Source organism: Saimiri boliviensis, chromosome 7 (assembly GCF_048565385.1).
Source record: "Saimiri boliviensis isolate mSaiBol1 chromosome 7, mSaiBol1.pri, whole genome shotgun sequence".
Classification (NCBI taxonomy): domain Eukaryota; kingdom Metazoa; phylum Chordata; class Mammalia; order Primates; family Cebidae; genus Saimiri; species Saimiri boliviensis.
This window is the reverse complement of record NC_133455.1, coordinates 29223216-29640351: the sequence shown is the minus strand read 5'-3', so window position 1 is coordinate 29640351 and position 417136 is coordinate 29223216. Positions and strand designations below refer to the sequence as shown.

General features: G+C 42.9%; 3 protein-coding genes, 2 non-coding genes and 2 pseudogenes across 5 annotated transcripts in view; 2 read left to right on the top strand and 5 right to left on the bottom strand.

Annotated features, from left to right (window-relative positions):
- The first annotated feature begins 92639 nt into the window (after window positions 1-92639).
- Window positions 92640-269503, top strand: STAB2 (stabilin 2). The gene is made up of 69 exons (XM_003929622.4): window positions 92640-92963; window positions 96703-96836; window positions 100320-100435; window positions 118560-118645; window positions 119844-119913; window positions 129302-129397; window positions 136331-136456; window positions 137240-137436; window positions 139361-139494; window positions 147994-148127; window positions 150583-150665; window positions 152944-153093; window positions 154629-154772; window positions 155346-155402; window positions 155554-155679; window positions 160032-160085; window positions 160394-160474; window positions 163197-163349; window positions 166270-166332; window positions 168732-168818; window positions 169924-170010; window positions 171268-171379; window positions 174801-174981; window positions 176780-176873; window positions 177972-178130; window positions 182527-182622; window positions 184305-184400; window positions 187600-187647; window positions 189079-189215; window positions 189668-189782; window positions 192045-192122; window positions 195625-195723; window positions 195812-195919; window positions 198989-199120; window positions 201995-202123; window positions 203479-203535; window positions 204885-204980; window positions 206055-206250; window positions 207693-207788; window positions 211034-211079; window positions 211926-211999; window positions 213242-213367; window positions 215405-215478; window positions 217195-217266; window positions 224638-224757; window positions 225711-225758; window positions 226832-226915; window positions 228457-228603; window positions 230892-231032; window positions 232556-232615; window positions 234002-234178; window positions 236582-236671; window positions 238725-238871; window positions 240454-240510; window positions 241999-242125; window positions 244074-244223; window positions 247095-247199; window positions 248530-248637; window positions 250827-251020; window positions 252174-252315; window positions 254801-254934; window positions 256868-257033; window positions 257178-257284; window positions 259718-259837; window positions 260667-260807; window positions 262779-262889; window positions 263763-263891; window positions 265094-265210; window positions 268135-269503. Exons 1-69 carry the CDS (start codon window positions 92886-92888, stop codon window positions 268183-268185), a joined length of 7650 nt encoding a protein of 2549 aa, XP_003929671.3. The 5' UTR covers window positions 92640-92885; the 3' UTR covers window positions 268186-269503.
- On the top strand, window positions 98010-98141 carry LOC120365178 (U8 small nucleolar RNA). The gene has a single exon (XR_005580186.2). It is a non-coding gene; the product is annotated as a U8 small nucleolar RNA (small nucleolar RNA).
- On the bottom strand, window positions 220680-220784 carry LOC120365215 (small nucleolar RNA U13). The gene has a single exon (XR_005580222.1). It is a non-coding gene; the product is annotated as a small nucleolar RNA U13 (small nucleolar RNA).
- LOC120365223 (small nucleolar RNA U13) lies at window positions 222477-222595 on the bottom strand (annotated as a pseudogene).
- Window positions 269504-274751: 5248 nt separating the features above from the next.
- Window positions 274752-341987, bottom strand: NT5DC3 (5'-nucleotidase domain containing 3). The gene is made up of 14 exons (XM_039472308.2): window positions 341696-341987; window positions 315072-315256; window positions 307901-307975; window positions 307372-307427; window positions 299929-300019; window positions 298271-298408; window positions 296224-296284; window positions 295706-295808; window positions 295467-295568; window positions 291441-291522; window positions 289676-289762; window positions 287569-287709; window positions 282550-282614; window positions 274752-280338 (listed from the first exon to the last, which is right to left on the bottom strand). Exons 1-14 carry the CDS (start codon window positions 341892-341894, stop codon window positions 280086-280088), a joined length of 1638 nt encoding a protein of 545 aa, XP_039328242.1. The 5' UTR covers window positions 341895-341987; the 3' UTR covers window positions 274752-280085.
- A 2465-nt stretch (window positions 341988-344452) lies between these two features.
- On the bottom strand, window positions 344453-370456 carry LOC101053964 (putative tetratricopeptide repeat protein 41; annotated as a pseudogene).
- A 23988-nt stretch (window positions 370457-394444) lies between these two features.
- The window catches only part of LOC141579929 (putative tetratricopeptide repeat protein 41), a 24435-nt gene continuing 1743 nt past the window's right edge, over window positions 394445-417136 (bottom strand). The window contains 3 exon segments of the mRNA XM_074402319.1: window positions 394445-394718; window positions 416247-416680; window positions 416682-417136. The exon segment at window positions 416682-417136 is cut by the window's right edge and continues 1743 nt beyond it. Of these exon segments, the coding sequence (XP_074258420.1) occupies window positions 394678-394718; window positions 416247-416680; window positions 416682-417061 (855 nt within the window). The 5' untranslated portion in view covers window positions 417062-417136 and the 3' untranslated portion in view covers window positions 394445-394677.

Here is a 417136-nt window from a genome sequence, read left to right as displayed (position 1 = left end):
TTTGTGATATGGACCCTATGTTCATCTTTTCCAGCTAAAATCTCGTGATCAAATAGAATTTCTCTCGTCCTTTTATAATTTCTAAATATGAACACCATGAATCAGGCTAATTTTATGATTAAAATGCATTTTTTTAAATTTTCTATGATCAAACAGAAAATACATTTCCACTAATGTATCATTTCTTTTCTCATTCATATGCAAGAGAGAAAAGTTAACTATCAAAATATCCATGGCTTTAACATAATAGACGAAGGGGAAAATGTTTGTATGTATAAACTTGCTCCAAAGATAAAATTCTACCCACCCCTTTACTTTAATTATGACTTCCGTAAATTAAAGTTGAGAGTTCTGAGATGTGCCCTTTTATCTACAAGGTACTCCTAAATACATAGAGTCATGGCATCATTCCAATTTAGAGAAGGGATGAGCTTGAGTCCAACGCTCCTGTCTATAGATAAGGGAGCGAGCCCCAAAATAGTGACTGGCCCAAAACTGTACTGCTAGTGGCTAGGGATGCCCAGTGCTCTCTTACCCTCAATAACATCACAGAGGTGCAGCTTTGCACGCCAACAGCACCTGAAAATGCCCTTGTCTACTCAGTTACCACTCCTACAGCCACTTGCTTCACTACAGAAACAAGAACTCTTCATCAATTTCAGCAAATAATCCTTGCGTACCTACCATGTGTCAGGCAAAATAGAAAAAGATCCCCATCCCTGTAGAGCTCACTCTTTAGTGATGCACACAAATTTAAAAAGAAAGAAAAGTCCAGGCGCAGTGACTCACACCTGTAATCCCAGCACTTTGGGAGGCCGAGGCAGTGGATCACAAGGTCAGGAGATCAAGATAATCCTGGCTAACACGGTGAAGCCCTGTCTCTACTAAAAAATATATAAAAAATTAGCTGGTCTTGGTGGCACGTGTCTGTAATCCCAGCTACTCAGGAGGTTGAGGCAAGAGAATCACTTGAACCTGGGAGGCAGAGGTTGCAGTGAGCACAGATTGCATCACTGCACTCCAGCCTGGGCAACAGAGGCTCTGTCTCATAAAAAAAGAAAAACATAAAAAAACAAAATTCACTTATTGAACATCTAATCAGCTACTATGAGAGGGAAAAATATATTCACAAATAAGATATGGATATCAACCTTAAAAGGAGAATCAGAGCAATATAATCAAATAGAAAATAATGCCAATGTGACAAAGTATCATGAAATACAAAGGAGGCATCAGGTAATTTTGCCTGGGCAATGTCATAGAAAAGATGTCACAAGTTTGGCTATATAATAGTAGTCCCTGGCACCGAAACAGGGTATGGCACATAGCAGATGCTCAATAAATAGTTGTTGAATAAATGCACAAATGAATGAACAAATGAATAATGTATTTCCAGGTAGGCAAAAGGAGGAAGATATTCCAGGCAAAGATATCATAGTATATGAAAATGTGGTACATATATACAGTGGGATATTACTCAGACAAAAAATAAGAAGAAGAAAATCTCCCCACTTGTGACAACGTGAATGAGCCTAAAGGACATAAGTTTAAATAAACCAGTCACAGAAGGACAAATACTGCATAATCTCACTTATATATGGAACATAAAGAAGTCTAACTCACCCAAATGCCCATCAATGATAGACTGAATAAAGAAAATATGGCATATATACACCATGGAATACTGTGCAGCCATAAAAAGAAATGAGATCATGGCCTTTGCAGGTACATGAATGGAGCTGGAAGTCATTATCCTCAGCAAACTAACACTAGAACAGAAAACCAAACACTGCATGTTCTCACAAGTGGAAGTTGAGCAATCAGAACACATGGACACAGAAGGAAACGACATGCACTGGGGCCTGTTGTGTGGTGGGGTAGGGGAAGCAAGAGCATAAGGAAAAATAGCTAATGCATGTGGGGCTTAATACCTAGGTGACGGGTTGATGGATGCAGCAAACCACCATGGCACACGTTTACCTATGTAACCAACCTGCACATCCTGCACATGTACCCTAGAATTTAAAATAAAAATAAAACTTTTTTTAAAAAGTCTAACTCACATGAGCAGAGTAGAATGGTGTTTGCTCGAGGATGGGGAGCGAGGAAGATGGGGAGGGAGGGAAATGGGGAAATGTTAGTCAAAAAGTGTAAACCTTCAGTTATAAAATGAGCAAGTTCTGTTGATCTAATATACATCATGGTGACTAAAATTAACAGTGCTGTATTACATACTTGAAATATGCTAAGACAGTTCTCACCACCACACACCAAAAATGCTAATTATACGAGGTGATGGATATCCACACTAGCTTGATCGTGGTCATCATTTTACAATGTAGACATATATCAAATCATTACATCATACACCTTAAATTTATACAGTTTTTATTTGTCAATTATACCACACCAAATCTGGGGAACATTTTTTTGAGGAAAGATATCACAGTACGAACAAAGGTTTAGGGACATCTGTATTTAAGGAGTGATGAGTGAGCCATTAACTGTGAGCAAAACAAAATAATGGAGAAGATTTGGAAAATGGCATGCTGGCTTGGAGGCACGTTGAGAAGGGATTTGACTACCACGGCAAGAGTGTGAATTTTGTCCTGAGAACCAATAGCTTTTCAGCAGCAGCACACTTGTTTTAAGCAGCATCTTGCAAGAAACTCAAATAGGTTAAAATTGATCCATATAGGGCTGTCCTAATAGAAGCAGGGGTAGGCCCCCTGCCCATAATCTCACCATCCAGGGATGGCTGGGCACTCTATAATACCCACTGAAACACTGTTTGAACATCAGTACAACTGGCAATGAGTCATCTTTGAACATTGTAAGACATAAGAATGTGAGTTTGGAAGGAAAGGGGAAGTCAGGAAGAGCAGTTAGAATGCTATTGAAATTGTCCAAGCACAAAATAATGAGAACTTAAATTAGATCAGTAACATTCACAGTGAAATGGAAAATAAAGAGATTTTGAAAATAGAATCCTTAATATACATGGTCTTCCTGCTTCAGAGAACATAATTTTACCTCTGGTACATCTAAGTTTGGATATTTTTTAAAATGACAATATATTACAAACTTCAGCATTTTAACTGTTACTGTGGCTAACACATTCTCACACTTGCAAAAGTTTAGAAAAAACACAAATTCCTTTGCAGCAAACTGCTTAAATGATGGCTCACGTGTCAGAGTATAGATCTTGGGATCCTAAGAGAAGCCAATGGAAGATATAGAAAGATAGCAAAAAGAGTAGCATGTTTGAAAGATACCTCATAGTCCTTCCATTTACTAACCAGGCATACAAATTATTGAGCAATGATCAAAGCCATCATGACCCTTTCTCCACACTCTTTCAAATGTAAGCATTGGAGTGTTTCCCTTAAAAGTTACATAAAATTATTCACTGCCCACTTACAATTAGATACAATTGCCCATTAAAAGCTCCCCACTCCCTGCCCCTGGTAGAAGGCTTATGACTTAAGGAATGCAGGACACTCCTGGATTGGGTAAAACAAAGATATACAAACAAATAAGCTAAGAGGCAGCAAAAGAGAATTGGGAAGCCAGAGAAATTCACATGATGAAGATACCTGGCATTTAGCCCGAAGTGAAAACTATAAATATTAATTAGATGAGAATCAGTGTCACTTTACAGCAAGAATGTTCTTTAATTAAAAGGGTGGGTATTGTGTTGTGCATGTTAGCACAATTGCCACCAAAAATATTGGATGCCAGGGGCTCCCGAGTACTGGAAAGGGACTAGATTCCTAAGGATGCCACTTAGCAGAAAATTTGCTAAATATCAACTGTTTATGTCGAATTCAAATGATACTGCAAAGTAAAGGAAGAAGAAATATCAGGGTTTCAAAATTGTGTTCCTGTCTTTAAAAGACAGGAAAAGAAATCTTCCTTGGACATCTATTACTTGGTAGGCACTTTCCAGACATTATGTCTACCTCAATTTTGCAGAAAAGGTGTCATCATAATCACATTTCAAAGACGAAGCTGTTCCAAAGTTGGCTTTGTCATCCAAGGTGTGGCTGTGGTTGAGCATGTCTGAAGTAGAGCAGACATGACATGTCCCTGAAGTTGATAAAGTCACAAGATTGTGAGACTGCAATGCTTCCTGGATCATCCCTGTGGGCCAATGGGCCTTGGAGTGGATGAAAGGGCAGGGAGGGAGATACCAATGCTTTCATTTAGGTAAATCAGCAGTAAATCTACTCAGTAGTCAGACAAAGGAGGTTTGGGCAACATAGTGGGAGTGTCAAAAAAACGTAGGATGATTGAAGATCAGAGTAGCAATGGTTGGAAGAGGCAAAAGGAGACCAAAGCATGCTGTTCCCTTCCTTTCTTTCCTCTGTTCTTAGACATAGGCATGAGAGAGGATGAACAACCCCCACTACTGAAGGGGGAAAAATGATAAATACTCCCACCATGGCGGACTTCAAGCTCTCAATGTGATGTTAGTGAGCACAGAGTTGGGAAAAGATGTGCACAGTCAGCTCTGACGATAAAGTGCCAGCTAGCTCCAACACACTACTGCCCTTTCCCATGTCATATTTTCCTGTCTCTTCTTCCCACCTGTTCTTGCTCAAAGATAAAGCTGTTAAGTTGTGCAGACTGTGTACATTGTGCAACGCTAGTGTTGCCATTTTGATCACAGCCATCATTGTTATATATAATTTAATATGATAATTTTCCTCTAGAAAAGCATGTAGAGCCAAGGAGGCCTTTTCCTAATTTGCACAAAAGCACCATTTGAGTTGGTTTTCATGCTGCTCGAAGACCACATGCTAGAAGTCACAAGCCAGACTCAGCCCGCAGACATCTTCTCTTTAACTCACGTTGAGTTTTTAAAAAGACTTTTTTTTTTTAACTAACTTGCCAACATTTAAAAATCGGCAGACCAAAATCCAAATTACTAAATTATCCTGGAAAAATCAAAGCAAGCTGCACTACGTTGAAAGCAGTACATAAAGAAAGTACCTATGCCTAGATCAAGATACCAGGATCCTTCAGCCCATTCTGGCTAATGTTTTGTACTCACCTTTTTTATCATGATATCCTGGAAGCCACGTCATCTGGACTCCTTCTTTCTCTGTGACTCCTCCCTTATCTTCTGTCAGTTTCTAGAATAACCTTTGCACCTCAGGGCTTTGCACTCGCCCATCTGCTTCCTGAAACAGTGCACCCTCCACCCAATTCACTGGTCCAACTCCCACTCATCCTTCCATTTTGGTTTAGCCATCCTCTCCACCATCAGCTGTCAACAAGACTCCCAAATACTTCCAACTCATGCCATGCTCCATGGAGCAGCCAGAGTGATCTTTTGAAAACATAAATCAGATCATAGCACAGCACAATTGTAATAAAAGGCAAGCTCATTCCACTGGCCTTTAAAGAATGATGTGGTTTGGACACTCTCCGCATCCCTCAATCACACTGTTCACCTGTTTCCTTTACAAACACACCTCACATGTGCCAGCCTTTGCTCTCGCCACTCCCTTTGCAGGAACACTCTTTCCCAGTCTTCTTAGAAGCTACAGAATGGCAACATTCAGATCTCAGCACAAACAACTGCACATCCTCAGAGAAGCCTTTTCTACCCACCCATGTAAAATAGCAGCCCTCCCCACTACCAGCCTCACTTCAGTGACTCTCCATCGCATCCCTTGATTACATTTCCTAGATATTCTCCCACCAAGTCAGACTTCCTGGTGGTGGGGCCTGCCAATCTTTCCTTTTATTAAGCTACCCCAAGGGATCCTGATATGCAACCAATTTAGGAACCCCGAGTCTGTGGTATAACGGGCAAAGAAAGAATAATAGGCATGTTGAGCTGGGCTGTGGTTCACGGCGAGTGTTTTGTTCCTCATGAGTTTTGAAAGTCCAATATTACAGTGATACAGGATGCTACAAACCCACTGTAATTTTGCAGCAATAAATTACTGTCATTTCCTTGCTTGTCAATGCCACTTAAAACCTCAATCCACAAAACTGTGGAGAATCTGTTAGAAACAGAGCCAGAATTCCTCCAACTTCTTTGTAGAATAGTTATGATCATACTAGCGAGAGGACCAAGTAAATAATGGAAAGTTAGAGGACTTGACAAATTAATAGGTTGAAGGAATACAGACACATTTTTTTAAGCCAGGAATCTGTGGGTGCTTACATACAAATCTTTGAGAAAACACTCACTGTCACCAAGAATTTTAAGATTAAGATATTGGTGAACTGGAAGGTGCCAGATCAGGAGGGTGCAGGGGCCAGGGCCATGGCTGGAAGCAGCTCTGTTCTGCTGCCCCAGCTCCTCCAGGTCACAGTCCTCACTCTACCCCCTCTCGTGCTGCTCACATGGCCCTGAGAGGCATCCCTGTAGGGCTACTGAGCCTGCAGGCTTGGCTTGCGCGTTCTACAAATGTGGGTCTCAAGACCGAGAAAGGTGGAAGGACTCAGAGCTGACCAGCCGCGTATAAGGACTCTGGTTGTGCTATGCATCTGCAGCCCCTGACCAACCGTCTGTCCGCCCCATGTGGACTCTGTCCAAGAATCCAAGGGCTGCCTGAGCAGGATGACACGGTCATGCCCACGGTCAGAGGCACTGAGGCATCTCACATACCAAGTGTAACTGGCGGGACTCGCTGGTGCTGCAGGAACAGACGAGGGCAGATGAAATCCTCATCAAGGACACCTTCCACACCTACTGCCAGCAGTGACTCATGCCCGGCATCCTGCTGGCCAATTGCATTGAAGTTTTTCATAGGGAGGAGCGTATTGCAGTTGTAGGATCTGGGTGTACTGGGCCCCACCATCAAAGGATACGGCTGTGCTGGGGTCTCATCTGTGGCCTATGCGCTTCTCTGAAAGCTGGAGCGGGTGGACAGCAGCTACAGGTTGGCAACGAGTGTCTAGCTCTCCCTTGTCGTATACCTTATCTACACCTACCCCAGCGAAGAGCAGTGGCAAAAGTATTAGGTTGGTGCAAAAGTAGCGCTTTTTGCCATTAATTTTAATGAAAAAAACTGCAATTATTTCTGCACCAACCTATACCTGCCCCCTGCTGGCCAAGGGGGTGCTTCTGTGCTACTTCAGGCTCACAGAGCCCAACTACAGCAGTAACCCCAGTCATATGGCGACCAGAACCTGCCATAACACCTGAAATAAGAGCTATACCCTCCATGGGACCACCCTGATCTAACGGGACCTGAATCACCACGAGGATCCAATGAGACCTGGGTCACCACCTCGCCTGTGTCCAACCTGTTTGTAGTGTGTGCTTGAAGATGGCCACCTTTGGGGCTTCCTGTTAGAGAAGGAGATGTGGGGTCTCTTGGCCTCCAAGATCAAGGGCAAGTTCTCCCTGCAGGCATGATCACCGTGGACAGCATGGAAGGGAGGATGTGATGCCCCGTGCAGGCAGCCTGGAGGGTCCCTTTGGTTCCCTGAACAACGCCAGGTCTGGTATCATGTGGAGCGTGCTTGGAGCTGCTAAGTCCTGTCTGCTCGCAGCCAGGCATACACCCTGCACAGGCTCCAGTTTGGCGTTTTGTTGATCAGACACCAGCTGCTTCAGAAGTTGGCGGACATGCTCACTGAGGTCACACTGGGCCTTCATGCCTGCGTGCAGCATGGCCACTTGAAGAATCAGTGCAAGGCGGCCCCAGGATGGGTCTCTCTGGCAAAGCGGAGTAACTGGAAAGGCCTGGATATTGCCTGCCAGGCCTGAGACATGTTGGGGGCATTGGAGTTTCTGATGACTATCACATGGTCCAGCACATCAGGAACCCGGAGGCCATGAAATCCTGTGCACATGACATGTGCACCCTGCTCCTGGGAAGAGCTGTCACGGGAATCCAGGCATTCATGGCTGGCAAGTGAGCCCATGCAGCCAGGGGCCCAAAACTCTCAAGTCCCTTCCCAGAGACAGGCCTGGCTGGATTCTGAGCTTAGAAAGGAAGCCAGCGGATGGAGTGGGAAGTGAGAGACACTGATTTTAAAATATCAAAATTTCCCTGCTGAAGTTGTTTAGATGTGTTCCTTAAAAAGAAGATGGAATTCTCTGTAGTCTTTCCCAATCCACTTTTAATCATGGAATAGAACAGACTACATTTACCTTGGAATAGAAACTTTTCTTGAGAGAAGGAGTGTGACATTGAATCAACTTCCTCGAGACCACCTTGGTCTCTGCCTAAACCCCCCTTACACCAAGAGTTCACAGTGCACCCTCCGACCCTCCCATCTGTGGGGAGTGCCTTATGCTGGACGTTGAAGCAGAGTAAGATAAGAAAATAAAGAGGCTACATGTCTGACCCCACAATGTTGGGCTGCATTTACTGGTAACCACCTGAGAAGTAGTTTTAGCCACAGAAGAAACGAACACATCTGGTGCTCTGAGTCACTGGGACGTGGTAGGGACTGCATTTACTGGTAACCACCTGAGAAGTAGTTTCAGCCACAGGAGAAACGAACACATCTGAGTGCTGTGAGTCATTGGGACATGGTGGTCTAGTCCATGTTTGAGTCTTAGACTCTGCTGTAATAAATAAACCCAGGTTAACACTGCCCAGACCCCTGGGGGGTATGTACCAGGGATGCAGAGCTCAGGGCTGTGGACAGAGAGGAGTTTCTGAACAGCAGAGGTACAGGGGATTTTGTTCTTTCTGTCACCACACAGCTGATCACGCAATGATGGGAAATGACAGTGGTCTGGCTTCTCTGCTTGGACATACCATATTATAGGGGGTCACAAATGAGATGGCAAGAGCACCATGGGCTTTGCAGGGACTGTGGCCTTTTGGGGTCGGGGCTGGCTGCCTGGTTTCTCTTCACATTTACTCTCAGCTGGGCCATCCCTGAGTTTGCTCAGACAGATGAGTTTGCTTAGGCGGGATAACTCAGGCTGGATGCGCAGGTCTTTGTACACGGCCTCCATGCTGTGGCCAACTTGTTTGAGCTCTGTTTCCAAATGACTGATCTTTCCACTTTCTGAGTGAACCCCTGGAGCTTTTCCTGGATATGATCTTGTTGTGGTCATTATAAAGCTGATGGATCCTCTCCTCTAACTGCTCTGTAAGATCTGAAACCTTTTAAAGAATAAGACACATTCTTGGAAAATCGAACAAGAGGCATCACAAGCCTTTTATTCTAAGTGGATCTCAAATTTCTACAATCTATCTTATAAAATGCTAAAACAAACACCACCCCTCCTCTGCCAAAAAAAGAAAGGAAAACAAACCCAGTGCAGTGTGCAGTGACTGGGGAGGTTAAACTTTTTTAAGAAGTAAAAATACACAAAGCCATTTGCCACACAGTGATGTTTCAGTCAATATCAGATTGTATATGCAAAGATGATCCCGTAATGTCATAATATATAATTTTACTGTACCTTTTCTTTGTTTAGATATGTTTAGTTACACAAATACCATTGTGTTACAATTGCCTATAGTATTCAGTATAGTAACATGCTATGCAGCTTTGTAGCCTAGGAGCAATAGGCTGTACCATCTAGGTTTGTGTAAGTACACTCTATGATGTTCAGACAATGATAAAATTGCCTAACTTCGCATTTCTCAGAAATATTCCCATTGTAAAGTAATGCATGATTTTGTACAGTATAAATTCAACTAGGTTAGAAAGAAAGTGCATAAAACAGAAGCTAGAGAGGCATACAACAAACTGGTTTCTGGATGATGTGTCAAATACATGTTTTTACATCTTTTTTATTGCATTATACATTTCTCTATGTTCTCAATTTTCTATGATACACCAGGGTAGGTACCAATAGGGATTGGTCTGGGGGGCATAAAAGTAGAAAATAGGTTAGGCACAGTGGGTTATGCCTGTAATCTTAGTGCTTTGGGAAACCAAGGCAGGAGATGGCTGAGGCTATGAGTTCAAGGCCAGCCCGAGCAACATAATAATACCTCATCTCTATACAAAAATTGTTTTTTAATTTGTTGGGTATGGGGGCACATACCTGTAGTTCCAAGCTACTTTGGAGGCTGAAGTGGGGGAATCTCTTGAGTCCAGGGGTTTGAAGCTGCAGTGAGCTATAATTGTACTACTGTACCCAGCCTGGGGTATACAGTAAGACCCTGTCTCCAAAAAACGGGTAGGGTGGGGGCAGGTAATAAAGTCAACCTGTCATCAACACACATGGAATCAGCAAGCTGTTCTACTCACGAGATTCATTATATTTGAAGAGGCATCAGACACAACCATTAATTTAAGACCTGAACATAACATCAGTCATTGCAAGACATAAGCTCCTGGCATGTTGAAGAACCCCAGCTCTCCCATCATCATTAGTTCTTACAAGATTACAACCTTTCTACAGATGAGGAAACTGACATTTAGAAAGATCAAATAATTTGCACAAGGTCACACAGCTGGCAAGTGACTGAGCCAGGACTTGAAACCAAGTGTTTCTGTCTCCTTTGCTTAGGTTATTGGCCATTCTATATTATGTGGCTCAAAAGAACTTGTAGGGTAGGACACGGATATTTATAAGTAACTAATTTCCAGCAAATAAATAAATAAATGAATAAATAAATAAATGGTGCTAGGATAGATTATGTCAGTTTCCTCATCCGTGAAAAGGTTGTAATCTTGTAAGAACTAATGATGATAGCTATTTATAAATGCTTATAATCCAGGTAGGTACTAAGTATTTGAAGTGTTTTACATGTAAAAATTTTGCTACCTCTCACAAGAACTGTTTGAGGTAGCTACTATTATTTTCTCTGTTTTACACAAGAGGCAAACTGAGACCTTGCTCAAGGTGTGCAGCTAATAGGTGATGGAGGTGGTGTTCAAACCTAGCCCATCTGATGCCAAAATGAAATAACGCTTGTAAAGTGTTCAGTATAGCAGCTTTGTGAGTAGAGTCATCGTTTCACACCAGGGTTTCCTCATACTCCTACTCATCTGTCCCATTCAGCAGGTATTGAACCTAAATCACCTTGTGCTTCAAAGACGCAATATTTGTTATTGACGCATTAGGAAATAATACAAGTATAAGAATGTCGAATGTCTCGCTCCTTCTGAATTCATCACTACCCAATTGAGAGCCTCAAGAAGAATCATTTCCTGGAAGTTCTCCAAATCTGCCATTTTTAAAGGAAAAAAATAAAAATAAATCTCAGCCCCTGAGCCAAGCATGAGCACCTACAGACAGCCTTGGAAATGCAATTTAAACAACAACCCAAAAAAGCGTCCTTAGGTAAAATACAGATGATACTGCCAAAGAAAAGAAAATCATAAATGAAGCAAACTTTTAAGCTTAAATTAATTTAACATCAATTCTAAGGAGAGCAGGTACTAAGTACTGCACATGGCTGTGCTGACCCTAGACCAACTCTCATTTTATTCTGAATTCCCGTTTTGGGCAATACAAAACAGCTAGCTTTCAGAGGTCATTTCTATATGGCTATTTGTATATATTCTGGCCAAGAAACATAGAAATTGTTATTATATCCATGGGAAGAAAAGAGAAAATCTGCTTAACATCACTAATGATCAGAGAAATGCAAATCAAAACCACAGTGCAATGCCACCTTACTCCTGCAAGAATGGCCATAATCAAAAAAATTAAAAAATTAAAAAATTAAAAATAAAAAAATTAAAAAAGGAACAGATGTTGGCAGGGATGACGTGAAAAGGGAAACACTTCTACACTGCTGGTGGGAATGTAAACTAGTACAACCACTATGGAAAACAGTGTAGAGATCCTTAAAGAACTAAAAGTAGAACTACCATTTGATCCAGCAATCCTACTGCTGTGTATCTACCCAGAGGAAAATAAGTCACTATATGAAAAATATATTTGTATATGCATGATTATAGGACCATAATTTGCAATTGGAAAAATGTGGAACCAGCCCAAATGCCTATCAATCAATGAGTGGATAAAGAAATTGTGAGATACACACACACACACACACACACACACACACACACACCATGTACTACTACTCAATCTTAAAAAGGAACAAATTAATGGCATTCACAGCAGCCTAGATGGAACTGGAGACTATTACTCTAAGTGAAGTAACTCATGAATAGAAAACAAAAAAACAAATGTTCTCACTCGTAATTGGGAGCTCAGCTATGATAGGATACAAATGCATAAGAATAATACAATAGACTTTGGGGACTTGGAAGAAAGTATGCAAGGGGGTGAGGGATAAAAGACTACAAATTGGGTTCAGCGTATACTGCTTGGGTGATGGGTGAACCAAAAATCTCACAAATCACCACTAAAGAACTTACTCATGTAACCAAATGCCACCTGTTCCCCCAAAAACTTATAGAAATAAAAAAATCAAAAAATCAAAATAAAGAAGGTGAAAAGAAGTTTCTAATTCCTGTTTCAGACTTAGACCCTTAGATATTCTGAAACTAAGGAGTTCTGCCAGGGAGATATAAGTTTCTTTAAATCTCCCTAAAACAATCATTTCATTTGTACTCAGTGATAAGATTACAGAATCACACTATCATATTGTGCTCTTTTCCTTTGTGGTGTGGGTCAGAGAGAGACCAGATCATAGATATTTGAGAACATGAAACTTCAATGGGAAATTGATGATCTTTAGCCCCTTCTTTAATGGCTGCAATTTGGTTTTTCACCCATCCTTAATCCTAGCTGCACATGCTGCCAGCTCTTTTTCATTCTGACCATGCACATCAGGTCCCGGTCTATCATCTACTCAGAGACTGAACTTTGTCAAGTGTTCCCAAATTAGTCAGTGGGAGACACGGTGTGGCCACATTGGGAAGTTGTGGGAGGCTCCTATTCCAGCCTCTTGTCATGAAGCCAGTGGACAGGGTTGACCATTCTAACTCTCAAGAGGCATGCAGGTGAAGCTCTGGCTTCTTAAAACCTCCAAGAAAAAATGGAAGAGAAGATGGGACACTTTGGAGAAGAGAAGAGAATTTCATTTACCCAGGATGCTGGTCTCTCCAAACTCACCAAGTTGTGTGCATTAAATACACACTAAAAGCATTTTGTGTGTAATTATACATCAGCAAAGTGATTTTTTTCAAGTGCTAGTCATGATTTTATATTAGATTCCAGGGGTATTTGGAAAGTCCAAGTAAAAGAGAACCGAAACAAATCATATACTTTTTATATATTTGATAAAATTACGTTTATATTTAATATAACATATATAGTATACATTTATATAATTTATAATTACAGCATAAAATACATGTGATATATAATACATGCATATGTATAACGTGTCTACTCACATGAAATTGGGGTATAAAAAACGTTCTTGCACTATAAAAACACCTTTAATCTTCTCTTGGGGGCATAAGGTATGCAAAGTGGCCTAATCCTTTGCTCAACTCCCCTTCTCTCCTCTCCCTCCCAACCTCTAACTCTATACTCTCCTGAAGCATAAAGAAATGCATCCAATTACTCAAAGGAGCCTCTGGCTTGTTAGTGCATTTTGAAAAAGTAAAGTAGAAGCAGGCCCAGGTAGAGACACACTCCCTGGCCTCCAAGTTGACTAATAATGGCACATCTCTGATAAGATAGTAATTTGATGCCTCTTCAAACTGCTATTCTTTAAATATTTAAAAATTTCACACATTTAAATTTACATAAAATTCCTAAATATATAAATGTAATTTTGACTTTTTTTTTTAAGTGTTAGGCATGGTAAGAAAAGGACACAAGCAGGACAGCCCTATCTTCACTCCTATGTATTGGAAGTTACACTCTTGACTCAAATGTGCTTTAATTGACTCTAAAACAGAAGCTCTGCGGTAATCTGATCTACTCTCCTTAGATGGCAGCTGGGGAAATAAGAAAGCTAATATTTGAGATTGTTCCATGGGAGTCTCGGTCCCTTCCTAAATAGAATAGGCATATTTTTATTCCTATCACTGTCCTACTCTCCTGAGAAGTTCTGGTAAATTAAATTCTCACCATCTCATTACATTTCCAGTGATATTTTGGTTTCTCTTAAGGAAATATAGAAAATGGTCTATGTGTCCAGAAAGACAACTATCACATGTTCTCACTCATATGTGGGAGCTGAAAACATTGATCTCATGGAGGCGGAAAGTAGCATGATAGTTACCAGAGGCTGGGAAGGCTGTGGGGGTTTGGGGGGTGAAAATAAATAGAGATTGGTTAATAGGTACAAACATCCTGTTAGAAGGAATAAGTTATTGTGTTGGACAGCAGAGGAGGATGACTACAATTAGTAACAATGTATTGTGTATTTCAAAATAGCTAGAAGAAAGCATTGAAATATTTCTGACACATAGAAATAACTATTCGATGTGACAGAAACCCTAAATACCCTGATAAATCATTATACATTCTATGCATGTAATAATATACCACATGTACCTCAAAAATGTACAAAAATTTTATAAAAATGTTTTTAAACAAAAAGAATATGACTCATATTGCATGCCCTTCAGTGAGACTTTGAGAATTCCTAAGGATTGCTGTTGTTGGGGTTAGGGGAGAAATTGATCCTTAAGAAGATAGTAGGCTGGATGTGGTGGCTTATACCCATAATCTCAATTCTTCGGGAGGCCAAGGCAGGTGGATCACTTGAGGTCAGGAATTCAGGCCAGCCTGGCCAACACGGTGAGACCCTGTCTCAACTAAAAACACAAGAATTAGCTGGGCATGGTGGCAGGTGCCTGAAATCACAGCTACCCTGGAGGCTGAGGCAGGAGAACTGCTGGAATCTGGGAGGTGGAAGCTGCAGTGAGCCAAGATCACACCACTGCACTCCAGCCTGGGCGACGGAGTGAGACTCTGTCTCAATAAAAAAGAGAAGATAGTAGATACCCCTCCTCTGCCTGCCCAGCATTCCACTGCTCCTCCTTCAGGTAAAAAAGCTTGCTGATATTCCCTTGGAGAAATGCTACTCCTCCAGTGTCAGTTCCTGTGGCTCCAATGAAGCAGGTGTTCCAGAGCTGGCACTGTAACTGGTTCAAAGAAGGACCTGTGACCCCAGCCAGGCCAAAGAGAGTCAGAAAGTTTGCAGGAACCCTAGGGAAAAAGAACTCTCTGTAGGATATTTTGGTAGAAGGAAAACCATAGCTCTATTTGGTCATTTTTGCCATAATACAGAAAGAGAATGGAGCCACAACAGAGCTAAGAAAAAAGAAAAATCTTCTTAAGAACATGATTTCACAGTTGGTCCAGCCATGTCTAAAGCCAGATATGTCCCCAGATTTTAGTTCTGCAAACAAATACTATCCGCTTTGCTTAAGCCTATCTGAGTGGAATTTTCTGTCTCTTACAAATGAAAAATTCCTGATTAATAAAACCAAACTTTATGATCAGCCTTCCCCTCAACCCAAAAAAAAGAAAAAGCTTTCACTCTAATACTAGAAAATGGGGTCTTTCTCTGAGGATAGGTTATAGTCTATCTCTGGATCTGGAGGACTCCAATTGGAGAAGAAAATTAAGACTGAGAATCAAACCCCACTTGAACTAGATTTACTTAACAGAAAAAGTATTCAATCCTTCAACTAGTGTTTGTTGAGCAACAAATACATGCTGGGCAAATAAATGTGCCAGCATCAGGACACAGCCATTAACAAGAGCTGGTATCTGCCTTCTGACGCATGCATTTCAGTGGAGGAAAAGTAAAATAAACAAGTATGTGCTATGCTTTTTGGTAACAAGCATTTTGAAGAAAAAAGGATAAAGAGAATAGAGAGTAAAGGACAGTGTAATAATTCATTCTCATGCTGCAAATGAAGACTGGGTAATTTATAAAGGAGAGATTTAACTGACTCAGTTCAGCATGGCTGGGAAGCCTCAGGATACTTACAATCATGGTGGAAATGGAAGCAAACACATCCTTCTTCACGTGGCAGCAGGAAGGAGAAGAATGAGAACCCAGTGAAAGAGGAAGCCCCTTATAAAACCATCAGATCTCATGAGAACTCACTCACTATCAAGAGACCAGGATGGGTAAAACTGCCCTTATGATTCAATTATCTCCACCTGGTCCCTCCTACAACATGCAGGGATTATGGGAACTACAATTCAAGATGAGATTTGGGTGGGGACACAGCCAAACTACATCAGTTGGGGTGATGGTGGAGACTGCCCTGAAAAGGCAGCATTTGAGCAGGAACTGGAAGAAACTGCAAAATGGATGCAGCTCTCTGAGGGACCCATGTTCCTGGAAGAAGGAAAAGCTAATGCAAAAGCTCCAGGGTACGAGTGTGCAGGGTAGGACCTAGGAACAGCAAGAATAATGTGTCTGGGGCCCCATGGGGAAGGCATATGGGAGACAAAGTCAGATCCTGCAAGGCCTTGTAGACATCGTAAGGACTTCAGCTTTTACTCTGAGTAAAGTGGCACCATGGAGGCTTTTGAACAGAGGAAAGATATGATCTGACTTTTTAAAAGAACACTATAGCTGTTACACAAAAAAACAGTTTATTAGGTATTATGTGGGGGCAAAAACCAAAGCTGAGAGATGTTGCCCCCAGATAATTTCATATAAGAGAAATAGTATAAAAGCCTCTAAATCCAAATTGGTTATTAGAAGTCTGCCATACAAATTAAAATGAACAACTGAATTCCCAAATATGCCTATAGAGGAGTTCAAGACCATAGCATGCAAACAATTATTAGTTTAGTCCCTCATAGTGGTTCTCCATTCTCCATCAGAGACTATTTTGCCCCCTACCCTTACCCTGAGATAACTGGCAATGTCCAGGGAGCTTTGTGATTGTCACAACTGGTATGAGGTGGGAAGTGGGGAGAGTGCAACTGGCACCTAATGGGTGGAGGCCAGGGACACTGCTAAACATCCTGTAATGCACAAGACAGCCCACATGACAAAGAATTATCCAGCTCCAAATATCAATAATGTTGAGGTTGAAAACCCCCATATTAATGTAAAGTTTCATTGTCCTCAGATTTTGTTAGTTATTCTTAAACTTGCAATAAATGTAAAATCAGAGAAGCACAAACTGAGTTGAATTATCTTCCTTTTCAGCTAATCATTTAAAAGGCAAAAATTATAGTTGCTGTTTTGCATTTAAGAACAATGTCTTGAGGAAAAAAAAATCACGTAGTGTCCTGTGCTCTCAAATCAAAGCAGGAGATCCTTAGGAAGAAAGTCACATAAGAATGTTTCTGTGTTTGCAACAGGAAGACTTCAAAATTTTTTTAATATAAAAATGTCATTTCAGGAAAACAAAAGCACCCGGCACAGATTTTGCTTCAGGGAGAAAAATTCCTTTGAAAACCCAACTAGTTGTATAATTAAGTGATAATGAATGCAGAGCTGTACTTTGTATTCCATTCCAGCACATTGGAGTTGAATCTAGGCTTGAAAAGCTAAATCCCTCAGTGCTCTGGCCTCTCATCAGTGAAGTGCAAATCAAGGCCTTTAACTGCTATAGAAGGGGTGATTCCAAAAAAATGAACTACAAATATTATGTTTTCAAACTGCCTACTTTCAAATGTATGCTGAGTTGTCTGTGCAAAATTGCATTAAATAAAAAGAAACTTTTCACTGGAACAAGAAAGCAAGCTATCAGATGTAATATTTTACATGATGGTTTATGCATAATAGAATAATAATCTATTTTTAAAAAGAAAGAAGGGTTATTAATGTCCATTTTATAATGGATTTTTAATCACTGGTGATTTCTCTAATCACTTAGAGAAAGATTAAATAATGTCTTTTATTTGTACTCTAGCTAATGTCATGTGTAAGAAAGACGTATGAGAGTATATGCCTGTGCCGGACTGAGTTTTTTGCTTGGTTATAGAGATACAGTGTAGTAAAGATAGTACTTGGAAGTTTGGTTTAACAAAAATTGGATACACTTCTTTAAAATTACTGCAACAAAATCATAATAGGGGACCTGCAAACATGAGAAATTAATAACTTGATGTGCTATTTAATATTTATCATCATAATTAAAGGATATAATATAATCAGCCTGTGGCTAGCCAATCATTCAAAGAAGCCACTATTACTTGGTACTTTTATCTTGAGTTAAAATGAACAAACAGAAACGACAACTTTGACTGTGTTTCTATAAAAATTAGTATTTTTCCCAAAAAGAGATAAAAACAAAAATTCCATATACAAAGAACTTAGGAGGAAAACCTGATGAAAAGCAAATAGACCATGCAACACCTATTCAAGTTTAAATAGCATTTTATAAACATTATACTAGTCTGTTCTCACACTGCTATAAAGAAATACCTGTGACTGGATAATTTATAAAGAAAATAATTTGTTTAATTGACTCACAGTTTCACATGGCCAGGGAGGCCTCTGGAAACTTATGATCATGGGGGAAGGGGAAGCAGGCAAATCTTACATGGTGGCAGAAGAGAGAAAAGCAGGGGAAACCACCACTTATAAAACCATCAGATTTCATGACAGCTCACTCACTATCATGAGAACAGCATGGGGGAAACAGCCCTCATGATCCAATCACTTTCCACCAGATCCCTCCCTTAACATATGGGGATTACAATTTGAGATGAGATTTGGGTGCGGGCACAGAACCAAACCATATCAAACATTCTTAAATATCTGAAGAAAAACAGGGCTTAAATTAACTCCAGATGGATTAAAGACTTAAACATAAGACCTAACACCATAAAAACCCTAGAAGAAAACCTAGGCAAAACCATTCAGGATATAGGCATAGGCAAGGCCTTCATGACAAAAACACCAAAAGCATTGACAGCAAAAGCCAAAACAGACAAGTGGGACCTAATCAAACTCCACAGCTTCTGCACAGCAAAAGAAACAATCATTAGAGTGAACCAGCAACCAACAGAAAGGGAAAAAGTTTTTGCAATCTACCCATCTCACAAAGGGCTAATATCCAGAATCTACAAAGAACTAAAACAGATTTACAAGAAAAAACAAACAAGCCCATCCAAAAGCAGGCAAAGGATATGAACGGGCACTTTTCAAAAGAAGACATATATGAGGCCAATGAACATATGAAAAAACGCTCATCATCACTGGTCATTAGAGAAATGCAAATCAAAACTACACTGTGATACCATCTCGTGCCAGTTAGAATGGCATCATTAAAAAATCTGGAGATAACAGTTACTAGAGACGATGTGGAGAAATAGGAACACCTTTACGCTGTTGGTGGGAGTGTAAATTAGTTCAACCATTGTGGAAGACAGTGTGGTGATTCCTCAAGGACCTAGAAATAGGAATTCCATTTGAGTCAGCAATCCTATTGCTGGGTGTATATCCAAAGGATTATAAATTGTTCTATTATAAGGACACATGCACACAAATGTTCATTGCAGCACTGTTTACAATAGCAAAGACTTGGAATCAACCCAAATGCCCATCGATGATAGACTGGACAGGGAAAATGTGACACATATACACCATGGAATACTATGCAGCCATAAAAACTGATGAGTTCATGTCCTTTGTAGGGACATGGATGAACCTAGAAACCATCATTCTCAGCAAACTGACACAAGAACAGAAAATCAAAAACCACATGTTCTCGCTCTTGGGTGGGTGTTGAACAATGAGAACACATGGACACAGGGAGGGGAGCATCACACGCTGGGGGTCTGTCGGGGGGAACTAGGGGAGGGACAATGGAGGGTGGGGAATTGGGGAGGGATAATATGGGGAGAAATGCCAGATATAGGTGATGGGGAGGAAGGCAGCAAACCACATTGCCATATATGTACCCATGCAACAATCTGGCATGTTCTTCACATGTACCCCAAAACCTAAAATACAATAAAATATACATTAAAAAAAGAAGAACACGGCTTTATAATAGGAAGGTAAATAAATAACAAAAGCAGTAAGACAACATACTTATTGGTATCACACAAACAGGTATCTACCTGACATAGGAGAGAGCACAGGTTCTTGCATTGTTTTGAACATGGGAACAGACTATAGTGCAACAAAATCCTGGAAGGAAACCACCTGCCTCAAAGCTATTAAGGGACTACTGAGAAAGACCAAGACTTGAGTCAAACAAGGCTTCTCAAACTAGGCTGTACACTACAACTATTCTCTGCACTGTGATAACATGTTAACATAAGGAAGAACTTTGGGAAAAAATCAGGTTGGTGACATGGTAAGACAGACCAATGGGATGGAGCAGCTGGATAGAATAAAACACAAGGGGAGATGTATTGTTTTGTTGTTTTTTTTTTTTTTTTTTTTTGTAAACACATATACATTCAACCTGTCTACTTGAGAACTTACTGCGGAAGGCAGACGAATTGCGTTTTCTGCTGACTCTAGTCAGATGAGTAAAGGAATTAACTGGAATTACATGTCCACATTGTCCGTTCCATCTGTGAGTCAACATCCCCGCAGAAACCACACCATGGACTAAGAAGCATGCAGTCTGCAGCCTGGATAACTTACCAATGAGATTTGAGTAGATAAGTAGTAAAGGCTATAGAACTGAGCAGGCTGGGAAGGAGGCTTTCGGGATGCCTTTGCTGATGCCAAACATGAAATGTTATCAGTCTACCTGAAGTTCAAAGAGTCCCAGGAGCCATCTGATGGATTAGCCACAAATTAAATTAGACCTTTTTAGGTGAGTAGTTGGAGAGTTGGATGAACTAACACTTCTTTTCTGATACTTTTTGAGTAAACTACACTACAGTGGTACAAGAGAGGGTGGCCTTTGGGAAATGTATTGCATGGAGATATATTTTAAATTATTATTGGTTAATGAGAATGTCTTTTTTCTCAAACTGGATTGTATGTTTCTTACGTTTCTCTGTTACCAACTTCCCATCTCCAGCATTTAGCTTTTATTGATGGCTTTTAGCAAGGCCCTGCCCGGGGAAAAAAATAAAGAGTCACAGGGGACATTTTTAAGATTTGAAAGAAAAGTCACAGAAAATAAAAATTTTTAATAGTTTTTTCTGAAGGCATATGTAACTTATTGGCATGTTTATGGATTATAACTCCATTTTGATGGTTGTTTTTAACATCATGAATCAGAATATGAAAAAAATGAGCAATATTCAAAAAGCAGTAGAAATATCTTAATGCCACTGAAGGCCCAGCAGAAATTAAAACTCTTTTATCAGAGTATAAGAGTTAGTTAGAGAAATTGTGAATCATGAGAAGATTCATAGAAGTTACTTTGAACTTCAGTTGGCTCACAGGCCTGCCACAGTCTACTGATGTATAGCCAGAGTCCTTGGTTGCAAATAACAGAATATATTTTTTCTGGTTTAAGCAGAATAGGAATGTATGAGAGGGCCATCAAGCCAGAACCTGAAACCAACTAGCCAGGAAACCAAGTCATCCCATTGGATTCTCTAGTGAAATGTCACTACCACCACCATTCAGCATCAATCCTCCTTGGGACTAGACACTAGAAACTCTTCTGCCAATGCCCCAGATGAAGTGGACACCATTTCCCCCACTAGGCCCAGAAGGCTGACTCTCCCTTAGGTAAGGCCAACTCCCACATGTGATGACATTTTTATCCTCTGAATCAAGTCTAATATGGGTGGTCACAATCAGTAGAACTAAGCCACATACCTGCATCCTAGGTGCAAGGGAGTCCAGAGATGTGAAGTTTTTGCCCTCAACTTTGAAAAGGACTTATAAAGTCAGAAACTTTCACAATGTATGGAGAAATGTTCAAAGATGGCATGCAGCCACAAATTACTAAAAAATTCCAATCTACCTTTTTTCATCCATACTTCATCTACCCCAATCCTCCCTTCCAGGCATCCTGATCTCTTTGCTACTCCTTTTATATCCTACTTCCCATCTTAGCAATATGAGGCTTATTTAAATAATGTTCTCAAGATCACACAACTACTAAGAAATAAAAATCTGGATTTGAGCCTAAATCCCTTCTGAAATCCAGGCTCTGTACCTTAGTTGATATGGTTAGGCTTTGCGTCCCCAGCCAAATCTCACCTTGAATTGTAATTCCCATTATCCCCACATGTCAACAGATAAATCAGGTGGAGGCGATTGAATCATGGGGTTGTTTTCCCTTATGCTGTTCTCATGCTAGTGAGTTCACATGAGATCTGATGGTTTTAGAAGGGGCTCCTCCCCTTTCACTTGGCACTTCTCCTTCCTGCTGCCTTGTGAAGAAGGTGCCTTGCTTTCTCTTCACCTTCTGCCATGATTGTAAGTTTCCTGAGGCCTTGCCAGCCATGCAGAACTGTGCGTCAATTAAACCTTTTACCTTTATAAATTACCCAATCTCAAGCAGTTCTTTATAGCAGCATGAAAATGCACAAATACATTAGTCATGTGTTGAAAGTTGATTTAAAGTCTACACTTCATACTATATCCCAAAGCACCAGGTTCACTGTAGTAGATACTTAGCACCATGTACTAAGCAGGCAGTAATTTAATTCATCTCAATAGATATGTTTTTACAGCCTGGAATAGAACCTTAGGTTTAGCTACATAGAAATTATATAATATTGGACAAATTATTTACCCCTCTATGTCTGTTTCCTCATCCACAGAATAGAATGGTGTGCTTCTCATCTAGTTAATGTGATGACATTTTTAGAAATGGGGGCATAAACCTGGCCTACAATAGCATATAATAAATATCAGGTCCATATGTTAAAAAACCTAAGAACATGGTCTTGTGCTTTAATGGAGTAAGAGGCTGCCTATCCATGTAATTTTCATGGTCCTAGGAAGGCCCTCACCCTTCCACATACCCCTCCAATTCACTTCCAGACACAAATTCCTTTCAAGCACACACATCTGCCCACAGATGACTGGAGTCAGGAAATGCCAGAATCCAGCCATGAGGAATGAGGCTGAAAAGGTTATGGATCTGAATAACCCACATTGAGATGGCAGTGGTAGCTGTGAGGTTGCATCCTGAGAGCAATTTTACAGAAAGAGGAGGGAGGAAGACAAAGGACACTGGACTCTGGTGGTGGCAGCAGATGGGAACCACAGGGGGATGTCTGGATGCAAATAGGGAAGAGGCAACTGCTGGAGTGGCCCAGGCATTCCTCAAAGTGACAAAGAAGTCCCACTTGACCAACACGGCGGGTGAGCAGTGACTATGAATGATCCACAAGACTCAGAATAGGTGGTCACAAAAGAGGGAAAGCCATGATGTCTGGTGTGCCTGTATCCCCTTATAAGGGAACAAACTACCCACGACTCTGGGGCCCATGTAGTCCCAGGTGAGGAGATTAGGAGAGAGGGGTGACGGGACAATTTCACTCCACTGTGACTCTAGGGGCAGAGTATTGAGATCATCACCACTGGCCTGTGAAACCTCCTATGTGTTCCCTCTGTTTACATAAAGGTAAACTTATACACTCCTCCCAGAATACATATTTTTATTATTAATTTTTAAAAAGTCAAGTGCAGTGGCTCATGCCTGTAATCCCAGAACTTTGAGAGGCTCAAGAGGGAGGATGGATTGAGGTTAGAAGTGTGAGACTAGCCTGGGCAACATAATAAGACTTCTGCTCCTAATGACAACAACAAAATCTTTTTAAAACTGCGGCAGGGGTATAACTTAAGCCCAGAAATTCACAGCTACAGTGAGCTACAATCACGTCACTGCACTCCAGCTTAGGCGACAGTCAGACTCTGTCTCAAAAAAATAATAAAAAATAAAATAAAACAAACAAAAACCTAACTGAAATAACGGCCTGAGCCAGAAGCTATTACGGAAAAAACAGGAATTGTGAAGACTTCATGGGCATGCCCAATCCAGACACACTCATCTGTCTCTTTCTCTCTCCTGCGAAAATCCTTCCTCCCTGTTACTGCATGATAGACTCCTATTCATACTTCAAGACTCAAACTAATTATTCCCTTCATTGTGAAGCCTTCCCTCAAAACTCCAGTCACTCCCTACCAAGTTGTGAGAGGCTTTTATGCTGACATCTACTCCAGTGCTTGTCTCCCTACTTGACAGTAAGCACCTTTATTTTGCCATGCCATCATGCTCTATGTGCTAATTGTAGGCTACAGTATGCACTGTGCCGCATTAAACTGTTCATCTTCAGCAGCTAACACAACGTACGGCACTATGGAAATAATTAATTCAGGTACCATTAGGCTGAGATGGCTCCAGCACCCTGAGTTCCAACTGAAACTGAGCATAGAGTAGAATAGCCATAGCCTAGGAAAACAACAAACTCAGCCAATCATTGCATCACTATTCACAATAGCAAAGACATGGAATCAATCCAAATGACCATCAATGATAGACTGGACTAAGAAAATGTGGCACATATACACTATGGAATACTGTGCAGCCATAAAAAGGAGCTAGATCATGTCTTTTGCATGGACATGGATGGAGCTTAAAGCCATTATCCTCAGCAAACTACCACAGGAACAGAGAACAAAACACCGCATGTTCTCACTTACAAGTGGGAGCTGAACCATGAGAACACATGGACACAGGGAGGGGACCAACACACACCTGGGCCTGTCTGGGAGAGTGGTGGGAGGGAGAGCATCAGAATCAATCACTATTGCATGTGGGGCTTAATACCTAGGTGATGGGCTGATAGGTGCAGCAAACCACCATGGCACATGTTTACCTGTGTAACAAACTTGCATGTCCTGCATATGTATCCTGGAACTTAAAATTAAATTTAATTAATTTTTAAAAAAGAGAAACCACCCACTAACCTCTAACTAGGGACTTTTCACTTTAGTCAATGAAATATTGTCTTTGTCTTGCTTCTACTAACACCTTATAAACGTTTTTTTCCCTCTCTTTCCCTCAGTGGAGCCCCCACCAGTTGCAGTTTGGTGCTGCCTGATTTATGAATTGCTGTGTGCTCATATAAACTCTAAAATTTAAATGTGCCTGTCTATTAATGGCACAGAGTTGTGCTCAAAAGACATTAATGGGTAACCAGACCTGATCCTTAATTCTGTCTCCCCTCAGTTGTGCTTTGTCTCCTGGCTGGCACCTTTTGTGCACCTCATGTTTCCTTGGCTGGTGATACAGTTTGGCTGTGTCCCCACCCAAATCTCACCTTGAATTGTATAATCCCCAAATGTCAAGGGCAGGGCCAGGTGGAGATAATGAATCATGAGGGCTGTTTCCCTCATACTTTTCTCATGGTACTGAATAAGTCTCACGAGATCTGATGGTTAGATAAGGGGTTTCCCCTTTCACTTGGCTCTCACTCTTTCTTGCCTGCCACCATGTAAGGCATCGATTGCTCTTCCTTTATGCTCCACCGTGACTGTGAGGCCTCCCCAGCCATGTGGAACTGTGAGTCCATTAAACCTCTTTCCCTTACAAATTACCTAGTCTTGGGTATGTCTTTATTAGCACCATGCAAATGGACTAATACAGCTGGGCTTTTTGTCCCAGCCCTCTCTGTAACACCAGCTGTGCCCAGGAGCCATTTGACGACCTTGCGCCTCAACGGCACCCACATCTCTCATGGCTTTCCAGCACAGCCCCAGCCAGTCATCCTGACACATGTGCACACCCAGAAGGAAAAGGGAGATAACATTCCATAGGGCACTCCTCAACCATTGGGATATGGGAGCTGATTTTTAGAATGTCCCCCTCTTTCATGTCTCAGGAGACTGTTTTGAGGTATATTCCACACAGCTCTTCAGCGAGTTCCCAACAGGATTGTGTTCCTATTGCCCTCAACAGTAACCAACTAATAATAACACACCCTTGGATGGGCTTTTACTCCCTGCGCCTTTGAATTACTTCCCAAAATATATCACCTGCAAACAAGTCCTCATCTCAGGCTCTTCTAAGATGCAAGTCCACAACAGTTTTGATGGCAGAGGAAACTACACAGGGGAACCAAACTTCCATAGTCAGAGGCTGCTCTGCCAGACTCAACAGGTCAGCCTGGAAGCAATCCCCATTGTTACAGGATTATGGAAGGAGACAGTGTCCAGCATGCATTCTGGCCAGATAAGCACAAACCTAGAAGTCCCAAGGAGGAAAAATAATCCCAAGATTGAATGATGTCAGTCTGAAAGGCCATCTCTGTGCAGCAAGGCCATCTGCTACTAACTTAGCTTAGTATCAATAGCTAAGATAAATGAGCCCCCTCTTTTAAAGATACTCACCTATAGTTAGAATTTAATCCTTTTGGACTAGTAGATCCCAGTCACTTGGCAGTCTATGGAGCTATTGCAGGGGTTCATAATAATTTATATCAGCAATGTACCTTGTCTGGAGAGGGAATAAATGTCTGATCATTTCTTTGAACAGCCTATGTGTATACATACTGTTGCAATTCATCAAATATAATCTCATTCTAAAATGTTACTGATTTTTTAAGTTTTTTTGCCATTATATATCTCCTCTACCAATTAACAGTATCCTGGTTTAAAGGACATCTGAAAATTACATTAACATTAGAAAGGGATCCTCATATTCAAAAAGTTTTATAACACCTGTTTAAGGGATATTATAATAAAACAATGGTGTAGTTGCTTAATGATAGCTTCTAAACATCAAGTGTCTACATACATATGTGTATATTTAGTGTCTATATCATTTCTTCTGGCATCAAAACCATTGTGGACTTGCATCTTAGTAGAGCCTGAGATGAGGACTTGTTTGCAGGCAATAGACACTATATACATTGAGTGTGTGTGTATATATATATATATATATATATACACTCACTCACACACACACACACACTCACACATATAGTGTGTGTGTCCATATATACGTGTGTATATATACATATAGTTACACACACACACACACACACACACACACATATATATATATAGAGAGAGAGAGACCCTTAATGTTTAGAAGCTATCATTAAGCAATTACAGCATTGTTTTATTTTAATATCACTTAAAACGGGTGTTATAGAACTTTTGGAATATGAGGATCACTTTCTAATATACATATATATCTTAAACCTTTCAACAACCCTGTAAAAGAGGTATTATTAGTTCCATTTTAAAAGTAAAAAAAAAGATTCAGAATGTGTAGGGGACTTGCCCAAGACCATAGAGATAAGTGTTGGAGCTAAGATCAGGATGGAAGCCTGTGAGCCCTTCCTGTCACCATCATTCCCTCACTGAATAGGCATGTTGGGGACGTGTAGGGACATGCCAAATGCTGTACACTTTGGGCAAAGCATAGTCATTATCCAACCCTTGCTCCTGGAAAAATTTTTCTTCTGCCAGTTTAATTCAATTATTCTTCTTGCTCAGCTTAAGTGGGTTTAAGGTGTAACACAATCTGACCTTTAGCTTCTTTTCACAGCCCCTAAGACGCATTCTGCCTATCCTTTTGCAAAGATTTCTTGCTCTTTTATCACCTGTTTGTTCTCTGGCCTCTAGCTCACCTACAAAGAAAGATTAAAAGGAAGACAATCTGAGTTATTTGAGTCTTTCCAGCTGCCCCAATTTCTTCTTTCTGCCAGGGAAGAGAGCTTGGTCCTATAAGGAGAAATCAAAGCGTTGGCAAGAACAGATTCCCATGGTTTCCAGCCACAGCACAGTGAGGTGGCAAAAAAAAGGGCCTGGTCAAGTTTTCTGTGTGTGTCCTTTGTGTTCCAAGACCAGGGAGATCTGCTTCCCAAGCCTCCATGTGCCTTCTCCATTAGCACCAAACACAGCTAAACCCTGGCAAGTCCTTCCTGTAAAATACCACCAGGGAACAAACACAGCAACCTTGTCATTTATTAGAATGATGATCAGCCCAGTGACACAGTCAGGCTGGACCATGTCAACTTCAAGTTATTCGAAATGTGTAATTCATTAAGTAAATCGATCTGTCACAATGCCGTGGGTCATTTCCTGGCAAGGCATCCCGTGATGAATAGCTGCTAAGGGGCAGAACACAGGTAGTGTTCCGAAGTCCATCAACAGATAGGACTGCACATAAGTGCCCAGACAGTTACAGGACACCTCCAGGAAGCATTTTCAGGAATGCCTGTGTTGTCATAGTGACAAAAGAAGTTCAGCATCACAGGACCTCCATTGGTTTTGATCAGAGTTGCCTTCTTTTGACTCCAAGCAATGCTAAGTCACAAAACACACCTGGCCCAGCTAAATTGGAAGTTGTTCTTTTTAGGGCTTTTTGGGGCGGGGGGCAGGTCTGGGGAGATTTTTTTTTGTTTTTTTGTTTGTTTTGTTTTGTTTGAAACAGGATCTTGCTATGTCACCCAGGCTACAGTGCAGTGGCACAATCTCGGCTCACTACAGCCTGGACTTCCTGGGCTCATGTGATCCCCCTGCCCCAGCCTTCCAAGTAGCTAGGACTACAGGAATGCACCATCAAACCCAGCTAATTTCCTTTTTTCTATATAGAGATAGGGGCAGGGAGGTCTCACTATGTTGCCCAGGCTGGTCTTGAACTCCTGGACTCAAGTGACCCTCCTGCCTCTGCCTCCCAAAGTACTAGGATTACAGATATGAGCAACCATGCTGGCTGGATAAAGTTCTTGAGTCTTAAAGAAGCTGAGTGTCAAATACCCTGTGACCCCACAATTTAGCTCCTTTAGGAATCCATCTCAATGCATGCAAAAATTTGACTACAGGTTGTTCCATAGAGTTTTATTTGCAGATAATGTCATGTTAATGATGGTTATGAAGGATCAAGTTTGGCACTGGTCTATGCAGTTCATGTATATTAACTCAAGTTATCTTCATAGCAACCCCCTGAGGTAAAATATTACTATTAACAGCATTATTATAATTAATTATATTAACCCATTAGCAAAATACTATAATTATCAATATTATTATAATTAAAATATTATTATTACAATTTTACAGATGAGAAAACTGAAACCTACAGCAGTCGAATAATTGTTAATATGATGTATCCAGTCAAAATAATCTGCCGGGCCAGGCATGGTGGCTCATGCCTATAATCCCAGGACTTTGGGAGGCCAAGGCAGGCAGATCATGAGGCCAGGAGTTTGAGACCAGCCTGGCAAACATGGTGAAACCCTGCCGCTACTAAAAATACAAAAATTAGCCGGGCATGGTGGCAGACACCTGTAATCCCAGCGACTCAGGAGACTGAGGCAGGAGAATCTCTTCAAACTGGAAGGCGGACATTGCAGTGAGCCTAGATTACTTCAGAGCACTCCAGACTGGGCAAAAGAGCGTAACTCCATCTCAAAAACAAAACAAAAAAAAACAAAAAATCTCTGCTCTCTGAAGCATCTCCGCTAGTTACAAGAAACCAATCACCCAAGTGGGTTTTATCTTTCTACTATGCAGAGCTTTTAATTTTATTCCTTTGAATCCTCAAGAAAGAATGATGGCAAATCCATAATAATATTTTTGTAACAAAATTACCACATTAACTTTGAGAAGAAATAATATAATCTTCAGGCAAATAAAGCATTATTTGCTTTTTCTAAGCATATTTAAGCCAGTCTGGTTGTCAGAAACCAGAACTCAATTCTTAAACTCAATATGCGCTATAGAAAGCCATGTGATTTGGAGACGTTTCTGTCATTGCATGAGTTCTCTGGTTTTAGTTGTTGGAGTGAGAAGAACAAAATGTAAACTAATTTAACTCAAGGCTTTGGGGTTAAGTTTGAGCATATGTGTCATTATTTCATTGCATCTCCAAGAGAACACTAGGAGGTGTATATAATTAGTCCCATTTGCAGATGTAGGAAAGAAAGGCTTAGAGAGGTTAAGTAGTTTTCCCAATACTATGGACTGAATTGTGTCTCCCCAAAATTCATATGTTGAAGCCATAACCCCCAACATGACTATGTTTGGAGCAAGGAAATCATTAAGCACCAGAAAGCTCCATCCTGACATGCTCTCTCTCCATTGTGCACAGAAAAAGACCATGTGAGGACACAGGACAACGGAAGCCATTAACAAGGCAGGAAAAGAGCTCTCAGCAAGAACTGAATCAGCTGGCATTTCAGTCTGGGACTGCTAGCCTCCACAGCTTTGAGAAAATAAATTTCTATTGTTTAAGCTGCCCATTTACAGTATTTTGTTATGGCAGCCTGAGCAGACTAATACACTCAAGATCACACAGCTACCAAACAGTAGAACCAAACTGAAACTCATGATTTCTTCATTGCATCAGGCTGTCTGTATTTGGCGTTAGTGGTTCCCATTCAACAGCAGCCACTTTTCTTCTTTCGTACTTAGAGAACCCCAATTGACTTCTGGCAGCCTACAGGCTGGTCCTCTTCTTCTTGTCAGTGATTGGTTAAATTCAGTATACATTGTAATTTGGGCAATGAGATGGGAAGCAAGTCTGCTGAAAGACTTTTGAGAAAGATTTTCTTATCAAAAACATTTCAGGGAGAAATGGTTTCTTTTCTGCCACTGGACAGGAACACATCTGCACTTGAGAGGTGAAACTGTGGCAGCTACCTTGTAAGCATGAGGGGTTACTCTGAGGGAAAAATACTAAAGACTACAGAATGACAAGATGGAAGAAACCTGGGTCCTTGTCAACATGATAGGTGTTCTACAGAAACCAGCTTGGAGTTTCCCTCATTCTGACACATTGTTGATGAGCTAATAAATCTTCCTATTGTTCATGCTATCATGAGTAGGGTTTTCTCTTCCTTTCTGTTTCTTTGTTCCTTCCTTCCTGACTGATAAAATCAGGATTTCAAGACTACAAACACATAGCTATGCAGATATGTCTGAAGGGACCATCAACTCCCAGTTAGGCTTGCAGCCTCTCCTGCACATCTCTCAGGGAACCAGAGCCTGAAAACCACCCATGGCTAGGATTTCAGCCCTCCTCAAGAGAGACCACATGCCTTCACAATGTTAGAATTTGTTTATGCTGATGTGAAATCCAGTGTTTGTTACCAACTGGTCCTACTTCTACCCTCTAAGCAAATATCATCTCTGTTCTTTTCCTTTTAAATTTATATAATGAAGGTGTGTCTGGACTGAGCTCTGGGTTTAGACAACGGAATAAGTAAAACAAGGTCCTTGCCCCATTAATTACTCACAATTTTCACAATAGCCATTCAGAGTTTGAAGGTAGCTATCTCACTTTCTATCCCCAAATTGTCAGCTCCCAAAAAATACAGACTTTATGTCTATTTCTTTTGCAATACTGGCTTATTATAGGCACACGACAGATTTCATGGGATGAATGAATCAATGAATGAATGGCAGAAGAAATGGAACATTTAACAAATGCCAAACACAGGGAAATATATATTTATATATATATTCTTCTCATGCAAGAAGCCAGGAAGAGAAGACATAGATATAAGAAAAAAAATGGAGAAAGAAAGAGACAAAGTTCAATTAGATCCAACCAGTGTCACATAGCTTATAAGTAGTATTTGAGCTGTGAATTGACATGAAAGAGATATAATCAAGGGAAAATGAAATTCATTTGCCTAATGCTATAGTTTGGATGTTTTGTCCCCTCCAAATCTCGTGTTGAAATTTGATCCCAAATGGATGTGGGGCCTAATGGGTGGAGTTTGGGTCATGGAGGCAGACCCCTCAGGAATAGATTAGTGCCCACTCGGTTAGGTGCGTGGTGAGAGAGTTCTCCCTCTATTAGTTCTCCAGAGAGCTGGTTGTTAAAAGAAGCCAGGCAGCAACCCCTCCTGTCTCTTTCTTCCTCGCTTGCCGTGTGCTCTGTCTGCATGCCAGCTCCCCTTCGCCCGCCATGAATGGAAGCCACCTGAGGCCCTCACCAGATGCCCAATCTAGAACTTTTCCAGACATCAAAATCACAAGTCAAATAAATTTAAATTTTTTTCCTTATAAATTACCCAGTTTCCAGTATTCCTTTATAGCAACACCAAATGAAGACGCTTACTTTGTGCCAAATTCTACACTGGATGCTTTCACAGACATTCTTGTATTTAATCCTCTAACAACTGTTTGGGACAATATTGTCCATGTTTTAGACAATGAGAAAGCCACGTTCAGCGAAGTTCAGAAATCACAGGCAGTGAGTGGTAGGCAGAGATTCAAACTTTTTGGTTTCCGAACCCATGTTGTTTCTACTGTTCAGTGTTTCTGAAGTAGTATAAGAATGCGTACTGTAAAAAAAATCAAATAAAACACCATTGCAATCTATACCATGGTTGTATGAAAACCAATAAATGCCCATCCTCCAGATACCTGAGCATGACTTAAAACTAGAGGTGAATCCTAGCCACATGTTGGCATCTGGTGTCAAATCATCCCCGTGAACAGCAGCACAAGATCTCAACCTTTGTTTTCACTTAATTTACTCCTCCCTTTACCACTATTAATAGCCACAAATAGTAAATTCTAACGGAGCCCATAGGATTGCTTTTAAATAAGCAAGGATATAACTCAGAGGTGGATTTCCTCAGCATGTAATGCCTGAGATGTTAGACTCCGTCTATTCCTGTAAATGCTATAGCAGCTCTGCATTAGAGCTTCTCACAGTGAACTGCTTTTGCAGTTAATGAACTATTTCAGTTGTGCATTGGCTCCTCCTCCCTTCTCAGGATACCCGTTGCCACGTAAACACACCATTCTGAACAATACCTTATAAGCAGATGGTGTTGAATTAGCACAATAATCCACAGGTCTGGGCTGGCAGCAGGAGATAGTCAGGGATGGTGGGATTTGAGAATTTGAGCTCTACAGACTGTTCGGGTATCTCTGGAAAGTGAGTTCTGCTCTTCAGAACCCTGGCAGCTGTGATAAATGCATTTCCACTGATCATTTTCACCTGTAATTTGCAACATCTGATTCCTTTTATGAGGTTTGTCTATTTCAACAGTGAGACGAAATCAACCCCTTACTTGGGCATTGAATTTTCATCATTTTTAAACTTCTGTTCCTCTCACCCCCAAAGAGATTTCCAAAATTTCCCTTTCAGCTGCCCTTCTTCCCCCATACTTCATTAGATAGCATTCCCTCATGACACTTTCAAAATTCTCCCCAGATACCCAAAGAATGGAGCTTAGGAGTGTATTTCTTAATTGCCATGTCTTCATTTTGCTTCAGTCAATACGCTTAAGGAAAAAATTATTAAAATGTGTATTACTGACTTGACTTTAGGCTTTGAAAGTACAAAGAAGTCTTCTCTTTACACAGCTAGTGGAGATCGCCGAAAATAATAAGGCCCAGGATGGGAAAATTTCCATTTCATCCTTTTTTACAGATTCCTCTGAAAAGAGAAGGTAAGCTGTGCCAGAAAATAATAAAAGTTATCAACAAGTATCTGCAGAGTGTTCCTGGAGGCAGTTCTCCTCTGGAATCTGAACTGTCAGCTGCACATGGAGCCTGGCTGACTTATGAAGAGCATGATGTGAGATCGTTTGGTATTCTGCAAAGGCGGTGGCATGTGTTGGGGGCCAAGGCGTGCTGGAGACTTCGGGGTCTGCCAGGCTTTCACTCTCTCCAGATCACCCCTGCCTCCCAGCAGGAGCTGACCCAGGCTTAGAAAAGGTTAACTAGCACAAACAGCCATCATTTGTGACGAGTGGGAAAGCCCCATGTGTTGCCCCAGCTTCTCATTATGAGGCATGAAGGGTGGGTTTTCTCTGTTGTTCAGACGGTTGGCACAGGGTAAATACCCAGCATGCTTCTGCTTTAGGAACTAGAAGGGCCTGTCTCCCGGCAAGTGTTCAGGGGGAAGAAACTCACGCCATCGGAAACCCTCCTATTGGTGAAATGGGGGAGGTGAGGGGTGAAGGAGATAGGGAAAGAAGTTGGGTGTAGAATCACTCTTCAGTGTGTGCTGAATAAATTCATTCACCTAGACCTAATCGGTTCAAATGCTCTATTTTCAGACCCCATCTGCTTATCTCAAGGAAAGTTTGGGGAACAGCTCCATCCTATTGTGAGCCCATCATTTTGCAAATCTATTCCCGCCAGAGCTCTCATTATAACAGATGTCAGCAGAGGAATCTGAGCTGTCAGGGAACTGCTGACCATGAAAAGGAGGGGCAGAGGCAACAAGCAATGCAAACAAAACAGTCGCCCCCACGACACACGTAAACAGGAATGTTTGTCACAATATTTTCCCACATTGCCCAACAATTCCAGGGGACATATTTCGAAAAGAAAAGTGGGGAAAATCACTGTAAGACTAATGAGGCAGAATCCATCAAGTTCATCTCCTCCAAGTTGAAGTTTCTGCAATCTAGTCGTAAAATCGTCTTTCTCTGCAATGAAAATTGATATAGATTTATTCCCCACAAGAGAGTTTGTTGACAACATTAAAAATAATGTGCCGGCTGACTTTTAGGCTGGGCAGCAGTGCAGACTTTGAGCTTCCATTTTAAAATCTTTTTTTTTTTCTTTTGATAAACGCTGCCACATCCTGAGTTGTGATCAAAAAAGGTCCTAAAATTGTGCATGTGGCAGAAAGGAGAGCACAATTTCTGGCTAGCCCGACCCTCTCGTCAGAATGCTAGGATAATCCATGAGGCCTGCCTAGAGCAGTAGCACAGAGTCAAGGACTGTTTCCCATGAGTACAGTTTGTCTAATCTGGGTTTTCTGTTATCAAAAGAAAGCAGAGAGTTGGATCTCGGAGCCAGAGATATTGGGATCACTGGATTTCCTCCCAGCTCATGATTTCAGAGGTTTGAGTAGCAAGTCCTTTTCACTGCATTTTGGGTAAGAGAATATTAACCTGAGAACTATTAAAAATTAGGATTCATCAAAATATATTAATTCCTAGAATCAGAGAGACCTCTCTAAATTCCCACCTACAGTATCAAAGCCCATCAGTGATTTTTGTTTCAAGACCAAGGCCCTGGCAATATTTCCAGACTGGCGCTTCAGTCGGTAACAGTTTCTTTGTTGAAGACAAATCCCTTCTAAAAGGACAGACTGGTTCTTTAAAAGTTTTGCTTTAACCTAAACTTTAAAAGCTGCATTATGAAGCATTGTGAGATTACAGTTTACATGTAACTTAGATTATGATCTTTGTTGGCTTTTTTCTGTTTTTAAGACCAAATGATTAAGACAGACTCTGTTGCAATAGCCTATCTGTAAAGCCCTAACATGTCGCATAAACACACCATTAAATAAAAATTCTTTGCTATCATGTCCTGCTCTATGCCTCAAAGAAACTTACCTAACTTTTATGCAAGGCAGCCAGGCAAATGTTAATATCTCCATTTTACAGTTGAGGAAACTGAGGCACTCAAAGACAAAAGTTTAAAGCTATGGCCTCCAACTCTAATTCCTGGTGCTTCTTCCTACACCCTGTGCATAAAAAGCTCCATAATTTTTCACACCCATCTGCATGATGAATACCATGCAGCTGTAAAAAACCAGGTGAGAAAATAATGTGTATTAAAGATGGAAAAATGTTTATAACATACAAAGTAGAAGCGATCAAGATACCAAAACTGTGTATGGTATGATCTCAGTGTATTTTATAAATGGATTCATTTACATGCCTCAATTAGAAATACGTACAAAATATTGATTATGATTGTCCCTGCATGGTGAGCACTTTACTTTCTCTTTTATACCTACTTTGTGTTTAAAACATTTTATACAAGAAAATTGTAAAATAATATTTTGCCATCTGGAAAAAGACATGCATTTGATTGGCAGTATATATCACAAATAATGTTCTAAACTAAAGAAAATTTAATAAGAAAAATAGCTCAATTTTACTTTGTCTGATTCTCAACTTCTGACACAATTGTGTAGAATATTTTTGACTCTCAGACCTATGACCCCCGTGACAAAATCAAACACTGTTCTATGCCATTTGCATGATATGCTTATTAAATTATCATTAGTATGTGTGACCTACTATGATGAAACATAGAAAAATGAGGACGACCGCCATAACCATTACAGAAGTGTCAGGCTTGCCAGCCTTCTCTAACAACAGGAGCAGACACAGAGGCAAGTCTTCAAAGAGGCCACATCAAAACGCCCCTGCCCCACAGGCAAGGTGAAGCACGGATCACGCAGACAACAGGGAATTGTGTTTCTGTTGGCATGACTGGAACCAATGCCAATCACACAAAAGTTCACCCTATGGTTCAGTACTTGACAGAATGTGACTCCTTTCAGATTCACTCCACCAACAGAGTGAGTTCCTAACCATTCTCTGGCTGTATCCCGTAATACTCACAATGTAAACTAATATTTAGTGAAGAGCATTAACTTTTTGCAACAATGGTTGTTATGTCCTCTAACTCAATAATTGCTATACTTACTGAATACTACGGGAATTTGTCATCGCTGAAAACAACAAATTAGTTTCGAGGAACTTGAATTTTCTTAAATTGTCCCTTTCCAGTCAGGAATTCATTCTGGCGGTATAAAGTTGAATATTGCTAGTACCCCAGAAGACCTTCCAGCTAATCTGATTCTCTCTAGTTCAGTGTCTTCAACAGCTTCTGTGGTCTTTCTGGGTGCTCTCGTCCATTGTGCTTTTGGTCCTCATGGGTCTCAGCTCAGATACACTCTCTCTCTGGTCCCAATTTTCCACAAAAATGTCCTCTAAATGATCCCCAGTTCTCTGTAAACAGTAAAACCGCCATTCCAGGCACAGCCTGGGGAACCAAAGCACACACTGTACTCAAGGGAGTTAATGTTCTGAAGCTACTTTTGAAAGCAACATTTTTTGAAATAATGTTTACAGCACATACTTTATGTTGAAGTATATGAAATTGACATTTCTGTAGGTCGAAAATGGTCAAATGTCTGCAGTTTGATTTTGGTGATTCACACAATACTCATCAAGCTAAAAATTTTCAAATCACAGAACCAGATAACAATCCACCAAAAATGCATACCATACATTTATATGCTTTTTTTCTTCTTCTTGATAAATAATAACCTTTCAACGCTAGCACTTTCATAGGCAGAGAAATGCTTTGTGTGGAGTCACTGCCTAGGTTTAAACACTAGCCCAGAACTTACCAATAGTGCAGTCTTGGACAAGTCTTAATTTCTCTAACCCTCAGTTTCCTCATCTGTAAAATGGGGATAATATAGTACCTGCTTCATGGGGTCATTGTATAATTTAAATGAAGTATAGTAAGAGCTTAGCCCCATGCTAAGGCATTTAGTGAGTGCTCAACAAATTAAATCCTTTAATTCAATCAACAAAAATAGGTAAGGACCTATATCTCTGAAAATACTTATCCTCATCAAACTTACATTCTTGTGGGCATTTTTGATTTGTCAAAATTCTTGGATGGCTATTTAAAATTGTTTCATAAACCAAAAATATCTTCTAATCACTGCCTAGAGGTAGTTAAATTCAAATGAATATCACAGAAATTATTCTGAGGCTCACATGCTTACACGCTCTGAAAGAGAATAAAGGGAAGAAAATGTTGGGATATATCCTAATTACTGTCATTTTCCTATTCCTATAGTTATGCTGCTAACTACCTGCCAAGCAAGATCCCAGGAATCCATGACCCATAAAAGGAATCCCAATACCACTTCCTGGGTACGACTCTAGCCTTGGATATGAAGAGCTGGGCATGGATCTTCAGTCCCAACCTCGTGTCACAAGTAGAATGAATGAGTTCATTCATTCATTCCACAAATATTTACTTCACCTTTACTATGTCCTCATCACTGTCCTAAAGATACAGCAATGAAAGAAGACTGTCTTCTTCCCTTAAGAAACTTACAGTATGATTAGAGAAAATGTGAAATGAATAAGCAATTACAGTAACTGATAATAAGTGAGGTGAGACAGTTCTCTACTGATCTCTCACATTTCTGCATGTCTTGCGAGCAGAAGCACTAACTGCCCTTTTGCTCAGCCTATCTTTTCAGAAATGTTTGTATAGCCAACAGCCTAGGAAGACAGAAATAGAATTTCCCTCCAGAAGAAAGGTCAAGTTTGTTTACTGTTTAGTATGATAAGAGTAATGTCTTTCCCTGGGTAAGTGTTTGCTTGCAACCCATTATGAAAGATTCAGACTCTCAAAGCTCAGGGTTCCTTTCTTGTAATACAACCACACCATGTGCAAGTGTCACCTGGCCCTTATTGTCTCAACCTATGGAGATTGATTCAGGAAATCAGGGCAAGAAAGTAGTGATAGTTGGGCAACTGTTATGTCCATGAATAGTAAACCTTCCTTTGTCTCTGACCCAAGAACCTTGTGTCCTCTGCCAGAATTTGGGAGACTATGGCAGGCCAACATTTTGGAGTAAGCTTTCCATAAGTAGGGATCGAGATGCTAAATCCTGACAGCTTGGTACATTTCACATAACAAAGGGGAAGGAAAGTTGCCTCAGATGGAAAGAATAGTTTTATAACAAGACTGGGTGTGGTAAGCCCATTCAGGGAACTGTGAGACATTCAAGACTGAAGTACAAAATATAAGCAGGGAGAAAGCACAAGAATGAGGCTACAGAAGTCAGTAGATCATGGGAGCCTCATGTGCCAGGCTAAGGAGGTTGTATGTTATTCTAAGGGCAAGAGAGACTCTTCAAAGGCTTTTAAGTAGAGAGGTAATATATCAGATTTATTCTTCAGAAAAATCAAAATAGCTATCTCTTGGAGAATGGATTGGAGAGACGCAAATCTGGAGGATGAGATAGCATATGAAGCCATAGAAATAATCTAGGCATGACACATTGAGGACATGAACTCCGCAAAGGGCAGGGGGAATGGAGAGAAGCAGATCTGTGAGGTAGGAAGACATTTTTTGTTTTTAGGTGGGTTCTCACTCTGCTACCCAGGCTGGAGTGTCATGGCACCATCTCAGCTCACTGCAACCTAGACTGCCTGTGCTCAAGGGACCCTCTCAGCTTAGGCTCCAGAGTAGCCAGGACCATAGGCATATGCCACCACCTCCAGCAAATTATCTTATATTATTTGTAGAGATGATGTCTCACTATTTTGCCCAGGCTGGTCTTGAACTCCTGGCCTCAAGCAGTCCTCCCACTTTGACCTCCCAAAGTGCTAGAATTACTTAGAATCAGCAAACTGACACAAGAGCAGAAAATCAAACACTGCATGTTCTCACTCACAGGCGGGTGTTGAACAATGAAAACACATGGACGCAGGGAGGGGAGCACTACACACTGGGGTCTACCGGGGGGAGACAGGGGAGGGACAGCAGGGGGTGGGGAGTTGGGGAGAGATAGCATGGGGATAAATGCCAGATATAGGTGATGGGGAGGAAGGCAGCAAATCACACTGCCACATGTGTACCTATGCAACAATCTTGCATGTTCTTCACATGTACCCCAAAACCTAAAATGCAATAAAGTAAATTAAAAAAAAAAACAAGAATTACTTATTATCAGCCACCATGCCTGGCTGTTAATAAGTAATTCTAAGAATGAATCAATTGATAGTTGGTACGTTGGTTGGACTGGAGATGGTTGGTTGAATTGGGAGTGGTTGTGGGGGCTGGTAACATGTCACGGATGAGAGTCAATGATGAACCTCAGCTTTCTAACTTAAGCAACAAAGTAGATGATGGGACCATTCTGTGAGAGAGAAACACAAGAATAAGGGTGGTTGGGGGTTAGATTTGCAATTCTTGAATTTGAGATGTCTTTGGCTCTCTAAGTGGTAATGCCATGTAAAGGGAAAGGTATGGGTATTGATCTCGGGAAAGAGAACTGGGCTGAGATTTAGGCTTAGGAATCTTTAATATGTAGATGACAATTGAAGCAAGGACCATAAATGAGAGCAGTCAGGGAAAATACACCAAATGAAAAGATAATAGCATAGAGGATGGCACTTTGCAGAGAACCCCTTAAAGATGAACTCAATAAGGATAAGAAGTTGACAAGAAGGTTGAGACCATCCCTTGCCCCGCCTTTCCATGTCCAACAGCTGGGGTGAAAGAGAAGGGTGCCACAAGCTCTTGGCAAGAAACCCACCCCAACACCCACAGCCTGATGACCACCACTGCATTTGAGACGAAGGGACAACCTCATTATGCCTTTCTCCTTCTCTCTTTGCTCATCTCACTCTCCACGAGAAGCCCAGGGTGCCCAGGTGACTCCCCATCTTTTAAACTTCCATCCCAATAAATGCCACCTCATCAATGAGGTCTTCCCTACCATCCCTAAATTCTAGTTTCTCCCATATGTTCCTATCCCCCTTTTTATTTTGCTTTATTGTATAGTGTTTATTACAGTTGAACATGCTATATTTTCTACCTTTTTAATTTGGAGATTGTCTGTCTCTTTCTGCTAGGATGAAAACCCCATGAGAGCAGAGGGATTTTTTTTTCAATTTTATTCACTACTCTTTCCCCAGGGCTGTATAGTATCTGGCCCATAGCTCATTCTCAATTACTATTTTTTGAATGAATGAATGAATGAATGAATGAATCTAAAGGGTATGGTATTTTGTTTTGTTAGAAATAAAACTTGGTGTTTTTGATTTATGTTCTCTTTAGCAAAGACAGCTTCCAGCTCTAGCACAGAAGAAGAATAGAATTTTCCAGGAAATCTCTAAAGATTTCTAGGAAATCTCCTTCAGAAGGGTTGATGAGTGGTTCCATTGTCCGGGTAATTATTGCAAAGCAGATAGTTTCAATTCTTAAGGTTTATGAAAAAAAAAAGCACCTATTAAATCAAGGAATCCCTAGTAATCATATTCCTTGGAAGAAAGAAAAAATTGTGGTTTGACTTCCATAGAACTAAAATATATCAGAACCAACCTGGTCCAATATTTCTAGAGCTGGCTGACACCAAGTTAATGGTGACTTGCAAGAGTTTTACCAACACAAAACTGCAGCCATAATCAAACACAACCATAATCTTTTGGTAACTCCTAAGTCTCTCCTATACAGAAGTGCAGAGAAGTGGCTGTAGAGAGGACTGAAAGGGAAGAGCTATCACCTTGGAAGCCAAAGCTGTGGAATCCTCAATCTCTTTTAGCCCTTCCTTCTGAAGGACTGACATCATCCTCCTTGGAAGAACTAACACACATTCTTTAGAATCTCAGTCTGTAACAAACAAGTCACAGGGCTGCTAGAAACAACATCAGTAAGGCCGGGCACGGTGGCTCAAGCCTGTAATCCCAGCACTTTGGGAGGCCGAGGCGGGTGGATCACGAGGTCGAGAGATCGAGACCATCCTGGTCAACATGGTGAAACCACGTCTCTACTAAAAGTGCAAAAAATTAGCTGGGCATGGTGGCACGTGCCTGTAATCCCAGCTACTCAGGAGGCTGAGGCAGGAGAATTGCCTGAGCCCAGGAGGCGGAGGTTGCGGTGAGCCGAGATCGCGCCATTGCACTCCAGCCTGGGTAACAAGAGCGAAACTCCGTCTCAAAAAAAAAAAAAAAAAAAAAAAAGAAACAACATCAGTAATGGATTAAGCAGACACCAGGTCTCCCCCAACTTAGGCTTTGTAAGCCTTCAGAATAGTTGGATAATACAAAGATGGCAGCTTCAAGAAAAACATAATGAATTTCCTGTTGATTAAGCATGAGGCCGTCTTGTTTGAAAAAGGAAGATTTGTGGCTGTATTTCTATTATGAATTTGTTAAAAAAAATTATACCAGTGTATCAGTTTTTACAGCCAGTAAAGGAATAAACAACTTTATGAAGAAGAGAGGAGTCACCAATATCAAATGTTGAGAGAAAAAAGGTTAATTCAAAGTCTTAGAAGTATTTAGTAGATTAAACCACAAGAGATCACTTATAACCTTGATCCACATTCACAGGGAGATTGTGGTGACAGAAGCCAGATGAAAATGAATTGAAGAAAAATTGGGAGGTGAGCAAGTGAAGGTGGAATGTGCATTCTTTCCAAAAAGAATTCTAGTAAAGCAGAAGAGAGACACCTAAGGCATTAGCTGGAAGGAAAAATAGGATTCAGAAAGGTTTGCTGAAGAGGTAAAAGGCTTGAGCATGTTAAAATACAGATGGAAAGAATGCAGTAGAGACGAAGAGTGTGTCAGATACTGTTTATGGTTTATTTTATTGATAAGCAGCATTTATCTCCAATCCTTGCACGTTTTTGTCTATCTCAGAGGATGGAGGCCTGGAAACTACATCTCTCAGAGTCTCTTAGAAGGTATCCATTTAGAGTTCACCAATGAGAGGCACTGTCACAAAATTGAAAAGGCAGAAGACAAGTAGAAGTCATTATTGCCTCAGTGGGAACGAAGAATAGCAAAGGACAGGCATAAAGTTTGTCAGATCTCCAGGCATCTTTCTGTAAATCCACTTGGGTGATTCAACTACTGAGATCATTGGTGGCAGTTTCTTATGATTTGTGGATATACTGTTTTTCTGAAAGCTAGTAATGGCTTTTCTGACCTTTGCAGGGCATTTTATGGAATGAGGACATTGAGATAATGAAAGGGGATGAGATTCAGAGTTTGAGTGAAGGGCTGGGCCCTAATGTCGGGGAGGAATACTTCTTTATCTCAGAAAAGTGAAGACGGCAAGCACAAGCACAAATAGAGCAAAATGAAACCGAAGCACAGGACCTCCAGAAGTTCTGTTCTCTCCGTGGTAAGAATAGCAATTGCTAACATTTATGGATCCCATCATATGCATCAAATAGTGGCCTAATGACTTCAAATGTATTAGTTTATGTAATGTTTACCATGATGTAATAAACATAATTATTATCACCTCCATATTACAAGGGAGGGGGCAAAGTACAGAGAAATTAAGTGCAGAATGAGAATTTGAGTTTAGGCAGTCCATCTCTAGACATATGTCTGTATACGTGTGTATGTGTGTAAAATTAATTGCACAGGCTTGGATTAATATTATGGTTCATTCTTATTTATTATTTTAATAAGGAGAAAAACACCTATCAACCCATCATCCAATACATGAACTTGAATATTGACCAGCTACATCTACCTGTGTGCTTCCCCCGTTCTGTTCCCATGCCTCTCCCCATCTGAAATAATCGTTATACTGAATCTCGTCTTCATCATACCTTTATTTTGTAAAATATAGTCATGTCATGTATGTACATTCCTAAAATTGTATGCTTAATTTTAATTTTTCTTAACTTTAGTAAACAGGTGACTTGCTAAATGTAATCTTCTGAGACTTAATTTTTTTACTTCATACTTTATTGAACATGAGGCCAGGTTTCTTATTTGCACTTTTCAATGCTTCCATATCCTTACTGATACTTTTGTCTACTTGGTCTGTCAATTACTAAGAAAGGACTGTTAAAATATCCCTACTATGATGTAGATTTGTCATTTTCTCTTTGTAGTTAGTTTTGATTTTGTACATTTTGAGAATATATTGCTAGACAAACACACCTTTAGAACGTTTATATTTTTCCCACACATTGAGCCTTTTCTTGTTATACAGTAATTTCCATGATTTCTCATAGTGTTTTTTGCCTTAAAATCTAAAAGTATTAATATTGCAACAGTAGCTTTCTTATGGCCTGCTATATCATTTCCTATCCATTAATTTTCAATATTTCTGTATCTTGATGCTTCAAATTTCTCTCTTTTAAATAGCATGACTATTTTTTAAAAACCCAGTCTGACAGTCTTCATACTTTAACCAGAACATTACCGCTTAATTTTCTGCAATGACAGGTATATTTGGGTTTTCTTCCATCAATTTATTTGGTACTCTGTATTTGTCCCACATTTTGTATTTAGTTTTTTCTTTTTTCTTGCGTTCCTCTGAACTGAATAAATTTTTTTCTTTTTTCTTTCTTTTTCTTTTTCTTTTTCTTTTTTTTTGAGACAGAGTCCTGCTCTGTCACCCAAGCTGGAGTGCAGTGACATGATCTTGGCTCACTGCAACCTCTGCCTCCTGGGTTCAAGCAATTCTCCTGTCTCAGCCTCCTGAGTATCTGAGATTATAGGTGCACGCCACTACGCCCAGCTAATTTTTTGCATTTTAGTTAAGATGAGATGTCACCATGTTGCCTAGGCTGCTCTCAAACTCCTCAGCTCAGGCAGTCCCCTCACCTCGGCCTTCCAAAGCGTTAGGATTACAGGTATAAGCCACCGTGACCGGCCAAATTTTTTTCTTCAGTCTCCTTTCTCTTCTACTGATTTAGAAGTTAGAATCACTACTTCTATTACTTTAAAGATTTCCGTATAAATTGCAGAATTCCCATTGAAGTTGTTATCATCTTGAATTCATCACATATAGTTATGCTACCTATAATGACATTTTGGTCAACGGTAGGGTGCATATACAAAAGTGGTCCCATAAGATTTTAAAGGAGCTGAAAATTTCCTATCATCTAGTGGTGTCATAGCCATCCTAATGACATAGTGCCACTCACTATTCTCTTTTCACTATGTCTAATCCACTATTAAATCCATCTATTGATTTTTTCCCCTCTTTATCTGGTACCAACTTTCAAGGCATGCAATTTTTCTTCCTGTTCCCTGCTAGGAGGGGTGGGCAGCTTTATTTTTAGTTTACTTCAGCACATTCAGCCTGTGCAGGACTTTGGGTTCCCAGCTCTCTCAGGTCTCTCCTTACACTTCCCACTTTAAATGGAATCCAGTTTTTTCTCCTTTCTCCAGTCCCTAAAAGGCCATGAAAATAAAAGCTCAGCTAGGGTTTCAGCAAGTAGCCTCAAAATGAAAGTGTCTTCAGCAATTTGGTTACCTCTTTGGATTTTTTTCCTTCCTACCAGCTCATTCATACCTCTTAGGATTTTTTAAATTCTGAATTTGAGGATTTCACTGGCAGGTAAGTCAGGATGTCTTATCTACCATTCTTTTAGAAATAGAAAACAGGTTTGTTTTAAATTGGGAATAAGAACAGATACCAACTCTAGCACACATTCTAGGTTTTTCATGAGCAATCTGAGGCAGATATTGGATATGCATGATGCACAAAAGCAAGTTGCAAATAAATGCATATAATATAACCCCATTTAAATAGATTCATGTATGTAGAAGAGCATAAACAAAGTTGTAAAGAGTTGCATATGAACTATTTATTTGGTTACTTCAGAATATCTAAGAAAGGCGAGATAGATGGTGGGAGAAAAAGGGAAAAAACTAAGAGGGAAAATATACAACTTAATAAAATGTATGATAAAATTCTTCCAAATTTGTAAAAGTTAATATGTCTATGGCAAAGTCTAAAATGTAACAGAACAAAAATGCAGTGATAGTTTAGGTGTTACCCTGCTCAGCAGTAAAGAAATTGGCCCAATGATCCCCCATGGAGGGGGGAAGTCCCTTAAATTGCTACTCAGGTAGCTCTGAATGACAATGCAGTCATAGCACTCTTTTCTGTTTCCCAGGCTCAGTACTGAACCACTTCCTCTGCATCATTCTATACTCCACATTTAGACCCCCTCATAGTACCCACCTTGGGCTGTTCATGACCTTGGAATTACTTCTTCTGTGTATGACTTGGTCTTACATCGTCTTGATCCCAAAGCTCAATTTAATGAACTTCACTATGGCTCAGACTCACCATCTGGACAGGACGCCTCTAGTTGATGAATAGAGACAACTAATATTTGTTGAGCACTTTGTATATTTCAGGCATTAAGTGGGTGATTGCTTACATTATTTTGCCTTCACAGCAACTCTGAGAGAAGTTCAAACACAGAGAAAGCATCCTAGGGAGATCTGATTAGTGAGGGAGGTCAGGGGAGTCACCGTGAGGAGGTGGTGATGATGCCAAGCACTGAAGAATAGGTAGGAGTTAAACTGGTGACCACATAGCCAAGGAATTGAATCTCCGACACTTGGCAGGTAATGATTCAACACTAACTTCCTTAAGTGGCAAAGTAAATTATATAGATGTTTTTGAAAATGGGTTACTGATTTGTCCTTATGGAAGAACCAATATTGTCTTACTGAGCTTGAGTCTCTGAACAAATGGTCCTGTCAAGTGTCTTCTCTGAAAAGATCCAGGGCACATCTTCCCTAAGGGGATGATAGGATCAATTCTGTCTTTTAATTATCACTCCTTTCGTGGTTGCTTTTGTGTTTTATGTAATTTTGTTGCTTAGATGACAGGTTGGGCAAAATAAACACTTAGGAGAAAGAATATTTCCTGAGACTCTTAAAAGATATAGGAAAATAGGAGAAAATAGAACTTCAGCCACATGATGATGAGACGTTACCAGAAAGGTCAGGTGTTTTGATGGAAGTCGTTGTAGACAAAAATGAAAGATGCTGAAGCTTGAAGATACTAAAACTTAATACTTTATCATCTAGATTTTCCCACTGAACACAGGGTTTAGGACATGCTGTTCCAAAATATGGCACCTTGGTGTATAAAATATTTTTAAGCTGAAGGAATTTGAGAGAGAGCAGGTGAAGGAAAGATTTTCTGACCTTTCCCTAACGCAAGCTATAAAACCCTCACATGAGAAGTACCCTCCTTATACCCAGAAAAAAAGGAGCACCGTTGTCTTCAAAGAAACAGGGACACAGAGACAATGATAGGCCTTGCTAAATTTCCTCCCATCTATTACCCTTAGCTTATACCTTTATCCAATTACATTCTTCTATGACTCTCCATTCTTTGTCAAACCTGGCATAAAAACTCTCAGACTTAACCACTTCTTTGGGTCTTCATTTCCTTATGAAGACTCCAGTGTCATATAAAACTTAAATAAATGTATGTATGCTTTTCTTTTGTTAATCTGTCTTTTGTTACAGTGTTCCAAGCCAAAAACTCAGTAGAGTCAAAGAAAACAATATGTTTCCTTGCCATGTCTAACGAGGTAGTCGGTGACTACATAACGGCTATTTACATTTAAACTAAATAAAGATTAAATTTCTCAGTATCACTAGCCGTATTTCAAGGGCTCAATAGACATTAGTGGCTAGCAGCTAATGCATTGAACAGCTCAGATATAGAATATTTCCACTATTGTACAAAGTTCTATTGGGCCGAGCTGAGAACTATAACTCAGAAAAGCCCTCAGTAGGGTCCTACTATACCTATATAAATACAATCTTCAATGCAGGTCATGATTGCCTAAATTTAAATGGCTTACATGGAAATTCCATCCAACTCAGTGAAAATTTTATTAAACTACCTTTTGCGTACCAGGTATTGAACCAACCATTGAGGGAATAGAAAAACAAATTAGACATGGTTACTGCCTTCAAGAAGTTTATAATCTAGACAGGGGAAAAGATACATGATCTGCTTCAGGGGCTGAAAGAATGCAGGAGGCTTTTCCTTAAGCACAAAGTTCTTCCAAGGAAAGAATTGTAAAAAAAAAAATACCACATTCCAAACTTACCCATTTCACTGTGCAACCAAAGGTTTCCAGAATTCTGGAGACAGTGAAATAAGGTGACAACACAGGTCTCTAATACAGTATCCAAGACTGGGATTTTTTTAAAGCTCTCTCCCCTTTGCCACCTTGAGTGTAGAATGGAGCGTGCTGATGTGGTGCCACATGGTGCAACATGACTCAGTGTTGTGTGAAACTAAGGCAATACACTTGCTGTGGTCTATTTCTTCATTTGTAAAATGAGCAAGTCAGACAGCAAGATAATCCACTGCACTGCAAGAAAAATCTTGTTCAAATGGCTTATGTGTATCTTTACTTAAAAATATGATGAAAAACATAAGGTTTTACTAATCTGAACTGATATGGGGCCCTGGCCTGGGGCCTGCATCAGGGGTCTGTGGTCACACCAGGTAAGTGAGGAATCCTGAGTGAGGAGCAAGAGCTCCCCAGTGTGGAGCTGCCATAGCCCTTTGCTTTGAATGTGCTGTGACATACTACAGTTATAGGTCCAGTTAGTTGATATATACATTATGTTAATTAGATAATCAGTTCTTCCAAAATTTACAAATATTTAAAAAATAATTCTGCCAAAGAAAATGCAGACTGGAGATAATGCAGATAAGGCAGCTACAGGTTAAACTACAGGAAATTTCAATATTTGCTCAGTTTTTATATTTAAAAGATAGCAATTGAATATATTTCCAACTAATGCTTGTAAACAAGGAACTGCCACTCCTCCAAGTACTAATCAGCCACGATTAAGCTAAAAATAATGACCATCCAATGAGACTTAACACAAATAGAGCTCAAAAAGGTAAAATTATGAAAAAGACCATTTGAAATAAGGATATGCATCCACTCTCTTTAACTATGAACTATGAACAGAATAAGTGCATATTCTGCCTTAAGATAGTAGCTATTCATAGAATGAAGACATCACATGTGTGAATTGCTTACTTCATCTTTACATCAACTTTTAATATTTAGATTTGGGGTATAGTTTATAATGAACATAATGTATGAGCATAACAGTCCTGATTAAGGTATACAATCAAAGATAAGTGGAAGACTCATCCCCAACAGCATAGCCTCAGTGTAATTTGGATGGGGATGGCTTATGTTCTACTGCCACCTCGTGGTGTGCATTCCGTGAACATGCTTCTTGGAACAGTAGGGAGAACTAGCTTGGACTTCTGAGGATCCAAAAGCCCAAAGAACAAAATCCGAGTTCTCATGAAAAAGTCACTTCTTTGACACAACACCTGGAAAATGTCATGGCCCCAGCTAGTCTCACTTCAGGTAACCTCACCTTTATAGATCTCTCAATTCATCCATAAACTTGATTTTCCAACTCTTGCTCAACTTCAAAAATACCTCCAATTCTGAAATATCTATGATATTAGGTGTCACTGTTTAGACTTTATGAGCTTCCAAACCCTTTATGTGTTTTCTTTTTTTCCTTTTTTTTTAGATGGAGTTTCGCTCTTGTTACCCAGGCTGGAGTGCAATGGCACGATCTCGGCTCACCGCAACCTCTGCCTCCTGGGTTCAGGCAATTCTCCTACCTCAGCCTCCTGAGTAGCTGGGATTACAGGCACGCACCACCATGCCCAGCTAATTTTTTGTATTTTCAGTAGAGACGGGGTTTCACCATGTTGACCAGGATGGTCTCGATCTCTCGACCTCGTGATCCACCCGCCTCGGCCTCCCAAAGTGCTGGGATTACAGGCGTGAGCCACCGCGCCCGGCCCATGTGTTTTCATTTTTTATTCTATGAAGACCTATAAAGTCTCACAGAGTTAGACCTTCCTTCTCTATTTCTATCATACTGTGTGTACATCTTTTACAGTACCTATTAGGTTGGGTTGTTTTGGTTCATTTCTTTTTTCTCAACTTTTTATTTTGAAGCAATTGTAGATTCATAGGGAGTTTTATTTTAAAATGTACAGGAAGCTCCCATGCATGTCTCAGACTTCCACAATGGTAGCATCTCACATAACTACAGCATATGATAAAAACCAGGAAACTGACATGAATGTTACCCCACAGAGGACGTTCAGATCTCACCAACTTTGCATGTACTTGTTTGTGTATGTGTGTGCAGATCGTTTTCACATCTCTCTTATTCCAGATTCCCTGGTTTCTAGTACAGTGCCTGACAGATAGATGACTTTCCTTATACGTTGGTGAAAAAAGGCAGAAAGGAGGAAAGGAAGAGAGGGTGAAAGAAAGGAGGGAAGAAGAAACATGTCAGTTAAAACCTATCAAACAATTGATAAATTAAGAGTGGTGTTTTTGAAAAGGTAGTGCTTACATGGGTTTTCTGAACATGGTAGATCAATGTTTAAAACTCAGCTTTTCACTCAGAATGGCAGTCATTTTTTAAAATTACCACCCAATAGATCATTTGACATACCAATCTTCCAGACATCTATACAAATGACTCATACAAATTACAGACTCGTGGCGTTGTCAGCCACTGTTCCGATGGCTGCTGAAGCGCTAACGAGCACTTTGCCTTTTCCTTTGTTTTAACGCTGTTTCTCACGTGCTGCTGACAGTCTGTTTTACTTCAGGCTGCAACCACACTCTTTGAGCCTCAGTTTTTCCATCTCAAAAATGGTAAAGGTCCCTGTCAGAAATGATATTCTAGTGATTCCATGGCTCTATGATATCAAAGTTTTCTTTTTGAAACTACTTTTTTTGTTGCATATAAATATAATAAATATTTGCTAGTAACAAAGATAACAAAAAGTATTAAAAAAGAAGTTTCAAATCACCTATGATCTTATCCATTAATGACACAACATTAATATTTTGAAGTATTTCCTTTTATTTCAGTTACACCTACATCTGTTCATCTATGTTTGTATAAACATATAAATACACAAAAAGAATATATTTGCTTAATTCAGAATAAAACTATATTCAAAGTCATGGGGCCCTAATTTTTGAGTGGTAACTTCTGCTAAAACAATCTCAAAGCTCATGAAATACTCTTTAAATATTTGTAGAGTATTTCATCATCCTAATATACTGCTAATATATTTCACCATTTCCATATTTTTCACATTTATCCTTCTCTTCTTTGCTATTAGGAATAAACCTGATATAAACATGTTTGTATAATTAACAATTGGGTCTAATTTTCTTCACTTCATTGAGACTCTTGATACAAGCCTCTAGTGATGAGTTGCATTCCAAAAAGGTACTTACAATTTACATTTATGCCAAATGCAAGCACATACATTTATTACATCTTTGCTAAAGTCATAACTGTCTTTAAAACTTTGCCCAAAATTTTATAGTTAAAAAGCTATCTCACTTTTATTTCTCTTCTTTGATAGCTAATAAAGTTAGCCTTTTGTATGTTTTTCAGAAAACATCATATGTGTCAAATAACATGGCATTTTAATTGTAAATTGTATGTTTCTTGCCCCATATTTCTATTAGGATGTTGTTGCTTTCTTATTAATGTTTTAATAATTTACATATTATGACTATTAGCCCTTGTTATATCTGTTGGAAGCAATGTTTTTTTCAACTTTTGCCCTTCCCTGATTATATTCACAATGACAATGATCTATAGATTTCTTTCACTTTTTTTATTCTTAGAAATCCACTCTCTAGAATCACTTACATATTTATGTACAATTTGTTCTGTCACCTATAATGCTATTTTCAAATTTAAAATAGAATACCTAAGAACTTGTTTTTATTACTGTATGATGTTTATTCACTTTTTCCTAAATAACTTCTCTTCAAAGTATTTCAAAATCAATCCCTTGCTTGTTTCTCCACGCTTTTTCTTTCTTGATCATAAGTGAAGAATCTACTTCAGGAATTGTTGATTCTGATTTCAATACCATATATCTTAGTTATCATGGCTCTACAATATGTTTTAGTGTCTAGACAGGCAAATGTCTATTACTCTTCTTTTTCAACATACATTTTCTATAGATATGTATAACTGTTTATTCTTTTAGACATAGTTAAAATAATAAGAATATGTCTGGGAGAGTTGGCTAATGTCTGTGATCCTAATGGTTTGGAAGGCTGAGGCAGGAGAACTGCTTGAGGCTAGGAGTTTGAGGCCGCAGTGAGCCATAATCATGCCACTGCACTCCAAACTGGGTGATAGAGTGAGACCCTGTCTCTCAAAAAATAATAATAAAGGATGAGCTTGGTGACTCATGCCTGTGATTCCAGCACTTTGGTGGGTGAGGTTAAGGCGGGTGAATCACTTGAGGTCAAGAGTTCAAGACCAGCCTGGCCAACACGGCAAAACCCCATCTCTACTAAAAATACAAAAATTAGCTGGGGGTTTTGGTGTATACCTGTGGTCCTGGCTACTTGGGAGGCTGAGGCACAAGAATCGCTTGATCCCAGGAGGTGAAGGCTGCAGTGAGCCAAGATCTCGCTACTACACTCCAGTCTGGGTGACAGAGCAAGACTCTGTCTCAAAATAATAATAATAATAATGATAATAATAATAATAATAAGATGACAAGAAGAAGAGAAAAAGAAAATAAGTGGAAGGAGAAGGAGGAAGAGGAAGAGAATCATCTTAGTCTAGTTAGGATGATGATTCCTTCAAGTAAGATTTGTAGACTTTTTTATCAAGGCATCATGAAATTGAGCCCTGACTCATATATTTGCAAGAAACACTCCTGTGATATTCTGACTTTTTTTAACTTAAACTGTTTATTGTGATCTCTTATGGAATGAACCTTGACCTTAAGTTTTCCTTGTTTGCATTTTGTTATGAGAAATTGCATTTACTCACTCTGTGTTTGTTATAAGAACTTATACTTGTTAGGTGATATGCTTTGGGAAATTAGGTTTGCTCATTTAAACTGTAGTGTGAACCCTAGTGATATGTATGAAGACTGACTTACTAACTGTAACCTCTCCAGCTTTGCTCTGTAACCTCACTCTGATACAGTGGCTATATTTTTCCCCTGTTAGTCAGAGAGCACTGAAACTCTTTGAGATTTTCCTTGAAGCCTGTCTGAGAATACTTGGTAATGCTATCAGATCTATTTATTACACACACACACACACACACACACACACACACACAGAAATTTTCATCAATACTGGCTTTAGGAAGCCACAGTTCATAGGAACAAAAAACAAATAATTCTCATGGAATATGATTGGTGTCACAAGAGAAGTGAGTACCTGCTACGAGAGAATGGTTAAAAGATGTCTTTATGGAGACCAACTGGAATTTGGGACACTTTTATCCTAGAAACAATGCTTGAGGTAGAAATACTGGGCATTTGGTACAAATAGTGGGTTTACTTACAGCCTCACAAATGTCGCTGGTGAGCACATTGGCACAATCCAGAGTTTCTCAACCTTGGCACTATTGATATTGATATTTGAGGCTTTTAATAGTTTGTGTTCACACTGCTATAAACACATACCCAAGACTGGGTCATTTATAAAGAAAAGAGGTTTAATGGATTCACAGTTCCACATGGGTTGGGAGCCCTCAGGAAATTTACAATCATGGTGGAAGGGGAAGAGGCATGTTTTATGTGGTAACAGGGAGAGCAAGCAAGAGCAGGGAAAACTGCCTTATAAAACCATCGGATCTTGTGAGAACTCACTCACTGTCATGAGAGCAGTATGGGAGAACCTGCCCCCATGATCCAATCACCTCCCACCATGTCTCTCCCTCAGAACCTGGGGATTACAATTCAAGATGAGATTTGGGTGGGGATGCAAAGTCTGACGATACGACAATCTGAGTAATTCTTTGTTTCAGGGGCTGGCCTGTGCATTGCAGGGTGTTAAGCAGCATCTGTGGCTTCCATCCACTAAACGCAGATAGCATTCCTCTTCTCAGTTATGAAAACCATAAGGTTCTCCAGACATTGCCAAATATCCCCTGAGGAGAAAAATCACCCCTGGTTGAGAGCCACTGCTCAAATCCTACCTTTGCTCTTTCTCACAGCAAAAATGAAGGTGAAGAGAATTACTAATGTAAGAAGGCATGGGACTGTCAGGCTGACTTAGTTACCCATCTTCCCCTGGAGATGGTCCTAATAGTAACGCAGCCCTTAAACAAGGAAACAGGTTCTCTGAACCACACAGTCTACAAGGAAGCATTGCAACCTCCAGAAAAGATTGTTCCCATCCTCCTCCTAAAAAGTTCAAAGAGACCATCGAATCCCAGTCTCCTTCACTAGCAGCATTGTCAAGCATATTTTATTCATAAAAATGTTTATGAATAAAATTTGTATATCCACAGGAAAAAAACAATTTCATTAGTGTTATTGATAAGACCACAGTATTTTAGCCTCCAAAGTTTATTGGAAATTGTTTGTCAGTTTCCTAAACTCCCCTGATGCCTGGCAAATGTCTGGCATCCCGAGTCTCCACCCCACCCCCACCTGCTCACTGTGTTCAGAAGCAGAGCTCAGGAATCTGTTTTTAGTAAGTTCCCAGATGGTTCCTACAATCAGTGAAGTTTGGACAATGCTGATCTTTGATTTACCAGAGGAGACAGAGAAGCTCTAGGGAAGTCACTTTCCCAAGATCCCCCAGGTGGACTCGGGTCCAGGTGTTCCAACGCCTCATCCACTGCTCTTTCATCTGCACCAGCCTGAGGGAGGAGGAAACCAGCAAATCCCTCAGGAGGAAGGCTCAGAAACAGACTAGCCCAAGTGGGGTGGCAGAGGGTCGAGAAGTGGGTTAAAGCAAGTCAACTATTTTTATATAGGTCATGAATCAGCAAACCTTCCTGTAAAGGACCAGAGAGGAAAGTTTTGACTTTGCAGGCCATGTGATCGCTCTTAAAGACTCAGTTCTGTGGATAGAGCTCCAAAGCGGCCATAGACAATCCATAAACAAATGGGCACGGTGGGTTCCAAAGCTGTTAACAATATCAGGGCACTATGTTTTTCCTGCCCCAGATATAAATGGCATTTGGCCAAGACAAACATAAGAGTATTCTGGAAAGGAAAAGGGAAAAACTGAAAACCAGCTGCTGGGGAGAAAGGGGATCATGTCCGGCTTGTAGCCCAAGAGTTCAGAATAAAATGTTTGTGCTACTCAGCTAAAAGCATCTAAGCAAAGCTTTAACGTGCTAAAGACCAATAATTATGCAAACCAATAAACTGCTCTCCCAGTTTGAGTTCTGCGGAAGCCAACCCTGAGACCAGGGTTTAAGGGAAAACAGTCCACTCAGGAGTGCATTAGTCTATTTTCACACTGCTGTAAAGAACAACCTGAGACTGGGTAATTTATAAAGAAAAGAGGTTTAATCAGCTTATATTTCTGTGGGCTGTACAGGCTTCTGCTTCTGAGGAGGCCCCAGAAAACTTACAATTAATGGCAAAAGGTAAAGGGAAAGCAGGCACATTTTCACATGGCCAGAGAGAGAGAGAGAGAGAGAGACAGAGACAGAGAGAGAGAGAGAGGATGGGGAGGTGCTACACACTTTAAAACAATCAGATCTAGTGAGAATTCCATCACAAGACAGCACTAGGGGGATGCTGCTAAACCATTAGAAACCACCCCAATGATCTAATCACCTCCCAGCAGGCCCTGTCTCCAACACTGGGAATTACAATTTGACATGAGATTTGGGTGGGGACACAGAGCCAAACCTTATCAGGGAGGTAATGTGAAATATCCTTAGGGGATCTTAGAGTGAGGCTGGGAGAGGAAGGTAAGCAGAGTGTTTTTCCAAGCCTCCTGCCATGATAGGCTTCACCCTGCATGGAACCTCTAGAAAACAGCAGGATAGAGCTTCTCAAATTCGAGTGGGCATCAGAATCACCTGGGCAGCTTGTTGAAATACAGGTTCCTGGGTCCTACCCTCAGAGATTCTGGTTCAGTAGGTGTATTAGTCCGTTTTCACATTGCTAATAAAGACAGATCCAAGACTTGGTGGAGAGGGAAGAGGTTTAATGGACTTACAGTTTTGTGTGGCTGAGGAGGCCTCACAATCATGGTGGAAGGCAAGGAGGCGCAAGTCATGTCTTACATGGGATGGCAGCTGGCAAAAAGAGAGCTTGTGCTGCAAACTCCTCCTTATAAAAGCATCAGATCTCATGAGACTTATTCACTATCACAAGAATAGCACGGGAAAGTTTTGTCTCCATGATTCAATTACCTCCCACCAGGTCCCTCCTGCAACATGTGGAAATTCAAAATGAGATTTGGGTGAGAACCCAGTCAAATCATATCAGTGGGTCTATATAAAATCCCAGAAATTGACATTTTCAGCAAGTCCCCAGGGCCTGCCAATGCCGCTGGTCTGAGGACCACACTTTGAGTAGCTCTGATACAAAGCAGACTAGCAGGCAGCACAGGCATTTCCTGGGATGTGGTTAGAAAATCAAAGCTCAGATCCCACCCCAGACCTACTGAATCAGAATTTTGAACAAAACCCCCAGTGTTTGTATACACATGGAGGTTTAAGAGGCCCTGGTATAGAACATGCATTGCAGAATTATACCTCCAGAGAGTGAAGGTGGTCATATGCCAACTCTCACCAGTCGTTGGTTGAGATCTACTAGGGGGTGTGGTAAATCCCCTCTCCTGCCCCCGACCTCACCCCCACCTGCCACCCACCCCACTCCGTTTCCACACTTCTCACCCATCCTGTGTGCAGCAGAGCAGCCCTTAGCAGCTTAGGAGAAATAGATAGAACAGTTGGAAGCCTACGCTGATGAGGAAAGGCCCAGGGATGTGGACGGAGTACCAGCAGGATCTGCTACCATCAATAAAAGACATACTCTAACAGAGTGCCCTGTATTGCCCTCAGATACATCATGTAATAGTGGGAAGAACACAAGCTTTGAAGTCTCCCAGCCCCAAGTTCAAAGCCTGACTGTCACACATTAAAATTTCTGTGTCAAATTTACATGACCTCTCTGAGTTTTGCTTTTCATCTGAAAATAGAGATATTCATACTGTCCTTGATTTCTTACTGTCTGGATCAGTATAAGCACTCAAATATGATACCTATTATTATGGTTTTCTTATTTCTGCCAAGCCATGAACTTCTCATGGTGTATCACCCAACACTGAAATCTCATAGACTGAAAATCTGGGCTGAGTCATAAGGAATATCAAGGCAAGAACTCAGGAAACCATGTCAGCAAAATAATTCTACAGGAAGTTGGCTTTGAGTGTTACTTTCTCAGAGGCTGCTTCTTCCGTATGGAAAGTGCCGACCTCTTTTTTGGAGCAATCATTCTGAGGAAGGACAGAGAGGGAGCAGTCTAGTAGAATTAACCTGGTTTTCCTAGAAGAAAATCTAGGCAAAACCATTCAGGACATAGGTGTAGGCAAGAACTTCATGAACAAAACACCAAAAGCATTGGCAACAAAAGCCAAAATAGACAAATGGGACCTAATCAAACTCCACAGCTTCTGCACAGCAAAAGAAACAGTCATTAGAGTGAATCGGCAACCAACAGAATGGGAAAAATTTTTGCAGTCTACCCATCTGACATGGGGCTGATATCCAGAATCTACAAAGAACTAAAACAGATTTACAAGAAAAAAACAAAACAAACATATTCAAAAGTGGGCAAAGGATATGAACAGACACTTTACAAAAGAAGACATACATGAGGCCAATAAACACATGAAAAAATGCTCATCATCACTGGTCATTAGAGAAATGCAAATCAAAACTACATTGAGATACCATCTCACGCCAGTTAGAATGGCGATCATTAAAAAATCTGGAGACAACAGACGCTGGAGAGGATGTGGAGAAATAGGAACACTTTTACACTGTGGTGGGAGTGTAAATTAGTTCAACCACTGTGGAAGACAGTGTGGCGATTCCTCAATGACCTAAAAATAGAAATCCCATTTGACCTAGCAATCCCATTACTGGGTATATATCCAAAGGATTATAAATCATTCTACTATAAGGACACATGCACACAAATGTTCATTGCAGCACTGTTTACAATAGCAAAGACCTGGAACCAACCCAAATGCCCATCAATGATAGACTGGATAGGGAAAATGTGGTACATATACACCATGGAATATTACGCAGCCATCAAAAATGATGAGTTCATGTCCTTTGTAGGGACATGGATGAACCTGGAAACCATCATTCTCAGCAAACTGACACAAGAGCAGAAAATCAAACACCGCATGTTCTCACTCATAGGCGGGTGTTGAACAATGAGAACACATGCACATGGGGAGGGGAGCACTACACACTGGGGTCCGTTGGGGGAAATAGGGGATGGATGGGAGGTGAGGAGGTGGGGAGAGATAGCATGGGGAGAAATGACAGATAGAGGTGATGGGGAGGAAAGCAGCAAATCACACTGCCATGTGTGCACCTATGCAACAATCTTGCATGTTCTTCACATGTACCCCAAAACCTAAAATGCAATAAAAAAAAAAAGAATTAACCTGGTTTTAGAGAGATTATGCAAACCAATCTTTAAAAACATTCACTGGTGAACTCCCACTCACAGTCACTACAAAGAGAAAAAAATACCTAGGAATACAACTTACGAGGGATGTGAAGAACCTCTTCAAGGAGAACTGCAAATCACAGCTCAAGGAAATAAAAGAGGACACAAACAAATGGAAAAACATTCCATGTTCATGGTTAGGAAGAATCAATATCTTGAAAATGGCCACACTGCCCAAAGTAATTTATAGATTCAATGCTATCCCCATTAAGCTATCATTGACTTTCTTCAAAGAATTGGAAAAAAAACTACTTTACACCTCATTTGGAACCAAAAAAGAGCCCACATAGCCAAGAGAATCATAAGCAAAAAGAACAAAGCTGGAGGCATCATGCTACCTGACTTCAAACTATACTACAAGGCTACAGTAATCAAAACAGCATGGTACTGGTACCAAAACACAGATATAGACCAATGGAACAAAACAGAGGCCTCAGAAATAATGCCACACATCGACAACCATCTAATCTTTGACAAACCTGACAAAAACAAGCAATGGGGAAAGGATTCCCTATTTAATAAATTGTGTTGTGAAAACTGGCTAGCCATATGCAGAAAGTCAAACTCAATCCCTTCCTTACACCTTATGCAAAAATTAACTCAAGATGGATTAAAGACTTAAACCTAAGACCTAAAATCATAAAAATCCTAGAAGAAAACCTCGGCAATACTGTTCAGGATATAGGCATGGGCAAAGACTTCAGACTAAAATATCAAAAACAATGGCAACAAAAGCCAAAATAGACCAATGGGATCTAATTAAACTAAAGAGCTTCTGCACAGCAAAAGAAACTATCATCAGAGTGAACAGGTGACCTACAGAATGGGAGAAAATTCTTGCCATCTATCCATCCAACAAAGGGCTACTATCCGGAATCTACGAATAACTTAAACAAACTTACAAGAAAAAAAAAAAAACATCAAAAAGTAGCTGAAGAATATGAACAGACACTTCTCAAAAGGAGACATTTATGCAGCCAACAAATATGATAAAAAGCTCATCATCACTGGTCATTAGAAAATGTAAATCAAAACCACAATGAGGTACCATCTCATGCCAGTTAGAATGGCAATCATTAAAAAGTCAGGAAACAACAGATGCCGGAGAGGATGTGGAGAAATAGGAACACTTTTTCACTATTGGTGGGAGTGTAAATTAGTTCAACCATTTTGAACACAAGATAGTGTGACGATTACTCAAGGATCTAGAACTAGAAATATCATTTGACCCAGCAATCCGATTACTGGGTATATGCCCAAAGGATTATAAATCATTCTATTATAACATGTATATGTATGTTTATTGTGATACTGCTCACAATAGCAAAAACTTGGAACCAACCCAAATGCCCATCAATGATAGACTGGATAAAGAAAACGTGATACAAATACACCATGGAATACTATGCAGCCATAAAAAGGGATGAGTTCATGTCCTTGTCAGGGACATGGATGAATCTGGAAACCATCATTCTCAGCAAACTAACACAAGAACAGTAAACCAAACACCACATATTCTCACTCATAAGTGGAAGTTGAACAATGAGAACACACAGAGAAAGTGAAGGGAACATCATACACTGGGGCCTGTCAGGGGGCCAAGGGCAAGGGGAGGGATGGCATTAGGAGAAATACCTAATGTGCATGATTGAGTGATGGATGCAGCAAACCACCATGACATGTGTATACCTATGTAACAAACCTGCACACTCTGCACATGTACCCTGACTTAAAATATAATAACAACAAAAACAATGTTCACTGGTGAAACTCCATCTCTACTAAAATCAAAAAAAAAAATTAGCTGGGTGTGGCAGTGTGCACCTATAGTCCCAGCTACCTGGGAGACTGAGGCAGGAAAATTTCTTGAACCCCAGGAGACAGAGGTTGCAGTGAGCCAAGATCATGCCACTGCACTCCAGTCCAGGCAACAGAGTAAGACTCCGTCTCTTCGTCTAAATAAAAAGAAGTTCATTAGCCATTAGCTACATTTAGATGAGTACTCTTGGCCCACATGAATGTCAGAGCTTTCAAACTAACAATCTGTACAGGTTCTGTGTGGGTTGAATGGCATCCCCCAAAAAGACGTCTCCCTGTTCTAATCCCCAGAGCCAGTGAGTTCGACCCTATTTGGACAAAACATCTTTGCAGTTGTAATACTTTAAAGATCTTGAGATAAGAACATCCTTGATTGACCAAATGGGTTCTCAATCCAATGATAATTGTCCTTACAAGAGACACACAGAGAAGAGGCAGAGGGAGAAGAGAAGGTCATGTAAAGATGGATGCAGAGATTGGAGTTATGCAGCGAAGAAAAATCCTGGAAGAGGCAAGGAAGGATCCTCCCGAAAGCCTTTGGAGGGAGTGTGGCCCTGCCAAGACCTTGATTTCTAAATAGCCTCCAGAACTGTGAAAGAATGAAGTTGCTTTCTTTTAAGCCACTAGATTTGTGGTAATCTAGTCCAACAGTCCTAGGAAGCTAGTACAGTGTCCAAGAGGAAATGAAACAGTTTTCAATTCCGAGCAACCATTTGAATTCACCCAGAACCAAGCAAGGAGAAAAATAAAATAATAGGAAGAAAGTTTGAGCCAAAAGTTTAAAAACCACAGAAAATATGTCCAAAAACTTTTTTGACTCACAATCTCAAAAATTATTTTATGAGTGTTCACATGTGCAATTATCTAATCCTTTGAGAGAAAGCCATACTACTTTGTGCTTACAGAGCATTTGATTAACTGCTGATGTTATTTCCACTGAAGAGCAGATATTGCTGTCCAGGTCACACCATACGGGACTTACCACTCTCAGTTGCCCACATCAGCATGTATTTGTCTGGAGGTCTCCTCTGGTCACGAGAGCCTACTCTCCCTGGGCCACATGACAAGGTGATGTGCTGAGGGTCAAAAGCCCCCAGGAGTATCCCTCAAGCACTGCTGAACTGGAGTTGAGGTATATGTGCCATAGTGCCCCAGCCCTGGGTTGAGATTCCCAGACAACTGTGTTCCCCAGCAGGACCCAGCCCTGGATACCCAGAACGCTAAACTGCTTAATGATGGACACTTTCCATCCCATCTCCCTTTCCCCCTTTCCCTCCCCTGGTTTCCTGGGACCGCCTCCCAAGCCAAGAATTTCCCCAAGCTGCTCCTTGAAGAACCCAAACTAAGATTGCTAAAGCACTAAGCTGAGAGTGATTCAGAAACAAAAAGCCTAACATAAGCTTTTGTCTTCTTTAAGAATTCATTCCGACCTGTCTGCCAATTTCACTTTAATATTAGAAAATGATTGAAAATGTTAAATCGGACTTGCTTGAATTCAACATCTGACACATTGACACCAAGGATACACACGCTGAACTATGGAAATTCTCTGTTTTTTGCTATCCCTCCATCAAGCGGTGAGTTCTAACTCCAAAATATGTTTTAGATCAGTCCTCTACCCTCCATTCCCACTGCCGCCCCCAGTCCATCCCATGGCATCTCTTGCTGACTGCTCATCACTTGCTAGACTGTCACCAAATCCTCCTGCATGGCCCATCCCTGCTTCCACTCCTGACCCTTCCAATGAATTATTTGCATAGTAACTGAAGAAAATGTTTAAAAATATAAATCAATCGACATCATTCCCTTCATTAAAACCTAGCTTCTCACTGCACGTAGAATGAAATCCCAACTCTTTCTCATGAACTACAAAACTTGTCCCACTTCTGTTTTAACTCACTGTATTTCTCACAGTACTCCAGGAATCTTAATGTCCTCTCTGTTTCCAGAATGGATCCAGCCTGTCCAGGCCTTTGTGCTTGCTCTTCCCTCTTCCAGAACATTCTGGGCTGGCTCTGTGTGTGTCTACTTCCTCCTCATCTCTCAGATCTTCTTTGCAAAAAGGCTTCCCCAATGATTTAATTTAATATCATCTTCTCTTGTACCCCACATGTCATTCTCTAGCACTGCATTCTGTTTATTTCCTTCAAAGTTCTAATTGTTTCTGCTTTTTATTTACTCATTCAAAATATATATATACACTCAGTTCCTATTATCCCTATTTTGGGTCAGGCCTAGACCCCTGACAGGTGCGGGAGGTACACAGTGATCAAAACAGACCCTACCCACATTAGGGAGAGAATTTAGTGAGAGAGACTGATGTTAAATAATAACACGTGCCGTTTTAAAGCTGACATTGTGAGAAGTGTTACGTACAGAGCTCTATGAGAAGTCAAATTAGAAAATTTTGGCCTAGCTAGGGATGGCGTCCTCAAGGAAATAAACAATAGCTGGTGGCCTGTGCAGGCAAAGGTTAACTCCGCAGACTGGGTTGTTCAAACCCTGCACATTCCCAGGAAAGGCCTGTCTTCAGGAATGACCCTGAGAGATGAGCTCTAAGGCTTTGGAATGTCCTGCCTGAGAAGAGTGTGTCTCTATGCCCAAAGCCTTGGGCAACACGGTACCAGTTTGATCACATAGTTTATGCTAACAGTGTGATTTACGGCAAATGCCTGCTCTTGCTCTGGGAGGTTCAAGTCTGAATAGCCAACATCAATCATGCAGGTACCAGATGCCAATGCAACTGGCCCCCAGTTGAAAATCCTGGATACTCACTCAGGGGAGATTCCTGGTTGGTAGCACTTTACTCAGGCAGTCACACACTGTCGCTGGAAGAATGAAGTGTGTCCATGTGACTCCACTGAGGGAGGACACCTGGAACCTTGGGCCTGTTTTTTCCTGGACTTTTCCCAAGTGCCTTTTTCCCTTTCTGGTTTGAATCTGCATCCTTTCACTGCAATGAACTTCCACCGGCAGCATGACAGCTTTTCTGAGTCCTGTGAGTTCTAGCAAATCATTAAGCCTAAGGGTAGTCTTGGGGACCCCGACACAGCACCAAAGAAAGCGTTTAAGACTGAGCAAACAGCAGACTCAAAAGCCCTATGACACCCCTGAGCACCTCGACATAAGAAGTGTAAGAAAAGCTGGTTAGGTGGGAATGGAAGAGTAAGCAGGTAGGTGACACCAGGTGTCTATATTCTCTCTCCACCAAGTGAACGGACACCTGTGATTACTGTTCACTGTTGGCATCACCACCGCATACCATGATGCTTGGCATATCATTGATGCCCAAGAGTATCTGTTAAATAAATGAATTATAAATAAGCAAATGAATGAGTGGAATGAATGATCTTCAGCTTTCTGTTACATCCTTACAGCAAGTGTAATGACAATTATTCCCATGATCATGCCTAGTTACTCGTATCATACCACTGCCTCAAGACAGTTAAAGCACTAGGGGAGAAAAAAATGCCTCAAAACATTTCAAATCAATTGAAGGTTTTAGGTAATTTCCTTAATGTATTGCAGTAATATATAGAAAATATAGACCTTGTCTGCAGGCTAGACTGTAAATTTATGTAAATAATAAAAGTCCTTTATAACGTCTCAAACCCTCTGAGTTAAGTATACTGGTCATTAATGTCCCCATTTTATAGATGAGAAACTCTAAGGTTGACTGTGTTGTCCAAAGTCACAAGCAAATTAGTGACAGAGAAAAGAATACAATTCGAATTTCTAAATGTTGATGGAACAGAACCTTTTACCTTCAGGAAAAAGCAGCTTGGAGGAGAGGAGGGGAAAGGAGGCATGAAGCCAGAGACACTGGACGCAGGAGCAGGCTCTGATGCTCACTCGCCACATGGGGCACACATGGTGCACACAGGGACCCTGGCAACCCTCAGTGTCTTCATCTATTAAATAAGGCTAGGAAAATTTATCCAAAAGCGCCGGTTCTTAGTCTGGGGACAATGCACTTGTAAGGATCCCTAGATTTACTTCAGAACTCCTTGAAACCATAAGCAAAATTCACGTACAAGCGTCTGTCTACATTTTACTGGTACCAGGATACATCGCCTTCATTAAATTCTCAAAGTGGCCTACTGAGCCCAAAGTAGTGAAGAAACAGCCACTGTCTCTTTCAGTGGTCAGTCACCAACAGGACAAGTAATGGTTGAGTCCAGGCCCTGGAGTGTGACTTTCCAGGTTGGAATCTGGCTCAGCTATTTGCCAGTCAGACACAGAGTTAATGACTCCTCTTTATGGGGGTGAAAGAGTGCATGCCTTGTAGTCACTTGGAGGATTCAACAAGATCTTGTCTGCAAAGTACACAGCATATGGTACCATCCCAATAAATATTAGCTGTTGTTATTGTTCCCACACATTTCATCCACAATAACGTATCTTGGGGTCACTGGGAGTCATCCTTCTCCCTCACCCACACCATTCAATCCACATCAAATCTGGCTGACTTGCAACCTGAAATACTTCTTGATTTATTCACCTCATTTTCATCAAGACTTTTATTTCACGGGTCCAGGCCCTAGTCCATCCTATCTTGCAGCAGATCTCCCTGCTTGATCACTCTGGAATCCTCTCTCCCTCCCCCAGCGTGAATTATTAAGCACTACGATGCTATCGTGACTTGGGACCCCAAAGCAGGGTCTTCACACTGTGCTCCAAGGAGCCTCTTCAGTGGCTGTGGAGAGGGGGCAGGGCTCCTGCCATTCTCACTTGAACCAGAGCAAGCCCCAGCTTTATGGATTTTGTACATTGGGCTTCCTTCCAGTTTGAAAAAAGGGCTTGCCTTAGTTTAGTTTGGTTTGCCATAGCAATTTATCATAGACTGGGTCGCTTAAATAACAAACATTTATTTCTCATGGTTCTGGAGGCTGGAAGTCCAAGATCAGGGTGCCAGCATGATCAGGTTGTGGTAAGGGCAGTCTTTCGGTTGCAGACATCCAACTTCTCATTGCAACCTCACACAGCAGGAGAACAGGCTGACTCTCCGGAGCCTTTTCTTATAAGGGTGCCATCCCATTAATAAGGACTTCACCCTCATGACCTAATCACCTCCCAAAGGCCCCACCCCTTAGCACCATCCCATCGAGGGTTAGGATTTCAACCCATGAATTTGGGGAGGACATGAACATTCAGTTCATTACAGGGCTGCACTGCTTAAAGCAAACAACAAGCAAAAAGACAAAGAACCACACCCGTACCCTTTGCAAAAATGGAAGATGAGATCCTAGGCACCACTGCCACCTGGCTCCAGGTGTGTCTTTGTCTTGTCTCACTATCCTGCTGCCCTCCTCTGCCGCTGTTACTAAGATAGATGATCTGGGGCTTTTCCAATGTTTTGATCTCAAGACCCCTTTCCCTTTTAGAAAAGTATCAGGCCTCCTGTTTTAGTTTCCATTACTGCTGAAAGAAATGACCACAAACCTATGCCTTACACAAATTTATTACCTTACAGACTTGCAATCAGAAGTCCAAGGCAGGTCAGTACAGCTGCATTCCTTATGGAGGCTTGAAAGCAAGTAATGATTATGTGTTCTGCTGCAGGAGGAAATCTGAGTCAGAGCTGGCAAAATCAATTTATTATTCTAAGAGCTCCTTTTTATAGAGCTATAAATACATCAATATAATTTCCACCATTTCATACGCTCCAGGGGTCTCACACCTTTCAAACTCAAATGCTGATGCTGGCATGTCTGCTCCATGTTGAAGCTGCTGTATTTTCTTCCCTTTCTCATTCTAGTGGTTGGTATAACCAAAATCTTACCCCTCAGAACTTGTGCTAACGTTGTGTGAGTCTCTGGCAGTTGACATCTGCGAATAATCTGATGAACTGATCACTTCCTGCATGCCTGTCATTGTGTCACGCATCCCCTGCTCTGTTTCCTTCAGTCTTCACAGCAGCACTTTGCCAAATGAATTATCATTATCCTCATTGTACCAGTGAAAGGGGACCATGCAGAGAAGTCGTGCAACTTTCCAGTCCACACAGGAAGAGCACAGGTTTTGCTGACTCTAGAGAACAAAAATCCTTACCTCAGCATGGGTTACTGCCTGCCTGCAGTGACATGACACTACTGTCCCATACTCAGCACCAACATTATTTTACCATTTCAGAAACTTCTTGCCAAGAAGATGAAAATCCAAATACTGCATTGTTTGTTTCAGGGACTTTCTGAAAATCCATTTATCCAAACAACAGATGGCTCGGCAAGCCCACCTCAGGGGGAGAGGCCCTTCCTCAGAATTCTCAATGAGGCTCATGAAATAACTGCTTACTTTTCAGGCTTCCTTCCAAACCTCACCTTTCTATGTGCATCATCAATCCCATACCATTATATCTCAGAGCGTGTCTGTATCATTTCGGCCCCTATATTGAAAGACTCACATTTACCAGACCCCTAAAACATTATAACCAGTGGCTTTGACACAACACCTTCCCTTCTATGAAGTTACTTAAAATCTTTCAATGCAGTGAGATCCCTTACTTCAGTGGACAAATAATTTGGATTTGCTTGATGAACAAGCTAACTGGAGAGTTTATTTTAAGAATCAGCAATCAGTCCCTGGCTTCCAGTGTACCAAGTTTGTGCTCCTGATGTGTAACGCTACACGCTTCAGGTTCCTTGAACAAGTAAGTCTTCACAGGTACTTGTGTCCAGCAAAGCAGTGAATCACATATAAGTGCATTTCCAGGACTCCTTCCTCAAGGTCAGTCTGGTTCTGGTCTAGCCCAGGAATATGTATCCTGGACTAATGGATAAAGGGATGTCCTCTTGTTCCCTTGTCAGTTACCATGATATGCTACAGCCAATTGATCATTTGTCTACCCTAGACAAGATCTAGAATTGTTTTGGTGGTCCCAGTTGCACGAAAAAAACAAGCCTAGCATTTAAGGGATGGAACAGAGATGAAATTCCCTGATTTCATGTATCAGTAAATTTTCACTGCATAGCAAATATATCCCCAAATCTCCTTGTGATACAGAAACAGGCATTTCTTGCTCAGATGTTTGAGTTTAGCTAGGGTTTGGCCTAGGTGTTCTGCTCTCTCATCTTAGCTCACTCATGCAGCTGGAAGTCCGCTGACTGTGAGGTAATCTGGACTGGCTCCAGCCGAGGCTACTGGGGTGACTCAGGTCTGCTCCACGGGGCTATCATCCTCCAAGAGGTCATGATCCACATGAAAAGCGGAGGGAAGACATCCAGCACCTGCTGGAGAGCACATGGAAAGAAGCTGGGGCACAGAAAAGGAAAGCAGCAGGAGTCAGGCAGAGATTGACCCCCAAGGAACTTGGAATACCATGGAAAAGGTAGGTAGGGTTGCTTGTCCGCTCCCCTCACCCCTGTTACAAACTGCTGACAGGCAAATTGTCAGGGAGGCCCTTTGCTCTTGTAACCAAAGGCAATGCTGTCCATGGCAATTTTAGATCTTCCTGGGGATAGAGCACCAAGTGATCAGCTTGGGCAGGTGTGCTCACACTCCCCTCAGACCCACACTGAGACAGCAGGTGCCATACTGATTATGCACCAGGGTGGGCTACCGCCCTGCTCAGGGAGCCTCAGCTTTTGTGTCACCACATCACCACAACTCCCACAAATATACCCCAGAATACACTCTGATCTTGGCAACCACAGAGGACCAGCAGGTCCATAAGGAGCTGTGGGATCCCTGGAGATCAAGCCATTGGCACAAGTTACCCCAGGGGACGGGGCAACACAACCTGCCAAAATGCCCCTTGGAACAAAAATACCCAACAGGTACAGTGTTCATCTCTGAAGGGAAGGACACCAGCACCTGGCAACGGAAATGGAGAAGAGGTTATCTCCTGCTCCCCCCAATCACTGTTGGGAACACAGCAGAGTCTTTCCCCACTAGGGGTTGGTACAAGCACACTTGGAGACAGCCTGCTTAATGTCTTCTCATGGTGACTGCACCCCCGCTGAAAATGAACTTATTGCTGCCCAGGCTTGCACGAAGAAAGAGGTTTGTCTCCCACTCCCTATACAGAGCATCATACCAGCAACAGAGGACACACAAGCCACATAGTTGTCTGCTCTGGATTAGGAGAAGAGGCTTTGCCTTGAGGCTATTTCAATGGTAGCTGCTAGAAGGGCATTTTTCCGACCTCTGTTGTACTGCATTTAGGAGCCAAAGGACAGTGATATGGTTTGTGTATTCGTTCCCAACTCAAATCTCATGTTGAACTGTAATCCCCAGTATTGGAGATGGAACCTGTTGGGAGGTGGCTGGATCATAGGGGTGGATTTCTCATGAATGGTTTAGCACCATGTCCTTGGTTCCATCCTCATGATAGTGAGTGAGTTCTTGCGAGATCTGGCCGTTTATAGGTGTGTGGCACCTCTCTTTCTCACACTCTTGCTCCTTCCCTGGCCATGTGATGTGCATATTTCTCTTTGCCTTCCACCATGATTAGAAGCTTTCTGAGGCCTCTCTAGAAGCAGATGCCTCTTTGCTTCCTGTACAGCCTGCAGAACAGTGAACCAACTAAACCTCATTTCTTATAAACTACCCAGTCTCAGATATTTCTTTATAGCAATGCAAGAACAGACTAACAAAAAAATGTCTATGTATACTAAAGGTCACAAGCTCTGCAACAAGGGCATAATAGTAAAGTGGATCACATTCCTGTCTTCCCAGAGCGAGGAGCCAGTACACCCCTGAGACCTCAGTGAATCTCAACAGAAACTTCCCCCACCATCCCCCAGGGTGGGTGCCTCCACTCGTCCTTGGGCTACCCAAGGGCAAGCAAGCTCTTACTCTTAAGCACCACCTACTTAACTGGAGATTGAACCTCACCCCCAAATTATAAACCCGGTGTCAAAAGGACATAATGCTAGTGCATAAAATAAGCTTCCTTAGACATTCCTAGTCCCAGAGTAGACAGTGCGTTGGTTCATTTGTCCAGTGCATTCCTGTAACAAGCAGCATTTGAGAAAGCTACTGCTCTAAAGCTATCCATAACCAAGGAACATATACAGAGTGTTGGGTCCCAAAAACACCCAGAAATAAATCCAAACGATCATACACAACATACACCACAGTCATACCCTCGAGAGAAAAAAGAATTAAAAATTTAAAAGTCCCATCTAAATGACAACAAACTTAAAAAATAAGCAGTGACAGTTCCTTCAGATGAGAAAGAATCAGGTTAAGAACTTCAGCAGTATTAAAAAAAAAAAAAAAAAAAAAAAAAAAAAAAAAAAAAAAAGTGTGTTCACACCTCCAAAGGATCACACTAACTCTTTAGCAATGGATCCTAACTGAAATGACAATTCTGAAATGGTAAATAATTTGAAATATGGATGGTAAAAAGCTCAGTGAGATCCAAGAGAAAGTTGAAAACCAACACTAATAAGGCAGGTAAACAATTCAGGATATAAAAAACAAGATTGATATATATTTTTTAAATTCACACAGAGCTTCTGGAAATGAAAAACTCACTAATGGAATTTCAAAATATAGTTTAAAGCCTTAACAATAGACTAGACCAAGAAGAAGAAAGAATTTCAGAGCCTGAAGCACGGCCCTTCAAATTAAGCTAGTCAGACAAAAATAAAGATAAAATAATTTTTTAATGAACAAAGAGAGAATTTTACAGCATTAAATGCCTACATCAGAAAGAGAGAAAGATCTCAAATTAACTACCTACCATTGCACCTCAAGGAACTAGAGAAACAAGAACAAACCAAACCCAAAGCTAGCAGAAGAAAAGAAATAACAAATGCCAGAGCAGAACTAAATAAAATTAAGATTTAAAAAAGTCATACAAAGGATCAACAAAATGAAAAGTTGGTTCTTTGAAAGGACTAACAGAATTGATAGACCACTGGCTAGATTAACCACACAAAAAAGAGATTGGGGGGGGATTCAAAAAAACACAATCAGAAATGATAAAGGTGACATTATAACTGATACCACAGAAATGCAAAATACCTCTATGTACACAAACTAGAAAACCTAGTAGAAAAAATAGATAATTACTGGAAACATCAACCTCCCAAGATTGAACCAGGAAAATGGAAATCCTGAACAGACCAATAATGAGTAGTGAAATTGGATCAGTAATTTTAAAATCTACCAAAAAAAAAAAAATGAGGACCAGACAAATTCATAACTGGATTTTATCAGACATACTAAGCACTGGTACCAATCCTACTGAAACTATTCCAAAAAATAAAAAGTCAAAGAAGAGGAATTTCTCCCAAACTCATTCTATGAAATCCATATCATCCTGATACCAACATCTGGCAAGGATGCAACTAAAAAGAAAAACTACAGGCAAATATCCCTGATAAACATAGATGCAAAGATTCTTAACAAAATGCTAGCAAACTGAATCCAACAGCACATCAAAAAGTCATCTATCACAACCAAGTAGATTTTATTCCAGGGATGCAAGGATGATTCAACATACACAAATCAATAAATGTGACTTACCACATAAACAGAATTAAAAACAAAATCCATACAATCATCTCAATAAATGAAGAAAAAGCATTTGACAAAATTCAACGCCCATTCATGATGTTGAATGCTTCAAAAAACTAGGCATTAAAGGGATATATCTCAAAATAATAAGAGCCATATATGACAAACCCACAGCAAACATCATACTGAATGGGTAAAAGCTGGAAGCATTCCCTCTAAGAACAGGAACAATAAATGGATGTCCACTCTCACCACTCCTCTTCAACATACTACTGGAAGTCTCAGCCAGAATAGTCAGGCAAGAGAAAGAAATAAAATGCATCCAAATTGGAAAAGAGGAAGTAAGATTATCTCTGTTCACTGATAACATTATCTTATACCTAGAAAAAACAAAAGTGTCCTCCGAAAAACTCCCAGATTTAATAAACAAGTTCAGTGAAGTTTCAATGTATAAAATGAACATACAAAAATCAGTCGCATTTCTATATACCAACAACATTCAAGTAGAGAACCAAAGCAAGAACTCAATCCTATTTATGATGGCCACACACAAAAAATACCTAGGAATACATTTAAACAAAGAAGCAAAAGACTTCTACAAGAAGAACAACAAAACACTGATGAAAGAAATTGTAGATGACACAAACAAATGCAAAAAACATCATGCTTATGTATTGGAAGAGTTGATATCATTAAAATAACCATACTGCCTAGAGTAATATACCAAATCAATGCAAGTCCTATCAAATTACCAATATCATTTTTCACAAAATTAGAAAAAACAGTACTATGATTCATATGAACCAAAAAACATCCCAAATAGTCAATGCAATTCTAAGCAAAAGAACAAAACTAGCATCATATTACCTGACTTTAAACAAACTACAGTACAATGCTATAGTAACCAAAATAGCATGGTACTGGTACTAAAATAGACCAATGGAACAGAATAGAGAATGTAGAAATAAAGCCACACACCTACAACCAACTAATTTTCAACAAAGTCAGCAAAAATAAACAATGTGGAAAGGACACCACCCTATTCAATAAACAATGCTGGGAAAACAGGCTAGCCATTTGCAAAAGAATGAAACTAGACTTTTTTCTCTCACCACATACAAAAATTAACTCAAGATGGATTAAAGACTTGAATGTATACCTGAAACTATAAAAACCCTAAAAGAAAACCTAGGAATAACTCTTCTGGACATTGGCCAGAATTTAAAATGTAAGTGCAGCTGCCTTACGGAGAAATGCTGCCTATAGGATGCGGAACCTGGCCTTTATCAGGCTGAGCTGGGGTGGCTCTGGGCAGAGAGCACACGCTGCTGCTCCAGCCCTAAATGCAGCCCTCCGGCCAAATAATTTGTGACTAAGACCTCAAAAGCAAACACAACAAAATAAAAATAAACAAATGGGGCCTAAACGAGCTTCAGCACAACTGAAGAAATGATCAGCCAAATAAACAGACAATCTACAGGATGGGAGACAATATTTGCAAACTATATATCCAACAAAGGACTAATATTCTGAATCTATAAGGAACTCAAACAAATCAACAAGAGAGAAATAACCCCATTAAACAGGAGGCAAAGGACATGAACAGGCACTTCTCTAAAAAAGATATGCAAGTGGCCAGCAAGCATGAAAAAAATGTTCAACATCGCTAATCACAAGAAATGCTAATTAAATTCACAATGAGTTATCATCTCACACCAATCAGAATAACTATTACTAAAAAGCCAAAAAATAACAGACGTTAGGATGCAGAGAAAAGGGAATGCTTATACTCTATTGGTGGGAATGTAAATTAGTACAACCCTTTGGAAAACATCTAGAGATTTCTCAAAGAACTAAAAATAAAACTATGATTTGACCAAGAATTCTCACTACTGTGTATCTACCTAAAGGAAAAGAAGTTGTTATTAACAAAAAAAAATCTACACTTCTATGTGTATCACAAAACTATTCACAATAGCAGTCATGGAATCAATCTAAGTGTTCATCAATGAATGAAGAAAATGTGGTATATATACCAGAGAATACTACGCAACCATGAAAAACAATGAAATCATGTCCTTTGCAGCAACAGAGATAGAGATGGAGGCTATTATCCTAAGTGAAATAACTAAGAAACAGAAAATCACATACCACGTGTTCTCACTTTTATAAGTGGAAGCTAAATATTGGGTATACATAAACATAAAGATGAAAATAATAGAAACTGGGGACCCGAAAAGGGAGGAGGGAAGAAGGAAGCAGAGGACTGAAAAATTACCTATTGAGTACAATGTTGACTGTTTGGGTGATGGATTCACCAGAAGCTTAAATTTCACTGTTACACAACCTATCCATGTAACAAACCTGCACATGTATCCCTTGAATATAAAATAAAATGTAATAATATTTTTAAAGTAGCTCAAGCATAAAATTCAGAACCAAGAGGAAAATTTAAGTCATCTTTATCAACCTCATTATTTAACAGATAGAGGTGCTGGGACCCAAGTAACTGAAAAGACCAATTCAAGGTTATATAGTTTTGGGCGACAGAATTGAGTCTAAAACTCAGGTTTTCTAAAACCTAGTCATTATAAAGTCCACGATTTCACTGATAATTTTTGCTATAGAATGTAGAAGAACGTCATTTGGAGCCTACTTATGTCTGTAGCACTTTAAATTGAGATGAGAGAGGAAGTCCCCTCTCATTCCATGTAGCACTAAATACATGCTCCACCAGAAAGGCAATGCATTCACAAAACGATTTGCTTATTCAAGGCCAGGGCTTTCCTCAAAACATGCGTATGACCCAGTACAACCCTCATTTGCAAAATCCAGGAGGATTCATACTCAACATCTATGTTAAGAAGGGCGCACTTAAAGCCTCCCAAGGCAGCCTGCCCCGCTTCTGTTCAAATAGAGCTTCCTTTTGTTGACAGCAATTGCGCCAGCTGAGCGACTCTTTTGAGCCACACAACAAAAAGACACGAAAAGAGGCAGCTTTCAAGATATAATCTATGGGTAAGACCACCCCTTCCCAGGCAACTGAGGAGGCTGTCAGCTGTCGGCCGGCCACAGGACTGCACTCAGGGGTGGAGCAGCAGCAGCAGCGTGTGCCCTCTGCCCAGAGCCACCCCACCTCAGCCTGATAAAGGCCAGGCTGTGCGTCCTACAGGCGGCATTCCTCAGCAAGGCAGCTGCACTTAGTTTTAACGCGTCCCATTGTACTGTTGATTTAATGAGGCCTCTCAGGCACTGTGTTTGTAAATGACAGTCATCATAATGGCAAAGCCCCAGAGACACAAACATCTTGTGTTCTGCCCTCTGAGAAGCTTGAACCATTAAAGAAAATATTTTTTAATTTAAAAATAAAATATAATCATAGTAACACCCACATTACCCTCTGGTGCATTTTATTAATTCTCCTCTATTCCAAACAAGTCATTATGGCAAATAAGAGTATAAACTTTGGAGACAAAAACAAGTCCTGATTTCACACTTGCTACTTGGAACAAGTTATTAAGCTACTTTGAGCTTCTGTTTTCTAAATCATAAAAAGGATATTCAAATCATATCTTCCTCAAAGAGTTACTGGAAGGCAGTGTACAATAATAAAAGGACGACACTCAACATGGTGCCTGGTAAGTACATGTGATATTGAAAAACAATAGCCCAAAACAATTTTACGTATCAATATTACCTAAACTTCCTCTTTGATTTTCCCTACCAAGTCAGAGAAAATATGTTGCTATTTGGAAAGTGTGATTAGAGTAGTGACTGGCACGTGATACACGACATATAATTGTCAGCTATTATTATTGTTGCTGTTATTGTTTTTACTGAACAAGAAACAAATGACAGAGCCTTTGGAATTAGTACTCAATTGATTTGATCCATGGATTAACTAATGGAATTCTCTCTTCTGAAATTTTAAGAGCAAAACGAAGATGAAACCTTACAAGGGGTGGAGAAGGAGTATGGTTAGCATTAAGCTAGACCACGGCATTATTAACATAGGGGTTTATTTCTTGCTCACAAATGGATCCTAATTGAATGACCCTGTTCCATAGACAAACTGGCACCCAGAGGACACATCCTGCCCACTCCCTATTTTTGTAAATAAAGTTTTATTGAAGCACAACCTTAATCACCCATTCACTTATAGTTTATAGCATTTTTGCATTACAGTTACAGAGTTGAGTCATTGCAAAAAAAGACTTATGACATACAATGCCTGAAATATTTACTTTCTTGCTGTTTACGGAGAAAGCTTCTTGAGCCCCAGGCTAAGAAGGAAGAAACTGGCCTAAAACAGCATCTGGCTCACAGTAGTTCATCAGTAAGTATTTGTTTAAAAAAATTGAACAAATTGAATAAATGACTAGGCAGGAAACAGCTGATTTATCATTGGTCCTGACCTATCAAGGTCTTCATGAAGTCATGACCACTTCATATTGATGTGTCAGCTCTATTATTGTCCTAGGGAATTGTTTGAGCCATTGTTGGGAATGAATAGGGCATAAATATCACTTGTAAATCAGACACAATGGTACTGAGTTCCTGATAGTCCACTGGAAGTGTTGCATGCTCTGCCTGATTCAAGCAGGAGAGGGAGAGAGGAACCTAGTAATTGCAGAAAATACATTGAAGAGTAGAGAGCAAAGGAGACAGAGCGTAGTCAAAGACTTTAAAATAGTACGTTTGTCTCTAGTTGTAGCAAAGGAAACAGATACATCTGATCCCAAGCCTGCTTAACTCTACAGAGTATAATAAAAAAAAAAAGTGGACCTCTATATTCAGAGAGGTCAATTAATGAACATAATCATTTTAAGAACAAAAACAAGACAAAAGCTGGAGTTCAAATTTGGTTAGGGTTTGGGTTGGACTATATTAATAAAATAAAATTTCTGCTAAAACTTCTGCCAAAGTTCCTAGTCCAAATGTGAATGCCTGGTCATCCGCCTTTGAAAGTGGGCTCTGAGGGGGCCCAGACTTATTTTTGATCTCTGTATCCACCCACAGAGCTTACTTAGCACATTGACCAGTACACAGGCGGCCTTGAGCAAGACCAGATGAATGAGCAACTGGAATAAGTCCTCAAAGACCTCAAAGAAGTGGTAGACCAGCTGTCCCAGATGACTACTGGGCAGTAAAGTCAACACTTGATGATGTCTTTGCTTAAGTCTTGAGTTAGATTCCTGGCTTCATGACTTGCCCTAATAATTTGCCGTTGGCTTGCTAGCAACTCTCTCACTATCTTGTATTAGTAACTTAAATTTTGTCAAAGAATCTGTCCCTTTGTCATTCTCAGCGGTGTGGTTTGGCTAATGACTCCTTTCTAGTCCCAGCGATGGATCCCAGTTGGTTTTCATATATCCCGTCCCTCTAGTCACATTGGTAATCTATTTTATATGAAAAACACCAAAATCTTCATGGCTTTATTATCATAGGGGTTTATTTCTTGCTCATATGAATGGATCCTAATTGAATGGCCCTGTTCCATGCAGTGATTCTGAGACCCAGGCTTTCTATTAGGTTGATCCACGCATCTTAAACATGTGGTTGTGGTTCCAAGGTTGCCCAGGGGTGTCATCTCCACTCCAGCCAGAAAGGAAAGAAAACATCAGGATCATGTCATTTCTCCCCACATTTATTAGCCAGAATTCTGTCACATGGCCAAATCTAACTGGAAGGGAGGTTGGGAAATGCCGTCTCGCTTCTGCAGAAGGAAGAATAACTTGATTTGGTAAACAGCGAGTTAGTCTGCACCATAGATGGGCATTAAACTTAATCAGAGCCAATGACGCATAGGTTTGCTGGGGATTCTAGGGAAAAGAATCACTGCATGAAGACACATTTACTAGGAATTATTTTCCCCAGAATTGCAAACTCTCTTTTCCCATTGATTTGGTAAAAGGACAAAGTGTGCCTGGAATCCTGAGGGCTGTTGAGGAGCCCGAGTATGGAGCCAGCCTGGAAGAAGCAGAGCTAAGACACGATACTGAAGACATCATTCGAAGCCTGAGTCAAGCCATGCCTGAATCTATGTCTGAATTTTTAATTTGTGTGAATCAATACATTTCCTTTTGGTTTATACCAGTGACTTGGGTATTCTCTATCTTGCTGCTAAAATTGTCCAAGCTATACCATTACTGTCAGTCATCAGTGAACTCTACCCTCTTTTCCCAATTCTGTTGACGGCAAACAGGCAATAAAAGGAAACATGAAGATTTCAGAATCTGCAGCCAAAGAACCTAGATCTGAACCCCAGACTCCAGCTCTTGTCCTTAGGCATGTCATATCTTTGTGCCTCCATTTATCCAGAGATAAATGAGGAATAATAATAGTACCTACCTCATAGGATTGTTGAAGATTGATGAAGCAATTTATGTTCATGCTGAGACTATGCATGACACTTAATACAACTATAGAAAGACTTACAGTTTTACTATGGTGATGAACCAGAGCCACCTTGCTTCCTTTGCCATCACTTCCGCTGAAGAAGGCATCTCGCTTTTCAGCTCCCCTCATCCCTCTCCTCCTTCTCTTGCCTCCCTACCCCTCTTTTTCTCCACCCTCGCTCTTCCTCCTGTCTTATTGGCATGGGCTTGTGGGGGCAAAATGATCATTTCACTGCCCAAAACAAATTGGCTGGCTCACCCTGCATGAAATGATCTTTCTGGACCCTAGAGATGCCACGTATTAGCAACCAGAGAGGCACACAAGCACAGATAATCAAAGACCCAAAGTCACATTTCCCATGTGCGACTGGAAAACTCTCTCTTGGAAGATGACAGGAGCGGAACCAAGCGTAACGTCCAGAATGCCCCTTTGAAAATGTAACTGCACGAACCACTCCACAAACCAGAGGCAATTGTTTATGGGCTTAAATCACCTCTCTAGGCCCCACGAACCTTATTTGACAAGAAATTCAGTACCTCTTTCTAGGTAAGTCCACCACACCCCACCTTTGGAGAGTTCACAAACCCCAGGGGATTGTACGGTCTGAAAGCGGGTTCAATACAGCTCCCCAACTCAGGCTGGGGGGCGGGGAGAAACGGAGAGGAGTGCTGTCATTGCCCCTTGCCACCACACGGGGTCACTGCTAAGGACAGATGCAGCCCCGGTGCCCGCAGGTCCCCGCCCCAGCCCCGCGGTTCCCTGGTTCTCCGAGGCAAACCGGCTCTTGTGCCACGTGTAACTCAGGGCGCCTGCTTTTCCAATGGGTTCTTCCAGCTCACACGCAGCGCTGCCTTCCAGCACCTCCGCCAACCCCAGGCTCACCAAACCAGGATCCATGCTTGCCTCTAACTCCCCGAGAACAGAATCACCCTCCACATTTTCCCTGACAACATCACCGTTTTACAAAGCGATCGCGTTCTGGCCCCCTTCCCTCCTGAGGGGGACCTTCCTCAGCAGCCCCCAGGTGAAGCGCCCTTCGAAAGGGCACTGCCCTCTGTGGTTCCAGGAGGCCCCTCTCCCGCCCCGGAGAAGGGAAAACGACGCATGTCAAATCAGGCAGGGGTCCCACCGCACGGGAGGCAGCCTCCTGCCGACTCCTCCTGGGCAGAAAGGGAGGTGGGGGCACAGGGAAGGGGGCATCTGCAGCTCGCCTTGTGCTCCCGCCTCTCACCCCAAGAGATCCCTGTGTCTGCTGATAGAATCCCTTGGCTTAATTTTACTAAAAGACACTTAATCTTTTTTTAACTTCTGTTTTCTGCCAAATCTGCTTCCCAAAGCATGAAGTGCTTTTTCCTATTCTATTTGTTCAATAACCTCTAGGCATACAAAATTTAAGTAATCATTAAAATATGCAACGTATTATAGTAAATGCTTGAAATCGGTGTTTTTTTGTTGTTTGTTTGTTTGTTTGCTTGCTTGTTGCTTGCTTGCTTGCTTGGTGGGTGTTTTGTTTTTGTTTTTATTTTTGTTTTTGTTTTTATCTTGGTTCACTGCAACCTCCACCTCCCGGATTCAAGCAATTCTCCTGCCTCAGCCTCCCAAGTAGCTGGGCTTCAGACACGTACCACCACACCCAGATAATTTTTGTATGTTTAGTAGAGATGAGATTTCACCATTTTGGCCAGGCTGGTCTCAAACTCCTGACCTCAGGGGATCCACCCACTTCGGCCTCCCAAAGTGCTGAGATTACAGGCATGAGCCACTATGCCTGGCCCTTTAAGTAGGTGTATTCTTTAAGAGTAGGATTATTTTAATCAGATTTTTGCTTTTTCAACTACCAAAGAGGGTTTTTTTCCCTGTTTTTCCTTTCCACAGTTTCTACTGTTCTGTCTTCCTCCCTCATTTTCTCACTCTTTTTACCCTCTTGATTCTTCCATTTTTTTGCTACTGTGATTACTAGCCATATTAAACTGAAATGTTTTACTCAATGTATTCATTGAATAATATGTAATATTCTCTACTTTTTAAGAAATCACTTTAGTGGAACAGCTTTGTTCTACACTAAATATGCAAAAAATACCAAAGTAATAAAATGTATGAGCTAAAACTATAAAACTTAGAAAAGACATAGGAAAAAAAGTCTTGTGATATTAGATTTGACGACGATTTCTTGAATACAATGCCAAAACCAGAAGCAACAAAAGTGAAAATAAATTGTACTTCATCAAAATTAAATATTTTCGTGCATCAAGGAACACTGTAACAGAGTGAAAAAGCAACTCACAAAATGGGAGAAAATATTTGTAAACCATATGCCTGATGAGGGATTAATTCACAGAATATATAAAGAATTCCCACAACAAAAAACAAACATTAAAAGATGGGCAAAGGATTGTATTTGACATTTTGTTAAAGAAGATAGACAATAAGCACATAAAAAATGTTCAGTATCATTGATTATTAGGGAAATGCAAATCAAAACCACAGTGGAATACCACTTCACATCCATTAGGATAGTTACTTTCAAAATAAGTAACCATCCAAATGGTTGTCAAGAATGTAGAGAAACTGGAACGTTGGTCACTGTTGGTGAGAATGTAAAATTGTGCAGCCACTCTGGAAAACAGCACAGTGGTTCCTCAAAAATAGAAACATAGCATTACCATGTGATGCAGCAATTCCATTTCTGGGAATTATATCCAAAATAATTGAAAACAGGAATGCAATGAGATATCTGTACACCAGTGTTCCTAGCATTATTCACAAAACTAAAAGGTAGAAATGACACGTGTCCATCAAGAAATGAACGGGTAAACAAAGTGTAGGGCATCCATGCAATGAAATATTATTCAGTCTTAAAAAGGAAGGAAATTCTGACACATACCACAACATAAATCAACGTTAAAGACATTCTACTGAGTGAAATAAAAGAACACAAAATAAAAAATATCATATGATTCCACTTATATGTAGTACTTTGAATAGTCAAATTCATAGACACAGAAAGTCGAATGGTGGTTACCAGCATCTGGAGGAAGGGGGAAGGACTTACTGTTATTATAATGAGTACAGAATTTCAGTTTGGAAAGGTGAAAAAATCTGGAGATGGATGGTGGTGATGACTGCACAACAGTGTGAATGTTTTTAATGCCACTCAACTGTACACTTACAAATAGTTAAAATGATAAAAATTTGTGTTGTATATATTTTATTACAATAGAAATAGAAAACAAAATGAATTGCCTTCTGACTTACATATCCTTAAATTATAATTTTCATAGGTTAATCATCCTCGAAGAGAGAAAGAAACAAAAAGAAAAATGAAAAAGGAAAGAAATTTTCTCCACAAAGACTTCAAAAAGCTACAATCTTAAGAAGTCAAAACTACAATGAGCTGGAGTTGAACTCCAAGGACCTTAATAGTTACGTGACCTGTCCAAGGTTACACAGCTCACTAATGGGAGAGCCGAAACTAAAACTCAGGAGAATGTGTGATTTATTTGTGATTTTTTCACACCTCAGAGTAGAAAGTTGGGAAAGATCTCTTCCAAATGATTTTTAGGTCTTGTCTGCCAGTCTATGACAGCTCCACAAATCCTCTGACTCCAACAAAGGTATTTGCTCCAACAAAAATCCCTGGACAGGAAGTCCTGAAAAACTAAATGCCAACCAAACCACCAAAGGTTCCAACCCTCGAGGCCCGACCCTAGCACTGGTACTCTCCAGTAGGGATCATGGGGAATGAAAATGTTACAGTGAAAAGATGGGTAAAGTTGGGGTAGAAATCACTGGTTTGTGGGATCACAATGTTTGTGATATACTCAAAATTACTTACAATAGCCACTATGGCATCTAATTATGTATGTATGTATGTGTGTATAAGTTTTTATCTTTATCATAGAGGCCTGGTTAAAATTCTCTCTCTTTCATCTGGAATACACACACTAGAAACAGTTAACATTTGAAAACTTCCAGACAGAAGCCCACAGGCCAGGAGTAACCACAACTTCAGGTCAACACCAGGTGGTGAATTAATTAGTGTTATGTAGGTAGGGATGCTTTTTTAATATCAAAATTAACAGTAACTATCATCTACTTTTCCTTCTGTACTGGACCATTTCCATGAGCATATAAAAATGCTGTTATTTTTCTTTAAAACAATCTTCCTTTGACTCCTTTCTAACCCCCACCCTCCCCAATTATTGCCTTATTCTTTGCTCCTACTTTGCTGCAGAACTCAATGCAAAAGAGGTCTACTCTGTCTCCAATTTATCTTCTCTAATTCTTCCTTAAATCTACTCCATTCAGGAGAGGTAGTCTTTCCTTGCCTCTCCACTGAAATTTCCCTTGTCAGGTTCATAAAAAGCCTCTAGAGGCAGAGCCTCAGCCCTCATCTTCCTCCACCTCTCATCAGTTGACACAGGTTGAGCACAGCATTATTCCTGTCTCCTGACCTAGTTTTCCTGCTTTCTCACGTCAGTGTCCCTGGAACTCAGTCCACTCTCTACCTACTCTCATTTCTTTGGTCCCAAGGCTTTACATATGACCTAAAGTTCTGATGTTTCTCAAATGTGTATATCCAGCCCAGGCCTCTCTCTAGAATTCCAGACCCATTTATTCAACTCAACTCTTGCTTGCCTTCTCTTTTTGAATATCTAACACTCAGGTCAGACTAATTCTATCCGAGCCTGAATTCCTAAATCTCTGTGCAGAACCCTGCTTCACTCACACCTTCCTGTCTCAGTGGATGGCAACTTCATTCTTTGAGATACTCAGGAAGCCAAAAACCTTGGAGTCATTCCTGACTCCTCTCTTTCTTATACACCCAACATCCAAACTATCAACACATTTTTTTGGCCCTCTTTGTGAAATATATCAAGAATCTGACCCCTTCTCGCCATCTCTCCTGCTCCCACCATCATCTTGCACCTGGTTCATTGCAGTAACCTGTTGAGAAGCTCTTCCACTTTCTCCTCCATGGTCTATTCTCAATACAGCAGTTGGAATGATAGTTTCCTAATCAAAGCCAGATCATGATTTCCCTGTACTCAAAACCATATAATGTTTCCCGGAATCCTCACCAAGGCCCCTTACCCTCCATTTCCCATTACCACTTCCACCTAAGCGCTTTCCTCTTTCTGTTCCCTCTACCCAGAATGTTCTCCTCCAAGATATCCACATAGCAAACTTTCTCACCTCCTTTGATTCTCCCTGGCATTTCACCCTCCCGTGAAGACTGCCCTGACCGCCCTGTCTAATACGCATTCTCTAGCTCTCCAAAACTCCCTTACCCAGCCCTTCTGTCTCTGCCTTGAAATCCTTAATACTTTTTTTTCCAAGGGGCCCTGCCTTTTCGTTTTGCACTAGGCCCAAGTTACATAGCCAGGCTGTTTAGAGATCTCTACTGACCTCAGTTTTCTGATTTGTAAAACAAATATAATAACAGTGTTGTTGTTAAGTGGAGCCTAAAGCTGCCTCCTTACGTATTTTTAATTTGGCCTAAAGAGTGAACTATAACCTGACTAGATGTGTAATCTACTCTTGTGCCAATCACCAAGTTTTAACTAATCAAAGGCAGCCAGCTGTTTAAACCATGTTTATATAAGGCAAATGCCCAGCTGTAACCACTCCGGCTGTTTCTGTGTCTGAGTTCCATTTTCTGTACATCACTTTCCTTTTTCTACCCATCATTTTGTTGATGCAGCATCATGAAGCTATCTGAATCTACTTTGGTTTGGGAGACTGCCCAATTCATGAATCAATTAAACAGTTAAATTTAATTTCACTAAGGTTTGTTTTGGTTTGGTTTGGTTTGGTTTTTGGTTTTTGGGTTTTTTTAGCAGTAGGTTCCCCATAGGAGATCTGAGAAGACTAAATAATACAATAGGCGGAAGGTGAAGAGCACATAACAAATACTTGTAAATTCACCCAACAACAACGTGTTGATTGCCTGCTGCAGAGCAGGCACCATTCCGGGCACTAGAGAAATGCTGGGGAAAGTTGCTCTCATGGACCTTACACTTCCATGGGGGATATCAACAGTAAGAAGATACCATTACGTTCTATCACATGGAATATGTACTATGAGGAGAAGTAAAATGGAGGGGTGCAACGCAGCAGCTGAATGACCACATCAGCTTGAGTAATCAGGGGTCACCTGTTCATGAGGTGACACTTAAATGAGAACTGGTGGCAAGGAAGGAAGACTCAACCGAGCATCAGAAGGAAGAGCACTCCAGGCACAGGCAAGAGCTAGCGAAGATACCCAACATGAGAATTAACTCCACATATTAGAGACACAGAATAAAGGCAGGGTGGGTTTAGCAGAGTAGCTTCTAAACTGTTTCAGGATGAAGCCCGAGGGAAGATCAGATTAGATAAGACACAAACCCACAGACAAGGGGTTGGTGCTTGATTCCAAACCGTAGAAGAGTTTTAAGCTGGGAACCCTTGGTCTTACATATATCTTCAAAGATAATTCTGATGACTGTTTGTAAAACAAATTTTAGGAGGCAAAGTAGAAGCAGGCATGTTAAATAGGATGTTACCACAATAACGTAAGCAACACATGATGGCTTAAACCAAGGAGGGAGTGGTGGAGATGTAGAGAAGTGGTTGGATTCGTGATCGGATTCTACCTATTAAAGGTAAAATCAGTAGGAATTTCTGATATCGGTGGTGAGAAAAAGAGATCACTCCTGGGCAATTGGATGGATAAATGTTCATTCTAACCATGTAAATATCAAATCATTAATCTCTGGCCGCCATGAAATAACATCCTAACCAGAAAAGCGTCCTGGGTTTGGTGAGCTCCCAGTACATGTTGATTGACTGAACAACTGAATGAATGAGGGAGGAAGTTGCTGAAAGGGAAGTCAAGTGGGGAGCTGAGGAGAAACTTTGCCTACTTTACAATTTTGCTTACAGCGGGACCTGCTGACTGGTCTCCACAAAAAGGAAAAACAAAAATCACCAGAAAAGAAAGTTTGCTGTGTGGAAAGATTTCAACTAACAAAGGAAAAGGAAAGGGCCATGAGGGCAGGGAGACACGTGTTTGGACACATCCCCTGCTTGGAAGGCTGACTCCTGAAAAGAAGAGGATCTGATGAGTGTGCAGGAAACCCTATTGCCCTGTCAGTTCCTACTAACAACTGGGTGCATTTATTTATCCTCTCAAAGCATGAAACAGAGGAACCAGAAACGGTGCCAGGGCCAGGCAAAGGCATGGACATATATTCATTGGCTCATCTGGCCCTCTCTGCAGGATGGAAAGCATTAAAGAGAGGCAGCACCTTGGCCCCATAGACATCCTACCTAGAGACAGAAACATTTCAGCTGAAACTGACAGTCTCTTGAGCCCTGGTGTCTGATTCTCACAATAATAACCCTCCTAAAAAAACTCAGTCCCTGAGAAATGGCAGTGGACTGAAAGAGTGCCTCTCCATGAAGATGAAAACTTTAGAGTATTTTCTAAAAATGTTCTAAAACTTTAGAATATTTTTCTGATCATGAACAGTGCTAAACAGGTATCTGTTACGGTAAACCATATGAAGTTGCCAAAATTAGTCCACATTTTATCTAAGAGAGTAACTATTTCATGTGGTTCCAACTGATACGTGTCTCTACAGGCTGATGAAATGCTTTGGGCAAAATATCACCATAACAATAAATCTTATCTTGATTTCTGTCTCTAGAATGTTTCTATGTGTTCTTTGAGAAAGTAATTCCGGGTAGGAGAGGTTGAAGCAATTTCTGATATCCTGGGGGATAAAATAACAACTATATTCCTCAACAATGTACTCAGAATTCAAACCAACCATCAAATGCTCAAAGCTTACAGAAATTCGGAGGGGGAGAAATCCCCTTAGTGTGGGAAGGATGAAAGAGTATTTTACAATCCTGCAAACGTGAAAGGGCAGAGTGAAGTTCCTGTTGTCCAACTCATTTGTTTTATCATATAAGCTAAGGGGCTTGTTCAAGGTCAGAGTCAATAGTTTAAGGCAGAACTGGAGCCAGATCCATCATATGTATTAGACTAACTCTTTTCTGAACCAATACACACTATGTATGGAAAGGTAAGAGGGACTTTATGGGTAAAAATAATTTCATTTCTAAGATGTAAAATAATGCTGAACACAAGTTAAAAGAATTTGAGTTCCCAGATGTCAAAATAATAACCCAATAGAATAAGACATAAAAAAAACTTCACAAAGAAACAAGGAGATTTTAGAATGGTGCATTTAGAAGAAGATGCTATGGAGGGCTGAATGGCAGAAGCAGAAAAAACTGATTTTATAAGTGGCTTGGTGAATTGAAAGAAAAAAGCAGCATATGTTTTGATAAATGCTTTTTTGAGGTTGGTGGTATTTTACCAGAATTATATAATCTGCTTATTTATACAGCTGGGACATTTTCACTTCCATGAGTTATTCTTTGAATCATTTGTAGTGAGTGCCCACTGTATCTCCAGCAGTCTTCCAGGTATCTGGATATATCAGTTAATTTAACAGACAAAAATCCCTGCCCTTAATGAGCATATATTCTAATTGGGGATACAGACAACAAACAATAAACATAAAACACAAATGAATTATATGGTCACTTAGAGAGTGAAATGTGCCAAAGGGAAAAAAAAAGATCAGGATACTGGGAAGCTGGAGCCATGAGCAGGGAGGGGTGCATGTTGGGGCTTTCACCAGCATAGTCTAGACAGGTGTCTTTGAGAGGGTGGGTTTGAATAAGGGCTGGAAGATAATGAAGGCTGTTTAGGGGAACAGCGTTCCAGATGTTGGCAAGTCACTAAGGCAGACACGTGGCTGGCAGGTGTGAGCGTCAGCGTCTGCTCTGTAGACCCGGTGTCATCCCAGTTTCTGGAGCATGGCCAAGTCTTTTACATAGAACAAGAAGTCTTGAATGATCCAATGTGGCCATGTTATGCTATGCCAGACATGACAAATCCATATAATAAACTTTGAGAATTTATTTGTGGTCCAAGTAACCCTGTGGTTGTGTGAATCTCAGCTGTGGCCTTTATATTCACTCTTCAAAGCTTCTGTGGCCATGGCCATGTCTCAGTGTGACAACAAAAAGCACCCAGCTCAGGTAAGTGTTTTAATGACCAAACACAATGAACCACAGATAATCCATTCCTTAGCTTAGGTATCAAGTATCAGAATGGTGCTGCCATAGCAGACAGAGCATATGACTAGAGTAAGATTACTTGTCATCTATTACTAGTTCGACCACATACTCACTTACGGATGCAGAATAAACTGCTCAATTTCTCTATGCCTCAATTTTTACATTGGTCAAATTAAGATGATATCCCTTTCTCAGTCTATTTCACAAAGGTATAATAATATTTAGGTTCAGTGATACAATAAGTATGAAAGTATGCTGGAAGCTATAATGTGCAAGGCTTAGCTATCTCTATGCTTGCAAAATACAACATAATGAATGGCATTCTATAAATGTTTTTGAGTAAATAAGCAGACAAGTAAAACTTACAGTGTGATGACAACCAAGAAGAAAGTCATCCCATTAGACATGACCTATGTCTATGCAATCAAAGTAAAGATGGTATTTAGCATAGCTGCCTTTATAAATCAAGCCAAATAACATATTTTTCAGATTTTCACTGGAAACTTTTAAACGGATTATTTCAAAACATGAGAGAAAACCATAGAGTACTTTCAGTTTAGCTTGTTAAGTCCTTTGATCTAGAAAAATATCTATATTCCTACCCAAACCAGGAAGGAGAAAGGACAAAGAAAAAATAATTGCAGTATTGCTCAGATGATCAATATAAAAAAGACATCAAAGAAGGAAGAGAATTCCTTTTTAAAATTTTCAATATTTGAAATATAAATAGCCATTGGATTGGTTGAATGTTACAATAAGATGTAAAAGAGAGATAAAAAGTGTTTGACCTCTTTTCAGGTGCCAAGAATTCTGCCCAGTGAGTAGACAAAAGGAATGCTCAGCTGAATCTAACACCAAACTATTTGTAGAATAAAACTGGATTTCGTTAAAAGTGCCTACTAAGCGAGAAATCCACAGGCTACGGCAGAACATCTCTCTCTCTCCCATTGTGAGACATTTTTTTAACTACTTGAAATCATAAACTGAGAGTTTGGAAGGTTGTTTTGTTAGTTCTGCTTGCTCCACCTTGGCCAGAATCAATTTTATCGAGGGGCACATTAGTCATGGAGGGGTCCACGGAGGCATTTCCAAATCGTTCTCACTAATTTCTCCTACTGAAAGTTTTTAGGGACTTACTTCTCAAAGCACCGCTTTCTGCTGGAAAAAAAAAAAAAAAAAAAAAAAAAAAAACCTAGGAGTTGTTGGATCTGTTGAAACCGTGTGAAGCAACTTTTTCAATTATCTAGATAGATATTCAAGAAAGATCATCGGTCTCACAGAAAGCATAGGTCTCTGTGGCCACTGGCAGGCTAACCTCTACTTCTAGCAATTGAAAAATGAAATAGCCTACCTGCTAAAGTCTAATGTGGTATTTCCTTTAGAGACACTGATAGACCACAGAATCTGGAGGTTGCCAATGTGAATTTTCAAAAAGAGAAAGCGTTCCTTAGTCTCAAAAGTTTGGAAAATACTGCCTTGAGCAAAGTTGTACCTAGTTGCTGTTCTGAGATCTTTTTCTTCTTCTGTTTGGCAAAAGCTGCCAAAAGAATTTTTTTTAAAAAATTTTTAACCAGAAAATTGACCTCAGATTCCCAATTTCTAGTCTTTTTTCTAAGGCAAGTAAAAGATAAGATGTAAACAGTGAAGTTTGTTCTACTTCATAAAAATAAACTCTAACCTGTTGGCCATTGCACAGGGTTCAGGAAGAGCTTGTTCAAGGTTCATGAAAGACCAAAGCAAGTCAAGTGGATGCCTCGGCATCAGCCTCTGGATCCACATTGCCTGGATTCAAGTGCATACCTACCACTTTGTAGCTTTGTGACCTTGAATGATGACTCATGGTCTTTCTGTCTCAGTCTTCTCACCTGAAAAATAGGAATAATAGTAATTAGTAATTACATAACTAATTACTTATGCAATTAGTTATTCATCTTTTCTCTGCCTCAGTCTTCTCATCTGCAAAATATAAATAATAGGCATACTTGTGCATTAGGCTTATGGTGAATATGTAATGTCTTAAAATTTAAATTTATTAAATCAACATGAAGATTCAATGAAATTTATGTAAAAGATTAAACAAGTTATGAGTCAAAGATCAGAAGAGTGCTGGGCACATGATGAAAGCTATGTGTTAGTCTGCCATGATGTGATGGTGATGATGATGATGATGAAGGTAATGACTCCCCTTTCTTGAATCCTTCTCAAAGCACACATGAACCATGTTATGACCCAAAGTGATCAAGGACTAAAAACTCAGTGACAAGCACGACATAGAGAAAGGATCAGGGAAACACTAACAACTAACAGAATCCCACAGCCAAGAGGATATTCCACATTGTTACCCAGGAATTTTCCAACCTTTCCCCATTTTTTCCTTTTCCAATATGGGCAAAGTTTCTTCAGGTTCCAATCAGAAAATTTCTCCTCTCACCCAAGAGGAAACTATATCCTCTCACATTGTTGCCACTGAGGACAGATCACAGGGGCAAAGGAGGTGAGTGCTGAGCAAGGAAAGGGCAAAAAACAGCAGTGAGAGAGCAAACAGCAGTCCTGGGGAGAGGAGAGCTGCACCCAGTCTTACGTGACTGTCTGCGGCACAAGGAGGAGACTGGAGGGAGCACACTGCCCATGGAATATTGTTGATTAAAAACCCACTTGAAATGAGACAGAAATTAAACAATCTGCAAAAAGAATATGGACCATAGTAAAGAAAGTGGCATTTCACCCAACATGGGACATATGAATCAGCAAAACTGAGACAACCCAGGACAGGGGAAATCCGACCTACTTCAGAGCTACGGTGGGCTTGGGGTAAAGCTCTGTGTAGCTACTGTCTGTTACATTTGCATATATTACTATATAGTAATAGTTAAGGGTGACTGAATACTCGCTGTGTGGTAGGTACCATTCTAAGCACTTTACTTGTTAATTGCAGGCACATTTTAGGGAGCAGGAATAAGGATTTGAAATAACTTGAAGAATCCTTGTTAATAGCAATCAAAAGAGCCTAACAGAAACAAAATTAATTAACACACCTATTCAAACAACGTCTAAAGAATGCCATGTGCATTATAGGCATTTTTTTTTTTTTGAGAAAGAAAAAAAGAACAGTAAGAAAAAGAATAAAGAAGAGGAAGAAAGAGAAAGAGGAAGAGGGAGAGAGAACGGGGGTATTGCTTTACTGCCTGGGCTAGAATGCAATCTAAATATGGGTATGCCTATAATTGTCCTTAATAATAGAGACATGAAAGAAAATGAGGGAAGAGAATAACAAACAAGGAGCCAATCAGCATTTTGTTTAAACTTCTAAGTTGATATGATGTAGTACTGATAAGAGTGTATATTTTGTGTATTTAAAGTGGAGAGTTCTATAAATATTAATTACGTTTACTTGTTCCAGATCAGAGTTCAAGTCCTGGATATCGTTGTTAATTTTGTCTCATTGATCTGTCTAATATTAATGTTGAAGTCTCCCACTATTATTGTGTGGGAGTCTAATCTCTTTATTACTCTTATATGTCTTGGTATTCCTGTATTGGGTGCGTATATATTTAGGATCTTTAGCTCTTCTTGTTGCATTGATCCTTTTATCATTATATAATGTCCTTCTTTGCTTCTTTTGATCTTTATTGCTTTAACGACTATTTTATCAGAGGCAAAAATTATAACTTCTGCTTTTTATTTATTTATTTTAGCTTTCTGTTTGGTTGGTAAATCTTTCTCCATCCCTTGTTTTGAGTCTTTGTGTATCCTTGAATGTGAGATGGGTCTGGATGCAGCATACTGATGAGTTTTAGTTTTTTAATCAAATTGGCTGTCTGTCTTTGGATTGGAGGATTTAGTCAATTTAAATTTAGAATTAATAATGATATATGTGAGTTTAATATCAGATGATTTTGCCCATTAGTTGATGTAAATTCTTCATTATATTGATGGTGATGATGAAATCTCTGAGTGCTTGCTTGTTCACAAAAAACTTTATTTTTCCTTCACTTATGAAGCTTAGTTTGGCTGGATGTGAAATTCTGGGTTGAAAGTTCTTTTCTTTAAGGATGTTGAATATTGGTCCCCGATCTCTTCTGGCTTGTAGGGTTTCTGCTGAGAGATCTGCTGTAAGTCTGATAGGCTTCCCTTTGTGGGTAACCTGACCTTTCTCTCTGGCTGCCCTTAGTATTTTCTCCTTCATTTCAACCCTGGTGAATCTGACGATTATGTGCCTTGGAGTTGCTCTTCTTGAGGAATATCTTTGTGGTGTTCTCTGTATTACCTGGAGTTGAATATTATCCTGCCTTACTAGGTTGGTAATATTTTTCTGAATAATATCCTGAAGCATATTTTCCAGCTTGGATTCATTCTCTTCATCACATTCAGGTACACCTATCAAGCGTAGATTAGGTCTTTTCACATAGACCCATATTTCTTGGAGACTTTGCTCGTTCCTTTTTATCCTTTTTTCTCTAATCTTGTCTTCTTATTTCATTGAGTTGGTCTTCGATCTCTGATATCCTTTCTTCTGCTTGATCAATTCGGCTGTTAAAATTTGTGCATACTTCATGAAGTTCTCGTGTTGTGTTTTTCAGCTCCATCAATTCACTTATTTTCCTCTCTAAATTGTGTATTCTTGTTAACATTTCGTCAAACCTTTTTTCAAAGTTCTTAGTTTCTTTGGATTGGGTTAGAACAAGTTCTTTTAATTCACAGAAGTTTCTTATTATCCACATTTTGAAGCGTGCTTCTGTAATTGGAACACACTCGTTCTCCATCAAGCCTTGTTTCATTGCTGATGAGGAACTGTGATTCCCCCGCTGAGGGAGAGGCATTCTGATCTTGGGTATTCTCAGCCTTTTTTTGGCTGTTTTCTTCTCTTCGTTATAAATTTATCCATCTGTGGTCTTTATAATTACCGTCTTTGTAATTGGGTTTCTGAGTGGACGTCCAACTTATTGATTCTCAGTGCCGAAATCTGAGCAACCCACTGCGCCGACTAAATCAGCGGCGTTAAGATGGATGCTGCTTTTCTGACTCTGCACCAAGAACCTACGCTCTGAGGCGCCGGCAAAACCGCCTCACCGGTCACAAGAGTCGTGCTGGCGACCCGTGGGGCTCCTCCGCTGGGAATCTCCTGGTGCGTGAGCAACAAGAATTCATGTGAAGGTGTGGCATCCTCTCGTTCTTTGCGCTTTCACTGGGAGCTACAGTCCCGAGCTGCTAGTGATCAGCCATCTTGGATCTCTCTCCTACAGGCATTTTTTAATGTAACTATTTCATAAACTCTATGCATAGGTCTCTCTGGCCACTGGCAGGCTAACCTCCACTTCTAGCAATTGAAAAATGAAATAATTTACCTGCTAAAGCCTAACGTGGTATTTCCCTCAGAGACACGGATAAAACACAGAATCTGGAGGTTGCTAATATGAATTGGCAAAAAGAGAAAGCATTCCTTAGTCTTAACAGTTTGGGAAATGCTGCTTTGAGCAAAATTGAACTGTTTTTTGTTTCATTTGGTTATATTGTTTTAAAAGACTTCTCAGAACTTTCAATGGAATAACAAGCATGACCAATCCATAAGAAAAGGGTATCAGAGACAGGGTTTCCCAAAGTATCTGGTGAGAGAACTCTTCTCCACTACCCCTACAGCATTTCCCCTAAATTGTATTTAGTAAAACACTGTTTAGGTAATGCTAGTATGGGCTCATTTTATTATTTCACCTTGAATTTAGCCTGTTCCAAGCCCCAGATTTTTATCTACATCCTTCAGAAAGAAAAGAATCAGAAAGAAGCATGCAATTTATGTCCTGGGTGTTTTTTTTAGGGTATCACAGCTGCTGTAACGGATAAACATCAAAATCTTACTGGTTTCACACAGTCGTAATCCATTTCTCCCCAAGCAATGATCCAATGCAAGTGAAATCACCCAGGAAGCTTTGGAAAATTCTCCTGTGCCCCACTCCCAGGCATTCTGATTGGGTTATTCTCAAGTAGAGCTAAACGTGGGGCATTCTTTTTAAGCTTCTCACCCAGGTTTCTGGGATGGGCTCTGAGGGGCCTACGTTGGAAAAGTTTCCTAGATTATTGGTCATTATAAATTGCTGTTTCAAAAGTTGAAAGCAGTTGGGAAGAGAGAGAGAGAAAAAATTTGTAGAGGAAAAAAAGGATCAGTTAACCAAAATTAGTATCTGTAAGTGCATGAACCTCCCATTTAATTTAGTGTCATGAGACATGCCCAGTGTGTTGATAAGCCCAGACTTTAGCCTTCCTGGTGCTGGGTCTGACACTTTTCCATCATGGTTTCCAGTAGGACTGGGAGCATCATCTGTTATTTATTTATTCATTAAATATTGATTGTTTCAGCAGCAGAGGGCAGTGGATGACAGTACTGGCTCTCGAACCACACAATTTGAATACTAGATTTACCACCCATTGGCTGTGTGGACTTGGATAAATTCCTTAACCTCTCTGCCTCAGTTTCCTCCTCTGTAAAATGAGAATAATCCTGTTTCACAAAGTACCATGAGAATTAAACAATGAAATCCATAGAGGGGTATAGAATAGTGACTAGCCTGCAGTAAGTTTTCAAAATGTGATGGCTATTATTATTATTAACCATTTTTATTATTTTCAAGTGCAGGTCTCTGCTCTAGGCATTAAGGGGTACAGAGAAGATGAAGGCTATATTATTCTGTCCTCAAGGCAACCACAGTTGGGCATGGGAGACAGACAGTTGTGACTAGGCTTTCATGGAATTATGTGCAAAATTCTGGGAGCATCTTCATGGTCCTGTGGAGGGGTTGGATAGGAAGGCTTCCTGGAAGGGGTGGCTTTAGATCTGGAACCTAAAGGGTAAAATTAAACCTATTGGCTCAGTCACTTGTTACTGAAGTGGCATGGAAAAGAAGAATGAGTCAAACCACCTGTCAGTATCTGCAAGGAGACTTTTTTTTTTTTTTTTTTTTTTTTGCAGTAGCGTTTACCCAGGGTGAAGCCGCCACCTCTTGCAAGGTTTCTGCAACATTCATTCCACACCTGGGACTGTGCCCACTTATGGGAACTCCCCCAACCCTGTTCAACAGCAAGTTGAACCTTTGCATTGGGATTGAAACGCCTGCAGTGTTCCATGGTGTGATTGTGGAAACGGTGGCAGGGCCACAGGGCAGCAGTAGGCAGGACTAGAGGTGGGGACAGAGGAGAGGAGAGGCAGGACTGTTCTGGGAGCTTCACAGGCACAAATCCCGGCCCAAGCCTCTGCCTCAGCCCCTGCAGGATATCCTGTCAGTCGGCCAGGATATATAGACCATTTATTGTGGCCAGTTTCACCAAGACTCCTGGATTGCCATTTTTCCTTTCTAGAAGCGGGTCTCACCTAACTCCTGGCTTGATCAAGCAAAAAGAAAAGGAAAGAATTTAAAAGTAAACACTGAAATGAGAAAGAATTCACTGGGAGTTTATAAAACTAAGTTAAAATAACTAAGTCAGCCTGACAGGTGCTTGGCACAGAAAAGGAGCAAATATTTCCTCATCATGCTACAATATTTAGTAATTTTTTGTCTTGGATTGGTTGTCCAAAATTTCTGCTTCTCAGCTGAAACAGCAGGGCAGGTAAGAAGAGACTTTCATATTCTTTTCACTTGTCAATTGCTACGATGTGTTCAAAAGCTTGTTGTTTTCCTCTATTGTCATGGGTAAAGGGTACAATCTGGACTTTATAAAATACAGAGAACACTTGTAGAGACTAAGGTCCTAATTGTGAGGCACCATCCTTCTGAAGGTGTGCTAACCCACTTGCTGCTCTTCCTGCGCTAAACCGCCGTTGTTGGGATCTCTAATTTTAGAGCTACTGTTCTTTTTTCCAGTGCAGACATTGGCATCCTGTTTTTTATTTGTTCTAATAGTCTCATTATTGTGAATATCTACCATCCCATCTTTCTGACTGTAGAAAATAACTATGGCTGTGGAGAGATGGTCTGGGGAATTCCAGAATGGATATCTCACTAAGGAACACAAGGATCAGAAATATTTTACAAAATCATCAGGCCTTCATTCTTTCATCTCTTCTGCCTTCCATAAAGTTGCAGTAAAAGTCCCCAGGGAGGTCTTACCAGTAGCCTCCATGAAGTACATCAGCACTCCGAATCCTCAAGCAAGCGTACCAAGGTGTTGTCTCAGAGTGAGGCCAGCTGTCGATGAGACAGCATTGATTTCTGATCCATCAAGAATGAATCTTAAACGTGATTCTGCACCTGTGCCAGGCAAATTTTTATCAACACCAATTTTTTTTTTTTTTTTTTTTGAGACGGAGTTTTGCTCTTATTTCCCAGGCTGGAGTGCAATGGCGTGATCTCGGCTCACCGCAACCTCCGCCTCCTGGGTTCAGGCAATTCTCCTGCCTCAGCCTCCTGAGTAGCTGGCATTTCAGGCACGTGCCACCATGCCCAGCTAATTTTTTGTATTTTCAGTAGAAACGGGGTTTCACCATGTTGACCAGGATGGTCTTGATCTCTTGACCTCGTGATCCACCCACCTCGGCCTCCCAAAGTGCTGGGATTACAGGCTTGAGCCACCGCGCCCGGCCTATCAACACCAATTTTTATTCCAGTTGGCTACATGCTCTGATAATGTTTTCATGAAAATATCAGAAGATGGCCTAATGGCTCAGTGCTCCAGCTTTGAAATTAGGTAGGGGTGAGTTTGAACTGTAGGTCTCATTTTTCTGTTTAACAAATAGGTCTAAGAAGTGGTCATGATCCTCCACAGCTGTTTGACCATGAGCCAGTTATTTAACTCTTCAAGCTTCAGTCTCGCTCCTGACAGTGCTCCACAAATGATAGTAATTACCATCACCATCATCATCTTCTTAATCACCATCATCATCACCAAGTGTTTGCATTTGTGCAGAAATCAGACCTTAACTGATTTAAACAAGCTGAGTTTACTTTTCAGAGAAGACAAGTTTGTGAATACTGTATGAGAAATAGAATGAGTCTTTTCGTTTGAAAAGGGCAACTTGAAGGTCAAGAGGTTTCTTAAGGATGGGTTTTTAAATCCAGCCCACTAAGAAAGAAAAGACAAAGTAATGTAACCCCACATATTTATCCAAATGTGAAACCCTCATGTAGAGAAAAGCCTGCTTAAAAAAAGATGTAGCGGTGTAATGACAATTAAAGGAGGTTAATTCAAACTATAGCTAAGTGTAGCTTTTATTATTACTCAATAAAGAAACTTCTAGTGCTATTTTGGTTCATGATGATCACCAAATGAAAGCTCCTGGTAAAAATAGAGATTTCAGCTTTCTATACTCCACTCAGGTGCAGGAAAGAGAAAGGGCGAATCAAGGAATCACAAGACCAGAAACTCACAGGGTGATCTTGGGCAAATCACTGCAACACCCCTCACCTCAGTTTTCTTCCAGCTAAAATAAGGATGATGATACCTGCCCTTCTTATCTTCAGAGCAGTGAAGATCAAATAAGATGACGCCTTTGAAAGGATGCATAACCAATGATTGTTCTGAAGATGTAAAGGTTCTTTTTCTTTTCTTTTTTTTTTTTTAAAAGGCAGAGTTTCACTCTTGTTGCCCAGGCTGGAGTACAATGGCGCGATCTTGGCTCACCACAACCTCCATCTCACGGCTTCAAGCGATTCTCTTGCTTCAGCCTCCTGAGTAGCTGGGATTACAGGCATGTGCCACCACGCCCAGATAATTTTGTATTTTTAGCAGAGACGGGGTTTCTCTACGTTGGTAAGGCTGGTCTTGAACTCCCGATCTCAGGTGATCCCTCAGCCTCGGCCTCCCAAAGTGCTGGGATTACAGGTGTGAGCCACTGCGCATGGCGTAAACTTTCTTTTTATGCAGACGTTATATATTTCAATGAACTTGGAAGTAGTGGTAACATTTCCACCATGCCTCACCTAGTGCCAGGCCCGTGGATGAGCTGATGATAATATGAATGCATGAGACACGATCCTCCCCAAGAAGGGGTTTTTTTTAATGGAGAGCAAAGACCAACAAAATGTGCTCCACTGGGCCAGCAAGAGGAAGAGCAGAAGTTGAAAAAAGAAAAATGAATGTGGTTTTGTGAAAGAGGTGGTGTTAAAACACCTTTCACTTGAAGGATTTGGTTTAGGGAGCCCCGTGAACGTGAGAGAACATACCAGTCAGGAGAGAAAACAGGCACAAAGGTGGGTGAAGAGTTACAGGAGTCAGCATTCACCACCTGTGATACTTCAGGCGTTCACCAGGAAATCCGCACCTGTTTAAATGACCTTCATCATTTAAAGGTCTCAGTAACCTCGAGAGTGGTTTTTAATATCTCCCCTACATAGGTGATGGCAAAGGGTAAGGAATTCATTCAAGATTGTACACTTAGCAAGACACAGAACTTGACTCCAAACTTAGGTCTTTTGGTCCCCAAGTTTAGTCGCTCTTTGTTGCACAAAACTGCTCCATCTTAAGCTTAATGGGGAAATTAAGAAAAGTTGAGGAAGGCCGGGCGCGGTGGCTCAAGCCTATAATCCCAGCACTTTGGGAGGCCGAGGCGGGTGGATCACGCGGTCAAGAGATAGAGACCATCCTGGTCAACATGGTGAAACCCCATCTCTACTAAAAATACCAAATATTAGCTGGGCATGGTGGCACGTGCCTGTAATCCCAGCTACTCAGGCGGCTGAGGCAGGAGAATTGCCTGAACCCAGGAGGCGGAGGTTGCAGTGAGCCGAGATCGCGCCATTGCACTCCAGCCTGGGAAATAAGAGCGAAACTCCGTCTCAAAAAAAAAAAAGAAAAGAAAAGTTGAGGAAAGCAAGGTGTCTTTCGGGGAGGATCAGCCTCAGCATTATCAGCAACAGGGGATCCTAAAGACATGCCAAACTGAGTCTGGATCATTCAGTTTAGCAGTTACATCGCCACCACCTTATGTTGCTAAACATTCTGCTTTCCCTAATTCATTCATTCAATCAACAAGTACTCACTGAGCACTGCTATGCGTCAGACACTATTTTAGAGCTTGGGGTACAATAGTGGGCAAAACAGAGAAAGATCCCTGCTCTCCTGGAGCCTACTTTTCAGTTGGATTGTCATCTAAAGATTGCAAATATCTTTGAAACAGTAACTATCTTCCAAGGCACTGGCACTTCTTTCACCTACAGCCATGGCAGACATTGCTTATCGATCCCAATACTCTTTCCAGATAAGATTTAAAGGAGCGAACCAGTCGTTACCAATCAACCTTATCACCATCTCTGACATTGCACTGAGATGATTGGAGACGTTACTGGCCTTGCTAGATGTTTTACAAGATTCTGAAAATAGGAATTAATGTTCGTTTCTCATATTTCCACAGACAAGAAGATGTGATCAGAAGTCTCTTCTTACAATTAGGACTCAGTGCCGAGCCTGCTTTCTCAACCTTGAAGTTAATTGCCCGGATGGTTACACCAAGATTACCAATGGCACTGTAGGAGTCCGAGATTGCAGGTACTCATGAGAAAATAAATGTGCTGAAACTGTGAATCCAGCTTGAAACCACTTATCTCAAAAACTGCAAAGAGAAAACTATGGCTTTTCTCTTGCTTTAGGACAATAAGCCCAAATGTAGGGAACTCACAATTTATGCACTTAAGTCTAAAATACATATTGTTGGCGGGGCGCTGTAGCTCCTACCTGTAATCCCAGCACTCTGGGAGGCTAAGGCAGGAGCATCACTTGAGATCAGGGGTTTGAGACCAGTCTGTCCAACATGGTGAAACCCCATCTCTACTAAAAGTACAAAAATTAGCTAGGCGTGGTGGCATCTGCCTGTAATCTCAGCTACTTGAGAGGTTGAGGCACAAGAATCACTTAAACCCAGGAGGAGGAAGTTTCAGTGAGCTGAGATGGAGCCACTACACTCCAGCCTGGGGAACAAAGTGAAACTATGTCTCAAAAAAATTTAAAAACATAAAATGTATATTGTTATTCCTTCACATTTTAATACAAAATTGACTTATCTTGTATTGCACATAAACATTCTCTTTTCATCTTCCCTGTATTTTGACAATCTGGGTTTTATTTAATTTGGAAAGAATTCTAGTCTTAAATGTGATAAAAGCCTTGAGCCTGATAGTCATCTTTTTAACTAGTTATGGACCTTGATACTAATTAGAATTCAAATAAGGAAGGGAAATTAATTACAGTATGGTTGTATTTTATGTGAACTTTGCATTTTTGAAGACCTCTTGGGATTCCAAACTCTAAATTCAAGGCTAATACTGCCAAAGAATGACAAGTGGTTATGCTCGCCAGCTAATGGGTGCAGCCATGGGGTTCAACTGTAAATGCAATTTTGTTTTTACTCAGCCTATTTATTTAGAAATTAGATAGTATTTAGAAAGTTCCCCCCCCTTTTGTAATAAGAACGCTTAACATAAGATCTCCTCTCTTTGCAACATTTAAGCATGTATTACATTGTACTGAATGAGTTTGCTTTTAATTCTGGGTTGAAGGATTATTTTTTATTTTGCTTGAAATGACACCTTAACACTATAGCACACTATTTTAAATTCACATTTGCTTGATGTGACCACACTATATTCTAAAATCAAAATCATCATTTTAAATTAAAGAAAGTTTCCCAGTATTAACTAACCTAGAATTAGCAAGCACTGGGTATTATCAGGTGGGGCAATCTTTACCTGTTCCTCCTTTTGGAGGGTAGATTCAAATATGATGATTGGAGTTGGTATTGCACGTGACTAATGTCTCTGCATAATCAGGACTTGCTCTTATCTGATTCTTTCTGAAAGAAAGAAAAAATAATTAGCAAGCATATGCAGCAGTTAACTCTCAATTACCAAAGCAGGCACACATTGACAACCCATTTCAATTTCTATCAGAATTTTATTCAAGATAATCAGAGTTGAAGTTTAAAATTAAATGGCTACTTTACTGAAAACATTTTGGCACTGGCTACTGTTTTGTTCATTGCCAAAGTGGCCACTTGGTTATATCCCAACACACAAGCACACACACACACATACACATGCACATGGATAAAATTTTTGCATTCAGAAACTTTGATCTGGCATTATCTACGCTGGAACAAACTCAAGATTGGTTCTTTTATGTTATTTGGGTTTTTTTTAAACAACTTTATTGAGATATTACTGACATACAAAAAAACTGGACATTCTTGATGTACCCAACCTGATGAATTTGAAGATAAGTGTAATTCATGAAACCCACACCACAGTCAGTGTCATAAACACATCGTCATTTTCAAAAGTTTTCTCCCCCCTATTTTTTGTAATAAGAACGCTTTACATAAGATCTCCTCTCTTTGCAACTTTTAAGCAGCTATTACATTGTTGTTTACTATATGCACTAAATCTATAGAATGGTTTCATCTTTTGTAATCAAAGTTTTATACCATTTGAACAATACCTTCCCATTTTCTCATCCTTTCAACCCTTAACAACCACCATTCCATTCTATCTATATTCCTTCTCTCAGTGGGATCATATGGTATTTGTTCTTCTGTGTCTAGCTTATTTCACTTAGCATGATATCCTCTAGGTTCATCTATGATGTGCAAGTTACCAGATTTTCTTCTTGTTCAAGGCGGAATAATATTTCAGTGTATGTATATATCACATTTTCTGTATCCATTCATCCATTGATTGATGTTCATCTTGCTTCCACGTCTTGGCTTTTGCTACTTCCACGTCTTGGCTGCAGTGAACATGAGAGTGAAGAAATCTCTTTAAGATCCTAATTTCAATTTTTTTGGATATATAACCAGAAGTAGAATCATGAATCAGGTAGTTTTATTTTTAATGTTTAAAGAACCTCCATATTTTTTTCTGTAGCAGTTATACCAATTTACAGTCTCACCAGCTGTGTACAAGTGTTCCCTTTTGTCCACACGCTTGTCAACACTTCTTGCATGTTTTTGTTTGCTTTTTACAATAACCATTCTAATAGCTGTGAGGATGTATCTCATTGTGGTTTTAATTTGCCTTTCCTTGGTGTTGAGTGAAGTTGAGCACCTTTTTATATACCTATTGGCCACTTGTATTCTTTCAAAATTAGTTCCTGAAGGGATATTTGGTTCTGCCCTTGAACTCTCCGGTCCACCTTTGCAAAGAGGTGTCCCTGCCAGTAATCTCAATCGTTCAAAAAAAGTCAACTCCTTCCCCAATTTGACTGTCCATAAAGTATATGACTGTGCTGTTCATCAGCTACATTTCAAAGACTGGTTTGGGAGGACAACTTTGAACTCACCATCACATTATTCTTAACAGCAGCCCAGCTGAAAGAAATAGAAAGAAACAATTATGAAGGATTGTCTCTAGATACTAAAGTCTAATCCTAAAATAAGCCATGCCTGCAGAGATCCCTTTACATAGACAATGGTGTTTAACCTCCATAGAATTGTTATTCCAGAACTATGTCTCAGCCAGCACTAAAACTCTTCTAAGAAAGTCATCATATTATCTCCTACTAGGATATTGTGACAAATGTTCCTTGCTGCGTTACACTGTCTCTGCCACAGGCATTTCTCCATCCATAGTATCTGTATCAATATGCTGAGCCTGAGCAATGGATTTGCTTTAAATCCACACATCCTGTGCATTGTGTAACTCATGCTCTCTCCCTTCCTGCATTGACTGCTGGAACACTCAGTGATAAGTTTTAGGCACATCACTAGCATGTGCCTAGGCCTTAATATTTATTTCATCTACTAACTTTACTTCTCCTATCATTTCTCCACCATGTTCACGGTTCTCTGATTTTTTTCACCCATTTCTCACAATTAAAAATAATCATAATTAAGTTTTAGAAAGCCAAATATGTTCCATCTAGATTTTTTTAACCACAGGTAAGTATTAAGACCTACATTGAAAGCTAAGGCAGTTCTACCAGCTAGAGTAGCTGCATTGCTCTAATCGTGAGTTACTGTCCTCTCTTTACCCTCCAAAGGTACACCTTTGAGATCAGAACATACTCTCTGCTTCTCCCCGGATGCCGCCATATTTGTAGGAAGGAATATCTCCAACCTCGGTGTTGTCCCGGCCACTGGGGCCCAGACTGTACAGGTAAGTGGTAAAATGTGTGAACTTTGAGATATGCTTCTGGGTGTATCATTTCACAGAAAATTGAGATGAAGGAAGCCAAATAAAAAGGAGAATGTTAACATCCTTTTGTAGAAATTCCCATGTCTGTCTCTGTGTAGAAAAACTTTCTTGCCCTGTCAGCTTTCATAAATCAATTCTGCGTTACGGCTGATAGAGATCTCTCTTTAAGAGAGTTCCTTTGTAAGTCAGAAAAAGGGACAATGGAAAGGATATCCATTTTTATTTTAAAAGGTATTTGCCAAAGAAAGGAAGTAAAAAGCTGGGATATTATGACCCCCAAATACAATTTCCTTAAAGAAGAAATTTTGTTACAATATCTCAAAGACTGTACTTATTATTTGACAACCAAAATAATCATTAAATATTCTAAAAATTTGGCTTAGGATGGAATATCAAACTTTAAAATGGTGGACTTAAGACACATCAAGGTAAAGGAACTGTGTAAAGTTAACTATGTAGACTTGCAAATACACATGTACATAAAAACTAATTCTGACCAGATTTTACTGTAAGCAAAACTACAAACAAAGTCTGAATCAATGGTATAGTTAGACTTTTGCAATCAAACATAGCGTTTGATAGCTGAAACTGAACTGTTATCCTTAGTATAGATACTAACACTCAAATAGTGACTGACTCCTTGCTACCTGTGGAAATTATGTAATGTCCTATTTTTGGTAGGAACAAATCAGGTATTTTAATTTATGAATTTGAAATTCATTCCCTATCTTCCTAGATGTAATGAAAACATCTCCTTAGGGTCCACATAAAAGGAGGGATTAGTTCTCTTTTGCTTTGCTTTTTTTTCTGATAGAAGTAACACGAGCAAATTACATACAGCTTGTAAAGTTTAGAAAGACATAAAGAAAGAAAATATATCAACCTGTATTTTGTCACATATAGGAAACCTTAAATATTTTGGCATATTTCAGTGCTGGGGTTTTTTTTTCCATATAACTTGTAAATAGTTGAACCCATACTGTATGTATAATGTCTTTTGGGTTTTTTGCTTGTTTGTATTTTTAACTAACGATTAAATTAATAAGCGCTCCTATTTACTCAACGTTGCTGACATTAGGTACCAGAAAGGTACTCAGCCTATATTATCTGATGTAATTTTTAAAACAAATCTTTGAGTTAGAAATCTTTATCCTCATTTTGCCTATGAGGAATCAGATTTTAAAATTATCTTTTGCCAATTTCCTTTGGACTGATAAGTGATAATGCAAGTTCAAGTTTAACGCTGCCTGGCACCAAAGCCTGCCTCTTTCTGCTCTGTCCTGCTGCCTAGAGCAAACCTGTTGAAAATGGAGAGCCTCGAAACGTGTTTGTAATGTCTTTTTTGATTGGCAGGTCCTTTCAGCCTTCCCAGGAAATGCCTAGATTAGATTCCTTGCCCTGGAAAGGTCAAAGTTTGGGGTTCAAGAGATCCTGCCCCTTCTCTCTATTAACTGCTCTATGCTCAGTTTTACCCCAACATGTTGATAGAGCATATTTCTTTTTTTTTTTTAATTGCATTTTAGGTTTTGGGGTACATGTGAAGAACATGCAAGATTGTTGCATAGGTACACACATGGCAGTGTGGTTTGCTGCCTTCCGTTCCCTTGCCTGTATCTGTCATTTCTCCCCATGCTATCTCTTCCCACCTCCCCACCCCCCCGTCCCTCCCCCATTTCCCCCCAATGGACCCCAGTGTGTAGTGCTCCCCTCCCTGTGTCCATGTGTTCTTATTGTTCAACACCCACCTATGAGTGAGAACATGTGGTGTTTGATTTTCTGCTCCTGTGTCAGTTTGCCGAGAATGATGGTTTCCAGGTTCATCCATGTCTCTACAAAGGACGTGAACTCATCGTTTTTGACGGCTGCGTAATATTCCATGGTGTATATGTACCACATTTTCCCTATCCAGTCTGTCATCGATGGGCATTTGGGTTGGTTCCAGGTCTTTGCTATTGTAAACAGTGCTGCAATGAACATTCATGTGCATGTGTCCTTATAGTAGAATGATTTATAATCCTTTAGATATATACCCAGTAATGGGATTGCTGGGTCAAATGAGATTTCTATTTTTAGGTCATTGAGGAATCGCCACACTGTCTTCCACAATGGTTGAATTAATTTACATTCCCACCAACGTGTAAAAGTGTTCCTATTTCTCCACATCCTCTCCAGCATCTGTTGTTTCCAGATTTTTTAATGATCATCATTCTAACTGGTGTGAGATGGTATCTCAATGTAGTTTTGATTTGCATTTCTCTGATGACCAGTGATGATGAGCATTTTTTCATATGTTTGTTGGCCTCCTGTATGTCTTCTTTTGTAAAGTATCTGTTCATATCCTTCGCCCATTTTTGAATGGGCTTGTTTGTTTTTTTCTTGTAGATCTGTTTTAGTTCTTTGTAAATTCTGGATATCAACCCCTTGTCAGATGGGTAAACTGCAAAAATTTTTTCCCATTCTGTTGGTTGCCGATTCACTCTACTGACTGTTTCTTTTGCCGTGCAGAAGCTGTGGAGTTTGATTAGGTCCCATTTCTCTATTTTGGCTTTTGTTGCCATTGCTTTTGGCGTTTTGGTCATGAAGTCCTTGCCTACGCCTATGTCCTGAATGGTTTTGCCTAGGTTTTCTTCTAGGGTTTTTATGGTGTTAGGTCTGATGTTTAAGTCTTTAATCCATCTGGAGTTAATTTTGGTGTAAGGTGTCAGGAAGGGGTCCTGTTTCTGCTTTCTGCACATGGCTAGCCAGTTTTCCCAACACCATTTATTAAACAGGGAATCCTTTCCCCGTTGCTTGTTTTTGTTAGGTTTGTCGAAGATCAGATGGTTGTGGGTATGTTGTATTTCCTCTGAGGCCTCTGTTCTGTTCCATTGGTCTATATCTCTGTTTTGGTACCAGTACCATGCTGTTTTGATAGAGCATATTTCTAAGTTTAGCAAATGAAAATCAGATATTCAAATGCAGTGTCTTTTAAAGCAATTAACTCAGACTTCCAGATTTTAAGAACATTTTTTGTGCCAAATGTGGTTATGATCATGCCTAGTTTTTATAGACATTTTGATATAATAGAAAGAACTTTTAGATGTGCTTTCCTCTTTCTAACCCATAAAAACAAATCTGATGCTATGTTATTAATCAGACACTTTGAAGACAAGGAACAGCTTTGTCCAAGATGCAGTACAAAAGTCAGCATGTCCACCATAATGAATGACAGAAAACAGCCAGGAAGGCAAAAGAATAGTGGGCCAGCGTTCTTTTAGTTTCACTACCTACTGGTTGGGGCAAGTGACATTCTGCCTACTCCTCGTTCTCCTCATCTGTCAAATGGAGGCTAAAAGTCCTACTTTACAAAACTGTAGTTAAGGTTTTAAAATCTTAAGCGAAAAGACTTGGTAAAATCTATGACAAAAAGAAGGAACATTATAAATGTTTAATGAATATGTGAATGACTCACAGTAAAAATAGGCCTCTGATAATAAAATGTAAATAAAATGACACTCCTTCTCTAAACCCTTTTTTAGCAGTGGGTAACTCTTAAGGCATGAGTAGGCAAAGAGGATTCAAGGTCTTTTAGGAGGTTTATCCCATCACAATGTGCTATGTGCAGGCAAATGTGGCCATGTTCAGACATCTATGATCAAAAGAGTCCAAAAGGGTAGCTGGGCACGGTGGCATGCACCTGTAATCCCAGTTACTTGGGAGGCTGAGGCTGGAGAATTGCTTGAACCTAGGAGGCAGAGGTTGCAGTGAGCCAAGATCATGCCACTGCACTCCAGCCTGGGTGACAGAGAGAGACTGCATCTCAAAAAAAAAAAAAAAAAGGAGGGGAGTGGGGTTCAAAAGGGTTCTTTGAATGTTCAAACATTTCCTTCAGACAGGTCTCAGAGCCAGGGAAGCAAAACATGGAAACGGAGGCCTGGACATGATTTCTACTGTCCTTTCATTGGGGCAAAATCATACTCGCCTTTATCTGCATCTTCCAAACACACTAGATGTCTCAAAAAGCTTCCTTCCTTTGGCTAGGGAAAAAGATAAATCCTCTACTTGGCAGCATATTTTACCTCTCACATTTTGTGGTATGAAAAGCAAGACCTTGACTATCACTTTACATTTCCGTAAGGATAAGCCCATTTCAGAGCTGCTGACATGGTCTGTCCTTCTTTCGGAGGAAGCACATCCCCAAGCTCCACAATGGCCTTGTTTCCAAAGCAAATGGAACATCCACTTCCTTTTCAATGCTTTGTCAAATACATTCATACTCAACACTTCTGGGTTATTTCAAAATTTACTTTAATATATCTTACTCAAGTTGGAAAATCACCCTATGGTCAATGCTGAAAACTTGGAGAATGTAAAGAAGCATAAAAAAAAAATCACCATCGACTTCTAAAATTAAGAACAAAATGAATTCTCACTTGGGGAAAAAGATAATATTATCCTGACATAAGGAAGGTGTTTCTACCTGGATGTAACCTGCTTCTGCCTAATTAAACTTTACACTACTTTATCAAAGTGCACATGGAGATCTTTCCTCATTAGCACAAAAACATATTTTTACCTTGAAACTTAATCATGTCTGAACAGCTGGATATTTGGGATTATTCTATTTGGGATAAAATCAATTTTTAATTTGAATGTCCTAGTTTTTTTTTAATTCTGCCATGAACGTTAATGGATTTGTGTAACAAAGTTATGGAAAACAAATGTGTGCAAAGGGGTTATACCCAAACTCAGTCGTGGACAAAACAACTTGATTATTTCAAAAAGAAATAGTCTTGATTTTTCTTCTTAGGTCAATGTCATTGAATTATCCAAATTCATTTTTTTGTTCATTTCCAGACCTCTTTTGCTTTCTCACTGCGTATTCCTTGCCATTCACTGCTCAGATTACATATAATAGACCACAGGGATTTGAAACCATCCTTTTAGGCATGTCCTTTTTTGCTTTGAGTGACAAATAATGCTGAGTTCACTTAAAGAACATATTTCACTTCAGTTTCCCAGGCAGGGAAATCCAACAACAGCTATAAATGGAATTCTGGGACATATTTTCTGCCTAGCACTTGCACCAAGCTTTTAAACAAAGATAGTGACGTGGAATAGGCACCTCTAAAGTTTCTTAGGAGATAAAGTTACAGAGAAGTTCCTGGCCTCTTGTGGGGCAGGAAATGTATTATCTTCCTTTAAAGAAACAGACCAGCTGATGATTTGCTGACGGCTTATAATGGGAAAGCCTCCTGCATTAGGAAAGTCAGGATGCAAGAGACCACCAGAGTAGTGGTGACCCAAGGGAAGTGTGATAATGACCTAGAATAGTCTTATCAGCTGCTTGAGGCTCACCGTGCATCAGAAACGTGCCCTTTTAGCAAATTCTATAATATCTCTTTCAAGCATCAGTGCCAAGAACATCAATTTTACTGTAGTTTTCTCTAATGGGAGCCTGAGATGATAGAAAATGATTTGAAAAGCAAAAAATAAATCTATACTTTTATCTTAACAATTTTATTTAAAACCAAATGGGCTGTTTCCATAAATTGTTAAAACAGTCTACTTAGTTCAGAAAATGAGGATTCCTCACACCCCCATATTCCTGCTGCCTTTTCCCCCAAGTTCCTTCCAGAGTTGTCCAGCTCATAAGTTCACGTCCTTTGTAGGGACATGGATTAAACTGGAAACCATCATTCTCAGCAAACTGACACAAGAGCAGAAAATCAAACACCACATGTTCTCACTCATAGGCGGGTGTTGAACAATGAGAACACGTGGACACAGGGAGGGGAACAACACACACTGAGGTCCATTGGGGGGAAATGGGGGAGGGGCGGGGGGGTGGGGAGGTGGAAAGAGATAGCATGGGGAGAAATGACAGATACAGGTGAGGGGAAGGAAGGCAGCAAACCACACTGCCATGTATGTACCTATGCATCAATCTTGCATGTTCTTCACATGTACCCCAAAACCTAAAATGCAATTTAAAAAATCAAGAATTTATTATATGCTGCATATAATTGGATATATGGTAGGCTCTACCCCCAATCACATGTATGATAGGTCCCCATCCAAGGAGCTCACAGACTAATGAGGGGAATTGACACAAGAGCGGAGAGGTACAATTGTACCCGCGAACCCAGGTGAGGGCACTGGGACTTTGGGGAGTTTTGCAGTTTGCTCAAAGAGCACCAGCTACTAAGTGTGGAGCCACACCAGGAAACAAGAACTGTCTCTCTGTGGACCCCAGCTCTAACTCATTACCCTCTCCTGCTTCCCAAAATACCTCGCTGTGTTGCAGGCTCAACTCCTGGGAAGGTAGCCTGCCCCTAACTAGCCCACCCCTGGAATTCTTGCTTCCACCATTAGCTGGGTACCTGCTCTGCCTGGGGTTGATGCCATGACACCTGAACTCCTTTCTGAGAGGCAGCGTGGTTTTACAGTAAGATGGCAGACTCCAAAGTCAGATTGCCTGACTCCCATTCCCAGCTTTATTCTCTTTCAGTTCTGAGACTTCCTCCCTCTACAGGGTGGCCAGATTTAGCAAATAATAACACAGGGCACCCAGTTCTATTTGAACTTCAGGCAAACAATGAATCTGCAATATTTGGGACATACTTATGCTAAAACAATATTCATTGCCTATCTGAAATTTAAATCTAACTGGGTATCTTTTTTTTTTTTTAATTTTTCTTTTTGAGATGGAATCTCCGTCTGTGGCTCAGGCTGGAGTAGGCACAATCTCGACTCACTGCAACCTCTGCCTCCCAAGTTCAAGCACTATTCCTGCCTCAGCTTCCTGAGTAGCTGGGATTACAGGCACACACCACCATGCCTAGCTCATTTTTGTATTTTTAGTAGAGACGGGGTTTCACCATGTTGCTCAGGCTGGTCTGGAACTCCTGACCTTGTGATCTTCCCCACTCAGCCTCCCAAAGTGCTGGAATTACAGGTGTGAGCCACCGCGCCCAGCAGGTATCCTGTATTTTACCTGGTAGCCCTATTCTTTGGTATTAGCTTCCTCATCTATAAAATAGAAATGATGACGATAACACACCTACCTTCCAAAGATTGCACTGAGGATTAGTTGAGCTAGTATGTCAAAAGTACTTAGGATGCGCCTGATGGATGGTAAGCCTCTAGATTATGTTGGTTAGCATTTCTGTCTTTTGTGTTTCCCAGATCGCCAGTGGGCCTCTTTATTTCAGGGATTGTTTAGTTGATTTTATATTCTAAAGTGCTGACCTGTCATACTCTGCCTTCAGGCTTAAGGACTCAAATTCTTGGGTTAGGCCTGATCGCAATGTGCAATGCCAGTTCCAACTCTTAACAGCCATGTAATCATGGGTAAATTACCTCACTTAGCTTCAGTATTCTGACCTATAATCTGAATGATAATGGATGATGCTACCTTCCTCATTTAGTTGTGAGAATGAGAACATACGTGAAAAGTGGTTGGCAATAGCAAATGCTCAATAAATTCTCTAATTAAGCTGATAACTAACTCCCTACATAGTACCAGCACTTCGGTAAGGACATTCTGTATATCTGATTTCTTTGTGTAGCTTATGGTCCCACATATATATATATATATATATATATATATATATATATATATATATATATATATCTCATGATTGTCTGCCTTGCTATGGATGGACCCAATGGGTCATGCTGAGGTCTCAGGCCACATCAAAGTCCTGTCCTGGAGGAATGTAAGGAAGGTGGTCTCTTCCTCAGCTACAGTTTACTACAACAGAATACTGTAGACCAGGCGTCCCCAAACTATGGCCTGCGGGCTGCATGCGGCCCCCTGAGGCCATTTATCCGGCCCCCCACCGCACTTCAGGAAGGGGCACCTCTTTCATTGGTGGTCAGTGAGAGGAGCACAGTATGTGGTGGCCCTCCAACAGTCTGAGGGACAGTGAACTGGCCCCCCGTGTAAAAGGTTTGGGGATGCCTGCTGTAGACTGACTGGCTGAAGCAACAGATGTTTGTTGAGTGAGAGAGAGAGAAAGAGAGAGAGAGAGAGAGAGAGAGCACTCTAGTGCTCCAGTTTTCCTTCTTTTTATGAGGACAGTGATCCCATCACAGAGACTCCACCCTGATGGTTTCATCTGAACCTAAATACCTCCCAAAGTCCCCACCTGCAAATACTATCTCATTGAAGATAGGGGCTTCAACATATGAATTTAGGGAGACACAAGCATTCAGGCCATAACAATGAGTATTCACCTTGGCCTTTTATCCATTGGGTCACAAACCACCAAGCAAAAGGTCTGGGCCAGGGTGAAGCACCTCCTGTAGAGAAAACCTCACATCCCTTGCAGAATATTTGATGTTGTGGCTCAAAAAAGTCCCCAGGGGATAGCAATTTCCAGCCAGCATCTGCCTTCACCCTTTGCACAACCACAGGCAGACCCCTGATGAACTGTGGATGGATGGTAGAGCACTTATTTCAAAGAGGAGGATGCACTGGGGCACTTCTTCAGAAATAAGCACTTAAGTCCAGCCCACCAGCCTCTTCCTGACCACAGCAAGAGACAGGCATACTTCTTCCTGTCCTGGCTAAATTTTATTTCACTTTCTTGTGAAAACACAAGGAGAAATTATTGCCAGCTTTGGAGATAACAGTAGGCATTCAACAAATGTGGAATGAATCAATTAAGTGAATGTAAAAGCTATGCAAAATATGATAAGTAGTCCATACAGAGAAGCACAATTACAAGCCATAACTGAGTAGAAATCCTTATCACTGATCCTAGTGGCTGTGACCTTGCTACCAAACCTTGCTAAGCTTCCGTTTCCTCTTAGGTAAAATGGTGATAATAACAACTTCATAGGGCTGTTGTGAGGACTAAATACTGAGATAGTGCATGTAATGTGCTTGGCATGCTACTGGGGTCTAGATTGCTAAAATAACAGCAACAACAATAAAGCAAGGGCAGCACAAAAAGGAAAAAAAAAAGGAGTTGAGAAACCTTTAAAGGGACCGGGCCTCCCGCCGATAATCCCATTACTTTGGGAGGCTGAGGAAGATGGATCTCTTGAGGTCAGGAGTTTGCGATCAGCTTGGCCAATGTGGTGAAATTCCATATCTACTAAAAATACAAAAATTAGCAGGGCATGGTGGTGGGTGCCTGTAATCCAAGCTACTCAGGAGGCTGAGGCACGAGAATTGCTTAAACCCCAGAGACTGAAGTTGCAATGAGCCAATATCACATCACTGCACTCCAGTCTGGGTGACAGAGCAAGACTCCATCTCAAAAAAAAAAAAAAAGGAAACTTTTAAAGACCAAGGTCTGGCTTCCAGAAGGTGTTCAGAAATGCTTTCCTAGATAGTTATTTGAACCTGAATAAATGCTTCCTGAACATTTATTTTCTTGCAACTACATTAAAACATTCTAATTAAAAGATTTCTAGATTGAAGATAGGAAATTATATGACTTACCATGTGTTTAAAAATAGACTTTTATGAATCTAGTGTCTGAATTTGTTTTCCTTTCCAGTAAGAATAATCTCTACAAAAGGATACTTCGAAGGTCTAAATAGAAGTGGAATTTAATCATTTGTTTGGACACACCTGTCTTTGAGGCACATGATCAGTGCTAATGGATTTTTTAAATTTATTATCATAATTTACATATAGTAAAACTCAATCTTTTAAGTATACAGATACTCAAGCTTTGACAAACCTGAAGAGTTGTGTGGCAACCACCACGATTAAGATAGGGAACAGTTTCATATCCCCCCCAAATTCTCTGTTGTCAAGCTCTCCCTCAACTTCCAATCGATGACAAATACTAACCTGTTTTCTGTGCCTAGAACAGGGGTCCCCAAACTTTTTACACAGGGGGCCAGTTCACTGTCCCTCAGACCGTTGGAGGGCTGGACTATGCAAGGTGTGACACCCTTCACAGCCAGCGCTGCTGTCTCCACTATCCCAGACAGTGGTATACAGTGTCACAGGCCCAGCACCGCCTCCAGTGCTGTCTACAGGGATGGCGATGATCAGCCTGTGACGCTGTGTATACAGTGTCCTGAACATCTGCAGCAGCAGTGGGCCTCTTCTGTGGGAAGCCCACTGATGCGTGTGTCCCCTATTATAAGACACCTCCTAAAAATAAGACAGCCCCCGTCTTTTGGGGGTATAATTAATATAAGACAGGGTCTTATAATAGGGGAAACACAGTGTGTAGTAATGTGGGGGGAGACTTTGGGGCAAAGGGAGGTTACAGGGGCCATTATGTTGTTGTACATTTGGGGGGGTATGGGGGCCACTGTACTGTGTAGTAATGGTTATAGTGCTTTGCCTTTCTTCCTATTTCTGCTGTTATTTCCCACTGCTTCCGGTGATGTGGGGCCCCGCAGCCGCAGACCGGATGGGCGTCATATGACGTGCTTCCGGAGCCGTGTGGCATGCGTCCCACGTCACCGGAAGTAGTACTGTACGTGAGTGATGCTATGCTTTGTGGTGCCACCACATCCTGTGCTCCTCTCACTGACCACCAATGAAAGAGGTGCCCCTTCCTGAAGTGCGGCAGGGGCCGGATAAATGGCCTCAGGGGGCCGCCTGCGGCCCACGGGCTGTAGTTTGAGGACCCCTGGCCTAGAATTTTGCCTTTATGTCATCTAATTGGAATCATACAGTATGTACCCAGAACGTACCTTTTTAAGTGTTGTTTCTTCCACCTGGCGTAATGAATCTGAGATTCATCCATGCCATTACCTGTATCATAGTTTCATTCCTTTACAAGCCTTTACAGTACTCCATTCTGTGGCTGGACCCAGTTTGTTTAGCTATTCACTAACTGAAAGACATCCGGGTTTGTTTCCAGTTTGGGGCAATTAAGAATAAAGCCACTATGGACATTCACATACAGGTTTTGAAGTAAACATAAGTTTTCATTTCACTTCAGTAAATACCTGGGAGTGGGTGTCCTGAATTGTGTAATAAAAATATGCTCAACTTTATAAGAAACTGCCAAACTATTTTCCTAAGTATCTACATTATTTTTTGTTTCTATCAACTTTGTATGAGGATTCCAGTTGTTTGGCATCCTTGCTAGCAATTGCTATAATCAGATTTTTTTTAAGCCGTTCTAATGGATGTGTAGTGGACTTTCATTGTAACCCATTTTAATTTGCATTTTTTCATGTGCTTATTTGCTATTCATATATTTTTCAAGTTGTTTGTTTTCTTATATATTGAGTTTTGAGAGTTCTTTGAATATTTAAGATATGAGATGTATGCTTTGTAAATACGTCTTCCCAATCTGTGTCTTGTCTTTTCAGTCTTCTTAACATTGCCTTTTGAAGAGAAAACATTCTTGCTTTTGATGAGGTTCAAATGTATTATGCTTTTATAGATACCACTTCTTGTATCATATCTAGAAATCTTTGATCAACCTTACATCACAAAGATTTTTTTCTGTATTTTCTTCTCAAAGCTTTTATAGTTTTAAGCTTCACATTTAGGTCTATCATTTATTCCAGGTTAATTCTTGTATATTGTTTGAAGTATGGATCAAGATTCTTTTCTTTGCACGTAGATAGTTTCAAAACTCCAGCAACATTTCCTGAAAAGATGATCCTCTCCTCATCAAATTGCCTTTGGTCCATCATAGAAAATTAATTGATCATCTATGTATGGGTCTATTTCTGGACTCTCTATTTTGTTCCACTGATCTATGTGTCTATCCTTTTGGGAATACCCCACTATCTTCATTGCTATCTTGTTACAGTAAGCCTTAAAATCAAGTAGTGGAAGTCCTCCAACTCTATCTTTTTCACAATTATTTTGCTTATCCCAGTATCTTTGCTTTTCCATTCAAGTTTAAGACCACTTAGTCCATTTCTAACAACAACAACAACAAAAATCCCCCTTAATTGGAATTCCATTAAATCTATAGATGCATTTAGGGAGAACTGACATTTAAAAACATTGATTCCTCTAATTTGTAATGACAGTGTAGCTCTCCATTTACTTAGGACTTCTTTTATTTTGTTTATCACTGTTCTATAAATTTCAGCTTACAATTTTTGCAGAATTCTTATCAGATTCACACCTAAGTTCTTCATGGCTTTTGGTACTACTTCTAACAGCTTTTTGAAATTTCAATCTCTAATTGTTCATTGCTAGTCAATGGAACTTTGTTCCATGTCCACTTTGAGAGGTACCCTGTGTTAGAACATTGTTGCCATTGACAAAGGGCCTGAAGGCATAGAGTGGAGCTCTTTGAGAGTTTCAAGTAGAAATAATATGAATTTTAGTGCCTGGTAGATAAGTTTACAGAATTTTCTTTTATTGCAACATACCTGATGGTACAATTTAGAAGCTAAGTTTCCTGTTGATCTCTAACCACCAGAGGCTACGCATTTTTACTAAAATAGCCTAATTGCTGATTAGTCAAAGCGGCTTTAAGTCAGTGCACAAAATCTCCCTATGGTCATGCACTCCCGAAAACACAGCACTAGCCTTCCACCAGCTGCCCAGTGTTAAAGGTTCCTCTGAAGCAAGCCTTGTTCCAGTTAAGTGTTTGGGGACTTTCTTCTTGCTGAGTTCATCCACATCAGAATCTTTCTGAAGCACCAGAAACACTGTCTACTGTCCAGCCGATGCACCACACAACCATCCCCCACAAAGGCCCATCAGCTCATAGGCCTTGCTTCCCAGCAGCCTGGTAGGCGTAAAAATCATCACCTCCTCTCGGTTTAGGACAATCTACAGAAATTTATCCAGCACATCCAGTGGTTCTCAAATATTAACGTGTAGTAGAATTATCTGCCGTGTCTGTTAAAATGTGGTTTCCTGAGCCTTACACAAGGGAATCCCTATTTGGTAGGTGTTAAGTGTCAGATTTCGCATAAAATTGTAGCAGGTTCTTATTGCCCAAGGGGATAAAATTGGACTGAAATTCAGCTCATTCTCAGTTTGCCAAACCATACACTAGTATGGGCCTGGCTTACCAAAAGGAAGAGATACCTTCAATTTATTTTAGTTTCATCCGCTTTCCAAGCCTAGTGTCTATGGGGATATATCCACAAGAGCAGTGAGGGTAGGGGAGAGTTTTTCTAATTTGCACAAAGGCTCTCTATGCCTTAGCATATTAGTCTAGGGCTTCCAAAAGGGAGATGCCATACAGGGCTAGAGATACAGGAGATAACTTAGAGGAAACATGTGTGATGAAAAATATGAAGGAAGCCAAGAGAAGCAGAGGGAGACAGCAGAGTAGGTCTGACCCCTGTGAACAAGAGAGGAAGTCAAGGAAGATTGGATGGAAATACCTTAGACTATGTGTAGGTATAAGAAAATTTAGTAGAGCTGATAGGGAGTCCTCTAGCCAAAGTCACCCAGTAGAGGAGGCCTGTGTCTTACAGGAGTGGGCCTGCCCTGGCATCTCTACCATGCTCAGTCATGGGCTGGAAGGAGTTATGAAAAGTGTAGTCTCATGAAAAAATAGTAGATTTCAAGGTAATTATGCCTCTGAATTTGGAAATCTAAGAGATGCTTGTTCATGGCTTGCATACCGTAGTAGTGTCACACTGCTATGAAGAAATACCCAAGACTGGGTAATTTATAAAGGAAAAATGTTCACTTGGCTCACAGTTCTGCATTGCTGGGGAGGCCACAGGAAACTTACAATCATGGTAAAAGGCAAAGGAGAAGCAGGCCTTTGTAAAGGTTCCCCACTTCCAAGGGATTCCAAACACCTGGTCCAGTGAATCACCCTTAGAGGGACACCTGCCTAAATTTTTTAAAAGAAAGATTTATTAACTATCCCTAAGGAAAAAGAAGGTCCAGACTCCTAAACACAGGGTCACACTCTTAGGAGCTAGGATTGGGGAAGCTCCCCAATTCCTCGGTGATCAGCCTGTAGCCTTCAGCATGGTTATATTCTCAACAAAGAACTCTGCCCCATATTCTGCCACATGTGTTGCAACAGGAATGAGCTGAGTAGAACAGGCACCCAGAGGATGGAAGTCAAATGTGCCTCAGGGACAGGGTCAAGAAAAGGGTCTTTGAAGGTGGGAAAAGCATAGATAAGGTATGGAAAGAAAGGTATGTCTAGGGGAATGGGGAGTAGTCTGCTTGGCTGCCTGGAAAGAATGTAAGATGGGGAGATAAGTTGGCTCCATGCGTGGAGAAAACAGATTCGGTGGAATGAGTTTGGGAGACTGGAATTTACACATTATTGCCTGACAATGTAAAAGTACCTGGGAGGACATTTCTGCAAGGTGGCACTGATTGCTGAGTCTCAGGCTGCAGGAGGCCCTGTGTTGTTCTAAGCAAGCCAGGTCAGAACAAAAAAGGCAAGCTTGGTGTCACCCAGAGAGCACCTTGTACACCCATTCCTGGGGAGAGGCACAGGGACCAAGGGAGGGAAGTAGTTGGGGAGCTGTCATTACCTTCCTAGCTCTGCCCAGGCTGGCCCTGGCTCCCAAAACACCATCTCAGCTCAAGAAAGGTCTCCTATAAAAAGCAAACAGGAGAACTATTTGATGGTGAACGATTTATGAAGGTGCTCTCTTAGCACGCTTTGCTCAACAATGTGAATGAACCCAAATGGCTCAGTTGGTTTGCACATTGGCTCCCAAGTGTTTACCTGGTCCCTGTTCAGTTCAGCTCTCTCCCTTCCCCTACATCCTCACCTCCTGCTGCTCATCCTTAGACAAAGGCCAAAGTCTTTAACAAGACCCTTTCTTAATAATCTAGCTTTTGCCATCTGTTGAGAGCAGATCTAAATAACTGGGTCATTCAGAATTAGATTATTTTTCACAAATTTTGGTATGTAACATCAAGTATGTGAAGTGATGAGATCTCTAGGTCTCTTCCCCTGACAACCCTTATCCCCGTCCATGAATCAGTATTATCTGAGTTTCTGTTTAATCCATGACTCTCTCCTTACTAGACTGGTAGGACCATGGAAACAGGAACCAAGTCTGTATGCTCACTTGTAAATACCCAGGATCTTAGATGGTCTTATTCAAACAAGTGCCAGTAATTTGTTTCCTGAGTCTTTTAACTGTTACAGTACCAATCTGGAAAAAAAAAAAACCTAAAATGGATCTACTCTGAATAATAGCAACTATCATTCATTGAGCATCTAATATTCCCAATCCCTACAACAACCTGCCTAGAAGATAGTATTGTCCCCACATGTATACCTGAACTGAATCTCAGAGCCAGGCATGGACTTTGCCAAAAGCAAAGGGTTATAAGCAAAGAGTTTAGCTGGGATTTGAACCCAGAACATTCTGACTGCAATGTCCCAACTCCTTGCATGACATCATCACATTTCATGCCACTTCTAGCCTAGTTGGTGAGAGCAACCCAAACCAATGTCTTGCTTTTCAAAGACTTATAATTAGCTACCTATCAGTATTTCTTCCCCTTCCCTTGCCCCACAAACATGTATGTTCCCTCAGCTGTTGTCCTGGGTCACATACCTGCCTGATCATGGTGGATGGTAGTGATAAACAGTACAGTAGATTCTGGAGCACCTCTCCAGGTTTTGAGCCTGGATCTGCCACTGCTGTGGAAATACCACAAACTCAAAATGGGCAATTTAGACTGTGTAGTTTACTAATATTCTGTATACAGGAAGGAAACAGAAGGAGCCAGAGAGAAAACCATCTATGGATGGATATGACTCCCACTTCCATAGTACCTGCACATTATGAATGTTGTTCTTAAGAACTAGCCTAGTAACTTAAGGGAGACCTCAGGGTCTCTTTCAGAGAGCTGCCACTCTTAGTGCTTGGAAGTCTCTTTCTTCAAGAACTGCTTCTATAGTCTGAATGTTTGTCTCCCTCCAAAATTCATATGTTCATACCTAATCCCCAGTGTGATAGCATTAAAAGGTAAGGTCTTTGGGAGGTAATTAGGTCATAAGACAGGGCCCTTATGGATGGGATTAGTGCCCTTATAAAAGAGACCCCAGAGAGCTCCCTTGCCTTCCACCATGTGAAGACACAGTGAGAAGCCACCATCTATGAACCAGGAAACAGGCCCTCACCAGACACAGAACCTGCCAGCACCTTGATAGTGGACTTCCCAGCCTCTGGGATGGTGAAAAATAAACTTCTGTTGTTTATAAGCCACCCAGTCTAAGCCATTTTGTTATAGAAGCCTGAATCGATGAAGACCACTGCTTTTTTATTTTCCATGGATGCTGATTTCACATGCCACAGGGAAGACGTGTGGCAGAATAAGCTGTGGCACAGAAGAGCTTATGGAAAAGGTCTTATGTGATGGGGATGGGAGGGAAGGAAGGACAGGAAGGTGTAGGGGAAGGATAAGTGTATCTGTCATTACTTCTTTCCAGCTGGGTGACTTTGGGCAAGTCACTTAACCACTCTGTGCCTGTTTCCTCATGTAGAAAGTAGGGCTAAAAATAAGATTTAACTTCAGGGGATTGCTATGTGTTGTAAACAAATGCATCCTTTATTATTATTGATATGGCTTGGCTCTGTGTCCCCACCCAAATCTCTCATTGAATTTTAACAATTCTCACATGTTTCGGGAGGGACCCGATGGGAGGTAATTGAATTGTGGAGGTGGGTCTTTCCCATGCTGTTCTCATGATAGTGAATAAGTCCCACGAGATCTGATAGTTTTACAAAGGGGAGTTCCCCTGCACATGCCTTCTTGCCTGCTGCCGTGTAAGACATCGCTTTGCTCTTCCTTCACATTCTGCTATAATCGTGAGGCCTCCCCAGTGATGTGGAGCTGTGAGTCCATTAAATCTTCTTCCTTTATAAATTACCCAGTCTCAGGCATGTCTTTATTAGCAGCACGAGAATGAACTAATACAATTATCTAGAACTTTCTATCTTGTGGAAGGGATTTACCTTGCTAACTTAAATGTGGAATAATATTTTATCTTGCCTCATTCGCACAGATACATTTCATGGTCGTCTGCATGGTTTCTACAGGTCCAGATTTCTTATTCAAACAGTCAGATCTCATCCAAATTGGCATTAAACCCATTTCAACTCAGCCCTTAGAGTGTAGAATAGCAGGTGTAAAAAGAAACAGATTTTATTTTCATCCTCATCACAATAGTACCTCACACTTCTGTCACTTACCATCATTTTTAATTCTCTATTTGATTCTGGGCTTTGGAATATCTGGCTTTCTAGCTAATTGTCCTCCTGCCCCAACATGAAATATAAAGCTTGGCACATATTAGGGTATTCCCTGAATGTTCTGTGAATGTGAAATCCTCTAATAAATGTCCATAAAACTCCAATTCTTGTCTAGAATATCACACAAGTACAAAATTTTATGCATGTTAGGAATCAGCTTCTGAATAAAATCTAAATTCCTTTGCTTACCCCACTAGGTACTTCATTAATTGGCCCCAACTGTCCTATTTTACCTCATCAACACCCTGACTCTCACACCCCAACTCCCACATCCCAGCCCCACCAAACTCTATCATTCCCAGAACAGGTCATGCCCTTTTACAATTCTAAGACTGTGTAGTTGCTATTGCCTCTTCCTGAAAACATCCTTTCAAGCATAACCAACTCCTACTGCACCTTCAAAAGCCCCATTTAGACAACTCAGTCTCAGGGATGTCTCTCCACTCCCGAAGGCAGCATCAATAGCGTCCTCCTCTGGACTCCCTCAATACCCTGTCTAGCACACCGGTGAAGAGGCCTGGCTGCAGTCATGCTACGGGCAGATTACAACTTATAAACTTCTATTTGCAACTTGTAAACTGTGAGACCTTGGGTGAGTATAAGCGACCTCTCTGAAATTGTCTTTCATCTGCTAACCAGCACCAATAGCAACCACCTCTGAGAGTTGCCATTGGAATGATCTAATTAGATCATTGTAAAGTGAATAGCAAATGCTCAAGGAATGGTAGACAGTGTGATACTTTCTAATACAGCACATGACCACATTGCAGTTCACCTGTGCATACTCCTGCCTCTTCTGTAAAACCCTAGATGACACCAACAGGTCCTGCAATTCCTTATCACTGGCAACTAGCACACTAACTGGCTCACAGTAGGTTCTTGAGTGCATCCTTGCAGAATGCTTCTGTTCAGTCATAAATGAATACATCTGAGCTGTTTGATTCCCTAGAGTGCCCAGGCGGAGCGGGGTTCCCCTGCAATGGCAGGGGCAGTTGTGCTGAAGGCATGGAAGGAAATGGAACCTGTTCCTGCCAAGTAAGTTCAAAAATGTGTTCTTCCTCTCCTGGATTCTGCTCCCCATCTTTTTACCTGTTTATCCTCCTGAAACACATGTGTGTGCGTGACACACACACATATGTGTACATACACACACACACACACACACACACACAGAGCAAAGTTCTTAAGAGGTAGAGCTATTCATTTATTTAAACTGCGATTTGCAACAAAATGACCATTTAGAGCCTGGGGACCTTTAGGATAGTAAATTAACTGCTCAGTCATAAGCATATCCACTTGTAAAAATGGGTTTGAAACAATATCTATGTAATCACATTTGTTGAAAAAGTAAAATGAAGCCCTACATGTGAAAATACTTTATGACACTATACAGGACTATAGAAATTGCTGTCATTGTTAATATTAATAATCACTGTTAGCAGACAACCCTTAGGTGCTATCCTCTGCATCCTCTGTGAACTGCTGGTTTTACCAGTTCAAGATTTTCTTTTAGCAGTTGAAGATTTTCTTCCTTATCTCATGAAAGTGACTTTTTGCAAGTTGCAAGCCCAATGGGGTTTTAAATACAAAAAAAAAAAAAAAGAACCCTTTGGAAAAGGATTGAGCTCAACTATCTTCAGAAATGCAAAACTGAGGCGAGGCAGGTGGCTCATGCCGATAATCCCAGCACTTTGGAAGGCTAAAGCGGGCAGTTCACTTGAGGTCAGGAGTTCGAGACGAGGCTAGCCAACATGGTAAAACCCTGTCTCTACTAAAAATACAAAAATTAGCTGGGTGTGGTGGTGCGTGCCTATAATCCCAGCTACTTGGGAGGCTAGGGCAGGAGAACCCAGGAGGCAGAGGTTGCAGTGAGCTGAGATCATGGCAGTGCACTTCAGCCTGGTCGATAGAGACTCAGTCTCAAAAAAAAAAAAGCAAAACTGAAAGGATTTTCCTTTCACCCTTGGGCGAAGTCAGGATGTGGCTGCTAGCACTTGCTATTATCTGATTACGTCTTTGGACTGACAAAGCAGCTTTCTCCTACAGCGCTTTAGATCCTTAGTGAAAAATGACACAGGGATTCACGTGTGCATGATAACAGAGAAACAGAAAGACGGGCAGGCACAGAGGGAAGACATATTTGAGAAACAAATGCCGAGTTGGAAATTCAAGGCTCTCCTGGGTCCCATGGATCACCTGGGGTCTAATGTCAGCCACCTGGGGTGTTTTGCAGGAAGGCTTTGGTGGAACAGCCTGTGAAACCTGTGCTGATGACAACTTATTTGGACACAGCTGTTCAGCAGGTATGTCTGATCTTTGTTTAATCACCGCATTTGTAAGGGTTGACAGTCCCTGGGAGAGATTGCTCCTTGATGAAGAGTTACATGTGACAAAAGAAAAACTTCAGCCAAATTAAATTTAAAAGAGTTTAATTGAGCAATAAACGATTCGTGAATCAGGCAGTTCCCAGAATCACAGCAGATTCACAGAGACTCCAGTGAAGCCATGTGGTGGAAGAAGATTTATAGACAAAAAAAGGGAAATGACATACAGAAATCAGAAGCGAGGTACAGAACGGCTGGGTTGGTTACAGTTTGGCATTTGCCTTATTTGAACACAGTGTGAACATTCAGCAGTATATGAATGATTGAAGTATGGCTGCTGGGATTGGCCAAGACTCAGCTGTTGTAACAGGTGCATACTACTAAGTTAGGTTTTCAATCTTGTCTACTTGTTAAGCTAGGTTGCAGTTCGTCCTCAAGGACTCAAATATGCAAGTACAGAGTCCTTATCAAGCCGTGTTTAGTTCACTTTAACGTGTGTAACCAAGTCTACACAGGGAAAACAAAAAGTTAAAAGCAAAGCTGTTAAATGCAGTCACTGGAAACAGAGATGGTGTTTCCTGCGGTTCTCAGCCCTAGCATGTGCAGTCAGCTATTCCCCAGAAATACTTCCAGGCATCCTCATGATTCCTTCTCCCAGGCTCTAGGATTCCACCACTGCCTGTTCCTTGCCTGCCCAGCTTTTCTCTGGTATCTTTCTGGATCCTGGTCCCAGTATAGATCTTCAGGCTTCCAATTCTACCGTGAGCCCCACCGAATTCTAATGGTTCCCTTCCTTTTGAGAGTTCACAAATAATTCCCTAAAGGGGTCAGAAATTGTTGCTCCACATTAAAGAAACAAACTTGAGACTGGCTTGTTCACCCTCTTATTTTTGGCTGCCCCTAGAAGTAGACTCTGAGATAGGGATTTGCATAACAAGTAGTTAGTTTGTTTGAATGGTGATCCCAGGAACCACTGGGATGTGAGGAAGTAATATAGGTAATATAGGGGAAATAAACAGGATCTTATTAAGCCAGGTGCCACTGTGGACCACTGGAGCCTGATGCCCTGGGGAGCTCAGGGGGTCCATGCAAAACACACAGCTCAGTCATCTCACCCAAGGGGAGAGGGAGCCACAGCGTGGTATGCAGAATAATGGCTCCCTGAAGATGTCCATATCCATAACCTAGCACCTGGGAATACTGTACCTTACATGGCAAAGATAAATTAAGGTAGCAAATAGAATTAAGGTTGCTAATCAGCTGACATTAAGATAAGAGATTACCCTGGGTTATCTGGGAGGGCCCAGTGTTCATCACAAAAATCCTTAAGGACGGAGAAGGGAGGCAGAAGAGGAGTGTCAGAGTTACGTGATGTGAGAAAAACTCGACCAGCCAATTTCTGGCTTTGAAGAAGGAAGAGCCATGAGCCAAGGAATATGGGTGGCCTCTCGAGGCTGAAAAAGGCAAGGAAACATGTTCTCCCTAGTCTGCAAAAAGGAGCACAAGGCTGCCAACACCTTGATTTTAGCACAGTGATTTTGGATTTCTCACCTTCAGAAATGTAAGACAATTTCTGACCTTCAGAAATGTAAGACAAAATTGTTGTTTTAAGACACTGCGTTTGTGGCAATGTGTTACAGCAGTGACTGGGAATTAATACACATAGTCAAGTGGGTAGAGTTTGTCACTCCCTGCCACTTAGAGTGGGAAGGGAGCACCCAGGCAGAGCGCCCATCCTAAGGGTCACACAAAACCCTCAGGCTAAGAGCTGTGGATACTGGAAGTTAGCTGGAAGGCTCACAATCGCAGTCAGTAAGGTCTGAAGAACGTGAGTGTGGTAGAAACGGTGGCTGCTAGATCCACATCTCCCAAAAGGGGATATACTGGCTAGCTTTTTGCCAACACCACTTGGGCTCTGACTTTCATGGAAATATTAAACTCAGTAGACACTGCTTCACTTCAAATACTTTTTGCAAGTAAACCTATGCACACACAACACATCCCACCCCCCACAAGTCTGCACACTCTGTAATAAATCTGATCTGCAATTGCAGAGGCATTGCCTTGTTCTAATCCATAAGGTCTTCTTAGGCAGGTGCTGCGGTATCTTTATCTCTAGTACCTTCTGCCTGCTACCTGCCTGGTAGACACTCACTACACTGTTGTTGGATGAATAAATGAGTGAACGAGTATATGAATAGACAAATCAATGAGTGAATTATCTAATTTGCTCTAGTGATGTTCTCCTGATCCAGAAGCATGGTTTTAGAACCCAGGCTTTAGACTTAGACAAGGTTTCAGGTCTAGGACTGCCAATCATGGAAATATAGATAAGTTTATGAAGTATGCTATCTGTGTCTTCATCTGTAAAGATAGAAATAATATTGAGCCACTGCAATCCAGCCTGGTGACAGAGCAAGACTCCGTCTCAAAAAAAAAAAAGAAAAAAGAAAAAGAAAAAAGAAAAAAGGAATAATATTGCCTGCTTTAGAGAGGATTTCATGGGATAACAAGTGCATAATAAATGTTACTATTATTATTACCTATAATTCCCTAGCGTCTCCTAATCATAAGTGTCTCTTCACCCACCGTTCCATAAGAGATTATTTCATAAGGCTGTTAGCAAAAGCAAATTTATAACAGATACTGGGGTTGGGCTCAGAGGCTCACACCTGTGATCCTAGCACTTTGGGAGGCTAAGGCTGGATCCGTTGAGGTCAGGAGTTTGAGACCCACCTGGCCAACATGGTGAAACCTCATATCTACTAAAAATACAAAAATTTGCCGTGTGCGGTGGCACATACCTGTAATCCCAACTCCCTGGGAGGCTGAGGCACGAGAATTACTTGAACCTGGGAGGTGGAGGTTGCAGTGAGCCGAGATCATGCCACTGCATTCCAGCCTGGGCAACAGAGCAAGACTCCCATTTCAAAAAAAAAAAAAAAAAACAGATGTTGGTATCCCATGTGTTTTTAAAGTTAAACATTGCATTAAAGGACAGCAACTAAAATGTAATTAGTCAACTGCATAGAAACAGCAGGTCTCCTCCCAAGTTTACCCTTCCCTGCCATTTAAGAATTTAAATCACATATGTTAAACAAATATTGAAATGGGAAGGAGTAAAGAAAGCATCTAGCATTACTTAGTTCCCGATAAAGCCGAGTAATTGCCTGGAGACGGCAAATTAGGAAGAAAATGACCCATGTTATTTCCAAGATGCTGGTGTTGGTTACTGGTGAGCACAGATGCACAGGGAAATTCCCAACATTTTCAAATAAAGGAAATAGCCTCCCTTCACACTTAGTGTCATGAAAAAAGGGTAAGTAAAGGGAGAAAGATGGTTTCAACACCTAAATTTTTAAAAAGGAAAACTGGAAACTTTAACTGCCACCCAAGAGAAAAACCTCCAAGCTCTGGATTCCAATAGAACTTTCTGTGATGATGGAAATATTGTCAATTTGCACTGTCCCACACAGTAGCCGCTAGCCACACGTGCCCACTGAGCACCTGAAGTGGGGCTACAGCAACTGAGGAGCTAAATTTAAATTTCAGTTACTCTCACTTAATTCAAATTTAAATAGCCACATGTGGCTTGTGGCTACCAAATTACATATCGTATTTCTAGGACATTACAATTGAGAGAACAGGCTTTAAACTCAGCCTGGCAGCAGTTTGAAACAGACCCTAATTGCTCTGTGACCCAGGGCAAGCTATTTAAATCCCCTAAGCCTTTCTCATCTGTAAAACAGGAATCATAACATCGATTTCATGGGATTGACAACACAGCAAAGCTCTTCAGTAGTATGTCACAGCATTCAATCAATGGAAGTAAGTACTGAGGACAAAATAATTCAACAGCAAGCAAGTCACTGATGAATGAATGGATGAACAAATGACTCAGTGATGCCTGGTCATTTCCCACCGACAAGGACTATGGAGACTGCAAACCTTTTCAGCCAGGTGTCCACTGGGTGCCAGTGTTGTATCATCCAATGAGCTGTTGGTCCCGGGAGGTGGCCATTCTGCCTGTAAGTAGGACAGCTCTATTAGGTGCAGTTTATTTTTAACACTGGCTATAATCTACTGCGGGAGCACTCTCCTACCAGATTGCTTGTTGGTTTGGAGATGATTTCAAGCTGCACCAGCCAAAGGTTTCATCTCTGCTGCCAGTGCCCCAGCCTGCTCAGTGCCTCCTTCCCAGTTAGGCAGATTGCAAAGCCCACTTTCTCTAACATGATCCCCAAATCAATCCCACAACCATGTACCATTAAGAAGACTCGCTAGCATTTGCTCAGCACCTGCTACCTGTCAGACCATGTGCAGAGGGGTGTCTTTGGATCCTCACTGCAATGTTCCATAGGAGGTGAGGATTCTCCTTTTATGGATGAAGAAGCAGAGAGGTTGCTCAAGGCCATGCAGCTATTATGAGGGCAGAGGAAGGATTCGATCCCACATGTGTGACTCCAGAACCTGGGCCCCCAAGCACTGCCCCAGTCTGCCTCTGGTGAGTGTCCATCATGCATTACACCCAGACAGGTGACGCAGATCCTAAGAGTGATGAGACTAGATCCCCAGCCCCTAGAAGCTGGAAATGTGGGTGACAACTGTGATGATGCAGTGTGCACAGCCCAGACAAGATCCTATCAGAGTACAGGAAAGGGAGCCCCTTACTCTGCTATGGGACATGTCACGGAGTCTGTGCATACCATCCCTCCGACCAGTATGGCCATGGCTTTGACCACTTTAAAGTCACACCACCCAAGTTTTATGCATCTCTAGAGATTTGCTGAGGCTGGTTAACAAGTACTAAGCAAGGGCTCTTTCAGTGATCAGCTGGGAGGCCCTCTACCACTCACTTCTCCTTTCCAAGGACGTGTCCCTGGCAGCAGCTGGCAGCCTGCAATGCAGTGTCAGAGGCTTCCAAAAGCTGCCAGTGACAGGCAGTTCATCCAGTATAGAGGCTGTAGTGGAAGATAGCATGCAGCAAGAGGCTCATGCCAGGGCCTTAGGCCAATACCACACAGCCGGGAGGGCAATCTTAGTGACGAGGACAACACTTGCAATTTGCATCTGAGTTGGGAGCAGGAGGCGTCTGTGGCTCTCACCTTCCTCCACTAACTGCATGACAGCACGTAGGAAAGGAATCGTCATTGTATCTCTCAGAGCCTGGCTTCCCGCTGCACTGTGAGCTCCTGGAATTTAGATGTTATCAATTACGCATATGTTGTATACCTAGTGCCTAATACAGTGCCTGCTACTAGGGAGGAGCTGGGTAAATATTTCTGAATTGAATTGAATGTTCTCCGCTGAGCTCATAGTACACTCGCTCCTCACCCCACTTACCTCCATCACCAACTTGACTTCTCTCCAGAACTTGTTCATTCCAAAAATCCATAGCCGTAGGTATATATCAAAGCGCCTTGCTGAAATGGAAACCGTGTCAACTGAGTCTTGAAGGGAGGATGGCACTGCAAACTCAATTTTGTTCTTCAGTTCTCTGGGGTACTCCTTGAGCTAGTTATCTCTGATTTTCTTACGTGTGATCCACAGATAGTAGTGAGACCTACCTCAGAAAATGTGGTAAACATTAGCTAAGGCAGGCAAAGCACTTGGCAAAATGCCTGATGGATAGTAAGTGCTCGATAAGGAGAAGGGCAGGGCCTCGGGTGCAAAATTTAAGGAAGCATCAAAACCTCAGGAATCCAGACCAATAACTGCGCTGATTTCCTAGGGCCGCCGCAACAAAGTACTACACACTGGGTGGCTTCAAACAACTGCAGCTCAGTGTCCCAGTGCTGGAAGCGAGAAGTCAAATATCAAGGTGTTGGCCGGGCCTTGCTCCTTTTGAAGCTTCTAGAAAAAGATCCTTCCTTGCTTCTTTCAGCCTGTGGTAGCCTCAGCTGCTTTTGGCTGTGACAGTATCACTCCAATCACTGCCTCCCTCTTCACATGGCCTCTTCCCCTCATGTCTGTGGCTTCTCCCCTTCTTATAAGGACACCAGTCATATTGGATTATGGGCTCACCTTACTCCAGTGCGACCTCATCTTAACTCATCACATCTGCAACGTCCTATTTCCAAATAAGGTCATTCTGCAGTACTGGGGATGAGGACTGCTCCATATTCTTCTGGGAGACAAAACTCAGCTAATGACAATAATACTTTAAAATTTATTGGCCAGGCACAGTGCCTCACACCTGTAAGCCCAGAACTTTGGGAGGCAAGGCAGGCGGATCATGAGGTCAGGAGTTCAAGACCAGACTGGCCCACATGGTGAAACCCTGTCTCTACTAAAAAATACAAAAATTAGCTGGGCATGGTGGCTCATGCCTGAAATCCCAGCTACTTGGGAGGCTGGGGTAGGAAAATTGCTTGAACTGGGACCAGGGAGGTGGAGGTTGCAGTGAGCCAAGATTGCACCACTGCACTCCAGCCTGAGCTACAGAGCGAGACTCCATCTCAAAAAAAAATTATTGAGTGAAACATCAAAATGCTAAATAAAGGCGGGATTCAGCTCTGCACTTGCACGACCCTGCCTCACTCTCAGCCAGCCTAACCCTGGCTCTGCCGGGCACTGTCTTTATCTAAAATTTAGTTGCATCATTGTTGGCATTGTTACAGGGCACCGTAAAAGACATTGTGGGGAATTACAGAGGTGGGGAGGTCATTCCACGCAGTTCCGATCTAATAGGGGAGAAATATATACAGATTGAGAAAGAAAACAGCAGCCCTGACAGTTGTCCACTGGCCGCTGGCCTAGTTGCTACCAGAGAGGCTGTGCTGTTCCCCTGCTGCGGGTAAAGAATTTCACAGAACATCGCCATCAGACAAAAGACTCACTGTATCCATGGAGGAAAAGACAAAAACTGGGCCAGGGAATAATAATGTCTGAACAGAGACTCCACAACAATGGACAACCACGAGAAGAACCCAGCAGCTGCCTCTCCTGGCTGACACGAGAGCCCACTACTTCTCCCGGAATGGCTCACGCTTGTAATTGTAGGGTGCAACAGTGAACACAGAGTGAAGAAAATGCTGCTGGAGCCAGAGAAGCACAGATTGGGGACCAGAGATGGTGACACAGAAGTGGGGGCTTTGGCTGGTCTTGAAGGATGAGAATTCCAGTTGGCACAGAAAAAGGAGGGCAGCAGAGGAAAAGCCTGGAGGTGTGCACGCGCAAGATGCATTCCTACCGCTTTCACCTGGCATAGACTGCCCTGGGCCAACCCCACTTCATCTTTTCCTGGCCAACTCCCATTGGTCGGTCATGTCATAGCATTTATCCCAGCGCATTGTGATTGACTGTTTTCCTCTGCCATTAGATTATGCTCTCTCTGATGGCAGAGGCTTTGTCCTGTTTATTTTTGAGCATTAATCTCTAGCATGGTACTCTCAACATGGCACTTATTCCATAAGTGTTTTGAAGGAAGGAAGATGAATAGTGAATGAGTCATCCCATGTGCTAAGAATCTAAGATGTATGAAATAAAGTGGTGAAAGATGAAAATGAAAAATTATCAAGGTTAGAGTCAGATTGGAAAGGCCGTTGGTTGCCAAATTGAGAAATCTAAATTTTATTTGGTTGACAATTGAGAATCATTGAGGTATTTTTTGGGAAGGCCACACTGATGCCATTGCTAATCAAATGAAATGAATGAAATGGGGAGGCAGAAACTAGAAATAGCAAGACCAGGTATCATGCTACGGCAGTAGTCCAGGTGAAACATGATAAACGTTTTTATGAACAAGAATGGCACTAGTGGAGATGAAGATCAAGGTGTGTAATAGACGCAGAGAAAACAAAGGACCTGATGACTCATTAAATATTTGGAATACTTTAAACTTTATTGATCCTTGCTTTGCTGGTATTTCTGATTAAGTTTTAAGCAGGTGCATCTTCTTAATTATGTTTCATTTGAGCTAATATGAAGTTGGCTTATATGCACTGAAGATACGTGTAGAAGAATGAGCCCCCAGAATGTCCTAATCCCTGGAACCTATGAATATGTTAGGTTATATGGCAAAGGGACATTAAGGTTGCAGGTGAAATTAAGGTTGCTAATCAGCTGATTTAAGATAGGGAGAGTATCCTGGATTACCCAGGTGAGTCCAGGGTAATCACAAGTACTGTTATAAGTGGATGAAAAAGGCAGAAGAAAGAATAATAGAAATGGTAGCATGAGAAGGACTTGGCCTGCCATTGTTAGCTCTGAAGATGGAGAAAGGGTTTCATGAGCCCAGAAGTAAAGACGGGTTCTAGAAGCTAGAAAAGGCAAGATTCTCTACTAAAGTCTCCAGAGGAATAGCAGCCCAACAGAAATATTGATTCTAGCTTGACAAGTACATTCTGGACTTCTGACCTCCAGAATTATAAGATGAATTTGTATTGTTTTAAGCCACTAAACTTGTGGAACTTGTTATGGCAGCGATTGTAAACTAATACAACATACTCCACAGAGGGCTGGCTGTAGGGTGCTAATAGCCGAGCCTGATAGTAAATCTTGCTACAAATCAACCGCAACTAAAGAGTTGATTATTCATTTCAAATGCCCTTCATCTGTCTTCTCTGAAATGGTCTGTCACTGAGCTAAAACATCAAGCTAGAAAATATGACATGGTTATTCTAGCCCCTTTTGAATATTTTCCTTTTTTATAGATATCTGCTACCAACAGTGATTGGGTTAGTAGTGGCTTTTTTAAAAAAAAAAAAAAACATAATAGGTGTATATAAGACACTAAGTTAATTCTCTTTTGAGGTATCCAAAGATGAAGTAAATAGTTTGAGAGCAGGGAAAAGAACTCCAATGCACGTGATATACCGCATGCTTTATATACATTATCTTACTTGACTCTATAGAAATCCCAGGAAGTAGGCAACATTATCCATATGTTAAATTTAAAAACTTCATTTGGTTGGCAATTAAGAGTCACTGAGATGTTTCTAGGAATGTCACCCTGATGCCATTGCTAATCCAATGAAATGGAGAGGCAAGAAACTAGCAATAGCGAGACCAGGTATCATGCTACTGCAATAGTCCAGGCAAAACATGATACAGGCCTGAACAAGAATGACACCAGTGGAGATAAAGAGCAGAAGACCAAGGTGGGAGATAGACACAGAGAAAACAAAGGACCTGATGGCTTATTAGATGTTTGGAATACTTGAAACTTTATTGATCCTTGCTTTGCTGGTGCTAATAAAAGACAGAGATGCCAAGTTCAAATAAGGGTCTCTAGGACTTCAAATCCTTGGTCCTCTCTGCCTTACTATGCAGAGTCTCAGCAAAGATGATCTGAATATACTAGCTTTCCAGAATGTTTAGCAGCAGTCTATATCAGGTAATAAAATCCCCCACTTTTTGTCTCCAGTGTGCAACTGTGTTCATGGGGTGTGCAACAGTGGACTAGATGGTGACGGAACCTGTGAGTGCTACTCTGCATACACTGGCCCCACCTGTGACAAGCGTAAGTACTACTAGTTTCCTTTAATGCCAAACCAGATGAAACAGGCACAAATGTACGCATTTCAATTTTGTGTCTGTTACTGGTTCTCTACAGGGGCAACTCTAGGGAGGATGGAGCATAACAAAGGAAGGACAAATCTGGAAGGGGTGGCCTTCCCCAAGGCTGGATTTAAACCTTGGTGGAGAGGGTATGGTGGGTGGCCATCAGATATTTTCTGGAAAGAAGCCAGAAATTAAAAAGAGAATGTAGAAGAGAAAAGGAAAGAAGAGGATGGGAAGGGAGGAGGAGGAAGAGAGAGAACAGAAGCAGTGTGGTGTCAAGGCTATAGCTGTGTTTTAGGAAGGCTGAGCTAGAGGCCGTGCAAAGGATAGAGTAGAGCAGGCATCACCAAACTACGTACGGCCCATGGGCCACATGCGGCCCCCTGAGGCCATTTATCCAGCCCCCCGTTATACTTCAGGAAGGGGCACCTCTTGCATTGGTGGTCAGTGAGAGGAGCACAGTATGTGGCAACCCTCCAACGGTCTGAGGGACAGTGAACTGGCCCCCTGTGTAAAAAGTTTGGGGATGCCTGGAATAGAGAGAGGGACACTGGGGCTGGGAAGCCAACACAAGCCACTGCAGCCAGTTAGTCACCTAGTAAAGGAGACACAGCATCTTCTCCATCATGAGCCTCAAAGGCAGAACACATTAACAGCCCTAAGGAAGAGGAAAGGGTGCTTCACCAAGGCTTAGTGACTCACTGAAGATCACACAACTAGTAAATAGGGGAGCTGGGACTCAAGTCATTTGAATTCTTGGGAAATTCTGAAAGCAATCTATTATACTGGGTCAAATTGAGAGGTAGAAGCCTAGGGGGATTAAACAAGGGAAGTTTATGACACAAGAGCAGAAAATCAATCACCGCATGTTCTCACTCATAGGCGGGTGTTGAGCAATGAGAGCACATGGATACAGGGAGGGGAGCACTACACACTGGGGTCTGTTGGGGGGAAATAGGGGAGGGACAGCGAGGGGGTGGGGAGAGAGAGATAGCATGGGGAGAAATGCCGGATATAGGGGAAGGGAAGGAAGGCAGCAAATCACACTGCCACATGTGTACCTATGCAACAATCTTGCATGTTCTTCACATGTACCCCAAAACCAAAAATGCAATAAAAAAATGAAAAAGAAAAAAAAAAGGGGGAAGTTTAATGGGAATAATTAGTAAACTATGATAGGAAAGAAGCTGGAAAATGCAAAGAGAACTCTAGGGAGGATGAAGCATAACAAAGGAAGGACACATTTGGAAGAGGGTGGCCATCCCCAAGGCAGGATTTAAATCACGTTGGCGGGGATGTGGTGTGCGGCCGACAAGTTTGCTGTTTTATCCAGGCCAGCACTGGACCATAGTCACCCAGCAGGCACGGGGCAACCCTCCATGGCCTTGGGGAGCTGAGGCTGCTGGGTGAGGCCCAGGAAATCAGGACCTGGAATACACAATGTCTATGTGGGGAGGGCTATCGGAAAGTGGTCACTAGGTCCAGGCAAAGGATTCAAGGTCAGTCACCGAGGGACTCTGGGTGCACACTGGGGCAGGGTATCCCTGAACAGACCCCCGCCCTCCCACCGTGTCCCTCCAGCACCCTCTATGGCAAAGCTTAGCATTGCTTTGTGGAGAAACTCACATGGTGGCAGAGCAGGCTCTGAAGGGTGAATTGGGAGCTGTGATGTTAAGAAATCAGCCATTCTGCCTGTGACATTAGCCTCTTTTAACTTATCCTCAGGACTTTAGTATCCAGTAAAATGAAGGGATTGGTTGAGATTGAAAGTCAGCAAATGCAAACTCATTTTATTGGGAGCTGTTGAGTTACCCTGAGTGGTGGTAGTAACAGGATGAATAAACTTAGCCTCTGCCTTCTTCCTATAGCAGGGACAGCCGTGCAAGCCTCCAGCCCAAATGCAAAGGCAAGTGGGTGGGATGAGCCCTCTGTGGTCCTCTGTCAGCCTCCTTCCTTGGCAACTCCTGCCATTGTCCAGTGGACTCCTGGACAGAGGCCTTCTCAGTAAGGCAGGAGACCCAGTCCAGAAGCCAGCCTAATGGAAAACCCTGATAGATCTTTTTCATTTTTTCCAAATGAAAAAACAGTAATAATTTAGTCAAGCCAAAAGATAAACAAAAATATTTAAAATTCACATAGCAGATACATTTTTATAATAAAAAAATTGGATTCATATAAAGTCCATAAATTCAATTCTTACAATGGGCCCAGGAACAGCTAAATTTCAGAACAAGAAATGAAAACAGGCTGGGCACAGTGGCTCGCACCTGTAATCCCAGCAATTTTGGAGGCTGAGGCGGGCAGATCACCTGAGGTCAGGAGTTCAAGACCAGCCTGGCCAACATGATGAAATCCTGTCTCTACAAAAATACAAAAATTAGCTGGCATGATGGCTGGTACCTGTAATCCCAGCTAGTCAGGAGGCTGAGGCAGGAGAATCGCTTGAACCCAGGAGATGGAGGTTGCGGTGAGCCAAGATCACACCACTGCATTCCAGCCTGAGTAACAGGGCGAGACTCCACCTCAAAAAAAAAAAAGAAAAAGAAAAAGAAATGAAAACCAGCAATAAACATGAAAAAGGTGCTAAGTCCACTGATCGTCACATACATACATATTAAAATGCAGTCACATTTGGAGTCCTGGAGGTTTATTTTATTTTATTTTTGCCCACTATGTTACAAAGATTGAAAAGATAGATAATATCCATCTGTGGATATGAAAAAAAAATGACAGTGAGAATGTGGATTCCTACAGCCTATGTGGGAAATTTAATTACTAAAGCTTATAGCATGCTTCTGTGGCCCCAATTCTAAGAATTTACCCTGGGAGAAGAGCAAAGGTAAGCATATCTAATCAAAGAAATTCGTGGAGATACTCTTTGTGGGAAGATAACAAGCTGGAAGCACTTGAATTCCCACCAGTAGGAAATTGGTTGAATAAGTTGTGGTACATCCTATATTAGATAAGATAATGCTATTTGCTGTTTAAGAAATAAACCTAAAACTTCAATGACTTAACATGTGGTTTTAAAATTGTGCCCCAAGATGCCCCAAGGTACTACATCAAATTCCCTGGCTACTATTAGATATTTTAAATTTTTGAGGGAAACACAGAGATACATCTGTCAGACACCATCGAAACTGCTAGCTTGAGTTAGTTCACAATTTCAACATGTCTCCCTACCTTGCTTTCAGTGACATCATATCTTTGCAAAGGTACCTTTTCAGTGATTGCTATGATAAAAGGCAAGTACCATGTAAAAATCAATATGACTAAAATGAGGGCGTCAGTCTCCAATCCGTATCAAACTCTAAAGTATGAAAAGTTGTGCAGTGTCTAACACACGTCTCATACGTAGGTCAATGTAGTCACTTCAGAATACACATTTTTCGGTTAAGCATGTCACTTTTTCAAATGGCTGCTAAGTGAGTCTAACAACTAACTAAATTGACCTTTTTGGTATTTCTTTTGATGTCGGGGTACCATGAAAAAATTATTGAAACACTAAAGGCACTGTGACCTGAGATATTTGGGAACCTCTGGCTTAACCCTAAAGAAGTGTAGTTCTCATTCATGTAGCAGTGCAATGTAGGTGTTTCTGGCTGGTGCCAACTTCCCCTTACATGGTGATTAGGGATCCAGATCTTTCCATCTTGTGACTCTGTCATTCTCTAGTACCTCAGAGTGCTCTGCTTCTAGTCATCACAGATGGGAAACAGAATATGGAGAAACACCTGTTTATGAAAGTTCAGGGAAAATATATAAAGCCTCTATTCAATATTCCATCAGTGTGAACTAGTCATGTGACCTTTCCTGGACGTAAAGTCGGGTGGAAAATGTAATCCTGAAGCAGCAGCCAGTTTCTGCTAAAGCGTCTGGTTTATGGGAGGGGTGGGGGAATAGTTTCTGTGAATTTTTTGACTCAAGTAGCCACTGGTGGGAGACAGTTCTCCATGCATCTCTCACATGTGTGCACATCTTAAGAGCAACACGCTGACTGCTCTTTGTTCCAGATCATCTGTTCAAGGATGTTTATATACGGAACAGACTTGGAAAACATATTATTTCCCTCAGGAGCAAAGGGCAGGCATGCTCACTACCAGTGCCTCTCAGCTCCAAAGTCAACCTTTTTGCCAGCTCTGTGATAATAGAGCTGTGCTTTATAAATGATTCTCCTTTGCTAGCTAGCAAAACATAAAGCCTTATCAATGAAGAGTGCCAGAAGGACTGCAGAGGAGAAGGGGGTTTCTCTCCCTGTTTCTAGTTTGACTCACTCACCAGGCTCCTGAAGAACAGCTTTTCTCTGTTTCTTAGCCCTACACTGTCGTGGACCGTCCGGACGGGTAGGCACGTCTGCCTGGGGGTCTCTCGACCTGCAAGAGGGTCCCAATACCTGGAAGAGGGAGTGCGCCTGAGAAAATAATAAAGACAGAGAGAAAGCGAGGCGTCTGGAGGGCTGATAGGCTGTGCCTAAACAGCAAATTTTATTTTTCAAAGGCCAGGAATAAATACACTTTCTTGGCTCTGGTTTACGTCATAGTAAGAGGAATGTAAATGTATGCCTCACATGGCCTATACAATAGAGAAGTCAAATACACAATGGTTGCAAGAGGAAATACAAATGTATACCTTACATGGCCTATACAATTGAAAAGTCAGATACACAATCAGTGGTTGTAAAAGGTAACAATTTCCTGTGATCACAAAGCTTGTTTACATCTAGACATTATTCCTCCTGGCTGCAGGTATCTCTGGTTTGATCTTGTTTTAGAACTGAGATGTGAAAAAGTTTTCTGGTTTTGCTTATCAGAATATCTTTTAACTGGATTCTCCTTTGTCTACTCCTAACTCAACTCAATTTCCCCATTCAGGAATCTCTGAGTCAGAAATCAAAGCCATCCCTTATGGTGGCATTTTGCTTTGCAAATATTGACAGTTAAACCATTATCTAGGGTACAAGGCAGTCTGGTAAGTAAGGTTTAAAGATTATTCTTAAAGTCATAAAAAGGTTAAAAGCAGGAACTGGTTGCCGGTAGGGGGTCACTCGGTCTAGCAGCAACGCATAGTTTTAGGCCCAAATGATATTGTGGTTGATATTAGAAACTGATCATTCATCTTTCAGTTCCTATATTTCCGGATAGCTCGACTGCCTCCAGTAGGAAACTGTGTTTGGGATCAAACTCACCGTATAGTGAGACTCACGCCTTTTAGGGGTCTCACACGGGAGTGTTCCCCACACTACACAGTTTCTCCAGTGCTGGGTTCTTGCAGAGCTCAGCTCCCTTCAGCATTTGGCCACTGCCCTCTGTCCAGTGCTTGACTCAAGAAGTAGCAGCACAGCCAGGAGCCCCACACAGCACAGGCCCCTGTCCCAGCCCAGGAGAAAGCCATTCTGTACTCCTCTCCTCAGCCCCATGCACACCAAGTCCACTGAAGAGCTGGCCATCTGGGGAGCTGGACACACACCCCTGCATCTCACACAGCTGGTCTGTAGCTGCCCAGGCCTGAGCCACACACACAGGTGCACAGCATGGCAGAGAGGTGGCTTCTTAGCTCCTGCTGCTAGTAGTACCCACTGCCAGCAGATCCCTTTGGCACCTAGTGAGTTCCGAGGTTTGTGGCCTCCCCATGCATGGCCTTCCCAGCCACCCCAGAGAGCAGATTTCCAGCAAATATCAAGGCATCTCTGCAACTCTGCTATCTTGTGACTAATGCCATGCTTTTTCCAGTGACATTCAGATCTCAACCTGGAGGGATAAGGTTCTACCTTGGGTACTCATCTCAGCCCTAGTATAGTGGTTGCTCTTTACAGATCTGTTATTTATTTATTCTTTAGAACTTTTTTATTTTAAATTCTCACTAGCTAATTTTTCATGATTTTAATTGTTCATAATTTTTTATATTACAAACTTCCCTGTTCAGATAATTAGGTGGTTTCTGTATCCTTCCTAAATAATATATTGACCATTATAAAAAAAATTTAGGTACTGGCCCAGGTACAGGGACTCATGCCTGTAATCCCTACACTTTGGGAGGCCAAGGTGGGTAGATCACCTGAGGTCAGGAGTTCAAGACTAGCCTGGAGCCTGGCCAACATAGTGAAATCACGTCTCTACTAAAAAATACATTTAAAAAATAGCCAGGCTTGGTGGTGCATGCCTGTAATCCCAGCTACTTGGGAGGCTGAGACAGGAGAATTGCTTGAACCCAGAAGGCGGAGGTTGCAATGAGCCAAGATCTCACCATTGTACTCCAGCCTGGGCAACAAGAGTGAGAAAAAAAAAACATTAAGTACCCTAAGATCGGGGCTCACCTCCTATAATGAAACCCACTGCATGTACACATTTCAGTCTAGTCCTCTTTGAATTGCCCTATGGGAATTGGGGCTTGGAAAAACCGGTGCTAAAATGCTGATACCCTGGCTGCTGCCCTGCTGAGTATTAAGTTGTCCTTCGACTCCAACCCAGGGGTTTTCTATCTTCTACCAGCATCTATGAAACTGTATCAGCCCAACTTGTTCACTTTGCAAGTTGGAGTTTGCTGATATGTCAGACTCTTCATAGTTTCTGGCAGTCATCTACATCACATCAATCTTTTGAAATACTATGCGGTGATTAGAGATCAATATATTGTTAAATTTAAAATTACATTGCTAAATCATACAAATAAATGTTATAAGTTAATCTATTTTATTGACTGATGTTGTTGGTAACTTTGGGAGTAGGGTTGGAGACTAAGAAGAAGACAATTCTAACTTTATGTGTTCTGTATTTTTTTTAATTTATTACAATGAGTTTGTATTGCTTTTTAATAAAAAGGGAATACAGCATTTGGGGGTTTTTAAGAACTGTTATTCTACTAATGCAAGTACTTCAACAATTTGCCTATGCAGCCATCCCTGAATGCGCAGCCTTGCTCTGCCCAGAAAATTCCAGATGTTCGCCTTCCAGTGAAGATGAAACCAAACTTGAATGCAAATGCCTTCCCAATTACCAAGGCGATGGCAAATCCTGCGAGCGTGAGTAGAATTTAGATTCCACTAGTTTATTCACTGAGATGTTTGGGTTATTTAAGAGGAAAAAAAGCCTCACAACCTCCTTAACACAATGACCATTTCTATTTCTCTCTGTGTAGTTGAGGGAAATGTATATAAAAATTGCCAAGCAAAATGCTCAATTAATGACAACTTCTTCTCTTATGAAAGCACTTATATAGATTTTTACATGTTTTTACATCACCTTATTCAATGTTAGAACAAAACTTAATGCTTCTTATTTTATCTTTCTAATTTTATTCACTTTATAAAAAGCAATATTATATATCAGTTAAAAACATGGACTCGCAAGCCAGATTGCCTGGGTTCAGTCCCAGATCTGCCTTCTACCAACTACATGACCTTTAACCTGCCTGTGTCTCAGTTTTTTGATCTATGAAATGGACATAATAATGGTACCTACCTTCATGAATTACCGAAAAGATTAAATGAATTAATAGCAAATTCTTAGAGCAGGGCTTAGTACATATTATAAATTATAAATTCTGTAAGTGTTAGTGTTTTCTTTCATGCTATTTTGTATCTAACTACACACAAAATGGCCTACTAGTATATCAGTACAATATCTGTACAATTTCTGATGGCCATACATAAATCTGTCAGGGAGAGTAAGAAGAAATGTTTCTCTGAAAACCGTGAGTTGCCTTTGCTGCTTTGATGAGCTGTGATCCACTGTTTCTCACAGTTCGGTTCTCCTTCTCCATCCCTGTACACCAATTGCCTCTCATTTTGCTCTTGCCCCTCAAGCCATCAATCCATGTTTACAAAAAATCTGCCACCCTCATGCTCATTGCACGTACTTGGGACCAAATCGGCACAGTTGTACATGCCAAGAAGGCTACCGTGGGGATGGCCAAGTGTGTTTGCCGGTGGACCCCTGCCAAAGGAACTTTGGAAACTGCCCTACAAACTCCACATTGTGCAAATATGATGGGCCCGGACAGGTGAGCAAATGATGCAGGGAACTGATGCATTTAGAAGTTTGACAACCCACTATGTGTCATAGGTGTCATTTGTATTCTGTGCTGTCCCAATTCTCCTGCTCAGTGTTCCACTTGGTCTTCCCCTCCAGACAGTCCTCTATGTGCTCAGGGCCTGAAATCAGTGCCTGTTCACTCAGTCTACCCTTTAAACTCACACTTTCCCAGCTCCCCCATCCAAACTCAATTGTCTTACATTCTCTCCTGTCACATCCCTATATGGTGTTTGGCAAAATATGTACTGAATTCAAAATTAGAATAGCAAATTAACTGTGAACCAAGTCTTGGTTGAATGTATGATTGACTTTGACCAGCAGTCCTCCATTCTGTAATAGCTTTCTCATTTAAAAGACGCTCTTAGAACCGAAAATACACTATCCCAAAGGGATGAAACAGATAAAACATCAGGCAGTACTGATAGATTATAGGGAGCAGTGAGAATATTCTGGGCAGAGACAGTGTCTGAATCACATCATGACGTTGACTGATAAAAATCTGGTCAGGAGACCCTCACTGAGGAATCCAGTGGAAAGAGCTCTGGCCCTAACAGCACATTCATCCATCGAGTATTTAGCGGATGGCTTCTGTGTCCATAACTGCACATCAAGCCTTCAGTGAAGGAAATGTGTCCCTACAGAAGGATAATGTTGCACAGGTAGGAGGAAGGGCTCAGTGCCCAACCCAAACACAGCCCTGCAGTCTCATCACCTGGATCCTAGTTGATAGGAATGTTTCTAGAATTCCCTGCAGATAATCCACCCAACCTTGCCTCCAAAGAGAATAGATATGTTATGCAACATTTTTCTGCTATTAATTTCTGGGGCAGGATTCCAGAAAAATTCAAAGGGCTAAATTCCCATCTGTAAAATGAAGGTCTTTATGGGAAAATTGATGTTGTGCCATGAATGTTGAGACCTTGTATGTGACATTAAAAATATGCTTTGTCTCTGAAAATGGGTTCCGAGACAGATTTTCAAGTCTTAGAAATTTTCATTGTTCATACATTCTGCATGCATTATTCCAAAGTGTGTGCATTATTCCAAAGCTGGGTTTCTCTACATCAGCATTTTTAACATTTTGAGCTGCATAATTCTTTGTCGTGGAAGGGGGCTTTCTTGTGCATTGTGAGATGCTTAACAGCATTCTTGACCTCTAGTAGCACCACCTCTTCCCATTGTGGCAATCAAAAATGTTTCCAGACTGGGCATGGCAGCTCATTCCTGTAATCCAAACATTCTGGGAGGCTGTGGCAGGTGGATTGCTTAAGTCCAGGAGTTCAAGACCAGCCTGGGCAACATAGCAAAACTCCATCTCTACTAAAAATACAAAAAAAATTATCCAGGCATGGTGGTGCATACCTGTAATCCCAGCTACTCAGGAGACTGAGGTGGGAGAATCACCTGAGCCTGGGAGGTCAAGGCTGCAATGAGCCAAGATTGCACCACTGCACTCTAGCCTGGGCAACCAGAATGAGACCCTGTCTCAAAAAAAATATGTGTTTCCAGATATTGTCTAGTGTGTCCTAAGTTGAGACTCCTGTTTGAAAACCATTATTCTAGAGCAGTAATACGACCCACTTGGACATCAATTTCTGTTCACCTATTGATAATCTAAAACCAAAAATTATGGAGCTAGGGAGGTCAAGGGTTAGGAAACAAGAAAATTGAAGCTAAACTTTATAAGCAAGGAGTATAAGCTTTCCAGCAGGTGAGATGTGTAAACATGATTTCTTCTTTTAGATACTTTGACAATTTTTTAGTTTAAGTCCATGCTTCAGGCATACTCTGAGAGAGTTTTTATGGAAGAGGAAAAATGTGAATTAAAGAAGAATGTCAGCTGAAGTAACTAAGTAGGATCCTGTTTGTTTTTCTCTCCCTGTCTGCTGAAGTCTCACTGCGAGTGTAAAGAACATTACCACAATTTCGTACCTGGAGTGGGGTGCAGTATGACCAATATCTGTGAATCAAATAACCTGTGTCATAAGAACGCAAATTGTACCACCATCGCACCAGGCCAAACCAAGTAAGTCTTTTCACTTCCTCCATCAACCTTTCCAAGTGGTGAAAATAGGGTCCAGTCAATGCCGTAAGTTTCTTGAAGGGGAGGAAATGTGTTTTATTATGCCTTGTATCCACCTCCACCCTACATAGTTGGAGCAAGGATCGTAGCTGGTACTCAATAAATCTTTAATTAAACACTCAACAATTATTTTCTTTATAATGACCAGTAGAATACTCTGGAATATTGATGTGGCCTGATAACTTGATATGAAGTGGTCAGAATGTGGGAGGAAGCCACTGTCACTGGGGAAACAAATGGTTGTTGAGATTACAGGGGCATGACCTCTAACGTACATGCCTGTTTCCTCACTCATGAAATATCGCTGGTTAGTGGTACAAAACAAGACCACGGAAAGTGAATAAGCACTAGTGGTGTTTCCTGGACTCTAGGTTTCAAAAGAACGGATTTGCTGTGCATAAAAACATTTGTGTGTGAACGTTTCTGAGGCAAAGGCAGCTCATATGATAGGAAGAAGATGGTATTTGAACTAAAGACATAGGTTTAAATCTCAGCACTGGTGCCTACCAGATGCATCACCTGGGAAAGTGGCACCATCTCTCTGATCTTGGTTGCTCCATGTATAAAATGAGCACAGTAATTTTTACTCCATAAAGTTGTTGTGATGATTACATGAGAGAATGTTTCTGGAAGCTACACCGGTGTGATGTGTTTCCATTAGTGACTGAACCAAAGCTAGAAACCAAGTGTTTGACTCATAGACTGAGGTTTCTATCTCTGTTCCATTTTCCATTCTCACTATCATCAGCATCTGCGAAAGACTCATAGTGCCATTGTGAGCTCAAATCCACAATCAGCATCGAACCATAGCATGATCAAGCAGTTTCTGTGATTTCAGAGCCCCCTTCCTCTCTTTGGAAGCTCATGCTGTATTCAGTTGGGTGGTCAGTGTGTAGTTTTGCCCCAACAGACTGTGGAATCATCGTCTTCTATATGGGCAAGTAAATAGGTCTGTACTTATTGTACACAGAGTGGAAAGACCTGGGCTATCAGAACACTTAGGTTCAAATCCCAAGTCTGCCGTTTACCTTAACCTCTCTGAACTGATGTTTCTTCAACCATAAAAGGTAGAGAACTGTACCTCCCACCAGGGCTGTGCTGAAGGTTAAACAAGATTACATTCATCAATCTCTGAGCAGAACCTGGCACCTAGAAATCCCTCAATACATGTGAATGCACACACAAACACACCACAGCCATGCATATAGGCACGTAGGCACCCAACACATATATGTATCTAGGCACACCCTCCCCTCAAACATATTCTGGCAATACTGAGAACAAAACAAGCTGGTATAGGCATTGTTTTGTTTTGTTTTCTTGAGACAGAGTCTTGTTCTGTCACCCAGGCTGGAGTGCAGTGGCACAATCTCAGCTAACTGCAACGTCTGCCTCCTAGGTTCAAGCCGTTCTCCTGCCTTAGCCTCACCAGTACCTATTATTACAGGTATGCACCACCATGCCCATCTAGTTTTTGTATTTTTAGTAGAGATGTGGTTTTAGCTTGTTGGCCAGGCTGGTCTCGAATTCTGACTTCGTGATCTGCCCACCTCTGTCTCCCAAAGTGCTGGGATTACAGGCATGAGCCACTGCACCTGGCCTGTATGCACTTTTTACCATACTCTGAGGAAGTCTGAATAGAATACCTTTTTTTTTTTTTTTTTTTTTTTTTGAGACGGAGTTTCGCTCTTGTTACCCAGGCTGGAGTGCAATGGTGCGATCTCGGCTCACCGCAACCTCCGCCTCCTGGGCTCAGGCAATTCTCCTGCCTCAGCCTCCTAAGTAGCTGGGATTACAGGCACGAGCCACCACGCCCAGCTAGTTTTTTGTATTTTTAGTAGAGACGGGGTTTCACCATGTTGACCGGGATGGTCTCGATCTCTTGACCTCGTGATCCACCCGCCTCGGCCTCCCAAAGTGCTGGGATTACAGGCTTGAGCCACCACGCCCGGCTGAGTAGAATGCCTTAAGCAATTTCTTTCCTTTGTGTATGAGAAGATAAAATACAAAAATTAAACTGAAATACCAGAATAACATAAGCCGCATCCAAATTTGTGTTTAGAATGTCAGATAAACTAACATTGTGATGTTAGGAGTACATGCATCACCCACAAACCTTCCCACACCTCAAATTGACTATCTTCATCTGAAAAAGGGTCTAAGTAAAAAGGCTAGCTAAGTTATACTGATAAAATATGAAGCCATCAGTCCTCAGGTAATTTAGTTCATCTGGAATAAAAATTTATTTCATTTATGCCTTCTCGATATGGCAAGTAGCTTATACAGAATCTTCAAAATTATACTGCATTAATCACAGAAGACCACCTGATCAAGAAGAGTGAGTTCAAACATGGACTCTACAATTCCCCCTGGGGTGACCTTGGACAAGACTAAACTTTTCTAAACCACAGTTCTCTCACCTGTCAAGTAGGTCTAGAGACCAGGAATCTGCCTGTGGAGCGCTAACAAGCTCATGTATCTAACCTGTTTTTAAACTCTAAGCTCCATTTTGATGATTACTGAGAACAAATAACTTTATGCTTTGCCTTTTCATTTTTACTTATTAATAGATGTAGGAAGTAAGGGACAATAGAAGAGAAGAGAATCTCTCTCTTATTTAACTAAACTCATCTAAAACAGTAGCCAGGACACTACTGAGAGGGCCTGTTGGAAAAAGCACAGTTTACATTCCAGCTGCACAAAAGTACAAACAACAGTGAAATGTAGGGACTTTTAGAATGTTAGTGGCATTAATGATATTCAGTGTTTATATAAGATCTGTACAGGTTGGGATATCCTCAGTGTAAACAGTCTTCCCAAGAATCCTATCCAGGGCAACATGGTGCAGTGGCAAGAGATGTTCTTAGATGGATATAGGTTTAAATCCCAGCTCAGCCACTGCCAGCTGTGTTTCCAGCAGTTTGACCCTTAGACCTGGGCAACAGGAGCCCCTCCTCTGGGCACTACATGTTAGAGGCTCCCATTCCGGCCCTCTGCTGGCTACACCAAGGCAAGGAATCTGAAGGTCCAAAGGCACACGCTCCCCTAGAGTCTGGGCCCCCTCACTAGACCACACTCAGGGTATTCAGAAACCTGTAATTTCCTGCCCAAACAGCTCCAGGTCAGCTTCCAGGGCCTGGGACCATATCCAGGGTGTGAAGGGTATGGCCAAAAAAGGCTGTCCCTAGCAGATGCAGATGAGCCACCATTATCTCCACCACACTCGTGAATCTACCCTTGCCTCAGAGTCTGCTGACCTACTATTTTTCTTCATCTGTTTGGGTTGCTATAATAAAGTGCCATACACTGAGTGGCTTATAAACAACAGGAATTTATTTCTCTCAGTTCTGGAGGCTGGGACGTCCAAAATCAAGGCATCAGCCATTTCAGGGTCTGGTGAGGCCTGGTTCATAGGTGGTGACTTTTTACTGTGTCCTCCCAAGGTGGATGGGGGAGGGAGCTCTCTGGAATGTCTTTTATAAGGGCACTCATTCCATTGGTGAGGCCTTTACTTTCTTGATTTAATTATTATACCTCCTAAAGGCTGTACTTCCTAATACCATCACCCTGTGGGTTAGGATTTCAACATATGAATTTTAAGGTGGATACAAACATTCAGCCCATTTCACTGTTCTTCAAACACTCCATGGTGCTCCCCACTCCTGGCCCTTGCACGTGCTCTTCCTTCCACTTAGGATGCCATCCCTACCCTCCACCCACCTCCTCCGAGTCAGACTAACACCCTGCTCCTTCAATGTCCAGCCTAAGTATCTCCACCTCTAGGATGCCTCCCCCATCCTCCCAGTCCTCCCTGATGCCCCTCCCTCTGGACTCCCAGAGCACCCTGGAATGCATCTATGAGAGAACTATGCCTAGGATGTAGCACAGTGGCAGTGAGCACAGGCACTGCCAGTTACAGGCTGTGTGATCTTGAGTGAGATACTTAACTTCTCTGTGCTTCAGTTTCCTTATCCAAAATGGGGCTAATAACAGTACCTACCTCATAGGGTTGCTGTATTAGAAAATATACCACACTGAAACCCTCATAAGAATATGTAGCATAAGAGCTATTAATAAATGCTGGCTATTATCGTTACTTATCTCAATCCCCAACTAGAATATAAGGTCCATATCTTATTCATCTTTGCTGCAACAACTCCTGTCAGTTTGACCCTTAGACCTGGGCAACAGAAGGGATACAATTAACACAGTGAAATGATGAGTACAAAAAATACTGTCAGATGGAATGAATAAGACCTAGTGTTTGATAACACAACAGGGTGACTACAGTCAACAACAATTTATTGCACATTTTTAAATAACTGAAAGAGTATAATTGGATTGTGTGTAGCATAAAGGATAAATGCTTGAAGTGATAGCTATCCCATTTACCCTGATGTGATTATTATGCATTGCGTGTCTGTATCAAAATAGCTTATGTATCCCATAAGTATATCCACCTATTATGTACCCACAAAAGTTAAAAAGAAAAATAAGAAAAATAAGAAATTTAAAAAAAAAAAACAGTAAAATAAATGAGACTTTGGAGGAACATATGAAATAATGCAGGAATGAAATGAACTGGTGAAGAAATGAAGGAGGCAACTGTATTAAGACTTAAAAGGAGACCCTATATACAAACTAAATCTCATCCAGCATTAAATGTGATTAATTGCAACCCATAACTATAAAATGCAAATGGCTTCTGGGTGTTTTTAAAGCCTTAAAACACCAAGAGACATTTACTCCTAATAAAAAGAAAACAATTTCCTAAAGAGGTGATGTTGTGACTGTTCCATGGCTCAACTGAGAACACTTAAGTCAGAAACTGGTCTCATAAAATCTTGGACTTTGGACTGAGATTTAAAATAACAATTAAAAATAGTGATGTCTCATGCATTCCATTCAGCACGAAGGCCATTAAAATATGATTCTCCTGCAATCCTCAGGAAAGAAAGGCCAAGTCACTTAACATAGAACAGACCATTGGCCACCTAACAACTTAAGAAACTTTTAGAGAGAAACATACTCAGTGGTTGGTAAAGGTTACATGTCTTGCTATTAACAGTTGTCTTCAAATGAAGGAATTTAACTTATAGCAGGATTAATTTTTAACAATGACTGTTGTATTATATCACTTCCCAGAGTTACTAGTCTCCTCTTTTCCATCCTTAAATTAGCATATCACAGGGCTTGCAGAGGAGGTTGGCATTGAAGTAGGAAACTGTTATTTGATTGTATTGAATTGTTTCATGGTTAGATCAGCTTTAGTGGTTCCTTATGAAGAGGCTTCTCAACCTCAGCTCTGTTGATATTTTTGGCCGGACAATTCTTTGCTGTGAAGGGCCGGCCTGTGTAAGTAGCTCCCCATCTCAGTTGTGGCAACCAAAGGTGTCTCAAGACATTGCCAAATGGTTTCTGGAGGGGCAGAATTGCCCCTGGTTGAGAGCCATTCCTCCATACAAACCCTGAAGTCTTCATCAGTAAATGATTCCCCATGTGTTTGTCCAGCTAGAAAACTCATATACAGCTGGGTGTGGTGGCTCATGCCTGTAATCCCAGCAATGTGGGAGGCCCAAGTAGGTAGATCACCTGAGCTCAGGAGTTTGAGACTAGCCTGGCCAACATGGTGAAACCTCATCTCTTACTAAAAATACAAAAAATTAGCCAAAGGTTGTGGCACATGCCTGTAACCACAGCTACTCAGAAGGCTGAGGGAGGAGAATCGCTTGAACCTGGGAGGCAGAGGTTGCAGCAGCGAGCTGAGATCGTGCCATTGCACTCCAGCCTGGGCAACAAGAGCGAAAACTCTGTATCAAAAAAAAAAAAAAAAAAAAAAAAGGAAAACTCACATGCGTCCTTCTAGAATTAAATATTACTTTCTCCTAGAAGCTGTCCCCTGTTTCTCCAGGTAAAATCAGTCATTTTCTCCTCTATGTCCCGTAGCATCCTATTCAATCTTCTAACATGATGTTTACAATGGAACTTCAGTTATCTGTCTACGGTCTGTCCTCCTATGTCCCAGCACCTCTAGGTCACTGTTGTCATTATAGTCACCTTCTTTATGTCAGCCTTGCCCTTGCCGTTATCATCTGCCAAGCATTGAGCTTTGTCTATATGTCTGCCACAGGGCTGTCTTTCCTTATCTCTCAACCACCCTAAAGGTATTATTAAACCCACTTTATGAAGAGGAAACTGGGACTCAAGGAGGTGAAGTGGGCTTCCCATTATAATTATTTTGTGTTCTGGTCCATCCTCCGCATGTAAGACTCAAAAAGGACAAAGTGTCTCTTATTATCTATCATCTTTGTAGCTCTCTTACTTAGAAGGTTCCTAGAATTAAGAACATACTTAAATAATCAGTAAATAATCACTTAAACAATCAGGCACTGTCCTAAGTGCTAGGATATAATGAAGAATTATAGTTGGGATCCATCTTCTAGAAGAGTGTACCATCTAGCAGACGAGACAGTGTCTCCAGAGGTAATTCTGGTGGATAGGGTTGTGATGGAGGTATGGATGGGATGTGCTGGAAGTGCTCAACACAGCTGGGGAGAGGTCACACTGGAGTGATAAGATGAGGGTGAGAGAGCATTCCTGGCAGGACAAATAGCCTGAGAAAGGCATAACAGCCTTAAAAATGAAGCAGTTTGGTGCTGCTGGAATTTTCAGTGGACAGCAAAAAGAAGACCCAGCAGGATTCTCTTGTGCACACTTTCTCATGTGGACACAAGGAGTCAGTGAGGGTTGTAAGCACAAAAGTGCAAGAATTTGTAAGCACACTCAGGAGATTGTATGAAGGACAGATGTCAGCGCAGAATATAAGGGCAGAAAGACCGGGTAGAGGCTGTGCAGCAATCCAGGCAGAGGGCAGTGGGACTCTGAAGGGCTGCAGCAAACTTGTTGGACACATAATCTATTTGCCATGGAAATATATTTAGAGACACAGGAGGATTAACGAATGCACAGTCTTTCTTTAGAATGCTCTCCTCAACGTGAGTCACAGCTGTGGTATGGTGTGAGCACTGCAAAACTGTGATATAGTCACAGCACGTCTTTGATTCCCTGCATCTCTCCTCCCTGGAATGTTCTTCCCTTACCTCGCTTTGGTTCCTGGCTCATCTCCAAGATCCTGGTGAAAGTCATCTTCCTCATCACCTTGTCAATTTCAGCCACTGTCAACTCCTCTGTGCCGCATAGTTGTGGTCTGCCAGAGCTCACAGACTCACAAGAGCTGACTGTTAAATTTTCAGGAATTTCACAAGAGAGTTAGCATCATCTTATCAGTTTGAAATTGGCCAAGATGGGCATATGAACCTTGGAAACTAGCAAATGCCGCAAAGTAGGGCTTCCCCTGCCCCAGAGAGTTCGTTGTTAGACATTTATCAGCATACCACTCCTAGTATATTTTTAATTCTACTTCTCTCCTCCGAAACTATTGTACAAAATCTCTGTGACTTTCATTGTTTATACATTTATTTCATAGTTTCTATATTTATTTTCATTGTTTACATACTTCATTGTTTGCTATTTAATTCAATTACTACTTATTTCACAACTATTAATTAAGCACCTATTATGGGCCAACGCTGTGCTGGATTCTGGAGTTCACAAATACACACATAGCTCTTTTCTCAAATTTTATAAGGAAGCAGATATTAATCAAACAACCACCCAGATGAGGGTGAAATTACACTATGATCGCTGCTACGGAGAAGAGCTACGTGGTCCCATGAGAGTATATATAATGGAGACACAGTGAGGGAGTGGAGAAAGAGACAGGCAATCAAGGAAGCCTTCCTAAAGAAAGTGGCAATTGAGCAGAGATCTCAGCTAGGAAGGAGCAGGGGGTGGGCAAAGCATTCTAAGCAGATCAATAATGCTGAATCTTTACTGTCCTTCAAACTGAATTCAGTTCCTTATTCTGATTCAGTCATTCTGCAGTGGAGTCCTAGAGTCCACATTTACACACAGTAAGCCCTCCAAGTGATTCTGATGTACATGGTTTCTTGATGCATGGTTAGTTGGGATCCATCTTCTAAGAGAGTGTACCGTCTAGCAGAAGAGACAGTGTCTCCAGAGGTTATTCTGGTGGATAGGGTTGTGACGGAGGTATTGATGGGATGTGCTGCAAATGCTCAACACAGCTAGGGAAAGGTTGCACCAGAGTGTAGTCACACTTTGAGAAATACTGAGACAAAAAGCATACAAAAATATTTAGTGTTGACAGATACATTTAATTTATTAGGCGTCCATTTCTTGAGGGGCTACTAGATGTCAGGTACCACACTATGCTCTCTGGTGTTTGTGCCTCACCTCTTTTATCCCTATTCTACCTTGGGCATCCTTTGCTCCATCTGTTCAATGAGGGCATTGGACTGTATGATCAAAATAACTCAGTGACTTTAAGACCCTGAGAATGTCTTTTCCTCCTCTCTGTAGATGCACTTGCCAGAAAGGCTACGTGGGTGATGGCTTCACATGTTACGGAAACATTATGGAGCGACTCAGAGAATTAAATACTGAACCCAGAGGAAAATGGCAAGGAAAGCTGACCTCTTTCATCTCAATCCTAGGTACACAGCTATAGATACAGATTTCCACATAAAAGGCAGTCCTCTTTCAGGAAAGGGCATCTTCAAGGCACAATCAATCAGAAAGATACAGGCAAGCCTTGTCTATTAGAATTCCATTTGACCCAGCAATCCCATTACTAGATATATATCCAAAGGATTATAAATCGTTCTACTATAAGGACGTGCACACGAATGTTCATTGCAGCACTGTTTACAATAGCAAAGACCTGGAACCAACCCAAATGCCCATCAATGATAGACTGGACAGGGAAAATGTGGCACATATACACCATGGAATATTATGCAGCCATCAAAAACGATGAGTTCGTGTCCTTTGTAGGGACATGGATGAACCTGAAAACCATCATTCTCAGCAAACTGACACAATAGCAGAAAATCAAACATTGCATGTTCTCACTCATAGGCGAGCGTTGAACAATGAGAACACATGGAAACAGGGAGGGGAGCATCACACATTGGGGTCTATTGGGGGGAAATAGAGGAGGGACAGCAGAGGGTGGGGAGTTGGGGAGAGATAGCATGGGGAGAAATGCCAGATACAGGTGATGGGGAGGAAGGTGATGCCAGATATAGGTGATGGGGAGGAAGCAAATCACACTGCCATGTGTGTACCTATGCAACAATCTTGCATGTTCTTCACATGTACCCCAAAATCTAAAATGCAATAAAATTTTTAAAATTTTAAAATAAAAAGAACCAGCCTTTCTAGGGAGGGGCCATGCAGGTGAGAGGGAAAGGGCAGGCAGCTTGTTTCCAAGCAGACAAGCAAAGAGATAGTACCATGAGGTCTAGCAATGCAAGAATTGATAGGCAGAGAGCTGAGGACAGGGTCTAGGGGTCACATAGACCAACAGAGCTGCAGTAACAGTAAGACCAGGACAGTACTGATGTCAGGATACAAACTGTCCCCCTCACCCTTGACCTTTTAGATCCTTCAGGTATGAACAAAGCTTGGCAGGTAACACTGGGAATAGAGAGGCGGACTGAGACTCCAGGGCAGCATCCATGTTCCTCAGTGGAGGGGCCGTTTGAATTTTGGAATAGTCTTGGTTGTACACAACCATCTCAGCACCCTTGGTCCCCTAGTCACTAATTGCCTACAGTGACACATTCACCTCCAGCCCCTCAGGCTAGGTGAGAGCCTAAAACACCCTCATATATTTGCAAATGCCTTCTACAAGCCATTACTCCACACTCTTGAGAATGAAATATTATAACTGATCACAGCATTGAATACAACTTCCAATGAAACACAAATCTGGCCATTCCGCAAAACGTAAAATACAGACATGGCCAATCAACAGAAACCTTAAAATATCAGCTTTTATATTGGAATGTACCAGTTGCCAAAAATGATTTCCTGGCAAGAACATAGATAAATGTCACCAATGGATCAATGCTGTGTTCTCTGCATAAATCTTAAGGTTAAATATCCCATTTAATGTCTCCTGCATAAACATCCCATTTTTTCCAAGGCATCCCATAGGGAGCCAACTATTACTGGCATCCCTTGGGCTCAGAGGCAATCTGCCAGGTTCCTCACAGCCTTAGTCTAAGAACTCTTAGAATTCCAAATGCGAGCAGACAGGGGTGAGGTAGTGTTTTTTGCAGACCAGGCCCTCCAACATTTCCCTAGACCAGGAGTCCCCAAACTTTTTGCACCGGGGGCCAGTTCACTGTCCCTCAGACCGTTGGAGGGCCGCCACATACTGTGCTCCTCTCACTGACCACCAATGAAAGAGGTGCCCCTTCCTGAAGTGCGGTGGGGGGGGCCGGATGCAGCCTGTGGGCCATGGTTTGGGGACACCTGCCCTAGACAGAGTCCCGTTGACTTTTCACCGTCACCGTGGCAAGTTCTTATACACTGCCTCCAGTGTGAGAACACAGAGCCTGTCCTGTCATCCCAACTTCCCCAGGTGATGAAAACAGAACTACCATATACTTTGCTGGGCCCACCGGAAAATGAAAATGCAGGATTCTTTGTTCAAAAATTATTAAGCATTTCAACATGGCAACAGCAGAGCATTAAACCAACCATCGGGGCTCTTCCGAGCTGGCCCTGGATAAAAATAAGGGCTGCATCATTGCTCACTGAGACGGTGACAAGTCAGAAAGTCAAGTGCAGGATCAGGGACGCTGGGATTGTGTTTGGATACTGTCATGCCTGAACTGCTCATCCTGGATATCTTTGCAGCTGAGGCTGTCTATAGAAAAACTTCCATGGCATGATGTGGAATGTATTGAGGCCACGGCTTTAGGGCGCCTTACATGCTTGGAGAGATTCCCAGTTGACACAGGGCCTGCACATATCCATTAGAATAGAGAAGGGCATAAATGGTCCAGTCATGACCCAAGACCCATGGCCTGATTTTACTCCTCATGTGCCACTGACTCATTTGGTGTTTTCTCTCTTTGTGTTACTTTGACTCCTAAGAAAAAGCTTATGCCTGGCCACTGAGCAACCTGGGACCCTTCACGGTGCTGTTACCCACAGACAGTGGCCTGAAAAAATTCAGTGTGAGTATTTAAAATGACCCTACACCAAGGGGCTAATATGAAAAGCCTTGTAGACAGTACCTTCTTTTATTTAAAGTGGGAAACTCCCATAAAATTATCCTACTGATGATAAGGATGATGATTTTTTTGATAAACTTCTTTTAGTGATATATAACATCCTTACGGAAAGGATACAAATTGTAAGTATACAACTCAATGAATTTTCCCAATGTGAACGTACTTGTGTGAACAGCAGATTCATTACCAGCACCCTAGAAGGCTGCCTGGTCCCCCTTTCCAATCATTACCATCTATAGGTAACAACTGAATGTTCTTAACATACAGCCAGGTGATAAAGAAGATTTGCATAATGCAAAACTGCCCACTTCCCACAGGAAGAATTAAACCAATGTATTAGCTAGATATGTGAGTTTTTAAAATCATTATAAATGGTACAAGTGATAGGAAAAATACAAAGAAAATTTTAGTCTTTAATGCGAACAGCTGTTGTTTGAGATAATGTCATCCATTGGGAATGAAACTTGTAGTGCCTGCTGAAGGCATCCTGTTGAGATGGAATCACTAAAATGTCAATATTTGGTTTAATGTAAATAATGCATATATGGATTTGTATACAATTTTATTATCTTCACTGGCCTCCACTTTAATCATTGGATAGGAACTTGTATCCTATATATCTTTCTAACTTCTCCCTCCCACCTTTATCATCTAACATGTGTTTTTATTTTTCCTGATTTTTGTTTTTTCTTGAGATGGAGTCTTGCTCTGTCACCAGGCTGGAATGCAGTGACATAATCTTGGCTCATTGCAACCTCCACCTCCTGGGTTCAAGCAATTCTCCTGCCTCAACCTCCCAAGTAGCTGGGACTACAGGTGTGTGCTACCATACCCAGCTGATTTTTGTATTTTTAGTAGAGATGGGGTTTCACTATGTTGACCAGGATGATCTCGATCTCCTGACCTCCTGATCCTCCCACCTCGACCTCCCAAAGTGCTGGGATTACAGGCATGAGCCACGATGCCTGACCCTGATCTTGATTCTTATTGTGCATTCTTGCCATCTGTTTTAAAAGTTCTATGAAGCAGATTAGGTAGGAATAAATAAACATATAAGTAAATGGATTAACAAATAACACATAAAATAATGGAAGCCAATAAAAGATTGAAATCTAGGAAGTGGAAATAATAAAAATGAAAAAATAAAATTGAGTTATCTTTTCTTTTCTTTTTTTTTGAGACAGAGTTTCACTCTTGTTACCCAGGCTGGAGTGCAATGGCACAATCTCGGCTCACCGCAACCTCCGCCTCCTGGGTTCAGACAATTCTCCTGCCTCAGCCTCCTGAGTAGCTGGGATTACAGGCACGTGCCACCATGCCCAGCTAATTTTTTGTATTTTTAGTAGAGACGGGGTTTCACTATGTTGACCGGGATGGTCTCGATCTCTTGACCTCGTGATCCACCCGCCTCGGCCTCCCAAAGTGCTGGGATTACAGGCTTGAGCCACCGCGCCCGGCAAAATTGAGTTATCTTAATCAAATATATTTTGTAATAATTTTTGTTGCAATGAATCAAAACCTAGTAAGTTCCAGGCTCTCTTACCCTCATATACCACCACCATTAACATGTCTGATATTCATCTTTCTATTGTTAATCTTCAGAGGTGTCCTCACACCATCCCTGTTGGAAAGAACCAGCAAACATTGTATGCCTCTAGGCTCGGCAGTTTGCACGGGGTTTCTCATTTAACACATAGTTTACACAAAGTTAATATAAGTAATCCGTTGATTTTTGACTACGTAATAATGACAAAATGTAAATTTGGTCCCATGGATTTCAAAACTCAACTACTTTTCTATTCAAAGTACCATCAGTTCACTCACGTTACCTACTCTTTCCATGAAACTTCATGGTTCATTCCCATCTGCTTTCTGTGTTCAAGATAGATTTCTTGTTCCTTGTTCCTCCTGGGGCCACTGCAATGCTGGGCTTTCCCCATCTCAGTTTCAGTGCTAGAGCAACCTCCTCTGGTTTGAGAGTAGACTGTGCATTGCTCCAACTCTCCAGATTTCTACTCCCTGGAAGAACTGGCCCAGGTTGATTGCACTGATGAAAATGTATAGCATGTATAGTTGTCAATCTTTCATACATTTGTATTTGCAAAAGCCTAAACCCATTAGGGTGCCCTGACTTTGATGTCTTTGATGCTAAGTAAAGCACAGCATGTGTTAGAAAACTCTTCTTCTTCAAATAATAGTCAAACTGGCCCTTTTATCATAGGCAAATGACCTATTGGTGGATATTAAAGCTGCCCAGTACTTTGTGAAACTCCACATAATTGCTGGTCAGATGAGCACCGAATATATGAATAACACAGACACGTTCTACACCTTGACTGGAAGGTCAGGGGAAATCTTCAACAGTGATAAGGTAAGAGTTCCTCTGATTTTCACTCCCAGAACTAAACTGTCCACCAAGCCAATGCCCATAGCCTTTGGACTCTTTATGTTTGGGGCTTGTGAAAGATAACAAGGAAATTCTTTCCTTATGTATTGTTTGTCAAACACCTTCTTATACAGGAAGAAACAGATAGCAACACCGGGAAAGGTCATGGAGGAAGGGTGGAGTGTTATGCAAAGGGGATTACAAACTGTTTGACTTTGGTCTGGTCTGATTTAGTTTTCAAGGCAACTGTCATTTAACTGCCAGCAGGAAGGAGAAATTTTGCTATAAATCTGCTTCCTGAAAGCGTCAGCACAAAGCCAGATCAGCATTCCTCTTACAAAAGGAAATAGATTGTGTTTGTTTTAGATTGCTGGAGTTGATCCATCTTCTCCAACTGAACATTCGTCTTTCCTAATGCCATTAGTTCTGTTTGTGTTTTACATAAACCCATCCCCCCGCCCCACCCCCATTTCCTAACTCTTTCTGTGATCTTATTGAGCTGGGGAACAGGTCATTAGGCAACAAAAATGTGCATGTGTATAGGCATAGGACCTATACTGTTACATTTCACTGAACATCAATAGTTAATTGATTTTTGAGTGCTTGTTCTAAGCAAAGTATGGGGATAAATCTTTATTTGTGTTATATAAGGCTCACAATAATCCTGTGAAGGAGGGACTATCATAATCCCTGTTGCTCCATTGGGAAAGTAGAGAGGCCACACAGTAAGTACCAGAGCCAGGATTCAAGTATGGCTTCAAAGTCCACATTCTTAACCAATCTGCTGTAGTACATGTGTGAGGATGGACAATGCATGGATGGATGGATGGATGGATGGGAATGGATGGATGGATATATGGATAGGTCATTGAATGGGTGGATGGGTAGATACATGGATAGGTCACTGGATGGGTAGGTGGGTGGGTGGGTGGATGGATGGATGGATAGATAGATGGATGGCTGGAGAGATGGCTCGAGGATGCATGAATGCATGTATGGATGGATGAATGACATATGAAGATGTGGCTTTCTTTCTCACAAGGATGTATATGTATTTACTTGTTCATCCATTAAGCCAATATTACTAAGTCTGTAATGTATTGGGATTCCTATGGGAGGAAGAAGGAATTAGCTTCAGTTATTTATTCCACAAATATTTTTATTGTGTGCCTTCTCTGCAAAAACACTAAAGTGAGTGATGAATTTATAGTAAATTGAAGAGTTTTGTCCTTATGAAGCTTGCAGTCTGTTGGAGGAGAGCTTGATAATACCTTACCCAGATTTAGCATGTATAGTTGTCAGTAGGACTTTCATACATTATGTCATTTGATCTTAATGAAAACTCTGTGAGGTTAACCAAGTGGATACCTTTATCCCCATTTTAGATTAAGTGACTTACCCAAAATCACATTGCCAATAAATATCAAAGCCCAAGGACTCAAGGCTTCTAACTCTAGTCCAATGCTTGCTCCTTCCAGGAGAACATATTAATCTTATTTTGTTTTTCATTGGTGTTTTAGGACAATCAAATAAATCTTAAACTCTATGGAGGCAAAAAGAAGGTAAAAATTATACAGGGGGACTTAATTGCTTCCAATGGCCTTCTGCACATCCTTGACAGAGCTATGGACAACTTAGAACCCACATTTGAGAGCAGCAATGAGGTGAGTATTCTGATAAAAGTCTCATCAGCCCATGTCCTTCTTCCTTTGTTCCCTGGAGAGTCCTATTCAGAGCCTGCCAGCACTCTGTGCTTCTGCTTCATCTGTGCTAGCATCTCGAGCATAGAGAAGAAGGGGTAGTTTGTCTGTTTCCAATAGAATCCTGGGAATCTCTACAGAAAGAAAGCAATACATACAACACATATGTGGGAAAGATCTGGATTTTTTTTTTTTTTTTACCTTTTTTATGACTGGATCAGACAACTCAGTCCAGTGACCAATTGTCATGAAAATGTGTCCCTCTTGATTTATGGAGGAGGGCAGTTGTTGCTGCAGTAAAACTTATTCCTTCTGACCTAGATGATGAGGGCCAAAGGATACTCTCAGAACATGCAGATCTGAGCTACTGTTTCAACTACAGCAAACATTCACATGATGCATTGCAGTTGACCAGGTTCATTTCCACAAATCCATACTGACACGTAAACTCTGTCATCAGTCTTTTAATGTTAGGGTTTGTGTTTCCTAAACAACAGTATTTTATTTCCTAATCTTAAGCAAAATGTCTCTTTTTAGCAAACCATAATGACAATGCTACAAACAAGATACAGCAAGTTCAGATCTTTGTTAGAGGTATGTATTTTTCATAATTTTCTGAAAAATATTTATGCCAAGACTTCTGTAAAATTAGCAGAGTTGTCAATTATAAATACTTTCTGAGGAATTACTTTAAATATTTGTCCAAGGTAGGCTGTAGATACAACGTTTCATTTCTCAAATGCAGGAAACCAATGTGGGCCATGCCTTAGATGAGGAAGGAGTTGGTGGACCATACACCATTTTTGTTCCAAGTAATGAAGCATTGAATAACATGAAGGATGGCACTCTCGATTACCTCCTTTCTCCAGAGGTACTGTATTCTGCATGCTCCGATGGCATCATGTCAGCAGCACTGCCTCAGTCTGTGTCTATACAGGTTTTTTCTAAACTAGGGATAGTAAATAAGTTACACATATATCACCACCTACCCTCCAAGGACCACAGCAGACATCACTAATCAATCACAACATTCTGGAACTAAGCCTGGATGTCGCTTCAGTCTCTTCAATAGAATTTCAAGTATCTATGATCAATTAGATTTGACACAGGAAATAAAACATATTTGCAATCCCAGGCCTAAATCATTGGTTTGATTTGTCCTGGCTCTTCTAATATTTCTTACTAGTAGAAGCAACACTTTAAGTTCCCTACAACTCTAAAACCACCTAGAGAATGAAACCTACACTAGGTCAGCCAGGGCCAGGACTAGGCTAAACTTTAAAAAAAAAATGTTATTTTTAGATGCTCCAGCCTTTCCTTTCTATTGCTTTCATCTTTCTCCACTATGGGCTCTCTATTCTCTCATACTCCCCTCTAAAAGGGAGATTATTGACTCCTTCATACCAGAACGTCAAGACTGAAACCATTTAAATTGTTTATTTTCCCAGAAATAATAGCTTTAACTTGAGGAGAATAGCCTATTGTGGAATTTTGTTCATTATAACGTCAAGTAGTCAAATTACATGAAAGGTCACATGTTTTCTTTCAGTGCCCAGAAACTATGCCACCATCTTGGCAATGGGGAGAGATGACCTATGACTTCATAAAGATCAGTGTTGATTGTATAGAATGTGGAGGGAAGGAAGAAAGGGTGTCCAAATATTTTAGGGTAGTGATTCCCAAAGTGCACTGTAGTCAGAAATCATCCATGGAGCTTGGTAAGTAGGAAGATTCCAAAGCCCTACCTCTAGCATTCTGGTTTAGTGGTGATGGGATGAGGCCCAGAAACAGACATGCTGGTAACCACTAACTTTCTAACTCAGAAAGCCCCAGCCCATGCTGTTTTGGGAACGCTGAAAATTGTTGCCTGTTAGGTTTAGGAATTCACATGGATATATCCCTTTTTAGAATGCTTTCAGGTATCTATAAGGATATCTTGCTGTCAAAAAACTTAGGATTTTTTTTAACTTAACAAGGAGATAAATCAAAATGTAATTTCTTACGTTGCCAACAGATGTTCAACATATGAAAAGATTAGTTACAGGTTTCCACAGAAAAGGCCAGATTTCCCAAGGCCTTCCGAAATAGGATATTTCAAAATATGATTCACATTCAAATTTTATGAAACCTAGCTATTGCAGAAAAACTGCTAGACCTCTCTTTAGAACTCACATTCATACTTAAAGTAAATGTTAAAAAAAGGTAACATTGCTCCCATAGGAAATTATTAAAACCCTGAGATTATATGGCCTCCCTGAGTGCATAGCTTCTAATTTGATACACACTTTAAAATAACAAAGGAGTTCTCAGACCCACTTAAAATTAAAATAAAGCCTTTTAACTAGAACCAGAAAAATATCAATTTCATTGCTTTTCTGTCAGGCACCTTTGTTCAGAAAACTCTTCTGCTTCTCCTCCCTTGTAACTCCTTCCAGTGGTATCTGGAAATGGCTCATTCAGGCTCTCAAGAGTAGATTGTGTACATCTCTTCCAAGCTCTGTTCAATGAGACGACACTCATAGCTTGAAATAAGCCTTTGGTAAGAATAGTGGCACCATAAAAATGGCTAATGCCATTTTTCAGTCTTCTTTCTCTCAAAGGCATATCTTTCTGCCTGCAAAGAATATGAAACTTCAGGTCTCCTTGCTCTGAGTTAAAAACTGCTCTTCTATTTCAATTTCTAGGTGAGAAGTACAATCATTCCTGCCTCTTTCCCAGGTACAGAGAGGTTAATTTTTCTCAGCCTATAGGAAGCTCCTTCTGTTTTCATCCTTCTTCATAGCTTTATCTTTAGGGAAGAGTGCAGGAAATGCCCCCATCAGCTATGCCAGTGAAATGGAAGATAAACTGGCTTCCTTAGATGGAGGACTTCTAACGCTGTCTTTGGAATGCCATGTTTCCTTCCCAGAGTGTCTTTCTACTTCTCTCGAAGAGAATTTTAGTGTAAAAACCCTCCCATCCCTGCAGAGACCGCAGCTTCTGATTACAAGCCCCAGTTTATGGCTTCATCACTGAACCAGACAGAAATAAAAGCAAAGAGAGCAAGACACCTGCCCTTGCCAATTCACAGACACCCTGCAAGCAAAGTGGGAAAAGGAAGGTGAATTTACAGAGTTCAAGGTCAAAGTCTCTCTTTCTGCCTCTGGCCTCAAAGAACTTGGGTATGGTTTTGTTTTGTTTTTACCTAAAACAGCAGGGAGAAAGTGAGTGTCCTCACAAAACATAACAAAACAAAACAAAAAAAGAATGTATTGCACCAAAAGATTTTTCAACAACAGCAGCACCTGCAAACTTACCCTGTCAATTCGAGCCATACTAGAGTGAATTCTAACTGAGCAGTGGCTCCGAGAGACCCCAACCAGGTAAGGCACAGGCACACATAGTGACGGCAGTGATACGGATCAATTCCTTTGTCCCTCTCATTCTCCTGTTTCTTGTCAAAAGCATTCTACAATTAATTCCTGAGGCTTTAAAAGAGGATTATCTCACTGTTAAATGCTTTTGCATAGAAGCATCAGAGGGCTGGAAGGAATTCATACCAGTCCCTTTACTTCGCGCGCGAAACTGAGATGCAGGGATTAAGTGACTTGCTCAAGCTGAACCAGGACTAGATCTCATATTCCTGAGGGCCAGCTCAGTGCTCCTCCCAGGACCCCTAACCCATGCCCTTTAACTTACTGGCACAAATGTTTATGGAAAACTTACTGTATGGCCCACACTGCACTGGCTGGGGAAATGGTGATGGGTGGTTAACAAGCCAGACAGACCCAGCCCTGCCTTTAGGAGTTTGCAGTCCAGTTCCGGGGCTGTTTCCCAAGAATCCCCACTTTATCTCACTCCTTCTACCACTGAGCATCAAAGCATATAATAACATTGTTTCTCCCTGTAAGTCTCCACTTCTGAATACCATGCAGTAACTAGATGTAAGTTGAGACGTAGAGGCTAGGTGACTTACTCAAGGTCACATAGTAACAGAACCAGGGCTGCAGAAAGCATCACTTCCAGGGCTGGCTAACCTGTGGGCAACTTCAACATTCCTATTGGTAACCCTGCCCAGCACATAATGCTATGGTGTTATAGATATGGTGGCCAAATAACTTATAGTTTATGCCTGGTCACTTCTGAAAGTGAATGGAATTGCCAGGACAATAGGCATAGACCAGGGTTGTACCAGACAAGCCAGGATAGGTGGTCTCCCTACTGACAGGTAACTCCCTTGGCACAGTGACCAAGGCCAAATGCAGACAGGAGGCTAGGTGAGGAAACTCAGGTTCAGCAGGGCTTTCTTTCAGCGTGGGACTTCACCCCGTTTCAACCTGTTCTTAGAACATTCAACCTCTTGGCAGTTACTAGGATCTTGAGTTGTGATCCTTCACTTTTGCAAGCCAGAGTGACTGTGGCTGTGCCACTTAAGTAGCAGAACTCCAGGGCTGTAAAGCTTGTAACTCCCATCTCTTACTTAGCTGGGAGATTGCAGATAAACCACAGCAGACCACTGTGGCTGCTGCCTTCTTCCCGCAAAGAGCGTGGTCCCCGTGTTTCTCAACTCTGCAACCTCTCTCCAGGGCACCCTCTAGGGGCTGCTCATCCTATCTATAGTCTCCTTTGCTGGGCTAGGACCCTCTTTTCTCCCCTCATGCTTCAGTTTTATGAAACATGAGAAACCTTGGAAAGGACTTTGAAGGAGAGGGATGCACTTCTCATGGAAGCAAAAGGTGATCACTCTCCCTATGACTATATAATCCTAAATGACCAGTACGTGGTCTGACAGACATTTATTGATGGAACAAGTGAAACAGAATCATAAATCAAGGCTGTTTTAGAAAATCTGGAATATAGCCTTAGACTCTCAGAGAAGTGATGGAGCAGAGTAACTGAGAGCCTGGGCTAATTCTTAGGCTCATATCCTGAGTTAGCTTTGTGACCTTGGACATGTCTTTGAATCTCAGTATTATCACACATAAAATGGGTCAACAGGAGTCCCCACCTCACATGGCTGCTGGGAGGATCAAATGAGATGTGCATATTATGCTTTCAGAACAGCCTCTTCCACAGAGTGGGAATTTGGTGAATGTTAGCTATTTGGAGGTGGGATTTCTGTCACCCTGGATTTCCCAGTAGATTATTTTTCTTGGTTGTTCAAAGTCATTTGATGAGGTTTCCACAAGAGTGGGAGTGTTGCATTTTTTTCTTTGACTAAAGAAGTGTTTGGTTCCTTTGCAGGGATCTCGGAAGCTTCTGGAACTCGTCAGATACCACATTGTCCCATTTACCCAGGTTGGCCCCACTTTTCCTGCTGTTACTTTCTCTCTGCTTCCAAGATATCTAACTTAGTCTTGAATTTCAATATTTTGGTGCTTGAAAATGTATGACATTTTTCCTTTATCTGTAGCTCTGAACAAACCCTCAGGCATGAATAATGAGTCCATTCTCAGAGAGATCTTCAAAGCCACGAAAACTCTTGAGATCAAAACTCCCTTTATTTATTGCACTTTGAAGCCTATTTTTTCCTGTGAGGATGTTAAGAACTCAGAGGATGTATGTTGCCCCAAACATCACTGCCTTTTGTTCTCTTCTTATTGTAGCTCGAAGTGGCCACTCTCATCTCCACCCCACACGTCAGGAGCATGGCCAACCAGCTCATACAGTTCAACACCACTGACAACGTAAGTGTACACTCGCCCACCGCTAGCATCACTTGCACCCATCTTTGCTCTGATAATTACTGCTCATCAGGTTATCCTGCCTCTATGCTAACCCACAGGCTTAAAATCTTTATGATTATTTCATTCATTTGTTACTTCTCTCAGCAAATAGGTGCTAAGCCACTACATGTTTGAAAGTCTGCATTAGGTGCTGAGAATAAAGGAGTGAAAAAGACAGACTTCTATCCTAGCAGGGAAAACAGACTTTAAATAACTCACTAGGCAATCAGTTAATTATTTCATTACAATTGTAATGAGTGCTCCCAAGAGGAAGTTCAGAGGTCTGTCAGAGCACAGAACCGGGGGAGTCTGAGAGAGTCTTCAGGCCAGGAAGTCTTCAGTGAGGAGACAATACTTTGGCCATGCTATGAATAAAGTGAATTAGACAGAGATCAGTAGAAGAGAGTTCTAGACAAAGGAGAGAGAGAGAAAGAGAGAGAGAGAGAGAGAGAGAACGCAAGAGAGAGTGCGCATGTGCAAAGACCCTGAGGTGGGAGGGAACACAACTTGTTTTTAAAATTCCAAAGAAGACTGCATTGTTCATCTAATTCCCTGGGGTTGCAATATGAACAAACATCCAGAGCACAAGGTTGATGTCTCCCATGGAGTCACTGTAGATGGTGATTATTATCTCATTCTTTCAACAAATGGCTACTGAGTTCCTACTGTATGTCAGGCACTGTTCTAGGTCCTGCAGACAGACCAGTGAACAAACAGATGAAAGTCCCTGGTTGTATGGAAAATAATTCTAGTAAATAAATCATAGAAAATAAGTTAAATGCGTAAAATATATCATCTACTAGACAGGAGCAAGTGCTCAGGAGAAAAACAGCAAAGCAAGGAAGCGGCGCAGAAGATGGGGATGGGGCCAACATCTTAGATAAATACCCAAGAAGCCCTCTTGGAGAAGAAATATCGGAACAAAACCTGAAGGAAATAGGGGAACAGTGTCAATATCTGGAGGACATTCCCGAGGGAACAGCAAGGGCGAAGGCACAGAGCAGCACGGAGCATGCTGGGCTGTGTGAGGAGTAGCAAGGCCGGTGTGGCTAGAGCAGAGGGAGCCAAAGGGAGAAGGGCAGGAAAGCAGGCCGGGCAGGAGGGAGAGGAGAGCAGGGTCAGGTCATGCCTGGCCTAGGAAGTCAGGGTGAGGATCCAGGCTCTTACTTGGAACGAGAGGAGAAGCAACTGGAGAATTTTGAACAGAGGAATGACGTGATCAAGCATGCATTTTGAGAGGCTAGTTTGATTCTGTGGCAATCATCTGGAGAAAACTGATGGTGATTCAGACCACGGTGGTAGCAGGGGCGTGGTGAGAAGTGGTTGAATTCTGAATGTGTTTGGTTGGTGCAAAAAAATAATTACAGTTTTTGCAATTTGTGTTTTAAAAAAAATTGCAAGACTGCAGTGAGTTTTGCACCAACCTAATATTTTGAAAGTAGATCCAGCAGAATTTGCTGATAGGTTAAATGGGGGGTGAAGACGGAGGAAGCCAGGATAACTCATGGGGTTTGACTTGAGCAACCAGAAAAATGAAGCAGCCATTAATACTGCAGGGGGACCTGGTTAATGAGGAAAGTGGAGATCTGAAATCTTTGCTAATTGGTTCATTTTCTACTCCCTCCACTAAAACATAAGCAGGAACTTATCTATTTGTTCACAGATGTATCCACAGCTCCAAAGGCAGAGCATGTGAGGTCAATAAATGTGTTCATATGAATGGATCCCTATTTCACCACAGAGAGGTCATAGGATTTGTCCAAGGTCTTGTAATATTGGGGTTCAGGGTGTCCTCAGCTCCCCTGAGAGGACATTTCTCCAAGTTCTTGGTCTCCTGCCCTCTCAAGAATGAGAGAGGGGACCACGGCGCAGTGCGCAGTAAATGCCAAACTCAAAAGTGTCTGTAAAAACTGATTTATTAAGAGAGAAACAGGAGAAGGAGAGAGAAACAGCTAACTCTCACACTGAGTGAGAGAATCCAGACAGATGGAATCCAGGAGAGGAAGCAGTTTCCACGAGAGTGTTAGGGAATAGAGAGAGACGGAGTTTAGGAGGAGAAGACAGGCTTCCACGAGAGATTGTGGAAGGGGACTCCAGAGGGGAAATCCAGGAGAGAGAAAGACAGCTTCCATGAAGTGAGTGTTCATGGAAGGGGACCCAAACATGGAGTCTGAAGGGGTGTGGAAGAAGGGGACTTTTAACCTGGGAGGAACCCCCACCTTCTCTAAGACCCCTGTCCAATGAAAGGAGTTCCTTAGAACTTCCACTGGAGTGATTGACTCTTAGTTTCTTCCCATGCCCACGAAATTCAATCAGAAACCGAGAGATGGGACGGGGCATGGCACTGGAAAGTTCTTGCCCTTAAAACTACATCCCCTTGTGGACCTGGAAAGAGAACACATTACCTCAGTCTCACAGCAAGTAAATTGCAGAGCTTGAATAATTCTAATTCTTACTTAGCCCTACACCTACAAGAAACATCTCTACAAGGGCCTGGTGATCGTCAAGAATTCACTGAACAGATTCAATCTTTCCCTGTCAGCCAAACCTTTGTAATAGCAACCTACTCACCAATGAAAAGTTAAGTGATGTTTAGGACTTTTTAGCGAAGTTGCCACAGTCTGTCTGTGGATCACTGGTGTTTCTGCACTACAGAATTAGAGATGTCATTGCTTCTTTCCAGGGACAGATTCTGGCAAATAATGTGGCAATGGAAGAAATTGAGATCACTGCCAAAAATGGCCGAATTTACACACTGACTGGAGTACTCATTCCTCCCTCCATCATCCCGATTCTGCCCCATCGATGTGATGAAACAAAGAGAGAGATGAAAATGGTAAGAAAACTAGGAAAATAAGTAAGGGCTCCCAAACAGTGCCTCAGGGCAGACAGTGTCCCACTCCTCACAATTCTGAGAGAGGTGTCAAAGAAAGTTTGACTTCAGGAAGCTCGTCTCCAAAGGGTTTCCATCTTGATGAAGATGCAGGTGGTTCTGAAGTTCCACATCATAAACTATGAACCACTGTTCCTTGGAATTTCCACAATGATAGATGCTTCCCAGGAATATTGGCTCCTCAGAGCTGCCATAATGAATTACCACAAACTGGGAGACTTACCACAACAGTAATTTATTCTATCACAATTCTGGAAGCCACAAGTCTGAAACCAAGATGGGTGTGGGGGGATTTTTCTGCCCTTCTTCTGGATTTTGGGGGATCCCAACAATCCCTGGCGTTTTGTGGCATGTAGCTTCAATTGTCTCACTGTGTTGGCCAGTCTGGAAATAACAGATGCACACCACCACGCCTAGCTAGCTTTTTTACTTTTTTTCTTTTTTATTGTAGAGATGGGGTTTCACCATCTTGCACAAGCTGGTCTTAAACTCCTGGGCTTAAGGGATCCTGTCACCTCAGCTTCCCAAAATGCTGGGATTACAGGCCTGAGCCACTGCACCCACCCACCTCTTCTCTTTTTATAAGGATATCAATCATTATATTTAGAGCCCACCCTAATTCAGCAGGACTTCATGTTAGCTTAACTAATTACATCTGCAAAGACCTTATTTCCCAACAAGAATATTCTGAGTTTCCAGGGGACACAAGTTTGTAGAGAGATATTATTTACCCTACTACACCAGAGCTCTGGGATCCGATCAGGGTTTTCTAACTCCTGGGATTCAGGATCAGTCTCCTGCCTCTTCCTTCCCTGCCCCTGTCACCTGGCTCCATCTTGCTCCAGGCTCACAACTTTACCCTAAGAGGGACTTAAAATACATTTCTTCTCAGGTAGCTGCTCTGGCCTGGCTGATCAACCATCTTTCTGTAGTCCTTTTCAAAAACACAAAACTTTCTGTTTCCCTGTAAGCTTCTGTACCCTCTAGCCTTTCCTATTTCCACAGCAACTTTTTGGCTCACCCAGTTTTAATCAAAGCACCTGAAACTCCAGTACTGCTGTATCTGCACTATTTCAGTTCCCATGGAAAACCTAACCGCAGGTTTTAACAATAATAGGTCTAGGCCTTTCTTTTCAGGATGCTTCAGTAATACATCAGTGATTGCTCTCACAATATCCTTGGAACATGAGCATTAAACAAGGAAAAATTGTCTTATTTTACTTATTTTTTGTTTTATTGATTCCTCTTCTTGTTATAAAGGCTGGAAATAGCTGGTCAAGCTTCTGGCATAGGATTGTGGCTGATTCTTTTAATTCTAGATGTTTTAATTGATGCAATGACTCTAATATGATTTAGGCCATAGAGGACAGAGCTGATCCTCTGTGCCAGTCAGATGCTATCTGGAGAGTTTGATTGCATCATCAGAACCCCTTTTTAAGAGAACAGAAACCAGCAGCGATATATGTTTGGTTCATTCTTTAGAAACAAGGATTGAACAGGTGCATCACCTGTTCTAGTTCAAATTGTTCAAAAGCTTATTCACCATCTCCCTAAAGACCAGAATCTAGATATGGGTTTGAGCTACAACCCAAAGAATTTTGGTTACATAAGGAAAAGAACTTTCAATACCTGCCTTAGAATGAGCTCTTCCTTAACTATTTTCTCTATCTTTAAAGTTGAATCTATTTGCTCTACATAGTTTAGAATGGTTTGGAGAGGGTCCATCAAAAGTCCAAATGCATTCTCTGGAATGTATTTAGTAGACTCGTGAAGAGCAGAAGCAGTTGGTACCTTCTGGAAGTCTCAGTGTTTACCAGGCTGAATCCATAGCTGCCTTCGGGCATGTATGTTTGGATTTTAGGTTTTAATAACAACACTGTACTAGTTAGGGTCCCTGCAAGAAAGAGAATCTATCTGAGATGGTCCAAACAAAGAGACTCTAATGATGGAGCTACTGCAGAGATGTGGACAGGGCTAAGGAAAGAAACAAGTTTTGCTGGAGCTTCAAGAGAGAAGCAGGAAGCCATTGCCACTAAGGACCAAAGAGCCCAGGGGCAGGGCTGAACTGGAGTTACCTGAACCCAGTGAGAGCAAGAAGCATGGAAGAGGTGACCTCCATCAGGAGCTGTAGGGATGGTGCCAAAGCAGGGAGGGAGCAGGGACTAAATCCTTGACCTTGCTGTCCTCCTACCCACCAAAATCCTATTAGTGACTTACATTGGCTAACGCCAATCAGAAGCTGGCACAGGAGCTTGAGAGACCATCCTTCACAGTCTGCCTTCTGGGGCACAGAACCAGGTGGAGAAGGTCAGAGGGAATCTGGAGATATTGGAGGCACACACCCGATTCCATCACCCTTGAACCAGTGGAGGAGAATCCAGGAGACCAAAAGGCAGAGATTCAGTGTTTGGCCATATTGCTGCTAAGCTAACTGGAGGACATATCCTTAAGTCTGTAATCAAAGCTAATGCTTCATTCTTAGCACAGGTGAAAAACTGCAATGTCTCCTCAGAAGCAGGTGCCTTCCTGCATGCAGAGAATTGATCAGAAGCCTGGAGCCTGTGGACAGGCTGGCTCTGAAAGAAGAAAGGGGCTGTTCTGCGCAGGCTCAGTTTTCTCTCCCAAACTCCCCCAAAGTCCCCAGCAGGGACTTAACTCCTTTTCTCCATGGAGTTATTGGTGTGGGGGGAGGTGGAGTGGGGAGGTTAGGATCATGGTTGAGGGGGTGGGGGAGAGAGAGGGCAGAATCATGGCTCAGTGGGGTTTCCTTCGCAGGGAGGGAAGCATGAAACCAGAGACAGGACTGTCGCCACTGCTCCCTGGCACAGGGATAACCGCACTGACCTCCTGTCTTTCCCTCCAGGGCACTTGTGTAAGCTGTGCTCTGGTGTACTGGAGCAGATGTCCTGCTAACTCTGAGCCCACGGTGAGTGTGACGGCTTCATAAAAGCACAGATCCAAGCAACCCCACTGGTGTGGTTTCTCAACCTATCTACCTTCCTTCTTTGGAAGATATTAATTGCAGCTGGGGTAATATAAGATGGGCTCTTAGCCTACTATATGGGGGATGGTAGGAAGAGATCCCACAAACCTGTGTTTGAATCCTTGTTTATTGACCCTAGAGATATTGTTTAACCTTTTTACTCTAATTTTCTCCATCTGTAAATGATAATAAAAAGATTCACATAGATAAAAACACAAGCACAATACCTAAATCAAGTAGTCACTCAGTTCCTCTCTCCTTTTTCCCTTTTGGGGCTGTAATATTACAGATGTCCACTTGTGAGTGGTACTGGCATATTGTGCAGAACCATCTGTAAACAAGTCCTAATATTTGTTCTTCCCAAGTACTCTTCTGCAGAGATAAACAAGAAATATCAAGAAAATAATACTGGGACTATCAATAATGTCCAGGTTTAATTGAATTCTGTGCACATTTATTGAGGATTGATCGTATATCAGACATAGTGCTTGGTTCCAGAGGCATGAGGATGAATAAGAAATAGTTTTGTTTTACCTTGAGAAGCTCCATCTAAAAAAGAAAACAGATAGTTGTGCAATGATCTATCATTCATATGCCAAGCACTATTGGTGGTAAAAAGCAAAGTATTCTAAGGCAAAAGAGATTATAGAAATTTTTGCCTATAAGTTTATCATAAGAAAGAACTTACTGACAAGAAGTGGCATTAAATGCTAGGACAGATCACTAAGGAAGGTTATGAGCTCTTTATTGTGATTCTAGTGTGAAGTATTTAGTAAAGCAAAGCATTAAAATTAAATAGGTGCAGGTGTTCAGATATTTATTTTGCCTAACGAAGCCATTACCCCTGAGTCCTTCAGGATGCTGTCAGTCAGGGAATGTGAGAGGGAAGAGAAGAGGAAATTGTGTTGGCAGGTATCACAGTGATTGCTGTGTGCCAGATATTGTTCTAAATGCTTTATGCAGCAGCCCACGAGGTAGGTATATTATCACTATAACCAATGGATGATTGGGGCATGAAGGCAAGGAAACATAAACCACCATGTACAAGGTCACACGGCTGACATGGCTGCACCATGATTTGTTCTGTGTGTTTAATCACCATTCTAGACTTGCCAGGGGGAGGGGAGGGGGAGGGGGAGGGAGGGGGAGGGGAGAGGGAGGGGAAGGGAGGGGGAGAGGGAGAGGGAGAGGGAGAGGGAGAGGGGGAGAGGGGGATGGGGGAGAGGGAGAGGGAGAGGGAGAGGGAGAGGGAGAGGGAGAGGGAATGAGCCACATGGGTAGAAGCCAAAAGTAGCCCTCAAATTACCCCTCCCGGGATCCAATGACCCTGGTTAATTATCCTGAGACACCCCCAACAAAAGGACTGTAGTGATCCTTCCTAGTGACCTCAGAATTCCTTCATATAGCTAATATTTTAGGATTTTATAGCCTAGGAAGGTCTCATTGCTCTCTTCTTGAGCAAGAGCCTAAGATGAAGGGGTAAGCTTGACATCAACAATTATCCAAAACAAAATTTGAGCCAGAGACTAAATTCATGACAAAACTTGCAATCAGCATTATCATCAATATTTTCTTGGTATTTCTTGATGTTTTACAGATTAGGCAGCTGAGGCCCACAGAGACTACATGACTGTGATCCTAAAGTCAGTACGTGATAAGACCCATTCTCTAGACCTTAAACTTACTAGCAGTGTTTCACGGAAAAAAAATGATTTAACCTGTCTGGGCCTCAGTTTCTTTATGTATAAAAAATGGCATGAAAAACATCCATATAGAATTGAAGAGTGATGAACTCCTCTGTGCAATGTGTCTGGCCCATAAATGGTTCTCAGTAAATGTCAGTTCTAGATAATTAGGAGTGGGCATCGTTGTTTAGAGAATGGAAGGTTGCATATAAGCCCGCCCCACTCCTAAGAGGAAAACTCAGACTATCACTATTTTGTTTGGCAAATCTTTCAATCAAATGTAGATAGACTCTGCCGGCTCCACCATGTCTTTATAGGAGGATCTTAGGGATGGCTCGAGATTGGAAGGGCAGACAGACCACATCAAGAATGAACAGAAAATATTTTCTGCTTAGAGACATCTGCCGTGGCATGGAAGAGGGAGCAAAGATCCGTGGCCATGGATGGTGCAGACCCTGGCCTGTATGCCACCAACAAGGGAACAGGCCTAAAAGAGGGTGCCCACGCTTTGATGTAGACCCAGTTCTGCTAGTGTGGTCCAGCACTCTCTCCTGACGTCAGTGGTGAAATAGAAACCGAACGGGAAGTGTCTGCAGAGGGTGTGTGGTGCCTCAAACATGCTGACCGCCATGATTTCCCTCCTTGGCTTTCTCCCAGGCACTCTTCACACACAGATGTGTCTACAGTAGCAGGTTTAGGAGCCTGAAGAGCGGCTGTGCCCGGTACTGCAATGGCACCGTGAAGGTGAGGAGAGCATGGCCAAGGCCCCATCTAGGCCAGAAGGGCCAGGCAGCTCCAGGGCTGCGCTCTTGGGTCCTAGGGTCTGTGTGGTCACAGGAGGCTGTTGCTTGGTGTGGTCTTCCTGCAGGGGAAGCAAAGGCAGATTCTTCAGATGGTGACCTGACCATCCCTTCCCCGCATCACAGAACAGCCTCTCGTGGTTCCTTACCCTCGTAACACTGACGCTTGATGCTTCCCCACATGGGCCACCCTCTGCCTGTGGCTCTGACCTGCCTCTCACCCCCATTCCTACCTCAGAGCATGCACACTTGCCATTCCCTCCCTCTGAATGCTCTTCCAGATTTCTCTGAGGTTAACTCATCTTCTGAGTCTCCATTAACCAGCCCTGTCACCACCAAACCACAGTGGCATCCCTAGTGCCCACCTGACTTCTGGCCCTACCTGCCACCACTGGATGATACTTTGTTTTCTCAGCATCACCATTCTCTGAAATGGTTTGGTTTTGCTTTGAGATAGAGTTTTGCTCTTGTTGCCCAGGCTGGAGTGCAATGGTGTGATCTTAGCTCAATGCAACCTCTGCCTCCTGGTGTTAAACAATTCTCCTGCCTCAGCCTCCTGAGTAGCTGAGATTACAGGCATGCGCCACTACACCTGGCTAATTTTGTGTTTTTAGTAAAGATGGGGTTTCTCCATTTTGGTCAGGCTGGCCTCAAACTCCTGGCCTCAGGTGATCCACGTGCCTCAGCCTCCCAAAGTGCTGGGATTACAGGCATGAGCCACCACACCCAGCCAGGTCTTGTTTTACTATTTTTTTAAATTCATGCATTGACTCTTCCCTGACTTAGAACATTGGCTCCACAAGCGTGAGCCTCCCTTTGTCCGTTTGCACAGTGTTAGAGCCAGGCCAGCACCCAGGGAGGGGCTCAGTAGAGTTGTGGTGACCAGATGACTGAGCACTAGCCATGCCATCAACTGCCAAAGAAAAGGGCGAGCTCACAAGGAGAGGCAAATATGGTTTAGTATAATCATGGGAATTAAAACGCATCCCCTTTGAGGAAGTGGTGCTTGGCCTGGGGTTTCAAAGGGCAACATGCATTTTGTTTCTCAGATTCCAAAGTGCTGCAAAGGCTTCTATGGACCCGACTGCAACCAGTGTCCAGGAGGCTTCTCAAATCCATGCTCGGGAAATGGACAGGTGAATACCGAAGACTGGCCTTCCTTAAGTCAAATCAAACAATGATTTTTAAAACTTCTAAACCAAAATATGACACAGTGCCGGCTACTCTTCCCAGGAAGCAAAAGAAATGATCCCTTACTAAAAGAACAGCAGGGGTCTGTAGCAGAAGGAATCTGGGTCTGGGATGGGGGGATGGGAGAGAGAGATTCCTGTGATGCTTCTCGTCTCTGCTTCGCTATTGTGGGCTGCAGGACCTTGAGCAACTCAACAAGGATCTCTGGGCCTCCCGTTCCTCCTGTGGGAGATAATCAGGGTTGACCTGCATTGATCTTCAAGACTCCTTCCAGAACTAAGATTTTATGACAGCTAAAAAATAGCTCTGTCTAGTGATTACTTTTTTGGACCTAGAAGCAAAAGCTAGTGAAATGTGACAGCCAAAACTTAACTGGTCTGGCTTGGAGGCAAAAGTAGCTGTGGTTTATACAGGGAACTTTTAGATCTGTGCATTTAATAAACCCACATTTAAAACATGGCTTTTTTAAGGGGCGAGTACAGCCATGAGTGGGGACACCATGCGGACAAGGAGAATAGGGAGAGGCCAGTACTAATGAGTGTGGCCAGGGGTGAGAAAGGCCCCACGCCCAACGCTGCTGTCAATCAGCATGGACACGACCTTGCCAGGGTTAGGTAGGTGGGAGGCAGATGTGTTTACTGCTGAAGAGAGAACACACTGCAGTCTAGAGTCACAGAGCTGAGCAAGTGGGAATGTAAAGAGAGAAAGGCCAGTTACTCATTCCGGAGGCGCCTGTCTTATCACTTATCCCTTCCAGGCGTCCCCAGACTATGGCCCCCTGAGGCCATTTATCCAGCCCACCCTCCCCGCTGCACTTCACGAAGGGGCACCTCTTGCATTGGTGGTCAGTGAGAGGAGCACAGTATGTGGCAGCCCTCCAACGGTCTGAGGGACAGTGAACTGGCCCCCTGTGTAAAAAGTTTGGGGACGCCTGCCTTAAGCGTTGTTGAAAGGTTCCCAGTTCAGCACTGTGACACCCCCTTGAGTGACTCCCCTTAAAGTTCTAAATCCTGGCTCGGGATTCCCAAGCTGGGCACTGCTTTAGCATCCTCCCTGGTATCACACGACTTCACTTTCCGTGAGGAGTCCCAAAGGATCACGTCAAGTGAGATTTAATCTGAACTCAAAGAAGTCAGGCCGTGAAATGAAAACACCTGAGAAGTGTGTGTGCTGACAGCCCACGGGGCCTGCCTTTCTCCCAGTGCGCAGACGGCCTCAGCGGCAGTGGGACGTGCCTTTGTGAGGAGGGCTTCCAAGGCTCCCGGTGTCAGTTCTGCTCCGATCCCAATAAATACGGACCTCGGTGTAGCAAAAGTAAGTGGCCCTTCCAGAGCTTCCTTCCACTCCTAGGCAAGGTTCCCTCTGGCACTGCAGCAAGCTGCCAGTGCAGGGCTGGTGTCTCGGGACCCCTTTGCTTGGGGTACGCCATCATCACAGAGCATTCCTTAAGCTTTGGTTCTCAAACTGGAGCATGTGTCAGAGGGCTGAGCCCTCAGCCCCACCTGCAGTTTCTGATTCTGTAGGGCCCCAGTGGGTCTTCAGAATTTGCATTTTTAGCAAGTTCCCAGGGGGCGTCAACACTGGTGGGCGGGGAGCACACTTTGAAGACCACTGTCCAAAGGGTTCTCCACATTCTTGAATTGATGGTGCGCTCTGCATCAAGAAACAGATTCAGGCCAGACACAGTGGCTCATGCCTGTAATCCCAGCACTTTGGGAGGCTGAGGCAGGTGGATCGCTTGAGGTCAGGAGTTTGAGACCAGCCTGGGCAACATAGCAAAACCCCATCTCTACTAAAAATACAAAAATTAGCCAGGTGTGGTGGCGGGTACCTGTAATTCCAGCTATTCCAGAGGCTGCCAGAGAATCACTTGAACCCAGGAGGCAGAGGTTGCAGTGAGCCAAGATCAAGCCACTGCACTCCAGCCTAGGTAACAGTGAGACTTCATCTCAAAAAAAAAAAAAAAAAGAATCAGATTCACTCCCTACCTTTTAGACAGACCTCCTCCATCAGCTCCTTTATTTGCCAGGTATGTGACCTTGGGTAAGTTACTATACCTCCCTAGGCCTCAGTTTCTTTATCTGTAAAATGGGATGGTAATAATATCAAGTGCCTTTTAAGGTTAGTATCAACTATAGATAAAAATCACTTGCCCTAGAACCATACCTAGTACAAAACACATGCCACAAATATTATCTCACTATTATTGTTGTTGCTGTTAGTCTAAGTACAGTGACATAAATATCAAGAAGCTTGTAAAACATGTGAAAAGTTCCACCACAATAGGCATTGAAAAACATGAAGTTATATAATCTCAGAAAATGCATTCTGTTCTTTAAAATGACATCCTGTGCATATTTAAAATAAATATATGTGTATTTTTGACATATATTTCTAAGCTAACAGCTCCTTGTGGAGTCAGACCAACCTGAAGTCCCCACACTCCAGCCTACCAAGACCTTAGAAAACGGCTCTCAATTTCTTGACCTATAAAATGAAGATAAGAGCCGGGCGCGGTGGCTCAAGCCTGTAATCCCAGCACTTTGGGAGGCCGAGGCGGGTGGATCACGAGGTCGAGAGATCGAGACCATCCTGGTCAACCTGGTGAAACCCCGTCTCTACTAAAAATACAAAAAATTAGCTGGGCATGGTGGCACGTGCCTGTAATCCCAGCTACTCAGGAGGCTGAGGCAGGAGAATTGCCTGAACCCAGGAGGCGGAGGTTGCGGTGAGCCGAGATCGCGCCATTGCACTCCAGCCTGGGTAACAAGAGCGAAACTCCGTCTCAAAAAAAAAAAAAAAAAAAAAAAAGAAGATAATAGTGGTACCTACATTATAGGTTTCTGGCAGGATTAAGTTAGACCATAATTTGGGGCTTTTAGCACAGAGCTTGCACCAAGCAAGTCATCAATAAGCAAAGCTGCTTCTGTTACTATCGCTACTAACTCCATGCGTTTGTTATGAAACACACAACCCTTCTGCTCACCTACCTTATTTGAGCTTCACAAATAACTCTCAGGATGGATGGGAAAGCAGAGCACAGCAGGTTTGAGGCTGCTGAATCCTTTCCAATGTTCTTTTTGCCGAATTAGATTTCCATATTAGAGGAAGAAAAAAAAACAGGGTTTATTCCAAGGCCTGACGATGTCGGCATTTGTCTGAGGCCAGCCCGGCAGGACACCAGGGCTGGGATGGGGCGGTGGGCTTCTAGCTGTCACTCCTCTCATTCCAGGGCTGCAGCTGCACACAGTCTCACACAGGGGTCTTGTTACTTGCAAATAAGGCACTGACTTAACTAAAATTGTGTAAAAAACTGTTGTTTGCTTTAAATCCGGCTGTGGTTTTCCAGCCCCGCTCACTAGTGTCTGTCTTCTCTTTCCTGGATGTTGGCTCCAAGCACCCACACTAATTCCTCTCCCATGGGTCCTTTCTGGGGCTAAACTCCAGATCCCTTTATTTCTGATCCTTTTCCAAGCCCTCCCTCAATCCTTGTCATGTGCCTTTGAGAATCTCCACATCCTTCTTTTCACTCCCACGTGTATAGGAACCTGAGTCGGATGAGGCGGCCTGTGTTGTGATTTTTAAAAATACCTGTAATTGAAAGCAAATGCAGCAGCTAAGGTTGAAGGGGATAACGGTGATATAGAAAAGCGGTTCATATAACGATCTACGGTGTTTGCACAGCCACAAACAGAAATGGACTTTGAATCCCAATTCAAGTTTCTCCCTGGGAATTTAGCAGCAAGTTGGGCCATTTGCTTCCTCTCTTCGGGCCTCAACTTCCTCATCTGAAAAATGGGGGTTATAAAAGTACCTACCTGCTGGGACTGGTGACTATTAATGAGATGGTGCATCCTGTGGAAGGCTGACCCAGTGCCTTGAATCAAGTCAGTGCCCAGATATCGACCATTGATTATCATTGGTTTCCTGTGATCGAGTGAAAAACAAATGCATTAGCTATACATCAGGAGCCCTGCCAGCATGGGAGACCATTTCTGTTTATTCCAGAATATCTTCATGAAAGGTGAGAAATTTCCAGGCTAAACTCTCCAACCAGGAAGTAGTTGAAAATGGAGTTCCTTGGCCTCTTTCAAAGTGTAACACCCTCTTCTTCCCCACACCCCCCACACAGTAGATAAAAAGGAGTTATTTTTTCTTTCCTTCTTTTTTTTTTTTTTTTTTTTTTGGAGACAGGGTCTTACTCTGTTGACTAGGCTGGAGTACAGTGGTGCAGTCATAGCTCACTGCAGCTTTGACCTCACAGGCTCAAGTGTTCTTCCCACCTCTCAGCCTCTCCGGTAACTGGGACCACAAGCACACGCCATCATGCCCAGCTAATTTTTATATTTTTTGTAGAGACAGGGTTTTACCATGTTACCCAGGCTGGTCTCAAACTCCCAAGCTCAAGCAGTCCTCCCACATCAGCCTCCTTGAGTACTGGGATTACAGGCATGAGCCACCGTCCTCAGTCTTAAAGGAGTTCTGAGACCAAGTTCCTCTCCTCCTGAATGGGACAAGTAAGCTCTCCAGGGGCTGTCCCAGGCACGCTGAAAACACTTGAAACTCCAAGAAATAGCAGCCCGAGTCTTCCTCTGGCTCAGACCCCAGACTCTGCTTTGACAAGAGTGAGTGGGGGGTGAGAGGAAGTGGTCCCTGTCCTCCACCAGGGTGCTCTGCCTCAGTGCTCGGCTTGTCCCCAAGTCCTGGACGGATGTCCCTCCTCCTCCTCTTTCAGAGTGCCTGTGCATTCATGGAACATGCGATAACAGGATAGACAGCGACGGGGCCTGCCTCACTGGCACATGCAGAGACGGCTCCGCTGGGAGACTCTGCGATAAGCAGACCTCGGCCTGTGGGCCCTACGTCCAGTTCTGTCACATCCATGCCACCTGTGAATACAGCAATGGGACAGCCAGGTAGGTCTGTAAGGGGATGGCCCTTAATGATGCAAAGCCACTGTGTTACCTGTAGACAGAGCCAACTCATATCTAAACTCTGAACTGAGGCCTGTTATCTCCAGCTGATAGTGTGGCATTTGTGAAAACAACCTCAGTCTGAGCTGGGTTTCAATTGCAGCGCTCCCTGCTTTGAAACTTACCAGCTGTGCGACTGTGCGCAAGTTACTTAACCTCTCTGAACCTCACTTGCCTCAACAGTTCAGTGAGGATGATACCTACCAAGCAAGGCAGTTGTGGAGATTAGCAGAACTGAATGCAAAATCACCTAGCACCAAGGCTAGCACATCAAAGATGTTCTGTCATGGAAATGACCATTATTATCATATGTGGATATGTGAAAGAAAGGAAGATTTGCCCACCAACTTTCCAACCTTTGAAAACACCTTTACTTTTTAAGGCTGTTAACAATTGCTCCCCTGTTAAAGGCATCTTGCAGGAAACTGGGTCTTTAATCAATAGATCGCCATTTGTTTCAATACTGTCTAGCATTCTGCAGTGGGTTTGAGGGGGAAAATGCCAGAGGAAATTTACCTCTCTGGAAATATCTAGCTCCAAGGCAGTAACCACCTAAAATATCCTGGGAAATGAAGGGGATGTCTGGAATTCTGGGCCCTATTCTAACACCGCTTTTCTTAATTTTGATTTACATAGTTATTTATTTTGGTCTGCATCTCCCACTATAGGCTACAGGAGACAAGAGACTGCCTCTTTTCCACAGTTGTACAATAAAAATGCCTTTTCCTAAGGAGTTATGACCTATATCAGTGCATAAGGCAAAACCTCATGTAATCAAAATTACCCTGGAAACCTATTAAATCATCCACAGAGAACCGTCAGCATGGGTCTCCATGAACTATATTGCCTTAGGTACATCAAACATTATTGGAACAGATGACCCTATTTCTTCATTTGGTCACTAGATAGTGTATTTTGTTCCTCTAGGAAACTTGATACATGAAAAAGATATTTTTTACATTTTTGTAAGACACGTATGACTGGATTTGCAGTAGGACATGGGGGTGCAATGTCCCCAACATCTGTCATAGAGCACTCAATAAATATTGAACAGATGAATCAATGAGCCACATAGTGAAAGTATCATCACGATAGATTTTGATAGAAGCATCTGGAAAGGTAATGGGTCAAGAAACCAAGTAAGCTTACAGAAGAGGCACTTGGGAATGTGGTGTTGGGGGTCAATAAAACCTCTGAGGGGCCAGAGAAGGGGAGAGGAGAAGTGTCACCGATTGTCATTTTCAAATATTTTAAGAGCTGTTGCATAGAAGACAGAGTAGAGCTCTTCTTTGCTAAACCAAAGGTAATAACTAGTATTGAAGAGGGAGAGTTCTAAAGAGGCAGGTTCTGGTAAAATAAGAGCAGAGAAGCTGCCAGGTGCTGAGCCTTATGATCTGTAAGTGCTCTGCTAACGCACACTTCACGTGCATTCGCTCATTTAACCTTCAGCCTCATGTGGGAGGTGTTAGGCCCATCTTCCTGATGAGAAATAAGGTCTCAGTTGTTAAGAGACTCGTGCAGGGTCACACAACTGCTAAGAAGTGGGTGGGCTTTATTTCCACCCAGGCGTATCTGATTGCAGACCCCTGGAGTACCCCGACCACATTTGAGTACTGACTTCCTCCACAGGAGCAAACCATGGAGCCATTTGGCCAGGAACTGGTTTATCTCTAGCTGGCTGGCTCTCTTCTGGGTCGTTGGCGCTTATTCTGGGGCTGATTTTGCACACTCTCCTTTGCAGCTGCATTTGCAAAGCAGGATATGAAGGAGATGGAACTGTGTGTTCTGAAACGGACCCTTGCACAGGACTGACTCCAGGAGGCTGTAGCCGCAATGTGAGTACTGGTCTTTATTTACAACTTGCCTGGTTTCTTGTTGGCTTTTTTCAGTTGGTTGGTTGGTTTTTTTTTAGGAAATCCTGAGGAAAGACGTTCCACAGGTCAGTGTCTGATCACTTACCATATGCATGAAGCATTTGTGTTTAAACCTTGAATTTTTATTTTATTTTGAGACAAGGTCTCACTCTGTCACCCAAGCAGGAGTGCAGTGATGCAGTCATAGCTCACTGCAGCCTCAAACTCCTGGGCTCAAGCGATCATTTTACTGATTAGGAAACTGGGGTCTGGGGGAGTTCAGTGACTAGGTTCTGTTGTTGGTAAGGGTGTAGCCAGACCTACCAGTGTTTTCAATTATCACCACCCCTACCTGACCCTAGTCACCTTCATTCCTTACCTATGGCTTAGTAACTGGTTTCTTTGCTTCCTCTCTTACCTACCCACAGTGCATTTCCCACCCACAGCCAGAGTGGTTTAAAGTGAATCAGATCATGTTTCTCCCAGGTTTAAACCCCTTCAGTAATTTCCTCTGGATCTGAGGATAAAATCTAGATGAAACCACCTGACCCCAGTCTACCAGATTCTCTTTCAGTGAGCCTCGTCCTAACCCCGTCCACCTCAGCCTCATCTCAACATCATGTCTTGTACCTCTCTCTCCTTCTCATTCTGTCTTCCAGCCTCCTGGCGAGGCTCCTCCTGAGAGTCGTGAGAGCTGGTATCGTGAAGTTGGGTTCCCACATTATACAGAGCTGGGCTCAAGCCTTTTTACAGCTGTATGACCTTGGGCAACACCTGTTTCCTTAGCTGTAAAATATAGTAACAATACTTTTCTCAAGATGATGGTTTACACCTGCAAAACAATATAAATAGTCCCCAGCTTAATAACTGTCACAGTGATGTTTAGTGGCCATGAACTGGCCAGCTCCCAGCCATTTTGTTCTTTAAATGACCTGATATTTTCATGAATCTCAATGCAAATCAAGCATTTCCACCTTTCTCAATGCAAATATGTGTTTCTGGAACGTATGTCTGGAAATCCTCTTTTGGAATCATACGGCTGGACTGAGGCTTCAGAGGCTTTTTCTCTTCCTCCTGCAGGCAGAATGCATCAGAACTGGCACAGGCACCCACACCTGTGTGTGTCAGCCGGGCTGGACAGGGAATGGGAGAGACTGCGTGGAGATCAACAACTGCCTGCTGCCCAGTGAAGGCGGCTGCCACAGCAACGCAACCTGTTTGTACGTGGGTCCCGGGCAGGTAGGTTGGACGTGACAGGAGCAAACAGAAAGCAGGAATCCTGCAGTGACTTTCTTTCCCCTCAGGACACAGAGGTACTTTGGCTAGAACTTACTGCAGCATTTTTCAATCATTTGTGGCAGTGAAAATGGGTTCATTACCACAACGAACCTATGACGGGGTATTATCCCTTCTTATAGAAAAGGAAATTGAGGCAACATGAAGCTAAGCTATTTGCATAAATCACATTGAAAATAGATGATAGTGCAAGATTTGCACCCAGACGGTCTGAGTCCAGGGCTGCCCTCTTAGTCGCCACCCTAGACCAACCTTATATTTCTATAGCTTTGTAGCATATTGATCACTTTCACTCACTGTCATTTAATGGAGAACAAGACAGAGAAGGCTACTCCTTGGAAATTAATCAGCTCCAGGAGACATGCTACCAACTACACTAGGATTGTGGCCATGGGGAAAAAAAAAAAAAAAAAAAGGCAACTGATAAGGCTCCCTCCCCCCATCCATCCCCACCTGCTTCCACCTCTTTCCACTGGTAGGACCATCAGGTGTGTGTATAATATAAGGCTAAGAAGGTCAGAACACGTGGAAGATGGGAACAAGGATTTGAAATCAACTCCCTTATCTTTTGAATCTTGATACAGTTTCTCACTTTTATGTTTTAGGCTGAACTTTTTTAAGGACCTATAAATTATTTTCAGCTCTTTGAGAAATGTATTTCTTCCCATGATGAGGGCACTGAAGAAAGCCTAACCTTGCTCACCATGATATCTCTCACTTGACCCTGAACCTTTTGGTTCTCACACCTCTCATTTCTGCGCACAAGTTAATATTCAGAGAAACACAGAGCTTGAGTGGAACTTGATGAGATAGTAAAGTCTACCTCCTACCTTCCCTTTTCTTCAGGGAGGAATTTACCCAGACAAATGGAGATCTGCCCTATTTAAAGATATCCAAGAAGGAAGTTCTAGGGCCTCCCTCTGTGGCTTTAGGCATCATTCCCACTCCCTTCTCCTCCATCCTGCTAGGAATGAGAGATGGAATATCTGTCCTGTGGGCCAGTGCAGGGCTGGACACTGCAGAGACAGTCAGAAGTGTTGGAGCTCCTCTGGGAGCTCATAACTACCAAAGATAGTGAACTATACAGAACTCTTTTCAAAGAGACCCCCACAGGGGCTTAAAAGGTGGTTAACATGATTAGGAGCAAGGGTTAAAAAAATGGAACTGCTTGGCTAAGAGCATAGCATGATCCCACCCTAGCCCACCTCACACTCTTGAAAACTGATGGGAGATGGAAGCACTAGGCCCAGTCAAAGCCTCAACATTGACGTATGTCTATATACAGCTAGGGTGAACTATTTCATTAGACCACAGAAGGTGCTTCTCAGGTAGTGACAGTTGGCAATGGGACAGGGATAGAGGGGGATCTGTATCAGGGAGAAATCTTTTGGTTATAATGGAAAACTCAATTACTTGTAAACTACTTGTGGAAATGTAAAATGGTACAGCTACTATGGAAAACAGTACTGTAATTCCCCCAAAAAATTAAAAATAGAATGACCATATGTTCTAGCAATTCCATTTCTGGGTCTACCCCCGAAAGAATCAAAAGCAGGGACTCAAGCAGATATTTAAACACCCACATTCATAGCAGCATTATTCACAGTAGTCAAAAGATGAACATAACATAACCAGTGGCCACTGGCATATTAATGGGTAATCAAAACATGGTATATGTATACAATGGAACAACAATCAGCCTTAAAAAGGTAGAAAATGCTGACACATCCTGCAACATGGGTCAACCTTGAAGATGTGTTGCTAAGTGAAATAAGCCAGAGACAGAAGGGCAAATACTATGTGATTCCACTGACCTGGGGTTCCTAGAGTATTCAGATTCATAGAGACAGAAAGTAGAATGGTGGCTGCCAGGAGCTAAAGTGGGGAGAGGAATGGGGAGTTATTGTTTAACAGGTACGGAGTTTCAGTTGGGGAAGATGAAAGCAAGTTTGCAGACAGATGATGATGATGGTTGTACAAGAATGTGAATGTGTTTAATGCCACTCAACTCTAAATTTTTAAATGGTTAAAATGATACATTTTCTCATATATATATATTTACTTCAATTCTTAAAAACAATTAAAGCTGGTTTAAAAACAAAAGGGAATGTTTTGGCCCATGTGTTATAAAGTCCATATATGGATCTAGCTACAGGTACAACATGATTCAGGGCTCAGAAGGCAGCATAAAGGGTCTGTTTCTTGGCTCAGCTTCTTCCCAGGTACCTGGGGTGAGGGATGACCTCACCCTCGCCATCGTAATACTTAGTTAACCAGAATGAAGTATGTTTTCTGGTAACTTCCTCCAAAAACCCAGGATTCCTTCTTTCATCGACTCAGATTGAGTGCATCCACACCCATCCTCATTTCCTGCCACTCCCATCTGCCCTTGTGCACAATTACAGAAATCAGGCCACAGAAGGCCCAGGGTATAAGATACAGTGATAAGCACAGGCCAAGGCTCTGCACCCCACCCTGGGGTGGAGAAATCAGCCACATTTTATCATATGGACTAGGAGAGGGGGAATGAATGATGGTGTCCCCAGAGCCAAATGACGTGCAGTTTCCAGGAAGAGAGATAACAGATGTTCACATATCTATTCATTTGCGCATTCATCTAACACCTCTCAAGTGCCTACGCCTACTCAGCCACTAAGCTCCATGGTAAGGATAAGAGATTACCATGGTCAGGGCCCTCTGCCAGACGTGAAGAAATGCGATCTTGTGCAAGGTGACAGACATATATATATATATATATATGTATATACACACACACACACACACACACACACACACACACATATATATATGTATATATATGTAATGCTAAAGTGATAAATGTTATAAAAGCCACATAGGGTCTGGTTTTTCCACAGTGTCTGAGGGCTGCTTTCCTATTTATCCACCTGATTTCTCTGACGGCAGAATCTGCTCATGGATCTGAAGGAAATTAGTTTTAAAATTTGGCCCTAGGAGTCCTAATTATGAAAAAGATCGCTGCAGTCTTATGTCTTGCCAAGCACTCAGGAAATGATTGCATTTATTTTTGACGCACTTGAGTTGGCAGATTGCACTTGAGAAAAGGAAAAAAGTGTCTTGGTGTCTCCATTAGCTTTCTGGGGATGCCATGCAAAGTGCCACAAACTGGGTGGCATAGAACAACAAAAATGTATTGTTTCACAGCTGTAGAGGCTGGAGGTCTGAGATCAAGGTGTCATCAGGGCTGGTCCCGTCTGAGAGCTGTGAAGGAGAAGCTGTTCCATGGTGCTCTTAGTTTCGAGTGCTTTGCTGAAACTCCTTTGTATTGTTTGGCTTGTGGACACATCACCCTGATCTCTGCCTTTGTGTTCGGATGCCTTTCTCCCTGTGCGTTATCTGTCTCCAGATTCCCCCTTTTTATTAATATAAGGATACAGGTCTTACTGGATTCAGCCCACCCTACTCCAGCATGACTTCATCTTAACTAATTACATCACAACCCTCTTTCCAAATAAGTTGCATTCTGAGGTACTAAAGGTCAGGACTGCAACCAATGAATTTGGGAGTGAGGAGACACAGTTGAACCTATAACAATATCTGTCTCCTCTCTGCTCTGTCCTCCTTTCTGCAGGCAAACTTGAAAAACATCCTGATGGGGAGATGGGAAAAGAGGGGGTCTCTCTGTGGTGTTCTATCCAAAACAGAATGGGCCAAAAACCCAGGATTCATTCTCTCTCATTGACTCAGATTGAATGTGTCCACATCCACCCTCATTTCCTGTGCACAATTACAGAAATCAGGCTGGGGGGAGATCAGGACTGCCCTCATATCTAGGATTGCCCTCAGCTGGGATTAGTTGACTTGGAAACTTTTAGACTTTCCAAATAGGCACACACCTTAATTTCCAGAAATGCTGCTTTAAAAAGACAAACTGTGCTGGAGCCAAATGTTTCTAAATTCAACAAAGTGCCTTACAGGCTAGCAATGGCCTCATGCATACATCTCCACCAAGTAGATATCCTGTAGCTTGCTTAACCTTTCTCATTTAGGTAGAAGAACCACCCAATGTGATACTTTTTGGGGCCCAAATCCCCTCTGAGACTCTCTGCATAGGTCCCTCTGGAGTAAAGAATTCAGGAAGAGAGTACCAATAAACTCTCAGTTGGGAAAATGTAATGTAGAATCTGGAGACTAATAACTCTAGAATCTGAAGTGTATCAAGCAAAAGACATTAATGTTGTTCTCTGGGAAAACCAGACAGCTTCAGTTTCCATAGTATATTTCTCAGTGCCTTGTGAGGGCAAGACATGGAAGGCACTTGCTTTCAATAACCCCCTTGACTCTGTTCTTAAAATTATAGAATGAGTGTGAGTGCAAGAAAGGATTTCGAGGAAATGGGATTGACTGTGAACCAATAACTTCATGCTTGGAACAAACCAGAACATGTCATCCATTGGTGAGTTATTTAACTTTAGTTTTCATTACTTAAAAAAAAAATGCTTGAGAAAGAAAGATTATTTCCTGTCTGGTCTAGTAATGAACAAAATCTCTTACCTTCAAAAGGGAATCTCTAAGCAGAATGTGAGTAGTTATTGCAACTCCCACTTCATTCCAAAGCTTGGAAGAACCTACACCTGACTGCCAGGTAAAATACAGAAGTCCTGGTTAAGTTTAAATATAAGAAACAAATAATCTTTTAGCATAAATAAGTCCCAAATATGGCATGGGACAAACTTACACTAAAAATTATTCATTTTTCACCTAAAATTGAAATTTCACTAGCCATTCAACATTTTTATTTGCTAAATCTGGCACCTCTAAACCAACAGTTTAAAGGATAGTTTAAGAGGTAACTGGGCTTCCACTCTGAACGTCACAACAGAGTTTTAAGTTATCGGCAAAAATGCCCATTCAGAGGTCCATGGTGCCTTGTTTCTCGACTTCAAAAGATCAGGCAGAGGTATGAGGCCTGGGGGTGGCCATGCTTTCAGAAGAACATTGCTAAGCACTGAACATCAAAACCAATGAAATCTGATGCCTCAGTCACATCGTGTGGAGTTAAGTAACAGAATCCACGCGGAAATTTGTTGGGAGTATCCCCCAGGTGGCTCTGGAAATCCAGAGGCAGGAAGTACGACTAGACTTCCCAAGAGCCCAGAACCAGGATTGAAGACAGCAGGATTACCAGAATCTAGGCAGCTTCTTTCCCCAGCCCTCTGAGGTGATGGAAACTCTCATTTCACTTCCCTCTGTGCATTTTCTTTCTCTCTGCCTCTGTCTCTGTCCCCCAGTTTGTAGTGCTTCTGTGCTTGAGGTAAATGGCTCCCCCACTATCAGTGATGCCCTCTAATTTGTCAGCACCTCATATCCCAATTCAAAATCATAGAGGAAAGGATCTAACTGGCCCAACTGGGCCCAGGTATGCACATGAGAGTCAGTCAGTTATGGCCAAGAAGTAGGGTTGTTATGAAAACAGCTGCCATAGCCCACCCCTAGTACATGTGCAGGGTGGGACACGAAGGACTAATTTTCATAGAAGAAAAATGAGGAGGGAGATGCCCAAGGTATCTGTTACCCAAGAATCTCAAGAGTATTTTACAAAGCTGAAGGAGCTCTAACACTCCTCCTTGATTTAAGTGCAGCCAAGCCCTGGCATTCTAAATGTGTAGCTATTGCAAGTTTCACTCCATTCCAAAACTTGGAAGAACCAACGTAGGGTTGCCAGATAAAATACAGGATACTCAGTTGAATGTGAATTTCAGATACACAAGTATGTGTCAAAAAAAATCTTTCAGTACAAGCATGCCCTAAATTTTGCATGGGACAAATGTATATTCAAACTTACTCATCATTTATCTAAAACTCTCATTTGACTGTACATCCTGTATTTTTTTAATTTGCTAAATCTGGCAGGGATGAGAATAAATCATTTCATTGTGCTTAAATAATAGCCGTATCAAACATGCAGACGGAAGACTTTCATTGCAACACTGAAGGGTCTATGGGTTACTTACACCGTCTTTCAGCCCCAAATTTGCAGTTCTCACAATAGATGGAGCCTGTTGTCTCATAGATGTAACTCGGGTCTAACGTTTTTACTGGGGTGACAAACCATTTCTTTTATCCTGGTTTTCTCAGGCAAACTGTCAGTTTACTGCTTCTGGTGTCTGGAGCTGTGTTTGTCAAGAGGGCTATGAAGGAAATGGCTTTCTGTGCTATGGAGATGCAGCAGTGGTAAGTCATCTACAATGAACTCAGGTATATAACAATAAAGACAAAACCCTTTTTAAAAAACCTCTTGGCTAAGATGCCTTTAAAGTGATCTATTGACGTATCTTTTGCTGCAGGAGATTGTACATGAAGCAAGCTGCTTCTCGCAGACGACATACATGTTCTGGGTCACATGTTTTCCACAGGCTGCAGGCAGCCGGCTTTTATTCGGCAGCTTCTGTGCACCAAGCAGTCCTTCCTGCTCTTTCTTGATACTCTACCTCTTTCCATTCTCAGACTTCCCAAAGGAGCAACCAGCTGGCCTCTGCTGGGTTCACTGGGCTCTCCTGTCTGGGCTTACCCCTGGTATGTGTGTGCACGTGTGCACACATGCCAGGCATCTTGCTAAATCTTTACCCTGCAGCAATACCCCATTTAAAACTCACAACAACCTTCCGGCGTTATGCTACTATTATGCCCATTTTACAGGTGGGTAAACTGAGAGGCTTAGCAAACATGCCCATCACCCTTTAGCTCCAGAGTGAGGAATCCAGCTGACAGCTCTGATCGCTGCCAAGTGCAGAGCACAAATACTTAACCACCAGTGCAGAACATTCTGTCTGTACAGCATGGGCCACACTAACTCAGCGTTGCTCCTACATTTTTCTGTTTTGATCATAAACTTTTTTTAATTTATTGAGGTAAAATATCCATCCATACATTTTTACCATTTTTATGTGTATAGTTCAGTGGTAATAAATACATACATATTGTTTTCCTTTCATCACCTCCTCCTCCTTCCCTTCGTGCTCTCTGGTAGCCACCAATCCCCTCTCTGTCTTCATGAGATCTACATTTTTAGCTCTTGTATATGAGTGAGGACTTGTGATGTTTGTCTGTCAACAACCATAAACTCTTAAGAGATTATCTCTGTCTTGTTTCCTACATCGGTCCCATTGGTTATAAATATTTGTCAAAATGAGAAACGAAGTCAATTGACAAATTTCCTCATCACTTTTTATTCAACTACTTGGCAGTTGGGTTCCGGCCTCTCCTCTCTGCTGAAATCACAAGCCTAACAATCCCCAGGACCCATAGCCTGCACTAAGAGCCCTGCCCTAAGAGCCTCGCCCTTGGGAGGCCCCTTCCTCCCTTCCTCTCTCACTGTCCACTGCGTTTTCAACTCACCAAGTCAGAAGCTGTCTCCTGGCACCCGGACCATGACATGTAAATCACATTTTCTCTGCACTGGCCACGAACCCTGTTTCCTAAAACCCTAAAATCCTGCTTTCACAATGTCCCTCTCCTCCCACGAAAAGCAAAATTAAGTCCTCAGCTTGGCTCTCCAGACATCTTCATACCGACTCCACTCGTGTTTTCGTTTCTGTTTTTTTTTTTTTCTCTTGAGGCAGGATCTCACTCTGTTGCCCAGGCTGGAGTACAGTGGCATGATCATGGCTCACTGCAGCCTTGACCTCCCCAGGTTCAGGTGATCCTCCCTGGGCCTATAAGAATGTGCCACCACACTCCGCTAATTTTTTGTTTTTTGTAGAGACAGGGTCTCACCATGTTGCCCAGGTTTGGTCTCAAACTCCAAGTGATTCACATATCTCAGTCTCTGAAAGTGCTGGGCTTTCAGGCCTGAGCCACCATGCCCAGCCCACTCATTTTTCTTCTAAACAGCCATCCCCTCCAGTTTAGCTGCTGCCTCTCCAGCTTCAGGCTCGCCATGTTCCTCTCTCTCCTCCCCAGCTCTGGCCTTCCCCGCCGCACTTCAGCCCTCCTTTTCCTTAAAGTGTCCCCTCTAAGGGATTACTCAATATCTCTGCTCTTGTATTTATTCACTTCCTTGCTAACTTACTATTTAACATGTGCTTATTAATAACCTCAACTGCCAGATGGAATTGAGACAGCACTAAGACTTTTTGTCTTTATGTAAATTCACATAGGATTATTGATATTGCCATTTTTGTGGTATTTAGTAGATTAAAAAATATTTTCACATACATTAATGCACTTAATTTTCATAATTCCTGGAGGAAGTCTTCATCATACTCATTTTTCAGATAAGGCCCTTGAGTTCTCAGAGTCTTAGTGACTCGCACAAGAGCACATAGCCAGTAAATGACAGATCCAAGAAGTGAACCCGGTCTTTTTAGTAACTGTGTGTTTAGAAACTTAAAAAAAAATACACAATGAGAACACATGGACTCAGGGAGCATCACACACTGAGGTCAGTTGAGGGGGGCTGGGTGAGAGACAGCGGGCGGTGGGGAGGGATAACGTGGTGAGAAATGCTGGGTATAGATGAAGGGGGAATGGGGGCAGCAAACCACCTGGGTATGTATGCACCTGTGCAACACCCCTGCATGATCTGCACCTGTACCCCAGAACTTATAGCACAATTTAAAAAAAAAAAAAAAAAAAACTCTATGATACCTTTAAATGTCACTGCTCTGCCAGCAATGTTGGTTGTCTTTTCAAGGCTGAACTTCCCCCAAACAAATGTAAATCATAGAGGAGCAGGGAGGGCCATCTTTTTCCTTGTCTTACACCCCCTTTTGTATCTTACAGCCTCCCTTCACTCCACCCCAGTATTCCAGAGTGGATAAATTAAAGATAATAGGGGCTAAAACTTACTGAAATTACTGCATACCAGCCTCTAGTCTAATCACTTTAAAAACAGTTTCTCATATCAAACTGTGAATTGGAGCTTTTACTATCCCCATTTCACAGATGAGAAAATAGAGGTCTTTTAGGTAACTGGCCTAGGGAACTAGAAAATGGCGGAGCCAAAATGAAAACCCACGTGGTTTGCTTTCGTTGTTCTGAGCCACTACTCAACAATGTCTCTGAAAGAGGACTATTTGCTGAGCTCTCTGACCCCCCACTTAGGGTCTAGGTAGCCATGTTCTTACAGCCTAAATTCTGATTTGGAAGAACCTTGAGTTGTTGCTTCATTCGAAGTTTCTGGAATTACTTCTCTAGAGAATAATCAATCCACCTCACTGTGGAAGAAATGTGCAGTTCTGGCAACATGGAAACGCAGCTAGTTGGAGCACCCATTCACATCAGCATCAGGGAGGCAGGCCAGGAAAACGAGCCCAGCCCCAGGAAGGCTGAGCACAGGTGACCCAGAAATGCACTGTGATTACACTTCTCATTGCTCTTTCTCTGTGTTCTCTCCCATCTCTCCCTCCTTCCCTTGCACGGTATGAATAAGGAATTGTCATTCCTCTCCGAAGCAGCTATATTTAACCAGTGGATAAATGTGAGTACACATTATTTGTTGGGACTTAGGATTGGGAATGTATATGTTTTAGAAACTTGGAATGTATATAATAGAAAACTGATAATGCAACTGGTAAGGAGTGTAGGCGATTGTGCTGAGCAGCATTTCTCAACCGTGGCTGTACTGTGGAACCACATGGAACACATTTTTTTAAAAAGATATTCCTGCATAGGCCCTACCCCTAAAGACTCTGATGTGATTGATCAGAGGTTTGCTCTGAGCATCAGTGTGTGGGGGTGCAGAAGGGAGCTTCATTCATCACAGGGATCTTTTTTGTAAGTTAACATGATTCATCATTGTAATTAACCAAGTTCAACTTGGGGAATTATAGCTGAAATCTGACATAACTCATATGTGCTTAGCTCTCAGCTCAAAATGCCAAGAAAAGCTTTTCCCTCACCCCTGTAAAGTATAATAATAAAGAATCCAATCCCCACCCTATACCCTTGTCTCAATCTCTGTCCTCTATGGCTGAATGGACCAAGGTGGTAGGCCCAGCCAGCCATTGCAACAAGTGGTTTATCACCTTAAAATAGACACATGCCAAAATAATAGTCCATGCCTGGTCAGCACCCACTCCAGGATGGCTTCCTGTTGCTTCTGTATGGAGCCTCTCTGAACCCCTGATCCCAGCACAGGGGAGACAAGAGACCGAGCGTGCTCTTGAGTATGCTGACTTTCACATAGACTTGTAATTCTTGATTTCACTCACAGGCATAAGCTGGCCTAGTGGACCCCATACACTCACTCATGGGAGCTGATGGTGCCCATTCTTCCTGACTCCACTTTCAGTACAGTCATTCTGGTACCCTGAAATCAGCCCTGGTGGAAGTATTTACGCCATAAAAATCAGTAAATACTACACACCAGGGCTTTGGGTTGTTTTTTGTTTGTTTGTTTGTTTTTTCCTGGAGATCCAGTTGTTAGACATAAGCATGCCACTGCTTCTACCAAGAACTGACTCTCTAGGCAAGAATGAAATTTACTTCAGGTTTTATTTCAGCCCTCTAGTTTCTTCCATGCCGAAACTGTTCCTGCAGTCACCCCACCATCCTTACTCCAAAGACGTCCAAGAATGCTCAAGGTTTCCTGCATGTACACATACCCACAAGAACCTAACAAGGCTATTTCTTGGCTCTTCATTTAGACTAAAGTGTAAAGGACTTAAAATGACTGAATGTGTGATCTGATTGGGCAGATTTGCTTTGATAAGACTCATACATTGAATTAAAAGAAATGAGTCTCACAAGGGAAAATGAGGTATCAGCCAGTGGGTTGGTGGATTTGGGAAGGGAGACCTCGGACCTTCCCAGTATCATATGGGAAATTGTCATCTCTTCCAAGCATTTAAGTCAGCCCTGTTTGTCCCCTAACATGAGCAGGTCACTTTATTTTCTTTCTGCGGTTCAGAATGCTTCTCTACAACCCACACTGTCAGCCACTTCAAACCTCACTGTCCTTGTGCCTTCCCAACAAGCTACTGAGGACATGGACCAGGATGAGAAAAGCTTCTGGTTGTCACAGAGCAATATTCCATCGCTAATAAAGTAAGTGTTACTTATTTTATTTTACACCGTATCTGAATGGCATCTGTGTGAACATGTCTTTGAAGTTCAATGTAGGGAAGCCACATGGTCCTTCTAATTCGTGGAGCTGAATATGTTCTAGGATTCCCTTTCCTCTCGCCCCCAGGATAGTAATAGCCAACGATTTCTGACAGCCAATTCTGCCAAGCACTGTTTTAGTGCTTTACATATAACCGAGTTAATTCTCTCAACAACCCTGTGATAGATATTGTAATGGTTCCCATTTTACAGATGTGGAAACCAAGGCACAGCATGGTTAAGTAATTAACTCAAGCCAAGGCTGATAACTGAATGGGGAACTTGAATTTTGAAGATGGCAGTCTGGCTCCAGAGCCTGTTTTCTTAACTACTCAATGATACTACAGCCCCATGCATTGATACTGAATTATAGCCCTTGTGGACTGTTGTTTCAGATACCATACACTACTAGGCACATACAGAGTGGCAGATCTGCAGACCCTGTCTTCTTCGGACATGTTGGCAACATCTTTGCCGGGCAACTTCCTTCACCTGGTGAAGGTGGATGGGGTAAGAGCTCTGGAATTTGTCTATTTACTTGAAACATAGCATCTTAGTTTATATTGTACTTCTTAAATTTCCATAGTATGGGAACTTCTAAACATGTACAAAACTACAGAGAACAGAATCCCTCATGTGGACATCACCCAGCTGCAATAATTATCACACATCGATATACACATAGACACACACACACACACACACACACACACAGCACACACACACGTTACCCTATAGCAGTGATCCTCTAAAATGTGGCCTTCTGCCCACTGATTGGCCACAAATCTCACATCAGAACCACAGACTGATCCAGAAAGGGTAACAAATGTGCAGTTCCACAACTTTTCATGTATAGTTGATTAAGACCTGGTTATTAGTCATTGAATCTTTATAGAGAAATGAAATTGAATCTTTATAGAGTTGAATCTATACATATTCAGCTTTACAGAATTGAATCTATATAGAGAAATGAAATTTTATATGAAGTTAGAGTCAGTCAATCAGCCGCTATTCAGCACCTGCTACTGCTGGCGATAGGGCAGTGCCCAAGGAAGAGCCCCGCCCCAGGGAAGCTTATCATCTGACACTTCCTGCGGTGTGTTGAAGACTCCGGTTCAGAATTCTGTGAGGGAGTCTGGCTGCCCAGCTGCACGGGCAGAGGTTCAGAGCTCTTTCTGTGAATTGCACAAGATGAGAATGAAGATACCACCGCAAAGTGAGAACTGCTACATCCATGAACCATGGGCCACAGTCAAAAATGTTTGAGAATTACTGCCCTAGAGCATTTCTACCCTCCCACTCATTGGTATGAGCACCATGAAAAAGATCTGTGCCTAATAATACCTAAATATCTGTGGCTCATCAGATATTTTCTTTTAGAAAGCAGAAAACAGTGGTCTTACAGCTTTTTAATATCTTATTCTGATAATTCTGGTGACATTGGAGTTATTTTCCATCAGGTTTTTAATTAAATTGTATATTTTAAAGTGTACAGTATGATGTTTTGATGTACATTGTAAGGTGATTCCTACAATCATGCTAATTTATTGATGTTTTAAATCATTGATTCTCTTAGCAAGCATTAACTAAATACCCATCTGGTCAGGCATATCCCAGACCCCACAGATTCAGAGGTAAATCAATCAAGGCCCCTGACCTAGAGGAGCTAGCCATTAATGATATATTTTTAATGCATTCATTCCTATGTCCTGTATCAATATCTCCTACCAGGAGGGCTTTCTTCAGGGCCTCTGCAGATGTAACTTGGGAGTTGCTCAGGGTGAGACAAGACCAGGGTTCCTAGCAAGGATTTCAGCTGGGGAGAAGGGGAGAGGAAACCAGAAAGAGTAGAGCCCAGTTAGTGCTGATTGGTGGCTGGGTGGGTGAGTGGGTTAGGTTTTACTTACCCCCATTCCTTATGCAATTCCTTATGGAACTACTTAAAAAGTAGTTGTATTCTGATCAGGCAAGTCTATTGCCATCTGTATTAGTTTGCCAGCACTACCATAACAAAGTACCTCAGACTGGGAGGCTTAAACAACAGGCATTTTATTATCTCACAGTTCTGGAGGCTGGAAGTCCAAGATTAAGGTGTGAGCAGGGTTGGTTCCTTCTAAGGCTGTGAGGAAAGGGGCTGTCTTGGGCCCCTCTCCTTGGGTTGTAGATGGCATCTTCATGTTCACATGGCAGTATCTGAGTGTAGCTGTCTCTGTGCAAATTCCTGCTGCTTGTGAGGACACCAGTCAAACTGGATTAGGGTCCACCCTAAGGACCTCACTTTAACTTGATCACCTCTGTAAAGACCCTGTCTGTAAATAAGGTCACCATCTGAGGTACTAGGCTGTAGGACTTCAGCATACAGATTGTGGGGATAGGGGGGACACAGCCCAACCCACAATGCTGTCTCCAGGGTCAAACCACAGGGTAACTTTATTAAGCCTCGAACAGCACTTTTATAAATGAAATTGCATAGAATAGAATAGAATAGATTATCAGAGTGCCTCCCACATAGGGGAAAGTACTATTTCGTGTGTGTGTGTGTGTGTGTGTGTGTGTGTGTGAGAGAGAGAGAGAGAGAGAGAGAGAGAGAGAGACAGAGAGAGAGAGAGAGAGAGGTGTCTGTGGGACAACAAGTTAAAGGTATTTCTTACTGTGGCTCATCGCCTGAAAGTATGAAGATCACTGTTGCTCAGAAAGCAGAAATTCCAGAGATCATCTCAACCCCAGGTGTGTTCTATAGACTCACCTTCCCACTGTGGTTTGCATTTACAGAATATCACAATTGAAGGGGCCTCCATTGTCGATGGGGACAATGCAGCCACAAATGGAGTGATACACATCATCAACAAGGTACAAGATTCCACCCTACTGTGCATGTGGCATCTCTTTTCCCTTTGTTATTTATCCTCCTGTACAGCAATATTTTTTAGCCTTATATGGAAGGTAACTGGTACTGTACCTTATGACTTTTATTTTAAAACCATCTAAGAAACTATTGATTCAGCAAGACTCAGTTCCCATTTACCCAGCCCATATTCTGCAATAGGCCCTTTATCAAGTGTGGTCACACCTATTATCTTTCTTGTTTATGGAAACACCTCAAAAGACAATTCAGGCCAAGTGCTGTGGCTCACGCCTATAATCCTAGCACTTTGGGAGACTGAAGCAGGAGGATTGCTTGAGCCAAGGAGTTCAAGACCAGTCTGGTTAACATAGTGCGATCCTGTCTCTTAAAAAAAAAAAAAAAAAATGCATGCACCTCTGTGCTTCCAGCTATTCAGGAGGCTGAGGCAGGAGGATCACTTGAGCCCAGGAAGTCAAGACTACAATGAGCTGTGTTCCAGCCACTGCACTCTAGCCTGGGCAACAGAGTGAGACCCTGTCTCAAAAAATAAAAAGGCATGTGAGCTTAAGCACCCTGGCACTGGGAAGTCCATACAACCAAAGGGGATGTAATCAAGAACTGGAGGAGAGGCACGTGATTATGTGTCACTTTTACACTCTATCTGCATTGTTGCACCCTAAAAAACGAGGCAGGAAAGGCTCTTCGGAAAAAAAGTGGAAAAGAATATAAAAAACACTGTGACATTTTTATTTTCTTCTGATACCCAGTTTAACAATAGTTTGACACAGGAAAAAACAGAATAATGAGAAATGACGTTATAAGCTACCCTGCAATTTTCAGTTACCATGTTAGGATCTTTATTTAAAATGAAAGTTACAAGTTGGAATTTAGGGTACATTGGGAATTCTTGTAAGGTGGAAGATCAGAAAAAAATTGTGTTTTAATTAAAATTGTTCTCACTTGGCACTTATATAGGCACTTACTGATTTTAAGTTACAGAAAAGGTTTCTATTTGGAAAAGAGCCTGTTTGTAAGATTTCCGGTCTCATTGTTGCAGAGATCTTGCAGTTCTCCCATGTCATCAAGGAGCACTTAGAAACAAGAATTTTGTGCAAGTGATTTGTCACTTACAGGGAATATAGCTTCATCTAATGCAAAGTAATGTTATTTATCAAGGATATTTTTCTTTTCCAATCCTGGCTTTCCAAAGTACTAAAAAACATTTTAAGAACATAAAGTTGGTCGGATGGTGACTCACACCTGTAATCCCAGCACTTTTGGGAGGCCAAAGATGATGGATCACCTTAGGTCAGGAGTTCAAGACCAGCCTGGCCAACATGGTGAAACCCCATCTTTACTGAATACAAAAAATTAGCTGGGTGTTGTGGTGCCTGCCTATAATCCCAACTGCTCAGGAGGCTGAGGCAAGAGAATTGCTTTCACCCGGGAGGCAGAGGTTGTAGTGAGCCAAGATTGTGCCATTGCACTCTAGCCTGGGCAACAGAGTGAGACTCCATCTCAAAAAAAAAAAAAAAAAAAAAAGACTGGGTGCTGTGGTTTATGCACATAATCCCAGAACTTTGGGAGGCTGAGACAGGTGGATCACGAGGTCAGGAGATGGAGACTATCCTGGATAACATGGTAAAACCCTGTCTCTACTAAAAATACAAAAACTTAGCTGGGCATAGTGGCACATATCTGTAGTCCCAACTACTTGGGAGGCCGAGGCAGGAGAATTGCTTGAACCCAGGAGGTGGAGTGAGCTAAGATCACACCACTGCACTTCAGCCCAAGCGACAGTGCAAGACTCCGCCAAATAAATAAGTTACCTCCACCCTTTGCTTTTTCTGATGCACACAACCTCATTCGTAGAGTGGCATCTCGACCCATCTCCTGAGTGCTGTATTATTCTCACTTATAAACGAGACAACAGAGACTCCTCATGGTTAAGTAACTGGATTGATGAAGCGGTTCTGGGGATGGTAGTTAATTGATTCAGTTATCTAAATAGCCTCTGGGCTGCAGGCGCTCCCTAAGGAGCTCCTTCTATGTCTGTCCACTGGCATAAAGGGCATCGCAGTCAGGGCCACCATTGTGCCCTGCATAAAGGTGCCTGGCCAGAGTGGCTCGTAGCCTAATCTCAGCCCACTTCACTCCCCATGCTGTTGCACCCCTACTTGGGATTGCAAACTCCTAGAGAAAGGAGGGCCTTTTTCTTGATTTTCAGTGGCCCTCCTCATTGCCTATTGTTATGTGCATGGACATAGAACCATCAAGTTCTATCAGGCCTTCTCCTCATAGCTCTCAAATCTGCCAAATCTCATCTAATCACCTATCACCTTAAGCCCCTGCTCCCACTTCAGCTCCAACAACTCAGAAATGTATCTGTATTCCTCTAACACAATGTTTTCATACAATGTTTCTGGGAAAAGCCAGATGGCAATTATTAGGCTTTGCAGGTCACATGATCTCCATCATAGCTCTTCAACTCTGCCATTGTAGCGAAAAGATGTATAAACAAATTTACATGGCTGTATTCCAATAAAATTTTATTTTTAAGTACAAGCAGCAGACTGGATTGGGCTGTCTACTGTAATATACTGTGAGCTCATTGAGGGCAGAACCCAGGCCTCAGTCACACTGGTATACCCACTGCCTGGCCTATAGTAGGCCTGCCATAAATGTTGGAAAAAGGCTGATTGGATTAGAAAAACACTCCAGTGTTTAATTCTTCAAACTGACAAGGTTCTAGGTAGAATGCAAAGGTGAAAACAGTGATTTTGGCCAGAAGGTTGATTATGCAGGACTTGCAACCCAAATGTCCAGATGGATAGCAAAATGAGTAAAGGGAATGTCCCAGGTAGAAGACATTAGGAAGTGGGAGACGATTGTGAAAGTGGCTTCTGCTGCTCTCTGCTGCTGTGTGTCTGCAGAAATCCAGACTGATGTTTTTAAAAAGAAGTCAGCAATCTGAATTTATATGTAAAAAATGCCCTATTATTACACAGCATGAGCTAAACAAAACAGTTTTACAAGCCAGATTCGGGCTACTGGGTTGCAGTAGATTTGAGACTTCAGGGAAAAGAAATGAAGAACCTAAAGAATAAACAAAAGAACAACAAAGAAGAATGGATTAGATATTAGCTGCAACCTACCGCATTTCAGTTAGACTTGGTCTAAGGTCTTCTCTGACAAGGTAGAGTATTGCAAGTTGAAATTAATTACTTAGGGGAAGCTGAAAGTCTTTTGTGCAAGATGAAATTTTCTCTAATCAAGGAGGTTTAAGGGTAAGTCATGAAATTGAATGAATAACATCTCCAAGTCTCCTCCAGCCTTGTCACGCTGTATTCTGGAATATTTTTATTCTGTGAGTAATCTTCAAAAGGTTATTAATGGCAATCCATTTAACTGCCTGAAGAAGTTAATGGCATTAGACTCTTATATGTATGCACAAGCAATAGGTCCTACCAAAACATGCTAACAGGGTGCTGGGGTTTCTTTTTTCAGGTGCTGGTCCCACAAAGAGCTCTATTGGGCTCCTTACCAAACCTGCTCACCCGACTGGAACAGATGCCTGACTATTCCATCTTCCGGGGCTACATCATTGCAAGTACCACATTCTTTGCCTGACCGCCATGCTCAGGTTACCCAAGAACAGGAATCCCTCACGTGTTCTTGTCTCTTTCCGTCACAGCAATACAACCTGGCACATGCAATTGAGGCTGCCGATGCCTACACAGTGTTTGCTCCAAACAACAACGCCATCGAGAATTACATCAGGGAGAAGAAAGTCATGTCTCTAGTAGGTATCAAGAACTAGAACTAGGGAAGTTATTTTGTGAAAATTCAAACTCTCAATGTTTGCAGTTCATTAGTTGTGTGCCTTTTCACTCCTCCTTCCTTGTCCATAGCCATGTACTTGATACAGACTCATACAGAGATTCTCCCATACACAGACATCCCCCAGGTCAGAGGCACTGGATGTTATACATATGCCCCTGGAATTGCACATTTGAGCCTGTATACTACACAAGGATGCAGGCAAGGTGCACTGAGGGTGTGGTGTTGGTGTGTGTATGTAAATACAAGCAAAGACAGCCCAAGTCCACAGGTGCTGGCCTGTTTAGACTCTATCTACGCAACCATCACTGTGGTGCTAGCCAGAGTCATGAAACCACATAAAGAAATTACATGGTTTCTCCAGAGCAGTGGTTCTAGAGACAAGAGTGGGCTTAGGGGTAGCTTCTCGGAGAGTTTCAGTACCACCCCCATCTTTTTAATATCATCATTTCAGCCACCCGATGTAAAGATGAAAGTGAAGACAGCGTGCTTGCCATGCAAATCCAGCTACAAACATGTCCTGTAGTGTGGGGCTGGGGGTGGGGTGGTCCTGGGCCCCTCCTATATAAAACTTCTGGAGCCACCACTGAATATCAGATAAATTGCAGCCAGCCTATAGAAGTCTTAAATACATGGAGGGGTAATTTGGACTAAGTCCTGTAAGAAACAGGACCCACCAAAGGGTTTTAAGTCAGATGGTGGCACAATTGAAGCCTTTGAATTAATTCACAAAATCCTTTGACAAACTTTGACCATTTACCCCTGGATGTTAGGAATCAGGGAAGATAGAGAAGGGCGTAAGAGGAGGAAGAAAGAGATAATCCACCCTCTAGGTCCTGATGCTGACATCTCAGCTGTTGGGACTAGGGACAGGTCAGGGAGTTGGGGAGGAGGGGTGGTCATGAGGATCCTTCCTGCTTCCTGGGACACCTACATGCTTGTACCTATGAGCTCAAGTGCCTAATTCCAGGGATATGCACAAAACACACAGTAGCCCTGGGAGGATTATATGTGGGAGAGTCTCCACATGAGGCTGTGTTAAGTATGTGGCTATGGACGGGAGGGTTTTGATGGAAAAGTGAAATGACACATTATTGGACTAAAAAGAGTGTTTGAATTTTCAGAAAATGGGGATTTTTCTTATTTAATGACGAAATAAGAAAGGCTGCTTTTCTTCCTCACCACCTCCCAAATTTTCCAACTGGATTATGACTCTTAAGGAAGGGAGAGTGCCGTAAATTCCTGTAACAGGCACTTTGCACTCCTGGGATGGAACTGGAAATCATCTGACTTGTCTTTCCCCTGCTCTCTAGCACACCCTATGTCCTTATACCTCTTCAGCGAGAAATATTCTTTTTGAGCCCCAGAATGAAACTTCAGGCAGTCCCATAGCCTCTCTGCCTTCCCAAAAAGTCCTGTAATCACTTTGGTGGCAAATACACTTTAAGTCACAAACTCACTCTCAGCTAAGTAAAAATAAAGAATCCAACTCCTTACAATAATTAACACTTTGAATTGGATTTAAAATTAGTTCTTCCCTCCCTGCTCCACAACAGAACTTTGTGCAGAAATGGTCTTGGTCCTTGAATCGGTCAGAGTCCACAGGAGATTAAAAACATACCAGTTACATAAACAATTTGATAGAATGAATTGTTTATTGGCTATAAAGCTGTATAAATATAATTGAAAGGTTAAAAAGATAAGAGAGCAATATCACAATGATAGCAATTGCAGGATTCACTTATGACCCCTAAGGCTAGGAGTACAGTGGGAGGAGGTTGGAATTACTAAAACGTATAAACCTAGAGACCACTGAGAAGGGGTCACTTTTCAGCTGGTGCTGGTGTCTTTGAGGCTGGATGAGTGGCGAAGGTCTCTGTGGGTCCAAGACCCAGACCTCCAGGAGCAGGCATTGTCTGGCTGGTGTCTTATAAGTGGAGAGGGCGGGATTAAGCTGGCTCTGCGAGTGACAGGAAACTGCCATGCAGATTCAGGTGCCACTGCAGGGAAGAGAGTGAGGCTGGTGATGCCAGTAGGAACAGGGAGAGAACAGGAAGGAGTGAGGCCTCCAGCCCTCCAACTCTCTCTAGAGCTGCTCATTGGCAGACCCTAATAGAGAGCCCCTTGCAAAGGAGAAATGTGGGGGACAGCCTCAGCCCCAGCATCATCAAACAGAGTACAGGAGGTGGGTCTGGAGCTGAGAGGCAATCACCTAGGAGCCTTCTCCTCACCTTCCCCACAGAATGCTTCCCTTTCTGATCTCATTAAATTCCATTTTGGTTTCACTAGGTTGGAAGTAGAGGGGTAATAAGGGTTGGTGGTTGGGAAGACACGTCAAGAAGGTAAGAAGGTTAAGAGGGATGGAGGAGGGCAGGAAGGACCCTAAAACCACAGAGTCCACCCTGAGCTCTGCCCCTGGGGAGCCTGCCCATCCAGGTTGCCGTTGGCTCTCTCAGATACTCCTCATGTCTGAGCCACAGCAAACACCCACATTCTTGTCCCAAGCCAACTATGCAAGTACAGATCTGTTCCATACAGCAACAGCCCTCCTCAGTGCACCAAGGGGTAGCTCATCAGCAGTGCCTGCCTGGGTCAGACCCCATCCAACATGCCACCCTATCTCCAGGAGACACAGATTGAGGTCCTTGAAGCATCCTAGTGAAGCTCCTCTCATGCCCCAGAGGTGAAAGGTGGACTGGGGTGTGGGGACTCTGTCTTCTCAGCAGTTCTATCCAAAGAATTATCACCTTTAAAATCTACCCCCAGCTGTCGTATCTTCAGTCTGGGTTTTAGAATCCTCTAATGAGTTATTAACTGTACCATCTGGAAAATTTGCAACTTCTCTGAATCCGTCTGTTTCACAACTCACTTTCATATTGAATCTCTATTGTGTCTTGATTCTTCTGTCAAAACTTCCTCTCGGACAAGCTGTTGTTCCTCTTTGTAATCTCCACAGTGAAAGTACATGGGAGAAGCTGGGTAACTGTCAGGCTGATCTCTTGACTGACTTTCAATTCTGTGTGTGATCCAGGAGGAGGACATCCTCCGGTATCACGTGGTCCTGGAGGAGAAACTCCTGAAGAATGACCTGCACAATGGCATGCATCGTGGGACCATGCTGGGTGTCTCCTACCTCCTCGGCTTCTTTCTCCGCAATGACCAGGTGCGGTCCTTTTATGTAAAACCCAGGAATGAGTGTCTTGGCTCCTGGCATCCCTCATCACTTCTATATTAGTCTTTTCACATTGCTGATAGACATACCCAAGACTGGAAAGAAAAAGAGGTTTAACGGACTCATAGTTCCCACATGGCTGGGGAGACCTTATAATCATGGCGGAAGGGAGGGAGGTGCAGGTGATGTCTTACATGGATGGCAGCAGGCAAAAAGAGAGCTTGTGCAGGAAACTCCCCTGTGGAAAAGCATCAGATCTCGGGAGAGTTATCACTATCATGAGAGCAGCATGAGAAAGACCTCCCCCCATGACTAAATTACCTCCCACCAGGTCCCTCCCACAACATGTGGGAATTCAAGATGAGATTTGGGTGTGGACACAGCCAAACCACATCAACGTCCATATTGGAATAATCTCACCAGCGCTTCATAAGCCTTACAAACACAAGACAGTTGTCTGTGTTTCACCGTAGAGTAAAGCCTAAACCAGACTGTCTAGCTCCCACTCTCCTGCCCAGCTGCCAGCCTTCAGATGATCAGGGTAGCCAAACAAATTGTAGCATTGAATCTCTCCAGTCATAGGCATCCTTCAGTGCTGGTACAACAAACCCAACAGATGGCTCCCACGCGGTACCCAGGATGGAAGGGAACCTAGGAGATCAACCTATCCAGGCCTAACCAGGAAGTGGCATGGCCTCTGGGGTATAAGGAGCCCATGACATACATAGGAGCAAGCAGCCAAGTGTATGAACATTATTATAACCACAGAGACTGCAGTCCTAGGACTAACCAGCCACCACAGTGGTATTCCAGCATTGATCTCACATGATCTTACCCAAATATTTAAATGTGTTTACAGTTCATAGGAAAGAATGCAGGAGGCTAAATATTTAACATATTTCAATTATAAAATTCTACTCAGGTATTTCAAATATCAAGTAAAAAGATCAGTTTGAAAATTCCATAAGAAAAACTCATAATTCTAATGTAAATTCTCACAAGAAAAATTAAAACAATTTAAGAGACACTAAACACTAAAATGAAGGCTTAATGACAGAACTTTATAAGAAATAATATTTGAACCTTTCTAAAAAGTCTGATCTTAAAACATTCAGTGGCATCATTACTGAATAACAAGTAAATTTTTATGTAAAATGTTTTTTATCAGCTTAGGGGGAAAAGTCTTTCTCACTTTTCATTGATTCGAGAATAATCTAACCTCAAATATTTTTCTCAGACTCTGTCCACAGATAGGTCTACCTATTGTGTAATAATTTGAAGGAGACCCTTTTACATATACTGTTTTGTTTTACCAGGATTGGCAATTATTGTATTGACAGAGAACTTTTTTGCTTCTGTATCTGTCATCTTTTATTTCATCATGTAGAGATTAAGGTCCAATGCAGTTAGCTGAATCAATTTTAGAGCTGCAATGTTCATTTTTCCATGTGTGCAGAAATTCTTTTATCTTGAGAAAAAATTATTAATACAATAGAGGCTTTTACTGATACTAATTTACTTTCTCTTGTGACAATCGGAGTGTAGAGAAATGCTTTCTAAATGAGTAGACACATTCAAGTCAAAATTTTAATGTGATCCATAATTCTCTAGATAGATCTCAGAATGGAAATAATTTAGACTTTTTAAAATGCCAAATCAACCGTATTACCACATCAAATGTTCTTCTGTTTTTGGTATTTAAAAATAGCTCCTCATCTTAGAATTCTGGAAATTTATTACAATTACCATGTGAGACTAAGTCAGGTTTTCCATTAATTTTCCAAATGTACACAGACCTTGGAACTCCTCTGTTCAGCCAGATTTATCCCAACATCCAAATAGAAACTCATTTCACTGCAAGTAAATCGTAAGGGACTTTAATATTCAGTGGAAGTTCAAATTAAGCATTTAGTAGGGTCATTCTAATATTGCTGCAGAGAGGATTTCTGGGATAATATATGACTCATTTTATGAATGTTAAACAATTATTGGATCTTAACTTGAGTTTTCCCCTCTCCCAAAATCAGCCCTGCTAACACACACACACACACACACACACACACACACACACACACACCACCCCAATTTTTCAAAGAACATTTTTGCTTCCAGTTATATGAGTTATATTAATGAATGAATCATGGCTTCATTTATTTTTCATTGATTACTCATTAAAGTATTCTTCCCTAAAAATCAAAACAAATTCCAACTCCAAGTTGAATTTGACTTGGCAGCATTTAGATACAGACTTCATTCCCATGCCTTGGATGCTTATGGACTCACTAAACAAAGACAGATATAAACATACCATTAAAAAAAAAACTTTAGTTATTTTTATTCTTGTTATCATTAGCCTTTCTGAGGGTTGTTTGCACATTAACCATGAAGTGGAGGCATACTGAAGGAAAAGTTGCATTCTTCAGTTTTTGGTTATGGAAAGCAGTACCACCTCCAGAACCACTAGTCTACAGCACAACTGAGCATGCCCATGGAGCCATCTTGCCAGTGGGCACTAACGTAATGATCATGGGTAGTATTTTTCAAACAAACATAAGGCAGTTAATTTGCATGATGGAAGATACCATAGACATTATCCAGAATAACTTTTTCCTTTTACAAAAGACAAAAAGTTCAGAGAGAGAAAGCAATTGGCCTAAGGTTACACAGCTAGACGGTGCCAAGACTACTACTCAGACTTCCCCTCCTAGGTCAGAGGTCTTTCCACTACAGGTGAATATTGTAATATCTCCAGGTGAATATTGTAATATATCCTAGGCAATTGTCTTACTGATAACATCCAGTTCCTATCTTCCTCATATCTCTTTAAATATCATATAAAGTGACATTTAACCCTGTTGTTCACAGATCTATGTAAATGAGGCTCCAATAAACTACACCAATGTAGCCACTGATAAGGGAGTGATCCATGGCTTGGGAAAAGTTCTGGAAATTCAGAAGAACAGATGTGATAATAATTACACTACTATTGTACGAGTAAGTTCTATGGACCAGGGCCAATGATGGGACTAAAAAGTATTAGTTTATTTTTTATAAATTTTTAGGCATAAGGCTTTTCTATTAAGGCATCTTAATAGAAAATCCATGAACCAGAGTGAGCATCTTTGATGTGCCAGGGAGGAACTACCAGGCTGTAGTAGTATCTTCTACAAAGATACATAAGACATGACCCCTGCCCTCAATGGGCTTGTGATCTAGTGTGAGAGGTGGTACCTTGTATGTCTGGGAAATGCTGACAGGTATTGGGGGGTGGGGATGGTGGGGAGGTGGAGTGCTGTGTTGGGCAGGATTCTGGACCATGGCTTTCTTCAGAGGGAAAATGTGCCATACCTAGCACAGACAAAGGATAGGAACTATGGTGTACCTGTGGCAGTTATGGGCCACGCCTGCTCTACTAGAAGAGAAAATCAGGAAATGAATGATTTCAGTGCATTATGGAATGTGATAATGGAGCCTTTTCACGCCAGTCCATGGGACCACGTAGGACCTTTCAACAGTAATTACAACCACGTGCATTCATTCGGCACTCGTTATATGCCAGGCACTGCTCTTAACATTGTACATGTATTATACCTGTCTAATCCCCTCAATAACCTACCAAGTAGTACTATTACTATCCCCATTTTACAGGTGGGAAAAATTGAGCCAAAGAGGTTAACTAATACACGCAGGTTCATGCACTAGCAAGTGACAGAGAAGGAGTTTACATGTAGGCAGCCTGGCCCAGAGCTGGAACTCTGAACAACCACACTAGCCTGTCTGGTAGACATCAGGTTCAGAACTAGACATATTGGCCACCTCCTGTTTTAGGAATAGGTTGAGGTTTGGGGTTTCTGTCTTTTGCTCTTTGTTTTGAAATAGCATATATTTTTCCAATAAAAAGTTTACAATAGGTCGTGAACTCTTGCTATTTGTTTTGTAATAGCACATATTATTGCGTGGAGCATCTCCACGCTGAGCCTCTCAGCCGAGCAGTGTGCTCCGAAGCACTGGGTATGGTACCTTGTTAGTTTCTGAATCTCGCCCAATTCACTTAATAGTTGGGTTTTAATAAATAGGAGTTTAAAAGAATTGGGATTTAAGTGAGATAAGGTCACACTTTAAAGAGTTAGCAGAGTAGGAAGGGTATTGTGGAGAAATGTGATACAAATGTGCAAGACCTGAAGGAGCTGATGTGTTTGTCTCAAAGAACGTGAAAGAGGCTGATCAGATGATCTTCCTTGATTTTAAATTCCGTATTCAAAAACATTCAGTTCCAAGTTCTGGAAAATGCTGGCAGCTTCATTTTGCACTAAAGTAAATTGCATTGATTATTTTTGTGTTTTACCAAGGGAAAGTGTACAGCCTGCTCCACGAAGCAGCTCTGCCCATTCGGAGCTAAACCTCTAGTAAGTATTTTGTCTGTTTTGATAAAACAGTTTCCAGATCTGAGGAGTCCCAATTAGAAAATGAACCTCACGATTACCTGATTTGCACTCCCCTCATTCCTTCACTTAGTTTGAATTAAATTTTACCTCATTATGTCATATGCATCTTTGTAAAATCTTAAATCTATTTTTTTTGGACCAAGACAAAATTTAATAAACAGAAATGGATTCATATGAATCAAAAGACAGGACAGAATGTCTTTTTTTTTTTTTTTTTTAAGACGGAGTGTTGCTCCGTCGCCAGGCTGGAGTACAGCAGCGTGATCTCGGCTCACTGCCACCTCCACTTCACAGGTTCAAGCAATTCTCCTGCCTCAGCCTCCTGAGTAGCTGGGACTGCAGGTGCACGCCACCATGCCCAGCTAATTTTTGTATTTTTTAGTAGAGACGAGGTTTCACCATGTTGGCCAGGATGGGCTTGATCTCTTGACCTCGTGATCCACTCGCCTCAGCCTCCCAAAGTGCTGGGATTACAGGCGTGAGCCACCGCGCCCGGCCCAGAATGTCATTTTTATGTTCCACATCTTTCATATCCCAGTAGCCAGTTGCGAACAGCAGTAAGAAACCTGATCAAAGAAGAGAGTCTATATCCAAAATCATGTCTAGCCTGGATATATTCCACCTGCCTGATTTCCTTTTATAGTTGAAGTTGCAACTAACTTTCTCAAAGAAACAGATGGCAGATATGGGGGAGGCAGATGATCTATGTTTCTTGTAGCTATTTATTGTAAAAGCTACTTTTGATTACATTACAAAGAATCAATATTCATGCACCTTCAACAGCGTGATAATGGTTTTTAATAAATGTATGATAATAAATTTTAAATATATTTATGATAAATTTTAATCTCTAACAATTGTACAGATGTTCTCATTTGAGGTTTAATTTAATCTTGTATAAGATGATCTTTGTACACCACCTTAATCCTTTCTTGAACCAAGGCAGAATATAGATCAATAAATCAACAGAAACCAAAGTTCAGTTTAATCAATGTACAGTGCTGAAAGGACATTTTTGTCTGGTTTACTCTACAATTCTTGCAAACTTGAGTTTATATTCTAAGGAAAAGTTCTTTCCATGGAGTACTACTTTAAAGTATAGTTATTGGATTTTGCCACCTGGCATTCTGGCAGCCAACATTGTGTTTTTGTGTTTTCTTGCTTATGAAGCATTGCCAACAAGTCACCACCTTCCCTTCCTCCAACATTCTAGTCAGAGAAACAGCAATGCATCACCCACCTACTTGCTTTCAGAGATTGGAAAACTTCTTCCTAACTTAGGAGTTGATGTAATCATTAATATTTCACAGGATAACGAGATAAAGAGATGCATCTATACCATGTATTTCATGGGAAAACGAGCCCCGTTTATTGGGTGCCAGCCAATATGTGTGAGAACCGTGATTGTGAGTACAGTAATTGAATCCCCCTAACTACTGCGGCACCCCTGGGAAAATCCATCTTATGGTATCCTTTTCACAATGCCTGTGCATGTCTGCTTTCTGCCATCTCCTCTTCCTTGTTACCTGCATTATCATTGTTATCCAATGTAGTAGTGGTAGCAGTAAAACTCAGAACAGCCCTGTAATCTAGAAAATGGGTAAAAGCTGCCATATTCAATTGCATGATTTAAAAAAAAAAAGAAAAACCTGAGAGTCTGAGAGGCTAATGGGACCACCCTGTTGTCACAAGAAGGTAGCTCTGTGAGTGTGCCTGTAAGCAAAAGAGACAAAGTGGCCACTCACAAAATAAATATAAGGTGTACCTGGTCATTGAGAAAACAGCACCCCAAAGCTAAGTACCTCGAGGGGTTCCTGTGGAATTTGCAGGAAAAGTCATTATAACTTCCTGTCCTGCTCCTTTCCCGGAGGACTAGACATCACCTCTGCCTATCTGGGCAGAGGCGAGGTGATCCAGCCCTTAGGCTGCAGAGCATAGAGGTGGGGGAGATTTGGTGTCTTAATGCACTCAAGAATAAAGGCAAGGCAAACCCAAACAGATATTCTACAAGGCTTCCCTGAACAGCAACAGATTGGTTTGTAAAATGCCGAAAGCCTAACCTGCAGAGGCCTCCTCATCTTCAGTAGGAGACGAAATAACATCAATGTGAAGGGGCGGGGCCCGGGTCTGGGATGGAGAAGCCCCTTGATCCTCCCACCCTCCAGCATCACAGGTATTATTCTTTAGTTTCTTCTGCTGCCCCGCCTCCTTTCTCATTTTTTTTTTTCATCCTCTTCTCTGACTTGCCATTTTCCTTTCCCTCTTTCCTACCTCCTCAGTGGAGCCCTCGGTCCTGTTTCTAGCACCCCTAGAAATTGCCAAGCCTCACCCAGTCCCCAGAGGGTCCTGCGTCCATCCCTCTCACCCACTCCGTGTGAGGTCAAGGTGCACATGAAGTCCCCACAGCAAGATTTCTACTCTGAGGCTGGACAACAGCGGAGAATGGAAGCGCACTGTCAAGCGTTGTCCTTCTGTTTCAGACGAGAGAATGCTGTGCTGGCTTCTTTGGCCCCCAGTGCCAGGCCTGTCCAGGGAACGCCCAGAACGTCTGCTCTGGTAATGGCATCTGTTTGGATGGCGTGAACGGCACAGGTGTGTGTGAGTGTGGGGACGGCTTCAAAGGCACGGTGTGCGAGACCTGCACCGAGGGCAAGTACAGCATCCACTGTGACCAAGGTGAGCACCCTCCTCTCCATGCAGGCTCCTGGGCTGCTGAAACCAACCAGGAATGTGCGGGGGAAAGAGTGATCCCGCACATGCTCCCTAACTGGTCTGTCCCCCAAGGTGGGCTGGAATCCCACCTGCTGCTATCACTGTGAATTGTAAGAACATCTGTGTTGTCATTTGCATTTGCAGTGTTCCCAAACATTTTCAGTCACTAACCTGGACCTACCAACTCATTTCCAATGTGTTCATTGACATTCCCAGCCCAAATGCGTTTTTGTATTTGCCTGTGCACACTAATCGTCATGGCTAAACGTTCCATTGTGGACATTGCTTGATAGTTTGAAAAACAGATTTACACATTATTCATTGAATCCACACAGGAACCTTAGGTACTTGGGTATTGCTATGCCCCTTTTACAGATGAGGGTATTAAGAGGTTCAATGATTTCCCCCAAGGCTACACCTGATGAGTTGCAGAACTGAGGATTGAACGTACACTTTTCTTGACTCCAAAGCGTTGCTTTTAGGTCATGCTCTTCTTTACCTGAGAATCACTCTCTTGTTTCACCAGCAGCAAGACATGCTTCAAGTCGTTTTTGCAAAAACAGTGATCTGTTTGAGCCAAGTCATCTGTATTCTCACATCCGGATTTCCTTGTGTCCAGGAACACACAGCTGTGAGAGGATTGACTTGGGAGAATGGGTTTCCTAACAAAGTATTATTCTACCTGGTACTAAAAACCATACATTTAACTTGGCTATCACTGTTTTCTCTTCAGCTGGTCTAAGCCGGACACAATTAACATATAACTGAATCATTATAATTGAGCCATATAATATTTAGTAGGAAATAAAATGTTGATTTTTTTTCCTGTGTTATTTGAAAGAGTTATCTGCTTGCATTTGTGCATGAGTTCCTAAACCGGGATCTGTGGATGACCCTCATGGGGTCCAGCAAACTGCTAAAGCTGAATGCATTTTTAGGGGAAAGATATCTGTAGCTTTCATCCAGTTCTCAAAGAGGCTCATCTGTGTAACTGAAGAAAGCACTGCCACACCAGACTTAAACCCAGTGTCAAATGGGCTTCTTTCTGAAGTCCTCTCTTAGAGGGCAAACATGGTTCCATAAAAAGGGGCCCCACACCTGGATCCTCAGGTAACCTTGACTGCGGACACTCTCCCACTGCTTGGGTCACAGATCTTCAATGCTGCATTGTCCCAAAACTGCAGTCTGAGCCACTTCGTTGAAGCTAGAGCTACTTCACCTGCTAACTTGCTAGATTTTGCCTCCTGCACCCCTGTCCTTTTTGTGACTCAAGACTCCCATTAAATAATATGATTCCTTAGAAGTAGGTTGAAGAATTGAGTGCAATAAAGCAAAGCTAGTAAATGACAAATGAGTCATTGAACATGGGTTAGAATCTGATGATTTTCAGGTGTTTTTCCACTTAGCATGTTCTTGCGTCCATGGGAGATGCAACCAAGGACTCTTGGGAGATGGCTCCTGTGACTGTGATGTGGGCTGGCGAGGAGTGCACTGTGATGAAGGTAAGAGTGAGCCCTTCAGTATTTATAATCTGTTCTAAGCTTTGCTTCCCAGCAGCTACATTTTTCTTTCTAAAATAGAAATGGCACCTTTATTACTTATTCTGGCAATAAACGTATTCTTTCTTGCAGCAAAAAGTTTATAAAATAAAGAAAAACAAAGAAGAAAATAAAATTACTCATACTCCCAAGGCAGGAAAGAATTATTACTGGTATTTTATGTTAAGCTCCCAACCTTTCCCTAGGTATATAAACATATATATAGGGAATCATACTCTACATACTGTCTAGTAACCTCCTTTTCCACTTCACAATATATATAGATATCATTCCATGTGAATAAAATTAAAAAACTCATTAATTTTTAATCTCCACAAAATGTTTCAGAATGACCATGCTATACTTTTTTGACCCAGTTTTCTGCTCTCTCAAACACTGCTACAATAACCATATTCATTTAGTCAAATTCCTAGAGATGAGATTTGTGAGTCAGGGGTTGGTACTCTGGGGAAAGATCTTGCTACTTATTGCCAGGTTGTCCGCCAGAGGAAACAGCAATTTATTTTCCTGCCAACAGCGTCTGAAAGGCCCATTCCTCCAACCCCACCACATCACATTGATCGCGTTGATCGTGTTGAATGTGCTTCAGGTGAGGGTGATCAAAGGGAAGAGAATTTCAGGCAGAAAGAAGCACCTGGAATACCATAAGACATGGGGAAAGCTCAACACATTTAGGGAATCAAACAATTGCAGAATTAGAGGACTGTAAGAGGGGGTGTTGATGAGAAAAGGCTGGAGCAGTGGGCGGGAGCCAGGCAGTGAAAGGCTAAGGAGGTTGGACTTTCCACTAAAGCCAACAGAAGCCGTTAAAGAGTTTTCAACAAGGGAGCAATAGGATGACATTTTGCACTTAAGGAGCGTCCTTCTGACTTTGGAGTGAAGAGAATACCCCTGGAAGCAGATACCAGAGGTTCCCCTCTTCTGGGATGGGAGCTGGGGAGGAGATCACAAGTGCCTGCCGGCCTAGAGGGGGCTCCATGGATGTGGCCTTGACAAAGGGGGCATCTTTGCCCAAAGCTCCAGGCAATGCAAAAATCAAGGAAATGCAGCTGCCTTTTAATGGTGAGCAGCAAGGCGTTGGGAAGGAAGGTTAGTTGAAAAGCTGAACTGGGAAGCCTGAATGGTCCCAAGCCAAAGAAATATCCTAGAGCAGGTGTCAAATGTCAGCATACAGAGTCAGGCTTCCGAGAACCTGGGAGAGGGAAGCAGAAAGCAATGGGGTCATATAAACAGTAGGACATTTTAGGTGAATCCCCAGAATAAATACAATAGACTCTCTTCTCTTCCTGCTTTTTCTACTCTGAAGAAAGATTCCACTACTCATGTACCAGGTCACCCAGTCTAGGAACCTCCCTACTCAGCCTCCATGCCTCCCTGTCCCTCACTAACATACCTAACTTACTCATGTCTCCACATCTCTCAGTCTATCTCTTCCTCCTCCTCCCCGCTCACCAGTAGCCCCAGAGTCTTTGTTTCCTGTCCTATCTTCCTCCACTCCATACTCCACGTTACTGCCAGATAGAACTTTCCAAAACATAGATCAGATCATGTTTCTCACCCCAACCCCTCCCCAAGACTTGGTAACTTGCTGTGGTTCTTCATTGCCTGCAGAAGAAATTCCTAACTCCTTAGCAGGATGGAGCACAAAGGCTATTCGCCAATGAACACTCACCCAGTTTTCCAGACTTATCTCCCATCCCTGTCTCCAGTGCACACTCTACACAGGAAGTTTCCAGTCTAGAAAAGGAAACAAATGTTTAGTAAAAGACAGCAAAAATTGTAGCATAGAGTACAAAGCAAAGAGCCTGTAGACTATAACAAGAAAGACAACTTCTTTGTGTGCAAACTCACTGCTCCCAAGCCCACAGCAGACATCAATAATCAATCATGGCACTCCCGGCCAGGCACAGTGGCTCACGCCTGTAATCCCGGCACTTTGGGAGGCTGAGGCAGGCAGATCATGAGGTCAGGAGATTGAGACCATCCTGGCCAACATGGTGAAACCCTATCTCTACTAAAAATACAAAAATTAGCTGGGTGTGGTGGCACACATTTGTAATTCCAGCTACTCGGGAAGCTGAGTTAGGAGAATCACTTTAACTTGGGAGGCAGAGGTTGCAGTGAGCGAAGATTATGCCACTGCACTCTGGCCTGAGTGACAAGAGTGAGACTGCCTCAAAAAAATATATGTATATGGCACTCTCCCCCTCTGAGACCAGCTAGGGGCACCTAACCCTTCTTAAAGTAGCACACCATAAAGCTGCTATCAATTAATTGAAGTTGGCTCAAAAGTTTGGACCAGGTTCCAGAGAAGACATAAAACCTGATTGAAATTCCGATAGGTAGAGAATAGAAACAGATTGTTTAGTCTCGAGGAATTAGACACAGGCACAAAATTGCCTCCATTCCAGTCCATTTGAGTCTGAAAATGTTCCCTCTGACACGAAACAGGCCACTTTTGCAAGCCTCTGTTTCAGGACCTCCCGTATGACTCAGCCAGGACTGGTAAGATTTCTATCCCAAAAGCTCTTAGCATGAGCATCCTGCCTAAGAGTATTCTTTTCCTCATCTCTAGTGACTTCTTTCTGGATCTTATCCTGTCATGAAATATGTTAGGTAGGCATCCAAGAGCAGCAACCTATGCTGTGTCCAGGAAACTTACATGTTAATTCACAAATTATATTTTGTACCTGCTGTGTACAAAGCCCTGATTTTCTATACTTGCAAAAACATCTTTTATTTATAATTATAGTTTTTGCTTGTTTATAGCTCTCCATAATAAAATGATAAAAAACAGGAAAGACTAAAATTAGGAATAAACTAGAAAGAATAGCATAGAAACACAAATAAAAATGGAAAAACAAAACCCAGGAGAGGGATACACATCAACACCCAGACCGTAAGAGCACATGCTCACATTCTAGGGAGAATTCCAAGTTTTATTCACCCTGGCATCCTTACTACCTAGCACAGGGCCTGGCAACAGAAGACACCATCAATGTATTTGACCTTCAGATTTGGCTTTGAGCTTCATGGCAGCCAGTATAAAAAAGGATTGACATGGTCTCATAGTTTTATATGCCTGTCACTTCCAAAAAGGTAGCTTTTCCAAGCACAAAGTACTAAAAGAAAATCCTCAGGTGACATTTAGTAAGAGGACTGAGACAGCAACTGGTTCTCTTTTTCAGTGATCAAAAAAGATGACTGCAATGGGACGTGCCACACCAGTGCCAAGTAGGTGCCCCAGCCACCTCTGGGAACAATGCAAAGGGATTTTTCCCCCCAGTAAGGTCTACCCTCATCTATCCTCAGGGGATTTGTTTCCTGACACCATTTCTGAGGGCTTAGGATAAATTTAAGCATGAAACTAAAAATATCTCTGAAGAGATATCAATATCACCATCAACTAGCCAGATCCAGGCTTTCCAGCAAGCTGCCATCTGACTTACCTGGCACACTGACAAAAAAAGCTCACTGTTACCCCAGTCCAAGCCACCAAAATTCTTTCATGGAGGCTGAGGAAACCCAGTGGGCCTCCGTCTCCATAAACCTTGTCCCTGACTCACAGAAAGGCATAACTTGGCTTCATAATCTTAACTTCCAGAGAGGCTTCATGAATTCAGTACCCAGTAGTGGAGTTAGACATGAATTCAAAGTCAGCCTCTGTCATTTGCACTACTGCATGACCTTGAGTCCCTTGTTTAATTCCTCCAAAGCCTCAGATTCTTTGTTTGTAAATGGGAATAGTAATAATGCCCACTTGCTAGAGGCTATTGGATAGTGAGTAGATGACACAAAATAATACGTGAAGCATGGCTTCTAACACATCTGTGGCTCTCTAAAGTTTGGTGGCTACCCTTCTTATTCCTGAACTAATGCCTATATCTATATATGCTGTAGTTTGCCTGATAAATGGGTACACTTTTAACTGCCTGTGGTGGACAGGCAGCTAAAATTGGACTCCTCTCCCAAGCCTTAGGCGGGACCTCTGAGTGTCTCATGGGGGCAGGGGCGTTGTGAGTCATGTGGTGGGAGGTGGTGTACTTTTCTGCAAACCCCATTTGCCCTTCCTCGTTGCAGCTGCATTCTCACAGATGGTACACCTTCATGCAAGTGTGCAGCAGGATTCCAAGGGAACGGGACCATCTGCACAGGCAAGTGAAGAAGGGAATTTGCTGGGGGCTAGCAAGGCTTGCATGGGCTATTGAGAGATTCCTGTTCCTGCAGTCTGAATGGGCCTCGGCAGCTGGTGCCAACCACTGATGGTGAATCGCATGTAATGGGGCAGTGGCTTGTGCCTGGGGACAGGAAACCAACTGTTCACAGCCTTGACCACAATTGGGATCACTGGACAGCTTTGAAACCACTGATTTGTGTTGAAAACCACGTAAAGAAATGATCAATGTTTCAGACAAGGGATATGCTAATGACACTGATTTATACATTATATGTATCACAGCATTACTATATACCCCAGAGATATGTCCAATTATATGTGTCCATTAAAAAAAAATTAACTCGCTAATTTGATTGGCCTAGGGTATGGCTGGGGCATTGAGGCTCTGGAGTAGACTAGAAAAGAATTTGAGCCCTGGTTCTTCTTCCGACTACCCAAGTGGCCTTGGATAGGTCATTTAACTGCACTGAGATGTTGGCTCATTTGTAAAGTAAACTTAAAACTACCTCCCTTGCAGAGTGGTTTTGAGGTTAAGAGAGCTCTCTATATCCAATGGCAGAATAATGCAGCTGTTGAAAACTCAGTTTATCTTAGACTCCTTAGGTTTGAACCTAAGAACTTATTGCTTATGTTACGTTTGGAAAGTTTCTTGACTGCTCTTTGCATTATTATTTTTATCTGCAAGTTGGGGATAATAAGAAGACCTCCCTCACTGAGTTGTTGGACAGTAACCTGAATTAATACCTGTGAAGTGCTTAGAACAGACCCAGCACATAGCACACAATTGTAAGCTAAAATTCTTATGGCACCTGGTGCTAGAAAAAAATGGAAAATCTTAAGGTCGTTTTTCTCTTGAGCACTGTGTCCCATCAGGCTTTGGTTCAGATTGTGGCAGAGCTGGAAAATGATCATGCCAATCTGCTTTCTAAACCATCTTACTCTAGGGATACTCGCAGAGGGCCAAGGAGCCTCACCTTGGTCCCCAGATGTGTCCTGCAGTAGGAGGTGTAGAGAATGCTAGAAAGAAAAAAAAAAACAGCTAGAAAGGGCAAATAATGAATGTTTTTCTTGCTCTCTGTTTCTGGGAAGTGACCGTATTTCATACAGTGCCTGCCCAAGTTGTTTTACTGTATCTTCCATTTCTCAATGACTTAAGGAAAAATACATCAATGGCTTTTTCCCTTCTCCCATCCCTTCTGCTCTGTGTCGTCTTCTGTAGCAATCAACCCCTGTGAGATCAGCAATGGAGGTTGCTCTGCCAAGGCTGACTGTAAGAGAACCACCCCAGGAAGGCGGGTGTGCGTGTGCAAAGCAGGCTACACGGGTGACGGCATTGTGTGCCTGGGTAGGTATGCTTCCATCTTCCATTGGCGAAATGGTGTAAGACTCAGATCCCTATTAACTAATTCCAACATGTGTGTCCTGACTGTTAGAACACAAAACTGAGGTCATTATTCCGCTTGCCAGGGCAGGAAACTATAAGGGCATGGAAAAGTGAGCATATGGTATGAAGGCATGTAATGTCTAAAAATTGCTTTGGAAGGATAAAAGGAGATATGTTTTCCAGTTAAACGTCATGGCGATGATGGAATGTTTAAACTTTTATTGGTTCCTTTTTAAACAAGTAGCACATGTTCATGGTAGAAAAAGCACATACACCGGGGAAAATATTCTGAAGATAGTGCTCTTACCATTGTCTTATTACCCCATTTTGCTATGCCTACGTGCATTTTTTTTAAATTGTATCTCAGAATATACAGTATTTACTATCCTTAGCAATATATTAAAGTAACTCTCCCTGTAAACAAGTATACCTCTAACATTATTTAAATGTCCACACACTGTTGTTCTATAAAGGTATACCATAGTAAATTGTCTGAATGTAACTGTTTAGTTTGAAAAAGTTGTCATAAAAGAGTTACAATAACCCACTTGTTCTTTACCCACATTCACTCATTAACATTTAGCCCTATTTATCATATGCCTTTTTGTGCATATACATTTTTGTAAGCCATTTGAGAGTAACCTATGTATATTATATTCCCTTTATCCCTAAATACAGGAGTGTATGTTTCCTAAGAATAAGGATAACCACAGCATGGTGATCAACTTCAGTAAATTTATTATTGATGTTATACTTTTTTCTAATTAGCATTCATATTCTAATTTTGTTCATTGTTCTAATAATGTCCTTTTTGACATTTTTTCCTCCCATGCATATCAGGTCTAGGGCTGGATATGGCACTCCACTGTCATGTCTCTGAGTTCCCTCTAATCTGGGAGAGTTCCCCAACTTTGCTGTGTCTCTTATGACATTAACACTTGGGAATAATATCCTCTACCACCCAAACATTTTTTCTTTAGTAGCATGTCCTTTATTAGAGTTTGTCTGATGTTTTTTGTTATTAGATTTAGGTTATACATTAAGGCCCAAATGTCAGAGTGATATTGCATCTATCTCAGGAAGGCATGAGCTTGCCTTCTGCCCTTTGTGTGTGATGTTAATTTTGACCACTCAGCCAAGGTGCTGTCTCCACTGTAAAGTCATTTCTTTCTCCTTTGCTGCTAATAAGGAGTCAGAGGGGAGACACTTTAGCACCAAGCAGACATGTTGTTCCCCATCAAAATATATTCCTACGTTTAACTTTTTTTTTTTTTTTTTTTTTTTTTTTTTTTTTTTTTTTTTTTTTTTTTTTTTTTTTAGGTGCAGTCTCACTCTGTCACCAGGCTGGAGTGCAATGGTGCAATCTCGGCTCATTGCAACCTCCACCTTCCTGGTTCAAGCAATTCTCCTGCCTCAGCCTCCTGAGTAGCTGGGACTACAGGCGTGTGCCACCATGCACAGCTAATTTTTGTAGGTTTAGTAAAGACAGGGTTTCACCACGTTGGCCAGAATGGTGTCGATCTCTTGACCTCGTGATTCACCCGCTTTGGCCTCCCAAGGTGTTGGGATTACGCCACTGCACCCAGCCAAGTTTAGCATCTTTTCATGATTCTTCCCTAAACCAATCTATGTTGTGATGGTTGCAAATGATTGTTTTTTAATTCCTAATTCTCTTCATTCATAGCACTGTTAGATTAGACTCCAAGATTCTGTGGTTACAAGTACTTTGCTACAAATACTTAGATTTATTCCACAGACCAATTTAAGCCAATAGACAATGCCTCTGCTGGGACTGGCCTATCCCAGAATAGTCAACCTTGAGAAACCGTATCCAGCACCCTCCTAGTTCAGTTACTTCTGTCTCACGATTTCCAGAACGCCGAATCATGCTTTGACACCCGTTCCCCTCAGTTAGCCATCTTAGCTCATCCCTCAAGCTGGCTTCACTTGGAAACCAGACTTGATTTACAGGCCAGATGTTGACTTTTTGTTTTAAAGAAATCAACCCGTGTTTGGAGAACAATGGTGGCTGTGACAAGAACGCAGAGTGCACCCAGACAGGACCCAACCAGGTGAGCGCCACCTCTCCCAGGCCCTTAGGTTTCCTAGAAGGAAACTCCTAGGTCCTCAGACACAGGCCTGAGAGAAGGAGGCTGAGAGTGGACCTTGGAGGAGCTGTAGCCAAAAACAAATACTTTAGGGGAATTCTGAAAGAATCAAGAGGCCCTTCTTTGGGAATGAGGTGAAAAGGGGAAAAGGACGGGTACTAGGACAAGGGGCTTCCCTAGAGTGGGGAGAAGTAGGTGTCTGCAAATACCATGTGATTCCAGAAGCATCTAGACAGTCTCCCAAAATACTCCCCTTTCTTTGTTGTTGTTGTTGTTGTTGTTGTTGTTTTTGAGATGGAGTCTCGCTCTGTCACCCAGGCTAGAGCATAATGGCGCAGCCTTGGCTCACTGCAATCTCCACATGCTGGGTTCAAGTGATTCTCCTGCCTCAGCCTCCCATGTAGTTGGGATTACAGGCACCTGCCATTACGCTCAGCTAATGCTTTTATTTTTAGTAGAGACAGGGTTTCACCATGTTGGCCAGGCTGATCTCGACCTCCTGACTTATTCATCCACCTGCCTCGGCCTCCCAAAGTGCTGGGATTACAGGTGTGAGCCACTACACCCAGCTGGTAGTTTTTATTTCAAACTACATATGAGGTAGGAGACGATCTGTAAACTTTTTGGTGGTGGGGACCTCCAAGAGTGCTCATCCAGATCTAGGACGCAGTAAAGGAGGATGAATTGAACTCTGAGAACAAGACCTTAACTGAGGAGGGATTCACTGGTGATGTCTTGGGAGAGTTTTAACTTTTTCTTTGGAGAATCTAGAAAGTGATATTTCCAGCCATATACAGGCATATAAGAATTAGCCCAATTCTGATATTGGGCACCTTGTGAAGAAAGGGTAAGAGGAACTGGGAGAACCTGCCCGTGTAGCCCTGCCTGGCACCGCTGATGAGTTAAAGTTCTAAGAAGCAGATATCATCCCAGGGCCCTTGCTGCTACATAGGAGCCTCTTGTGTTAATTAGAAAAGCTGCCCCTTGGGAGGGCACAGATGTCCCTTCCTTTGGGGACATCAGTGAATACAGCATGGGCTGGGCTTCAGCCTAGTGGCTGGGTGATCCTGCACAAACATGGGACATGGGGCCCTGTCCTCAGCTTCTTCAGACGGTGTCCCCTCCCTCAATTTGAAGCTCCCACCCAACTTCCTGGGCCGACCAATGAGTTTGATTGATTGTTTCTACGTGCACACCTCAGTGGGGTGCAAAGGCCTCCCCACCATCCTTGGATGGCCCTTGGATGAGGCTCATTTTCCTTGGATGAGGCTCCTAGCACTGGTGCCTTTCAGCTCAGCATGTGCAGATGAGCAAGATATGAGTATAAATGAGAGTGGGGTATAGTTCAGCTTCCCTTCAACTGACCTTCAGTCAGAGAGAGAAAAAGGGTGAGTACCTGAAAGCAAGGGATCAAATAGGGTGAGAATCTTAAAAAGAAAAAGATATCTTGGCAACAAAGATAGGATGTGCACCAGATCCCAGTGCTCAAGTGACATGTGCCAAGCACTCAAATATTAAATATAAGGTGACAATTATCATAAAGTAGATATTACCAACATCAGATATAGAATCTCCTAATGTCACCACGACCATGATGGAATTTCGGCATGAGAGCTGGCACATGTGGTTAGTACAAAACCCATCTGTGAAATGACCCCATGTCCTTCTGCTCCTGGACAGGCTGCCTGTAACTGTTTGCCAGCCTACACTGGAGACGGAAAAGTCTGCACGTTCATCAATGTCTGCTTAACTGTGAGTATGGCTCTATGGCAGATGCCTTCAGGCCTCAGAGCCTGGGGTGCCTCCCACCGCACTTCTAGGGGATGCAGAGTTGAGGAAATATTCCTCTGGAGGCCTCAGAGCTCTGTGTTGGCTGTGACGCTCATTTCTCTGGCACACTCCATTGCAGGAGAAAGCACAGTCTGCTACCCCCAGCCTGCCCCTTTGGCTGCAGCATATGGAGCTAAGTCTATCCACTTGCTTATCCCCCCCGTCCATATTGCCAACTCTTATAAAAAGATCCCTCTCCCCCTTTCCACCAAGCATGTCTCTTATCTCTGAAGTGATGCTTAAAGCTCACCTCCTCCAGGAAGCCACCTTAGGTAAACCTCACAGCAACTTTCCACTCCTTATTCTCCTAGACTTACACGTAGGAATTCACAGTGAGTACACTACAAGTCAGCAATATAGTGTAGCATTCCAAAAGCTAGTTCTATTATCACAGAGGCCTAGAGCTCAGGCTAAGGAAGATGATTCTACTCCCACCCCACAACTACCCTCCATGGCCCCTACCACCCCCATTCTACGTGTTAACTCTACCTTAGAACAGAGGATCAGGTTCTAGATGCCCTGCATTGAGCAGGAGTTCACATGGGGGTAGAGGCACTATGTCTCCCATGTCCAGGCACACATCATTAATTCTCCAAGTTCTCTTTCTCTCTAAAGAGGAGTTGGGATGGGGGGTTGAGGCTGCCATCAACATTTCAAGAATTGCCATGTAACAGAAGGGTTGTTCTTGTTCTGTGTAAGTCCAAGCAGTAGGACTAGGACTAGCTGAGACATTAGAAGAAAACAGATTTCTTTCAACTCAACTCAGTTCTTTCATTAGAACTGTCCAGAAATAGAGTTTTGAGAAGTAATGAGCTTATTATAACTCAAGGTATTTAACCACAGGAATAAAGCGACAGATGGGTTATCAGCCCAGACAGCCATTTAGATTCCTCCCAGCCCTGTTCCATAGGACTCTAGGGTTTTCAGCTGGTTTGCTTTTTGGGCTCTCAGTTTCTTTGGATGGTTGTAAGTGTCCCTGGGATTCCTTTTACCACCAACAGTCTGGGATTCGCCTTCCTTCCCCCAGTCTGTTAGATATTGTTGATACACTTCCTGTCTCCATTTGCATGTTGATCCTGGCAGGGACAGGATCTTCTGATTCTCTTATAACTCTTGACTGCAGACTGGACCCGTGTTATGCAAACCCAGTGGGAATTTACTCAGCCATTAATCACTGTCTCAAACTAGACTAATCACCTACTGCTGCTCAGAGGCTAACTGCCCCAGGCCTGGTGCCTCCAAAGGGATGCGATAAGCCTGCTGACCCAGGCTGTCACATCCGGGGCACTTAGTGTGGTCAGCTAGGCCTCTGAAATGCTGACTCAACATCACATTCATATCCACTGCTTACCAGGGGTCAGCCACTGTGCTTAGGGGTGCCCGGTCATCCTTTAGTTTAATTTCTCTAGCAGCAATATGTGGTAAGAACTGTTATTAACCCCTTTTTACAGACAAAGAGACTCCAGCTGTGCCTCCTTCCTAGGACTGCTATAACAAACTGCCACAAACTGGGTGGGTGAAAACAAGAGAAATATATTTTCTCACAGTTTTAGAGGACCAAACCCAGAATGAAGGTGCCTGCAAGGATGTGCTCCTCTGAAGGCTCCATGGGAGAATCCTTCCTTGCCCCTTCCAGCTTCTGGTGGCTCCAGGCACTCCTGGCCGGTGGCCGCACCCCTCTAATCTCTGCCTCCGTCTTCACGTGGCCTTCACTTGCGTACCTCTGTCCTCTCTTACAAGGACACTTGTGGTGTTAAGGCCCACCTGGTTAATCTAGGACGATCTTGTCTTGAGATCCTTCATTACAGCTGTAAAGACTTTTTCTAAATAAGTTGCATCCACGGTTGCATCCAGTCCTTAGGACAGTTCAACACACCAGGCTGGGAGGAGTGATGGTCCTTGCCCAAGGTCATAGGGCTAGTATGTGGCATGGCTAGAGCTTGAGCCTATCTCTGTATAACTTGAGACCTACATCCTCGACCACTTCTTGGGGTGCTTGTTCTTCCTGTAAGGCCGAGTCCCAACACCTTGCTTTCCTGTTTATGTTACTGCCCACCTGAGAGCCTCCAGGTGAGAACAGTGCAGACACCCTGTAATTAAAGCCCTTCTTATCCAACTGAGGCTCCCATTATCTCCTTGTGTTGATCTGGCAAGCTCCTCAAGAGAACAGTGTCCTCTACATGAAACAGTTATGTAAAGATAATAAAGCAGCAGCTACGGAAATGATGGGGTCTGAGCTGTGAAGCTGTTACCACTAGAACTATGGCCAGCTTCATTTTCACAGCAGTTTTTCCATGGGCCATTCACGTTTTGTAAAAAAATGGCCACCTTGTCTTGGGTGAATGACTCCTCTTACAGCTGGCCTGGGAGATTCTGAAGGTCCTTTGCTACTCTCTCAGCTGCATATTCCCTTAGGAATTAACTCTGTTGGGTTGGGCATGGTGGCTCACACCTATAATTCCAGGACTTTGGGAAGCTGAGGCAGGCAGATCACAAGGTCAGGAGTTCGAGACCAGCCTGGTCAACATAGCGAAACCCCATCTCTTCTAAAAATACAAAAATTAGACAAGCATGGTGGTTCATTCCTGTAGTCCCAGCTACTCAGGAGGCTGAGGCAGGAGAATTGGTTGATCCCGGGAGGCAGAGGTTGTGGTGAGCCAAGATCACACCACTGCACTCCAGCCTGGACAACAGAGCAAAACACTGTCTCAAAAAAAAAAGGGAATTATCTCTATTGCAAGATTATAAAATTATAGGCCATCAGGGGCCAGGCAGGGAATATCAATAGGAAGACCCAAATCGTATTGCTGCTCTAATGAAAAAACACGTACTCCAGCTGACTGGTGCTCTAGGCAATGTCAGCCAGTATTAGCAGTACTTCTGATATTTTAAAAGATATGAAAATTTGATGAATTTGTATGTAAAATTTACCAATTTTTAAATGACGATAATTAATTACAAAAAGCTCTTTTAAATATTGGGTTAAATAAACAAAAATAGTCCCTGGTGCTAAATCTGGCCCAAGAACAATGATTTCTGCTCAAGTCCCACCAACAAGAATTGGGAAACATTGCCTTTCCTGAGTTAGTGCCCATTCCAAACTGTTCTAGTCCATTTGTGCTGCTTAAACAGCATGGAGGATACCTGAGACTGGGTAGCTTATAAGCAACAGAAATTTATTTCTCACATTCTGGAGGCTGGGCAGTCCAAGATCAAGGCACTGGCTGGTTCTGTGTCTGCTACAGGTTTGCTTCCTGGCTTGTAGATAGTACCTCTTGCTCACTGGTAGAAGGGACAACTGAGTTCCCTTGGGTTTCTCTTTTCTTCTTCTTCCATATCAGAAGGGTAATGTGCCACAGTGTTGTAACAAGTTTTGAGGGAAGCGTATCTCATAGAATAGTGTGAAAACCCAATATCATGCTAATGAGTTGCAAAAGGCTCTCTCTTTTATAAGGGCACTAATCCCATTTATAAAGGCTTTGCCCTCATGACCTAATGACCTTCTAAAGGCCCCACCTCCTAATACTATCACAATTAGAGTTAGGTGGGGAACACAAACATTTAGACTACAGCAGGAGGCAAGCATGTTGATGGAACAGAGGCTGGGTGAGATGCAAGGGATCGTAGTGATCAGACAAGGCCTATCTGCAGAGGTGATTCATTCCTGAATGTTGAGAAGGGGGAAGCCACATGAAGATCTTGGAGAAAATACATAAGCAAAAGGAAGAGCAAACCAGGGGTCCTGGGATGAGGAAGAGCTTGGCAAGTTCTGGGGACTGAAGAGATAGCCAGTGTGACTGCAGTACAGGGAATAAAAGGCAGGCAGTGAGAGGGGCCAGATCACCTTACACCATGTAGGCTCTGCTGTGGAGCTTATATTTTATTCCAGTTATGACCAGAAAGCCACTGGATGATCACGTAGGTCAATGTCAGTGTCTGGCTTGCCTCTCAAATCTCATACTAGCTGCTGTGATGACTGTGCATGATAAGGGTTCAAAAGCAGACAGAAGAAGACCGGGTAAAAGACTAATGCAGCAGACCAGGAAAGACCAGGGTGGTTTGACTAGAGCTGTAGTAGGGAGTGTAATAAGTCACTGGGGCCAGGTGGGCATGGTGGCTCATGCCTATAATACCAGTACTTTGGGACACCGAGGCAGGAAGCTTGCTTGAGCTCAGGAGTTTAAGACCAACTTGGAGAGAGAGATGGGGAGAGAAATCACTGGACAGGGAATGTCTTTTGGAGTTTGAATTGCTTGGTAGCCATTCAGATGGAAATTGCCAGTGATATGGAAGCCTGAAGGTAAGGAGAGGTCATGACAGAGGTACACATGTAGGGGTCATTGGCACAGAGATGCTGTTTAAACACAGGGGACTGGCTGAAGCACAAGATGAGAGAGGCAGAATCAGAGGGCAGGCAGCAGGGATATTAAGCCATTAAGCAGAGGAAGAAGCACCTACAAAGAAGGCTCAGTATAAAAGCCCACAATGTAGAAGGAAAAACACTTATCAAGAATAGCGTCAGCAGAGGCCAAAAGAAAATGTTTGAAGAGGAGTGATCGTACAGGCAAAGCATGTGGAGATGTCACCTATGTGGAGAGAAGAGAAATGACCGCTGCCTTCTCAAGGTCTCAATTCTTGAAGACCTGGATCAGGGTGGAGGCTTGTGCAGAGGTGGGACCAAGAGCCTAGAAGGAAGTGGAGCAGAAAATTGGAAGTAAGGAAAATAGAAACATAGACAACAATTGCACAGATCTTCCTGTGCAAATAAATGGGGTAGGTAATGGAGAAAGATGTGGACTAAAGGAAGCATCGTTTATAACATTTTATTCTGGAAAATTATAAACCTACATGAAACTAGAGCAACTGATACATGAACCCATCTGTACCTGACACTCAGGTACGAGAGTTAATTCATGGCCAGTCTTTGTCTGTCTATACCTAGTGGGTTCTCTTAAAGTAAGAAAGAGAGAGTTTGGCTCTTTTCAAGATGAGTAATATGAGGGCATGTTTTTGTTCTGGTGAGTATGTTCTGATAGAGGAGAGGAAACCACTCCTGAAGGAGAGGAGGTAGATTGTTAAAGGAGGAAAACACAGGAGGTGTTGAGAGGGGTCTCTCTTTTCTTCTCCTTTCACATCAGAAGGGTAATGTGCCAATGTTGTAACAAGTTTTGAGGGAGGCACATCTCATAGAATAGGGTGAAAACAAGAGCCCAGATGAAGGCATCAGCCTCAGATAGAAGCAGACGTAGAGTCAGTCTATTAGTCAGTGATGAACTAGTGAGTCCATTAATGAATCAGTCCAGTCAGTCAGTCAGTTAGTTAGTTGTTAGGACACTTGTTAAACAAGGAAAGCAGAATCCGTGAATTCAGACCTGAGCAAGTGGTGAAGCTCAGGATGAGGAGATGAGGTGGTTCCTGTTACCTATGTCTCTTTCTCCATACAAGTGGAGCTCATCAACTGAGAGGAGAGGACAGTTATTGAGAGTTGAGAGAGGTGAGGAGTGGAATGTCACCTGTATTAGTCCATTTTCACACTGCTGATGAAGACATACTCCAGACTGGGCAACTTACAAAACAATTTATTGGACTTACAGTACCATGTGGCTGGGAAGGTCTCACAATCACGGTGGAAGGTGAAAGGCATTTCTCATATAGTGGCAGACAAGAGAAGAGAGCTTGTACAGGGAAACTCCCATTTTTAAAACCACCTCCTGACACTCATTCACTATCACAAGAACAGCGCAGGAAAGACCCACCCCCATAACTCAATCACTTCCTACCAGGTTCCTCCCATGACACATGGCAGTTATAATTCAAGATGAGATTTGGGTGGAAACAGTGCATCAACATCTCTAGAGAGAGGAAAATTAAATGCACTGGAAAAGTGCAGGCATCTGTGTGTAAACCTTTGAAGGAAGTCCAGATAGCATGTATCCGTGACTTTCTCAGACACCTCGCCACCAGCCTGGCAGACCCAGAGGAGGAAGAGTGGGGCCCAGGAGGCCTAGGGATTTGCCAAACCATAGTGATGGAGGGAGAGAAGAGCCAGGGAGGCTCACAGTGCTCCACCTTGCCAGCTGGCTGGGGGAAAAGGGGGCTGAGTGGATGGGAAGGAATGCTGGTGAGAAAGAAGTAAGCTCAAAGCAGGGGAGGTACCTGTGGACCAAAGGAGGTTGGAGACTGCAGTATTAGAAGGGACACGTTGAAATGGTAAAAGTTGGTGGCCAGATAGAGAAGGCTGCTTGAAATGGAGCTCTCAGGAGCAGTCAGTGCACTTTAATGTTGACTGCAAATCCAGGGGGTGGGGCCAGGGGTGGTAGAGGCCATTGACAAGGATATTGACACTGCCAAGGATGGCAACATCAGGCATGAAGGGAAAGGCAATGGTCCAGGCATCACCATTAGAACCAAAGAGTAAAAATTGGTGAAGGATTAAAAGGATACTATGCATTTAAAGGATGAGGGTGTGGAAATGTTTTGGAAGTGACAACGTACAGTAAGAAAGACACTCTCCCAGCACAGCCAGGACGTTGCCACTTCAATCCCTCACCAGTGTGGAGGTAATGGAGAAAAACAGCTTCACCTGAGGGGCACAGGAAGGGCAATGTTTGCAGGAGACAGAGACCTCTGCAGGAAGAGGTGAAGAGAGCTTATGAAGAGGTGAGAATCTCAGAAAGTTGCTAATGGCAATGAGTTTCAGAAAGCATGAGGAAGGGTTTGTGAGGAAGGGGGCCTATGGGGTCAGATGATGTGTGTGTAGAGGAACATGGGGCTGAGTGTCCCTGCAATGAGTGTTCCCATGGATGTTAGCTTTGAACCATACTTTGTATTTTAGGTCTCTGCCCATTTTCCACAACTTATTATAAGCTCTTTGAGGGCTGGGACAATGTATTCTATTTGATACCACCTGCATTCTATCTGATAATGGTTACCTTTTCCTATGATCCGCATCTAGCTTAAAGCTGGGAAGTATCAAACAGGTGGAGTCTTTCTAGTTAATGCCCGGCTGCTGAGAAATGTCCAGTTTGGCAACTCTGGGCTTATCTGTACAGGGCTGGAGATCTGCTCAAAGGTACCTGCCATCTTGGGATACAAGGCCGGGTGAATAAGATGTCCCTATGAACACAGGGAATTGGAAGGCAAGCTCAGGAAAAGAATAAACAGTACAAATGAATCGAAGTTAGAGAATGAGACAACAGATGAATTCCAACACAGAATTGCTTTGTAAATATCAGCAGAGCTGGCAAACTAACTGGTCTAATCCCCATCCCTTGCCCTTGGCAATTTTACCAGAAAAATGGTGGCTGTAGTGAATTTGCCATCTGCACCCACACTGAGCAAGGAGAAAGGACGTGTACTTGCAAGCCAAACTACCTTGGAGACGGATTTACCTGCCGGGGCAGCATTTATCAGGTAACACCAGAAGTGTTTCCATAAAGTAAACTCTACTTCCCCCAAAATGCCAAGAATCCAGCTAGCTAAGGAATATTCAGCAGCTTAGGGAAATGTAAAGCTCTATAAAAAGATGAAAGGCAATTTTATATAAATCAGCAACGAAAAGAAATTTTGTCTACCTCTGGGAATTCATTTGACCTGTGAAAGGGTGTAATGTAGGGATGAGATGAACACACCTGGGTTTGAATTTAGTTCTCCTGGTTAGTAATGTGACTTCGAGCATATTATGTCACCTCTCTGTATATCAATTTTCCCATCTGTGAAAGAAAATAATACTGGTACCAACTCCATCAGGTTGCTAAATTTATTAAGTAAGGTAATATGTGTAACGGGCAGAGTGCTCAGTAGCTCAACCACATTACCATGGCATGAATTGCTATGTGTGCATATGTGCATGTGTGTACACACATGTTAATGTGTATGCACGTGTGTGCCTGTGTGTATGCCTGTAGTGAGCACAGCGGTTGAAGCAATGTGATACTTGCAGGTTTCTGCCTATTACAAAGTAAATGTTCTATTATTTAGTTTAAAGAGGGATGAAAATGTTCTGGCTGATCAAATATGCTTGTTAATAGAGTAACCAAATCTGCCATAAACCTATAACTACTTTTTGTAAACGTTCAAATGTCAGAAAATGCTCTTAAAGTTTGGATACTTCTAGAAATGGCTGTACCTTTCTTTCATAAATCAGATGGCGATTCCAGAAAGGTTATAGAATTCACAGCATGTCCATATAGTCATTCTGAATATCAATTGTCAGCCTACAGATGAAGCTCCAAAAAGGCCCAGTGTTATAGATTTCCAGCTGAAAAAAATGGCAGATATGACCTTAGAGAAATCATCCCGTGACAGCCCTGACTGTTCTTATATATATTTCATAGGCATTAAGTGAAACTACCCTTTGTTTGCAGGAGCTTCCGAAGAACCCGAAAACGTCCCAGTATTTCTTCCAGTTGCAGGTAAGAAATATGCGTGTCTGTCTAGCCATAGAGTTCAGCCTAGGCCAGGTGCAGTGACTGAGGCCTGTAATCCCAACACTCTGGGGGGCCACAGTGGGTGGATTGCCTGAGTTCAGGGGTTCAAGACCAGTCTGGGCAACATGGCAAAACCCCGTCTCTTTTAAAAATACAAAAAAAAATGTAGCTGGGCATGGTGGCACAGGCCCATAGTCCCAGCTACTTGGAAGCCAAGGCACAAGAATTGCTTGAACCTGAGAGGCAGAGGTTGCAGTGAGCTGAGATCACACCACTGCACTCCAGCCTGGGAGACAGAGAGTCCAGCCTCAAGCCAAATACAGCATAAACTGGTAGCCTGTAGAGTTGGTGAGGCCAGAAGAAAGTCTGGGACCCTGGATTTCTAGAATTTTCTACATAAGTATGTAGTATATGAAAAGACTCCCACCACACCGCTGGAGAAAATGGTGTGACTGGGACAGCTGGTTGACACTTGGAGTTAAAATATTAGGTTTGATCTTTCTGCACATCATATATCTGAATCTCATTCAGATGTAAGAATAAAATATAAACTAGAAGAACAAAATCACAAAAATATAAGAAATACAATTTTAATTAAATCATTAAAAACTAGAAGAAAATATGCCCGTGGTAACCATATGATCTTAAGAGTTGCAAGAAGACAATTCTAACAGTTAAGTACTTCGACTTGTGTTTCATGCTTGTATTATTATCCTAATGATATCAAATACCGATATGTGCAAGAGACATTGGAAAAGAATACCTGAAAATAATAGGAGCTGCTTCTAGGTGATGGGATTAGGGGGTCAGTTATTATTTTCTTCTTTATGCTGTATCTTTAAAATCTTTAATAAGCATGTGCTAATTTTATAATGAGAAAAACGCACACGATTTCAATGATGGAGAATCTGGGTTTCATTTGAATCCAAGACTGAAACACAGGGCTCCTCCTCCAGTTTTCGCTTCAACCAGGTGCCATCAACTCTAGCACTTGTTTGAGCCTCTACATGTATTGATGTGAAGTGAGTGATGTGTGAGCCCCTCCTTTCTTCCCACAGGAGCATTCCGTGAAAGATCTGGCCAACCCAGGCCCCTTCACTGTTTTTGCACCTTCATCTGCAGCATTTGATGAGGAAGCCCGGGTGAGCACGAGACTGTGGGCAGAAGGGGAAGGTCTGCGGTTGGAACATAAGTCTTTGGGCCTTGCCCTAGAATCAAAACTGGGATGTTTCTAAGCAGGAGATGTAAGATCAGGTGGAACTCACCAGCAATAGAAGGGGCTGCTGCTTGGCACAGGGACCCCTGTCAGGGTAAACATTCAGGTGGAGTTGGGGTAACCACTGGCCAGATACTTTCTAAAGGACATTCCTGAACAAGATATGAGGTTGCAGAAGATGAACAATTCTTAAGTGATTTAGACCACCCATAGACCAAAAAAAAAGGGGGTGGGGGGTGGAGGGTGAAATGCTGGGTTAAAGAGATTTAAATAGATTATTTTCTTGTAGGATTTATCAGAGCCTTTACTGTTCTAATATTCACAGGGTCTCATCATACTGGATTGCCCATTCATAATAACGATAGGTAACATTTATTGTGAGCGTCAAACAATGTTCTGAGTGCCTGGCTTAGATTGATTCATTTGGTCCTCACAACAACCCTGTGAGCTGAGTGCTGTTGTGATCCCCGTTTTACAGCTGTGAATATTGAGGAAAGTAGCTTTCCCAAGATCACGTGACTAGCAGCGGGCAGAGCAAAGACCCAAACCTGGGCCTGGGTACATAACCACTGTATACCTGGCCTCTCTATGCCTATATTTTGGATACCAGCACAGCAGAGGCACAAAAATAATTTTTTAAAGAGCTTAACACTTTGTAATTCAACATCAAAAGCCATCGAAGGCGTTATCATGAAACAGTGAGAATTTTGTGGGCTTTTGATTACACTTTATATTAATTTAATTAATATCGTTTGATTGTTTCTGTTTGTTTTTGCGACAGGGTCTTGCTCTGTCACCCAGGCTGGAGCACAGTGGCATGATCTCAGCTCACTGCAGCCTCTACCTCCTGGGTTCAAGAGATTCTCATGCCTCAGCCTCCAGAGTAGTATTTCTGGTAGAGATGGGGTTTTTACCATGCTGGCCAGGCTGGTCTCAAACTCCTGGCCTCAAATGGTCCACCCGCCTCTGCCTTCCAAAGTGCTGGGATTACAGATATGAGCCACTGCACCCAGCCTTGGTTGTATTTTGAATTCCAGATGGAGATATGCCATGATCTTTTCCAATACTAAAGGTTTAAATCTGGCACTGATACCTCTCCAACGGGGGTAATATACCATGCAGTGTTTCCCAGGATGTTTCACAAGACTTTTCTTTTTTTTTTTTTTTTTGAGGATCATCTCACAGAACTTGGGATCTTTGCAACAAGCATTGTAAAATCCCAGACCAGAGGAATACCATGTTCCTTCCATGCTGAGAATCACAATGGAGGCAGGAAAGAAGCTAGAGTCACTTCCTCCCTTTTGCCTGAACAGCCTCCCCTCTATAATCCTGACCACAAAGCCTACTTCCCAGAGTCTGGGTGGGCCAAGAGGTGTGGAAGAGAGAATGGAGGAGAGAAGAGCCAAATGGCATGTTGCAGCAAAAGGTTCCTGCCTCTGGCTGGAACCCTCTGATCTTCTGTTACAGGTTATAGAGTGGGACAAGCAGGGTTTAATGCCCCAGGTTCTTCGGTATCATGTGATTGCCTGCCACCAGCTGCTTCTGGAAAACCTGAAATTGATCTCAAATGCTACTTCCCTCCAAGGAGAGCCAGTGGTCATCTCCGTCTCTCAGGTAGGAGAGGCCGCCTCGGGAAGATGCCAGTTATCCTTAGGTCCTCTTTCCTCTAGATCACGTTCTCTGCAGGAACCCGGATGGAGCTGAGGCCATCATCCTCAGCAAACTGATGCAGGAACAGAGATCCCAATGCTGCATGTTCCCACTTACAAGTGGGAACTAAATAATGAGAACTCATGGACATAGAGGGGAACAACATGCACTGGGGCCTACTGGAGGGTGGAGGGTGGGAGGAGGGAGAGGATCAGGAAAATAATAGGTACTAGGCTTAATACCTGGGTGATGAAATAATCTCTACAACAACCCCCATGATGCAAGTTTACCTGTGTAACAAACCTGCATATGTTCCCCTGAACTTAAGGTTTTTGTTGTTTTTTTTTTTTTTAAAAAAAAGTTCCTTATCCTTAGGTCCTCTTTCTCCTTTTTTTCTTTAAAGTAACCTAAGAAATAATAACAACCATTAACATATTTTAATTGATCTCTGTATGCAGGCACATAGTATTTGATGTGTACTAACTCGTTTAATCTGCAGAATACCCCCTTGATACAGACAGTGTCTCCAAATAAGAAAACTGAACTCAGAAAGGTTAAGTAGCTTGTGTAAGGTCACACAAAGAACAAATATTAGAACCAGGAATAAAACTCAGAGGCGGTGTAGGGCACGTTGGGAGCCAGATGTAAGGCTGAGGGCCCCACAGGGTCGTGGGGTGAGCCTTATGCTGTGCTGAGGCGCAGGATCTGAGAAATAAAGAGACAGGACACAGAAGTACAAAGAAAAACGCAGCTGGGTTCGGGGGGCCACGCCACCTATAAGCAGAGTCAGGCGAGGCCGGCGAGGCCCCGAATGTCCAGAAGCATGGGTATTTATTGTGTATAGGTTAGGGGGCAGGGCAGTGAGTGAAATCATCTTTAAGGATAGTGATAGGGTCGTGAGCAATAAAACATGGGGGTCTACCCCATTAGGTCACCTAGACCAGGAGGTGGACAGTGCACAACAAGGGGCCCGTTCCCACGAAGGCAAGGGCCGTGTGCAGTAAGGGGTCCACCCCCGTTAGGTCAACGAGGCTTGAAGGTGGGCCGTGTGCAGTGAAGAGGGTGCAGTGTGCAATACTTCTATCTATGGGAAAACTACTTCTAAGATGTATAGGAGGATGCTTTAAGCCACATAGCAGTGACAGAGCTGTCAAGGTTACCGCCACCTCCTGGCAGCTTCCAATGGGTTCTATGGGAAGATGCTTTTCAAGCAGCACAGTAGCAAGAGCTGATAAAGTTCACAGTCACCAAGGTGGATTGCCATTCTGAGGGCAGCCTTCCACAAGAACTGGAGCAAGGTCCTGCAACTCCTTTATCAGGAGGAGTGGCCCTCGCCCCAAGCCTGCCATACAGCGAGCATCTTTATGATACTGAACGCTGCCGCCTGGGCCATGGATTCTTGTCCTGGTGTAACTGTTTGTCCCTTAAATCATGCTCTGCACTGTGTCTGCTCTAGGCATTCCTCTGATTATAAGCTGCTTATTCCTTAATTCATGCTCTGTACTGTGTCCACTCTAGGCATTCCTCCGATTATGAACTAAGATATAATTATAGGTATATATGTAGGGAAATATTCTCTAGGCACTCATACGATCAACTATTATTTATTATATATAGAGGATTATATAAAGGGAGTCTCCAAGCCCTATTTCTGTAAACTAATATATGATTATGTAAAGGATTATATAAAAGGAAATAGCTGAGTAGTAACACTATAAAGTGAGATATTCTTCAAGCCCTAACTGTGCAAGGGTTCTGCTTAGCTCTCATTCCTCGGTGCCTATATGGGGGCTTACCCACAAGATGGGGCATCTCCAGGTAATAAACAGAACTGCTTTATGGTAGCATTAGTCAGAATCTGGAAAGGTTGAAAGCTTTGGACCAAAGCCACTTGACCATGCCGGTCCAGTCCCTCCCTATACAGAGAAACAAATAGTGACGGTAGAATTCCTTGCAGAGGGAAAAAAGCCAGGGGAGGAGATATAAAACCAATATAAAAGAGAAGCCAATTTTGAGCTGCTTGCTTATTTCATATTGGAGAATCATATTGAAATGACTGTTTGGGATGATTATTATTAACTTCTCCAGGTGAAAATTACATTTTTATCTCTGTTTTCACTTTATAATCATAATAAAAATACACTCAAGGTTTTGGATCTTCAGTTTTCACATTGGTAAAGCATTCTGTGAGAAGCAATTTTGTGTCTATTTCACTTTGTGCTCATTTCTTTTTTGTTTTTGATTGATTTCAGGGCACAGTGTATTTAAATAATAAGGCTAAGATCATATCCAGTGATATCATCAGTACTAATGGGATTATTCATATCATAGACAAATTGCTATCTCCCAAAAATTTGCTTATCACTCCCAAAGACACCTCTGGAAGAATTCTGGTATGTAAACTCTCTGTCATACTCTCAGCCTGGAGTGACTCAATACGTCATCTCTATTATGATTCGAAGTCATTATTTTGAAACATTTTATTTTTCTGTTCAATCTCAAGCTATTATTAAAAGCCTAGTAAACATTATTCTTAGTAAGAAGTAAATAAGTAAAAGTCTATTTTAAATTGATAAATGGGTTTTATGTGTTTTTCTTTAGCATTCACAAGGACAGATAGTCTTACATAGGTTTGGAAGATGGAGTAGGTAGGTAGGTAGAATAAAATCTTAAGTAAAACTCCTCATTTGACAGAAAATGTAATTTTAACTTTTATTTCTATTTATTAATATAGGTCAGGGTTTTTCACTGCAGAACACAGAATTCACTATACTTAGCTTAGATCAGGCGTCCCCAAAATTTTCACACAAGGGGCCAGTTCACTGTCCCTCAGACCGTTGGAGGGCAGCCACATACTGTGCTCCTCTCACTGACCACCAATGAAAGAGGTGCCCCTTCCTGAAGTGTGGTGGGAGGCCGGATAAATGGCCTCAGGGGGTCGCATGCGGCCCGAGGGCCGTAGTTTGGGGACGCCTGGCTTAGACAGAAAGGAGTTTCTCAAGACAGTAGATACATCATCAAATCTCTGGAAGGGCAGAGGCTAATTCAGATGCTACACAGCTGGGAGCATGGTAGTCCAGGGAGGCCTACAAAGGGTAGACACTTGGCTGGGTGCAGTGGTTCACACCTGTAATCCCAGCAATCTGGGAGGCCAAGGTGGGCAGATTGCTTGGGTGCAGGAGTTCAAGCCCAGCCTGGGTAACATAGCAAAACCCTGTTTCTACTAAATATACAAAATGCTAGCCAGGTGTGGTGGTGCATGCCTGTAATCCCAGCTACTTGGGAGGCTGAGGTGGGAGAATCACCTGATCCCAGGAGGTTGATGCTTGCAGTGAGCTCAAGGCATTGAGCTGAGATCGTGCCCCTGCACTTCAGTCTGGGCAACCAGAGTGAGATCATGTTTTTAATTAAAACACACACACACACACACACACACACACACACAGTGTACAGCTAACCTGATAACCTCAGCACCACCACCAGGCTGTTCTGGCTGTCCTGGCTGTCACAGCTCTGTGACTGCCACCTGTCTCCACCCTCACCACCGTGGACACCAGACACTGGGCTATAGATATCCCCATTGTGATTGCCAGAGTGTTTGATCTCCCTTCTAGCAGCTGCTGCCACTTTATATTATTTCTTTCCACCAACAAGCTTTGCACAAGTGCTTCTGCTTGGAGGACCTTATATCACCTAAGGGGCTCTAGCTGCAAGGGAGTCTGGGAAAGGAGTGTTTAGCCTACTAATCTCTAGAATGCAGAAAAGCATGGCAGAAGAGAGCTTGAGCAGGTACTGAGGAGCCCATCTACATACCTGCCAGGTTATGATACCTTGATTTTTTTCACTTGAGCTCTTGTTAAGTTCCTTGTAAACTGTATAAGGAAAAGTTTCATGCTCATTTTTAATATCTTTGCAGCAAAATCTTACGACTTTGGCGACCAACAACGGCTACATCAAATATAGCAAATTAATACAGGTAAAAATAAGGGGAAGTTGATTCAGAGGATACCCTGCCTAAGGAAGTTTTGTTTTGTTTGTTTTGTTGTTGTTTCTGCTTTGTTTTTAACATCAGCCAGCTGTTGTGGGATCTGTGTGGGGAAATCCCAATTTTCTGGTGAGCAAAGTCATTCTCTGCCACTCACTTCTCAGAATGTTATATGGCTTGTTGAGCTATATAATGTACATTGGCTGAGTTAGAAATTGAGGATTTGAGGCTGCAGAGAGGGAAAGAAATTGGGATGTGGCAGTAGTGTACTGTGTGCTTCATATCTGGAATTACAGACTCCGTTATAAAGATGGGGACGTTGCATGGAAGAGTTGGGAACTTTATACCTATGAGGCAGGTAGAAATGAAAATCATATCTTTCTGGTGGGCACCGTGGCTCACACCTGTAATCCCAGCACTTTGGGAGGCCAAGGCAGATGATCACTTGAGGTCAGGAGTTCGAGACCAGCCTGGCCAACAAGGTGAAACTCCATCTCTACTAAAAATACCAAAATTAGCCAGGCACAATGACATTCACTTGTAGCCCCAGCTACTTGGGAGGCTGAGGCAGGAGAATCGCTTGAACCCAGGAATCAGAGGTTGCAGTGAGCCAAGATTGTGCCCCACTGCACTCTTAGCCTGGGTGACAAGTGAGACTCTATCTCAAAAAAAAAAAAAAAAAAAAAAAAAACAAATATATCTTACTGACTTCAGAGACTATTCCCATGAATTGAGTAGAAACTTCCAGTATGAACAAAAGATTATAGAGGAGAATAGGGAGGAGTAGGCCAAGCATCTTTCTGAGGTTCTCTCTTTCCCTCTCTTCCACCCTGAGCAGTCCCTAGGGGCTCCAGAATTTGACTTTCTGATTTGCTCGCCGAGAAAACATAGGTCAGGACAGGCATGGTTGGCTCTTGCCTGTAATTCTGGTACTTTGGGAGGCCAAGGTAGGAGGATTTCTTGAGCCCAGGAGTTCGAGACCAGCCTGGGCAACATGGCAAAACCCCATCTCTTCAAAAAATACAAAAATTGGCAGAGTGTGGTGGTGCATGCCAGTAGTCCCAGCTACTCAGGAGGCTGAGGTGGGAGGATCACTTGAACCCACAAGGCTGAAGATGCACTGAGCTATGATTGTGCTGCTGCACTCCAGCCGGGGCAACAGAGGGAGACCCTGCCTCAAAAGAAAGGAAAAAAAAATGTAGCTCAGAATGGTTGGAGTGTGATGGGCTTCCAGTTTCTAACTGCATCCCCATGAACCATCCAGAGTCCCAGTAAGCCATAGGCTGGAGCATGGAGGAGAATCCTCAGAGACAGACCCCCTGCCTGCATGTCTGGGCCTTGCTCGTGCCAGCGAGAGGTGGACTCCCTGTGTTTCAGGACTCAGGTTTGCTGAGTGTCATCACAGATCCCATCCATACCCCAGTCACTCTATTCTGGCCCACGGACCAAGCCCTCCAAGCCCTACCTGCTGAACAACAGGACTTCCTGTTCAACCAAGACAACAAGGACAAGCTGAAGCAGTATTTGAAGTTCCATGTGATACGAGATGCCAAGGTATGTAGTTTACATGCAGATATAAGTGCAAGAATGTCCCAGGATGGTGATAAAATTCAGCACCGAGGCATCGTGGCCTAAGAACTGTCAGTGCATGCCCGTCCACAGTGTGCAGGAACCCGCAGCATCCCCTGCCCCACTGTGTCCTCCTCTGACTGGCCGTAGTTCATTGGCTCCTGCAGTACACCACATGTGGTTCTGTTCCTTGGACCTGCCATTTTTATTTTTTGACTTTAACCGATACCCAAGAGCATCACTCCTCTCCCTACTGCGGATCAGCCTTTCCTCCTTCCTAGTTCTCCTGCCAAAATGGCTGCTGACAACATCTCTCAAGGTTTTCCAGATGGACTCTTTCTCTTCCAATTCCAAGTTTCTAGGCAAGTGACTGACTGATTGGGCTTCAATCACTGTGGCCCCTGAACTGATTAACTGTATCAGAGAAGCATGATCATATAGAAACAAACACAATTATATAGGATCATGCATGATTATATAGGAACATATATGATATAGGAATAAGCACAATATAGGAACAAGCATGATCATATAGGAACATGCACAACCATACAGGAAGAAGCATGGCCATATAGGAACTTCCATGATCATATAGGAACATATATGATCATGTAAGAGAGCACAATCATATAGGAACAAGCATGATCATATAGGAAAAAGCACAGTCATACAGGATCAAGCATGATCATATAGGGACAAGCAGGTCATGTAGGAACAAGCATGATCATGTAGGAATATGCACAACCATACAGGAACAAGCATGGCCATATAGGAACTTCCACGATCATATAGGAACATATATGATCTATAGGAGGGGCACAATCACATAGGAACAAGCATGATCATATAGGAAAAAGCACGATCATACAGGAGCAAGCACAATCATATAGGAACATGGACAATCATATAGGAACATGGACCATCATATAGGAGCAAACACCATCATACAGGAGCCGCATGATCATACAGAAGCAACACGATCATATAGGAGCAAGCATGATCATATAGGAGCAAACACGATCATATTGGAGCAAGCATGATCATATAGGAGCAGCACGATCATATAAGAGAAAACATCATATAGGAGCAGCACGATCATATAGGAGCAAGCATGATCATATAGGAGAAGCGCAATCATATAGGAGCAAATGTTATATAGAAGCAGCACGATCATACAGGAGCAAGCATGATCATATAGGAGCAGTGCGATCATATGGGAGCATGCACAGTCTTATAGGACAAGCATGATCATATAGGAGCAGCATGATCATATAGGAGCAAGCATGATCACACAGGAGCAAGCATGATCATATAGGAGCAGCACAATCATATAGGAGCAAGCACGATCATATAGGAGCAAACATAGGAGCAAGCATGATCATATAGGAGAAGCGTGATCATATGGGAGCATGCACAGTTTTATAGGACAAGCATGATCATATAGGAGCAAGCATCATCATATAGGAACATGACAGCAATCCTGAGTTCTCATCTAGGACTGTTGTTCTCTCCAGGACAGAGTCTGTCCAATTCAAGAACGCCAAATGCCCCAACTTCAGTTAATCCACAGCATCTACATTAGTTTCCCAAGGCTGCCGTAACAAATTAACACAAACTAGGCAGCTTAAACCACAGAAATGTGTTCTCTGTAGTAAACAGTTCTGGAAGCTAGATGCTGGAGATCAAGGAGCTGGCAAAGTTGTTCCTTCTGGAGGTTCTGAGGGAGAATTTGCTCCCCAATGCTCCTCCCACTTCTAGTGGCTTCTGGAAATCCTCGGTGCTCCAGGCCTGTAGTGCATCCCTTTAATCTCTGTCTCCGCCATCAAGGCTGTCTCTCACTGTGTTTCTGTGCCTTTACTAGCATTTGCCTGTTCTTTCTTCTTATAAGAACACCATTCATATTAGATTAAGAGCCTACTCTACTCCAGGATTACCTCATCCTAACTAATCACATCCGCAATGACCTCATTCCAAATAAGATCATGTTCATGGAACTGGGGTTCAGAACTTCAACACAACTCTTTGAGAGGCACAGTGCTGCCCATATGTACATCCTAGGTCATTCCCCAGCCTTACCCACTTATTCTTCCATTGGCTTCATATATTAAGACTGCATCTTCAGAGACTGCCAGGCACAGATGGGGGATGGAAGGGTGATTGAAACCAGTCCAGCTGGTCCACTCGTTTCCTCCAGAAGGAATTTCCAACCTCCCAGAGAGCCCCCAATTATTCTTCCCATTGGTTATACCTGTGGTCATTGGAAAGCTAAAGTTATTATAACTCATCAAAAAACTTGCAACTGAATTTGGTTTTTCGGTAAAGCTCTTTCAGGCCATTGCTTTTTCATCCCAAATAAGGGGTAGTCACATGGCACCATCTGTCCTACAGGTTTTAGCTGTGGATCTTCCCATACCCGCTGGCTGGGAGACCCTGCAAGGTTCAGAACTGAGTGTGAAGTGTGGAACTGGCAATGACATCGTAAGTATCATCATGAAGGGTGGCAGGAAGGGGTTAACACATTCACAGCAAGCTGTTCCCCAACCACTGCCCCTTCAAGGAGATGTTTGCTTTTTTCCCTCCATTCATAGCAGGCTCACTTTTTCTCACTGCCTTCAGAGGTATTTTTCCTGAAAGTACATTAGTGGCTATGAAAAACCTGATAAATCCTGTCCAACCCAACCCCTCCTAGCAGGTGGCAAAAGCCTCTTCCACTATGGAGAGCAGCTTCCAGTTAATTTTATTTTTTGTGTAGAGCATTTATTTTCCCATGTGAGATACTTTCCTGAAACAGGAAAGTATACCGTCACTCCTTTCTCTTCCTTCCAAGCACCACCACTGTGGCCTCACCTCTAACCCTCTCTTGGCAGTCAGAGCCAGCTCTGGGCTTTACCTACCTTGATCAGCCAACTGAGAGGTTTGCAATTTTAACCTTCCCTGGCTCGTTCCTGAACAATTTTGTCTTCTTGTAATTCCATATGGTGAAGGGGTCTAATAGGATTATTTCAACTGTGTATCATGGGAAAGCAAAAATGTAGTGACTTAAATGTATAAGGATTTATCCTCTTTCATAGAAGAAATCTGGAGGTAGCCAATCAGAGTTCATATGATGGCTCAGTGGAGAGGCTCCTTCTGTCTTTCTGCTCTGCAGCACATGGTTCCAGCCTCTAAAGTCCAACATGGTTGCTGGAGTTCCAGCCACCATGTCCACTTGCCAGGCAGCAGGAAGGATGAAGGGCAAAAGAGATGCAGCTCCCAATTGAGTTAATTCCCTTCAAGAAAGATTTCAGCAAGTTCCATACAACATTCTGCATACATCTTATGACCAGTATCCCTTTGGTGTTTGAATTAGAATTGCATTGAACTTATAACTGAATTTGAAGAATATTCACAACTTTTCGTTCCAGCTTCTGTAACGTTATCCCAGTGTACACTCTTGAGACTGTCCCATCTCCCTAGACCAAAATAGACAATATCAGAGGAGAGTAAGAATGCCTTCTGCTTGTTCTGTGTGTTAACATAGCTTTCAGAGCACTTTGCAATGTATTATTTAGTCTGATCTGTATAATAACCCAATATTAGAAATCATTTACTTATTTACATGGTAAAAAAAAGAAAGAAAGAAAGAAAGAAAGAAATGAACCTCAGAGGGGTTCCGTGACTTGCCCATGGTCACAGTCCATAAGAGAACATGCAAGGCTTTAACCACAGTTTTCTGGTGTTCCTCCACTGAGTCATATTATCTCCATCCCATCCATACATACTGGGAGTTATCTTTTTTTCTTCTCAAAAGCTTTCTAAAAGCATTTTATATCTTGGAAGGATAATTTATCCATCAACTTACTAGCTGGTGACCTCAGGAAAGGAAGCCCTGAGATTGTCGCAAACATTAAATGAAATAATGTCTCCAAAGCCCAGTTGATGACGCCTGGTACATGTGAAAAAAGAAATTGTCATTACAAAGTTTAAGCCTGTCACTTGGACATGGTGGAAAGAAAGCTGAACCAGGCACCTTGCTGGGTGCTGGCACTATATAAGGAGACTTTGGTAACTACATGCAAAGAGGGCACATCAGCGAAATTCTTCCCTGACCACAGCAAGGTCATCCCTGCTGCACCCTGTCACCCACTGCTGACATTTCCCCTTTGGTAGAGGGAGTGAGGTAGAGGGGTCAAGGGGGCAGGCTCTGGGATGGACTGCCTGGGTACAGATGCCCACACCACCATTCACAGGCAAGTCATTTAACCTCTCACTGCCCTAGTTCCCCCATCTGTAAATGGGTACTAACAATGGTAGCTACAACCAACACAACAACCTTGGATAGTTGTAAGAATTAAAAGAATTTCCACAGGTAAAGCACTTAGAACAGTATCTGACACATAATACATGCTGGGTATTTGATAAGCATATAAATACATAGGGTTTTATTCCATTCTTCCTGAGTCTTGCAGTTACTGGCCACGTTATATGACTGGGAGAGAAGAGATGTATGAGAGAGTGACTGTTTTTTTCTCTCTTTTTCTCTCTGTCTCAGGGTGACCTCTTTCTGAATGGCCAAATGTGCAGAATCGTGCAGCGGGAGCTCTTGTTTGACCTGGGTGTGGCCTATGGCATTGACTGTCTGCTGATTGATCCCATCCTGGGGGGCCGCTGTGACACCTTCGCTGCTTTCAATACCTTGGTCAGTCCTGAAAATAACAGCGTAGTAAGAGAACCTTAAGCCAAAGAATGGCCCTTGTGGTCCAGTGTGGACTCTCCTCAGCAAGACCAGGACCCAGAAGACCTGAGGGTCAAATGATGTAGTTTTTCAGACTCAGAATCAACAGGCATCTACTTAGCCCCACACAGCCTGGAATATTCTTGTTTATCCACCCACCCACTCACCCACCCATTCATTCCCTTAACATTGAGAAAACAGTTCCTGAAACCAACCATGTGCCAACTGCCATTCGTTTTCAAACGCATCCATCTATTCAGTCACTCATTCATTCAACAAACATTTGTTGAATGTCTGCCAGATTAAACCATATGAAATTGCCATGTCTGACACTCTCGAACCTGCGAAAAGGGCAATTTCATAGAGTCCGTCTGATATGCCATTCACACCTCCATCGACTTACCCAATAATTCATTCATTTGACAACATTGAACTTCTGTCCTAGGCCCCGCGCTGTGCAAGACATTTTTACGTTCACTCATTCATCCATCCAGCACCTTTGCCGAGTACTGCCTGGAGCCAGCCATTGTGCTCAATGCTTAGCCGACCCCTGCAATAATCCAATAATAGGAATAGTTATCGGCTCTATCATGTAGATTTAGAAACTGAGTCTCAAAGAGGTAAAGTGACTTTACGTGGCAAAGTTTGTCACCAGTTGATATCAGTACCTGGCATCCCTTAGGAATTTCAATAACTATCCCAAATTTTTTGGATTCCATTCAGCCAAAGTAGGAGATGAAGCCAGTTGTCCTTTCTACCACAGGGGTCTTCTTAATTTCCAAATTACACTCCACACATAATTATCAGTTAATCCTTTCCTCTCATCAATCCCCTGAAGATCAAATAGCAGCAATAATTATTATCCCTATTTATTATGAAACTAAGGCTCAGATAGTGATTGGCCAAAAGTATCCCATCTAACTTAAAATGGAACTAACATTTGCAGCCATACATCCCACTGCTACCGCCATATGCCTGTAAGACTGCCCTGGTCCAGCTCTGTGTAACAGATTTTCCCTTCAGAGAACAAAACCACAGAGCCAGTGTCCAAGACTTTCAGAATTATTCGTGGCAAAGTTACAGTATGTTTGTTTTGATATTCTTTGTTGTTGTTGTTGTTGTTGTTGTTGTTTTGAGATAGGGTCTTGCTCTGTCATCCAGGCTAGAGTTTAGTGGTGCAACCACAGCTCACTGCAGCCTTGAACTTCTGGGCTCAAGCAGTCCCTTCACTTCAGCCTCCGAAGTCGCTGGGACCACAGGCTCATGTGCCACCATGCCTGGCTAACTAATTTTTTACAGATGGAGTCTTGCTGTGTTGCCCAGGCTGATCTCAAACTCCTCGCCTCAAGCGATCCTCCTGCCTTGGCATCCCAAAGTGCTGGGATTACAGGTGTCTACCACCATGGCTGGCCTGTTTCATATTCTTGATCATAACCAGTGTCTTAAGATTAATTAAGCCCTTAATCTATCCAGGTATTAGTCAGGAACATTTCCTTGTGTTTTCTGATATTCTTGATTTTCAAGTGTTTCTTTTCTTGCATACTAGGGGGACTGTGGGAGCTGTTTCAATACTCCCAGCTGTCCAAAGTGGAGTAAACCAAAGGTAATTAAGAATGCAGTGATAATGTTTGGAGAGCCACAGGTCTGTTTCATTATCAGACCTCAGTGTGTTTGTGTGTGCATGTGTGCGTGCGCGTGCACAAGTGCGTGTATTGCATATGTTGCGTAAATGTAATTTCTGTCGTTCTTTCAAGAAAAAGGCAATGGAGTAAGATAGATATTCTCAGCCCAGGCCACCTGTCAACCCATGTTCTAAAAACTGTCTAGAAAAGTCATGGATGGTAGACCTAGAAGGACTTAGAAGATAATTAATAGCTGTATTTTGTTGGCTGCTGTTCATGTCCCAGTTTCTGTGCTGTGCCCTTATATACTCATTACTCTATTCCTCTTTATAATACTCAAAGGTAATAATAAGCTATTATTACCTACACTTATGAGAAAAATGAGTCTCAGAGAGGGTAAGCAAACACCCAAGGCTACACAGCTAGTAAGAAGCAATGCTAGAATGCAAGTCCAGAGTGCAGTGGAGAGTAAGGGTTAAGTCAATGAAATTTGGAGTCCACAGATATGGGGTCAAATTCCATAATCTTTAGCAAATCCTATGACCTATCAGGTTTGCCTCTGTAAAATGGAGGTATTGATGGATTCTGTGTGCAGCTATTAAGAAAAGTAATTTTTTTTTTTTTTTTTTTGAGACAGAGTCTTGCTCTGTCACTAGACTGGAAAGCAGTGGTGTGATCTCACTCGCTGCAACCTCTGCCTCCCAGGTTCGAGGGATTTTCCTTCCTCAGCTTCCTGAGTAGCTAGGACTACAGGCACACACCACCATGCCCAGCTAATTTTTGTATTTTTAGTAGAGATGGTTTTACCACATTGGCCAGGATGGTCTCAATCTTTTGACCTCGTGATCCTCCCACCTCGGCCTTCTAAAGTGCTGGGATTATGGGTCTAAGCCACCACGCCCGGCCAGAAAAAGTAAATTTTAAAATGTGGGTATACTTAAGTGCCTGGCACATAGTAAGTGTTCATTAAATACCGGTGTTTTTTGTTTGTTTGTTTGTTTTTACTTATTCCAAAGTCAAGTTCTTTCTAGTCTGCTAGTAAAACCTATAGCAAAAATATCTCTACAAAACAAAATCTAACTCATACCCTCTCTGCCTACAGTTTGGGAGCCTTGCCCTACGGTAGTTTCCGTGACAAGAAGCTACCTCTTTCCCACTCCCTCTCAAAGCAACCATGCCATTTGCAGAGCACTCTAAGGGTTGAAAAGTTCTTCCTCTTGAAACTGGGGAGAAATCTTCCCACGGATGCTAAATCTACCCCCAGCCCCATCCTCATGTTTCCGCCATTGGCCCGTTGACTCCCATAGGAAAAATACTGCCTTAGAAAAAATTCGGCTCCCATTGGAAGTCCCATTTTTTATTTGGGCAGTACTGGGATCCTCCACAAGGGCGTACACTAGAGCCCCAGGGCCCCAGTCCCTCAGTCCCTGTGGTGGAAAGTGAAGGGATGGCCCGCTCTCTTCCTTTAGGGCGTGAAGCAGAAGTGTCTCTACAACCTGAGCTTCAGGAAGAAACTGGAAGGCTGCCGGGAGCAGTGCATCCGGGTCATACAGATCCCCATGTGCTGCAAGGGCTACTTTGGGCGAGACTGTCAAGGTGAGGGCGCCTCTTCCCGCTTCTCGACTCTAAAAGTGGTAATATGCTCATGTTCACTGTCCAGCCTTGGAAAGCACCAAAATTATAGAGAGATGGGGGCAACACTGCTACTAATGATTCCCAGACCCCAAAACAGTCACTCTGAAGAGTTATGTATCATTCCTTCTACTTTGTTTTTTTTTTTTTTTTTTAATGGAATTTTGCTGTGTCGCCAGGCTGGAGTGCAATGGCATGATCATGGCTCACTGCAACCTCTGCCTCCCGGGTTCAAGTGATTCTTCTGCCTCAGCCTCCTGAGTAGCTGGGACTACAAGGCACATGCCACCATGCCCAGCTAATTTTTGCATTTTTAGTAAAGATGGGGTTTCAGCATGTTGGCCAGGATGGTCTCGATCTCTTGACCTTGTGATCTGCCCACCTCAGCCTCCCAAAGTGCTGGGATTACAGGCGTGAACCACCGCGCCTGGCCTCTTTGGTATATATTTTTGTAATCGAGTTGAGCTCCTACTGTGCATATGTTGTAATTGTGTGTCTGCTTTTTTCCTTGCCATTAGAACGCAGTCATTTCTGATGGTGCTAAGGACACCATATTTCATTTTTGATGCTGTGCAACATGATATCTATGATATTGATGAACATGTTTAAATGCATTTGATATGATTCTCCCTTGGCAGGTGATGTACTGACACAGTACGTATGGGCCGTGATTTCCTGAGCCCACCCCTGTCCCACCTAGAGGACGTATAGCATTGGCTTCCTCTGTTATCTCACCAGGAAGGGGCCCCTTGCCAAAGCACATTTGGGCCCATCCTGAAACCCCTATGTTAACTTCTAGCCAACAATACATCAACAGCAGCAGCATAACAAATGCCTAAAAAGCGCTTCTCATCTGCCATATGTTGTTCTACATAGGCACATTTATTGAGTTTTATTGAGTGCTTTTTCCCATACATATCAAAACATTTAATCTGGGCAACAACCCCTAGGGAGTAGGTTCCATTTTTGTCCCTGCCCCTCCCCCGCACCTCTGACTTTTTTTGAGAAAGAGTCTTGCTCTGTTACCCAGGCTGGAGTACAGTGGCAGGACCACAGGTCACTACGGTCTCAACCTTCTGGGCTCAAAGAGATACTCCCACCTCAGCCTCCCAAGCAGCTGGGGCTACAGGCACATGCCACCACACTCAGCTCATAGTTTTGTATTTTTTGTAGAACTGGGGTTTCACCATATTGCTCAGGCTAGTATCAAACTCCTGAGCTCAAACAATCCATCTACCTTGGCCTCCCGAAGTGCCGGGATTACAGGCATGAGTCAACGGGGCTGGCCTGTAGTCTCCATTTTGTAAATGAGAAAACAGAGGCACAGAGAGGATAAGAAGTAAACCCAAGGTCCTGCTGGTCTGTCTCCAGACGCCATGATTTTTACTAGCATGCATACTCCATTCATCATGACCGCATGGAGAATACTCTGGGTTGAGAGCTCCCGTGATCACTGAGCTCCACCTTTCATCACTAAATTGTGGACCATTCATGACAATCAGTATCATTCTTACTTGTTCAGTGCTCTGTATTTTCAGAATGTTCCTAGTTATAATGCCTCATTTGATCTTCACAATAACACTGTGGTATAGGTCAAGCAGACACTATATCATTATTATTATCATCATCATTTAGAGCTAAGAAAACAAAAGCTCAGAGCAAGTTCATTGCTCAACCCAGATATCCTCAAATCTTGTGCACAGTTCAGTGTATCATCCTGCCAAGACAGAATCATACCAGATACTATTAAGTTCATGTCCCATAGGCCAGTGGCTTGCCCTGAGTATTCACTGACACCTAGAGCCACATGGTCCCTCTGGGCTAACAGATGTCAGATGCCACAGCTCGTTTATGAAAGTGCTGAGCTGCTCTGGCTTTGGCTGTTGAGTCACCGCTGTTTCATCTCTTCCAGCCTGCCCTGGAGGAGCAGAGGCCCCGTGTAATAACCGGGGTGTCTGCGATGATCAGTACTGGGCCACCGGAGAGTGTACATGCAACACCGGCTTCAACGGGACGGCGTGTGAGATGTGCTTGCCGGGGAGATTCGGGCCTGATTGCCTGCGTATGTGGCACCTCTTTCCCGTCTCTAGCTTGTTTTTTGACTGCATGCTCCCTGTCCTCCTCCTTGCCATCTGCCTGACCTGGAGGCATCCTCCTTGTCCTTTCTCCAGCCGCACACACCTCCCATCTGCCTGGCCTGTGTGCTTATTTCCTCCTTGGATGTTTTCCCAGTTTCTGCTGAAGCAGCTTCGCCTCTAGAAGTGAAACTTATCCCCAGCATCCCCCAAGGCAAGATGTGGCTGCACAATGTTCATTCAGTCATTCAACTAACGTGGATTTACTGAGTCCTTACTGATGCTGAATGCTGACATTGACTGAGTGCCTATTATGTGCCAGGCACATATGTTTTGCAGTTCAGTCCTCTTACCCACTCTTTGAGATAGGTACTGTTTTTATCCGCAATTAGCAGATGAAGAAACCAAGGTACAAAGAGCTTAAGTGATGAGCCAGGAATTTTTCTTTTTTTTCTTTCTTTTTTTTTTTGAGACTAAGTTTCGCTCTTGTTGCCCAGGCTGGAGTGCGATAGTACAATCTCAGCTTACTTCAACCTCCACCTCCTGGGTTCAAGCGATTCTCCTGCCTCAGCCTCCCGAGTCGCTGGGATTACAGGCATGCACTACCACACCCAGTTAATTTTGCATTTTTAGTACAGACGGGATTTCTCCATGTTGGTCAGGCTAGTCTCGAACTCCTGACCTCAGGTGATCTGCCCACCTCGGCCTCCCAAAGTGCTAAAATTACAGGCATAAGCCACCGTACCCGGCTGAATTTTTCTAATGTCTAGGGGTCTGTGGTTTGGGGACCAACAGGGACAAAATCCCAGCAATCAAAAGGCCTCAGCCTTTGTTACAGAAACAAATTTTTCTAAAAAGTAGTTATAAAGGATATAAAAGCAAAGAACCAGGTAGAAGGGTCAAGAATGAAAGGAGACATTGTTTTAGAAGACACCTCACGTAGGGAATATTTGAGTGGAGACCTAACAGACACGAGCGGGCCAGGCATGAGGTATGAAGACCAGGCCAACAAAACTTTTGGCAGTGCGGGAAACACTCCGTGACTCCACTGGCCAGTGTGGTAGCCATAGCCACATGTGGCCATCGGGCACTCAAAATGTGTGGCTGAGGAACCAAATGTTTAATTTTAATTAAATAGCCATGTCTAGCTAGTAGACAGTGCAGACCAGAGGAACTGCTCTGCTGGAGGCAGGAGCCGGCTTGGTGTGTCAGCAACAGCAAGACCACCAGGGTGGCTGAGCAGAGCAGGCAAAGAGGAGGCAGAGAGGAAGAGAATGCAATCTGCAGATCGCCAGGGGCCAGATCTTCTTGGCCAGTGAAAGGCTCTAAGTGTGACAGGAGGCCAGCAAAGTGTTGTGAACAGAGGGGTGTTGGGAAGAGGTTAGAGAGGATGGCTCTGGTGAGGGTGTCTGTAGGGGAACAGGGACAGAAGCAGGGCCCCTTGGGAAACATGAAGCAACGATCTAGGCCGGAGCTAATGCCAACTTGCGCTCGCGTGGTAGTGCTGGAGTTGGTGAGAAGTGGTGGAATTGGTACATTTTTTTTTTTTTTGAGATGGAGTTTCGCTCTTGTTGCCCAGGCTAGAGTGCAGTGGCGCAATCTCTGCTCATTGCAACCTCTGCCTTCCTCATTCAAGCGATTCTACTGCCTCAGCCTCCTGAGTAACTGGCATTATAGGTACCCACCACCATGCCCAGCTAATTTTTGTATTTTTGGTAGAGACAGGGTTTTGCCATGTTGGCCAGCCTGGTCTCGAACTCCTGACCTCAGGTCATCCACCTACCTCGGCCTCCCAAAGCGCTGGGCTTATAGTGTGAGCCACCGCGCCTGGCATGGTACATATTTTTTAATGTTACCTTTTTTTTTTTTTAAGACAAAATCTCTATCACCCAGACTGAAATACAGTGGCGCAATCATGACTCACTGCAGCCTCAAATTCCTGGGCTCAGGCAATCCTCCCACCTTATCCTCCTGAGTAGCTAGGACTACAGGCACATGCCTCCATATCTAACAAATTTGTTTAATTTTTTCAATGTTTTGTAGAGATTGGGTCTCCCTGTCTTCCCCAGGCCAGTCTCAAACTCCTGGCCTCAAGCAATCTTCCTGCTTCAGCCTCCCAAAGCACTGGGATTACAGGCATGATCCACTGCACCTGGCCACAATTTTTCTTTTTTTTTTTTTTAAGACAGGGTCTCATCCTGTCACCCAGGCTGGGGTGTGATCACAGCTTACTGCAGCCTCAACCTCTTGGGGTCAAGCAGTCCTCCCATCTCAGCCTCCTGAGTAGGTGGGACTAAAGGCATGTACCACAACACCTAGCTAATTTTTGTTTGACCTTTTTGTTGTTGTTTTATAGATACGGGTTTGCACCATGTTACCCAGGCTGATCTTGAACTTCTGGCCTCATGCAATCCTCCCACCTCAGCCTCCCAAAGTGCTGGGATTATAGGCATGAGCCACCACACCCAGCCAAAATTTTAAATAGATTTCTCCATTAGGAAGCCCCAGATGAGATTATCTCCCCAAAATGCATACCCCATGATCTTCTCTACTGTGATTATAACATTCATCACATTTATAATTATGTTCAGTAGCTGGGCACTCTGAGGCTGTAAGCCCCATGAGAACAGGGACCTTCTCTATTATGTTTTTCCCTGTAACCTCATTGCTTAGCAGCACCTGGCCTGTGATAGTCCCTGAGTAAGTTATTTTTTGAATGTTTCAATGAATGAATGAATAACTATGACATAAGCATGGGTGCCTCCCACAACTGCAAATGTGCAGCCCACAAGGGGTCAGGGAGCTGATGGACGGAGTCTCAACCTCTGATTACTGATCATATCCTAATTTGTTTACAGCCTGCCGCTGCTCGGACCATGGACAGTGCGATGATGGCATCACGGGCTCTGGGCAATGCTTCTGTGAAACAGGGTGGACAGGCCCCTTGTGTGACACTCAGGCAGGTCTGTCATGGGAGTGGCCAGCTGCTGGAAGCCCAGGGCTGCAGTGGACACTGCCAAGAGCATACAAGTGAGGTTGGGGGTCTAAGGGACATCTGAAAAAAGCGACAAAGCAGGTGTTCCAGTTTCCACGTGGTAAAGATGATTTGGATCTGTAGCTTTGGACCTTAAGAGGATGGAGACTTGCAGTAAAACTAGAGGAAAAGATTTAACTCAAACCTATGAAACTAGCATGCCATCCTGTGTGATTATAGGACCCACCTCAAGCACAGAATCCCAGGTTCAGGCAAGGACTGCCTCGTCTTGGTGGTTTTTGGGCCCAGTTCAGTACTGACACAGAGGCTGAGTGGTTTCATGTAAAATGCAGTCTTTGGAGACCAAAGACCAGGGTCTGACCCCTAGTTCTGCTGCTTACTAGATGAATGGCCTTAGATATCCCACGCTTTCTGAGCCTTGACTTGCTCATCCTTAAAAAGAACTACATGCTACACATTCTGCAAGGAAAAAATTGCTGGGAGGGTCAGAGTGCATCGTTTTGAAATTCCCAGTGTATGCAGATGCCCAGAACAAGCAACTGTCATTATCACTGTCACCATTATCATCATTGTCATAGGTCGATCCTTACTAAACTGTTAGTTTTCTGAAGTCTCCTTTATACCCAAAGCCCTGTGTTCTGGTAGGTCTGAAATGCACTGGTTGAATTATCCGACGTGAATGACTGTCATTTCATCCTCCCTGGGATCAGAGGACATGGCGAGGCCCTTCCTGTGGGCTTTAGCAACCTGAAGTTTCACAGGTTGCAACAGTATGGCTAACTTGAGTTCCTCCTGCTCCTCGCTCCTCCTGCCTCCTCCCTCCTCCCTCCTCCCACTGCCTCCCCTAAACACCAGTGGTTCCTGCTGCCTGCATGCACTAGAGCCCCAGTCAACACCAAAGCTCCAGACTTCTCCCTAGCTCAGTGGTGCTTTCAGAAGGCCATGGAATTTCTCCTCCGGTTTAACCATCTCCAGCTGGAACCCCTGTCCTTAGAGCCAGAGAGGCCAAGTTCATTCCTGCTAATAAGTTTTGTGATACAAAGTTTCAATTGATATCCCCTAAAAAACATTTTTCTCATCTGAATCTCAATGCCATTGCAGAGTTCATGTGTTACTATAAAAGAGTAATTCTAGAATCCCAGAATCTGCAAGGGAGATCTTAGCAAATCACTCCGTCTTCCTGCTGTAGAGGGCGCTTGTGAACACAGCAGTGGCCCAGAGTCTTCGGAAGTCTCCTTAGCTGTGTTTTAACTCTTCACACCATGGGTGCAGGATGAAAGTGGCCGCTTTCTTTGCAGTTTTGCCTGCAGTGTGTATGCCTCCTTGTTCTGTTCATGCCATCTGTAAGGAGAACAACACGTGTGAGTGTAACCTGGATTATGAAGGTGACGGAATCACATGCACAGGTGAGCCACCTTTGTGCACAGGTCAAACAGCAACGTGGTGTGGGACAGGAGCAGGACTTGCTCATGGTGCCTGGGCTTCATCCTGGCCCTCCTTCCTGTCTGGGCCACTTCAGTAGCACCTACTCTCTTTGTGACTCAGTTTCCTTAAAGGGTGTCCTTATGCTTGATCTGTTCACCTTCCAGGTCAAGGTTTCAAAATTGTCTTGCAAACTGGGATGCACTTTAGAGTGTTTTTCTTTCTTTCTTTCTTTCTTTCTTTCTTTTTTTTTTTTTTTTTTTTTTTTTTTTGAGATGGAGTTTCACTCTTGTCACCCAGGGTGAAGTGCAATGGCACGATCTTGGCTCACTACAACCTTCACCTCCCAAATTCAAGCGGTTCTCCTGCCTCAGCCTCCCAAGTAGCTGGTTTTACAGGCATGCACCACCACGCCCAGCTAATTTTAGAGTGTTTTTCTAACTCTACAAGTAACCCAGCCTTCAAAAAATCAGAAAATACACAACACTATTTTTTTAAATTAAACCTGAACATACTCTCACCACTAGATGAGAACCACTGTGAACGTGGCAACATCCATCTGCGGCAGTTAGGATATAGGTTCAGCTATGCAGAGACCCAAATGAACAGCAGCATAAATAAGGCAGGTGCTTCCTATTGTCTATACAGCAGGTTGGAGGCATCCAGGGCTAACACAGTTTCACTCTGAAAAGTCATTTGGGGGCCTAAACTCCTTTCATCTTGTGACTGCCATCATTCACTTACCTTGCCTGAGATGGCCAATACCATAAACCCAGCTGGGACAGCAGGATGGAAGGAGAGGAAGGAGGCAAACCTCCTTCCCTTTAAGAACGCAAACTAGGAATTGCTAAAAATCACTTCTGCTCCCATCCTATTGGCTGGAATCTCATTGGTCATGCCTAGCTGCAACGGAACCTGGGAAATGTAGTATTTTATTGGGCAACCCATGAGCCCACCTGAAAATCATTTATTATAGAAAAAAAAAAAAAGAGAGAGAAGCTGAGCACAGTAACTCATGACTGTAATCCTAGCACTTTGGGAGGGCAAGGTAGGCAGATCACTTGAGCTCAGGAGTTTGAAACCAGCCTGGCCAACATGGTGAAACCTCATCTCTACTAAAAATACAAAATTAGCCAGGCATGATGGCAGGCACCTGTAATCCCAGCTACTCAGGAGGCCAAAGTTGGAAAATCACTTGAACCCGGGAGGCAGAGGTTGCAGTGAGCTGAGCTCAGGCCACGGTATTCCAGCCTGAGCAACAGAATGAGACTCTGAATAAGAAAAAAAAAAAAAAAAAAAAAAAAACGCAGAGACTAGGTATTGAAGGAAAATTAGCAATCTCAGCTACACGTACTTTCTAACATTTTTCATGGATAAATATTCACCTAGAGAGATATACTTCGCAAAAATTAGATCTTGCTATACCTATTCTTTTAGCAGCCACAAGGCATTCCAGGAGTGAGTCAGCATTCAACAATGGCAACACAGACCTAGATTCTAGATTCTCTCTTCCTACCCTCCCATCCTTAGAATGAGGCTTCTCATCCTTGTATTTATTCTTCCAGGGTCTCAAGTGGCTGCATAAATGCAGACCTTTTCAGCTACTCCTGAGGCTAGAGCTAATCTATTGTTGGGTCCATATTTGGGGGATCTTGAAAACAAAGGTTCTAAAAGGCGGCACAGTGGGGAAAGCATAGACTTTGGAGCCAAACCAACCTGGGTGTAAATCTTAGCCCTGCCACATTCTAGCTGTTTTACCTTTGTGAGGTCAGTTAAGCGAGTCTCAGTTTGTTCATCTACAGAATGGGAATAACAATGTCTGTCTCACAGGGTGCTCAATATTGCATTCACACACACACACACACACACACACACACACACACACACACAGTCCTAACATTAAAATTCAAATTTATTCTGTTAATACCAAAGTCAAGCCTAGAGGTATATGACAAAGGGGGCAAAAGTGGACAGATGTCATCAGGCTTCATCTATGAGAGTGTCACAAAAAAAGTTCATGTTGCAAAGGCCAGTACAGAGGCCGTAGGGCACGAACACATAGGATCCCATTTACTCACCCAGTACCACTGGTGCTGGGGTGACCCATACCATGTCCTAAAGCCCTAGTTCCACAGAAGGTGGTAAATTGAGCCTCTCTCCTCTGCCCTTGCAGTTGTGGATTTCTGCAAACAGGACAACGGGGGCTGTGCAAAGGTGGCCAAATGCACCCAGAAGGGCACGAAAGTCTCATGCAGCTGCCAGAAGGGATACAAAGGGGATGGGCGCAGCTGCACAGAGATAGACCCCTGCGCAGACGGCCTTAACGGAGGGTGTCACGAGCATGCCACCTGCAAGATGACAGGCCCGGTGAGTCGCTCTTCCCCAGGGAAATTTCGGAGCAGCCCCTTGGGCTTTGCTCCTCCTTGCCTCTGCCCTTCCCAGACTTGCTTACCTCCTGGGCTCTCCCTAAGAATTTCTTCTAGCACAACCTGTTTCTTGTTAAAAGTCACTGCACTAAATGCAAGGTGGTCCCCAGGCAGAAAAAAGATGTCCACGGAAAAGCTGGTGAAATTCTTAAGTGTATTGCTTAGTTAACAGTAACGTACCAGCATTAATTTCTCAGCTCTGATGAAGGTGCTATAGTTATGTTGGACATCAGGGGAAAGTGGGTGGAGAATATAGGAGAGTTCTCTCTTTGCTACCCTTCTATCCATCTAAAATTATCCCAAATAAAAGGTTTATTACAACAAAAAGCTGGTAAGACATGGCAGGAAAACTGCAGGTTTGGGCCCTCACGCAAGTATTTCTAGAATGGCATCAGTGCCCCTTTATCTGGTGGGAAAGGAAGATGATGCAAGATAATGTCCATTCATGGTTACAAATGTGGTTCTAGAGTCTGACTACCTTTGCACCTTACCTCCTGAACTGACAAGCTGTGTGACCTGGAGCTGGCTATTACTCTCTCTGAGCCCCAGTTTTCTCATTTGTAAAGTGGGCCTCATAATAACGCAGACGTCATAGAGTTGTTGTGGGGATTAAAGGAGATCATTCACTGATTCAGCCGGTGGTCATTGAGTACCTACTATGCGCTCTTGCAGGTCCCAGGGACACAGCAACAAAAAGACAGAGTCCCTGCTGTCCCAGAGCCTGTGTACAAGGAGAGGGTGGGGGCAGTGCATGGTACAGAAATGAATGCGTAGAATTTTTTCAGAGAGCACGAGGAGCCCTGTGAAGAACATAAATGGAGACAATGTGATAGAAGGGAATGGAAAAGTGACTTATGTAGGGTGGTCAGGGAGGCTGTCTCTGAGGAAGCCGCATTTGATCATGTAAAGGATGAGGTTTCATCATAAGCCTGGATAAAAGCAGGACGTAGTGGTTATTCCCACTGGACAGAAGAGGCACAGTCTCTTGGTCCATCTGAACACCTCCTAGGCTGGACGCTGGTTCTGTGGGCACTTGGGCATGCTGGGGTCCTAGAGAAGGACCTTTCTCACCTCTTCCCACCCTCCCCCCACAGGGCAAGCACAAGTGTCAGTGTAAAAGTCACTATGTGGGAGATGGGCTGAACTGTGAGCCGGAGCAGCTGCCCATTGACCGCTGCCTACAGGACAACGGGCAGTGCCATGCGGATGCCAACTGTGTCGACCTCCACTTCCAGGGTCAGTGTGACCAGGGCCTATGGCCCAAACCACCCTTCTCTTCAGGCATGGGAAGGGACCCTTAAGGGAAAGAAGAAAAACAAAAACAGGCCGGGCATGGTGGCTCATCGCTGTAATCCCAACACTTTGGCAGGCCGAGGCAGGTGGATCACTTGAGGTCAGGAGTTTGAGACCAGCCTGGCAAACGTGGCAAAACCCCAACTCTACTAAAAATACAAAAAAATTAGCCTGATGTGGTGGCCATGCACCTATAATCCCAGCTACTTGGGAGGCTAAAGAAAGTGAAAAGCCACATAGAAGTGTAGAGGCATGGGCAATAGGACATTGTGAATCCCAGCGGAGGAGGCCAGAAAGGACCCACAAACATAATCCCCAGCCAAGGCAGAGAGACTTCAGTGGTTCAGAAAGTGACTCAGGGCGCTGCACATCATGGCTGATCAGTAGGTATTGGGTATCTCCAGGATTGGGTTTGTTTGACAAATGTGGTCTCTGGTGGAGACTTCCTTGAGGCTTGAATTGGGCTAAACATACAGGAGCTGGCAAGGCATTTCTGCCAACAGGGATAGCCTGGCCAGGAAAGAATCATCAAGGGTCAGCTGAGAAGGATGAAGCCATGAGGAAGAGACATGAAGGCCGTGACCCCCTCATGGCAGGGTCTGTACTGAGGAGTGAGATGAGGTCGAAAGGACTAACAATGAACACAGGATAGAGAAATGAAAAGGCTCAGCCATGACATGAAGTTTCCATCCTGAGACCAAATGCAGTGGTGGTGTTGGGTGAAAGCAGTTGGGAAGGGAAGGTGGCAAGAGGTTTGAAAGCTTGGTTGGGGATATTCTATGGTCTAGGTATAGGGGGCACTTCCAAGCAGATTTTATAGTCAGTTGCCACTTAGGATGGGGACAAAAATTCACAGCTGGGAACAGCTGATTTGGAAGTTATTTGCTCCTGGGAGTATGAAGTCAAGAAGAGCTTGGTTTTTTCTTTAGGATACAGTTCATTCAGCCAGTCTCGCCTGCTCCCAAAGCCCACTTACAGGTGAAAATCTACCCAGCTCATAAAGCGTGGTCCGGCTTCTCCTACGGACTTTTCTGTTTTCTTATGAATGCCAAGAAAATGTTGGCAGTGATACCAAGTGACTGAGCATCATGTTGGACCTGCCTTCTGTTGTAGCTGTGTGGTTACCGTCAGCTTGGGAGAATGCCCCAGCTTTCCCTGCAGTCACGGTTATAGAACCATCCCACATTCAGGAGCAAGCGCCTCTCTTACACGGTTCATAGGAGGGCAGACTGCCTTCATGGCAACCGATTTGGTAATGCGTGCAGCAGAGAGCCTTAAAATAACTCGTACTGAGACTTGATGGTTCCATTTCTCAGACCCCATCCTACAGAAATAATCTGAGAATTGAATAAAGATAAGCATACCCATCCCAGTGTTATTTAACATCATAGAAAATTAGAAATAACATATCTAATAGTAAATGATGATAAAATCTATTGATATACATCTACTCAAATTCATTATCAAGTATTTTGTTGTCTCAATAAAGAGACAAAGAACAGCTTTCTGTACTTCTCCAAGCAGTTAAATTGGTGTTTGCATTTCAGATATGGCCAAGATCATTTGACTTATGCATTGTACTATTGAAATATGTTCAAACAAGAAAAACTATCTTCTTCGGTGTAGAAAGTATCCTTTTTGTGGCATTATACAATGAACTTAACAATATAAAAATGTGACTTGGTTCTTGAACTATTGCTGGTCTCTGCACTGAATTGTTTGGTTAGGAAAGATATCAGCTATGAACAAAAGATGAAAGTCTTTCAGAATCTTAGGGGGAAATGAATTTTTAAAAATTTTTTAAAGGCACAGCAGGGGTCAGAAAACACACAGGGCCCTAGGCAGAAACTCGCTTTAATGTATTTTTTATAGCTGTAAAGGTCACAAAAATTTTTCAATTATAAATATGGGGAGGAGAAGAAAATCATCTTACCAGAGAAAATTTATAATATTGGGATATAATTATGATGTAATGTTCAGTTTTAAAAAGATTTCTGAAAACTATATCGGCAGTATGCTACCACATTTATAATATATATGATATGAATGAATAGAAAAGAAGATGGAAAAGAATGTCAAATTATATCAAAATATAAATTTACCAAAAAATAAAATTCTAGAAGGAAATACACCAAAATGTTAGCTGTGGAGTAATGATTATTTCTGGAGAATAGAATTGTAAGTGGTTTTTGTTAAGTTTTTTACTTTTCTGTATTGCCCTAATTTCTACAATGAACATATGCTAATATTATAGTTAGAAAAGAAAGAAAGATTTTAAATGATGTACTTCAACATAACTTGAAGAAGTGGCTTCTGAAGACACCCTGGGGTATAGCTGGCCTTTGTTTTTCAAGTCATGAGAGTCTTTTGTTGGAAACACTGTCAATCATATGGGCTGACCTGGCGATTCCTCTCCTTCCTCATCCAGATACCACTGTCGGAGTGTTCCATCTACGCTCCCCACTGGGCCAGTACAAGCTGACCTTTGACAAAGCCAGAGAGGCCTGTGCCAACGAAGCTGCAACCATGGCAACCTACAACCAGCTCTCCTATGCCCAGAAGGTGGGTCCTCCGTTAGCGGATCCTGTGCAGGTGGAGTCTGCAGGGGTGGAAGGGCAGCCCCTTCTTAAGATGCGGGAGACTTGAGCTGTTGCCTTCATGCAGAGTGTAGATAGCTCCTAGAACAATGATAACAGTCACCACGTCCATTTATTGGGTGTCTATTACGTGTCAGGGACTGTGCAGGGTGCTTTGTTGATATTATTGTCCCTCCTTACAACATCTCTGGAGGCAGGGCAGATGGTATTCTTCCCATTTTACAAATAGGAAAACTGAGGCTTAGAAAGTTTAAATACTGTGCCTGATGTCACCCAGCCAAGATGTGGCAGATCAATTATTTAAGTGTAGAAGTGACTCTTAAAAATCTATTTCAACTATGACATTCAACTGCCAAGGCAGAGGCAGAGACTGGAAGTGCCTACCTCATAGCTGGAAACCAGAAAGACAACCATAACCACAAGTCTAGGGCAGATGTCCCTGAACCCACAAAGCAGTGGCATTTCCCTGGAATAGCTGGAGTTCTCTGTGGCTGGAAGGACTGTGAAAAGAATCAATAGAGATTGCACAAGCTTTCAGACCCGGCAGGAAGGAAATGAAGCTCTTTGTCAGTTGCTGTTCTCCTAGCCTCTAAAACTAGAAGTCCTACCCGTTTGGAAAAGTTAGCAGGTTGGAGTTCCAGGCTTGGTTTATCACTGGGAGCAGAGGAGATAAATGCCTAGCGGGTATGATTTTAAAGCCCCTTCTCCAACTTCCATCACTAACAAATCTTTTTCAAACCTGGTATTTCTTTGCCAAGGAACAAAGTCTTTGATGCCAGGAATCAGACTCGTGGAGAGTCTGAATCTCTGCTCTCCTGCTTGCTGGTTGTATGGCCTTGATCAAGCCACTAAAACCTCTGTTTACCTGGAATGTTTGTGGAAGGACTAAATGTAATATGGCACACAGTAGGAACTTGGTTTTTAAGATGATTAATAGATCTGAAATAGCAGACCACTTGGGTTGAATGCCAGCTCTGCCATTTGCCAGCTGTGTAACTTTGAGCAAGTTACTTCTCTTTGCCTCAATTTTCTCAATTGTATAAGGATTTTAAAAGTTCCCAACTCATACGGTTGATTAAGGGTTAAAGGTACACATGAAAAGCTCTTGCAAGAGAACCTGACCCAGATAAGCTCTCAATAAGTATTATGATGATGATGGTGGTGGTGATGATGGTGAGGATGACAATAATGATGATGATGATGATGATGAAGAAGGTGATGATATTATTATGAATTAATGTTCTAGGCCAGGCAGGGTGGTTGATGCCTGTAATCCCAGCACTTTGGGAGGCCAAGGTGGGTGGATCACTTGAGGTCAGGAGTTTGAGACAAGCCTGGCCAACAAGGTGAAACCTCGTCTCTACTAAAAATACAAAAATTAGCTGCATGTGGTAGTACATGCCTGTAATCCCAGATACCCAGGAGGCTGAGATGGGAGAATTGCTTAAACCCAGGAGGTGGAGGTTGCAGTGAGCCAGGATCATGCCACTGCCCTCCAGCCTGGGTGACACAGTGAGACTCCACCTAAAAAAAAAAAAAAAATTAGAGTTCTGTTGTCAATTAGAGTTCTGTCAACCCATTAGCAGAAAAATGTGCACCTAGGGTAAATGGATGACAGCAAATTCTTTCTCAACAGCAGAAAGAATAGAAATGAGTATGAAGAACCTGAGCACCTACAAGAAAGAGAGGACACTTGTTTCACCCAGGGGCTTAATCAATCAATAAACATCTAATGACCACCTACTGTGTGCCAGGCACAGAGGTGCAATAGGCAAAATGAGACTTACTCTATGGGTTTTATGGTCTAATTGGGGAGTCAGACATTAACCAAATGATGCCACAACACATGAAATTGCAGCTGACCCGTGGCCATGTCTGTATCATCTGTATCCCTGCAGGCCAAGTACCACCTGTGCTCCGCAGGCTGGCTGGAGAGTGGGCGGGTTGCCTACCCCACAGCCTTCACCTCCCAAAACTGTGGCTCTGGTGTGGTTGGGATAGTGGACTATGGACCTAGACCCAACAAGAGTGAAATGTGGGACGTCTTCTGCTATCGGATGAAAGGTAACTGCCCCAGCTACACTCCAGGTTCCAGGCCATGCAGCTGCTGAGCAATCCTCAGCCTGGCCAGTCACTCTCCTAGTGGGAGCAGGGCGGCCCTGGCCCCTCCCCTACTTGTGTGGGACCCTGTGTGCTTCTGCCCTGCAGATGTGAACTGTACCTGCAAGGTGGGCTATGTGGGAGATGGCTTCTCGTGCAGTGGCAACCTGCTGCAGGTCCTGATGTCCTTCCCCTCACTCACAAACTTCCTGACGGTATGTACCACATCTGCTTGGTTTGTCTCGGGCAGGGAGGGGTTGCCTCAAAGCAGGCATTAGAGGGGTGAGGCCTTAAGCTGAAGGCCACAGTCATGGTTAAAAGCACAGGGGCTGGACCACCTTGCCTGAATCTAAAGCCTGGTTTTGCCACTCACTTGTATAACCTTAAAGAAGTTACTTTCCTCTCTGGGACTCAGTTTTCTCGTCTATAAAATGGAGATGGTAGTAGCATCAACCATGTAGGTTCATTGTGATCATGAAATGAGTTCATATTTGTGAAGCATTTAGACCTGTGGTCCATACATGGACAATTCTATGCTGATGTGAGCTGGTATTATCATCTCTGTTTGTATCTGGAAGAGTTTAAGAGTATGACCTACACAAATGAGACACTCTTTACTCTCCTCCATGGACGTAGTGAGCTAAGCCTGCCTGGTGATCACCCAGTGAGCCAAATTAACATAGAGTCAATTTGCATCTTGCACTGCAAGTGCAATGTCAAGTCAACATTCTACAAGTCATGTCCAATGAAAGGAAAGCCCCATCTGGAGAAAGGTTTGGTGCTGACTGATCACAAAACTGAGCTAATAGTCATAATAACAACAACAAAAACAGCAGCTAACATTGGTTTTTGTCTTGAGTGTTTACTTTGTACTAGGCACTGTACTGAGCCTTTTACAAGGACATTTCATTCAGGCCATAGAATGTAAGCTCCGTAAGGGAACAGATTTTCTCTGCCTTGACTTGTCTCCCCAGCCCTCAGATAGGATGACACATGACAGGTGCTCCATGAATATACTTGTTAGAAGGACTAAATCCTCATGTCACTGTATAAGGTCACTTCTATATCCACTTTTTAGGTGAAGAAATTGAGGCTTACCAAGGCCTAGGACATAGCCTAACTCATCAGGGCTGGGCTCAGTGTCAGACGGCCTGGTTCCAGCTGTCTCCTCATGCTTTACGATAGGGAGCAAGGGCAGCCAGTGACTGGGCCACTGTTCCCAGGAGAACCTACAATCAGTGGCCACAGGAGGAGAGGGCACTGGGCATGATTAGAAGGCTCATAGGATCCAGGAAGTAAGACCAAGGACCCCAAAATGGAAAGCCTTTGTCCACAGACCAAAGAGATCCACCTCACTGATCTAAAAATCAGCACTACTGTTAAATGCACTAAAGATGAACACCCAAACTAATCTTTCTGCTCTGTGGGAGCTTGGCTTGCAACAGCATTTCAAAGAAAAGACGGTGTCAGAACAAAACATTTTCAGCAAATTACCTACCTTCTCTGGGCCTCAGTGGCCCCAGGTGTGGGTGGGGAAAAACATATATTATATATATATATATATATATATATATATATATATATATATATATGTAAACCTTTTCTTAAAAGAGTCTTGTTGTGTTGCCCAGGCTGTAGTACAATGGCACGATCTTGGCTCACGGCAGCCTCGACCTCCTGGGCTCAGGGGACCTTCCCACCCCAGCCTCCCAAGCAGCTAGGACTACAGGCGCACACCACCACACCAGCTAATTTCTTAACTTTTTATAGAGATGGAGTCTCACTGTGCTGCCAGGCTGGTCTCAAACTCCTGTGCTCAAGCTATTCTCTCACCTCAGCCTCCCAAAGTGCTGGGATTATACGTGTGAACCACCACACCCAGCCTGTTCAGGGAATATTTAGCACTTACCATGTGCTTGGGATGTATCAGTGAAGCGGCAAACAATAAATGGAACAAACACATCAATCGTGTTGAGTGCTAGAAGGTGATAGATCCAGATCCTATGGAGAAAGTGGAGCAGGGCTGGGGAGTGCCCCAGTGTCCCCCTTCTATGCGAAGTGATGAGGGCAGGCTTTGGGGAGAAAGTGAGACATAAGCAAAGTGTAAACGGGGGAGACGGAGTAAGCCACGCAGACTTCGGGGAGGAACATTCTAGGCAGAAGGAACGTTCGGGCAAAGGGTGAGCGGGAGGAGCGTGCCAGGAAGTCAGGAAGAGCAAGGAGGCCCGACACGGCTGGAACAGTGAGCAAGAGGACAGCTAGGCCCGGGGTCAGAGAAGCAACATCAGCCACATGCTTTGGGCCTCGTGGGCCATTGTGAAGACTTGGACTGTTCCTCTGAGTGATGTGGGGAGCCACGATTCTGGGGATATTTGAGATTTGACACACCTTTCAAATGGCTGCTCAGGCAGCCATGTGGAGGATGGGCTATCATGCAGCTGCGTCTTAAACCATAGGATTCACTGAGGAAAGGAAAAGCCCTAAAAGCTTCCCAAGGCGCAGGCAGAAGACACAGCATAGGAGCGGCAGGCTGAGTTAGCTAACACCATGAATATTCCCAGATGGGTGAAGCCCCAGGAACTTCTCCAGCCACTCTGGCCGCTGCACACCAGGGCTGGCCATTCTGATGACTTCCTTCCTCTCCCCAGAAAGTGCTGACCTATTCCAACAGCTCAGCTCGAGGCCACACATTTCTACAACACCTGACTGACCTGTCCATCCGCAGCACCCTCTTCGTGCCACAGAACAGCGGGCTGGGGGAGAATGAGGTGAGTTGAGTCCCTGGTGCTTGCACTTTAGACTAGCATGTTATGTATCACCACAGCAATGCTGCGTCACAAATTACCTGAAAAGTTAGTGGCTCCACGTTTATTTAGCTCACACATCTGCAGGTCAGCGGTCACTCCCTTGGTCTTGGCACACTCGGGTCTGAGACCAGCTGTCAGCTGCTCTAGCTGGGCCACCGATTGCTCATCGGCCAGTAGGCTAGTCCAGGCGAATTCTCAGGGCGATGGCAGGGCGTGAGAGAAGCAAGAGTAAGCCCTGTCTGACAGTGCTTCTTAAGCCTTTGTTTGGTCACCTTTGCTAATGTGCCCCCTGGCCTGATAGGTCACATGACTGGGCCCAAAGTCAGTATAGGGGGCAAAGGGCTGGATATGCAGGAAGTGGGGAAGAACCAGGGCCTCTGATGTCATCTGTGTTCCACACCAACCTTCTTCATGTCACAGCACACACAGGATTGGCAGTGTTTAATTCACAGATGGCTGGCCCAAAGCTCTGATAGCCCCACCAGCCACCTGAGGGCTGAGCAGAGCAATACCTCTGCCTACCTCAAGACCCGCTCTTCCTAGAACACCACTGGAAAGCTCTGCTTTAGACAATACAAATGACGTTCAATCCCACATCTTAGCTGTAGGTGGCCTCTGGCAGAGCCCAGACAACCAGAAACCTGGGAAAACCTTGACATTTCCTGATCTCCACATGGAGGCAGGAAAGCCTAGACCCTGAGAAGCGATTTTCTTCATCATCCCCATCATTAAAGACAAGCTATTGCTTGGTCCTTTTAAGAGCATTCTTGTGTTTCTCGTCCTTCCTCAGACCCTGTCTGGGCGGGACATTGAGCACCACCTCGCCAATGTCAGCATGTTTTTTTACAATGACCTTGTCAATGGCACCACCCTGCAAACGAGGCTGGGAAGCAAGCTGCTCATCACCGCCGGCCAGGACCCAAGCCAACAGGTACGAAAAGTCTTCTGGGCTTCTTGGGAGAACTGGAGTTCCTGACATACAGTAGGTGCTTAATAGATGGCAACCATTATCATGCAAACATAAACTCTAAACCTGCAGATAGGGGATGGGGTTAACTGCCCACCATAGCATACCACCCTGACAATTAGGCAGTCCTACCCCTTAGGAAATAGGCCAGCCTCAGAAGCTAGTAACGGGGAAGGATAATCAACTCATTTTAAAGCTGTCTGATTCTCCACCTTTCAGTCAGCTTCTCAGCCTATTCCAGGCATTAACATGAGCTCCGAAGTCAAATGACCCTGGTACAAGTCCCAGTTCTGCCACTTGCTAACTATAAGGACTTAAGTTATCTCACTTTGCCGTGTGTCAGTTTCCTCATCTGAAAAATGGGGATGATGGTGATAGTGTTGATGATGATGGTGATGGTACAGGTCATTATTTTAATGACTGTGATGTAAGGGAAGAAAAACTTATTCTACTCTCTTAGGGTCTCTGGTTGGGCCTGAGAATTAAATAGAGATATGATAAACAGGAAAAAAATGCATTTTATTTAATCTTTTGTGTGCACAAGGGAATTATCATATGGAAAATGAAGACCCAAAGAACAGTTGGGATCAAGAGCTTATATACTTTTATTTGTGCAAAGTGATCAAATAAAGGGGTTTTGGTTAAGGGCAGTAAACTGTGGTATGACTAAAGTGGGTGGTGGAAACGGTGGAAGATAAGGAGTATTTCGGTGGATTTGTTTGTCCAGATCCATTTCATCGACTCCCAGTCACCAATAGGGATGTTCTTCTCCTCTGGAACAGAAGGGGTACCTTTCTCACTGGAGATTTTATCACCTGCTTTTAGGTAGAAAGGAGGTGGTAAGAGAACCCTTCCTACAACTGCCGTTTTTCAAGTGCCTCCTGCTCAAAATAGCTAATATGCAAAAATGGTGTGTCGGGGGGTGAGTTTTGTTGGGTGTTTTTAGACAGTCTCTCACTCTGTTGCCCAGGCTTGAGGGCAGCGGTGCAATCTCAGTTCACTGCAACCTCCTCCTCCCAAATTCAAGCAATCCTCCTGCCTCAGCCTCTTGCGTAGCTGGGACTACAGGTGCCCACCACCAAGCCCAGCTAATTTTTGTATTTTTAGGAGATACGGGGTTTTCCATGTTGCCCAGGCTGATCTCAAACTCCTGGCCGCAGCCTGCCTCAGCCTCCCAAAGTGCTGGGATTACAGATGTGAGCCACCTTGCCCGGCATTATTTTGGGGTGACATGTTCTGAACCCCTTCGGTGATGGTGGTGGTGATACTGATGCAGATGACCGTGGTGCTGGTGGTGATGGTGGTGACGATAACCATGTCTGAATCATAGCCTGCCATGGGGATTCAGTGATTCAAGTCTTGAGACATGCACAGAATAGTGCCTGGCACGTAGCAAGTGCCAAATAAATCTTGGTTTTAAATGTTTATCTCATAAAGGATTTCTATTATTTAAGAGCAGTAGTTTAGACTAGTGTCTCTCAAAATTTAATGTGCAGTTGAATCTGCTGGAGATTTGTTAAAATGAAGATTGTGATTCAGCAGGGGCAAGGGGCATGGGGCCTCAGCTTCTGCCCACACACGCCAGGAAATCACACTGGGAGATCACTTAAAAGTATCTCTTTTCTAACAGTGTGGTGTGATGATCAGTGCATGTACCCAGAGTCCACAGGCATGGGGTTTGCCACTTACTCCCTGGGTGATCTGGGTCAGGCCACCTTCCTTCTGATCACTTATCAGACAAGTGGGTTGGACAAATGACCCAAAAGGTTCTCTGTAGCCCTTAGATCAGCTTGTTAGCACAGGACAACTAAAGTGTTCAGAAGTCCTGGGCTGCCTGTCAGTGAAGACAAACCTGCAGCCTGGGCTCAGGGGCCTTCCACGGAGGGCTGCCTGCTCGGAGAGCAAAAGCCATCAAACCTCTTTTCATTTCCATAGACGGAGGCCAGGTTTGTTGATGGAAGAGCCATTCTGCAGTGGGACATCTTTGCTTCCAATGGGATCATTCATGTCATTTCCAGGCCTTTAAAAGCACCCCCTGCCCCTGTGGTGAGTATCTAGGATCCCTGGTAATGGGTCAGGAGGAGCCCCGGTGCCCACTTGCCAAGGGGCAAACCATTACCAGAAGCCCTGTCCTCCGCCCTCCTCCAGAGACTGGAGAAGCCACCAACCTCCAAGGTAGCTGGCTTCAGGACTGCCCAGCCCTGCTTCCTGGCAGCCCCACTCCCAAGCATTAGCAACACAGCTCCAGTCACTATTCATAATCTGTTGAACAAAATCAGGAGGGTGGGCCAACAGAGGAACCTCTGGAAGGGGAGTGAGAAATCCTAAGCTCTGGTTTGGGCCCTCCACTTTGTAGCATCTCTGAGTCCCAGCTTTCTCACCTGCAGAATGGAGCTCATAATGCCTCCCTCCCTGCCTGGATTTTGGGGAGGACCACAAGTTAAAAATGAAAAACACTCAGAACAGCCTCTGACACATAGTACATGCTATATAAAAGTTGGCAATGGTGGTGGTTAGTATTTTCCCGAAAGCATGAGGGAGAGGTGAACTGCTGGAGATTTCCATAGCATAGTGGTTAAGCGTGGAAGCTCCAAAGCCAGACTGGGTTCAAAGCCCACTTCTACCACTGACTGGCTGTGTGATATTGGGCAAGTGTTTCACCTCTCTGTGCCTCAGTTATCCCACATAAAAATGAGAACAATAGTAACTGTCCCTATCTCTCTGGGTTACAATCACACTTCAATGGGTTATTTCATGGAAGGGTATTAGAACAGACCCTGGCAGTAGTAAGGGCCAGACACATGTTAACATATCAGTATTTTTATCCCCACTGGCTCCAGGATGCCTCGGGCCACCAAGGGTTCCCCTTTTGGAGTCAGAAGTTTTCAGAATGGGCCCCTTTCCTTTCTTTGTGTTCAGCCCTCGACTCACACTGGCTTGGGAGCAGGGATCTTCTTCGCCATCACCCTGGTCATTGGAGCTATTGCCCTGGCTGCTTATTCTTACTTTCGGCTAAACCGGAGAACTATCGGCTTCCAGCATTTTGAGGTGAGAGAAAAATGGGAGCATGATGATGGAGTCCTCTCCAAAAACCCAGTCCCTGGGCTGCTTCAGCTGACTGGCCGCGCCAGAGTCCTCACCCGGGAGCAGTGTGTCACACAGTAGCAGGGGCAGCCACCCACCTCACGCTTACTGCTGCTTGGGTGGGGGCCCTGCCCTTAGGAGGAACAGCATTCGCTGCACAAACACACCCCATGACCTAGCTTGGGCATCAAGACCGGCTCTGAGGGCTGCAGGACAGGGCTAGGGACCCTACACAGCCAGAGGCTTCATGCTGCAGCCATGGAACTCACTTCTGTTTGAACAGTTGGGTCCGCATCTCAATCAGTGGCCAGCTCCTGGCTGGCTGTGTAGGAATACGGCCTGGCAGCGGTACAGCAGGAGCACCCTCTCTTACGGACTTTTCTTCTCTGGCCCACCCTCTCCTGCTGCCACCTCCTCAAAACACTCCTGGTCAAGGCTGTGGTGCAGAGCCCCCAGGCAGCCGTTTGCTGCCGTCTAGCAGATAACTTGCATATTTATAAGCTCCAAGCGCAAATCTCAAAAACCTCATTTTTAGCAAAAGTGTACAGGCGGTATGACTGCAGTTACATTAAGCTGAAGGAGAGGCAACGCCACTCCAGGGTGACGGGTGTCAGAACAGTGGTTACCCTGGGTGGTGGTACTGGCAGGCAAAGGGCATGTGCACACATCCCGGGGGATGGATCACATCTGGGTAGAGATCGGTAAGATGTTGCTGAGCTGAACCTAAAGGTTGGTGCATTTTATTATATGTGAATCATCTCTCAACAAAGTACTGCTAAAAAAGCACAGCTGGGCCAGGTATGGTGGCTCACGCCTGTAGTCCCAGCACTTTGGGAGGCCAAGGCGGGCAGACCACGAGGTCAAGAGATGGAGACCATCCTTGCCAACATGATGAAACCCCATCTCTACTAAAAATACAAATAATTAGCTGGGCATGGTGGTGGGCAGCTGTAATCCCAGCTACTCGTGAGGCTGAGGCAGGAGAATTGCTTGAACCCAGGAGGTGGAGGTTGCAGTGAGCTAAGATCTCGCCATTGCACTCCAGCCTGGCAACAGAGCGAGACTCCATCTCAAAAAGGAAAAGCTCCCAGAGGGAGGCAAAGGGTGGCTTACTTTACCTGCCCACTTGGATGAGACGCTCCTGCCTCTCATGCTTGTCTTTCCAGTCGGAAGAGGACATTAATGTTGCAGCTCTTGGCAAGCAGCAGCCTGAGAGTATCTCGAACCCCATGTATGAGAGTACAACCTCAGCTCCCCCAGAACCTTCCTACGACCCCTTCACGGTGAGTTTGCATTCTTACTCTTCTAGGAATAGGTTCCATTGGGGTACAGGAGGATGATAGCTTCTAGGAAATTTCAGCGGAGAGCTTTGTACCAAAGAAGTTCCACTTCTAGAATGTATGTCAGGTCACAAGCCTAAAAGCCAGTTTTGCAAGGTGACTGAAGCCAGTGTGGCTGTTTGGAGTTCCTGGGTTTTCTTGGATAGACAGCAGAATCCTTGAACAGAGACAGGCAAGAACCAGAGGCTGTTGTCCAAGCCCAATCTCATGACCAGGTGTGAGACATCAGGTCTCCACCTGCGGGGGGGTCTGTCCTGCAAACCCTGACTCCATGACAGATGAATAAAATACCCTCACACACCAAGTACAGTGAATGAGTGGGCTAGAGAGGTCATCAGCTGCTCTCAGAGGGCGACTGAAGCTACCCGACCCCTTACTAGCTGTTCCTCCTTGCATTTATTCAGTATAGATTTAATAACAGAGGTTCTAAGTCAACATGCTTGTGGATAATTAATATGGTTAAGAGTGGTTTTATGAATGGTAAAGGCTTTGGTTCCAGGCCCAGAACAAACACCATTAACATGTAATCCGCCTTCGACCTGCCCCGCCACCCCCAGACAGCACAAACTAGTTAAAGACAAAAGAATGTGGGGTAAACAGACTTAACTGGGTAAGCTTCTATTATCCCTCATCTTCATCCTATGACCTAATGCTCTAACGTAAGAACCAGCTGCCTTCAGCCCGTTCCATTATTATGAGTTAATGAGAAAACCTTTCAACCTTCCAAAAGGTTTGAGATCGTATCTCACAACTTTCTCTAACATTTCCCTTAATATTTTGCCAACCACCCTGAGTGACTCCCAGCATAGGTGAGATGTTACAGTGAAAAGAAGTCTCAGGCTGAATTCTGCTGCAACCATTTATGAGGTAGCAGGTGCAACACAAGATATAAGGAAAAAGGATTTTTCCTTCAGATGTCCTTTAAACTTGCACTGACATTGTTCTCCAGGATTTTACTGCCTGTTGTCAGAGCTGCTGCTTTGGAGCTACTCTTCTTTGATGAAGCGTTTTATATATCGGGGTGGGTGTTCTGCTCTGGTCTTCCAGAATGGGACCATTTATCTCTAGAGTTAGTGACACCTGAGCTTAGATGGGGGCTCCAGTGACATCAATCCAGGGGGACCCCTTAGCAGGGTACCTCATTAATAACGCATGTGGAAGTACATCCTGCCTGTAGTTTAATACCAGTTCTGGACTGCAAAAAGAAATAGAACTTAATTTTTCTTTTTATAAAAGGAGAGAAATGTTTTCTTCTAACATGCTGAAGTTTGTATAGTGCAATAGATGTTATTTTTCCAAAGTAAACCAAAGGTAAATATCTTGTGGTAACAGATTTAATATATGTGCAATAGATTGAAAAATAACCAGACTGTAAATCATATTTTGTTTTTTAATCAAACCCAAGTAAAAGCTTCTGGTTCACATTTCAAGGGTAAGTTCAGGCGAAGTACAGTGGCTCATGCCTGTAATCCCAGCACTTTGGGGCGCAGGTGGATCACCTGAGGGCAGGAGTTCAAGACCAGCCTCACCAACATGGTAATCCCGTCTCTATTGAAAATACAAAAATTAGCCAGGAGTAGTGGCGCCTGCCTCGGGAGGCGGAGGCTGCAGTGAGCTGAGGTCGTGCCATTGCACTCCAGCCTGGAAAACAGAGCAAGACTCCGTCTCAGATAAAGAGGTAAAGTTCAGGTAAATTACATTTGTTAACAGTTTATTTCTGGACATATTGTTATGCTGAAATCACTTTCATTTAAAAAGCAGAGAAAAACAATGCATCCATCCTCTTCAATGCACCCCCAAACTTCCCCGCCATCTGTCCTCTTCTGAGGGCTCCCTCAGCACCAGGCATGAAAGATTCACCTAAGGCAGGTGAGAAAGTAGCCTAAAAGCAGGATTCAGCTAAACCTACTATTCAGACTACGTGGCAAAAACATTCTGGAATCCTAAGCATGAGGTATCAGCTTGCAAAGTGACGTGCTACATTCTCACGCCTTTTACACTATTTTTAGTGGCTCCAGACGCATTTACCACCACTAGTTCCACCACGAAAAGCCATTTCTAGCATCTATTATGCTAATTAACAAAGCCTGGGTGCCAGTCAGAGCTAAAGTCGGCAGAAGGCTTGGCATGACCACCTCTAGAGTGTGGCTTTTAGACAGGGTCTTGGTGTGTCACGAAGGTTGGAATGCAGGGGCACCATCAGGGCTCACTGCAAGCCTCAACCTCCTGGGCTCAGGTGATCCTCCCGCGTAGCTGGGACTACAGGCACATGTCACCTAATTTTTGTATTTTTTGTAGAGATGCAGTTTCACTGTTATCCAAGCTGGTCTCAAACGCCTGAGCTCAAGTGATCCATCTGCCTTAGCCTCCCAAAGGGCTGGGATTACAGGCATGACTTGTCATGCCTGGTCGAGTAGGGTTTCTATTACACTCTCTCAGGCACTCAAGAGCCACCACTGGTTCAGGATGAAATTTCAACCTAAAAGTAGTTTTTATAGTATCATTAGCCACCTTTTGTGGGGTGCCTCTACCTTGCTAAACGTAGGGCCCAATTTAACCCTCCTGCCTCACTGTGAGGTATATTATAACCCTTGTAGAAGAAGAAACTGCAGCTGAGTTGGTGGGGTTTGTCCTGGGCCACCCAGCTTCAAGCAGCAGAGACTAAATGGGCTCCCAGAACAGGTGGCCATAACCCCAGACCATCCTGCCTCCCAACACAGCGTGAACAAACACGCCCAGCACAAACGTGTTCACAGCACTCACAGGGAGTCGTGCTTCGGGCCTCAGACCAGTGGCCACCAGAAAGGTTCAACCTGGGACTTAACATGCAGAGTGCCCTGTCCCCTTACACCTCTCTCTTTTCCCAGGACTCTGATGAACGGCAGCTTGAGGGCAGTGACCCTTTGGGGGCCCTGTGAGGGCCTGGACAGGACACCAGCCATCACCCACCACCATCTGGGCCAATGGAGACACCTTAAAAAGGCTATCAACTGTGAATTCTCGGCACCAGTTGCCTCTGGGGAATGTAAAGTCCTTTAAGCACTCAGAAGCCACACCTCATCTATCTGGCTGATCTAGGGGTTGTTTCTGTGGGCAAGGGACTGGTTACTGTACCCATCCAGGGACCTTCTCCCTCTTCTGACCCTTTGTACTCTTCAGCTGGCACTGCTCCACTCTGTCCCACGTGATGGGTAACTGTGATCTTACTTCCCTCCATAGGCAGGGACCTACCGCCTGCATCTTTGTATACCACCCCCAGCCCCATGCCTGACACGTGAGCTGTGCACAATAAAGGTTTACGGAATAGAAAGTCAACGGAACAAATCTAGGGTGTGGGACTGCGCCACAGGAGGAGTGTGAACTTTGAAGGCAAAATGCACTTACTGGGGCCTTTTCAACCAGACATCATCAGCCTTATCAATTCTTCTGAATTTCGTTGTGTTTGCTTGTTTGTGTGTTAAGAAGACATGATAGTCATCATGAGATGTCACTTCACGCTCACGAGGATGGCTAGAATCAAAAAGACAGTAACATGTATTGGAGAGGACGTGGAGAAAGTGAGATCCTCATGCATTGCTGGTGGGAATGCAAAATAGTGCAGCCACTGTAGAAAAGGTTTGACAAAAAAAAAAAATAAAAAATAGTAAGTTAAACCAAGTTACCATATGACCCCAAAATCCCACCCCTAGGTATATATCCAAGAGAAATTAAAATGTTTTTGCACAAAAACCCGTATATGCATCTTCAGAGTAGCACTATTCATAAAAGCCAAAAAAATGGAAACAACCCAAATGTCCATCAGCTGATAAATGAACAAACTGTGGTATTTCATGCATATAAATATTATTTAGCCCTAAAAAGTGAAGTACTGATACCTGCAATAGTACATGTGAACCTTGAAAACATTAAGAAGCCAGTCGCAAAGGACCATGTATTGTCTGATTCCACTGATATGAAACATCTAAAATAGGCAAATTGATAGAGACAGAAAGCAGACCAATTGCTGGAGAAATGAGGAGTCACTGCTAATGGGTATGGGGTTTCTTTTTTGGGCGATGAGAAATTTGATAGTGATGGTCGTAGCACCTTATGAATATACTAAAACACAAAATTGTACACTTTAAACCGGTGAATTTTATGGTATGTTGTTAGCTGTATCTCATATTTAAAGATGACATTATTATGAAATAATATATCATCTTTCCAAGTATAGGTGGGCTGGCTTTGGGGCCTTTTAAATACAATTAACCTGCCAAAGAAGGCTGAAGATGCCCCTCCCATTTAGACACACTGCAAGAGTGATTGACACCAACACCCCTTCCTTCAGAAGGCAAAGGGAAACCTTGGCCCTGGTATTAGCCAGGTGTCAGGCACAGTTAAAATGAACACTTGGGATGCTACAGCCCATTAAAAAGTTTGAAAATGAGCAGGCATAGTGGTGCATGCCTGTAATCCTAGCACTTTGGGAGGCCCAGGAAGCTGGATCACCTGAAGTCAGGAGTTCAAGACCAGCCTGGCCAACATGGTGAAACCCTGTCTCTACTAAAAATACAAAAATTAGCCAGGCATGGTGGTGCGCACCTGAAGTTCCAGCTACTCGGGGAGCTGAGGCAGGAGAATCGCTTGAATCTGAGAGGCAGGGGTTGCAGTGAGCCAAGATCCTGCCACTGCATTCCAGCCTGGGTGACAGAGTAAGACTCCATCTCAAAAAAATAAAAAAAATAAAAAAAGTTTGGAAAGATTGTGATATAACAAGCAGGGTTTCCCACAAACTTGGCCAGTGTGGGGAGAGAGGTGGAAGCAGAGGGAGAGGGAAGGGAGGAGGGACAGGGAAGCAGAAAGATGGAGGGAAGAGGAGAGGGGAGAGGGTGGGAAGGAAGGGGAGAGAGCTGGAGGGAGGGTGGGAGGGAGGGAAGGAAGGGGAGAGGGTGAGAGGCAGGGAAGGGGGAGGGAAGGAAGGAGAGTGAGAGGGAGGGAAGGGGAAAGACAGAGGGGGAGAGGCAAGGAAGGAAGGCGGGGAGAGGGAAAGAAGGAAGGGGAGGAGAGGGAAGGAAGGAAGAGGGGAGGGAGGAAGGAAGAGGGGAGGGAGGAAGGAAGGGGAGGGAGGAAGGGGAGGGAGAGGGAAGGAAGGGGGAAGAGGGAGGGGGAGACGGAAGGAAGGGGTGAGGGAGGGAGGGAAGGAAGGGGAGGGAGGAAGGGAAGGGAGGAGGGAAGAACGGAGGGAAGGAGGGAGGGAAGGAGGGGGCGAGGGAAGGAGGGGGAGAGGGAAGGAGGGGGAGAGGGAAGGAGGGAGGGAAAGGGGGAGAGGGAAAGAGGGAAGGAGGGGGAGAGGGAAAGAGGGAAGGAGGGGGAGAGGGAAGGAGGGGGAGAGGGAAGGAGGGAGGGAAAGGGGGAGAGGGAAAGAGGGAAGGAGGGGGAGAGGGAAAGAGGGAAGGAGGGGGAGAGGGAGGGAGGGAAGGAGGGGGAGAGGGAAGGGAGGGAGGGGGAGAGGGAAGGAGGGGGAGAGGGAAGGAGGGAAGGAGGGGGAGAGGGAAGGAGGGAGGGGGAGAGGGAAGGAGAGGGAGAGGGAGGGAGGGAAGGAGGGGGAGAGAAAGGGGGAGAAAGGGTGAGAGAAGGACAGAGGGAGGGAGGAAAGAGTGTGTGTGTGTGTGTGTGTGTGTGTGTGTACACACATGTACCTTCTGTTTTTTTGTAATCAGAAGAAAGAAAATGGGTTCAAATATAGTCTCCCTTAATATTAATAGTTGAGGGAAAAACTTCACTTGCCATCACAAGTTTGTTGAGGATCAAGTATCAGCTGTATGCAGGCCTCACTGTAGCAAAGACTGAGGACCCAAAAACCCCACACTCCATTAGCTTAGATGACACAGGGGGTTACTGTCTGCTGCTGGAAGGCCCAGAGGAGGGGAGCCTTAGGGTTGATTCCACAAGGGGCTCAGAGACATCATCAAAGACCCAGGTCTTCCCCCTGTGCCCCGAGGGCACCTGCAGCAGATTTCCTCCAGGGGACAAAGCGGCCTTGTCCGTTCCAGCCTCCACACCCACAGACTGCACCACTCAGAACAGCACCTCTCACAGGAGCAGGCTCAGAACAGTGAGGAACTTTCTTTCCTAGAAATGCCTTCCCCCAACACACAAACTTGCCCCGGAGTCTGAAAATGCCACACTCAAGTGGCACAGGCAAAGGGGATGGGGCCACCCAGATGGGCTTAGCCCACTCACACCCGCCCAACCAACTTCTCCCAATAACTGCCTCATTAGTGTTCCTGAAGCTCAAGGGACACGCATTAGTTTGCACTGTGGCCTGGCACATGAGGCAATATGGGGTGATCCCCAGCAGGCTCTCAGCAAGGGGCACCGTGCACTGGTGCTCAATTATTTCCCCTTCCCACCTCTTGACAACTGGCCTCCCACTCCCGAGCCCTGAGGCAAACATCAATGGAAAATTCTGCCCCCAACACACGTGTCCTCCATGAAGCAGGTTCTTTGTCTGCTGTGTCCAGTTCTAGAATAGTGCAAGGCACACAGCAACCCTCGGCAAACGGAGCTTGGTGGAGCGCTGGGTCAGCGGGGCCATGCAGACACCTGCTGCTCTCACGGTCCAGGCTCCTTGTTACTGCCCAGCTGGTGGCCCCAGGATGGCCACCCCGGCTGATGGCCACTAACGGCAGAGACACAATGATTAAGGAAAGGGATACGGGCTGAGCCTCGACCCAACATCGCTTCTTGTCTTACGAGCAGGAAGGAAAATCCCACCTCCCCAGCAACTTACAAAGAAATTCTGAAATATTTTTAACAACAAATGTATTCGCTTATTAATTGCTAGAATTACCTTAGAAGGTAAGTCATGTGAGAGGAGGGACCAGGGATGGCAATTTGCCTCGACTTCCCATACCCGATATTTTTGCAGTGGAGGAAAGTCATGCGAAGGACTGGCTGCAGACAGACTCAGCCTCTCGGCAGCAATTCGTGAAGGGGCCCGCATGGATGCACAGCCATGAGGCAGTTTCTCTCAATCTGCAGTTCTTGATCCGGAGCACCTGCTCTTTGACAACGTGAAATGTAATTCATAGAAAACATGATCTATCCTCACACACGACTTTTTTATATCAATGTAACACTCTACACTCCTAAAAAGAAAACAGTTTACAATGCATCTTTAAGGAAGTATGTTTAGATTTACCTTTTAAAGCTATATATGTAAACCTGTCATTAAAAAAATAAATGAATGAGTGAAGAATTAGGAATTCTATAACAAAGACAAAGTAACTTACAATAATAAATGTACTTACTTGGTAAAATCTCAGCTTCAATTCCAATAGAAAACACAATGAAGACAATTAGAATTCCTTAAAACAAATTTGGATTTTAGAAAAGATTTTGACTAATGACTTTTTTAATAATTTTTTTTTTTTTTTTTTGAGACAGGGTCTCACTCTGTCACCCACACTGAATTACAGTAGCTCAATCATAGCTCACCAAAGCCTCAACCTTCTGGGCTCAAGTGATCCACCCGCCTCAGCCTCCCAAGTAGCTGAGACTACAGGCACCCACCACCAAGCCTAACTAATGTGGTTTATATTTAATAGAGATGGGGTTTTACTATGTTACCCACGCTGGTCTCAAACTCCTGAGCTCAAGTAATCCTCCCACTTTGGCCTCCCTAAGTGCTAGGATTACAGGTGTGAGCCACTGTGCCTGGCTGACATTTTAAAATAAAGGTGAAAGAAGTGCTGTGGTCTGAATGTTTGTGACCCCAAAATTCCTACGTTGAAATCTTTACCTGCCTGGTAATAACACTAGGATGGTGGCAAGTGAGCCTGTAAGCCTTTGGGAGGTGATTAAGTCGGAGGCGGGGGAGGCTCCTGAAGGGGATTAGTGTCCTTATAATAAAGGCCTCAGAGAGCTCCCTCAACCCATCTACCATGCAGACCGAGAAGTCACCATCTGTGAACCAGGGAATAGGCCTCACCAGACACCGAATCTGCCGGCACATTGATCTTGGACTTGCCAGCCTCTTGGGTGGTGAGAAATAAATGTCTGCTGTTTATAAGCTACTCAGCATATGGTATTGTGTTACAGCGGCATGAATGGACTGAGACACAGTCTTACCTACATGCATCTACGTAATCTCTATGGAAATGACCAGTACGCACGCAGATTGACACAGGTGTGAGTTGCGACTCAAATACCAGGAGTGGACTACTAGGGAGGATGTGCTCTTCTGAAACGATGAATAATTCCTTACAAAGCTCTGAATAAAAACAAAATCAAAATCTTTCTTTAGTTTACATAGAGCTGCATTCCTAGAAAATTCGGAATGTTAAAATTGTGTCACAGAAAATTTTTGTGGTTACCTATAAAACAAATTCTAGGCTTAGAAAATTATAAACAGGTTTCCCCCTACAGGAATTGTATCATGTAGGTACATGTGTAGGCAGGGGACCATGGTCCAGTGTGCTGGGCTATCCCTCGAAATGCGGGGGGTCTAACCTGCCTGGTCCTTGCCCTCAAAATACTAGACATCCCCTCCCCATCACTGAAAAAGCCAAGCACCCTGCAACCCACCCTTCCCCACATCTCCGAATTGTCCCCCGGGGACAGTGCTGGCCAGGGTTGGGAATCACCACTGGGAACAGAAGAAAAAGCTAGGTTGAGCTGAGCTTGGCTCTCCTCTCTGCTGCCTTCACTGCCCAAATAACTGTGTTCCACATCATCGGGATTTCTGCTGAGCCAAGCCCAAAGTTCTGAAAGCCCCGAAGTGTCTTGCAAGTTTGTTCACAACTCCAGGAAAGGGAAGCAGCCGCATTTCAGGAAGACGAGCAGGCTGTTACTTCCTCTTGGATGACATGCCAAATTTCCAGAAAATCACCACTCAAAAATCAATACGGGGCTAGTGAGTCACTAGTGAGTGATTTGTTAGTGATCAAAGAGAGGGAGAAAAAAAGATATCCACAGGAGGAATGAATAAGATTGAGGTATCAGCACAAGGATTTGATGTTACACACAAGAACACACACACACACACACACACACACACACACACACACACACGCTAAAAGAAAAATCCCTCGGAGGTTGATTACAAACACAAACATGAACCACTGGCTTCCCCAGGAACCTCTGTGGTGACACCGTAGGTTTCCTGCTGCTCCGCTGTGCTCCAGCCCAGTTTTCATCTGAGGCTTACGTTCCACAGTCTTCATGCTCTGAAAACAAGGGGGTGTGCTTGCTAGGGGCTGGGGGAGATGGGGCTAGTGAGAAAAAACCCATACCCCTTGTGTGGGATTTCCCTAAAAAAGGTTATCCCTTCTCTCGGGGAACTTTTCAGAGTTCCTTAGAATTTTTTTTTAATCCAAGACTGCCTTTATTTTTGTAGAAATAACCTCAAGTCCTGGAAAAAATGCCTTTTTAGAAAATGATACTGTAGATTGATCAGCATTTAACGTGTCGGACTTAAACACACAAAATAGGTGACTAACAATAAACCGGATGATACAATTCATTTTATTTGGCAATAAGTTCAGAGTCACATACACATAAAATCAACATCTAGAATAAATAGCAAATTCACATCTAGAATAAACAGCAGGTCTACCTAATTTGCATTCATCGTGCCTGATACCATACAGGCACAATCTATCATTCCACTAGGTAACTGGAAGAGTCTCCAAAGTCAGAGTTCAAACCTACAGGACCAAAAACGCACAGAAGCACTGTCGCAGGTTGGGTTCCCCGAAAGCAGACACCGAGGCAGACCCCGGCGTGCAGGAAGGTTCCCAAGAGAGGGCTGTTGGCTGACCTGGGCTGGGTACAGGCTGGGCACGGGGAGGCATGGGCTGCCATGCAGCCACAATGAGGCCTCACTGACCCCACAAGGGGCACTGGAGCTGGGATGGCCCTACAGGGTTTCCCAAGTTGGGTGGGGAGGCCAGCCCTTTGTACCCCATATGGAGCTGGTAAGGGTACAGGCAGGAAGGGGATGTGATCTGGGGCAGACAGGGCTCTTCAACAGGGGAAACTCCCATGAGGGCTGGCAGTAAATGGCCAGCCAGCAGCGCTCCCAGTAGTTAGGGGAGTAAGTCCTTTAGTCTGGAAAGGTCATCTGGGCAGCTGAGCTCAGCACCCAGCACTAGCACAATTACAAACTAAAGCAATGAGAGGTATATTCAACAAGTGCCGAGCCTGACAGCTCAAGTACACACACTGGCCATACAGGTAACAATGCCCAGGAAGTAGCGCGTAAGGGAATACAGTGCACTTATTACCTACAGAACTTTCTCCTCATCCCAGCTACGAGGTTATCCATCTGCACCGTCTCAGCAAGGGAATCTTGCCAATGCCACCAACACAATACCTTAGAGTGGGGACTAGCAAGCCACAGCCTGAGGGCCAAGTCCAGCCCACAGCTTGTTTTGGTGAATCAAATTACACAGCCATGACCACGATCACTCCTAGAGTAGCAGCAACAGCGAACAGCCCAAAATGCCCAAAATACTTTCTATCTGGCCCTTTACAGGAAAAGTTTGCTGACCTTGCATGAAGGGTACTTCATTCCCTTCCCTTTCTTTAACCCACTAGTAGTGTCAAAGGTTAGCTGAACTTTGAGCTAAGCTCCCAAACACTAAGGCAAAAGAGAAGAAAAAAAAAAAAAAAACCTGGCACAAAAGGAAGTCGCTATTAAGAAGGCAAAATACAGGTTCTCTAGTAGTTGAATAGAGCAATCAAGGAACCCCGCGTCTGGCCAAATTTGGTCTTAGAGCATTCTAGACAAGGAGCCACAAGTGGTCTTTGGCAACAAATGAACATGCAGAAAAGGAATTCCGTTCCAATACTGAGCAGTCTCTGCTGCTTAAAAAGCCTTCTGAGAAGAGGACAGAAGAAAAAGCTACTTAGTTTGCCCAAAGCTAAACGTGTGTCCTAAATTAACAGGACACAAGACTACTTTTCAATTCTCTTTTGTAATAATTATGAGTGCCAATGCATTCAAAACAGTAGTCTGCAATACACCCAAATCAGTAGCAGGTGGTTTATATTACATGCTATTAATGGGAATAGCAGAAAATACTGAAGGGTAAAATGTTAAAAAAAAAAAAAAAAAGAGAGAGAGAGAGAGAGATGTGCCATGTTAGGGGGAAAGTGGGAATGCTAAGCCAAACAACTAAAGTATTTCAAAAGCCAGGTTTCACCCATGAAAGCAACACTGAAAAAGAAAAATCGGCTGTGCAAGTCCCTTCCAAAGGGACCACCATGGGCCTTGCTGGACTGTCATATTTGTGATGGCTGACGTGGACTGCCCTGGACTCATTACTATTCACATAATTCTTAGAAAATCAGTGGAAGCAATGTTAAAAAGTAATATTTAAGTATTCAAACCAATTTTGTTTGCTTTACAAAATGATTTTTTAAATGGTTGAAAACAGATTCATTTCCCTTGTACCAATATGCTTTCATCAGTGTGCACACCAGAGAACAAAATGCCCAGTGCAGTGTGCCAGATCCCAAAGAGTCATGACAGGCTGGGCGCAGTGGCTCACGCCTGCAATCCCAACACCTTGGGAGGCTGAGGCAGGTGGATCACCTGAGGTCAGGAGTTTAAGACCAGCCTGGCCAACAGGGTGAAACCCCGTCTCCACTAAAAATACAAAAAATTAGTTGGGCATGGTAGCGGGTGCCTGTAATCCCAGCTACTCAGGAAGCTGAGGCAGGAGAATCGCTTGAACCCGGGAGGCAGAGGTCGCAGACAGCCAAGATTGCGTCGCTGCACTCCAGCCTGGGCAACATGAGCAAAACTCCATCTCAAATAAAAGAGTCATGACAAGGCCAGGCGCAGTTTAAGACCAGCCTGGCCAACATAGTGAAACCCCCTCTCTACAAAAATTAGCAGGGCGTGGTGGCGTGCACCAGTAGTCCCAGCTACCTGGAAGGCTGAGACACAATAATTGCTTGAACCTGGGAGGCAGAAGTTTCAGTGAGCCAAGATTGCACCACTGTGCTCCAGTGTGGGCAACAGAGCGAGACTGTCTCAAAAAAAAAAAAAAAAAAAGTCATGACAGTGACAAGTTAAAATCTGTTCCAACTAAGCATAGATAAGGATTAATAATAAAGTGGGATGTGCTGCCGTCCTTCACATGGGGATGGACTGTGCTCAGCCCCGTTACCGCCACGACATGGGTCTACAGTCTGCAAGGTACACAGTCAGCGAGCCTTGGTGGCCCAGATGCCCGGCTTCTGCCACACGAGAGATCTTTTTTTTTTTTTTGAGACAGAGTCTCACTCTTTCACATAGGTTGGAGTGCAGTGGCACAATCTCCGCTCACTGCAACCGCCACCTACCAGATTCAATCAATTCTCTGCCTCAGCCTCCTGGGATTATGGTGCCTGCCACCACATCCAGCTAATTTTTGTATTTTTAGTAGAGATGAGGTTTCATCATCTTGGCCAGGCTGGTCTTGAACTCCTGACCTCATGACCCACCCACCTCGGTCTCCCAAAGTGCTGGGATATAGGCTTGAGCCACCATGCCTGGCCCACAAGGGAGATCTCAACACTGCCAAGCTCAATGGCACAGAGACTAAAATTCTTCTAAATGGGAATAATTGCAAAACTCATTATTCATACCCAGAAAATGTTTTTCTCCTCCAAAGCCTAGGTCACCTAACCTAAACACTCATGAAAACAGGTTTTAAAAATAGTTCTACTTCATTCTTGAGTAAACAAAACACCCTATCACTGGCACCTGGTAGGTAACCAATGAATATCTGATTAGATAAAAACCAAGAATTATTTTTAAGCCACACCTACTTCCTCGATCTGCTTCTCCAAAGCAGAAACTTGAAGCCAAGAGCACCAGCGCATTCTTTTAGAACCCCAGCACCCAGCAGTTCTGGGCACAACACACACCCATTAAATGTCAGCCTTCAGTACACCCGGATGGTGAAAACACATAGAAGCAAGCAAACAATAAACAAAATGCCTATCCTGTTCCAAAAACAGAACATGCTACTGTGCCTGTGTTTATAATAAAATGTAGAAGAAAAGATGGGGGAAAACCTTATTGGATTTAAAGGGTCACCTTCACCATTATAGTTAAATACAGCAAAATATCACAAGTACATCCCAACTGTAACAAGCAGCATTACAAAGGATGCCATGTAACTCATTAAGTTTCTGCCATCTGGCAAGGCGCCCATGGAATGCCAGGCTCGCATTTTGTCAATAGATGGTTACAAACATTTATCACAATAAAAATGTTGAAGCAGCAAGCACTCTCCACAAGCTCCCCTCACGTTCCTGTCATCCTTTAAATAATATATGCACGTTGCCGCAAAAGCTTAAAATGAGTGTTTGCAATACTAGATCAGGCTAATCTGAACAGAAGTATTTATACAGCCTATGCAATTAAAATAGTATTAGCAGCATCATAATAGCAGACATTCCCATAGCACTCAAAGAGTGTGGTAAATACGCACTTTACGTTGAAGGATACTACAAATGCAGATGCAATTAAGGATTCCTCCCTCCAACAAAAGAAATAATATACACCATTTGCACTGCCCTCAGAAAGAAGTAAGAAAAGCTTGGTTAGCTAGGTCATATCTATTTCCTGGCTTCAATGTCCTTCGCCCTTTCCCATCTTAGACATGTAAAAGACCAAAAAAAAACCCTGCACAAACTCCCAAATAGCCACACAAACACCGCAGGAGAGAAATCTAAGAGAAGGCTGGAGATGGTTAAGTTGCGATGGCCACCTTCCTTCTCCTCTGGCCAATCCAAGCACCTCTCAGTTGATAACTCGGAGAGAAGCAGGGGTCTCATTTGTTTCCATCTAGACAAGGACTGTTTCTGGTAAATTCCATGTTTTAACAAGATTCCAATTCAACCGAGTGGGTGCCGTGGCATAGCACTTCATTACAAAGATGCTTTTTCCTGGTTCATTTTCTTCCCTTCCATGAACACATGAAACCAACCTGGTGGTGTGTTCAGGTTTTACATGCTCCTGGGAGACCGACCACAAATGTTCTGGTTCTTCAAACCCACTCATTTCTTGCAATCTTGTTCTCTGGAAGGCTGTTCCGCTAACTAGAAGGCGATTTTGACCAGAGCTCTCATCTCCTCTCTCCTGCCCACCTCCCTGCTGGGAAGGACACAGGAACCACATACTGAGGACTAGAAGGTCCAGGAGCTGCAGCTTCTCTTGTTCTTTCTCACATAAGTCCTTCCAGGGAGGCTGTGTTCTCTTTGATGAGAGGTGCCAGAATGTCAAAGCCTTAGTATCAAATGATTTGGGAACTGGCAGCCACTGGAGGTCGGGGGGCCTCTCTGCAACTCACAGCAGCATTTTGCCACTGCGGAGTCCACTGAATCAGCCTTCTGGAAACAGTTCATCTTTGCCCGTCACTGCGCCCCTGCAGCCCTCAATGCACTGCCCATACACGTTCAAGAAATGTTCCACGGAGGAGTCAAGAAGTGTTTCAAGCTTGACCTGCTGGGATACAGAGATGGCATCCAGTGGGCTCACCCATCCCAGAAAACCTGATGTCAGTTTCAGGACCTCTGTAAACAAAAAGGCGAAAACAGAGTTCCAATGTGAAGCCTGCCTTTCAGCCCTGCACGGCTGGGAAGGCCAGAGGGGTCGGCAGCTAGCTCCCATCTTAACCATCGGGAGAATTATTCTACATAAGGTACAAAATAAATATCAAAAGGCGTATCTGTATCTTTTCCAAACGCAATACGCAAGACTCACACGACGTCAACCCCGTCATGCCTGCCAATCAGGGGTCGTCAGTTTCTGGCTTTTGCCCCAGGGGGCCCTCAGCTACTTGGCCTGGGCCTCCTGCAGGAGAGGGGCTCTGAAGGTGGGGGGCCTTTCTGACCAGGCGGGCAGTTCATGCTGCAGTGGAGTCCTCCGGGGGTAGAAAGTGTGGCTGACGTCATAGTTCAGAAGGCAGCTCAGAGACGCCATGTAGATGTCAGCGAAGCGTGACAGGCGCCTCAGGAAGTAGGTTGGGTTCTGGTCTGTGCGGAACAGGCTTCCAAACTGGGCATTGAAGAAACTCTTGGTCATTTCTCTGAAGGGGCAATAAAAAAGCAAAGCAACAGAGAATGATTCAAAAGGGCTTGTTTTTAAACTACTGAAATCAAAATCACTTAAAAAAAAAAAAAGACTCGTTTGAGAAAAAAGTTAGCCTAGAACAGCCCCAATTCTAATTAAGGAAACTGTCTAGGACCAGGTGCGGTGGCTCGTATCTGTAATCCCAGGACTTTAGGAGGCTGAGGCAGGCGGATCACTTGAAGCCAGGAGTTCGAGACCAGCCTGGCCAACATGGTGAAACCCCGTCTCCACTAAAAGTACAAAAAGTAGCCAGGCCTATAATCCCAGCTACCCAGGAGGCTGAGGCACGAGAATCGCTTGAACCAGGAAAGTGAAGGGTGCAGTGAGCAGAGATCGTGCCACTGCATTCCAGCATGGGCGACAGAGCCAGACTCCATCTCAAAAACACAAAAACAAAAACAGTCCAGGCCAGGCACGGCAGGTGGACTTGAACACTAGATCACCAGCATGAGTAACCTAGTGAGACCTTGTCTCTACAAAAATACAAAAAAATTGGCCAGGCATGGTGGCGTGTGTCTATAGTTCTAGCTACTCAGGAGGGCGAGGTAGGAGAATCGCTTGAGCCTGTGTGGTTCAGGCTGCAGAGAGCTGTGCATTGCACTCCAGCCTGGGTGACAGAATGAGACCCTATCTCAAGAAAAAGAAAAAGAAAAAAAGAGGGATGGAAGGTGTGGGGGAGAGGGGAGAGGAGGAAGAAAGTCAGTCAGCCAGTCAGCATATCTATCCATCCATCAAAATGATTCTGGTCACATTTCCCTCTTAACTGTCTCAAGGCTCCAGATTCTTGTGCACACTTCTCTACATACACACACCCCATCTCCCAAACCTAAACATCGGATGCAGCAGCTGCTCCCGACGGTACACAGAGGAATACAGAATGTTCTCAGGAGTCTCAACTTCCCTTACAGAAAGGATCAAAGACCCCCTGTTCTACAAGGTTATTATGAGAACTAAGGTAAGCGAAATAAAAGTATGTTGTAAACTCTCAAGTGCTCAGCTGTCTGAGGAATTAAGGATTGTTTTGACTTTTGTGTGATGTAAATGTCCCCCATCCATTACACACTTCAGGGCCTCCTGGCCTCCTCAAAGGTGAGGCTGCTCACCCTGTCCAAGACCCATAAGCCCCTGCAGTCATCCTTACGTGCACGTATGTCTTTACCAACATCTCTATCCTGTGTATACAGGAGAGGCACACTCTCTGATGGCTGGGACCCTACATACAGAGTATTCCAACAAAACGAAGGAATACTATTTGACTGTTAATAAGTCATTTACCAACACAGCAAAAAATATAGTCATTTACACAACTGTGTGATAAAAGCCACTGGTTGGTAGCAGTTAGAATAAGACTCAAGACAGCCAACACCCTGAGAGTGAGGAGGACGAACTAAATGCAATACAGTCCTGGCTTCTGCAGAATCTGAGGAATGGACTCTTTGTCCCCTCTCCATGCCCTGTCCCCACCCACGCACACCACCACATGCAACCTCAGGTCAGGCTGTCCACTGCTGAGAGGGCAGAATCCCACAGCTACCACTGTTTCCAAGACTCAGAGACAGCTGGAGCCAGCGGCTGGAAAAGGCCATGTGCAAAGTCAGAAAAGTTCATGCAAATGATGTCAACACAGAAAGCATCCGTCTAGGGAAGCATGATAGTCAGTAAGGGTTCCCTTAAGACAGACACCCACCAGAATTTTCTCACAGCAGACAGGCTTTCTTTACCAGTTAACATCCTGCTTATCGATGGCACATTCTTGCAATAGTTGTGGTTACAAATAAGCACGAGGGTCTAGGAGCCCTAAGGATTCACTGTGGGTTCAGAGCCCAAATCCAGCACTGCCCCAATAGCCACATTGTGCCGCCAGCATTATTAACAGCTGGGCCACCAGCTGCCCAGACGGGAAGGTCAGGCAGGCAAGGAGGATGCATGAGATGAAAAGGCTCCCTTCTCCCAAGGCCCAGCAAGGGGTGATAGCTGCCCTCAAGGAATGTCACATGTCACCAACAGCAGGTAGCTGATTCTGAATCCTGGGGGAGGCAGATACACCTGGAGCTAAAAAAAGCGGTTTTAAGATTATGCCTCAGGCTGGCCTTGGGGGACTTGTGCAGGCCCAGCACAGCCACAACAGGGTGGTGGACTCGCCACATTCAACACAGGCCACTCTTACCTCATCTCCTTCCTTTCCTTTTTCCACTCCTGCAAAACCAGCTGTGACTCGGCATCTCTGTGAACCTGCAAGATGCAAGCTAATTATTACAACTGTTTTGATTTCAAATAAGTTTATTAGGTAATGAAAATTTTTTAATTAGTAGCTTTCCTAGGAGAAATTTTATTCCTTTATATCTCAAAGGTTGGCACCTGCATGAAATCATACATTTTTCAGACTTTCCAGTTGACACCCTGCCTTCTTCATTAATGAAAAAGAGTTTTAAATGTCCCACATTAGAAATGTGGTTTAACAAATTAAGATGAAATATTAGGAAGTTATTAAATTGAGTAAAGACTACATATAAACATAATGCATGCATATATTCACATATGCATAAAACATGTAGGTGATATATACATGTGTACAAACTGTAATGTACATATACCTAGGACATGTTACCTATTATACATATTATATACATGTGTACAAACATTATTACGTGGAAATAGCATATATATCCACTAACTGCAAGTGTCAAAGTATGTGCCTGCATTTGGCAATTAACATAAAAATTTGTTTTAATTTGTACAAGGGTAGTAGGATTATAAACAAATTGAACTTTTTAATTTAATATTATATTCTGGAAAAGGCAAGAAGGTAGAGCACCTCAATGAGAAGGAAAAGCAGAGCATTTTCTACTGGGCTGAAATATGAGTGAAAGGCCAAAAGAAAATGCCAATTGCCCATGATCTAACACGTGGAATCTCACAGGTCTCCCAGCAAGGTTCTTGTGGCTAAACAGAAACACTGAGGCCAGAATCCAAGGTGCACATGATCGCAGGGAACAGGAGGGCTCCCTGCAATTCATGACCACAGGGGTAACCTTAGAACCTGGAGAAATACCAAGCGGGCAAACCATCTGCTTTTGACACGGGGGCAAAGAACCCTCTGTTTATCACATCTGCTCAGTTCAACAGCTTGACTCTGAACCCCGAGGCTGCTGAAGGGACATGCAAGGGAAAAAGGCCCCAGGAATTGGAGGCCAGGGATGCATGCCCGGAAAGGGACCCTGAGTGCCACCTTCACTCAGCTGCCCTTGGGGCCTTACCTCCCAGGGAACACCCAGCAGCTGCCTGGGGCGCCTCCCAGCTGTCCTGCCACCTCTCCCACCATTTGTCAGCTCTCTCATGGGAACAACCCTCTCGCCTGCATCCTTCCCATCAGCTGTCAAACATCCTCTAGTCTCTCCCATTAAAAAAAGATTTCTCCCTGTGCCCACCCCCTTCTCCAGCTCTGTCCCCCTACAAGGTCAAACTCCATAAAACAAGAACTTCTGGTTCTGAAACCCACTTTAAAATATTTCAAAGACTGTGTGTGTTCATTAGTTACCACTAATCTTTCAAGTGAAATCATGCACTCTAGAGTGGGTCATCAACACTGGAAAAACTAACCAAAGCCCCCACAGAGAATGATCCTACAGGCACTTCAGCCATCTCCACCTCCAGTGGTTGTTCATGGGCGTAATCAGCTCTTCACAGCAAAACAGATTGGCTGCGTATCTCTCCCCTTGCTTGAGAAATATATTACAATCTAGCCAGCACAACAGCCTACGTCAGTCCAGCCACCAGCCCATTTTTTTAATCAACCTACGAGCTCACAAATGGGTTTTTCTTTTTCAATCGTTGGGGGAAAGAAAATCAAAAGAAGAATAATTTTATGACAGGCCGGGTGTGGTAGCTCATGTCTGTAATCCCAGCATTTGGGGAGGCTGAGGCAGGTGGATCACTTGAGGCCAGGAGTTCAAGACCAGGTTGGACAACATGGTGAAACCCCATTTCTTCAAAAATACAAGAATTAGCTGGGCATGGTGATGCACACTTGTAATCCTAGCTACTCAGGAGGCTGAGGCACAAGAATCACTTGAGCCCGGGGGGCGGAGGCTGCTGTGAGCCAAAATCACACCACTGCACTCCAGCCTGGGCAACAGAGCGAGACTCTGTCTCAGAAGAAAAAGACAGACATTCATGACATGTAAAAATTAGACGCAAGTCAAATTTCAGCGCCCACCAATAAAGCTTACTGGGACACAGCTAGAACCATTCATTCACATATTGTCCCCGGCTGCTTTTGTGTTCCAAGTGCAGAGGTGAGTAGCTGCAGCAGAACCTACAGCCTGCACAGCCTAAAATATTTACCATGTGGCCCTCTGCAGAAGCTTGCTGACCTGTGGTCTAAATGTGGCCTCTGACTGATTGGTTACCTGAGCCTGCACAGCCTAAAATATTTACCATGTGGCCCTTTGCAGAAGCTTGCTGAACCGTGGTCAAAATGTGGCCTCTGACTGGTTGGTCACCTGAGAAGTGTCTACCAATGCCAGCACCACCACTGTGAACCACAGCCATTTTGGAATGCACCTCAAGACTAGCTTACCAAATCATAACCAAAATTTATGTACTTCCATTCTATCTCATTCATTAGATTTGCCTCCAAATGACACTCTGTGAGGTCAGGAGTTTGAGACCAGCCTAGCCAACATGGTGAAACCCTGTCTCTACTAAAAATACAAAATTAGCTGGGTGTGGTGGCACACGCCTGTAGTCCCAGCTACTCGGGAGGCTGAGAGAGGAGAAGTGCTTGAACCTGGGAGGTAGAGGCTACAATGAGCCAACATCACGCCACTGCACTCCAGCCTGGGTGACAGAGCAAGACTCCGTCTCAAAAGGGAAAAAAAAAAAACATCAAACAAATGACACTCTGCTGGTTCTGAAAAAATCAAACCCAATCTCAGAGGACCAATTTTTCTCCTCAGAAAACTGTCCAAATACTGTGCTACATGCTCTGAAAACAATCCCCAAGGGGAGTTCTAGAAACATCTGCCACAGGCTCAGTGGAATACCTTGTTAACTTTCTGAAGGAACACTGAGGAAGAGGGAGACAGGGAGCTGGGACATTCATGCAGATGTTTCTTTAGTTAGCAGCTATACACCTCTATATCCTAGTGAGTCCAACTTGGAAGAACTCTGTACAAAGTGCCAGAACCCAAGGCAACACAGGTGCGTGCGTGGAGCCTACAGCTCCAGAGTCGGGCTGCCGCCGTGTAAACGCCAGCATCACCCCTCCCTAGACAATGTAGAGCTCCTCTGTTCCTCAGGGTCTTCATCAATAAAATGGGAGTGATGTTTCAGGACCTACTTCAAAGAGTTACTGTGAAAATGAAACGGACTTAAAGGTCACGGTGTCCAGAACACAGTAAGTTCTTAGGACATTTCCACACAGCCTGAATCTGCCAACCGAGAACCATGACTCTGGAAAAGTTACGTGTCTCGCAGTCTGTTTTCTCTCCTGTGAAATCGGGTTGACTATGTAAACATTCATTCCCTTTTCTTCCTTCCCTCACCCTATGCCTTGTATAACTAATTTTACAAATCACAGAAATACTTCCAGCACTTCCATTCTCTAAAACATACATACCTTCATCATCAACTTTTTACACGGGTCATAAAAACAAAAGGAAACCCCCCAAAAAATTGTTCCCAAAGCTAACATGTAGTGATGCCATCTACATGCAGCTGTGTGTGTACATATGACCAGCGGCCGGGGTCACAGAGACTTCACTGAGGGTGTCAAGTCCTTGCCTGCACCCCAGCCCTCTAACCAGGGAGGCATATTAGAGCAGTGCTCCGAAGCATGGACCTGAGGCCCATGCAGGCCTCGGTTCAAGCTTTACCCTGTCATTTTACGATCTCAGACATAAATGGTACCTGACCTCGCAAAACCCGTTTCCTTATTCTAAAATGGGAAAATTGTACCTACCAGCATGGGACTGCTAAATGAGCAATGTGTATAAAGCCAGCACTCTGCACAGTGTCTGGCACATAAAAAGTAACTATTAGTAGTGTATGACATACATACACAGACTCTCAATTACATTAAGTCAGAATTGATGCCATATATTTTTAGAAAATCATCTCACAGACAAGCATAGCAAAGGAAACAATAAATCCTCATCAGAGAAGAGCCAAGAACTAATGGAGCCCAGTGCATTCTGGAAACAAGGCCCAGGGAGACGTGCAGAGCCCCATGCTCTGGAATGCATGCACCTGGAGCCAGATTCTGGCCTGCCACTCACAGCCCTGCCTGATCTCACTGCTCAGCCACCCCAACACGGAGTGTCAGCTGGGGCAGGCAAGGCAGTTCCCTGCCCATTTCCAAAGCCAGAGGGCAGGCATGGGCAACAGGCCACAGGTTGCAGGTGTGTTTGCCAAGAGAGCAAGCATCTGTGCCCTTATCCTAAAAATGTCAGCACCCATGCTGAGATGGCTGCAGCCCAGGCAAGCTGGGCCCAGGGAGAAAGCAAGGTGCCTCAAGGAACTGGAAAGGAAAGGGGCACATGGAGAATTAAGGGGATAGGGCAGCAAAAGAGAGGCAGTTTCTATGGGCCAGGAAATGACTGATAAAACTGCCATTCCTCACTAACCAGCCAAAACTGGCTGCCTAACTTAACACAAAGAAGTAACTGCCAGGGAACTCCAGTAAGCCAGCAAACTGCAGGTATTATCCTCAAAATCAACTGAGGCTGGACCCCAGGATCTTGACTCTTGCTTTGAGACTCTCTTCAGTAAGCCATGGAGCCTAGACTGAAGTGTTCCATCCACAGGGCCCTTTATGTCACAGATGGGGAAACTGAGGCCTGAAATGGAGAAGTCCCTCTGTGGCAGGGGCAGGCAAAACCAACACAGACTCAAGCACTGGCAGGGCTTCCTGAATCTCAGTACCCCACAGGAGAGCTCCCCACGGGCTTCAGTGTGGAAGTGAGCACAGTGGATCTTCACTGACAGAGGAATGTGAGCCAACACCTGTATTTACACAGGCCCCACAGAGACTCTCTAAGCAAAAGAACCCCAGTCGTTATTCCACAGTCTACTGAAAACAACTTAAGCCTCATACTTTACAACGATTAAGCAGAAAATACCAGAAGCAACTTTGTAACCTCAGGCTTAAAGAAACAGTGAGAAGGAAAAAAACAAAAATCCCAACCTGCATCTGTTCCAATAACCCAGTCAAGGTCTGCAGCCAGGCCACGGTTTGAATGTACTGTTCCGTGTTCATGATTCTGAGCTCAGATCTCAACTCCGGGATGATCGCACCAGTCCTCCAGCCGTGCTTTAGGGTCAAATCCTGATCACAGAAATCACAAAAAGTCAACAGTCTCAACAGAATCTACACTACGTCATTATCTTCCCAGACATGAGAGGCATTCATTTAACGACTTTTTGATGGTAATGGTTCGTTATTAACCAAGCTGAATTCAATGAATTACATTTAATTAAAACTAATTTGGCCCCAGCCTTCAATCATTTCATCCCAAGAAAGTTTCTGTTCTGGAAATAATTGCTGTGAGTCATATCCCCTGCAAAAACACCAGGTCTGGAATCATTAACCGTGGTCTCTTAAAAAGAAAAAGAAAATAAAAAATGAGGTCGGGGTGGGAAGGGGCTTGACCTAACCCTACCAAAGGTCTTCATTCAATTCATCCACAGACCTCTGTGTGCCAGGCCCTCTGGGTTATGGAGAACCATGGAATCTCAGACTTGGAATGATCACATACAACATAAGCATGCATGATCAAATTTTCCATTCAAAATGTTGTAACCCCCTATTTAACAGGCCAGAATATCTAGTATCAGCTATGTCCTGGAAAATCTAAGACATACAATCATCATACTAAATGGTCATTTTCTCACTTGGCAAATACTCTTCAAGCAATACTATCTGTCGGCCCTAAATACTGAAGATAAAACAAGGAACAAAAAACTGAGAAATCCCAGCCCTCATGAAAAATACAGACAACAAATAAGCAAGTAAAATACACAATGGCAGGTGGGGATAAGTACAAGGGACAAAAATCAAGCAGAATAACAGGAAAAGGAGAGGAAGCAAGGAGGTTTGCATTTTATACAGGGTAGTTAGGAAGACCAGACTAATACAAGGACAAGGTGGGGAGAGTATGCGAATATGTGGGAGCAGGGAGATTCTGGCTGAAGAACAGCCAGTGCAAAGGCCCCGGGGCAGGAACACGCTGGAGGGTGGCATGTTAAGAATCAACAAGTCAGGGAACCTACAGGAGACAAAAGAGAGGGCAGAAGCAGAGGGTATCTTCAGAGAAGTGGGCTGAGGAAGGGGAAATCCACTGGGCAACCCTAGGCATCCAGTGCACAACCATGGGAACTCAGGCTTTTACTCTGAGGGAGAAAGAAAGGCTTTCGGGTTTTAAGGGAAGAAGTGGTATCTGATTTACAGTTTTAAAGGCTCAGTCTGGCTACTCACCTGAAGCTAGAATCCTAAGCCCTATCTAAGAGCGTAAGAGGGCTGAGGATGCCCATCTTCTTCACTGGTTCAAAATTTCTTTTCTGTTTTTTTGTTGTTGTTGTTGTTTTGAAACAGGGTCTCAACTCTGTCGCATGGGCTGGAGTGCAATGGCGCAATCTCAGCTCACTGCAGTTTCTGCCTCCGAGGTTCAAGTGATTCTCCTGCCTCAGCCTCCCCAGTAGCTGGGATTACAGGCGTGTGCCACCAAGCCCAGCTAATTTTTGTATTTTCAGTAGAGACAGAGTTTCACAGTGTTGCCCGGGCTGGTCTCAAACTCCTGAGCTCAAGTAATCCACCTGCCTCGACCTCCCGAAGTGCTAGAATTACAGGTGTGAGCCATTACGCCCAGCCCACTGGTTCGGTTTCTTGAAGACTTTGAATTATTTCTTTCTCCCATAATACATGAAAACCTACAGCACATTCTTTTCAATATTCCCAATGGTGGTAAACTTTCAAAGGTGGACTTTATTTATGTTTTTTGATGCACTGATAAAAGGAAAAAGAACAATGGCATTTATTTCTTAATATTTAAATGGAAAGATTATTCTGATAAACTCTTCGGGTGAACTGTTTATTCCCATCATTTCCAAAAAATATTTATCTTTTTCATAGCTATGATCCATTCTGTTCTGGAAAAAGAAATGAGACATTAAAAAAATGCAGCCTACTTCTAGGTTTTATGAAAGCATAAAGATGGCCTTAAGTAAAAGACACATTCTTTAACAAGTGAGACTAACACATTTGTCCCCCAACAAAGGAAAAAAGGGCCCCTCACCGCCAAGTCACTGTATATATGGTCACCAAAATACAACACTCTGGATCCTCTCCATCCAGTAAGCTTCAAAAACTCATATAAATTACCCTGCAATCAGAGAAAACTACAGTTATTACACTACAGATAGCCTATCTAACCCACAGTACAAAATATTTTTTAAAAACTTTAAAAATTGTATTTGTTTTTATAACTTATTTTAAATATCCAAAGTTATAAAATATAAAGATTTTATATATAAAGATAAAGATAAAATATAAAGATAAAAGCACTTCCATCAGAAATCTTTTCTCTATGTCAAACATGCTGTTCAAGAAGGATTCATATTGTGTACACTTCTTTGTAACTACTTTCCTACACTTAACACACTGTAGTCATCTTTCCATGTCAATAAATACTAACCTACCAGGTAAGGATAGCAGCTGGGAAGCACCATGATTCATTTCACCAACTCCCTGATGTTGTACAGTTCACATTATCTATTTGGTAAGAAACTTCATGATAAACATTCTCATAGCCAAGTTGTATTAGCTGTATCTTAATACTTTTCTTAGGCTAACATCCTAGAAGTAAAATGGCTCTATCAAAGTTGTTTTTCTCAAGGCCTTGAAAATATACTCATTGCCAAATCCAGCAGATTGTTAATACCCATCAAGAATGTATTAATATTTTTTAAAATGAACCTTAGTAATATAAGAATGGTCAGCAACACAAATTCATTTGAAAGCCTCTTATGACACCAAACATTTGAAAGTCTCTTATGACACCAAAATACATTAAAACTGTGCACAGGTCAGGTGTGATGGCTCATGCCTGTAATCCCAGCACTTTGGGAGGCCAAGATGGCAGGACGGCTTGAGCCCAAGAGTTCAAGACCAGCTTGGGCAACATGGCAAGACCCTGTCTCTACAAAACAATAAAAATTTTAAATTAGCTGGGCATAGTGGTGGATGCCTGTGATCCCAGCCACTTGGGAGGCTCAGGTGGGAGAATCGCTTGAGTCCAGGAGGTTGAGGCCACAGTGAGTGATGTTCATGCCACTACACTCCAGTCTGGGCAACAGGGCGAGACCTTGTCTCAATACAAACTGGAAAAGAAAAAAAAAGCGAGGCATGGTGGCTCACACCTATAAATCTCAACACTCTGGGAGGCTGAGGTGGGCGGATCACGAGAGTAGAAGATCAAGACCATCCTGGGCAACGTGGTGAAACCTGGTCTCTTCTAAAAATACAAAAATTAGCTGGGCGTGGTGGCGGGTGCCTGTAATCCCAGCTACTCGGGAGGTTGAGGCAGGAGAATCACTTGAACCAGGGAGTTGGAGGTTGCAGTGAGCCGAGATGGCACCACTGCACTCCAGCCTGGTGACAGAGCAAGATTCCTTCTTAAAAAAAAAAAACCCACAAAACTGTGTACAAAACATGTTTTGTCAGAAAATAGTAATTTGAGTGAATAATATGCCATGAATAAGTGTTCCTTAAAGAGAAATTTCCAATTTTTACCACTGGCAACTTAAATGTCATACATTATGAAAGTAATGCCTTAAGATTTTTGTTTTTAAAAAATGTTCAATTTTGAGTTAGTTTAGATGCTAGCATATTGAAAATATATTGACTTAAACCTAAGTTTACCACCAAGTTATAGTCAGTCAGTTCATGGGAATCACTCAGAACTGTGCCAGGCACATAGTAAGCCACAATGAACATCAGCTGTTAGCATTATTACCAACCGCAAAGCAAACAACAAAAAGGAGAAGCTGGTCATGAGATACCTGCTTGTAAATCTGGCCTTTCTGCAACTTGTGAATTTTATCCCAGAGTAAGACGCCTTTCTCATTCATCTTTCGGAAAGGCCTATCAAGAAAAATGGGGAATATTATGACATGGCATAGTACAGGCAATCCACTCTATGAAATACTAGAGTTACGATCACAGGAAGTAGCTCCCTGCAAAAACCCCAAAAAACCCGGAAACTGAAACTCTACCACCACATTCCCCGGCCTAATTCAATACATTATGTGAAGCCCAGGATCCAAAGATGTTTCATGAAAAATGAATTCCAGGGGGCCAGGCACAGTAGCTCACACCTGTAATCCCAGCACTCTGGGAGGCCAAGGCAGGTGCATCACCTGAGGTTAGGAGTTTAAGACCAGCCTGGCCAACATGATGAAACCCCATCTCTACTAAAAACACAAACACTGCAAGCGTGGTGGCAGGCACCTATAATCTGAGCTACTCCAGAGGCTGAGGCAGGAGAATCACTTGAACCCAGGAGGCAAAGGTTGCAGTGAGCAGAGACTGTGCCACTGCACTTCAGCCTGGGCAACAAGGGTGACTCCATCTCAAAAAATAAATAAATAAAATTCCAGGGTCATATAAATTTGGAAAATACCAGGCATTAAATATGTCCCTCTTAAAAAGTTGTTGATGGCTCTGAAAAGCCCTGCTGTAATAAATTTTCTTTCACCCAGGTTTCCCCGGTCTATTTGACCATGCAGAAAACCTCTTTATAAAGAAAAGTTTACGGAAATACTGCCTTCGTATATTTATCTGGCTTTATACCTGAAATTAAGCCACTCTGGATAAAAAACAAATCAGAAGACCAGAAGCACTAGTTTATAATGGAAACTGAGAAGTAAGGATAATGCCTCATTCTTCATTCACCCTGAGGGTGCTAGCCCAAAGGACTCAGAGTTTGTTAGCCTTAAGGAAAAAACAAGCGTTACCAAAAAAAAAAAAAAAAGATGATTTTTTTGCCTAATCATAATGCAGAAAAATATAATAAGAAAAGTAAGCAACCCAGAATTCTAGTACCCACCAGGGATATACACTTAACATTTCAGTTCATGTTTCAGTCTTTTTATAAAATTTATCTTTCTTTCATGACTATAAAATGAGGATCACTTTGTGTATACTAATTTATATCCTTTTTCTCTAATATTGTAAGCAATTTCCCAAGTGATTACATATTCTTAAATACATCATGTTTTACAGTAGTAAAACATCTTCATTTTTTTTTTTCAAATATTTATTTACTTACTTATTTAGGAAAGAGGGTCTTACTCTGTTGCCCAGGCTGAAGTGCAGTGGCACAATCACGGCTCACTACAGTCTCGACCTCCCGGGCTCACATGACACTCCCACCTGAGTCTCTCGAATAGCTGGGACTACAAGCATGCACCACCATACCTGGCTAATTTTTTTTTGTTTTTCTTTGGGTTTCAGGGAGAGTCTCACTCTGTCACCCAGGCTAGAGTGCAGCGGTGCAATCTTGGCTCACTGCAACCTCTGCCTTCTGGGTTCAAGCGATTCTCCTGCCTCAGCCTCCTGAGTAGCTGGGATTACAGGCACGTGCCACTACACCTAGCTAATTTTTGTTATTTTTAGTAGAGATGGAATTTCACCACATTGGCCAGGCCGGTCTTGAACTCCTGATTTCAGGTGATCTGCAGGCCTTGGCCTCCCAAACTGCTGGGATCACAGACGTGACCAGCTAATTTTTAAATTATTTGTAGAGACAAGGTCTCCCTATGTTGCCCTGGGTGGTCTCAAACTTCTGGGCTCAAGGAATCCTCTGGCCTAAGCCTCCCAAAGTGCTGGGATTATAGGTGTGAATGACGGCACCTGGCCCAAGTAAATCATTTTTAATGACTGCATAACACCCCCTCATATGGCTATTCCAAATTTAACTAGGCGTCCCCTACTGCAGGGCTGTCAGGCTGTTTCTGACCTTTCATTATTATAAATAACACAACGATAAATACAGATGGAGAATTATTCAGCTCTTATCCTAGGCTTCCAGAACAAAGACAAAATAGTTGTTACAGGGAGGGGGCTGAGACACCCTGCTCCCCCATCCAGGGAAAAGAGTCCCAGACTATGCCCCCTCACTTTTTATAAATACCACAAGGCAGAGGAGCTCTCTGGTGAAAAGACAGGGCCCTTCTCCTGACCACACCCTAGAATCCACTAAGAAAATGGTGAGGGCATCAAATCAGTGACTGTAGGGCCCCCAACCTCCCCAACTTCTTCCCCTAGAAGGAGTGCCTTTGACCACTCTGACCCAGTGAGGTGCATGTTTTCCTCTGGGTGCTTCAACACTCCCAGGCACTGATAAAGGTGTTGATGTTGCTTCTCAAGACCCTGGAAGAAACTAGCCCTGGCCTGGAGCCAAATTCCTTAAACCCTCTAATAAACTCCACATCCTGACCCCCTTCTGGCGGACACACCTAGGCAGAACATCCCTTTCTTTCCTGTCTGACAGAGCAGGGGTCCCTGAACCCTGGGCCGCAGATACTAGACCCAAACCAGTCCAAGCTGCGTTAGGAACCGAGCCGCACAGCAGAAGGCAAGCGTCCAGTGGGCCAGCGAACATTACCACCTGAGCTCCATCTCCTGACAAATCAGCAGCGGAAATACATTCTCATAGGAGTGGAACCCTATTGTGAACTGTGCAAGCAAGGGAGCAAAGTTGCGTGCTCCTTATCAGAATCTAATGCCTGATGATCTCAGGTGGAACAGTTACATCCCAAAACTATCACCCCACCCCACCCCAAATCTGGTGGAAAAATCGTCTTCCATAAAACTGCTCTCTGGTGCCAAAAAAGTTGGGGACCACTGTGCCAAGGATATGCCACAGCCTACTCTGTAAGTCCATTCCTCTAATGAGCACTTTGGACTGATCACCCTAGCATTTAGTGCTGCTTTCTTTGGAATCCCAACCAGACCCATCACGGGATGGTTTGAGGCTGTCCCATGCAGGAACTCCCTTGCCACTGTCTTTGGGATGACTCCAGTCACCAGTCAGTGGGACAAAATAGTGACTAAGCAGCAAGCCATAGTTTACAGCTGTTCTTCATCACACTCTAGTTTTTCCTTCATTTTCTTGAATCCCACCCAGCATGTTTCAGTCCCTGCACATGGCTCTTGATTTGCCTCTCCTTCCTGGAGTTACTGTGACACTTGGAAAACTGGGACAAGCTGAATTTAAAGCACTAACTGCAGGGTTCCACAGTCTGATGCTTTAAATACCTGCTTACCAGCTACAGAATAAACATGGGGGCAAAACTGTTTCAAAAACTGGCCATTATTATACAAATATGAGTTTGTTTTTTTTTTTTTTTTAGAACCCTACTGCAGTGATTCTCAACATTATGGACATTTGCAGGGAACAACTCTTGGTGAACAGGCCTGTCCCACACATTAGAAGGTATTTTAGCATTCCCTGATCCCTACCCACTCAATACTAACAGCACACCCTGTCCCTGTTACAACCTGAAACTTCCCCGCTTCCCCATTCCCATGGCTACAGTGGCAGGAAGATATTAAGACATCATAGAGATTAACTCTATGTGATATAAAATCTGTGTTGCAGAGAAGCTCTGCAAAATCCAACTGCAATTTTAAATGCACCAATGAGAGCTCTATTTAAAGAGCCATCCAACAGGCAGCTTTGTTGTTGCTGTTGTTTTCTTATGCCCTGCGATGCGTCTGCATTTAAAGATCTAATTTACTACATGATATTAAGTGTGGCTTTTTCATCACTGCCAATCATTTTCTTCAAGCCTACTCATGCGCCTGAAGCAGCGCAAGTTGAATTGAGAACCATTTCAATGTCTGCAAACTATCTGTTACATACTCATGTCACCCTCCTTGTAATTACTTGCTAGAAGGGTTAAAACTCAAAAGCTACAACCCATGCTGATGATTTTGCAACTGGATTTTACCAAGACACACCGTCTATATATTCACAGCAGCAAAGAAATAAAATCTAGTCCCCTAGAAAAGCAGACACTCACCTCCGTTTATCATTAAAAAAGTTTGGCTTCTCAGCCTGAACAATGACCACATCGAACAGGTCCCTCCAGTCTTTCCCAACGATATACCTCATCCCTTTGTCCCTAGGGCAACAAGTCAGCCAGGTTAGTCTAACATTAAAGGGATTAACTATATTTATAACTTTTTCTTTCCAACTGCTAAAACAAATGGGATACAAAGAGTGTGCCAGAAGCTAGCAATGAAACACAGAGCAACTTACACAAAGCTACTGGGGCTATTGGTGATGAGAAACATCTTCTTGCCATGATCAGCCAGTTTGGCCAACACTGCGCGGGTCTGCTCAGCATAGCAGATGTACTTTTCTAAGAGCAAGAGAAAAATTCACACATAGATTCAGCATGATATTGGTCAACCTGCAAGTACTTTCTAAATGGGGGTATGGGCCCAGCACTCCTAGGCACAGGAGAGGGAATAAAAGCCTTAAAGAAGCTTTGTTCAGTGGAACATGGGTGTATCTGGTGCATCAGTCACAAAGACCCCACCCTTTCAGTCTAGGTGGAAACAACTAAATGGCTATAGCGGCCAGTGCCTCTCCTTTTAAGTCAGAATTACGTCAAGTTCCAGGACAAAGAGGAGACGGCTAACATGCCAGGATGCCAAGTCCTTACAGAGCACTCATGCAGCCCCTGCTTAGCACCTGGAATGCAAGTAAAAATGCCGGCATGGTTGCACAAGAAACAGGCTGCAAATCTCTCCGTGATAATGCTGAGCACATACCAATGTCTGCTTCAATTGCTCTGTACATTATTCCTTTGATGTGGACATCTCGAATTGAATCCTGCCAAAAGATAGATTTTTAATCAGTGAAAATACAACTGAGAGAGTCTGAGTAACAGTACAGGATTTCACCATGTTGGCCAGGCTGGTCTCAAACTCCTGGGCTCAAGTGATCCACCTGCCTCGGCGTCCCAAAGTGCTGGGATTGCAGGCGTGAGCCACCACACCTGGCCAATTCCGGTCCATTTTCATAGGCAGCCCCTTGTGAAAAGCAAAAGTTTCCATGGTGATGGTGGCAATTTTCAAAAGAGTGCTTGGGAGAGGTCGTTTCTGTGAATAATTCTGAATAAAGTCCCCATGATAGACAGTAATTTCCATACAGTATTGTGAGCAAATGATTCCAAGCCATCTGGACAAAGGGAGTTATTGCTCTTTCATCTTTGTACCCTTTCCGTCCCTAGACCCCAGCAGCAAATTCTGTAACACAGAATGAGAGGCAGAGATAAAGAGCTAACAAGTTCCTCCTCTCTCTCTGGTGCTACCAGTAGGGCAACAAACTGGCAGTGAGGCTGTAGCTTAGGCAGAGATCGGGTCCAGGGAGAGGAAAAGGAAGTGGTTAAACCCTTTGTGGGTTCAGGAGTGTGGCGGCACGACAGCTGGCAGGTGACCCTGCACAGGGCCTCTGCCTGGTGACGTTCCTAGAGGCCTATGGACATTTCCTACGGCCAGGAACAGGAGACGCGGCTGTAGGCAAAACTGCGCCCACACCTTACTCAGACTGTTGCTGGGAGATTTCTGTTAAGAGTGACCCCTTCTGGACTGCAATTTCAACCTTTCAGCACAAGCCTGATTCCATTTCATACCAGCAGCAGAAGGCAGTAGTTAAATGCAAGTCGGATTGCCGGATTTAAAATCAAGGCTCTGCTACTTACCAGCTGTGTGACGTTGGGCAAGTAACTCAGCCTCACTGTGCCTCATGTCCTTATCTATAAAGAATGGTGCCTACCTCAAGGCATTATTAAGAAGATTTAGCAAGTTAACTTGCCTAAAGCACTCATAAGAACAGTGCCTGGGACCTAGTAAACTTTTAAAGACAAAGTATCTGTGCACACAAAAAGGAGGACAGAAACTAAATATCTAAATTCAATTTAGGTAATATTACACTGATATTGAGAAACACTAATTCATCCTCTATCTTCCTAAAACCCAGGATTCAGGGCTGCCAAAACTTAAAATTACTTATAAATACATACAACAAAAATACTCTAGTATGTAAACATGTATCTTTACAAAAATATAATTTAAAATACATATACTTATGACTATGCAAATACATATAAACTTTTTTCGTATTAAAAAGTTCATACAGCTTAAAGAACATCTATAAATATGTAAACATGTAAATATAACAAATTAAAGTACATAAATAAATTTATAAATATAAATTACAGGTGGATCAATTGCGGCTAGGAGTTGGAGACTAGCCTGGCCAACGAGGCGAAACTTCGTCTCTACTAAAAACACAAAAATCAGCTGGGCATGGTGGCAGGCACCTGTAATCCCAGCCACTTGGGAGGCTGAGGCAGGAGAATCACTTGAACCCGGGAGGCAGAGGTTGCAGTGAGCCAAGATTGTGCATTGCTCTCCACCCTGGGTGACAGAGCAAGACTCTGTCTGAAAAAAAAAAAAAAAAAAAAAAGCAGCAGCAGCAGCAGCAGCACCCGCTTGCTTGGGAAGACTCTGGGGTGAGTGTTCATCCCTTTGGCCAAATGCACCAGCCCTGGCCTTGGCCTTCTGGTAAGAAAGCATCAAAAATGGAGATAACAGTGTCAGCACCAACTTGTTTTAACAAAAATCTTGACTGATTTCCAATTCTCCTGATGTAGCAACATCTTTCTTATATACAGTTCAAGGTTAAACTGCATGTAAGAGTTGCCAGCTAAGAGACTATTTAAAACACCTAACCTAGAAAGGAAGTTCATGGCTCTGTGACTCCCACTGAAAAGCTGAAACAGACTCAGCACTGTGATCTCCCTGTGAATACAACCTTGACATCTTTGTACAGGTGCACAGGCTCGTAGTCAATGTTGTTCTTGAGGAAGTATTCATTCACACAGGACAGAAGGGTCATCTCGGGCAGGGAGAAGATGTCCATGAACTGCTTCATCGTGTTTCCATGAGAGCTCTGCAGACAGGAAGGAAGGATGCTTCAGAAACAGGGGCCCAGGCCAGGGGCAGAGCCAGGAGGCACCAGGAACAGCAGGAAGACTTTTCACTCAGGGAGATTCCTATCATCAACATTTAAAGCCCTCTCCACAAAACAGGAAAGTTCTAATAATAAAAAAGTAAAATGGGCTGGGCATGGTGGCTCACGCCTGTAATCCAGCACTTAGGAGGCCAAGGCAGGTGAATCACCTGAGGTCAGGAGTTTAAGACCAGCCTGGACAACATCACGAAACCCTCTCTCTACTAAAAATACAAAAATTTGCTGGGCATGGTGGTGGAGGCCTGCATTGCTTGAACCCGGGAGGTAGAGGTTGCAGCGAATGGAGATCGAATGACTGCACTCCAGCCTGGGCAACAAGAGCAAAACTCCATCTCAAAAAAAAAAAAAAAAAAAAAGTAAAACATTCCCCTTCTTCCTTATCATTCACAGCAGAGCTGATGTCTCCCTCTAACTAGGATATCGACAGAAATATCCTGATTTCCCTCAGAGTCTTATCACCCTTCCCCTTCTGATTTCTCGTATATTCAGTCCCATTTCCAGTTCACACTCTTTCAGGAAACACAGAGAAAAGCCAGCAAATTATGGCCCATAATGACATAAAAACTCACGTAACTCTCCTGAACTGGAGCATGTCCTCATGGCCCATATTTGAGCTTAAAAAAGAGCCTTTCTCTGAATGCTTGCAATTTATACTATAGATTCTCCACATCCTGATAGACCCACTGTAAGTCAAAGATGCATTTCTACATCTAACCTATGGAACATCATGGCTCGGGCTAGCCTATCGTAGGCATTCTCAGAACATTTCCATTAGCCTCTGCAAAGCCTGCTTTATAATGAAGTGCTGAGTGTCTCAAATAATTTACTGAATACTGTAATTTATGTTGAAATGGCGATGCCTTTGCACCATTGTAAAGTTAAAAAAATCTAAGAAAGAATCATTGTTTAAGTCAGGGGCCATCTGTACTAAGTCTACCAGCTGACTGGGCATCTTCCATTTCATTTTGACAAAGCAAGTGCGTGAATGCATCTAATAAGACAAAAAGCAAAAACTCTTGAGTGGAAAGAGAACCACAGAAGTTAGAAAAGCAGAGGTTCCCCTGAAGGCAAAAAGGGTGGCTGTGTAGCCTTCAATCTCTGGCATTCACAGCCATCCGTCAGGGGAAGCAGTAGCTGTCACACTGACAGCCCCCATCCATTCTGGAGCCCCACTCCAGAAACTAGGGACATTCCTGGATATGGAGTGGCACAAGGGGTAGGTAAGTGGGAGGCAAAAAGAGCCTTCATCAGGTGGGGAGGAAGGGCTTCAGAAAGGAGGATCATGGGAGAACCTGGGGGTGCCCCTTCAAACACTAGTCTCTCTCAACACACAAGCTCATATTTCTTGCCAGTTCCGTAGGAGCAGTAGGTAAGTTTGACAAGGCCATGTTTCAAGAAGGAAAAAGGCTGCTTTAAATGAATAAAGCGCTCCTCATTACCTTTCCGTAAAAGTCGCTCATCTGCTCCAAGGGCACGTGGGACCCCTCGTACATTTCAATGACTTCTTCATCAGGGACAACACTGAGGCCTCTGGAAAAATCAGACGGTGCAATTAAAGAGCTCAACTAGAGAGACCAATGCTTTTCACACCCCTGTGCAGCGCTGGGATTTTCCAACTGAGGTGCAAGACAGTGTCATCGCTAGGAGACAAAATGTGCCACAAGTAAAGGCTACAAATATCAGGTAAGATGCTACTACGTTTACCACTACTACTGTTCTGTTGGTAAGAAGAGCAGGAATAATGATAATATTAATCGTTAATACTACGTGGCTAGATATGAATTACACCTAGTCATTCCTGTAATTCTCAGCAATCCTAGGCGGTGAGGCACTATTATTCTTCCCATTTACAGCTGAGGTAACTGAAGCACAGAAAGGTCATGTACCTTGTTCAAGATCACCATAGCAGGAAGTGGTGGGTCAGGATTAGAACCCAGGCCTTCTGGCTCTATGGCCCAGGCTCTTACACCACTAAGGTACAAGGCTTCCTAATGACTTGTTTTGGGGTGGGCTGGCTTTTGTTTTGATGTATTTAATATATTAGGGCAGAGACAGGCCATTTTTGTCTCCATCAGACATCCTCTTGCCCTCTAATACTCTAGCCTGAGACAGGTGCTGATTTGGTTTAGCTATGTCCCCACCGAAATGTCATCTTGAATTGTAGCTCCCATAATTCCCACGTGTTGCGGGAGGGAACTGGTAGGACAGCACTGAATGATGGAGGCAATTTCCCCCATACTGTTCTCATGGTAATGAATTAAGTCTCACAACATCAGATGAATTTTATTAGGAATTTCCCCTTTCACTTGGTTCTCATTCTCTCTTGCCTGTCACCATGTAAGACATGCCTTTCGCCTTCTGCCATGACTGTGAGGGCTCCCCAGCTACGTGAAACTGTGAGCCCATTAAACCTCCTTTTCTTTATAAATTACCCAGTCTCCAGTATGTCTTTATCAGCAGTGTGAGAATGGACTAATATAGGTGCTGAGAATGGCAACTGCCACACAGGTTTAGGCTCAGTGGACTAAACCTCATGACATGAGGCAGGAAGTCCAATGGCACCACCACCTTGGAGGGAAAATGACCCCGGATGCTTTGTGACACTGAAGGCCAGTTTCCTCCTCTACCATCTGTTTACGTCTGGAATCTGCAAATGAATCCAGCTCCTCCACATGCAGAAAAAAACAAAAAAATGGATTGTGAAGTCAGTGGTCTGGGTTTCACTCCTGCCCCTGCCACCAGTGACCAGAACAGGCGCCTTCACCTGTTCACCTGGACTTATCTACTCTCAAGAGTCAGGAGGGGAAGCCTGCTCTTCCACCCCTTCCGTGGAGGAGAAAGTGCTTGAGAAACAGACACCAATGATTAGGAAACTACAGAATGAATGGTACAGGAAATGTCACATGTGCTGTAACAGGAGTATGAATAAGTCAAGAAGAATTTTAGTTACTAACACAACAGGTTGCTTAGCGTACAAAACCACACGATCCATGGTAAAACCTATGTACAATATCATTTATATTTTGATATGTAAAGTTAAAAGACTCTTCAACCTCTTTCCTCCTGTCTCCATCACCCACATTACTTTAAAAAGTATCTGAGTGGATTAATATTTTGCCCCTGATCTTGATTAACCTGTGACAACTACTGGCCTTTGAAAAACCAGAAACACTGGACTTCCTTTATCTTTGCTCCAGAAATCAGATAAGACACTGGCACTAGGCCAGATCATTGGAAGCAGTGACCTTGGAAATCAGCCCTTGCTGAGCAGCGGCAGTCACGTGTCCACATTGCTAAGGCTCTAACACTGGAGAGAAAATATAAAAAGTAAAGTGATTAGGCCAGGTGAGAGTTATTTCCCTACCCTTTGGAAGCCACTGCTGCCCCTAAGGCACAGGCACAGCCACCCGGGCTGCCTACACAAGAGCCAAGCAACCAAACGGCAGCTCAGAGGCGGCAGTGAAAGCTGCCAGCTGAATTCCCCAAGAGGCAGCTGCATCGAACAAAGAGTCAGACACAACTGCAGCAGACACGGGCAGACTGCGCGGCCACATCTGAATGCAGCCCCGAGCGGCGTTGAAATCAAAGTGGAAGCTCCTTTTGCCCCGCTGCTCCGTGTGAGAAACACGAGGTTAGGGCACAGACCTGAATGAGTCTGCCAGGGCCTCAAATTCCCCGCTCCCTTAATCCCTAGGGATATCACCTTGACAAGTAATTCGTCCCTTTTGGGTCTCAAAGTCTTCATTCTTAAAGCAGGGAACTACAAAAGTGCCTACTTCCTGATGTCACTGAGAAGATCACAGGAGCTACTACGTACAGAACAGCTGGCATAGGGCAAGCACTGCAGAGAGATTTCACCAGTGTGACTGTGATGGGAGCCATCCCAGCTTTTCACAAGGTTCCTAGTAAGAACTTAAAATGTAGGTACAAAAACAGGGCTGCGGTGGGGGACCCTCTTCACTCCCACCCATCCGGCAGCACTCACTCCTGTGGGCCAGACATCATAAATTTCACCCTGGCATAGGGACCGGGAACCTGCATCAAGGCTTCGAAACAAACTAGGCTGAGACTGACACTTTCTTCCCACCTTCTCTCACTTAAGACCCCTTCTGGGGTTAAAGAGAAGTGACATTTCTGAATGCCCAGGCTCTTAAACCACTAAGGTACAAGGCTTCCTAATGACTTGTTTGGGGTGGGCTGGCTTTTTAAAAAATGTATTTAACACCTAAGGGCAGAGAAAGGCTGTTTTTGTCTCCATGAGACATCTTCCTGCCCACCAATACTCTTCCCTGAGACAGATGCTCAGAGCGGAAATGGCCACACCCAAGGGTCAGAGGACCAAACCCGTGACACGAGGCGGGAAGCCCGGGACTCCAGCCTGTGTTTTGGGCCCTGAGCAGGTATGCTTCATCTTCACAGGCTGCCCCTTACGCAGGCACTGGCATCATGCCTGCTTTACAGGAGGAAACCAAGGCTTTCAGAGGGTCCAGAGATTGCTCAAGACCACACACATACGAGCCATGGAGCTGGGGTTTGCAACCAGGAAGTGTGAGTGACTCGAGTCCACCTCAACACCCCTCTCAGCACTGATGCAACGGAGAACTTCCCACAGCCTCACTCTGAATGCTCCTTCCCCTGTATGCCTCAGTGGCTCTTTGTACTAAGCCTGTCCTTGACACCATGGGCAGGATATATACAGGAAACAAAGCAGCTCTTCTTCTGTGAACTCCGGGAGAAGACAGGGGAGAAAGAAAGAGCATTTCGGGCTAAAAGGGTGAGGAGAAGACTCACCACAAGTTGGCCATGGAGGGTGGGTGGGATTTCAAGAAGCAGAGAGGAAGGAAAACTGTACCCTGGCAGAACACCAGCAGAAGCAAGTGCCAGGCAGCGAGAAAGATATCAAGGAAAAGAATCCCTGTGCTGTCTTCACCTGCCCGGCATCCTGCCTCTCTTCATCATAATGAAGAGAGGGACCAAACACGTGACCCAAGTCATTCTGATGAGATTCAGTCCTGAGACTCCGGTGGAATGTAGAGACACAAAGCTCCTCTGTTCCTCTTGACCTGGAGCTGGGAGGATGTGGGCCTGGGAGTGCCGGGGGTCGCCAAGGAGGGGCTTGCCTGAGAGTGAGCCAAGCCAGAGAGGAAGGCCAAGAGATGGAAAGAGTTCTGACAATAGCGATTTGGGCCTCAGAGCCAGCGACACCTGCAAACTCACTCTGTCTGTGGGCTATACAATTAGTGGCCAACATTGTGTTTCTGATGAAGCCAGTTTGAGTTTCAGTCACTTGCAACCACCAATCCAGTAAGTACAGGAGCTGTGTACAGAAGAAGAGGAAGCAAAGGGTTTAAAGCAGGTTGATAAAAATCTCAAACTTAAGCCTAAGCATAAGGCTTAGGCTTTATTCTGTAGAGAGCAGGGAGCCATCCAGGGTTTCAGAGGAGGGGATTACTGGGAGTAATGACTTTGGGAATCAGTCTGACAAGAATGTCCAGGATGGAGTGCACCGCAGCAAACCCCAAGAACCCAGGAGAGAAGGCGTAAGTGTCTAAGGAGGGAACCGACAGAACAGATGGAGAGACAGAATGAAGCGTGCTGGTGAGGATTTTCATAAACACGCATAACCTTGCCTTCTTCGTTCTCTCCCCCACCCCCACCACTGCCATAATAACTTCGGGAAAACACTAGGAGCTATGAGTAGGGGAACGAACGAATGTTTGTTTAAGAGGTTTAGAGAAAGAAACACTAAAAATTGAATACGTCAAATGTAGCAACAACTTTAAAATATAAGTTAAAAGTAAGTCTGTTGGGAATGGTACAATCTGGAGGTCAACTGAGCCATTCCAAAAGCCTTAAAATGAATGAACAATGTTCACCCAGCAATTTCACTTACAGAGACTTTTCCTAAGAAAATGAGACATGTGCACAAAAGTGTATCAATTACATTTAATATACATGTTACTTATAAAATAAATGAAAAAATTTTTTTAAACTTTTAGGTTTAGGAGTACCTGTGCAGGTAAACCCATGTCATGGGGGCTTGTGGTACAGATATTTCATTACCCAGGTACCAAGCCTAGCACCCTACCCATCAGTTATTTTTCCTGATCCTCTCCCTCCTCCCATCCTCCCTACCAGGCCCCAGAGTCTATTGTTCCCCTCTACGTGTCTATGAGCGCTCATCATTTAGCTTCCACTTGTAACTGAGAACATGCAGTATTTGGTTTTCTGTTCCTATGTAAGTTTGCTAAGGATAATGGCCTCCAGCTCCATCCATGCTCCTGCAAAAGATGTGATCTTGTTGGAAAGATTATTTGTAATTGTCCATATTAAAATAGATTCACTACCCCCAAAAAAAGACATGTTGAGGGACTCCAACTATCCTATCCCTCCTACCTTCAGAAAAGCCACACAGCATAGTGGCCAAGAGCACAGACTCAGGAGCCAGGCTGCCTGGTTCAGAATTCCAGCCCAGGCAATTATTTGCTGTGTGACCTTGGGCAAGTTACTTAACACCTCTGGCACTAATAACAGTACCTACTTCACTCAGTTATTTTGAGGATTGAATTAGTTAGCTCAAACAAAACCCTTATAAGAGTGCCTATCCCATAACAAGGCTCAATATTTGCTAGTCACTGTTAGTAATATTATCATCATCACAACCACCTCCTCTCGCTCCTGAAACACCATTAAGGTGAGAATAAAAACAGTCAAAGGAAACGAGAGCAAAGACATCAACAGACAAGACATTTCCACAGACCCTGGAAGACAAACAGTGGGTGCAAAGAAGGAATCTGACTTAACAACACTGAGAACGGAGGCCTGCAAGGGGACACCCACCACAAGAACTGATTCCCACCACAGAGCTGCAGAAAGGCTGAGCACTAGGAGGTCCCAGGAAGCTACTGGAGGATACACTCCAGCACAATGAGGGAGTAAAGCCAGAGAGACACAGCAAAGGGAACTAAAAACAGGGAAAGCAGCAAAGGGAAGTCGCAAGACAGGAAACCAAACCAGATCAGACCAGGAGGGGAGAGTCGTTTTTTTTTAAAAAAGTGACAGATTAAGGAAAACATTTGAATTACTGGAAAATATAAATACATGCCTGACACTTGTAATTGAGCATATCTGTAATGGGAAAATAATTAGAGGTCTCTACACAGAAAACTAGGCAAACAAAAAATGAGATTATTGTTAAAATCTAACAAAAAACAAAAAAGAAAGAAAAATAATTGCATTGGACTACCTGGCTTAAGAGTGAACCGGCTGGGCACAGTGGCTCACGCCTGTAATCCTAGCTCTTTGGGCAACCAAGGCAGGCGGATCACCTGAAATCAGGAGTTTGAGACCAGCCTGGCCAACATGGTAAAACCCCATCTCTACTAAAAATACAAAACTAGCCAGGCGTGGTGGTGAATACCTATGATCCCAGCTACTTGGGAGGCTGAGGCAAGAGAATCACTTGAACCTGGAAGGCGGAGGTTACAGTGAGCCGAGATCTCACCACTGCAGTCCTGCCTGGGCGACTGTCTCAATAACCAAAAAAAAAAAAAAAACAGGTCAACCAGACAAGACCTTCTGAGTCATAATGTAAACAGCGAATGGTACAACCACCAAAACCTGAGATCTGAATGCTGTGAGAGGAATGAGACTGGAGAAGCGGGAGGAGGTGCCAGAAAGCTAAGTCCTCATCTATCACAGCAGGGACAATGTCCAGAATCAATCAATTAGAAAATACAAGAACCAACACATTACTTAAAAAATCTAAAGACTTAAAAGCTTTTGGGGGCAGAGGGGAGCACAGAAGATTGCTGCCATCTTGTTTGACTCTGACTCAACACGTTTAATCTTGTTTGACTCTGACTCAACACATTTCACTTTGACTTAAAAAACAAATAAGCATTAATTTTAACAGTTTGTGAGAGAAGAATGTAAGCTAAGATATGCATACTTTTAAGCATAAGCTGTGCACCTAAATACAAATCACACTCCTAAATCCCCTCCCAAATTAGAGAATTAAAAAAGGCAAAACCCTCCATTTTAAAAGTTACAAAGATGGCTGGGTGTGGTGGCTCACACCTGTAATCCCAGCACTTTGGGAGGCTAAGGCAGGTGGATCACTTGGAGTCAGGAGTTCGAGACCAGCCTGGCCAATATGTTGAAACCCTGTCTACACTAAAAACACAAAAATTAGCTGGGCATGGTGGTGCGTGCCTCTAGTCCCAGCTAATCGGGAGGCTAGGGCGGGAGAATCTCTTGAACCCGGGAGGCAAAAGCTGCAGTGAGCCTAGATTACGTCACTGCACTCCAGCCTGGACCTCATGGTGAAACATCACCTCTAAAAAACAAAGTTACAAAGACTTCCAGCTAAGTGAAGTACTTTTGCTAATTCTAATAAACAGGCAAAAAAAGAAAAAAAAATCTCAATATCCAAATACCCAAATACCACCCAAAAATACCATGGTGGGAAGGAGAACCCAGTTCCCTCAGCCCCATAGCCCTCCTGCTCCAAATCTCCTCACCAGGACCCTCCCTCAGCTAGCCAGCCAGCATCTGTTCTCCCTCCAGTCCTCCAGACTGCTTCCTAAGGCTCTGAGCACATTTCTATCACCACCTCTGTCACTCTGAACTGCAGTCAGGTTTACTTACATGACTTCTAACCCACACTCTGAGCTCCTTCAGGGCATCTGTGCAAACAAAGCCCTTAGCACCTAGCATGGTAGCAGGCCTCAACAAATGCTCTTGAAAAAGTGAGTGAATGAATGAATGAATCATATCCACAATGCAGCCCTCCTCATCACTCAACAGTCAGAGGGTCCTGAAACCCAAAGCCATCCGGTTACTTCACCTGGTAAATTAAATGTATCTCCTCTTCCTCTTACCTGTAGACAGTTCCCAGCTGGATGTAATGAAAAGCATCAATCTTCATTAATACTGCCTTTAAAAACATAAACATATGCACATGTAAATAGCGTATAACCATCTGCATATTAAATGAGCAATCCAGCTGTCATAAATCCTATCAACATTAGGCTGCCCTAACAAGGAAGCACACACTGTATGTTCCTGAAAGGAACATGTTGCTTGTTAATTAATGTGCTGTACAGCTCTTTAAAGAAATGGCCTATCTGCAAGAGACAGAGAAAAAAAACAGATATGGCAACTAGTTCCTCCTCAAAACACCAAAAATGACAACTAGAAATAAACAGTACCTCCTAAATAGCTAAATGCATTCATGCTTTTCTGATACATAGTCTCTTCCAGAAGATTCTATCCAAAGATATGCAAATAATTTGGTTCTGCAGTCCCAAATAATTTAAAACTCATTTACCCATTCAGTACAGAAAAGTATGAAGAGTACATTTTATTTCCAATCATTAAACCGTAGAAAAACAGGAGAAGTAAGCCTACCCGCTGCACATCATAATGAAGTCCACGGATTGCAAAATTTGGGTCGTACTCATACTTCCTGATTTCTGCTGGATACTAAGAAAGAAGAAAGGAACTGGTTTTAGCCAACGATGTACTAAGTGCAGGATCCTGTTCAGATCTGGCCCCTGTACAAAGGCTGAGGTAGTTGATACAGCAGTGGGAAGGTGGGGTCAGAAGAGGCAGATGACAGCCTGTCCCTCCGCTTCCAATCCAAGTGCCTCCTGGCAAGCACCCCAGTCAGAGCCTTCCATTCTGCCCCGCGCCCCGTCCATCTGCCCAAGCACAGGCTGGGCCTCCTCCCCTCCCCCGCCAACTTCTCTCAACTCTCTTCTCTCTTTCCCTCCCCTCCCTGTGTCCCTAGACTCCCAGATCCTTAAGAGCCCGGTAACATACACATCAGCTTCGCCCTCCTTCCATCACTCCCCTCCTTTTATCTTCAAGGCTGCTGCGGAGAGGCTGGAATGTCCCCTCTAATACTGGAAGCACAACTTTAGGCAAACGCCTTGTCCGCCATCCATTCAACTCGTACGTGAGCACCTCAACGTGGCAGCCCCCTTAACGGCCCCACTACCAGGTTTCATGGAGAGACCCAAGGTGAAACTTCTCAAAGAGGGGGGGCCTCTCCATAGAGCTTTCAATATTTTTCTCATCTGGACAGCTGGCCACTGCTCCCCTCCAGCTGGGGAACCCCACGGCTGTCAGGCACAGCATTCCCCACACCAGGCCCAGGAAGGCTTACGGAGACTGCCTGGCACTGTCTCAGAACAGCTGTGAAGGCAGCGGATATGGTTTGGCTCCATGTCCCCAGCCAAATCCCATCTTGAATTGCAGTTCCCATCATTCCCACGTGCTGTGGGAGGGACCTGGTGGGAGGTAATTAAATCATGGGGGCGGTTCCCCCCATGTTCACAAGATCTGATGGTTTATAAGGGGAAATCTCTTCGCTTGGTTCTCATTCTCTCTCTTGCCTGCTGTCAATGTAAAACATGCCTTTCCCCTTCCACCATGATTGTGAGGCCGCCTCAGTCATATGGAACTGTGGGTCCATTAAACCTCTTCTTCTTTATAAATTACCCGGTCTTGAGTATGTCTTTATCAGCGGCGTGAAAACAAACTAATACAGCAGCCCAGCTCCCCTGGTATTTCCTATTATCAAGCCATTTCTCACGCTATGCAAAATTGCTGGCTCCTCCTTATCGACGGCGGTATCTAAGCCTTACCTCTCCCTAAATCTCAGAATTAGGACACCAGCTACCTGTTGATGGCACTCATCTGTGGGCACCATTTCTGCTGCTACTACATGGCAGGCCCTACCATCCCCATTTTATACCGAGGGGACATCAGAGGTTCTGAACGAAACAAGCTGGGGTATGGTGAAGGGGGAATCAGGCTGGGGCCTTCTCCCTGCTCTCCCTACTACCCTTCTGCCCTTAGAGCACAAGCCTGCAGGACAGAAAGTCTACTCCTGAATCTAGACAGGCGACATCACCAGGACCTTCCATTGTGATTCAAGTTACTTAAGTTAAAACCCAGACAACTATTCAGATGCCCGGAAACCTCCTTCTATGGCTGAGCTGCTAACATTTCACGGCCAAGGCTCCCTTTACACAAGAACAATTCCCGGGACCACCAGGCTGACCCACGTGGAGCAACTTTTCAAGTCAAGCTGCACGAAGCACTAACTCAAATGTCACATTTGGGATCAGTTATCCACTACCTGCCATGTGTGCCAAGAAATCACCAAACTGACATTTCCACTCATGGGCGTTCCCGAGAATTGAGAACACTGTGTATGGTCCTGCATTTTTGTAGACATACTTCACAAGCTGACACAGAAAGCAACACCCAGCACCCTGGATCTGCTTACTGAAGCAGGGCCAAGGGACTTCAGCAGCTCTGCAATCTCCTGTTCAATTCGTGGCTGATGGATGAATAAGACAGCAGACAAGAAAGAAATATTTTAATGTGTCACTGAGAGAGGTGCCTTCACTGAGCATTTGCTACATGCCACACACTAGACACTTTCTATGACTTTCTTTATTCCTCACTGCACCAGCATGAAGGAAGCAGGGCATCTCATGCCTATTTTACTGTTGAATAATCTGAAGATCAGGGGCAAATTCTGAGGTTGCACATCTAGGAACTGAATCCAGGTCTGTATCACATCCAACTCGACCCCTAACCACCACATAATCAATTCTGAACCGGCTCTGAGCCACCATATACTGAACACTCATTGCCTACCGGTCACAGCAGCACCTGCCTTCTCAGAGGAGCTCAACACATTTGCTGGAAGGATTTGCAGTTACAAGCGGAGCACTGACTATTTTAGTTGATTGCTGGCACATAAATAAGAGTGTGTGTACTGCTGAAAAGTCTGGTGGTCCTTTCTTTAAATGAAGCTTATCTGGGCTCCCCACAGGACACGCCCTCCACACACTCACTTTCCCCTTGCCTCTCACTCTCAATGTTATTCTTCGGGAGCCACCCCTGAGAAACACACACCGTTTATCTAATGGTCCAAAGACCAGAGAGAGTGACTGCATTAGTCCTTCTCAGGCTGCTAATAAAGACACACCTGAGACGGGGTAATTTATAAAGGAAAGAGGTTTAATCGACTCATCAAAGCGCTGGCCCCACATGAAGCACAACTCGCTCACTTACCTGCGGAATGCACAGATGCATACATCAAGTGTTTATTGAGTACCTACTTTATGCCAGGGTCTGGGAACACAGCAGTGAGCAAAACTGACAAAGGTGTCTGCCCCTGCAAAGTTCCCATTCTACCTAGGGAGGCAGACCATACACAAATACACACATAGAATATAACGTCTCGGAGTGTATGTTCTACAAGAACATGCAATACAAGCATACATGGATCTGGGGGGAAAAAAAAGGACCAGGAGCAAGCCTCAGGCCATCTGGGAGAAGAAAGAGTGCCTCGAAGCACAGGAAACAGCAAGTCCCAAAGGCAGAAATAGCAAAGGGTTTGGAGGTTCAAGGAAGGGAGGAGGGGAGGAGGCTAGGAGGCCCTCGCTATGATGGAATGAAAATCACACTTCACCTCTGCAGTCTTCCTCCCCAAAACCATAACCCAGGCTAATCATGAGGAAGAGGCACACAGCACCTGATTGGCACTCTCAAAACTGTCATGGTCATTTAAAAAAGCAAGGAAAGTTGGAGAAGCTGTCAAAGCCAAGAGGCACCTGAGAGACATGACAATCAACTGTAATGTGGTGTCCTGGAGGGAATCCTGGAGCAGGAAATGGACATTCGGTAAAAACTAAAAATATCCCAACGAAGTATGGACTTTAGTGAATAATAATGTATCAAGATTGGTTCTTCAGTTGTAAAGAATGCACCTTAGTCAAGTGTTAACATTGGAGGACACTGGGCATTGGGGGTATACATACAGGAACTCAGTATTTGCAACCTTTCCATAAGTCTAAAACTATCCCAAAAGTTTAAAGGAGAAACAGAGCACAACACTTGCCGAGAGATCAGACAGGGATACAGAGTGTGAGGGGTCACAGCCAACGCTTTGGATATGAACCACCAGGTGATCGACGGTGGCGACTAATGAAGAAAATGCGGACTAACGTGTGAAGCTGAAAGACGACACTAAGACCTCTCCTACCCCTCCCTTGCTATTTCTTGGTGAACAAATAAAATCAAAATACAGACAGTTATTACTCCATTTTTTGAAAATTTCCATTTTTGTAAAAATTTCTTATTTTTAAAAAAGCATAATTACGAAGGAGCTGGAACTTTTTATGTTTGCTTTTTGGAAAGACACTAAATCGCCAACTTACTGTTCTATGACTGTGCATCTCAAAAGCAGATGTCTTTCCATCTCTACTCCTCTCCAAAGTGCATCAGTCTTGGCTGGAAGAATGGCACTGAACTCAGTGCATCTTGGAAGAATTATTTTGTTTAATCAGAACAAGAGAAAAATTTGTATAAGCATAATTGACTCTACTAATATGCCTGATATAATTACTGTTATAATTTCTTTTAGTTGTATCACAGCAATGAACAGACATAAAGAGAATGAAATTTCAATGATCTTAAATCTAGAGGCTTTTCAAATAATAGCGACTGCACCTTTCATTTTATCCATTTCATCTATCTTCCCCTCAAATTTCATAAATGTTTTATGTTCATATTTTATTTTCATATTTTATCTGCATCTGGGAAAAAAAAAACACCATAGGATGGAAATGTGTTAGTAACCCCGTAAGAGAGGCAACGTGCAGTAGAGGAGAGAATACAGTCCTTTGGAAACAGACAGACCTGAGTTCAAACTTGGTTCTGTCTCATACCGACCTATGGCCTTGATCTAGTAGCTTAGTTTTCTGAACCTCAGTTTCCTCAACTGTAAAACAGAGACAACGTGTGTGTCCAGGGTTGTTGTGCAGATTATAAATAGTAATATATTAATAAATAGCTAACATTTATTGAGTGTTCTCTATGTGCCATCTACTTTACATATATTAATTCATTTATCACAGTGACTATGAGGAAAGTACTATTACTATGCTCATTTAACAGAGGAGAAAACTGAGGTCCAGAGAAACTGAGTGAGCTGATCAAGATTATGTAGGAAATAACTGATGAAGGCCAGAATTTGAACCCTGACAGTGAGGCGTCAGAACCTGTTCTTTCAGGAGCTTGCGGACAATCAATGAAGAGTGTCATTGGGATCATGGTTTGCTTTTTATAAATTACATCAAAGTCACAGAAAACACTGCAGCTGACCTGGAACTAAAATGCTAGCAACGATGTAACACCCCTTCGGCTCCACTTTTTAGGGGGTGGTGAACAGACAGGATGGGTGGCAGGCAGGAAGCAAGGTCAGAACCACCTCATTCTCAGCTGGCTTTCATCTCAGGATCCAGGCCAAGGACCACAGTTCAGATGGAACAAAGTCGTCCCTCGAACAAACAAGACCTGCCACTGGATGCCAAGCAGCTGGGGGTTTTACATCTAGTAAAGTGGCCATAACTCAAGAAAGCCAGCTGCTGGCTTAGTGGCAGAAGGAAAGCTTCTTTTTGGCCAATGCCATTACTGTATTTTGGATATGGACAAAATGAGTTGCTCAAAACCACTGATAATCAAAAGCTGAGGGGGATCAGAAAACATGCTGAATCAAATGGTCAGGATCCAAAACTGATGAGAACTTTGGCTGCATTAATAAAAGCATGGCATCCAGAACCAGGGAGGTGAGGGTCTCCTTCTATTCCACTCTAGCCAGACCCCACCTGGGGTAACAACTTCAGTTCACAGCCTCACATTTAAGAAAAACAAACCAGAGCACACACAAAGGCAAGTGACTAGGATGATGAAAAGAAAAGAGGACAAACAGGAATGGTAAAAAGAGCTAAGAACGATCAACCTGGGAAAAGAGAAGTCTTGGAGGGCGTAGGCTGGTCTATACGATACTTGCCCATAATACGTCCAGTACTCAAACGGTTAGATATAAAATAGAAGTTTGCATAATTTGGGTTTAGAAGTTACTCATATCCACCCGTAGCCCTCCTTTGCTGCAAACTCCTTCAAGATTTGGCTGAAATATCACCTTCTTCTTTGCTTCCCCAATTCCCTCAGGCAGAGAAAGCTGTTCTAACCATCACAGTCAGATACATTCGAGGGCTAAGGAGACTTCCATTAGGAGGCTGCATAATTGATCCGCCTCCGTGACTGACGATACCACTGGGCTGCTGGTTCCTCATGGGCACTGCCTGTCTCCTACTCCTCTTTATCTTCCCAGCTTGCACTGTAGGGCTTGGCACAAGGAAGCTTAAGAAATGTGTGAAGCAATAAATCAAGGAAGAAAAGAGGTCAATGGTGAAAACTGTATGAAGGCAGAACTTTTCAACCGATGGAAAAACTTCCCAAAAAACAGAACCAACTCCCAGGACAACGTGTGCCTGTCTGAGATGGAGATCTGAGCTGTACTTCCCAGGAGGGGTCTCCAAGGGTACTGGCCCACATGACTTCTGAGGACACCACTTATCCTGCTTCCCGAAATGTGTACTCAAATCAGTCTAGAGAAAAAAATGGGCCAGGTGCAGTGGCTCACGCCTGTAATCCCAACACTTTAGGAGGCCAAGGTGGCAGATCACAAGATCAGAAGTTTAAGACCAGCCTGACCAACATGGTGAAACCCATCGCTACTAAAAAAAAAAAAAATAGCCAGGTGTGGTGGCGGGTGCCTGTAATCTCTGCTACTCAGGAGGCTGAGGTAGGAGAATCACTTGAACCCGGAAAGTGGAGGCTGCAGTGAGCCAATATCATGCCACTGCACTCCAGCCTGGTGAGAGAGCCTCTGTCTTAAAAAAAAATAAGACAAAAATGCTGGAGTTGCATATTTTCTTTTTTCCCTTCCTCAATAAAAACTCTCAACAATACTATGTATCAGAAGAAAGACATTCAAATATGCTTTACTCTTAGCAATTCAAATTGGTGCTGAAGGCAAAAAATCTCCTATCATTTGAGGAATTCCACCTAACCAGAATTCAACAGGCTGCCAATTTATCAAGCTCAGGGAGACATCGTGTTGTTCCATGAAAGATGAGAGTATAAATATCTACAGCCAAATCTTCACTAATGCGCATCTTAGGAAGGTCTTTTGCCAAAAGACATCTAAAGATTTATTTAAAAAAAAAAAAAAAAAAAAAAAAAAATCTTCCAGGCTGGTAGCAGTGGCTAACACCTGTAATCCCAGCACTTTGGGAGACTGAGGCCAGCCGATCATGAGGTCAGGAGTTCGAGACCAGCATGGCCAATGTGGTGAAACTCTGTCTCTATTAAAAATTAGGCAGGTGGGATGGCGCACACCTGTAGTCCAGCTACTTGAAAGGCTGAGACAGGAGAGAAACCTGGGATGTGGACGTTGCAGTAAGCCGAGATTGCACCACTGCACTCCAGCCTGGGTGACAGAGTGAGACTCCATCTCAACAACAACAACAAAAAAACCTATCTTCCAGATAAGAGTTACTTGGAAATTTGGAAGGGAACAAAATCTACTTATTCATTCAGCAACAATGTATTAAACGACTTCTCTGTGCTGGACATGGAGTCATGTCAACTCAAGGATGTTCAAAGGGGGAAGGGGAGGGAGAAAACTGAACATTCCCTGTGATCTTACCCGGTGTTCATTGATGAGAAGGTCCCGCGCGGCATTAAATATCAGCGTGTGGAGGTGCTTTGAATAAAACACCAAGGTGTAATCATAATCGAAGCCATAGATTTCGATGTCCGACAGGCTCATTTCATTGTTTGAGAAAATGGCATCTGGATTCAACAAGTTGCTCATAATGGAAGGAACCAATTCTGGAAATAAAAAAAATACATTATACTACATAATGAATAAAGGTTAGTATGCTTTCTAAAGAAAAATAAAGAGTAAACTAGACTACAAAAGAGAATTGCTTCACCTTGTAAACATGCTGGTGAAGGAAGCCAGCCACAGAGGACCACATGTTGCATGACGCGCATAAGCAATGTTCAGAAATGACAAACCCAGAGGCACAGAAAGGAGATGCATGGTTGCCTAGGACTGCTGACTGCTAATGGGCACAGAATTTCTTCTGTGGTGATGAAAATGTTCTAAAATTGATGGTGATGACAGTGATGGTTTTGGGGGATTGAGATGAGGTCTTGCTCTGTTGACCAGACTGGAGTGCAGCGGCACAATCACAGCTCACCGCAGCCTCACTCTCCAGGGCTCAAACGATCTCCCACCTCAGTTTCCTGAGTTGCTGGGACTACAGGTGCACACCATCACACTCTACTATTTTTTGTAGAGACAGGGTCTCCCTGTGTTGCCAAGGCTGGTCTTGAACTCCCGGGCTCAGCCAACCCAACCACCTCAGCCTCCCAAAGTGCTGGGATTACAGACGTGTGCCACTGTACCTGGCCAGTGGTTATAGTTGAACACCTCTGTGAATGTACTAAAAATCACTGAATGGGACACTTTAAAAGGGTGCATTGTATGGTATATAAATTATGTCTTAATAGGCCAGGTGCGGTGGCTCACACCTCTAATCCCAGCACTTTGAGAGGTCGAGGCAGGCGGATCACCTGAGATTGGGAGTTCGAGACCAGCCTGACCAACATGGAGAAAGCCCATCGCTACTAGAAATACAAAATTAGCCAGGCGTAGTGGCACATGCCTGTAATCTCAGCTACTTGGGAGGCTGAGGCAGGAGAATCGCTTGAACCCGGGAGGCAGAGTTTGCAGTGAGCCAAGATTGTACCTTTGATTGCACTCCAGCCTGGGCAACAAGAGCAAAACTCCATCTCAAAAAAAAAAAAAAAAAGAAAGAAAAGAAGAAAGAAAAGAAAATGTCTCAATAAAAGAACATTTGCTACTGAAAAGAACACTTGCTTCAACATCACAAAAAAAGATTTCTTTGGTTTAAAAAAATACACGTTGCAGATTTTAGAAGGTAAAAGTATGGATAACAAAATGTAAATATCACACATCATCTCACTAGCCAGAAAAAAACAACTGACATTTTATGTGTTTGCTGCCAACATTTTTCTATGTATATATTTTACATAGCTAACCTCACACTATGTGTACAGGTTTGCAATGAGTTACATTTAATATTCAATCATGATCCTCTTCTCGTATCATTAGAGACTTTCTGAGAATAAACTATTATGTGAGACTTCAATATATATTGGTGTGCCATCATCAACCTACTATGGGTTGAGTATCCCTTATCCAAAACATTTGGGAACAGAAGCATTTTGGAGATCAGATTTTTTCGTATTTTGGAATATTTGCATTATATCTACCGATCGTGGCTCCCCAATCCAGAAGTCCAAAATCCAAAATGCTCCAATGAGCATTTCCTCGGAGCCTCATGTCAGCATGCAAAAGTTTCTGAACTTGGAGCACCGTGGATTTTAGATTTTCAAATCAAGGATGTTCAACCCGTACTCTATGTTATGCAATTAAGTTTTTTCCTATTTAGTAAAAATAACATTGCAATAAGCATCTTTATGTGTTAATCTTCACCTTTCAGATGATTTCCTTCAGAGGTTTTTGTAGAAGCGTGACTACCTTCTACCATCAGGGTCCACTGGACATGAGGTTTGGGTTTCTTTTCTGAGCAGTTCTAACTATTTGTAAGCACTGCTACTTCATGATTTCTATTTTTTTCCTTGGAAGCTTTTCAAAAATTCATTCTACTTTACAATTTCCATGAGTCCACTGGGCCCTTTTAAAAAATCAAAGATGCAACAGGTGATGTTGGTGATCTTATTTTTCTAACATGCTGAAGCACTTTACTATTTTATCATCCTAAGAATTATTTCATCACTACTGGTCAATTATTGGCACCTATGATTTTTTAAAAGACTAAGAAAGCAGGAGAATGGTAAAAGATCACCTAAGATAGTATAATTGTGAAATAAATCATCACTATGACATCATCCATCAGTTCTCACTGCACTGCCCAAAGAATTGCATCACTTTCAAAAAGGGATAAAAGAAGTTATCTCTGCAGGGTTTTGGTTTCTTTTTTTGTTGTTGTTGTTGTTGTTGTTGTTGTTGTTGTTGTTGTTGTTTTACTTTCATGGAACACTTGAGAAATCAGTTTTTCATTTTCCATCCATAATAGCAAAAAAAAAGAAACAAAGAAAGAAAGCTGACAGGGGAAGGCATCTCATGGGGAGGTGAATGCAGAGAGACAGCAGTTCTCTACAGCCTAATGATGATGGAGAAAATGATCTTGAGGGTGACGTCTCAGATGATGAGGTTTCCATGACCATATCCTAGATGAAATTCAGGATCAAAGACTGAGCAATATATTTCAAAAGACAAAAAGGCAATGTGATATTCTCATCCTGTTAATCATTTAACAGGCATTCATTAAACAGGACGAACACCATCATCCAATATTTTATGACAAGAACACAGATTGTCCTATTTTGCTAAAATTATACATGACAATATTTTTTCACTTTTTATGATGTTTATGCATCAAATTTGCTTGAAACAGCTCACAGGTAGACAAATGCTAAAACAGCTCATAGGCAGACAAATACTGAAAGCAGGTGACTTTTTGGAGTTAGGTCCATGTACAGAAAACCTGAACTGTCCATATTTTGCTACATTACTAAGGACAACTACCTGACTCTATTGTAACAGCTAACATTTTTACATTACAGCAACAATTTTTACATTACTAAGGAAAACTACCTGACTCTATTATACAGCTAATATTTATTAAGCACGTACCATGTACTACATGCTACCAAGAAGACTTTACATCATCTAATTTAATCCTTCCCACAACCTTAGGAAGCAAATACTATTCTATCCCCATTTCAAAAAGGAAGACACCCAAAACACATGGAAATTACTTAATTTGCTAAGGATACAATGCACCAAACGGCAGGGCTGGGATTTGAACCTGGGAAGTTTGGCTCCAAAATCTATGTTCTTAACTCCCTTTCAGGTGCATTTTTTCCAACAATAAAATAAAGTCAACCCATCATTTCTGAGCTCCCCCCTCCCTGTCTGCTCACTTCTTCCTATGAATGGTACACAGTATACACATTCACTCTAAAGAACCACCTGAAACGTTCAAGAAGCACTCCTCTTGCACAGTAACAGCTTCAGACAGGGCAATGAGGCCCCAGTATGGGACCAACCCAGCCACAGTGACGTATTCTGAGCATTTCACAAGGCTCCTTAACAGCTTTGAGATCTGAATCCCTTTAAAAATCTAGCAGAAGTTATGGAATCCTATCCATGCATGTGCAGATTTTAAAGAAAATTTCATGGGGTTCATGCCCTAAAGCCTGTTCACAGCTCCCAAATTCCCACATTGCCCCTAGTTTATTGAAACCAAGCCTTTATATCCCTACACAGAAATTCCAGTCAATGAAGGCACATGTATGAACCAATAAATTAAATTCACTCACACTGACAATCTAAATGTGACTGAGCCTATTGAAAACCCAGTCGATTCACTAACACTTCCATCTCTTCATTAGTTTTTCTTTCATCAAAATCAGTGAGTCAACAACCATGGCATTCATTCATTCATTCATTCAAGATGAAGTCTTGCTCTGTCACCCAGGCTGGAGTGCAGGGGTGCAATCTCAGCTCACTGCAACCTCCACCTCCCAGGTTCAAGTTATTCTCCTGCCTCCACCCCGCGAGTAGCTAGGACTACAGGTGCCTGCCACCATGCCTGCCTAATTTTTATATTTTTAGTAGAGAGGGGGTTTCGCAATGTTGGCCAGGCTAGTCTCAAACTCCTGACCTCAGGTGACCCGCCTGCCTCTGCCTCTCAAAGTGCTGGGACTACAGGTGTGAGCCACCGCACCTGGCCACAACAACCATTGCTTTTATTTTGCTTTTGCCAGTAAGACATATCTCATTACAGGCATTTTAAGAAACTTAGAAGCAGATAATTCACAAGAACTGGTCCTAAGAGGAGAAGCTGGCAGACCCAAGCTCTTTGATATCTAACACAGAAGATCCTCTGGCCTTATATAAATCAATAGGCCACTGCTGATGATATTTTCTGAGTATGACCACATGGCATTGTCCATATGATTCAAGTAGGATCGCTTAACATTGTGACCAAAAGCTCCACTTTCACAAATGACCTTTTCAAAGGAGGTTCGAACAGCCTGCTTAATTAGAAGTTTATATTTAGAAACAGTGTTGGCAAGAAAGTCTCCCTCCCTTCCTGTTACCTGAGAACACTACGTGAAACCCTCAAGGAAAAACTATGATGGAAAAGGGTGACTGGTCAGCACATCTCTGAAATCTGCAAGGGAATTCACCCCTGGGGAATAATCACAGGCATGTGATTCAGGGAAAGCCTGAGACATGTTCATCACATGAACACCAACACCCAAAAGCCTGGTTTTTACAGTGTTAACCTTGAACACGAGCAGCGAAGTTTTTTGTTTTTTTTTTTTTTTTTTTTTTTTGAGATGGAGTCTCGCTCTGTTGCCCAGGTTGGAGTACTGGAGTACAATGGCACCATCTCAGCTAACTGCAAGCTCCACCTCCTGGGTTCAAGCTATTCTCCTGCCTCAGCCTCCTAAGCAGCTGGAATTGCAGGCGCCTGCCACCATGCCCAGCTAATTTTTATATTTTTAGTAAAAATGGGGTTTTGTCGTGTTGGCCAGGCTGGTCTCAAACTCCTGACCTCAGGTGATCCACCCACCTCGGCCTCCCAAAGGGCTGGGATTACAGGCATGAGCCACCACACCCAGCTGAGGAGCAGCATCTTAAAGGGATCTTGGCAACCCGTGCAAACTTTAAAGAAAAGTTAGGAACAAATTATGAATAGTTACAAGGCAAAAGAAAAGAATGCCAACCACTCACAAAAAGAGAAACAGTCTGGCTAAACTTTAGACTCTAAAGTATAAACCGAATGCCTCTTGACTAGTCAGTTTTGTACTGTCTCAAAGCAGAAACAAGAGTGGGTACCAATTTAGAAAGTGAATTCCTTTGTACATAATGGATGATGACAGCAAGACTATACAATCGGTACAAAGAAATGGAGAGACAGCTCTGTTGCGGTGGCCAGAGCGTAAGCAAAACTGGGCTCCGATGCAAGCCACTCTGAGCTGGGAGCTGTGCACCCTCCGGCACAGTGTAGCAAGCTGGAAAGCCCCTGGCACTTCCAGTTTTCAGCAGCTTCCAGTTTTTCATCTGCTAATCCCAGACAGCATCAGGTAACGTGGTGAACAACCTACAGGAAAAATTGGTAAGCTTTCTGTTTTTGTTCTGATTTTTGTGGTTTCTACTGTGACAAGACATACATTGCATAAAGTTTATCATCTTAACCATTTCCAAGAGAGTAATTTGGTGACATTATCACATTCACCTTGCACAACCACTGTCACCATCCATCTCCAGAATTCTTTTTTTCATGCAAAACTGAAACTCTGTACCCATTAAACATCCCCATTCACCCTGTTTTCCTGGCAACTACCACTCCACTTTCTGTCTCTATGACCGACTTCTCTACGAACTGCACAGAAGTGGAGTCATACAGTATTTGTCTTTTTACATAATGACCTCGAGGTTCATCCATGGTGTGGCATATGTCAGCCTCTCCTTCCTTTTTTGAGATGGAGTCTCACTCTGTCACCCAGGCTGGAATGCAGTGGCGTGATCTCAGCTCACTGTAACCTCTACCTCCAGGGTTCAAGTGATTTTCCTGCCTCAGCCTCCCGAGTAGCTGAGACTACGGGCACGTGCCACTATACTCAGCCAATTTTTTTTTTTAGTAGAGATGGGGTTTCACCATGTTGGCCAGGCTGGTCTCGAACTCCTGACCTCAGGTGATCTGCCTGCCTCGGCCTCCCAAAGTACTGGGATTACAGGCGTTGAGTCACCGCACCTGGCCCTTTCCTTCCTTTTTAAGGCTGAACAGCCCATTGTAAATATAAACCACCTTTTGTTTATCCATTTATCAATCACCAGGCCATTAGTTGTGCCAACATCTTCTGGCTGCTGTGAATGATGCTACTATGAACAATACAAATACCTATTCAAATCTTCATTTTCAATTTTTTTGGGTTTATACCTATAAGTGGAATTCCTGAATCATATGGTAGTCCTATTTTTTTTAGGAACTGCCCTACTGTTTTCCATAGTGGCTCTTCCATTTCGTTTTGCCTTTTTAAGGCCATCACAGAAGAATATCATTTCTTGCCTAAATTGTATCATTACTATTGACAGAGAGAGAATATGAAAGAAGGCAGAACCTGATTCTGCTACAGAAGTCAGCCAGTTTCCACTTATTCAAGGAAACGTTTTTAAACTATGTAAAGACGTGAGCTTGGAAAGTACGATTTTGGCCAAGTACTTTGTCTTCTTTAATGCTCAGAAATGCTAACTGACTCTGCATTAATACAGGCCTAGAGCTTGGCAGAACTGTCACAGAGCAGCGTGTGGAGACAGCACTGCGCCGAAATCCATGGCCTCAGTGATGTCAATCAATATTCTTAATGTTTTAAAAAATATGATGTGCCTGTCACGCTGGCCTCGGGCACACAGAACTGGAGCGCGCTAAAAGTTTACCAAATGCATTACTTGCTCTCACCATTATTCCAGCAACCAGTCAGAGAAAGACAGGAGGGTGGCAAAGGATGGGTCCGACAAACCGAGGTCCCAAAGGCTGCCTGTGGTAAGCGATGGTTGTGGGCACTGGGTGTCTGGGCCCCTCCAGCGTGGCTGCACCATCTCACACTTGCTCCCATTCAACTGGCTCTTCTTTTCAGGCACATGGGGAGGAAGGATCACAATCCTCCCTCCACTCCTCACTTAACTCTGGCCAGCTCTGGTCCCAACAGATCACAGGCAAAAGAGAGATGTGTCACTTCTAGAGCCGTGCACACTCCCTTCCCCTACCATGCCTAGCATGGATATATGATACAGACACTACAAGATGAAGAGGAGGCTGGAAGGCTAAGCCACCTCATGGAACTGACTGCCCTGCAGAGTTCTGGGGGTCCCCCAGTAGACTTCACATGAGTGAGAAATAGGCTTTTGTTATAGCTGTCTGTAAAAAGCCACTGGGATTTTGGTATTGCTTGTCACTGCAGCATAACCTAGCCTAATCTGACTGATAAATCTTCAATTCTGTGATTTTGTCAGGAAACCTCTCTTCCCCAACATTCAGACTGGATGGTCTCACAGGGTTCCATTCCTGACGCCAAAAGGAGGGCATGTAACCCAGGCCTGGCCTAACAGAGTACCTGAATTCCCTTACCAATGCTGACTAGTTTGGGGCAGACATAGGTTCCCTTCCAGCCGATCATCATACTTTCCCTACAGCTCAAGTGAACCAATGAGTCCATTTAAGTCAATTTCTGGATTTGTAAGGGAGTTTCAGGGAAGAGGCACTCTTTGCTTCCAAAGGGAGACTTAAGAGAATATTAATCTGGAGATGTGAGTGGCCATCGTTAGGAACCTGGAAAAGATGCCAACAGGGAAGCGTTAAGTTTCCTATTGCTTACGGCCAAAGGAATTCGACTAAAAGTTTATGTTAAGACTATTTAGCCACTCAAAATTCTGATCATAAATTTTAACTTTTTAACTGGTATCAAAGGCATTCCCAATACATACTTTAATCCATCTCTCTAATCTTAAATTCTCCTTCCCATGCCCTACTTTCAACAAGATGGGTCACCCACTGCTCTTCATTCTTCAACATAATGTTGTAGTTGAATACTGACCAGAGTGAAATCTGCCTGGAATAGTCTGTCTTTGTCTAACGACTATGCATCAACACTGATCAGCTACGTGAAAAGTGTCAAGTAAGACCTTCCTTCACATTATGCTATCAAACACCATGTGAGTCAGAGTTTAAAAATTTTAAACATTAAAAAGAAAAATATATAGATAACTATTTCATCTCTGAATAAAATATAACTTTCCAAATGTTAAAAAAAAAAGCAATATACTAAATCACAAAGAAAAGTACTGACAGATTTGCAACATAAGATTTTGTAACACCTATGTACCCAAAAATATCAAAAACAACAATTTGGGAAAAGAGGTGAGTATATGAAACCAAAAAACTGAAAAGACAAACAGCAATGGTCTAGTATTCTTAATATTTTAAAAATCCATACAAAAGGAAATCAGCTGATAAACTAAATGTTCAACCACTCGAATTACCCCCCCCCAAAAAAAAAAAAGCAAATTAAACAAGTGCAATTAACAGTAGGTCCCTCAATAGGTGGAATTACAGACGTCTCTACTGTCTGTATTTCATTTACATGATATTCTATAATAAGCCTGTGTTATTTGGCTAAGAAATAAAGTAGTAAGTCATTTTCCTCTCATCGGATTGCAGCAGCTTTTCTGTTGCTGGTGGTAGGGCTATCTGTCTGTGTTGTTTTGGGGGTGTTCTATTCTTGTTTTATTTGTAATTACGGAACCTGGTGCCAGGACCTGGGCAGCTTCACTCCTTGCTGTTTAAGAGTATAAATGAGAACAAGCTTTCTAGAAAACAGCTTGGCAATATGTATTAAGAGTCTGTTAAAAATATTCATACCCTTTGACCCAGTAATTCCCTTTCCAGGAATCTATGCTAAGGAAATAGTGAGAGATTTAGGTTAAGATTTATACACAAAGACTTTGTTACATTGATATTAATAAAGCAAAAACTGGGGGAAAACATGCTCCATTTGGAGGCCCAAACATGCATCTCAGATATTTGAATTCCCAAGTGTGTTAACAAGAATATGATCAAATAGAGGTGAGGTACACTTGAAAATCCTTCAAACTTCAATTTTATTGATAACGCAAATCACAATCCCAGACGCTAAGATGGCATTTTTCTTTAGTCATGATTTTTCTTTTTGGTATATGCCCTAGATTTCAAGCTGTTTTGAAAGAAAAAAGAATATACAGAGCAGAAGTCCCTGAAGAAAAAATGGAAGAGAAGAAAATTTCCTAGAGAATTTTAGAAATTACCAAAAAAAAAAAAAAAAAAGAGAGAAAAGGCCTCCATTCTCTCCTTACCCACTATGTGTCACGATGCTTTCTGTGAATTTCCCCAGTGCTCAGTCAACCAAAAAGCTGATCAAGTGGACAAGAAGTACATCCATTTACTATATACCAGGCACTTTATGAAGCAATGTACATGACCTCACTTCATGCAAGACACTAGCTATTACACCCATTTCACAGAGAAAAATGAAGATGAGATTAGTAGCTCAAGGTCACGTTTTAACTATTTCAATGCTCCCAAATTAACAAAAAAGGACGTACATAAAATATTTGTTTTTCCCTAATTGGACCAAATCTCAACTTCTGTTTACATTTTATAATATTCATATACTTTAAGAATACTCACACATATTCCAAATAATTTCATATTTATTTAACATGGCTTCAAATTCTCCTTTACAAGTCCAAGTGTAGATTGAAAACATCAAGGTTTCAAAATTTCTTTTAAAAGTATACCTATGGCCGGGCGCGGTGGCTCACACCTGTAATCCCAACACTTTGGGAGGCTGAGGTGAGTAAATCATGAGGTCAGGAGTTCAAGACCAGCCTGGCAAAGATGGTGAAACCCCATCTCTACTAAAAATATAAAAATCAGTCAGGCACCCAGCTACTCAGGAGGCTGAGGCAGGAGAATCACTTGAACCCAGAAGGTGGAGCTTGCAGTGAGCCAAGATGGCGCTACTGCACTCCAGCCTGGATGACAGAGCAAGACTCCGTCTGGGGCGGGTGGGAAAGAAGTGACTCTTCCCGGGTTTTTTCTGGGACCTGCCCCTCCAGTTACAGCTGCTGGTTCCGGGCAGAACACTTGACTCAAGCTGGGTCACTCCTGAGACGGGTATAAGACTCAAGCCGGGTTATACTACAGTCCTTCTCTTATTTCTGTATTTTCACTTTATAGTTTTATTAAGGTACAATATAATAAACTGCACATAAAGTATACAGTTTGATGAGGTTTGACGTATACTGCCAAGACATCTGTGATGCCATCATCACAATAAAGGCAAATGAGCATCTAACACTCCCAAACCTTCCCTCACATTTCTTTAAATTCCAGCCCATCGTCCCCTCCAACCCTGCTCATCCCCAGGCCACCTCTCATTTTCTTTTGGTTAGATTCCTTTGCATTTGCTAGAATTTTATATCAGTGAGATCATACAATATGTAGTATCCTTGTAAATTGGTTTTCCCATGTACTAGAGCCACAGGAAACCTTTTTCAATAAGCACTTATCATACCTACTACGTGCCACACTGCACAGGGCACCACATGGGGATTATAAATACAGAGCAGTATCACAGGCAGTGGGGAAGACCAATGAACATCACACTGATACGAGACAGAAGAACTCGGTATGCGGCTGGCATGCCCCCTGGGGAAACGGCAATTCAAGACTCATTTTTATTGTGTCTGATAGTCTAAGAAGAAACATGCATTTTTCCATCAGTTTACATAGTTTGCCTCATCTCCAAGGAGAAGCAATCCACGATAAACAGAATTACTCATCTGACTAATTAATAATGCACATGACATTTACACTACTCCCACCAAAAGTTAAAATTATACCTTATTATCCTGTAAGTAATATCTGTAATTTTGACTACTCCACAGAAATCCATCACACTTCCTAGTTACAAAAATAAAACTACATACAACTACATTTCAAATAACATTACATATAGTAATGGTTTAATGACAACCTAATCTTTAAAAAAAACTTCTAAAAATCAACAGAACTGACCAAAATTAAAGTACATTGAGCTTCAAGGGAAAAAGTCCTTTAAAAAAAGAAAATTGTGCAGAGCACAGTGGCTCACACTTATAATCCCAAACTTTGAAAGGCCAAGGCAGAAGGATGGCTTGAAGCCAGGAGTTCAAGACCAGCCTGGCCAGCAAAGCAAAACTCTGTCTCTATTAAAAAAAAAATTTTTTTAATCAGCCAGGCACGAGTAGCTAATTGGCAGGCTGAGATGGAAGGATCCCTTGAGCCCTGGAGTTCAAGGCTGCAGTGTGCTTGATGGTGCCACTGCACTGTAGCCTGGGTAACAGAGCAAGATCCTATCAGAAAGGGGAGAGAACGGGGAGGGGGAGGAGAGGAGATTGAGCCATGTCAAAGATCAAAGAATAGGCAAACTCAAAAATTTTTCATTAGAATATACAGGAAATAGAAAAGGAACATAAATCAATGCCATCCACAAGCTGTGCACAAGGCACTTCTCATTTATCACCTCGATTACTGTCCCAAGAACTCCATGAAGTGAATACTACAATCCCTCATTTGCAGACGGGGGAAAATAAGGGCAAGAAGTAAAGTAGCTGGTCCAAAGTCACACAGCCATTAAATACTCCAAGGCAGGTCAAACGCTTGGCACAGTGCTTGGTTGAAAGCAGGTGCTTCATAACTGTCAGTCCCTTCTTTTTTCTGTTCATTCATTCAACAAATAATTTTTCCTAGATCAGTAGTTACCAGCATAATCTGGACCTCCTCTCCAGGGAATCTTTGAGGTCAAAACTACTCGCATAATATAGTAAGATGTGGTAGACAGAATAATGGCTCTCCAAATATGTCCATGTCCTAATCCCTAGAACCTGTACATATGTTACCTTACATGGCCAGGGGGAATTAAGGTTGCAGATGGATTAAGATTGTTATCAGCTGACTTTCAAATAAAGCTATTATCCTGCATTATCCAGGTGGACCCAATGTAATCACAAGGGTCCTTAAGTGTGGAAAGAAGGGCAGAAAATTCAGTGTGAGAGATGTGACTTGAGAAAGACTCAGAAAGCCATTGCTGGCTTTGAAAATGCAAGAGGCTACCGTGTGGGGAACCTCTAGAAACTGAAAAGCTTAAGAAAACTGTCTCCACCAGAACCTCCAGAAAGAAATCCAGTCCTGCAACATCTTGATTTTACCCCAGTGAGATCTATTTCAGACTTTTAACTTCCAGAACTATAAAGACAATATACTGTACTGTTGTAAATCACTAAATTTGTGGTAATTTGTTACAGAAGCAATGAAAATTCAACACAGAGACAATCTGCCTTTTTCACTCTCACCAATGTACACTGAAGTTTTGCCAGAGGACACATGATGTGTGCCTGATACTGCAATAGACTGAATACAGAATCAGATTTGAGAATCTATTAATCCAGACATCACAGAACTTTGCACAAATATAAAATCATGACATTCTTCTAAATTTCTTTCATTTTGGAAAATAGTCATTTTTCATAAAGAGCATGCCATTTATGTTAAGAGGTAACGGACTGATATTTTAAATGAATCAATAAATACATATGACCAGGTGCAGTGGCTCACCCCTGTAATCCTAGCACTTTGGGAGGCCAAGGCAGGTGGATCACCTGAGGTCAGGAGTTCGAGACCAGCCTGGCCAACCTGGTGAAACCCATCTCTACTAAAAATACAAAAAATTAGCTGGGCATGGTGGCAGGCACCTGTAATCCCAGCTACTCAGAAGGCTGAGAGGCAGGAGAATAGCTTGAACCCAGGAGGCAAAGGTTGCAGTGAGATGTGATCGTCTGGGCACCCAACGTTTTGCCTGGGCACCAAAAGCAAAACTCCATCTCAAAAAAATTAACTAATTAAATGAATCAATAAATACATATCTTAAAATTCCCTGGGTTTTAATTTCTAATACAATTACTATCAACATAAGAGCAGAATACATTCTTTAAAAGTCTACAATCTATAAACAGAAACTCCAGGATCTTCAATAATTAAAGTGTATAAAAGAGTACTGAGGGTAAAACATTTGAAAGGTCTTCTACCATAGCTAAGGATTAATATTCATGAGGAGTGTTTCTCAAGTAGACTTTTCTGCTCGCATGAGAACGAAATATTACAATCTATGCAGTGAGATGCATCTCTAAATACAAATTAAAATTGTATTCAGGTTTATACATCAATATCTTATCAATCCCCTTAGCATGAAACAGTTCCTCAAAACCCTAGTAAAGTAAAAAAGAATTACTCAAGGACCAATCCTTTAAAGTATAAAAATTTACTATAAAACCCAGCTTGATCAGTCAGCTAGCCTCTTTTTCTCTCTGCACTCTTAACATGTAGTATTTGACTTAAAAAATAATAATAGAATTCCATCATTGTCTTCTAAGTACTTCCTTGCAAAGCTTTTTTAAAGCTTTGGTTTTCATTCTCTAAAATACAAGAAGGACATGTCAACACAAGTAGGGCAAAGTCAGGATTTAGCTGACCACAAACTGAACACAATTAACTCTTAAGGTGTTCTAACAGAGGTACAGCGCTCAAACAAGGAAGAGCCAGTTGCTTCCCTCCACCGTGAACCAGTCAGACCACACATGGTCAAGAACGAATGGTTCACTTTCAAAGGGATGTTGACAAACTAGAGTGAAAGCAAAGTTGAGCTTCCAAAATGAAATCAAAGGCGAGTTGTAGTGATGATGCATGATCACCACCTTCATATTTAAGCAACTATCATATGGAAAGGGAATCAGAAGTATTCTCTGTGACTCAGCCATCCAAAATAAAATGGGCAGCCTTGTGATCACACAACAAGCTCAAGCAGATGCCAGATGGCCGCCAACAAAGTCTATGGAAAAAAGGATTCCTTCTTCCAGCAGAGGACTGAACTCTATGACCTCCAGAGGCCCCTCCACTTGCCAGAGTCTAAGATTCTCCTATTTTAGGCATTTACTTTTTATCTGAAAATGTGAAAATTCCGATGTGGCATGTTTCTCCCTTAAATCTTTTTACTACTTTCTTGTATGGCCACAGGATCAACATTATACACCTAAAGAAGATTTTTAAAGAATATATCCTGCTATTTTTAAGACACAAAGAAAGGTAAAGATAATACAAAGAACACCCATAACCCTACCATCCAAGTGGGATATAAAATCCCTTCCACCCTCACCTGCAGGTTCCTCCTGCCTCTGACACAACCACTACCCAGATTTTGGTGTTTACCACTCTCTTGCATTTTTTTTTTTTTTTTTCGGAGACAGAGTCTGTATTGCCCAGGCTGGAGTGTAGTGGCATGATCTCAGCTCACTGCAACCCTCCGCCTCCCAGGTTCAAGTGATCCTCCTGCCTTGGCCTCCTGAGTAGCTGGAATTACAGGTATGTGCCACTATATGTGGCTAATTTTTGTATTTTTAGTAGAGATGGGATTTCACCATGTTGGCCAGGCTGGTCTCGAACTCCTGGCCTCAAGTGATCCGCAAACCTTGGCCTCCCAAAGTGCTGGGACTACAGGTGTGAGCCATCATGTCCAGCCTCTCCTGCATTTCTCTAGACTTTTGCCACATACATGTGTGTCCATACAAGTAATCTGTAAGAATTTTATGTGTTTTAAAACCTTTTATAATTGGTATATGTCTGCAACTTGCTTTTTCTTTTTACTCAAAATTATTCTTATGAGTCACCCAGGTAGGTATATTTCTGTAGTTCTGGGTCAGCAGACAACACATGTTTTCTAAAGGGTAGTTAGTAAATATTTGGGGCTCTGCATATGGTCTCTGCTGCAACTGCTCAACTCTGACATCCTAACACAAAAGGAGAAACATCCAAAAAATAGAAACCAATGGGTATGGGTATGTTCCAATAAAACTCAGTAAACAAAGAGACATCAGGCTACAACTGGCCCATAAAGTGTGGTTTGCAACCTTTCTTATAGTTAATAGTATTTCCTTTTAACATCATTTCAATATGTGTCTGATATTAATAACTTGCTGGTTTTCTTTGGTTACCATTTACCCAAGATACCTTTTCCCATTCTATTAATCTCAACCTTTCTACATCTTTGTTTAAGGGTGCATCTCTTAATTAACAGCATTCAGCTGGAATGTTTCTTATATGTGATCTGACAATCTGTCTTTTAATCTGAGTTTATCATAATTATTGATATTTAATACTGAAATTTGGAATTATTTCCTCCATCACATTCTACACTATTTCTTGCTTTTTCTGTGTCTTTTACCGTCTCTCTTACCCACTTCTGAATTGATTTCAACATTGTCAATATTTGTTTAGATTTATTCACAACTCTACCAATTTATTTTTTCTCCATTTTCACTTGCATCTAAGACCTTTGGAAATTTTTTTTCCCTAACATATATACATTCTTTAGAAGTTCCTTTAGTGAGTTCCTTGATGGTAAAGCTCTTAGCCATTTTTTTTTTTTTTTTTTTTGAGATGGAGTCCCACTGTGTCACCCAGGCTAGAGTGCAATGGTGCAATCTCAGCTCACTGCAACCTCCACCTCCTGGGTTCACTCAATTCTCCCGTCTTAGACTCCTGAATAGTTGAGATTACAGGCACCCCACCATATCTGGCTAATATTTTATAATTTTAGTAGAGATGGGGTTTCACCATCTTGACCAGGCTGGTAGTAGCTCTTAGCTTTTAATAAAAATAAAAATTTAAAATTTAAAAAGGCCTGGCACAGCAGCTGTAATCCCAGCACTTTAGGAGGCCAAAGTAGGTGGATCACAAAGTCAGGAGTTCGAGATCAGCCTGGCCAATATGGTGAAACCCCATCTCTACTAAAAATACAAAAATTAGCTGGGTGTGGTGGTGGATGCCCGTTAATACCAGCTACTCGGGAGGCTGAGGCACAATAATCGCTTGAACCCCGGAGGTGGCGGTTGCAGTGAGCCAAGGTTGCACCACTGCACTCCAGTCTAGGCAAGGGAGCGAAACTGTCGCAAAAAAAAAAAAAAAGAAAGAAAAAAGAAGTGTCTCTATACTCTCTTAAAAGCTGTTTGAGCTAGATATACAATTCTAAATTGACATTTTTCTCTCAGCACTTTGAGGTAATCCACTGTCTTCAGGTGTCTGCTATCACTGTTCAAAAGTCTATCAGTCTCCCAGTCTTTTGTGGTAGTAACAACATCATCAATAACCGTGGTTAACATTTACAAGGGACTTACGAGTCAGGCACTATTTTAAAAACTCTATGTACATTAACTCATTTAAACCTGCCAATCCTCGAAGACAAGTATTATTGTTAGCCTCATTTTACATATAAGGAAACTGAGACACATAGACATCATTTGCCCAAGGTCACATGGCTTATAAATGGTGAAGTTAGGATCTGATCCTAGTATGCTTGCTCCATGGTCTATATTCTTAACTGCTATGCCTTTGGGTCTTTTTGTCTACTTTTAGGATCTTCTCTTTGTCTTCTGTATCTATTACTTTTTATTCATCCTGTTTGGGATTTGTTTTGCATTCTAAATCTGAGGATTCTGTCTTTCATTTGTTTTGGAAAACTCTCAGCAATTATTCCTCTGAATATTTTCTCTCCTCCACTTCCCGATCTCTCCTGCTGGAACTCCACTTAAGACATGTGTTTGACATCTCATGCTATCAGTCTGTCAACTGCTTTCATAATATCTATCTATTTGATTATAGTCTGGGTAATGTTCTCAGAGTTATTGCCCAGTCATTCTTTTTCTTCTTTTTCTAATCTTCCAGTTAAAATCATTCCATTAAACTTTTAATTTTAAAGATTAAAACTTTAATCTCTAAAATTTCTACATGATTTTTTTAAAACCTGCCTGATCATCCTAGGAGTTTCATATTCCTTGTTCGTGTTTTCCATTTCATCTCTTATTTCTCCAAAGTTTCAAACATTCTCAGATAGCACTACATATATTCTTTATGTAATAATTCCAATATCTTAAGTCCTATTCATACTAACTGTGCTGCCTGCTGATTCTGCTGGTTCTCCCTGATGATGGCTTATTTGTGTATTTTTAAATTTTGGACTGTAAGCTCAGATCTAATCTTGAAAATCCTGGGAGGCCTGGGTTTAAGCTGTTTATCCAGAGAGTTTGCATTGCCTTCTACCAGGAGTCCCAGATCACTATCACTCAATTTCTTAGGTGGGATCGTGGTATGGTTTGGCTCTGTGTCCCCAACCAAATCTCACTCATAAGCCCCATGAGTCAAGGGTGGGAATAGGTAACTGAATCATGGGGACAGCTTTCCCCATGCTGTTCTTGTGATAATGAGCGAGTCTCATGAGATCTAATGGTTTTATAAGCATCTGGCATTTCCACTGCTGGCTCTCATTCTCTCTCCTGATGCCCTGTGAAGAGGTGCCTTCCACAACAACTGTAAGTTTCCTGAGGTCTCCCCAGCCATGCAGAACTGTGAGTCAATTAAACTACTTTTCTTTATAAATTACTCCGTCTCAGGTATTTCTTCATAGCAGTGTGAGAACAGACTCATAGATTGCCACACAATACAAGAAGAATCGATTCAAACCTAAATCCTTGTGAGGACAAGCCTGTGATTACAAAGTCATGGGAGACTTACAAAACCTGCCCCCACACACAGAAAACATACCTTGAGCAAAAGCCAAGAGACAAGCTTCTCTATTATCTCCCTGCACAGAAGAAAGCACTCTGTGGCCACCAGATTTATAGGCGAGTCTCCGACAATGTGTGTGTGTCATGTGTGTGTGTCCAATGCCTAATCTCCCTCCCAGCAGGCACGACCAGTAAGAGCCAACAAATGTTCCCAGGACAGTCAGACCTTCAGGGCTGGTCACCATTCTGGTTTCAGCTTCCTCCTTTTTATTTTCTTTCTTTTTTTTTTTTTTTTTTTGAGACAAGAGTCTCTATCTGTTGCTCAGGCTGGAGTGCAGTGGTGTGATCTCAGCTCACTGCAACCTTCGCATCCTGGGTTCAAGACGATTCTCATGCCTCAGCCTCCCAAGTGGCTGGGATTACAGGCTCATGCCACCTCACCCAGCTAATTTTTGTATTTTTAGTAGAGACAGGGTTTCACCATGTTGCCCAGGCTGTTCTCAAACTCCTGGCCTCAAGTGAACTGCCCACCTCTGCCTCCCAAAGCTCTAGGATTAAAGGCATGAGCCACCACGCCTGGCCTTGGCTTCTTCTTCATTATTAGTTCTTGGGATTTCTCCAGTTTCTCAGCGTTAAGTTATGACTTCAAGAGAAGGTCCTTTGTATTTTTTTTCAGCCTGTGGGTATTCTGTGCAAAAAGGTTTTAAGACTCTTTAGTCTCCAGACTGCTGAAAGCCAAAGTGCAGAAGAACTCTTGAAGGTTAGTGGATATCTGTTTCCACATGTCTTTAATAGTTGAATAAAGGATTGGTTTCCAAACCCATGTAAAAATACAGATTCCTGGGCCTTATACCTCCACATCTTAGGAATCAGAATCTCCAGTGCTAGGGCCTCAGAATTTCCATTTTTCAACAAGCTTGCCAGGCAATTCCAATGTGCCACCCAGTTTCAGGACTGCTGATTTTTTTTTTAATTTGACTTACCTTCAAAAGCTGGCAAAAAAAAATTATTTAATCTCCTTTTTGCATTTTTCCTTCTCCTTTCTCTTCCTCTTGACCCTAGCCAGAATTTATACCCTAATGAAAGAGGAAAATGAACTCTAGATTTCAACTGGTAGATCAACCAGCCACCTCCACAACAATTACAGAAAACATCAGCAGCAAAATTCAGGCCAAAAATATCATTATTCCAGGCAGGCTTCTTGATCCAGCAGCAAATTTAAATCTAGAAAACAGTCCCCATGCTGAGCTCTGCCTCCATAAGAATCCCATCACAGCTCAATCCTTCAAACAAATGGACTAAATGAGCAGTGGGTCACCAGAAGACAGTACGATATTCCTGGAATCCCCTGAAATTATATACAGAATAGTTTGTGTGTGTGCAAGTATTGTGTCTAATAGTGCAAATGTGTCTTTTTATAAAGACAAAACACAAAGCTTTCTCCAGATTCTCAGAGGGTCCTATGACTCCATTACTCTATGTCCCTGTTGCATAGAAAAGGCACATTTCTGGTCATACAATTAAGCATCCTTCAGTATTAACATATGTTCTTATTAGGCATATCATGAGTACTTCCCAAGTATATTCTGTAGAACCTCAAAATAGAGTTATCACCTCAAAAAGGGGCCTCCACAGTCAAATTTACTTGGGAAGCACTAAACCTACTTTCCCCATCATTCATCTTGGGAGATTCATTCGTTTTAAAGGCTCTGACTCACTAGCTCTGAAGCTAGCTCTGAAAAGCCCAGCTATAAAGAAGCTTCTTTAACATGTATTTTCTACATCTCTTTAACCACATCTCTCAAAAGCTTGTGAAACACAATCTGAGTAATATTGGTCTAATTTTAAAATTATCTCATGAGTACCTTTAACTCAATGCAGTTCCTTGAGGAACTTATGCTTACTATTACTATTCACTGTATTTAATATTATATATAATTATATAATGACTATCCTGTGTCTTATGCTTATTTTATACATGCTAAGCTTACATCATCGTGTAGACACAGTCCTCACTAAATACAGTACACAATTTTTGACTGATTAGTAAATGCTCTCCACCCAGAACTTTGGGTAAATCTTTCAACACCATATAAAAGCTTCTAACTAATCCCTGTACTTCTTTCGACAACTTAATATAGTCTATAACCCCAGCCAAGCAGTCAAACATTCTAAAACCAGGCTCCAAAATTAATTCTAATGAAAAAAAAAAAAAAATCCATGTGACTAACAAAATATAAAGACTGGAGCAAGCCCTCTTAGAGTAGGAAGGCTTCCATTCCATACCTAACAGGACTGGCCAAGTACCTGACAAGCACACCTGGAAGGCCAGAGCTCGAGTTCAAAGAAGACAAATACAACCTAAAGCACAACAGAAAAGAAGACGACCCATACAAGCATATCCAGCCCTTTAATTATAATCACACAAAGATTTCTTAGAATTCATTTTAGGTTGAGGATTCTCCACCTTGGCACTACCGACACTTGAGCCCAGATAATTCTTTATTATGGGATATTGTCCTGTGCACTGTAGGATGTTCAGCAGCAATCCTGGGCTCCAGAGGCCAGCAGCACCCTCTCCCCCAGCTGTGAGAAACAAACAGGTTAGCAAGTGCTGCCAAACATCCCTCTGGGACAAAATTGCCCCCTCCAACTCCCACTGAGAACCACTGCTCCAGGGTGAGATAGCGGCAGCTAACATTGTTGCTAAAGGTTTAAACCAGAATTTCTTTTCCTAAAAATGCAAAGAACCTTTTTTTGACACAGGATGCAAAAACATTCACAATTCCAAAAATCCCAAGTTACAAAAGGAAAACATTCCAATTGAGGGTCATTCTACAAAGTCCGTAAGCAGTAATCCTCAAAACTGTCAAGGTCATCAAAACCAGGGGAAAGTCTGAGAAACTGTTGCAGGCTAAAGAAGCCCAACAGACAGGACAACTAAATGTAGTGTGCTATCCTGGACGGCATCCCAGAAGAAAAAAAGGAGAGTAGGTAAATACGGAGGAAATCTGAGTAAACTATGAATAATGTATCAGTATCGGTTCATTAATTGTGACAAATATAGTAATATGAGAGATTAATAAGAGAAATGGATGTAGGGTTTATAGAAACTATATAATTTTTCTGTAAATCTAAAGCTGATCTAAAAAATAAAGATTTTTTTTAAAAAAACTTTTTAATTAAAATGACAAGGACGGGAGAGAAAGGGTAAAACAAAGCTTTAAAAAGCATCCTTTCCCTGTGCAGACTTCACTCTGGGAGCCCTTCAAAAGGAAGACATCTGAATAGATTGTTTGGATGAAGGAAAGAGATCAAATGGCCAGAAAGAAAGTGAGAAAACAAAATTATTGTCTTCTTGCAACTGCGGGTGGGGAGATCCATGTTTTAAATGAATTATCAGGATTTCTTCTGACTGTGCCTTCCTACAAGACACAGCCCCCAAGGGTCAGTTTCTGAGATGCATTTCCTGCATCCCTGAGCCCCTGGGCCTCGCTGTTTAGCTCCCTAGAGGTAGACTGTCAGTCATCTGTTTACCAGAATCTCCATGCAACACTGGTCCCTCGCTTCACACAGGCAATAACTCAGCCACTGTGGACGCCTCCCTGTCAGACTCATCCAACTGTGAACCAGCAGCCTTCAAACCCACTGCTGGGTGCTTAATATGCCTGCTGGATGAACTCAAGCTGGGCACATACATTCACACAGACTTTAGAGGAGAAAAGGAACAGTGCCGTCCTGGACAAGACAAAGAAGAAAAAGCACTTGAACACCCCCACATTCTCAGGGGTAATAGGGACCACATGCATCTGTGCTGCAGGCATGAAGAGGAGATAGGGTCCACCGAATCCTGTAGCTCTAACACTTGAAGACTAACACTTAAAAAGGCTTAGATATTATTTAGTGCAGTGGCTTCATTTTACCGAGACAAACTAAAGCCAGGAGGGATTAGGTGACTTGCTCAAGGCCACAAAGCTAGTTATGGCACTGCCCTAAACACAAGGAGACCCAGACACTAGAGCTAAATATCCCACCTCCACCTCTTATTGATAGTTGTTTAATAAATAATAATAGCTAGTAGCTACTGAGCTTCTGCTGAGTACCAAGCACACACTAAAAATCTCCACATTAATCCCATATTGCAATGGAGAAAACTAAGATCAGAGATGAAAGTAACATGGCTGTCATGTTACTGTCACACACCAAAGCCCAAACTCTGGTTCCATAACGTATTAGTCCATTTTCACGCCACTGACAAAGACATACCTGAGACTGGGAAGAAAAAGAGGTTTAATTGAACTTACAGTTCCATGTGGCTAGGGAGGCCTCAGAATCATGGTGGGAGGTGAAAGACACTTCATACATGGTGGCAGCAAGAGAAAAGTGAAGAAGCAAAAGGAGAAACCCCTGAGAAACCTATCAGATCTCATGAGACTTATTCACTATCATGAGAATAGCATGGGAAAGATGAGCCCCCATGATTCAATTACACCACCCTCGCCTGCCCCCTGCCCTCTCACACAACATGTGGGAATTCTGGGAGATGCAATTCAAGTTGAGATTTGGGTGGGGAAACAGAGAAACCATATCATTCTGCCCCTGGCCCCTGCAAATCACATGTCCTCACATTTCAAAACCAATCATGCCTTCCCATCAAAAGCAAGCTAGTTACTTCCTAAATACAATGAGAGTACAGGTATTGGATAAATACAGCCATTCCAAATGGGAGAAATTGGCCAAAACAAAGGGGCTAGAGGCCCTATGCATGTCCGAAATCCAGCCAGGCAGTCAAATTTTAAAGCTCCAAAATTATCTCCTTTGACTCCAGGTCTCACATCCAGGTCATGCTGATGCAAAAGGTGGGTTCCCATGGTCTTGGGCAGCTTCACCCCTATGGCTTCACAGGGCACAGCCTCCATCTCAGCTGTTTTCATGGGCTGGCATTGTGTCTGTGGCTTCTACAGGCTCACAGTGCAAGCTGTTGGTGGATCTACCTACCATTCTGGGGTCTGGAGGACAGTGGCCCTCTTCTCACAACTCCACTAGGTGGTGCCCCAGCAGGGACTCTGTGTGAGGACTCCCACCCCCAATTTCCCTTCCGCAATGCCCTAGCAGAGGTTCTCCATGAGAGCTCCACCCCTGCAGCAAACTTCTGCCTGGGCATCCGCATGTTTCCATACATCTTTAAATCTAGACAGAGGTCCCAAAATCTCAATTCTTGACTTCTGTGAACCCACAGGCTCAACACCATGTGGACGCTGCCAAGACTTGGGGCTTCCACCCTCTGAAGCCACAGCCCAAGCTCTACCTCAGCCCCTTTCAGCCACAGCTGGAGCAGATAGGACACAGGGCACCAAATCCCTAGGCTGCACACAGCATGGAGACCCTGGGCCTGGCCCACTAAACCACTTTTCCCTCCTGGGTTTCCAGGCATATAGCGGGAGAGAGCGCTATAAAGGTCTCTAACATGGCCTGGAGACATTTTCCCCATGGTCTTGGGGATTAACATTAGGCTCCTTGCTACTTATGCAAATTTCTGCAGGCCACTTGCATTTCTCTCAAAAAATGGGTTTTTCTTTTCTACTGCAGTGTCAGGCTGCTAATTTTCTGAACTTTTATGCTGTTTCCCTTTTAAAACTGAATGCCTTTAACAGCACCCAAGTCACCTCTTAAATGCTTTGTTGCTTAGAAATTTCTTCTACCAGATATGCTGAATTATCTCTCTTAAGTTCAAAGTTCCACAAATCTCTTTGCTAAAACATAACAAAAGTCACCTTTGCTCCAGTTCCCAACAAGTTCCTCAGCTCCATCTGAGAACACCTCAGCCTGGGCCTGTTCATATCACTTCAGCCTGATTGTTCATATCACTTTCAGCATTTTTGTCAAAGCCATTCAACAAGTCTCTAGGAAGTTCCAAACTTTCCCACTTTTTCCTGTCTTCTTCTGAGCCCTCCAAACTGTTCCAACCTCTGGTGGTTATCCAGTTTGAAAGTCGCTTCCACATTTTCAGGTATCTTCTCAGCATCACCCCACTCTACTGGTACCAATTTACCGTATTAGTCCATTTTTATGCTGCTGGTAAAGACATACCCGAGACTGGAAAGAAAGAGAGGTTTACTTGACTTACAGTTCCACATGGCTGGGGAGGCCTCAGAATCAAGGCAGGAGTTGAAAGACACTTCTTACATGGCAGCAGCAAGAAAAATATGAGGGAGAAGCAAAAGCAGAAACCTCTGATAAACCCATCAGATCTCATGAGACATATTTACTATCACGAGAATAGCATGGGAAAGACTGGCCCCCATAATTCAATTATCTTTCCCCAGGCCCTTCACACAATATGTGGACTTCTGGAAGATACAATTCAAGTTGAGATTTTGCTGGGGACACAGCCAAACCATATCACATTGGTGACCTTCCCCATCCCATGCTTCAGCTGTCTCATGCATCAGGCACTGTCCTAAATGCCTCTCATGGATGGACTCATCCATTCCTCACTCAAACCCTATGATGCTGGCATTACCTGCAGCCCCATTTTACAGGCGAAAAAATTCAAGCCTAGTGACCTCCCCAGTTCTCAAAGGCAGCAAGTAACAAACCTTATCCATAAGTCAGGATGGCAATTTGACCAAGCAATTGTACTCTTGGGCATTTAGAGAAATGAAAATATATGTTCACACAAAAACCTGTACACAAATGTTTACAACATCTTTATTTGTAATAGCTAAAGACTGGGAGCAACCCAAATATCCTCTGAACTATGAGTAAACGGCCCAATGTAATCTGTGGTCAAACAAATGGTTAAGCTGTGGTACGTGCATGTAATGAAGTAACAGCAAAAAGGAATGCACTATTGATATAATACACATAACACTGGATAAAACTCCAGGAAATTATACTTGGTGAAAAAAAAACAACTCCGAAAGGTTACATACTGTATGATTCCATCAATGTAACATTTTTTGAAATGACAAAAATCTAGAAATGGAGAACAGACAGTGCTCCAGGGACTGGAGACAAGGGAGAGTATGACAGGGGGAGGCAGTGGGGCTATAAAGACAGAATGAGGGATCCTTGTGAGGAACTGTTCAGTCCCTTGACTGTGGTGGGTGACACATAAGCCTATATGTGAGAAAACTGTACAGAACTGCATCCATGCTCTCATGCATGTGCACACACACAGTACGAATAAAATGAGGAAACTCTGATCTGTGGCCTCTATCAATATACACTGCTGTGATAATGTACTATTGTTTTGCAAAATGTTAACTGTGGGAGAAACTGGATAAAGGGTATGTATGCCGGATCTCCCTCTATTACTCCTTTTCGGTTTATTTTTTAGACAGGGTCTGGCTCTATCGCCCAGGCCGGAGTAGTGTTGCAATCTCGGCTCACTGCAGTCTCTAACTTCCAGGCTCAAGTGATCCTCCCCACCTCAGCCTCCCAAGTAGCTAGGACCACAGATGTGCACTACCACGCCCTGCTAAATTTCGCATTTTTTTTTTTAGAGAATGGGTTTCCCTTTGTTGCCCAGGCTGATCCTGGGCTCAAGAGACCTGCCTGCCTTGGCCTCCCAAAGTGTTGGGATTACAGGTGTGAGCCACCATGCCTGGCCCCTGTATTAATTCTTAAACTGCATGTAAATATACAATTATCTCAATAAGAATTACAAGTTAAAAAAAATCTTGACTGCCCAAAAGCTGGGCTAGATAACCTTCTGTATTTCTTTCATCTCTTAAGACCTGCAAAATGTCCAATGCCTCCAAAGCCAGTCTTCTTTCCACCATACCACACAACAGCTTCAAAAGCCAAAGCAAAATTAACGCTTGGCCAAGGGAAACTAAGAAAATAAGCCATCATTTCATAGAATTCAGCATTGCTAGTCATTTTACATTTCCTCTGAAAATCACTCCAATTTGCTTTTATTTCATTAAACTGACTTCTGGCCCAAAAAAATGGAAAATGTGATCCTATAAAACGTTGTTGCTCACCAAATAATCTCTCCCTGTCTCTGTGTGCCACCTTCAACAACAAGAAGTAATCAATATACAAATTTCGGTTCTGAATCCTCCTTGGAAGCAGCAGCGCCAATGGATTATTGGTTCCCAAATGGTCAACGGAGCACAGGAAACAAGACAGTGGCTTAGGAGCTGAGACAGACTAAATCCAGGCTAGGTCACTTAAACCTGATTCTCGCCTTTCCCATCTATAGAATCGGGATGTGGCACCACCTCCTTCGTAGACTATTAGAACAATTTAGAGATTATCTACGTGCCTGGCACTATTAGTTCATTAGCAACAACCGAGCCAAGCTCATTTTATGTGCACCTGGCCCCGAAGTCCTCACTCACCGCCTTAGAATCCCCTCCTCACCGAGGTTAACGGATAGCCCAGAACCTTCCCCACCTGGACCTCTCCTCTTTCAAACACCGCACAGCTCACCTCATCTCATCTCATCCCACCTCACCCCACCCCCGCCAAAAGGAAAACTGACAAGCCTCCGGATCGGCCACCTGCGCAGCAGCCCCGCTCCAGGGCATCTTTGCGCCCGCTAGACTCGGCTGTTACTATTATTACTGTTGATGAATAACCACCTAACGGTGCGTGGGAGGGGCAGACTCCCCAGGGAGGTCTGTGGAACCCCCTCCGCCCCGGGCAGCCCCTCAAAGGCAGATTTCAGGCTAAAAAGCCCAAGAACGTACACAACAGCTTTCCCGACAGGGCACAGACACGAGTTGTGAAGTTTCTGGAGTGCATTTTTCCGCGTTTCCCCGAGTCGCTCGGCAGGGGCGATGCTGCCAGCGGCTGGGGGTGTGCGCACCGGGGGCCGCGACTGGAGGGCCCCGGAAGTCCGCGGCGGGGCGGATCTGAGTCCTAGGGCGCCAGCCTCCCAGCTGAGCCCGCAGGAGGGGCCCCAGGCGCCGGGGCGGGGTCGCCGCCTCACTCACCGTCCGTGCTTCTCTTCGCCTCCCGGTAGCGCTCCCACAGGTAGCCCTTCATGTCCGGGGCGGTCCCGGGTGCGGTGCACAAGGGCCGAGCGGGGCCCGCACACGGCCTCCCCCGGGCCGCGGTCCCGCAGCCGCCCCGCAGAGCCGCCGCCGCCCTCGCTCCGGCCCCGCGGGCCACCGCCGCCGCTGCCATGGTCATGCCTGCTGCCCGCTACCGCCGCCGCCGCCGCTCCGCTAGTGCTGCCTCCTGGCCCAAGCTCTGCCCGCGCTCTGCCCCACAGGCGGGCGGCTGCTGCGTCGGAACACGTGGCGACGCGGGCCGGCCCTCTGGCCGCTGCGGGGCGGGAAGGGGGCGGAGTCGGGGGCGGGGCAGGCCAGGGCGGAGTCGCGGGGTGGGCGGGGTTGAAGCGGGGGCGGGGCGGGGCCGGGGCGGGGCCGGGGGCCTCAAGCCCAGCCTGCTGCGGTCAATTCCACAGTGGCGCGTCGGTGGCCGTGTGGTGGCGTGCAGACCACGGGGATGGAATGACCAGATACGACCCCGGCGCAACCAGCCCAGCTCCGCTGCACCTTCCTCCTGCCTTCTGGGGCTGACCCCAGCTCTGGCCGCAGGGACAGGGCTCCTCCCATGCCAGTTGCTCTGGCCCCGGCCCCAGAAGGTGACCTCTCTCTGCATTAATGGCCTCTGCAGTCTGAACCTCCCCTGGATCGTAGGACCGGTCTGGGACGTCCCTGACCCCCAGCTTAGAGCTATACAGGACCGCCCGTGAGTTGGTGGCTGGGCCGAGGCTCCACTCGTGGACTGATGTTGGCTGGAGGATCCCAGCCCCTTAAGACCTTAGTAAGTTTGAAGGGCACTCCCGTTACACAGCCGGGAAAGCCAATGCCCCGCCCTGGATTTCCACCTGGCGACAGAGGTCCTCGGGACACGGTCACCCAGCTCCTGCGCCTGCCCAAGCTAAGGGCTTAGGCATAGGTCTTCCCTCAAACCTGCTAGGCTGCACCCGTCCTGTGCTTGTGGTTCCACTAAAGCCAAATGAACAGCAGCATCCCTACCTGATGACAATTCTGTGTGGACAGAGTCAGACACAGCTTCTGCAGGGAAGACTGATGTGGCCCAGCCAGAACCCTGCTGAGAATCACTGGACAGTAAGGGCTTCCCAAGCTGTCCTGTGGTTACTTAATTTTGAGCAGGGGGGGTAGTGGGAATAGCCCTTAAGGCTCGCACTCTGCCAAGGAGACAATACTGCCTTGTGTGAAATGATTGGAGCACAGTTTAAGACAAACAACCCAAGGCATTAGTGTATGCTCCAGTTGTGGGATGGAGGGGTATGGAGGTGTTTCATGGAAAAAGGTGGCATCTGGGTTAAACTACCATTTATTGAAGGCTTGTTGTGTGCCATATCTCATGCAATCCCCTCAGTAATTCTGAAAAGCAGACACCGTAATTTCTCCAATTTTACAATATAATCATCCTTCTGTACATGCCGGGAATTGGTTCCAGAACACCTGCCCCATGCATACATAGCAAAATCTGCAGATACTCAAGTCCTTTATATAAAATGGATACTATTTGCACACACACATACTTCTATATATTTTAAACCATCTTGCTTACTTTAAAAAAAAAAAAAAAAAAAAAAAAAAAAAACAAGGTCTTGCTCTGTCACCCATGATGGAGTGCAGTAGTATGGTCACAGTGCATGGCAGCCTCCACCTCCTGTGCTTAAGCAATCCTCCCATCTCAGCCTCCTGAGTAGCGGATACTACTATGGGTGTGAACCACAATGACCGACTAATTTTTGTATTTTTGTAGAGCCAGGAGTCTTGCCATGTTCCCCAGGCTGATCTCAAACTCCTGGACTCAAGCAATCTGCCCACCTCAGCTGCCCAAAGCGCTGGGATTACAGGCATGAGTCATTGCACCAGGCCTCAATTACTTTTCATACCCAATACAACGTAAATGTTCTGTAAATAGTTGTGATACTGTATTTTCTATTTGTATTACTTTTCATCGTTGATTTTTTTTCTAATATTTTTATCCATGGTTGGTTGAATCCACAAATGCAAACCTGCAGGTACAGAGGGCTGACAGTAAGGAAACTGAGGCCAAGAAAGATGAAATAACTTTCCTAAAACCACACAACTGAACCCATTCTTCCATTTGGCTTCCTAACACAGAGTACGTAGGATTTAGGTGGGTGATAGGGAAGAAAGTAGCCCATAAGTAATCCCTAACAGTTAATGGTTAATGTTTTACAAATTAATGATAAAATGAGACAATAAAATGTTTAAAACAGATATAATATCAAATACATGGCTCTGGTACTTTAAACTTACTTTATGGTTTTAGTTTTATTCCAAATTACATATTTTTAAATTTGTGTTTCATAAAAAGGTTTGATGATAGCAATTATAAATTTTGTTCACATGAAAAATTAATTCATAAATTCAAAATGGATAAACTATAACAATGCAAAAATAATACAATTAGAATTTTAATAACATTTCTTCTGTATATTTTTGGATATGGAACACTATGAGATCAACATTGCTCTACCTACCATAGAAATGTGAATCACCTAAAAATTGTTCTTCTTAGGTAAAATTAGTTACAATGTTTAAGTGCCTAAATAATCATATTTCCAGACCTTGATTATTATCACTCTGTGTGTTTTAGAAGAAAATATTCAAAAAAAAGAATTCTAATTAAAGACAAGTAGAAAAAACAGATGTCAAGAAGCCCATGATAAATTTTTATTATTTATTAATATCATTTGAGCTCTTCAACAATTTTGTTTCAACATGAGATCTTCTCTGCAAAAAAGACTTCTGAGACATCAAAATTTAATCTGGGCTATGAAAAAGCCACTTTTCTGATATGAGCTCAGATATGGATTCCCAAGGGTTTTTTGTGCTAAGAGGCCATAGCAGGGGACAGTGGTCAGTGGTGGTGATTTCACCTTCTCCACTCTCACTTTTAGCTAACAAAATTCTTTCCCTTGAAAGCTTTACTAAACCATTCATTTTACCCAAAGATAAAATGTTAGAGGAATAGTCTTTCTTTGGTGCTTCCTTTCTTGAACCATTCCATATTTCAGCATTATTTTGTGTCTTCCATTGTATCTTTTCCTTAGCAGATTTGCAAATAATGGGTTTCTTTTCCCCTTTTCCAGAAGCACATTTTGATTTATCTGAAATTGTCTGAGGAGCTAAGTCCATTTTTTAGCCCTGTATAAGTTATCTGCATTTGTTTACATTGCAGAGCTCACTGTATTAGGACTCTGAGCACTGTGCTAGCTTAATTTAAGCAAGTGCTCCCATAATGAGAAGCCATTCCTAGAACCCTCAGAATGTGACTGGCTCATACCTTGAGGCCAACATCTCCAGCTCTGGATCCACTCAATTTCTCTCAGAAGGCTGCAAAAGATGAAAAGTTGTCAAGAGGTCATATATATATATAACATGAATAACCAGAAGCATATTTCTGTTTGGAACATGAAACAGAAACTCACTGCAGGATTCCATGGATTGATGAATGAGAAGATCCAGGTGAATCACCCTTAAATCAAGTGATCTGTACAAGTAGCCTACTGCCTCAATCATGACGTGATGACAAGAGTCATTTGCCAATAACTGACCTGCTAGATATTTGAAAATAAGAATATTAGACATTTTATTACTCATGAATTCAGACATTTAAAAGAAAAGGATAAGAAACATTTATAAAAGGTGTCATTGGAATATGACTTATTTGTAATATTCTGCCAAAAAATATTTAACTAAGTCTAATCATAAAGAAACAATCAGGCTGGGCACGGTGGCTCATGCCTGTAATCCCAGCACTTTGGAAGGCTGAGGCAGGTAGATTACTTGAGCCCAGGAGTTCAAGACCAACCTGGGCAACATGGCAGACCCCCATCTCTACAAAAAAATACAAAAATTAGCTGGGCATGGTGGCACATGCCTATAGTCTTAGCTACTTAGGAGACTGAGGTGGGAGGATTGCTTGAAACCAGGAGGCTGAAGTTGCAGTGAGCTGAGATTGCACCATTGCACTCCAACCTGGGTGACAGAGTAAGGCTCTGTCTCAAAAAAATAGAAAGAATCAGACAGATACAAATTGAAGGACATTGGGATAGGGATGGGAGGGTGAAACCTGACTTCAACTCTTCAAAATGTCAATGTCATAAAGACAAAACAAAGGTACTTAATTCTAGACTAAAAGAGACAAATGCCAATACAAGATCCTGAATAGGATTCTGGATCCCAAAGTTAACAGCTATAGAGAACATTACCAGATACCTGAGGAAATTTGAATATGGACTATAGTTAGATAATAGTTTTAGGTAATAAATTTCCTGCATTTAATTATTGTGGCTGTATAATCAATGAGTACAAGGAGAATATCCCTGTATTCTGAAGACATATGCTGAGGTACAGTATTTAGAGATAAAAGTGTCATGTTTGCAACTAACTATCAAATGGTTCAGAAAAAAATGTATGTATGTATGTATCTGTGCTTGTATATGAAAGAGAGAACAGAAATGTGGTAAAATGCTAACAATTGGTAGCCAGATGCAGTGGGTGGCTCATGCCTGTAATCCCAACACCCTGGGAGGCTGAGGAGGTAGAATTGCTTCAGCCCAGGAGTTTGAGACCAGCCTGGACAACATAATGAGACCCTGTCTCTATAAAAAATAATAATAACAATTATTTAAAATTTGATGAAAATAGGTGAAGGTTATATGATCATCCACTATACTATTCTTGAAATTTCTCCGTAGGTTTGAAATTTTTCAAAATAAAAAAATTGAGAAAAATTGTTTCCAACTGCCACAGTCAATAATTGAATTCTCAGCCGGGCACAGTGGTTCATGCCTGTAATCCCAGCACTTTGGGAAGCAGAGGCGGGCGGATCACTTGAGGTCAGCGGTTTGAGACCAGTCTGACCAACGTGGAAAAACCCCATCTCTACTAAAAACACAAAGATTAACCATGTGTGGTGGCATGCACCTGTAATCCCAGCTACTCAGGAGGCTGAGGCAGAAGAATCGCTTGAATCCAGGAGGCAGTGAGCTAAGATCATGCCACTGCTCTCAAGCCTGGGCAACAGAGTGAGACTCCATCTCAATAATAATAACAATAATTGAATTCTCTAAAATTTGTTAAAATAAAAACAATCCATTTTCCAATCTAACTTGCAGATGGTACTTATTTACTCATTTTACCCATTTACAAGACTGCTTTTAAGGGGCTGAACTTATACCATTGCTTATAAACATAACATAAGGTTGGTGTGTGTAAGCCACTGACCTAGAAATGTGATAGAGACTGCTCCCTATGTAAAGGCTAAAAACACTGACAGATAACCCAGTCAGTGTTCCTGTGTTAACAACAATAACAGCAAATGTATATAATTACCATCTGTCAGGACTGTGTAATCTTATAAGGTATACACTATCATCACCTGTCCACCTGGTTCAAAAATGAAAATGTATCAAACTATAAAGTGAAAAGTGTCTTTCCTTTCTCTATCCCCATCTGTGCAGTCTTCTAAAATGGAACCACTGACGTTAGTTTCTAATGTGTCCTTCCAGAGAATTTTTAGTTTGTGTTTCATTTTACTTGTCTTTTAAAGATGAGCATGCTGGAAGAGGTTAAAGAACTTGTTCTAGTTCATGAAAGAACAGTCCTGAGTCAGCTTCATCCCCAAGTCCATGCCCTGCACTGCTACACTAGGCTGCCTCTTCCCCATTCTGGATTGTGCTTCTGAATATCAGCCATAGCTTCTGCTTGTAGAGACATTCTCTCTCTGTGGCTGTGCTTCATGGATCATACCCTGTGTCACATTTCCTGCAGCTTTCTCTGGAAATCCCATAGGGAATTTCAGCTGCTGTCTCTGCTTAGCCATCTGTGACTATGTTTCTTCTTTGTGAATTATTTTCATGACTCCCTGTGATGTTCCCAGGTGCCTCAGTCTGGCTCAGCAGAAGACACTAGTGAATTACCCTGTTCTTGATGACCAAGTTGCATTGGCCTTAAAAGGAAAAGTGGAGAAAAATAGAAACTGGATGTGTCATGTGGTGGCAAACACAGAACCCATTCTCAGAGAGTCTCTGGGCACTAATAACTAGATTCACAGGTGTGACTGACTCTGTTCATTCTGCCCAAGGCCCCTGAAGAGAATCTGACTTGCTGTGGGATTGAGATTTTTACTGTGGACAAGTTTCTGGTGCGCATACACTACTTCATGCCCTTGCTACACACCTCCCTCTTGGCCACACACAACTCCTCAGGCCCCTTTTCCAGGTGACCCATTCTAGACCTGACCTACAGCTTTGACCTCAGAACTTTCTTGGACACCATCTGACTCAGGCAGCAAGCAAGCCAGGAAAGACATTCTTGCCTTATCCCCACCACTTTACCCCATTTTTCTTGGAGCTGGTACTAGTTGAATCAACATGGTCAGTTCTCCCAACCCAGGGAAGAGGAAAAAACGGAATGGGTGAATTTAAATTGGAGAGATGTCACTGAACCTCTTCCTACTCAAACCTTTGCCCTGGATGCGGAGGGAACCTAACATTTAATTTTGTACTCTATTGGATGTTTGGCATATATTATCTCATTAAATCTTCATAATTACACTATAGGTAGGCTATATTATAACCTCTTGATTGCTAAGAAAATTGAGACTCAGAGAAGTTATGTCCACAAGTCCAGAAGACAGCAGAACTAGGATTCCAACTCAGGTCCTAGGATCCAGGACCATAACTTCTAGAAGTGAGAAAAGAGAACACTATTCTTCCTGTTTTCTTGGTTCCAGGGAAGATTTCTCCATAAAAATACAGCTAGAAGGGAAGCCTCAGTTACCTTTTCTATGTTGTACTTCTAGATGGAGCCACATCCATTTTATTTTCAGTGGAGTATGAATTGGGAGTGGGGATTGAGGAAAGGTCCCATGAACACCCTGAAAAGTCTGTTCTCAGATTTTAAGTAATAAGTTTTCCTAGCCTAGCCACTTGATTTTCAGTGCTTAACATTTAAAAGATGGTGGAATATTTATTATTCCCTTAGAAAAACAAAACAAGATATTTCATCCAAAGATAGTCCTCTGTCCTATTAAGCACTCTTCTAAAGCACAATTTTTCCTAATTTTTATTCTACTGAAATTAAAATTAAGTCCTGTTCCTCTTCTTGCTTCATGAAATATTTGCTGTCACCTAACAGGCAGATTTTTGCAATGCCAGTCCAGCGTGAGAGATGTTGACTTTCTCCCAGGCCCACGGCAACAATCCAGGCAATTGTCTCCAGGTGACAGGGAAATCTCTCCAGTGTTGACAGAGATCTCAGAAAGTTTCCCTGAATGAGTAACTCAGTGGATGAACTACCCCCGGGACAGGTTGTTCATTACGGGGAAGCATCCACTGAGTTACTCTGTGCTGGGAGTGAATGGGATTAAGAAGTGAGGACAATCACACCCACAGTCTCTGTCTAGATTCTACAAGTAGAGCTGCAATTGTAAAGAGGAAGGAGAGCTTGGCAGTATCTAAAGGCTCTTTGTTGAAAGCTTAATTTTGTTTGATAACTATGCTGTGTCTAAAGTTTCTTTGTCAGATATCTTTAAGTTTGAGAAACTAAGTATGTTTGTTCATTCTTTTTTTTTTTTTTCTAACTATGAACTTAACCTAGAAGTGTTTGCTTATTCTTTCCATAAATGTGTGTATCTATAAACAGGTTAGGGAGAAAGTTGTATATTATTTTGCCAAAAAAAGTAAAAGGATGCAATTGGATGTCTCCATGGACCCTCAATTTCTCCTCCAAAGAAAATAATAAAAGAGGTTAAGGGGGCCTCTTAAGTAGCGTCCTCTGTTGTCTTTCCCTAGTTCTGCATGAATTCACTTCACCAATTGAAGGGGATGGGCCTGTGCAGAAGCCCCATGTTTAAGCAGAAGGAACGAATTGTTCTCTCTTGTCTCTTGAGATGGACTCTTGCTCTGTTGCCAGGCTGGAGTGCAGTGGCACGATCTTGGCTAACTGCAACCGCCTCCCAGGTTCAAGCAATTCTCCTGCCTCAGCCTCCCAAGTAGCCAGGATTACAGGTACCCACCACCGCACACAGCTAATTTCTGTATTTTTAGTAGAGATGGAGTTTCACCATGTTGGCCAGGATGATCTCGATCTCTTGACCTTGTGATCCACCCACCTCAGCCTCCCAAAGTGCTAGGATTACAGGGGTGAGCCACTGCACCCAACCAGATTGTTCTCTCTCAAACAGGCTTTTGTCTCTACCACCAAAATGTAACATCCCCTGTGACCTCTGTTGTTAAACACAGTTCTTAATCTGGTGTTCAGTTCTCAACACTCTCCTCTCTTGGCTTCGATGGTTTTACTGCTCTTCGGCCTGCCTCTGGAGCCATTCTTCATCTTTTACTACAGCCCTTCCTCTTCTCATCCCTTAAATACTGGCATTCTTCCAAGTTCTATTTCTCGCCATTGTTTTGTCTTAACATTCTTCTTGCTTCTTTCAACCATTCTACTGAGTTGACCCAGCAGGCATACACTAAGGACTCCCAAATGTTTTCTCTGGCTCAGTCTTCAAGCTCTTAAGCACCAAACTCATATGTCCAACTGCCCACTGAATGTCTCAACATGGATAGGAAATTCAAACTCAGCATGCCCCAGATTAGCTCACTGTGGCTCCCACCCCACCCTACCAAACTATGCTTCCTCTCTTGCAATGCCAACAGCATCATGCTCCCAGGTGCACTGACCTGTGACATAGTCGTAAACTGGGAAATGCTTTTGGCTTTCTCTCACCTCCCACATCCAATCAAGCACTGAGCCTGTTGGATTTACCTACTAAATCTCAAATCTGACACTTTCTCTCCATTTATACCAACCCCTCTTAGTTTATCAATTCCATGCTCCATTTGGTCACAAGATGGTTATATCCTAAACACAAACTTACTCATGCCCCGAGTGCTGGAAATCCTACAGCAGCTTCCCTTCCAAGCCCTTGAACATGGTAAACCTTGCTATTCCTCCAGCATCACTCCACAACTCTCCCCATTCCAGAGTTTCAAACCACCCAAGCTCTCCCTTCCTTGACATTGCTCACGCTGATTCTTCTTACCCGAAATGCTCCTCATGCACTTCTTCACCAGGCATCTGTCAGAACTCACAGCCCAACCCACTCTCTGGAAAGTCTTCCTTCTTGCCTCTTTTCTGTGCTTCCCTGTGCCCTCTCCAATGTCTTTTTTTTTTTTTTTTTTTTTTTTTTTTTTTTTTTTTTTTTTTTTTGAGATGGAGTTTCACTCTTGTTGCCCAGTCTGGAGTCCAATGCCACAATCTCAGCTCACTGCAACCTCCACCCACTGGGTTCAAGTGATTCTCCTGCCTTAGCCTCCCGAGTAGCTGGGATTACAGGCATGTGCCACCACGCCTGGCTAATTTTGTATTTTTTAGTAGAGTTGGGGTTTCTCCATGTGGGTCAGGCTGGTCTCGAACTCCTGACCTCAAGTGATCCACCCGCCTCAGCCTCCCAAAGTGCTGGGATTACAGGCATGAGCCACCATGCCCGGCACTCTCCAATGTCTTTCACAGTACATAACACATTGGATTGCACTTCTCTTCATGTGCTTGTCGCCCCAATGAGACCACAAAACTCCTAGAGTTCATAAACAGCAGGAAGGGCTTGGGACTTGGGGTCGGAGAAATGGATGCCAAGTCTTAAGTCTACTTACTAGCTGTGCCTGGTCTTTGTGAGCCTCAATGATTACAATATCTAATCCATAGGATTCTCTGATCAAAGGTACTGGGGCAAGTCATGTGATGTATCTGCTATTCCCTTAGTTCAGAGACCTCTAGAGTCCTTTCCAGGTTTAAAAGTTTTCTAAGTTTATGAGGCCTACTTGACATTTTTTTTCTCAGCCAATAGGGTTTACAAATGTATAAACTACTAAAAATGATTAAGCCTACACAGATAAAAAGTAAGCTCTGTTAACACACATAAACTGGCTTGCTGGATTAACCATGGCTCTCCATTTTTTCTACAAAACATACTCCCTGGCTTGGGCACAGTGGTTCACGCCTGTAATCCCAACACTTTGGGAGGCTGAGGTGGGCAGATCACAAGGTCAGGAGATCAAGGCCATCCTAGCTAGCTTACACAGTGAAACCCTGTCTCTACTAAAAATACAAAAAATTACCCAGGCATGATGGCACGTGCCTGTAGTCTCAGCTACTCAGGAGGCTGAGGCAGGAGAATCACTTGAATCCAGAAGGCAAAGGTTGCAGTGAGCTGAGATCACACCATTGCACTCCAGCCTAGGTGACAGAGTGAAACTCTTGTCTCAAAACAAACAAACAAAAAAAACAAAAAAACATACTCTTCAATATCCAGGGAATACTAAATGCCTGCAGCTAGCAGGTTCATCTCTACTTTGCTGGCATACTTCTGTTCCCAAGAGTTGGGTTCTAGCACACCCCAAAGTCAATTGAGTATGTCAATCTAATTAGGTAATTGAGTGCAATACAGGCTAATAAATAAGATATGAGTACAAAATTTAAAAAAAGTTGTTTCCTCTGAAAACCAGACTGAATTCTTGGGAAAGCCTTAATACCATGAGCTACTAAGAAAAATAAGTCCAAATTACGAGTGGACAAGACAACTGCAAAAGATTGAGGGGGGAAAATGCAGCAACTTAGAAGGATACTGCACACAGACTGCATCACAATTGTTCTCACTCTTCAGAAACCAAAACTAGAAATTGAGGGTGATACATTTTGAGAACATGGCACGTAATTCCAGTCAGAGGACCCATTAAAGAGAGAGAGATCTTAATTACATATTTTAAGGCTGGGCACAGTGCCTTCTGCCTGTAACGCCAGCACTTCAGAGGCCGAGGCAGGTAGATCATGAGGTCAGGAGTTCGAGACCAGCCTAGCCAACAAGGTAAAACCCTGCCTCTACCAAAAATACAAAAAATAGCCAGGTGTGGTGGTGCATGCCTGTAATCCCAGCTATCAGGAGGCTGAGGCAGGAGAATTGCTTGAACCCAGGAGGTGGAGGTTGCAGTGAACTGAGATCACACCACTGCACTTCGGTCTGGCGACAGAGCAAGATTCCGTCTAAAAAAAATAAATAAATATATATATATATTAAAAAATCTGGAGAAAGAATGAATTAATATTTAAGTTAAAATTACAATGTAAGGTTTATCTGTATCATTTATCTGACTTTTGGATTAAGAGACCAACTGCTATGGAGAACAGCGTTCTGGCTGAGCTGGGAATTTTAAAATGAAACAAAGAGAAGGGACTGACTTTCAGGGGGGCTGAGAGTCATCCATAAGACACTAGAGCCTTTGTTTAATTTCTTCCTTCTAAATTTGACTAAGACGGTTGGCATTTCTTTTTAAAAGAATCCCAGGGAGAGAAAAGTAACATAATGTTCATCTACCATGCTTCATTCAAAACAAATAGTTCAGTACAGAACATTCAGCTTGATATAATGCAACATGAAAAAGCCACAGTTCTGTTCTTTTGTCCCACTTACATGGTGTCTCAATTGGCAAAACACTCATCAAAGGAGAGCAATAACTGTGTCAGAGATAACTTGGAACATTAATCACAAAAATCTTCCTTTCATAGTTAAGATTCCTACTAAAATCTCTAGAATTAACAGTCTTACTAAGTTAACGTTTGCACTTGAAACTAGATTTGCCACCCTCTCACGAAACTGTCATTTTAATATGTGCTTATTATAATCTCATATATAAAAATGTGATTTTATAATTAAAATCTTAATTATCAAAAATTGCTGGAAACCCACTATTTTCATACTCCTTGGAAGACTGCACTGTATTACACATGTTGATCAAATGTAATAAGACAGCCTGGTCACATAGTGAGACCTCATTTCTACAAAAAAATTTTTTTAAATAGCCAGGCATAGTGGTACCTGTAGACCTAGCTACTTGGGAGGCTGAGACCGGAGGATCGCCTGAGCCTGAAGTTTGAGATGACAGTGAGCTATGCTCATGCCACTGCACTCCAGCCTATGTGACAGAAATTGTCTCAAAAACAAAAAAAGGTAAAATAATAAAAGATCAAGAAAGGTGTCAGGACATTCAAGCTAGCAATTATTATCATTAATCTGAAAAGTCAATTCAAGATAATTGTTTTCAACAGATAAAAGTATACTTGGGCTGTTTCTTCCAATACCGTTAGCCTGGAGCACAGCCATCATTTCTGTTGGATAACCCAAGACACATTACCCAGAAAGAACCTGTTTTTCCACTTCTCAGCCTTCCTACAGTGACAGAGCACCCATCTACTACAGCTAGTGCTGTTTCTGATGTTTTGAAGATACAAAGAATACATGATGAGGCCCCTGCCCTCAAGAGTTCAGTCTGTTTGAGAGGTTAAAATATGTACCTCAGAGAGGAAGGGAAAATGAGGGTCACAAACACATCCTTTGTGCTCTTTCATGGATTCTGGATTCACGACAATGATCTCAGAATATGACATTAGAAACCTCTTGTGAAGATTATGCTAGAGGAAAGGCTCTGGGTTCCTCACACTCACCCACTTTGCAAAAATCCTTATCCTGGTCCACCACCACCACTATAAGGATTTTTGCAAAGTAGGTAAGTGTTCATAGTCAGAAAAGTTACTGCAGCTTAAACAGGAAACCCTTCTTGTTCAGGACTGTCATAGCCACAGTTTGCAATAAGTGCAGCTATTGATTAATGCAATGGAGTGTCAACTAGATGTACATTCCTGAGGTCTTTTATCTGTTGTAGGTTTGTCTTTTTCTTTTTCTTTTCATTATATCAGGTATATTGCCCTGTAAATTGTGGTAGTGGTACCAGGAATAAAAAATTAAGGAATTTTTAACTAAAAAAAAAAATAATGTACTGGCTTTCAGTTGCTCTTATGGTAACACCCCAGATGTTTGACTGGGCCTGAGCGGCCCATGGCCCCGTCCCCACACCGCTCTAACATCCTCCTCACGCACCTCCTTCCCCACACTGTTCTCTGCACTCCAGGCCCTCATAACTCCTCCCAGCCTCAAAAACTCTGTTCCTACTGCCTGGGTGACTCTTCTCCTCCCTCTCTCCCACTACTAGTGAGCCACCTCTCATCCTGCAGATCCAATTTCAGCATCACTTCCTGAGATGCATCCGCAACCCACGCCCCTCCATCTGACAGATCAAGGTCACCTGTTAGTACTTGTATTTTCCCATGATAGCACTTTCCCCAATTGTAGTTAAGCCATCGTGTATTTAGTTGTCTACCTGCTGTCTCCATGGTAACACTTTCCACAATTGCAGCTAAATTGTGTATTTAAGTTGTCTGATAGCCTTTTCCCCAGTGTGAGCTCAGGGATGGCAGTGTTGATCTCTGTGGGTCCTGTTCATTGTTATACTGTACTCCCAAGAACTAACATAGAGACTGTCACTTAATAGGTGCAGTAAATGTTATAATTAATAATGAATGATGATAATGATATAAGTAATTAACAATGCCTTTAACAATCAATACTTGCACTTCTAAAGTGGGAGGGTAAATCTGAATTAGCTAAGGCATTTCCTCCATCATACATTCATTCACTCAGCAAGTGTTTATTGAGCACCTACTAAATGCCAGCAACTGTTCTAAGAGCAAGGTATACAATGGTGGAGAAAACAGATGACATCTCTTCTTTTTAGCAAGAGATTATAATGAACAGACACATTTATAATTTCAGGTAGTAAAGTACAGGTTGAGTATCCCTTATTCAAAATGCTTGGGACCAGAAGTGTTGCAGATTTCTGATTTTTTTAGATTTTGTAATATCTGCACCATGCTTACCAGTGGAGCATCCCTAATCCCAGAACTCCAAAATCTGAAATGCTCCAACGAGCATTTCCTTTGTGCATCATGTCAGCACTCAAAAAGTTTTGGATTTTGGACTTTTGGATGAAGTATGTTCAACCTATGCTATTTACTTTAGTGCTTTAGAGGGTGATAAGAACGGGGATTAAATTACATAAGACGGACAGGAAATTATTTCACTGCACATTTGTAGACAGACTTCAGACAGCCTTGATGAACTCTAAATAATTTTCAAGAGTTTCCAAAATAATGTCCTAAATAGAACGAGCCCATTAGAAGACCACTGGCTCCCAAGCCTTCCTCAGTGTAAAGTCTCCACTTCCCTACAGGAGAGAATTTCCTTCACATCAGCACACTGCCTCAACTCTCCCACCACTGCCAGTTTCTCTTGTTCATATCCCACTCTGCACACCACCTCTGTAGCAATGCTTCCTCATAGCCCCTCCCCATGGCTCTCGATTGGTCCCCTTCACATCTTATTTATTCCTTTGTTCCTGCAGTTCTCCCACCTACAAGTGCCCCCTTTCTCTGACAATCTGTGCCCTCCACTTCTTTAAGGGTCCTCTGCAAGAGATTTTCCTTGAACATCCTCTTGCTACTGATCATTGTCTTCCTTTATATTTAGGCATGGAATATTAACTCCGTGGAGGACATTAATGAATGCAACACCCTTTTTTACAGATGGAGCCCAGAAACAGACCTGGACCAGAGGCACTGTGATTTGCTGCAGGTCACACAGCTGATTACGGCCAAGCTAAAACCAAAATCCAGTTCAATCCCCTCCAGCCAGGCTATGCTTTAAATCTTTAATGTGTTAAGTTTTATATTATAGGTTTATATTGCCACCTAACAACAATAACAAAAATAAGTTGCTTGAAGACAGAAGTTATCTTCTTTGGTTTTTGTCCCCTGCAGAGCACTTAGTACAGTCCTTTGAGCATGGACAACCTAGTGTCCATCTATTTGTCTCTTTATCTGTTACTGCATACAGAAAAGACCAAGACAGATTTTTACCAAATTCAGAAGGTATGTTTGGGACAAATTAAAATACAGGCCATATGGCATTCACAAAAGTCACACTGGGCCGGGCAAGGCAGCTCGAGCCTATAATCCCAGCTCTTTGGGAGGCTGAGGTGGGTGGATTCCCTGAGGTCAGGAGTTTGAGACAACCTGGCCAATATGGTGAAACCCTGTCTTTACTAAAAAAAAAAAAAAAAAAATACAAAATTTAGCCAGGCTTGGTGGTGGGTACCTGTAATCCCAGCTACTCGGGAGGCTGAGTCAGGAGAATTGCTTGAACCCAGGAGGTGGAGGTTGCAGTGAGCTGGAATCGAGCCATTGTACTCCAGCCTGGGAAACAAGAGCAAAACTCCATCTCAAAAAAAAAAAGCCACATTGAATAACCTAGGGGACTACTTCAAAGTGTTGGGTAGCTCCCCTGCAAAGCACCCAAGGATCTGCCCCACAATGCAGACAAGCTGCAGACAAAGGAAACATATTAATAGTTTTGTATATGAGCCACAATCCAAAGTCATGAAAGCAGATGCAAGCAATGATTTCAGTTGCCTTCATGTGGGTGGCTTCATGCTGTGTACATCAAGTGGGTGGTGGGGGTCAGGAGAATAGATTGTTTTTCTTTTTCTTTTTCTTTTTTTCTTTTTTGAAATAGGATCTCACTCTGTCGCCCAGGCTGAAGTGCAATGGCAGGATCTCGGCTCACTGCAGCCTCAACCTCCCTAGCTCAAGCAATCCTCCCATCTTAGCCTCCTGACTGTCTAGGACCACAGGTGCAAGCCACCACGCCTGGTTAATATTTTGTATTTGTTGCAGGGATGGAGTTTTGCCATGTTGCTCAGAGGCTGGTCTCAACTCCCGGGCTCAAGCAATTCTTCCACCTGGGCCTCCCAAAGTGCTGGGATTACTGGTGTGAGCCAGCACACCCAGCTGAATTGCTTTTCTTTGTAGGATAATAATTCTCCCAAACCACCCCAGATCTACATACTAGTTGGGTAAGATAATACCACCATATCATTCTGGTATGCATTACAGTGTAAGCATCTAAAGGCTTGCTGAATAATGCAGTTAATTATATGTATACCATAGTATACATAATTATACATGCATAATATATTATACATAGTATAAAATAATCCAACTCCCATGAAAAAGACGTAGCTGTTGACCTCAAAATGAACTGCTTTGAGGACTAATGTTTGGTAACACTTTTACTGCAGAGGGCCTAAGAGATCTTTCAAAATGATTAATGGTGAGGAGTCCCAGCAATATGTAGTTCTGGCTTACCTCTTATTTTATGGAATCCACTCAGGCACATTTCCATTTAGATAGAAAATTTCCATTAAAGGTAAGAAAACTAAAAATACCTGTTACATGCTGAAGGACAGCTGGTTCAGAGGTCTCCATAAACAGACTACTCTCCCTCTCTCCACACTTGTCTTTGTGTACCAAAGATATTGGTCTGCTCTCACCACCACCTATTGAAACAACAGCATACAAATCTCACGTTAGCAGTTGGATTAACCATCTGAAATGTTCTTGTGAGCCGGAAGTGGACCTTATATTAAAGGAATCAACTTCAATCAACAGCAGGAGATAGTGGCAAGAGATGAATCCTCACATAAAAACACTTGGTAATGACCACCTTGAATATTTACTGCAAAATTGAAATGTAGACTTAAGAAGTCACAAAAAAAAAGAAAAGAAAAAAGAAAACCACTGCAATTGCTACTATTACAGATGGCTTCATATGTGAAAGTACATGAATATATTATCCTTCCCTCACAGACCAGACACAAAAACTGTTGCATAACAGAATATTACATGAAACAACCAGATTAAATATACTAGTTCTTTGTCCATAAACTTTCTCTAGATTTGTATCTGTATTTTCTGTTTGTAAAACTGCTTCAGCCTAGAAAGATTTAGTGAAAAAAAATGAAGACACACACATTCCCAAATCTACACATTGAAAATACTCTTTCCCTACAGATAGCAGGTATTTAAAGCCTTCTTCCTCCTAAGCAAGTTACGACACTGAAAGCAGTTGTGTTTTCTTGTAAAACAGATGATAAGCGCACATGCTGGGGAAAGTCACTGGCTTCAGTCAGGGTTTCTCAACCTCAGCACTACCGACATTTGATGCTGGAGAATTTTTTGTTGTGAGGGGCTTTCCTGGGCATAGCAGAAAGTTCAGTCACATCCCAGGCCTCTACCCACTAAATGACATTAGCACTCCCATTCCCCACCCCCCACCCCCCGCCAGCTTCAGTCATGACAACCAAGAACTTCTTCAGACTTTTGTCCTGAGGGGGCAAAATCACCCCTGGTTGAAAATCACTCGTTTCTGTTGAAGTACAGATAAAACTCCCTGTGGCAATGAGACATCGGGACCCCTGAGAGTGTTTTAAATTTTCTCAAGTACAGCACCTACAGAAAACGAGATCTCGTGTACAGCCTGCTAAAATAGACAAAGCTCCACGAGGCTGGCGATGACCAGTCTCGGAGCTCTACCCCTGCCCACCTGCCCAAGGGCTGAGAGGTCTCGATTTGACACACTGGTGATCCGCTCATTCTAGGAACAGAGGTTGAGAAGCTCTGCCATGTGGGGCTCACGCCCTTTCCTGCCCTCCCTGCGCCCTTCCAGCTGCGTGTGGCCTGTCTCCAGCTTCCTGTCCAAGCACGGTTTGCAGCCTCCAATACAACTCTCTGTTTCCCTCAATTTCCAAGTTTGGCAGCAACACTCCAGGCAAAAGACAGACTCTCCTGAATGGACACCATTGGCAGAACAGGCTAATAGGTTACTGGACCAAATGGGCACCAAGGCAGTAAGAGGTAAGGTCCCTAGGAACAACAAGGCCTGGAGAGCAGGGCCTTCAGCCCTCTGAGGAGCTCTTCAAGAGCAACTCTGGAAGACTGCCATTAATAAGTAGGTAAATCCCACTTAACTGAGCTAGTACCAATGAAGAGGAAACTCAATAGTCACCATAAACCACAGGTAACATTTTGGTCAAAGAAACTCAAGAAAAGAATTGGGCTAGGCTCAGTGGTTCACTCCTGTAATCCCAGCACTTTGGGATGCCAAGGCAGGCAGATCACCTGAGGTCAGGAATTTGAGACCAGCCTGGCCAACATGGTGAAAGCCTGCCTCTACTAAAAATACAAAAAAATTAGCCGGGCATGGTGGCAGGCACCTGTAGTCCCAGCTACTCGGGAGGGGGAGGCAGGAGAATCGCTTGAACCCAGGAGGCAGAGGTTGCAGTGAGCCAAGATCATACCATTGCACTCCAGCATGGGCAACAGGAACAAAACTCTGTCTCAAAAACAGAAAAGAAAGAAAGAAAGAGAAAAAAGAAAGGTTCCTCCCATAAAGAGGAACAAAACAGTCACAAGCAAGAGGAAGGAAGGGACACAGCTGCTACCCCTCTTAGTAAGACTGAAGGACAAACTTTTTATTTCAATTTTTAACTTTTATCTCATTCTAAGTTTGAATTTTTATTTTTTTAAAGACGGGGTCTTGCTCTTCTCTCAGGCTGGGGTAGAGTAGTGCCATCATAGCTCACTGTACCTTGGGTCTCCTGGGCTCAAGGGATACTCCCACTTCAGCCTTCCAAGTAGCTGAGACTATAGGAGCACAGCACCATGCCAAGCTGAAGTTTTTAATTTTTATCTTTAATTAGAAAGTGCCTTTAAACTTCTGGGCCAGGTCTGAGACCTGTGTCCTTTTTTTTTTTTTTTTGAGACAGTCTTGCTCTTTTGCTTAGGTTGGAATGCAGTGGTGGCATCTCAGCTCACTGTAGCCTCCACCTCCCGGGTTCAGGCAATTCTCATGCCTCAGCCTCCTGACTACAAGCACACACCACTACGCCCAGCTAATTTTTATATTTTTAGTAGAGACAGGGTTTCACCATATTGGCCAGGCTGGTCTCAAACTCCTGGCCTCAAGTGATCTTCCCACCTTGGCCTCCCTAAGTGCTGGAATTATAGGCATGAGCCACTGTGCACAGCTGAGACCTATGTCTGTCTTATAGCTAAAATCAAGAGTGGGCCCTTGTGAAAAGCCATCTTGTTATTTCTGGTCACATGTTACTTTAGCATCACAGATGAAAAGGCATGGAAAGTTATTTACATACGGTAGAAACAATATCTTAGGACAGAGGTGGAAGAACAGTAGGAACCTACACTGATGGGGGCGTGCAGTGTGGTCAAGCAAGGAGCTCAGCCTACAAAAGAATGAGAAATGGGATGAAAACAATTTTTTTTTTTTTTTTTTTTTTTTTGAGACGGAGTCTTGCTGTCACCAGACTGGAGTGCAGTGGCGCGATCTTGGCTTACCACAACCTCCAACTCCCTGGTTCAAGCTATTCTCCTGCCTCAGCCTCCTGAGTAGCTGGGATTACAGGCACTTACCAACATACCCAGCTAATTTTTGTACTTTTAGTAGAGATGGAGTTTCACTATGTTGGCCAGGATGGTCTCAATCTCCTCACCTCATGATCCACTTGCCTCAGCCTCGCAAAGTGTTGGGATTACAGGCGTGAGCCATGGAAATGATTTTAAGAGATATCTTTCCTTCTAGGAGAATGTAAGTAGGTAACAAAAAGTTTAAGATTTGTGAAACAGGAGTTGCTTGGTTCAAAAATGGAGCTGTCTTAAAAATAAGCAAAGTATGCAGGTGAAACAAAGGGAAAAGTCACTTGCTTAGAACAGAAATAGATGGGTACAATTACCTAATTTATATAATGTATTGCTGAGGCTGACATTCAGCTGCTTCCCGATGAGTGAGACTTGGCCAGAGTTTCTGCATTTTCCTTTATTTTTATCACTTGTTTATAATATTTAAGTACTTGCTTCCTTTGGGATCTAGAAAAGAGAAATGTAATTAAAGTTTGCATCAAAAAAGATTGCCATGTACTCGTTCATTCATTCAACAAATATTTACTGAATCCCAGTACTAGGACTGGGAAGCAGAGGTGAGTACAACTAACCCTTACCATCTGAGAATTTCTTTGAGGTAGAGGTGAGACTGGAGAGTGAAGCAAGGGTCCACCCACGAAGGACCCTGAGTGCAAACCTAAGGATTTTGGATGTTAACAGTCAAGAGTTTTCATTAAGAGCCTGATATGATCAAAAGCACATTTTAGAGTCTGCCTTGGCAGAAGTGTGGAGGATAAACAGAAGCAGGTGAGGCCACAGATGGAGAGACCAGTTGGGCTGGAGGAAGAAGATTGATGAAGGTCTGAGCTGACGCAGTGGCCACAGGTGCAACGGGAGACTTGCTAGGGTGTGGTGCTGCACTGGATGTGGTAGCGCTGATACTGGGGGTGCTGGGGGCCACTATACGTACAGAGAGTGATGTGGTTAACAGCTCAAGCTCTCAAGTCGGGCAGATGTGGTGGTGGGCCACAGTGGTCAGGTGCAGGGGCTCTTCAATCAGACTTCCCAGGTACTAACCCTGGCCCTGCCACCTAAGAGCTGGGTAGCAAGCATCTCAGCCTCCTAAGCCTCAGCTTTCCCAGGTTCAAAATGGGGATAATAGGCCAGGCACAGTGGCTTATGCCTGTAATCCCAACACTTTGGGAGGCTGAGGCAGGAGGATCACTTGAGGCCAGGAGTTCAAAGCTACAGTGAGCTATGATCATAGCACCACACTCCCACCTGGGTGAGACAGCAAGGCCCTGTCTCAAAAAAATAAATAAATAAATAAATACAGATAACAGAGTTGTTATAGGGATTAAATGAGAAAATATGTGCAATATGTCAGCACAATGGCTGATGATAAACACTGCTAAGATGTATCATTAAGATGATGCCATGGTGTCTGCACCAAGTGAGATGGGACAAGGAGAACCGAGTCAGGGGGTGAGGGGTGGATGTGTCCAGTCTAGAGCACATTGACTCTGGAGTGCCAGTGGAATACCCAAGTGAGATGTCCAGTAAACAGATGGAAGCACATGGCTGCTGCTGATGATGACGGAGGCCTGAGAAGGAGACAGAGACAAAGACCACTCACCTTACAGAATGGCAGCTAAATCCCTGGGCCCTGGTAGGGCCGATGCGCTCAGTCTGAGACAAGAATAGAGCCCAGGAACCGAGCTCAAGAGGATGCTGATGTTTGGGCAAGAGGCAGGGAAAGAAAAGGAACCCACGAAAGAAACTGAGCCAGCTTGATCACCCAGGAGAGTACAGGTTCAACTCTGTCAAATGCTTGGGAGGAGAGGGCCAACAAGGTCAAAAGTGCAGGGGACATTTTTGGGTTGTTTCTGGTGACTCCTGTAAGAGGAGAAAAAATGGAGCTGGTAAGGGCTCTATGCTCAACTCAGATTGACCACATCAGCCCCACCAGGGCTGAGGCCCTCCGCTGCCATTCTATAAGGGGACAGTGTCGAGGATACTGACTGCAGGGGAACTACAGATGGGTGGCCAAATGGTTGGGGAAAGTAAATGATAGTCATTTCACTGAGAATCTGTCACTGTTCCTCTTAAAATATTTTGTTCACTCTTCTCTGATCTGCTTTCTTAACTTTAATTTTTAAATTTGATTTCATTTGTCCAGCTCTACCCAGCCCCCTTCTACGAGGCCCTCAGAATCCCATGGATCATTTCCGGGGTGCATGAGTGCTGTTTTGAGGGCCCCTGGCCACCAGGGCAAAGGGTCTATGCGTGTTTGAGAGGTGAGCCAAGTTACACAACAAAATGTCTCCTGGTGTGAACCAACGTGAAAGACGCTGGATAACCTAAGGATGGCCTTCAACAAGGTGCAGGCCGGCTTCTCCATTGTTTTCAAAGGTTAGCCAGTGGCAGCGAGGCCTGGAGGAAGCCATCCATGTATGGTCACCAAGACTGTTCTTGCGGAATAGCCAGGCAGCACTCAGTGGCTTGAGACGTGGCATAAGGCAGCCGAGCAGGAGAGATGACCCAGTCAGTATGCTAAGTGTTTAGATTTTTCTTTTATAAGGTAATGGTTCCACAGTCCAGCTTTTTTCTTCTGTAAAGGAAGTCCCGTTCTCTGCTCACACTGCTGGTCTTAACATGAGTAAGAGGAGGTGTGTGTGGCGTCAAGTGTCTCAAAAAACACCAGCTAGGGAGCAAAATAATAAAATATGAATGACTCAATTTATTGAACTCTTTCAGTGTGTGCCAGGTTTTCTGCTAAGCTCTTTACATATAGGATCTCTTAATCCTCACAAAGATCCTGCCAGGAAGATACTGTTACTTCCTTTGTTTTACCAAGGAGGAAGTAAATGAGATAAAAAGATGTTAAGTGCTTGACCTGAACAGTAACTTCTCACCATTACTAAGTGGCAGAAACAAAATGCGAACTCAGGCAATCTAACTCCAGGGCCCACCAGCTCACCACTATTATATAGCACCTGCGATTGCATCTTAGTCCTCCCTTTATCAGGCTCCTCTTTAAAAGGTAGTTCCCCTTTACATGTCTTTTAGAAAGGGTTAATACCGATTTGCACTCAAGTGCTAGAGACGACCAATATCTATTCTTCCAGGAAGCACAAGCAGCAAGAGGTCACCTGCTTGGTGGGAGGAAAATGATTTGGAGGAACATGGAAAATGGAAATGGAAAAGCAAGCCAGGAAACAGGGAACCCTCACCTTATGGAACAGCGGCTGAAGCCCTGGGCCCTGGTGGGGCTGATACGTTCAGTCCGAGACAAACATAGATCCCAGGAACCAAACTCAGGGACAGGAGGAAAGAGGGGCTACCAAAACAAAACCTCACAACTTCATAATGTAGCCTAGAGCATCCCTGACCATTCAGGCAGCTAAATCTGCTACGGAAGCAAGCATGTGCATGGCTCACTGTGGTTTCGCAAAGAACCTTCTCTCATAGCAACCTCCCAGGAGAAGCAGCAGTCAGCCCTGGCAGATGCTCACACTCGGTCGGTCTGGAGGGTAGCACCTACAAGTGTCCTTTAAACTGAGATGTCTTGCGTGAGGCGCTGAGGGGAACCCCACACATCACAGGAGAACAAGAGGACTCCCTGAGCAAGGAGGGGTGGCTGGTGAACATGACCCGAGGCACTGCAGGCTCTGGCCTAGGTCTCGGAGAAGAGAGAGCAGGATGGTGTGGTACCAGAGACAACAGCCACAGCTGAGGGCTGCATAGAGATCCAGAAGTAAGAGCATCTTCCTCACAAGGCCTGTGAGTGGCACTGGGAACCACTCACAACCACACCGTACTGCTGGGTCCCTTCTCTACTGCCAGAACCTCCACACCACGTGGGAGCCAAGAGCTCCTTTCCTTTTTTTTTTAAAACTCTGTCGCCCAGGCTGGAATGCACTGGTGCAATCTCAGCTCACTGCAAATTGCACCTCCCAGGTTCAAGCAATTCTCCTGCCCCAGCCTCCCAAGTAGCTGGGATTACAGGTGCGCGCCACCATCCCCTGCTAATTTTTGTATTTTTAGTGGAGATGGGGTTTCAGCATGTTGGCCAGGCTGCCCCCAAACTCCTGACCTCAAATAGATCCACCAGCCTCAGCCTCCCAAAGTGCTGGGATTACAGGTGTGAGTCACCATGCGCAGCCCCAAGAACTCCTTTTGATTACATTATGGTCAGAATCCTGATAAGTAGACCAGCACAAGAACTCTCAGGTGTGGTGAATCCCCAGGCTTCTGAGCAGGGCTGGAGCCAAAGAAGTATTACCAGAGTTATCCCTGACGGGTAACCCCAGACCTCCCTGCCACTAGTGGGGGCACTTTTGGTGGAGAGACAGGAGACACACTTCTTGAAACATTTCATCAAAACTTACTTTTTACTATCTCTCTGGGGAAAAAATAGAAAATCTGCTAAAAATTCCATAACTTCTCCATCCAGCATGTTTTTCTCGCCAAACAAGCTTTTCCTGATATTTAAGCATTCCTGAAGTTTCATTTTTGCAAGAGAGGTAGTTCCAGCAATGAACCTGAAAATAAAACACATGTGCATTTTTTTACTCTGCATGTTCACTACATTCATTGTGCAATCAAAAATAATTCTCATGAGCATCTTATATTTTGTATTAAAAAATCTGTCCTGGAAAATATAAAAAAGAGCAATTCATAATAGTAGAGAGGTAAGAACTTCAAAGTGATTGATAAGAAGTGTGTACATCTTTATAAAGCAACCAGAGAGCTGGGCATGGTGGCTGTTGCCTGTAATCCCAGTGACTCAGGAGCCTGATGCAGGAGGATTGTAGGAGGCAATAAACGCTAGTACAGAAAACAAAAAAAAAATTAAAGACATGTTTACATTAGAGCACCTTCAATGTATTTCACAGTAGCTTGATCACAGAGACTGTTATCCAATAAGTTGGAAATTTCAGTTGCATATTCCAAAACATGGTTTTCTTTGAAGTATTTCTCAGGTGCTGACTTTGCCAGGTTGTTCAGCACTCTGACTGCGGGGAATAAATTTGGCAAAGAATATGATACTTAAGGGGGTTTTTCCCACAAAAGAATTAAGATGTTAATAGGCATGGCATTTACTATCATTTCCTCACCGGCAATAGGAAGGTTTTTCTTCATAAATCCACTATGACATATACTGCATGGAAGTTGGTTTTCATACAACATGTTTGTGCATGCACAGCAGTTTTACAGCCAAGGAGCCAAGACAATAGATTGAAACCAAATTCTGAGTTTGTCTACAAATGAACAGGTCAGAAGTAGACTGAAAATATGGATACAATGAAGCCAGTTGTCACCATGGTAACTGAGCCCTACAGAAGGCAGCCAGTACAGTCTTGCAATAAGACACCATAAAACGAAACAGGCTTAAAACAAGAAGCATATGAATGAGTCTCACAAACCCAATTAATAAATAATGGATTGTACCTAGATACATACTGTCTTGGGAATGTAATCTCTGCAAAGGCCCTGTAATTTTGCTCCTTTATTGAGAGTTAAATATTTTGAAAATAATATAGACTCCTAAAAAGTAGAAAGTGGTTTTCTAAGCCACACTTTGTTATGAGAAGAGAAAAAAATAATAATTGTTTGGGCTGAATCGAGTTCCCTCAAAATTTATATGTTGAAGTCCTAACCCCCAGTATCTCAGAATGTGATCGTATTTGCAGATAAGGTCCTTAAAGAAGTAAGTTAAAATGAGGTCATTAGGGTGGGCCCTAATGCAATATGATGTGTGTCCTTAGAAGAAAAGGTTATCTTGAACATACACACACATATAAACACACAGAATAAAACCGTGTGAGGACACAGGGAGAAGGCAGTCATCTGCGAGCCAAAGAGAGAGTCTCAGGAGAAAAAAAGCAACCCTGCTGACCCCTTGACCTGGGATGTCTAGCCTCCAGAACTCCGAGAAATAAGTTGGTATCGTTTCACTTATTTCTGTTGGTCCAGTCTGTGGTCCACTGATTGTTTTGGCAGCTCTAGCAGACTAATAGAATAATGTTCCAAGAAGATGTTATTAGAGCACTGCTAGCAGCACAGAAGAGCAGCTTTAACTCCTGTGCTATGGAATTCAGGCTTCATTAAGAAATAATCAAGCATCTCTTGCCATCATCAGTAGTACCTAATTCATTGCCCAGTGCCCACTGTAGGCTTCTCTGTCTTCCCCCACCCAGGGCCTCGTGCCTTCCACTCGGATACAGGACAGGACAGTCATGTAAAACTGGTCTCTCTGTGTCCACTCTTACCCAACATGTAATCCATTCTCCACGCAGCAGCGAAAGTGATCTCAAGACAGAAATCACAGGTGTCATCCCTACCCTAAGTCCCTGCAATGGCTTCCCCTTGTACTTACAATAAAATCTAAATGCCTGCCCGAGGCCCGAGGCCCAAAGCCCAAGACGCTGCACAGTCGACGTCCAGCTTCCTCCTACTCTTTGCTCACTGAGGCTTCCTTCCACCTTCAGGACAGGCCCAGCCCTCCCCCATCTCACCCTCTTCCCTCTGCCAGGACGGCCCCTCCCTCACCACATATGGCTCCATCAGTCCACTGGGTCTCAGCTTCACTGTACCCTCCCCAAGGAGGCATCTTGATCTGCCTTTCACAAGTCTTCCCTCCCCACTACACACACCCCCAATGCTCTAGCTGGATTTCTTATTTGCATTTGACAGCTAGCAGTCATTTCATGGGTTGGCTCACTGATGTTTTCTGCAGTACCTCCTTTAGAGGGCAGAGTTGGTGCTCCTGCCTAGACCACTGTTCTGGACTCAGCACAGCACCCGGTGTATGCAGGTGCTCAGGAAACATCTTTTGAGTGTGTGAATGCTGGTCAGGCTGAAATCCTCACTCCACCTCTTCATCTGCTTGTTTAAGCCATAAGCACACACCTAACGCTGGTCAGGGGACCAGAACTACAGCATGCTCCTATCAAAGCTGCCACAAATGACACCAATACCTCCTGGCATCCCATTTCACAAGGCACCTCCCTCCCTTACCCCTGCTGATTTGGTCTCCTCTGAAAATTAACACTTGTCTATACCAAGCCATGGTGGCCTGACCCCTTAGAACTCTGCATTCTGGACTCTTTGGCTGCCTCTGGAGGGCCAGGCCCAGCTCCCACTTAAGTGGCATTGATGGCCCCTGTGCTTTCCTCTCCTCACCGAGGCCCCAGCAGATCTGCGACCAGGCTTGCCTGCATTAGCACAACAACTTGGAAGCTAAACTCTGCATACCAAGGATTAGAGCTTCATAAATGTCTAGAAGAGATTCTGTACAACAAGCAGTTGCCCAGACATACTCTGGGGTCAGACAGCCTAGCCTGGACTTCCAGCTTCAGACTGACAGCTGCAGGAGCTGATGTAGTTTAAGTTTTTAAATTTCTCTGACATTCAGCTTTCTCATCTGTACAAGGAGGGTAATAACACATGCTATGTGAGGTGTGTCTGAGGATAAAAGATATCATCAGCATAGAGTACACAATAAGAACCCTAGAGAGGGTAAGTAGCTTGCCCAAGGCAACCTTTGATCTTCTCACCACGGGCCAGTTGCAGAAACAGCTACAATTCTCTACACTAGTCTTTACCCAAATTTTGCCATGCTACCCTACTCTATACTTCCTCCTATCAAGAGGTGGATACAGCCTGGCGACTTGCTTTGACTGAGTGTGGCGGAAAGAGGCATTGTATGGGTTCTGAGCCTGAGCCTCGGCTTCTGCTCTCCCTCTTGGAGTCCTGTGAGCTGCCAAGTGAAGAGGACCAGGATGTCCTCCCGGAGGATGAGGAACACATGATCCAGCCACCACTGTCCTTTCAGCCACACAACCACCAGAAAACTAAGTGAGGTCCTCTTGGACCAGCCAGCCCCATCAGCCCTGCCAGCTCACCTCAGATGCTTGCCTGCGCCAAGCCCAAATCTGTTAAGCCCACACCGGACCAGTAGAATCCCCCAGCTGACCTATAGGTTCATGGCAAATATAAACATTGTTTTAAGCCACAGAGTTTTGGGATGGTTTGTTATGCAACAAAAGCTAACCGATACAGCCATGCAAATGTGACACACGTCTAGAGGCTGCTAGCCTTCCTGTAAATAGGTGAGTTAAAATCACTTAACAGGCCGGGCGCGGTGGCTCAAGCCTGTAATCCCAGCACTTTGGGAGGCCGAGGCGGGTGGATCACGAGGTCAAGAGATCGAGAACATCCTGGTCAACATGGTGAAACCCCGTCTCTACTAAAAATACCAAAAAAATTAGCTGGGCATGTTGGCGTGTGCCTGTAATCCCAGCTACTCAGGAGGCTGAGGCAGGAGAATTGCCTGAACCCAGGAGGCGGAGGTTGTGGTGAGCCGAGATCGCGCCATTGCACTCCAGCCTGGGTAACAAGAGCGAAACTCCGTCTCAAAAAAAAAAAAAAAAAAAAAAAAAAATCACTTAACACCTGAATCCACTCAACATTCTTTGTCTCTGCTATATCAGTGGTATCACGTGACCTCAGGTATCAAATACCGGAGAATAAAATATTGGCTGCCATTCATCAGTGAGTACTTACTTATGTGCTGGGCACCATTCTGCGTTCTTTCCAGCCTCCTAACGCTTTTAGTCTTACAACAATATGCAGTGTGGATGCTATTTTCATCCCTGCCTTACAAATATAAAAACTGTGACCCAGAAAGTTAAGTAATATCTCTAAAGGCACAGACAGCTAATAAGTGAAGAAATGGAGTTTGAACCCAGAAAAGCTGGCTACAGGGTTGAACTATGATGCTCCCCCCTCACTGCTTGAAGCTTCCTTCTCTGAAGCATACCCTGACAGACAATGACATTCTAAAAGGGTGGTCCATCAGAATCAGGAACACGTTATGTTCAATCCTCATATACCTACCAGCCCTTCAAAAATACCAAATAGGCCAGGCGCCGTGGCTCACGCCTGTAATCCCAGCACTTTGGGAGGCTGAGGTGGGCAGATCACCTGAGGTCAGGAGTTCAAGACCAGCCTGGCCAACATGGTGAAATCCTGTCTCTACTAAAAATACAAAAATTAGCTGGGCACGGCAGCATGCGCCTATAATCCCAGCTACTTGGGAGGCTGAGGCAGGAGAATCTCTTGAATCAGGAAGGCAGACGTTGCAGTGAGCCAAGATCACACCACTGCAGTCCAGCCTGGGTGACAGAGCAAGACTGTCTCAAAAGCAAAACAAAAACACCAAGTAACAAGACACACACATTCATTTCCTTTTTCTCACAGATGGGAAGAGCCCGGGAGACTGACTCTGTGACACACGAGAGGCTGCTCCCTCTGCATGTGTGCATGGTACCTTTCTGCTTCACCACGTCCCAGTTCTCTTCTAAGTCACTGAATGAAAGATGCAGCATGCTTGACCATGCTTTCTGGAAATACTGGAACCCTTCCTGAGTCATTCCAGTTTCAAGATACAGTTCTTCAACAGCATTCTGTACTTCAAGAAGCATGTCGTGCCAAGGACTGGCTCTGTACAAAATGAAAAGGGAACCACCCCTGAGAAAACATAGCATTAGGATAGATACAGACGCCAGATACCTACCCAAAAAAGGCTCATTCATAGTGACATTGAAAAAGACTGTATGCTTTACATCATTTCTTAGGAAATTCTAAGTATACATATAAGATAATGGTTATGGTGAAAGATTTATTGGGAGGTATTGCAAACTAAAAATACATTTTAGAAAATTTCACAGGTTTGGTTTTTTTTTTTGTTTGTTTGTTTGTTTTTTGAGATGGAGTCTCACTTCTTTGCCCAGGCTGGAGTACAATGGCGCAATCTCGGCTCACTGCAACCTCTGCCTCATGCATTCAAGCAATTCTCCTGCCTCAGCCTCCCAAGTAGCTGGGATTACACGCACGTGGCAGCACACCCAGCTAATTTTTGTATCTTTAGTAGAGATAGGGTTTCACCATGTCAGCCAGGCTGGTCTCGAACTCCTGACCTCAAGTGATCTGCCTGCCTCAGCCTCCCAAAGTGCTGGGATTACAGGCATGAGCCACCATGCCTGAGTGGTAATAAAATATTTTAAAGAATAATGTGACAATGTCTTGCATGTGTTAAAGATTTCAGAGGAGGTGGTATCCAGAATTTAAATGAACAGCTGTGAATGCTGCTTGAATTCAAATGTGACCAGAGAGCAGCTAACTTTATGTTTGACACATTTTTACACAGAGACTTGAATTTAAATTGTTCTTATTTTTCAGGATGTAGGAGCCAAGGAAAAACTTCCCCTTTGCCCTCTGAAGTTTTGCTGCAAAATCAACTGATAAAAGGCAAATTAATGGGAAATATGACATACACATGTGTTAGCGTGCACGTGGCGGAATTACAAAATACAGATGTTTATATACCCTACCTCTTAGGAGAAAGAGATGGTGAAGTAAAGATAATTTTAGGAGGGTAGTAAATTATTTTTAGGGGAATTCAACAACCCAGCACACCACCATGCCCAGTTGACTTTTGCATTTTTAGTAGAATCAGGGTTTCACCATATTGGCCAGGCTGGTCTCAAACTCCAGACCTCACGTGATCCATCCACCTCAGCCTTCCAAAGTACTAGGATTAGGATTACAGGCATGAACCACCACACCCAGCCCAAGAGATCACTTTTTCAATAAACATATCACCTAAATCGGGGTTTCTCAACCTGGCACCACTGGTATTTTGGGCAAGATAACCCTGAGCTCTGAGGAAGTGTGCCCTATGGGACGTTGAGCAGCACCTCTGGCCTACCCAGTGAATGCCAGCAGCAACTCTCCCCCAAGCTGTGACAAGCAAAAATGTCTCCAGCCTTGCCAAATGCTTTCTGGGGACCAAAATCGCCCCCTAGTTGAAAACCACTGGATTACATTTTAAAATGGCCTTACCTGAAGAAACTGTAAAAGCAGCACAGTACAGGCTGGGTGCAGTGGCTCACGTCTGTAATTCCAACACTTTGGAAGGGCAAGGCAGGCAGATCAGGAGGTCAAGAGATCGAGACCATCCTGGCCAACATGGTGAAACCCCGTATCTACTAAAAATACAAAAATTGTCTGGGCATGGTGGCACGTACCTGTAGTCTCAGCTACTTGGGAAGCTGAGGCAATAGAATTGCTTGAACCCAGGTAGCAGAGGTTGCAGTAAGCCGAGATGATGTCACTGCACTCCAGCCTAGCAACAGAGTGAGATTCCATCTGGAAAAAAAAAAAAAAAAAGCACTACATTACAGTACAGAATGTATATATCACAAATAGCAAGATCTTTCCCTTCAAGAATGTTATTTGCTATGACAAGAGACTACCCATCCCCCAAAAAAATGTTAGGTATATAACAGCACATTTCTCAGAACAGATTTCTGTTGTTAAGTGATATATGGCTGTACTTACATAGCATTAATAGTTGTTACTAGCTCTTAAGAGAGTCTGTAATTATATATTGATTTGAATAACCATTGGACTAATAATGTCTTACTAATAGTTATTTCTCCCAATTGACTGAGGGTAGAAATCATGTCTGATTCTTGCTAATATATCCCTGGAGCTGGGTTATGTATGATGAAGCCTCTACAAATATTCTGATCTCCATTTACACAGCATTAGGGTGGTTCAGTTTTAGAAGCACATGACCATTACCACTTCAAAAGCAAAGTGATGATAAACATGAAATATGCCAAACTTGATTTGTATTAAAAATAACATGTTAAAAACCCAAAAAAAAAAGAATGTTGGGCACATATTTCAAAGAAGTTGTTATTGCCCAAAATAGTCATAAAACCGCTTTTGAAAGTGCCTTCAGAGCCTAAAGACATTCTTTTAATAGTCTTCATGGTGGCTAGTCCCAAAGAACTGTTGCAAAAATATTTTGAAGATAGAATCATAAGATTGATGCCTCCAGAAGGAGCACTCTGAAGTGGGAAGTTCTCTTAAAAGCTTAAATCAAACTCCCTTATATTTCTTATCTAGGCCTCCCTTAGCTTCATTACACAAAGACATTAATAACAAAATAGCAAACATACTTAAGATCTGACTGTGTGCCAGACGTTGTGTGAAGTGCTTTATGCACCTTCTTACTTGTCCGTGTTAGCAGCCCCATGAGATAGATATTAGGATCCTCCAAAATGAGAGCTCACCAGAGCACAGGTTAAAATTCCTACCAAGATCACATAAGCAGAAAGTGACAAAACTGGGATTTAAATCTGGGTCAGTCTGAAAACAGCCCATGCTCTATTCATAATTGCATGCCACCTTCTAAGGGCATGGAGGAACCTGACAGTTCAAATTGATTTATGGATACACTTCTCACATTTATTAAGTACCCACAGGTTATAATATGCCATAGAGGAATAAAAATAGGTAAACAAACATGGTCTCTGCCATAAAAGGACTTTCACTGCTGAGTCTTTTAAGCCTCTTTAGCTAGAACTCCTTCTATAAAGATGTATGTTGATGGGGACGAGGGCAGTGTTTTATGGAAGTTTAAAGGTCTTTGTTTTAAAATAAAAATAGCTTTGCCTTGAGTTACATTACCCTAAAACCACAAATTCTACTGAAATCGGTGAAAACTAGTAATATTTTTAAAATAGCAGTTAAACCAGGCATGGCGACTCACACCTGTTATCCTAGCACTTTGGAAGACCAAGGTGGGAGGATCGCTTGAGTTCAGGAGTTTGAGACCAGCCTGGGCAACATAGCAAAATCCCGTCTCTACAAAAAAAATTTTTTTAAGTAGCCAGCATGGTAGGACTCCCCTGTGGTTCCAGCTGCTTAGGAGACTGAGGTGGGATGACTGATTAAGCCTGTAAGGTTTAATCAATCATGGCTACAGTGGGAGACTGAGGTGGAATGATTGATTAAGCACAGAAGGTTTAATCAATCACGGCTACAGTGAGCCATGATCACACCACTGCATGCAAGCCTGGACAACAGAGCAAGACCCTGTCCCTTCAAGAAATAAATTTACATTAAACAAAATAGTAGTTAAATGTCATCATAAGCATATAGTTGTATTGTAATAACAGTTATGTTGTGAGCAATGCTTTCATTGTAGTCAACAAAGCCAAAAATTCATATTTCAGTAAAAGCAAATCAATATAGGGAAAAGACATCAATCGACCTTTTCCAACATCATTTTGTTTTGTTTTGTTTTTTGTTTTTTGTTTTGAGACAGAGTCCTGCTCTGTTGCCAGGCTGGAGTGCAGTGGCGCTATCTCGGCTCACTGCAAACTCTGCCTGGCTGTAAGCGATTCTCCTGCCCCAGCCTCCCAAGTAACTGAGACTACAAATGCACACCACCACATCCAGCTAATTTTTGTATTTTTAGTAGAGATGGGATTTCACCATGTTGGCCAGGATAGTCTCGATCTCTTGACCTCGTGATCCACCCACCTCAGCCTCCCAAAGTGTTGGGATTACAGGCATGAGCTACCGTGCCCAGCCTCCCAGCATCTTTATGAAAGTTATAACCAAGTCTTTGGCTAGTCTTTAATTAATTCATTTCAATCTACCACTGTATTTCCATTTTTGCTTTATGAACATTTCTTTTTTTTCCAAAGTGTCACCTATCAGTACTCATTCATTCTATAATAATGATTTCTATCTACTTATTATTTGTTGCCATTAATGTACACCTGGGGCATGGTTAAAATCATAGCTTCCTCACTGGCGAACAAAATGGATTCCTCTATGGCATTAAATTACCTTTACATGAACAAAGGTAAATAATATCTGAAAACACCTAACACAAAGGAATAAAGGTTGAAGGATTTAAAATTTACTCTCACTTTACCTGTACTAACATGTCCTCAACACTCAAGAACAACTCTTCTGCTTCATTGGTCTGGCCCATAAACTTCAAAAAACTCCCAATAAAGAACATTAATCGACATTTGTCAGCGACAGTAAGTTCAATAAGCCTGCATTGCAGCACTAGAATAAAAAGAAAAGTAAATAATCTCACAGCATATTTGGGAAAGAACAAAGAGCACCCATTGCTTAATCTTGATACAGAAGTTAAATACATTAGCCATAGCTCAGGTTCTCTCAAGGGATCAGCACTTCGCTTCTGTTAAGATTTACATATGATACCAAATAGTTTATACTATGACATGAAAAATAACTAAAATCCTTTAAAATAATCTTTGTATGTAAATGTTGAAAACTAGTCAAAAAAGAATATTTATAGCTCAATCCATGCATTGCTATAATTTGTATTTCAGGGTGATTTTCAGATAAGAAGGAAAAGGTATTTAAATTTCTTACACCATTCTGCCCTCTGTTGCAACTATCTTGAACTGCTGGCTTTAGCAGAAAGAAAATCTTAAAAAGAACAAAATAAGGAGTTATATCTTATATGAGTGAGTGAATGTGTGTGTGTGTGTGTGTGTGTGTGTGTGTGTGTGTGTGTGGTTATACCTTACATAAAAATGACAACAGAATTTTTGAACTTAAAGACCCAATTAAATACATGGTGCTGCAAAGCTTCATTTTTAGAATTTCCTTTTCCATATGTTCCAGCATCTAAATGTCTACATTTGTTCATTTGTTAAAATTATGGCATTTAATGTGTTTGACATAACCATATTCTCTGTTCCTCATCTGTCCCTTTGCTCCCGTTGGAGTCACCTCAGCCTTGGATAGTCTCCTGCTTTCTCTCTGCCTGCTTTTCCATGGCTCACACTCTACAACCCTCAGTTTTGTAGGGAAGCTGGAGATACGGTGCTTCAAGTCAAAGAGAAAACACCAAAACACAGACAGGAGGGAGAGAATACTGAGAGCCAGAGTCCAAGTTGTTTGTGCAAAGCGAGCATTCAAGCAGCGGGGCCTGAGGTGGGAATGAGAACCCAGGGGAAGCAGCAAGAGACAGGGAGCCTCAGAGTCAGGAGGAGCTGCTTGGAGCAGGCAAACAAGGGAATCTGGACACAGAGCAGGGATGGGCTCCTGCCCAGGGTGAGGCTTCTGCACATCCCAGAGGACTTCGGCTCCAGATTCCCAATAAGGGCCCAGGTTGAAATGGATGATGTCCATCACTGCATTTAATACTCAATTCAACAATCTCCTGTGCTTTAAGAAACCCTTATTTATAAACCCTTCTTTCTACCTTTCCACAGGTTCACATTCACTAACTTAGCACCAATATTTAGTCAAGAAGACTAATGTAATTTTTCTCATCATAAAACTAGTATATTATAGAAAACTTAGAAAATATAGAAAACTACAATTTAGAAATTTTAAAACCCACAATTGCACCAAAGATAATCTGTTAAGATACTGCTATATGACATCTAATCTTTTGTGTGTACCCATATAAACACACACACACACACACACACACACACACACACACACACATAGAGCATATACACCTTTTTTAAATTAAAATTGGGATTATCCTTCACCTAATGTTTAATATTTACTTTTTTACTTCCATATTCAATATTTATGTATGTATCAGTGCTGGATATTTGGTATATATCAAACATAATATAATCAACCATTTCTGCTCTCATGGAACTTAAAATCTATCAAAAACATAAAGTGAACAATTTTCCATATCCTTAAATATTCTTTGAGAGCATGTATATTTAAGACCAGATTTTATCCGTTTTACATACTATCATTAGTCAATCATTAGTCAACTTTTCACTATTATAAGATGCTACCTAATGAGAACAATTTGCAGAAATCTTTGTAAACACCTGATTATTTCCTTAGAACAATTTTTAGAAACTGAAAATCACAGTAGATTCATATTTTTAAGGCTTTGATATATATTGCCAAATTACTCCCCAGAAAGATTGTCCCCATATTAATTCTTACCCGTATCATGTAAAAGTACCTACTTTTTCACATCTTTACCAATATTATTATTATTTATAGAAATCCTTGCAAAAAAAATCATTGCCAATTTGGTACCTGAAAAAATAGCCTCATACTGTGTTTTGTTGCTGTTGTTGTTGTTTTAGAGATGGAGTCTCACTCTGTCACCCAGGCTGGAGTGCAGTGGCGTGATCTTGGCTCACCACAACCTCCGCCTCCCAGGTTCAAGCAATTCTCCTGCCTCAGCCTCCCAAGTAGCTGGGACTAGAGGTGAACGCTGCCATGCCCAGCTAATTTCTTGTATTTTAGTAGAGAAAGTTTTCACCATGTTGCCCAGGCTGGTCTCGAACTCCTGAGCTCAGGCAATCCACCTGCCTGGGCCTCCCAAAATGCTAGGATTACATGCGTGAGCCACTGCACCTGGCCCCTACTATTGTTTTAATTTGCATTTACTTGATTACTAGTGAAATAGAATATTTTAATATATTTATTAACAATTTATACTGTTTTTCATTAACTTTTAAGATACTCTCAATTGCAAGATGCATCCCTACTTCAGAAATGTTAAGTTTGAGAAATTATGCATCTTAGAACCAATAGAATCTGGTATTTCATCTTTAGTGAATTCATTTATCCAGCAATCATTTCCTGAGCACCATGGGCACTTGCCATGGACCAGGCAGAGTCCTGGGGGGAGTAGATAAATGAGGAGTCCCAGACCCAAGCCCTGCCTTTTGGGTTGTCAAAATAATAAGGAAGACAGACCATCTCATAATCATACAAATAGATACAAAATTAAAACTATAAAAATAATCATGAACGAGATGGCAGTATAAACTGGTGAAGGTTTCTCCAGAAAAGTGACAATTCAACTGAGCATTAAAGAAAGAACAAAAGTTTTGAAGCAAAATGATGAGGGAGAATGTGGGAAATTCTGGGCAGAGAGAATTGCACGTCCAAAGGCTCTAGGGCAGGAAAAAGTGTGGAGTCTAGAAAATTGAAAGGAGGAGACGGAAGAGTAGAGACAACAAGGGCATTTCATTCAAGAGAAGGATAGAGATACAGAAATGGGCCAGTCAGCACCCACCACATGCTGCTCCAGGCACTGGAGACACAGTGATAAACCAGAGAGGGAAGGGTCCCGCTCTCAAGGACCTGCTTGTCAGTGGCTGGAAGGCCTGCGGGCAGGGAAGGAGGAGCAGAGATTTTTTTTTTTTTTTAAAGTAAAGAAGACAATGTCAGGTAGCAGTAAAAGTTACACAAAGAATTAAAATACATTAGCATGATCAAGAATGGCTAAGTGTAACCTTATATTGAGGAAGCCACTGTGAGGAAGTCATGCCTCAGTTCAGATCTAAATAACCAGAAAAGAACTGGTACTACAACTATCAATGAAAGCATTTTTGGCAGAAGAAACAGTGGTTGCCAAGGCCCAAAGGGAAATGTACTTGAAGGACAAGAAGAAGGCCAATGTGGCTGGCATATCTGGAGGTCAACAAGAAGAACTATAAAAGATAATGTTACCCCAGCATGCAGGGGCCAGATTATATAAGGTATGGTAGGTTAGGCTACGAAGTTAAATTGTATCGTAAGTGCAGCAGCAGTCCATTGGAGTGGTCTTAATCTGGGCAGTGACATGATCTGGTCTATATTCTTAAGACCTAACTCTGGCTATTGTACAGATAATACACTTTACAGGAACAAAAACTAAAGTAGGAAGACCAGCAAATAGGCTGTTACAATAGGCCAGGTGAGAGATAATAATGGTGGCATGGGCTCACTAGAGTGATGCCGCTTCTCCCCACTCCTATTCAATATCATACTGGAAGTCTTACCTAGTGCAATAAGACAAGAAGAGGAAATAAAAGGGATACACAGTGAGAAGGAAGAAATAAAACTGTCTTTGTTTACAAATGCTGTAATTGTTTATGTAGAAAATCCCAAAGAATCAACGACTCCTGGAAATAACAAGTAATTTATAGTAAGGTTGCAAGATTCAAGGTTAACACACAAGCCAAGTGCTTTCCAATATACCAGCAATAAACATTGGAATTAGAAATTAAAAATACAATGCCATTTGTAATAGCACCAGAAGAAAATAAAATAGGTATAAATCTAACAAATTTAGAATTCATATGCAGAAGTCCACAAAACTCTGATGAAAGAAGTCAATGAAGATCTACATAAATGAAGAAGTATTCCATGGCGATCGATTGGAACACTCAATATTGTTAAGATGACAATTCTGCACTTGACCTATAGATTCAACCCACTTCCAATCAAAATCCCAGCAAGCTATTATGTAAATACTGACAAATTAATTCTAATGTCTATATGAAAAGGCAAAAGACCCCTAATAGCTATGTTAGTTCCCTAGGACTGCTACAAGAAATTACCACAAACAGGGTGGCTTAAAATAACAGATAATTCTCTTACAGTTCTGGAGGCTAGAAGTTCAAAACCAAGGTATTAACAGGGCCATGCTCCCTCTGAAGGCTTCAGGAAAGCATCCTTCCTTGCCTCTCTCTAGCTTCTGGTGGCTGAAATCCATGGTGTTCCTTGGTTTGTAGAGGTATTACCACAGTCTCCACCGTCGTCTTCATGTAGTGCTCTCTTCTCTGTAAGCCCATCTCCAAAATTCTCTCTCTTATGTGGACTCTAGTCATTGGATTAGGAAGCAGCACTACCCACTATGACTTAATCTTCACTTGATTAGATCCAAAAATACCCTCTTTCCAACTAAGGTTATATTCAGTCACTGGAGATTAGGAATTGAACATATCTTTTTTGGAAGACACAATTCTATCTACTACAACAGCCAACACAGTACTGAAAAAGAACAAAATTAAAACATGACTACTATCCAACTTCAAAACTTACTACTTAGCTACACTAATCAAGATAGCATGGTATTGATGTTAAAAATAGACACATCAACCAATGGAACAGAATAGACAGCCCAGGAATAAAGCCATATACCTACTACCATCTGGTCTTCAACAAAGTTGACAAAAACAAGCAATGGGGAAAGGATTCCCTAGTCAATAAATGGTGCTGTGATAACTAGCTAGCCATGTGCAAAGACTGAAACTGGACCCCCTCCTTCTATCATATACAAAAATCAACTCAAGATAGATTAAAGACTTAAATGTAAAACCTAAAACCGTAAAAGCCTTAGAAGATAACCTAGGAAATACCATTCTGGACATAGGCTCTGGCAAAGATTTCATAATGAAGACACCAAAAGCAACTGTAACAAAAACAAAAATTGACAGCGAGAACTAATTAAAGATCTCTTACACAGCAAAAGAAGCTATTAACAGAGTAAAGAGATAACATACAGAATAAGAGAACATATTTGCAAACTATTTATCTGACAAAAGTCAAATATCCAGAACCTATAAGTCACTTAAATTAACAAGCAAAAAATAAACAACCCCATTAAAAAGTGGGCAAAGGACCTGCATGGACATTTTTCAAAAGAAGACATACATGCAGATAACCAACATGAAAAAAGCTCATCATCACTAATCAATAGGGAAATGCAAATCAAAACCACAATGAGATACCATCTTACACCAGTCAAAATGGCTATAAAAGTAAAAAATAACAGATGCTGGCAAGGTTGCAGAGAAAAGAGAAAGCTAATACATTGCTGGTGGGAATGTATATTAGTTCGGCCATTGTGGAAAGCAGTTTGGGGATTTCTCAAAGAACACAGAATTACCATTTGACCCAGCAATCTCATTACTGAGTATATCTTGAAGAAATATAATTAATTCTGCATAAAGACACATGCACGCATATTTCACTGCAGCACTTTTCACAACAGCAAAGGCATGAAATCAACGTAAATGCCCATCAATAGCAGGCTGGATAAAGAAAATATGGGGCTGGACACAGTGGCCCCTGGCTGTAATCGCAGCACTTTGGGAGGTTGAGGCAAGTGGATCACTTGAGGTAAGGAATTCAAGACCACCCTGGCCAACGTGGCGAAACCCCATCTCTACTAAAAATACAAAATTTATCTGGGTATGGTGGTGCATGCCTGTAGTCTCAGCTACTTGGGATGCTCAGGCACAAGAATCACTTAAACCCAGGAGAGGGAGCCTAGGTGACAGAGCAAGACAATGTCTCAAAAAAGAAAAAGAAAATATGGTGTATATATACACTCTGGAATACCACACAGCCATAAAAAAAAAGAACAAGATTGCGTCTTTTGCAGGAACTAATGCAGAAACGGAAAACCAAATACTGCACGTTTTCACTTATAAGTGGGAGGTAAACATTGAGTACACATGCACACAACGAATGCACACAACAAACAACAGACACCGGAGCCTACTTGAGTGTGGAGTGTGGGAGGAGAATGAAGATCCAAAAACTACCTATTGAGTACTATGTGTATTACCTGGGGGGCGAAATAATCTGTACGCCAAACCCCATGACATGCAATTTACCTATATAACAAACCTGCACATACACCCCTGAACTTAAAAGTTTATTTTAAAATGGTAAACGGATTTGAACAGACAATTCACCAAAGACGTACAGGTAGCAAGTACGTGTATGTAAAGATGCTCAACATCATTTGTCACTGGGCAACTGCATATTAAACCAATAATGAGATACCACTAGACACCTGTTAAAATGGTCCAAATCCAGAAAACTGACAAAAACAAACGTTGATGAGGATGCGGAGCAACAGGAACTCTCATTCACTGCTGGTGAAAATGCAAAATTGTGCAGTCATTTTGAAAGAATTTCAGTTTCTTATAAAACTAAGTACATTCTTACCATATGATACAGCAATTGCACTCCCAGATATTTACCCAATTGATTTGAAGACTTATGACCACACAAAAACTTGTATGCAAATGTTTATAGCAGGTTTATTCATAATCATCAATAACTGAAATTATCTAAAATGTCCTTCAACAAGTGAGTGAATAAAAAACTGGTAAATCCATACAATGGAATGTTATTCAACAATAAAAATAAATGAAGTCTAAACCATGAAAAGACACAAAATGCATATTAATAATCTTAAATGCATATTAATAAACTTCACAACTGTATATGGCTGCCCTGATGATAGCTTACAGAAGGGCAGCGGTGGCAGAGATGCAGAATTGAACAGGCTTGAAAAAAGCAGGAATTTAAAAATGTCAGGGCTCATTGATGAAATAGATTTAGGGAGGAGATAAAGGAGAGGAAAGTGTCTAGGATGACTCCAAGGTGAGAATGTCAAAGACAGTTCCCGGGAAAGAACCTGATTTTGGAAGGATGCTCACGAGTTCAGTTTTCGACAGTTTCAGGGTCTAAGATGTTTTGGAGACAATATCCAAGTGCAGAGTTATGTAGGCAGTTGGATACATCGGCGTCACCTCTCTGAGCACCTCCCTCGCTTGCACATGCCATACCTGCTCCTAGTCTGTCTCTTGTCTTTGACACAGTCCAGAAATGCAACTTTGGCTAGAATTGGATTTTCTTCACCTTGATGTGGCCCAGGGTTCCAGCCAAAAGCAAGAGTATCACGACACAGAAAATCTATAAAAACTGACCCAAGCCCAAGCCTAGAAGCTGTCCTCCAGGCTCAAAGCCCTCTCCACTGGTCATCCATCAGAGTGCAACTTCCTAGATGAGTGCTGCAAGGGCAAGCCTAGGCGCCAAGTAGACTGGGCAAGAACTAACCGAGGAGAAACAAGTTCAATACTCCCAACTGCACATCCTTTCCAATCAACCTGTTAGGTTTGTTATTCTCCAACCACCAGAGGGAGCCAAACTTCACGGTCCGGAGGGAGGAACTAGGAGAGAGGCGTGCACTCCACCCCTGAGCAGCATCAAGGAGGCCCTGCAGCGACAGCAGACACTGCCACTCCCCCAGCCAAATAATGGGACTGAGACACCCTTTAAAACTCTGGGATTTTAAGGAACTTTCCAGAAGCAGGCAGCAGTCAAAAGTATAAGTAGCCTATTTATCTTTCAAGACAGCAGGGGATAATGAAGAATGAGACCCTAAAAGGGAGTTCTTAGTCATTTTCCTACATGGGGAGAGAGGCTAGGCACTCTCTCCGAGCCTTTCTGGTGGTTGGGAGGGTGCTCCCACAGACGCCAGGAATTGGAGCTCTCTTTCTCCTTTAAAGAAGCAAGCCTGCCTGGAAAGTTCTTGTCCACCCAATAGCGGGGTCTGGCCCTCACCTCCTCAAGCCTCTTCTTCCCACTGGTGGGTTTTGGGGAGAGGAGTTTTTGTCCTAGATTCCCTTCCCCATCTGTCTGGCTTCCGTGGGGTTGCCTGACTCTATCTGATGCGCCAGACCCTAAATCCTGCCCTGACCTGGGCCCCAAGTCCCAGCTGGGTTTGTACTTCCTGAGCCTACTTGCTGTCCCCTCTCTGATTCACGGTCTTCAAACATAGAACACAATGGATTCTCCTTTATTTTCCCCATTTGTTTGTAACAGACTTTTACTAAAAATGCAGAGTATCAGAGAACTTCAACACAGCATAGAGAAGGTAACTCAAAATGGAATCTGAAGATATTTAATTAATTTAGTTGACATCCATCCTCCCTTGGGGGAATTTTGAACTCTCAGTCCCAGTTTTCCTCCTGCCTTTCTATCCCCTCCTTCTTTCCCTTGCTGCTTCCTTCTCCCCTGCTCACCCCTTGGAGTTCTGTCCCAGGCCCACCCTTCTTCTCCGCTTCCCTGATGATCTCCTTCCCTATCCTGGCTTCCATCCCAAAAACAGGTATGCATCTCTGTCCTGGCTCTCTTTCTCTGATCCCAGTGATCATCCCTCCTGGCTTTCTACAGTGACTCCAGACTCTACATGGCTTCTATCCCCTCAACCCCATCTTTTGGGAGTGTGTCCTATTTGGGTCCATGGCCATGCCATCTACTCATTCAAGTCAGAGCCGTGGGAGTCATCTCTGACTCCCCCATATCTTTGCACCCAATTGATGATTGGGTCGGGGGATTCCATTTCCAAACCTTCCAACCCACCTTCTAAGGCCAACATTGCCTGTCATCTGGGTTATCACCACTAGCAGCGCTCCTTGACACCACACTTGTCCCTTTTTGTTTCATTCTTTACACAACACCCCAGGTAACCTTTTAAAACCAGACCTGTTACTATCTTGCTTAAATCCCTGATGGCCACCCACCACCGTTTGGATAAAGGCTGAATCCTTAGCATGACCTTAGTACTTGGGCTCCTGCCTGCCTCTGCAGCCGCAGGGCTCCCCTTCACTGTCCACCCTCTCTCATAGCCATGCTGGACTCTTTGGTTCTGCAGACTCACTATGCTCCTTCCCAACTCTGGATCTTCAACTGTGCTGTTCCCTCTCCCTGGAATTCTTTCCCCTTGTCATTTTGTCAGAATCAAGACAAGGTGACACCTCCCTGCTCTGCGTTCCATGTCACCACATTTGAATGTCTCCTTTCGGGACGAATTGCTTTTTAATGTCTATCATTTACACCTGACCATAAGCTGCCTTAAGGCAGGAGCTGCGTCTGTCTTATCATTGCTGTATTTTTGGCATCTAGCACCATGCATGGCACAAGCAGGTCAGTCAGTAGTGTCAGACTAATTTGGAGAAATGTCAGCATTTGCCCAGACCTCTTTATTAGAAAAGGGGGGCAGGGTTGAACTGGCAGGCAGCTCCCAGGATGGCATGCTATAAAACAGGATTTCTCCCAGAATTCTTTGAAAAAAAAAAAATAGTCCATTCAAGAATCTTACCTCCAGAAGCACCACAGGAGGGCAAATTGATTCAGGGCTGTGTGTGGCCACATAACTAGGATAAGAAAAACTGTTTGGGAGGCCCGGACAGCTGGCCAGACCACTGCAATACCTCCTATGGTTATGATATGGATGCCTACTATCATTAGATCTTGTTCTGATGAATCTAACACATTTCTCTGTTGCTTTCGTGATAAGTACTTAACCTTGTGACTTCTACTTTCAGCAACCCACAGAGAGAAAAGAAAGCCCATACAGTCCTGGAGGGACTTTGGGTCCAAATGGCCATGGCTGACTCTCCTCGCCAGGGTTGAGGGTACGGTAAGAAGGTGAATAGCTACAATAAGCAGAGTGGCAGGATCACAGCCTTGCTTCATGAAATTGGTCCAGACTGACAAAAAGAGGCCCTGGCGGAGATGAAAGAATGGATGCCAGAGACTTCATGGAAGTAAATTCTATACAGGACTTGGCCGTGATTGAAGCTTATGTGTGTCAGAGGCAATTATGGAAGCCAGGACTCCCTGCTGAGAGGCCCCTGGGGGTCCAGAGTAACACAGACACTAACCAGCAGGATCTTAGATGTTGATACAGGTGACATCATGTTTATAGAATTACCAGGAGAGCCCTACGATGTTCCCCACCTAATACTAGCCAGGCTTAATTACATCCAGGAAATCTTCACATGCTGAAATATTAGGTGATTTCCTCTCCATTTCAACTCAGCCCCTCACCCCTTCCATCACCATAACAACCATGCTAAGATAGGCAGTTGTGGCATTATCCGGAAGGACTTTTACCCTCTGTTGGAGGTTTAGTCTTCCTCTGGTTAGTGTTCAGCTTCCTGTGATAAATGGAACCATCCCCTCCTGCCCACTTTCCTCCACTCTCCTGCCCCGTGTCCCTAAACACTGACACATTTCCAGACAGATCTTGGCTGCATTCCACTCACATGCATCCTTATGAGGACTGCCTGGGTTCTTCCACGTGGATGATGGCTGGGTCAGACAAGTTCCAAAATGACATAAATTATACATGACAATCAGGATCAAAGCAAAGTCTAGATGTTTGAGGATCAAAAGAGATACAGATGTGGTAAAGCCCAAATCTATTCCTATCTGGGAGGCCTCAAGCAACTTACCTGAGACTCAGTTTCCTTAATTTTAATCAAGATATTACTAGTATTATAGCAGTTACAGCAAGTATTACATAGTATTACAGCAAAATTAGGTGGGGAACATCGTAGGGCTCTCCTGGTGATTCTGTAAACATGATGTATAGCAATTATGTTGAGAATTAAACAAAATGACACATGTAAACTACTTAGTCCAAAGCCAGGCATATAACAAATGTTCAAAATCTGTTATGATCACTGAACTGTAAAGCCCAGAAGGGCAGGGATTTCTCCTTGTTCATTGCTGTGTCAGTGACTCCACGAGTTTATGGTCCAGGGAAGGCGCTGAGTTAACACTCATTGAAAGAATGAATGAAGGTTGTTATTCTGTTTAATAAGCCAGGAAATGCAAGGTGAAGGAGAGTGAGAGGAGAGAGGGCAGGCAAAGGGGCTTGCTTATGAGAACAAAGGGAAGAAATATTAACCAAAGTGCTGTCCAAACCCAAGCCACTGAGGCAGAAGGTCAAAGAATAGCTGTCCTCATTTTGATTGAGGCCACCTTGAAGTAGTGTTTTCAATACTGAGTGATGGAAAAAGTTACTGCTATCATCAGCAGGCAGAGAGAATAAGGAAAAACAATTTGAGAGAGAAAATCCTGAAGTAATTTAGGTTTTCACCTATTTAATTTGAAATGTTAACTACTCACTCAGGAAAGTTGTTAAGCAATGATACTCTTCCTAGCTCTAATAAAAGAGGAGATGTAGCTGGTACTCCAAAAAGAAATTCAAGCTGGAAAGACAGAAGGTATTAAGGTTGTGGTTGAAGCCATGAAAAAGTAGAAAGACAGAAAGAATGTTAAAGACAAATTCCTAGAAAAGAGTCACTGCAGGACCGCACGTGATGGCTCACAGCTATAATCCCAGCATTTTGGGAGGCTGAGGCAGGTGGATCACGAGGTCAGAAGTTCGAGACCAGCCTGGCCAAAATGGTGAAACCTCATCTCTGCTAAAAATACAAAAATTAGCCATGTGTGGTGGCACACACCTGTAGCCCCAGCTACTTGAGAAGCTGAGGCAGGAGAATCACTTGAACCCGGGAGGCAGAGGTTGGAGTGAGCCGAGATTGTGCCACTGCACTCCAGCCTGGGTGAGACAGCAAGACTCCATCTCAAAATAAATAACTAAATAAAAAGTCAATGCAAGAAGATAAAGAGAAGCCATTTTTCCTGATTTCTGGTCTTCAAAACTTGTTGGCTTGAATTGTAGAAAGAAGTAATAATGAGGGAAGTCTGTTGGACTGATCAGAATTATGTGAGGAAACAGGAAAATCCTAACTTTGGCCACTCTCTATCCCAGCAAAATGAACTACTGAAACACTGTGACTCACATACCTGAGAGTGTACATCTCTTCTTCGTTTTATGGCACTGATCTTCTTTAATCTTGGCCATTGAGAGTAAATAGGCCTCTGAGACATCACAGCTGGCCTCCAATGATACATTCCAGTAGTGAATGAGGTGCAGCCTTGCCCAGAAGCCTGGGCTTTGGATTTTTGATATAAAGTCTGTGATACTTTTGACACAACATATTAATAGAGATCATTTTAGTATTTCAGGCAGGCCTTAAAGGAAGCTCTTCTATTTACCACATTTCAGTAGCCTATTCATAAATGTCTTACCTTACCTTTTGGAGATCACCAGATAAATATGAGCCTTTCACTCTTCAGCAGTCAAAGCCAATTCTCCTCATTCGCCTAGGCAGCCCCCTCCTCTGGGAAGGCTCCCTGGATCTACCAGGCAGAGCGCCAGCCCCTCCCCCTTCTGTGCTTGCCACAGTCCATTCGTCATTGCTGTAGTGAAGCATTACCACAATGTACAGTAATGCTCTGGCTCCACATCTTTCCCCACTGGATGAAAAGCACCTACAGGCTTAGAGCTGTATCTATTCATTTCTGCACCTTCTGGGCCTAGCAGATTGTGGGAGACAGGATGGGTCATAAATAGATGTTTGCTGAATTAATGAGCAAGAGGAAAAGAAGAAAGAGACAAGGAGGGGAAGAGAGGTGGGGGGGAGGGAGTTGAGGAAAGGGGAAGTAGTTTAGGGAAAAGAAGGGAATGGAAGGGGAGCAAGCAGGAGGGTCTAGCAGAGCCTGCCCAATCTTCTACCCTTTTCCAGCTCTCCTCCTTGTCCTCCTCTCTCTGGAATGCCACTTGACTTTGAGAGGAATCCACATGGAGTGAAGAGGAGAAATGAACGCTCTGCAGAGCCAGACAGACCAACAGGGGTAACCCTGGAGATCCAGCAACCACAAAGTTGATGCCAGAGGATGGTTCCATCCGAATGAATGAATCGATGGATGAATGGATAAATGAATGAAGACATCTTGTTCAAGGGAACCATGGGTACCTAAACATAGCACTGGTAAAAGGGAAAGCTAAATCTGCCTAAATACAATGATATAAAAATGGCAAGACTTACCTAGGGCTTGAGAGAAAGCCGCACAACTCCCCCAAGCATCCACTCACTTTTGTATGCCATGGCAATTCTTGATACACTCTCCAGAAAGAGGTTTGCTGCTGGAAGTATCTGATCAACACTTGGTGAAAATGTGTTTTCTTGTGATTCACTGGGCTCTGAAATGAACATGGACTGCTTTCTCTGACAGGATTGATTACACCTATTTAAAAATCAATTGCAATCTAATGCCTATGACTTTTTAGTACATGAAAATACTATAGCAAAAATATGACAACCCTGTGGCTGTAATTAGATAAATAAAAGTCAAGGTAAATGGAAAAAAATTGTATCTTATACATCAGTCTGAATTTACCAAAGAATTAGTTTTAGTTATGTTCGCTCACCTAGAATTGGAGAAGTTTGTGAGCATGTTGATTTTCCATGTTAAGTCTTTCCCCTCCCCCAAGGAAACGTGTAACCTACTTTTCTACTTTAAATATAAACTATGGTTACTGCGTACACAAGCACTTTTGAACATTTGAGGGTGTGCATTTTGGAGAAGTGAAGCCATTGCCTGAATCTCATATGACCCAAGGGGTAGCATGCAAACTGGCAAATCTGATAGTGTAACCAGGATTACTGTATCTTCATTTCCAAAGAGAAATGGTGCCAGTAGATCACACTATCCAGACATAAGCTTCTCAAAAACAAAAGGGTTTGTTTAACTAAATCCTGGTGATCTCTAACCTTGAAAACTAAAATAGAAGTATTTTTAAATTTTCTACTTATCACTTTTTCTTGCAAGATAATGAAACACACAGCTAGGTGGCACACCAAGCCCAGCTCTTCGTAAGAACTCTAACAAAAGGGGAACCCACTGTTTAAACAACCATTCTTCATTTCCACTTACATGATTTCCAGGTCACCCACCCATATGGAGAGACCCAGTGCTATCTTGTCTAAAGTGTGAAGATACGACCAGATGGCAAGTCCAATACCAAAAAGGCCCATGGAAGGGAAAAAAAAAAAAAACCTTTCCCACCGAGTGTGGTAAAACTACATGTGTGGTTATAAATTGGGAAAGTGGGGTGGGAATGAGGTAGAAAAAGAACTGGGATAAATATTACATGGCTTCAAGATTTGGAGAGTTAAACAAAATAGGTGTGCAAAACATTTTCATAGAAAATGCAGTGTTTAATTTATTTTTTTATTTTTATTTTTATTTTTTTGAGATGGAGTCTCACTCTGTCACCAGGCTGGAGTGCAGTGGCAGGATCTCCGCTCACTGCAACTCCACCTCCTGAGTTCAAGTGATTCTCCTGCCTCAGTCTCCCAAGTAGCTGGGATTAATTACAGGCATGTGCCACCATGCCTGACTAATTTTTGCATTTTTAGTAGAGACAGGGTTTCACCATGTTAGCCAGGATGGTCTCGATCTCTTGACCTCGTGATCTGCCCGCCTCGGCCTCCCAAAGTGCTAGGATTACACGCGTGAGCCACCATGCCCGGCCTAATTTAATTTTTTACAAAATAACCTCATGGGGAGTGTATAGATATGCATCCCCTCTCTGACAAAGCTAAAATCAGAGAGACCAGGTGACTTACCCCTGGTCAGCACATGAGCAGTAACTGGAGAAGTAGCATTCCTACCTTGTTGTTTAATGCCACTGCTCCTCCAGCTACACAGACAATGGATGTGTGGAACTGTGTGACCCCAGCATCATCTTTGCATACACAGTGCAGCACTCAGTGATAGACTAAATGGCCGATGTTTGTGTAGTCCTAGTGTGGTGGGCTGGATTATGCTGTACTCATAGACAACCCTGAAATTTCAGTAGCTTAAAAGAGCAAAGGTTTAGTACGTCCATCACAGGTTGGAGACTGGGAACTCCAATCCAGGTCTCCCCCATGTGGGACTGACAGAGCAGCAGCCATCTTGAATCTCGCCAGTGGCCACTTAGTCACAAGGCACCACCCAACAAGGGGGCTGGGAAGTGTTTTCCATGGTGGGAGGGGGAGAGTGGGCTAGCAATATTGGCATTCAGTTCAAATGGCCACCACTAGTGCTTACTGTAGTGTCTGATGCTGTACCTTACATGAGTTAGCTTTTTTTTTTTTTTTTGAGTCGGAGTCTTGCACTTTTGTCGGGGCTGGAGTGCAATGGCATGATCTCAGCTCACTGCAGCCTCCGCCTCCCGGGTTCGAGCAATTCTCCTGCCTCAGCCTCCTGAGTAGCTGAGATTGCAGGTGTCCACCACCATGTCCAGCTATTTTTTTTATTTTTATTTTTAGTAGAGACAGGGTTTCACTATGTTGGCCAGGCTGGTCTCAAACTCCTGACCTTGTGATCTATCTGCTTCAGCCTCCCAAAGTGCTGGGACTACAGGCATGAGCCATCACACTGGCCATGAATTAGCATTTTTCATATCCTCAAGGCAAATACTGTTATCCCTATGTTGTAGGTGAAAAACTGCGTCTTAGGGAGATAAGTAAGCACCTGGCGTAAGGTCACACCAGTTCTACCCAACTCCAAAGCCACTGCTCTCCACAAGAAATCATTTCTAGTAAGATGCCATGGTGATTTCCAGAAGGAGGGAAGGTGGGTTCTGTTTGCCAAACAGCATGCAGACCTGAGCATGAGATGAGGACAGGGACAGGGAGCAATGAGGCTGCCCCTGCTCCAAAGACCCTGGTGTTGCACACAGCTGGCTCACACCTTCTCTCCTGTGCTCAGCCCTCCAGCTCCTGATTCCAGACAGATACTGAAGGCCAAGGTTTAGAACCGACTCTCAAAACAATAGAGATGGAAGCTGCTAGAAACAGCAGACCCAAAAATCCAGCAGCCAGGTATAACTGCACATTTATTCAGCAAACATCTGTTCAGTGAAACTAGAATGGGTCTCAGGGAATTCAGACTTGCTTGAGGGTGCCTGATGAAACAGAATAATCTTTAGGCCCACAGAATTCAAGATTACCAGTTGATGTGCATGGGCCACCTTGGGAAGGGTGGTGGGTAGGAGGCCCTGAGAAGATTCATGAGGAAAACGAAGAAGGAGTTAATAGTGGCTAGCATTTCATGAGACTTTACTATGGGCCAAGCACTATGCTAAGTGCTTTACAGAACTTACCTTATTGAATGTTCACAAGTAAGAACCGTATGAAGGTGGTACTGTATTTGATGAATAAGGGATCTGGGACACAAAGTGGTAAAATAATGTGGTCAAGGTCATCACTAGCATGCGGGAAATCCAGGACTTTGGGATCTGGATCTGGCATTGGGATCCCACTTTTAACCACTATACAATATAAACTCCTTCTACTCAACAGAGGTGGAAAAAATGGGCTCCATAGACTAAATTTTTTTGGAATGCTTATGGGGTGCAGCATTACAAGAAGAAATGAAAGAGGCTCTTAGCCGGGCATGCTGGATCACACCTATAATCTCAGCACCTTGGGAGGCTAAGACAGGCAAATCACCGGAGTTCAGGAGTTCGAGAACAGCTTGACCAACATGGAGAAACCCTGTCTCTACTAAAAATACCAAAAAAAAAAACCAAACAAACAAAAATTAGCCTGGTGTGGTGGCACATGCCTGTAATCCCAGCTACTCAGGAGCCTGAGGCAGAAGAATCACTTGACCGGAAAGCAGAGGTTGTGGTGAGCAGAGATCATGCCATTGTACTGGGCAACAAGAGTGAAACTCTGTCTCAAAAAAAAAAAAAAAAGAAAGAGGCTTTTTCCAGGAAGGGCTCCCTGAGAGCCTGAGAAGGGTGGGGTTTGCTGGAGAAGGGCATGCAGTGTGCTCAGATCTCCTGGGAGATGCCTGCCCCTTCTGATGGAACCAGCACTACACCAGCACCTCGAGGTCTGGCTGCTTTGAGACCCAAGGAGAGGAAGGAAACCCTGATAAGAAGTCTGGTTTTCTCATGATGAAAAACACTGGCAGGAACAGTTGTGAGGCACCTACATTGCTAAGCTGAAACCAGAAGAGACTCTCTGGTGACTGCAGCCAACAAACAGATGAGTGAGCACAGGTGGCACTGTCATGGACTCTCAGGAACACCTGAGGCAGGTGAGAACTTTCCAGGGGGGTGGCAGGAAACAACCTGGCCTAGTCCAAGAATGTTCCAGTTGCCTGAGAAATAAGTGAAATAATATATAAGTACCTGGCACAGTGAAAGCACTGAAAAAACATGTGGCTGCCTTTGGTTTAATTATTGGTGATTACACTATCTTTTTCTTATCCTTGTATATTGAACTATGTCCAGAATCAAGTTCAAGTAGATCCTGAACAATGTTACAAAAATATGGTAGGTATTCATCACATTTATTTAAAAATTGGCATCTGAACACTTCAAAGCTGTCAATGCGGACTGGTTTCACCAATAATCACTGCTTGATCCTTACAACTAAATTTTGTAACTAAAAACAATTGAGGCTATCATGATCAGTATTAAGAAGACATAATGGCCTACAGGTAATAGAGGAGCATTTCTCAGCTTTGCAGCCCTCTTTTGTCCTGTTCCTTCTCAGCCCCACTAACATGCGTGCATATGAGTATGCACACACACGTGTGCAACATACAAAGTATATAAGATCAAACGATCCTCAGTTTTAGTAACAGAATAGAAAAGATGCTGCTTCACCACAGCCTAGAAGTCAAAGGTTCTCTCTAGGTTAGCCAGTTTATAGTAGGAGTAATTTAGGTAACAAATTGAATATAATGCTAGACAGGGCATTAATTTCCAAGGCAAGAGGCAGGCAGATGCATGTAGCTAAGAGAAACCAGCTTGCCTCAAAATGATTGATATGATGACATTTGGACAAGAGTCAATAAAGAGAGCCCTTTAAAACAGCAAGAACAACAACAAAAACCAACATAGTGGATTCAAGTACTATAGCTCTGCCTTTCGGATCTTTCTCATCCTTGTAGGATGGGCTTTCTTCTCCTGCCCAGGCCACGTGGAGGTGATTCTATTCACAGCCTGATTCTGCAGCTCAACAACTTTTTTTTCCTGACAATAGTGAATACTGCCAGTAGTGCTTTATGTGTAGGTACACAGTATAGCAGATGGGGCACAATGCACACCCAGAACTTTAACAGTCATGCCATGATGCTTTAGTCCCTGCACCAACAATGGTATTATTGTTCTCAGGGAAATGGAGAAATGGAGCACATTGCAAACCATCACACAGTAAGTGAACAGAAGCGCATACTAAATCTAAGAGCATCCTCGTTCCTAGACCCACGCTCTCCTCTACATCATATAACTTGAGACAGTGGGAATGATTACAGTGTAGGAGGGAAACAGCAGAAAGGATTTATCTTATTAAAAAGGAAAGTTAAAAGGAACATAGTAAAGTTAAAAGGAAATTTGCACAAAACTTAGAATCTTCCCAGAGGCTGTAATTTAAAGATTATGAGTCCTTCGACCTGAAGCGCTCTAGGCAAGTAACTGACAAAGAGTGCTCTCCTCCTAGGTCAGGTGTCTGTGACTGCCAAAGCTTCCTGGGTGCAGCCCTGCCATCCTTTTCAGTAGGAGAGAAGAATTTGATTTCAGAATTGGAGAAGAGTTGGGAGGCTGAGGTGGGCAGATCACCTGAGGTCAGGAGTTGGAGACCAGCCTGGCTAACACGCTGAAACCCTGTCTCTACTTAAAAAATACAAATGTTAGCCAGATGTGGTGGCAGGTGCCTATAATCCCAGCTGCTGGGGAGGCTGAGGCTGGAGAATCATTTGAACCCAGCACGCAGAGGTTGCAGTGAGCTGAGACCACACTCCAGCCTGGGCAACAAGAGCGAGACTCAAAACAAAAACAAAAACAAAAAGAAAGAATTGGAACAGAGACTCCTAATTCCTACCCAGAAGAGAATCCATTTACCTCTTCTTTGTAAGTTTCAGAACCCCACCTTGGTTTGGGGTAGCAATGCATCAAGTCAAAACTTCCATCCCCAGCTTCCCTCATATCTAGCCGTAACCAGGTAATGAAGTTCTGAGTCAAAGACACTTAAGTGGAAATGTTGGTATGAAACTTCCAGAAAACCTCCTTAAAATAAAGCGGCAAGCCCTTCTTCCTCCTTCCTCCTTCCTGATGGCTGGAGCTCCAGCAGCTATCCACATGAGGTGGACGTGAGAATGCACACAATGTAGTGAATCAGGGACACAGGTGACTCTGTGGAGCCAACAGAGCAGCTCAGGACTGCCTGCTTTCAGAAGTCTATTGTAGGAGAGAACAAACCCCAACCACTGAAGTCAGGTCTCAGTTACTCATAATCAAGTATAAACCCTAACATATAACCATTTGCATACATGTATATGGATTTGTTTCTATGTGAAAAATCCCAACTACAAGGCTTCCCTTGTAGGCGGCTTCTGCTTTTCCTTAACCAGCAGGTATTTCCACAGATTCAAGCCTTACTTACCAAGAAGCTTGTGCTCCACCGCACTTCACAGGGACTGGTGCCAGAAGTACAGAAGGCCACTGGGCTTCTCCTGGACCCACTGTTTGGTGGCGTTGCAGAAGGCAGCCCAGTGCAAGGTGGTCACTTTGTAATGATTCCTGTAGCCTAGCATATCCAAAAGCTGGTGTAGCTCATCCTCAGCCAACCTGCAATGTGACAGGCACAGTAAGAATAGAGCGTCGGCCACCCAGCCATCCAGCCCTGTGTTGAATCGTTTACGTGATTCAACGACTTTCTTTTTCCATCATCCTATAGGAAATACTACGATAGTGCCTGTCAGATGAGGAAAATGGAGCACAGAGAAGTGAAGTCACCTACCCAAGTTCACACAGAAGTAAATGCAGAACTGGGATTTGAACCCAGATAGCCTGGCTCCAGAGCCCATACTGTTAACCATTAAGTTATCATCCATAGTCACGACGAACACATCCACAGCTCTGATTACACACTGGCAAGCTTGCCAATGACTACACCAAGCATTTCTGCCTAGCAGTCTAAGGTTTTCCACCACCGAATTTGCATTTATGGCTGCGAGCAGTTTTTTTGTACGATTGTTCTCCCCCAACACAGACACAGACACCTCTTGAGCCAGCTCTTCATTACCCACCTGACCCTTAAGTTTTTCCACCATAGCTGGACCTTCTTCTGGCTTTATGATCAACCGACTATAAAGAGATTCTTCAGACCATGCAGAGAAATGGTAACACACAGTCTACCACTCTGACCATCTCTTATGCTAGGATTGGGGAGTGTGCCCAAACTACCTGCAATCTTGAAACAAAGGCAGAACTGTGCAACCCCAATCAGCCAAGCTTCCCTGAGGTTGGCCTCAGCTTTTCTTTTTTTTTTTTTTTTTTTAAACAGGGTCTTCATCTGTCACCCAGGCTGAAGTGCAGTGGCACAATTATGGCTCACTGAAACTTCGACCTCCTGGGCCCAGGCAGTCCTCCCACTTCAGCCTCCCTAGTAGTTGGGACTATAGGTGTATGCCATCACACCCGACTAATTATTTTGTAGAGACAGGGTTTTGCCATGTTGCCCAGGATGGTCTGGAACTCCTGGGCTCAAGTGGACCACCCACCTTGGCCTCCCAAAGTGCTGGAGTTAGAGATGTGAGCCACTGCACCCAGCTGGCCTCAGCTTAACTAAGCTCTTCCTGCACCTGTGGCTGAGCTCCCTGGGCCTCAGTGGGAGTGGTGGCTGGGCAGAGCCAGGGAGTGGATGGAACAGTCTTTGGTGAGGAGAAGACCTGGCCTTTCCTGCACAATCCTGGAGAAGATAACACAGCCACAGGCCACTTTGCCTGAGTAATTCTTCTAGGGGCACAGAGAACTTGTTTCCACCTCCTTGGAGGTGCAGGAGGGCACAGTAAATTCAAAGTCAATTTTCTTTACAGAAATGCAAATTGTAGAGCAAACGATGGGGCAGGAAAATACGTTGCACCAATCTATGTGTCTTTTTTTTTTTTTGAGATGGAGTCCCACTCTGTTACCCAGGCTGGAGGGCAGTGGTTCGATGTTGACTCACTACAACCTCTACCTCCCAGGTTAAAGTGATTCTCCTGCCTTAGCCTCCCCAGTAACTGGGATTACAGGCACATGCTACCACACCCATTAATTTTTGTATTTTCAGTAGAGACAGGGTTTTGCCATGTTGCCCAGGCTCCTGACCTCAAGTGATCAGAATCCCAAAGTGCTGGAATTACAGGCGTAAGCCACTGTGCCCAGCTGTGTCTTTCATTCCAAGTATTTTCTACTTCTCACTTCTCACCCCACTTCCCCAATCCAGCTCCATTTTAAATTCACTGCCCTTAAGAGAAGACTGTTATAGCAGAGACAAAAAGAGAAAAACTCAAATTTCAAAATAGACTTTTGAAGTTCATGGCAGAGACAATGACTTGAGGGAACAAATTTTGATTATCAAAAGCTTGATTGTTGAATATCATAAAACACATCCGTGGAGCCAGGCGAGGTAGTAGCATACATGTAATCCCAGCTTCTCAGGAGGCTGAGGCAGGAGGATCCCTTGAGTTCAAGGCCAGCCTGGACAACACAGTGAGACCCTGGCTTAAAAAAAAAAAAAAAAAAAAAAAAAAACTCCTGAATAACATACGGAATAAATTTTTTTATGACAAACAACAAACTCAAGGTAAGTTCAGGGGGATCTAAAGAGGACCTTTTTCCCCCACTCAGGAGGAAAGAGATTTTGTGGAACTGAGAAAGATATAGGAGAGAATCAGAGACAAGAACAAGACTCAAGCAGAGCACAGAGGTTGGCTGAGGAGAGAGGACCCTCTGTTAGAATACAGCCTGCGTCAGCCGGGAGCCACAGAGATCCAGCAGCCTGAGAACAGATGGGAACACAGGTGTCCTAGAGGAAGCCAGAATTGCAGAGGAGTCACATCTGTGGGCCAGGGAGACCAAGGCCACCCAGGAGGAAGACAGCAGGGACAGATGACAACCAAGGCCACCCAGCACCAAGGCCCTTGGATCTCAATTCAACCCAAAGACATGGGAAGGCCACAAATCCTCACCTGACTGAAAATCCTGAGCTCGCTGAAAACAAACCATATGGATGGAATTAACCTGAATTGACTGAATGAGGTGTCTGCCATTGGCAGGCCTGTGGGCTCAGCACAGAAGAAATACATTGAGTTATAGAAATAAAAATGGTCCATGTCTCATATTCTTCAAATATGTGACTGAAATTTATGTCTAAATTTATGGCTGTTCTCCTTACAACCAACACAGACTCCTTTAGAGGAGCCAAATTTAGCAAATAAAATACAGGATGCTTACTAAAATATACATTTCAAATAAGCAATCAATTAATTTTTAGCATATGTCCTGTGTAATATTTGAGACGTTCTTATACTGAGAATTGTTATTTATCTGTAATTCAAGTAGATGTTAGCGTAGGTATGTCCATGCAATATCTGAGACATACTTCTACTAAAGATTATTTGTTGTGTATTGAAATTCAAATTTCACTGGGTAGGCCGGGCATGGTGGCTCATGCCTGTAGTTCCAGCACTTTGGGAGGCCAGAGCAGGCAGATCACCTGGAGTGAGGAGTACGGGACCAGAGTGGCCAATGTGGTGAAACTGTGTCTCCACTAAAAATACAAAAAAATGAGCCAGGCATGGTGGCAGGCACCTGTAATCCCAGCTACTTTAGGAGGTTGGGACAGGAGAATCACTTGAACCCAGGAGTTGGAGGTTGCAGTGAGCCAAGATCATGCCATTGCACTCCAGCGTGGGCAACAGAGTGAGACTCCATCTCAAAAAAAAAAAAAAAGAAAAGAAAAAATTCATTGGGCATCATGTGTTTTCTCTGACCATGCTATCCCTAGAACCCCCTTCCTTGGGCAGGAGTCCACACACATCTTTCTCCCTGTGGACTCCCACAAAGCTGTCAACAATGGCCAAGGCCTACCTTCTCCTGAAACCACAGTGTCTGAATTTGCCCTTTTTGGTTTAAAAGTCCAACTGTAGTCTTCAATCCAGCTTCTTAGAACCAATTCCCGGAGCTCCTGAACAGAGATGGCCTCCAAGTACTCCTCCATACACTGAAACTCATCCCAGTAGATGCTACGTTCTTTCAATTCATTGGATAGGATCATGAGTTTTAAATGACTCAAGCCTGTTTTTTTTCTCAAAGCCTGTCTGCCCTGTTGGAAAGGGTCTGTGATGGAAATGGAGAGATGCTGTCTAAAGATGTTTAATTTTGTTTCTTCATCTCCTATGCTAATGAGTTCCACTGTCCTCACATCCTGGTGGGCATGCAACGCCTTGTAGGACAGGCTGGAAGAGACAGTGCTCATGATAAATTTGCAATGAGGGGGTAGGGCAGCCAGGAAAAATCTTTCACCTGGTGGAGAAAATCAAAGACATTTGAAAACATTAAAGACTTCAAAATTACTTTGTTGATGGTTTTTCAACTTAGAGTAGGTACAATACAGGGCATAAGTATAGAATAAGAGTTGGAGTGAAGGTTATTAATAGTAACTTGAACTGTAGGTATTATGGTGCTAAGAAAATACCAAGTCACACTCAATAGAACTGTATTTGACTCATGTATCAGTTATGAATTTGATTGTGCAAATGTGAACTCTAAAAAGAGGCTCCTTGGAGCAAGTAATTTAATAAAATCACACACTTCTGAAGAATGGCCGACAGGAATAACCAGAACAAGCCTGAGAGTACAATGTGAACCATTCCTTTGAAAAAGAGGATGTTATTTTATGCCAAGTTGCCACTTTGTGCAGCAATACTATCGTGAATTAAATCATTGTATTTTGGAACACAATAAAGACCTAATAAGATCAATCCTTTCTCGATTCCCTTAGCAGCCTTTCCCACAATACCTCTTTGCCTAATAACACCAACCATCACATACTCACTCTGAGCCAGGCATTGTGCTGAATGTGTCTGTAGGTACTGACTGTATTAATTACGGTTTTCAATTTCTGCATCTTAGGATGACTTAGCTTTCCTCAGGACCTTACAGACCCAGCCCTTCCCATGGCTAACTAACTCCTGGGGACGGTAGACAGCCTGCCTAGAAGCTGCCTTTTATGTGCAAATCTAACTCACACACCAACCCTGCCCTCAGTCAACCCAGGGCCAGGTACCAGACAACTAGAGGCAGCCTCTCTGCCCAAAGCCCATCAGAATTATTCAAATTAAGCCTGGGCAACATATAGAGAACTCATCTCTATAAAAACTTATTATTTTTTTAATTAGCTGGGCATGATGGCTCACACCTACAGCCTGCAGTCCCAGCTACTTAGGAGGCTGAGGTGGGAGGATGGCCTGAACCCGGGAGGTCAAGGCTATGTTGCCAGTGATTGCTGGATTGCACTCCAGCCTGAGCAACAGAGCAAGATGCTGTCTCAAAAACAAAATAATAATAATATTGAAATTAGCCAACCCTAAACTGTTTACCCTGCCTGCCTTGTTGTTCCTATAGAAACCCCAATAAAGCCTCTGGCTTCAGTTTTCCCTTGCTCCTGTCCTCTGCCTCCTGACCACCCTGGTACTTCCCTTGCGTCCCTGCACAGCGTGTCCCCTTCTCTCAGGGAACATAAGTAATGGCTTCATCTTTCAATGGTACTGGCCTCTCCATGTGGTTGCCCAATCATACCTCTGTAAATTAAATCCTGGGCATAATTTTAATACACAAACTCATTCCATCCACATGATAACCCTGTGGAAAGGCAGAGAAACTCAAGCATAGAGGAGCTACATGCCTTATCCAATTCTTTCTGCTAGTTTAAGTGGCAGAGCTGGTTCAAACCAAGGGTCTGGTGCTAGAGGCAGGCTCCTAATCAGTGCCCTAAACTGCTTCAGGTAACTGTCTGGCCATCCTTCCTCCTTCTAAAGAGCTCTGCCTCAGGGCCTTCTTGCAGAAGGCCATCCCTTCATGAGAGGCTCTCACAATGCTGCATACCAATCCATAGCAGCACACATCACAGTTGCAATTTTACATTTCTTTCAGTGATACAACTTCATTAATATCTGCCATTCCCCACTACAATGAAAGCTCCATTTCTTTGCAAGGACTATGTCTGTCTGTCTTTGCTAATAGTGCTTTGCCTATAGTAAGTGATATATATATATATATATATATATATATATATATATATATATATATAAATTTTTTTTGAGACAGACTCTTACTCTGTCACCCAGGCTGGAGTGCAGTGGTGCCACCTCAGCTCACTGCAACCTCTGCCTCCTGAGTTAAAACAATTCTCCTCTCTCAGTTTCCCAAGTAGCTGAGATTACAGGTATGCACCACCATGCCTGGCTAATTTTTTTTTTTTAAGTAGAGATGGGCTTTCACCATGTTGGTCGGGCTGGTCTCAAACTCCTGACCTCAAGTGATTTGCCTGCCTTGGCCTCCTAAAGTGCTGGGATTACAGGCATGAGCCACTGCACCCAGCATTATGATATATTAAATTAAAAAGCAGGTTATGAAACAATGTGGTGTGTAACTTCTTTACATAAATATGTCTATGGATATATAGATATCCATAGGAAAAAGGGTATACAGCAGCGAAATAGTTACCAGTGGTGAGACAATAAGTATATTTAATTTCCTATTTTCTACTTTTTTACCATGTTTTCTATAAGAAACAGATCTTATTCACATGATTGATTACATATACTTTTAAGTTTTAAAGAAACTGCTTCTCAAGGTAATGACTGGTACCAAGTATTAGTAGAGATTCCATTGATCCAATATTATTTCAAACAGGAGAAAAACTGAAGATGACAATCCATGAATGCAATTTTGTATGTGCAAAACCAGTGAAGATGAGGTAGACCAAACTATAAAACATAAGGAATAAGACTGATCAAAGTATAAAATCGGGGGCAGATATGTGCAGGGGGAGAGGCCCCAGTGGCTGGAACCAGAATGCCCAGGTCTGAATTCTGAGTCTACCGCTTAACCATCTTGGGACCTTAGACAAGCCACCTGCCATCTCTGGGCTCAGTTCCCCCTGCATAAACAGGGAAGACGAACACAGTCTCTTCCTTTAATGGCTGTTGTGTGGATTAAATGCATTAATATCCTTAAAGTTCCTAAAATGGTGTCTGGCCCATTGTAAATACATTATAGAAGTATTTGTTCAATAAAATGTAGAGCGGGGCTGGGTGCGGTGGCTCATACCTGTAACCCAGCACTTTGGGAGGCAGACTGGGAGGATCAGTTGAGCCCAGGAGTTAAGGATCAGATGGGGCAATCTAGCAAAACCTCATCTCTGCAGAAAGTTGAAAAACGTAGCCAGGCGTGGTGGTGTGTGACTGTAGTTGGGAGGCTGAAGCAAGAGGACAGCTCAAGCCCAGGAGTTAGAGGTTACAGTGAGCTATGATCATCCCACTGCACTCCAGCCTGCACAACACAGCAAGACTCTGTCTCTTAATTAACTAAAATAGAAAGCAGTAACTAAAAGCAGTGTTGGCTATAACCAGAGATGTGCAATGCAACGGAAAGGTGTTATATATAATACATCCTAAATAATGGAGTTATTTCTTCATATTTCTGTATACTTATAACTGTTTTATTTTTATAAAGTAGTATAAAATGGGGGTTATTTTAAAAAAGACGTTACCTTCTGATGTGAAATTCCATCTAGTACAAGTATACGTGGCTTTAAACTGATGGAAGCAATGAACATTTCCATGAGAAGTGAAAAGACCAAGCCATCTGAGTCTTTAAGAATATCTGTTTCGAGCTGAGTACCTACAGCACAGAAATTTGTTCGTATTAGGTGGAAATAATTCTGTCACTGCTAAAACATGTTTATAGGCTGGGGAAGCAGAAGAGGTTGGGAAAAATGGCTGCTACTCACAGCTGTACAGCTAACACACATATGTGTACATGTGATTACCATCCTCAACATATTCAGCCCAGAAAAGGTAATAATGGTGTTTACCACCGGATGTCTCCAGTACATTTTCAGGATTTGATATAAAAATATTTTTGTATGATCCAAAACATTTACTCTCATCTTCCAGAATGCAAAAATAGGTCATGTTACAGAGTTGGATAGGAAGAGAAGTCCTGTGATCTGTGAGGTTTCTAACACTCCTTAACACTGGGTGCAAGCTGAGGGTCACAGCCACTGCCCTGGGCTCCTCCAGTAATGTCTCCTTGGTCCTAGCCCATCTTAAACTTAACAGAAACAATCCTAAACTCTACTCACCCTATTGGACCCTAGACTTTGGATTCTGCAAAGTATACGTTCTTAGGAAGAACTAAGCTGTGAATCCCCAAAAGGCAAAGGAAGTCATTAGAGATGACTGACTTCCAGATTGTGATAAAGTGACCTAGTAGCAGCAACCCCAACTTGTAATCAACTACCTAATACCCTAAGAACCTTTTACTGCAACTTCTGTCTTGCTTTCATTTTTCAAAAGCAATATTTTTCACAGAAATTTAAGCACATTGATGTCTGGGAAATCGAGTCACATGTAGAAGCTTTAATGGATTAAGTCTTCTCAGATGCATTAAGATTTTGTTATAGTCATTGAGAGTAATTAGTTAGTAAATATTTAACAAATATTAGCAAATATTTATCAGTTGCCTATTATGTGATGGTTCCGTGCTAGATGCCAAGAGGAGATAAAATAATGAATTCAACCACCTAAAGGAAGTGGAAATTGGTTCTGTACACAAATAGCCACATTTTAAGGCAGAAAATGAGTTTGAAGGCTACTAAATCTTGGTGTAGAATCATCACAATAAAGAAAAGCTCCGTGTGGAAGATTTTTTAAAATTTATTTATTATACTTTAAGTTCTGGGGTATATGTGCAGAATGTGCAGGTTTGTTACAAAGGTATTCAGGTGCCATGGTGGTTTGCTGCATCCATCACCCAGACATCTACATTAGATATTTCTCCTAATGCTGTCCCTCCCCAATACCCCCACCCCCTGTTATCCCTCCCCAGCCCCCTACCCCTATGAGTGCACAGGCAGAGATAATGAGAAGGGAATAGCATCAAGACAGCACAGCCAAAGGCAAAGAAGGTTCAATGAACACTTGAAAAACAGCACGTTGTTTAGAGCAGTGGTTCTCAACAGGAGGTGTTCCAGGGTTTTGAGACATCCCACAACACAGGACAGTCATACCCAATGAAGCTTTGTCCCCAGGTCTACCTGACTTTCAGATATTTCGACAATCATGTAAGGGGGAGAAAAAAACTTTATAATGACCTAACCTAGAAACTAACTCCATTTTACATGTAAACACAAAGTATTTTTGGTATGGTTTTAAAACACACTGAATTTTCTAGAATATAACACCACATAAATTGATGGAAGACTATACATTGTTTTCTCTAAAATGATACAAAGATTTATTCACCATTCTGAAAATCACCACCCAATAGCAATATTGTCCATGATGTTTGGGTCTTTTTTTTTTTTTTTTTTTTTTTTTTTTGTAATGGGGTCTCACTCTGTCACCCAGGCTGCAGTGCAGTGGCATGATCTGGGCTTACTGCAACTCCTGCCTCCCAGGTTCAAGCGATTCTCCTGCCTCAGCCTCTCAAGTAACTGATACTACAGGTGCACACCACCATACCTAGCTAATTTTTGTATTTTTAGTAGAGACAGGGTTTCACCATGTTGGCCAGGCTGGTCTCAAACTCCTGACCTCAGACAATCCTGCCTACCTCAGCCTCCCAAAGTGTTGGGATTACAGACATGAGCCATCATGCCCAGCCAATGTTTGAGTATTGAATACAACACAACCACATCAACCTATATTTAAAGACTAAAACTTATTGCTTTCATGATGATTTTTCTATACAGAGACCCTGTGTCTTCAATTGAAGTCTGAGAATTCACATGTTCAAATACACATTGTCTCATAGTAAGTTACTTTCTCCATGTTCATCTTCTTACAGTATAGTAGTGTTAACTTTTAAATAGATTTTTATAACACAAAATGATCATAAAATCAATGACCTGAAATTTTTTTATGAATGTGAAACATTAAGAAGGAGAAGATGTCAGAAAATATAAAGACTGAGCTTATGTCAAACAATGAAAAATGATTTTCAAGAAAGGGAAGAGAAAGAAATTCAGCTTGATGCTTCATCCTTTGAGTTTTTATTTAAAAAACCTTTAAAATTATGGACATCATTGAGATTTCAGAACTTAATGACAGAATTTTAGAGCAAAAGGGGTTCTTAGAAATCATCTAGCCTAGTCCAGACCCTAGATGAGGGTTTTTGTAGATGAGGAAACTGAGGCCCAGAGAGGTGAAGGGCATGTGAACACACAGGTCATCAGGAGCTTTTAAAACACTGTTTTTTCTAATAATTTGTTTTCAAACCATGTGTGGCTGCCATTTCTTAGTGTAGATGGCCCACAAGCAGTCTCTGCGAGAGCCCACAGAGGCGTGGGTCCTCTGCCTCCTCCACAAAGTTGACATAGAGTTTAAGTGACAAGATAAATGTGAATGAACATCAGGAAACACACACCGCCTGACAATCACATAGCATAGAGCACTAATATAATTAGCAAAAACTAATCCTAAGCCAAAAAAAATACTCATGGCTGATGCTTATAGCTTTATGCTTGTATTTGAAGGGAAGGATATATGTTGAGTGGTTTTAAAACCACACTTTTGGTGATTATAATTATGATGTTAACAATATAAGTCAGTGTTACTAGTATTGGAAAATGATTCTCAACATTTCTGCTCACTTTGGCAGGAGCAATCTGTCTCTACTAAATGCCAATGGCCAGTTGCAGCATTTAAACGGCAATAACTCACGTTTCAACAGCCACCTGGGGATTGACAAACTCGTGTGCTTTTTAGCAGTGTTGTCACTCATTATTCAATGTAGGTTTATTGAGAAGCTCTGTGTCTGTGTCAGGCACTGCGTATGACAATGGCAAATAAATAGATATGATCTCTGCACTCACAGAACTTGCACAGGGAGACAAACAATAAGATAGATCACAGGACCACTTGTAGTTTACCTGAGGGACCTAGGGAGGCAAGCTCACAGTGCCTGGAGGGAGACACTCATGTAAACAAAGATGCAATGGGACGGGGGCTGCTGGTGCCGCCTGGTCAAAGTTAGGGCTGAGGGACAGAGGTACCCATCAGCCCTTCTTATGGAAGGGGTCACCTTTGAATAGAGCCATAAAAGATGAGAAGGATTCCACTGCCCTGAGACAAGGGAAGGGACATTTTAGGAGGACAGAACTGAATGGACAAAGGCATGGAGGGATGGAAGTTTCTGCTGTGCTCCAAGGAGACCAAACATGTGGGGCAAAGGGAAAGAGACCAAGCTTTTTGCCTTTGGCAAAAAGCAAGCTCTCCCAAGGATTTCTGTCCATTCCACACTGCCAGCTTGAGCAGAGACTTCCCGAAGCTGGGAGAGGAGGCAGATGAAAAGTATCCATAGGAGGGAAGTTGTCCCCGGCCGGCTCAAGGAGGAATGGCAGTGTAGTGATGAGAACTAGGGGCTTCGACCCCAACAGAGACCTAAGTTTGCACTCCCTGTTCTGCCCTTGCGTAGCTGTGTGGCCCTGCCATTCTGAGCCCCATTCCCCCTAGGTGGGATGATAATTCTATGGGTGGATCATTGAGAGCATTAAATGAGATGCTGATAAAGCCCTTAGCATGGCTACGTAGAAAGCCTTCAATAAGTGGAACTTAATCAAAGCTGTCCCCAGGTTCCATGGGGTGATATGGTGAGGAAACATCCAAAGAAGAAAATCAGTGACTGCGCTGAGCATGGTGGCTCATACCTGTAATTCCAGTACTTTGGGAAGCTGAGGTTGGAGGATCACTTGAGCCCAGGAGTTCAAAATCAGCCTGGGCAACATGGCGAGACCCTGTCTCTCTAAAAAAAAAAAAAAAAAAAAAAAAATTAGCTGGACATGGTGACACACCCCCGAGGTTCCAGCTACTAGGAGGGGCTAAGGTAGGAAAATCATGTGGGCTCAGGAGGTCACGGCTGTAGTGAGCTGTGATCACACCACTGCACTCTGGCCTGGATAACAGAACAAGACCCTGTCTCAAAAAAGTAAACAGAAAGAAAAAGTAAGTGACTCTACTCTGACCTTCTTTGAAGCGTGTCTTCTGTGACACCAGTTGCCTGCAAGGGAGGCGAAGGCATGGGAGTCAGTAGAGCTGGCTACAGGCAGTTCCCATCTACAATATCCCTTTATCCTGGCAAGCAGGGATTGAGGACAGAAAAGCAGAAATGTAAGCTTCATTGGGTGTGCTTAGGTCCCCCAGATAGAGAGGGTTCCTGGCTCACAGCCCATACAGGAGCTGCAGCTCCAGACAGCTCAGGCGGGCTGCAGAAAAATGCTCTCTGCAGAGGCTGAATCTGCTCCAAGCACCTGGCTCCTCAGGCTGGCTGTATTCACAGCAGCAGCTCCTTCTCCTCTGCCCACATCCACCTCACCCAGGTGAAATCAAGTCTCAGCAAAGTCAGCCACAATAAATGACTCTGGGACCAGCCTTCTCCGCTCACCTGCTGGCTCTCTGGGTTGCATAGGTGACAGCTACAAAGTCTCTTGTTTTGCAATCCTTCCTCTCCTTACTCAGTTAATGAACTAATGAGTGTCTTGTTTCCCCTAGCAGCCCCAGATCCCTGTTGCTTCTAGCTCAGAAAGAAATAATAACAACAACAATAAATAATAACAATAATAATCACAGCTGTGCCATGTTCTACTTTAAATTCCTTACTTGTATTTTGTATTTTTTTAACACAGTTTTTTTTTCCTTTGTATTATGTTTTAAATCTCACATAGCCTTATGAGGTTGGTACTATGATCCCTATCCTCATTTTACAGATGAGAAATTTGGGAACAGACAGCGTAAGTAAACTGCCCAAGATCACATAGCTAGTAAGTAACAGAGCAGAATTGTGGACCATGTCAAGGACCAGCCCTTCTTCTTGTTAAACAGAGCGGGTGTTCTCTCGCGGTTAAAAACATCAAGTATTCTCAGGCTGTTCCTGAGCTTATTCTATTGTTGTCAGCCGAAAAATCTGTTTGTTTGAAAGACAGCAGCTGTTTTTATTACGAGTTCTTCGCACCCCAAAACAAGTTCATTAAAATAACAATTCACTTTGGGAATAAAATCGTAATTGAGCATGTAAACCGTGGAGTTCATATCATCAGCCTGGCCAGGCTGAACACCTTTGGGTTGTGCCAGAATAGGATCAGTCATTGTGTAGACACAGTCACACCTGTTTCTTGACTTTATCCATTTTATACGCCCTGAGAAATGCAACCATAAAGACCTCATCCGCACGTTCTTCCCTCTGTTTACTCACAGACACCCACCACACACACAGAAATTCAAATCCCTGTACCCTTGTACAGAGATAAGATACCTCCATCAAAACTCACCATGAGCACTTACATAACTCACTTAGGGCCCAGAGCACATATAGGTACATGTCCCTGTATGACAAGAGATGAATTCCCAAAAGGAAGTCAGACACATACAAACATGGAAATACACAGCAGGTGCCTAATAATACTAATAGCTAAGCTGGGCATGCGCTAGCTCACGCCTGTAATCCCAGCACCATGGGAGGCTGAGGCGGATGGATCACAAGGTCAGGAGTTCAAGACCAGCCTGGCCAAGATGGTGAAACCCCATCTCTACTAAAAATACAAAAATTAGCTGGGCCTGGTGGTGAGTGCCTGTAATCCCAGCTACTCGGGAGACTGAGGCAGAGAATTGTTTGAACCTGGGAGGCAGAGGTTGCAGGGAGCCGAGCACCACCGCACTCCACCCTAGGCAACAGAGCAAGACTCGTCTCAAAAAAAAAAAAAAAATAGTAATAACTCCGATTTATCAATGCTTATATGCAAATGCTTACTAAGCGCTTTGGTCTTTCATACTTTATCTTAGTTAATCTTGTCAATTACCTGTAAGGCACATTTTAAAAATAATTATTATCCACATTTTACAAACAGGAAAATTGAGCCACTGAGGGTGGGTGACTGGGGCACCTCAGAGAGAATCCACCGTTCAATTAGGAAAAGAGAAAAAGGGTGCTCTGAGGCGGGGAGCCAGGTGATCGGACTTGGCTGGTCCCACCCCCACAAAAAAACAGCAATTGGAAACGCTGATGGTTGAGAGTTTCACAGCAAGCACAGCTGAACCCAGGAAGGTTCGGCTCTGTGGGAGAGGGGCGTTCGCTGAAGGAAAAGAAAGAAACAGAAATAACATCATCACCAACAAGCTGGACGTCCACTCAGAGACCCAATCTGAAAGTCAGCAATTAGAAAGACGACAAGTGGATAAATCCACAAAGATGGGAAGAAACCAGCGCAAAACGACTGAAAACACCCAAAATCAGAATGCCTCTCCTCCTTGAGGTGATCACAGCTTCTCATCAGCAAGGGAACAAGGCCTGATGGAGAACGAGTGTGATCAATTGTCAGAATCAGGCTTCAGAAGGTGGATAATAAGAAACTTCTGTAAGCTAAAAGAACATGTTTAACCCATTGCAAATAAACTAAGAACTTTGAAAAAAGGTTTGATGAAATGATAACGAGAATAGACAATTTAGAGAGGAATATAAGTGAACTGATGGAGCTGAAAAACACAATATGAGAACTTCACAAAGTATGCACAAGTTTTAACAGTCAAATTGACCAAGCAGAAGAAAGGATATCAGAGGTCAAAGACCAACTTAATGAAATAAAACAAGAAGAGAGGATTAGAGAAAAAAGGGTAAAAAGGAATGAGCAAAGTCTCCAAGAAATATGGGACTATGTGAAAAGACCTAATCTACATTTGATAGATGTACCTGAATGTGATGAAGAGAATGAATCCAAGCTGGAAAATATTCTTCAGGATATTATTCAGGAAAGCTTTCCCAACCTAGCAAGGCAAAACAATATTCAACTCCAGGTAATACAGAGACCACCACAAAGATATTCCTCAAGAAGAGCAACCCTAAGGCACATAATCGTCAGATTCACCAGGGTTGAAATGAAGGAGAAAATACTAACGGCAGCCAGAGAGAAAGGTCAGGTTACCCTCAAAGGGAAGCCTATCAGACACAACAGATCTCTCAGCAGAAACCCTACAAGCCAGAAGAGAGTGGGGACCAATATTCAACACCCTTAAAGCAAAGAACTTTCAACCCAGAATTTCATATCCAGCCAAACTAAGCTTCATAAGTGAAGGAAAAATAAAATCTTTTATGAACAAGCAAGTACTCAGAGATTTCATCACCACCCGGCCTGCTTTACAAGAGCTTCTGAAAGCACTACACATAGAAAGGAACAACCAGTATCAGCCATTCCAGAAATATACCAAAAGGTAAAGAGCATCAACATAATGAAGAATCTACATCAACCAATGGGCAAAACAGCCAGCTAGCATTAAATGGCAGTATTAAACTCACATATATTAATATTAATCCTAAATTTAAATAGACTAAATGCCCCAATCAAAAGACACAGACAGGCAAATTGGATAAAAAGCCAAAACCCATTGGTATGCTGCATCCAGACCCATCTCACATGCAAGGATACACAAAGACTCAAAACAAAGGGATGGAGGAAGATTTACCAACCAAATGGAGAGCAAAAAAATAAAAATAAAAAATAAAAAGTAGGAGTTAGGGCCGGGCGCAGTGGCTCAAGCCTGTAATCCCAGCACTTTGGGAGGCCGAGGCGGGTGGATCACAAGGTCAAGAGATCGAGACCATCCTGGTCAACATGGTGAAAACCCCGTCTCTACTAAAAATACAAAAAATTAGCTGGGCATGGTGGCGCGTGCCTGTAATCCCAGCTACTCAGGAGGCTGAGGCAGGAGAATTGCTTCAGCCCAGGAGGCAGAGGTTGCAGTGAGCTGAGATCGTGCCATTGCACCCCAGCCTGGGTAACAAAAGCGAAACTCCGTCTCAAAAAAAAAAAAAAAAAAGCAGGAGTTGCAATTCTCACCTCTGATAAAATAGACTTTAAAGCAACAAAGATCAAAAGAGGCAAAGAAGGACATTACATAATGCTAAAAGGATCAATGCAACAAGAAGAGCTAACGATCCTAAATATATATGTACCCAATACAGGAGCACCCAGATACAAAAGGCAAGTTCTTAATGACTTATAAAGAGACTTAGACTCCCACACAGTAATAGTGGGAGACTTTAACATCACACTGTCAATATTAGACAGATCAATGAGACAGAAAATTAAGAAGGATATCCAGGACTTGAACTCAGACCTGGAACAAGTAAACTTAATAAACATTTACAGAACTCTCCACCCCAAATCCACAAAACAAACATTCTTCTCAGTACCACATCACACCTACTCTAAAAGTGACTACATAATTGGAAGTAAATCACTCTTCAGTAATTGCATAGCATTTCACAGGTTCAAATGAAATATTGGTTGGCTGCTTGTTTGTTATCTTCCTCCCTTATTCCTTCCTGTTTCCATTGTTAAGCACATTTATTGGCATAAAAGAGGTTTTTAATACCCATTTAAAAAAGAACATTCCTTTTCTGTTGACCTAGACACACTGTTCAGGAACTTCATGTACAGAGCATTGTTTCCAAACAGCAAAGCAAAGTCCTGAATGTTTTCATGAATATAATATAAAAGGTCTTATTTAATTGTTGTATTTGTATTGAGCATAATAATTTGAGTTGTTCAACTGCAATAAAATTTATTACATTTATCATCCACTCTGAAACAAAATTATAACCTAAGTGAGAAACAACTCACAGGCTACAAAATTCACCATTTTAAAGTGTACCCTTCCATGGGTTTCATTATATTCACAAGGTTGTACAAACATCACTGCTATCTAATTCTAGAACATTTTCAGCACCCACAAAGAGAAACTCTGTACCCACTAAGAATCATTCTCCATCTTTTCACTACTCTCTTCCCTCAACAGCCACTAATCAACTTTCTCTGTGAATTTGCCTACTTAAACCCAACAATCTTAACACATGACCTACATGTTTCTCCTGTAGTCTGAAAATACTGACAGAGCACCATGTTGTATTAACCGAATAAATTGTCTTCCTCTTGGCATGGGTTCCCAGAACCACAAGAATGTTGGTAGCCCTATCCCTGAGTGAACTAGACCAGTAGGTTCTGAACCTAGGGCAGCAATGGTGAAAGACAGCCCTTAGCCATCCCAGCACTGCAGTTTTATTTCAAAATAAAAGAAGAAATAATATTATCCTGAGAACCTCCCTGTTTCCAGGGATGAGACTAGCAGGGATACCATGGATAATTCCAGCTCTCTCACTGCTGGCCTCAGCCTCTTAATGGTGGTGAACACTGTATTTCACCACCCAGGGTGAGAAAGATATGGAGGTTTTATTGTAGAGGACACTGGATAAAACAATGAAGGAGTGTATATGTTGGGTAAGATAACCTGTTTTTTTCTTTAGAGATGGAGATTTACCATGTTACCCAGGATGGGCTCAAACTCAGGCTCAAGGGATCCTCCTGCCTCAGCCTCCTGAGTAATTGGGATTACAGGCATACACCACCATGCCCAGCTCAAGATAACCTGATTCTTTACACACAAACACAAATAATAATATGGCCCATATCATCTTCATAAGTGCTAGCTGAATATCTGAATGTAATTAATAATGAGCTGATGATACATGTGGAAACTCTGTAAATTACACAATATTATGCAGATGCATTATTCATATTTCCTCATCTAATTTTTTATCTTTAAAGTCACTCCATCATTCTCAAAAATTACTTAGACAACCTTTGATGTATGAGAGAAAAAAGAAGGTGCTTCCCTGAACTCTGGAAGTGTCTAAACTTCTTGAGGACACTGGAAGAAACTATGTGAAACACCAGAAAAGCTTTGCAAAATGCAGAGTGATATCTGATAAGAAAATTCTAACCCTGGGGTGGCTTTTAGGGGGTCTCTCTTGAGAAAGGGATGAGCATAGAATGGGGAAAGTTAGAAAAGGCATTTCAAGTGTGGGGAATTGCATTTACCAAAGTCAGGCTGTTCTGTCTAAGCTTGGCATTTCTTGACATCTTACCTGGCGACATCTAAACTGGAACCTGCTGCCGTATTCTTAAAATCAAGTTCCACATCCTTCAAGGCAAAATTTTCCAAGATTTCAAAGGTCCTGTCTGACTCCTTGGAAATAACAAACATTTGCTCGCACTTCTCAGAAAATTCTTCATGATAGAAACGTTCAAAGTTGTGCTTGTAATCTTAATAGTCAAAAAGATATGTTTTAATAACTTAGATTTGTAGTTTCACATTTTCGATTGCACATGGAATGTATTTACGAATACATTCAAGGTGATTACGAATGCCCAGGAAGGTATTTCCATATCTATATCACCTTCTATTTGGCTCCATATTTCACAGCTCATTCAATATATTAATGAAAGAAAACTACAGGAAAACAATTGAATTTTTCTTCTGCTTTTGTACATAGAATCCTACTTAGGATTCCAAGTTATTTCATGACCTGAGAATGACAAGGGCAAAAAAAATAGGCTTACTATGCAATGCAAGTCATCTCTTCAAACAGTTAGCTAAGCAGGAAGTTATCTAATTCAATCTTGCGAGGTATGTATGTGTTCCAATCTATGACAAAGGTTAAAGGAGTGGGGTATATTTTTAGGGCAAATGCCCTAATAAGGATGACAGCCATGGCAGCTCTGCCATTGGGCAAGCTTTGAAAACTCTTTGGTAAAATAAGCGGGAAGGGCCAGACAATGGATGATTTCTGAAGTTTCTTCCAGTTTCAATTTGCTGCAATTCTAAATTCATTGCCTAATTTAAGTCAGGGTGTTCTAGGCTCCCAAAATGCCCTCCTGTCTCTGAAGACACCCATGTTCCCTATGTTTTTTTTTTTTCTCTTTTACTTTTCTTTTCCTTTTTTTTTTTTTTTTTTTTTTTTTTTAAGGAGTGAAGGCTGTTATCAACACATGCAGGAAAAGAAATACCAGAGAGTTTACTCTGACCAGTTCCCAAAATACTCACACTGTACCTTCATAGTTAACTGGGCTGCCTCATGGCTCAGACAGGACCAGAACAGACCTGGAGGATCCACAGGCTGGCCAAGGTCAGCTTCGAGTTTCAAGATCTTAAACAGAATTTGGATGACCACACAGTCTAACAGTCCTCTTGCACTAACCCTGAACCTCATGCACTAGTCTCAGAGATCTTCAAGGAACTCAGAAGTACTTCTATGGGTCAAGAGTGTAAACTGATAGTTCCATATTGTCTTACAATAACTACCATCTGCCCAAATGGCCTATCACTACCCTAACTGTGGACTATGAGATTTGGAGCTACCTAGGTGATTAAAGAGCACTGAAGATCCAAAAAAGAAAGAATTTAGGACTTCTTTCTAATGGAAGGAAGGATTGTTTTTTAAATAATCCATCCATTCCATGCCTTCTAATTCAGACATTTAGACCACATATATACATTCAAGAATAAAGTCTAAAACAAGCTAACCTTTCAGCGATATCCAAAATCAAAGACTAAGAAGAATATTACAGAGCAATAATATGACCTTAACCCCAAAACACAGAAAGGTTATATTCTTGAACAATTAGTGGATATTAATCTACAGATGCAGTTCAGGTTGATATGACTAAAATAATATTAATGTTAACCATGTTTCTGACTTTAACCGAATGTATATGTCCTTCTGGAACCCACTTGTTATTATTCATCCTCACTAGTTATTAACTCTGTGCCTGATATGTGCCTGGTGCTGTTTTTAGTGGTTTACATAATTTCTCTCAAAGTGGCTAATGTTAACCCATTTTACAGAAGAAAAAACTATGGTTTACCAATACTAAGTAATGCATTCAAGGTCACATAGCTAGGAGCTGAAAAACACAATATTCAAGGACATATCTGTTGGATTCTAAAACCCCAAGCCTGTTATAAATATGTGGGTTCTTTTTGGCTGCTCAACATCCAACCACCCTACCCTAGTTTCAGTAACAGCCCTAGATTATCACTGGGGATCTACCCAACTCAAATCTCAGTTCATATAATTCCAATGAGTCTAACTCCACTTCCAGGTCCAACTAGCCAATCAGAGCATCACATTCCCTCGGCACCAGGGATTGAATCAGATGCAAGCACATGGCCCAGGTCAGGCTAATCAGAACCAGAAAGACTCAGTGTTAGGAAGGCTAGGACTCTGAGCCATTTCTGCTGGACTTGAACCTGGAGCTGCTATGGCCCATCTTCCTCTGCCTTCACAATAGAGGAGCCAAGGCGATGAGCTAACATCAGGACAGCAGGGCCAGGCTGAGAAGTAGTCAGACACAAGGATCTGGTAACATCATTTGAGCAAATGAATGAAGCTTGAGCTGAAGCAGACTTAATCCCAGGCTTTGTAGTTATATAAGCTAATAAATTTCCTTTTTGTTGAAATCGGTTTGAGTCACTTGCAACCAAAAGAGTTGAGACTGATACAAAGTTCTTTTTCCAGGTCCAGATGATTTGGGTTCTAGGCAGAGTTTTGTCTAGCCTGCAGAGGTCTGTCTTCACCACCACCACCCACACTGAATTCAAATGACTCTCCTGTTCAGTACAGATCCATCTGCTCCCCATCACATTACAAGTACTATTGTGTGCCTGGTCTCTGAAAGCATTTGAGAGTGCACCACCTGCCATCATTTTGCATCCTTATGTTAATTGGGCCCTTTCATCAGGAATTGATAACCTTTTTTGGGTCGTTAGCCTTCTAAGAATCTGATCAAAGACACAAGCCATCTTCTTATTACCAAGACACACACAGGTATATAAACATTCTATTTTTCATACAATTTCATATTATTTTCATATATTCTATTTTTCATATAATCATCACAGATCCCTCCTGAAGTCTGTCTAGGTGACAGTCTTTCCTTTTTAATCTGGTACATGTCCACAGGATATTATTTCCCAAAATAATGGTAATCATTTCATTTAGAGGCAATATGATCAGGCAATGATTCTCAAACTTTAACATACACGTAAAGCTCCTGGTCATCCTGTTAAAATGCAAATTTTAATTCAGTTGACCTGAAATGGGGCTCAAGATTCTACCTTTCTAACAAGCTCCCAGGTGATGCTGAGGCTGTCAATCCATGAATCACACTTAAATAAAAAAGGTGAAAGAGCAGGCACAGATTTTAGAGTAAGAGGGACCTGGTTTCAAATCCAGGATTGGTCCCTCACTAGTTTTGTGACATTGGTAAACCACTTCACTGCTACACAGCAGCTTTCATTTGCTCATCTGCAGAATCAGAATTATAATATACTTACCTTGCAGGGTTAAACCTTGAAGATTAAATGTAATAAAATAACCAAAGCACAAAAAAATTAATAAAAGTTGATTCTCTTCCTCTTAGCTGAGGATTTCTCCACCTCACTATTGACATTTTTGGTTGGGTAATTCTTTATTATGGGGCTGTCCTAGGATGCTTGTCAGTATCCCTGGCCTCTCCCCACTAGATGCCAGTAGCTCTCCCCCAGTTGTGACAACCAAAAATGTTTTCAGACATGGCCAACTGTCCCTTGAGGGAGCAAAATCAGCTGTGTTTGAGAATGACCGCTCTAGACGCACTTTTTTTTTTTTTTTTTTTTTTTTTTTGAGATGGAGTTTCGCTCTTGTTACCCAGGCTGGAGTGCAATGGCGCGATCTCGGCTCACCGCAACCTCCGCCTCCTGGGTTCAGGCAATTCCCCTGCCTCAGCCTCCTGAGTAGCTGGGATTACAGGCACGCACCACCATGCCCAGCTAGTTTTTTGTATTTTTAGTAGAGACGGGGTTTCACCATGTTGACCAGGATGGTCTCAATCTCTTGACCTTGTGATCCACCCGCCTCGGCCTCCCAAAGTCCTGGGATTACAGGCTTGAGCCACCGCGCCCAGCCTAGACTCACTTATTAACTGCAGATATTTTGGGTCTCCTCTGACTTCCTTAACTCCCTAAAAAATCTTCCATGACTGACTCATTACTTGCTCTTACCTTCAGTTGCAAAAAATCTCCAAAGTGGAGAAATACATGTCACAAGAACATAATAAAAATTTTTAAATGTTTAAGGAATATTTGCAATCATTTAAAAATCCCTTTCACATGGAAGAACTACAAAAATATTACCTTTATGTTGATAACGGACTTAGTTATCTCTACATTTACTAACCTGTATTTTTAATCGTTACAGCGGCTGGATGAAGTTTTTCTATCACAACTGACCAGTCCTTGAAAACCAGCTCACCCAACTGGTAGAGATCACTGTAAAATCTCACAGGGAGCCCTTTACTAATAATCTTGGACGTAAGCTTTCCAATCCTCAATTTTTCCTCTTTGTTCATTAATGAACTCGAGGGCAGCCTCTCTTCCTTTTCCTCATCATCTAAACCCTTCAGCAGGGTGGCTCCAGTCCTAAAGTAAAAATACTGAAATTGAGATTCATTCAGAAATGCTGCTTGGATTATCTCAAACTCTGTCAGACTGCAGTTGGGATTCTACAGAACCCAAGGATAACCATTTTTTGCAGCAATGTAGAGATTCTGTTCTACTTTGGATAAGTTTGACAAGTGAGTCACTTTGGAGGTTATGAAATGTGAGTAGTCGGAAGTCTCTGTATGTCTGACCCAGCATGCAGATGAAAAAGGAAAAGCAGCTGTTCACATAGTCCAGGCAGAACATCAGCTGTTGGGAGCGAAGACAAGAATACCATTTAAACAGGTGGGTGGGTAAGGATATCGGGGCCTTCAATGCTGACCAACTCAGGTCCACGGCTTTGAAATATGTGCCCCAGGAATTGCAGAGTTCATTAAGCTCAGGGAAGATGTTGTTTGCCAAAAAGTCTCTCTCTTCTTGAAAATCATTCGGAGTTGAACAGATGTAAGGCTGAATGGGTTTCTGGGGCTTTTGAAAAAAATGGGTATACCTTTCTATATTCTCATTTGTCTTCTGGCTCATTTCTGTTTGCTTAGGGACAACCCTATGCATAAAATATAACAATTTTCATCCTGGTGCAGCCACCGACCTCCACCGCTTCTACGTCTTCCTCTCAATTATGTTTGC

What these genes read in the sequence shown, in the direction of transcription:
- STAB2 (XM_003929622.4), top strand. Translation starts at nt 92,886, where the DNA reads ATGCTACAATATTTAGTAATTTTTTGTCTTGGATTGGTTGTCCAAAAT. An exon ending in AATATGATGGGCCCGGACAG is followed by an intron (nt 137,437 to 139,360) that starts GTGAGCAAATGA and finishes TGTCTGCTGAAG; the next exon opens with TCTCACTGCGAGTGTAAAGA. An exon ending in CATTTGAGAGCAGCAATGAG is followed by an intron (nt 154,773 to 155,345) that starts GTGAGTATTCTG and finishes GTCTCTTTTTAG; the next exon opens with CAAACCATAATGACAATGCT.
- NT5DC3 (XM_039472308.2), bottom strand. Translation starts at nt 341,894, where the DNA reads ATGACCATGGCAGCGGCGGCGGTGGCCCGCGGGGCCGGAGCGAGGGCG. An exon ending in GGCGAAGAGAAGCACGGACG is followed by an intron (nt 315,257 to 341,695) that starts GTGAGTGAGGCG and finishes TTTTATTTCCAG; the next exon opens with AATTGGTTCCTTCCATTATG. An exon ending in AATAGCCCCAGTAGCTTTGT is followed by an intron (nt 295,569 to 295,705) that starts GTAAGTTGCTCT and finishes TTGTTGCCCTAG; the next exon opens with GGACAAAGGGATGAGGTATA.